Genomic DNA, 565,419 nt, shown 5'->3' on the forward strand with positions numbered 1-565,419 from the left:
AGGGCTAATTTTCCGACCCACTGAGGTTTTTAAATGGGTGCAGGAGCAGCAGCAGCAGCATGTCTGTCTGCCTGTCTGTCTGACACTGGGACACCACTGTCTCTGTCCTCTCTGCATATATGTGTGTGTGTGTGTGTAATTTCTTCACTTCATCTGTCTTTCATTCTTTCTTTGTCTGTTAGAAACACATAGATTTTCTTTTTTATCTGATTTGTGAGCTTTCCATTCCAGATACTTTTCGTTTGGACCTTCAGGATGTGTCTCTGTGTGTGTGTGTGTGTGTGTGTGCTTGTATTTGTTACTGCTTTAGGACCTTTAGGCCCAGTGGTCCTCATGGAGACCAAAAACCTGGTCCAAATGAGGCAGAAGCTCATTTCTCAGGAGCTGGTTCAAAGTTTAGGGCCAAGATTTGAAGCTTTGTGAGAACCAATAATCATATAAACCATACAGAGTGAGGACATTTTGTGTCATTTTCTGGTCAAATACTTGTAAAATGACTTAAGTAAAGTCCCTTTAAGGTACTTTATACAAGACTGCGTGTGTGTGTGTATGTGTGTGTGTGTATGACTGTGGTCCATCAGACTGTCCCCGCTGGACGGGATCCTCTGAGGTAAAGGTCAGAATTTAATCCCTGGGTCCATCTAATCTCCTCATAGTCACATCTCAGATTAACATACACACACACACACATACACAGTGTTTTGATGCCATTGTCATCATCATCTGCTGTGTGTGTGTGTGTGTGTGTGTGTGTGTGTGTGTGAAAGAGTTTTGAAACTCGTTCCACTTCCTGACTGAAGGAGATTAATTGTTAAAAAATTAAGCCTGTCTCGGGCCGACGACCTGTGGGTCAACTCTTCCTGTGCTTTGAAAGGCACACCCACCCCCCCACACACACACACACACACACACACACAGATCCTGGTGCCATCTGCCTCGGGGGTGGTTGGCCAGCGATGTCAGCACGGTAAAAAGGGTGGGATCACAAATGAGAACAGCATGTACTATGTGTTTTAACATCAAAGGTGACTGAGTGCAATCACACACACACACACACACACAAGCTGTCCATACATGAAACAGCGACCGGTGACTGTGGTCACTCTCCCTGTGTTTTCTGCGCCGGGGTAAAAACCCGACAGAGGCAACCAGAGAGGGCAGTGAAACTGGGACGATTCTCCGCCAGGCCACATGAACGCAGACATAAACACACTGACTAATGAAAATCAGGCCTGGAAAGTGTGTTTGAGTGTGTGTGTGTACGTGTGTGTGAGTGTGTGTTCTCTTAAGTAGCTCCATCTGGGCAGAGGTGGCACCAGAGATGTTTACTGGAGGCTTTAGCCCATCAACTTATTGTCAACAGTTCAAGGGACTGTCAGCGCCCACGCTGTGTGTGTGTGTATGTGTGTGTGTGTGTGTGTGTCTGAGGCGGAGAGTGCGAGAGCGAAAGAGAGCGTGTCTGGAGTGGGTTAGTGGTTAGCGGCATGGAGCGAGCGGAGAACAGAGAACAAAGAGGAGAAGGGAAATCTGACATTGACCTTCTGGATTGGAGCGAGCTGAGATTCGGGACGCGGCGACTCAAACATCTGCAGTTTTGTTCACGACAGGTTTATTAAAAAAGGTGACAACAAACGCACACAAGTGCTCTTTCAACCACATATGACTTCACTTATTCTTATAATCTATGTGTTCTTTTTTTTAACCCGGATTATCTGGTCACTCGTAAAGATGTGAAAATTGCAGCTAATTGACACGTGATTGACAGGTGGTTAAGTGTGGAATATTTACAGATGAGAACCTTCTTCCAGACAGGCCCTAATCTGTAGCATGCTTGAATATGTGACCCCAGCTAATGCAGCCAATCACAAACCAAGAATGGGCGACTCAAACCCAAACAGGAACTCAACAGTGGTTCATCACAGTGGAAAAAAAATCAAAAAAAGAGGGTGGACGAGCGATGCAACATGAGGAAAATGTGGAAGAGATCTCAGACAGCACTGTTTCACTACAAAAGTTCAGATTTGAGCTGCTTTGTAGAGCTTTTTTTTCCTCCCGCACCAAATCCCATTGTAAAAATCAGTGATTTAAGGTCCTGCTGACATGGGAGGCTGCTGTCTTCTGATGTCACGTTTGGTAACATTTTGTCACTTCACTGATTCCAAACAAAGGTTTTCAAACACCAAAGTTAGAAAATACAACATTCTAACACACTGATGAAAGTGGCAGTGGATCAGCATCTCCTGTGTGCTGTGATGTGACATCGTTGATTTTTTAAATGGACTTTGGTGTGGGTGACACAAACTTCAGTTTCTGCTCATGAAAGCTTGTCTAACAAGTAAATAAAGTAGCTTCATGATGCAGTGAACGGGCAGCCATGTTGTCACTGATGTGATCCTGCGTCACCAGTGCTGACGATGTCAGTTTTGAAGGACGTCGTCAAATTATCATAACCGTCAAGCGTAGCATTTAGCATAGTATATTATTTTTTGTCGTCCTCACCACACCTGTCAGTGAAGCTGGGCGTGGAGCACAAACTGGCTTTTCACCCCGGTTTTATGTTGCACTCGTATGAAACCGATGTTGTGTGGTGGAACTGCCGCCGGGTGTTTGTTCAGGAGGAGGCCGGGAGTATTAGGTTATGCAGTTTAGACTTAATGTCGCTATCAAAACACGGTGGAGAGGCGAGGGCAGTGCTACAACAGCCTGGAGCTGCACAGTGATCGGTGTGACAACAGAGTTCGCTCCACATTTATAAACTTATTAGCATGTTGAATGTCAAAAAAGCTATTGATAGTTTCTAGACTGCTGCTTCATCACATATTTATGAATGTTTCTTTTCACGATGGTAGTCGTAGCAAAGACGTAGCTCCTCCGAAGGACAACTGATACAGCATGAGCCCCCAATGTCCCTCTTTGCCGAGAGCCCAGAGAAAACCTAGAAACAGCTTTGGTTAGAACAAAGAAGTCAAAACTAAAACCTTTCTAGGTTTATTGATTCTAAAAGTGACGGCCAATCTAGGAGAAAGATCTCAACTCCAACTGGACGACTGGAGAGTTGATTTAATGAATGGAGACTAAAAACAAGAAATAGTCCTTGTTGTAGACATGAGGCAGCAGAGCAGTCTGGTGAAGACTGAAGCTGCAGAGCTGTGGGTATTTAATTGAGCAGGAGTGGAGTCCCTGATGAAGGGATGAGCTGCAGGTGAGGAAAAGTGGGAGTGGCTTCTGGATCCAGGTCAGCCACACCCACATGAACACAAGAGAGGGAGAAGTCCATACTTCAAAACAAAAGTTAAGACCAAACTCTTTTTAGATGCTTTCTGCAGTTAATGCACATTGTTTTTATTGTTTTTATGTATTTACGTCTTTACTTTTAAACTGCCTCTTTGCTGTTGGTGTTCCGTGTATGTATATATTTTACATTTTACTTTTATTCTTGCTAAAATTGTGTATGGTTCCATATTTCTATTTTTTATTTTTATTTTTGTTCATTGTTTTGAATTTCCACATGTATGAAATGTGCCATACAAATAAATATGCCTTGCCTAGGAAACCCTTTGCACGTCCTCCTGTAGGTTCTCCTTCATGTCCATCATAGATCAGGTCTAATGGAGCTGATTGGTCTGATGTGTACACTGGAACAAACATTGTTCTGACGACTCTCTGGACATAAAACTCTCAGCCAACATGTCCATGTGGGCCACATAAGGTTTATATTTGGGCTGACAGTATGGGTCCCAAGAGGTTTCCATGGTGGCCCAACCTGTGTTTGCCCACTTCAAGCCGATGCCAGTAGCCTATCCAGGCTAAATGGGTACTAACTGTGCATGTGCTTGAAGTGGGCAAAGTATTTTCGGTCCCAAATGGTTTCAGTAACATGGCAAACCCGTTTCTTTCCAACAGGTCTGTCCCAATCACAATGTCCATAACAAGCACAATTTAGCTCAAACTAAAATTTTATTTTAACTTTAGAAAGTGAAGCAAATTTCAAAATCATTCACATTTCAAATGTCGCCGTATTTGCGTCAAACACATTTCCACCAGTTCTGTTACAAACATGATGCTAATTATCTTTCTTCTTGCACTCAAACCCAATGTTTGTTTGTTTTGTAACTTGAGCAACTAAAGTATACGTTTATTTCTAGCAGGTTTGTTTGTCTCAATGCTAACTGTCTTTTTTATCACATTCGTTTTTTGCTTGAGTTGAAAAATATGAAAAAAACTGGAGCAAATGATCCAAACTTTCCTTCACGTAATGGATTTAGCTTTGTTTCTTTGTTTCCACCAATTCTGTTAAGCTAATTTGCATTCTTTCTCCACTCAAAGGTAAAGAATCATAAATCATTTCACTGTATTTGTCGTGAATTGTGAGCAAACGCAAACCATTAAAATGTTTGTCTTTTATCTCAAAAGCAACAGTTCTCATTTGCTCCAGTTGATATTATTCAAATGTTCCATCAGGTGACCGATGCAGCACTTGTTTGAATCCACTCGTGCGATGGACTCGGTCGCTGTTGTCGTTCTCAGGATCAGTCGGGGGCAGCGTTTGGTTTTGGCCTCCCCCCGACAAACCGCTGACACATGTTGAGCCTTCTGTGGCTGAGCTGGCACGGCTTTAACGCTGGTGTATCTGCATGGACTCGCTCCAAGACAAGCAGAGTGTAATTTACAGCGGTGCCCGGGCAGAGTAATGCCAAACACATGTCGAGAAGCCGGCCGCCACCGTCGCACAACACACGACACCCACTCCTCACAGCTCTCACGGCCCACCCAGCCTCGGAAAAACACCACAAACACAGCTGATTCTCTCCTCTTTATTTCTGACTTGAGTGTGACTGACGTGTGAAAACTGATAAGTTCAATAAAACAGGCTCTTTCATCCCAAAATACAGCTATTTACCATATATTGTTAATGAATTTCCTTGTTCAGTTGATACATTAGCATCACACGTACATTTATCACTGACATTTAAAGTTTCTTTTCTAACCACATCGCTCTGATTTCTCTCGGCATTTTCACCCACGCTGAACTCTTTCTTTTTTCTGAATTCATCAACACAAGTGCAAAACAACCCTGGAACAGAAACACTCACTGAGCACTTTACAGGCAATAATATTGCATTTATACAAACAAAGTTGGATACAAGGTGCCGTAGAGAGACGTTTAAAACGTGCATTTAAAAACAACTTGGTGGAAAGTGTGTGAAAGAGATTGAATGTGGAAAAACACAGATGAGTGAAAAGTTAAAAGGTCAAATAACACTAATTAAATAAATACCTTCCAGTGTCGTCCAACACAATTAATAAAATGCTTTTTTATCTTTGTTCAGATTTTATGTTGAGTAACACCAGCGGCGTTATCTGATTTTTGATATCAAGGATCTGGTGCAGAAAATCAACATTTCTTTACTAATTTAGTTTTTTAATTTGACTTTTGGAGAACAACTTGTGACGTCACTCATTAACAATCACACTGGCGTCTACGCCGATATGTCATACTATTCTCCTTTCAAGTGGAACGTTATTATTATTATTATTATTATTATTATTATTATTAATAATAATAATAATAATAATAATAATATTATTATTATTGTTATTAAATTTGAAGAAGCGCTGAAGCATTATCTCCTCACTTGGTGTTTTAAATCAAGTGTAAGGAGAAGTAGAAGCTTATTTTCCCATGGACTCACATTCAAAGTGAGGTCTTTTTTTTACAAGGTGACGCCCCCTGGTGGCTAGTCCTTATATTTTTACCTCCTGGTTGGCTTCAAAATGGAGAAAATTACTTAAAAATAATAGTATTTCTGATGATATTTCACATCATTTCAAATTAAAAGTGTTTGTTTTCATACAAAACAATAAAAAAATCGTATTTATGATGCAAAATGAATCTATTAATAATAACATTATGTCTAAATAACATATTATAACTTGATATTATTAAGTTTGAGACCTCTGAGTTAGATGATATTGTGATGTATCGCTGTATGATTGTCTTGCAATACATTGATTATAACAGAATCGTTGTATTGTGATACTTAGAACTTAGAACTTAGAACTCTCTCTCCATTGACCTGCACTCTGTAAATGTGCACAGGGGCCACAGCTGTAGTGCCCTTCACACACACACACACACACACACACACTCGCTCCCCTGTGTCCTCCTGCCCTGGGTTTTCACTTCCCTCTCAGTAGCAGCTGGAGTCACACTGCGGTGAAACCTCTCTGTACCTGAAGGCATCACACAACAGTACACACACACACACACACACACACACATCTCCACACATGCATGCATGTGTGTGCAAGTGTCGTCAAATTCAAAGAATAAGAGGACAGTTTAAGGAGAAAAATAAACTCCTCTCTGTGTTAAACTTTTCACATTAAAGGTTCAGTATTAGGGTTTGAAGTGGTACAAACCTGTTATTGAATGATTCCAGTAGAAGAAGTGAAGGTGTATGTGTGAGCAGCAGCAACAGCAGTGACCAAACAAACCCAGCATGTGTGTGTGTGTGTGTGTGTGTGTTGTACACACCAATTCCAGCCACTAAAATAAAGATGTCTGCATTTTTATCGCCTCCTCTCTCTCTCTCTCCCTCTCTCTCCCTCTGCCTCTCCCTGACTCTCCGCTCTGCTTCTGGGATATCGATCGGGCCGAGCACTTTGAGTACAAAGAGTTAAGGCCTGAAAGGCGAAACAGCCGCGATTTCAGAGGAGTCATGAAAGTTTAAAATGCCTTCTCTTTCAGCCGAGTCCGGGGAGACGTGTTCGCTGTGCGAGTGACCCCCGGGCGCATTTGGAGATCCAATGGTTGAACCTTGCTCATCCCACGTTGAACCAGTCAATACCTATTATTAGCTACTGCCTGCCCTCTGCTACAGGGCCTGATGAGCCAGAGAGAGAGCGAGAGAGAGCAAGAGATGGAGAGGAGGAGAGAAGAGAAGAGAAGGAGGAAAAAAACAACCTTCTGAAGGCCTAGAAGTGGCGAGGGCTGTGTCTGTTTGAGAGCATGTGTGAGACTCTCAATGGTGTGGAAGCTTTTTTAGATTATGTCTCTGCTTGTGTGTCTTATGGCGCTTTTCCATCGTACAGTTCTAGTTCTGCTCGGCTCGGCTCTACTCAGTTTTCATTTTCCACGATAGTTCGGTTCCTCCTCGAGATTCGCCTCACGATTGATCGCACCAGACTGTTAAATATTGAGATTTAAGACATTTCCTTTGCTAAATGTTGGAGATTAACGCACGTTCAGGGTTTTCAACTGATCTACAGTTGGGCATTGTTCGGTGTTGACTCCTGTGTAGGACGTCGCAACTCACGACTCTTCCAGTGTCGACACTCTCTGACAGATCAGGGGCCGGCAAATCTGTCGACGTCACATTTTAGTATCGGCTCAGCTCGCTTGGAACCTCGTCAGGTACCAGGAACTATCACTCATGGAAAAGCAAAGAGGTCAAAGAGCAAAGTGCCTTTTGACCAAGATTCCAAGGACACTCGTCCAGATGCAGATCAAGAAAAGTGGACGCCATGGGCAAAGTGGCCCCTAACAGTTGCCACATTTGATCCTTGAATTTGAGGACATTGTCCTGAAAAGTTCTTGAAAAGTCCTTGAATTTGTCCCTGAACCTCACCAGTATCATGGAGAAGTGACACTACTTTGTCCATGTGTCTGATCGTGATTGTAAATCAGAAATTACGTCTACATTAAAAACAAATAATATATTAAGTGAAAGGTTCTAGTAATGAACTATAGTGTACTGTATCTTCAGAATATGATTTTGATGCTTTATCTCACCATTAAACAGCATTTTATCACATAAAACATAAACGCCTACACTCCCTGCACCAAATTCCATAGAGAAAATCATGATTTTTCTATCACGGCACACACTGCTGCCTCCATCATTCACTTTAAACGTGTTATTTTGTGACTTCGGTGTTTGAAAACCTTTGTTTGGATTTACCTCAGTGACACAAACTTACCAAACAAGGCAGCGAGTGTGTCCCTGCGAGCTAAAAACGCTGATTTTCTCTATGGGGTTTGGTGTGGAAGGAGTGAGCGCTTTACAAAGGTGAGTAAAATGTCAAATTTGATTAAATTAGCTATTGTTATGTGGCTAAAATGATGTTTGTGTGTGTGTGTGTGTTGCATAACCACTGGTATCCCTAGATGCCAACCGTGTGTGTGTTTGTGTTTTGTACGAGTGTAAATTAAGCACAACTGTTAAAAAGATACAGTACACCTATTTATGTTTTAACTAATGAAAGAGCGACCCTCCCCGTGACAGATATAGGCCACAAAGGGCTACTTTATTACTAATGGGGAACATACAGGCTTATTCCTTTGAATTACTGACCTAATTACATAAACATGTAATTACTACACTTTTGTTACAAGGCCACAAATAGAAAAAAGACACACACACATACACACACACACACACACGGGGGGAAAAGCACACACCTTGTTGAAGTGGAACTTTTATGGGAAACATGATGTAGACTGTGCTTTTATAATGATTGAAATCAGCATTTAAGACGTTGTAAATGCAGCTGGAACCGTCAAAACGCGTTAATCCCGCTAACCTTGGCGAGTTCATTTCAACCAAACCAGATTAATGTGTGTGAAAAAGCCATAAATAAATAAATAAATAAATAAATAAATGAATAAACAAATAAACCTTCACGTGATTGAAAAACATATTCATTTAAAATACATCAGCATGTTTAATTTCCCATGTCTGTCAGTAAATGCGCTCGCAATGAAAAACAATATGAATTCATCTCTGAGGGCCTTTTTATTTGATTATTTCTTTCTTTCTTTTTTGCCTTGAGCAACATAATGCTAATTTGGCATATACTCTGAATAATTGAATAATTAAATACAGTAACACCCACATTTACATGCGTTTTTGTCGTACATTGATTTATTTGTGTTGTGCGTATTTTAAACCACGGCCGTTCTTTTAATGACGAGACAGACAAGGTCACTCAAAGAAGCAGGTATTATTTTAATGGCTGTTGGTAGATAAGAGTCAAATCTTTCCTCTGATTGAATTAGAAAACAAATTGTGGAGATAACGTTAATTAATAAATGTCATATTATTGCATCATAAACAAATGCAGACATGTTTTGACTTATTATCATTTTGAAATGACAGCGTTTTCTCCTTCTCTGAGTTAATGTTGCATTTGAATATATTATTTGCAAGACTTTTGACCATTTTTTGTGAATAAAAAGTTAGTAAATTAAATTACGGCTTTCTCAATATCACATCAAGAGTTTTTGCGCTTGAAAGAGGATGAAAAAGTCCCTGCATCGATGAAAGATTAATGCAAATAAACTGATTTCTGCGAATAAAAGATGACATTTTAACGTCACTTTCTGCTCTTTTTAGTTTTTAGTTTGCGCCAAACTCCAAAAATTCACTTAACAGAAGCTCCGGCTATTAACACTTCTTTTCACAACCAGTGGAGTCTCCTCCTGATGGACACCAGCTTCACTCTCTGAACCCTGAGACTGTGTCGCTTATCTTAAGTCTTTATTTGTATATTTTTCTGATATTTATGAGATCGATTGGGTCCAAAACGAAAGAGGCATCTGTGGTGTTGAGGCATCTTCGTTCACCTCCGTGCCACGCGGGTAGATTGGTCCCTGATTCCATGTCATTTCTCTCTCACTGTGCTCCTGTCCATCTGTGAGACCCATCTGTGCCGGCCAGCTGAATTTTCTACATTAACTACAGAACTGGCTTCAAGGCATTCACTTCACACTGAAAACAGAAACAAGAAAAAAAGGAAAGCAGCGCTGAAAGAACTGATGTACAGCATCTTTTTCACTCAGTTTCAAACACAAAAAAACTGTAGACATGAAAACACATGATGAAATGGTTTGTGAGACTTCCAGAACATTTGAGAGACTAACTTCCTTCACTCAGAGGTAGAAACTAACTCTATGTTGTTAAAATGTCACTGTGTTCCTTTGCATTGTTGGTACATAAAGTACTCGCCTGGAGCTAAAAACTAAAGCTCACTACATTCATACAGTAGTTAACTATTTACAAGGCACTTGGAAATGTAACATTTCAACCCTAGACAGTCATTGTAGGATATAATAAGACTTTTGTCCCATTTTCTGCCCTTTTTTTAAATGTTCATGAAGAACATAAAGGTCCATGAAGGTGCCATATCTGGTTCCTTGCTCGTCTGTATAAAAATATATGAGAAAAACACAAATAAAGTGAAAGGAACGTTATTTTAGAACATTTTAGACCAGTGTTTCACAATCCTTGTCCTCAGGGGCACCGGTCCTGCATATCCTAGAGGTTTCCCTGAACTGCACTGAAGTTTGGAGCTTCGCAGGTCTCCACTGATGGGTAACGCACGGTAACGCACGGTAATACAGTTTTGGATGTCGGTGGAAGTTACCAAATATAGTTCTTTTCCTGGTAAATGGAGCGACTAACAACGTTACATGCAAATATTTTTTGAATTTACCAGGTAGTACAACTTCTCCAAGACCTGGTACAACTTTGAGATGCTGGAAGAATCTCAACAAGTTCACTATGTCACACAATGTTCATTTTCTTTCCTTAAAATTCAAGTAGTTGTTAGGAAAACAATGTTAATTCCTTATATTTGTGTTGAGCTTCTGATGTTTGAAGTGTGCATCTACAACTACTGTTTTTGCATTATTGTGTTTGGTGTGAACATTCCTTTAAAAACAGCTCACATTCTTAAGATGGCCTGGACTTTGAAACCACAGACACTGACAGGTCATGCTCATAAGTACACATTTACATATAGCATCATACGTACATTGCTTTTTTTTAAATGGTATTTTACCTCTGTGGAACTTTACCGTCCTGTATCATCAGTCATCTGCAGCCGAACCTCCACAGCTAGAAGATAAATCACACTGTCGTCCACGTACACTGGGCGTGCAGCCTGCAGGTGTTTGAATAATTCTATAATGTTAAAAACTAAGTACTAAAACTTAACAATGAGATGAAAGGGAAACTAAAACAGTGGGTTCATTGTTCACTGTTGGTTGTGGAGTCATGACTGAGGAACTTCAGGGAAAAGATTTGGGTAAAATAAGTCAGAACAATTAATTATAAATGACTACATTACATACCGTCAACATTTTAACTTCACTAATTATCGACCTAACTGAGAACTAAGATATGTTTCCAAAGTTTGACGGGATTAACGCTACCTTTACCTTGTCCCTATGCTGCTGATGTATACACACAAATGCTCCCTCAGACAGAGCATGTTTTTAGATGAAGTAAGCAGCAAATAACGTGTTAATAAAGACTAACACCATCAACAGAAGGTTTATGGAGACACACATTACACAACCTAATGAAATCGAGTAATTATGTTAAAAAACGACCACACACCTAATTTGGCAAAGAGGAAAACGGGCTAAATGTTGCACCTTTACCTCCACGAGCCACAGCTTCTGATGGAGATGAGAGGCTGGTGTGAAGGTGTCGATTACTGACAAACAAACCGGCGACTGTGTTCACCGCAGGAAGTCAAACGAGTAAAAATAAATTCCGCATATCGAGGCGCCAGAAAAACAGCGCCTTCGCCCGTGAGCTCCCGTTCACCTCGCGAGTGTGAATCTGCTTCCACGGGAAGAGGGAGTTAAGTTTGGAGGCGGCGGGAAAAAGAGACAGACGTGTTTGTCTCTGACTGCGCCGGAGTTTGCGTAACACTTTAACTGAAGGGGCGGCAATTACCGCACATCAGATCCATGTGCGGACGACGCGCTGCACACACACACACACACACACACACACACTCCGGCCTGTCACATCATCACACACTCGCCGTTCAGCGTGTCGACATAACGCCACCTGGAGCGAGGACCGGCGATAATGGATTAGGAAAGTCCAACTCACACTATGTCCACCCCCTCAACACACACACACACAAACTTAGTCCAACTCGTTCACTCTAATTACCCGGACTGAGTGCGACTCCCTCCTCCTCCTCCACCTCGCTCCTTCCCCACCTTCAGGGGCTCATCCGTCAGCCCTGTCCAGTTGGCTCTGGTCATAAACAGGCAGATGAGACAGGCAAGGCAAGGGGCCTCGGTCCCGCGGGCCCCCGAGGACAGACAGAGGGACAGGAGGGGAGACACGGCACCCGGCATATGTTCCCTAAGTACTGAGAAGCTGCAGGGTGAGTGAGTGAGGGAGGGAGTGTGGACACCCATGGGAATGTGTGTGTGAGAGTGTCAACGTCTTTTGCCGTCCTCGCGAGGACCGTGAAAAACACACGGGGACGAGAGCAGGGACAAGATGCTGATGTTTGAGGCAAGTTTGGGGTTACATTAGGAAATAGGTCAGATTATGGAAATGCGTTATAAACCTTTTCTATGTACTTAACGCAAGGGCCTTGCTTTACAGATGCCGCCATTTTGTGCCGCCATATTTCTACGGCAGCCTGAATGGACAAATCAGCCAAATGTACGTATTTTTACTTCGCAAACAAAGTGCACCAAAGTTTTAACCACATAACCTTCAGCTACTAACATTTTGAAGCATTCTGCCAATCTTGACTTTATTGTCGGACACTTTGAAATTCTTTAATCTTCTTGGGTGGTTGTCGCCGTTAATCTACAAAAATAATCCACGCTAAAAGATAATTTAGGCTAGAGGGGCTTTGACGCTCTTACGGTCAGTGTACCTAATAAATTGATGATCCATTTCCCTTTAGTTAACTTAACATTTGGGCTGAACGATTTTGAATAAATATATAATTGCGATTATTTTCACTAGAATTACGATATGATTTGTGACGTCAAAGTTTCACATCATTCTCATTTTCATTCGAAAAAAAAAGCATATTTTCAATGATTACTGTGTGATGTTTGTGCAAATCTGTGAGAAACAAAGATGTTCTCTTCAGTCTGTAGAATAAGATATGTACAGATCGAGACAATAATTACTCTAAAATTATATTTTGGCTTTAACAAATGCACTGCTAAAATGTCCGATTTCGACATTTGATCAGTTTAAAAGCCCTTACTTTTCCCGATGACTTGATTTTCCTTTAATTCTTGCAGTATTGTTGCCACTTTGTCTGCTTGCTTCTTTTATTCTCCAGTTATTCTTCAGCAGACTGAGAATAATAAGTCTGCGTTGCAGGCGATGAAATGCTCTGGTTCTCTGTGGACGGAGCCGTGAAGAGGCTTGAAGGCAGCGCTCTCTGTCACCATCGCTCGCCGTCACGCGAGACGTCCTCCACTCGCCTCCCCCATGAACAACAAGTGTTTGTGTGTGTGTGTGGACGAGGTGTGTTTCCATCAGAGTCACAATTTGAAGAAGTTACGCTTTTATCTCACTATTAAACAAACGAAACTGAAGTTTGTGTCACTCTCCTGCACCAAAGTCCATAGAGAAAATCAGCGATTTTACACCACAAATACACATAGGAGTTGTTGATCCACTGCTGCCTCCTTCGTGGAGTTCAAATATGTTCCTCTGTGACGTCATTATTTAAAATCCTTTGTTCAGATTTACAGCAGGCGACGAGCAGCCCCTGTATCACTGCGAGGTAAAAATGCTGATTTTCTCTATGGACTTTGAGTGAAAACATGTGAATTAAGAGCTAGAAACCCTGAAGTCCATAAAGTAAAGTCACCTCTCGCATCTTTCTGTCCTTGTGAGGACAGTTCGGTCCGTCCTCAGCACAGAACACACATACTTAATCCCAGTCCTGTGGGTGTGTTGCCAGGCGAGGCAGAGACGTCTCTGGTGTGTGTGTGTGTGTGTGTGAGTGTGTGTCCGCTCCTCCGGGGGGAATCCCATCCTTCTTAATCCTATTAGTGCTGAGAGTCACAGCTCGGCAGCCCCTCTCCTCTGGACTTGTCCACAGTCATTATCCTGACCTTCACTCTGCAGCATCTCCATCCCTCGTACATCTCCTCCTCCTTCTGTGGCTGCTCCGGTTCCCCCCAACTTTGGTAACCTGTTATGAGCGGTTATGATACCCGTATCAAAAGTAAAGTTTGAGGTTGTTGTTTTTTTTTGAAGGTCTAAGAGAGAGAGAGAGAGAGAGAGAAAAAAAGACGACTTGATGGGCATGTTTTTCCTGGGTAATTTTGTCCGGTGGGTGAGCTCACTGTGAGAAAACATTGAACAGATGTTTGTTTTAACAGAAAACACTCACTCGTGGTGTGGTTTAAATCCCCGGCTCCCTCAGCCACTGCCACAAACGTAACTGGGCAGAACCTGTGAATTGGTTTTCGGGCTAATTGTGCCGGTGTTTGGGAACTTTCTTCCGTTTTCTGAGTTTTGTTTATTCTCTACCAGGGTTTGATCAATTATTTTGTGAAGGTTGATCGCGCTGCCTGACTCGAGCCTGAGGTCAACCTTCACTTTGGGGATCTCGTCAGAGTGTGAAAGCGATACCTGCTCTACTGTCATGATTCATGACCTAACTCTGTTTCATTTGGCCAAGACGGAAAGTTCTCTGATGACAACTTGACAGAGAGTATTTTGATATTCCAGAGGGTATTAGAAACACTTATTTGCAATTTGGTCCGTGGATTTCTATAACGCAGCTCTACACATGGAGCGTATTACTGCGTAATTGTCAACTACATCAGCCCAGAAATTGGCCTCTCTCCGCCAGACAATGTACAAGCCCTCACTGCAACATATTGAATCTATATCTGTTATACGTTAAAGCAGCAAATGAGAGTTCAGACGTACGGCTGATTCAGCAAATACTCCACATCCAGTGGCTTCGTCTTTTAAGCAAAAAAAACGGTGCCACGTTTGTGTCTGGCGGGCAAAATATTGACCCAACAGAGGTTTGGAGACAATTCCATGATGCCAACAAAAAAACATAAATAAAAGTGAAACAGAAAAGTACATACTTGTGGTCGATATTCATGTATATGTTTATGTTTAGACAAAACATGACTCAGCTGGACGATGAGAATACCAGATACTTAAACACAAACCCGGCAATGGCCAACTCCATCAATGCCACCTTAATTGTGCACTATATTTAGCTTTATCTCACTGTTAAACATTGTTTTCCAACTGGAAACTACAGTTTCGTGTCGCTTTGTCAACCCGCACCAAATTCCATAGAGAAAATCAGTGATTTTACATCAGGGCTCACAGGAGTTCTTGATCCACTGCTGCCTCCATCAGTAAGTTCAACAGTCTTCTTTTGTGACCTCGGTGTTTGAAAACGTTTGTTCAAATTCACCAAAGTGACACGACGTTGCAGCTTCTGTGTCTCTGTGAGCTAAAATCGCTGATTTTCTCTATGGGATTCAGTGCAGGAAATTGAACCGTTTATAAAGGGACACAAACTTCAGTTACTAGTCAGAAAGCCTGTTATATATATAAAATATAGCTTATATTATATATATATATAACAGGCTAAAATCCAACCACCCATAAAATGGATGGAATTATCCATTCCATCCGTTCAGCACGTGTATAACATGGTAACACTTGACAATTGGATTTAGTTTGAACATTAAACACAATTTATTGTTACACATAGTTTTGTGATTTCTCCTCATCTGTTTTTTAGTATTATGTATCTGTAATGTCTTTGCTTGTTTTTTGGTGTGTTTTGTAATTATGATATTTTGCCTCTCACTTTTGTTCTAATTAACCAAACTGACACCACCTGGTCAAACGAGCATGTCCTGTATAATCTGTGAGCTCAAATTGATGATTTTCTCTATGGGATTTGGTGCAAGATAAACTAAAAAAACATGGTAATATCCCATCAATACTATTTCTGATCAGGTAACAACTGATAGTTGGATTCAGTTTGGATATAAAACACTATTGTTCCCTATCTGACACAACTAAATAATGTCAGGTGTAAACTGTGTTAAAACTTCTTATACTTGCAGGGAATGTTGTGTTTTGTCAGATTATATTAAAAGAAGCAAAATCTGTTCAATTCTTGAGCTGAAATTATTGCTATTTTAAGATATACAAGGAAAAAGTAGTCCCTAATTTGACCTGGGGACAAATAACAGTCACCAAACCCCCGCGTTCACACACCTGAGGTTTTATCCAGCCTGAAAGTGGCTAACAGTTTGGATTATTTCTTTCTTTCAGGTGTGTGTGTGTGTGTGTGTGTGTGTGTGTGGTTAGAGGTCCTTTCCTGTCACTTCAATGTTCTTTACCTGCTGGAGGAGATGATGATCGCTCCCCTGTGCTCTGCTCTGAGGCTGCTGGATGACAGGATCTAACAGAGCTGATAAACACAGACGCCCCACAACCTGCGCTGGCCTCGGCCCTGACAGTGACTGAACTGGCCTCAAATCGCCTTTGACAGGGAGCAGTGTCAACACACCTACGACACACACACACACACACACTCACATACAGTGCAGCTCAGACCAGTCGTTCCCACAGACTGGGTCAGGAGCCAAAGATCAGTGTTGGCCAGTAATGCATTACTCATTTATCCAATAACTAGTAGTGGCTGGGATTAACACTGCGCTACTACTCAGATTAATAAACTATTAATGATGACGTGATTGTCATGTTCCGTTGTCAATGTCATTTTATTGTGAAATTCCCTCTTATTTTGAAGGCTTTCGCGTCCCTTGTCGATGTGCACTTTCTGATCGTGAGTTTGTCTTCTTTCGTCGCCTGTCTGTGATTTATTCTTTGAGCTGTCAGTGTTATGCCAGTGGATTATTTGCGCCGACGGCGTTTGTCGTCTATTTGAGGATTTGCATGTAATTTTTTCTGCTTTTGTGAACTGTTGAACGTACGTCATAGTGATAGAATATGCAGAAAACATGAAACGTCTGTCGTTTTATAGCAAATCTTTGTGGAAAGGAACAAAAATGTGGAAACTCTAATATCGTATTGGATTATATTTTCAAAAGTAATAGTACTTTTCATTCCAAGTAATAAGCAAAATCATCGTATTACCTTTAAAACTAGTAATATGTACTAAATAAGTAGTAACACTTACAGAGTAAGTTGCCTAATATTAGTGGCGAGAGATTGTTTTCAACTTTTTACCTTTTTTTTAATAACATGCATGAAATGAATTATATGATTCATATTCTGAAGATATTTCTACTCAAACTAATATTACATATTACAAAAAAAGCTGTAAAACAGTGAAACATTTTATATTTTTTGGACACTATTACCTACTAAAAACGACTTATTACATATTACACAAAAAGTGTGAAAAATGTTAGATTTTGCACCAATTTGCTTTTGGCACGATTTATATTGTGAATAGGGTAACAATTATTTTTGTCATTTTACAAATTTGGGTCCCCATATAAAAGGTTTGTGAAACACTAGTACATATAATAACACATGCAACAGATGTAGACCTGGTCTGAGCACTCTGGAAACCCGGTCTTACTAGACCAAAGCAACATACTTTAATCACAGCATGGCCACAAGATGGCCACCACATGTGTCCTTTAGGGACTTTGATACGCCACACTTTTACTCGCTCATGTTGCTCATACATGGCTTACAACAAAACTTTGACATTTTCTTCTTTTTATCATTCTTATGATTTCATACCATGCAGTTGAAGAAGTTTCCTCTCTGAAGTCTGCTTTACATTGAAGCCTGGCGAGTCTGTGTTTTTAATTTGAATTTTATTTTGGTGATTTCTCTCTGCTCTGTCGACAGTGGAAACCTGTGTCATTCGTTTAATGCGGCGCAAGAGTTCGAGATCAAGAGCCGAACCTGAGCCGAGTGAATACGAGCCCCAGGAAACCGTTTCCCTGCTGACGACCGAAGACACATTTATCTTCAATGAAGGGATGAGAGGACAGACTTCAGAAAAGATGTAAAGGCATATGTACAAACGAGGGCTACCACACACATCTGAAAATCTAATTCAAACCGATTTTTACGTGATAATCATTTATTCACATGTGTGACATTATTTATATTGCTATATACCAGTCTGTGATGAAGTTAGCTAACAAATGAGTGAACAGATTTTTTCGTTACTCAAATTGCTTCTACCAATACATTAGGGGTCAAAATATTGATTATTATTGGTGATATATCGTCGTCCTTCTTTGGCGCTGCTCAAATAAACGAGGGGAAACTTGGGCGGAAGTTACCTGGCAGAAAGAGGGAGTTTACAGCAGGATAATGCAATATGTTGATTATTACATATTCGTTGAATCATGGTATTATTATTAGTATCGTGGACCATGTATTGCTTATGGTATCGTTTGGAACCCTGCGATTCAAAACCCTACACACTATACACAATCTTGTATAATCAAAGTCGATGTAATGGCCGTGTACGTCTGACTCTTCCTCCACAGGTGGCGCTCTATCTCTCTATAAGCTAGTGCTATTGAATACGTTGGGTTAGGGTTGACTTTTTACGTCACAGATAAACAACCAGAGAACGTTGCGATGGACCGTGCCGTTGTTCTGTATTTTTCACACCTGCTGTAAAAATGAACTTCTCCACAGCTTTCACTCTTGCCAATGGTGTTGTTTGTTGCAACAGTTCATGCTTCATCTACTTCCAGGTCAAAGACTGGGGGAAAAGATTCTGGTACATGCGCAGAACTCAAAGTCTCCAGTCCGTTGAAGCGTATACATGCTCTTGGTAGAGCTGGGTCTTCAAGAGCTTCTTGAAGATAGACAGGGACGTGCCCCTGTTCTGGTCATTCCACCAACGTGACTTCAGGATTGTCTTCTGCGGGGTACGACAATCCTTCGATGAACGGAGTAGCCGAGGGGTAACATGAGCTAATGGGCAGTCAAAGTGTATCTAAGGCCAAATTGCATTCACACAGACATCTGCTGTAATTACTTCAGACAGTCTGATGGGCTTCTAGGCTTTATTAAAAGAAATCAACACGTTTTTAAGACTCTAATTTGATTGGCTGATCCTTGTTCTGCCGCTTCGAGAAAATACTTGAGGTGGAAGTGAGTCCAAGGGTCCACAAAGTGACGCAGCCCCGTTCAAATTGAATGAGCAGTGACTCAGTTGGAGCCTTGACTGGACACGAACCAGCGCAGCATGAAAAGAGCGGTGCAGAAAGGAACAATTATAATATTGGAAGAGGGGACGATGAGAAAGGTTAGCATGGGAGGAGGACAAACAAGAAAATAAGAGACATGGACAGAGTGAAGGAACATCCAAAAGGAGTAAAGTAAAAACAGCAGAGGACACAGACAAAGACATGATTGTAAAAGACAGGGAGACAAAAAAGAGCTGTGTAGCTGGTCAGTAGTTCAAGTTTCTTTGTTGTGAGTCACGGGATTCTTGTTCCAGTTGGAGCGGCTGTTAATATTCCACGACTAACTACCACAGAGAAAATGTCTCCCTGATGTGAACGTGTCTAATGTGTTTAGACTGAACAAGTGCATCAGCTGCCCTCTCTGGGATGTATAAGACATTCTGGTTTCTGCCCAAACAAACCACTGTGGTCAGAAAATGACCAACAGCAGAAACACAGATGCATAGATGACGTAGAAAAGAAGTAGAAGAAGAAGAAGAAGAAGGAAAAACACTTTAAAAAGAACGCTCGGGCCAAAACCAACACACAACTGGTCTCTTATTGTTGAGGTCTAGTCCCAAAACCACTTGTTAACTCTTTAACTGTGACTCTTTTTTTAATTGAGCGTGAAGATTATTTGATTACTTTAATTTTATTATGTAAAGGCCACAGTAATGTTAATATTTAAAATGGGCATTATATACTACCAGAATCTTGAATTGTGTTGATAACCTCTATGGACAAAATCACAAAAGTGAAGTATGAAGTGGACAATAATGATCTATTAATTGTGGAAAACACTCTATCTTTCTTTTATCTTGTGTGTATCTTGTGAAAAAAAATATCATTCTCAATCAAAATAATCATAAATGACCTTTGGTTTCTTCCACATAACCATCACAAAAAAAACAATGAATTCTCTATGAAAGCAAATTAAAATAATAAATAGGAACATAACTATATCTGTGTTTGGCAAATGATCAAATAACAGATTCACTTTTAACCTAATGAATGTTTACTCTCCTTCCTCCGTTTTATGGAAAAACCCAGTTTCCATTTCTGAGGAGACGCAGTTGGATCGATTCCCAGTTTGTCTTTCTGCTGCGTTCGCACCTCCTCGTGGTAACAGTTTTTTTGTTGTTTTTCTTGCCCCAGAACCATGCCCTCCTTCGGCTTTCACACCAACCCCCTACTGTGCTGCACCGACTGCAGAGCTCCACATGCATTTTCTGCTACATGTTACTATTATTATTTAATGTTTGTTCAGTTCAGAGTTCAACTGTGAAAATGCTGTACCAAAAAAAAAAAGATATATATAACTTCATTAATGGATCAGTGTGTGCCAGGATTTCACACATACGAAGAAATTAAACTCCAGATTAAGGAAATATTTGCTTTTATAATCAGCATTTTGTAACTTAACATTTGATTTAATGACCACTGTCATCTAATACTGTGTTGTCGCTGCCAAAATGCTATAAAACATGTTATAAAATGCAGCTAAACAATCTTAATTTATAGATTAACCTGTTCCCGTATACAAACAGAATATCATTATTTTAAATAAATAACTGAAAGTGTTCAACCCTTATCTCCAGAATATAGAAATATATTCTTTTATTCTTCACAATCAACATTTGATTTTATGACCACTGTAATTTAATACTCCATAAAATCAGACAGATTTAGTGAATCAGTTAAAAACTGTTTGTAGTTTAAAGTTAAATTGTGGTCATATATCTTGTTAACCTTATAAGTAATTTTGTGTTTTACCAAATGAATAAGTTAAACGTTTGTTTAACCTTTTATTCTCAGTGTATTCCAGACCAAAACATAACATAAATTAAAACTTATTTTCACCGCTCCGTGTGTATTTAAATGCACAGTGTGTATTTTTTTACAGTGTACTTTGGAGGCCCATCCCTGGTGTTACGCGTTGCCAGGCTGGTAACGTGACGCAGTCTATGTACACACATGAAATTACAGTGTGGGCACATATACAGTATTTGTGCACTTGTGTGTAAAGTTGAAAGCAGCACTTATGGCACAATAATGAACTTGGACTCCTCTCTCTCTCTGTCGCAGTTCTCCCTCCCCCTCCCTCCCCCACATTAATCACTAGCAGCGTTTGTCTTTCTAACTCTTGGATGAACCACTCTCTGAAAATATGGTCAGAAGTCTCCCAACAACTTTTTTTGCTTTCCCAGACTGGCAGATGCTGACCAGTTGGAGCAAGAAAAACAGAAAAACAAACATGAAATCCCTCCACTCACTCTGCAAATAAGCAGAAAACGTTTAAATTCTTGGTTCAAGTCGACCGTCTTGTTGTGGCAGTGATCCACATGGCTGCTCAGGCGAGAGGTGAAAGTTGACGGTGACGGCATTAATGCCTCCAAGTGCCCGGGGAGGTAAAGCCGTCCACATCAGCGAGGGAAGCTCCTAACCGATGGCTTCCGTGGTGTCAGAACATGTTAGCAGCGTCCTCTTGCTCCAGCATGCTGAAATATTTTGCCCTTAAACTCAAGTGGCCACATAAAGTGATTTCTCAAAGATGGCAGACCCAATGAAGTTGTACTTTAAGGGGTTTGTCCGCAGCAAAAGAAACGGCTCAAGGTACAAACAAAATGTCTGCAGAAAACAGTGCATGAGTCAAAATATCAAGACTCAGGGTTCCCACACCTTGGTTGACATCAAATTCAAGGACTTTTGAAGAACTTTCCAGCACTAATTCCCTCAAATTCAAGGACCAAATGTGTTGACACAGCTTAAGATGGGAGGGCAACTTGTAAGAGCTGTTTCGTCCATGGTGTCCGCTTTTTTAATTTTCTTTGGGACAGAGATCTTGGGCTTTTTAATTTGGCTTTTTAAAATGCTACTGACTTTATAGATTGCAATCACACCTCCCAATTTCAAGAGGAATCTTTCTATATGTAATTGGACAGACCTACAACCAATCAGACCGATGAACAACAGAAAACGTGAGTATACTTTGAGTGAGTCCACATAACGTAAAATGTCAACTGGTCAGACAAAACTTGAAAACGGAATATGGCCTCCAGCTTGGACATGCACAACTATCTGCAGACAGGAAACAGGGGGAGGCCTTAAGGCAACATAGTTCTAGTTTGAAACTTCATGCAAGAACCAGGTGCTAGCTAAATATACAGACTCTGCCTGTGAATATACTCAATCTGTAGGCGGGGGACAAGACTTTAGGGACATAAGTCTTCAGGTTTGTACTACTCAGTTATGATTGAGTAGGCCTTGGTTGCTTGCAGGTTTGTTTGGAAAGCTACATAGGTGAAAACCCTGTCAGAAATGCATCAGCTATCACGATAAAGCGAGAACATTTGCTATTTGAGCTCGGACGTCGTCCCTTAACTGCAACCTCATTCGTGTGTCCAACTCGACGGACTGTAATCCACAAACGGAAAACAGAAAGCTTAAGTCCTGGCCTAGATATCTGCTGTCTACTCAGGGACCCTCAAAATAGTAGCCCTAGCCCCCAGAGGCTAATTCATCACCAGACGATATAGATATAGATACAGCGGATGGTTTGCAAAAATTGGGTGCTAGCTAGCATCCAAATGAAAATAATAGCTCTGGAGAAGTCCACCTCAGCCTAAAGGTTCTGAATAATGATTGTTGGTATCCAAAATTAATCAGAAGGTGTAGAAGAGAATGCATAGCATCTTTACTGAGCAACAAATGTGGTCTCTTTTGAAACACTTCAGTACTCAAAAGGTGCAAAACTGATTTTCTGGTAATTTTGTGCAAGACCCAATTTAAAGTGGATTTGGATTCACAAGCTACCTTAACATGGCCACGTTGACAGTGGGATGTAATCTGCTTATTTCTAGTGTAACACCGTGTTTCCCAAACTTTTTAAATGGGGAACCCAATCATGCCAAGAGCAAATCTGTGTATAATCTATCATTTTGGCTATTTTTCTGCCATTTCTGTCACACGTAACATTATTTTATATTGACAAAAAATACATACCAAGGGATGTATGTTTGATAAATGGAATTAACTTAATTTTATGGGATGTTTTTTAAACCCTAAGTATACGCATAAATCTTAAGTAAAAAGCTTTGGCGACCCCCTAAAAATCCCCCTGTGTCTCATCTGTGGGTTCCAACCCCAGTCTCTGGGAATAACTGGTGTCAGGCCAGTTCCCAACATATGCATCAGTACCTACATCTTACACTTAACCTTACATTTGTGCATTAATTTCATGAATATATACTCAATTAACTCCACTCCCCCCTATTTTGGTGCCGTCACCCGCTGTATGTATCTCTATTTCTGGCTTCCTCTTCACCAATTCTTCCCGTTCTGCTCATTTTTAGCTCTCTCTTCTACCGTCTATCTGTTTTCAGTCTTCCCTGCTACCCCTCTGTCATCCATTGTTCCAGCTGGGAGAGATGCCAACCTGGCTGAGCCTGGCATCTCACAGGGCCCGCCAGTCTGGGCTCTAACGGAGAGGCAGAAAGGACCTTGGCTAAATTGGCACATGCATCACAGGGTATGGGAAATGGCTTCCTGGTGCCAAATACTCTATTCCTTTAATACATTTAATTCATCTGAGAGAGGAGGGTGGCCGGGAGGGGACTGAGTGAAAGCGAGGGAGATAATTATAGAAAGATAAGCTCTCAGATCAACAATCACAGGACCCTTTAATGATTTTCTAAGAACCTTATTAAGATTGTGTCCTAGCAACTGTTGAGTTCTGTTCATGTTGCTAAACAAGTTACAAACATGCTGCATCATACATTTCCCAGTACTCAACTCCATAACACATCAATGTAGCCCCTTCCCTAACTTCCTAATGATTGATTGAATTATAATATTTGATGGTAGGACCTGTGTGGAATTTGCCATTCAACCATATCTCTCAAATTACTTTGGTAGCTTTATTCTTTTGAAAGGTACAAGCTAATTACTTAGGGTTCATGGGGATAAAGGTGAGGGGTAGAACTCCCTGTTACTCTAGAATTATTAGAAACTATTTTCATTAACCAAATGTGATGTAGGGCAAAATGTCTTGTACCTGGAGCAGCAACTTTATACATACATATATGTATATATATATATGTTTTTTTCTGAATCTGCTAATTCAAGCTGGAAGATTAAGTCTTCAAACAAACCATGAATAGCAATAATAATATAATAATAATGATAACTAAACCTGTTAAACCCCTTGCAGCACTTTGCCACCAATAATTTGTTATGTCAGGGTACAAGCAAATGTAGACCACACCCTGAAAGCTTCATGTAAATGATACAGTGATGGAAGCCAGCTGCATGGCTAGTGGGAACACAAAAAGTGAAAATTAGTTTTTGACTATAATTCCTGCACAATTTATCGGATCACCCTAAATCTTGGTCAGATCCCAGTTTCCATAGTTCCTGATGTGCAAACCTAGTTTGGTGAGTTCCCCATGACGATGAAAAAGAATAATCAGAGCGGATACAGTAAGGCCCAGTCAGTGTCAAACATAATTTCTACAGATTGTTTGCTTTGGATATGATTTTTTTTGGTGTGATTTTATAACTTTAATTTTCATATCATGTGAAAAAAATAATACTTTGATTAAAGAGCCCCAGAGAAAGAACAACAGTTATAAAAAGGAGAGTGAGAGAGGAGAGCACAGTATGTCACGTCTGGTAATGTGTCAACTCGGCCAACGCCTCCCCACTTACCCCAGACCACATACCAGTCTGGCAACGCCGTCTGCGCCGAGCAGCCAACGCTACTGCATTAAGACTTGAGAACCTCCAAACTCGGCGTGTGTGAGTGTCTGCGTGTGCGTGAGTGACATTTAGACTACGCCGCTGCCATTTATGTTGGCATCGCTGCGGATACCGCAGAGACTCTGTGCTTGAGCCAAGTGTTGCTGATGACTCTCTTTATTCATTGCAGTATGCAGGGTGGGTATATAATAAAAAAAAAAGAAAATCACACAGACGCAAACACGCATACACACAGCGTGCAGCGATTAAGAATAGCCAACTGGCACAGATGGCTGTAAAAATATATTTGGAGCCACAATCCTTGAGGACACTGTAAGGAAAACTACCCAAGTAAGAAACTCACAGCACCAGCAATTAATAACCAGTATATTATTATTATTAGAGTTTGGTTTCCTTAAGTTTCGCAGCCTTCTATTAAAAAAATACACTCCCTAAGTGCATTTTAGCACGTTGGGAAAAGAGATTGTTGTTCATTTGTTAAATTCTCTCGCCATTCGTCATCATCAGGTAATTCTTAAGTCATCAATCAACCAGACGTTATTTATATAACATTTTCATATTAACTGCAGGTAGTGTAAATTAAAAATATAAAGATTATTAGATTAAAAATGTTGATTTAATGATTTATTGGACTGTACTTTTTGGTCGTTTGTGTGTGTGTGTGTGTGTGTGTGTGTTCAGTGCCACAGGGCACCTTAACACAGAGGCTAAATTCAAAGTGAAACAATAATTCCACTTGACTTCTGTTTCTGTCATGTTGAGAATTGTAATTTTAAGGCCAGTGAGTTTTGACCTCAGGGCACGACTGTACACCACACGGCCTCCATGAGCTCAGCGTGCTGTGTGTGTGTGTGTGTGTGTGAAGGCCAGAGAGACCCCAGGTTAAATCGCTGTCCCAGTGGTGATTTTAAACAGCTGTGTCCCTCACTTCCTCTGCCCTGGAGACACACACAACACAACACAACACGACACATAAACATGTACATTTTAAAAAGTGAACTAACATTATATAAACCACAGTGAGGGTTTTATTTTCTCGTTAAATGTCCAAACTACATTAAAAGATGCTAATCCTCTCATTTAAGTGCTCTGTTGCACACATTTATCAAAGTAAAATGATATTTTATTTGAAGTTGGGACTACTGTACATGGTTAATGTGAAAAGATCACAGCTGATTTAGATGGTCAGCTCGTCATCAAGCTCTGCAGAAGCCTGATAACGAGCTGTTCATCTGAATCAGGTGTGTGTGTGTGTGTGTGTTGGAGCAGGGCGACCTCAGTGTTCCCTGAGGACCAGGGTTGGGAAACACTGATCTAGTCATGGTGTCTAACTTTTTCCCTTGTTCTGCACGGAATCTCATGTCAACAGCGGTAGACAGCGTCCACAACATTGTTTGTTCTGTGTAGGCCTCGTCTTCAAGCAATTGGATATAAAGAAAACACTCTTTTGATGCTTGAGGCATGAGGAGTTTAAACTGGTGGATGACTGGAGGAATTCTAACTTCAGGGGGGAGCTCTACCTTAACTTTCCTACTCCTAACTTTGAAATAATGACCTCCAAGTACAACTGCAGTGCACTTATATCGTATCATATCAACAGTATATGCAGTACACAGCTTCATTCCCTCATTCTTGCAGTCGATATCTGTAAAAGTCTAGATGGATATGAGTTTGACACACTCAGGTTTATCTTTCCCACTGTCAGCCATCGATGTACTGTTCCTTCATGTGTTTCACATTGTGGATTCACCCTCTGCTCAGAGAGAGAGAGAGAGAGAGAGGTGGTAAAAAAGACTGACAAGGCTGGTAAAATCTTTATGGATTGTTTTATGGTCCACCAAGCCACCGATGCAGCGCCCCACTGGGATTTGTCCTGGCAGTCCCAGTGGCCAGTCAGACTGTGGAGGAGGAAGCTCCAGGACTTGAGAGGCATTTCCCCAGCAATTCCCCCAAGTCCACTGCAGCAGCAACTCTGGCAACACGGCTAATTGTCAGGCACCGCGCCTTCTTTCTGCTGAGTCGTGAGGATGTCGGGCACACCGGGCTCTGCATGGCTGCCTTTCAAAGACTTCACAGGCAAATGTCCTCAAGTGTTGTAAAAGTCGCCAAATGATATTTTTTGGGGAAATATTTACAGAATTAAGCCTCGTAAAATATACGGCCGTAATTTAATTTGTCCAGTTTGTAGCCCAGTCATTGGTTTTATGGCGTGTAAATGTCAGATTTCAGAGTATACATCAGAGAAAACGAGTGGCGTAGTGGAGCCATTAAAGCGTGGTGCTTAGTAAAAAGTGTTGCAGTTGCACTGATTTGTTTTAGTTTTATTTCGGATTTATCTTGCAAAATTGAACAAAATCATTTGCAGAGTTTTTCACTCAGAAAAACAGGAAGAGGCAAAAACAAACCATTATATATATATACTGTAGATGCTGCAGCAGTCACTCCTTGTGTGTGTGTTGTGTGAGTGTGTAGACCTTATCTCTGTATCTGTGTGTGTGTGTGTGTGTGTGTGTTTGGTCCAGACAGGAGACCCTCTGTATGATCTGGGGCCAGGCAGGGTCTCGCTATGGTTAGTAAGGTCACGGCAAGCCAAGTTATTGCCTAATTAGATTAGTGCACACATCCTGCTTAGGGGCTACACAAACACACACACACACACGCACACACTTTCTCCTTGTGTGTACGTTACAGACAGGAACACGAGAGCTGCTGACCCTTTAAAGGTCCTGACCACTGTCAAGCTCAGGAACATCTGCAGGACACAGGGAGAGAGAGAGAGATATAGACTTATATTGACAGCGTAATAACGTTTCCTGTCAATGTAACAAAGAAGAACAGTGGATATGAACTTGCCTTGATCCTTTGAAGCATTTATGCACTCGCTCAGTTCAACAATACACTCATTGTGAGTGTGTGCTCATGTCTTATGACAAAGGGAAGTTGTTTGATATAATTTCAGTTGACACCGAGTCGCCACACATGTCGCCAGTTTACGTCCAGATCAGTAACTGTCAGCTTTATTTGAATCTATATCTACTTCTATCTGCTAGCGTCTACTATATCTACTACTCTCTAAGGCTGGATTTGATAGAGTTGGTGATATGATTGAAGGGGAAGAGATTTTTAAATGTTCTCTTACTGAGATGATAAAGGGAGCACGTTCTAAACAATCACAAAAGATGTTTTAAGATAAGATAATCCTTTATTGGTCCCAAATTCAAGCACTTTCAATGAACCATGTCTATTTAGGGAGATTTTCAAATTTAAAAGTGTTGTGAAATGTTGTATAAATCAAGTTCACACTCAAATGTTATGCATTTTATGCACATAAACACTGTTTACCAGCTTAATAAACTAAAAACAGGCCGGGGAAATGGGATACAGTGTTACTATCTGCTCCGACAACATTTGTCTTCTTCAACTTTTACTTTAAAAGCCAGAGCCAGACGTTAAGGCGTAATCGCTCTTTTAATTTCAGACAAATTATTTGCATCTTCTATTATTAAGAAGAAAATATGATCCACTTTATTTAAGGGTATTCTGACACTACTTAGGAACGTTACCCTCACTTTTAATCCCATGTTGACATGGCAACAGGAGAAACATCCCAACGCAGATAAATTACCAAGCACTTAGATCTTAAAGCCGACCCAGTAAATTCCCTCTTATAGTTCCCGACTGTAGTTCCGACGCTCCTCTAATTGAATCATAAATACATGTATATGTATATTACCCATTAATAAATAAAGACACAATTTTTTATTAATGAAGTGGAAAACGTGGTATGGTGAGGCATCAATCATTTAGCATAAAAACCGTGCGTATTAGTGGGGCGGGTGATACGGTGCAGGGGGATAAAATTAGACCCGTTAAAGAGGGAGCGCTGTGTGCATTAGTGTGAGTTTTTACATAAGCAATTATGGAAGCCTTCAGTGTTAATTTATGTGTGATCAGTGAACAAGAAGAGAGGTGGGGGTGGGGGTCACATAAGTGGGTAAAAATAAATAGATGGAAATGGGAGGGAAGGGGGCAAGGGACAGCGGACCGAGAAAGTGAGGAGACAAATGATAGCGGGATGAAAGGAAGAGTGAGGACAGGGACATTTGTGGGGACGACTGCGTGAACAACGGATATTAACGAGGACGTATGAATCACAATGATTACACCAACACTTTAGCATCAGCCGCGCTTTCAGACAGCGGCAGACGGACGGATGAGGGAAGACAGGAGGTCGTCAGTGGGAGTCTGTGTGTTTACCTGCACACAACAAAGTAGGTTTTTTAAAAACCAGTTAAAAACCAGCACTTTTTGCATATGTGAGTCCACAGAGGTCTATTACTGTCCACATGATGTTAATGTCAATGTAATTGTACCTGACCCACACTGAGGATATAAGGCAGGGTGTCAAAGTCATTTTAGTTCAGGGGCCACATACAGCGCGAGGTGTTCTCAAGTGTACGGTGGCTCTAGAGTGTCAAACACTACAACTAGAAAACAACAACATTAACCAAACACTAAAACATTACAAAAATGCTAAAACATTAAGAAAACATCATTTTTGTAATGTTGTGTTTTCGTAATGTTTGGCACTCCAGGGCCACCATACAAGTGGGTGGTACCACTAAAATAATAGCATAATAACCTATAAACAACAGGAAATCCAAAGTTGTATCGTTGTACAAAACAACCTGAAATCTCTGGAGAAAAACAAGTGCAATTTCAATTTCAATGTTACCATTTACACATGTGCATTACAATGTACAGATCACAGTGCCAGTACAGAGGCACAAAATATCTAGTCACAGGTATTTAGAACTGAGAAATATAGTATTTCACAATGTGACATTTTCAGAAATTAATTTTGCCGGCTGGATTAGACCCTCACCGCATGTTTGACACCCCTGATCTAAGGCAACAAATCCCAAACTTAACAATGGCATGGCCCATTTTAAATTCAGAAAAACATCTTTAGTCGACCAAAACTAAATTAAATCAAGTATTTCCATACATATACTTGTGTTTCCTTCCATGAAAGTGTGCGAAATACCATTCACACAAACTCTGAACAAAGCCTTTTGCATATTCATAAATGGTCCATAAAAAACCTCAAAAACATTTACATAAACATAACAATTTGCAATGCAACTTTTCAAAGTTATTCAAGTTATTTGTATTTATGGCTATTTGAAGTTGTTTTAAATGTAGAAAACCTTTCCATTTGTTTACTTTTTACGACCTGTCACAGTCCAACTGCAGTACCCTCGAAGCCCAACAGGGGAGCTCTGCCACAACTTAGGGAATCTCTGGTCAAAGGATGTCACTACAGGACGTACAGACTGTAAATCCCATTCAGTCAAACTGATTTGTAAATTTACAGATACATTTGGGTTGACGCTGATTTGTCTGAATTAATATGTTTGTACCTTTTGACCTGTGTAACCTGTCCCTCCAGAATAACAAGGACATTTATTAAAAAATGTTTTTGCTGCTATTTGAATGAAAAGTGACATCGAGTACGAAAGCACGGATCGAACCACGGCTTTGCAGAACATGAGTCATCATTTGTTTTTTCAGGTGTAATAACACCAGGAATACATCATAGGGCACTGTTTATGTATGTTTTATTTTCTACATGTTAAGATACACGTAAGATAATATATGGGGCCACATGGTGGAGTAGTGGCTAGTACTTTTACCTTATAGCAGAATGTCCCAGGATGGCAACGCAGTCCGTCCCACACCACGGCTTTGCAGAACACGAATAACAATTTGTCTTTTCAGGTGTAAGTACACCAAAAATAAATCAGAGGACATTGATTATGTATGTTTTATTTCTACATATTAAAATACAGATAAGATAAGATATGGGGCCATATGGGGGAGCAGTGGCTATTACTTCTGCATTTGTGTTTGTTTTTCATGTGTAATTACACCAAAAATATACATCAAATGACACTGTTTATGCATGTTTCTTTCTACATATTAAGTTACATGTAAGACCAGATAAAACCGTTGTGAACCAAGGTCCAGGTTCACGACGTGGTCCAACCGAGACCCTATGTAGGCTGATATTGGCTCCAGCTGCCCCGGGGACCCTCGTGTAGAGGACAAAGTGGTGGACAATGGTAGAATTAAAAAAAAACAAAACAAAAACAACAATATTTGTCCTGTACTAAAATAAAAACAGAATGTGAAAAATGTAGAAAGATATACGTAATATACACATTCATCCTATATCCACATTTAACGTGGAGGAAGACACATTTTTGCTATCTCTATCGCTGTCTTTATCACACACTCACACACACACACATAATAAAAGGTTTACTAGCCTTGTAAATCAAGTACAAAGGAGGACATCATTTGCGTGAACCATTACTGCTGGGCAGTGGTGGCTACTAAATCAACCTATATTAGCAGTTTACTTTCTTCTCTTATTTTAATGTGTGTGTGTTTGAGTGTGTGCGTCTGACCGCTAACCTAATAGAAGTCAGTATAACCCTGCTGGCGGAGAGCATGCAGCCACAGAGCTAATAGAAAGATAATGAGTCCAGCCGTACTCACGCCTCTATTAAATCTCTTCTTAATACTCTCTCCCCGGGAACGGTGGGTGTATTAGAGTCCCGCTCCTCCTTTATGACTGCAGAGTTATGAGAAAAGTGAGCCGTCAATGAATATTCATGGTCCAGCAAAGCTAAATACTCTCCTCACTAACTGTTTACAGAGGGAGAGGAAGGTGTTTCCGAGGCAGTGCAGCTGCAATAAAGTCAGCGCATTAAGTAAAAACGACCAAAAATATCATAATAAAGAAAAGACTGCGCTGAAAATGCAAATATAAAATGAACTCTTAAGAGTAGACGGGAATGCGCCACGTTAAAAACCACATGCTTAAAGAAGTTTGTGTTTGATGTTGATTTTAAATTGTCCTGATGTGTTACCGTGCATTGTGATCAGATATTAAGGTGCGTTCAATGGCATCGTGAAATCTCGTACAAAGTCAACCAGCAACTAGCAGTAAACAATCCAATCCAATCCAATCCAACTTTATTCATAAAACACTTCAACAGCTGATACCACCTAAAAGACCTATAAAAACAAACAATAAAATACTGTAAATGATATAAAAATATAAAAATAACACAAATAAAGAAGAAAAACTAAAAATCAACGCAAATTTGGGTTGATTTGAGTCATTTCAATCCTGGTCGCACGTTCATAGGTAACTTAGGTGAAGGTAAGGTGTAACATACTCATACAATACGTCAAGTCAAGTCAAGTTACTTGTATTTATGTATCTCAACAGCACAGACACAACTTGCCTCAAGAGATTTACAGTCTGTACAAAAAATGGGAGAACATAGGTGTCACATGTTCAAGAAATAGTTCAGTAGATTACAAACAAAACATCAAATTTACAGAGTGGCAACAGAAAACACAGAAATGTAAAATGTAGAAATTGTACTTCTGTAAGAGGACATTTAGCGAAGATAAACATGGGGTGAGAAATGCGATTAATGAGGCCAATTACAATTATATTCTTAAAAAGTTTAATGACTAATTAATTAATAACTTTGCACTGACCCACTGGCCTGAACAAAGGACACACTTTCAACACAGTCAAATCCAGATTCTTCCTTGGCAACTTGGATGTTCTGTGAATTAAAATCACCCATCCATCCATGATCTATCACTTATCCTTTAAAGGTCATGAAGGGAGTTGTAGCCAAGTGTCCAGCCTAAATGTAGGACAGTAGTCCAGAGATCTTGGTCCATACGTCCTCTTGAGTTTTCCACCAAAGCTGTGAATCATCCAGAGTCATCATCTGCAGATTTGCCCAAGACCCTAGCAGGGAAAAGTTCTGGAGATTGTCCAGACTTCAGTGCATGTCTGGACTCAGCTGGACAGACTGAAACAATGATTGAATTTTTAATCAAACTTTGACCAAACTGCTTTCCTGTCTTTTGAAGACGCCTGAAGTAAATGGGGAGAATTTGGAAACTTGACAATGAAAGGCAGATAGACAACTTTCAGTTGGTAGAGTTGTCCCTCAATGTGACTTTTGTCCAATGTTGCCAACTTTTTTAGCACCGACGTGTGAGCACATTTTGCACAATCCCCCCCTCACACACTCTCTGTCTGTGCCCAAACAAACACATGCATATACTAATGCTGCAAATATAAACCCCCCCAAAGCTGAAAGCACACATATCGGAAATATTTTTGGCGGAGGATAATGCAATGTCACCTATAATATCCAGATAGAGACACAATGTCCCTGCGACTGCTGTCCCTTTCACATGTCAAAGCAGCGGAGGAGGCGCATATGAATGACAATGTGGCTCGTGTCAGTGCAGGCTGACTTATTGGGGATGTATTGTGCAGGCCAGGCCAGCTTACTCCACGCCGCTGTGTTATTTACCCCCTTTTTTCCTATTACCAGTGCATTTTTTATTGCAGAGGGAAATCGGGAAGATGTAATTGCCTACCAGGTATCTGCTTGCATTATCAGGACCAGGATGGCATTAACTATAAATAGATAAAGGACATTATGCAGCCATATTGTGTACTCGTTCTGTGTGGGTGTGTGTGTGTGGGTTGGCGGATTGGTCCGGCGAGTGTTTTTTGAAAAGTGTGTTTGCTCGGGTGTGTGTTATTTGATTTATTCAAAGTACACACACACACACACACACAGCGTGTGGTTTATGACAGATAGGATATACAAATCTATTGTGAGGTTAGAATTAGATATTTGACCAGACAATGGGATAAGCCACATCTCCAGAAGTGACCCGCATATACCCTGCAAGTATACGGTTACAGTGCGGCGAAGGTGTTTGCGTGTCTGCATGTACGTTAGGAAAATAATGCAATGTGATTTTTTTATTTTTTTTTGCTTTGCATTCAAGGGGAAATGTGTTTGCATGAATTGTCTGAAAGTGGAAATCTGCACACAAGTTGAGCAAGTCGTCTTTTCCCCATAGACCTTATTGTTAATGGAAAATGGACGAAGTCTTCCTGATGCAAAACTAGCACACAATGTAAAGCCTAGAGATTTGACCTACGCCATGTTAGTTGTTGATACAGGTTACATCGTACAACATACAACATATACAAGTTATCATCGGAGCACACCAGCTGTCAATCACACCACTGTTCACTCCTACATCTTGTGCTGTATCATTCCTTTTCCAGCCCTATTAGAAATAAGCCAAATATTCTTAAGAAAGATAATCTGCCAACAGTGTAAGCTAATTTTGCTTGGCTAGAAAACCTAAAACTATCTTGTAAATCTGCAGCCACACTGTAATGTTCCTTAAAATGAGGGAAAAACTGGTCAAAAACGAGACAAAAGTGGACAAAGATTTAAGAAAGTTGTGTATGTTTATCACAGCAAAGGAGAAATGTTTACTGCAAACCAATGTTTCCGCTTGTTATCGGTAATTCAAGCTTAAATTCAGCTGTAATCTTATTAATCTTATTAAGACAAAGTTAGATGTTTTTCTATAGTGAAAAAACTATTTTTTTTTTCTAAATGTGACGTTTGTGCAAACAAATTAAATAAAATGTTATACAACATCGTAAGACAGAGACCTTACAACCAGTGGAGTCGCCCCCTGGTGGCTAACTTCACTTTCCATATTAGAAGGCTCTGTGGATCTCTTATATACAGTATGATCTTTCTTTCTTTCTTTCTTTTCTCCCCCCCCCTCCCCCCCTCCGTGCCTCAGTCTCTTGGTCTGCTCCAGTCTGGCTGTGTGGGCACAGACAAAGTCAAACTGCTGCTCGCACATATTTGGGCAGCTATTTAATTAAAAGTGGATTACAAGAGTGTTGGGTAAACAAAGATCAGATTAACAAATAGGCCGTCGCTGCTTTCCCATTTGCTAATGCAAATTTGACTTGACGATGGGATTGGTCGTGCAGAAGAACGGCTCTAACGCTCCGGCGGAATATTAAGACCCGGTCTGGAGCTCAAGTTAAGTCGGGACGACTCGCAGAAGTTGGCTAAGCCCCCATCCTTATGCCCCCTCTGTGTGTGTGTGTGTGTGTGTGGTGTCTTCCAAGATGCTCTTCTTCCTTCCTTATCTCGGAGGTGTGTTCGTCTATTTGAATGATGCAGTTTCTGCAGCAGATGATGAATAAGGTTTTTAGTAAACTCAGAAATATGGTGTTTTTCCATTCGAACATTTCTGATGCATTGTCAAGTTATTTGTTTATCATCAAGACAGATGAAAGCAACACTAACAACAACAACATTGAGCAAGTGAAGCGAGATGACATAACATAACGTTTCTACTGCTATAAAATGTTGTTTTTGACGGAATAAACACTTCTTGTCTCCTTCCACCACTGCTCTGCTGCTGTATACACACAAATGCTCCCTCAGTCAGGTCTGATAGTTTTGCCTGACAGAGCCTGTTTTCAATTGAAGGACATAGCAAACAAAGTCCAAAAAGAGACAGAATAATAAGGTCAACAACAACAAAAGTTAGGTACTGCGGCCATAAAGTGTGTACAATTCTTAATGTGTTCAACTTTTATTGTTGTGTACATGTTTTTTGACATTACTTACAAGTTGTCTGTTTATATCTATCGGCAAAATGTCAATTTTTCACGTTGCATGGCCACATAATGGGTATATAGTTGATCTAGGACCACAGAGTGAAGTGAAACTCATTTTATAAATAAAATCAACCTTGAACAAGTAGAAAAGTAGAATTAATGTAGCTGGCTCTTGACATGGTCTTGTCCTGCCTTCATTGTGGTCTTGGTCTCTATACAAGCCTTGTTTGTGTCTTAATTATCACACTAGCTTAGCACAACCAAACGTAGCTTCCACCATCCATCTTCAAAGATCTGAGAATATCTGTCTGTCTGTTGTGTCTCTCTTTGTCTTTATCTCTTTGGTCTCATCTCGTCTCATCTTGTGTTTTCTTATATATATATATACTTGCTCTCCACATCCCTCACAGCCTCCTTCAGCCCCGCGTGTCCCAGAGTTTTGGACAGGGTTCGACCTTGCGGTGATAGACTGTTGCCGTGTTCATTCCTCTTTCTCAGGACACCTCTCACCTCCCCCGGTCACAGGAGAGCGGGAGAAAAAGAAGAATGGAGTGGAGTCGGCGGAGGAGGGATGGATTTATTGACGCGGGGGCTCGGGGCTCGGGTCGATGCATCAGAGTCTGGATCATGGTGGATGATGAGGCCTCTGGGTGTCAGGGACAACTTCATACCGGCCTGGGCCACACATTCATCTGTGCGGCTCTCTGTCTAATCCCTGCTACTCACTCTTTTAAGCCCACAATTTTCCCTAATTGTCCAGTTAAGTGGTAAAGCTTTGTAGATCATATTTTCATGTAGATTTTTTTTGGCACAAAGTGTTTTTCTGCGTCGATGCCCAACGATCAACTGTTAAATCAAACTGATTTGTCAATTTGTGTCTAATTTCTCACGAGGTAACACCCGGTTTGAATTGGTAAACCTTGATCTAGCTCGTGTTTCCACTGTGGGGTGTGTGGGGTGTGTGGGGCATGTGGCGATAGCTGCATCATCTACATAAATAGCATCCTGTGCTCCTTCCTCTTGGTGTGGGGTCGTTCATTACAAGATTAGCTTTGTTTGAAACAGAGAATTTAGTGACTTTAATGACTTTATTACTGAAGTTGACCAATCTCTGTTGACTTATCAATTTGTCTAGCTCCACCCCTTAAGGAGGCGGACCACAGTGCTTATTTACCCAACTGAAGGGTGCCCAAAAAACTGGGATTATATGTGAGCGTTGTTTTGGTAACCCTCTCAACGTTTGACAATGAAAATGCAAATAATTGAATACTCTCCTGAACTGAAGTGAACTGAAGTGAACTGTACCACTTTGTGGACACAGAACTTAAGTTAAAACTCTTCCACAGCTCAGCAAATTGGTACGAGAACTGCAGTTTTGAAGCCCTAAGTGTGTACTTTGGCCAGCGCCATGATGGTTTTCTTAAGACCAGGAATTACCGCATTGCTTTATATTGGTCTTTACGACCGCTCAAAGCTGCTTTACATTACAGTTCTGGCGTTCACTCATTCACACCCATCGACTTGAACATCTAGGGGCAGCAGGGTTTTTTTGTTTTTCTTCTGTCACACCTAATTTTTCATTCTGCACAGACATCAGGAGCAGCATGGATTTGGATGTCTGGCACATTGGCACGTAGACTATAAAGCAGGGGATCGAACCCACAATCCACTGAACATCCACGCAGATTTGCACCCATTTAACAATTCTAGCTGCCAATCACATCATCGTCTACTTAAATGTGACTCTAAATGGGACCATAATGTACAAAATGGATGCCATGCTATAGTAACCCTTTACTACTTAAGCCTCAACATGTTCATCTGGACATTTTTATTTATTTTAATCACAAAAGGAGTAAATTTAAATATCTGGCAGTTGTTAACACTTTGGTGCCTGTTAAAATAGTGCATTAACAATTTAAAAATGAGGAAAAACAAAAACTTCTCTTTAGAAAAAAAATGCTAAATTTGAAATTTGAATACTATAAAATAGTAAAAAATGTTGAGTCTTTGTCTCTCGATGTTGCAAAAACAGTACAAAAAATTGCCTGATTCGCAGCCTCCTGCAACACTGCGAGTGAAATTACCGTAATAACCACATGGTGGCTTTGATGTGCAACTTCTATGCTTCCAGAAACCACTGGAATTTTTCCAATAGCATAAACTGTTGCGTAATTACAGTAATGCAAAGTGTTGTTATGCTCGGTGTTAAAGGGTTAAAAAACAGACCAGAAACTAGCCAATGTTTCCTGCAACTGTAAATTCTGTCAGTAATTGCTTTTAAATGCAGGGGAAATCCATCCATGTTAGTTATTGTGTAGGTAAAAGGTGACAATACACATATATATCACTTAGAAAATCTAGTTATATATCTCCATTCGTAGGTGTTCAGTAGATCCCAGTTTGTGACGTGGATGCAGAGCTCCGCGTGTCTGCATGAAAAGGTCAGAGACCCGTGTTTCACAGAGGGAGAGCTCAAGATGTTGAATAAAACAGCAGATGATGTTGTGAGGGGCACGTGAAGCCTCCTCCCATGATGCTTACATGCTTTTGTGTTATTTTAGTCAGGCAGAACAGGGATAGTCCATCTGGGTGAGCTGTAGAGTCGTCGTCCCCCAGTGAAGACGCACCGCTGCTCTCTGCAAGGACAGGACAGGACAGGACGCTTAGAGTCGAAGGAGCAGCGGCCTGACACGAGAGGCTGAGGGGGGAGGAGGGAGGTGAGGACAGGGAGGACAAAAGCTGGGGGAAATAAAGAGTGAGAAGAGAGATTGGATGTGAGCAGAGGGAGAGGTAAAAAAGTGGAAATTGAGAAGAAAGGCGAGCAAGATTTGGGAAATTATAGGCAGAGACAAAATTACATTTAATAAATGATGACTGAAATGGGAGGAAAATGGGAAAGTGAGAAGAGGGGAACTGGGCGAGGAAGAGGAAGAGAAAGAGGAGAAGTGAGAAGCTGTAAGTGGAGAAGGATGTGACACAGGATTAAGTTTGAAATGTGAGGCTGGGAATCAAAGGTCCAATAATCAGAGATAACTGCTTTGTAAGGGAGCTACGGTGGCCTTCATGCACCAAAAAAGCAGATTGTCATCAGCAAAAGTGTTGAGTTGTGTCTCAGCTTATGAGTTTCCCATAGATACCAATGTTTTCAAGTTAATTCATGCAACAAATCTATGTGGGTCTGACCTTTCTTAACACTCAAGCTGGTTTGTCCAGCACAGTGGGCTCCTGTAGAAAAATGGTGGCCCTCATTATAAACTTGTAAGAAATTATACTGATAGGTTGAAGGTTTGATTTCTGCCAATTAACCCTCAATGTGAGACCTTTGAAAACCACATTGTGAGTGAAAAGATCAAATCTGGTAATCTATTGTTGTTGTTTTTTTACTTTATATTCAATACATGGACGTAAGTACTGTATATGGATATAAATACATCATTACAGTTTGTCCATGTATCTGCCAAAATAACCCTAAAGGAACAAATATGTAGAAAAATGGTCCAAAAAATAGTAGTTACTATGAACGTGAAAAAAATTGATACAATTAGTTAAATAAAAAAAATTCTTAAGATAATTGGCCCTGTGTATTTATGTTTTTTGGACTTTCTATTGTTCTCCTTTGCTCTGTACAGAACCTCTGGATTTAAAAAGTGCTCTGTAAATAAATGAGGTTGAAGCTTCTTTGAAACGTGCAAATGAGAAGACTTGAGGTGAACTGGACACCGGAGAGAAGTCGTCATCATATGTGCCGTCGTAAAGCTTATTCCTAAGTGTTTAAGTTGTATGTGTAAGTGTCATGTTATGATTTGAATATACACATTAATAAAAGAAGAAAAAAAAAGAAAAATGAATGGGAAACAAAAGGCCGGTGCCGGACAGGGACTCCTTCACTCCCTCGTCTCCTCCTTGTTAATTGTCTGGTTTAGCAACTCTTTGGAAATCATTGAGTGTGTGAACTGGGCTCATTTGGCTGTAAGTCTGTGAGGAGGGGGTGATGAACTCTGTCTGGCACACACACACACACACACACACACACATACACACCCTCACACTCACTCTCTCACACACACACACACACACACACATCCAGTTAATCATGTTTTTAAAAGTTAACTAAACTGAGGGAAGTAAATGTGGAGGATGTTGAGAAAAAGTCCAGAGTGGACGGAGACCAGACTGCTGTCATTCTATGTCATAGTCAGTGTGTGTGTGTGTGTGTGCGCGCGCGTGTGTGCACGTGTGTGTGTGGTTTGGGCTGAGGGCACCAGACAGGCAGGAGGGTAATTTGGTTTGGCACTAATGCAGGGCAAAAGATCTGTGCTCGGGGTGAGAAAAATGTCTCTCTCTCACTCTCACTCTCACAGACACACACACACACACACACACACACTTATAACCAGTGTTACTGCAGACAGTTCAGAGACAAATGTGGTCACACTGAACGCGATGCAACGTTTTCTTGCAGTGACGTCAACACAAACACAAAAGAGTTTATGCATTATTTTTACAAAACAACAATAATAAAAATAAATATATGACAAAAAGGTACTTGTGTTAATACACACAAATGTACACACACATAACCCATACATATTTATACATATATACAAAAAAATGTGTTAGGGCTGAAACAATTACTCCATTAATTGTTTATTAATCAATTACTAAATAAGTCGTCAACAATTTTGATAATTGGTTTGGGAGGTTTTTATTCATGATCTGATTTTCCAGCTTCTTAAATGCAAATATTTCCTGTTTTCTTTTCTCCATATAACACAGAAATCATTCAAATTGAATATTTTCCATGTTTTTTTAAACACCGCTCATCATTTTTCAACGTTTTTCAACATTTTCTAATACTTTCTGGACCAAACGATGACTCAGTTCATCTAGAAAATAATCGACGAATGAATCAATGATAATAAAGTGCGTCTATTTCAGTGTGTGTGATATAGACGTGGAGACATGGGGTAATTTGGGCAGGTGGCTGTGCGGTGGCCTCCTCACACCCTGTCACAGCAGCTCTTCATCCTCCTCTTCCTCTTCCTCGCTTCCGCTCACACCAGCAGCGAAGGCGATTATAGCGTCGCCAACCGTCACCCTGTTTACACCTTACACCGCCACCAATTACCAGGCTTTGACACCGACACTGACTGTGTGTGTGTGTGTGTGTGTGTGTGTGAAGGGGGCAGATTCACACCCTTGGCCACACTGTCACAGCCTCACCTGTGAAAAACAGGGGTGAGGATGATCCGGAGAAACACACTTCGCTGACGGTGGATGACAACATTTGTCAGCGTGGAAATGCAAATCGACAACGTTCATGTGTTCATGAGACGTAATGAAGTGAGTGAGGGTTGTTTTCTTTCAGTTTCTCCTTCTCTCCGGGGTCACGGCAGCCGATACGTTGGATGTTTTACTTCCACCAAACTTTCCGTCTGCTGTGGTGTTTCTTTGTGTCTCAATGTTGCAACGCTGTATGTTTTAACAGTAACGGCACACTCACACATACACTGTGCCGACTCATCTTGAAGGAGGCGACATCGCGCGATGCCAAACTTCTCTTTGTTCTGAAGTTGAGAAAAGTGTCAGTGAAAAACTGTTCGGCGCAAACAAACAGAGCGTTTAGATGAGACACAATCACGACAAGGCACAAAAAACCTTTACAATATTATATAAGAGAAACACAACAGTCCTCACAATGAGCAGGCACTAGTGGCATCAGTGAAAAACTCCCTTTAACAGCAAGAAATGTCAGAACCAGACTGTGCGGCCGCCTGCCTAGACAGGTTGTGGTGAAAGGACAATGGGAGACAGAGGAGAGGTGGGGGAGAGAAAGGACAAGAGGGAGGTGAAACAAGACCGTTCTAAATCAGTTATGACATTCTTCATTATCCCTGACGCCATGTCAGATGGAGTGCACGCACAGTGGCGGATACCAGGTCACCACAGCTTGAGCAACATTAGCCACTGTTGCTATGACGTCCATCGACAGACAGAGCCCTGGTTACTTCCAGAAGTCTTCAGTGCAGCAATAGTTAAAGTGGTAAAAGTGCAGTGTGTAACACTGAGGAGCGTTTATTAGCAGACATTAAATATTAAACACACATAAGTAAGTTTGCATAAGTTTTAAAATAAAAAATATTTGGTAGGAATCACAGGAGGATCACTTTTAAAGACACACCACTTCTCCTTGGACAGATAGATTTTTACAATGTTAATGTTTCACGTCTATGTTTTTTTTTTATTGATTTCATTTTTATACCAATGTTGCTGTGACTTCGACTCTGCACAGCACATCCCTACTTTAGAGCGCCTTGATTTGTTAATTCAAATATCGATATTTGTCCTGGCACGACGTATCACCAAATCCATATTTTTGCTCGTGAGAAATGAAGGGAGAACATTTTGGCTCATTCTTTTTTGGAGGGTTAAAGCTCAGTTTTAGGGTTAGTCATTTTCTTGTGATGGTTGCAGTAACATGTAAGATAAGGGGCTTTAGAGAATGTCTCCGCATTATGTCTCTGAGTGTCCTCACGAAGGACGCTGTAAAAATCCCAGGAAGCGAGGACATTTTGGTTTGGTCACTCCGTAAAAGAGCTGTTGATGGGTTAAGACTTGGTTTTGGGGTTCGGTTAGGGGTTAAGGTTAGGGTAAGAGGCTATAGGGAAGGTATTATGTCTGTGAGTGTCCTCTGTAAGAAGGCTGTACATGAATGTGTGTGTGTGTGTGTGTACAGAGAGGTGAGTGTGGTCTACTGTGTGATAGGGTGGGACAGAGGGCTCGGCCTGGAGAACGGCGATGATTAATGGACACACACACACAAACACACACTATCATCCGTCCTCTCTGTCCCATACTTAGGTCATGTCTTTTTAACCCTTTTAACACATTGACACACACACACACACACACACACACACACACCTGGACCAGGCTGCAAGTAACACGGAAGCTGTTTATTTTTATTGTTTTACTCAGGGGAAAAAACAGTAACCTGGCGACCACAGTGATGTCACACTCTGCCATTATCTAAAGCAGGACAACAGTGTGTGTGTGTGTGTGTGTGTGTGCGTGTGTGTACCTGTGTTAATGAGCTGACCTGCTTGGTCCACCTGCTCTCCCCAGCTGGCCCGGGCTGAGATGGAGTTGGATGCCGTAAATATCTGGTCCTGGCTCCGCTGGGCTTTCCTTCACCTCTCTCATTCCACTCTCCCCCCTCTGTCTCTCCTCCACTCTTGCCCTCTCTCCTCTCTTTTCCATCTCACTTCACCTCCCCGCCTCCCCTCCATCATCTCCCCTCGCGCTCATCTCCATGATGTCAAACCCCGGCGCTGCTCTGCATCTCCCGTCTCTCCGTCTGACCTCTTTCTCCTTCCACACGGCCGCTGTGTTCCAGCCGCTGTCTCCCACAGAAACATCCTCTATTTTTCCTGCAAAACCCACTGGAAAACGTTGCACTGAGAATGTTTGAATTTGTGTTTTTATGAAGTTCTTCAAGTAAAAGTTGTTGAGGGAAAAAAAACGAATGATAAACTGGTCTGATGTGAATCGGGGCCAGGCAGCCATTTTGTTGTCCTCATCATTATTGTTGTTATTGTGAGGGAATCCAACTTAAAACGTCTTAAAATGTCTATGAAGTTCCTCCGCTGAAGAAAGACAATAGTCCAGATGGTGGCGCTAGAGTGGCCATCATAATTTCCCAAAAAAAATGTAAATTCATATGTTCAAAAGTAAAAAAGTAAAAGTAAAAGCCCTCTAGTATTTCTGTTTTCCTGCAATTTTGCTTCCAAGAAGGCTTTTATTGTGAAATATTTGCATGACCAGTAGATCTGTGGCTTCAAACAGAAAAGTCCTTGTGTGTTATTAACAGTTTATTATAATTTAATCCTTCTAATCTGTGCCACAGGTGAACCCAGGGTAATTTGCCGTGGGAATAATACACAACTCCTTATATGGGCATCCTGGGTGTGTGTGTGTGTGTGTGTGTGTGTTCATCGGTCACATCTTCAGGCCTCTTATGTGTTGTTGAGTTAAAGTTATGATTCAGTTTATATTGCATTCTTAGCAGTGATATAAATTAGCAATAATTGTGCAGAAGAATTGTCACAAAACTAAAGCATTTTTCTTTGGTTTTTGTTCATTAAATCCAACTCATCCTACATATTTTTGCTCATTTTACACCAAAGAGCATCTTCAGACTGTCCTTCACAAATTTATATGTATAATACACAAATTTATATGTATATATAATAAAGTTGTTCCTAAACTGTTGGAGTGCAAACGGGGCTCTACGCATATAGCTGCAAATTCTGGTTCAGTATTCGTTGTTTGTGGAAAAAACTGCACATAAATGTCTCTATGTTGTCTTCATCAGGTGTGTAATGCATAGTCATGTTCCAATTTGCTAAAAAATACCTATATCTTCAACATAACTGCAGCAGCAAATCAAAGTATAGCTCATTCCGTATTACAAACGTATAATTTTCCATATTTTACCGTCACGTTCACTGATGCGTCCTTATTTGCCAAATTAAAAAAAGTAGGTTAATAACCGCTAACGCTTTATCTGAGTTAAAACTTTCATCTCTTATTATTACTAGTATTATTATTATTAATAATATTCTTATTTATTGAAAATAAAGACGTGTTTGTGACAGCTAAATCAGACTTTGTCAGGTGACGCACGTTTCAAACCGCAGCTGTCACTTAGAGGACGTTTTAGCGCTGACATTTTATTATTGTATTAATCATTTGGCACGAAATATCACTCTGAAGGGTTGACATTCTTCAGTCATTTTAAAGTGACTAAAAATGTGTGTGTGTGTGTGTGTGTGTGTGTGTGTGACTAAACTGGTGTTTTGTTGTTTTCTGTCTTTTATTTCACTCCCAGAAAAATCTCAGCTTTTAGTGACTCATTTTTCAGATTTTAGGCAGAAATCTATTTCTTTCTGCATATTTATGCTTTTATATTCACTCTCTCACAACTTTACAGTAATGAAAGAGTTAAATTTACCAGTTCAACGTCTAGAAGTAACTATTATGAGGCATTTTTGATCAATAGTTGTCAGTATTTTAGTGTAAATGGACGTTTACAGGCCTTGACTCATCCCAGTGTATATTTGTCGATGTACTCTCTTGTGTGTGTCTTCCTCTTGTTGACTTTATGACCTGTTTTACTGTTTGTTGCTGTTGATGTACGCGCTGACATAAAGCAGGAAGGGGAACATTGATACCGGACAGTTCAGCAGTTCCCCACACTCACACTGACTGTGTGCTTGTCTCATAAAGGCCACGCTCCGTTACACCGCTGGCACCGGGCCTCGGCGTCGGCACATAAATCCCGAGCTAAACAACAACAACAGTCAAACGTGAGACGTAGAGTGTCTCGGAGTCATTTTACTGATTTACTTTGCTCTGTTGAAAGTCTCTGACCCCGAGTGTTTGAGTGCAGCTACATCTGTGGTTACACTGACTTCACGTGTTCCGGCTGTTTGATGCTAAGTTTGTGAAACACTTTTTATCCAGTTTGTTGGCCACTGGAATAACGAGGGTTTGTGTAGGCAGTTGTTTTGGGTGTAAGTGAATCATTAGAATCAGTAGATTCAAAAAATAATCGCTGAGTCACTGAAGTTAAATACCACTGAACGTGGTAGTGATTCGGGCTAACTGATCTACAGTTCGACAACGTTCGGTTTAGCTTGTTGTGTCGGACGTCGCACTCATGACGACACTCTCTGTTGACGTCATATTTTAGTCAGCTCAGTCTGCTTGGAACCTCGCCAGAGAAGGTACTAAAAAAAACACCAGGTACTCAGTACTATCACTGATGGAAAATGAGTCAAATTGAGCCAAGTAGCTAGTGCTAGAACTGGAAAATACAAAAGCGCCATAACTTAACATCAGTATAAAGTTAGCAGAGGTTGCTAACGCCAGTATATCAAGAATTATCGTTGAATTATGGACAAATGTTACTGTGAACAATAGTTACAATATGTTACTTTTCACTTCAGTCAGAAAATGCTGTTAGCATCATGGCGGACAAAGTGCTCGATGGTCTGTGCTCACGTTTGCTAAATTTAGCGAAAAACGTAACCACAAATTGTCAAACGTGGAAACGTGTAGTTACAAGTAAACAGGTTAACACTAGCAAAGCCTGTAAACACGTACTTATACAACAGCCTATAAAAGTGACGGCAGTACTGTTTGATTAGCTAACATTTGGCTAATTCTGCCTACAGCTCTGAAACAGAATAAGCATCAGTAAAATCTTAAAAATACGAGATAAAAAATGTAATTACAAGATTCACGTAATCATATTGACACAGAGGTCTTCTTCCTCTGAATAATTAACTTAAACTGAAAACTGTTGGCTATGCTGGTGCAAACTAAAGCATGCACAACTACCAAATTCTGATATTGTTTTTCTTGGTTTTGAGCTTTTTAGTTTAATATTCCAATCATTTTCAATTTGGAAAAAACAAAACATAACAAAACAGAAAAGGAATCATTTTTTTTAAATGGAAACGCAGGAGATATCCACTGACATTCATGGTGAGAATCGCATGTATCGTGCGTGTGCTTTCCTGACGTCTGCCAGTGAACTGATGTGATGAGTAAGAACATAAATACAGGCCTGAGCTGAGCGGAGCGGAGCTTCACCAAAAGCTGCAGCTAATTTGGCCAAAGCCACACCGCGACCAAATTAAAAAGGAGGCTCATAACGGGGTTGAAATAACAAATCCCGCACTAATACTTAGAGGGGGTCAAGCAGAGGATACGTCCTTCACCAAATCCACAATCAGAGCTGGATACACCCAGCACAGAGACACCAGAGAGAGGGAGCGTGTTCCTCTGTGAAAGATCTAGCTGTGGTTAGAAAACGCAAACACATGTGTCTAATACACCAAAATACACATGATACAGTGAATAACCTTGTCTTTAAAGGCATCCTGTGCTTAATTATGAAGGATTCATCGATATGAATCATATCATATCTGACTGGTTCTTATCAGTCTTGAAGACACTTTTTTTAAATGACGAAATGACGAAAATCCAAATTAGAAAGCACAAGGTGATTAGACACATCTTAAACAACTAAGATGAATTAAAACACAAGGCAAGAACATTTATGAAACACAAAAACACAAAGATACAAAACACAGCAGAAGATCCGAGATCTTCTCCACAGGGGGAGGAGCCTAACGAGAACCAGGTGGAGGTCAAGGCACAGGTGAATCACAGAGAGAGGGGAAACACAGGAGGAACAACTGCAGTAAACACTGAACATAAGCCGGAAAAACACAACATTTAGATCACCTGGAAATCCTATAAGAGAGAAAAACAAAAGACTAAATTATTATTTCTAGTATTTTTTGTTTAACTACTGTTTTTTTTTCTGTGTTTTCAGATAAAAACATTCAGAATTGTGTCAACAGGAAGTTAGAGAGTTTCACTAACAGGAAACAGAACAATGTGAACATTAAAATGAGATTCTTGTTGTTTTTACTGAAACTAGTAGGAAATAAATGAATAAAAACAGGGCTGATAGTGTTTCTCCTCCTCATCCTTCTCTTCTTCTCTGTTCTGCACAGTGAACGATGCTTATGCTGACCGGACATTTGGACAGTTTACTCAAAAAGACTTAAAAAATTATATAATATAAATAATATATATAAATAAAATATAAAATATTAGGTTTTTTTTCCCCCTCAAATGGGCCTATTTTGAACAATTCCTGCTGCCGATAATTTAATGGTTACCGTGGGGTCCGGGACAATTGACCCCTTTTTCCCCGCCCCCTGTGGACACCTCCTGAACTACACACACACCACACATGTACAGTATTTCAGGTGTGGTGATGTGGACACAAAGAATGTGGACGTAGTGGTTTGGATGTAGCTGTAGTTTAAGATTTACATGAGGGAGGGCTGCACACACACACACACACACACGCACACACACACGCACACACACACACACACAGAGGAGAGAGCGTCTGACAACCTAATGAATTCAGTTTTGACTCTGAAACAACTGACACAGTTAGGATCTGTGTGGGAGACCAGTGTGTGTGTGTGTCACACAACACTCAGATGCCTATAAGTACACACTTTGCAAATAAACAGTAGTGTGTGTGTGTGTGTGTGTGTGTATCAGTATACCACCACCACCGCGCACACTTCCACTCGACTCCATCCTCCCATCTCCACTCCAGCGTGTGTGTGTGTGCGTGTGCGTGTGTGTGTGTGTGTGTGCGTGCAGCGTGCAGCAGCAGAGTACAGCGAGTGCCTGCCGCCGCTGTGCGCTCTGCTCCGCGTGCCTTTATGCAAGGCAGGTGAAAGAGGTAAATTGGGCCGTTCCATCATGCGATGCAGGGAGGCCGGGATGACATGCTGATCAGGTGTGCATGCATAATGGCCGCCAAAAATAAGCTCTGTTTTGAATAATGCCCCCTATCCAAAAAAAGGGAGAGGAAAAAGAGGGGGACGGAGCAGAAGAAGAAGGAGAGGGAAATGCGGCGCGCTGCTCTCGGTCCGGCTGGGATCTCATCCATCTTAACAATGAATGGAAATCAGAGACAGACTGCCACCGACCGGGGTCTCCGCTGAGTCCACTTACATCTCTGTCTCCCTTCTTCTTCTTCTTTGTCTCTCTATTACACCTTCATGCTTTGACCCTCTTCCTCTCCCTCTTCTCCTCCTCATACATATTGTGTATACAGTACATACACATACTGTACATACATATATACATACAGTATGGGGCTCTTAAGGCGCCACCGCACCACTGACTTTACACAGAAGCTTCTATAATATCCTGTGTAACAATGATGTTTTAGGTTTATAAATGTGTAGCCACTTACTTACTAAATTTGCAATATTTTAAGAACGTGTCTGTTGTTCCATTTCATTGTTACGCAGCCCTTTCCGACCAGAAATGTGTAATTATTCACTCTCCTGCACCAAAGTCCATACAGAGAATGTGCAGTTTTATATCACAGGAACAAACTGCCGACCTGTCGTGTGTCACGATATGTTTGCGTCCATGTTTTTTTTTTTCCAGTTCCGACTTCCGATGTTATTCAAGGCTACGTAAAAACCAGCCAGTCTTTATTTTAAAGCCAAAACTATGGCTATAAACTTACTTAGGGTTAGTATATTCAATTTCTGCCCGTAAATGTTGCTAAATATCACATACTGGCCCTTTAAATCAACACCACGAGACAGAAAACCACGTTTTCAAGAAGAATCTGAGCTGCTGGTGTTGCTGTTTACAAGTGAAAGCGCCTTTACTGTGACGTTACACTTTGATGACTAGTCCACAAACACAAAATGTTCTTTTTGAAGTGAAACGCTGATTTGTTTTTATGTACAAATGTACATAAAAGTACATAAAAAAACTGAATCTGGATGTAAAATAAAGTTGGTGGCTCCACCTCTCACTGCATATTTCCTCTGTCGTCGCTTCTGTGTCTAAACATGCAATTTTTCTTAATCTCCTCCTCCTCCTCCTCCTCCTCCTCCCTGATTCACTCCCCCACCTTCTCTCCTGGGTAAAGAAACGAGCTGGCAATATAAGTGTTATTCATGGCTTGGACAGAGGGTGAGTTTTACTGCAGGTAGATAAAAAGATATTGTCCTTCTGCTGCCATCTACATGCACTATGTACACCGTCGTTAAGCCGTGATGTGCTTCTGTGCGGCAAATAGACGCCGCAATTAAGATACTGCAACTGTGTCGCTTTAGCATAACGAAGAAGAAGAAGAAGAAGAAGAAGAAGAAGAGTAATATAAGTAGCAGTACTTAACGTGGTACAGTCATCGGAGGGGCCTGTGTCTGTGTGTGTGTGTGTGTGTGTGTGTGTGTGTGTGTCGAATATTGCAGTAAACACACACAATATGTGTTTTTAGGGTTGTTTTTTCAACACTTAGTGAAAAGAAAAGCCAAAAAACAAAGATTTGTCGACTGAATCATTGACTCTGTGTCAAGAATCCGCCTCCTTTTATTCATCAGACTCATTAAAAACTTTATTTACACTTTAAAACAACTCATTTTCCACTGATTTAAAGATAAATCTATTTCGACATAGCGCTGCAGTGATTGATGGATTATTAATTGATCACTAAATTGTTTTGATAGTTGCTTTTTAATCACTGAGTGGTTTTAAACAAATTAAAAGTCAATTTAAGTTTATTAAACGTGTAAAAATACTGTTGTGATTCCTGTGACAGTAAAGTAAACATGTTTTGAGGACGTTGTCATTTAAAGACTTGTCTTATTATGATGTTTTTCATCTAAAATGAAGATTGCAGAATGTTAATTGCGGATTGTCGGGCGTTATGACGACAAAACAACATAACCCTGGATTATTATGGATTATTCATGTTCATATGTACTAAATTTATCTTTAAAACAAATACTAAGGTTACATAATTCTGAATAACTAAGATATTAGTTGTTTAAATGATGTGTCTTTCATATTTAAAGTATCATGTCTAATGTAAATTACACATTCACCGCATCAGTTAAATAAGTGAGTTTATAAAGTGTTTATGTTCTAATTAACTTCAGCTAACCAGTTCAAAGTTGAAAATACAAGAATATAAAGGTGCAATAAATGAGAAATGGTGTAATCTGCTCTTCCACAAAGGTCTGATTTGTGTATGTTTGTATAAATGCTTACAACTAAATAAAGTTTGCTTTTTAGCCTTAAAATAAATACTGTATGTGTATATTAGGGCAAAGGGCCCAAATAGACAAAATAGATCACTCATTATTACATACTGGACCTTTAAAAGGTACGGTAGGCGGGATTATTATGTCATAACCCCTGGATTATCTATTCTTCGTAAAAAGAAATGTGTATATGTTCAAATTAACTACAGCCAGTTCACAGTTGAAAATACAAGACTATAAGTGGAATAAATGAGGAATACTGGGCTCCTAATTCCAACAGGATTAACAGGGATTACAACAAAACAAGTGAGATGATATCACCAGAGGCCGCAAAGTCACAGAGACACAAGGAACAATGAGGTTATCGAGCGTAAAGGTGGCGAAGAGGAGAAAAAAGAAGGAAGAAGAAAAGGAAAGGACCACGGCGAGGACAATGGTCCAGACGAGGAGGAGGAGGAGGAGGAGGAGGAGGGAGATGGAGCGGTAAAGGATGGAGTGTGGATAGAGAGCGAAGGGGAGGACAGGAGAAGGAGAAGGAGGAGGAGGAGGAGACGGAGGTGGCGACGGCGGGCGGCAGCAGGGGCGTGTTTTCTCCGTGTGTAAGCGTTTTCCTTCAGCCGCGCCGTGATTGAGAACCTCTGCCCTGAACTCTGGGAATAATGAGCGGAGAAAGAACCAGAGGAAGAAAAATAAACTTCCCCTTCCCTCGGAAAAGTTCCCAAATTATTTAGAGAAACTCATAGTGGTAAAAAAAATAAAATAAATGTATTTTTCTTTTTTTTAAAAAAGGGGGGAAAAAAATTACAATATGCAGAATCCGCCTTCTGGAGACGCGATGAAAAATAATGAAATTCTCGGTGACAGCCCCTCCAACCTCGAGCTGGATAATGATTTTTTTTTTTTTACCCCCCTCCTCCTCCCCTTACATCCTCCCTCCCCTCCCTCTCTCTCCCCCCTCCCTGAGCCTGTAGTATCCCGGTACATCTGTTTTGCATGAGATGCATAAAATGACAGGACTTAGACAGCCACTGCATCTAGTGACAAAGATTACTGTCAGCCACCTTCGCCAGTTAATACATCATTGCCACTGGTCCGTTTCCCTGCCTCCGTCTCCTAGCGACAGCCTATCCCTCGGCGAGGCCCGGTCCATGTGATGAACCCCCCCCCCCCCCCCCCCACCCCAACACACACACTTACACACACACACACACACCTCCCTCTCCTCCTCCTCGTCCACCTTTTACATTAAAAAGAAAGAAGAAGAAAAACAGAAGTAGGAGAAGAGAAAGAAGCGAACGCTATTTTTAATCTTTGCATTTTTATCGCGTTAACATAAAAAACGGCTGCGGCGTCCGCTCGCGCTCGCACCTCAGGAATCTGATGATTACGTTTAAACGTGTTAATGTGAGGAAAGAAGAAGAAGAAGAAGAAGAAGAGGAGGAGGAGGAGGAGGCAATGATATTAGCTTTGTGATATTAGAGTTACAACCTCCTCAACTCAATAAATACAGGGTGGAGAAACTTTAAATCCTCATCTTTCTCAATCCTGTGCCATGTTTTCCATGTTTCCTGATTTAAACCACCTGAAAATAACACGCTCATTAGGAGCAGGTGAGCCAGGATTGAGAAACTCTGTCTTCACTTGTAGTTAAACCTGAGTTTGGAGCGTGTTTTTACTTTAGTGAACGAGAATTTGTCGTCAAAAAAGAAAAAATATAAAATAAATGCTTTAAATGCTTTGTGTTTTTGGAGACTTAAAATAAATATTTGACGTGTATTTGAGGCCGAGGCCTTTCTGGAGCCACTGTATTTCTACAAAAGCCCAAAGACATTCTTACACTGTGGACCTTTAAAGGTGTTAATAATGTCTAACCTGTGAATTATACGAGAACTTTTATATTTGGACTTTTTGTTCTGTTTGTCTTTACAAGAAGACCCAGGTTCATGTTCTCTCCATGTGTGTGTGTGTGTGTGTGGGTTTTCTCCAGGTTTCCTCTCACAGTCCAACAACATGCAGATTTGGGGATTAGGTTGTTTGTCTTTATGTCCCTGTGATGTCCTTTCGTCCTACGTCAGCTGGGATTGGATGTTTTTCTTTAACTTGTGTTTTTTAGTTCTGTGTCTGCTTTTCACTTCCTTGTTTCCGGTTTTATTTTGAAGGTCTTCCTTCCTCCAGTTGTGCTTCCTGTCCTGGCTTCCCTGTTGATTGCCGGCCACGCCCCTGATGTGCTTCACCTGTGTCTTGTTAGTTTCACCTGTGTCTCGTTGCTCCTCGGTCACATAAATCCTAATCCCACACGAGAGGATTTTCAATCCGGCACATTTGTGACCTCATAATTCACACACATGCAAAAAATAATCAAAAATCCGACCTGAATAACGGTAATTACTGTTCAAACAGGTTCAAAAATTAATAAATGAGGGTTTAAAAAAGTCCTTAAGGAAAAATGAACTGATCGCAAAACATTGAATTTCAGCAGTTTTGTCACAAAAATCCGGTTTAAACTCCGTCCGAGTTTAAACCGGAGTGGTAATGGTAACAATTAATGGAACAAGACAAAAACAGGGAGAGAGACAGAGACGTCTTTTGTCTTTAAACTCCGTCCTTGTCTCTTGTTCCTTTGTCTCCGCTTCTCATTCGCTTTAGATTATTGTTTTGTTTTTTCTCTCTGACTTGCGTTCGTTGTTCTTGTTTTTTTTTTTCCTCTCATCATTATTTCTACCTTTCCTCACTCTCTCCCCCCCCACACCCTCACCCCCCCCCCCACACACACACACACGCAGTGACATTGTAACGTTACTGCACACGACTTTATCTCGCCTGAAAAGGTGAAGCCATGAATGATCTCTCCAATTTAAAAGCACTCAACCCTCACGCCGCCTGAAATGAATATTTTGCATATATTCATGCAACAATGATTCAATTTGAGGATATTATTTGCAAACACTGGCTGAATTCTCCGCAGCATTAATAACGACGGTGGCGCGGTGGTGGCGGCGGCGGCGGCGGCGAGGGCCCGATATCAAACCCGGGGATGAAAAATGTATTTATTCTGACGTGTTTAGAATGAACCGGTGCGATTAATTAAAAAGTAAACAATAAAGAGTCAGACGGAGACACGAGGAGAAGGTTCCGGTTTGTGGAGCAGGAAACTTTGGTTTCTGAGGATCGTTGTGGACTTGCACAGGTGTTTCAAGACACTTTGGGGGCCCCCGGGTATGTAGGGACCACGGGGGGGCCCTTCATTGAACCAACTGTGTCTCCTTGTGTTATGTATATTTGTTTATAATGGAAATAATTGTATATTATTAAGTGGAATAAATTGCCCTTAAGAGTGTTTTTAAATCTCTTTAACTTAAACTAACTCATTAGCTTTTAGAGTCGAGTCTGTTATTTCCTGTTGTTTTAGTAATTTTGTGAGTGTTTTCTCATGTTTTTGTGTCTGTTTTATGTTTTATGTGCGTACTGTATGTATACGTTACAGATTTTAGACTCGGTTGTTGTTAAATGTGCTTTATAAATAAAGTCGGATTGGATTATTAGGATTATTTCGATGATTATGACTCCCTGAAGCATACGTGCACGTGTACATAAGCCACAGAAATCATAATAAATCATTTGATCATGAATAATTGACTGTACTTTAAATAAATTGATGTAATAATCCATTATATATAAAAATATATAAGAGGGCTCATATGAAAATGTTTTTTTTTGATAATATTTTTAATACTTTAGTAAATTATTTACAGAATCAATCTGTTTCATTAAAAAGAACATTAAAAACATTTTTTACTGTGTAAAAATACATCGTTTATGGCAGAGGTGTCAAACTGGTGGTCCATGGGCCACATGTGGCCCCCCAATCGATTACATGTGGTCCCTACAAACTGAAAGAATAAAGAATATTATAATAATAATAATAATAATAATAATAATAAATGTATTTGCGAAAGTAATAAGACTTTTTTTTTGTTTCTGAGCCACCCTCAGGGGCCCCCTCTGCAGCTCGGGGGCAAACAGACAGCGGCCCTGCTCAAAGGTGGAAAAACAACTGTATGACGCTGTAATTGTGACATTCATTCATTCACGTGGACAAACGTATGAAAATGTATAGAAAAGTGTGAAGAGGAAACAGAAGTTGAATTCAAACCTTTTATTTAAACTTTTAAACAACCTTGAAAATCCCTCAGTGGTCAAACCCTCGTAGATGTTTTCTTTAAACAAACCGACTTCAGTGCGTGACGGGAGAAGTTTTTCAAACATGGCACACAATTAGTCTCCGAGCTAATTCGCAGGGTTCTGCCCGGTAGCGGCTGAGGGAGGTGGGGGATTAAAGCGAGCGTTTTTGTGTTTAAAACAACATCTGTTCACAGTTTCCCTCATGGTGAGCTCCATCGTCAGTTTGGGAAATACGGCGCGGCGCGGCGCGGCGAGGTGTGTAACCTCAGAACAACACACGGGCGGGGAGGAAACACAACAATAAAAACAACAAAACTGCTTGTTTTTTGTGTCTGTGAAACAAATAATTCAAATTTAAAATCCAGTGACATGACGACATATGTTTACAGATTAACTACAAAATAATTCAGTTTAAACAACATAATAACATATATTAGAGTATTTCTGTGTGGACTTAAAGGGAAAAAAAACAAATTTGATCCACTTAACAAATGCAAAGAAAATAAAATCTACGCTTGATTGAGTCTACACTATCTTCTTTGTTATTCTGACAGGAAACCAAACTCTCATGCACTCAGTAGCTGTTGATCCACTGCTGCCGCCATTTATTGAGTTAAAATGTGTTATTTTGTGGTTTCTGTGTTTGAAATCCTTCGTTCAGTTTTACCTCAGTGACACAAACTTAACAAACGAGACGGTCGTAGACGAGCAGCTACTGAGTCACTGGGAGCTAAAAATGATGATTTTCTCTATGGGATTTGGTCTCTGTCTTTTCCTTCTTCTTCTTCTACTTCTTCCTGCTGTTGTTGTTGTTGTTGTTGTTGTTGTTGATGATGATGATGAAGATCATGATGTAATAAGACCAGGGAGACATGAATGGACCAAACTGTTTCTAACTATAACTATAACCACGTGTGATATAACAGATAAAAGTGCTTAGAAACAGTGTTACCCTAGTGTTGTAACCAGGAACATTATTACTGATGGGAATCTTCTGTATTTTAAGTGACATTTTGGCTGCTCCTCAGGTTTTATCACCCATTGAAGGGGCTTTTTTAGTTGTGATGGTTAAGGTTAAGGTAAGGGGTTTAGGGAATGCAGTGTATTCTGCTACTTTTATCAACATTTCACATCTTTCCATTGCAAAAGTTGCTATCATTAACATACTTACTAATTGTGATGATTATCAATGACTGATTTTAAATAATTAAGTCGCTTTTTCTGTACAACTGTGTGTGTGTGTGTGTGTGTGTACATTTGTCATAAAATCCATCATTAACACATAGCAAATAATATTGTTGTGGCATCTTTTGAAGTGGGAAAAAAAATCCAAAATTCAACAAGCAGAAGTGTGCACACTGTGTGTGTGTGTGTGTGTGTGTGTGTGTGTGTGTGTGTGTGTGTGTGTGTGTTCTTGTATGGGTCTCTTTGTGAGGACCAAATATACTTATAATTTCTAAAGGAGTGAGGACATTTTGTCTGGTCCTCACATTCTGCCACTAAATAAAAAGGAGTAAAGACCTGGATTTAGGGTTCAGGAATGCACCATGTCTACGTGTGTCCTCACTAAGACTACTGCACAAACATTGTGTGTGTGTGTGTGTAACTTGTAGTTATATCTTTGTGAGGTCCATAAAAACCCAAATAACATAAAAACCTATCTTTGTGGAACATTTGTCTGGGCCTTTAAACTTTAAAATGTTTTTCAGCATTAAGACCTGGTTTTAGGGTTATGGTTAGAATTGGGGTTAGGTTAGGGTAAGGGTTAAGATAAGATAAGGCCTTTTCTACTCCCACAATGTATGGCAGCAACGTTCAAAGACAGTAAAGATAAAAATAATTAATAATAAATGTGCATTTTTTTCACATTTGTGAATGTACAATATAGAAAATATGGACAATGAGACTATAAAAGGCACTTTGCTGTGATGGTTAAGGTTAAAGTAAGGGTTTATGTGTGTGTGGGAGACTCATCCATTTGCAGATAAAATCAATGAAACCTATCGTTACCAATTAATTAGTCAATAATTTGGTTTGTGGCGTTTTTTTTTTTACAGTGAAAAGAACTTAAATCCTAAAAGCAGCAGAGAGAGTGTGTGTGTGTGTGTGTGTGTGTGTGTGTGTGTGTGTGTGTGAGTGAGAGAGAAAGTGGGGGCTTTACAGAACTTCTCTGAATCAGTTTCCTGTGTCATTAGTCTGGATCCACTCTAATGATGGTCCCACTGGAGCGCCACTTCACACACACACACACACAGTGGGATGAGTGCGGCACATACGAGAGGCTGCGAACGCCAGCATATGTATGTAAATTCCCTCATTTATGGCATTATCTGGAGGAGATATTGTCTCTCCACACGTTAATGTGCGACTGCCAGAGGAACATGAAAGAGAGAGGGAGGGAGAGAGGGAGAGAGAGGGAGAGAGAGAGGGAGAGAGAGAGGGAGAGAGAGGGAGAGAGACCCGTACGCCATAACATATAATGACAGTCGCCTGCATGTGGAAGAAGAAACAGGGAAGCAAATGAGAGAATTAGAGACAGAGGAGAGAGGGAGATGAGAGGAAGAGACGAGGAAAGTGAAGAGGCACGGAGAGAGAGAGAGAGAGAGAGAGGGAGAGAGAGAGAGAGAAAAGAGGATTTTTGGATTAAAACATTCTATTTTAGATGAGTTTCAGGTGTAAAAAAAAACAACAAAAACCTCGGCTGTGATACATGAGGTGAAACACCCCATAATAACAAAAGAGGTGACGAGATGTTGTGTATTTTAGATGCAGAGAAAACACAGAGAATGTGTGTGTGTGTGTGTGTGTGTGTGTGTGGAGAAAGACATCATCTGTAGCGGTGAAAAATAGCCAGGTTGGTGAATATGACCAGCTCAGCCTTTTAGATGATGCTAAGTAGAGAAAGAAAGCCAAAGAAAGAAAGAAAGAAAGACAGGGTGGGAGAAGAAGGATCTGGGCCTCACAGTTTCAATAAAACCTTGTTCCCTTCAAGTTCAGATGTCACCAAATCTGTCATTTCTTTTTTCTGACACTTCAGAAACTCGAAAACCATGACAATAAATAAAAAAATATGCTTTAAAACCCACTAAAGTCTCCTCTGTACTCGACTTAATGCCAGGATTCTTCTCTGTGAAGCCATGGAAACTGTATTTTAAAGATAAAACTTTGTTAGAAACGAAAATAAAAAAGAGAATGGAATCATTCTGAGTGCTTTTACTTTGAAACAGGAAGTGTTTGTGATGGAAAGATGTGTAAATGGTGTCTCATGTGTGTCCAAATGAAAAGAGATGAACAGGCGATGAACATGTAAACACTTAACTAAGGGCTGCTAAGGGAAAAATCTTCTCCACACTGAAAACTCACCTTTAAAAACTCAAGTGTGAAACAGGAAGTTTCTAGCAGAAGTCATGATGCTGCTCATGGATTGTTGTTTTAGTCATAGCTTCCTTCTTCTTATGAACGACAGGTGATGAGTTGATGGTGTAGAAAGAAACGCCTCTGACACAGGACTCCATACTGTCTCATGATCTATGAACTGGATGCAACAAGAGACATCTAGACTTCCTTAACACAGGACAGACCCTCAAGCTTCCTGTCCTCTACAGGATGCATATTGTAACACGTATGGACTGTCATGTGTCCAGAATACGTGGAATATGTGTTCCAGAATACCAGAATACCAGAATATGTGTTCTTCTAAGTTCTTATACTTCAGGATCCAGTCTGAGCTCCTCGTGGACGTCCAGTCCGAGCTCCTCGTGGACGTCCAGCCTCTCAAGCCTGAGTAAAAACCACTGCATCTTCACATGGAGAAGATGAGAAGGTTGAAGTGGTCCAGGTTTCTGGTCTGGTCTGGATTCTTCTCCGGCTGCATTTGCACTGTGTAAAGTTACAAGTGACCCAATTCTGATGTGTCTGCACGCACTGTAATTATTCTTATTCTTGTTTATTTATTTTCTGACTGTGATGTGGGATAACTGGACCGGACAGAGGACAGGAGGACAGGAGGACAGGTGGGTGGACAGACAAGAGGAAGGGAAGAGGGCGGAGTGATTGTATGGAAAGTGAAAAGGCGTCACAGTGTCTTTGCTTATTTTTCTCTCTGACACAGAAGAACGAGTGTTGGAGACTGAACAGTGAAGAGAAAACAAAAACCTTTCCTTCACACACACACGGACACGCGTGGAGCAGAAGTGGTAAATAAAGACGATTGAACATGAGTAAGACACTGCGTTGGTTTATCAGTGTCAATGCAGATCAGCAGAGTGATTGTAGTTTTCTTGTAGGTCGAGACCTTTTAATATAATATGATTGTTAGAGTCCTGGTCCAGTCCAGTCTCCCCCTCCAGCGCGTGCTTCATTTACACGCTCTGTTCGCCGGTGTTTACCGCGTCGCTCCGACTGTCATTCATACTTACCCTGTAAATATGGAGAGCAGTGTAGTGGAAGAGATCTGAAAATGACTCCGCCTCGTGCCTCGCTGACGAAATTAATAAACACAGGCACGGGAGCGGAACACTGCGAGTCTCTCTCCGTCTCTCTCCGTCTCTCTCCGTCTCTCTCTCATCACGTCTCCCTTTCTTCTGCCGCTGTCCTATTTTCCTCCGCCTCCCTCTCGCTCGTCCTCCTCGGCTGTGGCCTAATAAGGCTCAATTACACGGAGGTTCTTTCATTCATTACAGACACCGGGGCCCCGGCTTCTCTCTTTGTGGACTCCCTAATAAATACTAACGCAGAGAAACAGCCGAGGCCCGGGCTTTACTTATGAACCCGTTAATAACCGGTTGCCACCGCCGTGATAAAAACAGCTTCCTCAGCAGCAGCAGCAGCAGCAGCAGCTTCCTCAGCAGCAGCAGCAGCAGCAGCAGCAGCACGTCCCGTCCTGCCACGCAAACACAAACACAACAACAAGACGAGAGCGGACACACACAAAAAAGAGAGGGAGGCTCCATTTAGCCACCGAGACAATGCTCCGGCTAAACGACAAGCACCGGCAATTAGCGCCGTTGGCGGGCGCGGGGATAACCCTATACGTCTTTGTCTGTTTCAATCACGGCGAGACGCCACTCAGGGTGGAAATTAGGGCCGAGGATGGCGTCAATTTCCCTTAACCTGCTTTATGGAGCTGCGTGTAGGTGAGCGCCTGATGGATTGTTTTTGTCAGCCTATTAAAAGAGATGTTGGACGCGTTAATGGCAAAGGTTGGGACGCACCTCTCCCTCTCTACACGGCCCCGCCCCCTCCCCGCCCCCCTCGCAGGCCCACCGCCGGATTCCAGAGGTGACGGAATCGACGTGTTTGTGTTTGTGTGGAGGCAATTTACGTCCCGCTGCCGCCGCGTGACACACCCTGATATCTAATGCAAATCACACTCTATACAAGCACAAAAGACTTTCAGCTAGCTTCTGTCCTCACACACACACACAACAGCTCAATCTGTCCTCGCAGAGCCTGTCACCGGGAATCAGACAGACAGGCTCTTTATGGTGGTCTTTACGACTCTGACTGAAATAACTGTATTCCCCGGCGGGAGATAAAGTGGCGGCGGGAAATGTAACTGTATACATTTACTACGGCGAGAGACGCGGGGACATCGAAGATGAGAAATGTCCCCGCGCTGGTCAATCAGAGGCGGCCGCGTTCATTCCCAAAAAACCAAGAACACCCTCCCTCCCTCCGTCCCTCCGTCTCTCCTGTCCTCTACACTCTGCAGTCACTCACATCCTGTCCATCGTCTTTGTCCATCCTCCCTCTCTCCCTCTCTGTGGTTTAAACCGTGGCAGAGATTCTGAGGTTGTCTCGTAAGATGAAAGATGGCACGGCAGTGGCGCTCGGGGACGATCGCACCCTGCGTGACACACTCGCACACAGACACACACACACACACACACAGACACACACTCGCACACACACAGACACACACAGACACACACTCTCTCTCTCACACCCACCTATGTCCCGCTCTTTCATTTGCCGCTGAAATGGTCCCTGCCTGGGCTAATTTACATAATACACTTCTGACACCTTTACTTTATTCATCAATCACATCCAGGCAGCTTCTCCAGGTCCAGGCTTTTGTCTGAGCATGTCTGAGTCTGTGTAAGGCTCGGCACAAAAGATTAATTTCACAGCTTTTTTTTATTTTTATATATATATATATATATATATATATATATTCTCCCCCCTCCTCTACTATGTCTTTCTTTTCCCTCCTGTGTCCCTCTGCCTCCTCCTCTTCCTCCCTCTCTTTTACTTCAGATAGGAGGCGTGCAGAATGACAGCAGACACATAATGAAAACAACAATGCAAGCATTTTCTCCCCCCTCCTCCCCCCACCCCTCTCTCTCTCTCCTTTCACTCCCTACATCCTCTTTACAGTGAACACGTTTACATGACGTTACAAAATAAGGGAATTTACCGCGTTAGTTCTTCTCAAACTGCATTAAATGTCGTTTTTTACGAGTCAAACTGGGGAACGTAAAGACGCAGCGTGGGAAAACGACACAGCGAACGCAAACAGAGGTGGTTTTTGTCTTTGTTTTTCCACACAGCGACTTAAACCTGGCCCATGACTTCACTGAATTAATTGACGTATTCAATGGGAATAAAAGCAACTGATTCAGGAGCTTCTGAATGAAAGAGAAAGCAGAGATGTTCACGTCATTCCACCTGCTCTGTCCCGAACACTGACTTCAAATCATGACCCGTTCTATTATCCACACACAACTAAACTTGAGTTAATGCGATGCCATTTGAAGAAAGCACAATAAACTGTATTTTCTGCGACATTTTCCAGTCTTTGAGTTCTGTGACGTGTTGCTGTGTTCCGTTGTCAATGTCATTTTATTGTGAAATTCCCTCTTATTTTGAAGTCTTTTTCGTCCCTTGTCTGTGTGCACTTTACTTTTCCCCTCTGTGATTACCCAAACCGTTTCACCTGTGTCTTGGTCGTCACAGCTGTGTATATAACCGCTCGTCCTTCCTTTGTCTAGGGTGAGTTTGTGGGTGCAGTGGATCTTTCTGTGTCTCTGGTTAACCCTCTGTGGATTATTGTGCACATGTGGGCTTCTGTGACTCTGGTTAACTCTGCGTTCCTGTTCCAGTTTGTTCCCTGTCCTTCGTGGATCTCACGCCGGCGGCTTTGTGTGGCCTGTTTGACGATCCCACTGTCTGTACTTCTGTTTTTGAGAATGAAGGATAATAAACTTTGAATAAACTTACCTGCGTCCTGCGTCCTGCTAACTCATATCAGACACTTTTCAGTGTCTAAAGTTTGAGGAGAACATCATGTAGTTAAAGTGAACACTGAGGTGCCACCACCATCCTGCACAAGACAATCCAGACTCTCTACGTGTGTCGTTCCACGCTCGTGGATCTTCACGCCTGTCCATGTTCAAGAAGCTCCTAGAGACCCAGCTCCTCCAGGAGCATCTTCCGTCCTACCACTTACCTTCTCCTTATGCAGTCCACTGTTCCTATCTTTGGAGAACGGCGTCTGCTGAATGCCCTGGATGAAGGACAATGATCAAGTTTGAAGTAAAAGTTTCAGTCTTAGATGTAAGTCCCCATTTATGTGTGTGTGTGTGTTTTCCATTGAAAACAGTACATTTATCCCCCGAACGCACCTAGATAATCTCGTTAGGAGTCATAATACTATTGCTTTTATGAGTTCAACTGGACCCAAAAGGGCCCAGATGTTCTGCACATGTTCTACAGTTCCCACCCTCGGGGAACAACAGTAAAAAAAATGGTGAAATCCAGCTCAGACTCAGACTCGTCTGTTAAATATTGAGATTTTAGACATTTCCTTGTTGGAGATTAACTCATGTTTTCAGTGGTTTTTTAGTCTTTTTCACTGATCTACAGTTCGACATTGTTCAGTTTAGATTCTTGTGTGTCGGACGTCACGCTCATGACGACACTCTCTGACCAATCAGTGGCCGACTGATTTTAGCATCGGCTAAGCTCGCTTGGAACCTCGGAACCCTGGACACCATGTACCAGGTACTGTCACTAAAGTCGTGCTGGAACTGTGTGGTGGTAAAGCGGTACATCGCCACCTAGTGTAGTGGAGTCAGACAAACCTCCGACACATTGATTCCCCTCTAGTTGTTTGTTTACTGGGACAAGGTCGTCGTCGTCGTGTCCAATTAAAACAGTGTCGTCTTAACTGAGCGTATTATTCCTCTCTCCTCTCCTTCCCGTCCTCCCACTTTCTCTCCATCATGTCCATCCTCCGCCATCTGTTTCCACGTCCTCCCCCCCTTTCATCTCCGTCATCCCTCCATCCATCCTGTACTTGGGACGAACAGATTCCCTGTCAGTCCCCGCTCTCCTCCACCTGCTCTCCCTCCCCCGTTTCCTCACTCCTCAGATTTGCCACCTGATTGCTGCGTTCTGCTGCCGAGACTGTGAAGTTTGAAAAGTCATGATGGGGGGGTTGGGGGGGGGGGGGCGCAGCATGCGAATCATCCTGTGTTTGATTAAAACAATAAACACAGTGTGTTGTTTATGAGTTGCCTCTGTCGTTATCGACCCTCAAAAGCATGCCTCCCATTTCAATTACCTGGAATAAATGAAATAGGGCTCGGAAATCTCACGCTCGCGCGTCGATTGGAGATGAGAGGGCAACTGTCGCTCAGATATCAATTTTGAACAGATGGGTTGCCACGAGGGGCCGGATCTCCCTTTCAATTAAAAACTCTGAAACAGTCATCGTCTTAAACCGACCGCAAAACAAAACACACAGATGGGTTTTGTTTGCGTTCCACGCGTCAAACTGAGCCTTTTGTGGTTTTTTTCCCCACGAAGTCGCTCATTGGCCGAGCTCGTACTGGGCGGCGCCCAGCGCCGAGGAAGCGGCGGCGGAATGTGGAGAACACGCAGGTGAGGAGAAACCCTCGGAGGTTCCTGCACTGGCTCTGACCCCCGAGGTCCGAATGAAACAGACGTGGAGATTTCACACCTGGGTGTCCGCGCTCTGTGTGGCGCCTGGACTCAGCCAACAGAATAATTAGCCCCACAGGCCCAGTTTAGAGTCTTCTGCACCAAATAGCAGTGATAAAGAACAGTGATGATGACCTCACTGAGTCTACACAGGATTTTACGGTTGTTATCGTTGAAACACAGAGCAGAGATCAAGTCCAGAACAAATCTTTAGACCTTTAGAGCTCATTTCAGTCCTGCACATTCTGTGGACATGGTCTGACGGGGAAAATCTAACCCAAACTCCCACTAATCCATGATGAGTGAACCAAATTCTCCCACCACCAGCTCCCTCCCACCCCGAGAAACTCCCACTAATCTCGTGTTGGCGTCATTTCTTATCATTTCAAGAAAGAGCAGAGATCAAGTCCAGAACAAATCTTCCACTGAACTCACCAGGACCACTCTTGTGGTCACTCTCATGGATACGGTCGCTCTCGTGGACATTTATGTCCTTTAAGATGTTAAATGTAAGAAATATGATTTGTACTTTTGAGTTTTGATTTAGTTTTTCAATTTTTTTTTCAAAAACTAAAATATAAAAAATGAGCTGAAACTGAACTAATAGACCTCTAAAGTAATAACCAAGGGCTGAAAAGGTCCTTGAGTCCATCAAAGAACTTCTGTAGAACTACTGTGAATCTGTAGCACCTCGATAACGTGGAAGAACCTGCTGAAGATCCACTGAGGAGACAGAGTGGGCATGAAATTAGTGAGATGATTCAGTACTTCAATACAAATGGGAAATGCTGTGGTCAAAAGAAACATAAATGATGGTGATGGTGAATCTGAATCACACAGAACAAAAATAGTATGAAATTTGGCAGTAAATGAATGAGCGAGCAGAAATAAAACCGTTAATTGGTTTAAAAAAAATCGTCCAAATTTGTGATCATTTTCACTTGTTTTTCTTCTAATTTGGCTAATTCATGAATGTCTGTGTTATAAACATAAACATTTCTATGTTGTGGTTAAATAAAGACACAGACAAACTTCACACCAATCACTCATTAAGTCATTTATCATTTGATAACGTCTGCGTCTCCCTGTTGTCTGCATGTGACGTGTTGTTGTTGTTGATCTATTACACTTAACAGGCTTTGCTGATTTCGTGGCTTCTTTGAAGTCGCCCGGCAAGGACGCCACCGTTCATCTTGTGGGCGGAGCCGGCGGTGGAGAGTAATCATGATGGAGAGAAAGCCTCGCTGTCACATCACGAGATCTTCTCGCTCTTTTATCCCAAGGACTTCCCACTTCTACCGGGGCAGGTGTTTTAGAAGTCTGCGCTCACGCCCCCCCGCTGTCACGTGCACTCATCCTTGCCCTGTAAACCCCCCCCCATCCCCCCCCACCCCCCAATTTCCTTCACCCAACCCGACGTTTCTCCCTGAAGAAAATTAACACTCTCCTCCCACCCCAGGTGGCACGAGGAGGGGGTGGCAGGGACGGAGGAGAGTGTGGAGAGCTTGATTTATCTGAGCCTGTCAGGCCCTGGGAGGCCTCAGTGGGTGTTTATGTGTGTGTGTCTGTTGGGAGATGGAAGCGTGGGGGGGGGGGCTGGATTTGGAGGTGGGAGGGTGGGGGTGGTGGGGTGTTCAATGTGTTTACAATGGGTGCTGGGAGAGGAGTGTTTCTCCCACCTTGGCCCCTGGGTTGGCACAGCGGAAGCCCCTCTCTGTCTCATTAGGACGTGTGTGTGTGTGTGTGTGTGTGTGTGTTACCGGGGGACGAGGGGGTGCAACAGTGTGACAGTTCAAAGTGACATTCACACTCTGTTCCTTCTCCTCTTGTCCTTCTTCTCACTTTTTCACACACACACGAGGAAACAGAAGTAGTTTTAACACCTTCAGCTGCTTTCCGTCCGGCACATGAGATATACATGTGTACATATATATATATATATACATATACATATACATATGTATGTATATATATATATACATACATATGTATATATATAAACTCCAGCTAATCCACGACAAGTGAACAGGAGAGTTTTCTGACTCCTGTGAGTTCAAACCACGTAAACACACCAAAGTGTTCTTTCCCGAACCTTAACTTTAACTTTAACTTTAACTTTAAACAGTTAACCCTTAAACACGGAGCGTATCGCACACGACACCTTTGCAATACCGTAATTATGCATTCCGGTTTGTGCCGGTTTCTGAAAGCGGAGAAGTCGCACATCAACGCCAACGTACGGTTATTATGTTCAAATTTCTAATTTAACACACAAAATCTGGTGTTTGTGTACAACTACACTTTTTATCAATAAAAACATGTTTCTTTATTTAAAATAGTTAAACCTTAGTTCTCATGTTGGTGCAACCATGGTAATAATACACAACTCCTTATATGGACATCCTGGTGTGTGTGTGTGTGTGTTTATATGTCACATATTCTGGCTTTTAAGTTACGATTCATTTTATATTACATTTTTAGTTGTGATATAAAGTAGCAATAATTGTGCAGAAGTCACAAAATAGGAACATTTTTTTCTTTTCTTTTTGTCCAAATTTGAAAAATTCAATGTAATTTTAAACATTTTAAGGACTCTTTGCTCAGGTGTGTTTATATAGTTAGTGAAATTAAAATTGTTTGCTGAAATAAAGGATATAAGACATATATATTTATATATTACTCTATATTGTACATTCTTATAGCCTCTGTATCTACATGACTATGTTTCAGCATAGTCATGGAAAAAAAGCAGCCAAAGTGCTCTGTGTTTTAATGGTTAATTCACTATTTGAACATGCAGTAAATTGTCAGACACTGAAAGTTATTTGATAAAAAAAAATTGACAAAAGCCATTGTTTAATGACAGGATAATTTTCTGGCCCTTTTATGGTTAAAATAAGCCTCTTTAAGACCAGGTTTCTGTACACAGATATAGGTTTAACCTAAACCTTATCAATTACCACAACCATCACTTGTCAAATCTTAATCCTAATTTAGGCCCCAAACTCAGAAATTAGGATTCTATCTACATTTATGTTTAATTTTCTGTTTGTGTTTGTGCACAAATAAAAATCTACATTCTCTTTCCTTCATAAACACAGTTCGGCTGCCTGTTTTCTACACTATCGACACTCGACTAATTTAATCACTACACTGTTTCCCTTTAATCTTAATGCTGTTTAAGCAACTTAAATGTGGACAAAACGTGTTGACAGCGTGACTGATGGTGTCGGCTTCTCACGTTCACTCGCTGACGCTTATTCAGCGAGGCGAAAATAGGAATACGTGTTGATCAGATATATATATCTATATATATATATCTTCATGTTCTCAGTCACTGAGGTTTGTGGTTTCTCCGGGAAAAGTCGACTCTGGAAGGAAATCAGAATAATAATGTGAGGATTGAAATAGTTAAAAAATTCAATTTAAACACAATTTTTCCTTATTTCCATGTGAGTGACACCAGGAAGTTTCATAACAAAATAAAAGCCCAAAAAAAGTAGAAAAAGTCGACATAAAATTTTCCAGAATATACAAAATCGGATGTTTTGGAAAATTTTATGTCGACTTTTTCAAAGAAAATTGACATTTATTGTGAATAATCTGAAATTAAATCAAAGTTATGGGCAGAAAACGAGTCAGAATTACATTTACAATCATCTTTTATTATATATATATATATATATATATATATATAGCGCTTGGATTGTGCTAATTTAACTGCAAAGCGCCGCCGCTGCTATTAATCCAACACCTCCAGTTTTTTGGGCCTCACAAGTATTTCCACACATTAGCATAGGAGATTTATTTCACTAAACCCCATTAAAACTAATAAGCACACAATTACCGAGCACGTGGAGCTGTGAGTAAAAAAAATATGCATATCAGAAAAAAAGAGAAAAGAGAGATGCTGTCATGTTGTCCTGAGCGTGTGGCAAACTCTCCATCCCGACCATGTGGTCCCGGGATTATTATCATTATTATTATTATTATTATTATTATTATAATAATAAGAAAGTACTTTTACAGCCAGAGCAGCAAACTAATTGGACAAACATCATTACTGCAGTCCACACGTAATGGGCAATGTCTTCATTTGTCATAACGGGGTTTTTGTTGTTGTTGTTGTCGTTGTAATGATGTGTTTGTGTGCCATCAGTCAAAGGTGCAGATTTAAGAAGAAGAAGAAGAAGAAGAAACAGGAAGCTGCAGAGGAACGTCTTTTTTTTAACTGACAGGGATGAAAAGATGAGCGACGGCAATCGAATAAATTAGCGGCGGAGTTGCTGCACTCTCTCTCTCTGCTTCTTCTTCTGATTCCTTCTTCCTCCTCCTCCTCCTCCTCCTCGTGCCCTCTTCCTCTCTTCTCCTCTCTTGTCACTTCCAATCTCTCTCCTCGCCCGTCCAAGAAACCCAGCAGTCCCCTCCTGATCTATCTCTCTCTCTTTAAAGATGGGCAGAGTGTCACACAGAAGAAGAAGAGAGGTGGAGGAGGAGGAGGAGGAGGAGGAGGAGGGGGAGGTGTGTGTGTGTGTGTGTGTGTGTGTGTGCGGGGGTTCGCACTATGCAAAGCAGGGCCTCGGTAGCCAAAGTCGGCAGTATGAGATGAGGTGTCAGCATTGCACGGGCGCACTGATGTATGAATGCGGCGAAATCAAACGCGTCACTCGACAGACAGGTGGGGGGAGGGGGAGGGGGGGGTGGAAAAGGTGAAACCGACACGCCAGGAAAGAGAGAAAGAGAGAGAGAGAGAGCAAGGTGCTGCCTTAGCCCTCCCTCCTTCCATCACTCCTCACTTTCTTTCTCACCTTTTTTTTTGTGTGTGTGTGTGTGTGTGTTCTACTCACTTATTTATTTATTTACCTGTTTTCCCTTCATCTCTAACTCTTCCTCTCCACGCAGCGGAGGCGTAGGAAGAGGAGGAGGAGGAGGAGGAGGAGGAGGAGGCCACAGCCCCTAACAAGGTGCAGCGGTCACAAAGAGAGAGAGAGAGACATAAATAAAGAGACGGTGCGAGAACGCGGGGCTACTCAGAAAATATTAGCATATCCCCCAAGGAATAGCAAACTAAATTGATACCGAATGAATCCGACCCCTCCCTCTCTCTCTCTCCCCCTCCCTCTCTCTCTCCCTCCTTCTCTCCCAAAGGTGTCACACTGACTGTCTTATTCATTAATATGTGTAAATCCTTGTTTTTCGTCAACACGGACGCATATGTGGCGCGGAGCGAGAGGGCGACGTCAGCGAGAGCGAGATGTGGCGAGGCCCAGTCAGGCAGCAGCGCCGGTATCAACGCCGCCGCCACCGCCGCCGCCTCCGGCCGACTCCCTGACTCCAGGTTCATCAGCTCTGACTCGTCACTCTGAGTGATGAGTGAGAAATAAGTGAGGAGGAGAAAAGAATAGGAGGGAGGGAGGGAGGGAGGGAGGAGCAGAAACCAGCTGTACACTGATCTTTTTCCTCATCAACCGTTTTTTTTATGTCTATGTGTTATTTTTAATTATGAGAAATGAGTGAACACTTAAAAACAACATGTAACACATTGTTCAGGAAACCTGGAAACAGAACTTTTCTGATACATTTTATATCATTTTATATTACTCTTGATACTTAAGAGTACCTAAAAGTGACACTTGAGTAAAAGTACAAGTATCTTACCAGAAAATGACTTTGGTAGAAGTTGAACTCACTTTTGAAGAAGACGATTGTGGAGCCGCGAGAAAACGATGAAAAACAATTTGAGCTGAAGTCAATTTTTCATGATTAAAACAAGATTTCTGATTGTTTCAGCTTCTTAAAATGTGAACAAAGTGTTTCTTTGTTTCTTTGCTCCATATTACAAAGAAATCATTTAAACTCATCATTTTTTGGTTTGTGGACAAAAACAAGACATCATTTGAGAACATCATCATTTCCAGGTTTGACAAACACTGATCAACGATTTATAGACCAAACAATTATGTGATGAATCGAGAAAACATAATTGTTCTCTCAAAGTTGCGTATCGTTGATTTGTCTTTAGGGTTTCTTTTCTCTCTGGGACCAATCAGCGTTCTTCAGCACATAGCCACGCCCCCTCCAGATTACCTTCCTGCTAATAATCTGAAAACTCCCTCGTCGTGAAATTTTGGGGTAGAGGGGTTTTTCCACCGTGTAATTTTCGTAGGAAACGTGCCGAGGTTTTTTAAAAATCAGGGATTAAAATGGTCATGATTGACAGGTGTGTCACTACTGCGTCATTACTTGAATTTACTTTAGTGAACGTTGTGTTCAGGGTAAATTGTTGAAAAGAGGCATCGGAGTCTGAATAAGTGGAATAAACTGTTAAATGTAATAATAATATGTCGTAAACTGACAGAATAAACGGAGATAATCTGATAAAACATCTGCACAGACTCTTCTCACCGCTGTACGTTTAAATATACACGTACACAAGCACATATTTCGCACACCCCGAGTTCTTTGAAAAGCAAAAATGAAGTTGTTTCTGTCCTGAAGTGAACTCGCCAAACAATTTAAGATGATTCATCCGCCTTTTAAAGAGCACATAAGTGGAAACAGTCAGAGCCACATTTGAAACCACTTAGTTGAAACAATAGTAAAAGAATGCAATTTGCGCTGTTGGAATTAAGTTGTCGGACTTAATGTGGTGCCGCTCGCCTTCTTCTTTTTCTCTTTTCTTTTCCACACTGGAGTTTTCTCAGTGAACGACTCTGACATAAACTGGACATATTAAATTATAGCATCTGGAAAAAAAAAAATCAATTAATGGCTTAGGCAATAAGCAATAAGCTGCCGCTGCTCTGACATGTCGGGATGGAAATCCTGTGACACTAATACATGCTATGTTATTTGAATAAGGGCTGAAGGCTTACTCCATTGATTTTATTACAGAAACAGCAAATTGATTTAAATAGGACTGCTAATGGGAGAGTGGAAGGTTGTGCACAGGATGTTCCACCGCGGCTCTGCAGGGTTTCTGTCCTTAAAGCGCTCGACGTGGAGACTGTTTAGGGTTTTTTTTTACAACAAGAAACTTATTTTTGACTTGATTTAATAAAAAAATACCAGAATAATTATGTGTGTTTTACTTTTTTCGCCTGTAGGCTGAGATGTTTGTTCATTCTCTGGTAGAAGTTCCTGAAGTAAATTCACGGTCACTGGGAGAAGCAGAGAGGACAAACAACAACAACACAGGTTGACCTGGTGACAAGAGCAGGGACAGGAAGTGGGTGTGGTCAGGCAAACCCAAACAAAAAGACCAGGAACAGGAAGTGGGGAACCAAAGTCTCAGAGTCCTGAGACAAAGACGTTAGCATTGACATCAAGTCCAAAGTTATTCTTGCAAGGATCAACAAGTCAACTTGATGAGATGATTTCCGAGATATTCCACATTTAAATAAGTTAAAAAAAGAGTTTTATCAGCTTATTTAAGCATTTAGCAGACGCTTTTATCCACAACAGTGGACTGACAGAGGTTGAGAGTGCAGAAGTGGATCCAAGTGCAGAAGGAGACGGAAGAGCTGGGTTTTCAAGAGCTTCTTGATGACAGACAAGGTCACGTGCCTCCTGTTCTGGTAGCGCTTGGTTGGAAGCATGGACGACACATGAAAAGAGCCTGTACTGTCTTGTGTGGGGTGTTGGCACCATGGAGTCGTCGAGGGGTAACATAAGCCTTTAGGAGAGCATTTAAGTAGACTTTGTAGGCTAGCTAGGCTATCAGTGATTTGAATTTGAGGCTAAGGGTAGGATGACATGTGATCCTTTTAGGCTGATTGAAGACCATCTGTAGTGGTTTCACAGCACAGGTCGGGAGCAGTAATCGAGGCAGGAGATGACCAAAGCCTGGACGAGGAGCTGGGTAGCCTATTGGGTTCGGTACGGCCTAGAGTTTTCTTATATGATATAGTGCAAAGAAACATGACCGGGCGACAGAGATCTGTAAAACACCTAATCCTGTCTGAATGTTCCATGTCAGAAATCATTACCAGACAATTACAGCGACTTTTACCTGGGGTAACAAAGAAACGCCCCTGGGGATTTAAGTTTCTGGGTCGGGTGACAGAACATGTACCTTGTCTGGGAGGTCACCCGCTGCGGGAGCGCCACGGATCCGCTCTTAACAACAGGTCCATTATGGGGTCCAGTAAAAGGCTCCTGGAACAGACAGGACAATGGCAGCCCGTGGCCAAGTGGAAAGGGAACTTGGCCAGTTCAAGTCCCCACCAGGTCAAAAGGGCTGGGGTACCCCTGAGCAAGGTACCCAACCCCCATTGCTTCCTGGGCAGCCCACTGCTCCTAATTCTAGGATGGGTCAAATGCAGAGAAACAATTTCCCTAAGGGGATTAATAAAGTATCGTAAATCTTATGTACTCTTCCCAGTTGTGGTAGTTTTACCTCCTCAACTCCCGTCCAAATGTTCCATGCCAGTAATCATCACCAGACGATCGCAGCAACTTTTACCTGGGGTAACAGGGAAACGGCCGGGTTTCTGGGTAGGCTGACAGAACATGTGCCCTGTCTGGGCCCAGTAAGCGGCTCCTGGGACAGACCGGAGCGATTAACTCCTCCCAATTATGGTAGTTTTTCAAATTGGCCATTAATGTTACAGATGTCCTGTGGTAAAATGACATTATTCCACTGTCCAAACAGGGCTGAACCGAACAAGACTACATGTAAGCGACAGAAGGCAGAGTCTTGTGTCTGAAGAGTTTGCAGTCGCTCACATTAAAACCCCAGCGACTCCATTACCGAGGTCACGGCGCTCTGAACTCTACGCTGAGCGTTTGCAATCCACACCGGGGCATGAGGGATGTGCGGCTCCACGCTACTATGTTAAGATTTCATTTAGATTCCATTCATGTTTTAAAATATCTCCCACCGCGGCTGCATGGGAATATAGATATATATATATATCTATGTTCCATGAATGGGAAATGCCTGCCTGTGTGTGTGTGCGTGATGTTTGTGACCGCGGGACCATTCGTCGGCGAACAAGGCCCTTGCCGTTTTCAATTTCCAGAGGTGTCAGCCGGACCTGAGGAAGGCTGCGAGCGCGATACATAAGCCCGGGGGCTGTCGGCGCTATTGTTGCGTCGTCGTCTCCTCTTCATACACAGATATCCTGAAATGTATGAGGGTGAATTTGCGGCTTTTGTCAGGGTCTAACGCGAGGCAGGTAGCGGCGGCGGCGGCGGCCGACTCGACTGATTATACTCACAAACAGCAGGTTAACTTATTCTGCGCGGCGTGCAGCGCAGCGCTGTGAACACAGATACAGCCTGGGATGGTTTTCAGTGATGCTCGCGCAGATAAGTCGGACTGCCGGAGAATGGCTGCTGGATGTGGCAGACAGGATGCATTGTGTGTCTGTCTCTGTGTGTGTGTGTGTGTGTGTGCGCCCCCTCTCCTCGCTCACCCGTGCACTTCTTTGTCCTGATATAACAACATCTGCATGACACACACACACACACACACACACACACACACACACACAAGTCTGGACCAAAATAAGCCAAGATTTTAAATAGCAGTTTGTAATAACTGATTTATTAATGGAGAACAACGGAATTTAATGTGGAAATGAGTCAAAGGAAGCAATAGTTTAACTCCGATGCTGTTGTTTTAGCATAGATTCTCTCTGTGATCTACAAATATGTGAGAAAACAAAGTCCAAGCTGTTAAAAGTATGAAGGAGACAATACTTTATGTCATTTTGTGTGTTTGTGTTTGCAAAACAGTTGCAAAATCAACATTTCACTAAAGCCTTTAATTAATTTTATCACACAGACTTGTCTTGTTTGTATGATTACGGATTATTTGTGTTTCAAGTACCTGATTTGATTGTGTTACGCCATTTTAAAGTGGTGCTACAGCAATTATATAACAATATATACAGTATATATATATATTCACAAAATGATCGTTATTCTTGTTGTAAATGAAGACGTGAAGTGAAAACGCAGTTGTAAGTTAGTAAAGGAATGTCTTTCACTTGCAGGTGTCACACACACACACACACAAACACTTGTTTGAAATTACGTATGTATAAATATACGTATATATGTAGAATTGTATGGCAGTTTAGCTCATGTAAAACTGTATTTATCAGTTTTTTCTGTTTACTTGTGTTTCTTGCCTATAGCCTACAGTAAATTAATTTACTGTAGGCTTACAGTAAATTAACATTCTTGCTATAATCCACCATGTTTACATGTTGTCTTCACTGTTAGTATTATTATTTTTATGGATTATTTGTCTTTCAATTGCCTGATTTATGCCATTTTTTTAAACTCATCATTGTAAATCATATTATTATAAAAAATGTTGTTATCCTTGCTTTATTAACATCTTGTGAATAAAGTCAAATCAAAATGCAGTTTGAAATCATGTTTGTATAAACATATGTATAAATATATGACGGTTTAGCTCCTGTAAACCTTTTATTTTTTATTACTTGTGTGTATTTTATCTGCATTTGTATGTACTTTTAAATGTAAATTAGAATTCTTGCTATAATCAGACATGTTTACATGTTGTCTTCAACTCATCAGTAACTTTGTAAATAGTATATTATAAAACACGCACTTATTAAATAAACTAATAAAAGACGGCGAGAGACAGAGAAAGACATCCAGCGTCTCAGGATTTATTGTCCTCTGAGAAGATCAGCATCAACATGTAACGCCAAAGACAGCGAACATGAAACACGTGTATGATAAGTTTGTAGCGACATGAATAAAGCTTATCACGGACGTTCAGTACATACACATTCTCCAGCGTCTCCACTGCTCTTCCCTATTTTTCATTACTCTCTTGTTTTCCTGACCTTACGAACGCCGATCCCCCTCTCTTCTTTTTTCAAAATAAAACACCAGTGACCCCCGCGGTGGAGCTCGCTGTCATTTTAATAACATATGCTAGCAGACATGCTAAGAGATGCGACGGCGGCGGTGTCTAAGGCAGCTGGGATGAGATGTGAGCCCTCGTGGCTAATGGCTAATGCTCCTTTATGAAGACGCCCCGTCTGCTTTATGAAGACGCTGCGACGCGAGTGGAGTTCCACAGCGGCTCCTTCTCCTGCGCCGCGGTGTCAGACGCCTGGATCTGCGTTTATTGTATTTGGAAATATGAGCTCTCGTATCCATTTATTACACAAAAGCCTGAGTTTTGCCGGACACGGAGGGAAGTCTACGAGACAGAGGAGATGAACCGTTTTCAGTTCAAACGACGGCACATATTATTGTCAGGGGACGGTTACTTATACTAGAAGTGAGATGTTATTTTCTCCCCACTAAACCTGGAGAAATGTATGTCACACACGAATGTTTTCAATCGTTTGGTTTTCACGACATCTTCAACAATGAATAAGTGAAAAAGTACAACCAAAAAAAATACATTGGTTTCAGTTTTGAAAAAAGTTGTAGGATAATAAAATATGCACGTGTTAATATTGTGTCAAACAAAAGAGCAAATAAATGGAATCACTGTGTCAGCATTTAACTGAGCCACAAATGATTAAAATACAGTGAGTTAAAACCTCAGACAGAGACGTGCAGCTGGTCAGCAGTTTCCACATTTCTCTCTCTTCTTCTTTTCTTTCCCACCTTTTATATAAAAACTGGGCTGATTCTTCATGATTTGATGCTCTGGAATCAAGAGCTAAGAGGCAGAGAGTCACATGAGTGCTCGTCCTGTGAAATCTATCTAAAGAAGTCATCATGTGTTTGCAGTGGATCCGACTGTATGTCGACGACATGGCTTTCTCACCTTTTTCCCAAGAAAAGTTTCTCTGCCACCTCTGCCATGATGAACGTCTACGAGACTTTGAGACTTCACAAGACCTCCGGGATCGGCGGCCCTGATCTTGCAAAGGCTAACAGTTTTCCCCGCTAACAGACAGTAGGGGGCAGTAGTAGTGGAGACGACCCATTTAACCATCGCAATGACTCTGACGCTGTTAAATCAGGGTGAAAATCCTGTATAGTTCTGCTTTAAAGCATGTTTAGTAACGCTGTAATAGTGCAGGTGTTGACGAAATCAGGTTCGACTTAAATTAAAATGTGTTGCAGTATTTGTACTCGCAATTGTGTTTGGATCAAAAGGCAAAAACACATTCAAAGATAACAGTTTTCTATCAGTATCTTCACCATCGCAACGACTCTGACGCTGTTTAGTAACATTGTATTAGCGTAAAAGTACTAAATCAGGGTTTTACTCACATCCTAAATTAAAATGAACGCTTGTACTAGTAATTGTGTTGGATTAAAAGGATTTTTCCAGATACCTGCCTACAGATGTACGTACACCTAGTTCTACAACACGTTACGTGACACTTTGATGCTTTAAAAACATCATATATCACCTGTAAATACAGTAGTAGTACCACCAGAGGAACCTCACCACAGTTTGAGAACCACAGGCCAATGTAATTTTAATATACATATACAAAAAAATAAAAAATAAACAAAGTCTAAATCCAGACTGGGTGAATATATTTATATATAAACCTGAGCATGAGGCAGAAGCGTTAAAGCAGTTGAGCAGCCGGACTGAACTGTAATTAATGAACAAGTTTCTCATGATTAACTTTTATTAAGCGATACTCCTGAGTCCTGCAGGCGGCGGCAGGTAATAGAGGAGAGGCCGGGGGAGAAGGAGGGAGAGAGAGAGAGAGAGACTGAGAGAGAGAGAGAGACAGAGAGGGACGGAGCGGAGGAAAGGACGAAGGAGGGAGACACTCGACCCCCATTATTTCTCCTCAGTCGCTCGTAAAAACAGCATCCCGTAAACTCGTAAAAAAGCCTTCTTTTTTCTCCACTGTAACCGGGCCCTGAAGCTGCGGCCTGGTGAAATTAGAAAGGGCACAGATGAGAGAATAAGGAATGTTACACATGTGCATTTTCACATTTTAGTTCCTCAAGTAAAAAAAAAGAGAGATAATTACCATGTGGGCACCGAGAACTCATATCTTTCTTTTACCTCCTTAATCAGTCAAAGATGGAAAATGAGGGAGAAGAAGAATTGTCTTAACAAAAAAACAAATGTCCGGTAAGTTTCCAGAATAATCGCCTGGCATCTGTTGTTTTTCATAATCCTTCACAAATCGAGCTTGTATATTTTATTTTTTATTTATTTTGGGGTTTGTCATGGCCTGGTTGTGTTTAGTTGTTGTCTTGTGGTTTCCTGTTTTATTTTGAAATGTCTCTTTCCTCTCGTTTCAGGTAACTTTCTCTTTCCCCTTGTGTTTTTCCCGCCAGTCTTGATTGTCTTCCCCGCCCTGATTGTTTCCACCTGTTCCCCATTACCGTGGGTGTATATTATGGTCTGCATCTCCCTTTTGTCTGTTGCCAGTTTGTCTTGTGAACCAGAGAAGCAGCGTAAACCCCAGTGCCATTGTCCTGTCAAGTTTTATCAGCGTTTGCTCCATGCCCCTGTCTCATCAGGTTTTCTACTTTTGTTAAAACCCTTGTTTTTGATAGTAGTTTTTCCCTTGAAAGAGTGTTGTTGTTTTTTTGTTGCACTTTCAAAATAAAAGATTTTTTATTGTTTACTTTGTCTCCAGAGTCGTGCAATTGGGTCTAAGTCAGCACGACTGTGATCATGTGATTTAGTCTCTGAAAAGAACGTACAAAAAGGTGGATTTTCCCCCTTTACCCCCTCCTCCCCATTCTGTTGATAAAATTGAGAATAATGGAAGAGTAGGGTAAAAAAAATCTGATTAAAGTCTGAATTTTGAGGAAAAAAAGTTAGAATTCTGAGAAAAAATTCAGAAAAAAGTTAGAATTCTGAGAAAAAAATCTATCTCTAATCTATTCTTTTACATATAAACTTATAATTTTACATATTTCTTTGTTTTATTCAACATATTCAAAATAAATGAGCCAAAAAACGTGGCCACAAACCAAAAAAATTCAACTCAACTGATTGATAACATGAAAAATCGTCATTGTCCAGAATTGTGTGAAAAAGAGCTCATGACCTTTAGTTGAATGTTTGAAAAATCGATCTATCTGTGGAAAAATCTGGGAAAAGGAAACCATGTGAACGTCCATGAGCGAGAAACCACAGAAACATCAGTGACGCGAGGACACGCTGACATTTCTGCAACATGTCACCACGGTCCTGAGAATCTGAGCAGATTAAACTGATTTTATAAAGTAGAAGAAAAAATAACCACTTTATTCAAACTTCATTGGAACTGACATTTCACACAGTAAAATTGTCCATGAGGATTCATCCACACGTGAAAATGAGTGTATAATATATGAATTAAATAACTTCCAACTAAGTCTGTAACAATCTGACAACAATAACAGGGATTATGGTGTGGAAACTAAGGAATATAATCCAGTAATAATAAATATCATCCATTAATTCCTGGTCAAATGTGTCCAAAAATTATGTGATGAGCAACAACATTAACCAGCTACACTTACATCTGGGGTTTTCCCCCTTCTTCTTCTTCTTCATCATGATGTGGTCCAGCTGGGTCCAGACTGGATTAGAACTGGCTCTGGATCCATGTGGACTCTTCCTGACCGCAGAGCAGCAGACAAACGCACCCGTCTGCCAAAACCAGAGGGGGTTTTAGACTCCTGCGTCCTCTGGAGAACATGAGGATGATCCGCTGTGAGATCAACAGGTCAAGCCAGACTTGAAATGAGATTAATGTCAGAATTCTGAGAAAAAAGAGTCAGAATTCTGAGATTAAAGTCAGAAAAGTCAGAATTCTGAGAAAAAAGTCAGAATTCTGAGATTAAAGTCAGGTCAACTCGTCCAGCTGTTTCCCGACAAAGCCTTAAAAAAGCCTTATCTTTAACCTTAACCTCACCACAATTCAGATTTCAGCCCTAAACTTTAACCAGATCCTTCAGAAATTCCTCAGTTCTGTCTCATTAGGACCAGGTTTTGGTCTCTGAGGTCAGTGTTGATGCCAGAGAAGAGGCGGCACATACAAGAACATCCACACACACACACACACACACACACACAGGGTCTGCAGAAATGATCAGGCTTTTATCTTCGATCCTGTGCCAGGTTCTTCTCGGCTGTGCTTCCAGAAGTTTCAGTTTAAGTGGAATTGTTTGTGAATAATCAGGAACGTTGTCAGACGTTTTTATTCCCGCTCATAAAACGCATCGCTTGTGAAATCAAACGAGCCTTCATTCATTGTGTTTGGTCACACACTTCCTGAAATTCATTTCGTTTTTTTTGTTTTTTTGCTTCCAAACGTTCACATTTGAGCCAGCAGTGAAAAACTGCTGCGGTTTGAGGACGAAGCCAAACACAGAGAGAAACTTTGCTCAGCATTTTTGTCCTTAAATCAAAGAGATGACAGAGTGATCGCCTGGGCGACCGCTTTATTAGGTACACCTGTGCAGCTGCCTGTTTAACCCTCTTATGACCGTCATGATCATTTGAGTTATTTTGATTTTATGGCTGTAGAATTGTCACAAAAAATGTTCAATGAGTGAGTTTTTTCAGTGATAACTTTCACTTTTTCCATATCTGGCAGTTATTTGTCTGTTAAGGAATTACGGTACTGAGAAGCTGGCGTCACAAATGAATCTCGTCTGTGATTGGACGGTTACCGTGAAAACAAGTCAAATCATGTTGGCGACGACAAGAATAGAATTGAATGAATTAAAGCTGAACTATGCAAGATTTTTACCCTAATTTAAGATCATTGCGGTGGTTAAATGGGGATATCGAGGCTGCCTCCACTGCCCCCTACTGGCTATCGGCGTCCGACACACGAGTAAACATCGGACATTTCTTCTTCATATTTAAACCATTCATTCTGCAACTTTAAGAGATGTGACAGTTTAAGACAAAAAGTACTTGTTTTTTCAAAATAAAAGGCACTGATTTTTGCACAACTTTGTTGTTTTTGTGAAGAAAAACAAAAACATTTCTTTAAAAACAAGGGGGTAATGATGGATGGATCGATGTTTACGGTGGTGCTGTAAAAATATTTAACTGTGGGCGGAGCTCTGTAAAGAAAAAGGCACAAAAAAAACAACAACAAAAAACAGATTTGTAAAGTTCCACTTTACGGTAAATAAATATCTAATCAATGAACCAGGGGTCGGCCAATACATCATATCTTCATCAGGGAGAATTTAAACTGTTAAATCTTGTACAAAAATGGCAACTTTAATAAAAAGAATGTAACAAAAAAAACCAAAAAAAAAACCACTCTGTTACTTTCAAAATAAAAGACACAGAATTTTTGCAATAAAACCCCAAAACATTTATTTAAAAAAAATTAGATTTTTGGATATTAATTAATTCATTCTGGCGGGCCAGTTTTGGCCCACGAGCCACCACTTGCTGACCACTGGTGTGGATGTTGGTCAAGATGAGCATCTTAAGTTCGAAAAGTGGATTTAAACGACATCGAGTGTCATCATATGGTATTTTAGAAACTGCTGATCTGTCAGCCATTTTCTTTTTCTCTAAAATGTCTTCCCTCGTTATTTTCCTCATCATTAAATTTACTTTAGTTATTTAAAGGCAACTTTACTGTGAGTGAACTTAATTAATTCAGGTGCCGCCAGCTGATATAAAAAGTTTTTTCTTTCCGCAGCTGCAGCTTTTATTTATTTATTTATTTATTTATCCGCGGAGAAAAAACAGAAGAGTTTAGTATATAAGGTTTATATCACTGACAGATCTAATTTACACACCCAACTGTGATATCAGTGCTTAGACTGTGTTTTAAAGTGCAAAGTGTGTGACAGCGCTGCTGTTTTACATCCTGTGATTATTGTTCCTGTTGGGTCAACGCGAGTCTCAATGTAATGACTGTAAAGACGTGTGTGTGTCACTGTGTGTGTGTGTGTCACTGCAACAGTCACTTCATTAATGTAGTGTCCTCGTCATTTTTGTGTCATTAGGAGCCCGAGCACTTTTAATTAATGTATGCAAATAAGTGCGAGATCGCACCTTGCCAGAGTACGAGACGGTCGCGGCTCTGCGTGTTGTGCCGGCGTACCGTTAATTAGAGCGCCGCGCTGCACCGCGCCACGCTCGCTGTCGTCTGACGTGTGAACTGGAGACGTATGAGGGGAAGAAAAAAAAGTGTTGTGCTTCTGAAGCAAAAGGGCTCAAACTAATTCTCTGGGAATTTAAAGCTTCAATGTGCGACACGCGGTTACGTGGTGGAAAAGGGATTTTTGCGTCTTGTCACAATGGAAACATTTTCATTTTTGAAAGGGGTTAACGTGCATAGAAACCCTTGAAACTTTGCATGGAGGTCAGGTGTGGCGAAAAGCGATATTGGCATAGTTCTCAGACCCCTGCGTTGCTCAAGGGCTCTATAGCGCCCCCCTGATGTGAAACGTGGATGGAGCGCGCCACGATTAAGTTCACCGAATTTCACGTAACTTGGTGGGAAGATGGTATAGCCCAGCACAAACAAAAAAGTCAATTGGGACCACGGCCTCAACTCAACAGGAAGTCTGCCAGTTTGAATTTGGCGTCCATCTTGGACGCTTCGTAAATGAACAAACTCGTCTAAGCGCGTTTGTCGTACGGACATTAAAAATGTGGCAATTTGTACTGGACACATCAAAGACAAAACGTTCATCAGTGTTTTTTGTGGATTCAAAAGGGCGTGGCCATGGCAACCGTTGGGAAGTTTGGTGAATTTTGACCATTCGCCCACACAACAGGAAGTGCCCCATAACTTCGCCACACAAGAGACCGACCCTGAACACGGACACAGCCGCCATTTTGCCACAAACAATGCAGGAACAATGCAACATTATTTATTAAACTTAAATAATTTTCTCGATCAATCGATTAGTTGTTTGATCTACAAAATATCAGATAGTGTTAATAAAATCTTTGGTTCCTAAACCTGAAAATCAGTTTTTTGGAGCAAAGAAAACTTCAATTTAAAATTCTCAAATAGTTTATGATTCATTTAGTTCTTACCCTCTGAAACTGAAATTGTCTTCGTTCTCTGTTAAGTTGCCCTTCCATCTTGAGCTGTGTCAGCACATTCTACCTTGAATTTGAGAGAATTGGTCCAGGAAAGTCATTAAGAAGGCCTTGAATTTGATGTCAACCAAGGTGTTGGAACCTTATAGAGTAGGCACGATACCTTTTGTTTTCGTGGTGCTCAACTGCAACGACTATAGCTGCTCAAATAAGTCGTAGTGGACGTTTTAATTGAAGTGTTTTATGTGACTTTTATTTGTTGTTTTTTCTTTTTTCCATAACGCACAAACATACAGCATGTATACGATCCGCGCTCTCAGGGTGACACGACAGGCGGCCGATGCGTGAAGCCGGTCGGACATTGTGGGGGAATCTAAAAAGCTAATTTTCCCCGTGGCCTTCTCGCACCTCTGCCCTTCATATACAGCCATTTCCATAAAGTGCCTCCCCCGGGGAGCCAACAATAATAAACAGTTATTAGTAAATGCATTATGCCAGCACGTCCCTTTTGCCCTCTCGCCTCTGCTCAATACTCAAACCCACAAACACTCCCAGCACCCAACCGGACCTGACACAGAGGGGTGCATTTCTGTGTGTGTGTGTGTGTGTGTGTGTGTTTGTGTTCCTGACCCTTTTTACCACAGACGACTGTATTCGTATGGGAATTGGACTAATGTTCATAATAGCACGCGGCCATTACAGCAAAAAGCTTTGGACGCTGCCAAACTCATAACTGTTGTCATTTCATCTGATTGCCTGGTGCTTTTAGGTATGAAATCCTGGCCCGTTTTGCCTTTTTATTCATTCACTTATTTTTCGCCGTTTGCACTAAAGTGGCTCAAATTACTCGGAATTAAAATTCAGACAATACCACCCGTGATGGTTAGTGATCCGGTCTCTTTAATTAACAAGCCCAGAAACAAACTGGGTGGATTTATTTTTTGCTGTAATTCTACATGGTAACACACAGCATGTTGGGCCTGCACAGCAGCCATTTTGTGCCAAAACCCACACATGTGCATTACGAGCTGGAATCATTCTGCAATAAGGCCAGGCCGCGGTCCAGAGTCTGAGCCAGTTGTGTGCAAATATAACTGGTGACACATGTTTACAAGGCTGAACGGGCGGCAGCAGATGCTGATCTTTATTTGTTCTTGTCATTGTCGTTAGGACAAAAAAACTCACAGATGCAGTTGCTGTGTTGTTGAAACACAACACACATTCTGAGCAGCTGAGCTCACCTTCCATGGGTGCATAAAGACGAGAGGACAAGGACGTTAAACAGGCCACTTCTGTGTGGATCCTCCCAAACAAAGGTCCTTCACTGCATGGACAGTATTAACTTCCCTTTTGATTTAAGGGGCTGGGACGGGGAGGGACAAGGTCTGCTTCACCGAGTGAAACCGTCTTTTTATGGATGTGCACAACACGTAAAAAGAGCTGGGAATATTCCTGGCATTTCTTGTCCAAACAACATCAAAGTTGGCGCTGCAAACACTGGTGTCCTCAGTAAGTCACCTACCAAGTTTGAGGCCTGTCGAGCGAGCTGTTCCACGGATATGTGATCAAGAATTGTCAGATTTGCTCTGTTTGCAATATATCTCTTGCATTTCTTAATCAAACAACGTCAAAGCTGGCGAAGCACACACTGGTTTCCTGAGTGAGTCACCTACCAAGTTTGACACCGGTCAAACAACCGTTGGCCAGTTATATGATTTACAGGTGGACAGGGAACTCATATAAATTATCCGTACTATCACACTTTTTGGCACTTTTGCCTGAGAGTAACTCACTCATTAGTCAGTCACATAAAAGGCAGAGCTGGACACTGCAGTCTGTTGATTTGTCAACAGAGAACAGTAATTTCTAGGCATCACGGGGAATGGGAAAGACAAAAATATAATGTGCATTGTGATAAACAGCCACATGGCAAGAAGAAAGAACACAGAAGATTGGATGTCGTCCATTGCTTGTATCCTATTCCCACTGGTCAAAAAAAAAGCTTTATGTCCCCAGGTTTGCATTATATTTTTACCTATAATCTTTTAACTGCATACAGTATATCCCATAATTTCGGTTTAACTGCACCTGTATCAGGAAGTGTACAGTCTGTAGTTAATATTTTCATTTGTTGCTTATTCAGGATTATTTCATATAACCATTTCTACAGGGTGTAAATTTAGGGTGATTTTAACTTTTCTTTATTTCACACAGTCCTACAGTCTGTGCTGTTTCTGCAGGTCACTGTTAGGAGACATTTGCCTTCAGGGTCAGCAGAAAAGCTCCGGCTTCGGTCTCCACTCGCAGTTTGGTTGGGTCAAGACCGCACAACTACTCGGTAAGGTTTGGGAAAAGATCACGGTTCGGGTTAAAACGGAGCCTGTTCCAAACTTTAACCACATGCAAAGGTTTTCTGGCAGACAGACTCGAAGGCAAACGTCTCCCATGTGTGGACTGTAAATGTCCTTGGACGTAAGAAAATGAAAACAGTTTTGTTTCATTTAGCCTTTCTTTAAAAACACAGTACATTTTCCTGTGAATTGTTTAGAGTATCAGTATTTCAAGGACTTAACAACAATGCACAAGTCTACAGTTATTTAAGTACTTATACAATAACTAAAATCTTGCCATTAAATCAAAGAATTTGCCTAAATTTATTATTGTATGCAATCAATGATTTTCTTTTTTTGGCATACTTTTTTGGGGGGTCGCCAAAACACATTCTCTAGCCCTTTATTTAAGATATATTAACAACACGTCATTATTATTTCATGGAGGATGGATTATGTATTCAAACAAAAGCCAGAAGCATCGTATCATGCACAACATTGTATCATGAATTTGCGTCGCAATGGTTCGTCATTAAAATTCGGGTGCCCATTTAGTAGTTTGGGACTTGTCGTCGCCAAAATTCTCTGTGACCCCTTTTATCATCTTTAATACAATAATTTACAAAGTGATGAGTCTATTTTTTCATTTTCCCATAGACTTACATACAAATACGACTTTGCAACGAGCTGTGAAATTGCCCGCGGATGACCTCTCAAGAGATTACAGGTGTCAGACACCTCAGCATTGGCTTCCTTCCCTCCAGACAGGGAGTCTTCGTACATTTTCATACACAATCTATGTCTTAAATCCTGTACCTGTGTCATGACTCCATAGGCCATAAGCCTGTAAATAAATAAAGAGGGAACTCTCAGTGATAAAAGTCAAGGATTCTTTCCCGATGAGGACATTGGGAGAATTTAATTAAGCAAAAACTCACAAAAGAAGTTGAAGCAAAAGAGGGGAAGGAGGGAGATAATGGTGGAGATCGAGTGGGGGGACAGACAGTTCCCAATAAACGAATGAAAGTCATGGCAGGGAGAGAAGGAGAGAGAGACGGAGGCGGAGTGGTCTAATTTGTACATGACTGCTAAGTAAGGAGTGCAGGCTAATTGCTGGCTGAACGGGGCAGGCACAGGCTGTTCGTGTCAAAAAAGGACACAGCCACTTATTAGGCATCAAAGTGCATTCATATCACAGCACAAAGGAGATGGAGGTCGAGGGGGCATGAAAGAGGGGTAGAGCACGTGCAAATGCGGGAGGGAGGCGGGGTTTGGATAATGAATGTCATCGAGAGGGGCATTATGGGACCCGCCAAAACCTGATTTATGTATGAATAAATGGATGGATTGCGGCTTAACATCTGCATGTCCCCGTGTTGGTGCAGCCGGTGGCTTTGTGACACCGTCATCTGAACAAAGACGCCACGGCACAGGAGACACAGGAACAGCTGCCGAGAAGCGAAAATAAAATGGCAGAACTTTGTGAAACAAGGGTTTGAAAATTAACCGACACGAGAATACACAAAATCAATCGATATGCAGACGACTGTGTCATTGTACATGCACCAAAAAATGTCCTGTCCTTTTACTAATCCATCAATCAGAATTTATCTTTGAAACACCTTTTATACATAGCAATGCAAAGTGTTTTACAGGATCTAATCAAAACAAAGAACAACCTCCACCAATCACCTACACCTACCAACACAACAAGAACAAGATAAAGAAGAAATTTTTTTCACCTAGCAATAAAACCCAACATGCATTGCAGAGTTATTTGAAAAAATTAATGCTGATTAAACACATTATCACTGGTCAAAGAACCAGTTTAAAACTGAGATTAAACTGGTGTGTGCCCAATGATTTGACTGAATCACTTAAGACATTATTCATTTTTATTTTTGTGAATAACACAATAACTGGTTGGTAGTTCTGAAATTATTCATGTTTTTAACTGTGAACCTGCCGAGTGTATCGCAGGTGCAAGCACACCATAGTTACGCAATGGTTTGTGCCATCAGAAAAATTCCACCGGGTTTTTGAAAGCTCAAAAGTCGCATGTCAAAGCTAACGTGTCGTAAAAGCCAGAGAATCAGCGTCTTTGTCACCAGAGAGGAGAGATTTGGAAAGACAACATTTTTTTGCTTGTTTTTGGGACAAAGACTCAAGCAAGTGTTCTATTAAATATATTTTATACCGTTCAAAATTTCAAATTTTATATGTTTTACAAATATAGTGTTGTGTTTAAAATAAAACATTTAGTTTTAGTTTCATTTTAAATCATTAACATGCAGTTAACTGTAAATAACTGCCAGATATTGGAAGTTATTCTGGAAAAATAAGCAAAATCACTTACTTACAGGATCACTTTCAGGTCCTATGATGGTTAAAATATGCAAAAACATTTTGAGGCTTAGGTGTTAAAGTGTTAAAAACTGTATATGTTAGAGAAAACCGGATTCTCTGAACTTTTCTTCAGGTTGGGCTTTGCTTACTTAGTTAATTCCTTTTCCTTCTATGATTCCAAATATAGTTTGAGATCATTAACTCATGTCAAACTCTGGTGACTGACTTTAATATACGAGTGGGAAACCTGAAGGCAGCGGCTCAATCGAGGCTGGTCCGTGTCACAGTATGATTATATCTGCAGTCTACGTGCCAATCACCGAGCACGGCGTTCCGCTAACAGAGGAGGTCCTCACTTGTCCTCCCACAGCTGTATCCAGGGAGTCATTTCAGCAAAATTCCACACTTCCACGTCTTTTATAATACTAGTCCTGCTCAAAAAAAGGGGCCCAAAGTAAAAGCAGAGTGAGGTTTGGGGACCCACATCCGGTGGTAGTGCCATGGGGAAGCGGATCGTAAACTGCTGCTTCCACCCCGGCATCCTGGGATCACACGGTATGTGATCCAGGGAACCAGAAGAACCAATAAATGCTGGAGTTTTAACCCCTATAGCCGCTCACACCCAGCCTGGGCTGGCACTGGATGAAAGAACACGGCTCTCCTGCCTGGACCATGGCCTGCAGCCCGATGCCTATGGAGCGTTTATTAGAGAGGAGACTGTGTGCCATGTGCTGAAGCCCGGGCTGGAGGAATGTGTCTGGTCAACAGCAGATTACAGTTTAGAGGTAACTGCAAGGAAGTGCCCGTGTGTGTGTGTGCTTTAATGATAGATATAAAACTGCATGTGTTGCTGTTTGGACAATTGGTTGAGAAAATCACACGGCCGAGGAAACCAACATGCACATGAGTTTAGTACACGATCACAGCATGTACTGTACGTAAGCGTTAGAGTAAAGCTGACATGATGGGAGGTAAACATGTGTTTTTTCCAGTTATTTTTACTGCGTGTGTGTTTGAATGGAGAACTTGGTGATGGAACAAGAGACGGAGGCAGCTATAAAACATTACAACAGTATTGTGATGTGAGAAGAAAAGGACAAAGAGCAGTGTGTATCATGGTCAACGCCTCAGCAAGAGTTGCTCAGGTGTCGAGTGGACACTGTTTGACAAAACAAAAAGACTCACAACAACACTTTTTATGCCATTCAAGAAAAGAAAATCGTAGACTAATATAGAACATCCGTCAAGGTTGTTCCTTCTGACTTAGTCAAGGCCAGAAAAAAAGGAAAAAGGATAGATTCGGAACGTTGTGCTTTCCAAGAACGATGGATAAGTAGTTGTGTTCAGAGAAAAATGAAATGTTGAGCGTCATTACATCTGCAAACATGCAACTAAACCTGGATGAGCTACAAGGACAAAGGCTCTCAGACAGTGTTTGTGAAGTTTGAGTCCGACAAGCATCGTCGAAGTGGAGCTCTGCACGTACTCCAGCTTCCTCCCGCAGACCAAACACATGCAGATTAGGATTAGGTCTACCCTGTCCAGGGGTTTATCTTTTGTCTCTCTCTCGCCCAGTGATGGACAGGACTTGCTCCAACTCCACCCAAGACTCTCGGTGTCGCTCTGCTGGTGAACCGCTATGGTCGGAGTTTAGTGAGAGTATGATATCCTTTTGAGTTTTTGTCGATTAAATGTTAAGAGTTGACGGCACAACAACACATCAACCGAGCGTGTGACCCTCATTCATGTCAGCATCATATGCTGTGTTTCCATCATGGTACAGTATGGTCTGCAACAGTAAAGTCCTGAGTCAGGCTTGCCTTTTGACCGAGAACAGGACATTTACTCGGTAGGCGAGGTGTGGCCTGTGCCCGATGGCCTTGTCAGTGAGATACGTAGTGTGATGTCCTACTGGCGTGACAACAAAGAAGGACAACATCGAACGCAACTCAACAAACAACAATGGAGGACATCGAGCAGGTCCTTCTTTTCCTGCTCGGTTTGTGGCTCTTTGTCTCAACAAGACGTCAAGCTCTGTATGAGAATAGACTGTAGCTGTTTGCCTCGACTTCCTTGGGATTTTTACACCGATCGCAAGGGAGCGGCGTTTTTCTGTCAGCTGACTGTCGTCTTTACCGTATTTACTCTGCTAGCACAAGGGAAGGGGTGCCAAAGAACCCGTTATTTTGGTACTATTCCTAATGGAAACACAAAACACAATATACCGTACTGTTGGAAACATAATAATGGATGAAATCACGCTTCGCTGAAACACTACATGACTCGGCAAAGGTTATTTTCCCCGTTGTCAATGTTTTTTTGTTGGATAAATTGCACCCAATAATGCCAGACATGGTGGACGTCACATCATCAGCACTTTAGCAACATTAGCAACTCTTCTTATGTTGTCAGCCATGAACAGAAACTGCTCCAAACGTCAGATCATCCGCCTACCGTCGAGCATTCGCGCAATGCTCACGATGAGTCGGCGGAAATGGCTTTTGACAACAGGACATATGACAATGAAAGACTGTTTTGTTAAACAATGGAACAAAGTGTGTACATACATATATACTATATATAGCCGTTAAACTCTTTCTTTAAGGGACATTCTGTAAAACACAAAACTCCCCCCCCCCGGTCCCAAGAACAACACAACAAAACGACACATGTACACACACACACATGCACATGCACACGCACACGACTAAATTAGCATCCCAGCACTCTCGTTTATGCCGTTTGGAACATTCAGGCGTCAGGGTCAAAGTCGCATTAGTAAAAGGTGAGGCCAAACAAATGAGATTATAGCTGAATTTAGCTAATTATCATCATTTCCATTCCCTAACAGCCGGTAATATCTACAGCATAATGGCGCTTGTCAGGTTTATTGTTGTGTTTGTCTGGGAGGCTTTTGCTCCCTGGTCTCACCTGCTGAAACACATCGCCCATCCATTAGAATGCATTATGGAAATGAAATCTTTGTTGTTGTTGTTTTAATATAAGCCTTGATATGACAAGTTGTTTTTTTCCACTCTCTCTCTTTTTATGTGCGGGAGGAGAAAAAGAGTAGGCAGAGAGAACGAAGAGTGCGATATACTGTGTGTGTATCTATATACAGTACATCCATATATATATATATATATATATATATATATATATATATATGAAGAAAGAGAGGAAAAGAAGTTTGCGTGCCAAGGTTAGAGCAAGCCGGAATTTGTGAAGGAGTACCTATTACAGACAGACCTTTCAGAGGAAAATTGGACCTGTCTACCTTTTAAGGACGACATGCTAATTCATGTCAAAAAGGCTTTTAGTCAGGAGGACAAGACCAGAGGAAAGTGTTGCTGTTGTGTTACATTCATTTCAGCTGATGTGCGCTCACACCGTGTATATTCATGGTGGTGGGGGGGGAATACTGATACCGGGATTTATTTTACTGAAGACTGAAGGAAGAAGGAAGGAAAAAAAAACACAAAGAACATTTACATGTGAAAAGAATCCGGGGTTTTGCATTTTTTATGTGAAGTGGTGTTCAAAAATACAGTCAAGGTTAATGATACTTGTGTTTATTGATTAGAAAACAGCTACGTATTAGACTGGGGGGGTGGGGGGGGGGGGAAATGCTTATTCCTTTTCAGGCAATAGAAATATACTACTGTAGATCACAGCTTTTCAAAGGGGCTACACTGATAATTGAGTGCTTCAGATTGAGTCCAACTTTTGTGACATTTGTCTCCGGTAAGTGTCAGAAGCTGCTAATGCTAATAATCCACACCGTACTCAAGCTTCAAAGTGGCGTCATTTTCAGAACTGAATTGGCTTCCGTTTAAATTTGTTGGACACGCTGGGAGAGTCTCTGGACAATCCACAGACGACTGAGTGGAAAGGAGGAGTTCTGGAGAAAATCAGCCCCCTAAAGAGCAACACAAACCTCGGAAAAAGGGCGACTGGAAAGTCCAACGGCGTAATGACAACATCTTGTAGTTTTTCCGCCAACATACAACAAATCTCAGCTTGGCCGTGCCAGGAGAAAGAGCTAAGACAGGGTTAAGACTCCCCGGTTTCCCGTCCATCATCACGGTATCGTACTCGGTGTCATGCTCCAAGTGCTCTGGAGTCATTGGGGTGGGGGGGGGCTTTGAATGCTTTACATTCTCCAGGATAATCTGATATGACGGTGAAATGCGAGGTCCTGGTGGTGCATGTTGGGGGCTCTCTGCGCTGAACTGTGGATCCTCCTGGGATCCCGAAGCTCTAAGAGCTCACACAATGAGGACGTCTTGAGCCGATAACCTCCTCACCCCCCGAGACACACTGACACACACATGCACCTCCACATACACTTAGAGGAATAGTTTTTAAAGTGTGCTTGTATGAGGTGCACACGATGCCTAGAACTGGGACACCACAAAAACAAAACAACTGATTTTAGCCCCTAAACAACAAACTTACAAAATCTATCTCAGCTTAAGTCTACATGACTATAATTCACAATTAAACACACACTTTTAAGAGGAAACTGCCATTTTTGTTGCTTTGTAAGCCCCGCTGTACTCCTGCACCAAAGCCCATAGAGAAAATCAGCGATTTTACATCACCGCACATAGGGGTTGTTGATCCATTGTTGCCTTCAAAACCAAGTTCAAACGTGTTGTTTGGTGACTCTGGTGTTTGAAAATCTTTGTTTGGCTCGACCTGAGTCACGCAAACTTACCGAACAAGGCAGCGCTGGATCAGCAACTGTTTCCCAGTGAGCTAAAAATGACCATTTTCTCTATGGACTTTGGTGCAGGAAAGTTCACATTTTGTAAAGAGACACAAACTCACATTTGTAAGTGAAAAATCATTCTCTTATGGCACAAACTAAAGTGTCAAACATATTCTTTAGTCATGTGAGGTCCAGCAGGGCCATGTTTTCACTCATGCCTGATTGGCTTTTTTGCTGACTCTAAAAACTACACTTTAAAAAAATCCAGATCAATCACTAAAATGGTGTTTAGTCAATTAAAATCTATTGTTGTTCCTTTTTTATTATTTAGCCCCTGAATCTTTCATCCCCCCAGCCACCCCGCCTCCCTCTTCTCCTTCCTCGCTCTCTTCTTTCTTAGCGAGGCAGAAAGTGAAGGGTCTTTCATTTTTTCTGACACCCTTGTCCTTCAGCCTATTGATTGTCGACCGAGCTGGCGAGACCCTGTCAGCTGCTAATAGAAAGTGAAGTTCATCAGCCTCCACACACACACACACACACACACTCTCCACCACTAAGGGACCCTCCCATCAGCAGACACCCGGTGATGTACTATGGAAAGGCCAGCAAACTAACCTTTGCTCCTCTATCCTTATTCCTTTCCAGAACTTGCTCTTCCCTCTGTTCAGCCAGTCTGTTTATTTATTTTTGTGCCAGGTTTTGGCCCCGACTTCTTGTCTCCTTTATATTTTACGACCACCGATGTCGTCGTGACGTAGTCGCGGTCGCATCAACGGGTCAAATGCAAATGAAGTTTCCCCCTAAATTTAAATGTCTGCCTCCTTTTTATCGCAGCATAAAGTGAAAACAACGCTCGCGGCAGAGAATGACGACGACGAAGTCAAAGGCGGACGCGAGTTAGCAACTCCTAACATCTGGTGAAGAGGGCGAGGGGGCCGTACTCCAATCGGACTGCAGTCGCTGCCTCAATATTTAATTGATAAATTTCCAGACGAGTACATGTTATAAGCAAATCTGTTTGAATATGACATGGTTTGTGGACACGCTGTATATAAATGTGAGGACTGAGAAGCTTTAAACAGCACATACACAGGTCAGGATGGGAAAACATTGATTAAAAGCACTTATAATAAGTTGATTAGGGTGAATTTTCATAATCAGAATTATTGTGAATGAAGACATTGTCAATAGGTTTCCAGCTCACCTAACATACAGTCCTGGTGATTTATTTTGAAGTGTCAAGAAAATCTGGACACATTTTAATTAAATTATGCAGTTTTGCAGTTCTGTATGAGTTCTGGATAACGTACGAAAAAAATAGTTTGTAACATTACAATGTCGTTATTACGCAACAGATTTTGCTACCGGAAAAAATCCAACGGTTTCTAAAAAGCAGAGAAGTTGCACGTCAAAGACAACGTGTGATTATCGCGGTAATTTCACTCACGCTGCTGTAGGAAGCTGACATTTCAGCGTCTTTGTTGCCACAGAGGAGAGAGTTGGAAAAACACCTGTACATTATTTTCCATTTTGTGGCTCAGACTGAAAGAAATGTTATTTTAAATATATTATATACTGTTGAAATGTTCAAATTGAACACTCAAAATCTGGTGTTTGTGTACAACTATGGTGTTTTTTTCTAGATAAAGCTGTTTTTATTGTTTATACAATATTTTAACATGCAGTTAATTGTAAATAACTGCCAGATTTTGGACGTTATCTTGGAAAAAAAGGGCAAAATCACTTACTCACAGGATCATTTTCTGGTTCTTTTATGGTTAAAATAAGCAACAAAAAAAGTCCTGATGGACATTTTGAGGGTGAGGTGTTGAGTGTAAGAAAGGTTTTTGTGACATTACATATGATGACACTTTTAGATAATGCAAGTATGTCTTTTTTGTAACATGAACAACCAAAAATATTGTTTTATTATTGTTACAAAAAATAGCGTTGCCTAAAAATGTGACCAAAATGTATGTTGTGATGTCACAAAAACACGTTACTCTTACTCCATGTTTAGTCACTTGTTTTTAAGGTTACATTTTGTCATCCAGCATTTTGTCAATAGTGTTTCCATATTTTTACAGATACTGCAGAAGTTTACTTTTAAGTTTACAAATACAGAGGAGCTAAATGAATACAGATTAAAGACCTATTCTGTTTGTGTTTAAGAATCATAAAAACCGTGTCGTAAAATCCCTAATGGCTTCATGCTGATACACAATAACACAAACTGCCTTTGTAAATTGACCCATTGTGAACATGGTGGTCACGCTGAAGCCAATCACTTCACTTCCCAGCGTTTTCCCCCCAATGACTTTTTTAAAACCGAAATGTTTCCGTTTAGTTTAACCCACTTCCTGAGCTAAAGTGAATGGCACTGATTACAGTGAACGCGCCGATAAAATCAGCCCCGCTCGTACGCACTGGCGACCATTTATGCATATGAACGTGTCACATATTATTACTTAAATTCACTAAAAGTGCTGGAGGAGCCTCGGGGCTGTGAAGAGCGCCAATTTACCATCACATCTGTTTTAATGAGCTCTCTCTCTCTCTCTCTCTCCGTCTCTCTCTTGCTGTGCTTCTTCTGTAACACCCACTGTGGCTTTGCTTACACTCGACAAGCTTGTGGCATTAAAAAAAAAAAGTTTTCTTGACATTTATGTGCGGAGGGGAGGAATAAGAAACTTGGGCGAACCAAATCTTCATGTGACCAGTTTGAAAACTTTGCAGGCTGAAGGCTAAAAACCCCAGAACCCACCTTGAGGTTGAAAGAACACGCTCACTCATTTTCTTCCTCTTCAGCCTCTCCTCTGTCAGGTCTTAAGCCAAGACCAATAGCTCCTATTAGTGAGTGTGGCAGGCCGGCTGACAGCCTAGTCAATATCCATGAGAAGGCCACTTCATTAATGATCCCTTACTTGCTCAGAGGGATGGAGGGAGCGAGGGGGAAAGCCACAGAGACAGGCCACAGAGCAGCACAAAGGCCAGAGACTTTTTCTTATTCTCAACTAGATACACTGACTGACAGTTAAAAGTACTGTATGTTTTTAAAAAAGAAAAGAAAAATGCACTCTAGGGTTATATATAGAGCAAGCAATGTGTCAGGGGAAAGAAAATAATATATAGTTTAAGTCAGGGATGAGCTGATGTCACCATCAGTGGATCAAATATCGGGGAAAAAGTATCTAAAACACTTAGATATCATTAAGAACAACCATCACACCGTTTCCTGCCCATTATGAGTTCAATAACAGAATCATTATCAACTTTTATTACAGTATTATCACTTATTTTTACCTGCAATACATCTTTTTATGAAATGTTTACACCTTATTTTGAATACATTTGCCCTATTGTTGCTGTGTTTCACTAAAATAACTTATTACCATGACAATCTTTAAAAACCCGGCCAAAATGGTCCCGACAGGCTTTAATACACACCTAAACAAACCATTTCTTACATATTCAGACATATATATATATATATATATATATATATATATATATATATATATATATACATATATATAAAAACTCCCTTTTAACAGGAAGAAGATGTGCGGCAATGTGCCTAGACAGGTTGGGGTGAAAGGAAAAAATGGGGGACAGAGGAGAGGTGATGGACAGAAAGGGGGGAAACAAGAGGGAGATGTAAGGGGTTATTTTTTGCCCCCCATGCTCGCTACCACTTTGCCCTTATACAAAGAGACGCTAACACAAGTTTGGCTTCACAGTGACTGTATTAACTGACACATTTAAAGGAAACAACTTTAAGAAAACACAACAACATTACGTGCTAATGTTGTTGTGTTTTGCTCATTCTTTTGCACTTTTTGTTGTTGTTTGTTGTTGTTTTTTGTGTTTCCTTAATGTTTGGCACTCCAGGGCCACCGTAGTTTGGATCAATATTGGACTTAAACTTGCGCTTAAACTTGGTCAATTTGGACAGAAAACCGACCAAATCCGTCGCGCTCTAGCACACACGTGTATGATTGTGGATATTTTTGCCTCCTGTAACGTAATCACAGCTCTGTCCGGTCCTTTTGTCTGTTTGGCAAAAGAATCCCATAATTCCTGATTACACTTCATCATTTGGGAGGCTGCACTGGGAGCGGCTTTGTTAACATTTCTGTGAATCGTTCTCGGCTGAGACCCGCGGTGCAAACACACATGACACACGCATGCAGATAAAGGTTGAAAGGAGACATTGTAAAGAGAAAGCTTTGGCGCGTGCAAACCAGTTAGACAAGGTTACGTGTTTTCTGACGGAGGATTCAGTGGAGAGTTTGTTGTGTGTGTACGAAGATGAAGGTTTTTTAACAGAATGGCTGACAAGGACGAAGCTGGACGCAGTGAGAGCCAAACAGGAGCCGGGAGGTGAACGCGGAGCACGTGTGAACAGAAGAATAGAAAAAGTAATCACTTCAAGACACAAAAAAAAGGTCGGAAAGACGAAAAAGATGGAGAATCTGACCAAACCTGGCAAGGACGGTTGAAGTTTTACTTCAGTTAGAGTCTGAATTATCTGGAACATTCATGGAAGGAGCAGGCTTCTATTCTACTTCAGGTTATTAGACTCAAGATCTGGCCAACGGACGTACTTCTGTACGCAGTTAAATAAACCTGCAACCAATTCACTTTTTGTTGTCTGATTTCCTGTTTTATTTTGTAGAGTTCTTCCTTGTGTGTATCTTACTTCCTGTCCTGCCTTCCCTCCCCTGATTGTCTGCCCCGCCCCTAACGAGTTGCACCTGTGTTTGATCAGCCGCGCCTCCATAAGTGGATTCACCCTGTGCTCCTCAGAGTCTTTGCTTTGTTGCTGCGTTCTCTGTTTTGTGACCAAAGTTTGGAGGTTTTTCTGTTTGTGTTTAACTCTTTGCCTGCAACCTTGTGCTTTGGTCCTCCAATTGTTCCTCAACACCTTGATAATACTTGTATCTGACTGTCTAAGGTGTTTTGGACGAAGGCAGATAGATCTGTCTCATATGTAAGGTTCTGTAAAAACTCTTCTCACCTGTGTCACCCAAGACTTCATCCTCCCAGAAGGCAGCACTGAGCCTGTGAAGGATTTTTGGAGAATGATTCAGATTCATGAGTCCTCCACTTAACTGGACGCACATATTCTCCGTTACAAAGCGAACTGATATCATTTGTTGCATCACAAGTCGCTACAGCGTCTCAAAGTAGGATTTCAACCTTCAAATATCGTCTCCAATATTATTTTAATGGTATATCAACATATGATGGGCGTGAACATCCTATCAGTCTGTCAGCACCTGAGCAGGTCTACGTCGCCTGCATTGGCACTACAGAACGTCTGGTCTGGTTTTTTGTCCGTTACGAGTAAACGGATATCGTTGGTCAGAGTGTCGTCACAGGAATCAAAGACGAACAATGCCGAACTGTAGATCAATGAAAAAGAATTAACAATCCTAAAAATGTGGGTTAATCTCCAACAATTAACAGGGAAATGTCTAAAATCTCAATATTTAACAGAGGAGTCTGGTGTATTTAGTGACAGCACTGCTGATCACGAGCGGCGTCACAAACTCTGCCGCTCTGGTCATTCAAATAGTTTGAATTAACTGATTTCTAATGATTCGGTCACGCTGAAAACAAAGTCACGGCAGTTTCATGCAGCCGTGCAGTGATGACTCCGCCCACATTGAGTAGGTACTATTTTTGTAGTGGGAAAACGAGGCGAGGCGAGCCGGGACCATAGTGGAAAAGAGCCAGAATGCACACGTTACTGTGACACTACCGCTTACCACCTGTAGAGGCACTTTAAGCACTTAGCATGCGCACAATCTCAGGTGCGCACTCACGCTTTTATGCCCTTCCCATGTTTTGTGTCGTTTTTCGTGTGTGTGTGTGTTGCGCTGGACAACACGCTGGAGTTATCTGTGTAATAGAATTATGTGGAGAGTCCACTCAAAATTAACATAATAACAGACTCAAAATGTAAATTGTCTCTCGCTCTCTCTCTTCTTTTATTTCCTGTTTCTGGAAACTGATAAAAACCCCTCACACACACACACACACACACACACATTCTTCCACACATTTTTTTTTTTTTTTGGGTGCAAATACTTGAGAGGTGTGTGTTCCGCTGACATGTGTGAAGCTAAATGCCAACGTACCATTTAAGAGAGAAAGGGCAGCGGCACATCCAACCTTTGTAGTGTGTCATTCAGGGTGCGCATAAAAAAGAAAAACCCAGGTCTCGTGTGTCCCGCCGCGCCGCCGCGGATCTCGTTCACCCCGGGAACATCTGTCAGACACGCAGAGCAAACGTCGTGGCTAAAAAAAGGCAGAATTCTCCATATTTTTTTTTGCTTTCATCTGAGATTTTATTAAAAAAAAAAGAAGTGAATCTGCCCGATAATGGTGTTTTCCTCCACTTGTCTCCTTCCTCCTTCCCTTCCGCCCTCGTTGCAGTAATGATGGGCACTTTACGCGTGTTGGAGCATATGCATTTTAGTCATTCAGGGAGTTTGATAAAGCTACAATCTAACCCTCCGTCCTCTTCCTCCTCCTCCTCTTCGCCTTTCAATTACACAGCAGAGGGAAAAGGCCACCTCTTTGTCACTAAATGCCTCTCCCATTCATTCATATGACAGCAAAGTAGTTTGTCTTTTCCCACGGTAAAATGCCAGATTTGAAAGCCCCTCTATTCGATTAATGTTTAGAGTTAGGCCGCCGCGCCACCTCTAATCCACCAAGTATTTCACAGTCAAATAAGAGCCTCTCTAATTTGGGGCATGGTGGAGGCTTTTTGACATTTGGTGGATTCGGGAATATTTTCCACTCTCTGCTGCAGAAGAAGAAGAAGAAGAAGAATAAGCAGCAGAAGACGCGACAGTGTTTCACCTCTAATGCAGATTTAAGCAGAGTCGTATTAGAGGTTCACACGTATGTTTCAGAAAGAGGACGAGAGGAAATAAATATCGTAAAGTCTGGATTTTGTTTCGCTGTATGTCGACTAAAGCGGGACGATAACATGTGTGGATATGAGTGCGCTTTTGTTGGACAAGGTTTTTGACATCTTTAGACAGTAAAGATAAAGATAATAAATAATAAACGTGCATGTGAAAGTAGATAATAGAACTAAAGAGATATTAACAATACGACTATACAAAGAATGTACATTACAGACACTACCAGACCGTATGGGCTCGATATTTACACTATAAACAAGGATTGAACATGAGATATTGTATATGTCTATTATATGGTGAAGTTAATAATCGATCAGTCGAATAATCCTAACACCGAGCAAGCATTTAATCCAATAAGATTAAATTGACCTCTTTTCCACGTTGGATAAACCAGATCTTGAACGTATTATTTAACATTAAGTTCATAACAAGGATGGAAAAGTGGTGAAACTTCATCGTGACACTTTTTTACAGAGGAGAATTCTGAGTGTTCGCTCTTTAAATGACATAAATATGGAGAATAATTTGAAATCATTATAAATTCTGCTGCGACCAAACCTTTCTCATCCACTCTGTCTCTCTTTGCTGTGATTTCCTCTCTCCTCCTCTCCTCTCCTCTCCTCCTCTCCTCCCTCCTCTGTGCTTCTCTCCCTCTGTCACTTTGTCAGATGTGTTATGCAGTTTCGTTAAATAGAAAGACCTTTGAAGTTGTAGTTACTGAGCCGGCAGCTCTGCTTTGTCTGTCTCTCTCTCTCTCTGTGTCTGTCTCACTGTAGGGGAACACCATGATTCATGTACTCCTTGAGAAGACCACCATTAATTTCATGTAATACAGCTTTTATCTCCGTCCCTGGGCCTGCTATCTCTTCCATTTTCTCTCCCCACACCGTCTCTTTCTCTGTGTCCTCTCTGACTTCGCTGCCACCGCCTCACACTTTTTCACTGGCGTGTACAATCGTTTTTATTCCTCGCCACCGCCGCCGCCGCCGTCTCAGCTTTTGCCCTTTTTTTGAATCTTCGGGGGGGGGGGGGTTTCTTTAGGGTACGACCACATTGTTGAATTCCAAATTGATCTACATCGGATTTGACGGTTCCAGTGTCTCGTATCCAACTCCGGTTTCATTTGAACCAGTTTTGACAAAGCGCAGCACATTTGGATCCTCATGTGACTCGTCACACTTCACGTCACATGACCGCGTATCAGGTATAAATCTGATCTGAGACCACATACTGAAGTGACACATGTCTGATTTGGCGATTTGGAATTGATAATGAGAAAAAAAAAATCACATCTGAGTCACTCCAGGCCGCGAAATTGAGCCTATGCTTACATGCCACTTTATTAGGTACACCTGTTCTACTGTTTTGTACAGAAATATCTGGCAGTCACATGTCACAGTGATTTTAATGCATTCAGTCAATGAAACGTGGACAAGGCGAGCAGCTGAAGTTCAACCCGAGGCGATTTCAGTGATTTTGAACGTGGTGTTTCCAGAAACTGAACTCCACTGGGATTTTCACACACAATCATGTCTAGATTTTACAAAGAATGGTCCCAAAAAAATTATAAATGAGAAAAAAAATGATGTCAGAGGAGAACAACTGGACTGGTCCACAGTGACAGACAGACGTGCGAAAAAAATTAAATTTTAAGTAAGAAATGATCTCATTTTGAGTTTTAATTATCAGTGAAGAGCTAAATCAATGTTTTTGAATGAAATTACAGTCTGAAATCAGCTGTACATTTAACTATTCTAGCTCAACTGAATTTGCCTTATTTTATTGGCTAATTATTTTTCCTCAAACAAGAAAATGTGAATCAATTTAAAGAATATTTTTACAGTGCACAGCTGCCGAGAACCACACTGCGCGCTTTATTATTATTACTACGTCATGTGTGCCTAATAAAGTGGCCGAGATCATCATCATTGGTCATTTTCCCTCCACTATCACTGACATAATCACTTGACTGTTATTGTTATTACCTTCATTATAACCGTCATGACGGCCATTAGAATCATTATTGCCACGTCACCGTCGATCAGATCGCTCGCTGCGTCCGCGCTCCGACCGTCTGCGTCTTCATTATCGTCGGAACAACTGCGATTACCCCCATTGTCACATTATCACATCATCATCAGGGTAAATTGACGTGTGTGTGCGTCTGTGTGTGTGTCTGTGTGTGTGTGTGTGTGTGCGTGTGTGTGCGAGAGACGCCATTTTAATCAACCGCCACAGTCACACAGAGCGTTTCGTGTCAACGTCGTCAGTCACATTCATTACAGTCTGTAAATACATGGATATTATATTATCAATATAGAGGAGTCATCAGCCTTTGTGTGTTCAGCATCTGTCTCTGTAACACACACACACACACACACACAGAGCCTGCAGTGGCCACCGAGCCATGGAAATGTCAGAGGTCAAGCTCATGTCGACGCTCAAGTGCCCGCTCACCCAGGGCCATCGTAAAGGTCGCCACCATGGCAACAGCTAGTATATAACATATACATATACACATATATATATATATATATATATATATATATATATATATATATATATATATATATATATATATATATATATATATATAAATACTGTATTTATATAGATTTACTAGGAAGAGGAGATATTACACTCTGTGACGGGCCGCATAAAATCAATCAGAGGGCCACATATGGCCCACAAGACGCCAAGTTGGACACCACTGATGTGTATATAAACTTTTGTAAAAGTTTGTTTAAGTCATCAAAGTCCAAAAGTAAAATCAGATCATAAAACGCAGATATTTTTAATATCGTGAAATAGCCGTTGGTGGCTTTCACTTTGAATTTCTCAAACCGCCACAGTCTCCACGGCGCATTGATTAGCAGTGGAGACTGCAGCTAATAGACAGTTCTGCCAACAGTTCACGTCACATTACATATCCTGTAAATACACCACATGTCATGTGTGTGAGGGGTAATTACCCGCAAGACAAGGGCCTTTTTTTTTATTTAAGAAGAAGCTGTAAATGAAATGAATGTGTGGAAATGAATAAAGAAAAGAACGAGTGAAACATGTGACACTTGTTCAGGTCGTTGGCTGGAGAGAGGGAGAAAAAAGGGGAAATCATCCTTTAACCAAGTGTGGCCGCTTTATTAGGTACACATGTTCACCTGCTTGTGAACGCAAATATCTCATCAGCCAGTCACATGGCAAACGACCCGGTACGTTTATTCATGTAGACGTGATGAAGACGAGCTGCTGAAGAGACAGAAGGTGGCATTTTTGTCCCCCACTCATGTCCTACGAGACATTTTACATCAGCAAAACTTGCTTAGAGAAGCAATAACTCAAAATACTGGCAGAAGAGGAAGTACGAGATTAGATTAGGTCGGTCCTGTGTACCTAATAAAGTGGCTGTTGCTGTTTAATTGCTGCCTGATTGGTTGATTAATCATTTTTGACGAATCCTTCAGCAGCTCTTTGCCAAATATGGAGCTCAGCAGGATCTTGGAATCATTTTTTTCATCTTATTTCATGTACTTTTGCTTTCTCTGTTAAATATTACAAACATGATGTAACAAAATAGTTATGTATATTACTGTCTCTATGCTTTGGGTTCACTGCTAACATATGACGGTGAGTAGTTTGAACTCAAATTTCTTCTACTACATTTTAATTTTTATCAAATGTTGCATGTTAATACGTTTAAAAACGGCAAAATATCTTAAAAATGTTTGATTTTCAGACAAATAATAATTTGTACCGTGAATATCAATAAAAAAACTTTATTTTACTTTATTTTTTTATCCATTTTCCATAAAACATCAGATTTTGATCAATATAACATCACTTTAACCTCTGTTCTTTTACATCTGCACTTTTATTTTCATCAAAATTATTCAAAAATGTTCTATGTTAATATGTAATGTGTTTCCTCAACGTGTGGAAATCAAGATGGTTCATCTCAAGGAGCTTATCCGTGAAATATAATTTCATAAAATTGTATTTTATTACTCGGTTATTCGCGTTTTTGTATATTTAGTATCTTTACTGTCAATCCCAACAGTCTAACACATTATCTTTCCATTTCTTGGTCCAATTTAGTCGTGAAATGTATGATAAAGGAACAAGGTCAACATATAAGTAGAAAAAACATCAAAAACAAACATTTATGTACATTTTTTGGTCCAGCACTATAGGAACAATCTTCATGTATTACAGCTAAAGCTCTCTTTGTGAGGCGTGCAGTACATTTATGACGTGTTCGATCCTGTCGTCGTGGTGGAGTCTGGATTCTCCTGTGTGGAACATATACTTATGTGCTCTTACTTTGAAAAAGAGAAACCACTTTACATGCAAAGCATACAGTGTGTATTTAAATGGCCTTTATATTCCTGCCGGTCCACTTTGCCTTCACCGATTCCCCGGGCCCTTTGTTGTCCCCCCCCCCCCCCACACACACACACACACTTTTTTTCTGGCAGAATGAATATCTACACTCTGCAGCACCGCAGGGGGTCCACTGTGTGTGTGTGTGTGTGTGTGTGCTGCAGGAGGAGAAGGGAGTGTTTAGACAGCTAACGTATGTTAGCAACAACCCCACACACACACACACACACAGGGCTTCATATGGCCACCAGCCGCGTGGCGTGGCAGACTGGTCCACCCTCCATCTTGCTCAGCGAGGCCTCACGCTGGGCAGGACACGCCTGCATCCACCAGGCCACGGCGGCTCACATATGGAAACCTTCTTCTCTTTATCTTCTCCAGATAGATCACAAAATATACATTTAAGTGCGAGACGGCGGTACCATCGGAAATGTAGTCTGTCAGTGGCGATGAATAGTAAGATCACAGGTTTTAAAAATACTGGATATAAGAAAAGAACCTTAAAGTACAACCAGATGTTATTGTTTTTCACTCAGTAAACCTTATCATTGTCAAAGTCTGATTAAAACTGGACTTTTAAAATACAACACGTTAGTCTGACTGAAATTGGACTATAAATTGGACTGATGCCATTAGGGGTCAAGCTTCCACTGCATGTTTACGTTCAGTCAAACCAAAACCACGTAACTGTGCGGACCAGGACTAGGAAACATTGTTCTAAAATGTGCTTTAATTCACTTTATTTGTGTTTTTCTTGAATAGTCTTGTCAACAAGTTTAAAAATATACATAACAAAAGTTTAAATGTCTTGTTATATCCTCCAATAACACTCTGGGATTGACATTTTTATGGTTAAGTTAGCCTGGATTCTGTTCACATGTAACACAGCTTCCACCTGAGGAGGCTAATACCTGGAAATACACAGAGAAGGAATGAGACAACAGACGTCATTAAATTCAGTTTTGGACTGACCAAAAAAGAGACGGATATTATGCTTTTTCAGCTTAAAGAATTGGCTATTTTTAAGCTAACGGATGGCTCACAATATGCTAACAACTAGCCACATGCTGAACCAGAATTCGCCAAACGCTAGCAAGCTAAGAGGAGTGTGTATCACCAAAAACCTTATTTAATAAATTTATAATAATAATAAAATAAGTTTTCTGCTAGTACTTTTGTAGAAGCTAAAACTGAAGCTAAGCTGTGTGTAGAAATGTACTGACCACCAACTTTAAGTGTTAGCATCCATTTTACAGATGACGGTTGAAGTTTGAATCCACTTTTTCTCAGTGTTACTTTGACCTCCTGATTGAATAAAGTATTCAATATTTACATTTAAGATATAAGAGTGCAGCATCTGATAGCTTAAAATTTTCATGAAAGGTTATTTTAGGCTAATTTTGACCAAAAAAACTGAATAAATTGTGGATATGAACAAAATATATAGTTCATTTGCACAAATGTGATTACAAATGATGCCATTTGTTTTACTAAAAACTCTTAAACTTATAAATAGTGGAAACATTAGTGTTTTAGTGACAGAAGTTACTCACTGGAGCTTTACAATGAATAAAAAATGACAATCAGCTTATTTGACTCACAATAAATTGTCTACCCGACATAAACAAAGACACAGAGACACAGATAGTGAGGTAAACAACAAAACAAAACACGTGAGTGACATCCGGCAGGTTATGAACCCGTGTGCCGCCCCGCAGTTTATCACCGCTCCCTCCAAGTCTCAATCTCGCTCTCATCTCCACCTTTTTCTTTTTGGAGGCTCCCGATGCCAGCAAAGGTCAGAGCGTGTGATTTATCGTTGGCCTTCTGGGGAGGCCGTCTGTGGACCTGAGATTCCCGCCGTGTCCCTGGATCACAGCCAGACATCGCTGACACCAACAAGATGCTGCCAGCAGTTGAAAAAGCTTGTCTCACCAAACCCCCCCCCCCCCTCCCTCGTTGTCCCCGGATCATGTGGACACCACGGTGTCTGCTAAATTAAGCAGCGATATGATATGTCTATATTTACTGTATATGTTCAATAAAATGTGTCTGGAGGTTATTTGGCTGTTGTATTATTCAGGACGCTGAGTGTGGAGACACCCACGTCTCTTTTCCACTTCCTTTTCTGTGCCAATGACACTTAAAGCCAATGTTTTTAACTTGGTATCTAAGTCTTACGGTGACTCTGCCGCCGCTTATGTTTAAAGCCTCTTGCAAAAATAAATAATGAAAGGAGGCTGAAGCCTGTGGCTAATCCCCCCCTTTTTTTAATATTTCATTTCTAATAAGGGAATTATAAGGATATGGCCTTGTGATGCCAAAACCTGATCAAGTATGGACAGTGACACAAATTAGCCAAGTGAATTAACTCCTGAAGTCTTCTCCACTTGTTTCCGATCAATGATATTGATCACCCGTTAATGCCAGAAGGAGGAATCATCGATTGTCCAACTTGACATGACAAGGTCTCCTAAAAAAAACTGTTTAAAATGTAAAAAGTTACATTTAACTTTTTAAAATATATTCTCATCTGTTGAAAACTAAAGAGGAAAATCATCCACACACCCAATATATGATGCCGCTTTTTTGACCCTGAATCAATCACAAATCATGTTAAATGTGTTAATAATGTAAGAAGTGTTTGTTTGCTCCTTGTAAGTCTCCTTGTCGGCGTCTAGGTTTATGTCCGTGACATAATTGGCGGAAAATGAGAAACAAAAAGGCGGAAAATCCCGCGAGTAAAATCCCTGCAGAGTGTGTGTGGAGATTATGTAACAGAAACACAGGAAGTTGATAACACTGAAAACACTGCAAACGGAAAGTAAGTAACTGAAAAATATGATGCAGGAAACAAATGACATAGCAGAGAAAGATATCCAAAGATATTTTACATATATTACTTACAAATTTACATTATTAACCCTTAAGAGTTCCTTAAAAAAATGTGTTCATAGCGGCAGAAAACATTTTTTGAGTTTCCTCAACTGTATTTTTCTGCCAGAAACATCCATTTTCTAGTTTTAATTAAATTTCTGAGTGGGCTGCTTGTATGTTTAAGTCGTGTTTCTAGATATATTACTCCGTACGTCCCAACCATTAGCAGTTGCGTGTTCAAAATCTGCTTTTATTCATTCATTTACTTGATATAAATTGTATGGAACACATAAATCACACTCCATAGCAGTGGCACTAGTTCTAGTGGCCAAAAATCTAACGGGTGACCTTTAATTTTCCTGCTGTCATTCAAACACAACTGTTCTTTTCTGACTTCAAGTGTCACGTCAGAATAAAGCGGCACGTTCATGTTTGAATGTATTTAAAGTCTCCATGTATGAAGCCTTGGACATTTACTGGCATGATAATTGAAATTTTTATCTTTCTCAGAAGTTCTGTCTCTATTAAAACCCATTTATAACAGGATAAATTATGAACTATTTCGCCACAAAATATTACATTTTCTTTTTTTTTTAAAGCACTTAGCTTCAGATCTATGTTCTTCTTCGTCTCCTTTTCATTCGACACAATTATTCATTTTTGATTCTTTTTGAAGACCGACACTCGTGATTCTTTCTTCGGAGCTCGTCGTCAGGGGTGGGGTTGGGTGGGGGGGTTTTGGAATGTGTCGCGCTAAAGTGTCATTTGGATGAAAGAGTCATTCAGACTGAACAAATACACCGATAAAGCCTCTTAACTATTATCCACCGTCGACGATTGAAGGTACAAGCACATTGCACTGTGGCTGACACCAGTAGCGCTCACCTCCATTCTGTTTGATAATAAGTGCAGACGTTTATAGCCCATGCATGGTAATTCATTTAGAAAATTGCACTGAATGAATCCAGTCTTGCATTGTACGACCCGCACAAACCTTGACTGCGTGACACGCGGTGGCAGAACTCGCCTCGGATGAGAACGCGCCTTCATTTTGTTTGCTCAAGACTTTGTGTGGTTCACCGGCGGCGGCTATTCACCAGCAAAGACCAGGAAAATGCCACTTTGTGAGTGAAGTGGTGATAAAAGTGTGGAGTGCAACCTCAAGGCTCTCGCAAAACAGGGATTGAATTAAGAAAAAAAAAAAAAAAAGGGATGAAAATAAACAGAAGTGTTGACGTTTGCATCGGGAGAGCGTGTGCGCGCGCGTTCATTGAAATGCACGCTCATCTTTGTTGGAGGAGGGTGGGGGGAAAAGAAAACATGCCTTGACCTTCGTCCTGGTGGTAGCATTTCCATTCTTCAATGAAAAAGAAAACACTTCTAAAAGCTTATCTGTTTACACGTGTGCTGCGCCGCAGATGTTTGATTTCTTGACTTAGTTTTGTCTTTTCAATGCCGCAACATTTTGAAAGAGGCGAGGAACCTCTTGCCCGGGAGGGTCCCAATCCAGCCAAAGACAGCAGATCAAGACATTCATGTGTGGTCAAAACCATTAAAACCATGAAAGGACGTCAAGGACAGGACTACACAAACATGGAAGCTGAAAGAGAAAAAATGAAGAAGTCCTGATATTAAAGATTTAAAGATTTAAAGAAGAGAATCTGTTTTTTATTCTATTTTTGTTCTAGGTGATATTGTTGCAACACTTGTTACGCAGACGACATTAAAGCGTATTTACAAGAAGCACATAATGTTGCACTTGTAGTCACACAATTTATGGATAGTTTTGAAATAGACTTATTCTCTCGCTTCAATTGTCTGAATGTTGAATTTTATCACAATGTCTGGTTGTGTGAATGATTTGTCAAACTTGCTGTGTTCCATTTACTTCAGCACCTGGATGTTGGAAATTAGGTGTCACCCCATCGCAACCGAAAAAATGTGAGATTTGAAATTCCGATTTCCGCCGCCAAATGGAAAGCAGAGGTTTCTATGTGTTATTGTCGCATCACTTGTTACGTAGATGACATTAAGGTCTATTTGCAAGAAAAGCAAAGCGGCTTATTCTCTCACTACAACTGTCTCAAAGTGAGTTCTGAATGTTGAATTTTATCACAACTTCTGGTTGCTGCGTGTGCAATTTGTTGAACTCATGTAGTTGTGCTGCGTTCCATTTACATCGGCACTTGGAAGTCGGGGAAAAAGGAGTGACGTCACCCGGTCACAGCCTCCAAAAATCAAAGGTTGGAAATTCCAAGTTCCGACTGCAAATGGAAGGCAGACATTTCTACGTGATATTGTTGCATCACTTATTACGCAGACGACATTAAAGTATATTTGCAAGTAGCAAATAATATCGCACTTGTAGTCACTCCATTTTCGGATAGTTTCTCTGCAAAGGAAATTGACTTATTCTCTCGCTTCAAATGTCTGAATTAGAGTTCTGGATGTTGAGTTTTATCGCAATGTCTGTTTTCTGTGTGTACGATTTGTTAGAATCAGGATATAGTTAATTTCATTAAAGTGAAACCAGAGTGTATTTTAATTAAAGTTGAACTCATGTAGTAAAGTCAAGCATAACTCAGTAATTTGATTGGACTAGATTATACTTTATTAGTCCTACAATGGGGTTACAGATATTAAAAAGTAGAAGGTAATACATGAATTATAAATGTGGAAACATAGAAAAATACACCTTTTCCATCACAATTAATACAACACACAGGATTGTCTTTATTAGTGACAGGTTATAATATATACATTCAACATGAAATATTAAAACAGTTAAGTGAAGTGAAACAAGACAAAAGGTAATTGTTGCTGTCAAACCCACAGATTTATAAGAATAATAACATAATTATTTACAGTGGCAGCAGAGAATAAGTGCACATGGATTATTATATTAAGTATTTTGTTATTGCAAAAATGATGGATGATTTCATTTGGTTTGTGGGTTCAGGCGGCACAAGATGGCCGCCTCTGTAAAGCAAGACCCTTGCAGAAGTACAAAAAATACTTTTGAAATAATAATAATAATATACTTTCTTATTGGTAGTAAATTGAATTTATGTCAATGAACCCTTGTATTGTCATTTTTGTACTTACTGCACATGCAATTTTTAAGCCGAGTCAACACGACACTATAGCTCACCTTATGGATTCCGATGCATAATCCGGAAGACACACACAAAAAAACACCACCACATGTTTTACACAGACACAATTAATCCCATGCACTAAAACATCACATTTATGTACATTGATCCACGAGCGCGCCTCCACTCTACATCCACTAAATGCCCCCGCGATGCTGTGCCAGGTCATAAAGACAAAGTGTTTTTTTCCTCCTCTCCTCCGTCCTCCATCCTCTCTCTCCCTTGTTCTCTCGACGGTTCAGGTCTGTTCTGGTGTGAATAAATCTCTGTAATTTGAAGGTGACAACGGAGGAGATTTATGGAAGTGCGAGTGCCCGTTTCTGCCGGAAATTTATAGTGCAGAGCAAGGGATATGCAGATGAGAGTGCAAAGGCTGCTGCAGGTACAGGCAGATGTGTTTTCATATATATAGTATGTGTGTGGTATGATAAAGGGGCCCACAACACTTAATCTCTCATGTATTATTATACATGGCCTAGTAGTGGCCGAGCAGCAGCAGCAGCAGCAGCAGTGGAGAGGTTAGCGGTACGGCTCATGTGAAGGGGGCTTTTCAGAAGACTTTCAAGGCCTCCCATGTTGCATTTAAACACTCCCATTCTTACTAAAACGAGGGTGTCCATCAGTCTGGCATGTCCTATATGGATACGTGACCCGCCTTTGATTCCGTTTGAATACATTTTCAATGTCAATATGTGCGTGGGGTTTGCACACTCACACACATATGTATTTATGGCCTGCGTTTGGACATCCATACAGGGGACGCAAGTACCATCGCAGACATACAGTAGGCAGATACAGTAGGCAGATGAGGACACTTACAGGACACTCCAGGAGACTTGTGTAAACAACGTGTTGGCCTTCAGACAGTGTGGAGTAAAAAATGAGCAGTGATCAGCATAGATCATCAATGGTGATCTATGCCAAATAGCTCATTATTTGGCAGTCCATGTGTTGGTGTATGTATACAACAGCTCGTTATTTGGCAGTATTTTGCTGGATTTAGATTAAGTAGGTGATTTTTTTTGCAGTCTCACTATTAGATGTCACTAATTCTTAAACACTGGATGCACTGGAAGTACTTAAAAATTAGTTGTCCTTTCTGACTTTGTGTCAATACCTTATGCAACTTCACTTTAAATAAAAAACCCTGAATATTCCTTTAAGGGTGACCCCGCCCACTGGAGAACATACGTTAGAGAAGCTCTGACCCACATTACAAAACAAAAAAAGTACTTGTTTTATGAGTCTTGAAGTAACGAAGACAAAAGCTTGATATTTTTTAAGTGATACATTTAAATGGGGGGGGGGGGGGGGGGGGGATAAGGCCTTTTGCCTAAATGTGTTATAACAACACACTTACTTATAAGTGCATGACCCTTCCTTTAATCCGAAAAAGAAAAAAAGGAAAACATCAATGCCATTGAGCTGAACGCTGATGTCTAATCTCTGAGGCCTTATCGCTCCACACTAAAGTCAAAAGTATATCATCACATGTTTGAACAGTGATTATGCATCAGTTAATTGAATATTTTCCCCTGAGGGCTCCCAAACAGCGGCTCTCTGTTTTCCAAAGTCTGCTCCCTGAAAAAGTGACCGGGCATTCAAGGGCGATGTTGGGGGGTTTACGCCGGGCAGACGCCTCGTGACTCATTCATCGATCCAAACACATGACAACACATGGACTGCAGTGGCTTTTTACTTCATGCACGGTTGAGATGGAACTTGATCGTATAAGGAAAATTTACAGTGACCTCAAAATTAACAACAAAAGAGAGAGATTTGAAGAGGAAAACGGGGGAAAAATCAACACTTTTCCACAGCACGGAATGACCCTGATATATCAGTGGGTGGTGACAGGATTGTTGACCAGCGCCAATGACGAAAACATCTCGGCCTCTCGTTGTGATGACTGGATCAACCTCTCCCAGCCAAGTGCAATTTGAGGACACTTCTTTTCCCAAAGTGATCCAAGAGAGTTTATTGGCAGAAATTGAATATAAGTACGTTTTCATATGTGTACAATTACTAAATAAAAGATAGTTTTGGTTCTGTAGCCTTGGAATCAGCCTCTTTTAAGCTTCAAGGTGGTTGCCGCCTTGTGCCGCCTTGTGCCGCCACCACCAGCCCAAAGCAGACATTTGTCCACAATGTGGAGCTTTGAAAACAAACAATTCTGTGACAAGAAACCCCTTAATGCAAAGGGGTGGGTATGGTATTGTATTGATATGGGTACCAATAATGCTAATGCAGAGATGTGGTGGAAAGCTGGGTTCCCACGGGTCCTAAATCTTACATATATATATATATATATATATATATATATATATATATATACATGGGTTATTAAGGGTGCTTGAATTTTGAAGGTGATATTTAGGTAAATGTCTCCCTTGTTTGTTACGACGCCACCTACTGTTTCACACCCTGCGTTGCTCGATGTACGTAGACTAGGCCTGCGGAGGACAAACGTCGAGTCACAATTACTAGAGTTAGGAGTGACGTTGAGCAAGAAAAGGCAAATGACGACGTGATGTCTGGGAAATGAAAATTTCAAGATCTCTGTCTCACCAAAGACAAATGACAAAGACTGACTTTGAACCAAGATCCCAAGGACAATTGGCTGCAAATCAATAAAAGTGGACGCCATGATGGGCGAAGACAAGCTCTAACAAGTTACTCTCCCATCTTAAGCTGTTTGGGTTAGCGAAGGCTAATCTTGCTAGCGCTAATCTGCGAGTCCATGGTTTTTCCAGATACAAAGTGGTTGCAGAAGTTTCTACGTGATATTGTTGCATCACTTGACATTAAAGCATATTTGCAAGTAGCAAATAATGACAGAGAATAAATAGACTTGTTCTCTCGCTTTAATTGTCCGAATTAGTCAAATTGTATCGCAATGTAAATCAATTCATTAATAACTCAATTGTAAACATCGTATTCTGATTTTCTATCAGTGGACGTGTTGCTACGCTGTTTAGGTTAGCGAAGGCTAATCTTGCTAAGGCTAACCTGCGAGCGTCCGTGGTTTTTCCCGACTTCTCAGTTCTCAGAACACAGTCCACTCGGAGGTGACGTCGCTCCCGGGTTCGACTTCCGAGGTAAAAAAAGGAAAGGAATTCACCGGAGTTTACGGCAGACGATTAAAAGCAGCAGCAGATCAGGGCACTTAGTAAAATATGAGTAAATATATAAAAAGGGAAGAGTGGCCTCTAATGTGAGGCTGTTTCAAATAAAGACTTGGCCGCGTGTGCCGCTGAAGTAAATAGGGCCATTATTTGGGAATTTACAATATTTATGTGTAGATGGGCGCTCGCTGCTGGCCTTCCTCTCCACTCCTTCTATCATTGTGTGAGTGTGTGTGTGTGTGTGCCTACTTTCCACAGCTTGAGTAAACACTGCCAACTCTCTCATTAGCCTCTCTCACCACAGTCTCTCTTTCACTCCGCGTGCCTTTCATCCGCTCTCACTCCGTCTCTCCGTGCCCCTGTTTAAACAGATGAATGTGATTAGAGCCTGTTCAGAATGACATTGGAAGTTTGTGTTTAATGACTCAAATAAAAGAAGGCACGGTTATAATATTCAAAGATAAGCCCAAACAGGAGTGTGTGTGTGTGTGTGTGTGTGTGTGTGTGTGTGACATACACACTCTGCACAAACCTCTGCCGGGGTTTATTTTATTTTATTATTGTATTGACGAGGCTGTCAGATGATTGACTGTCATGCCTGGTGCGGCCTGGTATTCTCTACATCAACTGGAGCGTGCCTCGCGGCTACAAAAACACCATCTTTGCTCATGGAATTACTCATTAATTTCGGGTTTTTCTGTGGAACCTGAGAGGTTTACAGCGCGGCGCGGCGTTATGTAAACCCCTCTTTTATGACGGCGAGAGTAATTCAGTGTGGTATTAATTTGCTGCGATTCATTTACAGGCAGTGACACCAGCTTTTGTGTGGCCTTGTTCTCACCCGGGTCTTGTCGTCTCACTGCAGAGCACGGAAAACCCAAACCGAGTCCGGGACCTGACTCTGGGTTGTTTGACAAAGTTCAATCCCTGCGTGCCACTGTGTCTTTGGGCAGGACGCTGAAAACCCAAATGGCTCCTGGCGGCTGCGCTGGCAGCAGTGTGTGAATGCCTGTTAATGGCGTGTGACAGAACTGTATGGGATTTATGTGTACCTAATAAATTGGCCGGTGACTACATTGTGTGGATCTCAAACTCCAGGACGGAGCTTCCCACACTTCAGAGGTTTGAGGATCTTTTCAAATCTGGCAAAACAAATGGTCGAGGCTCAAGTCCAGATTTGTCTCAAGACTAAACACGTCACTGAAAAATGTGAGTGAATGATACATATTTTGACATGTTTTAATATCATTTGTATTTATTTATGACCCCAGAACAAATATACTATCTGTTTCACTGAGTTTGTTAAATTGGAGAATTTGCATATCCATGTCTGAGGCCCACTTGTAATACATACAAGGCCCACAAATGGCCCCGAGGCCACACTTTGACTGTGTACCATTGCAAATATGGTTACGACAAGGCAAGAAAACCAAATATACGTCCCCCCCATGTGGTTCTTGCTTGCTCACAAGCAAGAACGAGTTGTGTTGGGTAAAAATAACACATTCCCATAATTCACGTCGTCATGTTTCCGCGTAATCTGTGTTGTCCTGGTGGCCAACGTTTGGGACTCATATGGAGAAGCAAGATTAATGCCCAACATCATCATCATCAAAGTGGTGGATGTTTCCCAGCATCTTTGCTGACTGGCAGTGGAAGAAACCATTTAGCACCCTGAATGTCAAGGTCAGCATCAGCTGTCCTTGTCATCAGTCTCCACAGTAGAAGGTCAGGTGGAAAAAAGGGAAAAAAACTCTCCTCAAATGTCCAGTGTCACGATATTTCTCTCGAGTCTTTTGGCTCCAGCAGACCAAACTGTGTTACTCATCATATTCCATTTTCATCATGTAATAGTGTCATCATGAGACGCAATAATATCTTTTCATGGAAATACAGTTTAGGATTCATAACCAATGAATAAATAAAATAAGCAAAAAAAAAAAAACATGCCCTGTATTGTTTATTTTGAGTAATAGAAACCACAAAAAACCTTCAGTTGTAATCTAATCCCTGTGTTACTGGGGCAGAGAATTTTCACTACAACAAAACACATGTGCAATTTCACGTCGTCCCTAAAATCTGACAATTCTTTGCCCCCTGTGAACACATGTGACTCTTGTGATTCATAAAACAGAGACAACTCAGCTAATCAACTTTATTCTGAGCTTGCAATGTCTGGTCAAAAATCAACCAAAACAACGGCATTTTGGCAGGAAACGACGCTGTTGTCAGATAACCAGCAGCATACAGTATATACCAGGCAATATGTGGATGGATAGATGCTGAACAAAACCATTTTACCAGATCACTCAAAGTAAGTGTATATGACGGAGGGATGCTATCTATGCTATGACATTTATACAAAACCTGGAGTTTCCATTAACTGCCAATGGGGAAGCTGCAATTCGATCAGTCTGGACGTCTTTACAGATTCCAAAAGCTAATTTACTTAAAGATCTAGTTTATTTTACGTGCTTTTATTGCGATGTGTAAACGTTCTTTAGAGTAGAATGAAGGAAAGTTATCAGGCTCTGCGATGCGTTGCTTGATCTCCGCACTGGTTATCGTTTCCTGTACATGAGTCACGTGACATTTTCTGCTGCTCTAGCTCTCAGACATGAATTTCAACTTGTTCCCCAAAACAATTCCCTTTTAAAAACTTGAGTACTTTCCAGTAGCTCTGAATTGTTTTACCTCACTTTCTGTTTGAACCGGTGCACATTGTAATAACACCTCAAATGTGCACTAACCTATTCGTACATCTGCCTCTTAATGAGCATCTTTTGTTTTCATGAGTCCAGTAGATTTCCACACACAGACTCCTTTCCCTGTTTTTGTTCCTCTGTATTTGTCGCCCTTTGTGCGTTCGAGTGACCACACAGACTCACACAGACTCAGAAACCTTGCGTTTCCCCTTCCCGTCGCCCTCTGAGCCGTGTTCTGTATGTTTGCTGTCATGTGGAGTAATGACTGCAGAGGGAGCCGATCGCCGACTCGTCAAACGTCACCAATCCCCTCGTGAACCATAACATGGAAGGATTTTAATGCAGCGAGAAATTGCAATATGCCGCGACCCTCTCCTTCTTCTTCTTTCTTTCTTTTTTATTTTTTTCTCCACCGTCACACACTTTCTTGTGCAGAAATACTCGAGTGCACAAACTCAAAGCACAGCACAGGCTGCAGACAGAGAAGTTGCACAGCAAAGCAAAGCACAAGATAATTTCATTTCTTTCTGATTCCTGGAGGAGTTCGGAGTAAGAAAATATGACTCTTTTTTTTTTTTACTCCACTGAAAAATACTCTACAATAAACTTGTTATTTACTATTATTAGTTGTGTAAACTGATGGAGAGCAGATTTGCTGAATAGCAGTGACTCCCAAAGACTGGGTCGGGACCCACAGATGGGTCGCGGGAGATTGTTTTTGAGACATTTTAAGTTTTAAGGATTTAAGTAAATATGTTTTAAATAACATGCACATAATATTCAGAATGATTCAATTACCTTTAAAAAAAATGACCATTTGTTGACTTTTTGTAGATATTTCACGTTAAGTGCTCATGTGAATGTCAGGAAGTCTTGAATTTAACTGAACACCGGTACATTTAGTTGCCACCGTTTCAGTTTCTGCATCAGAAGATGTCGCAGAAGTTCCCGCTCCAACAACAACAAAGGTGTGGATTAGTTGGCGGTACTGTCTCACCCCTCGTCCCCCTGTCCCCGATGGGACGAGACAGTTTCGGGTGAAAACAGCGCTAACCTTTCTGCTTGTTTACACTCTGTGCTGACAGGACCCGAGGATGGGCCGGAATGAGGGATTAGACAAGTTGGAAGATGGAAACAAGGAGGTGACCTCTCCAAAGTTTACCCAGCAGCCCCCACTGCCTCCTCCCCCTCGAGAGTCTGAGCCTGGACCTTAATGAGGGACCCGGTGGAATTGTTGGGACGTCGCCTGAAAGAGCGCGCGGGGAGGGGAGGGTGGTGGTGTTGAGGCTGGCCAGGCGAGGCGGCGTATGGCTTTTGTCTTTGTTGCGTGAGCAGCTGTGGGAAGGTAAAGCATCCTGGGAGAGCAGCCGCAGTCACCGTGAGGTGGATGTTTGTGGAAGTTGACGTTAGATGTTTGTAGAGGCTTGTTTCGTTTCATCTCGGAGCTCCTGGTCTCGCACGAAACCACAGGACTCTGTTGGAAGAAATACATGTTTTATGATTCTCACTTTTACCCTTTTCTCTCTCTTATATGCTGTGTATGTGAAATGACCCTGACAAAGGCAACAAAACAACACGGATACAGGAAATGTTCAGACACATGCATGATCCAGGCTATTTCTTGTGTATTAGTTTCTAATTGTACAAGATTTGAGAAAACATGCTGGGTTTGGTAACTATTCACATTTTAATCAATACAGTAAATATAAACCCTGCTCTTTTGTGAGGAATATAAATGATATAATATAATAGATATATAAAGAGAGATTTTTGTTACATGGGTGAACAGATTCAGCTGGTGCCAGATCAGCTGGTGAAGAGTCTCTGCATCCTAATGTCTTTCATTCTTGAATTCATTCATGCTAAATTTCAAGTACTTTATCTGGTTTGTTTGTTTGTTCTTAATCGTATTATAGCTGTGCTATAACTAACAAGTAGAGGCTGAGGAGGTCAGGGTTCTCTATGGCACATGACGCCTGAGCAACTCCGTGTCAGTATGTAACTTACTGTTTTCCCTGATAGATGAGCCTTTAAGTACCAACATTTGGCACATATTGATTAATTGTGAATAGGAAATTTGAAAATATGACATATATTGGTTGGTAGCATTAAAAGTACAGAGTTCTGTACCTGTGTCAATCTATGGAAAGATCAAAGAGGTTCAGTCTGAGCAAATTCAAGATCTGTGGTTGAAAAGCAACATTTTTTTTAAAAGGTTTTGCTTGAATTTGGCACTCGTGTTGTTGACGTGTCAGACATATACAGTAATGACGTGATGTGGCTGCGCAGAGGCTTCAGTTTCTGGAAAAACAAACGGGTTCTTAAAGGGTTTGCAAGGGGAACCAACAATGAACCAGCACCAGGTTTTACCAGGTGCTGGAAAAAGGGGTTACAAGTACAAAACAGTACAGGTTTTAATCTGCATGACTGTGTCTGTCTGAATGGGCCATGGTCCTGGCTTGGATAGACCTCTAACCGATCACACCAATGATCTGGATGACTTTTACAGAAAACGTGTCAATAAACTTGCTGTTGTTGTTTTCTAGAAATGTAGTTTTACAGTAATGGCGTCTGAGAATCACTTAAATGGAAGCAACAGCCAAATCCAGAGACAGCTGAACTTTGGTGTCCACCATTTTGGATGTAAACAAAATCTGCTAGATGTCCCTTCTCTGTCAACACCTCTATCACGCCAAGTGGTTTGTGATTGGTTCCCCCCATTTTTATTGGGAGATTCTGATGTGGCCAAAACGCCGTCCTTTGCCAGAGCGAAATCAAATCGCTGGCAGACATCGGCTTGAACCCATTCCACCCCAACGTTGACAGCAGCAGCCCATAAGTTTGCTGTTCATGTATTTAAGAGAGATGTTAATCTGCTAAAAACTGTCTGTTGGTTGCATTTAATTCAATGAGGGGTTCTCAAATGTTGTCATCTTTGTGAACTTTAGCCTGTGTTTTTTGACATGAACTTGGAAAAATGTCTGGAAAGATCAGAAAACGGTTTTCTTCTCACATATGAAGCACACAGCAGGAGAGCGTCTCGGGCTGACACATTCAAAACTGTTGGAGAATGGATTAAAATATGACTGAAATATGACTCGGATACCAGCAGGAGATATTCCGCAAAAAGCCCAGAGCGTACATTTGCGTTACTTACTGTACTTACAGCCCCTCTGGATAAATTCAGGCAAATGTTCAGGGTTCAGTGCAGGTCTAAAAGCCTCCTGTCAGTTTGGGACTCCAGATAATCACCTGCTTTGCCTATGCTGTTGCAACTCCCCTGCTACTGTATAATGTGTGGGTTTATGTCACAATGATTCATGAGCATTTTAATGATTCATCAATTCGAAGATGAGCGTAAAGTGGCAGAGGGGGGTAAAATATTTATGTGCTCCTTCTGCATTTTGTCTTTGTTCATGACAATGCTGCAAAAGCCTCCTTCCAACTGTCACGGGACACTCAAGGTTTCAGCTGAGTCAGTGACTGGAAGAACTGGGGAAGCGTAAAAAATGGCCACAAATAAAGACCACGAAGAGTGAATATCTCCGTGAGACGAGCATGTTCGTACTCAGGAAAAGAAGAAAATAAAGATTCCTTGGGTAGAAAATGTTCATCTGGTTTGTGTTGTGAGGTTTCGGTCTTGACAGCAGGTTGTCCCTTACTAACTTACCGTACTCTACCAAACCAAACTTTAACATTTTAAAAACACGCCATATTTTACTTTATTTAGGCCGCACAGTGTATAGTTCCTTCAAAACAGGTAACATAACTGCGTCTCTCAGAAAGGGTTAAACACTTGCTGTAATGCCAGAATGTGTGTGTGACGAGCCTCGAGCAGCTCAATCTGACTCACGAGGCCTCGATGACTCATTTCAATCCCTGAACCTGCCTGAACTGTGCATTTCTTTAATTGCTCCGAACCTCGTTACAGCGTCATTTAGAGAATTCTACCTCTCTCTGTGTCTCTGTGTCTCTGTTTGTGTGCGGTCACTTCCTCTGTTTCAGTCCTCAGTGAATGGACAGGTGGACAGAGGACAACGAGGGGGCCAGCTGATTATGGACGGGACAGGACAACAGTAATATACAGTAACAACATATACATAGTGAGGAAAGTGCACTTAGAAAACCCAGCGGTGTCAGCGGTGCAGCAGTTTTCAGATTCTCTCAACGTAAAAAAAAGTAAAAACAGTGAGAAAAAGGAATATTTTAATGAATAATTATCTCTCTCTCGCTCTCTGAGAGTTTGAATTTGGAGTCGTGCATTAACATAAGAGCAATTAACTCTCTGATGCTGTAGTTTGTCTTGTCACTGTGGAGCCAATTGAGTTTTTAAGTGCTGTTGGTGTTGTGAAGACCGAAATTAAGACCCAAAAAGAAGCAGCTAAGAGTTTAAAATGAATGAGATTAAATCACAAAGTGTGAAAGCAGGGGATCTGACAGAGGTGGACAGATAGATGACGCTGCTGGAGGAGGAGAGGCTGAGTCAGAGAACTGCTGGAGTCGCTTCCACATACTGTAGTATGATGATGATTGTACTCATGGGAGTTCACTGATTACTATGTAATCAAGTGTTGCACCGCCCCAACCCGACATACTGTACCATTCAAATGATTCTGTGAATCTCTGGTCTCTCCTTCCTCCTCCATTCTTCTCTGACCTGAATCCTAGAGATGATTCTAGAGTTGTGCGTGAAAATTCCACCCGAAAATGTCGTGACCGTGTCTACACGACTACATCTACTGAGTTGCTGCCATTTCATTAACTTATTAGACATTAACTAGCAGTTGGAAATGTATGTGTACCAGGTTGGGGTTAGGAAACGATCAGTAAAACATCACGGAACTAGACAAGAGTGAAACTTCTTCTTCTCCTTCTTACAACGTTGCCACTGCAGATCATCTGCCTCCATCTTGTCCTGATTCTATAACCTCAGCCTGTCCATAATGTCCTCAGTTTGTCACAATGGCCCAAAAGTGGGGTTAGTGGAGAGGTCAAATGGTAGCACTGGCACCCAATAAATGTCCCTTAAAATGTTAATAGACAAGGTTTGGACTATTTTAACCACCTTTTTACTATATAGACTAATGTTTTTACCAAAAGGATCCACTAGGGGAGAGCTGATACTTCACTCAGTGTCCGTATGAGTCAAAATCCCGGGATTGGAGATCAGAAAATCAAAGATGTAAAATCTGTTGACTGTAGGAACGTTATGTTTTTAAAATGTTGGTTATGGCTAGGTGGTTAGTGTGGCATCTATAAAGTTTAAAAGTTTAATAGATGTTTGGTATTCGGTTATAGAAAGAGAGTCATTATTTTTGGTTAAAAATGCAGATTACAGTGTTTATATTGCCAGTGTCATTTTGAAGGTGTAGTAACCATAAATTGCCAGTAGGTGTCAGACGCGCTACAGGAGCAGCATCGGTGCGGGAGAGTCACATGGTGCAACTCTCGCGTGATTACGTCAGACAATGAGAATTCCTGTGTACGAGACCACAATCGGAGAATGCTGTGTGGAAATTGTCAATATAAGTCCTATTTTTGCATTTTGCAGAAAACCAACATTAAATGTAGCAACAGTCTGAGCCAGCGTGTCTTCATTCTGCATCCTTGCTACATTAGCTCAAACAGCTAAGTAGTTTACTCGAGCCTTATTGGTCAGATTTCAGACCGCATTGGGGCCTTCCGACAATCTTGGGTGTCTTCCAATTTTAGGCTGATTTGAACAGATTATCTGGCCAAATGTCTCTGTTTCTCAGCACAAATCATCGCGCACACAACAGTTATTAACTGACGACGCCAACATTTCTGTTTATATTCTGAAGTCACGTTAAATCACACAGGTTTCTGTGAGATCCCAAATCCCTGAAATCACTATCCTGAAATGGTTTGATTGAGTTTTGACTAGATCATCAAGTCTGTGACGAAAGCCCAAAGTTTGTTGGTCTCCTTACGTCATCAAAATCAAGTCAGATTTGAAATTCTGTCAGACCTTAATGAACGTGGGTAATTTATTAAAAACAAAAATCTTAAGACTGTGACAACGAGTGTGACAAGTGGTGTCAAGCCATCTGTAGTTTACAGTGAGAGTGTTTATAACAAACGACACACACAGTCTTTGCTTTGCAGAGAAAGTGGAGCTGCTGCTGCCAAAGAAGAAGAAGAAGAAGCAGCAGCAGCAAACACTAATGGAAAAAAATGAAAAAGTAATAAAAAAAAGGCCGGGAAACGTTGCATGAGAAAGGAAATGCAGTGCATTGTTAGACCTCAAGGATAGATTAATTTGCTATTCAGATCGTCCTTTTTATGAAACAGCCTTCCAACCCCTGCCCTCTATTCATATACAGCTATTCTGCATTAGCAAGTAACATTCAATGGAGCTGTCAGCGCTAATGCAGAGCTAAGGCTCTTCTCCACACAGTCAAATAAAAACACGGAGAGTGTGTGTGGGGGGTCAGGGTGGCGGACAGACGTTTGCCTTCCACACAGAGGTTCCTTTAACCGTGACCATAATGTCAACCCCCGAAACGACAAGAGTGGCCATAATTTATTTGTTGAGAAAGGAAGTGACTGTGTTGAAATGAAAATGTTTTCCATGTAACGTTGTGCCTCACAGACACAGAACAGATACAGAACTAAAGGTGAAATTGCAGAGCATTAGGCCTTTTAAATGAAGATTGTCATCTATATATGCTGTTGATATACCTGTATAACCTGCAGCAACTATCCAATTAAAAAATACAAAATACTTCAGAATCAAATGTCTTGTGTGTATTTTTCAACAAACCACAGACATGTTCGAGGTTAAGGCTTTTTTTAAGTGGACTTTTTTGACATTTGCACGTGTTTGGACGCCACCTTGTCCTCATATTTACATGATACTGTCAAACAGTTTGTGGCTCTTTTGGATGTTCTGAGAAAATTCTGTTGATGATGAATCATTTAATTGACATTAAAACGTCAAATTCAATCAGACTTGAAAAAAATCACAATTCTTGAAAAAAGTGGGAATTCCGATATTTAATCTCAGAATTCTAAGAAAAGAAAAAGAAAGACAAATCTGATTTGAAAAAAATCTGCATTCTGAGGAAAAATATTCACAATTCTGACTTGAAGAAAGTCGCAATTCTGACTTAAAAAAAGTCAAAATTCTGACTTTTTTCCAAAAAATTCTGAGAAAAACAAGTCAGAATTCCGACTCTAATCTCAGAAGTCAGGCTATTATCCAATTTTTTTTTTCAAATTTGGCCCTAATCCTCTTCTGTAGAACTCAAAGCTGGATAGTAACACAGACGTAAACCACTTTCCACAGTAATGTTGTTCCTGAGTGCTGTTTTCATGGTGTCGTCTTTTTTCTTCTTCTTCTCTGTGACTCATTTAGTTTCTGGTACATTTGTGAAATCACAGTTTGTACACGAGTGAAAATAAACTGTAAACCAATCACTGATGATGAGGAAAGTAATAATCAAGGTTTTTAATATTTTTAATGTGAATGAGTAAAAAATAAGTAATAAATCTAGTGATGTTTTAAAAAGGAACATTTTGGATAAAACTGGTGTCACACACAAAGGTCACGTTGGTGTTTGACCTTGGGATTCATCTACTGTGTGTGTGTGTGTGTGTGTGGCTCTTCAGACCCATCAGGCTGTGCTCACATGCAATTCAGATGAGCTCTGGAAATCCAGCATGAAATTAAATTTATGACTTGGACCACAACCCACACACACACACACACACACACACACACACTGATTGTTGCCCTGATAACACATGTATATGTGTGTCTGTGTGTGTGTGTGTGTGTTCTCATAAACCCAGCACGTTCAATAAGTGGCATCACTGCTACGATTCATACTTTCTCTAACAGTGTGATGTGCTGCCTGTTTTTCTGGATTCATGATTCAGCTCAGTGACTGGTTGAATATTACACTGATGTGTGTGTGTGGTCACCAACCCCCCCATATATCTACATGCCTCGCATATACATACACATTGCCCCCGCCCCCTGGCTGCAAAATAGAACATTTCCAACAATAACAATAATACTAATGGCTGCCAACATTACACCAATCATGACACACACACGCACACACACACTTCAATCAACACCAAGTCTGGCCCAATCACGTCAGCCCGAGCTCTCCTCATTTGCATAAAACAATTACCCTGGGTGGACTCAGGGTTCAATGTCGTCTAGACGACATGTTCGCCATCGTGTCATCGAGCCTGTGTGTGTGTGTGTGTCTCAGTGTGTGTGTGTGTGTGTGTGTGTGTGTGTGTGTGTAGGAGAGAGGACACACTGGGTTGGTTGTAAATTAGCTCGGGTATGGTTGCGCGGGCACTGGCCGCATCACATCACCCTGAGGCGCAAGGGGGTTTGGAAGGGATTTATTCACAGAGATAACACACACACACACACACATGCAAATGAGCCAGGATGGACACACACACACACACACACACACACATGGTGACACGGAGGAGTTCGGGGAGAACTAATATTCATATGGGGCAGAGGGCAGAGAGAGGAGGCAGGGAACTGGATTGTGTGTGTGTGTGTGTGTGTGGGGATAGATCTCTTTTTCTCCTTTTCCCTCCATCTCCCTCCATCTCTCTCTCTCTCTCTCTCTCTGCCAGGCTTTCACCACCCCATTATTTTCTGCTACTGAACCTTTTGCGATCAATACACAACACACCAGGCATCTGATCGAGAGAGAGAGAGAGCTGTCTCCCCCTCACTCCCCCCACCCCGAGCAACCAGAGGCCATGTGGAAATAAAAGAAAAAGAATGAAGGACCGATAATAAATGACAAGACAAGCTTTTGTTTATTTGCCCCTGAACCGGCTCTCGGTTATAAGGGTCACCGTTCTAGACCAATTAGAGAACAAGAGCAAAGAGAAAAGGCTGCATGAGCGCAGAACAAAACACACACACACACACAATACAGCAGTTTATCTACTGTCCATGCACCGTGCATGACCATCAGGGATGAATAAAATACATTAAACTGCACCCCCGGAAACGCACTTTAAAAAAATCTATAAATAATTCTCCAGCAAAGAAAGTCACAACCTCTTCAGTAAAACTGCACAAATACTGTATAAAAAAACCCTTCCTGTTACGCTTATGTCATGTTCCGTTGTCCATGTCCTTTTATTGTGAAATTCCCCTCTTATTTTGAAGTCTTTTTCGTCCCTCGTCCGCGTGCTCTTTGCGTTATTACCCGATCTGTTTCACGTGTGTCTTGTTGGTTTTTTTGGGGTGACATCATCAGTGATTATGCAAAAGTGCTGCTTTACATTTACTGCATTTGAATTTAAATGGTCATGTTTTCTGTCCGTGAACTCGTGGCTGCCAGTGGGGGTCACAAGGGTCACAGGGGGGGGGAAAAAGATTTAACAGATGATTTACATACGCCAGATTATCTTTAGAACATGAACGTTTAACTAATAATTTCAACTGTTGAAACAACCTACTTTTGCTAGAAATGGAAGTTTTCACTAACTCTCCCACACCAAACCCCATAGAGAAAATCAGCAATTTTACAATATGGCATACAGGAACTATTGATCCCCTTCTGCCTTCATCAGTAAGTTAAAACATCTTATTCTGTGACTTTGGTGTTTGAAAATCCTTCATTCTGATTCACACAAGTGACACAAATGTATAAAAGGAGGCATCAGTAGAGCAGCAGCTACTGAGGCCGCACACGCTAAAAACGCTGATTTTCTCTATGGGGTTTGGTGCAGGAGATTCAAATTTGGTGTTGACAGTTTCGAGGTCCTCTGGCATTTTTCGGGGTGACATCAGTGATTATGTAACGGTGCTGTTTTACATTTTCTGCATTTGAATTCAAATTTGATGCAGAGAGAGAAAAGAGGAGAGAGGAGGAGGAGGAAAGAATGAAAGAAGAAAAGGGGACTGAACGAGGGGAAGGGGTGAAGTGAAAGGCAGGTGACAGCGCCACAGGATGACACACAGTGTGTGTGTGTGAGAGAAAGAGAGAGAGAGAGAGAAGTGTGTAAAGAGGGCAGCAGAGGGAGGGAGAGGCTGTGACATTCTGGACTCAGACTGCAGGATTAATGATGAATAAAAAAAGAAAGTGCACACAAAGGAGACGGAGGGAGGGAGGAGGAGAGGGAGGAGCGACCGGGAAAAAGGGGTGAGAGACCCCTTTTTTTATAAGGAAAGATGAAGTGGTATTCCAAGTCACACACACACACACACACATGTGTCTGCACAGCTGTCCTTATAAGGACTCTGCATTGACTTCCATTCATTTGGACGGACTAAACAAAAGCCTTTAATGATGGATGTGTGTCGCTCCGACTGTCCACACTGACCCCCCTTGCTTTTTCTTTGCAATTCTGACCAAATGTGGGCGGGGCTTAGGAAGCCGTCTGCTGATTGGCTACTACTGATTGTCCGTCTGGAACTCAAGTTCCCTCGAGTTGTGCCCCGCCGACATACAACGAGGTTCTTGATTACATAATTATAAGTGTCTAACGTTTGTCAGATTCCGCTTCCCAAGGCCCCGCCCATATTTGATCATATTGACATATTGAGGTTCCGCCTCATTAGGACCAGGTTTTGGTCTCCATGAGGCCTCGGCGAGGTCAGCGTTTATGACAGAAAAGGTCGTAAAGAAGTAACGAATACTAGAAAACACACTTTTTTATTTCTTCATGTGACTTTTTATCGAGTTTTCCTCACTCTCTCACACACACACACACACACACACACACACACACACACACGTTGTATTGTGAATGAGGAGATGCTTAATCAATGTCGGATTCTAATCAATAACCTGGTCCCATGTGAAGGGACTCCCTGCATCCTCTTCCTCCTCCTCCTCCTCTTCCTCCTTTCTCTCCATTTCCTGTCATTTCCCTCTCCTCTTTTTTTCATTTTTTTTATTCTTCTTCTCTTCATCCTCCTCTTCCTCTCACCTTGAAAATGGCCCAAAGTCACTTCAGAAGGACGTCCTGCAGTGCTGGTCAATACTGTGACACACACACACACACACACACACACACACACACACACAGCAAAATCCATATCACAGAGGGGAAAAAACATCAAAGAGAAGGATCCAAAGAAAAGGCCACATTTTTTTTTATTCGATTTATTTCATATAATAAAATACAACAAACTGTATCACTGTATGTTAAGATGTTGAGGACAAACACACAAAAGTTACACAACAACTCATTTCTGGTGTGAAGGCGACGCATGCTACAGCTCAAAATACACCCTTAAATATTAAAAATATTTTATTTACAGATGTGATTTTCAAATAAACAGATGACTTACATGTGCCAGATTAAATGTACACTATCATAAGAACATGGTTTCACCTTTAAAACTGAAGTTTGTAAACTGCTCACTCTCCTACACCAAACCCCATAGAGAAAATCAGCAAATTTACACCACAGCATACAAGAACTATTGATCCACTTCTGCCTTCATCAGTAAGTTCAAATATGTTCTTTTGTGACTTAAGTGTTTGAAAACCTTTGTTAAGATTCACTAAAGAGACACAAAGTTACCAAATGAGGCCACAGTAGACCTGAAGTTACTGTGTCCCCATGAGCTTAAAACACTGATTTTCTCTATGGGGTTTGGTACAAGGAGAGTGTGTTTGAGGACATGTGGGTTTTGACTGTGTGCTTTTCCTGCTCTCACACACACACACACACACACACACACACAGACACACACATTATAGTGTGCTACGTTGCAGCTCCATGTTTATGAAAGGACATTTGATTTGAGTACTATAGATGTTTGAGACGACAGATATTTGCATATGTGTAAGTGTGTGTGCATACACTACACAGTGTGTTACATGCAAATTCTGAAGCGCGCACACACACACACACACACACACACAGAGTTGTGGGCAATAAAGTTGTGTTATTAAAAATCCTCACATGCGTTATGTGCGAGCCTAATGTGATTGCACTATAATGTCTGCTTATGAAGATGTAAAACTGAGCTGCTTGGGACTAGTTTACATAGCTGTTATTATTTTGTGTTTATATGTGTGTGTGTGTGTGTGTGTGTTGAAATGACAGAGAAATAACCTTTGCTTCTCCATCTGGAATAAATGGGTTCCCCCCGTGTTCATAAAAACATAATTTTCGATGAGTTATGATGCTGCGTCTGTAGTATAATGTATACAGTACTGTTTAGGAACTTGAACTCCAACTCTTTGGCACAGGCTCGTGTTTTTATTTACGGCGCACGGTGGCGAGGCGGCGAGCTTCGCTGCTCATCAAAGTCACGCTTCCAAAAATGAGACTCTTAAACGTACAGTCGGCAGGTTTCTGTGTGTGTTATTGATGAATAATTCCATATTAACCTTCCGGTTTAATGTCAATGAAGTGATCTGACGGTGAGAATGACACTTGTGCTGCCAGGGCGATTTCTGTGAAAGAGAAAACAGACAAAAGTGGAGGTGAAATGTATGAAAAAAGGTGATAAAAGTGTGGCAGATTACAGAAATATCACACTGATTATGGCTTTTTTATGTCAATTATTATTGGATTTTGATTTTATTACAAATCCTTGATGTATTTTTGCAAAGATAAATCACTAAAGGTTATAAAAATATGAGAGAAATTGGTATATTTTATACTTAGGTTAGGTAAAGTGGAAATTGTGTCTCACAATGGACAAACTTGTATGAAGTTTTTTGTGATCTGACTGAGAAGATGCTGAAGTATGAAGATAAAACATTATATTGTTATTAAAGTATGAATATTAAGGGGAATTTGCTTATTATCCTTTCATTAAAGTAGTGAATGTCCACAGTCTTTGTCTCATCGTCGGCTCAGAAAAAAACAAAGGGAAAAGAATAGGAAAGAAAAGGTTGCGTGTAAAGTATAGACGAGGATATTTTTGTGTTTGGAAGTTGACCCTCTCGGCTTCTTCCCTCCTCTCTTTGCTCGCAGCTCGCAGCAGGTGCTGCAACGTTTCTGTGTGTCTGAGTTCAACATAGCCACGAGGAACAGTCTCCCCTCCGTCTGGCCTGAGTGACTCACTGCGGCACCGGGAGATGATCCACACACACACACACACACACACACACACACACACGTTCATGTAGAGCATTCGTAGTGAGGACACTCAGACAAAATGCTTTCCCCAGTCCCTTAACTTAACTTAACCAGGATTTTTACCCTAATTTACCACAGTCAGAGTCATTGGAATAGTTCTTTGTCTTGTTGCGGGGAGATTAGTGGGGGGGGGGGGGGTTATCTCCACTGCCCCCTATTGTCTGTTAGTGGGAAAACCAGCCTTTGCAAGATCAGGGCCCGCCGACCCAGAGTCATCAGAATCAGAAGGTCTTGCCAAGTCTTGCCAAGTCCAGTTACCAGGTCTAGGATCAAGACAGTAGTCGTGTTATTTTAGACCTTCATGATGGCAGAGGCGGCGATAAAGCAGCAGAGAAAACCGTCGTCAAGGAAACGACTGTCTGAGCGAGCGAGGGGCCACACACGAGGGGCCACACATGAGTGAACATCAGAACTGAAAAACACAGAAGCATGAAAATGAACATCATTGGAGAGGATAAAGAGGTAGGCGATGGATGGATGAGGGTTTATGGTGGGTTACATTTTTAAGGTGCGACAGAACGTGAGGAGGAACCTGAATGTCCTCACTTTCACTAAATGTCCTGACTTCCATTCTTCGAGGAAGAAGAGGATCTTTATTGTCATTATACAACAAAATGATGAAGTCACATGGACTAACCTGACCCAACGTGTCCAACACTCAAACACGTTTTCATGTATGAACATCTAGGAAAAACTCATGCAGAACATGCAGACTCCTCACAGTAAGGTCCCAGACCTGGGAACCAAATCCAGCACCTTCTTGCGGTGAGGCAACAGTGCCAACCACTTATCCACAGCCTAAACAAAGCCTTATCCTACACCTTAACCACAATTCAGAATCTTTGTCCTAAACTTCAACCAGCTCATCAGAAAATGAGGTTCTCCCTCATTAGGACCAGGTTTTGGTCTCCATGAGTATGACAGGAAAATGTCCTAAAGACACTCACAAACATGCAGAAAATGTGGTTTAAAACATGATAACAATGAGATAAATGCATGTACAGAGGTTTGTGCATGCATTAGTGTGTGTGTATGTGTACTGTCCCCCTGTCTGTCCCCCTGTCTGTCTGTCTGTCTGTCTGTCTGATGTCAGAATAGATTTAGCAAATGGCAGAAGGAGAGAGAAAATGTGAACGTCTGTGTGAGCTATGTGACCTGTCACTGTGTGTGTGTGTGTGTGTGTGTGTGTACACGCATGCATATTCAAGTGTGTGTGACTGCATATGCATGTGTGTATATACATACCTGCGTGTGTGTGTGTGTGTGTGTGTGTGTGAGACTGGGCCGCCCTGAAGCAGCAGATTTGATCTTTGCAAAGGCTAACATCTGTCGCCTGTCATTTTAGTAAGATTGATGACAGCTCCCAGAATGCAGGGTGAGGAGGAGGAAGAGGAGGAGGAGGAGGAGGAGACGTCGAGGACAGTCAGTGATGGTGGAGGGGACGGAGGGTGAGGACACGGTGAGAGCCGCGGGGACGCTGGTAATGGACGGGTCACACCGGGGTCACGGCGGAGTCCTGACCAATAAGAATCTGAAGTGCGTCCAGAATCAGGAAAAACAGGAAGTTCAGAGGCGTCACCGGGGGCAACCAGGCTCCTATTGGACGATACCAGCTGTCAATCACACTGGTTTATCGTCTATTTTCCTTTAAATGTAAATATAGTTTACAAAATTGACATTTAATTCAGTTAAAAAAAGAGCTGAATCTAGTGATTCACACTGGGATGCTTTATATTTGCATTATGTGATTCTCCTTTAACTTAAACGTCACTTTTTTATATTATTTATTCATTTATTTAAAAGGTCGTTGCACATTTAAGTGTAACTAAACACTTAACATTAGTGTATGTGTGAATCTTCAAGGTTTAGTGTCAAGTATTTAAATTTAACAGTATCTACTGCCCTCTGTGGTCAAACACCAGCTACTGCAGTCCAATTCTGCCATTGGCTATTTAAGTCAGCGCCAGGCTCATTGTCCCAGACTCCTCCCCCTTTTGTTGTCTCTCAGCCCACTTGGCTTTTAAAAAAAAAAGATCAGGCATTGGGGCGGAGTTAGCTGCAGAAGACACTGGGGGGAGTGGTCAAGAGACAAACAGTGACAATGTGAGCTAAAAAATGATAGCACAAAATTCCATCATAATATCACAATAATGAAATTTAATGATGACATTTCACAGAATTTAAAAGTAAAAGTGTTTGTTTTGACATGAAACGATGTTTACGTCACAATAAAAACACAAAATAAATCCAAAAAACAGAGAAATACATTTAAAATGATAATTTAATTAATTAATTTATTTATTTATTCTATGACCTCACTCACAGCTGTGTTTAAAGGTTTGTATGTAACAGGTTATCAAAAGGAGACAAGGAGCGAGACCTATCAACACAACTGGCCTGAGATTCTGTGCTGGAGGCGTGGCTTCCACTCAGCTCACCTGCACCTTGGACTCACCTGTCACTAATCAGCTCGTCAGTGCTCCCTCTCTCTACTTATGCTCCAGCTCTTCCGTCGTGTTTGCTTGTTGCTCTTGCTCCTCGTCGACTTTACTAACTCCTGTGTGTTCAGATTGCTTCGTTGATTGCCTTTAATCAATGATCTTAAACTCCACATTCATAGCAACAACAGTACAGCACAGACATTACACACAGACAACATGTGGGTGAATAAACAGATGAAAATACAGGAGGATGATTCGATTAGAAAAGCTAAAAACATACCAGTGTGTACATGAAAGGCATAAATAATCGAGAATAAAAGTCTATTTCTATATGATTTAAATGTTGTGATGATAGAGAAAGTCATGGACTTCTCTGCTTTGTCAGCTGGTTGTAAAAAGAAAAAAGCCCTTTGTATTCTGTGACTTTTTCCCCTTTACACAGCTCTTTACTTAACTAGGCCAAACTGAAAACCCACAGATCTAATTGAATATTGATACGTGTGTGTGTGTGTGTGTGTGTGTGGAGAGAGCGAGGGCCAGAGTGAGTCTCGCCCATGTTAAGCCATTTAGCGCATCATCTTGATTGAAATTCCATTAGCTTGTTAGCGGCGGATAGTGGATAGTGGGTGAATACTTAGCCTTGTTAGCCGAGGCACAGGCTAAATGAGTGTGCACAGGGTCATTGTCCACTTAAAACTCTCTGTGCAAACCTGGGGCGGCTGGCGTGAATAATTCATGGAGCGTGACCCGGCGCTGGCTGGGCTTTAAACGAGTGTAGCTTCTCCTCTCTGTGTTTGGATAATATCTCTCTCTCCACACTCTGGAGTTAATTAGGTCTTCACTTTTTTTCTCTTTTTTTCTGTCTTTCTTTCAGCCAGCTGTGTGCTCAGCGGTCAGGGACGTGTCCCTGTGGACGCAGGGACGACCGACTGAAGAGACAGTCTGGTGAGGAGGACGACTGTGGGGCTAACTGGCCGTGCTAATGTGAGACACAGACGTTTGCTTTGAAGCCGGAGAGCATGTGGCTAACTGCTAATGCTAAGTTTGAAGCGACCTGTTCAACAGGAAGCCAATTAACAGTTGGACAGACGGACGTTTCTTGGTGTCTTAGAAGTGGTAGGACGAGTTGTCGTTCAACTGGAAGGTTGTGGGTTCAATTCCTGGCTCTGCTCGTCTATGTGTCCTTGAGCAAAGACACTTAACCCCATGTTGCAGCGTGTGAATGTGAGTGAGTGAATGTGAGTGTGATTGAGTGAGTGAGTCAGTGACTAGAAAAGCTCCATGTAAATACAGACCATAATACCAACTCTTCTTCTTCCTTTGATTTTATTAGCGTTAGTGGAAATGTAGTTCATGGGTACAGTTCTTTGTAAGTGTGACGACGTACACGAGCAACTAAAGTATTGCTCGCTGCTATCGTGGATCAATAAAATCATAAAAAGTATTGTTTTCTTAACAAATTAAACGCCACAATAAAAAGTTTGGGCCCGGAAAAAAGTTGCCTATTACAGCTTTAAACCTGCTGTCGTGATACATTTGTGAACATCTGTGTTCATTCATGCTCTTCAGGTGATAGAAACACTCACACAATTAGCTTGGATTCATTTTTTCAGCTGTTGAGGTGCCTTCATTTCAGAGTTCATCTAATGTCAAACGAAAAGTCCTTGTAGCATTGCATTGTGGGAGAATGTCAATTCGGTCTTATGTGCCAAACTAGTTGATGCATTCAATTGAACATCAAAAAGAAGAAGAAGAGAGAGGAGAGGAAGAAAAACGAGGAGAGGGACAAAGAGAGAGCTAGCTTTATTCTAATTGGCTATAAGAAACAAAAGCCCACTCAACCTTGTTGATAGAAATTGCACTTGAGAGCAGAGCTGGCGAGCGCTACAGTAAATACTGATTAATTTGAATTCGTAATGAATAGACGCATAAGTCTGAGAGAAGGTAAGGTATTGAAGGAATGTCTTCACAGAGGTAAAAGAGAGAGAGAGAGCAAGGAGAAAAAAAACAAATGGATGAATAAAGGAGGGTGAAGAGGGGAATAATTAATTAGTTTGCCTGAGTGAAGTGTGCATTCAGACTGAAGGGCACGTCGACGAGGCCCCGCGTACGCCGGCGCTCGAGAAGGACAAGGTGTGCAACAAAAGTTAAAGCGGAGTCAAAGTCCAGGATTTATCAAGTCTGTTTAAAGATGCCCTCACTGTGTCATCGTTTAAAGAAAAAAAAAACACCTTTTCAAACATGTCGAGTGTGTTTAGCAGCGACGACAGCAGCGGCAGTGGCTGTGAAAGAAGAGTAAAATACACATAAAGACAAAGTGCTGCAAGAGTTTGATGAAAACACGGTGTCTCTGTACGCCGACGACACTCAGATTTATGTTTCTTAGGGCAGAAGATTGCAAAATTTCACACTTCTTGCACGGCTTGAGAACGTTAACCCTTCTTTGGCATGCATACTTCTCATTACCGTAACTCCTATAGACCATTTGCTGGTGGGCCAGTTCTTGCCCGTGGGCCTTATCTTGGACACCCCAGATGTAGAACTTTGTGATTTTTGTCATACTTGACAAACTGTATCATTTTCACCTTCACCTTTTATCACTTCATCTGCTTCCATGTTTGGGCCTTCACCCACGTGTGTGAAGCTTCTCACACACGTCCAGCGTCTGGGAAACGAGGAGTAAAACACGCAAGAGGAGGCGCGTGAAGACGAGTGAATCTCCGCGCCGTTCCACTTCCCTGTCAGTTATTATTTCCATCGCTGTGATACGACGATATTTAGCAGCGTTCTGACGTTCTCTACCGACGCGACGCTTAAACGCTTCTTTTAACCTATTTTTTTTCCTTCCGTGTTCACAGACGTGTTGGTCTTTCCTCCCCGTTCTCCATTGTGCGACGCAGGTGTACACACACACACACACGCACACGCCAGCGTGTCGTGCCGAAGAAGAGCCTTGACATGACACGGTTTTGCGTTTTTCTGAACGGCAGAGACAAAGGCAAAACATGACGTGTCTGCTCTGCCTGTCTCCCGCGAGGAAGAGGAAGATGAAGATGGAGGAGGGAGGGAGGGAGGAGGAGGAGGGAGGGAAAGAGAGAGGGAGAGAAACGTTATGCAAATGGCTTTTATAAGCCGAGTCGGGCATGTTGTCGTGACACTGTCTATATTTAAAACAGGTCACCTTAACCCCCCCCCCACACACACACACACACACACACACACACACACACACACTCTCAATGACAGGCAGCGAGTGAGGCAGCGCTGACATCTGGATGTTGCACAACTGCACTCACACACACATGAGCACGGACACACACACAAGCACAAAATCAAAGGCATTTGCCGGGCCTTCATTTGCATATTCACACACACACACACATACACACACACGCTGGTGCGCAGGCGACGCAGCGTGACAGTGGCCGTGATATACGTATATATGTAAAACCGGCCCGGCCCCCGTTCCCCGCGGGCCGGGACCCAATCATTCCAGCGCCGAGCAACAGAGGTGACGGAGGAGGAGGATACCTGACCCCGGTGCACTCACCCGTCCATACGTCCATCCATCCATCCATGCTGCTGCTGCTGCCCCTCCTCACATTCCCTCACTCCTACATATTCAACAACAAAGCAGAGTAAATGCATGTACTTATGTGTATATACTAGGGACTGTATTAAATTACCCTGGCACCATAATTCTGACTAAAATAATAGTCGTTCATCATATTATTATTAGGGATAAATGTGACACAATATCCTTTATTACAGAATATAAATATGTTTGCAAGAGTCTTAAAACGTAATGTTAACGAAATTGTGACAAAACCATGGAAAAACATCAATTACGTGACGTTAAACTGTTTAAAAAATGTTGTTTTATCACGAAAATAGAACATTAGTGACAAAAATATTCCATTTCCAAAACATTATTGTGTTGTAATCGTATATACTGTAAACATGTAAAGTTTAAATTCTCTAATGATGTTGTGAAAACATGACTTGTGTTACCTTAAAGTGTCACAAAACTTTGGGAAGAAAACGAAATGTTACAAAATGTTGGTTTCTTACAAAATATAACATTTGTTACAAAAAAATTGTAATCGTATATACGGTAAACGTGTAAAGAAACATTACAAAATATTACTTACGTGACGCAAAATTCTTACGAAATGTTGTTTTATTAAAAAAAAGTTACTGTTATAAAATGTTACAAAGTGTCACAAACGTTGCAAAATTACAAAACACTTTTATGAACGTTACAAAAATGCACTTAAAAATCTTACAAAATGTTGTTTTCTTTCAAAAAACATCACATCTTGTTTTTCTTCGTTTGATTTTAAAGGTGGAAAACCAAAAGTCTTAAATTAAATAAGTTGACTGGAGAGCGCCACCTTGTGGCACCCTGGAATAAATCACTATAGCTGTACGTTGGCAAACTCCATGAACCCCCACAAGTCATTGTGAACACTTTAAATATCGTGATTTATGATAATGTTGTCTAGGATTTTTGTGGCGCCACCAAGTGGCCATCCTCAACCACTACCACCGCTCTCCTTCTCCTCTTCTCCTCTTCTCCTCACTCCTCCATTTCAAGAATTTCATCACTTCATTTCCCTCTCTGTCTGTTCTTATTATCATTCTTTTCGTTTTTCCTCTCCGCTGCGTTGACCCAGATACCAAAGACGTGGAGTGACACTTCTCCACTGGTCAGAGCAAGGACTCCCCCCCCACCCCCACCTCACCCCCCCACATATCTCCAAACCATTACCCCCACCATATTGGCATCTCTCTCTCTCTCTCTCTCAGTCTCTCTACTGTCCATAAAATATGCCTCGGCGTTATCTCTCCCCCCACGCAGGAGAATAATGAAAGGCAGTGGCATGACAGATTGGACATAGATGAGATTGCTGCTGTGACTATATGCACGGCTCGCCTCGGCCCCGGCTTTGCATCTGAAATGGGAAAAAGAAGGGAGGGCGTGTGTGTGTGTGTGTGTGTGTGTGTGGGAGGCAGGGAGGGAGGGAGGAGGTGGTGGTGGTGGGGAGGATGGGTGCAAGGGGTGAGAGTGGGCTTGAGGGCCAGTGGGTGCAGTGGTGTGGTGATGAGGAGCTGACGTTACAGCCCAGGCAGAGAGTGTGTGTGTGTGTGTGTGTGATATTCAGACACACGGTCACTGTCAGGGTTCTGCTGCTCACTGATTGGCAGCTGCCCCTGAGGTTGAGGGCAGATCACACACAGACGGTCAAAGTCTGAGCTCCAGCACCTGAAAACTCACTGCTGCTACTGCTTCTTCTTACTTCTGCTGCCCCTGCTGTCGCTGTTGCTTCTTCTCCTGCAGTTTCTTCTGCTGCTGCTGCTGTTTCTTCTTCTCCTGCTGCTCCTGCTGCTTCTGCTGCTGCTGCTGCCAACAACAACACGGCCACTGTGGCTCGGCGGCTCGGTGCCAGACGGCAACAACATGTAGGCACCTGTTACTGCTACAGCCGGACATCATGGTCTGCTGCCGTGCCAACAACTGCTGCTACAGCGGGGGGTTAACAGGGCCAGAGAGAGGGAGACAGGGAGAGAGGGAGAGACAGGGAGAGACAGGGAGAGACAGGGAGAGAGGAACAGCCTCTGTCATGTTACACTGCTGAGCTGATACAGGTGGACACGACACATACTGTGAATCCAACACAATTCTCCTCCATTAACTAAAGACACTGATGCCATTTTTCATGTGAGGTTCACCCAGAGTCAGAGAATCATAATTAATGCTCCTCACTATAAAGTATAGAACAGCGTAAATGTATGGTAGTTACTTAATAACTGTAATAAAGCATTTATTAACCGTTATTATCATTCATCTTGCATAAATAAACATGAACAGTGGTTAATAAATGGTAAATTGTGCTCATGTCAGGATGTAATTTATGCATCTGTGAAATAATTCATGACCCACTTTACAAATACAATCACTATGAGATTAATAAAGGTTAATAATTGTTAATAAATGCTTAATAAACAGTCAAGTAATGCTCCTGTAAACAAACCCTTGAATAATGTATTAATGCCTGAATATCATTATTTAATCTTTAATTAACATTATTAAACATTAGTAAATGGCATATTACGTCAAACCTGATGTGAAATGTTATCTATGAACTAATGAAATGATAATAAATTCATTCACTCATAGCTTTGATTTGCTTTATTAACCCTTGAATAATGTATGAATTAATGCCTAAACAACATTATTAAATGTTCAATTAACGCTAATTAAGATGAGTTAACGCTTATAACATCGCTTAATTGAAACACAGATGTTTTCTTCAGCCTTTAGGACGATATTTACTCACTAAAATGGTAATTAAATATCGCGATTTTGATAAAATAAATTCACTGGTTCGGGTTTTTTGCATCAGAGGAGATCAAAGATCTTTCTTTAAAAACACTGAGATCCCAAAAAGAGAAGAAGAAGAAGAAGAAGAAGAAGAAGAGAGGTTGCGTTGTTCATTTATTTATTTATTTATTTATTTATTTCCTTTTTTCTTGGCAGCGAGTGAAGGAGGCCTGAGAGCCGCCGCGTTGTTGCCACTAAGATGGCGAGCGGAGTATCTGACGCGACCCAGAGTGAAGCAGGTAAACAGGCCCAACCTGCTTCCTCGCCTGCGGTGACCATCTGGCCCCTGTCTCACAGCAAAGCAGCCTGCAGGACACACACACACACACACACACACAGGCTGGTGTACCTGGTGTCCCCCCCCCCTCTCTCTCTCTCTCGCTCTCTCTCCCTCCTCTCAAACGCTGACATGCTTTTGGCTGCGAGCGACGGGAGGCATCAGGTAAGAGGGAACACACAGGTATGTACGTACACACACACACACACACACACACACAGAGAGAGCATATGGTGATTGGGTACAGTGTTGTAGTCCTTAAGTGGTGCTAACTTGACCCGAGGCAAGAAAAGGGAACGAAGACGGGGAGAAAAGAGGCAGAGGAGGAGGAGGAGGAGGAGGAGGTGCTTAAAACTGCTGCAAATTATTGATGCACTGTTACAGATACCTGCTGTCTCTGTGTCTGTGTCTCACACACACACACTCATGTCTCAGCTAAACCCAACTTCCAAGTTTTTAATTAAAAACAAACCCAGAATTCTGACTTTGATCTCAGAATTCCTACTTCCTGACTTTAATCTGGGAATTCTGACTTTAATCTCAAAATTCCCATTTTAATCCTAGAATTCCTACTTTATGCCTTTAATCCCAAAATCCTGACTTTAATCTCAGAATTCTGATTTAAATCTCAGAGTTCCTTCTTTCTGACTTTAATCTCAAAATTCTCATTTTAATCCTAGAATTCCTACTTTATGCCTTTAATCCCAAAATTCTGACTTTAATCTCAGAATTCTGACTTTAATATCAGAGTTCCTTCTTTCTGACTTTAATCTCAGAATTCATGCTGTTTTCTTTTTTTTTTGACATGTGACCCTTATACTCTTCCGTAGTTTTCCATAGAGTAAAAAAAAAAAAGCTTTTCCTGGAACATTATTGGGATTAAATGTTGCGGTGCTGAAGTGTGAGTGGACACACACACACACACACACACACACACACACACACAGCCTCACATCTCAGCCAAAGCTAACTTCACTTTATTCCTAAAAAGCCTTTGCGCTGTCAAGTTTTGATTTAAAACAAACCCCATCATCCTCACAGGGTCTCTCTCCTCTGTCTCCTCCTCCTCCTCTTCCTCCAAAAGGAGAGGAGAGAGAAAAAATCCCTCCCTAATTAAAATTTATTCCGCCGCCATCAGCGACTTGTTCATTATGCATAAAACAAAGGACGGCTCTTTGTATGAGAGCAGAAGAAAGACTCGCGCCGCTGTTCTGTCTCTGGCCTTTGCCAGGGACAGCGTGTATTGTGATGTTTCACACCAGATAAAATATTCATAAAAATGAAGGGAGCAAAGTTCCACGGATGATGATGATGATGATGGCGGTGGCGGCGGTGGCAGAGAGAGGAGGGAGGGAGGGGGGGAGGGGAGAAGAAAGAGGGGAGAAAAAAGTTAATGAATATGAGTAATCAAATTCACTATCTCCTCCTTTTTTATTGAAAATCCCTCTTTCTTTTTACTTAATTAGAGCCTATTACTATTCTAATTGGCTGCGTCGTCCGCGTCCAGTTCAGCGGCGTCATTATGGAGCTATTAAAGAAGAGCCACCGAGATGGAGGAACAGAGAACGGCGTAATCAGCCAATCAATTAGGATCTTTGAGGGAAAATTAGCTTTGCTGCATTATCACGTTTGATCTCATGTCCTTGGTTTGAGCTGCTTTGTGTCATTTCTTCTTCTTTTTTCTTTTTTCTAGTAAGTGAATACATGAGAGCAAAACGTCGGAATTCTTTCACTGCTGGGAATTTTCTTCATTCTGTGAGGAAGTGACTCGGTGATTGAACGAGGCGACGGAAATAAATAAATACAGTTCGGAAAAAAAATACAATTAAATGTGGAAAAATAGGCAAGAATATAATTAACATCAACATTCAGGTAAATGTAGAGATTTATTTATGAGCAAATTATTACTAAAAATGTGGAAAAATACGCCAGGATACGATATTATCATGATATTTAACTTACAATACGATATAACACAATATTTGAGTTATGATACAATACAATATAATCGCGATATTTAAGTTACAATACAATGTTATCACTATACAATATTATCATGATACTACATTATCGCAATATTTAACTCACAATCCTATATTATCGCAATATTTAAGTCAGAATACATTACCGCGATATTCAAGTTACAATACGATATTATTGCACATGATTATGATTTTCTGCATTAAAACAAAAAACAAGAACATTTGCAACAAAATATTTTGAAAAATTAAAGTTAAAAATCTTATCTTTGAAGTGTAAAAGTGAATAAATGCCACTTATATAAAGATGAGTGTAACATCTGTTTGTGTTATTATTCATAATTTCCTGTTTCATTTTGTTCAACTCACACTCACACGTTTTCCCGCCACCTTGATCACATGCTCCTCCCCCAATTAGTTTCAGCTGTGTTCAATTACTCACCTCACTATTTAGCCTCTGCTCACCTTTCAGATTCTGCCACTTCCCCTGGTGTGTTTCAGTGATTGTAGCAGCATTTTTAATCTGATTACGTCCTCGTGTGTGTTTGTTGTTTGGACCTTGTCTCCAGCCTGAGGGGGTTTGTTACCCGAGTTAAGTTGTTTTTGCCTCATCCTTATTTCCTTATGTCAAAAATTATAATAAAAGTGCTTTGTAAACAGATTCAGTGAATACAATGATGAAGATTTGGAATCAAGAGACGAAGACTTGACTCTCTGGCTTCCATATGTCACTGCCCTGGCAAAATGGTGCAAATCACATCCTTCCTCCATTCCTCACTACAATCATAGACAAACAATAAGAACATTTATTATGTTTATCATCTGGTTAAGAAGATTTTGGAGCACTGACAAGGCCGTTTAGGTTTGGTAACTTTAGGCGTTTATGACCCATAGCTGCAGCTCACTAGTCAGAGTTCTGCAAACCTTAGATTAGGCCTGAATGCTCATGTGGACCCCATAAGAGTTCTATTCAGGCTGACAATAAGTGTCCCAAGTGAGTTTGTCCACAGTTTTCATGGTGTCTCCACCCATGTTTGCCTCACATGTTACTGAAACCACATGTGAGCCACATACTTTACCCACTTTAACCCTCTTATGACCATCATATTCAAGCCGCCTGGATTTATTTTGATTTTATAGCTGTAGAATTGTCAAAAAATGTTCAATGAGTCGATTGCAGAATCCTCTCTCCAAACAGACCATGCTGTTCTATGAAGCTCCTTTTCAACCATCCATCCATTTTCTACAGCTTTATCCTCCACATGAGGGTCGCGGGGGGGTTGGGTGACAAGGCAGCGTTCACACCCTGGACAGATGGCCAGTCCATCACAGGGTCCCTCAATCCAGGGTCTGGATGCTCCCAAGGTTGCAGCCGAGGGAGGAGATGACTCCGTCGGCTGCACACTCCAAATAATTATCCTGAAATATGATTAGCAGATCATTTTGTTCATGAAATATTAGACCAAACACAGGCTTGACCAGGTCAAAGGTCAAATAAACATGGTTAATTTTCTTAACGCTTCTCTTTTTCTTTTTCAATAATATGAAGAATCGGCTGAAAATACATGGATAAATTAAATCATGATTATATGTTATTATTTTATTTTATTTTATTTTATTTTATTTTATTTTATTTTATTTTATTTTATTTTATTTTATTTTATTTTATATTATTTTATTATATTATAGAATGAATATATTCTATTCATTTTATTCTATTTTGGAGTTTCTTTTATTTATTTATTTAGTCTTTTTTTGTGTTTGTGTTTGGCGTTTTATCCAGGCTCCACTGAACCCGTTCTCGTAATAAAGTGCTAATGTAATAAAGTTTTACAAAACAAAAAGAAAAGATTTATGGGACCGCCTCCGCTGTGAAGGACACACTAATGTATCCTTCAGAAACGTCGGCTGCATTTGAAGGAGTCTGGTCGCTGCACCACGGCACGGCGCTGTGATGCATTTTGACACTTCAGAGGATCCAGATCCTGGAATGAGACAAACGACCTTCCACTCTCACACCTACGCTCAGTTTAGAGAGTCCAGTTTACCTAATCCCCAAATCTGCATGTTTTTGGACAGTGGGAAAACCTGGAGAAAACTCACACCACACGGGGAGAACATGCAAACTCCATGCAGAAAGACCCTGGTTTGGACCAGGTCACGAGTCCAGGTCTTCTTGCTGCAAAGGCAAGACTGCTAACCAAATTCTGGTGTCCACTGAGAGAGTGTTTTTGGCGCTGTATCCTGCAATCGACTGTTACAGACTTTGAACACAGCGTCACACGTGTCACTGACCTCCAAAACCATGGTAACAGAAAACTCCAAATGACCATCAGAGACCACAAGGTCAACTTTGGACTCTGCATCTCTTCATGGAACAGATTTTATAAAAGAAAAGGAAGGAAAAACCGAGGAGCAGAAAGAGAGAGAGAGAATCATAAGGATTTAAGTGATAAATTCTCAGGTTGCTGAAATTGCAGCAGCAGCAGCGACAGACACAGAATCTGTAATTATCCCGGTGAATTCAATAAAAGCGAGGAAGAACAAAGAGCGAGGGGAGAAACACTTCACTGCTTTAGTGAATCGCCGCTGTACTCGCGCAGGATAACACCAAAGATAATAGCATCGCCGCTGTTTTCTTCTCCTTCTTCTTCTTCTTTAGTTGTGTTTGTTTGTTTGTTTGTTTGTTTGTGTGTGTTTTTTCGTCTTCATCCATTCTACCTGAAGAGCAGCTTCACAGGGTGCCACAGTGTTCGCGGGCACAATCGATAACGCTATCAAAGGGCAGAATCTCAACCTTAATGAAAGGGAAGAGAATCCTGCAGGCTACAGGCGCTCGAGGACCACGAGAGATCTATGCGCATCAACACGCCTCAGACTAAATATGAAATCAATTCATTACACCCCTTTATTTCTTTCTCAAACACAGTTCGGAGCCGAGATAACAAATTTAGCTCCTGCCTCCTCCTCCTCCTCCTCCTCCTCCTCCTCACACTTTCTTTTATTCCTTCTCCCCTTATTTCCCTTCGTCTCTGCACCAATTAATGGAAAGCCACAGTGGCAGTGGACACTTTCCAGCAGCATAAATAGATTAAATTGCAGGGGAGATTATAATTTATCATTTCTTTATTAAAAAGTAATGCAGGCGAATTAACTTTGAATTAAATTCTATTTGCATGGCATTACCGGAATCATCTGTGTAAACGGCTGAAAATCTCAGATGGGACATTGTTCCCTCCGACAGTGTAATTGTGCGGAAAGAACTTTTTTACCCAGGGAATTATGAGCGAGTGTAATCTGAAACTATGAGACTATGAGTGTGAGTGAGAGGTGGAACTTTAATCACATCCCCGGAAAAATGGCCTGCTTTTCAGGAAGATTTATGCACACAAACATCATAGTCATCATGTTTATGTTTAAAAACAAAACAGTGAGTTACAGCGAAACTAATGTGACTGTGAGTTTGTTTTTGTACGGAAGAGGATTAGGGCCACATGTAAAAAAAAAAAAAAAATTGAAAGAAAGGATAAAACAGCATAAATTCTCATATTTAAGTGTGACTTTAATCTCAGAATTCCTAATCTGACTTTAATCTCAGAACTCCTACTTTCTGACATTAATCTCAGAATTCTTACTTTCTGACGTTTTTCTCAGCATTCCTACTTTCTGACATTAATCTCAGAATTCTGCCTTTAATCTCAGAATTCTTACTTTCTGACGTTTTTCTCAGAATTCCTACTTTCTGACTTTAATCTCAGAATTCCTACTTTCTGAAGCTAATCTCGGAATTCTGATTTTAATCTTAGAATTCATGCTGTTTTGTTTTGTGTTATTTTTTTTTACATGTGGCACTAATACTCTTCCGTAGTTCAGAGTCTTTTCAGGAACATTATTGGGATGTTATTTGTCTAAAATCATAAAAGTTTGACTTGAATAACATGAAAATGTTAAAATGTTGAAATAATACAGTGCTGAACTGTGAGTGGACACACACACACACACACACACACACACACACACAGTTAAATTATGACACAGGTCTTTTATGGCAGAATATACGAGCAGGACCACAGAGCTCTCACACTCACAGGGTTCTAAATCACAGGTCCTGACAGCGCCGTATAACACTGTGTCGGCCGAACATCATGACAACATGAAAACAGGGAGAGAACGTGTCGTGTAGGTGAACGCGGGGGCGTGGCCCAGGTAGTAACTCATGGCAACGACACAGCTTTAGTGGCCGCTGAGGTAAAAATCCCGGCGGCCTGTTTTTGTTAATTTCTACTATTTAATACACAGGAGCAGTAACAATGCTGCACGAGGTGTTTCTGTGCACACAAACATGTTTACGGTTAAAAATACAACAGTACTTGGAATCTTATGTTGGGGTTAGTGATGTTGTTCCCAGTCTCTCAGTTCACGTGTATGAATAAAGGGCTCAATATTGACTGAATTCCTACTCTCTGACTTTAATCTCAGAGTTCCAATTTTTCTTTAATCTCAGAATTCCCTCGTTTTTAGATTAGATACATTTTTTTAAGTAATCAACCCTGTTCATATTGTATAATATTTACTTTTACTCACTAAAAACACAGTACAGTAAATAATAATAATAAAAACAAATTACTATTTGTTTTAGTATATTTATACCTGAATTATTATTAATAAAAACATAATTGAATGAGCTTTATTTTTAGTTGTTTTTATCAGAATAAGTGATCATGTGACTCTTAAACCACTGACCTCAGCTGTTTTTTTCACCTTAACATGAATTCAACAAAATGGCAGCTTCTCTAACTTTTTTTTCTTTTTTTAATAATAAATGGCACAGTTTAATGAAAATGTTTAAAAAAAGAAAGGGAGGAGAGAGAGAGACGGAGAGAAAGAGAAAAAGAAGAGGCATTGATGAGCAATTTGATTGGCACACGACTCCTGGGACAAACCAAATGAGAGGAGACCCGGGGGACGCAGGCAGATCTGATTAGCTGTGCCGCGGTGAAAATGGAGTTTACCACGACTAATTCAAGACGGAGCGACGGGAGATTAAAAAAGAAAAGAAAAGAAAAAACTAAATACTGCAGTTCTATGTTTTAGCAAATGTCTCAGTGTCTCTGTGTCTGTCTTTGTTTATCATGACTCCAGAGGACATTATATTCACTTATATTCAGGTCCTGGACACTTATACTTACCTTAACTTTAACCTCATCCTAATGATACAACATGTCTTTCCCTTAAAATCTAACCATTTACATGATGTGGGGTTGATTTTTGTCCCCATAAGGAAGACAATTGTCCTCATTTTTATGTCCCCACAACCTAATATCTCAACTAAGTGCCTCACCATAACCCTAATAAAAGCCCCTTAAAGTTGTGGGTCCGAGACAAAATGTCCCCAGAAAAGATCGGTTTGTACGTTTTGTTGGACCTGACAAAGACAGAAATACAAACACACACACACACACAGAGAGAGAGAGAGTTTGATTGTTGTCTTATATCTTAACTAAGTGCTTAATTGCATTCACTTAACTTTAAAGCGTCATTTTCTGAGTAGAAACTGACGTTTGTGTTGCTGTGTAAACTCCCTGCACCAAACCCCACAGAGAAAACCATGGATTTAACGTCATTATTGATGCTGCTGCCTCCAATAATCAGTTCAAATGTGTGACTTTTGTGTTTGAAATATTTAGTTTGTGTTCATCAAAGTGACAAGAACTTAACATATGAGGCAAAAGTGGATGAGAAGGTCCTGTGTCCCCGTGAGCTAAAAACGCTGATTTTATGAATGGGCTTTGGTGTGAGAGAGTGAGTGCTTTACGATCTTCACTTTTCACTCAAACTCCAACAATGAAATGGTGAAAATACTCATAAGATACAAACGTACAGGTGTGTGTTGTTTTAGGAGCGACGTCCGTGGCTTAAATCAGATTTTCCCTTAAATTCCCACTGTTTACACACTGAGAGCGAGCGTCTTTAAAATATCACTTTAAAGCCACTTCCTGCTTTTAATCTTATAATCTGTGTAAATACAGGTTATAGGATATAAAAGAGAGACTGAGCAGGAGGTAGAGATTTAGGTTGGACCCACACACACACACACACACACACACGCACACACACACACACTCACACTCACACCTCGTGGTTGCGAGGCAGAAGCGGCCATAAATACTGAAAAGCGTCTGAACTCTTTTTGTTTTATTTATTTATATCTCTGTTACAGATCGTGTCCCAATTCCGTGGAAAATCTTCTGGGACTGACGTCTCCAATCTTTGGCCGATTGGAACTTTCCACAAAGAAAACTTGTGTGTTTTCATGTTTTTGCCTCAGAAAGTGTCAGAAGAGGACAGAGCATCACTGTCTTCATACACTCCAGGTTTTTCTTATCGGATTTATTAGATTTTGTGCCTTTTTTCCTTCTTTTTCCATTCTTTTCTCTTACAATAACAATAACAATAACACTTACTGTACATACACAAACATTCTTAGTGACCTTAAACATCACCCTTAAACCCTTAAACCTAATTCTAACCCTATAACTAAATCTTAAGTCATTTCAAGGTGTGACAAAAAGTGAGGACCAGTCACATTTTCCTCACTTTCACAAAATGTCCTCACTTCCTGTCTTCACGTCTTTTAATTTAGACAACCTAAACAAAGCTTTAACCCCAATCTTAACCTTCACCATAACCAGTTAATGTCTAATCCTAACTTTAACCATAACCTCAATTCAAATCTTAGTCCTAAACTCAACCAGTTCCTCAGAAAAGGAGGTTCTGCCTCGTTTGAGACCAGATTTTGGTCTCCATGAGGACGACCGGTCCTCATATAGTCAGTGTTGGGAAAAACAACTGTTCAGTAGGGTTGGGGGAGCGATACAACCTTATTAATATATAGAAATAAACAATATTTGTCAAAATATTATATAGAATTTCAAAATAAAAATATTTGTTTTGATATGAAAAGTACAAGTACGGTGGCCTGGAAGGGCAAACCATTATTACAAGCCGTGACAAACACTTTGAAACAAATTTTAGATTTTTGAAAATAAATTAACAAAACTTTTATAACTAGTGTTATTTTGTAAAAGTGGGGTTTGACGTGAGTTTGACACCTTTGGTCCTAAAGATACAACAAAGCACACACACACACACACACACACACACACACACACACACACGCCTGACATGTGGACAAGTATATGCAAAATCACACTTTCTCTCTTTCACACACACCTTCCCCTAGTGTCTTGTCCTCCGTCTTTCCCTTTCATTACCCCCCCCCCCCCCCCCCCACACACACACACACACACTTCCTCTCTCCCTGTGCATTTACTTGGAGAGTGTTTGAACTCTTCCTCTCACTAAGATGTCACTGAAACAGAATATGAATTAGTCCCGCCCTCCCATCACTACCCCTTATGTCCTAATGCTGCTGCTGCTTATGCTTAAGATGCTCTGAAGCCCGCCCCCCCCACCCCCTGATCCCCCCCTCACCACCATCACGCCCCACCCTCCGACAACCACCTCCCTCCCCATGCATAAATAATAAAACAATACAAAAGGAGGGAGAGGCTCGCACATGAAAGCGACGCCCAACTCTGAGTCGGAACGACAGGATTCAAAAGTTCCTCACAGCGAGTGAGTGATGTGGTGATGTGTGTGTGTGTGTCTGTCTGTCTGTCTGTCTGTGTGTGTGTGTCTGTCTGTCTGTCTGTCTGTCTGTCTGTCTGTCTGTGTGTGTGTGTGTGTGTGTGTGTCGGAGCCAGACTACAGTATTTGGTGAATCCCCATTTACATCGGGAATCAGAATCTCTGAGTTCATCATGTTCCAGTTGGAGGAAGTTTGTAATTAAAAAGCATTAATGACTTCTCATTTTTGTTAGATTGACTTATCTGTCAATAAAGTTGAGGTCGAGTCGACGAGTCATGTTAAAAAAAACAAAGAAAAAGAAAGAAAAAGAAAGAAAAACTGCGACTTCCAAAGACTGGGTCAGGACCCAAAACAAACTGATCCAGACAATTTAAAAAAATATTATTATTTTTTTAACTTTTTTTAACACCAAACATGTCATCTTTAAAGAAGTGGAACCTCATGTCAGGGTTTCCCTCTCTCTCTCGCTCTCTTTTATAAGGTCTGCATATCCATTAAAGAGAGAGAGAGAGATTTCCTTCTTTTTTTTTTTGTTTTCCCCAGACACCAATTTGCATAAAGTGGATGCCATCATCAGTTCAAGAGCGGGGGAAATGATTTCCCTGGCAACATCACACTTTTCTCCTTCTTTTATTATTTATTTATTATTTATTTTATTTGAACCCCCTTAACTCAGTGCAAGCTGGGGCTTGTTAAGACCATTTAGCTCGATATGCTAAATATGCTAAATATCTATCACTCTCTTCATCAATGATTGAATTAAGGCCTCGACCAATTCTCCATGACTGACTAAATACATGTTATATGACCAAAAGTATGTGGATGGTTGGACCTCACGATATAAACCAGAATCTGGCCTGTATCACATTAATGTGATTATTTTATATTTGAATCCAGAAAAATGATACCTTTCTACCTTTAACTGTGCAGCGAGATGTGGAAAAGATTCAATAAGTTACCCTGAAAAATGATGTAAAGGCAAATGTAATGAAGCCTTTTCACATTCAGTCGTGACCATTTATCAGAATTCCTCTCTTGTCTCATTAAGGAACAATGACGAAGGTGCAAATGTCGTTTTCCAGTCAAACCCTGGTTTTAATACCTTTTGTCGGACGGACGGCTAAATGTGACATTATTTGGAATGAATGTAATTTGCCGCGGTCCATTGTGAAGCTCAGATACGTCTTCTTCTTTTGTCCACGGCGCGGGGGACAGCGCTCTGTCATTTCAGCAGGAGAAGATACCGTGATTAAAGCGCTCTGTAACTCATGTCATCGCTGAGGGATCACAGACTGGGCCACGAGACACGCAGATCATTATTATTGACAATGCTAATGCTAATTCTGCTACAAAAATATCACTTAAAGCAGCCATTCCCAAACGTTTGAAATCAGATAATCCTCCTTAAAAACCTTAAATCACACAATATTGCTATTTACAGTGTATATGACCTGCTATACTAGGTCAGATAAAAGAAATCTATCATACATATTTTACAGCAATCGTAGTAAAGTAGTAAACAGTAGTAAAACTTAATCACAAAACTGAAAGTTAAGTGGTAGTGGTTAGCACTCTTGCCTTTGCAGCAAGAAGACCGGGTTGGAGCCCCGGCTGGAACAAGGACCTTTCTACATGGAATGTGAGGCACACACACAACACAGCCCATCATCATCAGGTCAGAGCATCTACAGAAGCAGTCGCAGTCACAATCACATGCTCAGTTCAGTCATTTTAAGTTAAGTTTTCCATATTTGAAATGTTGGTTACTGATGTGTGTTGTTTTTTCAATGGTGGTTGCATTTCTCATATGAATATTTTTATACAATGTAGTTCCAACGAAGGAGGACACAGAAGCCTCTGATTCTGACCAAGATGTTGGTGAGCCAGAAGAGCCAGACCTGGAGCCAGCTGAGTCCAGCACTGCTTTTGCTCATCCAAGAGGACCCAGTGGTAGGTCTACTTATCTGAACCTTACTAGTTAGCTGCAGTTATCATCTAATAACCTTCTGGATCCATTAACTGTGTTTCCATGACCATTTTATTTGTATTCCAGATATTTCAAGATGCAAAGAGGAGGGTCCAGTTCAGCCGTGTCTGACACAATTCCCTAGAACTCAGCATGGATCAAGGAAGAGAGCGTTCTGCAGTACAGAGCCAATTCTGGGCTTGAATACTCAGTCCTTAAAGACTCCTCCTACTGCTTTGCATGTAGACATTTTCCCCTGCCTAATGCACCAGACTCTGCCTTTGCCTCAGAGTCAGGCTTCTCCAATTGGAAAAAGGCGTTGTCAAAGGAGGCTGGGTTTAAACTCCACTCAAAATCAGAGATGCATGTCAATGCATCAATGCGTCATGCATGAAATCAGAGATGAACGCAAGCATGTGAAACTAATTTGAACATGAACCGGCGGAAACAAGTGGAAGGAAATCAACACTATGAGAAAACAATAGCAATTCATTGGTCGAGAAACAAATTCATTGTCGTAGTCTATGGACCCCCTATAATAGCCTTGGCCACCCCAAAGATAAAAGTCTAGCTCCGCCACTGCCAGGGTGTACCCCCGCCTGTCGCCCTATGTCAGCTGAGATTGGCACAGCAGCAGGTAGATGATGGATGGATGGTCCTTTCATGGCCCACCTGCAGTACCGCCATGGTCCACACTCTGGGAATCACTCAGTACGTTGACATGCACAGTTTAAATCCAGCTAAGGCCGTCCCACTCCAGTCCGACTCCAGTCCAACTGCAGTCCGACTCCAGTACATGCAGAAATAATGAGACTCTGAATTGCCTTTCTTTTTCTGATAGTACCTTCTCTGACGAGGTTTCAAGCGAGCTGAGCCGTGTTATGAAGACCCCGCCCACGTTGAGGAGGAGCTATGAAGTAATGGAAAACAACGTGTGTGATACCAAACAAGTAGTGCATGAACTGTCCAATGGAAACGCGCCATAAGACTAGCTCGATGTAAGTCAGACTAACGAGAGCTGAAACTTTAGAGACAGAGCAAATGTGTTGGTAAAGAGCCACCAGCACGTGTGAAACATGCAGTGGAAAATCATCAATCATGCGGCGCAGCGAGGGACTGATGAAGTGCAGTAATGGAGACAATCCACAGGAATGGTAAAGGTGTACGTTTCAACGAGGGACCGAGCCGCAGAAACGGCCACATCGGCACTTCTGGTTTCTTCCATTTACCAACAATTGTGCTCTATTAGCGCTGTGAGCGGCAGGAGATTGGACACTTAGCCTCTCCTGAAGTGTCTGAGCCGAGGCGCTGCCATCATCTGACGAGGCTTTCATCTCCGCGGAGAGCCTGGCACTCTCCGCGGAGGAATGTACCACTTCACATGTTGGCCTCTAAAGTTACATGCCCATTAGGGCCACCGCAGGAGAAGAAGAAGGGGCGCAATATTTACCGTCTGGACGATTAGGAGTAAGCCTCAAATAATATCAAATTCTGCGACGGCACCAAGAAAGTGTCTGCCAGCGTGAGAACAAAAACATCAGCCGCTCGGAGCGTCGCGCGCCGCCGCCGCCGCCGCCGCCACGGCCAACTCATGACACGAGACGAGGCAACATAGGTGGAAAAGTGTTGGAACGCACTTTTTCCAAACGTTCACATTCTCATGACTCAGCAGTGAGGGTCACATGACACGACGGAGAGCTGGGAATGTAGAGATTCACTCATTCACGGAGCCGTCGTACGTGATTATGACTCACGTAAATTACTCATTTATTGTGTTGTTTTAAAGAATGACTCATCATTAAATAGATTATGTATTCATAATTATCATATTTTAATAAAACTCAATATTAATTGATAATGACTCTTGTGTTTTAATAAAATTACTCCGAAAGTGAATTGTTTTTTGTATTATTTTAATTAATGACTCATCATTATATAGATTATGACTCGGGAATTTTAGTATTTTAACACAATTACTCATTAAATTGATTGTGACTTAGTATTTCTAGTATTTTCTTAAGAATGGCTCATCAATATATTGATTGATGGACTAACTATTCATTAAATAGATGTTGTTTTTTGTATTTTATAAAGAATGACTCATCATTAAATAGATTGTTTATTAGCAATTTTACTATATTTGTTGTTTTTTGAGAATTCCAAGCCCATTGAAGATGAAATTGTGTTGTTTTTTCTTTTAAATATTCTTTACACTGACCATGACTTGATCATTTTTGTATTTAAAAAAAAAAGAAAAAAAGACTGACTCCTTAAATACATCATAACTTCTGCATGTTTAGTATTTTCTGATGAGTGATCGATTGATTTGATTGTATTTTGCTATTTTAACCCTCTCACATGAAGTCATCACAAGCACACAGCTCTGTCATACAGGTGAAACCAGGCTGTGAAACCAGGCGGTGAAACCAGGCTGTGACGAGTCGTGTCTGTCCAGGTATTTCCTTCCTCTCCGTTGTCACTTTCACTCTCCTCACACCTGCTCACAATCATCAATCAGCAACACCTGGACGTCTCTCAATCAAACCAGCTCATAAAATCTGCTGCTGCTGCCACATCACTGCACCACACACACACAGAGCCACCTGTCAACAGACAAACTTATCATTTAAGACGTTTTAAAAACCATTTCCTCCATGATTGTTAACTGTTTACCCAGCTTTGTCTTTTCTCTTCAATCTGAACAGGAAATGATTTGAATTGAAAGTTTTACCATCGTGTTTTTATCATATCCGTCACGTCAAGGTTAGTGAGAGGATAGAGTTGTCACAGATTGTCACGGGTCTGAGTCGGAGGGAGTTGGATTCTGGTGTGTTTTCATTGTGTGTGTGTGTGTGTGTGTGTGTGTGAGCCCTGAAATGTGTTCTTGTTTTTGACACTGAGGACGAGGGCTGAACTAATTTGAATAAATATCTAATATCTTAATTATTTTGGACAGGAATTGCGATTGCGATGTGGTTCATTATATCAGATTAGTGATATTTGTGCAGAAACAAACACGTTCTCTTCAGTCTGTAGAGTAACGTGTTTAGATCAAGACAATAATTCACCTGCAGTGATATTTTGACACATTTTGGGCTTTATCAAATATTGCACCTCACTAACACTTTTCATTGGCCTGCATCACACGCAAAACAAACAAACGTTGAGGTTTTCCCCCAGCGTAAATTCATAGATGTTCCATCGAAACCTGACATAAAGTTGTATTAAACAAGAGCCAACGCTCCAACGAGCAATTGGAAGAATTAACTCCTCAGGAAAATGTTTAAGAAGAAAAAGTAGATGCTACTTTTCCCATTGACCTACACTCAACCAGTGGAGTCGCCCCCTTGTGGCTATTCAATATATACAGTAATTACCTGTGCTGTCAGTTAAATGCGTTATTAACGGCGTTAACGCAAACCCATTAGAGATTAACGAGATTAACGTTCTTTTTGGCCGAGCAAACTTAGTCGTTTTTTTCACATGCTGTTGCAACAACTAGTAACGTTTAAAAAACACGTTAGTTACTTTTAACTAACGTTAAAAGTAATATTGCATTTAACTGATAAGAGCATTAAAATGAGAAAAAATAATGGGACAAAAAGAAATCAAGGGACATTTAGAATAGATAAAAATGTGCCATTAATTGCGATTAATCGCGAGTTAACTATGACATTAATGCGATTAAATATTTTAATCGTTTGACAGCACTAGTACTTCCTTTAATATAAGATAAACATGTGTCATATACGACCCACAAACATCTCAAAGTGCCTTTTAACAGAACACAAAAGACCGTGAAACATTTCTGGTGGAACCACAGGCTGGGCCACTAAGAAGTCGGTTATGGGCCGCGTGTGGTCCACGGGCCACCCTTTGAATTGACTGGATGTAGATTATAAGTATTTTTGAAGGTGTCGGGCCACCATGAGCCGGGAAACATCCACAGGGTTCTCTTCCAAAAAAAGACATTCATTCCCTCGTGAGGTTTTTCAGAGCCAACGGTGTTTTCTTTCACTTTCAGTGGAGATGTTTTCTGACTCCTGGTGTGAAAGACGATATAAACTGTAACAGAGTAACCACAAGTTTTCTCTCTCTGCCAAAACAAAACTTCCACCGCTTCTTCTCCTCCGCCAGAGTCCAGTCACACAGAACATGCTCGACTTCACACACGAGGAGGAAAAAAGGCCGACAGACAAAAAAGAAAGAAAGTACGGAAAAGTGAGAGCGAGAATGAACTGTATGTCGAGCGCGGCGGGATCATTAATAACACAGCGAGTCGTGAACGTCGTCTGGAACAATGGCATTGTGTTGTGGAGAAGAGATGACAAGTCCTCCCTTCTTTTCTGTACGAGACGACTCTATCTGTTAATTACTTTCACGTCTTCATTCATTATTTCATACCAGGCCGACGCGGTGGATCACAGTTCACGGCACTCACTCTGTCCCCACCTGTCCACCGGCCTTTTAACTACATAATGGTGTGTTTATGTACATAATAATACATATATATACATAATAATGAAATGACACTGTCACTGTCAACACTGTTTCTTCCACCTCGTGTGATTTATTTGACAAATTGCAGTTACTGAAGACCAAAATTGTGGGATCAAATTCCCAAACTCAGTGCCACTGTGTTATTATTATATTACGCCATATTTGTAGCGTGTCTACAATATCTCAACAACATGTTTGATGTGAGACAGCATTTTCCAAGTGGAAAAAATGACATTTGTGCTGCTTTTATGTACTGGCTCACTCCCTGCACCAAACTCCATAGAGAAAATCAGTGATTTTACATTGAGGGCACACAGGAGCGGTCGATCCACTGCTGCAGCACTAAGTCAGTAATAAGTGACTTCAAATGTGTTATTTTGTGACTTCTGCATTTGGAATCCTTTGTTCAGATTTACATTTGTGCCTCAAACTTAGCAATCACAGTCGCTGTGGACCAGCAGCTGCTGTGTCCCTGTGAGCTTAAAACGCACATTTTCTCTATGGGATTTGGTTGGAATCCCGTAGCTGGAAAACACTGTGAGAGAAAGTGGTAAACTCACTCTTTATTCTAGTTCTTCTTCTTCTTAATGACTCTTTCCAGCGTGAAATGCTGAGTCAGCATGTTTCCTCTTTTCTTTATTATTCCCACGATCCGTGCTAATGTTCATTGTTAAAGATGAACTGATTATTGATTATTAACTTTGCAGACATACGATATGTTCACATTCATCCCGTGGGCCGGATTGGACCCTCCAGTGGGCCGGTTCTGCATGTTTGACGCCCCTGGATTAGAGTGTTCAGAGTTTTGGCGTCTGTGTGTGACGTGTGCTGTTTTTCCAGCAAAAATAAACACAGCTACTATCTGCTGATGGCAAACTGACGTCTGTCACAGTAGTTTTTGGTATAAAAAACATAAATATTACAATATTACTTTTTTCTCACTATTTTAGCTCCTCTGCAGATTGTCTCGCTTTCTCTCTACATCTAAGTAAACAAAAGTCATGTGACCTTCTCTGTCGGAGACGAATCAGAGAGCGAAGTTAGCGAAGAGTGAGAGCGCAGGTGAAACCATTCATTTCTCTCACGTTTGTACTTTATCACCGTTTTGAATTCTAAATATTCCCCATTACTGATTTCCAGCGTGAAAGAGGAGCAGTTTCCGTGATATCACACACACACACACACACACATAGCTCAGTGTTGCACTGGCGAGCGTGAAGCCCCCCCCCCGGCTCGGTGTCTGGACGTTCTGGACGTTGTGGACGCACAGCTGCTCCAGACGAGACATCTCAGCAGAAAGTGTGAACTGGAGACGAAACCCCGGGCCTGGCATGGAGGCTCTGTGGTCGACAGACACCCCCACTCCACCTCCATCCTCAGCCGTCCACCCACTCCTTCCATCCCTCCCCCCAATTGGCTGTGGAAGATGGCTTCAGTGAGTCATCTTGGGACCGAGATCAAAGGCAAATTACAGTCGACGACGTCTATGCAAAATGTAATATGGAAACCCCCGCAGCTATGTCCTCACTATTGATTTTGCTCTCTCTCTCCCCCTCTCTCTCTCTCCCTCTCTCTCTGTCCCTTTCTCCTCATTTCTCCGCTTCATTTTTATCCAAACACAATACAACACACAGTGTGAAATTGTGGGGGGGGGGGAGGATCCAGAACCCTCTTTCATGGGGGGAAAGAGTCTGATTTGCCTGTTTGCATTTAGAGTCCATTTTGTGATGTAAGTAGTCGTCGCCGTCGTGTTACTTTGTGTCGAGAAGACGAACAAGGCAAGGGTTTGATGTCAAGAGGGGGGGGGGGCAGGAGGGGAGGGGTTGTTTCTTTTACAAATTAAATAAACTCCACAGGCCAACGCTGCTCACACTCCACAGTGTTATATTTATGAAATGTCTGGGGTTTTTTGGGGGGGTGGGATGTGAGGTGGGGGTGTTGAGATGTAAGTGCGAGGCTAAATGGAGTTCTTCGTCAGATTACTCGCTCTCTGAAGTCACTGGGCCCTGCAGACAAATGAAATGAATTCTTTTCTTTCTTTTGTGGAACAGTGCCGGAGTCACGTATAATATTTGACAGGTCAGCATTCCCCCCCCCCCACCCCCCACCCCGACAAAAGCTGTGATTTCACATCTCATGCAGAAACACGAGAGAACATCACGCATTTGAAAAGAGGTCAGATTCAGGAATATTAATGTAAAAATGAATATAAATGACATATATAGAAAGATATAGTTACTGTTTTAGCCACTTTATTAGAGGCTCAGCCTGTAACATGTACATTATTTTATCTTTAAACTTTGTTCTTTCTGTTTAGAAACCAAAGTTGATGTTTCCACCGAAGTCCATTGAGAAAATGAAGGTTTTTAGTTTGCTGGGACACAGGAGTCGCTGCTCTATTGCTGCCTCGTTTGTGTCACTTTTATTATGTTTACACAAATGATTTCAAACACAGAATCCAATAAAATAACACACATTAATGTCCTGTAGGGGGCAGAAGTGGAGCCACATGCTCTGCGCGCAGTGAGGTAGAATTGTTGATTTTCTCCATGGGGTTTGGTGTGGGAGACAAAGATGTTCACAGACTGACACAAACATTTCAATAACACTGAGATAAACTTAGTCTGGATTTAATTAGTTGACGTTTTTATTAAGTGGCTAAAATGTAAAACTAGCGCCTCCTACAACCTCGCTTCCGAAATCCTGTTCCAGTGAAACTGAGGAAAGTTGAAGAATGAAAATAAATCTGTTTTCCTTTGCAGATATTTTGGTCGATGGACAGTAAGCTGGAGAAACTTCAGTGGGGGGTAAATCTATGGTCTCTCACCTCCAGCAGAAACTCTTTCTCGTCACCAATAAGACGAATCGCGTAAACAAACAACTCCTGGCAGCATCTGCACTAATTTCACAATAATGTCATTGAGTGCATCTCCTCCCGGCAAATAGCTGTTGAGTAATGGCGGCGTTAATTTGATAAACAACGCCGCTGCGGCTCACGTACGTACGAGCGAGCGAGCGAGCGAGCGGCTCCGGGCTGTTGATCCGTTCCATCCACGACGCGCGGCGCAGTGCGAGTGTCACAACAGAGAGACAGTTTGCAGCCCGTGAACGGTGTTTGTACGTGTGGCGTGTTGAACTGTGGGTAAATATGGTGTCAGAAATAATAATACATACATATATATATATATATATGTGTGTGTGTGTGTGTGTGTGTGGAAACCGCTGCAGGGGTGAAACCCAAGGCTACACACCTGGAGTCCAGGAAAACACCTCCTCACATCACTGCATTGTTTTTGCTTAAGTGAACCTGTGTGTGCGCTTGTTTGTGAGCAGCACAGACGAAGGGTTGTCGCAAAGACGTAAAAAAAAAACCTTCTCTCTTTCTCTTCTTCTTTTTCTTTTGGGTTTGTGTGTGTGTGTGTGAGTGAGTGCGGCGGCGGCGGCGGCGGCGGTGCCAGCTTCAGTGCCCTCAGCCATGGGCACAAAGACGACAGTGACAACCCATTCATTTCCCTGACGAGCTGTCGCCTGCGGGAGGATAGGTGACTTCTCCCAAGGTTATTTATGGCATTGTTGATCTCTCATTCTCAGAGTTGCTCCTCTCCTCTCTGTCACACACACACACACACACACACACACACACACACACACACAACCCCGTCCTTCGCCATCCCACATCCCAGCAGCATTTATCTGTCTCCAGCCCTTCACCTCTTACTGTCATTAGCCAGATTTGATCGCCGCATGTATTGATGACTCCATGTTTGTAATGAAAACACGCGTGTGTGTGTGTGTGTGAGACACTTAAATCCAGGCCTTCATTTTTTTTCACTGGCATTCACACTTAAACTTAGCAACTGCGACGCTAATAAGTAATAATCACGGTCAGACCGAGGCATGAATTTAAGATTCAAGGTGATGATTTTGCACCAGAACACATGTGAGCAGAGTTTTTACCGACAGTCAGTTAAAAAAAGGCAGGAAAAATGACAAAACAAGGCGACAAGGACACGACAGGGAATATAACGCGATACGGAATTGTATAAAATATATAAAAACACTGATAAAGAGTGTGTATGTTCAGCATAAATATGCAAATCTCAAAAAATCTCCAAACATAGTGAAAAATAGACCAACTATAAAATATTGTTGTGAATAAATGAGTGTAGTTTCTTTCAGGAAATGGTTTTGCTTTATTGTAAAAGAAAGATAACTTTAAATAAACAACTCGATTGACTTACCTGGTTAAATCAAGGACAAATGAAGTCGTTTAAAGACCATATGGGGCAACCAGTTAATTGCAATATTCGTTGTGAAAAAACAGCCAATTTGTGCATAATATAGTGACTATTTTACATTTTGAATTGGTAAACTTGGAGAAATGTTTAGTAAATGAGCCACAGTTTGATTTTATGCATGTTATTTAAAACGTAAATCTTCATTAAAACCGTTCAGGTCCAAAAAAAATATCCCGCGACCCATTAGTGTGTCACGACCCAGAGTCTGGGAATCACTGCGTAAAGGTACTTTAGTTCAGTGTTTTGCTTTTGCAACTGTTCATTTAAAAAAACACTTATAGGCTTTTTGGGCTGATGCCAGCAGTTACAGACAATTAAATAACCCAGTTAAAGCTAAATTAACAAATCGCTCGTGTCTCAAAATTGCCAAAATCACCTGGTTGCCATTGTGCGCTCGCTCTTCCTGGAGGAGGCTGAGAGATTTTGCAAATGATATAAAATTCTGCACGTTCAGCAAAGACGTTCCACAGGAGGACGTCTTTTTTGGAAGATCCTAATTTTATCTTCAGCCGCGCGACAGAAAATCGTTCATTAAGCCGCAGCAGAGTTTTTTTTATCCATCCCTCTCTGTCCTTGAACACGGTACCAACTGTACTGTATATGTGCTTCATAATTACAGTTACGAGTGGCAGCGGCAGGTTTACCTCTCACTATCCTGTGTGGAATAACTTCATTCCTCGTTTCAGACTGTCACATTTAGCTTCTTTCTGTTAGCTTCGACTTAGCGTTAGCGTTGTGTTTAACCTTCGTTTAACTGTGAACTTTATTAAGATTAAAGTCTCTCTTTTACAAGGAAGACATGGCTAAGATAAACTGTACATTAAAGTAGATTGAAAATAATTAATCATCAACGGGGACACGTACAAAGTCTAGCTAAGGAAAAGCATTTACACTTTAAAGTTAGCTTTTCAGTGTTTTCAACTCATTCAACGTTCAATTTGGTGTCTAATTGTGTGAATTAAGGGTTTTTGTAATAAATAACACACAATGTTTTCATAAAATGGATTGTTTTGGCTCATTAGTTGGCAAACCTAGCTACAGTTAGCATATACAGCTGTCTCGCACTACGACATGAAGCAAACAAAGTACTGACTTATGGCTTTAAACACAAAATTGTGCTAAAAGTTTTCCACTCAACATCCTCCAAGTATCGTGCATGTGAAAGCTAAATTTGAGCACTTATTTAAGCCCTTTTTTCCCTTTGTTATGTCCAATTTAATAAGTCAGTACTAAGCTAATTTGGGCTTTAAATGCATAAAATAAAGTGTTTATCAAGTTGACTGATTGACTGACTGTTTAAAGCAAACAAAGCTTAAAACCAATTAAACTGAAGTGGAGAGATCCTGTACCAAACTCCATTGAGAAAATCATTATTTTTAGCTCATGGCGACACTGGAATTCCTGGTGTACTGTTGCCTTATTTGGCAAGTTTGCATCACTTAAGTCAATCAAATCAAACATTTTTAAACACTGAATTCATTAAATAACCAATTCTAACTTATTAATAGAGGCAGCAGTGGATAAAACCGTGGATTTGTTCTATGGGCTTTGGTGCAGGGAGTGAGGGGGTTTAGTAAAACAGTCTCCAGGTAGAAAAGGTTGTGTATAACAGTGAGAAACTTTCTTAAGAACACTTTCTGAACGCATTTTGTGTCTTTTGTTAAGTAACTGAAGTCATATTGTCTTTAAATCCTGTTTAAACTCTCAGACGGGCTTCGTCTCCTCATCTACCTCATCTATCCACACAACTATCACATTATCATTATAGAATAATTGTAATATTAAGAAATAATATGTATATTTTGCTGGGATTAATTCAACTTTAACCAGGACTGAGAGAGTTAATGTAAACTTAAACTCTGGCAGAACTCTCTTATAATAATAATAATAAGGGATAGAATATCGTATTTTTGCGGTGAGTTTGTTATTCGTTAGCGTGAAGCTTTTTTTTCACTGACCACTGTAACAGCTGGAGCTGTCAGGGGAGAGACTTCCAGTCAAATTGACAGCACACTTTCATAGTCTGAGGTCTAAATATAGGCCTGATGTGTGTGTGTGTGTGTGTGTGTGTAATGAAGGCCTGATTTCTCAGTCTGGGCTGCCTGATAAATACACACCTAAAAAGCTTCAATCAGAGCGACAAATCCGTGCACATTCAGAGTTCCGTGCTTGCACCTCTTTCCCCCACTCACTCCACATATATGCACAATTCACCACTAATGTGATTTAACCTGCTGTGGTGACGGGGGCGACTCGGCGAGATTAAGCGGCAACGCGATGTTACGGCGTTACAGCCGGGGCTAAAGACGTCTCTTTCACCGCACGCCGCTGCTTAAGCCCGTCTTCCTCGACATGTCTTTTTAAGCACTTTGAGAGGGAGGCATCTTTTTTCTGAGGGACACGGGAGCATATCAGTGAAATGGGGAGTTCTTTGGTTAATAAGGTGCTTTTAAAAAAAAATGTCCAAAATGCTGGAAAGTTTAACAAACTTAAGCACCCCCCTCTCCATTTCCTTAAGACCGATCATTATGTGCTCGCAATCTGCCGACGCCAAAGAAGTTTGGAGGCAAAATAGAAGGATTGTGAGGTTTGGGGGGGGAAAGTGGTCAAAGTAAGAAGATGCAGTTTAGATTCAAGCTGCTTGACCTCCTCAGAGAGTGCGTATCAGCAGAAATGATTCTTATGCGTGTTCTTGTGCTGAGCTGTTCACATAAGTTTTCCCCCCACTCCGCACACTTCCAACCAATCCCCACCAATGTGAATATTTTCCTTTTTACTTCTCCATCATCATCATCATCCTCCTCTTTTATTCCCATGTTGTCCCGTTTCGCCGCTTGCTCTTGGCGAACGCAGGCGGGCGGGCAGGCATCATCTCGTATACATGGCGCGGCGCGGCAACACGCGGGACTGCGGTAATGCAAGCATCTGCTCAGGGCTTTTGTGTTCAAAAGATTCAATTAAAAAATAATTACCAAAAGATTAGTGGTAGTCCGGTACGACTGTACTGTTTGAATAGATGTTTCCTTTTCATCTGCTGTAATAATAGAATGCCTTTTTTTAATTAAAGGAAAAAAGAGGAAGCAGATGAAGAAAAAGAAGATGAGGAGAAACGGGGGCCCCCGCCTCACTGCCCTCCCCCCCCCCCTGTCTGAAGACAAAGTTTGTTTGATGTGCAGCAAAATTAAATATTTTTTAGATCTTACAAATTAATTTTCACCCCCCACTCCACAGCTCTTTCCCGTCCTTTCTATTCCTTTTCTTCAGGAGGAGATAAAGACAATTTAATTTGGATACAGCACACGCACACACACACACACACACACACATTCCCTTGGTCAACACACAGATGAGGATCCACCACTACCTCCAATTAAAACATAATAGAGGCGGAGCGGGAATTGTGATAAGGAAAACGTTAGGATTTCACCTCCCGATGGAAGCTGTTCCACAAAAATCTGAGATGTTTTTCATGCACTTTTGTAACGAGTGAGTGGTTTTTATTCTGATTTTTACAACAAATTGGATTAAACTGCAAAAAAATGACCAGGAGAAATACAAAAAAATACAAAATAAAAAGTTGTGTGAGGTCTGAGAAACCTTGGCTTTTTAATCCTTGAGTCCAAGTGAATGTTTGTGCCAAATTTGAAAGGATTCCCTGATGACGTTCCTGGAATGTTCCTGGGAATTCCTGGAAAACCCTTGAGATGGTTATGGGTGTTTCTGAAATGTTCAAGGTGGTTTTAAGATATTAAGTTCAGTCAAGTCATGTGTAAAATGTGTTGAATAAATGATTCATTGTTGTTCGACTTTATTTTTGAAAACCTTGAAAGTTTGGGAAAATGGGCCTTAAATGACATTGACTATTAAACTTTATAACTTGTTTGAATATTTTGCAATTGTACATATCGAGCTGTGTCTGAACATTCAGACCTTGAATTCGAAGGAATTGCTCCTGGAAATTCCTTGAAATGCCCTTGAATTTGATGTCAACCAAGGTGGACATCAGTCTTGTTTGACAGCCTTCATGGCATTGAGGTCTTAATAGCACAGTAAGAGCATTAATAAACCACTCTGTGTTTTAATAAAGTATGTAAATGGATCATTTCGATTGTGATTCACTAGATATTTGTGTTATAAATCAGGTGTACCTAATAAAGCGGCTGGGTAAGATGACATATCACTCTTCCACCTTTCACACCTGAGAGTCTCCAGTTTTAGGTCCAGCTCAGTTCTTCCTCCATGAATGAGGAAAATCCCTCTGTGACAATATTCACCGCTCGCTGTTACAAGCAAAATAAAGAATTCATCCCTGCTTCCTCTCTTCCTTCTCTGTGTGTGTGTGTGGGGGGGGAGAGAGGGGTGAGTGAGGGTGAAGCCAGTGAAGAAAAGAGCATGAGATGGGCAGAGAGAGAGAGAGAAGGGGAGAAACGGAGAGAGATGTCATTGACTCCGTGTCCCTGTAGCTTTGTTCCTGCCATGCTCTGCAGCACAGGACCTCAATGCCCTCAAGCGCCACACACACGCAGTGTGTTTGGCCTGTCAGCCGTGGCAGCACCTGTCAACCGCTGACCACTTCATCGGACAACCCCAGAGAGCAAGAGAGAAGAGGAGAGAAGAGGAGAGAGGAGAGGAGAGGAGAGAGAGGAAAAGGGCTACTACAGATACCCAGCAGAGAGAAACACTGACCGCTCCATTCTGACTGTATCCTTGAACAAAGACACACACTCACTCACACACAAGTCACTACTGTCTGTGAATACCAAGAAATATCAGTATTTCCGCTGCATCCATCCAACACAATGAGGTCGCTTTATTGTAATAACACAATTTGAGCATTAAAACACGACTGAAACACGTCATAAAACACCTATAGATAAGGTTTGTACTATATTATCAGCATTTAAAATGTATTATCAAATATCGGCAAACATGATAAGACTAATGACTAAAACAATAGGCTGCGTCCACTTTATAAATATTATTTTTAGGGTTTATTTATCTGGTCTAAGATGAGTATGTAAAAATATCATGTTAATTTCACTGAAGTCACACGGCCGTTTAGTCAGAAGTCTTTATTGTCCTTTATCGTACAACGACATTTATACGCAGTCCCATTCAGTGCAAACAGAGCGATCTACTTACTTACTAAAACGTATGAAGACTATGAACAAGGATTAAAAAAAAGTGCTTGAACATACGATCGCCCTCATTTTGGTCCGTGTTCACCTTGTTGGAAAGTACGAATTTAACTAAAAATACACGACACATCACGCACGCTGTAAACTGGCAGTAGACTGGTAGCTACTATGCTAGCAAAGTTTACTGCTGGCTAATCTTTATCGGTGTTCAGGATCTTCTGAGAAATCGAAACTGGGAATCACTTCACATCAAAGTCTTTCTCTCAAAAGGTTTCTTAAACTAAACACTCGGTGGTGGGGCATGAAACCTGTGCTACAGCAGCCATCTTGAATTGTGAACTTGGGGCAATGAGTCAAGATCTGCCCAAGCTTCAACAATTAAAGACTATTATTTTGAAGTTTTTTGATGTAAATGCTAGTCCACAGTTGCTAGCATTGGTAATCTACTACTACTAGTCTGCAGTTGGTAGCTAGCATTAGTAATATACTCATATTAGTCCATAGTTGGTAGCTAGCATTAGTAATATACTCATATTAGTCCATAGTTGGTAGCTAGCATTAGTAATATACTCATATTAGTCCATAGTTGGTAGCTAGCATTAGTAATATAATCATATTAGTCCATAGTTGGTAGCTAGCATCAGTAATCTACTCATACTAGTCTGCACTTGGTAGCTAACAAAAGTAGGCTAATATACTTAGCTTGCTAGTTAGCTAACCTTCCTGTAATGTGTTCTCCTGCTTGTTTTCAATGCTAACTCAGTTTGGTTTTAGCCCCAGAAGAACTTGACTCCCATCAGCTGCATCATAGCCAACATACTGTTGTTTACCACATTTAGTTGTGTGATAGCACTGTTATTATTATTATTATTATTATTATTATCTATTATTATAACACAACCAGCTCGTAAGCTCCCCCTGTTACACATATACATAGACTATTGTGTTCATGACTGAATGCTTTCATTTCAGTGTTGGAATGATGCATTTGAACATCTCTGTAATACGTCCACAAGGCAGTTTTTATGTCAGCTGTTCCCACTTTGATTAGTCACGTTGTCACTGTTTGCCGCTGTCTCCCACTGAGTGAATGCTGAATGAATAGATTACATTGCTCTTTGGTCTGATGGAGCATTCATAAAACATCACAAGCAGAAAAAAGAAACAGAGAGAGAGAAGAAAGCTTCAGAGCAGAGGGATTAGAATTTAAAGTGGTTGTTAGAGACACCGAACAGCCGTGATATTGTTTACGTCCTGCTTACCTCCTGCTCGGGCTCATTGGCAGGGCTTCACTTTTAACTCCACATTGATTCTTATTTAGGCAGGTGCAGCATTGACGTAAAGGCTTTTAACAAAACACTGGATTTATCAGAGACGCCTTAAAGTGATAGTTCAGACTCTTCCGTAGTGCAGCTGTGTGTGTGTGTGTGTTACGCAGCACTGATTTTAGCCATTTAATCACTCCCACTTAATAAAATAAGTGTCAGCCATAGTGCACGGCATTTTAAGAACAGTTTTAACACTTTATTCAAACATTTTACGACTAAAAAGTCAAGTTTGTGCCACATCACTCTCCCACACCAAAGCCCATTAAGAAAATCTGCAATTTAAATCCTGGCACACAGGATTTTTGATCGACTGCTGCCTCCACCACTTATTCCAAATGTCTTATTTTGTGACTTTGCTATTTGAATTCCTTTGTTTGGACTTAATTAAGTAAGAAAAATGAACTCAATGAGGCAGCGGAAAACCAGCAGCTCATGTGCTTGTGTCCCTGTGAGCTAAAAACGCAGATTTTCTGTAAAACAAACACTTTTTATTAGCAAAAATGACACAGAACTCAATCTCCCACACTGCATTTGATAAGAAAGAGAGTCTAGATTATGGGATTACTACACATTTGGGGTGAATTATTCCGAGCACTTGGAGATTGCCAATGAATCATATTAGCGGTGCACATCGGACAACTTGCAAGTGAGTTTGACCCAAGATGTAGAAGGATATACACACCTGCACCCCTCATTCAAACACAGTTAATTTGAAATCCATACGAGGAAGGTCAACTCCAGAGTTAGTACATCATTCTACTACATTAAAAAGCTGTCACTGATTAAATGCCATCCATAAATGATTTTAAAAAATTAGGTGGCCAGTTACGAAATCCTTAAAGGTTATAACTGTAAGTGCCGTTGTCTCTTGAAATGTTACATGCTGCTTAAGGAATACTCCGAGGATGCCGTGCCGAGAGACCAGGTGGATTTATATAAAGATTTTTGTGTTTTAGGAGCTATCCATCTCTGTGTTTGTCTGCATCTGAATGTACAGGCGTAAAGGGAGGAACGGGAGAGTGCAGAGAGAGAGAGAGAGGGAGAGGGGGAAGATATTAATTAAGCAGGGATTGTGCATTGACTCTGCCTTGTGCATAAGACAGAAGGTTAAACAAATGCCAGGGCAGCAGTGTCACTTCAAACAATGACTATTAGCTTTGGAATCAGCCTCGTGTCTGCAGAGGAAACACAGTCCATTCAGACGCCTGATTGCTAACCGGCATGGTGTGAGTGTGTCAGTGTGAGTATGTGTGTGTGTGTGTGTGTGTGTGTGTGTGTGTTAGGGGGGTGGGTCATTCCATTTCAATCTGTGGTTAAATTAGCCGAAGGCGGCAGAGGTTGAAAACACACAATTATTGGTGCGAGTCGGGCCGGTGGGGGACTGGAGAAGGCAGGAGTGCATTTAAAAAAAAAAGATAGTGATGGATAGAGATGTTATTGGAAAGGGTGATGGTGGTGGACAGTGAGGGGAGGAGGGGCGGGGTCATTGAAAAGTTAACTTTGTGACCAGAAGGTAAACTTTACCTAAAAAGACGTCCAGTGTCCTTTTTCCCCTGATCTATGGTGGGAAACATTTGGCTGTTGCACAAACATGAAAGTTAGAGCTACACATTATTTGTGACCTATTATTAATAAACTTCATAATAGTTGTCCAGTATGTTACCAACTGCAGACTATTATGTGTAGATTAACAATGCTAGCAACTGTGGAATAGCATTTACATCAGTTTACTGTCACTGATATTCACTGATTTCATTCAATTTGGTGGCTCCAGTTCAGCAAAAGTGATTTAAGCTTGCTTTTAATTGAAATGGTAAGTACAATGTTTAAATGTTTAGTGTTATGGATTTTTTTCTATAAAATAATGTGCATTTGATTTAATGTTTTGGCACCATGTACCAGCAAAACCAATCAAAATCAATTAACTTGGTACAATTAGCTACTTTTAGCTTTATTTGACATATAATACTTACTCTAAGGAATTAAAACATGATGTAGGCTACAGAGTTACTAAGATGTAATTCAAAACTAAGACACGTGATGGTGTCATCGTCTGTGTTGAACTGGTACAAATAACCCAAGAACAAGCATTCCTGTTGGAGACTGTGGCAAAATTGTTGATATATTGATAATAACTGTACAACTAACAAGATTTTGAAAAACAATTTTAACAGTCGAAAAACTACCAAGGTCAGTATTTCAGAAGATGAGATTTTAGAAATGGGTCCAAATTGCACTTATTCTGTTATATACATTTACCAAACTATACTTTACTTTGTACCCATCAAACATTTCCCTTTAGTTAAGTGACAAACAATCCACAATGGGGGAAAAAAAACACGGTTCCAGGCTATTGACGCTCTCTAATTTTGCAAAACTCGTTATAAAGAAAAGTCACGGGGGCCACAGTGAGGCTGCCACACAGATGCCAATTACCTACAACCTGACATGTTGTCTACACACACACTTACACGTCACCTATAGGGCAGCAGGAGTTGGCACGCTGGCAATAAATCGCCGCATCAACGTGGCACGAGGAGGGAGGAAATAAACAAACCCAGCAAAGCGGAGAGAGCGCCTAATGTTCGGGGGGCCTCTTTTGTATTGAGAGAAATTACACAAGCGTTTGATTTGTGCGGAGGTGCCGTCCTGAACATATGGCGTTTTAATTCTTGCCGGTCTCATCTGGATAACTCGGGGCCCGGCGAATCTCGCACCGCCACCATCAGGGAAATGCGGGCACAGGCAGAATGCTTAACAGCAACGGGCTTCAATTTCCCACCTTAATGGGCATTCTCATCCCATTTCCCTCCCTTACTTCTCCCTCCTTCTCTTAAATCCAGGCCTTTGTTTGTTTTTTTGCCCTATTTTTCCTCATTCTTTTCACTCCGCTTCCCTTATTTGCATTGATTTCCCCACTTAGAGGAGGAGTGGACTCGGCGGGGGAAAATGGGGACTCCATCAAAACCCTCACACACACACATTTCCCCCGCCATCCACACCCACACACACAAACACACACCTGACACATAGCAGAAGACTAGCAGTGTGCAGAATATGTTTGCGGCTGTTCATTTTTTTAATCGTCTGATGCCTTTTGTGTGGGTTGACAGCTCGAGACGAGTGACTAATAAGAGCGGGCCTGGTGTTGTCCTGCTGGGCTGAGCAGTCGCTCACACACACACACACACTGTAAATACAGACTCACACTCTCACACAAAAAGAGAGTGCAGACCCAGAGCTTGGCTTCCTGTCGCATACACACAAACACACACACACACACAGAGGCCCCTAATCATCCCGGTGTCTAGCACTCCGCTGGCGATCACCACTCCGCCACACTGCCATCATGGGCCAATTAAGTGGCCATATATCTGTCTAACAGTCTCCTCTGGCTGAATGGACAGTGCCGGAGTCGCAGTAGTAAGCAGCAACAAGAGCCCACCCGCAGCTAGCAGTCAATTTGTAGCTTAAAGCCGAGTTGCCACAACACTCCAGCATTATTAGGACTAGTAGCACTATTGAGGATTCTTCTCTGTGTGTGTGTGTGTGTGTGAGGGGAAAAAAGAATGCTTAAAAGACAGGGGTTTGACCACACTTTAGTTTATGTACTGTATACTTTATACACTGTTATATAGAGAGGTGTGACTTAATGCTTGTTTTCTGTCAGTGCTTGTGCTTGTGCTTGTATTTGCTGCCTTTTTCCTGGTTTAAACGCTGACCTTGTCAGGACCAGTAGTCCTCAAGGAGACCAGAACCTGGTGCTAATGAGGCAGAGCATGATTTCTGAGGAACTTTGACCGTGGGAATAATACACATTTCCTTATATGGACATTGACAGTGTGTGGGTTTTTTTGTCTTCTTCTTATCTTTCGTTAAAGAAACCGGGAGAAGCATTTATTGTGCAGAAATCATAAAAATAGACCGAATTTCTTTTCTTTGCAAGCCAAGCGAACTTTGAACTGTGAGGTATTTCAATACTGTCTTAAGTACTTTTTTTGCTCAGATGAATCTATATATTTAAAAGATATATCATTTCATCACATTGCCTGTAGGTTGTGCTAAGAAAAAAGGATATAAGACACTCTATATATGTTTTTAACACAGCAGTGCAGAAAAAAGCAGCCTTAAGGCTCTTTCTCTGTTCTAAGGGTTAAGTTAAGGGCTATGATTTTGAATTGTGGTTAGGTTAAGGTTAGCGTTTAAGCATTAACTGGTTATGATTAATGGTTAGCTTAGGCTGTCTAAATGAAAAACAACAGCTGTTAAAAACAATCAGTAACCACAATGTAAAGTTCCGTCGTTATGCAGATGACACCCAATTATACATTCTTGCTATAGTTCAGTAAATCCAGTCCCTAGCAGCTGTTTTTTCCCCCTCTTTTTAATAAATATGAATGGCTTTAGAGTCAGCTCTTGTTTATGTATGCATACATGTGTTTTTTTTAAACACCCATTAAGTTGAATTTGTTAAGCAGATTCTTTTTTCTTTTTTTTTTAACAGTGGTTGATTTTGAGGTGTTTTAGTCAAACCTAAATACCATATTCTGTTTATATTAAACTGCAATTAGGCAACACAGTCAGTTCTGTTTGCGGTGATAATAATTTGATTAGATTTATTAGATTCATTGTCATGTTCATGTGGAACATGTGTGCCTCATGTGTCATGTGACAGCATGTAAATCATGCTGAACTGATTATCAAAGATGTGTTCCTGTCAAATTGTTATTACTGCAGTTGTTGAATCAAGTGTTTCTGCCTCTGCTACACTAGGTGGCGATAAGCCACTTTTAAGTTTGTTATTATTATTTGGTGGTTTCCATTGTTAGCATATTAGTCAATATTCAATGTTCTTACACTCATGAACTTTAAAATACTTATTCTTCAAAATGACAGAGCTTAAAATCAATAACCTCATCAGTCTAATAAATGTACCTGGCCTGGATTCTGCCACGTTTTTGTTGCTTCTTCTTTTAATTCCAGATTAAGGTGGGGAATGAGAACTGTACTCTTGTCCGAATCAAACAGAATAAAAAAATTCTAACATGTTAACATGTATTTTACTTAGTTTTGTTTCTAATGTCATGAAAATGCACGGTGAGAAAAAAACAAACAAAACATATTTGCCTCAAAAACTGCTCCTGATTTATCTTGGGAGTTTACGTTTATCTTAGTCATATTTCCATATGGGCTTAAGAGAAATTACATGGACACTAAAGGCAAAGACCAAAGGAAAACAAGGAAGACAAGAGACAAAAGTGACAAAGAAATGAGGTAAAGCCCAGAGTGCTGTAGAAGTGATTATTCTAATTTAGCAGCTGATGTAAATCTAAATGAAGTCACATCAGGAGTCAGCTGATGGACACAACACCATCGCCGTGGGACTCCCCGTTCCGACTCTCTCATTCCACCTTCTGTCTCCGTCTCGGAGACGCCGTGTGAGGCTTCTGAGTGGCTCACCTCGGCAACACCACACGCAAAGGGGACTAACAGAGGTATTACTGAGTCTCATATTGCTTTTTGGGTTGGGCGAGTAAATGAGAGGAGGTTAGAGAGTGCGTCTGTGCTCGCTCGCTGAAAAACATCGTCGGACCGCTATTCCCATCTGGGTCGCGACAGATTGCGTCGGCAAGGACGTGACTCGGTCCCAGTGCCAACGGACAAACACATGAAACCAGATACGCACTTTCTACCCTGCAAATGTGCCCGTACACAGAGTATGAGAAGGGACTTATATGTAAAATATGCAAAACTGCTGCCTTTAGTGGTGGAAACAGGTACTGCAATACCCCAAATTTCTGAATACCTGGTCACACTCTGCTTTCATGCACTTATGTAACTAAGCTGTTGTACCCAAAATCTGTTATATTTATGTAAACATCAGAATAATGTGGATCATTTGTTAGAGTTTGAACGTGAAAGTGACTATTATTATAAGATATTCACCAACAATTTACCATTTTTCCTTTAGTCGAGACAATAGTCCTTTTAGGATCGTCAACATTTGAGCACAGGGCTACCCAAAGTGGGGACCGTGGGCCAAAGTTGGCCCATGTAATATTTTTATTTGGCCTGCCATGCTTACGTTTTTAAAAAATATATAATATTGAAAATGGTCATTTAGTCGAAGACAGAGAATAAGCAGTGAATTTTGATGTGAACTTCAGATTCTGTTGGTTTATATCTGGGTTTCCTGCATTTTAAAAGCTGATATGTGAAAAAAAACAATGAAATGTTGTTATTTCACCAAGTTAAAGCCAAAACAATATTAACTTTAGAAATCCGGGATCGCATTTCTTGCTTGTATCTCAGTACAATACAATCAGTTTTGATCTTTGGCCTGCGGCCCTAGAGGACCTCCCCTGATTTAGCATTTTTGGATGAAAATCATCTGGTTATGTGGATGTCAAAGTGCTACGAGCCGTGTTATTGGGCGGTTGGTACTAAGTAGCATAACAGACCATAACAAAAACACTTGGCAGGCACTGAATATAAGTTTGAATTGTGAAATTCACTATTCAGCAAGTATTTCAGTTGAAGGAAGTTGAAACTTTGATGATAAATCATTCAGACGAGAAAACAGCCCGACTAGAAATAAGCCAAAAATTCTAAAAATGTTTTTTTGTTGGGGTTTTTAAGAAAAATAATCTGTTAATGGGGTAAGCAGCTTTTGCTTGGCTAGAATATTTAAAATGAGCTTGTAAATCTATCCACTTTCAGATTGTAATGTTCGTTAATCAGAGGAAAAACGGGTGAAAAACTGACCAAAATGTATTAAACATTTACTTAAAATGACTCTATATCATATAGGTATATATATATATATATATATATATATATATATATATATATATATATATATATATATCTTTGCGCACACACTAATCCAGTTATGTGCAGGAACTGATTTTATGCAAACCATTGATTTAGCTTATTACTGGTAATTAAAGGCAAAGTAAGCTATGATATATATATTATTAATACAAAGCCAGACGTTTTTCTTTTTTAAGGCTGGTTTTACTTTCTTGAAAAATCCATTTTTTTGTGGCGTGTACTCAAATGCAACTGCAAGGCATTAGTCAAAAAAACAACAACTCTAAACAGCACATCTTTCATTAAGCAGCTGTAACTGATGGCAGTGTGAAAACCATGTTACAATGTGAAAGAGGTCGATCGCAGTCGAGCACCTTCAGACTATTCTCACCTGAATTGTTGGCACCTCCCCCAGGCTGTGCTGCGCGTACATTTACTGTTTCGGTTCACTCTCCCCGCTCTCCTAAAATCCATTTTGGCAGCAGCAGGCTGCTATTTTAAGAAAAGAAGACTCCCAAAAAAAACTCCCACTCCCACTGTTCACTGGAGTACCTTCTCAGCACCAAAGCAACGAGCTGGTAAACAGAGTGGATCATTTAGCAGCTAAAGAGCCAAACATTCCCCCCTAAGAAATTGGTGGAAACAACAGCGGAGGCCAAAGCTACATCCACACTGCTCTGTTTTCATTTGAAAAACTCTCCTGCTGCTCACACCACCCCGGAGATCCTGAGCCTCGAACGCTGGGATCAGACCACACCGTATGTTTATGTCCGATTATCAAACACAAGGGTACGGATTCTTGTTGTGTCTCGTTCGGAGGACTGGCGACGCAACAAGTACGAGCCCTGACCACTCGCCGTCCACCGCACTGCGTGGGTTCGAAGGTCATCGGGGAGGCGGGGCAAGGAGTTGTCAATCATGGGGACCAAAGCGTTGTGAGTGAAACTCGTGTACATTGTGCTCAGACACAATAAAGAAAGGAAGAAAGGAAAATAAATGCTAACATGCTACAATTCTCTCTGGGGTGTCTCTGAACATCTCTGTTCTTCATCGGCCATTCATCGTTCATGTTCTGGACGTTCAGACATCTTGAAAATTTGCCTGAATTCACGTTGTCTGATCCCGGCAGAAAAACAGCTGAAAATCACCTGAAAACTCTTGAGGCCGAAAAAAGACTTTTAAAAACAACCCCTCTTAATCTGTTTTATCTTCCTTAAGTGTTTTCATCAATGAACTCTCATTTTTACTTACACTTTCACCTCGTTGTGAAATCCCTGCACTTCAGAAAGAAAATGGTGGAGAAAGCAAGCAAGTTTGTCTTCATACAACTTGCTAACTTAAGCTAATTATACTGATATTGCAATGATGATGATGATGATGATGTAGAAGAGATAAAGGTCCAGTTTGTCACATGTAGGAGCAGTAATGAAATATACTACAAATAAGTAGCGTAAAACGAAACTTTTTTGGTTTAAATAGGTGTAGCTTGTATATAAAAGCTACGTAGCTTGTAATGGCTTAAGTTAGCAAGTTTGTCTTCATATAACTTGCTAACTTAAACTAATTATACTGTTATTGGAGCAGTAATGAAATATACTAACAACTAGTAGCTTTACAACAAAACTACACGTCCTTCTGTATGTAAGTTCTTTACAGAAGCCGCCATTTTGGCTTTTGTTGGTTTTCGTGCCACAAAGAAATGTATTTCTTATATTATTATATTATTTATCCACACAAACCTGATGTATTAATAATAATAAGTGAATAAATAAAAAGCGACAGAATTAGTAGAAGAGATAATTGTGAGTATTTACATCCTTTCTGCTCTGCTTAGGCCACCGTAGTTCTCCGATGTACTTGGGAAAGGGCGGGGTCAGAGGAGGAGTTTCCTGTTTTTTGCTCTTTTTAAATAACGTAGATGGTCAATAAAACGTAGATATTTATGAGAAAAAAGTGGGAAAAAAATATGCAAAATGTTCTGACTTTGACTTCCCAAAACAAAAACAATCAAATCAATAAGAAATGTTTGTAATTATTGTCTTAAACCTATTTTATCAGACCTTTTAAATCAATTTTATATTTTAAAAAAGGTCCATTTCTGTGTGTTTGAGTGAATAACTACCGTGTGTGTGTGTTTGACCCGCGCCGACACGCCGGTGCACGGTCATTCATCACCGGTGGAGCTCCGGAATGACTCCAGCCTTCAGCAGCAGGTCAGTGCATGTGAGCGCTTCCTGACCCGACTGCCAAAACATTTAACCGTCGCCTCCCGCCGACACGGAGAGGAGCAGCGAGCAAAGGTGACCCCTGATCCAGTCTTTATCCCCTGACACCGCGGGCCCCGTCTCTCCTGTTCGCTCACCCTGCTCCACAGACCAGCTGACCCCGAGAGTCAAAGAGAGTCTCCCCAGTGAATCACACTCAGCCTCTCGCTCTGCCTTTTACAAGCAGAGGAGAACATATAGTTGTTATTAACGTTATTGCCCTTCGTTTATTAGCGGCGCAAATAAACAGTTCACTGACTTATTTAATCTTGATTTAATGCTGCAGGTTTTGTGATTTCCATAAATGAGCTGTTTCCAACTTGAGAACAGACACTAAAAATGGAACATAAATCTATATCTATATATAAAAATCTGCATAATAAACATGGACATAACATGAGGATAATGTACGATCTCCTAGAATTCCTTATTTTCCCCCACAACTTCTTTATATCTAAAGTTGATACAACTGTTATTGTTATTTAATAACTGTTTTGTCTAATTTCATGAATCCAATATTGTTCTTCCTAATTGGTCCAAATTGATCTAATTAGTACTTTTCTTTCTCAACATTTCTGACGTAAAATTGATGCTATTTGATGTTTTTTACTTAAAGCTTAAAGCTTTATTTGCACAATATATGTTGTTTAATGATAATAAGTTACAAAGATCACTTTGAATCAATTAGGAAAAACAATATTGAAATCTTGAAATTACGAAAAACTATGACTTTCTAAACTATGCAAATAAAACTTTTCAATTATAAAAGTAAGTAAACAAATAAATTATTATTAAGTGAATCACTTAAAAATCTATTTTATGTCAGATAATATAATAATATAATAATTGTACACAAAACGAGAATTTTCTGAGCCCTATAGTACGTGATTTTTGGGGAAATTGGTTAAAAAAGTAAAACAATAAAAAACAAATGAAACACTACCATTTGTGATTTCATGTATACAACCAATGCAACTTTGGGGAAACGATGACGTCATAGCCGCAGCTCTGTTGATCCTGGATTAATTATCGCCATCTTTGTTGTCGTCTTCTTGGGTTTGGTCTATTTTCCCTTCATGTTGAATTTTAACTTTTAACTTTGAAGTTTCTCTCCTCAGACGCTCTGGCTTTGTTCATTACGTCTCTGTTTTTAATTATTGTACACATCGTAATGTTTACAAATACAAATGTCCCCCATTTTTCCTTTCACCCCAACCTGTCTTGGCACATGGCCGCACATGTTTGAGTCAGAGATTTCTTCTTCTTTTTTCTCTGCTCTCCATGATGTTGTCTATGTACAGAGCCTTGACATAATGTATGTTATGATTTGGCGCTATACAAATAAAATGGAATTGAAGGGAAATAAGACTTTATTTTAAGTGCATGCCACATACAAACAATGCCACGTCTACACAAAACCTTTTAAGAACGAAAAAGAAAAACATTGTACAGCAAAAAGTTGTGTTTCCGTGTGGATGAGGTCTTAAATGACAGGTTCGGAAAATGTTATTAATGTGCAGATTACGTGCATGATAGCATCTCTTCCAGGTGCGCGTGAACCTGAGAGGAATCTGCAGACACTCGGCCACATTTCTGAGCTTTTGAACAAACCCGTCGACAACTGCCGCTCCATCAACACTTCCCCTGAAGTCCCGCGTGTCCGTGTGAAGAGGAGAAACAGCGGAGAGGGGCTGAGGTGTAAAGGAGACCAGAGGGAAAGAGACGGATGAAGAAGCCTTTTGATAAAACGCTGCAGGCGAAGGAAGAGAAAAAGTGATTGAACCTTGATGAGAATTATATCAAGGATGTGGGGGGAGAGGACGTTCATTTGCTGTCTGTGTCGAGGAAGTGACGAGTGGCGTTCATAACGTGTGATCTGTGCTCGTCTGTGATTCCGAGCTACACGGAAACACCGGGGAACGGCACACGCTTTTTTTATTTTATCCCAGTTTTGACAAGGCCTTTGATAACATCTTATTAAAGTGACTTAAATTAATTTAAATCCACTTCCAAGGAAATAACACAAAGCAGAGCAGAGAGCCTTTTTCTTTTTCTTTTTTTTAAATAGCCCACAATAGCACAGTGAGGCGGCGGGCGGGCGGGCGGGCGAGCCAGGGCCGCGCGATAAGGGACGCAGCCGAACGAGACAAAAGACGCCGCGCGGCTGCCAGCGTTTCAGACAAAGACGCGTTGTCAGCCGTGCACTCAAGGTCGCGTCATTAGAATAGACAGACGGCATCGAGGTGTCGACTGTAACCTGCAGCACCTTCACAGGCAACACCGACGCGAGCAACTCTGCAACGCTAACGTCACTCACAACAGCATTTACAGTACGCACGTGTTAGTCGTAGTGGTTTGTGAAGGCGTCTCAGACAAATTCCTCAAATATAAAATCAAAAAGTCCCCGACTGACGGTCAGCTGATAGGCGACAGAAGAAAGTAACTCCCCTGTAACACCTGCAGTTTACTCTCAAACAAAGCTTGACGTCAGTTGCGTCGCGTTTGATTACGTCTTTCGTGACATACGTCCGTCCTTCTCATCGCACGTCCTACAGTTTGCTGGACTGTTGTTTACATGAGAAATAACAAAGATATGTTGTCTATTTTGTGACGGTTCAGTGAATCAGTAAATTAACTTCAAAAACTCACACACAAACATAAGAATGCACAAAGATATTCTTATAATTGTATTGTTTTGTTTTTATATTTTTGGGAGGGGGGAGGATCAGGGTCAGGGGGTCACCGTGGGTCGGGGGAGGTAAGGGTTTGTTTATTTTATTTATTTTATTGTATCTTCATCTGTAAATACTCAATATAAAATCTGGAATGAATGAATATTCAACCATTTAAACTCATGTTTGTGTTCAGGAATGTGTGAATAACTATAATTTGACATCTTAACCAAGATGTCAAGAATGTGCTTTACGATTTATTTTTTTCTATTTCTGGTGTATTTGAACTAAGACTGGTGTAATAACCATTACAGAAACATAAAAAAAACATTAACAATGCTGTATAAACCTTATATTAAGTCCGTGCTGTCCCAGAACTCATTCTCACATATGTAACCGGGTCAAAATACGTCCCCTCGTGAAGGTATCTGGCGAACGTGGTTGAGTTTTGTGGGAACCTCGTATTTGTAAGACAAGGTTTTCAAAGCAACAAATCAAGACTATGCTTTTGCATTGGTATTATATTATAATATATAAATAAACATAAAGTTAATTGAATTCATGTGTTTCCAAAAGTAAATAAACAGTAATTAACTTTGGTTTCTTAGCGTAGATTTGTACTGAATCTCAGCAGGTTGACCATCCCATCAGACCACACACACACGTGGTCACATATAAGTGTGTGTGTACAATTGTGCAGCATGCATGAGAGGCATGTATACAGAATGCCATCTGGCAGCGGCGCCTCACTCTCAGCGCTAACCATCCCAGGGTGTCGAATCAGAACCGCCAGATCAAAGATCCAGATCACTGCACAAAGCAAACATCACTATAAGCAAACACACACACACACACACACACACACAGATGCTCAGAGAGAACACACTAATTGCAGTCTGTGCATGTCAATCAAACTTTTCTCCCCCCCCCCCCCCTCATATTCCTCTCTTCATCTTATCTTCTTATCATTATCTTTTTCCACGTTGTCTCTTCTCCTTCAACCTGCCCCGTAGAGCAAACCTTCCCCCGTCCTCGTCCCCCGTCCCCCCCCCCACACTCCCGTGGGACTGTGGAGATCAATGTGAAGACGCTTGAAGACGTTCATTAATGCTGGAGAAGACGCTGCTGTTTGACGGAGATGAAAACTGTAAGTGATGTGGGCAGAGATTAGCCCGTAAACAAACTGATTCATATTTAACAAAGTAACACAACTTGTCCTACCATAAAACTTGGAATTGTATGTTTAATAGTGGAATTTGATAGTATTTTTCCAGCTTTGAGCTGAAATTGAGTGAACATTACCATTTCCAAGCCATTTTATTTTTATTTAGTTATCAAGTGTATCATGTATTAAATGTTGTTGTGAGTCTGAGTGGGTAAGTTTTGTGTCTTTTACATTGCGCCCCTGGAAGAGTAGCTGCTGCTGCTGTTGCTGCTGCTGCTGTTGCTGCTGCTGCTGTTGCTGCTGCTGCTGTTGCTGCTGCTACACGCCGCAGAAGCTAATCTTAATAAATCAAATCAGAGGATGATTCTGCAGCTAATTGCACGATAATTCATCAGATTATCGGCCATAATAATGTCACCGTTTAAGAAAGACTTAACCACACGCTGTGCTGTGCTTCGCTTTGCTATGCTATGCTACACTATGCCATGTTAGGCTAGGTTAAGCTACACACGCCAATCTTGTGAAACAGCATCTTAAAATCTCAGAAAAATCCACCAGTCCGAATTATAAGATGCATTTAAAGAAAAATATGTAATTTATTTTGCGGTATCAAAGAGAATTTAAACATTACCCACAATCCTCAGGGCCCAGTAGCAACATATCTGATTAGCATAGCATTTGAAAGTTTATTTGAAAGGATTTCTTTTTCTATAATGCTGTAAACTCTATATAATATGCATTACAAGACAGAAACTACACCACACCACATCACTTTAATCCAAAACACCCGCTAAAAAGCAATTATTCAGTTTCACACTGACTTGACTTGAAGGTTATTGACAAGAAATCGTTTTTAAAAATGAATAAAAACCATAAAAATGAGACACATTTATCAATGAGCTTTTAAAGAGGTTAATGTGTTTAAAAAGGGACAAGAAAAATGTCCTAATGTTGCTTTTTCATGTCTGTTTTAATACATGCTGACAGAAAGGCACCAAATGGAAATCCTTGGAAATCAGAATAAAACTACGCTGGTTCAACCGAAGCTCACGCAGCGCTTCACTAGTCCGAGTTACACTCGAGTAATTTGAAGTATCTGTGATGCGTTGTCTATAAGAAGAATAGAAATTGTAATTTTTGTGTTTTCTAATTCCTGGCTTTTGTGCTTTTGTGCTTCAACAATCTTTTCTGCAAAGGTAAATTTACCAATTCAAGAAAAAAGTAAGTGGTGGACGGGAGTTAAACATCGGAGCGCGACAGCGTAATAAAAATGGAAAGTAGCAGAACTTTATGCTTTTTGTACTTCCACTCTTTAACCCACGTCCTTTTAAACTTGTAACAACATATTCCACCCACGGTTAGTGTTCAATAATTCATCATAGAGGATTTCCTTTTCTCCTTCTTCTTTTTCTTTTTATCCACTTTTTCATTTTTTTAAAATAAATCAGCAGCATATTTTCATTCATTGACAAGAAGTTTTATTTCAGAATTCTACAGGTTTTTTATTTCTCTCAAATAAAGCTGAATTAAACTCACATGTACTTAGTGTATGTCGAGCGCTTCCTGTAACAATTATAATAAAGACTTGGACTTCTGAGGGTTGAATGGTTGGATTAGTTTTGAAAAGCCCTCACAAGCTCAGATTAGCAGAGTTATTTCTCATGTTTTCACATATATATATTTTGCTGATAAAATTGGACCATTTTCTTTTAGACTTTACACAAACACACTTTCACACACCCACACACACACACTGGAGCTTTAACTCAGCTCACATTGTCTATCTGTTGTTCTTTTGGGGGTCTAAGTGGTGTGGTACCCATTATAATAACCTAGTATAATATCTATATGTGTTTCTTATCCAAACAACGTCAACATTACAAACACTGCACTTACTGGTGTCTTTAATAAGTCACCTGCCGGTTATTTGAGCAACAGACAAGACAGAAAACAACATTTTCAAACAAAAATAATCATCTGTATCCAGATGAGTGTGTCATGGGGTTCCCACAGGTCCTTGAAATCCTTGAAAGTTTGTGAATTTGAGAAAAACAATCCGTTGTGTCTCTTTACGTTTAGTTAGTCACTCATGCACTTCCTGTTTTATTTTGTACTCTTTTCCCTCTGTTTTCAGATCCTGACTTCCTCCCTTTGTGATTTTTCCCTCGGTTGCCACCCCCACCCCCGCCCCTCATTGGTTTCACCTGTGTTCCCCTACCTCTTGTATTGATAGTCCTTGTTTCTCTTGTCTCGTGTCAGTTCGTTTTTGTCTGTCTTGCTTCTCTCGTCCAAGAACCACCTCATCAAGTATAAGTTAAGTTGTTGAATAAATTCCTTTTGTTTTATCCGACTCTGGAGTTGAGGATTTAAATCCTCCTTGTTGCGTTTAAAGTCGTTACAGAAAGAAGTTGAGTTGATTTTTAGATTATTTTCTGCATGTTCAGTGAATCCCTATGTTTACTTACATAAGTAAAGGAAAAAACACAAATATTCCCTCAAAAAATGGCACATATTGAACAGTTGGCTAATGGTGCGTTCCATTTTGGAGTAGAAACTTGGAATTTCCGACGTCAAGGGTCATTTCTGTTGAAGGAACAGATTTCTAACTGGGAAACTCGGAGCAGGGTTCTCACGGGTCCTTGAAATCCTTGAAATTTTTGAAAACACATTTTCGATGCCCTTAAAGGTTTTTGGAAATCGCCCAAGAAAGAAGTGAAGTTGAGTGGACGCCATCATGGACGAAGAGGCTCTGACAAGTCGCTCTCCCATCTTACGCTGTGTCAGCACATTCTGTCCTTGAATTTGAGGGGTTTTGGTGCTGGAAAATCCTTGAAAAGTTCTTGAATTTGATCTCAACCAAGGTGTGGGAACACTGGTTTTCACCAGTGTTAACGTTCCCTGGGTGATGTTACTTCCAGGGCCGGAGCTATACTGGTGCTGCTTAGGGCTAGTGGACCTAGTATGAAGATAATTCTGTAATGTCAATAGAAAAAAGGCCTCATGTCTTTATTCTTTGTGTTGTTTGAATGCATTGATGAAACTAATTAACATGCCAGAGTTGTCCTATCAAAGGCCTGAAGTTGGAGGTTTTTTGGCTACGACTCTTGTCTTTGTTCAGGGTTCAGGTCAGGGACCTTGGGCTCAAAAAGGTTGTGTTTAATAAAGAGTGCGATCTACACTGCACACAGATCTGCTGTCGCTCTGTAAATATTACACGTGTGGAGGAATGATCGTGGAATGCTGAATCAATTTGGGCGTCTTCAAAAGATCCACTTGAAGCTGGCGGCGGGTGAGACGGAGCGGAGATGCTAATCGTGGAAAGGTCTGGGTGAAACGTCTTCCCTGTGATTCCGCACGCGTGCGTCTGAAGCCGGCGTCTTAATTATCACCATAGGACATACATTACCAGACCAAACAGACGACAATGGGCTCGCAGTCGCAGTTATCGCTGAGCATTAATTGATCTTATCGTCGGCCGCGTTATCGAGTTCAAATTAGGTGCTTTAATGAGCTGCAGTGGCCATTCAGGCCCTTCTAAATAAATCCTGAGAGGCAAAGAGCCGTTACAGGGCTCTTACTGCACATGAAATGAAGAGGAGGGCTGATGTGGGACATTTTACTGCTTCACAATCATATTGGACATCATTCTTCTCTGATGTTGTCTTTCTCTGTGTTTCTTTGTATGGGCGTGGCTTCGTGGGTTGGGTCCGTGCCCGGTAAATTCAGGATTTAGTCATTATTAAACTTAGCTGAATCTGCCGTAACTCCGAGACTGTTTGTGTTATTGAGAATATTGGACAGGCGATCAGTGCAGGGTCAGCTGGGCTTGGCACAGAACCAGGTAGAAGATGGATGAATGGATGAACTTTAATTGCGCCCATATATTCATCATTACGGTAGAACCTCAGGACTTCCTGCAGAACGAGTGTCCAATCGCAGGTGAGATTCACCGTGTTGAGTGGTGGTTGAATAACTGCCAGACGTGGAACAGTGAAAGTTATCTTGGGGTAAAAGGGGCAGAAGAACTCACTCATGGAACATTTTTGACAATTCTACGGCCATAAAATCACAATGAATCCAGGATTATCTGGATTATGTTTTCCGTCGCTCTGGGTTACGGTTACGTACATTATCCAGGTCATTGGTCTGATTGTTTGTCAGTCTATCCAATAGTGTACAGAGGCATTTTAAGCTACGCCCATTGGCCACACCTCTTGGAAGTAGATGATGACACCAAGTTTTTAAACTATTATTAAAGGAATTAGAGATTACTAGCTTTTCCTGTGCAATCTGTTTTACTTGTTTCGTTCAAATTGTTTCAAGTTATGTAAACATGAAACACTGTAGTACATGCATGTCCAAAGTCCGGCCCGTGGGCCAATCACGGCCCTCTGTGAGAGTTTGTACGGCCCGCACCTTTGGTTTTATAAAAAAACCTCAGAAACCAGATTCCCGGGTTCGAAAGACGGCTTTATGCACTAATCTCATATTATGATGTCTGACTCCAGATGTGAAAGAAAGGCAATCATTTTTTTTCCCATTTTTCCGCTCCTGCGTGACTTAGATTTGGTAACGTTTCCATTTAAAAATGTAATAATTGTGACAATGGAAATTAAAAAAGTGACAATTGGCCCCCAGAAACCTTCACATTGAGGTTTGGACACCGCTGCTGTAGTACATATGCCAGGCCTGTATGTGGCGCTGTGATGCTGCCACGGAAACGCAACCAAAGACATGAAGTATGTGCATAAAGTTATGTTACACACTGTTTTTAAGAGCAAGAGAGGAGGGGCTATGACATCGTCGTATTCCAAAAGATTGCGACAAAAGTGGTTGATGTAAGACTTTCAACACTGGGTTAAATTTTCCAAAAATATTGAGGGCTCCCAAATAAGCTGGATTTCTGGAGACCTAACAGAGGCCTCAAACTCGCGGCTCATAGGCCACATGTGGCCCTCCAATGGATTTCCTGCGGTCCACCACTTAAAATCAAGTTCTAACTAGTAATCTTTGTCTGTTTTTGTGATTCATGGATTCATTTAGCCTAAAAAATATGTTGTATTTGTGATTCCGTAACCAAAACAAAGACTTTTACTTCTGTGAAATACATCATTAATGCTGTTTCATAATGGAATATGGTGAACAACTATTAAACACTTTGGGATCATGTGACTTTGAGACCTTTAATTAGTCTAGGACCTTTTTAAATTCACATCATGTTATTTATGTTCTTGTAAGTAAAGGTTGCTGTTTTCACACAATAATTAACATGAAGTACAGTCGTAAAAAATGAATATATATTAATTGTAAAGCTTCTTTAATTAGATTTCCAATTATCTTTAAGGCTGAAATAATTAAAGTTGAGGTGAGTTAAGTGTCAGACGAGCGAGAAAACAAGTATCACACACACACACACACACATTTGTGGAAATGACGTTCTATATTAGTTTGTTCTCCTCTTCCAGCGAAGTCTTCAGAGACGACGTTGGGGAGCGTCGACAGACAGAAGTTAATAAAAGTCTAATCACAATCACTTCCAAAGCTTTGGCTTCTTTTCTTTTTCGCTCTCTGAACGAGATCAAAGCGCGAGTGGAAACCATTTAAGGATCGCTGAGATCTGAGGACACAAAACACAACAAGAACAATAAGAGGCGGAGAGAATGATGGCGACGCAACAAACAAACACACAACAATAACAATAATAATCATAATGATAATAAAAAACTGATACAGCAGCAAAGAGGAGGGGATTGAAGCGTCCACCAGGGACACTCCTCCTCCTCCTCCTCCTCCTCCTCTTCTTCGTTTTTGTTTCTCTTCTTTCATCTCGTGTATTTCTGTTTGTTTTGTTTCAGAGTTTTTTCGTGTGTTGTCCAAAGGGCCGCGATGGTTGGCGGGGGGTGGGGTAAATGTGTGTGTTTGTGTGTGTGTGTCCTTGTTGTTGTGTAATTATTATTATTCCCCCACACATTTCCATAGAGGAAATAGGCTGAGCTATAATTGGCTTGACAATTGTTGTTTCTCTGCCAGTTTTTCGTTTTAACTTCTCAAAAAATAAAGAATAAAAGAGTAAAACACAGGTTTTTTTTTGCTCCTGTATTATATATTTGACCGTGTGGCAAAACTCTCACTGGTACTTGCTCTCGCTCGCTCTCTGAAAGGTTCCTTCCAAGCGAATCGGCAAATCTTCTTTCTCCCTTTTCCTTTCTTTCTTTTCCTGGCACTCAAGTCTTTTCTTGTACTTTTGAACCGGCACTATTATGGTTTCTAGTTGCGGATCAAAGGTAGAATTACATCTCTTTTTCATATGTAGGAGCTGCTATTCAGACACCTTTGGCTGCTGCTGCGGCGGCCGCCCCGGTGCTGCTGCTGCGGCTGCTGCTGCTGCTGCTGCGGCCCTTTCAGAGGAGGTTGACCGTACCGCGAGGGGAGGGGAGGGGGGGCAGGGTCGACTGCGAGAGACAGAAATAGAGAAAGATGGAGAGGGAAAAGTCGGCGGAGAAATCAATGTCAAGCTCGGTCTTCTATTTCACCTTGCACTTGGAGGAAGAGGGAGGAGGAGGAGGAGGAGGATGAGCAGTGGTGGCACTGGAGGACACCTCAGGTCAATAAAGAATCAATAGGAGTGGGTGAAACTACACGCTGAGGATAAAAGGCGGTGGAGTAGGCCTTGGCTGCTGCACATTGTTCCAGCAGGTTCTCTGGCACCGGCAGAGAAGGAAACATGTCCAGAGGTCGAGCCGCAACACTTCACGGCCAAAACCTCGCGCCGCTTAATTGCACTAAGCTGTTTTGTAGCACGGCGGCGCGGCTGCCCGTCCTCCTATTAATCACAAATGCTAATTACGTTAGCGCACGTTTCTGCACCGGTTTGGATTCCTCGCGAACTCTGACCTTCCCCCGGTCGTTCAGAAATCACGCAGAGAGTCCCATCATTATTATTATTATTATTATTGTTCTGATTAAAAACCGTGTCCTGCGTTTGAAACTCGTCGTGATAGTTGTTTGTTGTGCTGCGATAACTCAACTCCCTTTTCTCTTCTGACGGGAAAGAAAAAGAAGAAGAAGAAGAAAACATGTCAAACTTACTCTTCATTAAAAACCCAACCAACGTGTTGTGACATCACTGACATGAAGAAAAAAATAACGAGTTGATGAAAGAGAATTTGATTTTATTTCCCAGCGTCTGAAGTCAGACGTCCGCCGCTTTTCTTTTCTTTCTCCCGGCGACGAACGAAGCCGCCAATTACGCAAATAAAGATATCAATTAAGTGGCGTAATTGAGATTGTGTTAGATATATGAAAATGAATTTCCCAAAGGTGTCCGGGGTAATGAGTTCCACAGAGGTATTAAGGGTACGCCGGTGTCGTCGTCCACACGGAGATAAAAAAAAAAGAAAGCAGGTGATATGTTCTTGTTTACGCGCCTGTCTGTCTGTCTGTCTGTCTGTCTGTCACAGAGTCACATTAGAAAGTTTTTATTTTTCTCTTCCTTTGCTTCGTGACATTATAATCACTGTGGGAGTCGTTAAAATCTCTCCTAATTAGCAGGAAAAAAAAAAAAAAGGTAACGCAGTGAAAACAGATCCTCTCCGACCCGGTGTAAGACGGCGGAGCGGGTCGAGCCTCAATCCCCGCAGCGCACCTGTGTTTTCACGACCTCCGCGACCCTCGCGCGGTCAGAGTTCGCCCGAGCAGGAGTAGGCGTCGACGCTTTCCCTGCCTGCGGCAAGATGGCCGCCAGAGCCCTGCGAGGGCACCGTTCTATATCAATTATAGACTCGAGCTTTAGTCTTAGTTAATGACGTCCTCACACGGATTCCACTTCAGAGCAATTAAAGCGCTCGTTTGTGCCCCCATATGTTACAGTGTCAGAGCCCCCACACCCACACACGCAGGGAAAAACATACAGATTCTCTTCTTTTTCCAATAACCCATTATTGTGTCTTTAAGCTTAAGTTTTGCCTTGTTTCGTAGTCCGGGGTCGAGACCTGAAGCAGCTGAGGAGCAACGTTTTCCTGAGTCGCTGCGTGCCAGGAATCCTGTGTTGTTGTTCCACGGACTCACAGTCATTAGACCTGGACCCGGAGTGAAGACGGTGAGTTTAAACAACCCTCGTTACCATTTATGCTGCGGGAGAAACGGATAATGAGGACGAGGTTTCGGAGGAACCGAAAATACACACAACGGCTACAGGAAGACAACAAACACAGAGGGACGCACAGCTCTCCATCCGTCGCTCTGTTCTGCATAGTGAATGAAAGGAGACCAGTTGGAGATCTATTTTTAAGTACAAAACACACACACACACACACACACACACGCTTCCTCTTCTCTTTTTCTTTGAGTCGAGCGCTGCTGACAATCGCTGTCAGTGCTGCAGAACCACAAGGTCAAGGTAAGTGTGTGTGTGTGTGTGTGTGTGTGTGGAAAGAAAACACACTAAATAAAAAGCACTAAGAGTTACAGTGATATGTTGCCAAGTTCGCTGCTGCTGCTGCTGCTGCTGCTGATGATGATGATGCTGCTGCTGCTTCCTCACCTGAAGTGTGGGCGCAAAACGTCAATATAACAATGATGTGTACGATTCAGTGATGACGTTTAAAATAGAAAATCCATTTAAAATGATGCTTTGATTTGATCTTTTCTGGTAGAGAAAGGAAACGAAAGCAAACGTTAAAACAAAATTAGTCCAGGTCCTTGGTTCTCAAACTGTGGTACGCGGGCTTCCTCTAGGTACTAGAAAAGTTGTTTCCTGAAATGTTTAATCACAAAGAAAAAGATGGTATCCGGAAAGTTCTGTTTCAGTGTGGATGAGGCCTAACACTCACATTCACAGCTACAGTCAGTTACAGCCAATAAACAAAACACCAATCTGCAGATTTTTGGAAAAAAAAAATAAATATATACAGTATATATATATATATGCCTTATTTTTTACACGTTTGCCTGTGTGACGTAATTTAAAAGCACATTATGTCATTTCTGCCACTCAAACTCAAATCTTTCTGTCTCTCTCTTCTGATAATGTGTCATAAAAAGATGAATAAAAATAATAATATTAGCAGGAAGTATTGCTCACCAGCAGGGAGTGCTGTTTTTTCTTTGTGTTCATTTCTGGTGAGCCAATAAGAACGCCTGTAAACAGGAAGTAACTTTGGACATCAGACGTGTTCAGACTGAATCTACATCCATCCTTTTGTTCTTGTTGTTGGAGAAACCACTGGTGAGTATTTCTGTTAGCAAACGTGTTTTAAAGACATTATTGATGTTTATTTGCTGCATAGTCACATGATGACAATACACAGTTAATGTAAGTTTGCTCAGTGCCAATACTGGATAATACCAACTGTATCAACGTCATGTGCTGGTGAAGAAAACTCAACACTCGCATTAACTCCTCAAGAAAATGTAATTAAAGTGTGTCGCAGACTCGTTTTTCCATAAACTTCCATTCAAATTTACTTTTTGCAACCAATGCAAATGCACTCCCCCCTGGTGGCCATTCAAGATTTTGTTACTTCCAGGTTGGCTTCAGCGGGGAGAACCAAAAGACTAATGTCTAGGTCTGTGGCAAACATGTGGCTCTGGAGCCGGCTCTGACCCACAAACCAGTTTTACTCGTCCCCTCCGACGTCCTCACAGGTCTCCTTAAGTTGACTCGCATGTGAACGATCAACATCATGATATCAGCGGTTGTGACGACAACATCTGGGCTCAGGAATTACGTGTTTTGGACATAGTTTTGAAAACAGTCACAGAAAAGAAAAGAAAAGTCGCGTTTTGGCAGCATTTTGACTTTTAAAATGTAAATGCTACGCATGTTGAGTGTAAAGATGGCATAAATGAATTATTTCTTTAAAAACCTTTATGAACCCCAGCCCTGGTCCAGTGAAAAGTGAAAAAAAAACTATAATCATGATCATTTTCAATGCACTGTTGGACAGGGAAACACATTTATGTGAATTATACTCGGTCAAAGTTGGCACTGGAACCCCTCACAGCTGCCCAGTGGCCTAAAGTAAACACCTGTAATTGTAGAGCCGCGCGCCGCTCCCGCGCGCCGCTCCCGCGAGACGCAGCGTTCGACAGAGTAAAGAGCCGAGGTGACTTCTCTTGGATAAAATGCTCAGTGCTAACTGCGTCGGTGACAGCCAAGACGTCCTCTGGTATTGATTTTAATGGTGTGAAAGTGAGAGATGGACAAGCTGCCACCCACAAAAAAAAGAAGAAAAAAAAAAAATGATGAAAAAGATCAATTTGATCATATTAGCCACTGTGGAGTCTGTTACCAGTGAGTGTGGATGATTGGCCTGTGAAGTGTCCTCTGGTTATGAAGTGGTCTCTGGGCAGCTGAGAGTTTTTGGCACGGCGACGCGGCACCGCACAGCTCGGCACAGCTTGCCATAGTTGACCGGCAGCCCAGGCAGATGGCCAGTTACCAAACAGCCCGATTAGCATTTGGTCTGGATTAAATGAAATACCCAGTGGAGAGCTATCTGTGGAATGGCCCTGGAATGGCTGATGGTGGGATGAAGCTGGTGTTGGGAATAGTGCTGGACATGGAGCTCAAAGGGCAATTTGTGCTGCTTTGGAAGTGATTCATGTTTTTTTTTGTGTCTTTATTTCGTTTGAAAAGTGATCCACAGTCAAACTGGAATTCTGAGGATTGACGAATGCAGGGACATGACTCGTGTGTGGGATACTGTAGTATGTTTAAGTAATTTAGCTGAAGCTTTTTTACAGAGAAATGTGTGTATAGTCATTTTCATACAAGCAATCTCCTTCAAAGATAGGGGGAGAGTAGAGTCGCTTCTCCTTTGCATGGAAAGGATCCAGTTGAGGTGGTTCTGGCACCTGGTTAGGATTCCACCGGGCTGCCAAGTCCAACTGTGAGGAGACCTGGTGGTAGACCAAGGACTAGGTGGAGAGATTATGTCTCCTCACTGGCCTGGGAGAACCTGAGGATCCTCCAGTCAGAGTTGGGCGATATGGCCTGGGAAAGGGAAGTCTTTGGGTTATATCAATACAAGGGATTGGAATTGTGAATTGTACATCATGAATATTCAAAGCTTAGCTGGCGTTTAAGTCTGTTTCCTCTGATCCTCTCGTGGCATTTTCCACACTAGTCTGTTAAATTGAACTTGTGCTGTTTAAGAGTTTGGATTTATGGACGAAAAATCTATTCCAGAAATTACACATGTTTTTCACGACACTTTCTTTCGTGTCGTGAAATCCTGAAGTGAGTCATCTGAAAATATGAATACGAGGAACATCTGTCGGTCTGTCTGTCTGTCTGTCTGTCTGTCTGTCTGTCTGTCTCTGAGACAAACGTTGTTTGGATAAGACATAACAAGAGAAGAGAGCAGCTTCTGAACTGATTGTCTCAATCCACCACATTTATTAACGTCCATCATTCTTAATCTGAGATATGAACATCTGCATCTGCTGCTTTCTGGAGACCATTTAAAGCCACTCCTTCACTGTTATATATACATATATATATATATATATATATATATATACATTTCAAACACTGTATTATGTATTATCAACTTTACATGCTAGAATTGGACTGAAAGTTTTGTTGAAATTAAACATGATGATGAGAATACAGGGGGGGGCGAGCGAGCCAAGAGAGGAACATGAGGAGAGAGTCAGTGACCCGTCATGATTTCGCTATTCCTCTGCCTCACGGACATGCACACGCACACACACACACACACACATACACAGTCATAGGGCCATTGTGCACGATAATCTGAAGTGATTGCATGTCCACTTACATAAATTATGGACTGTGGCGGATGCATTATTTACTCAGTAGAATTAAAAAGGCATGCCAGGTTGCTGGATGCCATCACACACACACACACACACACACACACACACACACAGGCAGGGATACAGTATGGACATGAAAATGCCCTCAAAGAGTTGTCCTCACTTTTTGTTTTTGTGGTTGTTTTTGTTTTATTGTCGTTATTTTCCAAATGTTCTCATTTTCTCTCCTTCCTCTTCCTCATTTCAAGTTCCACCATCAGTTATTGCTCTCAGAGAGGAAGAGAAGGACCGTCTATGGACCAAACGATAACAACTGACTCTCTGCTCTCAGACAGATGTTCCTCACATTTAAACAGTAGAGGGATGTTTTTATCTTCTCGTTCCAAAAATGTTTCCAAAACCATATAAATCCATATTTATTTTCAAGATAACAAACCGTATCATTTTAAAGACATAAACTTTACCCGTCTCTGTTGTGGTGAAATGACCGTGGAGGCTTTACAGTAGTTTGTTTTGAATTGTTTTTAAGGACACGCTGTGTATGAAAGCTAGAAATTATCCTACGTATTTTTATTCAAATAGTTTTTACATCCAGTCTAGAACTGGTCTGGAACTTCACATCCAAGAAAAGCAGCTTCTCTAAAACAAGTAGACGGAGAGAAGGAACATGGAGGAAAACAGCAGACATGAGAGAAGTCTGCTTCTCCCTCAGTCTTGGCTACAGCGCGGTCGACTTAACACCTAAATATAGGCCGTGCAGACGATTCATGTACGTGTTATTGCAACGCTAATGCCCACAATCGCGGATTTCGGAGGGGCTAGCCGGGCCTTATATTGCTGCTGCTGCTGCTGCTGTTCCCGCCGCCGCGGCTCCTGAATATGCATAGTGACGAGCGGAGAGAAGAGAGCGCCAGGCGAGACACAGAGGATTTGATGTTCAATAAAAGAGAAAGCCTTTGACATGGAATACGAGCGGGGCCCAGCCTCAATATAAAGGAACCAGGAGGGGAATTAGATGGATGGAGAATTCCTTCAGAACTACAGACGGAGGAGAGACAGAGAAGAGGGAGTTGTGAGGGAAGGAAACGGGGGATATTTGAGTATTTCTGAGTGTGTGTGTGTGTGTGTGTGTGTGTGAAATACAGGAGTAAGTGACAGAAAAGCAAGCAGAGACCTACACACACACACACTCTTCTGTCTGAGAGTGGAAACATTCCTCTGTGCAGCCTCTTTGACAGAATATGGATAATACAAAACTATAACACATCATAAGCAAGTCATTGAAAAGTCTCACTGCTGCTGCTGCTGCTGCTGCTTTTCTCCAAAACTCTTTAAAAGCTCCGCCGCTGCTCTCACTCTCACTCTCACTCTGACTCACAACAACTTTTCTCTGCAAGCTTTAAAGAATTACCTTTAAAAAACGTGGAGTCGCGTCACAGCCTGTGTAAACGAGCGCAGGCCTAAAGGTCGACCGCGTTACAGACGCCACGGGGAGCCGTGTTCTGCGGCGTTTGTTTAAGCTAAGTGATAAATGGTAATCCTGAGTATAGATGGATGCTAACCAAATAGATAGTTTTCTCTTGAAGCCAAACAGGAAGTTGAATAGCCAACAGGCGGCGACTCCTTGGTCGCTAATAGAACTCTATTTGTATGAAGGTCTATGGGAAAATCTGCTTCTACATCCCACTTGATTTATTACAATCAATAAACATTTTCCTGATGAGTTAATGGTTCCAATCGATAGTTTTAGCTACTGTGTTCCCATTTAGAGGGAAAATTCTACAATTCTATGTAAATCTCTTCCGTAAGACTCCATTGTAACTTAAAGTAGCAGCATTGAAAACTCAATATACTCACTAGAACCAGAAAGTAGGGTGTGCCTTTATAATCCTTAATCCTTGAATCTTAAACTGTGTCAGCACATTATGTCCTTGAATTTGAGGGAATTGGTATTTGACCACACTTTAGTTGACATCAAATTCAAGGACTTTCCAAATTTCCACATGGAAAGTCCTTGAATTTAATGTCAACCAAAGTGTGGTCGTAGAAGAAGAGGTTGCATGTTTGAAAACAGGGATTACTGAACATATGAGAATGAGAGCGTTGCTGAATAATGCACAGAGGGCAGCATATATAAGTCATATATACCATTAAGCGACATTCATGCTCGGGGTTAACATGCTCACCGTGTAATGTACAGGCTCGGGTGAAGTCACAGAGACGTCTCCGCTGGCTGCTCTGTTGGGGACGACTCGCGTGTGCTTGGGTCGGGGCAGCTTCCATATTAAGTATGTTTTTGCACCGCAATTAAGGTTCTGGCCTGATCCCTTCTGACACGGTAATTGTTATTTCAAACACAGATTAATAAAACATGGACATCTAGTTAAGAATTAAAATGGGTCTCTGGCACCGCTGCTAACCTCCACAGTCCGGTCTCACACACACACACATGCATGTACACACAGCACATAATCTGAGTGTGTGTGCACTTACACTCACACACACAGTACTGACGCACATGCTTTTCAGGCATAAACATTTAAATTCATAAACTATTATAAAGCAGTGTACCTATGTACACAAAATGAAAAGTCTGTATTTATCAGAATATTCACAATAATTTACATTCTTATGAATGATATTTGTGGTTTAAAAATGTTCAGGATGTTCACAAACAACAACAAATACAAGAAAAAGTGTGTATATGTGGAATATAAACATGGAACCAGATCATAGTCTTCATCATTTGTATATTGACAGGGTTTATAAAACAAACCCCCACACATATAACTCAAATTAATCTCTCAGCTCAGTAAAAAAGAAAATGCTCAGATAATGTACATTGTGATTTACTGTATAATAATTATAATAATAATAATAATAAAACTGACTGATATGAAAACAATGACTCTGGAAAGTCATTTTTTTCCACCACAGTAAATTTCTAAGCTCAGAGGTTTTGATTTATTCTGAAATGGGTCCCATATTTTATCCATCAATTCAATCACTTGCTTTGATGAAGTTCTTCGTTTGAAAAAGGCTTTATCTTTTATTTTTTTTTGTCTTTAAATTACTTTAAAAAAACAGTGAGGTCACTGGGTTCTGGTTAAAAAGTCGTTAAAATACCATGGACCTGAACATATCGCAGCATAGCCATTGTTAGAAATACAGGTTCATATTTTTGTGAACAGTGAAATAACATGTTTACAGTTAAAAACTAAATATTGTGACTGATTTATTCTGAAGTGAAGTGAAGAAGTTGCAGAGTTTACATGGTGGCAGTCCTAACTCAACCATCCTGGAATCCTAACTCAACCATCCTGGAATCCTGAAACAACCATCCTGGAATCCTAAAACAACATCCTGGAATCCTGAAACAACCATCCTGGAATCATAAAACAACCATCCTGGAATCCTGAAACAACCATCCTGTCATCCTAACTCAACCATCCTGGAATCCTAACTCAACCATCCTGGAATCCTAACTCAACCATAATGGAATCCTGAAACAACCATCCTGGAATCCTAAATCAACCATCCTGGAATCCTGAAACAACCATCCTGGAATCCTAAAACAACCATCCTGGAATCCTAAATCAACCATCCTGGAATCCTGAAACAACCATCCTGGAATCCTAAAACACCATCCTGGAATTCCAACTCAGATTATTTGGCGTTCCATGACCTCAGAATGTCTGAGTTTTCGATACAAATGGAATGCAGTATCTGTTTTAATTTAATCTAATTTAATCCCGTATTATCCTCTGAACTCCTCGTTACCTATTGTCCAACTTGTGCCTTTACTATAGATCTGTTTTTTATACTTTAGTCAAATGTTTAGTTTAAGTTTATATGTAAACATATATTTTTTTATTTATTATTATTATTATTATTATTATTATTATTGTTATTTTTAGTCTTTACATCTTTATTTTTACTTATAAAAATTATATTTTTCTGATATTGTGTGATACTTTATATAAATATTTTTTTGTGATTTGTGCAAAAAGAATTAATCTGTCTTAACTGAACATGTGACAATAAATAGCTTGACTCTTGACTCTTGAATCTTGAATCTCCGTCCTTTGGAGAACGGCGTCCTGATACAAAATTCATGCAGAATAAAGCGTGTGGTGGACACTTCACTTTGTGCCCCCTCGCCAAAATAAAACACACACATTTACACTCACACACACATGCGCCGTGTCTCCTGTGGTGGACACAGAGCACTTTAAACATCACTGTGGATCAGCTTGATATGTGAAATGTACCTTTAAAGTACTGCAGTACTCTAAAGTCACATGCACACACACATACACACACAGTATTTGTGTGTTTTTAACACTTAAGCCCTGAGCTCTTTTTTTAGGTCTCTGCTCGAAAATGTCATACTTATAATAAATGAGTTTATCACTGAATTATCTGTTTAAATACTTTTGATGTCATAGTAAAGGGAAAAATTGTGGGATTTGTTAAGATGTGTAAATATCAATGTAAGTGGCACACAAAAAAGTGAAACTAATGAGAAAATTATATAAATATATATAATATATATAAGAATATCTCTGTGGAATGATAGAGAATCAGCTTTAAACTCACTCAAATCAAAGTACAACCTGTGAACATCATCTCTGATCAAGTGAAGCAGAACAAAATTAGAGAGGTTTTAGTGCAGAAATTCAAGCAAAGACTCATTTGTGCCATTTGTATTCAAACCATGTATTAAACTACTTTCTTCACGTTTATATAACTATTCATGTTTAATAAAACAATTGATGGCCTTGTTTCTAACTTCCTGCAGACTTTAATATTTATAATAATAATAATAATGTTTTCCATTCCAAAAACAAACACTAGATGGCTTTGTGGAGACTTGTCTCTGTTTGCTGGCCTGTATCTCAGCGAGGGAACGGTCTACATGAATGAACGACATCTCATTGGCTTCCTTACAACCAATAGAAGGACGCTGTCGTCTCCGAATTTTGATTGACAGCGTTGTTAGCCAATGAGAACCAAGAAAGCGCGCGGCTGTGACGCGACTGGCTGCTGGTGATGACGTCACCTAGAAACGTCTGGAAGCTTTTGAACGTAACACAGGATGTCAGTGTAACCGCAGCGCGGTTTGTTTGCGGTGAAAGATTCTTTTTTCCCGGAGAAACATCAAAGGTAAGAGCTGTTTTACTCTTGTTGTTCGGTCAATGACTTTGTGTTGTGTGTATTCTTTGGCTTTTATCTCCGTAATGCTTCGTCGTGCACCGCGTTGGCGCACACTGTTGGAAAGAGCAGAGTCTCAGCTTTCATTTGAGCCGTAGTGTGTGTGTTTTGGATGATTGGTTATTGAGCTGTGTCTGTCACATTTAAAATAGGTTTAAAATAGCGTTTTAAAGACTTCTAGGCCAGATTTCGCTGTTTATTTGATGCTCAGCTTCAAAATATTCTCTCAGAATTCACTTTTTTCGCGATCCTTCACCCTGCGCAGCCTCTGTCAGTGTGCCCTAATTGGGGGACTTTTGGCTTTATAAGATAAGCTAGTCCTTTACATTGTTTATTACAGTAAAGATAAAGACAATAAATAATAAACATGCATTACTAAAAAGAAAATTACAATATAAAAAGATATTAACACTTAGACTATAAAAAAACTAGTTAAAATAGAATGTAGAATGTACATTATAGACAGCAGAATATACACAGTATGGACTTGATATTTACAGCATAAATAAGTATATTGCACTTGTGTACAGTGTATAAACAGTACTGCATGTACAAGGAAGGAATGAGGAGCCTGGTTATGTGTAGTCAGTATTTATTGCCAAGTACATTTACACTCACACACAGTACAAGGTGTTTTGTTGCATTTAATAAGAAAATTATAGATAAAAACCTAAGATACAGTAACAGTAATATGTGCATAATGTACAGCGGGTTAAAAGGAATTATTTTTATTATTTGTTTTATGTGGTTTGAGTTAATATGACGCATAAATATGCAAATATTACTATAATGTTGTGAGGATTTTATTCATCCTGATACACATAAAGGTATTTATTAATCAATACTGATACTTTCTGTATGGCTACAAACTTTTTAAAGATGGTAAACGTGACCTAAATTACAATATAAATCATGAATAGAGCACATTTATTGAGTAACACACACACATTTACCAGTTCATTTTACTTGGGCTGTAATCAACCAAATAAATTCTTGGTCGACTGAAGCCCTGAAATTACGACTCAAAGTCGACTATGCATCATCAGTATCATCATCTTCATCATCGTATTATGTGTAGAGCTTGTTTAAAAGCATGTTTTCCAGGCGGAATACAGTGGAATGACTGATAGTGTTGGCTTGCATCGTTCTGCAGGACTCAGACCTGGCCCTTTTGAAAAAGTTTGCATGTGAGTGTGTGTGTGTGTGTGTGTGTGTGCGTGTGCGTGTGCGTGTTGCCTGTGGAGAGAGCTGGGGGCGGATCAAAAGGCAGCAGAAATGTGTTTTGGCCCGGTCATGACAGTTCAGCGGGCGACAATCCACACAAAGCGGCCGCCGCCACCGCGGAGCATCACCGCAGAGGGACCCCACACCTAGACTCAATGAAACATCCCTAATCCAGTGTGTCACCTAGCACACCGGGGGGCCCTTCACCTCCTGATACACAGAGATGAATCAGGGGGGCCCTCTCGCTCTCCATGAGAAATTACGGCAGTGGATAGAGAGGGAGGGACGGACGGACTGACGGAGAGAGAGTAAAGACGACCTTATAAGAAGGAGCAGATGAGATCAGACGCTGGGATGACGGAGAGGTCACAGGGAGTGGAGAGAGGTAAAAAAGCAAAGAGAGGCAGAGATTAGGAGAGGGGAAGAGAGTGGAGGGTAAAGAGGGGACTGAGGGGGATTAAGTGGTCATGCCAGGCCTCCGTGTGTGTGTGTGTGTGTGTACTTGTATTTTTCTGGCAAAAACACCAGTAAAAAAACTAATTTTACCCACTTAACAAAAGACTCACATGATAAAATCTACAATAATCTACAATCTCAAATAATCTAAAATTAAAAACTCTACAGAGGCAGTGAGCAAACCTCCAGTTTCCAGGTGAAAAATGCCGTCCAACAGTGATATCACGCCATTAGGCCTCATAGTTATGTTTACTTAAGGGAAGATATAACGTGTTTATGCTGTTAGCCTGGAGCTAAAGGGTCCTCACAAGTAGTGAATATGAAAGAAGCACAATTAAGGTTCAGCTGTGGATCAGTGTCAAGTGTCGATTGGCCACAAACCCCAGAATTTATTTATGTAAAAAAATAAAGACTTGAAAAAGCACAATAGAAATTAATATTTGAAAATAAAAGTATTTATTTATCTCTCTAACTGTTTTCTTTTACAGTATTGTGAGTTATGGGTCAGAACATTGACCTCCTGTTTTTGAATTACAACAAAAAACTGCCTCAACTCAAGTGAAAGATGTTCATGGTTTTTATAAAAATATTCCTTCACAGAATAACAAGTCTCATCATAATTCATAGCCATAAAAAGACGGTTTAATCCGGGTCTGCCTGGGAAGTGTAACCAGCAGACTGAGTTATCATGAATTTACTCAGCATTAAACCTTTGAACAGAGGCTACTGTTTCCAGCTTGTATCATCATTACTGTGGGAGAAATATTCATGAAGACACATCCATGCAGAAAATCATATTGTGTGTGTGTGTGTGTGTGTGTGCATGTTTTCATGGAGGCAAGAGTGCAGCCTAGTGGTGTAACGTAGCTGAGCACGCGTGTGTGTGTGTGTCATCTAATTCACACGGGCACTGTAATCAATATATTTGATGGGACTGAAGTGTCTGTGGTCTGCAGGGAACTTTACCTGCGTTACCATGGTTACTCCTCGACATGCACACACTCACTTATGCAGACGAAAACACTCCACGATAAACCCACTTAAAAAGGAACATATGTTCGATACATGAGTGCATATATACACTATACTATTCTCACACAGGCTTGTGCAGATATTTGTCTTAAGTTTTCCTCACATCTGAGGAAAACATTACGTTCTGCCTCACTAGGACCAGGTCTTTGTTTTCACGAGGAGACCATTTTCCTAAGTTCTCCTCAAACTATTCCTCAGAATACACATTACTTGAATTTTAAGACTTGTAATATTATAATAATACTGTGATGTGACACAATAATATATAACGTACATATACAGGTGCTAAACAACCAGTTGCAATCTTATTATTGGTTGTGTAGAATGAATATAATTGAAATTCTATCGCTCAAATCAAGTCTTAATTCCCCCACTGTCCTCAAGAAAAGAACCAAGGACCTCGTTCTTAATGTTGTCTTTGATATAGGCTGCCTCCGACTCCTTTGTGCGCTCTTCATCAGATAAGTTCTCGTGTTTGGTCACATAGTAGCGATTCCGATTGTAATCCTTAAACACAGCGATTTGTGTACCACAAACTAAGCACACGGCTTTACCTTTGACGTCTGTAAAGAAATATTTAGCAGTCCATGTCTTGTTGAAAACGCACCATTCAGAATAACTGGCCAGCGTCACCTGTCGCTGTGCAGACAGATGCAGATACGTGCTTCCTACGTCAGGCTTTTCAAAATAAAAGCAACACAGTTGTATTGCATGCGCAGCATTGATACTTGTTAATCTGTGTTTATGACTGACATATGTGGCCCGTGGGACGTAAAATGCTCAGGTCTGCTCTAATACGTCCTTACAAAGATAGAAAAATGGACATACATGTTTGTGCAGCAGGTAGTGCATTTATTTTCATTATTTTTGACCAAAAAACAACAATTCAAATCCAAGCCCTGAATTTGAAATGAGGTCCTGCCTCACTAGGACCCGGTTTTTGTTTCCACAAGGAGACCACTTTCTTAATTTTTGAAAATGGGAATTCCACAAGTGGCATATTAATTATATTTGAAGACTTATAATGAACTGATTTAACAGTCAAAAATATATACTTTAATGTGACACAATAATATATAATATACATATACCGGTGCTAAACAACCAGTTGCAAGTTCCTATACACTGACTTTATTTTATAATTGGCTGTGTAAAATAAACATAACTCTAATTCTATCATCAAAATCCCAACGAAAAGGCCTTTAAAGCTGCTAATATGACCTGAAAATCCGTCCTCACAGTCCATTTATCCTCTGTCACAAGAAATAAAGCTCTAATACGTCCTTACAAAGATAGAAAAATGGGGCCCCCAACACACACACACTCACACACACTGCTGTGACCCCAGAGAGCAGGCCAGCTGTGTCTGTGCTGGAGCACTAACCCCGGCGTTAATTATAAATCAATGGGCCAACTGTAAACGCACACACACACACACACACACACACAGAGACACAGAGAGAGAGCGAGTGCATCTCTGGCACACATAACTTCTCCCATGCATGTCAACATCCATAGGGTATATGTGCCATTTAAAAGGGCCGGGGCCACTGCAATATTCATGGCTGATTATAACAGATGGTTGACACACACCACGCATTGATACAGGACAATTATATAAACACAGACTGTGAGAAGGAGTGCAGGGTTAAAGAACATGGGCAGCAGCAGCGTGAACTCATCATCTCTCACAGATGCACAGAGGGTTAATTTCAGGGGTTTTTACAGGTTGAATCACTGGAGGGTGATTTATTTTCACACGCTCATCTGAAGAAAATTACACTTTAGCTTCATATTACTGAATAGATACAAGTGGAGAGACAAATAGTTGGCTATAGTTACAGTTGGTTGGCTATTTAGCTAGCTAGCTAGCTAATTACAGAGCAAGATAGCTGGCAAGGTTGATAGATAGTTAGCAAAATAGCTACATAGAGAGCTGACAAGCATACTAGTTAGATAGCAAAATAGATTTATTCAGTAGATAGCAGGCTTTAGAGTCAGCTAGCTACATAAACCAGGTGATAGTGAGCAAGACATACAGACCGTCAGATAAACAACAAGCTTGGTAGCTAGGAAGCTTGCTAACACAGACAGTGAGCTTGCAAGCTTAGCAAAATAGCTTGCTAGCTTGTTAGACAGCCAAAAAGCTAGCTACATTGAACATAAGATAGTGAGCAAGCTTGCTAGTTAGACAGTCAGACATTTAGACATTTAGACAGATGGTTAACTCACAAGCTTTACAGATACGTAGCAAAATAGCTACAAAGATAGCAAGAGAGCTGACGAGCATGCTAATTAGACAGCAAGGATTAGTAATGGATAGAAAGCTTGACATATAGAAAAATAGCTACATAGCTAGCAAGCTTGTGGCAGTAATGCCCCATAATGTTGGCGGCCAGCCACTCTGTAGAGGTAGAAAGATAGCTAGCAAGCTAAATTAACAGTTACGTTGATAGATATATAGTTATATAAATCTTGTTCCTCAGCAGAATGCGGTAAAGCAACCAATAATCTTCAAGCTAGCATCAACATACATGCATCTGTTGTGGGTGAGCACATGCATCATATTAATTCACAAAATATTACAGTCACAATAAAAACACTATTATTACGGTCAAAAGTGATGTAACATGTGATCGCCCCGGGGGAGGGGTTAAGGGTTTAAAAGCTCTGGCCACCAAGAGTTTTGAGTTCACTGGAGACGTCCTTGTTACAGAAACACAATATCACTTAAAAAAATAATTACAAAATGTCAAATAAGGGATTTAATGCAAAATATATGAATAAAAAACATAAAACATCAATCAAAACAGAAAAAAACGGAAAGGTCTTAATCTACCAACCTATATATTACTTCAAGTGAATTTCTCTTTTGTTTTGATTGTCATGTATATTTTACTCACCTGGAAAAATATAAGAAATTGTGATGCGATACATTTGTTGATTAGAAAAACATGTGAACAAATCTCTGGAACATAGCAATCTGACAGGTTTTGGTTACGCTCTGTCATTCTGTCATCATTAACCTGCTGTTGGCATCATGTGTTACCATGGCGACACATCGTAATCATTTAAAAAGCATCAAATTCTTGCTTTAAAAGCTGTTGAACTCAGTAAACTCAAGTCCCTGTGCCAGATCTGGTCTCATCTGGGCAAAGAAACACAAGTATGACCCTGTAACATTTAAAAAATCTCCTTAATTAAATATATATATATATATATATATATATATATATGTGTATATATCTATATATGCTGTCACTTTTGTTTTGTTCTAGTGAAGAAAAGGTCACCGCACCTTTGCTGCCAACACTGTTTCTATTAATACTCTCATCACATGTACCGCACAACATGGGATTTTATGTGTACCTAATAAAGTGACCGATTAGTGAACGCAGCCTGACACACGGCGAGGGTTCTGTTACAGATGTGTAAATGCTGAATGCTCACACTATGTGGCTGTGTTTGTTTACAGCGACTCTCACCAGTTGTTCTCCAGTACGTTACATAACTCGGAATAATGTGGGAAAGAGATTCTCTCACTTCATTTACTGTTCTCTCCATCTTCCTCTCTCTCCCACACCTCCAGCATGTCAGATATGGAGTGATTTATACTGGGGTGCATTTTCCTCTACTTATCTCTCCTTCCTCCCTCTCTCTATCTCTCTCTCTCTCTATCTCTATCTCTATCTCTATCTCCTGCTTTCTTTCAATCACTTGCCTGCTGACACTGAAGTGACCCTCACTTCCTTCACTGTGTGTACACACTGTTGTGTGTGTGTGTGTGTGTGTTGAATGTCGAATGCCAGTGGTTTCCTCTGCCCAGATACTTCGCTGAACCCCCATGTGTCATTAAACCCTTCATATTTAATGATCAGCTGTAGGAACCGACACATAAGTCTTAAAAGTTTGAAAAAATTTCTCCCACACCAAACTCCATAGAGAAAATCAGCACTTTTAGCGTGCAGAGACACAGGAGCTGCTGTTCTACTGCCGCCTTGTTTTTGTCAGTTTGTGTCACTTGGGTTCATCCAAACAAAGATTTCCAAATGCCGAAATCACGATATGATACAAGATAACACATATGAACTCACTGATGGAGGAAGCAGTGGATCAGCAACATCCTGTGTGCGGTGATATAGATATTGGTGGATTTCTCAATGGAATTTAGTGCAGGGAGAGATTACGGTTTACAAACGATGCAAATCAATAAAAGTGGACGTCACGCTGCTGATTTTTTGTATTTGCTAGTGATTTTTTTGACCCTATCCATCATACGACTAGATTTACGTGATCCTGAAAAGGTTGTGATGGAATTATTGATCACTGGTGAAGTGCGGATCATAACATCACACTCCTCACTCTGTTTTTCCCCACGTAAAGTGATTCCTGTTGAGCCTTCACGTGTTGTGACAGACTGCACTTGTGAACAGAAACCTGTAATTGTATAACCGTCATATATACTGTATGTATATAATCTGTGTGTAGAGCTCTACTGTATATCCCTCCCTCCCTCCCTGATGTCTAAGATATGCTTTACAGACGTACACATATGCTACGGTTACGGTGACAGTGTTTCCCGTATGCATGACTGACGTACGACTGTGTGTTTGCTCGCGTGTGAACGGTTGACATGGAGACATCCTGCACAGTCTGACAGCTGTAAGTAAAAGTAAATAAATAAATGTTGCATTTAACCGTGACAATCGCGCGTCATTATAGTTTAATATCACCGCACAGCGTCGTGTTGTCATCTTATACATAATACATCTGTGAACTGAAGCCGATAATGTCCTACAAAGCTGAGCATTAAAGCTGCAGTACGTAAAGTTTGTGTCTGTGAACGTCAAGCAAAACTATCAGACCTTTTGTGTGCATGGACACTTCTTTGTGTTTTTTCACTTGTCTTTCTTTACTTGCTCAATGTGGCTGCTGCCTTCATCTCTGTTGACACAAACACAAGTCACTTCCTGTGTGCAGCGTGGGTGTGTCACCGGGCGACACAAGTTATAGAGGGCTCTGTGGGTCAGTGGAAGGATTTCAAACTAAATCTACTGTTGGATTGGGAGTTAATGAATGGAGGTTTTGGACAACGTGGGTGATATAGTCATGGTTAGAGTTATAGTTTGTGGAGAGGGGAAAAAAACACCCACTTTTAACCTAATATATAAATCTATATTGCCATAGACATCTAAATAGTGTTGAGCTTAGTTGTTTGGATTGATTTTGCACATTTGCACATCTGTTCTAACTGTTTAATTCCACTTCAGTATCACCAAACTCAGTGCTTCACTTTCACTTTTGTGATTATCTGCCTTCTAATGTTGTATATGTATAAAATAAACAAACAAGAGACTGACACTGGTTTGATGTAAATAACACACAACACTACAATTAACACAATTTATAGTGTTTGTATTAATAAAAGTCAAGCACCAGCTCCTCTGAGACGGTGTGAGTGCCCCCCCCCCCATCACATTCTGCCTAGGGCCCCATAAATGCTGCTTTTTGTGCTAAATATAGATTTTTAAGTATAATTTATTTTTTATATCATATTGAGGGTTATGGTTAGTGAGGGTCCGTTAACCCACAGCCAGGATACTCTTGTAAAAAGAGATTTTAAATCTCAATGAGTTTAAATTAAGTTTAAATAGATAAAAATACTGTCTTTTTCCACATGTATGTTCAGTGTGTTGTTCAGGACAGAGTCCGTGTCTGACACTGTTTCCATGAAGAAAAAAAAGAGGAAACTTGTGCAAAGAAAAGTGCAAGTTTGAGTAAAAGGAGGATGAATGTGTGGAAAAGGAAGGATGAGAGAGAGGAGGGATAGTAACAAAGAGTAGAGAGGGAATGTCTCTCTCTCTCTCTCATGTATATTAATGTGGCTGTGATATGACAATGGTGACACAAAGCCTGTTTACAGGGAGACGGCTGGCTGCAGCCGGGTTGAAACTGTTTAGCATGCAACTCTGCGGGGATTTATCACACTGCACCCATGTCGGAGTCTGCTCGACTTAATACGGCGACACAGCGTACAGTGCATTTACATTTCAGGCTTTTTCCTTCCTTCCTTCTTTATTTATTTATTTTTTCCTCCTCCCTAAGGCATTTAGTCGCTGATGTGCTTATTCAGACCAACTTACAGTGAGAGCAGCGTTAGGAACAAATCTCCTGGATCAGTCGTGATGATTACAGGGACAGAGTGGGAGAGGTCAAAGGTCAGGGGTTTGTTTGTGTTTTTCTGATTACACAGATTATTGGTGAGAGGAGAAAATGACACCATTTGTGTTGTCTCACTTTCACTATTTTGGTCACGGAACAGATTTTTCTTTCAAAAAAAATTGAAACTGTTAAGAAAGTATGTGCTGCTTATTGTTAGTGCAGTGTTTTTCACACACGTGTGTGTTTATTTTGACACAACAGAAGCTCTGAGGGGAAAAAAAAGTATGAGTGTCCTTGCTGGACTTGGACCAAACGGGAAAATTGTCTTTAATTTGGTTTTCGATCCTTTATTTATTCATTTATTTGATTTCCCGCGGTCGTCTGTGGACGTGTGGGATCGGGAAAAAAAGTGGAATTTGCAAGTACTGCAAAAATTTTATAGCGATATATTAAAAAGACAATAAATATGGTCGGGGGAAAAAATGTCAATAAATAAAATCCCAGTGCGACCCAGTCCCTTTATTGATTGAGTTAAGGGTTTATTTGAGGGTTATTTGACATGTGGTTTCTATTAGGTATTGACACATAATCAAGCTGACCCATCATGTCGAGAATGTCTCACTCTTTCATTGCTTATTCTCACATTTAAAAACAAAAATCCTTTTCTGGCTGGAAACTGAAGTTTTTTAGTTTCCCACACCAAACTTTTACACTGTACAGTCCCGGCACAACACTGCGTGGCTCTACTCTACATGCTTTGTTTTCCATTACTATAGTACCTCAATGTGGGCGGAGTCATGATGGCACGGTGGTTTTATACGCGACACAAACAAGTGACTTGTAAAGCAGTTGTTTTGGGTGTAACTGAATCATTAGAATCAGTTGATTCAGTTTCAGCAGTGCTGTCTCTAAATACACCAGACTCCTGGTGTTTTCAATATAAGTCTTTTTAACTTTGATCTACAGTTGGACATTGTTGGCTTTGATTCTTGTGTCGGTCGTCGCGCTCATGACTCTTCAGTGATGACACTCTCTGACCAATCAGTGGGATTTGGAATTAGAAGTAGAATTTGGAATTAGAAGTAGATTTTAGAATTTTAAGTCAATTTGGGTAAGTAGAATTTTTAAGTCTTTGTAACTGATTTACTGGTGGACATTGTTCGCTTTGATTCTTGTGTCGGACGTCGCTCTCATGACTCTTCCAGTGACGACACTCTCTGACTCTCAGTGGCCGGCAGTCTGTCGACGTCACATTTTAGTCTCGGCTCAGCACGCTTGGAACCTCGGGTACTAAAAAAAAACACCAGGTCGAGTCGAGCCGTGCCGGAAATGTGTCGTGGAAAAGCTCCACTGGTGTTCAACACCTCATATAACCCTGAACTATCCCTTTATACACACACACACACACACACACTCACTCACCCCCCAAATAAATAAATAAAATTCTTATTGGACACACACCTACCTGCAGAAATGCAGTTTGCCTCCAGCTCCTTCTCCACCTGCACGGCAGAAAAGAGAAACAGCCGACGCTCGCGCTGTCTCATCAATGGGACGTGTGTGTGTGTGTGTGTGTGTGTGTGTGTGGACAGGAGTCTGGTTGAGGCAGATTCAAGTCTTTATTGAAAGATCATATGGGATGACTGAGGAATCCCATTACTTGTTGATTAACTATTGATCCTGAGCCGTCCAAGTATTAACAAGTAAGCTAATATGGGCTGACCCATGGGACCAGTGGCTCGGGGTGAGTCTGTCTCTGTCTCTCTGTGAGTGTGTGTGTGTGTGTGTGTGAGTGTGAGAGAGTGACTGAATGAAAAATCGAGAGATGGAAGGCGGTGTGACAGGTTGCAGGAGAGAGCGAAATTACATATGATAGTCCCTGCATATTAGAATACATGGCAGACGGAGACGATGGAAGTTTGAGGCAACAGAGAGAGAAAGTGAGAGGACGATGATGATGATGAGGAGGACGGTGGGGGGAAAGTTGTGGGTCAGAGAGGTGTTTGAGACGGAGGAGGAGAAGTGGTTTAGATGCTGGAAACTTTGGTTGAAATGTCAGGCGCTCACAGTCAGAGTGGAGATCAATTCCTTCATTACTCTCTGCTCCAGCCGCTGTCATCGTCGCATGGCTTCTCTACAGGGAGTTCACTGTCCCTCTGTCCGTTTACAAGTATTTCTGCACCAAACCACAACTGTTGAATACATTTAGACTTAGTTAAGATGTTTTAATGAAAGAGCAGAATCTTTTGTAGGTATATAGCCAACTGTAATTTGTGCTATAACTCTTTAGTTGCATAACCAGAATCTCTCTAAGGCCTGACTTCTGAAAAGTGTCACCCAGCATTTTCCTCAGGTCGACGGCGACTGTCTACTTGTCCTTAGGTCAAGATTCAAACACTGGGCTGAACGTTCCTTTGTCGTTGCTTCTCCTAAATGTCTGGCACAGGTGAACCCCTGATTTGCGTTCTATTGCTGCCCTCGGAGTTTGTCGGCGTAAACTCAAAACTAGAGCTGCAACTAACGATTATTTTCATAATTATTTTCTCGATTAATCAATGAATCGTTTGGTCCATAAAATATCAGAAAACCTTGAAAGATGTTGAGCAGTGTTCGTCAAACCTGGAAATGATGATGTTCTCAAATGTCTTGTTTTGTCCACAAACCGAAATGATTCACTTTTAATGATTTTTGTTATCCAGAGCAAAGAAAGGAAGAAAATACTCACATTTAAGAATCTTAAACAATCAGAAATTTTGTTTTGATTATGAAAAAAGCTTTGAACCGATTACTTGATTATCAAAATAGTTGACGATTAATTTAGTAATCGATGAATAATCGATGCATCGATTAATTGTTTCAGCTCTACTCAAAACAGATTTATTCAGAATGGTTTTTAAAATCCTTTGATTGATTGGAACTCTGGTGCGTTTACCTCCTTAGTAATCTGTTTGAACATAGTCTAAGACAACTGAACTCAGGTCAACTTTAAAGAGGGGGTGTTGGACCTCCTGAAAGTGAATTCTGGAGTGTTTTCATCACTTAGCATGTATTATTTAAGGTTTCATCCAAAACACAACTGGACTGGAAGAGTGTTGGGTTGATGATGATCTGCTAAATGTGCTAGTTCACCTGCAGAAGAGGAAGTGTTTGGACGTCTATGTAGATTGTCCTTCATCGTGGTCTTCGTTATTCAAAACACTTTGAGTCTGTAGCAACTGGAGTTCTTGAAGACGTTTCACTGTTCATCCACTTCTCTTCCAAGAGATGTGGAAGACCTTCAAGAACTCCAGTTGCTCCAGACTCAAAGTGTTTTGAATGGAGGATCTACATAGACGTCCAAACTCTTCCCCTTCTGCAGGTGAACTAGCACATTTAGCAGAGCCTCATCACCCCAAAGCGCCTCAATGTTTCTTAAACTTGCTGCCATTTCTTGGACGCAGTCTCAGAACCCTCCTGCCTGTGGGCGAGAAACGGCAATGAGTCGGTGGGTTTGCGTTGCTTCAGGTTGGCGATGCCAGTTTAGCTAAATATTGGACGACAAAGAGTTGGGGCCTTCCAAATCCGGAAGATGATCACGATGTTGTTTGACAGTAGAACTTCACCGACTATGTTCCGACTACCCGTGGTTCTCCTTCCGGTTCTTTCTGCTCCTCCCTGAGGAACGTGGATGAGAACTCTGAGGATGTACACGTGCCACCAGGTCCACCCGCCAACCACCTAGTCACCTTCTGGGCTCTGCTCGTCTCTGCATTTGTCAGACCAGCCTCAATGACTTACCAATTAATTACAAGTTACAGTGAATGTGAACCGAACCAGAATCAAATCAATTTTCAATCAAATGCTGACAGAGAAACAGACTCTTAGGTGTGAACATTCCCGAACACTTATCATCTCCACTCGACTCTCTCGGAGTTTCTCAGTATTGCAGTGTTCTGTCGCAGGTTAAGTTCCTGATAACAGGCAAATATTTGTCGACAGAGAAAACTACTGACCAATCAGATCACTCGTTTGAGGGGAGATCGTTATTTCAGCAGGACTCTGACAAGGACAAACAAGTTTGTGGTAAAGTGAGAAATGATAAAGATCAGCAGAATTTTTTTTATGGTTTACGAGTAAATGCTTTTTACTGTTCCAGACTTTCCATGTGTCCACTCTGCTTTTAAAACGCAGCGTGTAAGAAACAGAGGGAGAGTTTATCGCGCTAATTAAAACGCATAATAAAAATTATCGCTCCATCTTAATTGGACAATTGATTACTCACAGAATTCGTGATGGTGTTGATGCTCTTAACTCTTTCTCTGTCACAACAGAAGGAGGAAACTTAAAGCCTCGACAATTATCCACACAGTCATCATTAATTATTAATTAACACGTTTCTTATCGTGCCACGTGCAGTACAGTACAAACTGTCTGGCTCATATTTAAGTGACGTTCTGTGTGTACAGCGTATATCAGACCCAGTTACCACAGGTGGAGTCTAGTAGTAATACGAGTAATACGTGTCACTGCGATTTAGATAACCACACATTTTTATGTACAGGCGACCTGTGACCTTTCGCCAATAAAGTGTGAACAAATTATCATCAGGCAAAATCTGCCTTTATTTCTAGGAAGATTTTTATTCTCATGTAAACTATTCAATCTTGTACAAAAAAATGACAAATTTAAGAGATTTGATGGATAAAAAATGGTGACTAGTGTCTTAAAACTGTTCTTTGATTCAGCTCATCTCTTTTCAAAATAAAAGACTCAAAGATTTTTGTGAAGAAAAGCAAATAATTCAAAATTTCAAAAGAAATCTGATTTTTTAATTCATCTACTGCCACCACTGATTTAAACCATTTTGAATTCAATTCAAATGTCAGGTCTTTAATGAGACCATAATAGGAGCAGCTTAAAGGTATTTTATATTGATATTTGAAGAAGTTGCACCATTTGCTTGTATTTTGCTGCAACCGTGAAACTCTGACGTGGCGGCCAATCAGTGTTGAGATTCCCCCAATGACGTCATGCACTTCCCAGTGGCCACTATTATTATTTTTGTGTCCACACATTAGCTCTCGTGGAAACGTCTGCAGAGAAGAAGCCGTAGTCTTGGAGCTCCAGAAGTTAACCCGTCACAAGACGATGGTTTCTTCCACAACACAGTGTACAACAAGGCTTAGGTTGATGGCGAAAAGAAATGTTACCGTTACTTATGTTTAAAATACGGCAATTTGAGCTCAACTTCACACCTAACACTGACACAGTATGTAAGTGTGTAAAGGATTTGCCTGGAGAAATAATGTGAATTTCTGTGACACGCATTGGCAAAAGGGTTTGAATCTGAGCCAATCGCAGCTCTGACACAGTGTGTTTGTGGGTTTTTTTGTTGGGTGTCGATCCTTTTTGTGATTTATGTATGTTGCATGATACATACTGTATGTAAACTCTAATAAAGTTTACTGCAGTGTGGTACGATGATGGTGTTTCACAGCTTTAATATCACCTTGCTCTTCTCTTCATCTTTTTTTTTTTTTTTAATCTAATGTCCTCCAGCCACTGTAAATAATTCATTTTTCATTAAAAACTCATTACCACTAAAATCCCTACGTTTATATTATCACAGAGTGTGAACGCGTGCGTACGTATGTGTGTGTGTGAACTTGTATTTGTTACCTTTTCTGGCCTAAACACTGGCCTTGTGAGGACCAGCAGACCAAAAACCTGGTCCTAATGAGGCAGGAACCTCATTTCTGAGAGGGTATTTAAAGTTTAGAGTTGTGGTTTGGTTAAAGTTAGTGTTAGACGTTAACCAGTGATGGTTAAAGTTAACCGGTGATGGTTAAATTTAGCTGTGCGGCTTTGTTTAAATGTCCATCTAAATGAATGGGAGTCGATGCAGAGAGTCCTGAGAAGAAGAGCTGCAGAAACCTGTGTGTGTGTGTGAGAGAGAGAGAAAGAGAGAATGGAGTTGAAATATGAGGCAAAGCCATAAATAGATTGTGTGCTCTAATGTGATTGTCATCCTGCGGTTGCTCTTTGTCTGCAGAGAATGCAGAGTGATGAGTCCAATGAGCGAGAGATCAATGAAAGACACGCGGGGAGGAGGAGAAGAAAAGGGAGGCAGAGTGCTGAAAGATGAGTGAAGACGGAGAGAGAGAGTGATGATCGGCCTCTCTGGATGTGTGGATAAGAGAGTTTGAGTTCCTGTGTGTGTGTGTGTGTGAGAGAGCTTTTGTGTTGTTGCACTGTTTTTCATATGCAGATCAGCGGCTGTTATTATTCACCGTTCACACGCTTCGCCGTGTGTTTATCTGCGTGGATATTATGCAGTCGTGGATTAAAGCGTGTATGTGACAGCAGCCATGTTAGCGTCTGAGCATGAACAGGTTAGCAGTGTGAAGTGGCACTTTAAAGGGCCGGTGTGTGACAGTCAGCAGGTGTTGAATACACAACTCGTAAATCTGTAGGTTTTGAATTAGTGTAGAATCACTTTTAGGGTTTGAGAACCATAGAATAGAGCGTCAAGTCAAGGCCTTTTATATGTTCTATAGTGCTTTGAGGTGGCAGCCATCTTTGGTCGTCTTCTTTCTACGGTGGCCTGAGTGGACAAACCAGCCAGAGTGTGTGTGTGTGTGTGTTCTGCCCACATAGGAAAGACAAAGTGGTCGAGTGGTGGAAGAGAACGGTCAAAACGGGTCCTTGAAGGCCACCGTAGTTATCTGATGCACTCTTTATATACATGTCTTCTTTATTAATTCTTGTACATTTGATAAATGAAACGATTTAAAAATCCAGTATCTGTTAAAGCTCCACTGTTGGTGCTTTTCCATCACACAGTTCCACCATGACTCGGCTCAATTCTACTACATTAGTGATAGTATCTGGGTTGTTTTTAGTACCTGTTCTGACGAGGAGGAAGAGTCATGAGAGTGATGTCCGACACAATTACATTACATGTCGTTTAGCAGACGCTTTTATCCAAAGCGACTTACAATGGAATTTGAGTACAATTGAGGTGGAGTCGAACTTGCGACCATGATGTCTTTCGCACAGAGGGTACTGGTCTTAACCACTGAGCCACTCCACCACACAACAATCCAAGCCAACAATGGCCAACTGTAGATCAGTTAAAAAGACTTAAACACTGCTAGTGTTGCTCGCTTTCTTTCAAAGTGAATTTCAGTATCTGATTATATCACTCATGTTTCAGGGAGGTGTGGTTAATTCCTTAACCTACACTATGCTGCCATCTCACGTGACTAGCTTAGCTGCTTCTGTTTTCTTATGAGTCAGTCGCGAGGAAAAAATCCATCACTCTGTGTCTCCACAGACATGAAAGCTAAACATCGGCTTTGAAATAATGTATAATTGGATGTCACGCCAAAATTCCCCGATATGACTAATGACTTGACAGTAGGGTAGATATGTATCCTGATATATCGACAAAAATATCGTTCATGTTTAAGTTGCGTAGTGACTCTTTAAACCTTCAGTAGAAGGCAGGATTCCTGGAAGAGAGTTTCATGCTCAGGTTGCTGAAGTGAAATCTTCGCCCTCTGGGATTATGGCTCTGCTCTCATCAGATCAGCACGGACACATGAATGTGACACATGACCCGAGGCGATCGCTGCGTTTCCTGACACTCTTTTCTAACGCTGACACGTGTTTTACCGCCAATTCTCACCCAACTTTTCCTGTAGGCTCTTTAGTTTTTTTTACAGTATGCATAGTAGGTACTGTAGAAGGAGCGTTCACTCGCCTTCTCATGTCGGTGGTTAGATATTTGTTTAGTTGTGTAGTATCCTTCAATCTCAGGTTACGTGATTTACGTTACATTTATGGAATTATTGATCAGTAACGCCCCAAAAACTTTGAAGGACTTGGTTTGACCATAAATCACATGAATAAAACCAGCTTTATCTTTTTTTTTTCCCTGCAAATATTATTTGTAACCTTGTTCTGGAGTACTTACTACTTCAGTCACTCATAAGACAAATAAGAGAAGCTCGTCAGAGGGAAAACACTGGCTTCATTTTTCACATTGAAGTGGTCCTTGAGTTCTGTGAGCGGACGTTTCTTAAACGTGATGAAAGGAAAATAAAATAAAAACATAAAGTTTCAAGAGTTTTCACGAGTACATCTTAAAGGACCTAAAACAGATTCTTGAGTAAAAATATGTTACCAGAAACTGACTTAATTTTCTGATATACAATGTTCTTAAGTGAGCTTAGGCTCAGTGGTAGGGCGAGTTGTCTTTCGACTGGAAGGCTGTGGGTTCAATTCCTGGCTGAGCTCGTCTGTGTGTCCTTGAGCAAAGACACTTAACAACATGTTGCAGCGTGTGACAGCCAGACTCAAAGATGTGAGGCACCTGCCGAGACAGGTTGAGGTGAAAGGAAAAATGGGGGACAGAGGAGAGAGGAAGGGGGGAAAAAGGACAAGAGGGAGGGAGGTGAGGTAGAGACCAGGAGTAAAAGTAAAAGTTGCTAGAAATATAAATAACAAAGTTAAGTACAGTATATTATTACAACGCTGTTTAAAGAAACCTTCCTAGGCAGTGAAATTTTAGTGTTTCCGTGTGGATGAGGCCGAAAACACTGAGAAACAAACGAGCGACGGGGACCACATTGAGATGTAACACGCATGTGTGTGTCTGTGTTTGGCATTCGTCCTCGTCGTCAGTGCGGCCACTCAATGCGGCGCGGCGTGATTATTCAGACGAGCCTCGTTGTTTAAACTGCAGCCTCCTCATTGACTTGATGAAGGTTGTAGTTCCGTTAAAGACGCTGACACACTTCATTACAGAGAACATTCCTCTATTGATTAAACCATTCCAAGGTCTGGCCTCTCTCTCCCGGGAAGGATTTCCTCAATAATAACTACACTTTCTCTCTCTCTCTCTCTCGAACACACACACACACACACACACACACACACAGACACACACACACAGACTCACACAGGTGTGTGTCACTGGGTCAGGTGTGTCACATTATTATTTCCATGGCAGGCGTTTAAGTGAGACAGAAACTCTTTAATGCATCATGATGCTAAAACGGTCTCAGTATCTATGACAACACTAGTTATGTTTAGTGTAAATGGGCTTATTTCACGTCTTTAAGGTTTGAAGTTATCCAAAATTATGAAAGTCAAGTTCATTAAGACACTTTGTTTTTAATAATTTGATTTAGAATTAAGATATACAAGTAAAGGTTGCTTTGTGTTGTTAAAAAATGACTTAAAAACTGTTGTGAATTGCAGTTTAGTACAATTGCATTCATTTTGACAGGATATATTATTAGATTATTAGGGAATTACAGAGAAGTCAGTGTTTGTATTTCAGCTCCTGAGTGAAAAAGCAACTTTTTTTTGTCGTTAAAACCTAATATAATTTCAAAATTAAATGAGTACATTTGTGAAATTCCCACAAGAGGGATCAATAAAGTATTTATCTATCTTTATCTATCTACCAGTATCTCTAAATGAAAACAAATAGACAGAAATCTTGAGGAAAAAGTTGGGGAAAATTCTGCAAATTAGTTTGGGAACCAAAAAAATTAGCCTGTGACCCATTTGTGGGTCCCAACCCAGTGTTTGGGAACTACTGCTCCAATACACGCATTCTCACGCAGCATTTCTACTGAGGACTCTCATATACATGAGGCATTTTTTAGCCCCTTACCCTTACCCTTAATCTAACCGTAAAACCATTAACTTGCACAAACAATCCCTTACCTTAACCTAAAACCACAATTCAGTTCAAATCCCTTAACCAGCTCCTCAGAAATGAGGTTCTGCCTCATTAGGACCAGGTTTTGGTCTCCATGAGGACTACTGGACCTGACAAGGTCAGTGTTTATAGCAGAAAACGTCCCTAAAAAGATAACAAACACAAGTACACACACACACACACACACACACACACTTACTGTAAAAGTTGTGTTTGCCACATTGTGACTGTTTATAAACTCCGTAGTAAAAGCCGCCGCCTTGTGAAACTAATCACCTGTTTAACAACCTAAACCAGGACGCTGCTACTTTATAGAGTCACTTACACACACACACACACACTCGTTCTTCCTGAGGCCCGTAACAAATCATTCCGGAATTTTTTTTACATAATGTTCCATAATGTTGCACAAAAATAGAGGTAAATAAAACAGTTTTAGGGAAAGAAAAATACATGAACATCATTTTATCCTCGTGTGGAAAACATTCCTATCTACCAATATTTCATCATCTACATTAATCTCAACGGTTACATGATGGTTTTTGGGTTTTTTAAGTGTACTACTGACCCTTGACCTTATTATAACCACAAAGACGAAAAATCCCACCTCATAAAATCAACATTTTAGCAACTGGAAACTGAAGTTAGTGTCACTTTTTTCCCTCTGTGTTTGAAATACTTCACTCGTGTTTTAAAAAATGACAGAGAAATAATTTTTTTAACATAATGTTCACATAATATTGCACGAAAATAGAGGGAAATAAAGGTTCATTCATTTTAATTCTCGTTTGGACAACATTACTATTTCATTTAAATATTTTTCAGAGTAAAAGAATATTCAATAGTCAAATTGCCAAAATGGACGCCAAAATTCAAAATGGCTGACTTCCTGTTGAGTTGAGGCCATGGTTATGGTCAACTTTTTTGTTCGTCTTGGTCTATAACATCTTCCCACCAAGTTTCGGGAAATTCGGTGTAACTCAATTTTGCCTCTGTTTTCACCTTAGGGGGCGATAAAGAGCCCTTGAGCAACGCACGGGTCCCGGAACTATGCCAATATCGCATTTTCGCCAGGCCTGACCTCCATGCTGAGTTTCAAGAGTTTTTATGCAAGTTAACCCGCTCAAAAATGACCGCAAAGCCACGGATGTAATAATAATCTGAAGGATTAACAATAGTTTCCTCGCACCTGCCATTCGTGGCTCGGGGCCTCATACTTCTTTATACGTGGGCATCCACAGCTTCAAAGTAAGATATTTGTAGCTGATACAGTCTCACCAAAATCAATAGCCATTAAGTGAATTATGTGTTCATGCCAAATTTGATGAGTCTCTTACAGACTTTAATTAACCGCCACCCACACACACTCACAAACTTGTCTTCTCTGGCACGATGCCACTTAATAATTGCTAAGTAATAATGTACATTAGAGCGTATGCAAATATGCTTCCTATTCAGATACTGTCATTAAAGTGCCTGCACTTAAATATCTGTTCACGGCAGATACCGAGTCTGTGTTTTGATAGATTCATATTTGAGTTGTAAAGTAATTAAGCGTCGTTTGTAGTTGATTAGATGGACACGGGGAAAATAATTCCGCCCACTTTATTTTCGTACTCTTTGTCGGATAAAAAAAGTTGTTGTGCGGGCTAAAATTGTGTACAGTTATCAGAGTTTATTAATGATAATTCAGCGGTAGAAGCTTTGTTTTTTTCCGTCGTATTTATACTTTACAGTTGTTTGTAACTTTGTGGGAAATCATGGCTGCTTAACAAATGACCCACTTAATAAAATCTAAACCAGATTTAGTATAACATAGTTTAAAAGTATGTTTAATAGTCTTTAGTGTCTGAAAAACAGAGGTTTCTCTCCCCTGCACCAAAGTCCATAGAGAAAGTAAGCGATTTTACATCACAGCACACAGGAGCTGTTGATCCACTGCTGCCTCCATTAGTAAACTTTGTAAAGTTTGGTGTGAGAGAGCGAGACATTTACGAAGCGACGTAAACTTTACTGCAAACAAATATTCCAATCAGAAAAGTCTAATAGCGAGATAAAGAAAACGGATTGTCGAGCTGTTGTGGATATAATGAGGTAACTATACCTTGTAAATAAGTCCCTTTAACCTTAAAAACAAATGTGAAGAGCAGACTTTGTTACAGTTTTATTCTTAGTTTAAGTTTGTCCTTACACATTCTCCAAACATCTGTAGAGATTTAATTAAAATAAATCAAACTTTAAAAAAAAGAAAAGAAAAAGAGAAACGAAATAAAACCATGTTATGGCTTCAAGTGAAGCAAAACTCTCACTCTCCGTCGTATTGATTTCAGGCCGCTTTAAGACTTCAATAATCTGTAAATTTCGCACTTGAGCTGGGTGAAGTTGAGTATCTAAATCCAGCAGTGACTCAAGTTTATGATTTCAAGGGAATCCCCTCTGAAACCACAAAAACCAACAAATTTACGGTGGCTGTCGGAGAAGAAAATTAACAGAAAAACCATCGGGGAGCAAGGAAACGGCCCAAACTCAATTTCTTCCTGGAATAAATGATGTGGAAGCACTTGCTGTTTCTTCCTTTACTTATGGCACAGGAGTGTATTTGCAGCCGGCGTGATTCCTGTTTGAAATACAACCCTCTAATGACCACTTTCAAACTCTGCTTGTGACCCGGGTTACAATATTAGCCTAACGGGACCACAGCTCACCGAGACTTTTATTGCACGCGCTCTGTATTTTCCGAGGCTCTAAGCCCAGTCTGTGTGTGTGTGTGTGTGTGTGTAGATGCTGCCCTAAAATACAACATGCAGGCTTGATTGTGTGGGCGCCACGTCAGTGATTGCCTATTTAGTGAGTAATTATTCCTGTCTTCCTCACCCTCAGCCAATGCGAGCGCTGATTGAGCTCCTCTCATTGTGGCTAATGTCTTATTTATCATGAGAGTCCAGTGTGAGTTTTTGCAGAATGGAGCATGTATGCGCGATGCTTCTTCAATACAAGTGTGTGTGTGTGTGTGTGTGTTTTTTGAATAAAAACAACTGATTTTAACCACTTAATAAAAAGTTCACCTAATAGAATTCAAGCTTTACAACTTTATTTCACCTTTACAAACATTTTGTCCACTTTTCTCTCTCCTGCACCAAATCCCATTAAAAAAACTACAGATTTTACATCACAGCACACAGGAGTTGTTAATCCACCGCTGCCTCAATCTGTACATTTAAATGTATTATGATGTGACTTCAGTGTTTGACACTTTTTGTTTCTATTAACCTAAGTGACACAAACTCACTAAATGAGGCAGCAGCAGACCCTGCTGGTCTGCTGCTGCCTCATTTAGTGTCCATGTGAGCTAAAAACGCTGATTTTCTCTATGGAGTTTGGTGTTGGAGAGAAAACAGTTTACAAACTTCAGTTTTCAGTAAGAAAACACTTTCTAATGATGAGATAAAGTGACAAACATATTAATACATAATATTGTGTACACTTACAGCTTTAGTTTGCTGCTTCACAGCCGTTACTGTGGAAAAACTGAAGTTTATGTCACTTTTCAAAGAACTTCCTCTCCCTGCACCAAAGTCCATAGAGAAAATGAGCAATTTTACACCACAGCACACAGGAGCTGTTCGTCCACTGCTGCCTTCATTAGTGAGTTAAAATGTGTGATTTAATGTCTTCTGTGTATAAAATCCTTCATTTGTGTTTAAGAAAGTGACACAAATTTACGATGAGACAGCAGTCGACCAGAAGCTGCCGTGGCCTTGTGACCTAAAAATGATGATTTTAGTTCACGTAACAACACAGTTTACAACCTTCTTTCCAGTCAGAAAATGCCGTCTCATGATGAGATAAAGTGTCAAACATGTTCTTAAGATTGTATACCCTTAATCAGGGGGACATTTTATTATTTTATTTATTTATAAGTCATTTTTTTCCCTTGTGGCAGCCACGTTTTTGGTGACATAAATCCTTTAAACTCAGACTGGCTCAGCCGAGGAGTAAAAAAGAGTAAAAGCAGAAACAGATGATTCAGCAATTATTTTCAATTCAATTTGACTTAAAATTGCTGGGGGGGAAAAGGGAGGGGGGGGGCAATTGTGTTCCAGTGACCGTTCGGCCTCAGCTCGGTGTTTCACTGTTTCTGTTCCAGTAGCTCGTGCATGTCTGATGCCACCTCAGCCCGAGCGGCTACTAATCTCTTTCTTTGTGTTTACTGGTAAATCAAAGGTCTAATCAGCTCTGAAGCTGCAGAGGAGATGAGGACGAGGAGGAGGAGGAGGAGGAGAGGTGAGGGCTATTTTTCAATCTAATGGCCAATTAAGATCACACTAAACGAGGAGGCAGGAGAGCATTGTCTAGTGCAGACCTCATTGAGACTCTAATAAAATGTCAAAATACCACCTTTCACACACACACACACACACACACACACAGAGAATTTTCCTGGACTCTTCAATCAAATCTTTCATTGTGAAAACGCACAAACGTTCACATTCTTGCATGGAAACGTAAAAACAAGTCCTCATCTCCTCCTTTTTTCCTTTAGTTTTATTTTTACTACTTCTTCATTTGCTGCCGTTCTCACACTCCCACACACACACACACTCTCTCCCTTCCCATCTCATTTCTCTCTTTTTCTTTTTTTATTTAGACGGGCAGAGAAAGAGGGAAGAATAAAACGGAGCTATAGATTTGAGCCGCCGCCGCCGCCGCGCATGCTGTATCAATTTTTTGCCCAGTTTAAATGACCTAAATAAGGAATTCAATACTGCAGGGTCTGAATAGGAGAGCTTAGTCCACATATTTATTGAATCCAGCTTCTTTGTCCAGTGCCAGCACACTCTGTGGTTTTTAGACTCCACTCCAGTGATCCAACGTGGAGTGGAAATCCGATCCCCTCCCCTCTTTCTCTTTCTTTCGCTCCCTCTTTCTTTCATATTCTTTCTTTTTCTTGTCTTCCTTGCACCAGGATTAGGTACTGACCTTTGACCTCATTTTAACCACAAAACAAAAGGTCCCACCTCATAAAATCAACACCACCGTAAGTCCGTAACAGTGTCTCAAGAACATGTTTATTGCTTTATCTCATCATTAGGCAACATTTTACCCGCAGGAAATTAGAAGTTTGTGTCACTTTCACAGACTCCTCCCTCCTCACACGCCCCCCCACACCAAACTCCATGGAGAAAAGTGTCAATTTTACCTCACAGCGCACAGGAGTCGTGGATCCACCGCCGCCTCCTTCAGTGCGTACAAATATGTCATCGTGTGACGTCGGTGTTTGAAATCCTTACTTTGGATTTACCTCGATGACACAAACTCGCTAAACGAGGCAGCGTCAGACCAGCAGCTCCTGTGTCACCGGGAGCTAAAAACGTAGATTTTCTGGATGGACTTTGGTGTGGCAGACGAAGCGCTGTACAAACTTCATTTTCCTGGCTGTTTGAGTCAGAAACTGCAACATAAAGCAGGGAATGTATCCCTTAAGTGTTAAGTTAACACTTAAGTTAATATGTTAAGTGTTTTTGTCTTAAGTTAAAGCACCCCATACAAAAACCTGGACTTTCCCTTAAATGTGTGAGCAGATGCTGATGATCCATTTTGACATTTGGTCAATTTAACATTTAATTTGTTATATTTTCTTATTTTAACAAAACTCCTAATGAGGCAGAACCTGGTTTCTGAGGAATTGGTGAAGTATAAAGCTGAGATGAAGTTTTTCAGGCTTAGTTGAGGCTGTCCTGAGAAGACACACAGACCAGTGTGTGTGATTGTGTGTGTGTGCGTCAGAGACACCAGTGGAACTATTTGTCCACTGCTCCGCCTCTCCGCTGACCTGGGAAGGTTGCAGATGCCAGATGTTTGGTTAATTGTTTGTGACACAGAGGTGAAACAAGGACACAGTGAACTTCAGTCACTGCAGGAGGAGCCAGGGTCAACCAGTGAGCAGCTACACGTACACAACGTGGACGCAGGTGTTCAGTACAAAGGAGGAAGTTTGTTTTTGTCCTCTTTAGAAAGAAAAATGACACAATAATCTGTGTTTATGTCATGGAATAATCTGCAAGTGTGTCAAATCGAGGCCATGGAATTGAAAAATATAATATATATATATATATATATATATATATAATACAGTTATACAATATAATAATCTTTTAATTTCACCTTTGATTATAATTTTGTATAAAAAAGTATTCAAAAATTGAAGTTTGGTGGATTATGTGCAGTAGATTTGGTACAGAAAGAGACCTACACGTCTCAGGTCGACGGTTAATTGTTAATAATGATAAAAAACATTTATTCATTATTTTAAAAACACGTCAGAAGATGGTTAGAGTCACATGTGAATTTTTTTCTGGAAACAAAGGAGGAAAAATGTCATAATTCGGAGATTAACGTCGGAATTCTGACTTTGTTTTCTCAGATTCTGACGTTAATCTCAGGAAAAGAGTGGGAATTCTGTGATTCTCAGAAAAACTCAGACTTAAATCTCAGTATTATGAGAAAAAAAGGGTCAGAATTCTGCTGTGGTTGTTGTGTTTTGTTTTGGTTTAAATTCACATGTGGCCCTAATCCTTACTGCTGGCAGGTGATGACCTCAAACCATCACATCACTGAGAGCAAAGACGACTGTAACTTCACATGAAAATCACAGTGTGGTGATAATGACTGCAGCCTCCCGTGATCCAAGTGGAAAAATAAAACACAGCCACACAACTTTTGTATCTGATGTCAAAGACCTGAACCTGAACAGACCAGTTTCTCAGCTTCTGACCCAAAACTGTAAATCCCTCAATTGCAGTGAAATCAGCAGAATGTGAGTGAGTAATCTTTCCTTTGACTCACACATTCAGGAAGAGTCTTCATGATGATGATGATGATGATGATCGTTTGAATGATGCACAACATTAGAGGTAATAGAAGCTGATGAAACTAGAAAAAACTGGACAGAGCTTCAGCGTTTGGGTCTGAAAGGATGCCGTCTTTGTGTGTGTGTGTGTGTGTGTGTAGGTGTTTGAGAGAGTAAGCGTGTGTGTGTGTGTGTGTGTGTGTGTGTGTGTGTGTGTGTGTGTGTGTGTGTGTGTGTGTGTGTGTGTGTGTGTGTGTGAGTAAGTGTGTGTGTAGGTGTGACCTTTTTAAGATCCAGGCAAACTACTAAACACACTCCCTCTGAGCCTGTCATTTACATTATGGGGGGACTTGATTTGTGTCCCCATAGGGAAGACCAGTCCCCAATGATGTCCTCACAACATAAGGAATACCAGGCACACACACACACACACACACACACACAATTAGCCCTGAATTCGTACTCCCTGTTCCGACTTCCAATCTGAATGGAAGCATAAACATCGTGGACAGCTTTGTCAACTTGGCAACTTTGCCGCTAGATTTTGCGACATTTTGTGTACTTTTATGAATCCCTGTATTAATGCTGACCCATCCTTTACTCTAGGAAGGAATTAGAAACCTTCTACTTCCTAGAATTAGGAGCAGTGACCCAGGGAACTCAAACTGGCAACCCTCTGGTTACAAGCCAGGTTCCCTTTCTCCTTGGCCCATGGGCTGATGGGACAAATCTAGCAACTTGTTGGCCAAACGATCGCTATTTTCCCCAGGAAGAAAATCGACAGTTTTGCTGCTTTTAACTTTCTACCTGATCGAACAGTTTACATGTAAATACAGTGGAAATAATATAATAAAGCTGACGTTAAAGCACCGTCTAACATGGGCAGTAATGCAAATACAGCGTGATGATGTCACATATTATTGCTTAATTACTATATTCCGTGTTCTGGTAACATCTGAAGACTTCTCACGTTGACTTTGCGCTCGTGTTTTTTCCTCATGTGACCTTTGACCTTTTTTGCCTTGCCTTGTCTTATTTGACCTTGCCTGCTCTCTGAATTGTTTCAATCTGAGTTATAAGTCTCCCAGTTCATGTTACAGCGTGTCGTTCACACCAGGTGTGTCTGTGTGTGTGTCTCCCACTCACCTGTCGTGGAGCTTCTCCCTTGTTATACGTAGATTTTGACAATAAATAGATTTTGACATACTGTATGCCCATGGTTCCCAACCTTTGTCTGCTCTGGTTGTGAAGTTTTTAAGACTTGAAATAACCCAAATTATTAAATATAAAAGTCTTTTATTTTTATTTTTTTTGCTCCACCTTTAAATTTAATAAGCTATTTATCACCAACACCTCTGTGACCTCTGACCTTCTGTGACCATTACAGGTCAGTTACAAAGAAAATATCACGTTTGAGAAATGTAAAAGTACCAAAGACTCTGGTATCAAAACAAAGAACAAGGCAATATCTCAAGAGTTATTTCATTTTATGAATGAATGAATGAATATCTTTATTTCAGTTACATTCATATAAAAAGTAAGCAGAAAACGAGACGATTTAACACAAATGTGCCAAAAACTGAAACAGGAATAGGCTGAAGCAGCGAAAACATTATAGCACTGCACTTTCAGTCCACACTGTGAGCTGTCATTATTTTACATTTGAAAATTTTTGAACCCCCAAAAGAATTTTTACACAATTTAAATTCATTATTTTATGAAAACACCGTGAGAACACATGCTGCGCACACACACGCACATCCAGTGTGAAACAAGCAGGTGTAACATCCTCCTGCTTATTTATACCAGAGCTTTAGTGTTAAAATTATCCTTTTCAACTTTGTCTAAGAGCGTAAAATATTTGTTTCCAAAAAACATAATCATAATCTGGTGTCTTCTTCTGTTAAATCCCTGCAGCATCAGCTGATGTGTGTGTGTGTGTGTGTGTGTGAGAGAATCTCGGCGAGCGATGATGCAAATTCCATTTCTTGCCACAAACAATGAGTTTTATGTCCAGAACACAGAGGCTAATTGAGATGTAAGATTCCCAGCACACAGGCAGTGGATGTGAATGCATAATGAAACGCCGCGGCTGCAGCGTATGCTAAATATAATGACAGAGGTGAGGCTGCGGATCACATCAAATATGAGGCAAGCACCGTCTTCATCTGCTCGCCTCCCACACACACACACGCACACACACACACACACACACACACACACACACAAATGTACACAGTGTGTACGCATTCAGGTTTTCTGTTAAGTTCAGCTGCATGCAAACACACACACATTTTTGTACAGATATCTCAGTGAGGACCCACAATGCAATGCGTTGCGTCTCCCCTTACCTTACCATAACGTACTTTTCCCTGTTGTGGGACTAATTGAAGGACTATCTTATCTTAACCATCAAAACTAATTACCAAGGCCCAAACATTAGCCCATACATCATTTTAACCCTAAAACCAGGTCTTAAACCATAAAAGTGAGTGAGGAACATCCAAAATGTCCTCACTTTTCTAAAATTTCCCTTCAGAATTCATAATTTATCTCATTCTGACACTAATGAAGGATTATCTTAAAAACTAAACCTAATTACTGAGGCCCAAACCCTAACCTAAACCTCCGTCTAACCCTAAAACCAGGTCTTAATCCATCAACAGTGAGTGAGGAGCAGTTGAAATGTCCTCACTTTCCTAGAATTTTCCTTCAGAATTCATACATTTCCTAAATTTGAGACTAATAAAGGATTATCTTATCTTAAATGTCCTTTCTTTTTATGGCTTTTAACTCAAAATGGTCCTCACAAAGGTGTTCATGCACTGATGACTCAGAAAGGGCTCGACAGGAGACCACACATCTACGAAAGCCACAAGTTGAAACCAATTTTAATTAGTTTTATTGCCAAAAATGTCATTTATTCAAAACAAAAGTGACTAAAGGAAAAGGGTTGAAGACCCTGGCAACTTATGAAGTCTGATAACTGGACCGCAAGCAACATCCTCCTAGTGTCCTCTACAACTCTTCATCTTTAAAGTCCATTTCTTTATGTCTGCTGGAAAATATGATTTCACTCCCAGTATCGACACATTGTGATTTCCCTTCATTCAGACAACGTAAACAAAGCCTCATCTCTAACTTTAACTGTAACCACAATTCAAAACTTGCTCCTAAACTTAACCAGATCCATTAGAAATGAGCTTCTGCCTCATTAGGACCAGGTTTTTTGTCTCCATGAGGACGACTGGTCCTGACAAAGTCAGTGTTTATGCCATAAAATGTCCTAAAAAGTTAACAAATACAAGAACACACACACACACAGTCAGTGTCCCGGTGGCAAAGAAACTGGCAGGCGTCGCTCGCTCCACTGTGCTCCAACAATCCAGCAGGCTTTTCTTTACAACACTGCCAACACACACACACACACACACACCAATCAACCATTACTGTAAGCCCTCACAGGCATCGCACACAATGAGAAGTTAAATGGGAGAAAGTGAAGCTGATTTGTGGACATGTGCTTTGTTATTGTTTCAATAATAAATAAATAAATAAATAAATAAAAATCCCTACGAAGGCGACGATTACACCAACACAACAATGAGGTTTTATGGCCGAGCCTCAGTCGCACACGAGACGTCCCCTCAGATATTAATGTTGTGACGGATCATTAGCTGTCATTTCTGCAAATGAATCACAGCGGTTTTGTTTGCCGTCCCCTCTCTGATCTGTGGCTCGGGAAAAAAGAAATAAAAAATATGAAGATCAGTCCTCCAGATACACACCAGCCCTTCTTAATCCAACCCCTAGTTTGTTTGTTTGCTTGGAAAGTTCTCTGCTGGTTTGTTTCAAGAGAACCGAAAGCAGGAATCAGACTACAACACAGGGCATTGTGGGTAAACACAATCGAAACATGCAGATGTATAGCCGGGCGAAATGTCAGTCCATTGTGGCAGAAACAAAAGTTGTCCTGCATTAACCAACAGACGAACGATGAGTTTTCTTCTTCATCGTTTGTCTTTGTCTTCTCTCTCAGTCATTCTCGATGCAGCGCCCCCCTCAGGCCAGGAGGGGAATACGTTATTCAAAAGGTTGTGAAAGTGCGAACACCTGTGTAAACAAACTCGGCATGGCTGAACGTTGCAACCCCTCAGTCGGACCGAGTCCAGCGGAGACTATTAGGTGTGAAAACGACGTTAGCGTGGGTTAGCCTCTTGGTAAACTGCGGCAGGAATAATGCAAAAAAACTCCTTATATGGACATCCTGGGGGGAGGAGCCTGATCTTCAGACTTTACAAAATGCGTTTTTACATCAAGGTTCATACTGACAAAAAACGTGATACGATCTGGACATGCTTACACATCTGATTTAAACTGCATCATCAAAAATGAAGTAAGGGAGTTAAAGTTTGCTGTTTACACTAACACTTGACATTCAGCCCCAATTCTTCTAAAAACTTTGACCCACATTTGCTATTTTAACCATGTTCTCTCTCACACACACACACACAAACTTGTTGCCATGTCTTAGCGAGGACACATCATTGACATAATATCAATCACATCAATAACCTCACCTTAACCATCATAACTAAGTGCCAAGCCCAGGTGCTTAGACCTAAAACCAGGTCGTAACCCTGAAAAGCCCCCTTTAAAGTTGTGGTGCCGAGACAAACTGTCCCCAAACAGATGTGTTTTTATGGGTTTTTTTGGACCTCACAGAGATATAAATACAAGCACACACACACACAACGAAACAGCGAAGAGGGAGAGAATCCTGGACCGGGCAGCTCCTGGCTTCCACTTCATGGTTTTGGCTGTTTTGGTTTTGGCTAACCCTTTGCACTGTGACACACACACACACACACACACACACACATGCTCTAAGATCCTGATTATCAGCCTTTATTGTCTCAATCAAAGCGTTGTCTCCCTGACCGCCTTTAATATTCAACACTGCAAGATGCTACATGAGGCGTTTGTCTCTCGTCCACACGCGTGTGTGTGCGTGTGTGTGTGTGTGATGCATATGCTCTTCCACAGCGACGTGCAGCTGCATGCATGGCTGCGAGTCGCGCCCCCGACACCAGAACTTAATTCTCCGAAGCGAGGCTGGGGATAAATATTTCAAGGTCATTCTGTTTGCTCTGTGTTGTCTTGTTCCGGCAGCGCCGACTATAATAGGAATATATGCATGTCTAACTAGGGGCTTTAGAAGAGAATTACACCGCCTGCTGCTCGCGCGCTGCCTATAGGCACGAGCCAGGCGAGATGAAAGATGACTGACAAAGACTTGTACACTGGACGGACGTAGTGTAGGAGAGAGACAGGCGTCTTCTTCATGAGTCTCAGGGAACTCTCAAAGTTATTATTACTGCTAATATCTTATGAATCTGAGGCTCCATCAAATAGAAATGTTGCTGTTAATGAATCACAGACATGTGGTCGGGGACGAGGACACGTGTCCTGGTCAGGGACGAGGACATGTCTCATGTTTCTTCTACAGTTACTGAAAACTTCTGTACCTGAGCACTTTGAGAATTTGTTCCACTGCTTTCAAGAGAATCCAGGTTAATACCAGTGGTTCTCAAACTGTTGTACGTGAAGCGCCAGTGGTACACAAGTTTCCTCCGGTGGTACTTCAGAAATACTGTAGATAAACCAGGGTGTGTGATCGTGGAGTGGAGCTGAGGGATTTTTACCAGAGGACGTAGAAGAGGGATCTCCAACTACTTTTTTATCTACGTTTTTTATCATTTAATCTCAGAATTCTGAATTTTACATTAATATCAGTATTCTGACTTTAATCTCGAATTCTGGCTTTAATCCCGAATTCTTGCTTTGATATCACAATTCTGACTTTTTTTCTTTAATCTCACAATTCTGACTTTAATCTCAGAATTTTGACTTTTGTCTTTAATCTTAGAATTCAGTTTTTTTTCTTTAATCTCAGAATTCAGATTTTTTTTAATCTCTGATTTCATGCTGTTTTATTATTTTTTTCTTTCTTTCAATTCCAGCTGACATAGGGCGAAAGGCGGAGTCACACCCTGACAGATCGTCAGTCCTTAGTTTTTGGATGTTCCCGATATTACAGGAGTTACGGTAATGGGGAAGTTACTATTATTATTATTAATTATTACGATTGATAATAATAATAGTAATAACAATAATAATAATAATGATGAGAAGTACTCATGTTAAATGGTCACAGAAGAGTTAAAGAGGAGTTCAGATTGTTACGGGTGATGTTGACACTTCATTTCTATTCTTTATGTTTCTCACATTTACATTTCAAAGTGTGCAGCAATAAATTTGATTTTATTTGCAAACATTTTCCAACTTTAGCAAAGTGCTCAAATGTCTGTATTTGATTTGATTTTATCTTTATTTTTTTTTATTTATTTTTTTCTTGGCCTAACATTTGCACTTTGATGGAAAGAAATCATGGTAAAAGCAGCAAACCGCTCACACACACACACACACACACACACACTCTGGGAGTGTATAAAAGCACTCTGCCATGCTGGAAAAGCACCTTGTGACTCGCTCTGAAATGGCTTATGAATAAACACGGTGCATGAGAAGCAGCAGCAGCAGCAGGAAGAGTAGCATCATTTGCAGTGATTACACCTCTCCAGCAAATCACAACCCCTCTCCTCCTCCTCCTCCTCCTCCTCCTCCTCCTCTCTCTTCTCCCTTAAACAAAACTATTCCATCAATATGGTTTTTGGAAATGTTTCCCATTTTCGTCTCGAGGTTAGCGAAAGGCAAAGTGGGCAACGAACGGTGCTAACGAAGCGTACGCGGCGACAGAGAGAGAGAGTTTCTGTCTTTCTTTTTCCTCATCTTTGGCAGGAGATGTAAAGTAATGAAGTTGACACCACTGTCCACCCCATTAGGCTGGGCCTGCATGGACCATTACAGGCAGGGTGAGAGGACAGCCCAGAGCCAGAGGACCCCACGGAACACACACACACACACACACACACGGAGGCGGAGACAAGCGTGGAAGAAAGAAATGATAATGCACTCTCTGGACACACTTGACATTGTGTCCTCAGGGCTTTTTCTCAACTTGGACACAAATGAAACACTTTTTTAATGTGTGTGTGTGTGTGTGTGTGTCGTTGGACGTCACCTTCGAGTGGACATGGACACAAACATAGCCACGGCTAGCACCGATATTAGCAATGTTAGCAATACCAGTCTATAACACAACGCTCGGTGATTATTCTCAAACTTTTTATATAAGTAACCACCGGAGGAAATACACTGTAGAAAGTTACGTTACATTGTTAAAATGTTACAAAAATGACTTTAAAACTGTTCTGTACACTTTGGAGGGACGTGTTATCACTCGTGTGACATTGTTAGCGAGTCACGAAGAAGTCAGCGTTTGGAAACGCTCCTTTTTTCTTATTTTTTTCTTGTCCTCTGAGTCGTCGTAGTCAGCGTCAAAGGTTAACGCTGGTTTATCTACAGTAGAACTGTATTTCTGAAGTTCCACCAGAGGAAGGTTTTTTTGAGCTCGCTCCCATTTGATGGACGTTGCTGTTGAAACTTTTGACACTTTTTGAACTTGGAAATCCTCCCGACAAATGTTGTGCATCTGCAGTGAAGTGGTGATTACCCACAATGCCGTGCGCACAGATAATATACATATTTATGCTGTTTGAGGTACTTATACAATATCAGTGGACATTAATAATCAGCTACAAAAACGTGCTAATAAGTCGAGCAGTGACTGATGTGACAGGTTTTATTGTTTCATGTCTGTTTATTATTTGTTTGTTTGTTTTGTTTGACAGAAACAGCGAACGTTAGAGGAGGAGACAAACGTTAGAGGAGGAGACAAACGGAGGAGGAGACAAACGTTAGAGGAGGAGACAAACGAGACGAGACTCAAACCCGGAACCCAGGTCAGCTACATCTTTATTTATTTACATAAAACTGGAATATTATATAATAAATGCAAAATAACACGTTTAACTCGCTCAATACATTTAATTATACAATTATTATACAGATTTATCGACTATTAACAATGACAAAGAAGTCACATTAATAACTTCTACGTAATATTAAATATTAATAAATACAACAACTCCTCTAACCCTTGTTGTTTAACTTGATTATGCGATTATTAGTATCCAATTTAACTTTATTTATAAAACAGCTGAAACAAAGTGCTCTACATCAGAGACAAGTAAATAAATTAAATATAGAAACATAACATCCAAGAGGCCAAACACTAAAATGACAAAATACTGTAAAAAAATCTATTAAAACAACACAAATAAACAAGCCGTACAATTAAAAACAGGTAACATCAACGTCTCATTCATGTCGTTAAATAAGTATAACATAACGACTTGTTCCACATTAGTTAAACTCTGTATTATTAACAAAATACACAAAATAATCTCTTACCTACTTCACTTTTTGTCTGTCCAATATTTATTGATTCATTTATTATTTACAACTTAAATGGCCGAGTTTCGTCGTAACATATCGGAAAGCTCACGACATGTGGAAGTGAGGCGTGAGCGCCCCCTGTGGCTGCTGTGTGTGTGTGTGTGTGTGTGTGTGTGTGTGTGAACAACACGCTGGTGGCAGCCTCCGTTCTCCCACTCACGCTGTCAGGGAAATATAATTTGTGCCTTCAGTGCTTTTCACCTGGCCTCATATGCAGCATGCAAATTTATTTCTCTAATAATCCGAGTGCGCGGCGGCGGCGGCGGCGGGGAGCGAACACCTCCTCCCTCCTCCTCCTCCCTCCTCCTCCTCCTCCAGGATTAATGACAGCATTCCCGGGGCCTCGCCTCCACCCTGGACCACCACACCCCACACACACACACACACACACACACACACACACACACACACACACACACACACGCACACTGACATGGAAAAATTGTGTTAGTTCTACACAGAAAAACGCCGGGGTATTTGTCCTCCTAGACAATATAATGGGCTGGTGCATCATCAGATTGCAATGTCATTTCAAAAAACCTTGAATACAAATAACGGGGAGAGAACGGGGCCGCGGTGTGAGGAGGAGGGGAGGAGGAGGGGGAGACGCGGGGAGGAGGAGGAGGAGGAGGAGGATAGATGGTGCGTTTTCCAATCCGGTGGGCTAGTTATCCTTCATTTCAGGTAGAGTGCTGTTGTGGTGACAAACAGAAGAAAAGCAACGCTGCTCCGTTATTCAAATGAAGCGTGTGCCGCATTGTGCAGAGCTTGCTGCTTTCCCGGGACACGTCGCTTTTCTTCCTCCTCCTCCTCCTCCTCCTCCTCCCCCCTCTCTCTCTCCCACCATTAATTAATCTGAGAGATCTTTTTTAGCATCCACATCCCTGCTTTCTTTTTTCTTCTTTCTCTCTCTCTCTTTCTGAGCAAACAGTATGAAATATGGATACGAGCAGAGGTATTAATTATAACCCCATGTGTGGGTGTAGATCTGTGTGCGAGGGAAAGTGAGATAGAGAGAGAGAAAAGAGGAAGAAACAATGTGCCAGCGCCACCACCCACCGTCAGGATCTGTCGCGAGAGGCTGCCGAGAAACAGAGCGAGGAGGGAGACGGTGTGAAAGAGGACGCTCACTGTGTGTGTGTGTGTGTGTGCTTCTATTAGTGGCAGCCCAGCCTGTGCAGGTGAGAGAGAGAGAGAGAGAGACAGAGGGGGAGAGAGAGTGAGAGAGCGCTCCTCCGTCACAGGTGAGGCCGCACAAAGAGCCGGTCCAGGCTGTCAGCCGCTGCCATCCGGGCTCAAAGCGGGTTAAGTTGAGCGCCGGCTCTGCACCATGACAGGCCACGACTGCTGGTCACTTATCTTTTTAATTAGCTTTTCACTCCTCCTCCCCAGCCTCCCGTCCCTCCCCCATCTTCCTCTTCGTCTTCTTCACGCTGTAATGACACTCGCCAACAGCAGCCGGCGTGACAATATAAATATGTGCTACATGCATTATGTTGCTTCTGATTGGATAATTAGGGCATAATATAATCTACTCCAGCTAAAGCGGGCGCCTTTAAGGACTACATCACTCCTTTAATGACTGAATCTACAGTTGTGTTAAGTTCCTTTAATTGCTAAGGTGTTTTTTTTATGTGAGACACCGTCAGAAATTGCAAATTAGGGGTCAGTTTGGTCTCGATCACTAATTTAAGGGGATTTGATTTTGTCACTTTTGTTCACATTTAAGAGGGAAAAAAAGGACAAAAGGCTTTAAGCCTTTAACACAGAGCGTATCACCATCGACACGGTGGCACGAGTGCACTCTGCATCACTGCAGTTACTGAAAACACCTGAGAGACAAAGACTCAGAGAAGTTCTTCCAGAGTTACTGTAAATATGTTTTATTCTCTTCCAGTTTTTTAAATTTAACACCTAAAAATCTGTTTTTTTAAATTGTTAAAACGGAATTTTAACATGCAGTAAATAAAAATAATAGAAGAGCACAAAACCACTTACTCACAGCATATTTTAGGGTTAGGTGTTTAAGGGTAAACGTCATGACCAGTTAACACTTGGTCTTTACTTAATTTAATCATAAAATGACTTCTTCTTTGTCTTCTTCCAAATGGCGGCTCATAAACAACTTCATAGTGGCCCAACCTGTGGTTCCACCAGAAATGAGAAACTAAGAAACACTTTTCACTGTCCCTCAAAGAGTCGTCTGATGAGGTTTGACAGTGTTGATAGTTCTTTTGTCTTCTGTTAAAGGCACTGAGATGTTTAATACTGTGCACTTTTTTTTGGTTTCACAATCTTTGAGATGACAAAATAATGTTTTTCCTCGTTCTTTTATTATATTTTTAATGCACTTTAATGCAGGAAATGTCTGACCCAGCAAAATGTCTTGGTTTGAAAGTTTGTGACTGAATAGTCTATGTGGATCTTCGGCCTCCATCTTGTCCTCCTCCCTTGTGTCCTCTTCTGTTACACCAACTGTACTCATGTCCTCCTTCACCACGTCCAACGTTGACTCTGTGACTTTGTCTCCGAGCCGTTGAACCTCAAAAATGCTCATTCCTAATCCAGATGTCCATCTTGGTCTCGGCATCTTTCATCATAGTTGTGGGAACGTTCCCTGAAGGTTCCCCCCAGGGTCTCCTGTGGCTGATATGGGAAGTTCTTCTAACATTCTTCTAATGTTAGTTTTTGGTTGCACATTCGGTTTCAAGAACGTTCTCCTAGCATCACAACTTTCATACAACCTTTATAGAACATTCTCGTTTGGTTACCAGGAAGTTTCCCTAATGTTACTTTGTCACAGCCATCATAGCATGTATATTAAGTATCTATTATTGATCAAATAACTATCCACCAAATTGAATCCAGTTCGTTGCTGCTTTCTGCCTCTGAAGCTCTTTCTTTCTGGCTATTAAGTTGCTTGGTGATCTGTTGATTTGGAAACAGTTGAGTCCAGTGGAGCCATGTACTGCTTTGTTGCCTTTTAACTGCTGTTTCCAGACAAATACAAATATTTCACAAGATTCTACCCACCACTTAAAGATTAAACCCTCGCCACCTGTTATCGCGGCTGAAACCCTCAGGAAAACAAGAGGTGAAAGGTCATTTCAGAGGTCAGGCTCTCGCTATAATGTGTATTTACTGCATGTTTTTTTGTGTGCTGTTAGTTTAGACAGTGGATGGAATTCCTGGTGGATCAGCAGAGGTTCACAGGAACGGACCAATCCCACGGTCATCAGCATTCCTGGGAAGAGGGCAACTCACCAGTGACCAATTAGACGACAGATTCCAGCCGGGCTGCGTGGTGAATAAATGGCTGTGATTGGTCGGTGAGACCTCGCGTGGTAGGGTTTTTTTGTAATGTGGACCTGTGTGAGGACACAGCGGTGCATTAAGAGGAAGGCGTGTCACGACGCTGGACCTCCTGAAGAACAACAAACACACACAGTCACAGACTAATAACCCACTGAAGACTCAGCTCTGAGGTCATTGCTCTGTCCTGCTGCAAAATGCTGAAAGATTACACTTCACTTCTGGACAGAAAGAATTATTGCTTCCCATGTCTCAACAGTGAGAAACGGCTGATTCAAGATTTTAGTGAGTTGTTGTTTTTCTGTATGTTTTTTTTTTTTTGTGCAGGTATAACCTACACAATCTCCTTTTGTGTCCATGCTGACAAAAAATAAGTTTTGAAAGGAACACATTTTCAAAGAGACCAACACAAATGATGTTGTTATAAACGCTGCTCTAGCACACAGATGTGCTACCTTCTGCTGGCGCTTCTTAAAATTTATCTTTAAACGTAGCGTTGGTTGTTTGGCTCAATGCAGGACATTTGGAGCTGCGTGGTGCTGTGAACAGCAGCTGCTGTTAATAATCTATTAATCGATTCAGCTCTAAAATGAGCATTTCTTTGACGCTTCTTGTGCAGTGTTTCCGTCATAGTATGGTACAGTTTGGAATGATAAAGCCCTGGGTCAGGCTTGTGTTTCGACTCAGAACCGTACACCTTTAGTTGGTAGCACGGCGTCAACGCCATCGAACGCGACACGGTGGACGACAACAGAGGGCGTTCAGCAGCTCAGTTTGTGGCCATTTGTCTCAAGAAGACGCCAAACTTTGTACGAGAGTAGACTGTGGACGTTGAAGAAACACCTGAATCACCATGACTGCACCGTACCATCTTACTCTGGTACCCCAGTGGAAGGGTGCCAAAGAATGGTACTGTTGGAGCTGGTCCTCATGGAGACAACAAATACGTACCAAACTAAACAATTTTTATGCTACTTTCTGCCAAAAAAAGTTCCAAAAAGCGGTTAAATCTGTCTCTAAATCTGCGTCGAAACATCACGTACATGGTAACATCTCTTCACTGTTGTGTGGGAATGTGTTTTCTTGAGGAGGCTGTCGTTTCTATTAAGTCCGCTCCACTCACACAATTATCACACGTGGGTGTAAAAAATTTTTTACGCATCAATGTACCCCCAAATATGATCAGCGCCGCACTTTAATAAAAAAGGCACCGGTGTCACCTGCCAGTGTCCGTCTGAGCCTTCAGAGATGTGACGGCCGTCAGGAGAGCGGAACAACGCCGCTGCCACAGCTACTGCTGCTGCTGCTGCGTTTCATCTCAAATGAGCTTTTATTAAAATGAACGCCTAATTAAATTCCGATATGAGGGGGCTGCAAACAATGCCAGACAGTGGCCACTTTGATTCTTTTCTTTTCCCTTTCACCCTTGTTTTTAAAGTAATTATGCAGGGCCTGAGATGAGTGAACACGCTGCCGGAGACCCTTCTAATGAGTCGAGCAAGGAAAATCGCCACAGTCGTCTTCCTCGGCTGCGGCTAATTGCTAACGCTGTCATTTAAAAATGTGCTTTTCCTTTTTCTTTTTCCACTTTCGTTTCTTTTTTTCCCTTCGTGCAATTTAGTTAATTAACATTTCTCTCTCTGTAAAGGTGGACTGTAAATAGAGCCGGATCGCGCTCCTGTTTGAAGAAGTGACGGCAGGTGCGGGCGAAGTTCGACAAACTTTCGCTTCAAACGCGTGAACTTTGCTCTCGAGAGGTTTCCGGCGAAGAGGTTTTATGCTAATGCTCGTGTTCAAAGGTATAAAAGCAGCTGCTTACGACATAAGAGGCGTCATGAGGGGAAGTTAAAGTGTCGTCTAATGCAGCGCCAGTGAGCCTCTGAATATATGAATGAATTAAATCCAAGAAAACCCTAAAAAAGAAGTGGGTTATCCATAAAAAAGGGGGATTTTTGGGATAAAATGTGGGATTTAACCCCAGCTTTTACTGGAAAATCCCTAAAATGTTACAAATATCTGAATTTCTTTGCCCATATTGCTATTTTGATTTCTTATGAAATATACACAACAGGACTTTTATTTTTGTAGAAGTTGGTACTTTCTGGTACTGAAGCTCTAAAGAGCCTCACTCTTCAGTACCAGTACCACGTAAAGCCCCCAAAAAGTAAAAAAAAATTGATTTAAATTTAGAAATGTTCCAGCAAAACATTAAAAATGCAGGTTCTTACAGTACAAATAGAAAAAAAGTAGAAATAGATTCAAATGAAATCAGTATTTTACATATTTAGCTCAGATTAAACTTTTATTTTGAACTCATAGGACATATAAATAATTGTTTTCTGATTTCTTGTGTGTTTGACTTATTATATGATAAAGTAACCGTGTATCTTTTTTCATTCATGCTCTAATTCCTAACATATATATACTATACCTTTAGATACCTTTATATATCTAAATGGTGTTTATTGTAAAGGTATTTGCTTTTATTTTGTAGTCAACTTTAGCACGTCTAGTGCTAATTAGTGCTAAAAAAAACAAGCGTATTACACTCGTTTATTAGTTTCTGTTGTTGTATTTTGTTATTTTTCAATTTCACCTCACAATATAAAAGTGCAAATAAATAAAACCGAGTGAATAAAACAACTGTAATAACAATAATAGTGTTATCAATAATAGTCAAACACAGGCAACTACTAGTTGGTGGGAGGAGGGCCCCCCCAAAAAAAATTCACCTCAGGGCCCCATAAAGGCTTGGAACGGCCCTGGTGATGATCCAGTTACGACATTTCGCTTTGCCTTCAGGTGGCGACGACGTCACCGTCTATGCAAATGAGCTGTGTCTCATGTCTCTCACCACAGCATCACCTGACCGTCACATCCACAGCAGCATCTACATCTAACGCTCGCCTCTGCCTCTGCACCTCCAGACAAGAGAGGGAGGGAGGGAGAGGGAGGGAGACGGCCCATCATTATTCATACGCTTCACTTAACCTTTCACACGGCACGGTGCCGTACAGTGGCCCCAGCCAGCGTCTGTATATCGGTACCAGATTATTACAAGAACGGCCGGGGCATTTGTCCTTGTTTACGCGCAGCGCTCAAGCGTCCTCAGTCGCGCTCGCCTACACTCCAGATGAAGAGCCTTCCTCGGCCCCCGGAGGCTCCAGACTCTTCTCCCGAGACCTTTAAGTGTTTGTTGACAGACAAACAGACTTTGGGCTTGTTTAGCTTCCTGCACTCTCTAAAATCTAAAAAGGTCACCCGCTATCCCAGTCTTCCCGCCGCCCAGCCGTGCCCCTCCTCAAAAGAAGAAGAAACAAGGAACCTGAGGAAAATGCCCTCACGCGTGGACCTCAAGAGCTCTCGGGGAAGCGAGTAGAATCCCTGCTGCCACGGTTACCACGTTTACCAACATGTCTCTATGGCTACAAATTATAAAATGGCTAGAAATATGTGTGTGTGTGTGGGGGGGGGGGGGGTGCAAACAAAGAGGAAGAGGAACTGAACTCCCTCGCTGAGCGCATTACCAAACTGGGCTGGCAGTGGAGGAAATATTTCAACATGTAAAGGAATAAAGAGCCCTAAAGAGATGAGATAATGTGCTCCATATGGCACGTTTGGGAGGTCACTGTCCGTATCGCGACATGAGGTGGAGCCGCACAATGGCATTATCCTGTACAACATGCATAATTCCCCTCGTTACAGCAAACGAGCAGCGTGCCGCCCCCCACACCGCCCCCCTTATTTTTGGGGGTCTCTATTGTTGCCTGCCGCGGCGCTGCTCATTATTATGGGGTGTCTGGTTCAGGCCATCAGAGAGGCTCTCGCCACCGAGGTCTCTGTGGAAATCGGCGAGCCCATCTCACTGCTTAGCAACGGAGCCCTGGGGCCTGTTTTGCACAGCTTAATTCAGATGAGAGTGCGGTGCACGGGATTGGCTAAGCTCACCCCTCCTCCCCCCTACCTCCCCCCCACCAACACACACACACACACACACATCTCACCCTCCTTTGCCACAGCCGTACCTAGTCTGCGTTTCCTCTTCTCCGTCTTTGTCGTCCCTTTATTAATCTTCACTTTCACACGTGAAGTGATTTTACAGAGAGACAGAATGCCTTTGGTGCTGTAAAGGGTTTTCCTGTGGCTGCCTGATGTCGAGTCATTTGAATTTTTTTTCTGCATCTGTTTGAAGTATTATCAAATGTGCATTAACTTCTGACGTGTCATATTTTAGATCCTTACCAGTGAAAAGGTTATGGGGCTGATTCAGGGCCTGGCCTCATTACACGTCGTATAACTAACTTTTGGTAATTTATGGCACGACTGACTGTGGCCTGACCATGAGTCATCGATTTACATCCCTGCTGAGATGTTGCAGCTTCCACCTCTTATGAAACTTTCCTGTGTCTAAACTCCCTCAAAGTTTTTGGTGAACTTTGAATTTTACGCACAATGAAATGATCTGCAAGAGCGGTCACTTAAAGCACCAGTGTGGAGTCTTTGTCGCCCTCTTGTGGACTTTTGGATTATTACCAAAACACTGCAGTTTCTATTGACTTGTTTTTTCCCTCCTTATGGATCTCTAAGTCTGTCTCTTTGCAGGACAGTAGCTCTTTTTCTGCAGCATTTTCATAGGTTACGAGTTGTTTATTTGCCTTTTATCGCATCGTTAGGAAACCTAATTGGAGCCGCAAGGAGAAGGAAACAGCAGCAGTCTTTGTATCTACGAGTTATAGCACTATATCACCAAATTGTGAGCCAACTGGAAGAGAGACGTGGGAAAGAAGACGTGGCTTTCACAAACGTAAGGGAAGTAGATTGAGAAAAACATGGCGTTTAAAAGTGAATCGACGGAATATTGGTAGGACGTTGGATACATTGGGTTCTGACTAAGTTTTAGTTTGATTGAATACCTCTGCACTTTAGTAATCCTTGTTTTTCGTGAGAATGTAAGGAAGAAGGATAAAATAACTGTCATTCCAACAGACACACAAAGTGTGTGTCTGTTGGACAGAAAACCAGAGAGAGCTATGGAGTTAACATGTGTCAACCTGTTAAAAGCATTAACACAATTGTTGCTAAATTCAACATTCGTGTTTTTTCGGCTTGTGCTGTTTCACGGTTTCACAGTGTGAGAGAGAAAAGTTGCTTAGCTCAGTTCTCCCCCCCCCAGTGGAAACTTCCTCCTCCTGAAACTTCCGTCAGTTTCCCTCCGTCCTCACTCACAGCATGAACTCAGCTTTACCTCCTGTGTGCCGCTCTCTCTGTCTGGCCACCGCTCTCCTCTGTCCTCCCTCGTGTGTCTTGTCTATATACGCTGACCCGCTCCTCATTACCGTCACAACACTGCTGCAGCTGCTTTGCCTGGGTCACAGGCACCATTGTCGATTCCTCGCTCGTCCCCTCCGTCTCCTTCCCACTTCGCGTGGTGACGAGGAGGAGGAAGAGATAGAGAGAGGAGAGGAGAACAGGTGGGAAGGATGAAGGAGAGGTTCCTCAAAGATTTGCGTACGGTGCTGGTTTAACATAGACACATATTCTCTTTGACATCGCTGTATGAATAAGTCTTTTTGGTATTTTCCTCCACAGTGACTCGGCACAAAGCAGAGCCACCGCCGGTCAACTTTACTGGTGAGTGTTGTGGGTCGTCTGTAGTTCACAGAAGGAAGGAGGTGTGGGCAGAGCAAAGAGGAAGCTCAAACTTATGGGTGTGGCTTTTGATGAGAGCTTGTTTGGACGTGGAGAATACGGGGAAATTTGCAAGAGCAATATTAACGTTAATACAAGAAAATTAAAGATATTCTCATTGTTCCCGACAATTTACTTTTTCTTCCTGGTCTGGTTTCATGGACCATAGACGTATAGTTGTGCATTTTCCCTTTCAGGAAACATACACTATATGGACAAAGGTGTTGGGATGTTTCCTCATGGACTAAAATGCCAATGAGTGCCACTGAAGAACTTCAGAAGGGGATTCTAACGCCGCTGCTGTTACCTTCTCCTCACGGCTCCATTTAGGTTTCCTGGATGCAGTCTAGACAAGTAGAGCTGCGATAAAAGACAACTAAACAACACAGAAGCTATAAAGAGACGTTAAGATTGTCCTTCATTGGCGATCAGGGGCCTGGAGTCCAAACCGATTGTCTTTTTTTAATGAAAAAGAAAATACTTCTGACATAATTTGACTGCTTTTGAAGTGACAGCCGTCTTGACAGAGTCTTCAACGCTGTGTTTGGTGTTCATCCATCACGTCTGACTGCGGTGAAAACACACTTCTCCTTCATTAACATACCTTCAACACAAATGAGCCTAAATCGCACGTATCGCCTTATGTGTCGTCAATCAAACGGTGTATGAGAAGAAAAAACCCTGTAATGCATGCACAGATGTTTGAAATCTTGAAGAGCACGAGAGGTTCGTGTCTGTAAATAGTTACAAAATTGCAGTTTAAATGCAAAACCCTGGAAATGAACAAGTCGTTTGCACTCGCAAAATACATTTTTACCTAAATGAGTGCGTTTTGACGGCCGAAACGGTGTAAACGTATATAAACGTTACGCACTTACGCGCATGCCGTTAATGTGCTTTTTTTTTAATATGGAGTCACACATTTCAGACACTGCACAGGAATGTCTGCATTTGACTTTATGAACTGATTTAAGTGTCTATTGTCATAGCTAATTGAAGAACAAAGCCCGCTCTCATCACGCGCCGCCTCGTTACTGCGTCCAACAGCGACGTGACTGCAGAAGGAGAAACGAGTTTGGTTTTTTTAGCGTATTGTTTTACAGCTTAGTAACCTTAACGGGCTTATATTGGGGGGAGCGAGCGTTTCACACGGTCACGCTGAGAAAAACGATGTGAAATGAAATGAGACGGAGGGAACATGGACTCCCACTATAGACAGAGCATTTTACATCTTCACCCGTGGCAGCTCAATTACCTGGGTGTAATTGCAATAACTCCAGTACCTCTGCAGTCATGCTTGACAGTTTCCAGACCAAGTCCTGTAATTGCAGGTTGATATATGCAACTGGAAATCAAAGGGGGCTAGCGCGTTAGCGAGAGGACAGCCGGGCTGTGACTTCCACAGCGGGGTGGGCGAATCGCTAATGCAATAAACGGGCGGGAGTTATTAAGCCCGAGTTGTGAACGCCAAATTGGTGTGAACGCCAAATTATCGGGGTTGGTATTGAATAAGATGGGGAAGTAAAAAAAAAAAAAAAGGGAGAACGTGGACAGACGGCGTTGAGTATGTTTGACTGTAATGGAGGTTAAACGTGGTCATAACGGCGGCAAAATTATAAATATTTCATTCACTCGCTGTTGTCAGGGGCAGGATCGCAGTTAAGATCACACTTATTTACCACGAAGGCCTCAAATTTGTCAGAGATTGAAGCTGCGAGCATGAACCGATTGTTTATTATAGTTTGACGAATAAAAACGTAGAGATCTGGACCAATGTGTACAATTTAAGCGCCTAACTTTTAATTAAAACCCCAGAAAGTTTGTCCAAGTTGGTCCAACATGAGAAAACCCCGATCCTGAGCTCATTCTGTCGTAATTTAAACAATCATTCATACATTTAGGTGATTGTACACTCGTTTAATTATTTTAAATTCCATTTTAGCCCAGTGTTAATTATTTCACCTGGATCTTTGAAGGTCCAGTGTGTAACATTTAGGGAAATTGAACATACTAGCCATAAATATGCTTGTATTAGTGCAAGTGTCAACCATGTTCTTTTTTCCGTGTGCCTTAAACTAGAAATAGTTTGGTTTTCCCTTTCCTTTTAAGGTTTTAATTGACAAACCAGCCAGATATATTTACTTTCTGGCATTTGAAGGCCACCGTAGTTCCGTGGGGAAAAAGAGGAGTGGCTATTAGATAGCACTGGTCCTTTAAACCACAATTCTAAACAGACAAGAAGTTTCCGTCTCCTGATGAAAGCTAAATGAAATGATTAAAAGCAGGATTTCCATAACATTTTGTTGAAATGGTTCTCACATGACGACTACCAACCTTTTATTTTGAAAAACAGATTGCATAACCAGCAGTACGAGTTCCACTCTCAGGCCTCTGAGTTTCAGCAAATATCTGACATGTATAGACTTCGGTAGTTGGCAGAAAAACCAGAACATAAACAAAGCAGAAACCAGTGTGTGAGAGTTTTCCAGGAACGTTTTCCCCCTCTTCTACTCCCTCTAACAGGTTAATCCCGCCATGTTAGCACCACTGCCACTGTTTTCTCGTGCCAACCAGACAGTTGAGCCGTCTCTGACAGAGGCTTACATCAGATGATTTCTCTCCGCTCTCCGGAGATTCATGTTTCACCAAAGTCACCAAAAGCTTTTTTTTCTCCCCGAAAACTACACAGGGATTTATCTGAGATATAGTTTTATTGTGCGTTTTTGGTTTCGCCCGCAATTTGAGCGGCTCAGTACAACGATAGCAACACAGGCGTTCGTTGTTCGCCGTTATCCGGGCTGTAAATCATCTTAGATCATTTGCAGCAACAGCTGTCCTTATAATTTTCTCTCTCATTGCTTTGGCACTTTTTGGGGCCACTTGTGGTCAAGTTTGCTCTGGGACCAAAAAATGTCTGTGAGAAAAGAAGAAGAAAAAAAAGAGTGCAGAACAAACAGCGCTTTTGACTGATTGATAGCTCGGGAGTCATGTGTGACCGGCCTGCATAAAAAATCAGTAAAAGTTCCATCAAGAAGACCACACTTGGCGCGACCGCAGCACTTTAATGTGGTCCTGCGGAAACCGGAGACGACGCGCGGTCGAGCCCGTCGAGCTAAAGGGCTTTGTGTGATTCCAGCATTCCTCCATATGTGTCAGGACGGTCCAAAACCAAAGGCCCTGACACGAGCGGCAGTTCCAGCGCCGGCTGCCAAGATCCACTGTGAGCGAAGATTTTCTGTTTTTTTATCCAAGAGCCCTCCATTAGGATTTATAGCGGGGGAACACAAAGTACTCCAATTGGAAACCTGTCCAACAGAAAAAAGCCGTCCAAGAGGGAGAAACCTGTCCAGGAAAAGGCCAAGAAGACAGACATATGACTGCTCTCGTCCACCAGAAAGCCTTTTCAGAACTCTGTGAAATATTTGGTTATGACAATCATTGCAAAACAGCGGTGATTTAATGAAAACGCCAGACTTTATACGAATCATTCGGTTGACGGAGCTGTGGTCAGCAACTGGCAACCCAAACAGGGAAAGATCATTTTTTTATTTCACAATAATCAGACTTACACAAACATTCACTGGTGCCACAGGTGCTGATTTCTGTCAGGGCCACAATCATAGCATCACCTCATATGTATGTAGAAGTTTAGTTTACAAAGTAAAAGCAGAAGATTGTTTTATTTGTTTGCTGAAACAAGAGCTTTTAATCTGAAAATATGGAGCAGTTTATACAGAATATTAACCACTCGCACGTGAAGAGAAACAAACTCTGACCTTGTCTGGACCAGTCGTCCTCATGGAGATGGAAATAACCTGGTCCTAATGAGGCAGAACCTCATTTCTGAAGAACTGGTTGAGTTCAGGGATTTAGATTTGAATTGTGGTTGTGGTTAAGGTTAGGGTTAGTCATTAAATGGTTATGGTTAAGGTTTGGGATCATGTTATATGTGACATGACTTATGGTTAGGGCTTATGTTGTGGGTGATGTATGTGAAGTATGAATGATCTTCAGATATGTCGAGTTCATGAAGTTGCATTATTAATTGTGGAAGTCGACCTTTTTTTTAGTTGATTTTGATAGAAATTTTCAGATTATTTCTTGAATTTCTTTGGTCTGTCTCGCCATTTCGTACTGAGGGTCTGAAGGGACCATTGGCCCCCAGAAAAGTTTGGACACCCCTGGTATAAATGTGCCGCCAGTGGATTTACATCGGAATCGGTGGGAGGCCTTCAGATGTGGAAAGATACCTTGTTTGTCTGACAAGGCGGAGCTTTGACAGACCACGGCAACAACAACAACAACATCGTCACAGCTGTGACACTGTTGCAACGACCATAATGATTGCAGAGGATTTGCAGTGGAGAGCAGCAGTGCCCGTGTACGATCGTGAAAAAACCCTAATCACACAAGAGTGACGGGAATACAATCGCAGCTTGGCCTCGTAGTGGCCGTATCTTAAATTCCTACTCATCGAGGGGGCCCCCCTGCAGCCATTACACTTCCTTTAACTGACTGTTAAACGGGTAAAAGGGAGGGAGGGAGGGAGGAATAACTGTTGGCCGCCGAGCTAATAGGCATGGAATGATGACAGATATCATAGAGTGGACGACTCGCATTGGCTGGGAAGGAATTAATAAGCAGGAATGGGTTAATAGTGCATTAAGAGCCAGCAGGAGAATGGCAGCAGAGAGGAGGGAGACGCTTCTGAAGTCAGCTGTGAGTAATCAGCCCATGGCGTGCCTTCCACCACTACCATAACAGAGCAATTGGACGTGAAAAATGGATAATAGTATGGACATAGAAGTGTGCGTGTGTGTGTGTGTGAGTGTGTGAGTGAGAGGATGGCCATGGGGGGAGGAGTAAAATGCAGAAATCCTACTGGCTCAACCGTTTTAACAAATAGAAAGTGATTTTTCAAACCACAAACAAATCTGGAACAACAGTCTTTGCTAATTCTGATAATCTGAAACATAATGTTTGTTATGTTACATGGATACGGCTGCTGTGACAGGATCAGAATCAGGCCACCATTGGAGTTGTTGTTTCAACAATGCTATAATGACCATACAGTGTCATTTTACTGGAACACATCCAGAAAATACATAAAGAAATATGTGCAGTTTTAAAATAACACATTTTTCAGGCGGAAAAACAGATTTTACAGGTTTGTCAACTATTTAATGTGACCTTGAACGAAAGCAAGACCCTGGCTCTCTTAAACCTGGAGTGGAAACCTAATAACTATTATTGGTAAAACCTGTTTCATGTCGTCAAATATCTGCTGTGAAAAAGGTCTATTACACCAGGTTTATTCAAGACATACTGGGTCATTATATACACACGTCTATCACAGAATCTGACATAAAAATAACAAAGCCGGTTGTGCCCTTTGACGTTTTGCACAACACCTGTATAACTGACTGTTGTATGGTTCCATTCTTAGACCAACCAGGAAAGCAGAATATACTGAATGACCACTAGGGGGTGACTCTTACGATTTGCAAAAAAATAACTTTACAGTACTTGAAAATTAGCTTCTACTCATCTCGATGATTCATATAATAAATCAATAAACATTTTCCTGAGGAGTTGATGGTTTCCGTTTCAGTTCTTCTCCAATAGACCATGATACCAATTTTGTAAATATTCTGTTCCACTTAAAATACATGATATATGATTGACAAACTGGTATTGTCCAATAGGACCCTGTTGATAGGTGAAATTTAGTATTCAATCGTGTTAATTCATTATCTGTAATGTTAAAAGGTCTAAGGTTAAAAAGCTTATGTCGTTGAGCCTGACCATAACCATAACCCTGGAAACAGCCTTTGTAACAGGAAGTAGCTGCACGCTTGCAAACGGTTAGAACAAACTGAATTTACGGTACGGAATCCGGGAGCCACGGTCACAGAGGAAACACCTTTGCATCACGAAATGATAATCTCTACGCTTTTTCTTGGCATGTTGTTAATATGTCACTAACATGTTCTCAGTCGTAAGAGAACGTTTGGTAGCATTTTGCAGATGTTTCAGATGAGTTTTGTCAAAGTTCCCGCCAGTTAAGTCATTTATATGAAATTTAAATGACTTTAATGTGACTTTTTAAAGTTGACTCTTTCTGCTCTTAAAGGCTGAATGTATGCATTACACTTTTAACTGATAGTAAACTACGTCTGAGTGAAAGGTCAAAAGGCAGCTGTCCTTAGCTTTATCTTTAATATGATTTTGTTGTACTTGAAATAAATTCTGTAGACTTATTTGAATATGCGGTATATTGTTGTATTTTGAAACTTTATTCCAGTGAAGTCTTTTCTGAGGAAACACTGTCACATCACGCTGTGGTCATTTCTACCCCGTTGTTTTTGAAGGACATAACACTGATACTACCAAAATATTATTTTCTGTGCGTATTTTTGGACTGTATTTCTCGTCTGTCATCCCGCATGTTTTCATAGATGTAATGAACCTTGGACAAACTTCAGCGCTACTTTCCCTCATGTATCGTATTGAGAACGTTTAATTTTACAGGATCTTGATATTTTTAACCACAACTGCTGCCATTTTCCCTGCAACCTTCACGTTTCACACATTCTAACAAGGCGACTGGTGTTTCTCTGTTTCTGCCTCTATCCCCTACTTGGCTCGTGTCCAGTGTCCAGTGTTTATGGAAATGGAAGACATTTCACAGCTGAGGGCCAAGGAAAATACAGCGGACTTGGGACGTGATATAGATGAAAATCGATATGCCCTTGGCTTATGCCGTTCCAGCGCGAGTCAGAGAAGCATGAGACGTTTCATTTTCTCGGTCAGGCTATTATCCCCTGATCGCTCCACCTAACTTCTCTAATCAAATGGACGTTCATCCCTGGGAAGGAAGAATATCCTGTTACTTGGATGTTCAGTCATTATGTGATAGGAAAATCATAATGTTAATTCTATGGCAGTATTATTGCAGCGAGATGATGACTGGAAGCACTTTCATTTGTACATTTAGCTGTAGATAGATATGTATCAGCTATCCCGCCTTCAAATTACACCAGTGATTTTAATGTACTCTGTATTTTCCTGTGTGTGAAACAAGGAGGCGAGATAAAAATGAATCGCAGTGTTCTAGTAGCTGTCCAGTCTATTTTTACATTTATAGTTGTGACACAGCTTCTGCTGTCAGGAAAGAGACTGCAGACGTTAAATATATCAAAGTAAAGCACAGAGAAAGTGAGAAAAGGGAAAACAAACACAAAATGTCATGTTAAAAATGAGGTATTGACACGTCGAGCTTACAGTGCAGTCCACGCTAATGGAGGCTCAATAATAGCAGTTTTAAACACTTAACAAAAACATTCAGCTCATCAAATCCATGCTTGCATAAGTCAATGATACGTGAAGGATATGTTTGTTGCTTTATCTCACTGTTAAACAGCCTTCTATTGACTGGAAAGTGAAGTTTCTGTTCCATAGCTAACGACTCACTCCCCTGTGCCAAAGCCTATAGAGTAAAACTGAGATTTTAAAACACAGCACATAGAAGTTCTTCATTCACTCCTGCCTCCATCAGTAAGTTAAAATGACTCATTCCTTGGCATCAGTGCTTGAAATCCTCCATTTTACCTAAGTGATATATGTATATATATATATATATATTTATATATAAATAAAACAGATATTGTCGACTTAAGTGAGAATAGATTTTATTAGGTAAGTCTTACGTGGCTAAAATCAGTTTGCCAACAACCATGTTTACCAAGGGCTAGCGGTGAAAGGGGGCATGCAGGGCATTTAAACAGCATTTAAACGGACTTTAAAAACCTGAAATCAATCTAAATTAAGGAAATATATATATTTCAGCACCCATGTTAACAGATTAGAGTGTTCACTCCTGTCTCCTCGCATGTCTACTTTAGAATTTCAGCGTCTCGCCTACTTTTCATGCGTTACGTGATCGGTTCCCAGCAACAAAAAAAAATACTGACATTCAACCAGCATGATTACATACAACTGACACCTCTCACTGTAGTTTTAGTGTCTCCACCCCATGGTTCTCAAACTGTGGTACATGTACCACCATGAGTACACAAACTTCCTCTGGTGGCAGAGTTACTGTCATGAATCCTGTCTCTTGGCGTGTCTATTTTAGAATTTCAGTATCTCGCTTATTTTTGACGCGTTACGAGATCAGTTCCCAGCAAACGAAGACAGAGAAAGGATCTGTGGATAATGAGAGCGACATTCTACCAGCATGATTGCATACGACACACCTCACTGTAGTTATAGTGTTTGTCTTCATGTGAAATACTTTGTATGTACAATTTTTCAAACCGTTTTCTGACAGATTAACACTGTTGTAAAATATGTATTTATTTGGTGAAGTGTTTGTTTGGCAAAGGAAGGAATTCTTCCTGAAGAATTGTATTCTCCTTTAGGCTAAAACAAAAAAACCATCCGTATGTACAGCATCTACGACTGTAAATAACCTGCTAAGGAACAAGTGCAGCTTGGGAAAAACATTACGGTGCTAAGAACTTAAAAGGAAATCATTCCGCCAAAAGTCACAGCAGATACACAACCATATTCCCTGTTGTTTGATGCCAAACCAGCTTTTACAGGAGAAAAATAAACGCTGCATTGTCTGCCAACTCCCTGAAAACAAAACTCAGCAGCATTACTCCTAAGTAACAAAGGGGAGGGAGAAGAAGAAGAAGAAGAAAACAAGTAGCACAGAACATCTGAGGTGGAACACAGGGAAGGATGGCAGAAAGCAGCTTCAAGAAAATCACACGTGCCTCCTGCTCGTTAGCCACGTTCACCTTACATAAGTGATTTTCAATTATTCCTCTGCCTTGGCATTTGTGAAGCCTGATGAGTCACTGGCTGTTCTGCTCTCAGTCTGTCCACCGTTGCCCACGCCGCCGCGTTCGGCGACCCCGACTCCAGACAGCGAGCAGGTGGCGGAGAACATTAGGTGGCTGCGGATGGCGTCGCAGCACAAACACCACATCGCATTTTCATAAATTACTTAAAGACGCGGACAGTGCGGCAAATGGAAACACAGTCGGAGGATGAGTGTGTGTGTGTGTGTGTGTGGACACAAGCGCGTCTTATTTGCATGTGTTTAAGGGATTGTTCAGTTTATTTGAAGAGTGGATACATTATCAAGCGACTGTGACCTGTCTCACTCTCTCACTCAGTAACAAACCCGACTAAAACTGGACTTTAAAAATACATGATTGAAATGGAATAATGATAATGTGATGATGAGGGGGAATATGTTCACTTCCAACCCTGAAACAATGGAAAATAAGACAACAACTGACAAAAATCCAGGTCTGGACATTTATTGGACAGACAAGGACACTGATTCAGCGTTCTCTATTCAGCTTAAAGGATTGAATATTTAGAAATTCATGGATGGTAGGAAGTGTTGCTCGACAGGTAACAGCTAGCTGCTAGCTAAATCAGAGCCTGCTTATGCTAACGAGATGAAAGAGTTTTTTTCTGAGTTTATTTAGTTGAATGTTTTACTGTATTTTATAGTCAGAAATCTCATTTACTGCCATGTTTTAATATATTTAATCATTTTAGCTTGTACTTTTTGACTCTCAATCAATCTTCATTTATCTGTTCGTCTATCCTAGCCCAGTCTGCCTCATTAGTAGACACTGTTTTTAGCTATTGTTTACATCATTATTATTATTGTTTATACATCCTTTTATCTCATTTAGTTTGTCACTATTTATCTATTTTTGCTTTTATTCCTGCTGCGTTCAGATTATTCATTATTATTTTTAGTCTCTGGTGTTTCGATTGATGATTGATCTATGACAGCATTTACAATCTCTTTCTCATTTCTATTTTCTATTTAAAGTTTGTTAATCTCATGGTTTATGGATGGGATGTGTTGGTGGTTGCTCCTGTTTTTGGTTTAATCCTGTGGAACAATTTACAGTCAGTTGTGGTTAAGGTGTTATAAGTGAAGTGAAGAATATTACAAACTGGACCCTTAAGGATGTTTTACAGCAGGACACTTTTTAAGTTTTTTAAATCCCTCACTTATTGCAACCAAAGTCTGTAGAGTAAAATCACTGATTTTACTACTCGGCAAATGTATTATTTTGTGACTTTTGTGTTTAAATGTCTTTGTTTGGGTTTGCTTTAGTGACACATGTGCTGTGTGTTTTATATGTGTGGTTGCTGACTGACTACTGTATTTGTGTGTGTGTGTGTGTGAGCCTGTAAAAATCCACTGCAGCTGTGATGCTACTGTAATTGTATGTGTGGTCCAAGAGGGGCCCGGATTACCAGATGGCCCGACACATTACTGCCAACACATACGACGATATTAAACACACACACACACACACTGGTGGGACTAAACCTCTAAAGGCCTTATTTTCTAAGGCCTGGTCCGCGGGTAGAGCGTCAGCCCCGCTGGCAGTGTCCCTCTTCTGGGTAAAAGTCCAGGCCCAGACAGCCTGGCAGCCAGAAGCGAGTGAGTGGGCCTCACACACACACACACACACACACACACCAGCTGAAATACTGCTGGGAGTGTGTGTGGTGTTTTTTGTGTGAAAATCCTCGTCTTCCTCTGGGCGCCACATGTTCTTACGAGCACTTGCGAGCGTCAGGGACGTTTCGAGCAAGTTGCAAAAGTTGTCAAGCCAAGAAAAAAACAGTTCAAAGACCGTGTGTGTGTGTGTGTGTGTGTGTGTCTGTCTGTCTGTCTGTGTGTGTGCGCACACGTGTGTGTGTGTGTGGACAGATGTCAAGCACATGCCGCTCCCTCATGTAAGAGGCTGGGAGTTTCTCTGTGTCTTACCTGAGGCTGCTGTGCATCTGTCCTGAGCTCATCGCTGTCCCTGTTACACACAGACACACACACACACACACACAAGAGTGTGTGAGCTGACATGCATACATATGTGTCTTTGTGAGGACCAGGAACCGTATAAACCGTAGGGCCGAGGTCTCATATGCGGCCCACCACTTACTATCAAATTATATTGAGTCATTGAGTTACGTCTTTGTGTTTCTATTATGGTCTGTACGTGTTTCCATGTCAACGAAGACACTTTTATCGTGAAATTCTGTGAAATATTGTCACAAATATTGTTATGGCGATATCATTAAAGACATTGTGTGGGGTCCTCACAAACTTATAGGGCTTTTTGAGGGTTAAGACCTGGTTTAAGGGAGAATACATGATGTCTTTGTATGTCCTCACTAATGATGCTGATGTACAAGTTTTTTTGTGTTATAGAGAAATAGGTAAGACACCTGTCATATTTCTACTCTAAGAAAAGTCCAATTTACTGCAGCTCGAGTCTCATTTTTACCATTTTAAACATTTATTTTATAGGAATATAACGACTCGTGTACTAACTAATTCAGTTCTTGCTTCTTTTTTCCAGACAATGTGTTCCAAAACTGACAAAAACCTCACAAATCAATATTAAAATGTCATTTTGTTTAACATGATAGTTTCCCTCATCTGTATAAAATAGTGCCGCAAATGTAGTGGCATAGGACACAAACCTCTTCGTAGCTCCAGGGCTCTATAGCGCCCCCCAGAGGTCGGGTCATGGTCAGACAAAAGTCATCGCATCGGGACAAAATTTGGTAAATGTGTCGGGCTTACTCCGAAGTTTCTTGAGGAATTTTTTGGGAGTTTTTGACGCAAGAGAAAGTGGCCAAAATTGTGTTAAATACTACATTATTTATATATTCTATCGTGTCCAAGTCGCACATAATTGTTCCGATTTTAACCAAACTCATGATTCCAAACTCATTTCTACTGTATTTCCATTAGCTCCGCCCACCCAAAAGTCGGCCATCTTGGAAAAACAAAAATGGCACACTAACTTGTCCTCACACGTTTGAGCTAGCCGCGTCAAACTCGCTCCATGTGTTCCGGACAAGTTAACGATTAAAAGCCATCAAAGGATTTTCTCTACGTCAAAAGGCGCGACAAAGTTGACGTTAAAATGTCAGGAAAACTACTTTAAAATTCCACTTTTTGAAAGCTTTAACGTAAAAAGGGCCCTTTTCGGTCCTAGTTAACGTTACTCTGGACTTCTTTGTTGTTTCTTTTCCTTTAAAAAGTTGTAATTCCACGTGTTAAAAAAAGGACAAAGTTGAAACGGCAGCATTAAAGAGAGACGTGAGATAAAGTGGTCGGAGACAGGTAACATGGAACGTTGTTAGAGAAGGAGCGACGGCGTCTCTCGCCTCCTCCTCCTCCTCCTTCAAAACCCACAGCGTAATATTTTCTTGGCAATGAAAAAAAGAAATAAAAGATACATGCCTTTGGATTTACAAGCCGGCTATCAGTGGCCACAAGCCGCGTCGCGAGACGCCGTGACAGGTGTGCGTTTCAGCAACTTAAACAGGGCGGATTAAGCCACTAGTGGCTCCTCTTCATATGCATTCCTTATGGGAGTTAAGGCCATTTGAAATGCAGGGGCCAAAGGCAAGATTAGCGGCTCATGGACCCGTGGAGAGAGGTGTGCTGCAACTAAAAGCCTGGATTTGAATAATTGTGGCAGGGCTTAGCACCCAGAATCAGCACAGAACAGAACCCGTGGATTATTACACACACACACACACACACACACAGAGAGAGAGGAACACACACACATCAACTCTGGAAGGCTTGTCTGAGTCACTGACTCACGGTGTGTGTGTGTGTGTGTGTGTGTGTGTGTTGTTGGTGTCATATCTGTCTCCATGCTGGAATGCAAACACATGTGACTGATGTTCTGCTGCTCTGTTGTTATTATCCATGAGTGTGTGTGTGTAGGTGTGTGTGTAGGTGTGTGTGTGAGCGTGTGGGTGTGTGTGTGTGTGTGTGTGTGTGTGTGCGTGCCACCACCTAAACACAGCACAGCCTTCTGTTCCACAGCCTCATATTTTCTGACACTGGTTGAAGGCTTAGCCGCGCTCGAGGTGCCAGACAGAACGAACGACAGAAAGGAGGAAGCAAGCAAGGGAGGATAGAAGGAAAGGAAGGAAGGGATGAGTGTTGGTCCCATATGAGTTGGGGAGAGATACTATTGAACATGTAATATTGCTATTTTTACTATTAATATGGATTATTTCTGTATTTATTTTCCAGGTTTTTTTGGTATTTCTTCTCTTATTGGTCTAATGCACATGTGTCAAACTGGTGGCCCGGGGGCCACATGTGGCCCTCCAATCAATTACATGCAGCCCGCCAACCACTGTGCGAGGTGATGGAATAGAGACAGAATATAAGACTTAATGTATTTGCCGGCAATATTTTTTATAATAGTAATAAGACGTTCGGTTGTAATCATTGCTTTATTTAATGTATTACACTCAACATGAAATTACATATATTTAATTTGTTTTAATCACAATTATCCTCGTCATTATTTGCTATATTTTCAATTTAATTCTCTGTTTTTGTGCATCATAAATATGTTTATATTGTGAATCATTTTATATCAAAACAAGCACTTTTACTTTGCAATTCTGTCTAATATCATAATGAATATCTTATATTAACCACCGGCTTCTAAATAGTTGCTTTTTCCGCTTTTTTTCCCTCTATGTTTGTTTTTTAACTTTTAGATTTTGTGGTTGTGCTGTTATTCATTTCATTTATTCATTTTGGTACTATGTCTCACCTGTAGATGGACAGAAAAACACAGGAAACTGCAGTTTCCTGTGTTTTTCTGTCCATCTACAGGTGAGATTAAGTGGCAAACACATTTGTAGGTTTACACACAAGAGGAAAGACCTTTGTTAAGACGCTAACTCTGGTCTTTGATGACAAAAGTCATTCATTCACTCATTTATTACATCTTTTAAACCTTGGCACTCAAAAAAGTTCCTTCCTGCACTGTTTCGAACATTTCTAACATTTTTAATACAAAAAAATCTCCTAAAATTCCCATTCCTCTAATGATGATGGAGCTGAGCTGCTTATTTTTTTTTACTCTTTAGTCATAATCAAAGAGCGACGTTGTGATTCTTGACATTGGCATGAAAACATCATCTTTTCACAACCAGTGCTGAGAGAATTCTTTTTTCCCGGCAATTATGTGATGGATTTGAGGACACAAAGCGGCGAAGAAGCTTCGTCAAGGTCCAGACTTTTGTGGAGTTGATGCTATGGATGAGTTTCATGTTTTCAGCTGTATTTACATTTTGAAATACAGAGTTAAATGTTGGAAATGTTGCTGATAAAGAAGAAAGAAACGGGTGCAAATAAGGACACGGCGACTAATGGACGGAGTAAATCTGATGTGGAAACAAAAGGAGTAAAAGAGCGTGTCGGGGACTCAAATCCCACGTCGACAGACCCCCGGGTGCACAGAGACCTCCCTAAAAAAAAAACCCCAACAACATACAATATGCAGAACAGCAACACAATGTGTCGTCACGTTTTAAATGGTGCGAGCCACACGTTGAATAGTGACAGCGTCAACACCTGCTGTCGCACCTCGACCACGGAGAGTTGGAGAGACGGGAGGGCAAACACCAATCGTAACACACACACACACACACACAGAAAAATAAGTTTGTCAGAATCCCTGAAGCCACATAAACACAATGCAGTGGTTGTGATTTGTAAGCTAATATGTTATATACTGTATAATCAATTATTGTTTGCTGTTGATGAGGCTTTTTAAAGTGGGTAAGGGTGAGTTAGCATCTTAACAAAGGGCTTTTCCTAATGAAATCTTAATTGTGTGTAAACCTACAAATGTGTTTGCCTCTCAGAAAAACCCAGGAAAGTCAAGTCTGTGTCACGTTTGCTCTTTGAGAAAATCAGCGAATTTAGCTCACAGAACAAAGGAGTTCCTGATCTACCGTTGCATGGTTTGCTACATTTATTTGACTTAGTTAAATTCAAATAAAACACGTCATACGCCAAAGTCACAAGATAACATTTGATATTTAATATTTGAACTCACTGATGGAGGCAGCAGTGGATCAACAACACGCTGCGTGCTGTGATGTTAAATTTTAAAGTGATTTTCCCAATGGGCTTTGGTGCAGGGGAGCAAAAGTGACTCAAGCGTCAGATTCTTGTGTTTTTCTGTCCGTCTACAGCTGAGATTAAGTGGCAAACACATGTGTAGGTTCACACACGAGAGGAAAGACCTTTGTTAAGAAGCTACTTCTGGTCTTTATTGACAATTCCATTTCTATTCCATTCTCTGGTTGTGAAAAGATGATGTTTTCATGCCAATGTCAAGAATCACAACACGGCTCTTTGATTATGACTGCAGAGCTCAGCTCCATCATCATTAGAGGAATTTGAGTTTGGATTTGGATTAAAAATGTTAAAAAATGTGAAATTAAGCAGCAAAAATAGTCCTTTTCTTTCTGTCATCAAAGACCAGAAATAGCGTCTTAACAAAGGGCTTTTCCTCATGAAGTCCATGTCGACTGAATTGTGTGTAAATGTGTTTGCCACTGTCTCACCTGTAGATGGACAGAAAAACACACCAAAGCCCATTGGGAAAATCACAAATGTAACATGATGGCACACAGAGTTGTTGATCCACTGCTGCCTCATCAGTAAATTCAGAGATTAAATATCAAATGTCATCTTGTGACTTTGGCTTCATTTGAATTGAACTGAGTGACATAAACCTACTTAAACAAAGCAGCACTAGACCTGTGTTCTGTGAGCTAAAATCGCTGATTTTCTGAATGGGCTTTGGTGCAGGGGAGCAAACGTGACACAAACTTGAGTTTCCTGTGTTTTTCTGTCCATCTACAGGTGAGATGGTGAGATAGAGGCAAACACATGCAGGTTTACACACAATTAAGTCGACATTCATGAGGAAAAGCCCTTTGTTAAGAAACTACTTATGGTTTTTGATGACTACTCCAGAGAGTGAGGTCTTCTCTAAAATGATTTTGATGACTCTGCTGTTGGTTTTTGTGGTTTTATGTGTGGAGTGGAGTTGGTATGTCAGGTAAAAATACAGCGTAGTGTGCTTTTAGTTGGACAGAAAAAGCCTGAAAGGATCATTTTCTGTTTAAACAACAACAACAACAACAACTTAACTCCTGAATTATCTTTGCATCATAAAAACCTCTCTCAACAATCAGAGACGCTCGTCCCCGTCTCTCTCTTTCTCTCAGATTTACGAGATAGTTTTGTGTGGAAAAGGGTGGAAGTGAAATTATTGAAATGGGAATGGTTTCTTCCTCGGTGGCAGACGAGCTCGTCGGGATCTATTGGATGAGGAGAAAAAAAAAAGAGGGTTATTTTCAGTTGGACAAAGGCACAGATGGAGACATGTGCCTATTATGTGAAGTGTAAGGACTGTTACACACACAAGCTTCTTCCCTTCTTTCTTCATATATATGTGTGTGTGTGTATTAAGGTGTGATTGTGCCGTCCCTCCTCTTATTTTTTGGAGAGGATGATGTCTGTCTGTCCGTCCGTCCGTCTGTCTGTCTGTCTGTCTGTCTGTCTGTCTCTCTCTCCCCCCCAGACACAGTCATGTAAATCTATCAAGTCATCTGAGAGAAGCACAGGCTTTTGGGTGTGATAATGACTTAGAGACGACGACGACGGACGACCAGTGGGGAGGGAACATGCCACACACACACACACACACACAGAAAAGTCCCAACCACACCTCTCTACTCCAGCAATCTCCACACTCATCTTGTCCCCAACTGCCCCCCCTCAGCTGCAGATTGAGGTGGCAGAGCTCATCATGATGCATTTGGAGGCAGGGATGGGATGGGATGGATGGGGGGGGGGGGGGTGCACTGCCAGTCCGGGTACCCAGCCTGAGCTCCAGGTCTCAGTGGGTAGCTCCGTGGAATGATCCAGCCAGCGTGGTAATAGAGTAAATAACTCAAATGAGGCAGAGTGTGAATTACTTCTCTGATGGGCTGCACGGCTCCCCGCTGTGAATCTGACCGGGGGGTCCGGCTAGGAAGGAGCAAGCGAAAATGTGGACAAATGGGGCCCGGGATGTGGAGACGTAGCGGGGGGTGGTGTCTCTGTGTGTGTGTGTGTGAGATACAGGTGATGATGGAGGTGGGAAATCTGCGTGAGGCGACTGTGCCACAGCAGGTCCGGACACACCACCGCGTCCTGAGGGGACGGACGCTCGGACACAAGTTTGTTTTTGTCTGGATGTGCAGATAAAACTTGTTGTGCGTTACTTTAAAAAAACACATGGAAGTGAATATGTATGGATGTGATTTGTCTACATGTTGTCAAACACCAGCTCCTGCATTTGAATTGTTATGGTCGGCTTTCTTAGGCCACGTCCACACGAAAACCACCTGAAATGACTCAGAATGCTTTAGCACACGTGCAGAATACAGAAATACACCAACGTGTAGAAACTTGTTTTTTTTACAATCATAGAAGCAGAGACCAAAATGAAGAAAGTCAAAGTGACCAAGGAAAGAATGAAAGTTTGGAGATTTTCCCGCACGTTTTCGATATATAGTGTTTCAGTGGTTCAGTAGATTCACTCAAACCTGTTTTCATTCATGTGTTCGGTTCCTGCGTCCTAAAACTTTCCACACAGCTGCAACGAGTGGCACTTTTCCATGACATGGTACCGCCTCGCCTCGCCTCAGCTCAGCTCAGCTCAGCTCAGCACTGAACAGTTGGTTTTCCATCGCGACAGAATAATACATCGTCAACTGGTGCTGAGTCATCGCAGCACGGCTGTGTGAAACTGACACAAACACACTAACTCATGTCTTATAAAGCTGTTGTTTTGGGTGTAACTGAATCGTTAGAATCAGTTTAAATGGAAAAGATTTGTTCACAGAATCGTTCAGTAATTCAGTGATTCGGCTCATGATCGCCGGCTTTCAGCAGCGCTGTCTCTAAACACACCAGACTCCTCTGTTACATATTTACATTGTTTTTTAGGATTTTTAAAAAAGTCTTTTTAACACTGATCTACAGACTTGTGTTTGGAGTTTCTTTTCACTTCATGTAAACTTTTATTTTCTTTTCCCATAATCCCTCTGGTCTTAGAGAGACCGAAGTAAAAGACACAGGTGCAGGACTCCATGGAAGAAGTGATCTTGTATCTCAATGGGCCACTTCCTGACTAGATAAAAGATAAATAAATACAAACTTTACTGTGAAAGAGGCTTAAGTGTGTAAATCATGTAAGATTTGACAAAATTGTTAAAATGACAGAGATGGAGCATTTTTTTCAAATAGTTGGTAAATGAAAATGAACCAAAAGTTTATTTCTGTCAGTTCTACGATGACTGGTTTCATGTATTCTTTCTAATTGCACTGCAGTGCTGACAGACCATAATGTTTTCATTCAAATCTGTAAATATAAGTGGAATCTGGCCTTGACCGTAGATAAACCCATATACTGTCGGTCGACTTGGATTAAAATGTGGACAAATGGATGTGGGATGCCGCAGGTGGTGTGTGTGTGTGTGTGTGTCAGTGACGACGATGATGTGTGTGTGTGTGTGTGTGTGAGTGTTAAATACAGGTGATGACGGAGGGGGGAAAACTTGCTGGAGGCGACTGTGCCGCAGCAGGTCTGGACACACCGTCGTATCCTGAGGGGACGGAAGCTCGGACAGAAGTTTTTGTTTTTACTCCCGCTGCATGTCTGAATGTTTAACTTGCTCAAACGTCACACTCATACATACCACACATACAACAACAGACGGACGGACGGACGGACGGACGGACGTATGTAGATATGCCGAGGAAGGAACATGACCCGTGGCCCTGTGAAGCCCAGACTCTGAGCACAAAAGGAAAACTTCAATGCCAAGGCATGATTGAAAAGCCACTTCAAAAATGAACCTGCAACCTTGGGCTTCAAAGGGAGAGCATATTGCGCCAACTAATACAACCAGGAAAATACATGAATACATTTTCCTTCATTAGGTGACCTCGAAGTAGGTTACATGGTCATTCCTATTCTGCGCCGACCCTCAAGTTCACAGATGCCTCTGAGCCACTGACGGGCAAACAAAGACTTCAATGACGCTCCCTCAGTGTAGGAAGACTCTACTTATCATTTCAAAGGGACAACCCCACCGTCACCCGACCAACTCTACACCAGTGGACAGGGTGCATTTACCCAACAAGAAAAAAAGTCCAGCCAAAGACACGGACTCACCGCCGTCGCCGTCATCGCCGCCGTCGTCTGTGTGTTTGTTTGTTTGAGTTGGTGTCGTCGTCTTGACCTTCACCAGCGTCTGTGAAGGCGTCGTAGTAAACGATATGAAAGTTAAATCAGGAGGATGTTGTTGGTCTGACGCACACACGTGTGACTGACAGGTGAATCTTTAATCTGGTGTGGAGGAGAAGTGTGAGTTAAAGAGAGCTGGATGTGTCAACACAGACGCGGTAAACGGGGAACAGCGATTTCCTAAACGCTCTGATCTTGTAGAAAGTTAGCGAGGAGACAGTTGACCTCAACCCTCCCCTTTCCCTCCCTTTCCACAAAGTTTCATCTTCAACCCTCGCCTGGATTTATTTAGATTTTATGGCTGTAGAATTGTCAAAAGATAACTTTCACTTTCCATATCTGGCAGTTGTTCAACCTTCTAGGAATTACGGCGCTGTGATTGGACGGTCGTTCCGCGGAAGTCCTGAGGTTCTACCGTAATGACAAGTATTTCCCCTGCTTCTGGTTTCCATCCATCCATACATACATACATCTTCTACTGCTTTATCCTCCACATGAGGGCCATGGGGTCACACCCTGGACAGATCACCAGTCCATCGCTTTTGAATCTTCTAGATATCACTAACGGTCCATAACTCGTATCAATTAATCTTACGGTCAATTCATTTTGCAGTTATTGTCGTAGAAAACCCCAACTTCACATTTTGGGTTCCCACTAGCCACGCAACAGGCTTCTGCCCTCTTTGATCATCATCAGAAGAAGACGACACCAATGTCCGATGGGTGGGAGTATTTCAGTTTCTGTGAACTAATCTGGAGACTTGACAGCTATCGCGATGACGTGTTACGTGATTTTATGAATCGACATTGTATTATTTTACGTGGCAGTATTGTGTTTTCTGTGATTTGCACATTTGGCAACGGTTTTACATCGCGTTCATCATCCAGAGCTTGGGACCACAGCAGTAGGAGAACATTGGAATATTGGATCTTTGAAATTTCTCCACTCCCACTCTTCAGCAGTGGAACTTTGCTGACTCACCGTGGCGGCACCAGCGTTTTGGGAAGCCTTAAAACGCTGCTTTTGGAAAATGGTTATCTTGGATGTTTTCCGCGTATACAACCAATAAGGAAGTTTGGGAAAATGACGATGTCATAGCCCCAACTTCTTCCTCTTGCGTTTGCTGTCACCGCCTTTGTCGTCATCATGTTCTTCTTCTTCTTCTTGTCTTTGGAGTTTGAACGCGCTATTCCAGGCCTAGCATATACAGTGTACTACAACGTTAAGAGTCGTTTTGGAGGGGTTTTCCTGCACATGAGGACATTTCTTTAAAACAACGCCGCGTTACGGACACTTTTAGCAAACTGAAAAAGAACAAAAATTGAAAAGATCATATTGGGAAACTTTCTTACCTGCACTGCAGAAAACTTCCCCGTCGCTGAAGAACTGTCGTCTGGTTGCAGAAGCACAGCTTGACAGCGAGCAAAGACCTCGGGGACAAAGACAGTCCACACAGCTGCCCTGTAAAACCACCACATAAAGTCCCACCCTTTCGGGTCGTTAGACGGTGTTTTCTCCAGGTCTCAAATTGAACGTGGGAAGTTTGCTTTTAAATGGTGCTCAGGTGGTGTTTGCAAAGCCTCCGGTAAGAGAGAGAGAGACAGACAGTTCCACACGGGGAATTTAATTCTTTTGTTTTTGGTTGGATTTCAGGTGGACAGACAGACAGGCGGGCAGTAAGCCACGGGGTGCGCAGGTATATATATCTGCAAGATATGAGCTTCATAAAGTCCCAGTTGATATGGGCTGCTGTGTTTGGTGTTTCCTTTGTGTGGGTAATGCATGTCAGTGTCTCTGTGTGTGTGTGTGTGTGTGTGTGTGCAGGTTGAGTTTGAACGGGGCAAACAGGCAGAATCATGTTAATTCTCCTGCGTGGACTTTTTTTTATAGTGTGATTTGTGGGCGTCTGGCTCGGGGGGGGAAAGGTGGAGGCGACGGCTGAAATGAAAATTGCGGTTATTTCATCCTCCGTGTGATGTTGAAGTTAACAGTGGCTCCTTAATGCAGTGGAAGAGCTGAAGTCCTCGTCATTAGAGCCTGAATACAAAGCTCTAAACACAACAAAACATCCTACTTCTGCTATTATGGTGCACAAAGAATGCATTGGACTATTCGTTGAAGCAAAAGCTTTATTTTAGCTTCATTTTAATGACACTTTTGATTTTCCAGAGAGGTCAGAAACATTTCAAAAGCTCTAAAAAATGCCACTTTAGAAAAGACAATGTGCAAACAGTAGAATAAACTTTCTAAATTTGAGGGCATAGATTATTTAAATGAGTTATAACTGATTAAGAGATATTGTGAGTTCAGTTGTCTTTAGCTGCTTACAAGCTGTAAAACCTCCCCTTTATTTCGTGTAAAAACCCTGGTTTATTTCCTAATTATTTGCAGAATTTGACTAAATTTGTAGTCAACTTAAATTAAAAAGCCACAGAAATAAACCAGGTACTATAATGAGAGGACATTTTAAGCATTTAATGCAGATCATTAGCATCAAGTGTATTTACAGTGTATTGTCACTATAAATTCCGTACAGAAGTATTAACTTGATGAATATTGTCATATAAATCGATATTGAGGGATATAAAAGAGTATATAGTGATAAAAAAAACAAAAAATAATGAAGCATAATGAAGTTTTAATTAATTTACCAAACATCTATCATAAATGATTTACCAAATTAAAAATGATATTAGGCTGTAAACGTGGCCCTGACAGTGAAATGATGTGTATAATTACATTCAAAGGTACAAAATGGTGAAAAGTAGAAAAGTTTCCTTTAAACTTCCACGTGCCGTCAGATCTGAAGTAGAGGACACTTGACAAGGACACCTGTAAACAATCAGCCCTTCCTTTCTGACTGATCCGAGGGTCAGATGTGGACTATATTTACCTCGCAGAAAACGGCAGCCGCTCCCCCTTTAATGTAATTACAGTTGTTTTCCTTCCGTTGTGTCTGTGAATGCCTCGCGTGACACCGGCGTTTTCCCTCTCTCCTTCCAAACCATAATGCCAAATATCCTCTGCTTAATGGTGATTGAAATATGGGTGCTGCCTGTCTGGGAAGCCACTTAATGTCAACATGTCAGAGGTATCAGGGGGGAACTAAGTCCAAAACTACTGGACTGTCAAATCATCAACGCCACAGGGAGCAGATTTCTCCGGGATCTGACGGCGATGAAAAGAATCAGCGGAGGTTTTGACAGGGATTTCATTTGGCATCGCTCATGTCTCCAAATTAATCCTGCCTCAAAATTATGCTTTCCTTTCATCTCTAAAGTCCCATTTCAATCTTAGCGGGGGTGGGCGGGAGGGCGGGGTTCGGAAGTGAAAGAGGAGGAAGTGGCGGGGTCGCTGTTCTGTCTTTGATTTAACGTTTCAACTTTGATAGTGACGACAAAAAGACAAGAATTTTAATCTCAACAAAGACACACGGTTTGTATTGTTTTATGCAAAAAACGAAAGAAAGAGGGGGAAACTGTGAGAAACACTGACAAAGAGATTCATTGGCTGAATAATAATTAAGCTACAAGTTGAGACATTTTAATTACTCCTGTTTTTTTTTTGTCTGTCTCTGATTAAGATAGTGCTGCAGTGAGCAGGGAAATGGACCATTAAATATCCCGAGTCGCAGACAGAGGCTGAGGAAAGCACATTTTAAACTCATATCCTGGCCACTGGAGCCAATTTGAACCTCACGTTTGAATCCTACTTTGGGGGATATTTTCAGGACTTTTAAACCAGTGTTTCACTTTTATTTATGAGACTTCTTTAATAGAATCCTGCCTTGTGTGTGTGTGTGTGTGTGTGTGAATTTCACAAAGAAAAGCCATAACAATGAATATCAATATCCTTCATTGTCTGGATTCCAAGAGCAGGTACGAGTTTTCCAGCAGCTTTGGAGGGAGACGACGGTGGTGACTTCCCTCCAGTCTTTGTTTAACATCGTCACTTTGGAGAAATGAAAGTGATATTTGAGTGCAGTTGTATGAGGTTCTGACACTTAAACGCAGCTGAGGCTCATTCTCAGTCAAATCATGGTTGCTAGTTAGGTGTTAGCATTTTTAACCACCTGACACAAGGCTAACCTGATCAAATCTAGAGTCTTACACTTGTGTTAGTCACTTTATTTTGCTGTTGGCAGCCTTTTCTGACAGGAAACTGCTGTTTTTATGTCATTCCGTAAAGCGTTCACTCTCTGCACCAAACCCCATAGAGAAAATCAGTGTTTTTTACATCCCAGCACACGAGTTGTTGATCCACTGCTGCCTTCGTCACTATTGAAGGCAGTATTTTTCTTATTGACACTATATATTGTTTTAGTGTGCTTAAAATGATGTTTTTATTCAATGGACTTTGGTGCTGATAATCTACTTTATTTTCTTTGTTTTTCTTTCTTTCTTATTTTCTCTTTCTCTAACAGAAACGCACACATATGTTATTTAAATATGTTCAGTAATCGTGTTAATACGCATGGATTTGTATTATTTTGGCACTTCATTTAGTCCCCATATGGAACACAAGTCCCCATGAAGTCATTGTGTAAACCTATTCAGGTCCCCACAACATGAGCAATTCCTGGACCACACAGGAAACACACACTTCCCTGTGTCTCTTTATCTGAATTGTCAACAACAATCAGAGAACACACACACACACACACACACACACACAGTGAGATGTTTCCTGCCCAGCTAGTTTCCTCTTGCCAGCAAACCTGTGCCTCACCTCTGACCTCTGCCATCCCTCCATTTATTCATCTGCTCTGATTCTTTTATTCTCCCATCTTCCCTTTTTTTTCTCATCCTCCACTGAAATGCAAACAATTCAAAGAGGCTAATTTTGCCATATTTACCCCAAATCCCAAGCTCTGCTGGCGGTAATTCTGCTCGTGCTGTGCTCTCTGCATGGGAGTGTGTGTGTGTGTGTGTGTGTGTGTGTGCATGTACATTATAAATGTGTGTGTGGGTGGTGCTCCCCTCAGCGTAGCCACTCTTTCTCCCTGGCATTGAACTTGACCCTGTGTAACCTCTCCATAATGAGTGAATTGAAAACATCTCCCTTTGGAATGCTGTCTGTGTGGAGAGGGGAGGCCATAGCTCTGTGTGTGTGTGTGTGTGTGTGTGTGTGTGTGTGTGTGTGTGTGTGTCTTTCTGAACAAATAAAAGACCCAGAGTCCCCTCTGTTACAACCTAATTGTAAATACTGAACACACATTGTTACAAAACACACATGTTCCTCTATGAGGATACAGTGTGGACACAATTCATTGTTCACAGGCCGCAGGTTGCAGGATTTGGACGACATATAGACTGAAATTCATGCTTTAAAAGACATTACACTGTTATGTTTTACATGTTTACTGTAACATTTAAGGCAAAACTTTACATTACAATGAGTTGTTGTGCAGGAAAAAAGAATATAACATCAAATTAGCCTACGTGTTGCATACAATGACCAAGTCGTAATTCTGAACTAATGATTATACATTTTTAGTTCTTATCACTTTATTTTACTTGTATACATCGATTTATTGACTGTTTTACGCCATATTTTCAGTATGTGAAACGATCACGTCTGAAGCTTGGATTCCCGGATTAGTAAATGTGTGTTGTGTTTTGTCGTCATCTTTCGTAGCCACGTTGTCGTTGTCTCTGTCGCTGTTTCATTAAATAATAATCATGAGTAATAAGACTGACCGTTGTGTTCCAGTCAAAACACAGACCTGGTCACTTTACTGATCTGTGTTTGATTCTAGTTAGGGCTGCAGCGATTAATCGACTACTAATCCATTACTGAATTAATCAACTATTTTGATCATCTCTTAATCGGTTTGAATCAGTTTTAATATTGAATGTTTTTTTAAGTGATTAAAACAAGTTTTCTGGTTCTCCAGCTTCTTAAAAGTGAATATTTTCTGGTTTCTTTGCTCCATGTGACAAATAAATAATTTCACGGACCAAACAAGTACTCGATTAATTAAGAAAATAGTCGACAGATTCATCAATTATGAAAATAATCCTTATTTGCAGCCTTAATTCTAATCCAGATTTACCTTTTGTTGACATCTCTGTCTCTCTCTCTTTTATATGTACTGGCAGGGGAGGGGCTAGTGACAGCGTGCTGATGCTGGGCTCATGCATAACAAACAGGAATAGAGAGAGGTCCAGGTTAGGTAGTGCACGCACACACGCACACACACACACACACACACACACACACACACACACACACACACGCGCACACACCACATCCCCCATATAACCTCGCCCCGCGCTGCCCTCCCTCGCCCTCCTCCCTCCGTGGTCCCCATGTTTATGCATAGCGCCCTGTTTCATATGTATCGGCCGCATCATTCGCCCTGTTGTCACGGGAACTGATGACACAGGCTGCATTAAGAATGATGACCCGCCTACAGATTACTGCGCTGTTGGTACACACACACACACACACACACACACACACACACTGAGTGATGTTGAAAACATTTCCCAGTGGGATTTGATAACACGATGGCAGCCGACCATCAAAAAAAACGGCAAAAAAAAAAAATACAAATGACCGTGGACAGTCAAATCACACACACACACACACACACACACGTAACCACACAGTGACCTCAGCTATACTAAACCACAGCGAGAGATAATGCACGGTGCGTTTATGCAGAAAAAAACGCCTTGACTGACAAAACAAGAAGAAAGCAGGAGACTCCGGGCCGAGCCGTGAAAACTGAATAAATGCTTTTGATCCGTGGCAGAAAAAGTCCAAAAAAGAAACGAGACATTGGAGGTGAGAGAAATAAATATGCAAAGCAGCTGTGATTCAGCCACAGTCGTTTCTCCGTCATTATACACAGTTTGTTTGTGCTTCGTTTCAAAGCCTCACGAACCACGGACAGTCATTTATCTCCTTACAACAACATCTGGAATGATAATAATTTAATGTTTCATCTTTGCTCTCAACTACAGTTACAAGAACTAGTCCTCATGGTTATTTTTTGTTATTTTGGCTACAAATGAAGGAACAGTCATCAAAACTGTGGCAAAATAGAGCAAAACATGTGACGACGTTCATGAGTTAACAATAACATACATCTCAGAGTCTTGGTTTCAATCAAGATTATGTTTGAGAGATCAATGCAAATGTAGCTAAGAAAGTTAAATAGACTGATTTAAGTTGGCTTGTTAGCTAGCTAGCTAAGATAATAAAATAGACAGTTTCTTTGTTGCATGTTAGCTAGCTAAGATGGTTAAATAGGCATGTTCCTAGTTGGCTTGTTAGCTAGCTAGCTAAGATAATTTATTAGACATGTTCCTAGTTGGCTTGTTAGCTAGCTTGCTAAGATAATTTAATAGACAGTTTCCTTGTTGCTTGTTAGCGAGCTAAGATAGTTAAATAGGCATGTTCCTAGTTGGCTTGTTAGCTAGCTTGCTAAGATAATTTAATAGACAATTTCCTTGTTGCTTGTTAGCAAGCTAAGATAGTTAAATAGGCATGTTCCTAGTTGGCTTGTTAGCTAGATAGCTAAGATAATATAATAGACAGTTTCCTTGTTGCTTGTTAGCGAGCTAAGATAGTTAAATAGGCATGTTCCTAGTTGGCTTGTTAGCTAGCTAGCTAAGATAATTTAATAGACAGTTTCCTTGTTGCTTGTTAGCGAGCTAAGATAGTTAAATAGGCATATTCCTAGTTGGCTTGTTAGCTAGCTAGCTAAGATAATACAATAGACAGTTTCCTTGTTGCTTGTTAGCGAGCTAAGATAGTTAAATAGGCAAGTTCCTAGTTGGCTTGTTAGCTAGATAGCTAAGATAATATAATAGACTGTTTCCTGTGCTTGTTAGCGAGCTAAGATAGTTAACTAGTTATGATGGTTGGTAGCTTTATTGATACTGGATTAGATTATAATAACATTTGTGAAAGAAAAAGAAAGAAAGATGTGTGTAGTTGAATTTTAAACTGTATTAAAGGGAGGAATTATCTTGTCCTTCATTAGAAAATGAATCATTGTTACATTATAAAAACAAGGAAACCTTGAAATCATTTGTTAATACGTTACTGTACGTTTCCAAGTCATAACATTTCAAAAACACTGACGATGGCTTTGCTAATGAGGTGTGTGTGTGTGTGTGTGTGAGAGGATCGTGATACACCTTTGTTTTCATAGTGACACGAGCATGAAACGGACGATGTCCTCGTTCTTTGTCCCCCTCTCCATTGTCACTTGTCCATGATAAAGTTTTCTTTTTCTTCTTCTTTTCTTTCACTATTTTTGTCTCTCCCTGTACAGTCAGAGTGAGAGTCACCAAACCATCCTTCCTTTTCTTCTTTCTGTCGCTTTCTTCTTCCCATTTCAAAGATGCATCTGTCGGAAGACGAGAATACATAATGTATATCACAGACGAGTGGAATAAAAACAAGACAATATAAATAATTAATAAGATGTGATGCATATGTATAAATATTTCCATATCAAATAAATATCATATCCAGCTTTATGGGGGGAGGGGGGGGGGGGGGGGTTCTTCATGCTTTGACTACTCAGTTACACATAAGATTATTTGCAGTGGGGAAATCTCTGATGCATGTTGTGATCAAATAACAAGTGGGTTTAGAGAGGGAGGGGGATTTACACACACACACACACACACACACACACACACACACACACACACACTCACACTGCTATTCTTCTGAGGGCTCTGCATTGACTTCCTGTCGTTTGGACAGCCTAAACAAACAAACAAGATTAGTTACCCTAATCTTAACCGACCCTAATGTCTTAACCTAACCACAATTAAAATCTGAAGCCCTAAACTTAACCAGCTCCTCAGTGATGAGCTTCTACCTCATTAGGATCAGGTTGTGGTCTCCATGAGGACTAATGGTCCTGACAAGGTCAGTGTGTATGCCAACAAGCTTCCTAAAGAGGTAACAAATACACAAGTACACACGCTTCTAATCTGGATTTCAGGATCATGTTTGTGGTTCAGCATCAGATGAAACGCAGAACTCGGAGAGAAAGAAAGATATTTACATTAAGATTTACATCAAGTCTATATTCTACTCACATGAACCAGTTTAAATGAATATTAGACGGCGGGGCACATGAAAGAAACTGAGGGGGCCACATGAGGCCAGACATTTACAACTCTCTCCTCCATTTTGACCACAGTTTTGTTGCCAGAGTTGTAACTTGACGATCACCTGCGAACACAAAGCTCCCGTAAACACCTGCTCTCAGTCTCACTTTGTCATCGGTCTAACTCATCTGTGCAGGATGTTCAAATCAAACATTAAAAAAGTATGTCCTGGCGTGGGAGGGGCCAGCGTGAGCTGAGCTGTGCCAGTGTGGAGTGAACACGTCGTGGAAATGTAATCTGTGCCGAGTCCAGGATTTCCATCGCGAGACGAAACTTCCAGGCTTTTTTAACATTTGGCTCCCATTACAGTGAGACAGCAGTGAGACAGGTGGGGGGGGGAACACACACACACACACACACACACACACACACAAACTTCTTAGGACACTGTATTGACTTCTTCGTACAGCCTAAACAAAGCCTTATCCCTATTTGTCACCATAACCAGTTCACGCCGCCTTCTCAGAAAATACTTTTTGCCTCATTAGGACCAGGTTTTGGTCTCATTTGGACTACTGGTCCTGGCGAGGTCAGTGTGTATGACAGAGGAGGTCCTAAAGAGATGACAGACTGTCTCACATCCATCTTTATGTTTCCTTCTCCATCTTTCTCTCCTCCTCTTTCATGTCACTCTCTCTCTCTCTCTGTCTTTTACTGTTACTTACTTGTTGTTTCTGGCTCTCTCACACACACACACACACATGAATCCTGTCCTCTTGACTTGTTTCCTTACTTTTGCCTCTCACTTCTTCTCCTCCGTCTAACTTGCCTCCGATTGACCTCGTTTTTTGCGAGTTTGGTAGAAATGTAAAAACTGACCCTGGAAGTAAAAACAAAAGAGAAAATGATCCTCTTTGTTTACTTCTGTGACCTCTCTACCTATCGCTCTTTGGTTTTCTGGAGACACACACACACACACACACACACACACACACACACACATATACTGTACACAGGCGTTGAAACAGACATTGGCCTGATGCCCACACACACATTTGGACCTGACTTCATGCCTCTCAGTATCTGGGGCCTTATATATCTGTGTGTGTGTGAGTGTGAGTGTGAGTGTGTGTGTGTGTGTGTGTGTGTGTGTGTGTGTGTGTGTGTGTGTGTGTGTGTGAGTGTGTTACGGAGGCCAGTTAAAAAAGTACGATTTGGCACGAATGAAACATCATGCTTCACTCTGTTGAACCCCCTGGACCTGCACGGAGACGAGGTTATCATGTTCCCTAATCGCTGCCAGACACACACACACACACACACACAGAGTGTATATGTATATGCTCTGGCTGTTAGAAACAAAGGATGTCTACTGCTACCTATCTGTTTCTGTCTGTCTCTCAAACAAACTCACTCGCCCATAAAGAGCAGTTCAGGTTTTTTAAGAGTGGTTTTATGACGTTCGGACACAGTGTCGCCTTTCATTTTTATTATTTACCACTTTTTCTCGCCGTTATACGGCAAAAAAAGCAAAAATGGACAATTTTACATCCCCACATAGGAGGTTGTTGATCCCCTGCTGCCTCCATCCCTCATTTCAAATGTGTTATTTTGAGACTTCAGGGTTTGAAATCCTTCATTTTAACCTCAGTGACACAAACTTACCACAGGAGGCAGCAGAGGAGCAGCAGCTCCTGTGTCTCAGAGCTGAAAACACTGATTTTCCCAATGGACATTGGTGTGGGAGAGTAAGTTGGCAATTGAACTTTTATAATTAATATTTTTCGTCTTAAGAGACTATAAAAATAGTACGCTACCACAAAAAAAGGAATATAGCAACACATTTCTTATTTAAAAAGACTTTAAAGTGACGTTAAATTTAGTTTTGCCTGCTGTAAACTGGGTTTTAATGTGCTTATAACCACAATGATCATATTCTGACAACAGTTTTCTCCTTTTAAACCATCAGAGGACACAAAAATAAGCAAAAAAACATAAGAAAACCCACTGAGTAATCCTATTTTAAGCACAGGTTGTGTGTGTTTGAAATACCTTATTAACTCCAGCCTTCTGAAACTTCTTTTTCTGCTCACAGTCCTCGGATCCTATGAGAAATTCACACTTAAATAGAAAATGATAAAATAAAACGTTGTGTTTTTCAATGACACACTGATGAATCCTCATCTCTGCCCTTTTTTTTCAAAGCCACCGTTTTGGCTGCATTTTGCACGCGATTCAAGGTAAAGATTCAATCTTCACATCGCTGCTAAATGAAGGTAAAAAAAGAAAAGAAAAGCTAATTAACCCGCGACGCTCACCACGTAAACCGTATATCCAGTCAAATATATACCCTTTGACTGTCAAATTAGCGTTATAACATCATTTTCCAATTAACAACCTGATTAAACCATCAGTCTCATACATCCTCCCTCTCTCTGAGGGATCAGAGGAGAATAACTATATTTCTGTACGCGTTATTGTGAGCGTCTGTTGATCTATTATCTCCGTCTACTCGGATCTTTCCAGAGAATAAATGAAAAAAAAAAGGGGAAATAAGAGGGCGGCGGCGGCAGAAGAAGAAGAAGGGGAGTGAGAGGAGAGAGGAGAGAGCAGGAGAGGTAAATAAAGACAGAGATGAGGTGATAATAACTATGATGGAAGGATGGAGAGGAGCGATAAATATAGCATGTGCAGAGAAGAGAGCACTGATTAGGACCTGGTTCGGGGAGATGTCATTGTTAATTACCACCCCCTCGCCCACCTGCACCACACACACACACACACACACACACACACACACACACACACTGGTTTCCATGACTTCCTGGAGACTTCCTCTAATCTTAACTGTTATTACTTCTGACCTAATCCTAAACCCTGACCTCAGCCTAACTTTAAAATATGTCTCCACCTTAAAAAGTAGTCATTTACATAATAAGTCCCCATAGATTAGGTCCCCACAACATAAGGAATACCAGGTACACACACACACACACACACAAACACACAGAGCTATTCTTCTCAGGACACTGACTTCCATTCATTTGCAGCCGAAACAGAGCGTTAACCATCACCACAATCCACAATCTTAGCCCTAAACTTAACCAGTTTCTTTAGAAATGAGGTTCTGGCCTCACTAGGACCAGGTTTGTGTCATCTCTGCGAGGACAACTGGTCCTGACACGGTCAGTGTTGATGCCAGAAAACATCCTACAGAGGTGACAACTGGGTCATTTTTATTAAACTTCCAGTAGGCATTACTTACTGTATAGCCATGGTTCTAAAACTGTGGTACGTGTACCAGCAGTGGTACGCGGTATTGTGATTTCACTGTGTGAAGTAAATCTTACAGATTGGACCTTTATGTGAACTCTGGAGGTAAAAGGGTTTGTAGTCGTGAGAGTAGCAGGAATAGTAGTTGTAGTATTAACACACACACACACACACACACACACACACATACACAGGGTCCATTAGTGAGCTGGCCAGCTGTCAGTGAATATGTGCTGTATTGTTATTGTCTCTCCAGTTGCAGCCTATCACCAGGCCTTGTTTAATGCAATTAAGGGAGATGTCGATGCTGAGCTGTGATTGGTCAAGGAGAAGAGCGGCGGTGAGAGACAGGAGAGAGAGACGGGGGGAGAGAGAGAGAGGAGAGAGAGACGGGGGGAGAGAGAGAGAGGGAGAAATCTGCTTATATAGGCAGTAATTAGCACAAGCTGGTCATTAGTCCACACACACACACACACACACACACACACAGTTACACAATCCACTCTACTGGCCACTTTATTAGGTACACAGGACACTTACTCATGTGACACACGGTGTGGTTTTCTGCTTGTTCTGAGGTCAGAAATCTTCATAACTTGGTTGGAACAAACCAGTCTGGTCATTCCCCTCTGACCTTTGACCTCTGACCTCACTCCCTGGATATGTTCTCTTTTTCCTGACAGTTCTTCTGTAAACCCCCAGCTGAGCAGTTTCTTATGCCGTGTGACGCAGCTTTGAATCCCCTCTCTTAGTCTGAACTTCAGTAGCTTGATTTGTTTGAGACTAAATGCATTGATGTGATATTTGAGCCAACACGCGAGTGAACAAGTGTACCTAATAAAGTGGCTGGTGAGTGTATACTGCCAGCTGAAGGGCTCTCGTGTTTGCCTGCTCTTATATAAAAAAGTAAACACATTCCAGGGGACACAGTGCCATCAGTCTGCAGCAGTCGTGTGTGTGTGTGTGTATTTATTGTTGATGTATGAAATTGACTTCTAACCATGACCCGTGTCTTTGAGGGTCTCATGAAGGAGGTCCTGCAGTGAGCCTTTAATAAAGGATCAGAGCAGAAACCTTCTAAGACGCCAAGCAGAGAAACAAACAGGCGTCTTCTCTCACACACACACACACAGGCATGTGCCACAGACACACACACACACACAGACCCCTCCCTTCTCAATAATCCCTCTCACTTCTAACGGTAACCATTTGCCATTCATTAAGATGAAAATGCTGTTTTGTGCCAGGACAAATTGCAAAGCCATTCCATTCACAGCTTGAGGAAAGGCCGGCTGCACCGCTGGGTATCTATGGGCTGTTTAAGCAACCAAGCAGGGCTAGCTAATGTGGCTAACAGGCTCTGAATTGTGTCGTGCAGTAAAGTGGCCGAGCTGAGGGAGTCCGAGCTTTAATTTTGTGGTTGGATTTGTTTTTAATCCGTCCCGTGTAGCGCTTTAGCAGAGGAATGCTCGATTTTGTGACCTATTTGTTTGCTAATGTTTGGCTAGTTTGCTAATATGAAGGCAGTTAGCCGCAGTACGGTGGTGATTTTGTTTTTAGGTTGATGTGTTTCCTCTGACATTGGCCTATATTATGGTACAGGTCATCTTCTAAACCAGGAGCTTTACGTTTAATCCCTGGCTCCTTAGCATCATGCTAATGTATCCTTTGCTAAAGCCCTTGTGTAGTTTAGAAGTCCAAGCTGCAACTAACAATTATTTTAATAATCGATTAATCTGTCGGTTATTTTCACTTTTAATCAAGTTATCGTTTGAAAATGTTAAAGAATATTTGGGAAAAGCTGGAGATGATGATGTTCTCGAATGTCTTGTTTTTGTCCATAAACATTTGTAACTTGATACAGTTGTTGTGTATCTGCTCCTGGTGTCTCTCTCTCTTCTCTCTCTTGTCCTTTCTCTCCCCCACCTCTCCTCTGTCCCCCATTTTCCTTTCACCCCGACCGGTCGAGGCAGATGACTGCACATCTCTAAGCCTGGTTCTGTCAGAGATTTCAAGAAGTGCCTTGAGATAATGTATGTTAGGATTTGGCACTATACAAATACAATTGAATTGAATTGAATTGAATTGAATTGAATTGAAACCAAAATGATTAATTTTTTACCAGAAAATATTCACATTTGCTGAAACAATCAGAAATCTTGTTTTAATCATGAAAAAGCTTCAAAAAGTTTATTGGATTATCAAAATAGTTGATTAATTTAGTAATCAATAATCAATTAATAGAGTAATTGTTGCAGCTCCAGTTTTCTAGTAAAAAGGCTGATTTAATTTTCAAATGTTTGCTAGTTTGCATTTGCTAACTCGTGCTAATGTTAAGGCTCTTTGAAAGTTAGCCACAAACCAACAAAACAAATATGGAAGTTATTTTCTTTTGTTGTTGATGTGATTTCAGTGTCTAGCTCCTTAGCTTCATGCTAATGTATCCTTTGCTAAACACTTGTGTTGTTTACTGTAGTGTTGAGCTTTAATTAGGTAGTTGTGTCTTTTTTTTAATGTGTTCTGTGTAACATTTCATTTTTGTGGCTGATTTTTATTTTGCTAATGTCTTTGCTAGTTTGCATTTGCTAATGCTAATGGGAAGGCGCTCCCACAGTTGGCCACAAACCAGTCAATCGAGCATGGCAGTGATGTTCTTTTGTGGTCAATGAGTTTCTCCTGACGTTGATCTACAGTATATCGTAGTACGGGTCATTTTCTAACCGAGGAGGTTGACGTTCAGCTTCACGCTAATGTACGCTACGCTAAAACCCTGGTGTGGTGCAGTAAAGTGGTGAGCTGAGGCTAAACAGGCTGGAGTCCAAGCTCTAATTTGGTAGATGAATTTCTTTTTAATGCGTCCTGTGTAACGTTTCCGTGCTTGATTTTGTGGCCAGTTTAATTTGCGAATGTTTGCATTTGCTAATGTTAAGGCTCTTCCAAAGTTAGCCACAAACCAAGCACACACAAGATCTCCTCGGAAATAGGCCTTTATTTTTGCACGGGTCATCTTCTAACCCAAGAGGTTGATCTTTAATCCCTAGCTCCTCGTCTTCATGCTAACATATCCTTGTGTAGTAAAGTGATGAGCTGAGGGTAAACAAGCAGGAGTCTAAGTTTTAATTTGGTGGATTAATTTCTTTTTAATGCATCTTGTGCAACGTTTCAGTGAAGGAATTTGTGGCTGATTTAAGTTTGTTAATGTTTTGCTAGTTTGCATTTGCTAATGATAATGATAAGGCTCTTCCGATGTTAGCCCACAAACCAACAAATCGAGTACGGCAGTGATTTTCTTTTGTGGGTGAGTTTTCGTGTCCTTGGCCAAACACTGAACCCCAAATTGCTCCTGGCAGTTGTGTTGGCAACATGTGAATGGGTTTAAATGACAAAACTGCACAAATGTGCTATAGAAGTAGAAAAACCCTGAGTTTTGCCTTTACGCTGGTAATTGTACAGAGGTTCCAACTTGTGATGCCAATACTCTCAATCGTGTACCCGTTCAGTGTGTTTGAATGGCAAATATCTTGGAATTTGGTTGAACAAAGTCCTACAATTTTAAATTTAACATTAATCATCAAGCAAAACAGGCTAAAGTCATGTTTCTCAATGTTTTTGAGTACAAATTTACAAAGTTTTCTTATGAGATTATTGTTCAATTACACCAAAAATACATATCTGCCACACATAAAAGATAGTGACATGCAAATACTCAGGGCCTTGTTGAATTTTGGGATCATTACACATTGTACTGAATGGTATTCACAGTATTAAGTGTATGAACTTATGATGAAATGATTTGTTACTTAGAAGGTGAGGATGTTTCTTCATGAGCTCTGTTGTGGATCAGTGTACTTTGGCGTGGTGAAAGTTCTGTTTGAGAGAGTTCTGGCGCTGGATGTTTGCTTCATTAAAATGCAGATATTCAGGGTCACAAACCAAAAAAACCAATTACTGTGTCTTCCCCTCGTCTGTGTGCTTTCTGAAGCTGACTGGATTTATAAATCTTTGAACCGAACACCACATCAGAGCTTCACCCGCAATCACTTCCCCTCTTTCTTTTTTCTTCTTTCACGTCCCTTTAAAAATAAAAGTGCTCTTGCAGTTTAGCACCATCTGCTGTTAGTGCAAGTGTGGAAAACATCACATTTAGACACTTTTTTTTCTTCCCTTTTTCTTTTTTTGGAAAGAAAAATAGCTCCACATTCATCAAGCTAATCTGAGCTCGCTGTCACGATGATACATGACCACAAACACCTAACATAAGCACGGGAGAAATGCCAAACATGGGACTTAAACGGAGCTGCACGCAGTCACAGAGGTCCACAGGGAGGACGGCGGTTCAGTGTCCACTCATTTTCTGCAGAATCTGTCTCTCGACTGGTCATCGCTGCCCAAACACAGTCATGGCAGAGACGGGGGGGGGGTGTTAGTGGGGTGGTTGTGTGTGTGTGTGTGTGTGTGGGGTGTGTGGGGGGGGGGATCGGAGGCTACGGCTGGCAGATCCGAAGGGAAATTAGACAGCACTTAGCTGCACACATGCACGCCAGGCCCAGCTGGGAGACAGAGCCTCAGATCCAAGCAGGGAGGACATGAAAGAGACACCAGCAGTGCTGCCGAAGGGAGGGGATTCTCACCCCCCCCCCCGCCTCACCCTCACCCTCTCTCTAACTATCTGTCCTTCCCTCTCTCTCCCTCTTAATCTCCCCTGCATTTGCTCTCTGTCCTCATCTTTCATTCCATCTTCCTCCCCTCCATCTTTCTCTCACTCGTCTCTGAGGAGGTTTTCAAGTATGCGTGTGTGTGTGTGTGTGTGTGTGTGTGTGTGTGTGTCCAGAAGAGTATCAATCCCGCTTCTGTGTGTTTTTGTTTTTTGTTGTTGTTGAACAAAATGTGCAACAAACATCAAACGTCGTTGGGTGGAAAAGAGGAGGCTTCGAGGGAGGGAGTGTGTGTGTGTGTGTGTGTGTGTGGGGGGGGGGGGGGTAAAGACACACACATATATATATATATCTATGGTGAAGAGGCTCTTAAGAGGCTGCCCTTTGACTAACATACTGGGGACACACACACAGAGACAGTCAGGGGCCACAGCTTTTACAAGGTCCTTAATGTCCAGTGACGTCAAAAGAATGGAGAGGAGAATCAGAATCAGAATACTTTTATTATCCTGAAGGAAATTGTTTTGTTACAGTTACAGTAAAAGCTAAAATGAAGGCGTAGAAAGGCACAGTGTAAGAAATATAAGTGATGTTCCTGTTGAAGACTCAACCTTTGAGGATGTGTGTGTTAGTGTACAGAATAGTATAGGCCTGATTTGACATCACACTCAGGTTTCACCCAGTACGTTTACATGCACGCTTTTATCAGACTAAGGTCATAGTCTGACTAAGATAGGTAACTGGACAACTTGCCGAGTCGAGAAAATCCGACTCTGACTCCACCTCCGTGGGCGGGGCGCTGTATCTCTCTATAAACTAGTGCGTATTGAATCAGTTTCCTGTTGACGGTGCATGGCTCTTGTGGTTTATACATCATCTCCTTCTACTTCAGTGCCAAGAACACCAAGGCTGACTCCAGTCCAACTAAGCGTATACATGCAGGAGTAATCGGACTATGAATCACATTATCCAGGTATGTTAGTCCGACTAAGGCTTAATTTAAATTGGACTAACGTGTTTACGTGACAATAAGAATCTATCTATCTATCTTATTCCGACTAAATCCTGACTCTTCACATGCATGTGGACGCACGTCCTGATCCGGCCCTTCCGACAATCGTGGGTGTCTTCTTTGAACAGATTATCAGGCCAATTCATCCTGTAGTGTGAGGGATTAGCGTCAGACGCAGCAGAGCCCATCTCCTCGAGTTCAAATCGTTAAGTATTAAATATGTTTGATATTTTTACGTGAACAGAGCCCCCGCAATAACCGATGAGATCATTTTTGTTTTGAACCATAACTTGTAGAAAACAAGTCAATTCCATCTTCTCAGACGCCGACAGTCTGTCGATATATGTGTGTTTATATTCTGAAGTCTTGTTAAATCACGCGCGTTTCTGTGAGATCCCAAATCCCTGGAATCTCCTCCCTGAAGGATGTGGTCCTGCGTCTTGACTGGATCATCTAGTAGTTTGTGTTTTCTCAGGATTCAAATATTGAAAAGTTCGTTGTGTCAAAGGAAAAATGGCTATGTGTACGTTAAGTTTGGTTTTGAACTTCCTGTGCATTTGAACACAGCTCTACACGATCCATCCCATCATCGTGGCAGTAAGATCTCCGCTTTCTTTCTTCTCCTCGTGGACTTGTGCATAATTTCAGCGTCTCGTGTTTGTTTTCATGGATCTCGTGTGTGTGTGTGTGTGTGTGAGTGTGTGACACGTACATGCATTAATGCGTGTTTGTTAATGCCTGATGCTTAGCGTCGCGTTTAGCACCTTTCACTCAGAGCTGCCTCTCGCTAATGCTTTGTACAAATATGTGACACGGCAGCGGTTTGTCTCTTTTTAAAAGAGAGAAGAAGAAGAAGAAGAAGAAGAAGAAGAAGAAACCGAGCGTTTCCTCGAGACGCTTCATACACATGCACGCGATGATGAAAGAGTGTCAGGAAGTGTTTAATTCCTCCGGGAGCATGACAAGACAATAATAGGACTGATAAAAGAGTGTTCTACAAAGTCCACTGGAATAATCACATTAAAATCTCTTTATGTTAATGGCCTCCTTTGAAGACACTGATTTATTATGCAATAAATATGTAATCACACAAACCACATCCAAGACACTGCACAGGAGGTGAGTGATTGTCCGTTTTTAATTAAAGGTAAATATTGTCTCATAAATATGTTTGACAAATTAACACGTTGCACCCCCCCACCCCCTTTACCCCCCGCCCCCCCCCACAACCTCGTTATTTGCCTCTTGAATGACACAAATGTTCCCTTGAGAGGTCAAAGGTTATGGTTTTAGAAATGTTGAATTTCTCCACGTTGTTGTTCAAGTCAGGGAGTGAAAATTGTGCAGAAATTGTTGTCGCAGAGGCGTTCAACCGCTGGGCAGTCATTCTAGCTTCTCTCTGTCTCAGTCGTGTGTGTGTGTGTGTGTGTCACTCTTCACACTTCCTCCCCCCCCCCCCCCCCCCTCTCTCCCTCCCCCTCTCTCTGCGTGCCCATGGCCCAGCAGTAATTCTGTGTTTATCAACTCTTTATTATGGCTCCTCGCATCATCATTTACAATGGTAGCATCTGCTCATTGCGTAGCCCGAGCATGGGGCAAATTGCTTTTATAGGCAAAAAACAGCAAGTGAGGAGGCGCACACACACTCACACACACACACACTCACACACACACACACACACACACACACTCATAAATACACACACACACCAGCGAGCGTGCACAAATGAAGACAGCGAGCCTCGGCCTGCTCGCGGAGGTTGTTAACTCTCCTGGCAGAATCGTGCGCACACACACACACACACACACACACACACACACACACACACACAAACACTCCACTCCTTCTAACAGGATCAAATCATTAGCCGGCCACCATCAGCGAATCAAAATGACTCCCACATCCAATGAGGCAGCAGTTTTGATTTTCTGTTTATTCATTTATCCATTTTTTCTCCGCCTCCCCCCGCCGCCCCGCCTCCCCCCTCCCTCCACCCCCTTAACATCGACCTGACATCGCTGTGTGCAAAACAAATATCACATCTGGCAACGCGCCGCTCTAATTTCTGCGTTTGGTGGCTCCGACTAATTTAGCCACTGCAGCGATGTGGTATTTTTTTGGGGGGGGGGGGGAAGCAAGAAAACAGCAAAACAAGCCCATCTTTGTTGTCCGAATTTAACACATGGGCTCTCCATAAGTGATGGAGATGAGGAGGAAGGAGACAGAGGAAGGAGACAGATTGAGTCAGAGCTTGTTTCTCTGATATAAAATGTACTTAAGTACTTTAAAGTATTTAAAGTGAGGTATTTAAAGTGAGGTGTTAGGATTGAGCCACAGTGGCTGTGGGTTCAATTCCTGGCTCTGCTAGTCTATATGTGTCCTTGAGCAAGTCCAACTCTTCTTCTTCTGCTTTTATTTGGTAGTAACGAGTAACAAAGACAGTTAGAGGGAGTGTCGTGGAGTTTTTGAGTACAGTCACAAAGTATTTGTAAAAACAAAACAATGCAGTGGTGTTTTCCCTTAACTGCTAATCTGGATGCAATCGTTCATCGTCGGGATTAACGACAGCAAGTTTATATGAAGCAGAATCTGTTGCCTCTGATTTCCCCGTCACTCAGTTTCCAATCCTCCGTAACAAAGGCAACAAAGCGCTGTTTGCTTTCAGCGCGACTCTATTAAAACTAAATTATGACCACGAGCCGAGACGGACAAAAACAGGAATATAAAGAAAGTATACAAATGTTTAGAAGTGCCTTCTTTCTTATGCATAAAGCTGTGTGGTTTTGATTGTATTTTTTGACTTACAGTTTATACGAGACGTGCAGAGAATGAGCTGAGTCCCAGCAGAGTCAGGGAGAGACTCCCAAACCTAATATCCACATCACAGAGGCTCCCGCCTCCATATGAAGATACTGTACACTGTCTTCAATCACTGCTTTTATGAATATGATACAGCACCAGCTGTATATCACGTACGGAGAGATCATAGCACTTTATTGTTGCCGTGTGTAAATCTAACGCCGATTTATGTGACCACTATATTTGGACATGGAGCTACTGTAAATCTGTAGTGGAACACAGGGTTTCTGTCAATTTGGCCAAAACAATAAATAAAAACAAACTAGTGTCAGAGGCGTCGGTCAATTAAAAAGTAATTTTTCTTAATTTAAAGTTAATATAATTGATGTTTATATTAAAAAAAAACTGAAAGATAATATTGTTAATACAATGAAAACAATGGCTGTTCTTAAAGTCGCTAAATGACGTTATTACATAATTAGCATAATTGTCCATGTGTATGTAGTTGTAATGGACGCTGTAGGAGAGCGGGATAATGTCTTCAGAGAGACAAAAAGTGACTAAAAAAGATGTTTACAACTAAAAATGTATTTTATTCTGTCAATTCTTGTGTTTTTTTCCAACCCTCCTCCTTTTATCCGGGCGTGGCACCAACAGAAGTAGGTTATTTATTTATTTATTAGATTTATAGTGCCGTGGTTTATTTTTAGACAAAGACAACTTTACACTCCCAGATGAGACAGCAGCTAAGTGTGTTGGGACGGGGGAAAGGGCGCTAACGGCGGCAACCGCTGTTCGTTGAGAAGTGAAACGATACGTACGTTCACGTCAAAGTTTCCAAAAGTCTCCAGTAAAACCAGAACAAGTCACTTCATTTGTCTGAATACTCACTAAGTCACTAAGATGGCGACGCTGCTTCAACAATGCTAATTTGGAAAGAGTTTTTTCTAGCTAACAGTTAGCCAAAGCCTGAATTAGCTTCTTGCTTCCATGTGTCGAGCGCTGTGTGTTGTGTTTGTGTAAACGTTAGCTCGTCTTCTTCATGTATTTGTGACACATTAGTTTCCCGTGAGGTTTGGGTTTAAGTTAGCTAACAATTAGCCAAAGCTGTAGTTAGCTTCTCGCTGACATGTTTCCATGGCAAACATACGAACCCTAACTCATAGACTGGGAATGTTAGACACATTTCTAAGGTTAGACTTTCTACACAGAACTCATCACATTCATTTTAAACCATAGTCGACGTGGCTTTGTCTTCTTTTGCTTCTTTGGATTCTTTGTTTCATTCATTTGTCGTTTGATATTTAGAATTAATTGCAATGTTTATTACTTTCATTTTGACAGCACTATGTGGTCACTTTGTTAGGTACACTCGTTCATTGACTTGATAAAGCAAATGTCTCAGATATTTGTGTGTGTGTGTGTGTGTGCACATGCTCTGGAACCTGCAAGGCTCACACACGCTCTGTCACACACACACACACACACACACACACACACATAGAAATACAGGCAAAAAGTTAAATCCACACACCACACAGTCCTTGTTTATAACATATTCCCCAAACTTGTTTCTGTGTGTGTGTGCAAGTGTGTGAGTGTGTGACAGACACACACACACACACACCTAGGGAGAGAGAGAGAGAGAGAGAGAGAGAGAGAGAGAGAGAGAGAGGTATGATGTGGTACTAAAGCTGACACTGTTTCCCTTGTGGGGTGCAGCCAACAAACAAGGTCTCTGGTGGTTTTTGCAAGGAGTGGGACACACACACACACACACACACACACACACACACACACACACACACACACACACACACGCTCGCACACACACACACACACACACACAGACGCTCGCACACACACTCGCACACACACACATTCCTCGATGTCACAGCAGCTTCATGCCAGCCACAGCCATCTGGTTTATGTAACCAGTTGTAGCGTTGCACACTTGACCTGTCTGCCTGTGTGTGTGTGTGTGTGTCTGTGTGTGTGTGTGTGTGTGTGTGTGTGTGTGTGTGTGTGTGTGTGTGTGTGTGTGTGTGTGTGTACAGTAGTAGGAAAAGGGGTGAAGGATTTCTTTGTACACTTGACCTCCACATTCTTTATTGCGCTGCCTCCACCGAACTGCACCCTCCAGGGAGCGTCCTCGTATGTCTTCATCTCAGACACACAGAGGAGACGAGAGACAGAGGGAGGGAGTAAGAGAGAGAGAGAGAGAGAGAGAGAGAGAGAGGGGAGGAAAAACCGTAATGGCTGAGGAGGAGAGAAAGTAAGAAGTCCCTCCTTCTTTATCTCTCACACACACAGACCAGTAGAGAATTAATAACCAGAGAGGTTGCAGCTCCTGAGTGACCGGACTTGAACTATCCATGAGTTTTATTAAAAATGCCAGCGTTCCTCCTATTAAACACCAGCCAAACTCTGACAGTGAGTGTGTGTGTGTGTGTGTGCACATGTATTGGAGATGTTTAAAGCTGCAATACGCAACACTCGTCTTCACATGACATTAAGAAACACAACTTTTTTCTTTCAGTCGCTGGTTCACGTGGAACAAGCCCATCACTCTATATCGTTTTTTAATTTATTTAACCTTTATTTCACACGGGGGAAAAAACACAATGAGATGAATAATCTGCTTTTCAAGTGTTACAAACAAAGTACAACAAGGTTACAGACAGCGGTTACACATACGATACAAAAACATAAAATAATCAAATATGCAGGATTTTGATCATAAAAATAAACATATGCTGCATTCAAATGGGACTGTTGAGCTCATTTTGACATTTAAATTTGGACAAAAACCTGGAATTGAGTGGGGGTTTTTTGTTTGTGTTTGTCCTTTAAAAGACGTTCTATGATACATGTGTGAGTTCACAAGGCTGACGTGGTCACGCCCATGTTTCTCAGAGGCGGGGTCATGTAGAGTGTCGTCAATTCAATTTTATTTGTATAGCGCTGAATCACAACTCTGTACATAGACAACATCATCAAGAGCAGAGAAACCCAACAATTCACACAATGAGCAAAGACGTGCGGCCATCTGCCTAGACAGGTTGAGGTGAAAGGAAAAATGGAGGACAGAGAAGAGGTGGGGCACAGAAAGGGGGAGAGAAAGGACAAGAGGGAAATGAGGTAGAGATGGAAGGTAAGAAACCTGGAGCAGATATAGAACAATTGTATCAAGTTTTACAATTGGTTAGAATAAACCCCTGCTTCAAAACCCCTGAACATGGACCGCTTTATGTGGTACATACACATACATATATATATATATATATATATGTATGTATATATATATATATATATATATATATATATGTATATACATATATGGGTGAAGTTGTTGTTGGTTCCCCTGACGACGATGAATCCTAATGACTTTGGTGATTAGCTGCTTTATCATGCTACAGCCTCCGTGTTCAAACTCAAACACGAGATGGATCGCTGTGTGAAATCTGACACGGACACTTATGATGAATGATGTCGCTCCTCCACTGTAAAAAGTAAACATCTCACACACACACACACACACACACACACACCTCAGCCTTCAGCTCTGCTTTGTATTAAATGCTAATTAGCAAACGTTAGCATGCAGACACAGTGAAGCACGATGAAATATTAGCGCGTCACATTTTCCAGCCTCGTCTCGTCTTCAGAGGACGCTCACATCCGTCTCTTTAAACTGTCACACTTGTGTCGAGGCGGAGAAGTTTACAAGTGACGAAATTAACTCAGATTATAATCTCTGTCCAGTTTCTTTTACAGAAAAACAGTCAGATTATGCTGTTGTTGTACTGCAAGACTGTTTGACATCACATTTGTTTACATTACAAAAATCATATTCATTTGTTTATCATTCAAAAAGTCTAATTGATATAATAATTGTGTTTAAAATAACTGAAAATAAACTATTATGGGGCAAGATTATCTAGGTACACTTGACACCAAGTTACTCATTTAACATCGTTCCAGTGATTACATTAAAGGTCCAGCTGACTGATCTTTATTTATTATTGTCCTGAGAGATTGTTTGACATTACAAAAAAAATATTTCCCCATGAACATGTCGTGAAATTTTAATTTCAACATATGAGCAACGGTTCAAATGTTTATATGTCAACATTTCTTCATTACTTATTCTACTTACGTAAGAGAATCACTGTATTTGTTTTTACAAAATAGCTGAACATAAACTATTTGGAGGCCGGACTGTGATTTAAGAGCCAGATATCGTCCAAAAATTCAAAACCAAAGACAAACTGAGCCACTTTATTAGGTACAGTTGACACCAAATGAAGTGGTCAAGTTCTCATTTAACATCCAGTTCCAGTTTTGGGTTATTGATCAATAATTTCATTATATCTTTTCATCGTTATGATCTGAGAGCGTTTGATAAGAGACTTCTAACAATCACGGTTCAGCTCAGAAAGAGAGGTCCAAATATTGCGACTCCAGAACTGGCAACAAGTGCCTACACTGCAAAGAAACCTAAAATAATGAAAGATTCTAAAAATGTAGGTGATATATATAATTGGTGATATATAATCATCGTCCGATAATCGAGACACCAGGGCAGATATTGATAGGTTAATTAACAAGTCATGTCTTTCACTCGCTTGTGTGTCACTACCTCATGTCTCCTCACGGCGGCGCTGCTCAAATGAATGAGGGGGAAACTTGAGTGAAAGCTACGCGAAGAGATGCTCCATCCCTGACCTTTGACCTTTGTTCTCTATGCTGTGAAGGTTTAGTTTTCTTCAATTGCAGACAGATATCGCGATGTATCGTTGATAGGATTGGATTGAGATATACTGATTGTGACAGAATCGCTGTATGGTGATATTATTGGTATCGTATCGTGAGGTAACTGTGTTTTCTGACCGTTTAAAAGATGGAGATCTTTCACATATGAAGCTCGTGCTCGACCGTCTCTTGACCGCGTGTTAAATTCCCTCTCTGAACGACACACTCGCACACGTACAGTAAAGCAGCTTTCGACCTAGATGCTCCAGAACTTTTGTCTCTGGAGTGAATCAGAAATGTGTCCTCGTAAAAAAAGAAGCAGGATATATCCATGCAGGCATTAGCATTAGAAAGGGGAGAAACGGTGGAATGAGAGGAGCACAGAGATTGTTTGGCTGCCATCTTAAAGTGAGTGTGCCGAGCCAAGCCGAGCCGGGAGGAAATCTAAACCCCAGAGAATAAGGCTTATTTTGACTGGTGGCCAGTTAGGGGATAAGACGCTGCGAGCGAGGTGTGTGTGTCTGTGTGTGTGTCTGTGTGTGTGTGTGTGTGAATCATCGAGCGTGCATGACATAAAAGTAGCCGGTTGGTTTATGTCTTCCTGTCTCAGGTGTGTGTGTGTGTGTGTGTGTGCAGCATCCAAATCTGCATCCAAAGCCTTCTCCTCCATTTCCACGAGGATAAACGTCATTAGCCAAGCGGCTAGTGGTGACGCGCTACTGTTACACACTGTGTGTGTGTGTGTGTGTGAGTGAGTGAGGTCTGATACATGCACCAGACACAAATCCTCTTAACCAAAAATGAGAGAGCGAGCGAGAGAAAGAAAGAAGAGAAACTGGCAGCTTAAGTCGGCCATTGTGGCTCTACTTTACGAATTCCTCTGATGCATTTTCTGCCTGGCACTCATGTAAATAATAATAATAATAATAATAATAATGATAATAATGATAATGAACTCCTGTAGGACAGAAGGTAGAGGAGGGATCGTCCTCACAGCTGGACTGACCAGCGTGGACGAGTGTCACTTATTTTATTCATAGTTTGAAGATACAGTGAGATTATGGACTTTATTCGTCCCACAGTGGGGACATTTACATTGTCACAGCAGCAAAGACATTAAAGATGAAGACGTTAACAATACGACTAAAAAAAGTTTAATATATTCATATAGAATGTACATTATTGTATATACTGTACATAAATGTATGTATGTATATATATATACATACATATATACTGTATATATATATACATGTACATATATATGTATATATATATTTATATATATACATACATACATATATACTCTATATATATACATGTATACATGTATATATATACACATATATACATGTATATAAATATGTATGTATGTATATATTTATATGTATGTATGTATGTATTTATATATATATACATACATTTATTTATACTGTATATATATATATACATGTATGTATATATATATATATATATATATATCTACCAGAATATATACATATATGGGCTTGTTCTGGCCTATAGTGCGACACTGGATTTCAAGTTGAAAGGATGCTTGCAGATCTTTGGTGTGTGGTTGTATAAAGTACAGACGCATTTACAGCCCTGATTGTACTGGACATGACCCAGGCCCTGAAAACTGGTATGAAAGAAGAAAAAGCAGATTTCACCTGTTAACCCAAGTTTCTGACCTGAAACCTAAGTTGTCCATTGCATTTGTGGGCAGTTTGTTGTGTTTACAACAGTGTGTTTCCCGTGCGAGAAAACGTAGTCTTTGGAGTTTGAGACCTGATAACTCTGGAAAACTCTCTTTCGTACGGTCATATTTCACTCATCTCGCACTGATCTTCATGAAACATCATCTTCTCTGGCTCAGGAGCATAATCTACAGGGTTTTTCCTGTATGTGTTCACACGGTCTAAAACAGACCACACGTGACTCTGTGTGTGTGTGTGTGATTCTGGAGTCGCCGCGTCCCTCGCCATTGACCCGATGACATCATACGTTCCCTTGTAACGAGGCGACCCCGCTCTGCGTTCACTGCACATAAACAGAACAATCACTGGCTGCAGTCAGCGTGAGTGTAGCCGCGGGGCCTGCATCAGCGCGCGCGGTAATCACATCGCCGCACCATATCCATGTTACGAGTACATACAAACACACGCTGATCCACGGCGATCAACCACATGCCCGCAGACGGGGAGGGGACGATCAATGAGCTTAATAGGAAGTGACAGAAAACAATGCCAGATGGCCAATCAGCACTCGGCGAGTGGATGTTACCATGGGAACCCTGCAGGACAGCGGCATCTTAATTTTCTGCTTTATTGTATATTAGCTCCCACCGGTTCAGGCCATTTACCGAAAAACAAAAGTCAGAGATCTGAGTGCCTTCAATTTCCTCTCTCTCCTGCATCACATGAAATAAATAAATAAACTAACAAGCGGTCGAGTTTTAGTTTATTTTTCATGGACAAGAAGCTTTTGCTAAATGAAATCAGGGGCAGTTAATGCTTTCATTATATAGGACGCTGTGTTAACGAGTGTTGCGAGAGCTGAAGACTGAAAAAAACAAGCTGTAGTCGCAACGATTGAATAATAATGTATGAATATGAGGTGTAAAAAAAGCCCGAATTCATGTAAGAGTATGTGGATACGATTATTTCTTTATTTTCTTTAAATTATTGTTGACAAACGACGTAAAAAAGTGTTTTATTATTACATATCATGAAGGATTAGCTGCTCCATCTGTTGCATGTGAGTAGTTACAGTATTCACATATAAAAACTCCCCTCATCACATTAACGGCACGATAACTCAAAGTTTTGTGACTTAACTGTGACCGGAGGGGGAAGTCGTTTTGAATTCTTGTCCATACTTTAACCACAAACTTTTATCACGTCATTTTATTCACCCGTCCTTGGCTTAAAACATTTAAATATTGAAAAAAAAGATGTTTTATTAATTTAGATATAGTAATATATATTTGCATATATCTCAAGTATTTCATTTTTAATTTCATTTAAATATTGTAAACCGACAAGAAGCAATTCAGCCTGTTTCTCACTCTCTGTATAACATGTCAGAAAAACAGCACATCCTGTTCCTGTTTCAAAGTAAAAGCACTCTAGCCCCTCCTATTTTGAAAAACACACCGCTCTCTGTCACTGCAGATGCCTTCACGTCCGGTTCCAACTCTCATTGATTGATTGACACGCCCTAACAACTCACACCTGTTTCCGGTTTCCTCAGGTGTATTCTCGACTTTCTCGTCCAGCAAAGGCAAAAAAAAAACATCTTCAAAATACTGGACTCTGATGCAGGACATGACACAACATTTTCAGGCAGGATTAGTAGATAAAAACCTTATTTTTTTTCCACAGATGTTTGAAAATGTGGACATTGGGGGTCTGTTATATATAGCAAGATGTCATCTGCATATAAGATCATTTTATGATAAAAATGAGCAGATTAGTTTTTTTCTTCCTGAATTATGACTAGTTTTGAACGATGTTTTTTCTGTCTAACGTCTTTCCGCTACTGCCAGTGAATCTTCTTCTTGGAATACAACAGAATGTCCTTAAAAGCAGGATAATAAGCTCCAGTAGCCGATGTGACGCTGTCTTGTCATGAAACACGACATCACTTTGGCAAACAGCTACAGAATCCAGCACTAACTAACTTTAATGTGTTTATTTCACACTGGTTTATCACAACATACATGTTTTATCCTGCGTTACATGAGGGAAAGTTCATCAGAAAGTCAAAGATGTTGTCATGCTGCAGGTCTGTCTCGTTGTGATTTACATTATATGGACAGTAATGACTCATGATGATGATGATTCATGTACAGGGCTTTAATATGAAGTTGCTATAACAGCTTCCGGTCTTTTTGGAAGACTTTCCTAAAGACTTTAAAAGGGTTTATACGGTGAATGTTGTGTCCATTCATTCCTTGTAGAGCATTGATGAGGTCAGGCACTGAAAAGGTACCGTCCTCAAAAACTGTTGCATTGTCCCAAATGTATCTGTATGCTGAAGCATTAAGATTGTCCTTCACTGGAGATGAGAGGCCTAGAGACCAGAGCTTGATGAAACACCTGAAGTCTCCACTCAACAGGTGTGGTCAAATACTTTTGTGTATGTTGTCATTTAAAGCTCTGTAGACACCGTGAGAAACAAGATGTTCTTGTGGCATAAAGTCGGGTTTTTTTTACTAAAGAAAACCTTAGGGAATCATTATCTGTTTTCTTGTCAGTGTTGGCGTCACCATTGTGCTATATTTGTATTTGCACTTCTTTTAACTGTTATGTTAAAATATGCAAGCGCTGCCTTTTCTCAGTCTTGATTAACACCCGTGAACGACTCGATGGAAAACTTTACAGCTCTAAACAAGCAGCACAGAGAGCGCAGAGTAGCCTCTCGTGCCTTAACTGCACAAATGCACGGTGTTAAGTGAAGGAGATGATGAACGTTAACAGCTATGACGGCAGGTTTGTGACTTTGTGGCGTCGAAGTTTCGACTTCCGAGTCCCGTCGACAAGAAAGAGAAAGCTTCGGAGTAAGAGATATCTTATAAACGTTGTCTTGTAGCTGTCACTGGCGTCCGCACTGCGTTTGCTCTTTGCTGTTTTTATCTTTTCTTCCCATCATGCACCTGCGGCAAACCACTGCAAATGAGCAGAAGGACGATCCTGACAAACAACTGCTCAGCCTTTACAGTGGAGGCTGGCCACGGCCGGATGAGTGGAGCGGCGTCATCGCCGTTATGACGCCACGTGCCGTTCATTCCAGAGCACGAGTGTGTTTGCTCGCTGCCGTCTTTCTCACTGTCAGTCGCTCTCTCTCTCTGTCTCCCTCTCTCTCTCTGTCTCTCTGTCTCTCTCTCTCTCTGTCTCCCTCTCTCAGCCCCCTCAAGTCAGCGAGGTTCACATCATCCTCGTTAAGCGTTTGTCTCCAGTCTAACTCACAGATGATTATTCATTTAGCTGCTTTAGACAGCTCCCGTCAGCCACAAGGACTCCGCTCATCCACCAAGGGACAAATCAACACTCTCTTTTTTTTTTCTCCTCCTCCTCCTCCTCCTCCTCCTCCTCAGTTCTGCCTCCATTTCCCCGTCTCTCTCCTGGGCTATTACACTGAGTGTTATGTTTACTATAACCCACATGCTTGTTAATTATAAATCACGGGCCCCTCTTACGTTCTATTAATTGGTACCTCCTCTCTCGGCCTGTGCAGGAGCGCGGGCAAATAAATTCAGGTGCGGCTTCATTAAGTGGCACTCTCACAACAGATCTTGACACACTCTACAGAGGCAATAAAACAAGGGCTCAACAACTATAATCAGTGCTTTACAGTTAGCCGGCGGCACAATCTGCACACCGCCATGCCTGCTGTTACTGCAGCCTGCAGGAAGGAGGTGAGAGGGGGGAGGGAGGGAGGGAGGGAGGAGTTCAGAGCAGGTAAAAGACAAAGGGAGGCATGAAACTACTAGTAATATGTTTACACAGATGTAATATGTAACATTTCGGCTTTAAAATGTGTAGTCTGTACTATGAGTTTCCAAAGTCGTGAAGTGTTCCTGAACTTGGATTTCCAACTCGGAAACTGGGAGGTAACTCACCAAGATGGCTGCCACAGTGCTTTGACTGTCGTCTCTGTTTCACAGTCAAACCGTAAACTGTAGACAGTCTTGTACGACTTCTTAACGGGAACGCGGGGAACTTGGGGGTGACGTAACTCCCAGTTCAGATCCCGAGTTCAGATCCGATGTAAACAGACTGCGGCAATATCTATAAACAATCAAAAGACTTCCATAGAAGGTAAATGCAAACTTTATAGATGGAGCTCTGGTAGCTGCCTTCAATCAATCCCATCATGCAACACTCAGGCAGAACCAAAACAAACGCAGGAAACGTGGTAACTTTTCACATCCACAGACATAATACTGGCTAACTTTGCCTAATGGCTGGTTTTGAAAAAAATGCCAAGAAGCGGGCTGGGAGCTAAGTGAGGGTGAGGAGGAGAGATGGAAAATGGTCAAATGGTAATTTTCAGTACTAAGTTTTAGAAGTAAAAGTAAAAAAGTGAAGAAAAGTGAGGATGGAGCCATGGTAGATCAGTGGTAGGGCCAGTTGTCTGTCGACTGGAAGGTTGTGGGTTCAATTCCTGCCTCTGCTAGTCTGTACAGTATGTGTCCTTGAGCAAGACATTTAACCCCATGTTGCAGCGTGTGAATGTGTGAATACTGTAGTGTAAAGCAGCTCATCAAGACCAGAAAAGCTCTATGTAAATACAGACCATAATACCAACTCTTCTTCTGATTTTTTTTGGTAGTATCGAGTAACAAAGAGAGTTAGAGGAAGTGTAGTAAAAGTAAAAGTTGCTAGAAATATAAATAAAGTAAGTAAAGTAAAAGTACAGACACGTGAAATGTGTACTTTGTTACATTACAGCGATGTATAAAAGGGGGTGGAGTCTGGACAAAGAGCCTTGCAGGGATTGGACCAGAGGAGGGATTAGAAACCCTAACGACAAAATGTGAATGCAGTAGCTGGTGTTTGACCAGAGAGGCAGTAGATTCACTGATGTTTATGTTACTTTTCAATAAAATGTGATAATGTGCACCTGGATCAACTAAAACCATCCCTGGATACTCATATACACTGTTTTACACTGGAAAAAAAGGGCTTTTAAATCTATTAGTTTCCATTTATAAACATAAACGGATAAAAAAAAAACAAGATTTCATTCTTCTTCTTTCTTTTTCTAACAGCCGGCCCCTCGACACTCTGCCACTACAATCATTGTGATCAGTGTGAAGTGTATGATTGCAGGACTTAGCAGGAGATGAAATCCCATGCAGAGGTTAAGCCTGTATGCAATGCTAAATGACAGAGCATATATTAATATGAAATCCATCCAATTATTGCTAATGGAGCTCTCTGGTGTGATACTGTACCCAGTCATTTCAGGTCCGTGAGCAGACCCTCTGCAGCTTTACTGCTGACATCATTTATTCCTCTTTGTGCTGCTGCTGCTGCTGCTGCTGCTGCTGCTGCCTCTCACTCGCTCACTCTCTATTGCTTTTAATGAGTGAATTAACAACATTTTTATTTCTTTGCAATCTTGCTTCGCTGCTCTACATGTCTTTAAACCCAAAGAAAATATAGAGAAATTCACTAACTGATTCAGGGTTGTGTGTGTGTGTGTGTGTGTGTGTGTGTGTGTGTGTGCGTGTGCGTGTGCGTGTGTGTGTGTGTGTGTGTGTGTGAACGAGTGGACAAAGATCATTTTGACCTACTTCTGAGGAAAGTCGGCTTGAGAATCAAAAGACACAGGATGTCTGCAGTGAAGACATCAGAAAGCATGGACACGACTACAGATTCAGACTTTCTGCGTCCACAAGTCGACAGAGGTCCTCAGATAATTCATATACTCTTTAGGCGTCTGCACACAGAAGAAGTTTATCTGAGAATCTGCTCTCGGCTTTTTATCCATGCACAACTAAAACACTTATTTTGAGATGTTTGGTCTCGTGCAGAGGACGGACAGTGAGTATGTTGGACAGAGAATGTTGAAGGACATGAGGACAGTTGGTGTAAGAGACGATGGAGATCATGGACACCATCCGTATCTTCTTGTGTGCACACTTGCTGCGTTACAGCACCACATACAGGCTCGGCATATGTACTACAGCATTCCTTTTAAGTGATGCTGTGTTTTTACATAAAGGTTCTACCTCTGTGTGGACAAGGACCTTAGTTCAGATCAAATTTTCAAAAGAAACTCTTTTATTGTGAAATTCTGTGGAATATCGTCATGAATACATTATTACGGTCATTTATTTATTTATTATTTATTTATTAACAGTGGATTCTTCCCACAAAAGTTTGACCAGGCGAGATGCTCATTGCCTTAGATGGAAGGTTGAGGGTTCTATTCCTGTGTGAATGGCGAAGACTGTCGTGTCAGCTTTAAATGGTCACCAAGACCAGAGACCAGATTGATGCTTTACAAATACAGACCTTTTCCCATTAGTCATTTTGTGGTAGGCCGTGTTTCTTCTTCCATGAAGACATGAACGTCTGCGTTGCTTTTCCATGCTGCAGGATGAATAAATAGTTATTGTTTTTGCTCCTTTATCTTCCCCAACTCTAACCCTCCAGCCATTTGGCTGATTTAAACCCTGCAACACCCCCATTATAACGGCTCCAGGATGTTGGGAAGTCACCAGCGAGTCTCCTTTAAATTGACAGGAGCAGGAGAGGCCACAACAGCAGTGAGGAGGAAGACCCGCTTCCTTCACCTCTTCACTCCCCCCCCTCCTCCCCCAGAGAGAGAAATCTCTTTCAACAAGCCGAGGAGGTTCAGGACAACTGTGCAGTCTGACATAATTATCAGTGGCTGGGCTTTAATCACCCTCTCCTCTGACTCTGACACCAAACACACGCGCTCCCCTGCGTGAAACAGGCCAATTTAGCTTCCTGCCGCCACTCAGAGAGGCAGCGTTCACAGGCAGCACGAGACGGACGGACGGAGGGAAGTGAGTGAAAGAGCTTGGACGTAATTATGCGCCATATTTTTTTGCCTTTGTTGTCTCCGCCCGTTCTCTCTCTCTCTCTCTCCTCATCTGTTTTTTCTTATTCATCCCTTTACTTTGTGCACTTTTAATAAGTCTGAAAAGTGTCAGTTTGACTCAAGTCTAACAAAGCTGCGGATGATTTTCTGTCAAAAGGTTGCGGGAAGAAAAAAAAAAGCACATTTGAAAGACAGTTGCGAGGTAGCGACGCTTCAATTAACCTGAGCTATGGGATATCGTTTGAATGACTGCTGAATTAATAAGCACTTTCTTTTAGAGAGAGAATCTCCAGATACATCAAATGTAATCAGAGGAAATGAAGTTCTTGTACCTGGCGTGGAATCATTAGAGGTCTTAAGAGTTGGGTTTAAAAGAGTTGTGGCGGAACGTCGCCTTGTTTTCCTCCACAATTATGTCGGATTGTGTCAGTGGCTGTTTGGCATCAAGTGACTGTGGAAGTGTTGTTTTCTCTCATAACGGGCGACAATTTAAAGGCACATTTCCGTGCACTTGAACTAATTCTGCGTGTGTGTTTTTAAAAAATGTGTTAGTGGAGGAGGAAGGATTTATGCTACGCACGTTCAGCTTGACAGGATGTCAGGAAACAAATACTGTAAATACTGTATTTGACTGTACTGCCGTTTCATAAGGAGCTTAGATGTTGAAACAGAGTGTGACCCAGTCTGAGCGTGTTACCAAGGAAAGTAGGTAGCATCCTGAGAACTCATTAGCGAGGACTTGTGTCGCACTTCTAAAACTGAAGCACCAAGGTTTAAACTAAATATTAAATGTATTTATTGACCGCTCCGCTGAAAGTACTCTGCATACAGGTCAGATTACTGATTACAGATTACAGATTACTGCTCCAGCACTGGACACAACTGTCTACTCTGTAAAGAAACCTAAAAAAAAAGTCCCTCAAAGAGAGTCGGGTTAATCCCTTCTCGTCATCAGCATAGATTTTTATCGAGCCGTCCTCGGTTTACGGCAATCCTAATTTGCAATACATACATTGCATACATATAAGATAAAAAACATAAAATAATAACCACACACCCCTCATGTTATGTTTGTTTTTCTTTATTTTTGTTCTTTTTTCCTGGACAAAAGGACTTTACTTAGAATGTATGTAAATACCAACTGAAATGCTTACGTTTTGTCACTGAATGTCTAAAAAGTAGATTTAAATCATCTCTACATTGGCTTTGTATGTAATTCATCCGTACGACGGATTTGTAATCACGTTCAGTCAATTAGTAAGAGTTAAACTAATTAATATAGATGTAAGAAGACAGGATCTGTTTAGTTAAACCCACGTGGATCAGCAGTGTTAGTTAAGAGACTCTGTAAGAAAATGTAGGAAAAAAAGAAAGAGAATAAATGGAGGAAATGCTCAGTAAGCGGGTGAGAGAGAAAAAAAAAGCAGGCCAGAGATGGTTTTTCCATCCAAACTCAGTGGCAACAGTGACCGCTCTGCCAGCGAGTGCCACATCAGTTTGAGGAGGTCAAGTCGGCGCCTGGCAGGCAGTGTCTGGCCTGGTCTCACTGCAGGAGGAGCCGCCGCAAAGCCGGTCCGGGGCCAAACCTCCAGACCTCCCAGCAGAGCGACCCACACTTCCCCCGCACTTCACTCCCTTCTCACTGGGGGCAAGTCAGGGAGCCGCTGGGGCGTGGGGCTTCCGGCGCCAGAGCTGCACCCTTCGAACCCGCTGGGAAGTGGAGGAGGTGACCCCGCCTGACTCCAACTGTCAACTCGCCAGCCAGAGGAGAGGAGGAGAGGGGTGACAGAGGCCAGGAGGAGCGAGGAGGAGAGGAGAGCGGGGTAGCTGGGCGAGGAGAGGCAAGGAGAGGAGAGGAGAAAGATGACAAGGGGTTAGGTGTGAGCTATCCAGGGAGACATTTGTCCAGCAGATTTCTGGTGTGAAGCCGGTTGTTCGCACATTGCTGTTATCAATGCCGCCGTGCTCGCCTGTGTTCTTCAAAAAGTTCATGTGGAAAAGTGGCCACTCTAAGGACTTTAACTTTTATACATACGGATGTGCAGGGTATTCTGATTTTATCATGAATATCATTTGTTTTAGCTTAAAACAAAGAGGTTACGTTGGTTTATTTGTTACATACTGCTCATCGTTTCCTGACCTGAAGTTTATGTGGCTTTGTAAAACCTCTCAGTCCATTTAGAAAATCATCATTTTTAACCCATGACCATGCACAGGCTTTTGTTCTACTGCCTTATTCTGTAAGTTTATGTCACTTAGATACATAAAAATGAAAGACTTAAATCACCCAAATCAAAACAATGATACACTGTAACCTCGTACAACCTCCTTATAAACCTTGGACTATAACTTTAAAGTTGCTTGTGTAGTATTAGTAGTAGTGGTAGAATAAACCAACTTTAATTTCTTCTCAGCTGAAAATAACTGAGAAAAGAAGATAAATTATAAAAATGAGCAAAGAGGTGAATATTGTACCATTAATATATGAATGATAACTTTTGATAAAATGTACAGGATTAGTAATCTGATCATATATATGTATACATAATTGTAATCTAGACAGAGTCTGAAGAAATAAAAACACTGTATTTTATAGTATTTTATATTATAGTATATGCAGAGTAGTCAACGATTTCCATTACTACAATGTTATTATTATTATTATTATTTACTGTATTATAATTGTTTATGTTCATGTTCACAGTGTAGACATAGTATATTATTACTATTACATAGACTCATTCCATTATTATCATTGGACTGTATTTGTCACACTATATTTATATATATATATTTATATATATCACTTTCTTCTTTTTACCAGTTTGTTTTATTCCGCACAGAGCGACGGTAACTTGTGAATTCCTCTCATGAGGGATCAATAAAGGACGTTTACTTTTATCTATTATCTTTATTATATCCTCTGTTTTATAGCGTGTGTGTGTGTGTGTGTGTGTGTGTGGTATAAACACCATCTATTCAGGACCTGTGGTCCTCATGAGGACTATACCCTGGTGTCAATGAGGCAGAACCTCATTTCTGAGCCTCTGGTTAAAGTTAGCAGTAAAAATGTGGATTGTGGTTGGATTAAGATTAGGGTTATGTGGTTAAGGTTAGTGATAATGTTTTATAAATGAGTGTCAGTGCTAACACATCTAGCTATATAAACCTGTATATACATATATGTGTGTGTGTGTGTGTGTGTGTAGCTCGTAGCGCCCGGCAGTGGTGGCCTGTTATTGAGCCTCCGAGACGCGACGCTGCTGATAAATTCAAACTCTTTGTGTAATTGTCTTTTCACGTCTGAATACAAATCCCCGCTGCTTACGATTCATCATATTTATTTATTTTTATACTTCCTCCGGCAGCATCTTTTATTAGTTGTGCACTCAGCGGCGAGATTTAATTTCTGCAGGAGGGGGTGTGGGGGGCGGGGGGGGCAAACAGCGTCGGGGCTTGATGATTATTATTGAGAATGCGATACAACAGGGGCTGAATTAAAATCTATAGTGCATTAAAGTGACAGATTAGGAGGGTTGGAGGGTCCATTTACAAGTGTTAAGACATCAGCAGCTAATGCCCCGCCATGCCAAATAGCAAGCCACGCTAGTCGCTGCTCTCTGCGAGAGTGAATGAAAGGAGCAGCGTGATGTGTGTGTGTGTGTGTGTGTGTTCTATTCAACATGGAGCCTCTAGTGGAGATTTCCCTGCACTGCTGAAAGAAAAGAAAGGAAATCTTTTTATGTGAAATATAATTCATGAAAGAAAGGAGTTGGTCTGAGTTAGTGGGGGGGGCTGTTTTATGGCAGCAGAGACGTTGCAGTGGGCAAACTAGGCAATTACCTAGGGCTGAGAAAGAGCCCCCAGAGACCCTACATGAACATCTCTACAGGTCGCAGGTTCACTGTCACACTGTCCTGACCACTTGAACTGTGTTTTTCCTACAACAACATGACAAAATAGCTCACTTTAATAGTATCTTGAAGACGTTTTGGGAGAATTTGGTGAAGAATTGGCACTCCAATTCTGTCTTATATCACTGTTGCCACGTTCCTTACGTGTGTTTTACCCGCTCATCTTACATTTTTGCAAAAAGTTTGTTTCGTCAGCTGGAAACAAGGGGTGTAAATCCAATTCTGGGGCATAACGGTGTACTAGACGGCCTTCTGTTGTTGTTTCTAAGAGTATCTGGAGGATCTGGCCTTCTTCCGCAAAGGGCTAGAGAATCTTGAAGATTGGTGGATGAAGATGATGTTAGATGTTAGAAGTTAGAAAAGACCACTGCCTCGTTTCCACCAAACAGTGCAGTGCAGTTCAGGTCACCACGGTGCGGTTTGGAACGGAACCCCCTGATCTCACTTGACAGGGTGTGTGTGTGTGTAGGCCGGATTACGTAGCGGTGTCAGCTACATGAGTAGAAATGATGTCATTCCAGCGCGACACAGTGACGCTCGCCAACAAGCTCCTCAAAGAAGGTAAACGTGATACCAATGCTAAACAAACAGCAGCGATGGAGGACATCCAGGATTCGTTCCTTTTTGTCAGTTGGCCGTCAATCACAAGGCAAACGTCATAGTTTCTCTCTATCATAACAAATAACTGCAGTGTGTAGCTCCACCCTCCAGAAGCCTGACCACTGATGTTGGTGCCCCCAATGGAAGGAAGGGTAGAAAAAGTAGAATGGTTGAGTGGGTTATTTTGGTAGCCATCTTTGTCCTTTGGCGTTTTCTGGCTAAACTTTCTGAAGAACTCTTTCTAAGTTCTGTTTACTAGAAGTGAAAAGACGTACGAGGACACTCTTAATATCAGGAATGTTTAGCCCAATTGAAAAAAAGGGATCCTAATGGTGACATAAAATTTGGTGAAGAGTCCTCATCGTAACATAAAACCCTGTGTGATTACGGCTCTGAGGCAAATGAAACCCAAAAAACTACCTGCATGACTGGATACAACTGATTGTACTTCAAACAAAATGACCCTTCAGTATACTTGAAAAAGAAGCAGTTAAATAAAAACGTTTCTCTTTTGCTGTCGGCATTTTTGAAGTTGATAATGGTAACGGCGGCGGCGGCGGCGTTGGCGATGGATTGACCCACCGGCGTTTTTTTCTTTTTTTTGAACATCTTTTATTTACAAGTGGAAACAAGGGAAGCGTCGTCGTCTCCAGACACTAAAGACAAAGTCATTTTTCAAAGCTGAGCCGTGATGGTGTGTGAGGCTCGTTGAAAATGATGACCGCAGACAGTTGTGAATCATCTGCATGCACATCTCCGCTAACAATGGAGACACAAATAGAGGAAGATGAAATTATCTCTAATGATATAATGGCCGGCCTCTTTAAAGCTGACATGTTGAGTCACTCTGCGACCGGTCGGGTCGCATCGGTTTTCATCAGGGCCAGAAATCTGATCTACACCCTCGCCCTCGCTTTAACTGACTCCTCTCTCTGTTTCTCTCTCTCTCTTTATCTGCCCCCAGATATTTATGTCTACTGTCTGATTCCGCTGAGTGGAGCTTAATCAGATCCAGAGTGAGCTCCGTCGGTATTCAAGCTCGCCGCTGGGAAGAAAAGGGAGATAAAGTGAGGTAAGACAAAAGAGGAGGAAGATGGAGTGATGACAAAAGACGTGGAGGACAGAGGTACGCACTCAGGCCGCGGTAGAATGCGTCTAAACAATGGTGTGTGTTTTTTTTACTTTCTAATAAAGACACACAATGGATTGTGAGACTTAGGCTCTCAGAATCAGGGTTCTAATCAGTACAAATTCTTTTGACTTAGTTTTTGTATTTACAAAATAAACACAGAAAAGAACATAGAGCCAGTTGGCAAGGATCTTAGGTCTCTGTCATGATGATACTGTAGATCCATCTCACGTCCTCACATGTTGATTGTTGTGATCTTATAGCAAGTCTCGTCATAACGTGAATCTCTTCAATCGTGTCCAACCAATGTTGCTGTGATTTCCCACGCACCAGTCCTTGACTATATATAGGACAGTGCATCGTATCCTTGTATTGTTTTCATCTCTTTCCAAACATCGTGCCAGTGGTTCTTTTTTTTGGGTTTATACAACGCCAGTGCTCTTTTTCCCAGCGATCTCTTATTTACAAAGTCAAAGTATTTCTGTTGGTCACCTTGATACAGTTGTGATGTCACTCTTCCTGTGAACAATCATTTCATTCAGTTCTTCTGCTTCTTTTCATAGTAGTCTCTGACTTGGCGATACATGTAGAAGTCATTTTAAATGTGACTTTTAACATGAAAGTACATGAAAAACATGTGGAAAATAAAGAAGGATAAAGGAAGTGGGGCAGTGGTTAGCATTGTTGCCTCACAGCAAGGTTCAGATCCCAGTTCAACCGAGGGCCTTTAGCATCTTCTCCCTGTTTGTGCGTGAGTTCTAAAAACATGCACATTTGGAATACGGTTAATTGGATACTTAATAGGTGTGAGTGTTATTCTACATGCTGCGGATTCACTGTGTCGGCCCGAGCCTGAACCACTGCCAGCATCATCAACTTCTCCTCCAGTACATATAGGAACTTGTGTCGTAGAGCTCCGGCTGCTGAGCTCTAGGATCATTTTCCCCTCCAATTTGACGTCGACCGGGGGGAAACCAAACTCGACTGGTCTCTGTGTCGTCGTATCAACACAAATTATTTGCCAAAGTAGCGTTGGAGCAAACGACCCGTTGCATCGCATCGTTGGCCAAAGTTGTGGAGCCTGTGCGTTTACGTACAAGCTAGCATTGGCTGCACGGCCCTCGTGTGAAGGATGCAGCAGTAGAAGATGGATGAATGTCAGTATCTGAGTGCTTCAGACTCTGATGAGGACCGAGAGATTATCAAAAACACGCTCATCAAAGTTTTGCCCAGCGATCGTGCCCCGACCGCAGCTCTTAAGTCTTGACTTTGTTTCCTGTTGGAAGGACAAAACCATGTTCCACTTGCCCAAATGTGTCCTCAAATTAGCTTGGATTAGTTTCAGAAGTCACTTAATTACTCTGGGCCACATCTGTGTAACTTGCTGGCGAACGCAAATGCCAAGACAAACACATCTGAAATCCCTGAAACGTGAGGGTGTGATGTATAATTGACCCCTCGCTCTCTCTGTGTGTGTGTGTGTGTGTTACATGTAAAAAGCAAAGCAGTGAAACTGATGCTTTGACATCAGTCAGATCATAGGCTTCTTGTTACAGTAATTATGACCGACCCGAACATAAAGGGGCTGTTTTCTTTTCCCTCGTCCAGTGACTCACAGAGTAAACAAGGGTGTCGGATTATCCGCTCCCTGTGTTCGGGGCGACGCCATAACGCAATTAAATGAAGTCTGTTTTTCCTCATCTACGTTTGGCACATGTCAGATTGGGTCACAATCCTAACAACTCTTAACGAGCTGATTTCCAGTGACGTTCCGGTAAACACAACTCTCTCTCTCTCTCTCTCTCTCTCTCTCTCTCTCTCTCCTCATCACAATGACATATGTTCGTTCATGTGTCGTCTGACGGGAAAAATTCAAATCTCTTTTAACGTGTGCGCAAAATAATGGCGGAATAGAAACCAAAATAACCGGCCCCTACAGTTCCATTCCCTTGAGTAAAATGGTACGGTCAGGGTGGGTGGAGCTAGACGTGGTCACGCTACGCGGCCATCGGGCACAGCCCAGACCCCGCCTACCAAAAGATAAAGGTACTGTCCTCAGTTAAGCCTGATCCAGGACTTTACCATTCCAAACTGAACCGTACCATGATGGGACGTCAGCTGGTCTTTGAGGATTCCTCAGCGGTAAAGTCCCGCCCCTTTGCCTTTTTATTTTTCCATGAAACAGAGCGTTGCAAACTCTCACCAAAGCCCATGGAGAAAATGACCGTTTTAACCTCGCTTGGATATTAAGAATCACGGCATTGTGCTGCGTTATTAGGTAAACTTGTTTGACTTACGGAAACACAGACGTCACAAAGTAAGTTATTTTAACTCAGCAGCTCCTGTGAGCCATGACGTGAAATCACCGATATCATCTATGGGGTTTGGTGCAGGGGAGCGATTAGTAAATGAAGCAAACATAACGTTTGGAAACGGTTGTTAAACCAGAGTTAAAAAGTGGATTCTCTCATCACATGATCGCGTGAACCTTTTATCAAGTGACTTAAATCAGTTTTTACCTCGTATCCTCACCGGCAGCCATGTTTTCACTGAGACCCAGTGTCCCCGTCTCCGTCCACAATGACCTTTGTGTCTCTAACTCATACAACCACACTTCACAAAACCTGAATTTATCTATATATTTATTGTGAGTGAAGATACGATTTACCCAGTTGCCACCTGATTTATGCCCCACCCTCTGCCGTCAGCCGAGGAGGAGGAGGAGGAGGGAGGAGGAGGGAGGACAAGTCTGCGTGAACCGCGATTATGTGGAGCCCGTGGTGCTGGAAACAGCAGCAGCAGGCGCTGGTTCTCACATGTGATCACTAAATCAGACAAATACAGACGAGAGGTGATGAGACAGAGGAGCGGGGCGGGGCGGGGTGTGGGGGGGGGGGGGGGGGTCGAGTGCCGTCTGGAGGGAACTGTCAGGAATGAGCTGACTGTCAATGCCTCGGCGTGACGTGCACTTCCGTGGCAGGCGGTAAACAAAAGTAACATACGTGCAGGAGGAGGAGGAGGAGGAGGATGAGGGAGGAAGAAGCGTACACCGTACGGACCCGTGTCTTCGCGCTGCATCAACAGGAAGTTCACATCACTTGCTCGGGCCATCTGTTCCACATATTGCAGTCAGCACCTCCAGTGGGTAAATATATAAATAAATAAATAAATAAATAAAAAAACAAAAGGGGGAGCCGACATAATCAGGAATCAGTATGTGAGCCCCCCCGCCCCCCCCGAGCTTTCGGAGCGTCTTTGTCATTCCTGAGGCCCTGGACGCCGCCGGGCCTGTGGAGGTCACAGAGCTCAGGCCTCATCAGTGCGGCTAATTTGATTGTGGCAGAACAATGGTTAGCATAGCTGAGCCGCAGCACCGGCCTCATGACGAGGTGCATATTAATATGGCTGCTGGTGGAGCTGAGGAGGAGGAGGAAGAGGAAGAGGAAGAGGTGAGCTGGAGGAAGTTTAAGTCTATGCTGTGTGCGCCCCCCTACGTCAAGAACCAGCTTCAGTCACTCTCTTAAGTCTAGAAAATGTTAGAGTTTCCTGCTTTGTCTTAGCATTAAACTGCCATTTCTGACTTTAAACATGAAGTTTGTAAACTTTTCACTTTCCTGCACCAAAGTTCATAGAGAAAATCAACGCTTTAAGCTCATGTTGGTCCACTGCTGCCTCTCTCTGTAGGTGTGTGTCACTCAGGTGAATCACAACATAACGTGTGTGCAGTGACGTTAAATCACTGATTGTCTCTGTGGTATTTGGTGCAGGATAATGAACACTTGTCATATTAAAAAGTAGATTTCTGCTTTGTTTGCACTTTACTTTACTGTCAATGATCAGCTGCTCTGTCATGAACTACATGAGGTCACGGTATGACTCATCATATTTTCTCATGTCCAACAAACCAAACCACGTTTGTCTCTCTCTCTCTCTCCAATATTTCCTCCTTGTTTTTAATCACTTGTTTGTTTGTCTCCACCAACTCCTGATAACAACATCTGGCTCTTTAGATGCTAAACGCTCCGGTTTGATTACTGGCAACTTGCTAACTTTGTCTGTCTGTCACCTGCTATCGGTGCAGGTATCAAACAGAGGCTTTATAGGAGCTTTTATAAGAGCCGCCGCCTGCTGCTGCTGCTGCTGCTGCTGCTGCTGCTGCGGCGGCGTCTGCTGCTGCTGCTGCTGCTGAAAAACAAAGTTGACGAGGGCGGTGAGACCGAACCAAAACAATTAAGCTGTGAACCATAAAACCATTATGGTGAGTTGAAAGATATAAAAGCTGCTCCTCAGAGCTGAGGTGAACTGAGGAGTGAATAAGTAATAATTTAGTTGTGTAAGTTTGTCAACTGAGCTTTCCTTCTTCTTTTTTCCACATGACACATAATAATAACAATAATAATAATAATGAACTGAGCCATGATTTATCTGCATTGATTAGTTTGATTTTAAAGGTCCAAGATGTACAAAGCAGTGACATCTAATGTAGAAACTGCCTTTCTTAGAAGGGTGTCAGAGCTACGGTGGCCTTCACATACCAGAAAAGATGTTGTTGTGATGTTGTACATGAGATTCTGAGATTCTGAGATTCCCTCCTTCAGGTTTATGTGGAAGGAGCTCTTCTTTGTTAATATATTAACGGTGCATTCCATTCGTAGCCAGAACTTGGAATTTCCAAGATCAGGAACGTCACCTGAACTCAAGACTTCCGTCTGAAAGTGTTCGGGTTTAACGTACAGTACATGAACGAAGCTTGGTACACACGTTCATTAGGTTGGGACGGTCCAAAAAGTCGACGGCTACTTTCCCATGAATCCTACAGGAAGGCCACCATCTTGGATTGAACACCAAATCGGAGGCTATTATTATTATTACCATTAAGATTATCCTTCTTACCTCACCACCAGAGGGCAGAGTCTTCTAAAACACCTCTTATGACCATCATGGTTATCAGGTTGGCTGGATTTATTTAGATTTTATGGCTGTAAAATTGTCCAAAACAAGTGTGTGAGTTCCTCTGCTTCCTTGTTTCCCAAAGATAACTTTCACTTGTCTCCATATCTGGCAGTTTTAAGAATTACTGATGAATCTCGTCTGTGATTGTGGCGGTCAATCTGCGGGAAGTCCTGAGGTTCTACCGTAATGACGAGTACATGGGCCCAAAAGCTCTATTTCTCTGCTTTCCAGTATCCATCCATCTTCTACCGCTTTATTCTCCACATGAGGGTCTCTGACATAGGAAAAAGGAGGGGTCACACTGTGGACAGATCACCAGTCTATAGTTTTTGATTTTCCAGATATCACAAATGGTCTATGGGAGTCACAGAAAGGTTTAACTCTGTGTAACCAATGAGGAAGTGTTAGTTTAGTACCAGTTCTTATCTGACTGTAGCCACAGGGTGAAAGTGCCTCGCTAAGTGCGTAAACCCACACATTTGGTTAAATATGGCTCGGTGGAGTCAACATAGCCCGGCATCCTCTGCTGAGAAGTGAGCATACTAATGGCCAGCGTGGCTCTGTGAACCCCGCGGTCCCACGGTGACGCATACTAATGTGGCTGAAGCCCGGTGTAGCCCTGCTGCACTAAAGAGCATACTAATTACCACGGCTGCCCTTCTCCGTGACCTTGGCAGGTCACTTAGCAGTGTGATCAGTCCCTGACTCCCAATAAAGACACTTTAACAGGGTTGAGCCACGAGGGCACACAGTATTTTCTCTCCCCTTCGCTCACACTCTCGGCTGGTTTTTCTCAGCATATGCTTGTTAATTCACCGTTTCATTCAGTCTAACGCACGTAAAGCACGAGGCCCTCGGGTGTCACGCGGTGTCACGCGGTGTCACGTGGTGTCACGTGGTGTCACGCGGTGTCCACAGGCCTGCTGAGCAGCGCTACGGCAGAGGGAAAAAAGGATTTGAATTATTTCTCAGGGGAAAGTGATGACAAAAATATAAGAAATGGACATTTCACTGCGGCTAAAGTGGAAGATTATGTAGCTTAGATTGCGTTCTGCTAGGTTTGAACTGTCAGAGTAAATGTCCTTAAATACTTTCTACTATTGCAGTCAGATGAGGACAAGACCACGATGTCGTTTGCAATAATGTAATAGAGCCAATTATTGACCCTCTGTGAAATGTAAGGAGTTGAATAAATGAAATACACGAGTAAACGACTTGAAGTTGCACTTAAACGCTGTAATAAAGGAAGGTGCGGGCACGCCTCAGGAACCTTCACTCATTAGCTGAACAAATAAAGGAGATTGGAGATGCTGAAGTTTAGGGGTGGGAATCACAGGTTACCTCACGATACGATACATGATACACAATACGATACATGATACACGATACGATACACAATACACGATACATGATACACAATAGACAATACACGATACATGATACACGATACCAATAATATCACGATACAACGATTCTGTGATAATCAAGACAATCATGTAGCGATACATCACAAAATCTGTCTAAATGAAGAAAACTTAAATGTTAGAGTGAAATTTATTCGCAACATATGAGAAAGGTCAAAGGTCATAAAGTCTATGTATTGAACGTGGATGGAGCGTCTCTTCACGTAGCTTTCTCCACCGGTATCCCGCTGTTTCACCCCAAGTTTCCCCCTCATTCATTTGACTTTAGAACACCTTGACTTGTTAATTAAAATATCGATATTTGACCTGATGTATCAATTATTATTGGATATTGGACGTGGAAGGACGACGATTATATCACCAAATCAATATTTTGACCCACCCATATTAAAGTCATTGTGACGTAGTCTGCTTTGGGAAGCTTTTGGGAAGGTTGTTGTTGTTGTTGTGCTGCTTGGAAAGTTTAGATTGTCTCCACAATTGCAAGCTTTGATTCAAAGTGAATGAGCAGATTCTTAAATTCTTAAGTATTTATAGGTTTTTCCAGCTTTAAAACGTCAAACATGTGATTGAATCCACCTCTTACTGCTGTTGAAAACTTGATCCATTGACGTGTGATCAGCGTCTTCTGCCTCAAACCCAATTCTTTTTCTTTTATCCTCCAGGTGTCACAACTGTCACGAGTTTCCTTTGATGACAAACACACACAGCTTTGCCTGAGCTTTGTTTACTTTGTCATCATGATGTTAAAATATCGTTTCCTGACTCCTGATTGGCTGCTGCACGTCAGTGACAAGTGTCTGCGGAGAACGGTCACCCTGCATATGTGGAGTTCTTCCTCTTATTGTGAGAGCCGCACAATAATATCACTAGATCCGGTGTGGTGTTGTAGTTTTTCTAACGTTACTAGTTGTTGCAACAAAAAAACGACAACGTTAATCGCGTGATAAAAAATAAAAAATAACGCGTTAATAACGCGTTTAACTGACAGCACTGCTTTAAATACAACATATCCATTTCCTTTGTTTCCTGTTCCACACACACACACACACACACACAGTGTCTTTCTTCCGTCTCTATTTCCATGCGTCCTCTCTGAAGCTGGTGGACACACAGGTAGTGGAGCAGCAGCAGGAGGTGTGCTGGATAATTACCTGGTGTTTGGAGCTTCCCAGGAGTCTGTGGGGCTGAGGGTGGGCGCGGTGGTGACACGTCTGTCTGTATTTATAATGTACTCCACTAACACTACACCGTAACACGGGGCTTTTGTTGTCACCTGAAAAAAGGGTGCATTTCTTTTCTTTTCTTTTCTTCATACGCCTCATTTTTCATTTTTCCTGAGATTCGGTCTCAAGTGTACGCCGCCGCCTTTCTTCTTCTTCTTTTTTCTTTCTCCATTTACCTGCAAATTTCTCCTCTGACAATTTTCACACGAGGAAAAATCCCAGTGTGGACGTGTTTGTCTGCGTGTATCATGGGACACGGGAGTGATCCATACATGTCAGGGACAGAAGCAGCAGATGAGACCATGAATAAATATTTATAAATAAACACAAGTTCTCTTAAGTACATCACCGTCGACAGTACGCACGCTCTCTTCTTGTTCCTCAGTCGGCAGGAAAATTACCACGAGTATTTATTTAGCGACAAATTAAAGCAGCCGTGCTCCACTTTGGTCCCCTCACGACACTTACATTTAAATGACTTTTTTTTCCATTTAAGTGCCGCGCTGAATCCCTCGGGGACAACTACTAAAACAACTACTTAAAGGCAATGTAAACGTTTTCAATCTATATCAATTGTCTTTGTTTTAATCACTAAAGTTGCCTTAAAAAGTCCAAGTTTCCACCTTAAAGACGACAGACTGGAAATAACAAATCTGGCTTATAGTGAAGAGAAACTAAAGACCAGTGAACATCCACTTAAACATGTAACTGTAGCCCTAAATAACCTTTTTTAAAGGTGTAAACCAGATTATAAAGATGTATAATAATGTTATTTGTTGATCCAGGTGCAAATCTTCACAGTTTAACGTGTTGAAATTATACATATTTTGATAAAAATGGGTTCATCTACTGCCCCCTCTGGTCAAACACCAGCTACTGCGTTTGCGTTTTGCCATTAGCTTTCTTAGGCCATGCTTGTGTCTCTTTCCATCCCCCTCTTGTCCAATCAATGCAAGGCTCCTTGTCCAAGACTCCTCCCCCTTTCATAACCCTCTTGCTTATTGAAGAAGAGCTGAGACGAGAAAGTGAGACCATGAACGTTGTAAATCAAGTAAAAACCTAACTGCTACCTCCGGAACCGTTTGCTGGTTTAAACGTCTTCAAGAACTGCGTCGAAGGACAACGTCCGTCTTTTCCGTGCAAGAAGCACCACGAGAAAACCCAGTCTTGCAAATCCAGTTGTGCAGCCATGCGGACGCGAGAAGCAAGCGGTGTGCGGATTACACAGTTCCACCGTTCCACAGCCTTTGTATTTTGGGGGTAAACGTGGTCAAAGAGCTTTGGAGAAGATTTTTATTCTTAAGTAAAGCTGTAAAGTGGGTCAGATTAGCACGGACATGAACGCAGTCCTCAGGTTTTCCAGCCGTGTTCAGTGTTCCGTGATTAGCAGGAAAACTTCCAATTTCAATCCTCATCCAGTGCCACATTCAAACACTTCCCCTCTCCAGCTCTCGCAGCCCGAGCCAGGATCTCCTGACTCTCCTGGTGTGTGAGCTCTGGCCAAAGCCCCGGCCGGCGTCTCTGGAGCCTCCGTCCTCGCTCTCTCTCTCTCTCGCACTCTCTCCCTCCCTCTCTCTCTCTCTCTCTCTTTTTCCACCGCTTTAGCCTCAGCTGCGAGAGACGTCCCTAATTAACAAGGGATTAAGCCGTCATCTCGGCTTGTAATACAGCCTGGATGGGAATTCCAATAAGGAAGCTGCAGCGGGGGGGATATGTTAAGGGAGAAGGGGGGAGAAGGGGGGAGGAGGGGGGAGTGGGATTGGACAGACAGAGAAACTAGTGGCGTTTAGCAGCTCAGTAAATTACTCTTGACCCGCAGGAGTGAGGCGCAGCAAAGCGGCTGCCAATTACAACAGCTCAGGCCTGCCAAAAGTTTTATTGAGTGGAGGGCGGGGGCAAGTTGGAAGGTGATTGGAGTGTGTGTGTGTGTGTGTGTGTGGGGGGGGGGGGGTGTTCATTTTTAATGGCATTTCACCATATTACTCTCTGTCAGGGTTGGAAAGTGTTTGCATTTGGGGGGCGGATTATTGACATAATTATGATGAAAATTTGGTGGAGGTTGAAAATGAGAATAGAACTTTATATTTCTATATTTCTATATAAATACACTGTATTTTCCCCTGCAGTTCCCCCATGAGTCATTTGTACCTGAGTCTCTTTTGTTCTTCTTTCTCGTTTCTATTGAAGCTCATAAAGTTAACGACGTGTCGTAATTACATTTTGTGACTAATGTCAAAAAATCTGGAATATTTGATTTTATAGCTACAACTGCAAACTGCACACAGACTTTAAATACGTGAACTTTTGCTCTTTCTTCAACTGTGATTGACACTGAAGCTGAATTTCCCTCACCTCACTCTTACTGTATCTTACAAGTGTGTTTGCAGAAACTGTGTAGCCTTCAGTTTACATCAAAACTCAAAGTTTGCCCATTGTGGTCTACTGTAAAAACATGGTGGTCCATGTAGAGCTGACCTGTTAATTCAATCACACAAAATATTGAGTATTTCACCTGAATTCTTTACTTTTATTGATTTATTTGACCTAATTTCATATCTTATAAACTACTCTCAGATACTTTTACATTTCAGTGATTGTATTTTAGTTATTTCATCATTTTATCTTGTACTTAAGAGTCTGAACTCAACTTTCTCTTACGTTATAAACTGTATTTGTTACTGTTATCACTAATGCCATATCTTGTATACCAGTGCTTCCCAGACTTTTTTACACTTTTTCAAGAAGGAAAAACTATATATAATATAAATTGTGACATGCACACATTAATGTATAATGTACCAACCAACTTACAACCATAATATATTACACGTGATGTCAATTTTAATTGGTAAATGAACTGGTTTCAAACACCGTTCTTCATCGTGTGCATGTTTTTTTAAAACATTTATACAAAAATTCGTTTTGTGGGACCCAAAAACAATCTCCAGTGACCAGTCTGTGAGTCCCGAACCAGTCTTTTGGAACCACTGCCATATACATTTACATTTAATTTAATTTAATTTAATTTAATTTAATTTAATAATTACATTATTTGTCACAGGTTGAGTCTAATTGTTGACTTTTGACCTCAGTTGTGTTTCTGTTTCATTTGTGTTAGTGATATAAATGAAATCTGGCTGATTGATTGATTGATTGATTGATTGATTGATTGATTGATTGATTGAAAATCACAGAAAAAGCGTGAAAAAACAACCCTCACAGGAAGCTGCTCTGATGAACTCACCCAGGATCACACGAGGTTAAAAGATCATTAGCATCTCAATCTATTCCACCGTTCAGAGAGGATGAAGTGAAAAAGACGAGTAAATCTGAGGTGATGTGATCTGCTGTTCTGGCCTCGGAAAGCGTGAGGGGGTGAGGGTGAGGGGGTGAGGGTGAGGGTGAGGGTGAGGGGGGGCTCCAGCCGGGCTTCAGTGTCTGCTGATGATGTAAAGTGATGCAATCTTCTTTCCAAACAAAGCAACAAAATAAGAGCGCAGGATCAGTGTGTCCACTAAAAAGCAAGTGTTTGGTGTCGAGTTGCAGCAGAGTTTCATAAACCGCAGCTAATAATTGATGACTGTTGGATTTAAAACAGTCGTGTGTGTGTGTGTGTGTGTGTGTGTATGTGAGAGACAGTGAGATGTTAGCGTTTGTGTGTGAGACATAAACAGCAGAGGCAGAGGAGACTGTGATCAAAAGCCTGTAAAACAAACAGTGAAGAGAGTGAAGCGAGTAAAAGGGCAGCAGTGTGCGCACACGTCATAACAGTGTGTCTTTATACACACACACACACACACACACACACACATTAGAAAAATTAAAAACTTACCTTCAAACATGAGACACCACATGTTATAAGGCTATAACACCACAACATGGTCTCACTTTGACTATTTAAATTGAGGAAAATAACCTCAAAAATATAAATTAAACTGACTGATTTTCATTGACTTTCATTGAATTAGAATGTTTAGGTAAACGTTAGGATTAAGGTGTGTTTTGTGGTTTAAGACACTAACTAGTTATGTTATTAACTAGTTCTGGTTACGGTCAGAGTTAATGTTTGCTAAGGTTGTCAAAATGAATTAAATTCAATGCAGAGTCCTTTTTCCTGTCAGAAACACTGACCTCGTCAGGGCTAGAGTCCTGATGGAGACCAAAACCTGGTCCTAATGAGGCAGAACCTCATTTCTGAGGGCCTGGTTGAGTATCGGACTAAGATTTAATATTGTGGTTAGGTCAAGGTTAGGAAAAGTTATTAACTAGTTATGGTTGTGGACCCAAAACAAAGTATAAACCACAAGAAGTGAGGACATTTTTTTCTGGTCCTCACAAATTTAACAGCTTTTTTGGGGGTTAAGACCTGGTTTTAGGGTTAGAATTAGGTTTAGGTTAAGGGTTATTGTAAGGGTTAGGATTAAGAAAAGCTGCATAAACCTCTGTGTGTGTTTGTGACATTTTGGGGAAACAGACTTCCTTTAATCCCATAGTCCTCAGTCCCTAAGGAAAAAAGAAAACACTGTGTCACAATAATATTCATGACAATAATAAAATGATAAAAAAAAAAGGTTAAGGTCAGGGGTCAGGGTTAGGATTAGGTCAGCAGTAGTTATGGTTGAGGTTAAAGTAAGTCTCCAGGGAATGAATGTAAGTCCATGCAATGTCCTCTGAAGACATGGAAACCAGAGTATGTGTGTGTGTGTGTGTGTGTGTGTGTGTGTGTGTGTGTACAGACGATGGCAGGAACAAAGTCAGCATTTCCTAAAACAGAGACATGATAGATGATGCAAAGATGTACAGACACACCACAGAAAAACAAAAACAGACTTATTTGCATGATGCAAATACACACACATTCTTGTACATCCTGCTTAGTGAGGACACTCATAGATATAATGCATTCCAGAGGGTCTTACCCTCATCTTCACCTCAAACCAGGTCTTAACCCCATAAACAGTCCTTTTTTAAGGGTGTGAGAGAACATGACGACCAACGTAAATGTCCTCACTTCCAAGTTTTTTGCACACACACACACACACACACACACACACACACAGAGTTTCCGCTGAGGAAACGTCACATGACAAACACATGCAGCGCCTCCATCATTCCTCTAAACACAAAGTAAAGACGAGTAAAGACGGCGTCTTATCACGTCGCCCTGTCTGTTTGCTGCATCTTTGCTGCCCCCTCCATTTTTGTTTCTTCTTCTTCTTCCTTTTGATTTCCTCCTCTTCTCCTCCCTCCCTCCCTCCCTCCCTCCCTCTCTCTCTCTCTCCCTCCCGTCTCTGTATCTCCTTCCCTCTCATCTCTCGCCGCCTCCCTGCGCACACATAAGGATACAAACATCGCCATTTTTTACCCCCCCCCCCCCCCCCTTTTTCCCACACCAGGCCCCACCACACACATCCATTTGCATAACAATCTCCACTTGTTTTTCTGCTCAGATGGAATTCACAGCATGGTGCCGGCATGACTGAGACTGGGGTCATTGCCATGTATATTAGAGAGAGAGGGAGAGAGGGAGGGAGATGGAGAGGGAGAGGGAGAACGGTAAAGAGAGAGCAAAAAAAAAAAAAAACACAAGCAGACGCATAAACACTTCCATAAAGAGCCTCATTGGTGAACATGCAGTGACTGATGGACAGGGGTGGAAACACACACGGGACGTGGATAAAAGCATCAAACTGCCGCCATATTATTATTATTGTTGTTGTTGTCTGAATTCTCAGTTGTATTACAGACAAAAATTGATTCTTTTTTATGTGTGAAATTGCTGCGAGTCTGATATGTTGTTTTAAACATTTCTTCTATTCTGTGTTTGGATATTGCTTTTAAATCTGAGGCTTTTATTCATTCTGCTACGTCTTCATTTGAAAGTGAAATTATGCCCTGAAATCTACATGAAACTTCCTGTATAACGCTGTAGTACACATGCCAGGCCTGTACGTGGCGCTGTAGCAAACACGTGTTGTATTTAGTTACAGAAACAGAGACAAACCAGGGCACTTAGGAAAGAAAATCATAGTTATCATAAACTGAGTTGACCGAACAAACTCCAAACACAACAAGAGTAAGAGAGGGACACCGTATTCTCATAGTAGTGTATTAGTAGTAGTTGTATACATGTAAATGTAAGGGTAGTGTGTTGAGATTGTGTTGCTTCACGCTGGTTCTGTGTGGTTAAAAAGCCAATATTGAAAGGAAAACTTCATGTGCACGGCTCCTGATTTCAGTCCTATGGGTCCCAAGGTTTCCATGGTGGCCCCACCCCTGTTTGCCCACTTAGTCACTGTTTGGTCCACTCTAACCCTGTTGTGACCATCATGATATTCAGTTCCACCTGGATGTATTTAGATTTCATGGCTGTAGAATTGTCAGTTCTTCTGCCCCTTTTTTCCCCCAGGATAACTTTCGCTCTCGATATCTAGCAGTTATTCAACCGTTTAGGACGATACTAAGAAGAAGCTGACGTCGCAAACGCGTGACGCGCTGGTGAATCTCATTTGTGATTGGACGCTCGCTCGCTCCACGGGAAGTCCTGAGGTTCTACCGTAATGACAAGTATATTGGCGCAGCGCTCTATTCCTCTGCTTTTCTGGTGTCCATCCATCCATCTTCTACAGATCGCCAGTCCGTAGTTTTTGAATTTTCTAGATATCACAAACATATGCGTTACGGTAATGAGAAGCACTCAGGCATGGTAACACAAGAGTTCATTTCCTTGCATAGTCCGCTTCGTTTGGGCAGGCGTGAAAACTCTGGTGCGAACCAAATATAAAAAAAGGGGATCTCGGTTTGTTCACAGCGGGAAATGCAAACGGACTCTCCAGAGAACCAAAGCGAGGAAAAAACCAATTAGGTTTGAACACCAGCGTGAAAACAGAAACCTCAAATTTGCTGTTGCTCCATTTCTTTGTTTTTGTGATGATAAGCCGGCAGTAGGGGATGGATTGGAGCAGCTGTTTGTACCACCAGAGGAATCTCACGTACCACAGTTTAAGAAACAAGGCACGAGGTCATTTGTTGGCGCTCAGAATCGTCAGAAAAACTGATGTCAAATGTAATTAACTTAGTTATTAGATTAATGTACATGTACTTTTTTATTTAAGCACCAAAATTCTTCACGTCAGACATTAAAAGTAATAATTCTTCTATGTCCTAATTCTATATACACCTTTGTACACCTGTGTGTGTGTGTGTGTGTGTGTGTGATCCAAACTCAGCCCTTTGCTGTAACATTGAATTTGGGAAGGTTGCCATGGTAATAATTAAAGTAGAGACCTTGCATCAGGAGCCCCCTGTATGGAAGCCGCTGCGTTCGTCTGGAGTGTTTTTGTTGTCGCGTCCTCCTCTGTTGACCCTGGAGCTTGTCTTTTTAATTAAACAAAAGAAGAGGGAAAAAAACACAAACTGCTTCACTTCACTCTCGCTTGAACTTGTCGCTCGTCGCTTCTTCTCTACAACGTTCACCGGGGAGGGTGAGTCCTGCAAAGATCTCAAGTTCCTCCTACCACTGGTAGGTTCCCATTGGGGCATGGATACGTAACGCGAGACCATTGGGACTTGACTAGACCTGTTGGGTCAGACCAGGTTTGGTCACGTCAACTGATGCAGTCATTTCAAGTTCTTCTAGTAACACATAGATTAACCCTTGCGTTCTTCTCATTACCGTAACTCCTAGACCATTTGTGATATCTAGAAAATTCAAAAACTATGTACGGACTGGCGATCTGCCCAGGGTGTGACCTATGTCAGCTGACCCTCTGTCCCTCTATGTGGAGGATAAAGCGGTGGAAGACAGATGGACGGATACCAGATAGCAGAGAAATAGAGCTCTGCACCCATATACTTGTCATTACGGTAGAACCTCAGGACTTTCTGGAAAGTGAAAGTTAATCCTGGTAAAAAAAAAAAAGGGCAGAAGAACTCACTCATTGAAATCAAAATAAATCCAGACAGCCTGAATATCATCATGGTCATAAGAGATGGTTAAAATAGGGAACATTTAATTGGCAGCAGGTTTTTTTTCTTTCTTTCTTGAAAAATATAGTGTAAACATTTAATAAACAGGTGTATAATAAGTAAAGCTAAGTGACAATAAGTAGAGACTGATAAGTGACTGACCAAGTGTTGCTGTTTAGATTAGATTACATTAGATTAGATTAGATCTGACTTTATTGATCCCACGTTGGGGAAATTCACTTGTTACAGCCTCAGGGTTGGTCCTCCGCGTCCGAAAGCTTTTGAAGCCCCAAAATTTGCAACTTGACCCCTGACGTCAGGCTCCTATTGGACGACTGTAGCTGTCAATCAAACTGGTGTCCACTCACATGTCCCATTCTTAACATCATGTCCTATTGAAGAACATTGACAACCATTAACTCCTTAGTAAAATATTAGCAGATAAGTTTTCTTTTTTGTTTGTTTCTTTGTCTTGTGTTTGCAACCAGTGGTATCGCCCCCTGGTGGCGATTCATTCATTTACTTCCTGTAAATAACAAGTGTATCCTGAGTCACTCAAGGATAAAAATGTCTCCAAAAGCCAAAAGGGAAAGGGTCTTAAACTCAAATGACCTTGGGGCCACAGAGCATCTAGTCTGGCCAGTAGGAGGCGAGTCAAGTAAAAACAGTTCCAAAACCCAACTTTTATATTATTCCATCACGATATCGAAATATGGTGGATATTTCTCAGATTTTCAAAATAAAGTGTCACTGTGTTCATATGGAACAATATATAGTTCACAATAAAAGTCATTTATGATGCTGAATTAATCTATTACTGAAAAAACATGCAAAAATTACTACTACTGTTAATAGTAGACAAAAACATCTGTCTGAAGATTTGCGTCTACTTGAATGTAGTTTTACTTATGACGTCAGTAAATGTTTCACTGAGGAGTTATTAATCTTCTCATTCACCAGTTTCAGCTTGTCTTCAATAGAACAACGGTGTCAAGTTAGTAAATGACGCTCCCATGTTGAGGTAAATAGACAATAAAGTGCAGCACACATGAGTGGACACCAGTGGCGACGCCTCTGAACTTCCTGTTGCATAAACGCCAACATGGCGTCGGCCAAGTCGTGATTCAACGTGGGTAGTTCAGGGTTTGTTATTTCTCAAAGGCCGAGACGCTCTATTCTTTCTGAGGAGCAACAGTTTTGTGCGCGGCTGCCCTTGGAATTAATTTTTAATGCATCGTGGACAAATTGCTTGGTTGTATACAGAGTAAAAACCACACTGGAGAGGAGGCCACCGGGTTAAGAGAGAATGACCAAAGGGCTGCCAATCACCCACCCAACCCAAGGCTGCTGCTAAAAATCAATGGAATGTGTTGTAAGTGTCTGACATTGCATTTTTATGATTTTTAAGAGTGGCGTTCAAGTGTTTTTTTTTTTTATTTGGACAAAATTCAGCTACAAGGTTGTGGGTGGAAAAGGTTGCTGCTGTAGAGCAGAGCAACACTTTTTTTGTAATTAAACAGTTCAGGAAATTTCAATTTCCTGAACCTGAAATGGCGTTTTTATTGAAAAGTGACAGAGCCGGGGTTAGCGTTTTTTTCCTGCCTCCGTTTTTGTGTAAAACTTCAGGTAAATAAAGTGTGTTCTCAAATGAGAGCACTCAAACATTTTTTATTTGTGTCATTTTATCAGTTTTTTTCTCCAGTTTTTTTTCCCATTTCTACATTTCCAACATTTTAATAATAGGTCAAATATGTTAGGGGTTTATTATTTAATAACTCATTTTAACAATACTTACTGCTGTGTATATTATTCTATATTGTTTTAAATAAAAAATACAATTTCCTTTTATAATTTTCCAGTCTTTTTTAAACTTGTTGACAGTTCATCTTTAAATGAAACATACTTTTACTGGTATACAGTGGTAATAACATGAATTATTCATGACTAACAACTACTGTACATTCACCAAAGAAGAGAACGCTGGTCCGCCTAAAAACGTAGGAGTCCCCAATCGTACCGAGTCTAGCGAAGACTATTAGGTGTGAGCTACACAGTGAGGTGTCAGTTTGATGTAATCGTGCTGGTAGAATGTCAATATCTTTATCAACAGTCTTTTCTCTGTCTTTTTTTGTCTGGGAACCGTTTATGTGACACGTGAAAAATAGGCGAGACACCAGAACACTGGAAATTGACTCACCTAAGACTTCTTTTAGAGCCGGGCCAAAGCAAACATGAACTAAGTGGCTGTCACTAGTGTGTGGAGATTTAGATTTAGCTATATTTAGATATTATTTACTTAAGTTATTTGGTTTTATTTTGAAATTGAAGGTCGCCCATTTAGTGCACACCTGTTCTAAGTTCCATAAACCAAACTCAGTGCTTCACTTCGAGTATGAAAGTACAAATTCGGACTTTTGAAAGAAGCAAGAGTGACACTGGTTTGGTTTAAATAACTCAACTGTAATGAATGCAATTTATATCAGTTATAGCCAAACACCAGCTACTCTGAGGTGGTGGGAGTGGGGCCCCCCAAATCAAATTCAGTTTAGGGCCTTTGGTTTAGAAAGTGAAGGTCTGTTGTCTTTAAGTAACAATAAGACTCTCACACACTGTCTGAACTTTTATTGCTGTGATGTTTCAGTGCTGATGAAAGGTTGAGTACCAAGTTCAGTCTACTTTTGTTTTTTATTAATTACTATATTACAGTTATAAACATGTCATCATTCCATACTTGAGAATCCTTTACAAATGGGAAACTCATGATTAAAGTAATAGTGATACGATACTTAACACTGGCTATAGGAAAGAATAAACAATGAAAGTCATGTTATGGGCTGTTTAGGGACTGGCGACCTGGCCACGCCTTTACGCCCCGTGTCAGCTGGGATTGGCTCCAGCGGCTCTTGCAGCCCTCATGTGGAGGATAAAGTGGTAGACAATGAACGAATGAATGAATGAATATTTGTTCCACAGTTGGATAATTATGTCTTTGAAATTGCTTGAACTAGATCAATAAATACATCAGTATGAATGTTTCTTTTTTGTTTAGTTGAAAGGTGTAAAAATTGACTGATATGGTATGTTACAACAACAAACAACAGTAACTGTACTTCTTTTATTAAAAACATAAAGACGAATCACTGTCAAACTATTGCACCTTGGGTAGGAATCTTACACAAGTGAAAGAAACCCAAAGTCCAGTCCAGGTTAGTGCGGTTTTGTGTGGTTTTATCGTCCAAACGCAACCAAACAAACCAAAGAACAATGGAATCCATGTCTACCCAAACCAATGAATCATATTAAATAACAAAACTACCAGTCTAATAACAAAGATAGAGATAGATAACTACTAAAAGCTAATTATGAAAAATCTGATTGTAATGAACTCAACTCACTGATAACACTATAACAAACAAATAGCTCCAACAATAACAAAAAACTTTCTTTGTTTGACACCAAATTGATTGTAGCTTAATATAAATCCTAAAGATAAAGATTTTGCAAACATATTTGATTCCTAGCCCAGAATAAAAAATCTTCTGGCAAGTTCTGCTAATGACATTCAGCCATTTTTGTTTGAGTGGAGTGTGAGGTTCACTGCCCACCAGCAGAGGACATGTTAGTCCGGGGCCAGGCTGACCCAGGTGGACCTCACACCAATCAATGCCGACTCGTATTAAATGTGATGACTAAAGACAGATAGGCAAACACACACACACACACACACACAGAGTGGCCGTGTGTTGGTCGATAGGCCCCTGGGCTGGTCTGGAGAGGCGTCACATCTGAGAAGCATGTCGTTCCAGCCTGATGAGCAATCTGCCTCATCAAAAGACCTTTATCCCAATCAATAAGGCTTTCGGCAAGGGAGTCCTGTGTGGCCGCCTGTCCACGGTCCTCATCGTACGTGGCTCTGTGGGCCACTGCGTCCACGCGTGTGCTCGACAGGGGACATGTTAGCGTGTGTGCATGGTGCATGAGAGATTCATGGTTTTAGTCAATGTTGTGCAACAATAATAAGAGAGTCTGTGCACAGGTTTGATGTGTTTTTGTTTGGTTTGGAGTTTGTAACTAGCCTGGTTTCCATGCGTATTTTCATTTAAACTTCATTTTACAAAAGTGAAAAGCCCAGTTCAACAACAATTACTCATCTATTTATCAATTATTGAGAGCAAATGCAAATCATGAGTTATAACTTTATTATCTTCATAATATATCGTGAGATTTTGATTAATTTTCAAAATATTTGGTGAAGGAAAAGTTTGTTTTTTCATCAACCTGCTGAGCAAGGAGATGCTCTACCTACTGGATGACTAGTTTAAAAGGTAGGTCAGATGGTTGGGAGGTCGGTCTCTTGATCAGTAGTTAGGTCGGTTGGTTCAGAGTATGGTCTGTATGTCTGTAGGTTGGTCAGATGGTTGCCAGGTCGGTCTGTTGATCAGTAGTTAGGTCGGTTGGTTCAGAGGATGGTCTGTTTGCCTGTAGGTTGGTCAGATGGTTGCCAGGTCGGTCTCTTGATCAGTAGTTAGGTCGGTTGGTTCAGAGTATGGTCTGTATGTCTGTAGGTTGGTCAGATGGTTGCCAGGTCGGTCTGTTGATCAGTAGTTAGGTCGGTTGGTTCAGAGGATGGTCTGTATGTCTGTAGGTTGGTCAGATGGTTGCCAGGTCGGTCTGTTGATTAGTAGTTAGGTCGGTTGGTTCGGAGGATGGTCTGTATGTCTGTAGGTTGGTCAGATGGTTGCCAGGTTGGTCTGTTGATCAGTAGTTAGGTAGGTTGGTTCGGAGGATGGTCTGTATGTCTGTAGGTTGGTCAGATGGTTGCCAGGTTGGTCTGTTGATCAGTAGTTAGGTAGGTTGGTTCGGAGGATGGTCTGTATGTCTGTAGGTTGGTCAGATGGTTGCCAGGTCAGTCTGTTGATCAGTAGTTAGGTAGGTTGGTTCAGAGGATGGTCTGTATGTCTGTAGGTTGGTCAGATGGTTGCCAGGTTGGTCCATCTATCGTACAGTAGGTAGGTAGTTAAGGTGGTTGGTCAGTTCGTTGGATACTTCATATGTCTAGGTTGGTCAGGAGGTAGCAGTAAAGGAGGTAGGTCAGATGGTTGCCAGGTTGGTCCATCCGTCATGCAGTAGCAAGGTAAGTAGTTAAGGAGGTTGGTTGTTTGTTGGATGCTCCGTATGTCTGTAGGTTGGTCAAGAGGTAGGTAGTTAAGGAGGTAGGTCAGACGGTTGTGAGGTTGGTCCGACCATCGTACGGTAGGTAGGTAGGTAGGTAGGAGAAGTAGTTAAGAAGGTTGAGCAGATGGCAGGTCAGTGCGTCGTACATTACCTAGGTAAGTAGTTCAGGGGATGGATGGAACAATAAAACCCATTTACTCGGATAATTCACCAAAACAAGGTTCAAGAACAGGACAAAACCACAACCACATCTTTCAGGTCAGTTGAGTATGTCCTTTGGTGGACACAAATGTTTTGCAAAATTCCATTTATTTGATTTAATATAGGTCCGTTATTTGGCATAATGCTTTTTTTTGTGAACTCTCCCTCTCTAGACCCTTCAATTTATAATAGATCCCCTCTATTGAAGCCACTAAATATACAATGTGATAACCTTGGTGACATTCTGTGGCATCAGCAGTGCTTAATTTCTGCGACCTGAATCCCACAGAGACACAGGAGTCATTATAGGACTATTTTCAGTATTATTCCGTACAGCAGGTATAAATTGATGGGCGGCCCATTTCATTTCTATTATGCTGAAAATAAAATTGACAGCCTGTGTGGCTGCGTCTGTGTAATGTGGCGGTGAATTATATTTATTATATGATAACAAAATACAGTATCTTCATCTCGGAGTTTGTAGCTGTTATGTTGGCCGTTATGGCAGAGCTGTGAATTCATATCTTACCTCGTGCAAATCCCACTGGGGAGAAAGCTAATTAACCTAAAATAAAACATTAAAACATTCAAATTAATTGACTTGTCAGCAGTGTACATCGGTATCAAGAGCAATGCTCGTGATAGGGAAGAGATGAAGCGACTTTCTGTGTATGTTCATGTAGATTCTTGTAAGAAAACCGGTTTACTGGTGACCCTTTATCACCAAACTGGCTGCTCACACTGTTAAAGAGCAAGTTGTGTTACTTTAAACAGGTGGACCAGGTCTTTTCAAGTGTGGTTTTATCAGGAACTGATACAAGGATTTCTCGATTTGTCAGAAAAACCTTTTTCAGCCACTTCAAAAATGGAATACCTCATAAAATCTTTGCCACCTTGAGTCTACAATACTTTAAGAATATGTTATCTGCTTCTCTCTGTTAAGATAGTTTTTTACAACAAGAAAACTAATGTTTTCTAAGACATAGACAAAATCATCGATTTTCCATAATGTCGCACAGAAGGTTTCCGATCCACTGCTGCGTCCATCACCATTCAAATGTATTATTTTGAGACTTTGGCCTTTGAAATTCTTTGTTTTACCTAATTTACCTAAGTGACACAAATTTACCAAACAAGGCATCTTCCTGTCAATCATTGAGCTAAAATTGCTGATTTTCTCTATGGAGAAATTAAGTGTCTAATATGACACAGGTGACAAGGACCTGGCAGTAAAAACCACACAAAAGCAGTTAGTGAAGTACACAAGACACACAAGCAAAGTTTCTTTTCCTTTTTTTCCAAAATCAAGTGTAAAATAACACGAGTCCTGAGGGGCAGATCATGACATATCGATGCTCCCTCTCCACAGATTTGTCTTCTCAGATTATCCGAGGGTTTAGCAGTCGTCCACAGAAGGAGTGAACTCATCCAACAGCTCAGTCCCGCCGCTTCCCCACCTTTATTTTTTTAATATTATATCACTGGTGAGCTCCACAAGGCCTTAATAATTGATTAGAATTGATTTTAACCCAGCCCTGACCCAGCCAGGATGGACTGACCGTGCCGCCCAGATTACAAATGTGTGTGTGTGTGGGGGGGGGGTTTCTGTGTGTGTGTGTGTGTGTGTGTGTGTGTGTGTGTGTTCTTTTTCCTTGTTGCGACATGCGTGTGAATTGTGCATTTACTGTAAACCATCAAAAAGGATGTGAAGTATGCGTATTTGTGTCCACACAGGAAGAAAAAAACCGGCAGGGACGGCAGTGCACTCATCCCTAAAAGCTCCAGACGTGTTGAATTAAATATTTAGGCAGACGAAGCCTTGACCTCCCTGTGCTTGCAGAGAGCCCTGGTTCCCATTGATTTCTGACAAGACATCTGGGACGCCATTACAACAAAATGCACTATAGTCGGCCTCATGTGGCCTCATGTGGCCTCATGTGGCCTCTGACACTCGCTCAGCCAAACGTACCAAACCTTCACTGACCAGGCTGAGCACGAGCGTTTGTATCCACCGTGATGAACAAAACTCAAGCTCTTTTCTTTTTATTTCGTCCTCCAGACGTGATTTAACCTCCAGTGTTCGGACTAAACTGACCCATTTTTACAACTTGCCTCAAAACCTCATGATACCGTCCACGCTAAGCACCTAAACCAGGGGTCTTAAACTCACATGACCCGGGGCTGGGATGGGAGCACAGGTGGGAAAAGGGCCCCCCCCCCCCCCCCAACACTTGGCAACACCTGGCTAATAATAGGATTCAGGGGCCCTATTAGACGTATCATATAACTTAAACTTTGCCTCGTCAAGACATCAGGGGGTGGATTAAATAGCCTAAGGGGCCCCATAAAGTCATTTTGTTACAGTCAGGGCCACATATAAAGACACATATTTTGTCATTTGGCTTCTGAACACGATGAATTTTAAGTGAAACAATCAAAATGTGATTCTCAGCTTTAATTTGAAAAAGAAAAAGCATTTTTATAATTTGGTGTCCATACTCAAGGGTTTGGGAATAACTGGACAACTGACGATGGATATGGGGTGAATAATAACATATATCACGTAACATGACCAGGGTTATGTGGCTTTGGGGCCCCATTAAAATATCATGAGAGTAGTGCAGAGGCTTGGGCCCCTGTCGGCCCCTACAGTAATCTATCCTTGACCTGTGGGGGTCAATGAGTGTCCAGCTCTGGTCAGAAGGGGACCGTTCAAGTGATAAAAAGTCTTGGGGAACTACCTTCAGTTGGGGTATGCAGTATGAGATTGAGATTAAAATTATAACCCGATATTCCATCATGTAATCGCAGTAACAATATTCCAAAGAATTTCACAATAAAAGTGTTTGTTTGGATTTGTGTCTTCATATCGTTCACAATGTTTTAGATGTAAAAATAAGCTATAAATAACACAAACACACAGAAATAACTTATTTTGACTTGATATTAAAGATTTTGAGACGAACAATCTCAATAAATAAAACCTCTGATCGCTATTTTTATTGATTTTTTTGTGGATTATTCCACCTTTTGGTGTTCATGGTGAAAAATGACCACCATTGGAAATGAATTACATTCGTGTTGACCCTGGACAAATAATGTCTTGCCCCGCCTGCCCTTGTGCTGCTGCTGTATACACCCAAACGCTCCCTGAGTCAGGTCTTATACGTTTGGATGAACACTAACATCAACAACAACAAAACTGACACATTTTAATACAAGAGTAGTTAAAGTTATTGGTTCAATTTGACTGAAAACACTGAAATAAGGTCGAAACATCTCAGGAACTTTGTGTGTCGCTGGAACTAAAGAGAGACTTCACGGCAGAGTCACGTACCGCGCCGGTGGCAGATCACACAGACAGGTGGCGGCGAAGAGCTGCGAGGCACCGCATCAGTGTTCTTCCACCTGAGACGGAGACAATGACAGATTAAGAGCCAGTTACTGAAATGGATCAGGTTTATATTGTGTTTAATCCCTTGCATTTAACTAGGCTTTCACACATCAGGTATTCAAATAAAAGTGACAGCATGGTGAATTATGGGATCTTAAGTGCTGCAGTGATTCCACCTTCTGTTCTGGGGGGGAAAAGTCGGATTTATCAGATTCTTTTTTTTTGGGGGGGGGGGGGGATAAATGACAATCTGGAGACTAAATGTGAATAAACAGGTATAATATTAAAAAATGTCAGGCCATCTTTTCATATGTGAACACATACTACGTTAGTTTTTACTGTGGTTTGTACCATGAGCCAGTTTCTTCGCAGCTTGGCCTTTGGATTATCACATCCTCAGGTCTCAGGTGTGGAGTCAAGGTTCAGAGATGGACTTCTGCAGACCAGAGAGTTTATTTCACCTTCTGTTGCTTTTGTATTGTACTTGTATGTGTACTTTGTATTTTTCCCCAAAGAAAACTGATAATTTCTCTTTTTTGGACCGTTCTCCATAAACCCTAAAGACACTTTAATCCCAGTAGATAATTCATGTCTGAAATATCCAGGGAGATTTCTAATCTTTGCAGCATATTTATGTACAGGTTCTGGCGTGGGTATACAGTGGCAGAGCAGGGGCAGACGGACACGAGAAGTGTGTACCCCGTGAAACTACTAGCATAAAAATCTTTTGTGGACGTTTTCCAACCGGATTGCAGTGGTCTCGCTTTACTAGCGCAATGTTGCTGCTACCTCGGTCTGTCTTGTTATTTAAACCGGCTCCCAGATCCAAACATAGAGCGTTACGTAATTACGTAATCTACAAAAGTAACATCTGATTCCTGATAAAAAAAAAAAGGTTTGATGTAGTGTTGCATAGTGCAACTTTATTAGCATCAAGTGCTAAATCAGTGCTTATATTGAACGTACAGTATAACCTTTTAAAACAATAACGTTTACGTAAACCTGAGGACCAGAGACCAAAACCTGGTCTCCATGAGTGGAAGTGTCAATGTAGTGTCCTTAAAATAATAGCTGTGTGAATCTGTGTGTGTGTGTGTGCGTGTGTGTGTGTGCGCTCCACATTTAAGCCATAATCTGTGGCCTGTACAAAAGGTTAATCACAGTGTGTTGGATTGAAAAGACGAGTTGATGGAACTGAGGACAGTGTGTTCTCTTGTCTTCATCTGACAACGACCGCGACACAAATAACAACACAAGCTTTTTAATCCCAACACAAAACTCCCCGGAGTGGACTGAGCGAAGGACAGACTGACACTGACGCCCCCTGCTGGAGAACATACGCCGGTTAAAGTCACTGAAGTGTAACAAACGTTTGTGTTTATACAGCGGCAGAGCAGCAGTGAGTGGAGACAAGAAGTGTGCACCCCGGGAAACTATTATCCAACCCGATTACAGTCGTCTCGCTTTACTAGCGCCATGTTGCTGCTGCCTCCGTCTGGCCTTGACAGAACCATAATCACTTCCTGTGTGCAGCGTGGGAATGTCGACAGAAAGAAATCACTGATGCGACTGATCAGGATCGTGTGGACGTTTATGGCCGTGGTTGAATGTGCATATTTAAAAAGTTTTGAAAAGTCGAGAAGAAGAAGTGACTTTAATTGGTATGAAAATCTCAAACTCAAGCACACATTATTTGGCCAAACAACTTTTCTCTCCCTGCTCTTTTTCACCTTCCAGCATCAATTCCTTATTCCCGCTCTCGCCTCCGTCTGTCTCTAACACTCGGGGCCTCCTGCAGCTCTCATTCCCCGGACTAATCTCCAGCGCTCCTGTGTTGTTCAATTAGATTCCAGTTGACATGCATTGGAAGTAGGCGCTCCTCCCCGTAATTCAGCCCTCTTTATAGCCAATCTATTTTTTAATAAAGGTTCAGAGGAAAACATTAAAGTATTGATCTTTATTTATCGACCTCGGCCCAAAGCATAGTTAAAGCTGACACAAATCAATCAAAATAAATTTAAAACGATGATAGCACATAGGAGGAGCCTGTCCGCCTGTTTCGGGGAGTAATTAGGGGGCGAGGCAGAGGGAACCCAAGGCAATAAGAGTAACACACACACACACACACACACACACCGGGCCATGGAACGCGGTGCAGAACTGTTTAGCCGGCTGCAGATTAGAAATTTGCTTTGTATTAAATGAGACAACTAAAAGGCAAGGTTAATGAAAGGGCACAGCACTTTGGGGCTGTAGTAATCCACTGAAACCCTCTCTTCTGTGGATTCTAATGTGCATCACACACACACACACACACACACATTTTAAAACCCTGCGAGGCAGCCTGCGGGACATCCTCTGCTTAGCAAAAACAATGAGTATTAATTTTAAAAAGTGAGCGGCTGGTTGATAGTTTGTGTGTGTGTGCGTGTGTGTGTGTGTTATCGTGAGTCATCCAGGTCTAAGTATATTAACTGGTTTTAATCTGCCTGATGATGTCCGCTGAGCATTGGGGTCACAAAGTAAGTGTACCTGCCTGGATTTAACTGTGTAGAGAAAAGGAACAGCAGGGAAATTCTGGGATGTTCCACACACTGGTCCCTCCTTCTATTGCCTCCTTTCTTACTGTTTTATGTATATAATGTATTTCAAATCACCAAAAATACAGTATTCTTTAAATCTTGTTGCACAAAACCAACCAAGTATTAAAAAAAAAGTGGACATAGTCTTCCAGGTTCCTCCTGAAGCCAAACAGGAAGTACGAATTTATTGATTGGTCACTAGGGCGTGACTCTGTTAAACTCTATTTGAATAGAAGTCTACGGAAATCAGGAAACAGGAGTTAATGGTCTCGATCGCGAGTTTCAGCTCTTAAAACAATCCAATTTAGAGGGAAATAAACATAATAACATAATAAATAAACAGCATATATGGGTGGAACTCAGTGTGATTGACAGTTGGTATCTTCCAATAGGAGCCTGGTTTCAGATGACGCCTCTGAACTTCCGTGGCATTGGCTGCAAAGCTTGAAAACAGGCGTTCTTATTTTTTACGCGTTACGTAATGACCGGTTACCGCTTGGTTCCTACAGAAATTCACTTGCCGTAAGGTTACAAAAAAACCAGTGTTGCAGTGTAGAAAATAGTTGAAAGTGGTAGAAATAGTCACAGGATATAATAGTGAAATGTTTAGTTTTATGCACACATTTGGACGCATTTGTTTCTCTTCATCTGTGAAACTCTGCCAATATTGACATGTGTTTTATTGCGATTATTTTTCCAAATGAACTTGACTGGGATTGGTCAAAATATAGCCCAACTGAGGTGCAGTAGTGTTGTTTTCTCTCACTCGGATCACTTGATTTACAACATGCTGAAAGATTATTATAGAATTACTAAATAATGCCTAAAAAAATTCAGGTTTTAACACATTGGATGTCCCCGTGAACAAAATAAAACCCATGAAATCAACTGATTTTGTACCTTTACTACTGGATAAATACGTCCAGCGACAGAATTTATAAATTAAATATATTATGGGAGCAAGAATTGAGCTAAATGTGATGTGTCTGAAATTCAAAATCATCATCTTTATTGTCCACAGATGTGGAAATGTGCCTTTGGCTTCACGGGCCAATTTAAAAACACATCACATGCATAAACAGATGAAACCAAAACACACACACACACACAAAGAATTCTTGTAGATGTTTTTTTTTTTTTGGTCACTGTTGCGGCTCAATAGCGCCTTCCTGAGGGCAGTTTGATAAAACCTATTGACTGATGTGTTAATCTTTTTACAACAATTAAACAAATGACTCATAACTGCAGTCATCAGGTCATGAGTCGTCGTTGTCTTTAATCCCCGAGAAACGCGTTTGGACAAACTTGTGGTGAATCTGGGACTTTGCTGTTTGTGTGAACACTGACTCCAGACTGTGTCAGATCAAAGAAAGAAGATAAAAAACCCAGAAACTACTGAGTTGTGTTCCTCTTTAAAAGGCAATGCAAAGCAATCCCCACCTAAATTCCTTCCCTAGTGAACCCAGACGCCCTGAAACCTTTCTGCACCAACACCTCGGCTTGTTTACTCCAAAAACCCTCTCTCGCTGCATCTTCTTTTTATCTTTTTCCCTCCACGTTTCCGTGCCAAGGAACCACCGGCGAGCCAGCCATTTCAGCCCGGGCAAGATATTAATGAGTTTACAAGGACCTTCTCGGTCTAATTATGTCGAGCAACTGCTGTCTGTTACTGGGCCACGGCTCCCGCGGGAGCGCACAAATCTACCAGGCAAGCAAAACTCGCCTACTTTTGACAAAACACTCGACATGCGAGGATACAAATAACACCGGGCGTCTCTCAACGCCGCCGCCACCGCCGCGCTGCCGCTAAGATTAATATCACTGCCCAGCGTCACCACCCCAAATTTAACCTGAAAAATACCCGACTTTGGTGTGAAGACAACAGCGATTAGAGGGGGGGGGGGGAGGCACGTCGATGCAAGCGAGAGGAATCCTCCAGGGGTGGATGTTGTAAGAGAGCTCCGAAAAAGTGCGAGGACAATTAAAGTGATTGGCTGTGACCTTTGTGTGGAGCGGACTATTTTGCGTGTAGATGAAAGTTTCTCCGCCGCGCGCTGACATTTGAACAGTGACACTGTGAAAAAAACACAAAGTTTAAAACACACAAGCTGAAGTTTGCGAACCTCTGCGTTAATAAAATATTTTTAACACAGAATTCACAATATAAGAAATTTGAACTAAGAAATGGAGGCAGCAGTTGATATAAAACTGCTGTGATTTAAAATCACCGTTTTTCTCTATGGACTTTGGTGTGGGGGGTAAAAACCAGCGGCTTTGTAATGATGAGATAAAGCAGCAAACAATACAAGACGACACTGAAAGCCTTTCTGTCAAACCTGATTGACAAAGTCTGGTTTCCAGACCTCTAAAAAAGCCTGGACAGTTTACAAAGAAACCTCAGTGTAACGTCGAGATAAAAACTTAAGCAGGTGTAGATTTTATGAGGTGATTTCTTTTTCCCCGTCCTCACTGGCAGCCACTGAGCGTCTGTGTCTCCGGCTGGTTTCCCCGGTGATGTATATTTGTGTCTCTCCAGTTTAAGTCCCGGTGTAAAACTTTTGATGGAAGTTTGAGCAGAGATAAAGTGAAGAGGAGCAGCTTGTTCACAGTGTGTGTCCACACTACTCCAACCGTCAACCATCATCAAAATGCAGCTCTGAGGACCAAATGACATCACCTCCATACCTTATGTAAATATCCAGTGAGATCCATTACATGGTAACAGAGATAAGTGAGTCCAGAGCAGAGCAAGGCCCACACACACACACACACACACACACACACACTCAGTGGGAAGAGCATTAAGCATATGTTTGCTCTGGCTCTCTCTCACACACACACACACACACACACACTTATCGCTCCCCCTCTAATACAGAAATAAAACACTTGACACAGCCGTGATGGCAGTGACACTGTGGATGCTGGAGGTGATGGAGTATAATGGCCTTTTAAATTTGTATTCCCAGTGATGGAGAGGTGGAGAGGGAAAGAGAGCGAGAGAGAGAGTGAGCGGGGTTAGCAGCGAGCTAACTCTGACTTCATCTGCATACGTCTGTATTAACACCCGGCAGATCCTCGCCTCAGTGTGGCTTTTCATCTCATGGAGGTGCGGTGATGTTTCGCTTGTTCAAGATCACGAACTGTTAAAAAGAAAAAAGACAGAGTTCAGAAGACGTGAGCTGCTTTCAGACATGGACTAAAATCTGGAGAGCGTAAATGTCCTCTCTGGAGGAATGAGAAGACAACTGAAGAAGAAGTTAAAGAAGATAATTCAGTGAGCCACTGCCTCGAGGCGCCACCCTTACCTTACCTTGATGTTCTGGACATGTTGACAACGTCGCACTTCATGGGTTTTACGTGAACCACAAACTCTTGAGGTCACAGAGTTACACCCTCCATGAACCGCATCCTTCAGAGGAGACTTGGGAAATTAAGGGTTCAATCCAATCCAATCCAATCCAGCTTTATTTGTAAAGCACTTTAAAACAAGCACAGTGAACCTACAGAACTGACTGAACTCTGTGGTCCAGCGCAGTGTTTCTCAATCCTGGTCCTCGGGACTCACTGCCCTGCATGTTTTGCATGTTTAGATGTTTGAATCAGGTGTGTTGGAGCAGGCAAACGCAGAGAATTTACGTGATACGTCAACAATTCCTCCACCAATCTTTGGTACCAAAAAAGGGGTAATTCTGTGGTATGAAGGATCCACCTGACATGAATCCAGGTATCCAATGTCAGCCATGTTCAAAGGAGTCTTCCAATCAAATTAAAGTTCATGTCGCTGTGAAACAACACTTTTTTTACAACATCCAGTTAAAGACTACTCACTTCGGAGGATCCAGCCCGTGATTTGGAACAGAGCTTTGGTCTCTGTGCATCCTAAATGTCTTTGTTGGTCCTTCCTGTTTGTTTCCATGAGTTCTGCTACGTTCCGTTGCCTTTTTTCAGGTAGTTTTGCATTTATCCGCTTGTGTTTTACCGTTACCGTTTGATTTCCATGAAAAAAGACTCTTTTTTGTTTCCCCATCACTTACATTTGGGCCCTACTTTTTTGCTGTTGTGACAAAGTCTCCCAACACGTCATCTTCAGAAGTGTGGGCGATTGGAGTTGCTTAACTCAAGCAAAGATGACTACAACCTGGATGACTGAGAACATTCAGAAATGTCTACCAGCAGCTCCCAGAAACCTATGTTCCATTTTTAAACCGGGAGGAAAATTAGAGCCAACTTTTCCTGCTCGTACAACCACATGTATCAATTTGGCCAAGTCACTGGAGGTTTGACTGACATGTGATGAATGAGACGCGACGACAATTACACGCTGCCGTCAGCCCCAGCTGTTTCAGGCCTTACTATGAATACATTTCATTATTTTTCTTACTTTCTCCCGAACAAATTGTCTAACGACGACTGTGGAGCCCGTGTCCTGCAGCCTAGCAACATGTAGAATTACTGCATGCCAATATAGGCTGAATCTGCACCTCACAATTACAACCAATGTCAATTTTCAGCAATGGAGACAGCACTGACATATGTTTGACAGCTCAGAGTAAAGGTGAGGCGAGGTGTCACAGACCTGCAGAACTAAACTCTTGCCTATTTATGTACTGTAAACGCAACCATTTAGTTCTTTAACTCTAATATTACCAGAACATAACTTCAGTCAACCCCTAATGGGAAAACTAGCCACTTTATTAGGTACACAGGGAGCCTCATAAAGTGGCAGCAGGTGTCGTCTTCTGCTGCTGTAGCCCATCTGCTTCAAGGTTTGACGTGTTGTGCATTCAGAGAAGGTCTCACTCAAGATCTTTCTGTTCCAAAAGTGAAAACTGGGGAAAAAAATAGCTTTTTTGTGGTCTGCACCTGCGGCAAGGAATGAGATTAGTCAGTTAACCTTACTAAATGCTTTTCAACTCAGAAAGAAAGTTAGTTAGGAAAGTGTGCTCTTCTTTACGGCTTCTCCCTTTAGGGGTCACCACAGCGGATCATCTTGTCCAACATCCATGAACCTTCTCTGTGGTCTTCCTCTTCTTCAACACCAAACCATCTCAACCTTGCCTCCCTTACTTTATTTCCAAACTGCTCCAAACCCTGATCTGTCCCTCGAATTATGTCCATTTGTGGGAGCTGCTGGTGGACATGAATCTGAATGTTCTCAGTCGTCCAGGTTGTGGTCATCTTCAGAAGTTAGCTGTAGAAACTGGACTTGCTTGAGTTAAGCAATTCCAATTGCCTACACTTCTGAAGATGCAGTGTTGGTAGACTTTTGTCCCAACACCCAAAAAATAGGACCCAAATGTAGGACTGATGGGGAAACAGAAAGAGTCCATCCATCCATTTTCTACCACTTTATCCTCCACAGGAGGGTCGCTCATTTCTAATACTGTCCATCCTGGTCACTCTCAAGTGGAATAATATACCCTACAACTCGACAGATTCAAGACTTTTAGCAGTTGAATGGGTGTGCCTAATAAAGTGGCCAACATATTTGGTTGAGAATCACATGTATCTGTGGATTTCAGAAAAGTACAAACACGGATTTATGGACTAATTTCCCCTTGTCCTCACCTCTCCCTGACTGTTATCCAACACTTTTTTAGAGTAGATGTAATTGCTCAGACGGAGCAGACATTGGGAGCGCTGTCGATGTAAATGCCGCTCCGTGGCAGTGGCTGACTTAATGAACAGCCCGGGCTGGCAGCCCTCTGGCACCACTTAAACTTTAAAACATCTATTATTGAGGTGTGAAGGGGAGAGAAACAGAGTGGCCGGCGCTGACCTCGCTCTTATCCCGCTCTTTTTTTAGTCACACGGGTGGAGGGGTGGATGTCGGCCGAGCGCACAGGTGCCGCATGCAGCATTTTAACTCCGGTGTATCACTGTCAAGTTGTAATAACTAACTTTGAAGCACAGGAAACGCCTGCTTCCTCGCTCTCTGTGCCTCCGACGTATAAACCTGTGGGACAAAATGTAGCATTCAAAGAGTTTCTCCTGTACAAATGTAGAACCTGGTTAGAGTTCGGAAAAGATCATGGTTTTTCTCAATGCTTAAACATCTTCTCTGTTAAAAATACAGAATATTATACAGCAGGGGTCTCAAACACGATGTTCTGCAGCGCTTCACTTTATAAAAAAAATTATAATTAGATTATATTTCAATTCTGAACGTGTTATTTTTGATTATGATTATATTATAATTATTCTATTAATATATGTGATATAATTTAAATATAATATAAAATATTAATATATATTATTATTTTGATTCTATTTAATTTCTTTTGTCTGTTTTTGTTATTTACAGATTCATTTTGCCTCAAAGTTCGTTTTTTTTTTTTTCGTGAGCTACATGTCAAAACAAACACTTTTACTTTGAAAGAGTGTGCAGTATCATCCTAAACATGTTTACTTGTGACATCATGATGGATTATTATCAAGATATTATTTTAATTTCTAATCACTTCACCAGCCTAGAAGTTCACTGGCCCCCAGGTCGTTTTGAGTTTGAGGTTCTCACAGGTCCTTGAAATACTTGGGGAAAAAATTCAAGGCCTTTGTGCAAGGCCTTTGATTTTGTGCAAGAAAGAAGTGATATTTAGGTAAAATGTCCTGCGTTGCTTGAGGACAAATGTGGAGTCATAATTACTGGGACGGTGTTGTGGACACTGTCTCTCTCTTTGTCATTGACGTGAGATTCCATGCAGAACAATGAGCAAGTGAAGTTAAGACAAGAGAGAGCAAATGACGACGTGATATCACCAAAGAAAATGACAAAGACTGACTTTGATAAAGATTCCAAAAAGGAGAATCACTTGCCCAGATGCAGATTGTGGACGCCATCCTGGAGAAAGACAAGCTCTTACAAGGTGTCCCTCCCATCTTAAGCTGTGTCAGCACATTCTGTCCTTGAATTTGAGGGGAATTGGTCCTGGAAAGTTCCTTAACACTCCTTGGGAACCCTGATAATAGCATTAAAAACACCAGGAAGGCGTCTTAATGGAGTCAAAACCAAGTCGCAATTGGCCGAGACATCACCCACAACAATCTGAGTCTCTGTTCCGAAAACTGCTGTGATGAAGAGCGAAGTTCTGAGTACGAAAAGGGAAACTATTGTTTGTTAAGACCATTTATTATGCTCTATATATATTTATATTCTCTGCATCTCACACTCATTTGTGTCTTAAAAGAATCTTTGTAACAAGTTGGTCATTAAAGATTTTTGTTAGCTTAGCTAGGACAAATGTGGGTTTTCGTCTCTGACAAAGATCGGATAGTTAAGATTAGAAGACAAAAAAAAATTTAGTTCTACCTGATGAAGACTCATAGTTTTGGCTCGATATTCAATCGCTTACAAAAACCCGTCCCAAGGGCAAACTTACTTGCCCTGACCTCTGCCCTAGTGGCCATTCAGTATATTCTTATTTCCTTGAGGGCTTCAGGGGGAACCTTGAAGAGTACGTCCAATTCTTGATATAAGGTCTCTGGTCAAAGTGGATCGATTAAGTCTTGGACGGACGTGTCAGTCACTGTTGTTGCTCGTCAATAGCAACTTGTGTAGAGGCAAATACTTTGATAAATGATGACACATTTTCTTTTCCTGTACAAAATGTGCAAATCAAATCATTTCACCTCGTTTGAATAAAAACAGCAGTTTTCTGGAGGAGGAAGAAGCAAAAGGTAGAATTTAAAAGTCAACAAAGAAAGAAAGAAAGAGAGAAAGAAAGTCACAAACACACACATTTAGAGCTGCGGGCAGAGCTCACACAGCAAAACAACAGCCGCTCTCTCTCTCTCTTTCTCTGAAAAGTGAATCCACAACGGGGGGAAAACCAGGGGAGGAGGATCGCCCCCGGCGACGTATGTCTTCTATCAGCATTTGTCACAACAACCACGTTTCATCTGCTAAATATTTTCTCCCAGACAGTAAATCCGCCAGATCGCTGAGAGCGACGCGATTTCTGTGTTTGCAGTGGACATGTGACGCCTCGCCAAGACGAGGCAGACGTAGACGGCGAAACAACGGCGACAGATTACGCTTCAGAAAAACTGTAAAAACTGGGACGTGCTGCCTTTTAAACTTCATTCCAAACCTTGGATTCTGGTGTTTTATTCAAATACTTTGGAATGTTTCCCTCTTAAAATGAGACATTGAAGATGTGTATTAGTCAGTGTGAGATAGAGGTTTTATTCACTACTTCACTCCAAGAACAAAGTCAAAGGTTTTTCTTCTTTCTTCAATTATTTAGTGACACGCTTGTTTAACATCCATACGTAGATTTAATAATAACAGTATATATATGTACATGTGTGAAATAAGGGCAGCCCATGGTTTAGTGGAGAAGGAACTTGGTTTTTAACTAGAGGGTTGCCAGAATCCCAACAGGTCAAGTCCTCCTGGGTTTACCCTGACCAAGGTCCCCAATCCCTGTTGCTCCCCATTGATTGGGTTGATTGGACACAGCCATGTGCGGGGGTCATGGGGTCAGGTGACTTACTGTGGTGACCACTATCCCACATGATTGTATTCAAACCTACGTCATTTAACTCAAAAACCGTGTTCAGACCTGGTTTTAGCATCCGTCAGATCTCTAACTGTTGCTCTTCTACCGAATGCTGCAGGAATTTCCCACATTTTCCATTTTCGTAAACGTAATCTGTCCAGAGTTACGTCTTTGTCCTTTTAACGTCCTGGTGTATGTGAGGAAGTTGGACTATCTGTCCAATCCTGAACACTGCCGTCAAACCCGCCCACTACAGCTGCCATCCTCTGAGTTTCCTGTAGTTTCACTGTAGTTTTATACACAGTTGCCTTCACTTCTGAAGATGAAGTGTTGCTAGATTTTGTCACAACAGCAAAAAAAAAGGACCCAAATGTACAAAAACAATGCGACTAACGGTAAAACACGAGCAGAAAACAGTCGGCAGAGTGTAGCAGAACACATCAGATAAACCACCGTGATTTAATAGTTCATTTAAGAAATTTAAGAAAGAAGCTAATTATTTGAGTTAAAAGCAGTTTCTTCTTTCTTTGAAAGGTCAGAAAGACAAACCTTTAAATCCATTACGCCAAATGTGAAAGAACAAACCCCAAAATTTGAATGGTGGTGTTAAAAAGATGAAGTGTCTTCCTCTTTGTTTGCTCTTCTGAGTCTGTTTGAATAAATTAACTTCAAAGATCTAATAAGGATGTCTATTAATTTCTCTCTCTGTTTATAAAGTGTAGGCGTATAATAATCTTTTTGCTCTATAAAACTCACCTTTTTTTTTCTTATCTTATATTTCCTTCTCCGGTTTCATTGTCACTTAATTGCCTCTGACTTTGTCGTAAAAAAAAAATTCCTTTCTATGTTTGTGTGGATCTAAAAACACCAAACAAAAGCATAAAAGTTCACTTTTCCACAAACTGTATTTTCATTCTCGTCGTCTGTTTATTTCAGGACTTCATCAAAGCAGACGGTAAAACTGATTGAATGTCATTTATGTGTGTGTGTGGGGGGGGGCTGGTCTTTTTCAGTTTAAAACAAAACAAACTTCCTTCAGGCTTCCTGTTCCAAACACTGCAGTGCCGTAACACAAAAACTCATTTGTCCACGTTGTCTCAACTTGGCTCTGTGCCTGAACACATTTAAAAAACACAAAAAAAAAGCCCATTTGGAGGTTTTTTCTATAGTGCAATACTTAAAAAAAATCCTATTTAGTCGGGAGTTTGTCTCCGAGAGCGTGGCGTCATGCTAAAAAAGCCTATTTTCGCCTGGAACGGCCACCCTATCACAAACTCTGCGGGGGAGCCACATTAGAGGTAATGTCATCCACAGTTTAGCCCTCCACTCCTCATTCCTCCATCTCTCCCCTAATGAACTCCCACTGAATTACCAATTCACCAGCGCCCTGCCTTTTTATGATTCTATTTGTTTATCTATCTCTGATTTCCTCTTTCGTCTTCCTCCACCGCCCGGGCGACGCACCAGCTCTTTAATTTTATTGGCCACCGTTAGCGGGCTGCGAGTCGCCGAGGTGTTTGGCTCATCAGATAACACCACCCTCCCCTCCCCTCGCCTCACTCCCACCACCACCTCCCCCCCCTTCACTCCAAGCCACCTCCACACCCATTGGTGAGATTAGCAGATTAGGGCCCTGCTCATCATCAGTCAGTCAGTGGCCAAATCACACAAACATCTCTGGAAGGCATTGTGCCGTAATTGAACGCACAATAATTTCCTCCCATTAATACTTTGCCCGATTCCGCGGCTCGCGCATTTAAAATGTCCACATTATTTCTCGCGCTCACTGTGTTTTTTTCGTTGTTGTCTGTTAATGTCTTTGCTCTTCAACAGTATTCTTTTAATAGAGCGGGCGACGCGGGGGGTTTGTGGAAATGCGGACGACCTCTCGTTTGTCATTTGCTACATTTTAAAGTAAAGTGCTGTTCAAAAGATCAAGTGTCAAGTATGTCTTGAATAAAAGTGGATTAATAGACAGCAAATATCTGTCGATTTGTGAAATAATAGGACAAACACAGGTTTAATCCAGGTTTAAGAGAGCCAGGGGTGGTACTACTGCTCAAGTGTAAGGGTAAAGCGCACACTCTCCTGTACCAAAGTCCGTAGAGAGGTCAGTGATTTTGTTGTCAGTCAGTAAATTCAATTGTGTTATTCTCTGACTTTGTGTTTGAAAAACTTTGTTCAGATTCACCTGAATCCTGTAATCTACCAACGAGGCAGCAGTAGATCTGCAACTCCTGTGTCGCCGTGAGCTAAACACAGATGTTCTCTGCGTGTAGTGTTTCACAAACTTCAGCTTCCAGTGAGAAAAGTCTGTTTTAAAGTATAAAACATGTTCTTTTTGTCTTAGTTTCTGTGCAGCCGTGTTTTCAATCAATGACACTTCAAAAAAAAATCTATACAATTTCTAAAAACCGAGAGGTGAAGAAGTGATGAACTAAATTTACCTGAGCTGAAGTTGTTCAAAGACTTTGTTTGTTAATTACGACAAACTTCTTCTTTTCTGTTTGTGTTTTTATTCCCAAGGATTCTCAGCATAAATAACTTTTGTCTCGTGCGTGAAGCATTAGTGCTTCTCAATGTTCCGTATTATCTGTGCCATTGTTCTGCTTGTGCACCGTGCACCAACTTAATTATTGGGCTCATGTAAACATCGGCCTCAACAAGTCAACAAGTCCAATATGGTCACAAACACCAGAGTAAACTCAACTCTAACACATGCCACTCATGCGCGAGCTCGTCAATGTTGCCATGGTTTTTTCAGCCGGACGACCTTTGTATGTGTAAACGCTTTACACGGCGAACACACACGCACGCACACACACACACACGCACACACACACGCACACACACCTTTAATATTTGTATTTTCTTTTCCCTCTTCCTTTCAGCAGCGTGCAAACACTCAGGGATAAGTGGCTGCTGTGTTGGCCGAACAATAGACACATTAATTGTTGCCGTGGCGGCTGACGGTGTCACACTGTAGGTGTTAGAAGTTAAAAAAAGATGTGGAGTAATATTTTCCTGTCGTTCCGTAACCCACTAACTCTCCCGCACCAAAGCCCATACAGAAAATCAGTCATTTTACAGCATGGCTGTATTAAGGAGTTGTTGATCCACAGCTGCCTCCAGATGTGTTATTTTGTGACTTCAGTGACACAAACTTCAAACGAGGCAGCAGCAGCAGACCAGCAGCTGAAAACACACAGTTTCTCTATGGTGTTTGGTGCACGGTAGTGAGCGGTTGACAAACTTGTATTTCTTGTCAGAAAAGTGACATTGGCAGAGGATTAAGCTCTCGAAATAGTCAATATATGCCCAGTTACACGTTTTGTATAAGTTATTAAAAGATAAAAAGATATTCTATGAACACAAACTACAAAAACTGTACAAAAAGAGACAAAGACTGAGGTCCTCACTTGCCCTTTTTTAGTTTAATTAATCTTATTGATAAAAATGTACACACTTAACAATCTTAATAGATGCTGATAAGTCACAAGTTTCTTTTTTCATCCAAAACTTTAAACGGATTTGTTAAGTTTTTTTGTACATTTATCAGTATGAAAAGCTTTTAAACTTTTATTGAATCAAAAAGAGACCATTTGCTATTTCACCAATGGTTTAAATGACATATAAAAAGTGAGAGATGAAAAACACACATGAAAAAGACATGGACATTCTCCTCAGATTGTAGCATTTGTGTGTTGATGGTGAACATTTTCTCCTTAAAATGTGCTTTATTATTAAAGCCTTATTAAAGCCATATATATATATATATATATATATATATATATATATATATATATATATATATATATATATATATATATATATATATATATATATATATATGGATAGATAGCTTGTGTTCAGAAGCACTGCCAGCAGGAAGGTGACACATTTCAGAAGCCTTATAAAGACGTTTCTTAAAAGATGATCTGACTCATTTCCACTTCACCTGGTCTCCAGTTCTGCAAATCCTTCAAAGCCTTTTCCCCCTTTTTGTACCGTGGTCTTTGCATGAGTCATTTTAAGAAGGAATTGTTGCTAAAACTGATCTTCATTTTTTAGAATCCCAGCATAAAGAAAGTAGCACTAGAAATAACCATATTAAGCCCCTCTTTAATGCTATTAGCCAACCGCTTCAAAGACAAAGAAAGAAACCAGAAAGGAATCTTATGGGTTTCATATTTATCGGTGTATTTATATACGTGTATCTGCACACGGGGCCTTGACAGTGCAGCACGGTGCAGCGCGGTGCAGCGCGGTGCAGCGCGGTGCAGCGTGTGGTACGTATGCACTGAAGAGCGACTGAAGAGCGAGGAGCGAGAGAGAGCTTCACATTCCACGTGTGAAACATGGATGGAAAGCGATGGAAAATAAAGCGGAGACGAGCCCCATGGTGCCCATTCAGACAGCTGTGGACACATCTGGCAGAATGAATCGGTGAAGGTTCAATAATGGTCTAAATTAAGTAAAACAGCACTAAATGACGGAGTCTGTCTTCAAGAATTCTTTTATAAATTCTGCTCAGTGTGAGACGTTAAATGCTAGGACGTGGAAGGTTTTTGGCGCGTGCGAGAGTTTTTCTGTGTTTGTGTGTGTGTGTGTGTGTGTGTGTGTGTAGCGTTTGTACGCGTGGCCATGCTCAGGGAAGCACACCACCCCACGGATGACACTCAGAATGCATTATAACCATTAATGAAAAAGTTAATGGGGCATCGTCGTATATCAATTTACATTTTGGTCTGTGTGGGCGCGCGCGGCTGCTGCGGCTGCTGCGGCCAACGCCACTCGACACCTAAACCGCGAGGTCTAATGTGTTTTTGTGGACATCAAACGGCCGTGAATAATGACGCGTCCACCGTATGCAAATCAGATTGGCGCTCGAGAGGCCGTGGTCAACGGAGCCTGCACGGGAAAAACTTTTTTTTTTTTTACCCATGGGCACAACGACAACTGCCATCAACAGAAGAAGAGCATCCTCACGATGTATCGCACCTTTCAGACGTGACGTAGAGCCACATTCATTATCGCACACCATAACAACGCTCAAGTTTGATGTAAAGAACACAACAAAGATGTTGTTGTTCTTCTGTGTGGACTTCCATCATTGTCACGGCTTGGCCCCGTGGTTTACAGCAGTGCGATTGTTAATCTGTCGATTTAATCCAAGTAACAACGTCCAAAATCAAAAGCTATTTGCCTACATTTACATACATTTAGTTAGCAACTCACAGTTAGCCTCATGTAGCTGTGGACTTGGGCCTTGAAGATGGGGAATGTCCATTTTGGCGATAAACAGAAGCAAACATGCTTACGTGTGTGTGTGTAAAAACAAATGCAGCAACAATTGAGAGTGAATATGTAGTGGTGAAAGTTTCCAGAACAAAGTGGGAATGTCAATATGGGAGTACGTCTACTGAGAAGTTACACGTGCGCGTAAAAATTAAAAAACAGAACAACCCGGTCATAAATTAACCTAGGAATAAAGTCCAAATGTAGTTCCTGTAGTAAACCCTGGGAAATAAATGGAGTTAGGAACCCACAGTTTTAGGGGTTTAATGACGGTGTCGCTGTGGACTTGAAGATTGGGAATGTTCATTTGGGACAAGACTTGGAGATAAAGAGAACTTGGATACGTAGCGGAGAAAAGTTCTACAACACAGTGTGAATATCAACGTCGGAGTCGTTCTTTTCTGAGTCACGCAGACAAAGAGAAGTTCAAAAATGATGAAACAACAGAGGAAAGTTAATATCTCGTGGAGAAAGAAATTTACCCAAAGAGTGAAGCACAAACGCAGTAACACCGAGATAACATCAAATAAATCTCATTTGTGTTCTGAAGTGCTTTGTTATGGTCTGTAGTGGACTAAGAACGTTAATAAGGAGCCATTTGCTCAAGGCTCAGAGATGAAGAGAAGCCAACATGATTACGCGTGCGCGTAAAAACAAATAAATGCTCAAACAGAGAGTGAACACATGGTGGAGAGAAGTTCCACAACAAAGTGGGAATGTCAAATGGGAGCCGTGCACGTAAAAATCTACTGGAGAACATACTGGAAGTAAATTCATTTAAAGAATGACGCACTTCAAACTCTGTAATAATCCCACAATAATCCCAAAACACCTGGAAAAGGCTGAAACAACAGAAAAGTGCATATATATGAAGCCCGGAAAGCTTTAAAAATCTATGTAAACCGAAAAATGACTTATTTCATAATTTTTCAGGCATTCTATGTAAAGAGGTACTCTACTGCTCCTTACTCCTACTACTATTACTACTTAGTTTTGTTGTTATCATCTCACTATTCACATACAGGTGTGACGGTAGCTCAGTGGTAGAGTGAGTCTTGAAGGGTTGTGGGTTCAATCCCCTAACGTGTCAGGAGGTTTAAACGGAGCAGATTCTCTCGTTTGAAGTTGTTCCTTTTTATTTTAATACTGAAAAATAACAATGGTGAAAAGTCAGAGCAGGGATTTCTTTTTATAAAACCAGACGATTGAAAGTAAGTGATCACGGAGCTTTTTCCTTCACGGCTGACAGTCGAGTCACAGTCCGGAAGCAAAGGTCTTCATTTCTGTCCTTCTGTACTAAAAACCTGGGACTTTTTGACCTGAAATGGCGACGTGGGGCGTCCGGCGGGTGTATCTGAAGCTGAGTTGATGTGTTTTACAATGACAATGGGTTGAGTTTAGAGTTTGGACTCTGTGGACTTATTCCATTCTGACGAACTGAGAACAACAGAAAACATAAATTTCCACTTTTTCGCTTCTTCCAGAGTTTTATATCTTGATTTAATTGTGAAAACAGCTTTGAGGAATGTAACCTATTTCACACCTCACGCCGCCACCGTTCTCATTTCCTTTACCTCGTAGCGTCTACTTACCCCCCCCCCAAAATGGTTATACTTTACATAAACAATTGCAAATGAAAAGCCACCCTGCAGTTTCCCCCCCTCCCCTCCGTCTCTCTCCTCACGGGCTTCAACTCTTTTCTCATTATCCCATTCCTCCACTTTCCTGCCGCCGTCGCTGCCCCTCCTCCAAAACCCCCCCCCGCCCAGTCCCATTAATGGCAAGTGGGCGAGAGCGATGGGCAATAACACAGCACGCCACTTTTCGACTTAGCGCTACCTGCTATGCTAATATCATTAATCAATAGGGCCCAGATTGTTGTTGCCGCAATGCGAAGGATCTAAGGGTCCCAGCGGTGCTCAGGTACCTTTTCTTTTTTTCACTCGTTCCTTCACTGGAAAGAGAAAAAAAAAAAAACTCATTTGCGAAGGCCCCCAAGATGGCCGACTTAATGACGGCCACAGAAGTTTTTCTAACAAATTTCATGGGGCATGATCCAAAGATAATAGCTTTTCAGCCCCAATGACAATCCAATTACTGTGCCAATCAAAGCCCACGGCATGCTGTCTAATTATGATCAAATCTGGCTGTCAGCTCAAATACTAAAACAGCAGCTTTAAGTCCAACAAATCACAGTTTAGAGACGGAGCCCAGTTTGTTCATCCGTGATCGGAGGAGAGCGGCGTTAACTCTCTGTTTAACAGAGAAAGAAAAGAGGGAATTAAAAGGACACGCTCTTGTTTTATGAGCGCGCATCGATGGGATATTTGGACACGGCAAAGTCAATAACGATCCCCAATAACATTCTTTTTAATAGACCTCATTATGCATTTATTCATTCATTCATTCATTGCTACGCATGTTTTAATATATTAAAAAAAAAAGAACACACACATGGACAGACGGACGCGTGACTCGCACACATAGAGTCGTAAGACCCCCAAAAACAGTTGCTCAAACTTGCTAACAACCCAAAAAAGGCAGCATCAATAACACAAATGATTAAACATTCATGGCCTTTTCAGTGGAAACATCTGCCACGTATGGAGGTTCTAGCCTCGGGGACAAGAGGGGTTTTTTCCCCCCGAAGAAGAAGCTCAAGAAAACAATACGACACACACACACACACACAGAGAAATGGAATACGCTGCGTGGTAAATAAACCAGATTGAGGGAGCTGGTTCTGGCCAAAACACCCACCAGGAGACTTTGTTGCTCTGATACAGTCGTAATGTTTGAATTCAGGGAGTCTCACGTCCAAATGACCTGGGGGCCACTGAGCTGTCTAAGTCTGGTCAGGAGGGGGCCAGTCGAGTGAGATTAAAAGTCCATTAAAAGTCAAAAAATTGGATGATATTAGGGCTACAACTAACAACTACTTTCATTATCATTTTCTCAATTAATCGAGTAATCGTTTGGTCCATAAAATGTCTCTCAAACCTGGAAAGGATGATGTTCTCAAATGTCTCGTCAGTTTGTCAAAAACAATTCAGTTTTAATGATTTCTTTGTCGTATGGAACAAAAAAACCCAGAAAATATTCATTTAAAGAAGCTGAAAAATGTGAAAACTTGCTTTAAAACACTGAAATTACTTGACGATTCATTTAGTAATCGAGTAATTGTTTAAGCCCTAGATGATATTATACAGACATTTTTAAAACAAAGTTTGTTCTAATGAGGAACAATATCATTAAATAGACATTTTAACTTCCGTTCGACACCTCTGCGACAAAATACAACGCATATATTCTGATGATTTTTACCTTGAGGTAAATGAACCTCTGGTGTCACGTTTGAGTTTCCTGCCACCTTGTGCTCATTATATCCAGTAAAAACTTTTTCATTTAATGAACGTATTCATGCATTTATTGTGTATTTGTGTTCCATTTGTTTCCTGAATCACCACTTCAAGAGTTCCGTGGCAGTAAACACTTTTGATTCCACCCTGTTTCAGGGCTACAGAACATCCTTGCACAATCAAATGCCACCGGTTAAACACATTAAACACACACACACACAGCTTTTCAAAGAGTGTAGGATCAATTTAAACTAAACCAAAATCAATTCACCCGTGCTCTCCGATTTTAAAAGTGAGCTCGGGTTATTAAACCTTTTAAACAAGAATCAATTAATGAGAAAGTAATTATGTTTTTGTTTTTCAATGGTGAGCGACAAATATGTCATTTCAAATGATGTTTCATATATAAACATGTAGTACAAGTGTAAACAAGGTTCCAAGGTTCTCTTACAAAGATCGCACATTTGTTTAAAGACTGGATAAAGTTTAATCAAGCAAACATTCAAAGGAACTGGAGCTCTGATCGCGCGGTCCCTTTTAAAACCGTGAACTCCCTGCACCAGAGTCCACAGAGAAAATCAGCACTTCTACATCCTGACACACAGGAGTTGTTGAACCACTGTTGCCTCCATCAGTAAGTTCAAAAGTATATTATTGTGACGTCGGTGTTTGAAATCCTTCACTCTGATTCACCTGAATGACACAGACTTAATGGGCCAGCGACCCTTGTATCGCAGTTAAAAAAGGTGACAAAAACTTCAGTTTCCAGTCGTAGAAGGATATCTAACATGACGATAAAGGGGGACTTGAACTTATTTTTAAGATACAGTAAACCTAATCTGATGTAGCTTTAATGAGGTGAGCTTTTTCTCAAGTGGATTAAAACAATTTTCACTGTTTTACAGGTTTTTACGTTATACTTAATATTAGTTTGAGTCAGTAAACCAGATATTTAAGAGAAATATAAAATTTTTCACTGTTTTACAGCTTTTAGTGTAATACGTAATAATAGTTTGAGTAGATAAACCCAGACATTTAAAAGAATATCTCCGGTAAATGAATCATAACTCTTTAATTTCATGCGTGTTATTAAAAAAAAAGGTAAAAAACAATCTCCTGCCACTAATATTAAGCAACTTACTCTGGAAGAGGTTATTAAGTTATTGAATTACCAGTTTTAAAGGTAATACGATTATTTTTGCTCATTACTTGGTGTGAAAGGTACTATTACTTTTGTAAATGTAATCAAATATGTGTACAAAGAGTTTTTTTCCCCTTTTTTGAACTGAAACAAAAAAAAGATCAGTCTTGTTTAGTGTTTTCTGAATATTCACCATCAAACGATAGCTTCTTAACAGTCTTATATAAAGTACCTAAAAGGGATACTTGAGTAAAAGTACAAGTATGTTACCAGAAAATTACTTTGGTAGAAGTTGATTTGTATCAGCAGCTCATTCCCACATCTTTAAAATAATAAAATAAACTGTACTATCCCTTTAAATGATCCATTTTAACTGGTGGTGTTTTGTAGCATTTTGTCCCCAACAAAGCTGTCATGTAGCAACTATAGCAGGCTTTAAAAAGCCCAAAATACAATTACATCACACTCTCTCTCACACACACACACACACACACACGGCTAACCTTTACTGAGGCACTGGACCAGTCCTGTGAATTATTTCAATTCATAAAATTGGCCATGTCCAGATTTCAATAGCGGGCACATTAGCCGCAGCTTTTATGCTTTATGTTTATTACTGGCCTGACACGATCTATAAATAACGAGTTAAGTGGGTGCGGGCACCGCTCAGTAATGCCAAAGGGATCTATCATTACGGCGGACACTTGCTAATAGCCAGCCCTCGAGGTCAATCACTACAAATTACAGCAGCTTGGTTGCGCGCGTGTAACGTCATTTCTGGGGACGTCCAGCGTTGTGAGATGTGAAGCCCGGAGATAACCACAGAGTGTGAGGATGGGGCATCATCATCCCTGTAATCTATCTTAGAATACATGTTCCACTTTAATTCACCGTTAAATAATTCAACTTTGTCTACTTTTGTAAAGTTCTCTACCCCTGCACCAAAGTCCATAGAGAAAATCAGTGTTTTTAGCTTGTACGAGACACAGGAGCTGCTTGTTTGGTCAGTTTGTGTGACTTAGACAAATCTGAATGAATGTTTTCAATAGCAGAAGTCATAAAGGACAAATTAAAATGTATAGACAGAGGCAGCAGTGGATGAGTGGATGAGAGGATGAGAGGATGAGTGGAACTCCTGTGAGCTGTGGTGGTAAAATCGTTCATTCTCTCAATGGACTTGGGCATGGGAGAGGATTTGCTTTTACGTAGTGATGCAAAAGTGGCATAATTCACAAGTATTTGAGGCTAAATTCAAACCCAGTAGTGGGAGGGTTGGTGGGGAAGTGTAAAACATTTCTGCGACAAGGAAAAAGATCGCAGTTTGAGACCGAAACTCATACATTTTGTCACGATGTTGATGATATCACCACAGATTTGGAGACAAAATGGCGGGGATTGCTACCGCGTTATGACGTAATGGTGTGGGAAATGATTTAACTTTTTGTTTTTAACCCTAACTAACCAGGTGACTTAACCACAATCATAACCAGGATATTGTTTTATAATTTTAAGCCACAAAAGCCACTGTCCCATGCATGGATATGGACTATGGACAGAAATACGCGATACGTAATTTTGGTTCTGAAAGGTTTCTGTGAAACCTACAATGGCGACATATGAAAAGGGGAAAATGTGATTTTGCAATTAACTTCTTCTACTGACAAGTTAAGATACCAAGATATTCTCTTGACTAACACTCAAATACAGTTTTAGAATTACAACTAGACTTTAAATATTTCTTTAAAACCCTGAATGTTTTATTTTTGAATAACAATAAATGATCTTAATTCATTCATTTTAGTGACACTTAGCATATAAAACACAGATTAAACAAATCAAGCAGGACAATGACAGAAGCAAATGAAACCAAACTAAAGCAGAAAATAATATACATATAATCATGTTTTAGGCTTTAGGTTTTAGAAAGTGTGCGGCTGTTCAATTTCATCTTAATTGAATTAATCATTGATTGAATGTATTTTCCTCTCCTCTTTTTTTAACTGTGTTTACTTTGTATTTTTGAGTCAATTTATTATTATATTCTAAATAAATCAATCCAGCTCATTTTGGTTTTTATTTCTCATTGGATATATTGACACAGTCGTGACAATCAGATAATCATCCTAATCCAGCCTAATCCAGCATTTGACTCTTTGCTCATGTGATTGTATATCGTCAGATTCTGAAGACTAAAGTTTTTTTCCCTCATTTATATATTTTGACACATATAACTAACTAACGATGTAGTTTATACTTTCTTTTAGTTTCCTCTGTGTGTCTGTCGTCCTCTGACAGAACAAACACCTTTAATGGGGTCACAGTCACTAAAGATGGAGGGGCTAAATCCACTCCCACACACACACACATGTTAACACACGGTGGTTTCTTGCTATTGTCAGTGAAGCCACATATATATAGTGTCAGATTATGTGTGAACATAACATGTGTGTAATTACTGGCTGCACACACACACACACACACACACACGTGACTAATAGAGTAAAGAGATTCACCTCTCTGTGGCTGTTTGTGCCAAAAACATAAATAAAAATGGCTTTAATCGCAAAACACAAGCAGATTAGTAAGGGATTATTAAATGTAGTGTAAATTTAAGTCAAATCTGTCAAAAGTGCTGAATTTAATCTGGTGTCAAAGAAGTAAATTTACTATTTTAAGTTTCCAAAAAGCTTTGTATAAAGTTTTATACAGGAATAAAGTTTAAAATTAAAGTTTTGCATTTATAGATTGCAATTTTCTTTGCTGATTATTATTACAAATTATACATTTTTTCAAATTTTTAAATTGATAAATGTTGAGTCACTTAAACTTACTTTGACTTTTTTTAATGACCTGTTCCATTTATTCAATATTTAGTTTACACTTTATAGTGTTGGTTACTTGATTTAAGCAATTATTTTTGTATTATTAGTTATCATTAAACAGTTTATTTATTAATATATATTATTTAATTACATAGTTGTAGTTTATTAGATGGAAGAAAAGAGAAAATCAGTTCAAATATGGGTCAATAATCAGCCATTTAAGACTTAATATTATTGTAGATGAGAGATAACATTATCTATACATAACCCAACACAATATAACTATGAAGAATTATCCACCGTTTTGTATACAGTTCAAAACATCTATTTTTCTCACGTATATACAGTTTAAAAACCTGCACCTGAAACTAAATGGAACTCAGCCGTCATTAAGTCACTGTAATTCAAAAATATCCGTCCTGTACTTTAACAAAACTTGTTCACAAAAACCTGCTTCTTGTAGTTTCACAGACACACAAACATCAGAATTTAGTTTTGTTTTAATTTCCTAAACTTGAATGAAAGAGTGCTGAAAGTTGTGCTTTTTAGAGAGAGATGATTTAATCTAGCGGACAGACACGTTGTGTGATATTCAGTAAACAGCCGCAGATTTGCTGTTTAAAGCCGTGTCAGAAGCAATTATATGGACATTTATCAGCTGCGGGCGTAAAATAACACCAACACAAGAGAAAGTCTGCGGCAGGCGTCGTCGTCGTCGTCGACGGTGTTTCTCGCACAGCTGCCGTTACAATTACACTGTGTGTTATTGCATTATCTGTTTGTGTGGTGATGAGAATGAGGTGTGATGAGATGCTGCTCTGTGACTCGGGCCGAGCTCTGCCGGCTAAATTGCTTGTGAGAGTATCAGCTAAAACTGAATTGATTCAAATTGTATTGTATTTGCGAGAGTGTGGGATAATAGCTTTACTGGTGGTGAGCTGAGGATTTTCTCCCCACACACACACACACACACACACACACACACGGCGACAACAACAACAACAACAACAACACACACCTCAATTCATTCTGCTTCCATTCTTCAGCGTGCGTGATTGTTTGAGGGGATTTCACCCGGGGAATTCACCTGGCTCCTCTTTTCATATACTTCTCTATATTTCACTCAAACATCCTCGTGGTTCTAGGCTTTTTGACATTGAAGACAGGTTTCTTGGCCACTTTATTAGGTACACCGATGCTGTAGTCACTCATACAGCTGAGAAGACCAAAGCTTTTCCTCCTCCAACGTTTCAGAAAGGCTCATCCACGCGTTGTAATGTCTTTGTGGTCTTAAATCAGTGGATTCAGCTAAACCTTCACACAACTGGTAATTCCAGGTGTGTTCTAACAGTCCAAGAGTACTGAAATATTCTACTCCAGTAAAAGTACCACTATTTTGATCAGGTTTTATAGTACAAATACAAGTAAAAAAAAGTAGCTTGTTTAAAATGTACTGTAAAAGTTACTTAGTTAAATTTTTTAACAAGGTTGGGGTTCTTTATCGTGTCGCGCAAAAAGGACAAGGGAACAAATCAAAGGCAAACCTTTACAAATTAAAGTACTGACAAAATTATATATGTAAACACATAATGTATCAGTCTAAATGGGTCAAAGGTCACAGATTCACCTGTCCTCATCATTCACCTGTCCCCATCATTAACCTGTCCCCATCATTCACCTGTCCCCATCGTTCACCTGTCCTCATCGTTCACCTGTCCCCATCATTCACCTTTCCTCATCATCATTCACCTGTCCCTATCATTCACCTGTCCTCATCATCATTCACCTGTCCTCATCGTTCACCTGTCCTCATCATCATTCACCTGTCCTCTTCGTTCACCTGTCCTCATTGTTCACCTGTCCCCATCGTTCACCTGTCCTCATCGTTCACCTGTCCCCATCATTCACCTGTCCCCATCATTCACCTGTCCTCATCATCATTCACCTGTCCTCATCATCATTCACCTGTCCTCATCGTTCACCTGTCCCCATCATTCACCTGTCCTCATCGTTTACCTGTCCCCATCATTCACCTGTCCTCATTGTTCACCTGTCCTCATCCTGATGTGCGTGTGTAGTCACTGAGTAAACACTCATTTTTTTTACTAGAATATAAAACTATTTAATACAAATATTTCACCGATGGCAACTCTCACTCAAAGTGGAAAAAAAAGAAGTTTATACTCCACTACATTTTATAGTGAAATTAATGTACTTTTCAATTCCACTACATAAAAAAATATGACAGTTAGAGAACGGATCGGTCCTTTCATCCGTTACATTATCCTTTACAGGGTCACATTAAACGAGAGTCGAGCGTCGCTGCCGCGGACGATTCACTACTCTATCACGGCGCTGACACAATTAGACCAACCGGCAATTTATAGTAAGTACGGTTGAGCGACGTCTACCACGATTGACACATGATGATGATGATGATGTGTATGGTTAAACATTGTGATTAAAGTCCATAATTAACCTGTAACCTGTGCTTCTATAGAGAGTGAGAGCATGGAAACATCTCTATACGTTCTGTGTTCCGTGGAGAGTCACGTCCCTCATATAACTGGGTTTCATTCAGACTGAAAGATGAGGGTCTGCTTCTATTCTATTTCATTTTATAATCCTTTATAATCTGACTGTAGCCATGTGGATGCCAAATCACTGTCCTTTATTCATTTGCAAAGATTTCTTAAATAAATTTGCTTCTGTGGAGGTCGTACAACGGCGTATTAGGGCCAAATATTAATAATTAATTAATAATTCATTAATATTATTATAAAAATAATAATAATTACAGACCCGGGGGAGGGGGGTATTATTTTGAGAAAAAAGTTGCATATTGAGAGATTAAAAGCAGCAAAACTACGATAAAATAAAGTCGCAGATTTAGAAAGGGAGCAGTAATTCTCCAATAACTGCTTTCAGAAAACAGATGAACTAACCACAGCAGCTAAATGTGCCACTTCTGCCACCTTATCAAACCTCCTCTGTACCTAATAAAGTGACAGGTATTCCTTAAGGGGAATTGATTGAAGCTTTAATTAATGGTTTTGACAAATTGTGACCCAGGATTTATATTAACAGTCATAGATTTTTACAAATTCATGCCCTCTTTTCCCCTTTCTGTACCTAATAAAGTGGCTGAATTCAGTTTCTGTTGACGGATCCACTCTAGACCTTTAAATAGACAAAATGCACACTTTCACGTCAACGTGTTGTGAAATATCTTATGATTCTCCTTCCATTTCTAAAGTCTCGGGCAAACTTTAAATCTGCTCTAAAAGGCTCAGGGTGGGAGCGCTAACGTGGATTTATCCCCTGTGAATTGATTCTTACAACTTTTATTTTAGTCTAACTCGTCTTAATGTCAATTCCTCCAATGGGCTCCGGCAGAAAGCACTTCACTTGAACTGTACTCTTTTGTTTCTTTTTAAGACGTTTTATTTAATTGGGTAGAGGCCATTAAGAGAGAGGGGGAGGGGAAAAAGCACCAATCAAGCGTCTGCAGTCATTGGTCTTTATCAAACACAGGGGAGCTCAAACAAAAACCTACTCAGGTTGTAAATGGTCGAAATGTCAATTAGGGGGAGGGAAAAAAAAGAAAAGAAAATCATCATTAGTTTTATTAGTGAAATGAACAGTTCCTCTCAAGCATTTAAATCATCGCTGGTGCTGCTCACTGTTCTTTTTCTTCTTTTTCTTCTTTTCTCTTTTCTTTCAGTCTTAATAGTCAGACACATCTCCCTTTGGACTCTGACAGAGTGATTGTGGAGGTATTATATTCATGAGGGGTTCCAGTAATTGGATTAAATTGGTTCCAGAATGTAGCAATTTATATTATAATATCCCATTACTTCTAATACTGTTCTTAATTAATTAGCCTGATTTTTTCCCTCTCTCTCTTTGTGCGCGGCGGCCGTGTTCCTGATAAGTTAAGTTGGCTCAGGAGGAAGATCTGTCCCACGGTGCCGTCGTCAGGCTCGCACACCTGGACGGCGACGCGACCTCCCGTCCGTCCGCCCGCCGCCTCCCCCGCGCCGCCGCCGCCGCCGCTGCAAGAGAAGAGTGACTTTCATGTTTAATGTAAAAGGGAAACGAACATTTAAATATCCTCGATGAGACACAACCGAACCTGAAGAGATAAGAGTCTTAAATCAAAGCCATTTGTACACACTTTGCCTTTTTATCTCGTGTCTTTTTATTACAGGTATATTTTCTTGTATTCTTCATTTTTCTTGTTTGTTTTGTCTCTTTGCGTTGATTTATTTTGACATTTAGTGTCGAGTGTCCTGTTTTTGTCTGTCGTCGTCGTCGTTATCTCTGTGTTAAAGCGACGCAGCGTGAGGATTTCAACCTTCAAATAACGTCTCCCAGATTAGTTTTGATGGCACATAAACTTACAGAGTAAATGTCACCTTTTGTCATCACCTGCGTTGTTGTGATGGAACTTTGACGATAAAAAGAAGGAAACTACTAAATTCTAATTCACGGCAAACACAGTACGTTCTTTTGTTGTTTTTCCTGGATTATTAGAATTCTTGCTCGTCTGTGTGTCTGTTAATCTCATAACTGTCCAACAGTTCGCTCGATGACTAACGAAGGACACCCACGCATGCATTGCTGACTTTGCTGGTGTTTTCTGACCAAAATTAGAAATGTGACCGATATCTCTCTCATTCTAATTCACTGCAAACACAGTTTGTTCTTTTGTTGTTTTTTCTGGATTAATACAAAGTCTCACTGGCTTGTCAACATAAACGTCACCTTACAACGTACAACACTGTTTAATAGCTGTAGGGGGCGCCCAAGAGCAAACCCTATGTTGTGTTACTTTCATTCAAGGAACGTGCATTTGTCTGTTAATCTGTCCAACGGTTCGCTCGACAAACTTCAAACTTGGCAGGTGACTTACCAACGACGCTCACATGTGCGTTGATGACTTTGGTGGCGTTTTGACCAAAATTGCAAAAGATATCAATAGAAATGTGACGGATATATGACCAGACGAGCCTTGAAACAGCTGATATTTATCGACATGAAACACTTAGACAAACACAGATTTGGGTTCTACTCCAGTCATTAGGAAGTCATTCACTCTAGTGTTGTAGAGTTGAATTAATGTCATTTAGCTTCTTACAATAAGTGCATTTCAACATTTGAGTACAAACAAGAGCTAGAAGTAAGGAAGTAACTATAAAGTGCTCGTCATAAGTGCTTTTTGTGTCGTCGTCGTCGTCTTAGAGTCGAAAGACATGTGTTGTAGTTGTTAAAATAATAAAGATTCACTCATTCAATAATTCATTAATGTGAAGGAATTAAACTGAAGTCGTTTATAGTAAAATTTGATGCTATCGCCTGGATAATATTTACTTTTTACATGTTATTACTGTATTACTATATACTTATTACACACTATAACTATTTTATAGCCAAATTGGAAATTGTATTAGAAATATTCCATAATACGAGCTCTAATTTACAATATTATGATAATATTACCACGTTGTTAATGTAAACTTGTGTTTTTAAAAGTGCTATATTATCATTATTAATAGTAGTAGTATTATGGTATGTGTGTGTGTGTGTGTGTGTGTGTGTGTAGTTGGTCCACCAGGCCTCAGCTGAACACATTTCAATATCATCACATGTCACTGCTGCAGCCGCTCTTTGATTTAGGCTTTAATAGAGGAAAGTAATTCTCCTTTGAATATAACAAATTAATATCATTTTCAAACAATTTCCATATGCAAATATGATTGAATCACGTAAATGAAACTCTCAAATGCAAAGCCTGAGGGCGAACATGTGAGCGGCACGTGTGTGTGTGTGTGTGTGTGTGTGTGTGTGTGTGTGAGTGTGTGTGTGTGTGTGTGAGTGTGTGTGTGTGAGAGTGAGAGTGAGTGTGTGAGTGTTTGGCGACCAAGAGAGGAAGAGTGAGCAAGAATCTGTGTGTGTGTGTGTGTGTGTGTGTGTTGTGTGTTTGGCTCCTCCAGTGATCAAGTGCGCTGCTTAGAGCTTGTGGCCAAAGTGTAAACAAGCCCCTAAATAACCTGCTTAAATAAAGTGGATGATTTCCACTCGGTCGTAATTCCTTGATCATCGTAAGTCATTTCGGCGCCGGTCCGGCCTCAGTAACAAGCTGCCACTTTGCTCACAAACATTGTTCAATATTTGATACATTTCAGCCGCCGCCGCAGCAACAACAACAACAGCAACAACAACAGCAACAACACAAAGACGCTGAATGAGAGAGGGCTGCTTATCATCCTCTGCTGCCGTTTATTCTCTGTAATTCATCTTTCATGTCTTTCTTATTTTAGTTTTATTTGTATTTTTCCTCATTTTCCTTGTTTAACACTTTTATATCTGCACAACAAATGCCTCATATTGTGAAAGATTTACCCGATTTAATCTGATTATGATTCATTAGCATCTTACAAACAGCTGAGGCTCATGGTTAGACATAACTGCAGTGTAAGGACATCAGGAAAAATCACATTTCAGTCACTTAACTAAATGTCCTCTTAATAATAATTTTTCCTGCTTTAAAACGACATTTTCTGACGTTTCTGTCACTTCGTAATGTGCTAATTCTCCCGCACCAAAGTCCATACAGAAAATTGGCATTTTTAGCTCCCAGTGACACAGGAGCTGCTGGTCCACTGTTGTCCAGTTTGGTCAGTTTGTGTCACTTGGGTTAATCCGAAAAGATTATATAAACCAAAGTCACACAATAAGACATTTAAACTTATTAATGGAGGCAGCAGTGACTCAAAAACATCTGTGTGATTTTCTCTATGGTGTTTGGTAACTTTATTTTCTTGTTACAGTGAAATAATGTACTTTTGAGATGTTTTATAGTATTTTTTATCATATTAACCTTTTGTTTTCTTGCTAAAATCAGGTTTTTTTTTGGTCTGTTTCAGGCTGGATGTCAGCACAGACACAAAAAAAAAAAACCCTCACCTGTCCCTTTAAAGGTTTCTATCATAGTCCACCATCGTCTTGTACTTGTCCATCTTGTGCAGATGAAAGTCCCACCTGTAGTTAATCACCAGCGCGGTGATTAACTCTGGTGTGATGACCATAAGTCTGTGAGATATTGTCACATCGTCCAGTGAGAGGTTTCCGTCCTTTTCTCATGTGATGGTGTATTACTTTGCAGGCTAATAGATTTCTATTTAATCTCTTTCCCGTGCGTGGCCTGCAGCTACGGACCCAGACACAGGCGGATTTTTCACCACAGCTTGTCATACACCTTGCTATGAATAATTTGGAGCTATTCTTGGGGGCCGGTGCTATCGCTCTTGGGCCGGATGCAGCCGTGTGAAGGCGCGCGTCAAAGCCAGTCATCCCTGCTTTTATCGCTCCTCGTCTTTTGCTGCCATCGCGGCAGACATTTGGAATTTGTCTCTGAGTCACTCGGGACCCGTGAGACGGTGCAAATGATATCAAGACAATCGTGTGACCTTGATGAAAGAAGACAAACTGATGGTGATACAGATTTGTCACCTGCGTTTTACATGTTAACTTTAAATCCCGTAATACGGAATAAACCGTAATTAGAGTGTCTGATTCTTTCAATTTAGATGAGGTTTTGACAGAGTTTTGATTGAATTTATATACACTTGTATAAGTAGAGCTGCACCTAATGATTATTTTCATAAACGATGAATCATTTTGTCCATAAAATGTCAGAAAACGTTAAAAATGTCCTCCTTTTGTCCACAAACCAAAATGATTAACTTTTAATGATTTCTGTGTTCGATGGAGCGAAGAAACCAGAAAATATTGACATTTTAAGAAGCTAAAACAATCAGAAATCGTGTTTTAATCATGAAAAAAGCTTCAAAGCAGTTAATCGATCAAAATAGTACTTGATTTAGTAATCGATTAATAATAGAGTAATTGTTTCAGCATTATTTATAAGAGATAGGGATTTATTTGTGACATCATCAGTGGGCAGACCCTTAAATTTAATGGTAACATACTTGGGTTGTCACCTTCCAATCACAACAAAATTCTGATTGATCTGTCGAAAAAGTCCAAATAAATCCACACAAATACGTTGAGTATAAACTCCACTTTTTGAATTTTTGGTGCAGCTGTTGAAAACAACAGGAAGACACTTCCTGTGTCTTCCTGTGACCCCAGCTCGATCGACACCTATGCCGGTGATTTAGCACGAGGAGCTAATTGGCACTTTTGACACCAGGCTTGATGTTAACAGTGCGACACAAACCCATCATGTTCCGTCCACCGTCACTTTGTCTCGCTCAACAGAAGAAGAAAAAAAAAAACAACATTGCGGGCTTCCTGTGTAAGTGCATTTCATGCTTTTTAATTGACACCAAATGCATGTTAATTCCCAGCATGTCACGGATGTGTCACACACGTGTGAAGCTCCAGTGTCTGACCTCATGTAAATGTTGAATTTACATTCCTGCTCCTCAGTGCCGTGACAGCAGATAAGCTTCTTTTCCCTCACAGCTGCCTTCTCTGTTTCCAACCAATGTCTCTGAGTCTGATCGTGTTCGTCTCAAATGGCAGGTGATGCAGGATCAGGCCCACACTCACACTAAGACCTGGTTTACACTGTGTCTGCCCCACATAACCAGTATGATAATCATAAGAGTTTCTGATTTGCGGTTTCTCTGACACAAAACATTACACCAATCTGCAAAGCTGCTAAAACAGTTTTGAAAATATCATATTTAAGTTTATTTTTATTTTGTTATTCAGCCTCCACACCAAAACTACAATGACAGGTGTCAGTTTTAGGCTAAGCATGCGGGTGGAATGCTAATATAAGTATCCCTATAACCTCTTTGTTTTTGTTTCTTTTTTACGTACATACGTCACGCGTGAAACTGTAGTCTAAGTTTTATCCGGATTACGGATTTGGTGGCAATTTCAGTCATAAAGTGTTTCCCATACTTTTTATATGGACATCCCCTTTTTTAAAGAACACAAACCAACTCCTAATTTATGTAAATGATTGGTTCATCCAGACATTACTAAGATATCAATCTTTAACAAATGAACTGCAACTTCATTTTATCAAAGTTATCTATAGTAAATCACTGACATAAATCACAACATTTTAAAGGGACTTTATTTGTGAAATTTGTAAAACTAGGATTGTTTTGCACATTTAAATCAGCTACTGCAGCCGCAGTTTATGGTTTGTTTCAGGGTTTCAGCGACAGGCGGAGATTGACATCACATGATGTGTGGAAACCACGAGACAACAACTTTGTGAAGACATTATTGACAATAAACGAGAGAGAGACCCTGGCTGAAACTCAGTCCCTCACCCGTCCACGATTATGTCCAGGAATGTCTTCAAATTTTAAATGTCAGTGTTTTCTTCTCTGGATTGAGACATTGTTGAGAGCGATACTGAGGCTTTTTAGTTGCAGTAACAAGCATTTGACTTCATCAAATGTAAACAGAGTTTGTTAATTAAAATTGAACTTGTAGATAAACTGGCTGCATCATTATTATCAGTGAAGCCAGTGTTTATTGGAACATGTTTCCTTAATTTATGACCTGTTCACATTTCACAGACATTAACTGTGCAATATTCATTTAAAAAAACAGACGTTTTTTATATATTTGTGTTCTCAGCGTAATCAATACAATAAAGACGATAAAGGTTTCAGGTTAGTTTAAGGGAATATTAAGGCATGTTTTGTGATGAAAGTGTGCGTGCGTGTGGTGCGTCTCAACTTCTGCTTGTTGTGAGTGGCGTAATAACAATATCACTCATCTCACATCCTCAGCTTACTCTTCTGCCCCCCGCCCCCCGCCCCCCCCCCCCCCCGCCCCCCCCCCGCCGCCGCGGCAGCCCATCGCTGCACATTTATCATATTCATTTGATATTCAGAAACAAATGTAGCAGAAAAAGAATAATGCACCTCCTGTACGCCGCGGCGTTCATTACAGATACATTTACATGAGGTTTTGCCTTCGCGGTTTTCAAATGGAGCGCTGTTTCGCGAGTGTTCGTCGCATTTGTTGCTAATGTGTGTGTGTGTGTGTGTGTGTGTGTGGCGGCACACTCGTTGGTAGCGATAATGTGAAGCGCTATCAGTGAGCGATGATAAATGGGTGGATCTGTCCCCGTCTGCTGTCACATTCATAAAAGAAATTTGGCCTTTGTCAAGGGAATCAAGCGCGGCGCTGTAATATCCGTAACGCGTATCCATCAAGTCTAACTTGAGACGTATTAAAACACTCCAGTGGATACTGTGTACCTGAGTGAATAATATTTCACCCATGGTAATGCAGCAAATAACCCAACGAAGACAAAAAAAGAAGAAAATCTGCATTTTCTTTTCCTGCCTCAGCTGCAGAGAGAGAGAGAGGGAGAGAGGGAGGACGGCAGAGAGGAGGTGGGCTACTGATCATATTCAATCTGGAGGCGATCATGTAAATAGCCCTCCATCTTGGGAAGGCGATATGCAAAGCAGCCCATCTCCCCTGTGTCAGGATCAGATTAATGGAAACCTAAAAGTGGGAATTACGGCCCTTATCCAGCGCGGCGTTCCGGGGAGGGGCAGGGATACAGGCCCTGGGGGGGAAATCTGCCTGGTTCAAAGCCCATTCCTCTGGTTAAGGAACTCGCTAAGATCCATGCACCGAGGTGAAGGGTAATTTCCTTTGATATTCAGCAATGTATTACTGTACGTAGTGTGCACGCTGCGTGCCCTGCTGACTCTGTGTGTGTGTGTGTGTGTGTGTGTGTGTGTAAAACACGCTCGCACAAAGCAGCCGTTTGCAGTAAACAACGTTATCAGTGAGGAGTGGAGACCTGGTGCTGTGTGATTATGATCTTTGCGGTTAAAGAAGCAGCACATCTGTGCCAAGAGTGCGCACCCTGCTGGGCAAAACCAGTACTCACCCCCTCCCTCGAGTGCAACAACCACCACCACCACCAACCACCGCCGCGGTGGATTGGAGACACAGATCCAGGCCTTTTCAACCAATCCAACAGGGATTTGGTGCGAGTTTGTCTTTTAGCCTTGGCCCACTTTACAAGTGCAACAATAACAGTAGCACTGGAAGCATTAATTAGCACCGTATCCACCGTGTGGAACTGTGGAACTGTAGAACCTCACATAACAAAACCACGCAAACACGGGAGGGAGCCCAGAATTTAGGTGAACTCCCAAGATGGCAATACATAAACATACAGTATATATATATATATATACATATATATATATAATACACTCAGCAGCCACTTTATTAGGTACAGATGACACATCTGCTTCACGGTTTGATGTTTTGTGCTTTCAGAGGTTGTCTCCTTCGTACCTTGTGTCCCCACTGGCAGCCATAATCAGGTGTCTGTGTCTCAGACTGGTTCTTAGTGAAACCTTTATTATCTCTTTATTTCATAACAAATATGTTCAGTAAAACTTCATTAGGACATTTACTTTTGGAATGGGCTTGTTATGGTGTTAGAAAGCACAAGCAGACATATTTTGGGGCAAATGTTCTGGAAATTGGTTTATGTTCAAGTATATGTTGATTAAATACGGTCTCATGTAGTTAGTGACATATTTCTGTTATATTTTATTCATTTACACTCATTAGATATTTATTTAGGTACTACATAAGCTTAATAAAGTGTTAAAGTTTGACGTAGTCTGCATTCAGAGGTGGTCTTCTTCGTACTTTGGTTGTAATGCGTGCTCAGTTGAGTCAATCAGTGTCTTTACCAGAGTTTTAAATGCAGGTGAGTTGAAATATTAGTTATTGTACGAACTCAGAACCCAGATAATATGATTGGGATTCAAGCTACTACTGCGTGTACATGTTCAGTTGTTGGACCAGAGTCAGATTCAAGCTGATCTGAGCACTTTTACAGTGGTTTTAAAATCTACCTCCAACAATCTCCAGGAACATTAACTCCTCAGTCTTTTTTGTTGTTTTCTACTGCGTTTTTTACCTTATTATACCTGCGTTTCATTTCATTTTATTGGACTAACTGAGCTTTATTTTCCAGTTTGATGTTAGTTTTAAAATTGGTGTTCTATGGAGATGTGTTTAAGGTGCCTGCCATTTAGTTTTAGTTGGGGAAACCTTTTGTCTTTTAGTGTTTTAATAATATATAAAATGCTTGTGAACGTTACCTGACAGAGAATACGCACAGTACCCACTGGACTGGAAAGTGTTGTGGGCCAGGGATTATACGCACTGAGCACATATCATGTTTACAACTGCATTGGAAGACAATGTTTAGTTGGATTGAACTTAAATAAATATAAAGTGAGTTTAACCGAGGAAAGATTGTCTGACAATGCTGTTACAAACTTTTATTTAAGTTTAAACACGTTTATTTTTCCTTTACAGTGTAGAACAGAATAGCTTTAGTCATTATACGTAAAAAAAACAAATTCACTGAATCAAAAAAAGAGGAAATTAATGAATGAATTAAGAAGTAAAAGAAATGGGCAGAGAACACAGAAACATGAACTTTACGAGGTGTCGTGTGTACCTAATAAAGTGGCCAGTGAGTGTGTAAGCAGCCAAAAACAACTATTTGCTGAAAATAATCTGAAAAAGAGAGCGTCGTCACGAGTGACTTTATCATGGTAAAGTGTAAAGTCTTCATTGTTTCTGAAGAACACAAAGGGGAAAGAAAAGAGGAAAAAGTCCCTGAAGGAAAAAGGAAGAAGAAAACATGTCACTAACAGGACAGAAATAATCAACATCAGCGTCTGGAGCGTATGCAGCGTCTGCAGCGCCGCACATGCATGATCACATGTTAGAGGGCTGTGGCCAGTCAGCCACATAATAGAACAATCACCGCGTCACTCATCCTCTGCTATTACTGTTACTCCATTTAAAAATCACCCCCAAAAAAATCCCAGTGTCTTATCCTCTTTTGTCCTTTTCTCCTCCTGTCATTTTCCGTCTTCCTCTGCTTCTGCCCCTGCTCTTTGTTTCCTCTCTCCCTCGCTCAGATCTGTCCTTGCTCCCTTGTCTCCTATTATTCCTTCATCATGATGCATTGTACGTCTTTGGCAACCAGATATTTTAATATGTCTTCCTCCTCTTCCTCCTCCTCTTCCTCCTCACTCCCGAGCCGCTTTTGTTCTGGAGATAAAAATGACTGTTTGGATGAAACGTGTGAAACTTTACACGCGTGTGAGGAAGACTGTCACACGAAGGTTGCTCCCGTTACATGTAGCCTTTGACGTAGCCTTGATAACCATTCACACTAAACAGAAGAACCTTAGTAGGCTACAAACACTTGGACAGTAGCAGGTAGTTCAAGTCCACTTATATCCTACTAAACCACTTTAAGTATAATTTAGGACGACTAAAAGACACGTTACCTTCACAATACTTTGTGGCAGTCAAGTGGTTCTTAAAATTCTCAGAATTCTGACTTTAATCTCAGAATTCTGATTACATTCTTTTCAGAGTTTTTTTCTTTTAAAGTATTCTGATTATAAATCAGAATTCTGAGATTAAAGTCAGAATTCTCTGAGATTAAAGTCAGAATTCTGAGATCAAAGTCAGAATTCTCTGAGATTAAAGTCAGAATTCTGAAACTAATAGAATTCTGAGATTAAAGTCAGAATTCGGAGATTAAAGTCAGAATTCTCTGAGATTAAAGTCAGAATTCTGAGATTAAAGTCAGAATTCTGAGATTAAAGTCAGAATTCTCTGAGATTAAAGTCAGAATTCTGAAATTAAAGTCAGAATTCTGAGATTAAAGTCAGAATTCTCTGAGATTAAAGTCAGAATTCTGAAATTAAAGTCAGAATTCTGAGATTAAAGTCAGAATTCTCTGAGATTAAAGTCAGAATTCTGAGAATTAAGTCAGAATTCTCTGAGATTAAAATCAGAATTCTCTGACACCAAAACCCCAAAGTGAAGGATTAGTTTAGTACGTGTAAAACTCTTTACATCTCTGACATCATAGCAGGCGTATAGGTGGAGAAGCCAGCGGTGAAGTGTTTTTTTTTACTTTTAACTCTTTTTATAACATAGTCATCTTTTAATAAACATTTGAATGTAATTTGTAATCAAATGTAAAGACTATATTTAACCTATAGCTGCAGGGTTTAGTGGTGTGAAACCCGTCTGAACACAGTCTTTCTCTCTGTGGCAGTTCTGCTTCATTTATCATCTTGTGTTGTTGCTTTTTTCCTCCTCGTCTTTTCCTTTTTTTCTTCCTCCTGCCAAGTGCTGGCTGTTGATATCTCTTATTATTCCATCACCTTCTCACTTAGCGCCTGCAGCCCCTGAGGCCACAGGAATACGACTCCAGGTCCAGGTTCTAGAGCAGTGGCTGCTGCACTGCAGATGAGTCACAGAGCAGAGGCCGAACACAACGGAGATAACCATGTGTTTACAGTATGAACGCATGTTTGTCATAAAAATAGACTCTTATGTCGTTTCATAACTGTTTATTTTGAGGTTATATACAGTACAGAATCTGAGCGTCCACATTCATCCACACTCAGTTCAAATCAGTTAAAAAAAATATTTATTTCACTATGTTGGAAGTCGCTTTACAGTAAAACCAAGTAAGAAATAAAAGGTTAAATAATTAATTTGAAAGTCATTTCTTCTTCGTGGAGATTAAATTATTTTAAGTGTTTTGAAGAATTCTGATTATAAATCAGAATTCTGAGATTAAAGTTAGAATTTTGAGATTAAAGTCATAATTGTGAGATTAAAGTCATAATTCTGAGTTTTTTTTTACAGAAGTGGGTATTTCTTCACATATATTAATGAAGCATATATATATATATATATATATATATGTATATATAAATGGTAACGGTTATTATTAGTGAACGACAACAAGTTGTACAGAACTTGTGAATCCTCACGTGTGTGTGTGTGTGTGTCAGTAAACCTCCTGAACACTGTGGCATATTTTCAATCATTATCAGAAAGCAGTGCAGCCCGAGGCTCACAGGCTTTAACCTCTGGTTTGTTTGGTGTGTGATAAAAAAATCAAAAAAAGCATGAGCACTATCAATCTTTATTGTGTGGCCCTGCTCACTGTAATTGCATTCAATCGTCCACTGATTCTCTTGTCTGCGCTAATGTCGGAGAGAGCAGACACAAGCCAGATGCTTCACACACACACACACACACACACACAGGTTTCAAGCTTCTATATCATGAATAATATGCACAAAAGGGTTCTTAAAGTGGAAAATTAGCTGGGAAAATAAACAGAGATACACAAATATGACACACACACACTTGGCCTGTTTTGTTCGTATTATTTATGTGTATGTGGTTAATTTTACTACGTTCTCAAGCGACCAAAAATGATTGCGTTTTTAATGATTTATTTGTTCTGTGGAGCAAAGAAACCAAGAACATGTTCACATTTAAGAAGCTGGAACAATCAGAAATGTTGTTTTAATCATGAAAAAAGCTTCAAACGATGGAATTTCACGATATGAGACGATACAAAGTCCACGATACCAATAATATCGCGATACAACGATTCTGCAATAATCAATGTATTCTTATAGCGATACATCGCGATATCTGTCGAACTGAAGGAAACAGAAACGTTAAAAGCGCTGGATTTTCTCTATTTATTCACAGCATAGAGAACAAAAGGTCAAAGGTCATCATCTTCTTCTCTCAACGTTGCTTTCTCCACTGTTATCTTGCTGTAAACCCAACTCTTCTTCAGGTCAGGTCATTTCCACCCCAAGTTTTCCCCTCATTCATTCATTTGAGCAGCGCCACCGTGAGGAGACATGAAGTACTTTTACCTTTTATCCAAATTGACCTGGGTCTTCAAGAGCTTCTTGGAGGTAGACAGGCTCGCCCTGTTCTTGGTAGCGCTCGGTCGGAACGACACATGAGAAGAGTCTGGATTGTCTTGTGCAGGATGTGTTGGCGCCGCCAGACGACAATCCTTTGATGAACGTTCAAACCTTTTGATGAAGTCGTGAAGATCGGAGAGACTGTTTACTTTGGATTACCTTAATTCGCTGCCATATCGATTATCGTATTGCACGAGGAAGGACGACGATATATCGTCAAATCTATATTTTGACCCACCCCAACTGGATTGAGTATCAGATTAAGAAAAACGTTGAATCTGACGCTATATAAAAACCATGTTGGTGAAGGTTCACTGTCGTCCAAGGTCGTAATCTTCTTCAGGAGTTTGCGACTGGACTCGCTTGAGTTGAGTTGAAGAGGCTTCTTCAGTTCTGACTAACTAGTGGAAAGAACCAGGTATCTGTGTTTACCTCTACCAGTTTCAGGTTTGTTGGTTTCACACGCGTCTACAAACCCCTAAATTCTCCAAAGAAAGACGTGAACTACCAGTGTCTTTTCATTTTAAGATAAAAGAGAAGGCGAAAAAGACTGATTTTAGTGTCAGTCATCACTCTGAAAACTGTGATCCCGATGTCCGGTCATGTTTTATTCAAATTTAAACAAAAAGACAAACACTCGATTGAAGTCTCAGTGAATCGTTGGGACGGAGGGAAGAGAAAGAAACGGGCGAGTAAAGCTTGAGATGAGCAACATGAGTGACACAAGACAAAGTGGGAAAAGGAAGTGGCAGGACATTTTTGGAAAAGCTTCCTGTAATACCCTCATCCAGCCGTCGCCTTTGCTTTTATTGTTCTACATAAGCCGCCCGGAGTTGAGCGGACTACACAGTGTGTCCGCCGTCATGTCCGTATTGGTGCATACGGGACATGTTTGTGTTTGAAGCTCCATCATAAGTCAGGTGCTGGTGTGGTCTCAGTCTGTGGGGCAGCGTTGATAAGACGAGACACAACCGAGCGTCAGGTAATAGATTCAGGTTTGTTTTTGTGTTCACACACAGACGCACACAACAAAGCCCCAAACCCCCGGGGATCAAGTCAGATGAAAAGCCGGGTTTGGATATTGGTTACGCTGAGACATTTGTGCTTTATTATTGTTGGGATTTCAACAACACACCAGTGTGTGTGTGTGTGTGTGTGTGTGAATGAAGAGTAGCTGTAGGCAGACACAAGGAATTATGTTAGTTTTACTTGTTTTACATCTGTTAACACGCCATCATCTGATTATCACAAAAATATGCCAACTTCTAGTAATCTAGTCATTTATAATCTTTAAAATGACACATGACAGACTTTAAAAAAAAATCATAATCTAGTTTTTTTTACCTTTATTTTGTCTTTGTTTCACTCTCTGCACCAAACCCCATTGAGAAAATCACTGATTTTACATCATTGTCACAGGAGCTGTTAATCCACTGCCGTCACCATCTGTGACTTCAAATATGATCAAATATAATTATCTTGTGATTCTGTTTGAAATCCTTTGTTACGATTTACGTCGGTGACACAAACTTACCAAACGAGGCAGCAGTAGACCAGCAGCTCCTGTGTCTCTGTGAGCTAAAAACGCTGATTTTCTCAATGGACTTTGGTGTAGGAGAGTGAAACTTCACTTTCCTCGTAGAAAAGACTGTGTAACGGCAAAATAAAGGTTCAAAATATATCTTTTATAAGTGTGTCATGTGTAATTTACACAGAATATACATTACTAGATCATATTCTGTTTAAATATGTGGCTTTTTTAATACTTTTATTATCATTTCTGCCCACAGAGCAGGAGGCCCCCCCCCCTTTGTCCTTGCTGACCGGTGATTAGAGGTCGATCCATAATCCAAGGATAATTTGTTTGTGTTTACTCGCAGCACAACACAAACACAAAGAGACAAAACCACCGCGGCGGATCCTTAATCTGTCCGACCAACAGCGGTGAGACACTTTAGCGCCGGCCGGTCAGCGCCGCCGCCGCCTCCACCGTGTTTACCCACATTTCCAGAGCGAACGCATTTGCATATGAAACAGTGTCCTCCGATAATTCTCCAGGACATATTAGCAGATTAGGAGCAGATAGGATTAATGTGTGATGTTTGATACAGTGCACACACACACACACACACACACACACACTCGGACGAGAGTTCACCGATGGGCCGATAGCAGTCAAATCCAGACGCTCTATTTAAAAGGCTGATATTTTACTAGTAAACATGTAGGATTCTCTTCATTATTTGACAACTCCCGTCCCCTCACATCTGCCTCGTTGGTTGGGAGCTTTCCGTCCTGATCGTTATCTGAAATGTCAAAAAGAATGATGCTGATAGCAGCCGGTATGAATAGGGCCAACGCCGGCGCTGATAAGGACGCCGTGCGCGGACTCCAGAGCTCTCCTCGCCAACACTGGATTTCCCCACACGAGGCCTAATTCCACATTAATATGAAAATGTCTCCTCCTCCACCTCATGGAAAGAATTACGGCCCCGCGTGAACCACTCCCCCCCCCCACCCCCCGCCCCCTTTACCTCTGCCACAACAAAAATGCCACGGTAATGTCAGGCGAGATGTGCCGATTTAGATTCCCGACGATTGTCCCGTGTCAGCCTCACTCTCCGACAGCTTCGGATGAGTTGATTAGAGTTGGGACATCAAAAAAAGGCTCGGGGTGGGAGATAAGAGGGAGAGAGGGAGGGAGGGGAGGTGCTAATGCGCTTTCCTGTCAGGAATTAAAAGCACAGGAGGAGTTTCAGTCAAAAGTTCTGCCCGTCTCAGCTTCAGCTATCTTAAAAGACACCGCAGTGACGACTCTGTTGTGTAAGAGTCGAGATAATCGGCCTCTTTAAGGATCAGTTATTGAAGAGATAGTGACTTACAGTAACAACGGGGGTTCAATGACAACATGGCTAAGGAAAAACCTGAACTTAGCCTCCTAAGATCAGGTTCACGTGATCAAATCTACACCAACTTAAGTCTACAATGTCTTAAGAACATCTTTTCCACTTTATCTCAACTTAAAGATTTTTCCAATCAAAAGATGGAAGTTTTAGTCTCGTACACTCACTGCACTAAAGTCAGTCAGTCAGTCAGTCATCATCTACCGCTTTATCCTCTGCCAGAGGGTCGCGGGGGGTGCTGTGCCAATCTCAGCTACATCGGGCGATAGGCGGGGTACACCCTGGACAGTTCGCCAGACCATCGCAGGGCCACACACAGATAGGGACAAACAACCATTCACTCTCACACTCACTCCTATGGTCAATTTGGAGTGTTCAATTTACCTATCCCCACATTGCATGTTTTTGGACTGTGGGAGGAACTCGGGCGACTGAATGAGCGTCTGACAGTCACTGAACGTGGTCGTGATTGGGCCCTGTTCATACCAGCTGCTATCAGCATCATTCTTTAAGACATTTGCTTTGCTAAATGTTGGAGGTTAAGGTGTTTTTTTAAGTCTTTTTAACTTTGATCTACAGTTGGACATCGTTGGCTTTGATTCTTGTGTCAAACGTTGCACACGTGACTCTTCAGTGACGACACACTCTGACCAATCAGTGGGATTTGGAATTATAGATTTTAGAATTTTAAGTATATTTTGGAATTTTGAGTAGATTTTGGAACTTTAAGTAAAATTTGGAGTTATAAATAGATTTTAGAATTTTGAGTAGATTTTGGAACTTTAAGTAGGTTTTGAAACTATAAATAGAATTTGGAACAATAAGTCAGAGTTTTGAGTTTTTTTAACTGATCTACAGTTGGACATCGTTGGCTTTGAGTCTTACATCAGATGTCATGCTCATGACTCTCTGACCACCTGCATGATGAAACTCCAGAGAGGACTCGGTCTTTGGACCGTTCTCTATAAACAATCTGTTCTGAAATATGCAGACTAATAACAATTGTTTCACGTAATCTAACCTAATCTGACCTTTCTGTAATCTGTGATTGGCTGATGAGATGTTTGAATAACTGAGCAGTTGAACAGGTGTACCTAATAAAGAGGCTAAGAGTGTCATTTTGACTAAATCTGATATGATTCTAAATTTCTATGTTGGAAAAATGAAACGATTACCTGCAGGTCACTTTATCCCTCCTCCTCCTCCTCCTCATTATTATCATTATTATTATTATTATTATCATGATTGTTAATGCTTAAACGGTCACAGCCAAAGCTCCATGACCCCGAGTATTACTTCACCTCGTGTTATTCTCATTTTCAGGACAAACATCAGAAAAGCTGCATTTGTTAAGAGTTCATTGTCACAACCTCTCCTTTATTTCCCTCAATAAAACCTTTGATCGCACGTCTACAAAAAGAAAACAGGTCAGTGAATGGATTTGAAAACAAAAAAGTTGCCTCCGACTGACTGTAGAAATAAATTACAGGTCATCTTTTGGATTTCATTGAATAATCTAATGGTGTTTGAGTGAAAGAAAAAGAAAATCAGGATGAAATGAGTTCCTTTTTTCCCTTTTATCCAGCAGGAAGAAAAGCACATGCTGTACATTTCAACCTGCGTCTATAGGAGTTTCATCTTCTCCACCACAGGGGAAACACTCCTTTTAAGCATGTGTCCAAACTGACCCCATCCTTTCATCAAACGTGATAAAAGCTTCTTTGCCTTTTTCCCCCCGCGCCGCCGCCGCCGCTGCTGCTGCTGCTGCTGCTGCTGGTGCTGCTGCTGCTGCTGCTTCCCCACCTTCCTTACCTTACGCCGCTGCTACATCTGAATCAAGGATGCAAATGGGGCTGGAGCCTCACAAAGCCTGGGGTGACCTATATTACAGCTAATGATGGGCCACAGTGTCGGAAGAAGAGCTGGAATGAAAGAGAATTTGAATGAAGCTGACCCACATACAAAGGCGCGACCAGTCAGGAAGGCATGTTCCTTCCTCACTAAGTAGGCCACAATGGGCTTCAAGATTATGCAAAAAGTTCCCCCCTTTTTTTTTCCCTCCTCCTGATGGATGGAAATGGGGAAAGTGATGTGGAGCCTCTGGCAGCGCGAGGCGCGCTCCTTACGTGCACCGCTAACAGGTTCGTGGTGAGGTAAGAGACTTCTTTAATGGGAGTCCAGCTTTTTCTTTTTTTCCTGACAATAACACACATTCTAACAGGAGCACTCAGAGGAGCGCAGACCTCGCCAAGGTTTAAACACTTTGTCACCTGGGTTTTTACATAGCGGCACCTGGAATTTTGCGTAAGCGTGTTAATATAATAAAGAACAAATTCCACTAAAACTACTTTTGCCCTTTCTTTGGCCCCAAATTGTGCATTTCAGCTTATGAATGGTGTCGTGTGTTGTGTTTGTGGCAGATTTTGGTGCCTGAGTTCATATTCTTTACACTTCAAACTTACACTTTAATAAGCAGCTATTATCATAAATGAAGTGATGACCTGACAGAGTTTCTGTGCCTCCATGGAGTATTGCAGCGGAATCCTATTTTCAGACTTTACCCGGCAACAACAAATGCTATCTTCAGTTGCTAATTCAAGACAGCTGAAGCTATGAATGCACTACGCAGAGCAATCTGCCTAATTTATGCGCGGTTAAAGTTTGAATCACTTCTCAGCGGGAGAAATGTCATGTGACGTGCGGAATATGACGCGATGCTACGCGTGCGTTTGTTGTTATTTCCATGCGTCGATGCTAGCAGGATTAGAACGAACAGTAGACGCGAACACGACTCGTTACAGCAAGGAAACCGGCACGGAGTTGACACTGACGCGCAATAAGAGGACATTACGCTAAAAAACTGTTAGCGTAACGACCGCGAATTATAGTGTAACGGGCCGTTGTGCTCGCGAGCTAGAACCCTGTGATCTGTTAAGATGTCACTGAGATATAAACATTTGAACTTGTGTTAAATTTAAACTGATCAAATACGTAAACCGTAATAATCTGCAAATCTGGATGGAACTAAGACTGAGTGTCTCCTCCATGTGTACAAATGTACCACATGTATTCAAATCTAATGAGTTTTGACAACAACCCATTACGTCTAAGACAGTGAGGACGCCACTTAATTCAAATTTTAAGAATCAGAATCACCTTTATTTAACCACATCACAATATACTCACCTCATAAAATGAAGTATGATATCTTCAGGACGTGTTTTTGACTGTGTCACCATCAAACAGCTGTTTTCACACTAGAAACAGGCGTTTGTAAACGGCTCCGTCTCCCACACCAAAGTCCATTGAGAAAATCAATATTTTGAGCTTAAGGCAACACAGGAGTTTCTTGTTCACTGACGTCTTGTTTGGTAAGTTTGTGACACGTAGATAAAGCAGATGAAAGGTTTCCAAATACTGGAGTCCTCAAAGAACATTATTTGAACTTACTAACGGAGGCAGCAGTGAATCAACAACAATAATTACTGTACAGTAAAAACGTGGATTTTCTCTATGGAGTTTGGTGCAGGGGAGTGAGATGTTCACAAAGACACACAAACGTCAGTTTCCAGTTGGCAAAGTGTGTCAAACAGAGAGATAATGAAGGAAAACACCTACTTAAGATACTGTACACTTACACTGGTGTACTTTTAATCAGGTGAGGTCTTGTTTTTACTCTGGAAAATGCTTCAAAAAAACATACATACTCAAGTATAAATATCTAGAAGTGTATGATGAACACATATATTATCTTTGTAACAGAGATGTGATTTACATGAGCGATTAACCAGAGTAAAGTATATCGTGATGATAAAACATCACATGGCAGCAGATTTAAAGGTGTCTTTGATGCACAAATTGTGAAGATTTTAATCTCTCTCTCTCTCTCTCTCTCTCTGATTCGATGCTGATTAATTGATTATGATTAAGTTAAAGAGTCACACTTAGTTTCACACGAGATAAACTCTCGTTCAAGGTCGTCTCTGCAGAAATCTGATATTAACCCTGAGAACACAGAGGAGCATTTAGCTGCTTTTCCCCATAACTGTGTTAAAACATATACAAACTGTGCAATATAGAGTGTGTTATATCCTTTTTTTCATTTACACCAACTCTATACACACACACACCTGAGCAAATGTTTATTAAATTGGATTGAATTGGTTTGATTTAGCTTAATATCACACACACACACACACACACAAAAACAGAGATGAAACATTTTTCAAAGCTTGAAATTGTAGAAACCTTTATTCCGACACTGTAAACTTGAAGAAATATATTATAAGTGTCTAAAAACCATAAAAAAACATAATAACTTTCACGGATCTGTGCCACGTAAGAAGCTCCTGTGCAGTAAAAACAACTCACTTGTTGTTGGACTTTAGCTCGTAATGGAACAGCGACCAGATTATTGCTGATAAAACACAGGTTACTTTGATTTGAACGCTCCGTTTTAAAGATTATTATTATTATTATATACTAACCATTCGCCACAATCTGAGGCTGCGTCCGTCTGTGCTGACGTCTGATGTTGTCTCCTTAGTACTGCAACTCTTCCCTGATCCTTGGTAACAGAAATCTGCCCACCACGTATACATTTAAGGGGATTGTTCAGGGTTTTTTGAACACATGAGGCCCAGATTTATGTATTTTTTCCTCTGTTTCCTCTGTGTGTGTGTGTGTGTGTGTGTGTGTGTGTGGTGTTTTCCAAAAGCAGGAGTCAATGATCATCTTTACAAGGTCAGTTTAGCCGTGTTGCAAAAGGCTAATAGGAACATAATCATACCTCACACACTCACATTCCTGCTTGTGTTTCCCCACTCATTCCACGACTAAAGCTGATAAACTCCGCCCCCAACACCATAAGCATACATTTTGATGCCATTTTTCCTCGCTGTAAGGCTTTTTAATCGAAGAGGGCCACCCTGTGGTTTACCCTCATCGTAGCAGGAGACCCTTCCCTCTTCTCTCCTCCAGCCAATGGGATTACAGCAGGGAGGTGGTGGAGGTGGTGGAGGTGGCTGCGGCGGTGGCAGCGGCGGCGACCACGCACCGTGACCCGTCCGTTTTTTTACGACTTCATTATTTCTCCCCTCCCCGCCACGCTCGTTTTCATTTGCCGGCGCGGGGGCATAATGACTGCGCTGTAATAACGCCGCTTTAACGTTTGCATACTGTTCTCATTTGGTCCAGCCCTCAACCCTTCAGCTAGCATATGGCAGGTAATCAGGTCTGCAATCAGGGCTGCACGTTACACAGGGCCCCGCTTTGAGCGCGGGGGGCTATTACCCATCTGTCTCACCACACACACACACACACAGATACGTGTGTATTCATGCAAACACACAAAAAAAATGAAAAAGAAATGCACAAGTAGACACTTGTACACAAAGTCTGGCTCACATTAGCGCACACACACACACACACACACACACACACACACACTTAAAATCCATAAAGTAACGTAACACCTTAATTCTAAAAAAAAGAACATTTCCTCAAGCAAAGATCATAATGTTACGTGCAATTATAGATTTAACTGTGTATTATAAGTTCAATTGAATAAGTAAATTGAATAGAAGAGATTGTAAATATGTACTGTAAAAAAAAGAAAAGAGGAATAAATGCTGTTTTTCTCATGAAAAATCTAACAAAAAGGATAAGATTTCTCTTTAGAAAAAGAAAAATAGCAGTTTTTTTACGCAACATGCAGCAACTGTAAATTCTATATTATATATATTATAAAATATCCCTTTTTATTCACTATCTCATGACCTTTTAACTGTGGTTTTATTTTTTATTTGTGTTATGTGAATGTTTTTATACTCATTTATATCAAATTTATTGCCACAATTTCAAATGTGTGGGTCACAGCCCCCTAGTGGGCCATGCATTTACTGCAGGTGATAAAAATAAGGAAATATAAAGTGTTTCCATTTGTTTACGTTAAGCTTCCATTAACCATTAAATATTTATTTAAGTCAGTTCAATTTAACTAACCCTTAAGTCACTGTTTACTTACCTTTATTTCAAGGCATTTCGTTTCCTAGATTTGAAAATAAAATGACCTTACATACATGTGCAGAGGCCTGATTCAGAGTTCAAACATTATGTTTTTCTCTGTTTATGAAATTAAAACTATTATAATTGAATGTTCTGGTCGACTAATGAGGATTTTTAGGGTTTAAAAACTTTCTTAAAGGTCCGGTGTGTGACTTGGAGGATTATTCTGTAGACATGGACTGTACTGCTCATAAATAAGTGTAAAAATGCATTAAAATTCAAAATATTTCGGTTTTTGTGCCAATTAAAATTAAGCTATTATATCTACTTAGGACAAGGGTCTCGCTTTAAGGAGGCAGCCATTTTGTGTCAACATGTTCCTCCAGCAGCCTGAACACCATTTCTTCTTAATGATGCAAATGTGGAAGAATGGCTCCGCCCACGTCAATCCCATGTATAAACCAACAAATGAGAAAGAAGAAATAACAGCAAGAGTGAACTTTCACATCCTTTGTGGAATCTGGAGGCCACCGTAGTTCCCTGATGTGCTAGGGAACGAGAACAGGTGATTTCCCTTAGTTTTTGCAATCTGCAGTCTCACCATTAGATGTCACTAATTCTTACACACTGGACCTTTATTTTTGGGAGAATTTGGAGCAAACTGTGGCACAAGAATGTTACTGATAATGATCCGGTCTGACCTGCGATGTCTTAGTTCCACAGTCGTATTAAAAGCCGTCTCCGCTCTCATCTCCTCCTCCTCCTCCTCTTCCTCTCTCTCTTCATACCTTGGAATAATCCATTTCTACACATCAAGGCACGTACTGTACATTCTCCAGGGCTGCAGCATATGGTTCCATCATTAAGTATGAAGTACATGCACAAAGCCTGTTAGAAATAAAGTCTGTCTGGGACCCCTGTTGGTAGTTACAGCCCACAGTCCATTTCAAAGACATGTCTTTTTTTGTGGCTTTTATCACCAGTGTGAGACTTGGCCTTGATGAGAGCTAAATTACGACTTTAACACTGCACAGTGTTTGATGTTTCCACAGGCATGTAAGCCTGCTCGCTGCATTAACAATGCTTTTTTCCAACAGAGTTTTTGTATAACGTAACCTGTGGTGTCTCACACTCAGTGTTGAGTAGAAGAAGCCAGTGCTGGACCACAGTAACTCTACAAACACACGAGTAAAGAAACATGTGGAGCCTCCAAGCAAATGAAATAATACTTAATACATTTACATATGGGAAGAAACTGTAATGAAATCTATAATCTATAAATAAGGAAGCTGCGGCACAACATGTAAGCAAAGAAAGTCACGTAACGCGGGAAAACACGTACACAGGTGCTTCCACAAAAGGACGGACTATAATGATCACGGAAGCTCTGAAAGACGAGTGTCATTCTTTTGGGGGGGAGAAATGTTTTTTATTTTTATTTTTCTCTCTTTTGGGGGAAAAGGTGGATTTTTCTAGGTTTTTTTACATCTTACTTGGAAGAAAAAAGTTTTTGTTAAGCGTATGTTTTTGTAATACTGAAAGAAATACAATTACATATATATACTGTATATATGTATACATATACATATATATAGAAATATATACATGGACATAAATGTATCTCAGGGTAGCCGTCGTTATTAGAACAGTATTTTGAGCACAAATGAAAAATGGAACCAAACTCTGCATACGACAGATTTACTGTGGAACAAACAATTGTGTTTTTACTATTGATTTATTTCTGATATGGATGTCTAATCTGAGGGGAGGGGGGGTTCCAGTTTAAACGTCCGACTAGGAACATGTACATTCCGACTACACAGCAATCAGAAGAGAGACATGTGTTTTTTTAAAGTTTGATACAGTGGACATTTTTTTTGCCTTTCCATTAGTAATAGCACCAAAATAACCAGCTGCAACAGTTCCATTTCTTTGGCACCCTTTTCTCGGGGTACCAGAGTAAAATGGTACGGTACAGTCACGACAGTCAGCTGATCGGGCGACAGATTTGTGATCGTGTGAATATCCCATGAAAGTCCATGAAAGTCTATTCTCAAAGTTGGTGTCAGCGTATGTTGTCATCGTTCGTTTTCGTTCATTGTCGTTGGTTGTTGTCGTTCGTTGTCATGTCATCAGTACGACATGGCGCTACACGGCCATCAGGCACAGCCCACATCCTGCTTACTAAGTAAAGGTAGCGTTCTCAGTGTTTTCAGTCAAAAGCCTGAACCAGGTCTTTACTGTTCCAAACTCTAGGGTACTGCACCATGATGGAAACACAGCACATCACACTATTCTACAATCAGAGTAAATAAAACGCTGAATGTCATTTCCGGACTTTTGGTGCCTCCTGTTCCTGGTCAGGTTTTGGGTTTTTTTCAGGAGCTAATCTATGAAAACCTCAACTGCGTTTACTGACGATGATGTCATGATGGGAATCAACATAAAAGAAGTCAAGGACCAATTTTGTTTGTGGCACGACATCAGCGGCGGATACACACATCACGCATGGCTGCCTGTGGGGGAGAAGGACATCGGAAAAAGGCTCATGTGGACGGACGCCGATGGACGCTATAATGTGACTGACATACTACCGTGCAGTCCAGAGGTCAGAGAGGGAGAGAGGGAGAGAGAGAGGGAGGGAGGGAGGGAGGGAGGGAGAGAGAGAGAGAGAGAGAGTGAGGAGGCTGAAGACCAAGACGCCCCTGTTTCATTTGGCAAACGGTGATGGAACTTTCCCGACTCGAGCCAAAGACAAAAGAGGAGACAGTTTGAAGACAGTTTGAAGACAGTGTGAAAGACTACACAGAGCGCGGCGGCCAGGACAAAAGATAAAACGCAGTTGTCAGTAAATACAGCGATGATGAGACAAGACAAACCCAGTCTGGCAGCATGGATGGAAACCATTACCTCCAACTGGACGGGGAGCTTTGAAGATTGTCGGCGGGATATTCGGCCCCCGCCAACTGAAGAGGCAGCGCAGCAGAATCCACACGTCCTCATTTGTACAGATGTACAACCAAATAGTGTGATCATACAGTATCTATGTGTGTGTGTGTCTATGTGTACACACACACACACACCTCGACTCGCCATGTTTCAACCTCGCCGTGTTTGTCGAGCTCTCAGGCCCCAAATCCGTTATTACCTCCTGAAATGACAACTCATTTCCACAAATGTAATCTCTTCTCTTTGCCTGCGAGAGGCTGTAAAGTAAACACACAGAAAACACAGAGCAAAGAGAGAAGGAGGGAGAGAGAGAGAGAGAGAGAGGGAGGGAGAGACAGAGAGAGAGGGAGAGCGCTCCTTCACATTTGAAAAGGGAATGGAGGATGAATGAGAGGAGTGAAGAAGATAAAAGACTGAGAGCATTTCAAGAGGTTTCCTCTACTTCTTCTACTACTTGTACTGGATATATTATTTAAAAAGAAAGAGTAAAGTGCATCTTCTGAGAGGAAAAGATGGTTTCACGGTGTATTCCTTATTTTCTTATTGTAAATAAGAATATATTTACTTTTTATATACTGTATGTACAGTATATGTTGATGCGTGTTTAAATTCCATTTATTATATGAACACTTGCTGTTATTAAATACAGGTTAAAAAAACATGAATAAATAGCATGAGAAAATGCTGCATCATGTTTTAAATATATTAAAGGACAGTTTAGGTTTTTTTGGATGAGGTATTGACACATGACTGCTCAACGAAAAGCTCACCTCATCAAATCTGCTTAAGTCAATGTTAACCTTAACAATGTGTTCACAGCTTTATGTCAGTGTGAAACCTCACTTTTAACAAGTGCTCACTCTCCCACACCAAAGCCCATTGAGAAAATCAGTGATTTTCACATCACGGCAACAGGAGCCGCTGATCCACTGATCCACTGCTGCCTCTGTGAATACGTTCAAATGGTTTTTACTTGTGTTTTCAGGGTTGGAAATCCTTCACTCACATTTACTGCTGGGGCACAAACTTACCCGAGGAGGCAGCAGTTGACCAGCAGTTGACCAGCAGTTAACCAGCAGTTGACCAGCAGCTGACCAGCAGTTGACCAGCAGTTAACCAGCAGCTGACCAGCAGCTGACCAGCAGCTCTTGTGTCCCAGTGAGTTAAAAACGGTGTTTTTCTCTATGGTCTTTGGTGTGGGAGAGTAAAGTTTTTACAAACCTGATTTTACAGCCATAAAAGTCTGTCTTACGATGAGATAAAGTGGATATCACGTTCTTAAGATGTTGTAAACAGACACACACTTTATATTACAGCTATTTTATGTGGTTAAAATCTGTTTTTTCACTTTGTTTCGTGCTAAATCATGACATAGCAAAGACTGAACTGTCTCTACACACATAGAGTAGAAAGAGATAAATAACAATAACAGTGTGTTCTCCATCCGTCTGCCCACTAATCCATCCCTCAGCCTCCGCCACATCACATGTGACGGCTTTAATCGCAGGCCAATCACCGCCGGGTCACAATTAATAAAAAGCCACAACAGCCGCAGATAATAAACAAGTCCAAATTGCTGCGTTAATCGAATGATGCAAACATCGATGAGTAACAAAAGTTCACCGCCGCCACTGACAATTTCCTAATTGTATTCACTCATTCATGGCAATTTTATTAACATGGAGCGGATGTGTTTCTGCCCTTCCACTGTCACAGCACCGGGGATCTAATTTCATTATTTTCCACAAGATTTGCTTGACTACTGCCGCCGTGCTAGTGGCGCGCCGCGGCCAGATGTTTGTGCTATTAGAGAGAGGAAGCAAAGCCTGTTGGGTAAACATAATTAAAGAAAGTTGAAGCTTCTTCCTCTTCTTTTCTTCTTCCCCTCCTCCCTGCCCTCTCTTTGTCTCTCCACCTCTCCTCCTGCCAGTCTCTCGCTTTCGTCTAAACTTTACTTCATTAGACTTCAAATTTCAATTAACATCAGAGTCACATGTTCCTGTGAGCAGGAGCACGAGGCCTGCACGGAGAGCTGGGCACGCACGGGAGTGTAACGCAGTGGACGAGACACATCACACACAGACACGCACAGATGCTTGAGCCTACATGTGTATGCAAAATACACAGACGAGACAAAATCAGCAGACGAGTGGGAAAAAGGGGGAGATACATCAAACATGGCTGCCGGAGGAGACAGAAGGAAACTAACTCATCACTCTATAATATCTTAGACAGCGGTTTCTCACAAGAAACCTACTTTTATTAACCGCCATTGTCTGACTGAAAAATGACGTTTTGTGTTGTTTGGTCAACCGTTTGCTCTCCCACACCAAAGCTCATTGAGAAAATCAGTGTTTTTAGTTTGTGTGGACATGGTCGCTGCCAGTCTACTGTCGCCTCCTTTGGTGAGTTTGTGTCGCTTAGTTTAATCCAAATGAAGGACGAGTTATGCCGAATACACGTTTAAACACATTTTGATTTACTCATGGAGTCTGCAGTGGATCAGCAACTCTCTGTGTGCTGTGGTGTAAAATCACTGGTTTTCTCTATGGAGTTTGGTGTGGGAGAGTGAACGCTTTACCAAACTACACAAAACGTCGTTTTTCAGTCAGAAAATGTCGTTTTTCAGTCAGACAATGGCGGTTAATAAAACTAGATCATCTTAACAAAGACTCAGGGAGGTTCTCAGCACACGTGACATCACTTAAAGTTGATGTTGTTCGTATCAAACGTGCTGCCACATCATTCATCGCTCCTTCTACCTGTGTGGCTGATGAATCCAAACACTGTTGACCCCATGCCCCGCCTCACTGTGTGTGTGTGTTTATTAAAATGGTCGGTCGGTGCAGGCCAATCACACAGGAATTACTGTCCACGCCTGACGCATGCTAAATAAAAGTAACACACACACACACAGACACACACACAGAGAGAGAGGGTAAATGAAATCACTCATGTCACGGTGCTAATAGGCCCAGCTTCACTCTCCGTGTAATTCCAGTGGTCGACTCGGCGAAAAAAGAAAAAAAGAAAAGAAGTTGGTTTGAGCGAGAAAAATCTATTAGGGCCAATATCACAGACAGTGTGTTACAAGAGGTCATTACAAGATTATGTAAACCCAGAGAGAGCATTTCCATGCAGCCGCCATTTACATATGATTACTGCATCACAGTTATGCACTGATTATACACACACACACACACACACACACACACACACACACACACAGAGCGATTCTTCCATTCATTTGACAGCGTAAACAAAACAAACCTTCACCTAACCCCACAATTCAAGTCTGAGCCCTAAACCTGAGCACTTCTGCAGGAATTAGGACCAGGTTTTCATCTCCATGAGGACTTCTGGTCCTGATAGGGTCAGGGTTTAGGTCAGAAAAGAGTCCTGAGTACACGTAACATGTATATTGACACACACACAAACTGAGGTTTACGTACACACGTGGTCCAGTATCTCACGATACAACCTAACATTTGAAGTCCACACCAAACCCTGGTGTCATGTTTGCATTTGTACTAGAGGAAAAACATCGTCACTTCTTTTGTTTGAGATTTTGATCGGTACCCGTTTCACTGCCGTCCCATAGGTTTGGCATCGTCCTCGACAGCATGTTTATGTGATTTACTGCAGATAAAAAACGTCTCTGGTGTTATAGTAAAGATAATAATAATAAATAATAAAGATGTTATAATCTTAGACAGAGCGGCTGCAACTAACGATTCTTTTGTCGATGAATCCCGTCATCGTTTGGTCCATAAAATAAAATGTCAGAAAATGTCGATCAGTGTTTCTCAAACGTCTCGTCTTGTTGTTTATTGTCCAAAAACCCAAAAATATGCAGTTTGAATGATTTCTTTATTATGTGGAGCAACGAAACCACAACATGTTCACATTTTAGAAGCTGAAACGTCATCAGACTTCTGAGTTTTAGTTTCTATATCATTCTTAGTCAAAGCTGATTGTGTGTGATGTCTGTTCACATTCTTTTTCAATTGGAGGAAAAAGATTAAGATGAACTTTTTACAATTTTGGCTAAAGTTGAGTGAGTTTTCACGCATGAGCAGCGGTTCAGCGACTCGTCCTCCAATCAAAAGGTTAGGGGTTTGATCCCCGGATCTGCTGGAGTAAAATCATGTCGAGCATGTTTTATTTTAATTTAACGGACATTTGTTTACATTTAAAAGCGACGCCAGTTACATAACTGAGAGCGAGAGAGCGAGTGAGTCCTGGATCCTTTGAGGACGAGGTGCGTTTGTTTACTCCGCCTTGACAGAAAACAGCCCGTCGCCTGTGTGCATCACTGCGCGCGCACACACGATGGCTCTCCTTACGTATGCAGCGCGCGGCACAGTCGACACCCTTTAGTGCACATGAACTGAGGAGCTGTCAGAAAATACAACAGGCATCTCAAGTAATTATGCAGATTTATGCAAAACATTAACAAGAAGAATTAAAGGCACAAATGAGGTGGCTACACTTGAATTGTTAAGATTATGAATAATTACCATGAATCTTTTTGCTCTTAATATAACTTGTTTTTGATAAACAAAGCCTTAATTATCGGAATACTTTGGAGGATTCCGGTGACCTTCATTAATCTTAGACAACAAGTCTCCACTGAGACTTGAGATGAGGCCTACACACACACACACACACACACACACACACACACACACACACACACACACGGACACACACACACACTTGTATAGGGTAAACAGGCACGCATGGTGCCGCATATGCTAACTAGCCACTTCAGCCTGGAGCGAGGAGACAGACAGGTATGTTTCCTAGTTAAGCCAAGAGAGCTCCTTATGCTCCCTGGTGTGTCCAGGTAGCCTACGCTAAGCCAGCAGAACAGATGCACGGGCATGACACACACACACACACACACACAGACACACACACACACACAGCAGGAAAGTCACATGGTCCTGTGAGAATAGGCAGCACCAGGTCCTTCACTAATTACAATTACATCTCACTTTCCTTCCCCTTTTCCACTTTTCCTCCAAACTTTGGACATGAATATTCCAAGCGGAGTCGTTATACGTCGGACACGCTGCTCAATATGTCCCGTAATTAAAAAAAAAGAAGAAGAAGAGAAAAAGGAGGTGTGCGAGGTGCTCAGGAGTGAAGTGAGATTCAGCTTTTTCACCACAAACATCTGTTTTTAACAAACCTGTCTGTGTGTGTGTGTGTGTGTGTGTGTGTGCACTGCAGCAACCACTTTACAACAACAACAACAACAACACAAAGAGCCTCTTTAAGCTCTTTGTGTTGTTGTTGTAAAGTCATCACAGAAGACAAAAAGTCTATATTATATTAAAGATAATTTTTTCTGACTTTGTTGTGTGGGCGCGGTCGCTGTCGGTCCACTGTCTCCTCCTTTGGTGAGTTCGTGTCACTTTTAATCCAAATGAAGGACATGTAATGCAGAATACATATTTAAACACATTAAGTGTCTATGAAACGACAAAGAACTTCGATTTTCAGTCAGAAAAGGTTGTTTTTTTGTGTCAGAAACCCGTGTGTGTATGCGCTGCAGCAATAACTTTATTATGTTTCAAGATTAATTAAGTTAACAGTTAATTTAGGTTAATGTGTCTGTCAGACATGGACTGAGCTGTTATATCTTGTGTCAGCCGTGAGTTTTCTAATTTGACTGAAATGAGAAAATTACTATTTTTTTTATTATTTTATGTGGGGGGGGGGGGGGGGCTCGGGCTGCTGCGTCCCTGGAGGTAAATAAACATCTCAATGGAAACTGTCAATGAGTGAAACAGCGCTGAGAAGGAATTTAAAAAAGGAAAAGAAGGAGATTTGAATCAACTCACTTAGATTTTGGTGTGTTTACGAACTCACCTTTTGAAAACATGGAGAAGTTTTAACTCCACATTCTTCTGTTGATTGCAAGAAAAGTTTCTGAAGCAGAAAATAACAACAAAACTGAAGTCGTAACTTACTTACCTTGATCATTGCCACGCCTACTTTTTCATTTATTCAATCATTCATTCATTTATTCTTGAATTTTTGTGTCCTTAATTATTTTTTTTCATTATACAATGGTGCTTTATTACAGCAGTGATTCCCAAACACTGGGTCAGGACCCTGTAGATGGATCATGGGAGATTTTGTTTTGATCCCTGAACAAAAAATTCAGAAAGAATAAAGAAAAAAAAAGACTTTTCTTACTAATAATTCTTTAATGAAATGATATTATTATTCCTTTGATTGTTTTGTTTTTCATTATACAATGCAGTGACTCTCAAACACTGGGTCGGGGAACAACAGATGGGTCACGGGAAATTTAAGTTGGGTCCCTGAGCCTTTTGAGTGAAGATTAAGTTTAAGTAATTTACCAAACATGTCTTGGACAAATAATTTGTTTACCAGGTCAAAATGATAGGTGGTGTAAATTAGTCGTAAATTTGCTAATTTGACATGATTTATATTGTGATTTGGGTCAAGATAGTCTTTAAAGAATGGGTTCCCCTATCACAGAATCACTGATTTAAATGTGAACAAAAGATAAATAGAGTAAAGAATCACTGTTTCTGAATAGAAAGATTAACTTTTATTAATAGAAACTGTTTCTCTTTATTATTTTAAGAGAGAAATCATAATTTTCTCACCTTATTTATTAATTTCAAGGACTCAAGCATGTTTATTACATCTCTTCGTGCAGTAGTTTTTCACTGCTGAGTTCAGTTTCTGTATTTCAGCAACACTTGCCAGACGTGTGTGTGTGTGTGTGTGTGTGTGTGTGTGTGTGTGTGTGCGACGGCGCTTCCTGTCCCTAACAACAATGGCTGCTGCAACAGTAAGTCAGCGTCGTTGCTCCATCGATCAGGAAAACACAGCATCCCTCAGACGGACGAGAACAAAACAAGCCAATACAGCTTTGAAATGTTTTACTGCTCTCTCCAAAAAAACATCAATGTATATTAGTTTACAAAAAAGAGAGAGAAAAAGACGGCGGCCGTTAAACTGTTCGTCAAAGGAGCCAGATTTACCATTTCTATTTCTGCCGATCAATGGGAGGGGAGGGAGAGTTCATTTTCCCCCCGACATCAATACACGAGGAGTCCAGTGATGTTTCACTCCGGCCTCAGACTTCTTCTTTCTCCATCTGTGTTTAAATCCAGGCTAGAACTTTCTTTATTTATCTATTTAAGTCAGTGATTTTTAAATAAACTATTGTCTTTTTTTCCACAGCAGCCATTTTGACATCACACAAGTATGTGTGTAAATAATCAAATAAATAAGTTCCATTTAGCTTTAGGGAACTACGGTGGCCTTCATATACCAGAAAGGATGTTCTTTTTCTCCACTCTTTATTTACGGTGGCCTGCAAGTGCAAACCATTATTACAAATGAACCAAAGATGAAACGTTAATGGTGGGATTGTACCGACACACGATTCTTACAGAGAAGGAATTTACATTTTCAAAAACAAATTTACAAAATGTGAAACTCACAATTCCCAAAACAAATTTCACAGATACACTTATATAGCACCACTTCCTTTCAACCTGGCTTTCAAAATAAGAGCATGCGTCTCTTTCCGACTTCTTATATCTAACTTTAGCCGTAACATTCACTGTCTTCGTAAAGTCTAAGATAAATAAACGTTTTAATGTCATTCCACGATCCTTGTCTTGGTAGTTTATATGTTAAATAATTATATATTGTGTGTCTTTTGTAATAATGGTTCCAGGCCACCGTATTTATTCATAAGCGTCCACGTAAAAAAGTGCAAAACCACTTGTTTGGTCTGTTCAGGCTTCTGTAGAAACATGGCGGCCCTCACTTAGAATAAGTCAACGTGTCATTCTAAGGCTTCAAAAACAAATGTTCATGTTGTCATCATTTTACAGAAATGTTGTTTTGACGCTGGAGGAAGTTATCCACGTCGTAACCTCAGTCATGTGGAGGGAAGCAAAGACAAGCAGAACTGACCTCTGACCTCGAGTGGTTTGAGGCAACATCTACCTCCTTTGTAGTCCACTGGTGAAACTTTCCAAGACCTTTTTCCCACTTTGTGCTCAGCAGCAGCATCAGCAGCATCAGCAGCAGCAGCAGCAGCAGCAGCAGCAGCATCAGCATCAGCATCAGCAGCAGCAGGATGTTAAATGTTGACCGGCTCTCGCTCCTCTCCTGCCCTCACATCCCACTTTTTTATTTTTTGTTTCTTTACACACTGAGAACGTCGTCTTCTTTTTTCTTAACCCTTTTGTAAAAGGGAAAGTTGAAGGAAACCAGGCCTGAAGCCCCAACCTCCACCTCAGGACCCCGACCTCACCCCCTCACCCTCACCCTCACGCTGCAGGGAGGGAGGTGAAGGGTGGAGGTGGGGGAGGCCGTCGATGAGGAGAGGAACGAGAGGAACTTGGCAAACACATTTTGAGATTTTGGTCCAAGGTGCTCCCAGGAAATCCCGCCTCAGGACAGGAGCTGTGTTCACGTGACCTTCGTTTCATGCTCGTCTTCCCCTTTTGTTTCAAATATTGTTCTGTTCTTTTACAAAAAAGACGCCTTTGAACTCAATGTATTTCCTGTTTTTTGTAAGTGTCTTTGCTGGTGAAGGTATTAAATCTGACAGGCTGGACAAACATGGACGTCCACCTCGACATTAAATACCTCTGACCTACTTTTCCTCCAGGCAAATATTCTTTATTTTAGGTTTTGTTTTCTTTGTGGAGAAGTTTTTAAAAAGTGGTAAAAAACAATCTCCAAGGAAAGTTTTAAAGAAAAGATTTGAGTGTGTTTTCAATAAGTCTTCACACCAGCACAGAAGCGCGGGTGCTTCTGTTACGCGGTCCGTAAAAAATGCCGCGTTTCCACCGCCTCGCCTCGCCAAGGTGTGTTTCCATGACAGTATTTTCTTTCTTTTTTGCTTGTTTTACAGAACTGATTGATGCCTGAAGGTCACAGGTTCGGATCCCGGTTCTGAAAGTCCTGCACAGGTAAACTGACCGTAGACCGTAGGTGACCGAGTGTTAATGGTTTGTCCGTCCTGTGATGGACACGTTGTCCCCCGCTGTGTCTCCAGCTCCCCTCGCTCTAAACTCAAGTCTAAATATAAAGTGGTAGAAAAAGAATGAGTGGATGTTTATTGATGCAGGAAAGTGAACGTTAGAGGAAGCCAAAATTAACTTAGCAAATTTACTCGGACTCACTAATGTGTTTTTTTAAGAGGTTGAATATGAAGGTATTTTAATAGTTTAAAAGAAAGTGTTTTTCTTTGTTTTAAATATTTAATTTAATTCATGTCACTTTAATACAACGACATCATCTTTGTTTGTATCAGAGTTTAAGCCGTGGATTTATTCCACGTTGGTCTCGGTGTAAACACGTGTGTTTGCTCGGGTTCTGACCCTCCACACCTTTCTAATTAAGGTGTTTGTGTTGTTGTGTTGTTGTCTTCACCTGCAGTTACCTGCTCCACGCACCACTCTGACACCTCCACACAAACACGCACAAACACGCACAAATGACTCAAGTGTGGAAACTCTGCTGCTCAACTTTCCGCCGCCTCACATTTTAACTGCGTCCACACAGAAATAAAAGATTACACGACCTCCTCTTCATTTTTATCACGTGATTTACAGAAGTCTAAAGATTTTAAGAAGAGTGGAGAAACTGAAAGGCTTCGTTGTCATTGAACAGGACAAACTTAGAAATCAGAGTGTTGCTGTCGCTGAAACCAGAGCCAAGACAAACGATAAAAAACAGACGATGAGGACAAAGCAAAAGGACGGACGAGATAAGTGATTATGACGTGGCGTAACCCGACAAAAAAATAAATATAATATAGCAACCATTGTCCAAATTATCATTTTTAAATAATGATTTAAAGCAGTAACCAAATCTAAGCCACGCAGGAGTGGAAACAATTTAAAGAAAATTGCCTTTCTTTCTACAACTGGAGTCAAATAACATAAAATGCTAGCTTGTTGGTTCTGGCACGAATCGCCTTTGCGTGAGTTTGTTTACGACGCCGTAGTTTGGACACCGCTGGCTCAACCCACTGGCGTCTGCGAGTCTTTATCTTTAAAAAAGGGGGAAATTTAAATCACTTTAAGAATATTTGACTTGTTTTTACAAGGGCTGCTTTTACAGTGTAACAGGTACCGGCTCAATGTAAAAGTAATGTGTGTGCGGATATAATAAATTTTAATCTTAGAGTAAACACTGATTTTGTGAGCAGAGGTGAAAAGTTTGATGACGGAGAAAAGGGCAGGAAATATCACAAATAAGAAGAATAAAACTAATAAAGTTTATATCTGTACACGCAGAGTATAAAGTGTTCCTCACTCCCAGAGTGTGGATATGAAAGGAATCACAATCCACGAGATAAAGTTTCACATTTCCACTTTTGTACCTGGTGTTTATTCACTCATCTGCCTCTGCTGTTAATCACCTCTCTGTTATTTCTCATTACTCATTTTCTTTATTTGCGTCTCACATTTACATTTCCTTGTTCACTTTCATTTTCTTTTCTTCTCTTTTTTTTCTGGAGGTTTTTATGTTCAAGGCCTGGAGCTTTTTCCCCGGCATTCTTGACACTTTTGTTAATAAATCATTGGGAAGTTAATGAAAACGGCATTCAGGCATATCCAAAATGATTGTGTTCTTTGTCATGCTAATATAGTGAAAGATGTTCGTCCAATGGGTGAATGCCTGCACATTACCAGACACTTTTGATTGCGCGCGTGCTTGTTGCACCTCCCTCTTTCTTCTCTGTTTTCCTTTGCTCTCACCTTCTCTTTACACTCAGACGAATGTTTCTGCATATCCATCTCATCGCTTATCGACGGGGAACGGGAATCCAGGCGGTTTCAAAAAGTAGACGTTTTAAACTTGAATGGAAGGAAACGAAGAAACAAACGGTGTTAAATGAAACATGTCAGTAGATCTACTGCCTCTTCTGGTCGGACACCTGCTACTGCATTCCAATTTTGCTGTTGGCTTCTCTTAGCTTATTGTCTCAGACTCCTCCCCTTTTATGAACACTGGAGCTACATTAGAAAAACTGATTTTCAAGGAAGTAAAATAAGCCAATTTTTTGGGTAAAACTGTCTGTTGCCTAAAAATCTAAATAATCTTTTGCACTATAAAAAAAAATCTAATTTTAAAAAGAATAATTATCCATCAAGATTTTACAGCTTAATGAAAGACTTAATTCTTCTGGTTTGTGTGTTTACTCCTGGCCAGTATTAAAAGTCACTGTTGTTCACTGATTATTGTGTGTGTGCAATTAAGAAATTCTAAGGTAAAATATGTTAGAATCTTTCGTTACTCTCTTTATCCAATCAGTGCAAAGACTCCTCCCCCTTTTTATAAACTACACTAGTAAACTAGATTTTCAAGGAAGCAAATAAGCCACATTTTATAGGGAAATGGTTCTTATCCGTTGCCTGAAAAAGATAAAAAATCTTGGCAAAGCAAGTTTTGCACTAGAAAAATAATCTCATTTTAAGAAAAATGATGATCCAACTTTGTTTTAATAAGATGTTACAGCTTAATTAAAGCCTTCATTCTTCTGGAGTATTAAAATGAGCTATTACTGATTGGTATGTGTGTGCAAATGTAAGGTAAAAATATGTTAAAAATCAGCCTAATTAAGTAAAGAAAGGTTCATATTAGGCAATAATTTCTTACATGAGAGAATTGATTAGATTGTGACGAGTACAACCTTCTAATGTTTTGTCCTGTTTTCTTCCATTTTAAGGCATTTTATGGCTCAGAAGAGAGGGTTTAGTTCCCCTTTAAAGCAGGCGTGTTGAACTCAATAACAATTTATGGCACGATATTCCATCTTGATATTGCAATTAAGATATTTCTCATGATATTTCACAGAATTTCAAAGTAAAAGTGCTTGTTTTGATGTGGAATGACGTGCACGTCACAATAAAAACACAATTATAATGCAAAATAAAGCAGTTCATATCAAAAACAGACAGTAATACATTTTAAATTTGATAAATAATAACATTGTAATGAACTGTAATTAAAACAAAAAACTAGCTTATATACATATTAATATTGAATGAATTCACCTCGCTGGCAACTGTGGTTCAGCCATGTTTTAATAATAACATGATATTAACAAGTGGGCCACATGTACGCGATTGGAGGGCCACATATGGACCACGCCCCGCCTGTTTGACACCTCTGCTTTAAAGTGTGTTTCACCCGTGCATTAAGTCACGTCCAAGTCCCACTTTAGCACAGTTACACATTTATTATTTGTATTCTTTGGTCCACATCCAGTATCACTTGACTAAATTGAGCTTGACAGTCGACGGTTTCAGTTTTATCTGCGTCTGAAATAAAATCATTCTCCACTGAACGTCTCATTCCAGCCCCTGAAACAAATCCCCCTCACTTAATACTCTTTATCCAATATCCCCCCCACAATAGAGGCAATATTAAAAATGATATGTGGTCATAATATTAATAAGTAAAACGAGGAGGTTATAATTTATACAGCGCTCGCCATGAAACCTCAGCCACGCGGGACTCGGCCTCGCGCGCGCTCGCGTTACGAAATACGAGCTGAAAACTGCAGGAAAAAGTCGTGGTCGTGGTCTCGCTGCGCTCAGTGTTTCCTAAAGTACAGTGTGAGTGAGTTATGAGCGGCCGGGACCATAAATGAGTCATGGACCCGTTTCATTTGGATCCCCACTTGATCACAGTGCACTTTTATGGGAACATTTTTCATTGGGGTCCTTGGCTATGAAGGTGTAACAGCTCATTCCAGTATCCAGAGGGCCTGTCTGGGATTTTCTCTAAACCCCCCCCCCCCCACCTCTCTTCCTCCCATTGCTGCCGCCTTCACCGTATAACACAAACAGCAACAATGGAAAAGAAGGGAACTTTAGACAAGTGTTTTAAAAGATTGAGCTTCACACCAATGAGCTGATGAACGACTCTCTCTCTCTCTCACACACACACACACACACACACATGCAGCTCCTCCTCAGAAGATGAAGAAGAAGAAAAAAAAAAGCCACCCAGCCAATGAAAATAAGCTCAACTGTGCAATTTAGAAAGCCGTATAAATCAATCGTGGTGAGTCCACATATTTTCTGTGTGGGGAGAATTTATATGTTTAATTACCGAGCACAGGTGCCAGGCTCCGGCTTTACTCATTACTGTAAGATATATGAGTGGCAGAGGCGAGAGCTCGGATAGCACAGGACAAAAGGGAGGACAAAGTAATTAGCCGGCTCTTATTTAATGGGGAACCTTCTTCAAGGCGCGGCGCAGAGCGGAGGCTCGTCGCGGTTGTCGTCGTCCACACGCGACTCGTTTCCTGACAGCAGCAGCAGCGGCATTTTTGTTGGGTTAGATTTGTCATAAAAATTGCAGAATAGCAATAAAATGACAATGAAAAACTGCCGCACTCTGATATTGACTTGGATTTTCGCCGTTGTTTTATACTTTTGTTCCTGTAATGGTGTAGATCTACTTTCATGTTTTTATGGTGTCGTGGTGGCAAATTTTGTCCAAATTTTAGTTATCAGACACTCATTTTTTTGCAGAAGTTTTCTGAAGTTTTTTCTTCCTGAATTAACAAACAGTTAGCATTTAGCTAACATCATTAAATGTAGGTAAAAACAGCAGCTGCTAGTGTAATATGACTCCTGTTGATAACGGTGAGATTGCAGCGTATTAAACGGTAAAACAAGTTCTCCATCAAGCAAAAGGTTGAGGGTTTGATTCCCACCTCTGTCCCTGAATAGCAAGACTGTTGTGTAAAGCAGCTTTGAATGGTCATCAGAACTAGAAAAGCACTGTATACAGGAAATATAGACCATTTACTGTTTATCTAGTCCCATAATTGTACTATAATAAATTAGTATCATAATGAAAATGATTGACATCAACACCTTTTCTTTGGAAAGACTGATTGAGTGCAAGTTCAGTCAAAAAAAACACAAAGTTGAGGTTATACAGAAACCCTGGTCCTTTACACTTATTTAGAAAGTATAATATAGTTGTGTAAAAAATAATACCCATTTGCAGCAGCATTGATGTCTGGATCCTTAAAAGCATCAGTGTAACTTCTGCCGCCAAAACACTGCTATCATCGCCACAGTTGTTTTGATCTTGTGTTTGTGTAACAGGTGAAAGTCACATACTTGGCTGTCTGAGGCTAAAGTCGTCACAGTTAAAAAAGTCACACCTCGTGAACTTTCAGAAACTCAGCATGTGGTGGTGAAACACCAAATAATTGACTCACCTCGTAAAAAAAAGCCTCCATTTGATGACAAATTGTCACTCTCATGTGTTGTGTTATGTCTTTAGTGGTTTGGCTGCTTCTGTTGCATCGCTGGTAACGCGTTACTCAACAGAAGAGCAAACACTCCTCTCCTGGACGAAACAGAAAGACAATCAGCTAGTTTAATGAAGGTTTACCTGTGTTTTACTGTGTACACCCCTGAATAAAGTGGAATTTAATGGATTTTCCCAGTGGGACAAAGAAACAAATAGTGGGGATTCCCGGCTGAGTTTGGACGATGCTCCGCGAGCCTTCAGCCACCGAGTGATCCAGGTTGGTTTTGGCTGCAAATGTGTTTGTGTATTTGGCCAAAGCATGAGTTTTTTTTCCTGCGATTGCCTGTAAGTGGACTTGGCGCTGGATGCAGCTCAGCTGTCCTGAGTCTGAACACGCACACGTGTGTGTGTGTGTGTGTGTGTTTAGCCCATTGGCACTTGTTGTAAGGGATAGCGGAGATGCTGGCCACTGCACAGCTGGTCTGTGCCATCTTACCTCAAGGACTCTGGACATTTGCCAAGGCAGGGCCGTAGCCAAAGGAAGGCAGTGACCACCCAGAGGGGGGTGGGGGCCTCAGCTCTATTTCCATTACAACATCCACTGTGATTTAACAAATCACTGTAAAAAAAAGAGGGAAAAGATTAAAGGTCCAGTGTGTAAGAATTACACTATAAAAACTACAAGATGTGACAGGTGGAGATTTGACAATTTCCAGCTGAGTTACAGACAAACAGTGAAGCGTTGAACAACTATTTATATTCCAGAGTTCTTGAAATGCTACAGACCAAATTTGTTTAAAATTAAAATTTAAGTTCTGCTTTTTTGACATTGAGAACATCAGGAAACAATTTTCATGTGTGCAGGTGAAACTCTGTAGTTTTAGTGGCACAGCCCATACATTTTCTTCATATATACCAAAAGGAAGGCCTTTGATGGTGGCGTGAACATGCATGAAAACTCATAAAACTTTGTCCAAAGTTCAGAAACGATGAAGGCTTTTATATTCTATAGACATAAACCATGGGTGTCACCAAATGGCTCAACAGCACCCTCTTAAGTCAGCTCCTAGAACCTGTAAGTTCCAAATTCAGTAGGTGTATGGGTCAACTCAGTATGAACAAAGAAAAGTCTCTTGGAGCCACTTCCTAAATCCAACAGGAAGTTGTACGTTTTGAATTTTGTAGTCATTTTTTGGCAATTTTAAGTCGGACAAGACAAAATTCCATCCAATTTCCTAAAGTTATCGGCGGAGCATAGCTGTGCGAGCTATCCTAGAGCCTGTAAGTTCCATAGCTACCAAATTTGGAAGGTTTATGGGTCAACTCAGTACGAGAAAAGGAGCCACTTCCTTAATCCAACAGGAAGTTGTACGTTTTGAATTTTTGGTCTCAGGTAAATGTAGTTATTCTTATTTAGCCAGGAAGGTCCCATCGAGATACAAGATCTCTTCTTCCAGGGAGTCTCTGACAAAATTCCATCCAATTTCCTAAAGTTATTGGCAAGAGCATCACTGTGCGAGGGCCTCGTCAGCGCTACTTCTTCATCATTCAATCTTCACATGGATTGTCAAAGAAGAAAACTTTCAATATGAGCATTTAAGTGTTTTAACAACACGCAGTATGTGAAGATAAAAAAACAAATGTAATCCAACACAAACCTCTCATCTCCTGCTCTTGGTGGTTAACTGCAAAGCTACGCCACAGGCGACATGCTCAGCTACACACACACACACACACACGAGTCATGTTGAGTGTGTCCAGCCAGCCTGGGGGCGTTGTTTGGCCAGAAAACCCCTCAGTGGACACCACTTGGCTGCTTCTGACCCCCACACACTCGCCATCTGGCCACAGGCTTGTAGCAAACGTGCGTGTGAGTGTGTGAGTGTGTGAGTGTGTGAGGGCATGTGTCTGGCACAAGCGCCGTCTGAGTTGATAGCTTCTGACCTGTCTGTTGAGCGGAAACGCTTGGCTAGCACTTAGATTTATAAACATTTGAGTTTGACTTGCCCGCGGCCAGTTTGGCCCGAGCAGCCGTGTTTAACAGGAGAAACACTGGTTGAATTAAAACACCCGATGTTGTCAATCTGTTTTCCCGGCCTCCCTAACGGCCAAAGTCCTTCGGCAGTGTGGACCCGAGGTGGACGGCCTGTGGATAACAGTGTTTAGTGAGTTCACTGATAAAAAAAAAAAAGCCGCTATAAGTGGTTTCATAATCAACTTTAAAACTGGGTAAAATGAATGGATGGATATAATTCAGCTCGTACAGGAGATGAAACGATTACTCAGCTCCAGATTCATTCACAAACATGTTTGTGTTTGCTACCTTAACCTTTCACTCTCCCACACCAAAGTCCATAGAGAAAATGACTGTTTTTAGCTTGTGGGGAAACGAGCTGCTGCTCTGCTGCTGCCACTTTTGTTCGGTTCGTGTCACTTTAGTGAAGTCAAAGGAATTTTAAACACCGACAGTCACAAATTGGGACAATTAAACTTAGTGAAAAAGGCAGCAGTGGTTCCATAAAACTAGTATTTGCGGTGTTTGTAAAAGTCATTGATTTTCTCTATGGTGTGTGGAAGAGGTGATGGCAAACATGATGTTCCACTGGTTCCGAGAGCCAGAGAAAGGTGATGGTAGAGTTTGGCGTACCTGGTGGAGACTCGTTCACACCAGCTGCCATCGCTGTCTCCTCCCAGTCGTCCCGGTCAAAATCTGTGTCCCCATTTACGCTAAGCTCACTGTCCCTGGGGACACGAGCAGAGAACAACCAGTTACATATGAAAATGGCTCAAATCAGAATAAAAAAAGGACCAGATTATTGCCGACTGCAGCTTTAATAAAGCAAACTTTAATTCTCATTAGTTATGATTTTTCAATTAGCGCATTCCTTTTTCATCCAGGTAGTCTCGTTGAGATTAAAATCTCTTTAATCTCTTTAGTTCTGACCTTAACCCACAAACAAACGTTCCATTCCAACACTGGTTCAGAAACTCTTAAACAACAGAATAAAGGTGGTGTGATCTTAAAAGTTTTCCATTCATAATATCAACTATCAAACGGAGCAGCAGAGGGAGGAGCCACGTATTCCCAAAACTAATCTAGTATAATCAGGGCACTGCCCCAGTGTCCTGAGCCTGTCTACACACACACACACACACATCAGAGTACGTCTGTCTACCCATAACCCCCTGTGTGTGGGTGGTGATGTTCCCTTGACCCACTTAACTCATCTGGGTCAGCTGTATTCAACCACCAAATCACACACACACACACACACACACACAGGTACAATAGCACACTGACACAAAGGTTCAGACTGAATTATGGCTGATTTACGTATCACATACAGCATCTGTGATAAATGAGACTTTTTTTTTTCTTTTTCTTTTTTACAGTACAAAGTAGTTTAAACATCTGGGTTCTGGATCGCTCTGCAACAGACACGGGGTTTCTCGGCACTGATGGAAACATGACACATTGGTGAACATGCTATTTGGGCAAGGACGCCCAGACCACGCTCTCCCCAGTCACTTCTGCCAGGTCCTCCAGGAGGGGATCCCAAGTTGTTCCCCAGCCAGCTGAGAGAGATAATCCCTCCCTCCAGCCCTGAGGCCTCCTCCTCGGAAGGATATGCCCTACAGGCATCCAAGAGGCATCCTAACCAGATGCCAGAACCACCTCACAATTGCTCCTCTCGATGTGGGGGGAGCAGCGTTTCTACTCTGAGCCCCTCCCAGATGTCCGAGCCTATCTCTACCCTGCGGAGGAACCTCATTCCGGCCGTCTGTATTCACGATCTTGTTCTTTCAATGATTACCCAAAGCTCTTGATCATACTGATCGACCAGTAAATCAAGGCTCAGCTCCCTTTTCACCAGTTGAGCGTCCACATCACTGCAGACGCTGCCCCCGTTCCACCTGTCGCTCTCCACCTCCATCCTTCCCCCTCTTCTGAAGGAGACCTCAAGATTTGAGCTAATAACGTTGGCAGTTTCGGTACAAGGAGTAACAACACAGTTCTGGAAGTGATTGGAAATCGCCGTGAAGTCCCTGAAGTGAAAAACATAAGAGGTTTAGCAGCTGTGTCGGTGTCAGCGCTCTCACTGGTGCTCCTCCGTTCCATAACCTTGACACTGAACATGACTCAGGAAAGGGAGAAACTGAAACCTCCCGTGGGTGACACTCTGGAACCACTGTTCTTCCGAGGTCCTTATGTGGGAAGACCCTCCAGAAAAGGGAGGAATTCCCCAACAATTCCCAACTGGAAGTTTGTTAAAGTACCTCTGAAGAGAAAGTGTTTGTGCAGAGACAAACCATTCACACTCATTTGTAATCAGTGTGTAGAAGTTATACAATTTTGGAGGGATTATTGGCTGAATTTGAAGGTTCTTGCCGTGTATGAACTTACCTTCACTCTATGGCACTTCAGCAAGAACGGAACATAGTTGACATGGAACCATTACCTTTCTACCACATCTTTACATTAACTACATGCTCCTTTGTCTGTGTCAATGTCCAGACTTCACCAGCAGGAGTTGTTATTTCCTTCTTTTCCTGAGCGTTTGCTGGAGTTGAAAACACCAGCAGACTCCAGACTTTAAAGGCCCCGGCCCAGTCAGTCAGTCAGTCAGAGACCACACGGCTCCCACTTCACCGCATACAAAGAGCACCGTGAGGCAAACACCTTGGAGAGCCACGAGGTTGTTCTCGCTAACAACTTTACTTGGCACGGCGGTGCCTCTTTTCTCTCGCAGAGGCAGGAAGTGAGAAAAGGGCACATGAAGAGAGCGGTTAGGCTCTTTAAACGGAGGGGTAGCGCTGCCCGTATCGCTTCCAAAAATAAAAATAAAGGAATGAAAGAGGGGAGGAGAGGGGAAGAAAAAAACAGCTTTTTAAGTGTGTTTGTGTTTGAAGCAAAGGAGCAAAGGTGTGCGTTAGCGTTTGAGGCAAAAGGCAGGAGTATGTGCTCTGTGTGTGTGTGTGTGTGTGTGTGTGTGTGTAGTCCCTCTTGCCCGATTTAAAAAACAACCGTTGCCCAGGTAAATGGCACGCTGTCCTCTGCACATGCCCGGTGGCTTTCGCTTTCTCTTCACAGGGAAGAGTTCAGAGGGCCAGTTAGCACCATTCAGAGCAGACCCTGAGGCTTCAGTCAAACACACACACACACGGATATCCATGCAGTTGTTTCTTAAAGCACACAAACACATTCACACATGATCAGCGGCTCTCATAAATTCATGCAGCAGCGGCTCCACACACACACACACACACACACACACAGTTAGCCCATGGCTACAGTGTTCAAACAGCCGTGATATTGAAATCCAGCAGTAGGAGGAACAGTGGGTTTTTGCTGAGGTCCAAAGCAGGTTATTGATCAAGGTTAGTTTACTGTGAAAACTCTGTTTATGGCCAAAGGCCATTCACACCAGTGTGTGTGTGTGTGTGTGTGTGTGTGTGTTACAGACATAGGCGTACAGATGTAAGAATGTCTGTAGGTGTGTGTTTTATTTATGCAACACTACATTAACACCCATGTGCTTCAGTTAATCTCTAACCAGATGAACCGTCGAGGTTTTGGTCCAGAAGAATCGTTCCTTAGCATCGTCAGCTCATTAAAGCTGAGTTGGGTAACTCCCCAGCATCTCACTCACTCATCTTCTGCCAGTCCATCACAGGGCCACATATAGAGACAGACAACCATTAACTCTCATTAACTCTCACAACTCTCCAATTTACCTAATCCCCAAATCTGTATGTCTTTGGACTGTGGGAGGAAACCAGAGAACCCGGAGAAAACCCATGCACACACGGGGAGAACATGCAAACTCCATGCAGAAAGACCCTTGTTCAAAGACAAGAGTGCTAACCATTACACCAACTGTGTGGCCCCCCCAGTGGGTCCCAAGTGGGTTTTGTCTGTGGTTTCCATGGTGGACCCCTTCAGTGTTTGCCCACGTGGGCTTCCCATGTGGAGTCCACCATATGGGACCTGCATAATTTGCCCACTTAGTACCCAGGTAGCTTGGAAAGGGTACGAAGTGGAGCCCAAATATAACCCTTATGGGGCCCTGCATGGACATGCTGGCAGGGTTTTAATGTGTGTTGCACTCAAATCTCCCTGTGTTCTCAGATTCATCAGGATCGTTGCACTCATGAAGCGAGACGGCTGCAAACTGCTGTTGAAGTACAACTGGAAATGCCAAGTTACGCCCAAGAAAAGATTCACAAGCTGCTCACGTTGGTAAGTATTTGTATTTTTTTGTAGCTTTGATTTAATAACATAATTAAGGACGTCTGTCTGTCCTGAGCTGAACAGACAGACGCTCTCCTTTCTTGCGACAAATACGTCAAGTCTATGTCTTTATTTATGAAACTCTGCTAGTACGAGCATGTTTTATTGTGTTTCTGTTAGATTTCGTATGCAGAGTAGATGTAGTAGTGGAACAGAGGAGGAACAGATCACTTGATTTACATTAGGTTGACGAGTTATTGATTAATGACGCCCAAAAAAAATCTGCCTAATGCCTCTTTAATGGTCCTATGTGTGTAAGAATGAGTGACATCTAAGCAGAGCTGTTGCAAAGGGGTTGGCAAACTAGGGGCCCCAGAGTTGGAAGTAGGCCCCCCCCAATGACGGCAATGACACCAGGCCGTTTTTATCCAATCCAATTTATTTGTAAACCAAAGAGGGCCCCCAATGTCCCTCTCCCCCAGAGACCCAAGAAACATATCTGCGTCTAATGGTGAGACTGTAAAATTCCACTTAATATGAAATGCATGTGGAACGTGGCAACACAAGATGGCCGTCTCTATAAAGCAAGGCCCCTTACCTAAAGTATATGTAAAGGGCTTTTTCTAAGGCAGAAAAACCAAAACATTTTACACTCATACTAACATATTCATTAGCAGTATATTCAATTTGTGCCAATGAAAAATGTTACACACTGAACAACAAAACCATGGTAGTTTGTCTGCTATTTGTTCTCTTCTAGGAAACGGTTACTTGTTAAATCAGAGCAGGTAAATGTCACGGCTGATGAGAACCAATCAAAAGCAAAAGGATTTCCAAAAGAGTCTGTTTCTGACTTCTTTTTTTTCTTTTATGAACTTGGAAACGTCGTCCACATGGCCTCATGTAAATTAAGAGGTTAAACCAAAGCAGTCAAACACAGCCGAGCACAAAGGGGTTTTTACCACAAAAGAAGAGGGATTTAAATCAAAGGAGTAAATCTTACACGGGATTGATGAGTCGCTGAAATCCAATATGTCGCCCTGCACACACACACACACACACACACACACACACAGTTGACCATTATCGAGCCGGTCCCTTAAAACCTTGGTGAACTTCTTTAACCCTGAAACCGCAGCTCAACCACTGCACTATATCCTCACTTTACAAATAAAACACACACACACACACACACACCCTCAATCTGAAGGTCTGAAATTCAAAGTACTTTTCACAAGGATGGGAGTAATAACACACACACACACACACAGTGTTGTGTCTGGTCAGTGTAATGGATGGTGAATGTGTTGCTTACTCATGCATATATAGCTGACAAATTGTCCCTCGCTGATCACAGTCCTGCCTCTGTGTGATTTGTGAGAGATGGGACGTGACAGGATGAGTCGGCAGCTCAGATTGAAAAAGGCCACAGAGGATCGCGACAAACGAGTCCGGAAAGGTACATTTGAAGAAAATTACATATCTGAGTGCTTACCGGCTTCTCTCTCTCTCTCTCTCTGTGTGTGTGTGTGTGTGTGTGTGAGAGACACAGTACAGTCTGTGTATCTGCTGGTGAGAGTACAAATATGTAGACAACGACCTTGCTGTGCAGTACATGTACAAGTAGAAGCATATACGTGGATATGTTAGAATTCTATTCTATTCTATATTTGATACCAATAATGATTCTGCTGATTAGGGTTGAATGGTTAACACAAAATATAAAATGTAGTTGTTCTGACACGGTTCAACTAGAAATCTAGTAGCATCTATCTATCTATCTGTCTGTCTGTCTGTCTGTCTGTCTGTCTGTCTAGCTACCCAGTTAGCTAATTATAATGAGTAATTGTTATTGTGATACGTGTCAGTTGTCTTGTTGACGCTCTTCACTCCACATGTTACACACTGGACCTTAAAGGACCTTAAAGTGCGTACATTTTTTTTTTTTTTTTAAAGAGTGCCAATCAAAGTGACAACCACTTAGTTTTTGGCTTTAATTGGAGCAAAATATGTTTGTTTTTTTTAATGTGCAAAAAGCACCTGTAGGGTGAGTAAAAAATAGCAGCATTGTATTTTCCTAAATTTAATCCTGGTGAACTGTGATCTGGTGCTTTGGCGGATGTCTCACCACAGGTTCACACCACCAACCCCACTCTTCACCTGCAGGTGTGACTTTTACCTCAGTGACATGTGAAATATGTCACCGAAGGAAACGACTTCACACAAATTGAACAATTTTAGCTCAGAGCGGGAGGGGCTCGTACACATGTGACATGTCCTGTTGTTTTAATATATTTCAAGTTCAGTTCAAAATCTGTGTAAGTGGAGCAGTTTCAGTCGTTCCCTTATGGTTTCCAATCTTCACCAGACAAAATTCATCCACCAAAAAAGGTAATTATAGCAACCGAAATGAACCGAAAATACTCCAGACTCCTGTAAATGATGTACAGGTGTTTCTAATTGTTTCTATAGAAATGAGTGTGAGGATCCAGAAAGTAGGGCGACGCAAATACTGACCAAAGCTGTACATCACAAACGCAGCGTCGTCACAGACAAATACACACACCGGCTTTTTCTGCCTTTTTTTTTTTTAGTATGCGTAAAAAAACAACCGCGTGCGCTAATGCGATCCTTGAAATCACAGGCCAGTTTTCATAAATTAACCTACTTTATGACAAGCCATTAGCTATTATGAGAAAGTAAAAAGGAAAGAAAAGTATATTAAACATGAAAAAGGGAAGGTAGAGTGGGGGCAGCACTGGGGAGGGAAATGGACTCTTTACTATTGCAGAACACTAGACAGCCTTGTGCCAAACCTCGTAATTCCACACAACCCTTTGTGTTTTCAGAGGACCGAGGGGAGGCTGCATCTTTCTAGTCATAAACATCTAGTGGGTAGTTATATCCACTGGATCTTTGCCATGTTGTATATTTGAAAGAGGTAACAAAAAAAGAGAAAAACTAAAGCAGTTCCTGGCACAGATTCTGTCTCTCTCTTCTCTTCTTCTTCTTCCTCGAGGGCCAGAGTTGAGGCTGTGATGGAGATTAGGACGGCAGCAGTGTTACTGACAAGCCAGCTAAATCTATGCCGGCTGACAAACCTGGCAGTGGCAGTGTTTGGGCGAAAAAAGAACACAGACTAATAACAAGAAGAAAGAGAGTGAGAGAGAGAAAGGGGGAAAGATGGTGACCCGGGTCAGGAAATGGAGAACTTTGAAATGGGCCAAAATGGCTGATTGGGGAAACTGATGATTTTTGATTTGAGGCAGATGTGGCAGCTCTTGTGCAGCTGATGTAGTTTCCATAAAAGTGAAGTATTCAGTATCTATTTGAATTAATTTAATGAATCAAATCAAATCTGTTAATTGTGAAAACAATCCAATTGAAATCGTTTAAAATGTATGAAAGTGTGATTGGTTTATATCATTTTATATCAGTTTTAAATGTAAATTAGAGGGCATTTGTATCGCGGTAATGACACTAGACATTGGATCTATTGGTCATTTTACATAAATCTCATCCTTAATTGTGATATTTGTGTTTGACAGAAACTTATGCATCACTTTAAATTAGTATGTTTATGGTAAAAGTGTGTCATCCAATAATAAATAACAATAAGAATCATGAACTTGATTTAAATAGCATTTTCCAAACAACTGTAATGCATAAATCTGAATATAAGGCCTAAAATGTGCAGTAAATACCGTACACCTGCATCTGCATAAGTGACGACACAGTCTGTGAACATACGCGGCGTGCAGTCCACCACGACGCTCGACACTTGCAAAAAATGCTGCTTTAAAAAAACACACTGTCGGACACAAGATGGTGGCCATATGTCCGTGATGAAGTCCAGATGAGTGGATTAATACAGGATTGACACGGCGTTTGAGGCTCTGTTAGGGCTGGAGAGGTTTAAATGGAGGATGTAATGGAGTTAAACAGGTTTTTAAATAGTCACATGCTCACAGGAACATTTTTCATCCCTTCATAATAAGACCACCATCATACTTTCCACGTTTGAATTTTTGGAGAAGTTCTCCATTATCCATAAATCCTAAACATCACCATCTGTCCATTTCCAAGATCTTCTAGAGCGCCTCCACATTGTGAACATACTTCCTGTAGCACAACAATTTCCAGTCCAGCCGGGGCGCTCTCTTATTGTGGTCAAAAAAGAGACTTAGCTTAAGATAAATGGTCTGTATTTATATACTGAGTCTTGATGACCACTCAAACCGACTTTACACTACATTTATTCCTCATTCACCCATTCACTGACAGTATATATTCATACAGCACAGTTTTGTGTCTTGTGTGTTGCCATGTAGACTCGCGGCGCCAGGAATCAAACCCTCAAAATGACTTGCTTTACCACTCAGCCCAACATCTCCCCGACAGGTGGCTTAGACGAGATTCACTGTTACACACACACACACACACACGTGTCACCTACGGTTCAAATAATAACAACAGCCATGTACGCGCACACGTAACAGCTCGACGCAGAAAGCATGACATAGAGAAAGTGTCTTTAATTACATCATTTACGTATCGCGGTGGAAACACAGGTCAAATTAGAGTCTCGCCTCGTGTCAGTTGAAAAAGTAGAGGTTTATGTAATGTGATAAAGGGCTACGTAATTTATGTATTGCACTACAAAATCTTTGTTATTTGGAGCAAAGAAACCAGAAAATATTCACATTCAAGAAGATGAAAAATCAGGAAACTCAAACCGGTTATCACAACAGTTGGCGATGAATTTAGCAATCGTCTAATTTAAAGTGTATGACAATGAACAAACGTATAGAAAAATAAGTGTTTGCAAACATCGTTGTATGTGAACTTCAGTAAGGATTCCTCTGCTCAAACACCAGGGATCTACGGTGGCCTTCACACACCACAAAGGATGTTGTTCTTTGCCGTTTATAAAACTGTTTTCAGCTTTGATGATTTCTTTGTTATATGGAGCAAAGAAACGTGAACATCAGAGAAACTTGTTTTTAATTAGTGAAGAAAACACTATTATCAAAATAGTTGACAGTTCATTTAGTCGTGTGGATCCACACCGTGATCTGAATCCTTCACGCTGGTGTATCTTGGTATGATATGGTCTCATTTGAGTCATGGGATTATGTTTATGAGGCTGTAACTCTCTCTGTGTGTGTGTGTGTTGATGTATTATTTGTCTCTCACTCTCTCGACACCCACCACCTCGTAGTTGCAGATTAGGCCGCTTAGTGCTCACCGCGGGGCGAGCTAATCACCAAGGAAAGGAAGGAGCTATGAGACAGAGAGAGAGAGAGAGAGGGTGAGAGGAAAAAGAGGAGTGGTTATACCTTCCTTCTCTCACCATTCCAACCATGCGACCTCGCCAATCCCTCCCCCGTCTGCCCACGGGGCGCCATCACGGTGACAACAGCATGACAGTAATCTTCCTCTGACACTTTTCTGGTTTTTTCTAATTGGTGTTTGTATCTTTCTTTTTTCTAAAGGGTGGGGGGGGGCGTTGTGGGCACCTGAAGGTACCGTGACACTTTGACGATTGCCCGCGGTAAAGACGACGACGACGACAACACGGCAGCGGCACAATGGCGGCGCTTTGCCTGGCACCGGCAGCTCAGCAGCACAGCCAGGAGCAGCGAGATGCTTTCCCTTCTTCTTCCTCGCCTCTAAAAATACTTACACACACAAAGCATGTGATAATAGGTTTATGCAACGATGCGCCGGCGTGTTGGTAATCTATCCAGCACAGCATCAACACCTCAGCTGCAGGAATTACAACAGCCGACACACACACACACACTCACTCTGTGCTCACTATGTTCTTATTAATCCCATTATGCTCTTTTATCTGCTCTTGTGTGTTTTATTATCTTTGTAAAAAACTTCATTTGTTAATGCACTTTGAGCCATGTTTAATGTATGAAATGTGCGATATAGCTAAAGGTATTAGTACTAAAGTGTTATGTCTGTGATATATAAATATAAATGGGAATAATATCCACGTGTTAAAGCTGAAATATAAGTATGAAGTGACAGGTTAGGACTCAGATAGATAGATGTGCTTGTGTTATAGGCACTAAACTAACTATTTAAATATAAACTATAGCTCAAATATTTGAGATTTAATACAAATCCTGAATGCAAACATAGTAATACAATACTAAATGACATATAAAAGTAAGAACTAACTCTAAAAGTAGAATAAATATAAATAGAATACAATATAAGGACACGAGGCAAAGGCTAATAAGGATCCTAATAAACACGAGTAAACCTTGGAGGTCAGAATGTGTTGGTTGTGTATTCCCTCGTGTTTGTTTAATCCCACTTTTGAAGGTCCACTGTGTGAAATTGAGGTTAAATTATTTTGCCTTTTTAAGGGTTAAGATCTAGTTAAGGGTTAGGATCAGGCATTTAGTTGTGCTGGTTAAGGTTAGGGTAAGGGGCTATGGATTATGGAATTATGTCGACTTTCTACATGTGTTCTTGTATTTGTTGCCTCTTTTAGGACCTTTTTCTGTCATAAACACTGACCTTGTCAGGACCAGTCGTCCTCATGGAGACCAAAACCTGCTCCTGATGAGACAGAACCTCATTTCTGAGGAACTGGTTAAGTTCTGTTTGACCTTAGAAGAATAACTGCACAAACCTGTGTGAGTGTGTGTCCTTTGTGAGACCAAAACAACGTATAAACAGGACGTTTAGGTCAAATGAGGACATTTCTTCTGGTCCTCACAGCTTTAAAATGTTTTTTTGAGTTTTATTTCAGGTTAGAATTAGGGTTAGTTTAGGTTTAGTTTAAGTGTTGGGTTACACACTTAGTTGTGATGGCTAAGGTTAGGGCATTATGTCCATGGTTCTCAAACTGTGGTACAAGGTACTTGTTCTACTGTATATACCGGGGTATGTAATCAGAGTGGAGCTGAGTCATATTATAAGTCGCTCTATCTCAATCTAACTTCATATACCAGTGTGTGAGGAAGAGGAGACTAAATCTTCCTCTTGTTTACATTAGTTTACTGTATTTTAACATTGAGGATAATGACGGCGTTACTTCCAGGGTCCTCACTGAGAGTGGCGTACAAGAACGTGTGTGTGAGCATAAACAGAAGGTAGAAGAAGAAGAAGACGAGTCAGATTTAAGAGAGGAGGACTGTCGCTTGGACCTGCAGCAAAGTGTCTTCATAAATTCTAATACACAGTCGCTCCCTGTGGGAAACAGCGAGGGTACGAGAGGAAGAGAGAAAGGGAATGAATGCGTTTTCTTCTTATCTATCTGTCTTTCACTGTCTTTCCCCACTGAGGGAATAAATGTCTCCCCCTCTCCTGTGTTTTCCTCGGTGTGGGCTGACAGCGCAGCAGATGGTGGTTTAAGCAGTGAATTTACGAGCGCCACAGTCTTAATGTTGCAGAAAGAAAAGAGAAGGACTCGCATCAAACGCCTCTGACAAATGCACTCGCTAATATTAATGCACTCCTCATTCATCCAATATGCTGCCTAATTGCTTTCCTGTACACAGTAATGTGGCACCTGCTGCTCAAGTCCGGCATCAGGAGAGGTGGAGAACTGGGGGAGCGCTGGTGGAGGTAAAGAAGCTAAAGATGTGAAAGTAAAAGGACAGACAGAGAGAGAGAGAGAGAGAGAGAGAGATGAGGTATAAAGTGTCTCTCGCTCTCTTGTTTTCACTGTGATGGATGCACGACTGTGGATCATGCACCAGACCTGTCAGTGTTCCTAATTAAAATTTTATACTTACAGGCTCGGAGGGAAAAAAAGAGAAAAGGATGAAAGAAAAAAAAAGAGGTGGAACTCGGCACTCGGTAAACAATCACTCATGAGAGGAAGAAGAGAGAAGCCGTCACATTTTCACAAGGTAGGACACGCTGTGACGCACACAAACACACACAAACACACACAAACACACTCAAACACACTCAAACACACTGAAACTCTGATTCCACAGGGTTTGGTCTCATGTCTGTAATTCAACGACTTTGTGTTCAACCTAGCTAACCTGCGGTAGCCACCTAGCTTCAGTCCACTGTCAATATGGAAATGTTCAAACAAAGAAGTATCACAGAGAACACAAACTGTGGACAAGGTTCACTCTAACGTGGTGAACGTCACATTTATTATCACTTTAGCAACTCTTGCTAAGTAGTTAGCCATGACGGAAGCTGCCGCGCTAACCTCCGATAGCAACATCTGGCAACAAATGCACGTCGGGTTCATGCGCCGTAAGTCGGCCACTGAACACCGAAGAAGAAAGAAGGGATTTGAAGAGCAGAGCTACAGACAGAGCTACAGACAGAGCTACAGACAGAGCTACAGACAAACAGAAGAGCAGAGCTACAGACAGAGCTACAGACAGAGCTACAGACAGAGCTACAGACAGAGCTACAGACAAACAGAAGAGCAGAGCTACAGACAGAGCTACAGACAGAGCTGCAGACAGAGCTACAGACAGAGCTGCAGACAGAGCTACAGACAGAGCTACAGACAAACAGAAGAGCAGAGCTACAGACAGAGCTACAGACAGAGCTACAGACAGAGCTACAGACCTAACAGAACAGAACAGAACAGAACTCAAAGTCTTATTTTTCAGTGTCAGTCATAAATGTGTTCCCTTCACAGCGCCGACGACTAAAGTGGTTCCACCAAGTGGTAAAAGTCTCTCTCTCTGGTTTCCATCGTTCACTCAGCGCGGCCTCGACATTAAACATTCAGGCAAATATTTCGATCAAAACTCAATTAAAAGTAATCAATACTGGATGATTGCACACGTAATATGAATTATTCAGGGTTGATATCCTGCACATGACCCCAGGGAGGTCGTAAAAACATCTGTTTCTTCTTCTTCTTCTTCTTCTTCTTCTCGACGGTGTGTGTGTGTGTGTGTGTGTGTGTGTGTGTGCGACGTGAAACTTCCCTAAAGTCGGACAGCTGAATGTCGTGTCACCGCTGTGCATCATGTTCGGGGTCCATCTGGGTCTGGTGTCCGCCCCCTGCAGCCCCTCCACTCTCTGCCCTCCAGCTGCTGTTAAACGTAAAATAATGAGTTTGTAAATTGCACGCAATTACGGATGCAAATTGAATAAATCCTCCAAACTATAGATTGTCCTTTCTCCCCCACATCAGCGTTTAATTGATGCATGTTTGATGGATACACCTTTGATGGCAGATATTTCTTTGAGTGGAGGAGACGAGAGGCTGAAAATGCTTTTTGCCGTTTACAGGCGAGGGGGGGGGGGGGGGGGGGGGGCGGGGGTGAAGAAATAAAAAATAAATAAGAAAAGAAGAAGAAAAACAAGATGAACGGCGGTTTAATGGAACAGTGTGTGCTGCTTGTGGAATAAGAGGTGAAGTAAATTAAACCATCAACGGCAGCGTGATCTGAAACATGCACACGCACACACACACACACACACACACACACACACACACACACACACACACACACTTGTCAGTCACTGAGGTGTCACCAGTGGATTAAAGAAAGATAAAAGAGAAGGAAATGTTCCCTTTTACAAATGGATGCATTTATTTAACATTCCAAAATAATATTACAATAATAATAATAATAGTAGAAAATGTCAGTTAACAGAATAATAACAACTTTAATTAAAGCTCAATAAAATGACCAAATATCAAAGGCTGTAATTTTAGATTCATCTATATTATCATCATATACACAGACTTTTTTACATTATAATTTCAGTGACAGGTTAACCAAACATGTCTCTTTATTGTCTCGCGTCAGAATATACAGATGTTTATATCCACCTTTATTAGATGTATATGTGGAGAATGTACCTGTGTGTGTGTATACACACCTGTACTGAAATAATTTCAAAATAAACTTATATTCAACCATGTACTTTCATATAATAATAGTAGTAATAATGTGTATGCATATGCAGATGATTATATCATTTATATGTATGTTTACATACAGATACATTTTCATATGTATATGTGTTTGTGTACACAGTTGTACTGGTAAAGACAATAAATCTTATACTAACAAATGATAATAATAATATAACGTGGCCCACAGAACTCAAGTTTAAAGGCCTAAATGGTTTTTTTTTAAATCTTCTCTGTACAATTTCATTTTTAATATTCCATGTTTATATATGTTATCATACATATTATTGAATTCTACAGTCTATATTAATAGCCACTCTTATTGTTTCCTTTAATTAAAACTCTTCACAAATTATCGAGGGGTTGTTTTTTTAGTGCAAACCTTTTATATTTGATTATTGACGATGTGAATTCTGATCATGTGGAAACTGATTTAACTGATTTCTTCTTCTACAGAAGATCAGTTACACACAAAAAACAACAACAGCATGTGTGAGCTGTAATAATCAAGCACACACACACACACTCTGTCTGTGTGTGTGTGTGTGTGTGTATGCACCATATGTGTGTGTGTGTGTGTATGTAAGTCCTTTATGCGTGAAATGGAGAACAGTGAGCACCTGAAGGCACACATCATCAACACGTCAAGAACAGCCACCAGCTCAGGACACGTGTCTCACACGCACACGCACACGCACATGCACACGCACACGCATCCTTTTAAGGACTCTCTTTAAAATGACTTTCCTTCATTTAGACGGCCTAAAGGAAGCGTAATCTCTAATCTAACCAAGACCACAATTCAAATCTTAGTCCTTAATTTAACCAGTTACTCCAGAAATGAGGTTCTGCCTCATTAGGACCAGGTTTTTGTCATGGAAACGTCCTCCTCTAACCTTAATCATAACTACTCCTGTCCTAACCCTAACCCTAACCCCTGAACTTAACCTGACCTCTGACCTCAGCCTAATTTAATAAAACATGTCTTCACCTTCAAATGTAGTGATTTTTGTCCCCATGAGGACGACAAGTCCCCCATAATGTGACTGTGTGAACAGATTTAGGTCCCCACAACAGAAGGAATACCAGGTGTACACACACACACACACACACACACACAGCAAATGTTAAAAGTTAAAGGAACAGTTTGATCTGTGAAAACTGATGACAGATTTTGACTGAACAAACTTGCTACCGCGCGCCGACGTTTATCCACCGAGGTCGCCACAGCAACCACGGTTTTATAGTGTGTGTGTGTGTGTGTGGAGGGGGGGTGAGGGGGGTGAGGTAAGGAGAGAGAGAGAGAAGAGAAATTAATCACCGGCACATTTGCAAGTCGTAGAAAGACCAGAGCATCGCCGTCGTCGCCTTTCGTCGGAGATTATACTACCCACAATTCCTTTCCACAAGCTGACTAATTAGCCACAGAAAGGTCAAGTAAAGTCAGGGTGTGATTAGAAGACGGGAGGGAGCGTTAGAGGAGAGGAGAAAGGAGGGAGGAAATGAGGAAGAGGAAAAAGAAGAGACTCTCATTCATCACTCATGTAGTTTAGATCCAAACCACAATGTCTTGTTTTCTTTTATTTCGTTTTTTACCTTTTTCTTTTATTCTCTACTACTATATACATACATATATATATATATATATATATATATATATATATGTATTTTAGTGGTTGTCATATAATTGTCATTAAAACAACTGCTGAAGAAGAAAGTATCGCATTATCGCACCATTTCTGTCTCGTTTAACACATTTTTACAAATCACACCAAATTCCAGAGAGAAAACCCTGGATTTTGCATCACACACACAGGAGCCGCTGATCCACTGCTGCCTCCATCACTAAGTTCAAATGTGTCCATTTCTTTGTTTGGATTAAGTGACCCAAATTTACCACAGGAGGCAGTAGTGGACCAGCAGCTCCTGCGTCCTCACACGCTAAAAATGCTGATTTTCTGGATGGACTTTGGTGTGACGGTTATCAAACTTCAGGTTTCCTGTTGTGGATTAGCAAGATAATAGTCCTGAGATATACTAATATATAAAGATACTTTGGTGTGGAAGTGGAAACTAACATCAAACGTCCGTTTTCTGTCCAAAAAGAGAGAATGGATCAAACATATTCTGAAGACATCGTGGATTTAAACAGGTGTGGATTTTATTAGGTGAGCTAAAAATACAGACACACACACACACACACACACATACTGTACATACATCTGTGTAAACAGCAAAAAAAACAACACACAACAACAACAACAGCAACAACATGCCGGGTGACAAAGCACTGACACGTTGACACTGCTCCTGCTGTGCACTGCCAACCTCTGGGGATTCAGTGCTGCACACTCAGCATCACAGCAACACACCACGAACAATATGTTCTTTTATTTATTTCTTTATTTATTTACTCTTTTAAAAAACAACATATGTTTTAGCTTCACATGATAAAAATACACACGCCTGCACACTTGCTCCTCTATCTGGACTATAGTGTGATCTCTGAGGGGAGTGGTGTTTTAAGACATTTACACACACACACACACACACACACACACACACACACACACACAGACTAATGGAGTTTAATTACTCCCAACACATCCATCAGTGGCTCCAGTAGGGGGAGTGGACTATTTTATCACCACTTTTAAGGGTTATTAGTACAAATATGCTGTCATCCTGCATTACCACTGCAGGCCTGTAGGGGTGCTGTGCCCCCCCACCACCACATTCATCACAATGTCTATCAGTATCCATCACATCTTAAGTTAACCTCCCTTCTTTCTCCCTCCACGTCTTCTCCTCATGTACTTGCTATCAATCAAATATGAGAATTAGCCCTGCCCTCTCCACCCCTTTAAACTCCACCCACTCGGCCTCTAATCACCTGCAATGACATGTGTTACTAGCTAATCTGTATTAAAAACCCAAATTTGCTCCAGGTATGTGTGATGTGTGGCTACTTCCTGTCAAATCAGGCTACTTCCTGTTGCACTTCCTGTCGAAACAGGCTACTTCCTTTCGTACTTCCTGTCAAAACAGGCTACTTCCTGTCGAGATAATTTCAGGGATTCTTTCAAAATAAATAAATAAATCAAAATAATTACACACATTGTATGTTATATGTTATTTTAGTAGTTATACTTTCAAAATAAACACACCTTTTATGTTACGTATATGTAATTTTTAGTAGACTTTCTTTCAAAATAAAATACACATTGTATGTTATAGGTCATTTTAGTAGGTATTCTTACTTAATTAAAAAAACACGTGTATTTAATTTAACAGTTGTTCTTTCACAATAAAATGCACATTGTATGTTATCTTTCATTTTAATAGTTATTCTTTCAAAGTAAAATACCAATTTGACCTGTACTTTATTTTCTCTTTTAGACTCTTTATTTAAGGGTTCTTTGCAGTGTAGGCAGTTGTTGCTAGTACTGAAGTAACTTGTATGTAGAGTAGGATTTGTAGAGCAGCCAGTAGGAGGCGCCCTCTCCTCTCTGAGTGGATTAAAGTCTTCTGTGATGCTACAGATTCAGTCATAAGGCTGTAAAGTGAGCGTAGATGAGGTGTATGCTTGAGCTGAAAAGGTAATAAGAATATTATTGATCAAGAATATTTATTTATTTATTTAAAAAAATGCCTACTGTGCCTTTAGGAGACATTTGTCTGGTGTTTATGTTTTTGTTGTTTTCTTAATGAAACGTATGGTTTTGTTTTAGGTTTGTGGCCCTGGGAGGTGAAGTGGAGGAAATCAATCACACAGTGTGTGACACACGGAGTCCTTTACTGACTGCTGAGACTGACATCATGACAAATACACGGTAATGTTCTCGTTCCAAGCACAAAGAGTTGCTCCCGTTGATTAGATTCTCGGGGAAATTCTCCAAACTTTAACACACACACACACACACACACACATGTGCGTCCACCTCGTCCTGTTTGTGGTGCAATGAAGGGAATGAGGAGCCGACGTGCCGTGTTCTTCCACACCTTCAAGTTCCTCTGAAGTGTGAATGAATTACTGACACATAGTCATTGTCTCATGCACGGCCGACTGCACTCCCTGTGCCCGAGAAGCTGCGAGACGGAGGCAGACGCATGCACACGACACGGGAGAGATTCTCGCCACTTAACAAAAGGTTTGTCTCGTAGAATTAACACCAGATTAAGCGTGCGCTATCTTAAGAACGTGTTCGACAATTTATCTCGCCGTGAGACGGCCCTTTTTTCCTGACAGGAAACTGAAGTTTTTTAACTGCACACCAAACCCCAGAGAGAAAATCAGCGTAAATCGCAGGGACGCAGGAGCTGCTGGTTCCCCGCTGCCTCGTGTGGTCAGTGGGAGTGAATTAAGTAAATCATTAAAGACGATCTCAAACATGGAAGTCACACAATAAGACATTTGAACTCACTGATGGAGGCGGCGGTGGATCAACATCTCCTGTGTGCTGTGATGTAAAATCGCTGATTTTTTCAATGGACTTTGGTGTGGGAGAGTTCTGCGTCCAGGGTTAATATAGCCGTTCATTTTTTACAGCGTTGTCCTAAAGTTAAAGCTCCATTATGTAACTTCTAGTTTTGCTCCGCCCCCACCACTGCTTCAGGTCATTTATCATGCGCATGTAAGCGTGTTTCAGAGAACCAGGGTTGAATCCTTAACCCAAAATTCTGGTTTCAACCCACTCATGCTTCATAGAACCCTGGTTAGTTCCTTAACCTAAAATTCTGGTTTCACCTGGCTCATGTTTCATTGAACTGAGGTTAATTCCTTAACCTAAAATTCTGGTTTCAACCCACTCAATGTTTCAGGGAACCAGGGTTAGTTCCTTAACCAAATATTCTGGTTTCTCTGCATAGTTAAGAGAGTGTGTGTGTGTGTGTTCAGAACACCTCGAGCACTGCTGTCATCCTTATTTTTATTTTATTTTTTTAGCGTTACAAGCCGACTTCTGCTGTTATTTATGGAAAAAAACGAGGAACGTATGGATTAAAGCGACGATGCCAAGACAAGCAGCGGCAAAAAAAAAAGAAACAGCAACAACAACAAAAAGAAATAAAAAAAAAAACTATGATTCACTAACCCACAGCGTGGAAAAGAGCCAAAGGACAAACAAATCAATGGCAGTTTGGATGATATCTGGCCCTCGAGCCTTAACAGGCCACGGAGCAGCGGCATGAATGTAAATGTGTTGTAAAGTGCAGCTGTTTTTTCTTTCTTCTTCTTCTTCTTCTTCTTTTTCTTCCCCGATACATAAACATGTAAAACAGGACGAATGAGCTATTTTGTACCTGATTAACACGACCGTGGAGGCAGTGAAGTGAAGTGAAGCGTCGGTTTCTCCCTGTGTTTGAGCTCCAGGAAAAGAAGAAGAGGAGACGCTGATTATTTTAAGAGACAACGGTGACATCCATCACATTAGAAAGCAGCCAAAACAATCAAATAATGCACCGGGTAAATGATGTCATACTGAAAATCTACGGCTCGCTGTCCGGGCACGGGGCCAATTCACGGCGAGAGAAAACGTGGAGAAGGGCTTGGAACGACAGCGAGTCATCGATACACGACAGCGACACACAGATCCGGGGTTTTCTTTGAGGGAGGGGGTGAATTTGAACTCATTTATTTATTTATTTATTTTAGAGAAGAGGAGAAGTGAAGCCTTGGCTGGCTGCCACTCATCTGGGCACCTTCTCTAAGCAGGGCAGAAAATCAAACACACCAGGAAAAAAGAATTAAAGGAAAGAGAGAGAGAGACAGAAAGAAAGAAAGAAGGAGGAAAAATGATTTTTCTTCTTCTTCTTCTTCTTCTTCTTCTTATAAATAGCTCGGGCTTGCCAGAAGGCAGAGGAAATGAGAGCAAGTGAGCGCTGGAAAAGAAGGACTTGAGCTTGACACGGGGCTTAAAATGGAGAGGGGGCGGAAAAAGAAGGGGACCCACTGCGCGAAAAACGTCTCCAACCAAAGCAGGGATTAGTGTTCCAACCTCCTCCACGGCCAAGATCCGCCAGCACAACTAATCACCTTCACAGCTCCTCTCTCCCTCCTTTCATCCCCCTCTTTTCCTTCTTCTCCTTCTCCTTCTCCTTCCCCTCCGCTCTCCCCTGCTCTTTAAAGTATCATCTCGCTCCTCTCATCATCATTATGGCTAAAATTAAAGCAGAGTGTGTTCTGCCAAGCACGATTAGCCGGCGCAGCCTCACAGCGTGCACTTATAGGTGCTTTCTTTGAGTATGTTTTTCTTTTCCTTTCTTTCTTTCTTTCTTTCTTTCTTGTCTTTTTTATAAACAATGTAAGTCACCAGTCTGCTGCACAGATGCAAGTTACATTAAAGGACGCGGGGAAAACATGGTGACCTTTTTGACCCCCAACAACACACACACACACACACACACACATTCTCCTTACATTTGAACTTCAACGATTAATCAATTCATCAAGCAATTATTCACTTTCTGTGGATTTTATATAGGGAATAAAAGCATTTTCTTTCATTTCAGCCTCTTAAGCATGAATACATAGTGGTTTATTTGCCTCTTTATCTCTAATCATCATTATAATAATAATGAAAATAAGAATATGATGGTAAACTTTATTGATGTAGCACAATGTCTCAAATAAGGTCAAATTCACCTAAGTAGTAAAACTGAGGCGCTCGACGTAAAAGTAAACGCGTGTAAATAAAAAACAGAGCAAAAGCGATAAAACTCGTAAAAACAAGAGTGGAGTGAGAATAATCTCTGTGTCAATAAACTCAGTATTTTTAGTTTATCAAAAGTAAACAAGTCACATCAGGGCGACGGCATTTTTCAGGCTTGTGAAGCAGATTGAGATTTTTACGTAGACCGTTTTTATCCATTTTACGTACAAACGTCGAATCATTTAGTTGAGAATCAACAGATTATGGGATTAATAAAAAAGTGATTGTTGATTGTAGACCTTCACATATTTCACCTATTTAAAAAAACAGCAAAAATCCAGACGGATTAACCCGTTTTGTAAATAATTGTCGCTATTTTCTGCATTTAATTTTCTTTTTCTTTGCTCTTCTTTGTGAAATGAACATCTTTGGATTCTCTTTAAGACTCGAGACATTTGGGAAATGTCACCACGATTGTGATCTTTTTTCTGATGAATTACTGGAGAAAAAATCAAAACACATTAATCAATCACGGAAATATTATGATGTAATTATAGTTTAATGTGTTGGCTTCTCTCTCTCTCTCTCTCTCTCGCGCTCTTTTGTCTTAAATCAGTCGATCGATCAGATCAATGACAGCAGTGGATTACGGCAATTTCCAGCCAAATTCCACAAGTCTAACTCCCGCCCGCCCCCCCTCTGTTTTTATTCATCTTCCCTCACCCTTTCATTTCCTCTCTCCCGTCCCCGTCCGTCCTGACAAGGCTCCTCACAAAGATGGCAGCAGAACGACGGGGCATAAACGTAAACAAGTCAAATTGATCACACAGAAGATGAAGCCTGAGGGGGAGGAGGGTGAGGAGGGTGGGGGGGCGACGGGCAGCAGCAATTAAGCTCCTTTCTCTCCCTTCTTCCTCTCTTCTTTTTTCTTCCTGAGCTCAATCTGTCTTTTCGTCTTGTGTAAGAAGACGGAGGTGGTGACGGTGGAGGTGTTTGGGTGAGAGAGGGTGAGGGAGGGTGAGGGAGGGTGAGGGAGGGTAAAAGAAAAAGAGCCACTTCATAAGCAGATGCCTGACGTACGACTGCAGGCGGGAGAGCGTGCGAATTCATTCTCCTCCGCCGTAAACACACGACGACGCCTCTGTATACGTTCAGGCGCAAAAAAACAACAAAAAAAAACGTAATTAGTCAGAGAAGCAAACGTTTGCATATTCTGTGCACAAATAATGTGCGACAAAAGGAATAAACAAAAACACAAAGAGAGAGCAAGTGTGTGTGTGTGTGTGTGTGGAGAGAATTCTCTCTCTCTCTCTCTCTCTCTCTCTCTCTCTTGAATATTCATTTTTTACAGAAATAACGGTTTGCTGATGAGGCCGAGGCGTGTGATAATCAATTAGCTAAATGTTCGACAGAAACCCTGGCAAACGTCGACAGAGAGAAATAAAGAGGGAGGGGTTTAAAAAGAAAGGCTGAAATAATAAAGAAATATGCAAATGTGAAGTGAAATGACGAGTTCTGAATATCTAAAACCACATTAGCCCGGATATAATCTCACAAAGAATGAAATAAGAGAGGGAGCAGGATGTGGATTTATAATGTATTTGAGTGCAGTGAGTGTTTAAAGTGGTTTCTATAGTAAGGGAGCGCTTGTTTTACGTACAGTTAAGCTAAAGCACCTACAATGTGCCTGTACCCTTTTGTTACTATGAAAAACTAAGGACTGCTGTTGACCTCTGACCTCTGTTTTTCTTAGGACTCTGCATTGACTCCTATTCATTTGGACAGACTACACAAAACCTATAATCGTACCCTTGTTTAGCACTCATTTTAACCACAAGTCAAATCTTAGTCCTAAACTTAACCAGTTCTTCAGAATTGAGGTTTTCCCTCCTCATTAGGACCAGGTTTTGGTCTCCATGAGGCCTACTGGTCCTGACATCCAAGAATACACACACGTTAGTACAGTTAAGGCTGGGTCATATTTTCTGAAAATGTTCGTACAACGTAAAATTGTAAAATCTACCCTTTTCTGTGTCGCGGTTAAACCCACACACACTTCCAGATCGAGTCCATGCTCGTTACATCGCTGTGTTTGCTGATATCTGTCACTTTAAAGCTTTAAAGTGACTACATGTACAAATTATTTATTATTTTCTCTGATGAATCATTTGAACGTCAACAACACAGATCACATTTTCTACCAGAAGCTTCAGGCCACGCTTTTGAAAGTTCTTTTATCCAACCAAGAGTCATGACCTCTGACCTTTCTAAAATAAAAAGTCACTTGTCAGGCAAAACTATCACACCCAACTGAAAGGGGGCGTTTGTGTTCTTACAGCAGCAGAGCACAGGTGGGCGGAAACAAGAAGCATTCTTTCCGAAAGACTTCTAAGCAACCTGGTTTCCTGGTTTGTCTCTTCCTGTGTGCAGCTCGGGAATGTCACCGGGCGACATGTGATCTAAACACACCCATCTGATAGAGTTAATATTGTGAGAACTCTAGGGATGGGAACGACACGGCATTTTGAGAGTCGATTGTCGAGCCCCCCGTGTTGTTGAATTGTGTTTTTTTTTTTTTTCTTTTTTTTTAAAGCAGTAGCGCGGAGGGTGGAAAATATTCGACACTGTACTACTAAATTCTAGGCTCAAAAACATGGCTGTAATGTCCAATATTCATCAACATCCACACCATCCACACCCGCAGCAATGTTTTTTTCAACAATTAATACCCGTACCCGCCAGCCACCCGAACATCATTCATTGTAGAAGCAGTCTGCTAAACATAATATGCTGTTGTGGAACAGCTGTGCAGAGTCTCTAGGTCAACTCATTTCTGCCTCATTTCAGATCTAGTCAATATGTTTACCCACGTATTATTTGTTTATTTATTAATTTATTTTTTAGCAGTAGTACGTAACTCCTCAATATAAACTTAAAGCAGTAAGTACTCTACTTTAAGTATAGTATATTGAGGAGTTACGTACTACTGCTGTAAGTTTATTTTGACAACTTACATATTACTACTTTAAGTTTATATTGACAACGTATGTATTAGTACTTCAAGTTTATATTGAGGAGTTACGTACTACTACTTTAAGTTAATATTGAGAAGCTACATACTACTGCTTAAAGTTTATATTGAGGTGTTATGTACTACTACTTTAAGTTAATATTGAGAAGCTACGTACTACTGCTTTAAGTTTATATTGAGGTGTTACATACTAGTGCTGTAGGTTTATATTGACAATTTACGACTACTACTTTAAGTTTATATTGACAACTTACCTACTACTGCTTTAAGTTTATGTTCAGGAGTTACGTACTACTGTTTTAAATTTATATTGAGCTACGTACGACTGCCTTAAGTTTATATTGAGATGTTATGTACTACTGATTTAAGTTTATATTGAGGTGTTATGTAATACTGCTTTAAATTTATATTGAGGAGTTATGTACTACTGCTTTAAGTTAATATTGAGGTGTTATGTAATACTGCTTTAAATTTATATTGAGGTGTTACGTAATACTGCTTTAAGTTTATATTGAGGAGTAACGTACTAATGCTTTAAGTTTATATTGAGGTGTTACGTACTAATGCTTTAAGTTTATATTGAGGTGTTACATACTAGTGCTGTAGGTTTATATTGACAATTTACGTATTAGTACTCAAAGTTTATATTGACAACTTACCTACTACTGCTTAAGTTTATGTTCAGGAGTTACGTACTACTGTTTTAAATTTATATTGAGCTACGTATGACTGCTTTAAGTTTATATTGAGATGTTACGTACTACTGATTTAAGTTTATATTGAGGTGTTACGTAATACTGCTTTAAGTTTATATTGAGGTATTACGTAATACTGCTTTAAATTTATATTGAGGTGTTACGTTATACTGCTTTAAGTTTATATTAAGGAGTAACGTACTAATGCTTTAAGTTAATATTGAGGAGTTACGTACTACTCCTTTAAGTTAATATTGAGGAGTTACGTACTACTCCTTTAAGATTATATTGAGGAGTTATGCACTAATGCTTTAAGTTTATATTGAGGTGTTACGTACTACTGCTTTAAGTTAATATTGAGGAGTTACGTACTACTCCTTAAAGATTATATTGAGGAGTTACGTACTACTGCTTTAAGTTAATATTGAGGAGTTACGTACTACTGCTTTAAGTTTATATTGAGGAGTTACGTACTACTGCTTTAAGTTTATATTGAGGAGTTACGTACTACTGCTTTAAGATTATATTGACGAGTTACGTACAGTGCTTGAAATTTGACTGAATTGAGAAGACTGGATTATTGATTTTTAGATCAGATTATTCTCTGACAGTCAAAGTCATTTCCTGTGAAACTGCACTGGTCTAATTGTACAACATGTCCAAACTAATTGAATTGTTCCACAGGCAGCGCGGCGCGATTATATCACGCTTTACAGTCGCACACGAAACCAATTACTGTACATGTAATTAGGCCTCATGTCCATTAGTAACCAGTAACAAATACCAGGATTAACCACGAGGAGATGGTTTCAATCAGAACAATAAATAAAATTAAAAATACATTTTCTTCTTCTCTTTTTTCCTCTGTCACAGCAGGACTTGTCGCCCTCTACTGGACAGAGCAGGACAAAGACGCAGTTCTCACTTTTCTTGTTGGAGACGAGGATAAAGAGAATTAAGGTATGTTTTCTGAGGAGGGTAAAGGGACAGCGCCTAACTTGCTCTGTGGTTGTGTGTGTGTGGATGTTGGTACAGCGGGGGTTGAGCGGGTGAAACATCTGTCATCCTGTCATCACTGCTGTTCATCAAACTATAAATGGGCCATTTTTTTGTTGTCTTTTTTAACTCCACTATAGCAGTGGCTATGCTAATGCTATTACCATAAATAATTATATGAACTTAGTCTTCCTTAGTTTCCTCCTGAATCCGACCAGGAGTTAAGTATATTTCAAATGACCACTGGGGGCAACATTGGTAGTCGTGGGAAAACACAAAAATGACACATTCACCATTTTTCAATTAACTTATTTATGCTCATTTACTTAAATAATTTAGTATTATTATACCTAAATATGAACTATTGTTTTTATTAATGTTTTTTTCTTTCAAAGAGAAATAAACGAATAATAAAATCTTAAACCACTTTTATTTAATTTTTTAATTTTTTTGCAGCCATAACCCACATGGAAGTACTAAGTCTCCTCTCTTCTTTTTCTTCTAATTCTGTAAATTACGTTCACTGTTAGCAGAAAATACAAACGTCAACAAGGCGCCTACCAAACTACAAATCTTGTGACTCATCAAACCCCCAGAGGAGCATCCACACTACTGGGTTTTCATTTAAAACAGTGTTTTCAGCTGCAGGTCAGTCACTTTTTATTAAACATTCAATATTATTTCAAACATTGGGGTGTAAAGTTCACATTAAGTTCAGCGCTTGACATGTTTTTTATTTTGTCCACGCATGAAAATTGAAAATCTCTACGTGTACGACTGATTTTTACTGTGACACAAATAAGACAGAATAGGTGAGAATGCCCAGAGTTTCCAAAACTGGACTCCAAATTTAAACGCGCTGTGACAAATGGGATTTATTCCTAAAATGCAGGCAAAATAAAATAAAATGAAATGAAATGAAAAAAGAGACAGACAGACAGACAGACAGACAGCAGCATTTTCAAACACCAGGACAGTGTGGATGGAATTTCTGCATTTTTGACAAAAATATCTTGACTCAGCATCACTGAGATTTTCTCTCTCGTGGTTTTTTGCCATGTTTTTGGGAAGCTGTGGCGTCGGGGACACTTTTATTGTGAAAAACAAACACAACAAACTTCCACCACACACACTTTCCCACTGCCTGTATGTGTGTGTGTGTGTGTGTGTGTGTGTGTGACAACTTGGCTGCTTTGCAGGAGCTGAGCTTTGAACTGTGGACTGACAGCATGAGTGGGGGGAGACGGAGTGAGTGGGGAGAGAAGGGAGAGAGAGTTCCAGACGCAAATGTAAATTATTGTTCCTCACACTTTTAACCCACAGCAGCTCCAAAACACCACCTCCTCTTTCTCACTGTGGACACTGATGAGCTCCTGTGGAAGGAAACAGTGGTTGTTCCAGTAAAGAGTAGAAGTATCTGTAGCAGTGCTGCTGATGGTGGGTGGGGGGGCAGAATTCTGACATGATGTTGCCCTCTTCTGGCAGGTGTGTGCAACTGCAGCTCACCTACAACAACTCACAGTACATGTTTTTGAGAGCTGAGACGATTATTATGATTATAAATCAACTACTAAATTAATTGTCAATTGATGTATCAAAAATTAAAACATTGTTTTTTGAATTTTTTGGGCTCCTAAAATGTGAATATTTTCATATATCTTTGTCCCATATAACAACAAAATAAAGTTAGTTTTGAGATGGACAGATTGACATTTTATGACATATTATGGAACAAACAACTAATTGAGAAATCCAGACAGTGATCTACAGATGAATCAGAGTATTATTTTAATTATTTTATGCAAATTTGAGACTTGAGAATTGACTCAAAATGGCTGACATCTGTTCAAAAGTTCAAATTATGTCACAGTGTCACTAAAGAGTCATAGATTTGTATTTGTTTATAAACTGAGGTTGTTATATATAATATATAAGTTCAAATCAACTGAACTCAGTTTGACCCTGTTTGTTTGTAAAGAAAATAAACTTTCTTTACCTTTACTAATTCTAATTAGTCTAATTACGACATTTGCAGTACAGTGATATTGTATAAATGCACATGATATTAACGTATTAACGATGTCTTCAGTTGAAAATATTTAAATTACACTCTGAAGAAGTTTAGATTCCAAACTGTCGTCACAACTCAAAAACACCGGCTTTTAGTTGATCTGTGTGTATTTTCATGCTTTTGTCGTTTTGTGAGATTTTATTTTCTGTGTTATCTTTATTTTCTTTGAGCACACTTTAAAAGTGCTATACTATTAATAATAGAAATAGTATTTTTTAGGATCATGTGACTCACTCAAGCCCATTCACACACTTTAAAACTAAGAATTATTGCTCAGACCAAGATTATAATATCACACATAACAAATTTAGCTACAGATAATGATTTTTTTGGATGGATAATTATGTAAATGGGACAAATCCTAGCATTAGAGTAAGGCTGAATGATTCATTGATCAGTAAACAAAATATTAAATTAATCGCCAGCTATTTTTATAATGGATTTGAGTGTTTTAAAGCAAGTTTTCTGGTTTTTCAGCGTCTTAAATGTGAAGATTTTCCGGTTTCTTTGTGTTCAAAACAAACATTTTGCAAACATCATCACTTTGACGTTTGAGATCAACCTTTTTTCCACATTTTCTGACAAACAAGTCGTCGATGAATCGTGAAAATAATCGTTAGCCGCAGACGTACGTCAGCGTCTCGCGGCTCGTCGCGTTCACTTGTGCGTTTTAGGAAAATAAATGACGCTGACTGTGTTTTGGGTTGACGACTGAGACTGAGACGCGTCTCCTGCTGCTGCTGCAGCTCGCTGTCGTCAGGCAAAGCTCCCGAGTCATTTCCCCTCGCTGCATCATCCTCCTCCTCCTCCTCCTCCTCCTCCTGTGAATCAATAGCTCTCTGTCGCAGCATATCATTAGACATAAGTATTATAATTACTTGTGTTATTAATTTTGCCTTAATACCGGGGATAATATGATATGTAATTCCACCCTGTTGAGGGAAAGGAAAATTAGATGATCACAAATGCATCTCTTATGAAAATCAATATTGAAATGGATATTCCAATAATGCCAAACCACTGCACACTGGCCCACACACACACACACACACACACACACCGATACCGCCAACCTTATATATGTATATATTTTTATTTTTTTTCCTCATGCATATAAACCAATCATTTTCTGCTCTCATCTGAAAAAAAAAAATATATATATATACATATATATATATATATAAATATGTGTGACATATTTCACACAGGCGCTCTCTGCATACGAGGCAAAACAATATGGATTTGTGTTGCCTCGCAAACAATTTTAATAAAAAGCCATTGATCGGGGATGGAGTGGTTAGCCAGTGGGCGCAGAGCACCAGACCCCCGGTGGGTCCGGATCGTTAATGTCCTCGAACTGCCGGCTCCACTGGTGCAACATATGTTCAATAAGGTTCTGGCACCGCTCTGGAGCTCCGGGGGCGTTTGATTCTGATACAGTCGCGTTCCTAAAAAAAGCTGCTGTGACGGAAACAACGGGACACATGTGTATGACATGTATGTGAAAACATGACACGCGGCTTTAGAGGACGGTTTCTACCACGTCTACGACTCAAACCTGGGAATTTACTGATTAAAAATGTAGAAATAAACCAGATTATTTGTGTAACGCTGACTATACTTCCAATTACGTTCTTCCTGTTCTTTAATACCCCTTTATTGGTCACCAACGCCAATAGCTGGAACACCAAATCAGCAATTTTCCAACAATTTCTTTCTTTTCTTGATTATCGATTATATAATCATCATCTTTCACTGTTTTATTTTGATGACTGTGTGATTTTTTTTGCTTCTGTTTCCAACAATAGACATAGAACAACGTAGACCCATAACGCACAACCAACATTTTACGTACAACGAGTACAAGTAGTAAAACAGCTGTGGTGTAAAATACGGGAAGGGTTTGCAGAACACAGTGTTTTCAAACGAAAATGTCTTTTTTAAACAAAAAATAGAGAAGTTTGGATGTTACCGAAGTTAATGAGCAGAAAAAACAAATGTGAAACGAGACAAAGATGCAAAGAACGGTTTGGTGTCCGTGTTAAGAAGGCAGTGGAGTTAGCTTAGCGGAGGCTAATCAAACACTCACACAATGCTTGTTTGTTTATTTAACTTAAGTTATACTATCTGACTTTGTGAAGCTCCGTTGTGTGGCTGCGACTTTATCGTACGTGAAGGAAATAGATGTCACGCGTTCTCTGAAACATTACACGTAACCCAAACGTTACAAAACAACGACGTCACCACTGCCGTCTCCAGACGACAAATGTCTGAAACGTCAATTCTGCAATTTCCTCGCAAAAACATTCCAAACAGAACTGAAACACGTAAACAAAACTCTCAGAGAGCACAAACGTCCACAGACTCAAACACTTTTTTTTACATTTTGATTTTCTGCATCTGTATAGCCCTTTTTACCATGTTACATAAACATGACAACATTCATCCTGATCTGTTCAAATATCGCTCAGATATAGACATGTGAACTTGTTTTAAAAGAGACGGAACCATGTTACATTTAAATTGACGCCAAATCCGTAATCCGGATCAAACTTAGTTTTGACAGAGATATGATTTTGTTGTTTTTTTTTTACAGTTTTACCGTTTATAAGTTAGGGATTTCTTGAAAATTTGATCCCTTCTCTGTGACATCATGAATGGGTAGATGCTGAGCAATATCCAGTTATGATTTATAATCAACATCTTTTTGTTGTTGAAAATGCAGGAGATTTACAAATGAAAACTAACAGTTAAGCAAAAGCACACATCAACACACACACACACACACACATATATATATATACGTGTACATATATATATATATATATATACGTATATATATATATACGTATATATATATATACGTATATATATACAGAAGTGTAAAGAAAACACCTCACAGTGTGCAGCCACAGAATCTACGTCGCCGCGGCAGCACAAACACGCGTTTATAACATTTTGTGCAGAGTAGGTATCAAAGCCCTGGCACAGTGTTACACTTTTAATTACCTGCTGCTTTTATTCTCGTGCTTATGATTTCAATTCCTCTCTGGCAAACGCCGCTGTAATGATATTCAAAATGCCTGCTGGCTTCTTCTGCAACTGTGAGAAAAAAGTGTGTGAATATCCCTGAGTTTATGGGCTTATTTGTCCTGCAGTCACTTTGTAAAATCTTTATTCTGCCGAACATATCTTTTTTCTTTCTTTCTTTCTTTCTTTCTTTTTTATATATATATATATGTGAGCCTCGCTGGAAGGAATAGCAATAAAGATGTAGGGGTGTGTATGTGGGGGGGGGGGGGGGGGGGGGATCAATGCAGAATGTATTAGGCTGCACTACTGAGACCGACTTCAATAATAAAAGAATTGATCCTTTAAAAGTGAAGCTTATTCTGGGCATGGTAACGAAGGAGGACGGTCCATTCCAATACTGGCCGGGACCAGATGGAGAATCACTCACACACACACACACACACACACACACGCTGAAAGTTCACATTGTATTTCAAAACCCATATGAGATTCAATCACACAATTACTGAGGGATTCTTGTTGGAATACATGCATTATGGAGGAGCATGTCCAATAATAACAGAGCATATGGTATAACATATTCAACTGGCTCTGCATCAGCTTTTTCTCTCTCTATCTCTATCTCGCTCTCCGAGTGCTAAAGTTGGTGAGAGAAAAAAAAAGAAAGTGTGTTGAGAAGAGACAATAGTTAAAAGAGGTGGCACTCTATTATTATTATTATTATTATTATTATTATTCATGGGATTAACAGAGAACAATAGTGTCACTTTTTCTGTTGTTTTTAGTTAAATAATAAAGTGATAGTTCAGGGGTTTAAACCTTAAACCTTAAACACCTTAGCTTCAAAATGTCTGGCTGGACTTATTTTAACCATAGAAGGGCCTGAAAATTATCCATTTCTCCAGAATAACTTTCAATATCTGGCAGTTATTTACAATTTACTGCATGTTAAAATACTATATTAACAATTCAAAATGTTTTACTTGGAATAAAACACTGTAGTTGTACACGGACACCAGATTTTGCGTGTTAAATTTGAAATTTGAACAGTATAAAACATGATTTGCTGGCTTTCTGCAACAGCGTAAGTGAAATTACAGTAATAACCACACGTTGGCGTTGATGCGCAACTTCTCAGCTTTCAGAAACTGCTGGAATTATTCCAACGACACAACCACTGCGTAATTCAAAGTGCGCTTGGATCGCAAACGTGTCGCCTGTTAAAGGGTTTTAAAGTGTGACTGTATGAGGTCACAGGACACATAAGCTGTACGGTACGGTTTGGAACGCTCCTGGCTCAGGTTTGAAAAGCAACCGGAACTTTGGTTTCCTGGTAGGAAAGGTTGACGAACGGCAAGATAAAGTAGTAAACATATTCTTAAGTAATCTTAGTCTTAATCTGACTTTTGGTGAGTGGCTAAAATCTGTTGGATCCCCACTGACAGCCATGTTTCAACGGCGGTTTGTGTCTCAGTTTGGGGGCGGTACTTTTGTGGGATTAATGGTAGACATGTCATTTTTGAGAACCCGTGTTCCGGTGCCACCAAAGCCTTTGGCTTCAGTCCAATCTGCTTTTAATCTGCAGTTGTTATCAAAACACCTAGAGCAGCGCCGTCCATTAGTCATCATCGGACACATCAGATCCCCCGGCCGCTGTCTCTGCACGCCGCAGATGACGCTAACATAAGCACCTGCGGTAATCAAGCGCTCGGGTTGGGGGGGTGGATACAGCAAGCACACTTCACCGTGTGCCTAACAAGCGCACTTCACACACTAATCAGCTCGAGTGGACACGTATTGCGTCCACATCCGTGTGTTTGGTTTGTGCCTCGATGGATTTTCGAGCCGTGGCTGAGAAAATGATCCAGATAGTATCAATAAGCTATAAGGTTATCAAAGTATGTGGAGATATAGTGAAGAGGGGGGAGGACGATTCCTGCGGTGACTATTGATCAAAAATGAAGTGCTGGATGCAAAGTGAGGGTCTGAAGTAATCTACACACACACAGACACAAAGGTTTGTGTAGGTTTCCTCCTTCAAGTCGAGTCAAGTCGTTTCATTTATACAGCCCAACATCACAAACACAGTTAGCCTCTAAGGGCTTTATTTACACTCTGTACAGTAAAGTACTTCCTCCATCTTTATACTCTCACATCAAGTGAGGAAAAACTCCACAAAAAACCCATTTAACAGGAGATAAAAAAAAAAACCTGGCTCCTCACTCACAATAAACAGATGTACAAAGAATATAAATCACAGAAATGTAAAATATAGGAGAGCAGGAATTATAACAGAAACAAATAGACTTCCATTCATTTAAAACAGCCTAAACAAATCCATATCCTTATATTAACGTCCTAAATAGCAAATACAAGAAAACGATCCGCATCTCTACATGAAAAGAGATCTTCCAGATTACGTACAACGTAAATTTCGTCATCTGCTCCTCTTCCGTGTGAGATTTATCTGCCTCCCATAAAATACGGAATTGTCAAAATGCATAAACAGAAATTAATTTAAAGAGTTAACGTTATGTTAAAATCTGTTAAAAACACTGAACACATAATCTGGTAATAACACACACACACACACACACGGTTGTAAGACTGACACTCGTCATAAAAATCCCATGAACTCTTGTCATAAAAGCAGTGAAGTCTGTAATCCACAGCTAAGACTTCACACACTATAATCCCCGTATACAGTATCTACACACACACACACGGTAAAACAAATCTGTCAGTTTAGAAGATATAATGTAAATTCAGGGAGAGAATCAGCATAAACATGAGCATAAACACAGTCAAAGTCCACGTCTCAGACACGCTGCACTGTTACAAGAAAGTCAACACAAATACATACATACACTAGTTAATGCGTGCACTAGATATGTTTTACATTTTTGCTGCTGTGCTGTTAAGTATAATATATTTATGAGTTTTCCTCCTACAAATATGAACTACATTAAGATATTACATTAAAATTAATAGTGAATTAGTTCATTAGAGATTTCATTACTGCTGTGGCGTATTTTTTTTATGTGTATTGTTATTATATTGTGCAAATAAATGTGAATACATGCAAATTATAAAAAAAAGATACAAGTACAGTGAGGGCTATAGAAAGAAAATATCCCTATTTTGTGAGTACTATGCATTACTTTTCAAAAGAAAAGGAAAATATAGCGTCTGTCAATCTGTTTCAGCATTTTAGCTATGTTTGCTAACCAGCAAGCTGAGCTAATCATGGCATAATAATGCATTTGATAGCTAGCTAGCTATCTAGCTAGACTTCACAAGTCTGGTAATGTGATGGTTAACGTTAACATTTAGCATAGTAGATAGATAGATAGATAGATAGATAGATAGATAGATAGACAGACAGACAGACAGACAGACAGACAGATGTATCTAAAATGCCAGCATTTTAGATATGTTTGCTACCCAGCGAGCTAATCTGAATATAATGAGTAAGGACAAATGGAAAGAAAGAAAGAATAGAAAGAAAGAAAGAAACAGGGCATTTATTAATATATAAATAATGTAACGTGTGTTCTTTTATAAAATACACATGCACATTTTTGCTCGATAAAAATATAAAAGATGATAATTTTTCAATAAAAACAACAAAATCTGACCCAAAATAAATAGAAATAAGGTTATAGCTATATAGTGGCTAAATTACCCACTATATAGCCAGGAACCATGTCCTTTTATAATCTGGATTAACTGTGCAATAATACAAAGATTATATATATTAAAATGGTGCTTAAAAACTGAGCAAAAACCATAAATGAATGTGTCTCCAACACATTTTTCGCAGTCAAGCATTTTATCTTTCAGATACATGCAAAAAAAAAACACACACAGAAGAAATAGAACAAGAGGGACATCGGGTGAGGAGAGAGAGAGAGAGAGAGAGAGACATAGAGGGAGAGGGAGAGTGAGGGAGCAGGACCCACACGGTGAAGTTCCAGCCAATTGCGTTCCAGAGAAGTGACCACGGCCAGTGATAAACAAAGCATCATAGATCATTCCTCCCTCAAACGGAGCCCAGCACTGGAGGCAGAGGACGGTCAGAGAGGGAGAGACAGAGGAGGAGAGAGAGGGATGGAGAGAAGCAGCAGAAGACGACGACAGAAAGAAAGCTCACCACCTTTATGCATCTGCCCCTTCTTCCATCCTCTGCTGCTACATTTTCATGCCCTCCTTTTTTTGTTTTTTGTTATTTGCAAACCGGAGCGCCGTGAAAACCCGCGACAGAAAAGAGGGATGGAAGAAAGAGAACTGCTGCTGCTTCTTTCTTTCTCTCTTTCTTTCTCTTTCTCCCATCACTGCCACTATGCAGATGTTAAAAAACACCCCCCCCCCCCCCCCAAATAAAAATCCTTCATCCTTCAACTGTTCCCATGTTCATACAGGAGGAGGAAGAGAGCACTTACCCACACGAGAGTCAGTGTTCACTCTCAACAAACTCAGATAATTCCAGCAGAGGAGGAGAGAGAGGAGCAGAGCAGCTTGTGCTGCCTCTTTTGTTTGTGAGAAGCAGGTGGATGACAAAAACATCAATCTCTGCAGGCTTTCACACACACACACACACACACACACACACGCCCTCAGCAGCTCTGTACAGTAAAAACACACACTCCTATTCCTCCCTCCCTCTCTCTCTCCCTCTTTCTCTCTCGTCGATGTGTGAATGAACATATATATATATATAAATATATGTATATATACAGTATATATGGGTTCAGAGGGAAAGTTAAATGGATTGTTGAACTGATCCTCAGTTAAAATCGTGTTGCAATTGGAGTAAAAAAGATTTAAAGGTGATATATGTACAGTGGCTATGGATGAACGATGTTATCAGCACAATATTGGCTTTAAAGCAGAACTATGCTGGATTTTTTATCCTATTTAAGCAGCTTTAGGGTTATTGTGATGGTTAAATGTGTTGTTTCGGGGAGACAGTAGAGTCTCCACTGCCCCCTACTGTCTGTTTGTGGGAAAACCAGCCTTGAAAGCCGGAGTCTGCAGGATCAGGAGGTCTCGCGAGACCTCTAGCCAGGTATAAGGTCAAGGCAGTGATAGTGTTAATTTAGAAGCAGAGAAAAGCGTTGTCAGAAGAAGCGAGGGAGAGGAAATGACTGTGTGACCGAGCGAGGGGCCACACATGAGTAAATGTCGGACCAGGTTTTTTTTCAAATGGCGAGAATTGATGAGCTTTCACATCAGTGAGGATAAAGAGGTAGATGTTTACGATGGTGTCGTAAAAAATATGTCCTCCTGTAACTGTAGGGGGAGCTCCGTAGAGAAAAATGCACAAAAAGCAACCATATATGCAAAGTTACACTATCGGATATGGGCAAACATGCCAAGATGCACATTTGGGTGCAGGGGTAAAAATTTATATGCTGTATATCGATATCTATATCAGTTATCGGCCCAAGCAATACCGATATATGGGCATTTCGGATACCGGCAAAAAGTCGTAATATCGTACAACAGCAACATTTAGTGTTGAAAATGGCTACTGCAGTCCTTATTGGAATCGTAGAAAAAAAAGCATCCCCAAAATTTGTGAATAATAGACACGGATGTGTGGACAACCTAAGTCCTCGCAGAAATTCAGCACAAATTCGAAACAACCAACCTGTATTTGATTTTTGAGTGTTTTTGTGAGTGTAAGATGTAGCTTTCTTGCATTGTTTAATCTACTGTTGATTGTATATATTTTATCTAAAATTGTTTTTCCTTAATCTTCTTAATCTGAGTGTTGTTAAATTCTGAAGGAGTACAGTTAACGCATTTGAACGCCACACGATCGTATAACCTGAAATTCCGACGTTTTTCACTAGGCACGAACGCAGCAGAGTGACGTCACCGATGGTGGAGGGAAGTTTGGTTTTGTCACTGTCGACTTCATGTTCTCTCTGCTAATGCTAACGCTGTTGCGTAAACTAAGCGTATTCTTCACGAGCTTGTGTTTTTAACAGTTTAGTTTAAATATCTATCTTTAGTTTAATGAGTGACACGAAGTCGTTATCGCGCTGTTGTTTCATATCAGGCTTGTTAGCGTTAGCTAAGGAAGTACCTGTCTTCGCTGTAACCGGAGGTAAACGATGGAGAGTTCAATGACCAGAGAAAACCCGTTATTTTTACCTCTCAACAGAGAGAAAACGGTCTACGATGGGTTCGTCACAGTCCAGGTAAGTTCACTTTTTTACTTTTGGGGTTGGTTTACATCCTGTACCTACTGACAAATGCATTACAAGTTATATAACGTTCATATACAAAGAGTGACGTGTAATTTAAGACATTTTGAGCTGATGTGAAAGAAAAACAAATTTATTGTAGACACTTGAACGCACCTCTTTTTTTTTTTTTTTTTTTTTTTACAGCGGTTGGTGTTAATTGAACTGGTAAACTCGTATGAATTAATTGGAATATAGTTGAAAAAATTCAACTTTCAACTAATGCCGAATTAAACTGTTGTGTCAGTTTATAAAGACGTTATGAACAGGAAAGTTCAATCTTGAACCTGCATTCTTTAGTACGCAAATTAACGTTAAATTGCACATTTTCACAATGGGAGTTCGGCACCATCTTCAAAACACATGTTAATGTCCTATTTTAATAAACGTATTAATTTATAATGTTAGTTTTTAAGTATTGCTGTCATATAATTGTGTCGCGGTCATGTCGTATGTCTAGGAACAAGACTTCAGATTGAGATTACAGCTGCCACCAGATCGACAACTCAAACGGGCAAAGTATGAATCATCTGCTCACTTTCTATTCTGTTAATATTATCAATACTGTCTTATATTAGTGTATTTAGAAGTCTGTCTAATCATAATTAGCTACCGAATTTGTGTATTGTTTGCTGTGTTGTGGCCTGTTCAGACCATCAGTGTGATCAGATTACAGGTGTGTACATCTTGAAGTTCAGGTGTGAATTTGTCTTCAGATTAGATCACAAATTCACATTCAGAGGTGTTCTCTCTTTCTGGGACTCATGTGTCCACATTGTTTTACAGGTGTGGACGCTAATCTGTCCTCAGGACGCATTAAAGACTGCCTTCTCCACATCTCTGGACTATTTTCTCCTGTCTTCATATGCGAATAAAAGACACACAATATATTGACTCACACACAAACACATTGACGGGACATGTGGACAGTCAGACCACATAAAAGCATAATTTTGTCCTTCTGAACAGATGTTTGGTCAGTGTTTTTGTGGTTAAAATGACCCAATCTTGTGGTCACATCCAGTTGTACTTGATGCTGTCCACTTGTAATGAGACCTTTCATGGCTGATCTTAAAAAGTGACTTTCGTCAGATGGATATTTTCTGGTTTCTTTGCTCCATATAACAAAGATTTTTATTTTTAATTGATTCATTTTGGTTTGAGAACATCATCATTTCAAGATTTGGGAAATGCCTTTCAACATTTTCTGACATTTTATGGACATAACATGTATCTGATTAAGTGAGAAAATAATCAACAGATTAATTGATTGTGAAAGCAATCAGTAGTTGCAGCCCTTGGAGTAAGGAATTATGTAGTAAAGACTGAAAACAGTGTCTCTCCTGTCTTTTGTTCAAGACTTTTAAGCCTTTCAAAACATGGTTTAGCTGCGTCATCAAACATGATTTAAAAAAAACAACTTTTTAAACATTCAGCCTCTTTTTTAATCATTCATATTCTGCAAAGTGGTTAATAACACATTTTTTGTGTGGGGTGACAAAGTCAGAGGAGATATTTTTTATCACTTTTTACTCTTTAATATCAGGTGTGAGCAGTTTTTTTTTAACTGTTCATTTATTTTCTGTTGTAGGCTGCACTGCAGCTGGCAGTTGAGACACCTGTTGCGTGGATCTGAACATATAGTGAAGCAGGTAAACTTCTACACACACACACACACACATAACCATAATATTCTTTGTTCTGTTTTGTCAGCCAGCTTTGATTGAGGTTGTGTTTGATTGTTCTGTTTATTCAATTATTTATTTATTTGCTTATCTGTCTTTTTTTGGCTGCTTTCATGTTCACTGCGTCGCTCCTGTGTCTGCTCTCTCTCTCTCTCTCTCCCTCTCTCCCTCTCTCCGTCACCCTCACTCTGAGAGCAGAGAATAATATTTTTCACTGTTTAATTAACATCGCCTGGAAAATGTCCCTATTTGTTATGTGGCCCCTCAGGGTTATTTGGATGAGATTGATATTTCACCCCGGGCTGCAAAGTTCATTATTTTCACAGCCTTTAAGCTATCATTAATTATTAAAGCTAGTGGCAGCCTCCATTAATCACAAATGCTGTGTTTGATTTGAATGGCTGGCTAGTGGAGGAAGGAAAAAGAAAAAAAAAGAAAGTAGACACTGTCACTTCATTATCCTCCTCTTCTCTTTGACTTCTCACAGAGGCTGCAGCAGTCGGCCGATCTGGACAGTTTCCTAATGGAGCTGAAGACCGTCCTGGTGAGGACACACTGTTGTTAATGTGTTCACTTAACACTAGAAAGTACACAGGAACCTTCAGGCTCTATGAAAAGCCTTGATTACGAGGCACACGTGTGCATATTGCATATGTTTTGTTCGTTTGCCTAAGAGGAACGAGCCTGAAACACAGACACTCGTTCTCACTGACAAAATGGCTGCCAGGAGAAACTGATTTTTATTCACTTATATAATCTATGCCTGCTTAGGTCTACGCTATCTTAAAAAACATGTTTGTGGCTTTATATCACCTCTATAACAGCGTTTTCTGACAGGGAACGGAAGTTAATGTCACTTTGTAGATTGCTTAATCTTCCACACCAAAGTCCATAGAGAAAATCATCGATTTTACGTCACAGCTACAGGAGTTCTTGCTCCACTGCTGCCTCCATCAGTAACTTCAGATGAGCTATTTCATGACTTCTGTGTTTGAAATCCGTCTTTAGGATTTACCCAAGTCTCTCCAAGTCTCCTTGTTTTGGCAAACAAGGCAGCAGTAGAGTGGCAGCTCTTGTGTCCCCCGTAACCTAAAATCACTGATTTTCTCAATAGAGTTTGGTGTCAGTGACGAAGCGTTTTACAAACTTCCAATTTCCTGTCAGGAAAAGCAGTTTACTGTTGAGATAAAGCAGCAAACTGACTCTTAAGATATTGTAGATTTAAGCAGATGAGCCTTTTCTTAAGTGGCTGAAATTGCATTTTCTTGGTGTCTTGTCAGCCATATTTCAGTAGGGAAGATCTTCCATGTCTCAGGCTTGTTACCAGTGCTGACAGCTGACTTAATTTATCACTTTAACTGTGAAAAACATCTACAACTTCATCAAGAGCCTCAATTGTGAGATACACATGTGCATATTGTTTGTATTTTTAAAGTGGAAAGGAAATTTGTGGCGTGTTTCTGGTTAGAATCCCGACAGGACAAGGTCTGGGGAACCTCTGAGCAAGGATTGATCGGGTTAATTGGACACTCCAAAGTGACCCCAGCCACAGGTCAAAAAATCTGTGGCAACCCCTCAAGAGGGAGAAAGAGCCTAGAGAAAATAAATAAATAAAATGCTCTGTATATGTTTGCAGGAAGTGGCTGTGAAGGGCGGCCCTGAGTGCACCTCCATCCCGCCTCCCCAGTATTACTCGCAGCTCATCTCAGAGATGGAGACCCTCGGCTGGAACAAGTAAGTCAAATTTCACTTGATTTCCTCCTCCTCTTGCATCTGTCGTTTCTAGCTCCCTTTTCTAATGTGTAAAAACTTCAACACAACATTTAAAGAGTGACCAAATAAATGGTGGTTTACAAATGTTTTTTGCTTTTGGCATTTTTCTAGAGTTAACGGTAACTAATGAAGACGTTTAGGAAACTCTTTTGAGCAGTCCTTGACTCAGCAGACTCAGATTTGAAGAGGCAGCAACACCACAGCTCCTCATTTAGACACGGCTCTCAGTAACTTCTTTATTTTAAGTTATCGAGTTAAAGTTAAATCCAGGTCGAATTTAATAACGAGCGAGTTGTGAGCGGTCACACGGTCTCCACTCATCAAGAGAGTGGGCCAGGCAGGGAGGGGGGGAGATATGAGAAGATACGTGTGCTCTCCCCCTGCTCGGTTTAAGCCTCGACTACTAGACTCATTTTCCACTTTCCTATTAATGTCTGTGGCTACAATTATGATATTAGCGAAATGCAAATGGCTCTAATTGAAGAGTCTCTGGTTTTAATAGGAGAAGAGGAGGTGAAGGTTTGTGTTACACTGGAAATCATTTTCAGGGTTTGAAGACGGTTTGAACCTCAATCTCCAAAGCACTCGAGTTTAGCTTGCCGTCTTAATTTGGCTAATAGCCACCAGGGTTTTTTTTTCAGCTGTGATGCTGCCTCCTGATTGGCTCAGGTAAGTGAGTAGTCACTCGCTCTCTCACTCTCTCCGTCTCCTTTACTGCTTTACATTTGAGAGCGTGGTCATCTTAATTGGCTGGAGGTGGCGCACCGTGTGCTAATTAATGGAAAAATGAGGTCGAGTAGGGCCAGGCACCATTTCTTGGTGGTGGCGGCCCCAAAATGTGGCCCCTAGAGTCTCCTGGGCTCATTATGGGCTGCCACTTCACTCCATGTTCACAGACTTTTGGTGTATGAACTTGAACGTCTTATTTCCTTGATTTTCAGCGTTTTCCAAACCTTAAAATAACGACACTCTCACATGTTTTGTCCACAAATCCGTTATCGTTATTTTAGGAGCAAATAAAACTGATTCATTTATCAATTATATAAATAGTCGATGACTTAATTAGCATTCGATTGATTGGATTAGTTGTTGCAGTCCCATAATTGACAATTAAAAAATACGGCAAGCCAAGTAATATATACAAATATTAATGGAAGCAGATTTCTTTGAAGTTGATGAAGTTCTAAGTGTAGTGAGACAAAAATATAGTAGTTTTGTTTTAGGTCAATCAGACCTAGGGCTGAAGTATTTTATTTTTAATTAATTTTTCCTCACATTTAATCACATGACAAGCCCATCTGATCATTTTAGGCGTTAAAAACAACAACAAACAAACTTCAATTTGTCTTTCTTCTTCTTTCACACTACCATAACTACCTTTTAGTGTGTTTAAATTTGAAAGTAATCACAAACAGTGAAGGATTAAGTAAAGATAATGTCCTGATAAGTTCATCTAAACACTTTTCAGACACAAATTCTGGAGGACACAAACGTCCCATGGAGTTTGCCGTTCACGTATGACGAACACGACAGGCAGGAAGCCCCGGGTCGAGCTGTAGGAGGCAGATTATCTGCCAGTTGGCTCGCTGTAAATAATCCAGAGCTCCTCCTGCTGTGTTCTTCCATGGACTTCACTCGGACATCATCCAGAAATTTTGGCTAAGGCAGCTGGAAAGACAAAATCGTGCACATGCTCGTGTATTTACATGTATTTAAAAAGTCTGGTTATCATGATTTTTAAGTCACAATACGATATTATCACGACATTGCAAAATAGTAGATCATATATTGCAATATACTCACACAACAGCTCTAGTGAGAGAGCAGTGGCACCAACTAGTGGACTGAAATGTCAATAATCCACCAAAAGTTTAGTTTATTTGTAAAATCAGTAAAAAAAAAAACACTATATGCTGTCTCTAAAGCACAAAATATCACAATATTTCACTATATCCCCCCCAAGCCTATAACACAATAATCTGATTTTTCTGACTGCACAGTTCAAGTACATTGGTGCACAAATATAACTGTGCTACATCGAGTTTCAGTTAACTCTGTTCATTTCACTGGTTACGAGTCTGTCAACAAACAAACAAACAAACAAAAACTCTTGACACACACACATGCACACGAGCACATGTGCCGCCTGAAAAGCAGATCACTTGGCTGGGGAGTTGCAAATGGGATGCTCTCATCAGTCTTCACAGCAGGACGTCTGACTGTCACGCTGTTTCCATCATGGCCCAGTAGGGGGCGGCAGCTCGTGCCTGCTATCCTGGCAACAAACTCCGAAGGGGGGGGAGATGGAAATCTCTGCCTCAGCGATGCATCGATGACCTTTATCACCGTCAATGCCGATCGTACAGACCTAAAAACTTGAAAGTAGGTTGACACTGTCGTCTCCTACTGCACATGTTTGTGACTCACCGTGCTAATAGTTTTACAACTCGACATTAAAATACGGATGTAGGAGAAATGATGTATGAAAATTAATTCTAATCATTTGATTTTTCGTCTTTGTTTACACCTGCTTTTATCTTAATTGGTTATATACTTATTCATACTGTACAATTAATCCAGTAATGTGCACTTTTCCACTTGGAGAAAGTGACTGCAGCTCCTGATTTGTGACTGAAAGGTTGATTCTGCCTCAAATGTACTTGGTTTAATTAATTATGTTCATGTTATAGCAAACAAATGCCCTTAAAATGTTAGTAAGCCAATAAAATGTTCTTTTTTTTTTTTACTTGCCGCTCACGATAGGGACCCACTTTTTAAAGATCCAAACTATCGTGACACAAATCACTTTATAATCTGAGCAAATTTGTGCTAAATATAGCAACTTATTTCCAGCAATATCTCTAACTTCTAGTATTATTTTGAATTGGCAAATGAATTAAAACTTAAAATGATGAGCATATGTATCAAATAACATAAAATGAACAACAGTGATGGTAAAATTTTGCAACTTTGTTTAAGGCCCCCAAAAATTATCCTATGACCCATGTGGGGGTCCCAACCCAATGTTTGGGAATCACTGTAGTAAATGTCACAAAGTAGGAGAGTCTTTGTTTTTTGTGCCATTTTGTTTTAGCAGGAAAAGCACAGGTGACACTGATAACACTGATCGATTTCTAAATTCATCGTCAACTATTTAAAAAATCAATGAATCACTTGAGGTTTTATTTGTAATAATTAAAACAAGCTGTCTGATTTTTCAGCTTCTGAAATGTGAATATTTTCTAGTTTCTATGCTCCATGTAACACAGAAATCATTTAACAGAATAATATATAATATAAAATAACACATTTTTTGGTTGTGGACAAAGCAAACAAGACATTCAAGTAACTGAAGAAGCTAAATGGAACTCAGCTGTCATTACATTGGATGACTTTTCCTACTGTGACCCATCAAAATGGCCGCCCTGCAAAGGGCTAATAAGAATGAGCGAGCAGACACTTTAACACGCCGCATAATCCGAACACTGCCTCCCATCATTCCATCACTTCTCTCTCTGTGTGTGTGTGTGTGTGTGTGTGTCATTTGTGAGCTCGCCGCTCACTTCACTCCCTCCTTACCTGCACGTCATAAATCCTCACCAGATATACAACCACGTCAGCCTGGGCACAGAGCGTCCATCATCACCTACTGTAAATCGTACTGGAGGAAGGAACTCTTCCAAATTGTTTGTCTCAGTTCAGTGTTTGAGTCTCAAAGTCTCGGCAGAGCAGAGGTTTTTTCCACTGAGCAGTAAATCTGACTAAATCTGAATTTCTTTAGGAGGGAGGGTTTTTGATTTACCCTTAAACAAGGTCTTAAAATGTAAACCCATTAAGTTTGTCTATTGAAAACATGGTGGTCCAACATGGTGTCCTCTCTGTAGACGAGACCTGCTCCTGACGCAAAGATAGAGGGCTCATTTGGGGTTATTTATTCTGCCAAATGGAAATATGTTAGCAATTCCCTAATGTCTACAGTTATTGATGGATCAATTTGACTTTTTTGTGGTGGGTAGGTGATCAACCAAATATGATCCCATTCCCTTTGATCACAAAATATTAATATTTATTTATATTATATTTATAATAATGGGCGAACTCTCATCATATTTGAATGAAATTTGGTATATGTATTCAGGATTTATTTTAACGTTTCCTGGCATTTTATGGACAAATCAACTAATCAACTATTTGATGAAATAATTGACAGATTAATTGATTATGAAAATAATTAGCTGGTTGCTGCCCCAGTTATTTTAAAATGCCAGACTTTGAAAAAGGTTAAATGAAAAAAACAACAACTTTAATTGTCATTTGAATATAATTTGTTCAGTTAATCACCTATTAATTGATAAATGTGTGCATGTAAATAAGTGTTTAAGTACTTTAAAGCCTTGTTGTATTGAAGGACCACAACGATTAATTTATTATTAATTGTTTACTCAATTCCTGGCCAATTATTTTGATTGTGGTTTATTCAAAATGATGTTTTAATCGTTTAGAGTTTGTTTTGTTTGTTTTAATAATTAAAACGGTTTCCTTTGCTCCGTTGCTGGAATAATTTTGGTATGTGGACAAAATGCCATTTGTGAACGATCATAATGGTTTTCAAACTTTTTTATTCCAAGTGCCACCTGAGGAAATATTGCTGTCTCTCAGTAACACCATTATTAACCATTATTGTTAAAATACAGTGGTGTAAAATAGGCTGAGCAAAGTCACCACGGACTTATCACAGGAGGCAGATTTATTCCCAATAAGATGATAATTTCACTCTCATCATCCTCCTCTTCCTCACATATGCTTCACACACTGGTATTCATCATATTCTTTTGTTATTTGTTAAATTTTCTACGCACTCTGGTCAAAATTCCTCAGCTCCACTTCACAATCACAATCCCTGGTATTTACAGTAGAACAGTATTTCCTCCAGAGGAAGCTCCACAGTTTGAGAACCAAGCGATTAAACAACTAATCGATTAATCGAGAGGATAATGGACATATTAAGCGATATTTTAATATTAATAATCAGTTGCAGCCCTATTGTATTGAAGCGTGGAGGCTGCATTAACACGCTGCCCTCAGATTACGTACACTCGGTGTATTTCCTCAACACTTTTATTAGAAAGCATAAAACCCTGTGTGTTTCTGGTGACTCAGCATGAAATGCTCTCAGCCTCGACATGATTTAGTTTGTCATATTCTGCCATTACATCATTAATAAAGCTCTGGCTGCAGAAGAATGCTAATCAGAATTCAGAGGTTGGGGGTGGGGTGTGGTAGAAAAAGCCTGTAGTTGTGTTTAGTTGCTGGATTTTTGGTGTAATTGGATGTAACCTGATGTCACTGCGTCTGGAGCCAAAGCAATAAATCTGAAGTCAGAGCTGATATCTCAATATGGCTCTGGGCCACTGTGATTAATGACGGATGATGGCTGCTGTCATTGTACAGTGTTGTGTGCGCCCTTCTCTGTGGATAGATGCTGATTTATTGTATATGTATTTGTGTGTGTGTGTGTGTGTCTGTCCATCCTCAGACTGCTTTTCATAGACACAGAGTTCCGAACACTAAGACTGGCTGCGCAGGACTCCACTGGAAGGCAGCATACCCTCACTATTAAACTCAAGTCTAAGGTAAAACACACACACTCACAGCATAGACATAAGGCTTAGCCTTAACCTAACTATCACCACTAAGTGCCTAACCCTAACCTAAACCAGGTCTTAACTCACTTTGTACATGTTTTAGACCTCACAAAGATAAATACAAGTTCACACACACTCAACCTTCAAAAAAATGTCTTCAAATAGATTGAGTGAACGTTGGTCCTCACAACCTACTAGAGACATGTAGACACAGAGTTTTAGGGTCTAGCAGGAACAAAAAGGATTTTTGTGAGACGCTGTGTCATCAGTGGGTGTGTCAGTGTAGATGGACAGTAGACAAGAGGAAGACAGAAGGACAACGTCAACCATGTCGCTACTGTCGTGTTTACACCCACCTGTGATGATGTAAGGTGGTGGATGTTTGGTTCTGGTTATGTCTGGTTGTGAACATGGACTGAAACACCAAGATTCGCAATGGAACTTGAGCCCAAAATGTGTTTGCATTTATTATAACACTTTTATCACTTTTTAGGTTTCTTTGCATTGTAGGAAGTTGTTTCTGATGCTGGAGTAGCCATAAACCCCTCTAGAGGAGCTGACTGTACACATTGACAGAAACCTTTTAGGTTAGCGATTCAAACTTTCCAATAGACCATACATTGTCTTTTGGTAGATGTTTTAGAAATGACCAAATCTATAATTTGTTGCTTATTGTTCTTCGTAACTTCTGCAGACATGAGTGTAGAACATCTCTGACAGCTTACTGGAAATATTTGGGCTGGATTATTGAAAACCAGGAAGATACTGTGCATATAGTTCATGGTAGATTAGAAAATAAAAGCGCTGACTCTTAGTTTAAAGTCTCCAGTGATGCTAACATAATCTAAAATAACCAGAACTGAAAACACAGCAGGGTTATTAATCAATAATGTCTCCGTATTGTACTTCAAAAGCATAAACTCAAAGCGTGTCTCACTCTTTGTGACCTGAAACCACTTTCTTCAAAACTTTGTTGGAATTAGAATGTTTTTGTTTATTTTCTGTGAGCAACAAAACCACACAATCGTGAACACCTCACAGTGGTGTTTCATATTCCGGTGGGTGGGTGGCAGAGTGATGTGGTGCCTGCCTAAGCCTGGATGACATCCACTAGGGACGTGGAAGGGTATAGTAGGGACCTCACTCTGAGCCCACCTGCCCACCCTCACCCCCTCTGGCACCGCGTAAAAATAGCTCGGAGTTGTCCCCACGTTCCAGCTGCTTCCATCGCATCCGGAGCCAGGTCATTCCTCACCAGGCACAGCTAGAGGAGGAGGAGGAGGAGGAGGAGGAGGCAACACTGGCACCGAGTCATGGAGGCTGAGCTGACAGGGGAGTGAGGAGGGAAGAGTAGGACGAAGTGTAGAGGGATGTTGGAAGGTGAAAATCTGAAGATGGAAGACTTTGAATAAAGTTTCGGGGACTTTTTCCTGAATAAGTCTTGTATAACATGATAATAATTAAAGACTCACCTCATAAAATGTATGCCAAATTGAGTCTATGATCTCGTAAGAATACATTTGCCACTTTATCTCACTAATAAGCAACCTTTTTCAACAGGAAACGGAATTTCTTGACACCTTGTAACACCGCTTGCTCTCCCATACCAAGTCCATAGAGAAAATCTACATTTTAAGCTCACTCAGAAACGGTAGTTGCTGGTCTTCTGCTGCCTCGTGTGGTCAGTTTGCATCACTGAGGTGAATCTAAACAATGGCTTTCAAACACCAAAGGGACAAAATGACACTTAAGAACTTACTGATGGTGCAGGCAGAGTAAACTGTATACAAAGTGACACAAACTTGTGTTTATAGCTGACTAACCCTGACATAAAGTGGTAAACATGTTCTTGAGATATCGTAGACTTTAGGTGACATATATTTTTTATTAAAAACAGTATCTATTGTAGTATCTGTTGTATTCATGTGAAAACTCTGTTTTTGCATCCGCAGCATCCAGCAGAGGCTCCTGAATGCACTGCTGACCTGCCACTACCTCTGCTCGTAACATGGACGCCACAGGTGAGTGATTATTTTCCCCGCAAACTATGTAAACATGCCTCTTTTTATGCTGCTCCTCATTTTAAATGTCTGTGGATTTAAACATTTGAGGCTCTGTGAATCCTCAGAGCCTCAGATGTGAACAGGGCCATGTTTCACGCTAGTGTGACCTCCTGCGGCGGTTCCGGAGACTCAACGTGTGATTAAACGCCGCACTAATACCCTCGAGTCTTCCTCTCTTACCTATCGCTGCTGTATTAAAGGGGACATATTATACCCTATTTCCCCCATTAAAATAGTTCCCTGGTGTCCTAATGAACATGTCAGTGACATGCTTTGGTCAAAATACCATAAGGATGAAGAATCATAGTAGTTCAATAACCCTGCTAAACCCGCCCCTTTCAGAACGCTCGGTTTTCGTGCAAGGTCCCTTTATATGCAAATGAGACACAGGCAAACACACACCCACTTCTTCCAGGGGGTTTCTGATTTGTCCTCTTTACAGCTCTATTCGTCTCCCCCTCCCTCCACTAGCTCTCTGACAATATCAACATGTCAGCGAGAGTGCCGTCACAGGAAGAGACGTCCTACATAAGGATCGAGCCGAACACTGTCCAACTGTAAATCAGTTAAACAGTTAAACTGTATGTTGCTGTATCAGATCGTGTGTTCGTGTGTTCGCACCACTTCACATCATACTGCAAACAGCGGTCGCCGCATTTAGTCAGGGGACGTATTTCACCGACGTACAAACACACACATTGTTAAGAAAAGATCACATAGAGCTCATAACTGACCATTCTGACACGTCCTAATTAAACATATTTGTTCAGTACGTCCTCCATGACCGGAGCACAGACTCAGTCTGATACAATCACATAAAGCAGCTGTTTATGCAGCTCGCCGCTGACGATCAGCGGTGCTGCACTCTCTGTGCAGCGGTGCTACACTCTCTGTGTCACCGATAGCCTAAACTGCCGCTGGCGATCAGCTGATCGCCACCGCTGATCGCCAGCGGCGCGCTGAATAAACTGTATGTTGCTGTATCAGACCGGAGACCTCACCACCGCTGACCAGCTCCGGTGCTCCGGCGAGCTGGCGATCAGCGGTGGCGATCACCGTGTAACGCGCCACCGCTGATCGCCAGCGGCGCGCTGAATAAACTGTATGTTGCTGTATCAGACCGGAGACTGTGCTCCGGAGACCTCACCACCGCTGACCACCTCCGGTGCTCCGGCGAGCTGGCGATCACCGTGTAACGCGCCACCGCTGTATCAGACAGTCTCCGGTCTGATACAGCAACATACAGTTTATTCAGCGCGCCGCTGCCGAGGCTATCGGTGACACAGAGAGTGTAGCACCGCTGCACAGAGAGTGCAGCACCGCTGATCGTCAGCGGCGAGCTGCATAAACAGCTGCTTTATGTGATTGTATCAGACTGAGTCTGTGCTCCGGTCATGGAGGACGTACTGAACAAATATGTTTAATTAGGACGTGTCAGAATGGTCAGTTATGAGCTCTATGTGATCTTTTCTTAACAATTTGTGTGTTTGTACGTCGGTGAAATACGTCCCCTGACTAAATACGGCAACCGCTGGCCGCAGTCTGATGTGAAGTGGTGCGAACACACGAACACACGAACACACGATTGCTGACTTTATCCGGCACATTAGCTTCATATATAAAATCCTCTGTAAAACACTGTGCTCCACTGTGCAGCCACCAACAGCACACTTGTCCCGCCACGTTGACATAATACCGCTCTTCCTCCCTCGCCTGCACTCTGGCAGGGACAAGGTGGAGCTAAGGTGGAGCTTGCGAAGTAAACGTACTGGTGGGGCGGTAACATTCGCGGTGAAATGCGCATGCTGACGTCATAAGCGCAGGGAATTCAACATCGAGCGTTTTATCGCCTATACTTACACTAAGCGGAACCACGAAAACATGACTGAGTATTGTTTTTCCACACTTTGGCGACTGGTAGGGCCCCCAGAGTCCCAAATATCAGTATTAAAATGGTTAAAAAGTTGATTTTGCATAATATGTCCCCTTTAAGGGCTGTATTTTCCTTTAAGCCCCTGTTGTCCACTTTAACTGGCAGTAAAAGTGCTTTGTTGTAAAAACCAGCTGTGGGCTGCCGCTCTGTTCCTCCTCCCCTCCTCCTCCTCCCTTGTTATTGTTGTTTGCCGTCTCGCTTCTTTCACCAGAACTCTTTTCATCTCTGCCACTGAAGCTCTGAGGCTGTGTGTCACTCACACAGATGTCCTGTGCTCTTTTTTTTATACCGTCACAGAGTTGCTTTGTCAATCATTAAAACTACTGCTCCATGTCTGAGCATTGCGTTCTGTGTGTGTGTGTGTGTCTGTGTGTGTGTGTGTGTGTTGATACATGGCAGGCGTACAGTGAGGACCAGCTTAGAACAGCGCTGCCGTATGGAGCCTGTCTGCCTGCTGTGCTGTTGATGGATCTCTCACACACTGCGACATGAAGTTTGTGTGTATGTGTGAGTGTGCACTTTGTGCCAAGTGTGTGTGTGTGTGGTGGGGGGTGGGGGTGGGGCTTGTCTGTCTTCAGTCCTGACATGTTCATTTGAATGAGTAATTATTGCTTGCTCTGTTGCAGGGCCAAGACGTGCCACTCTGAGCGTTTGTGTGGAACTAGAATAGAAGGGAAAAAATAAGTGTGTGTGTGTGTGTGTCCATCCTTTGTGCCTGCAGCAAAGCGTACAAAGGCTTTTTTCATTATTATTATCATTTTAACAACTAAAAACTGCATTTAAGTGACACAATGTGAGATATCAGCCTTCAAACGGGGGAAATATAATATAAATCAAATCAGTATTTCTGTAAAGCTGTGCGATATGGCTTTAAAATAATGTCTGGATATATTCTTAGTCTATATCCTGAAATAGTAGATCTGTATGTGGATATAAAGCTGCACACAGGTTGTTTCTCTGGACTCATGAAAAGTTTTGAGATGTTCAGTGAGAATGACAATTCACTGTAAATACACCAGAAAACAAAATATCTACTGTTAATGATATGTATAACACGATCTTAAAATAATGGTTGATTTATTTCTTTGGCCTTTTAATGTTAAATGAAATGATATTTAAGTGTGTTAAAAATATCAAACTGATTCCAGGAAACAGTATTCATGTTTTGCTCGGTTTTGTTTAATTTGTTTGCGATTACAAAAATAATGAGCGATACATATTCTCGCACGATTTAATGCCTTCATGTGACTTGAGGCCCATTTATACACCTTTTTATATCGTTACTACCTTACATACCTCTGTCCGTTGTTTTGCGTTGGTACTTGTCATCCCCTCTAGAGTCACGTAACGCCCATTCCAAGTTACAGGCATCAACAAACACGGCGACCATGTTATTTTATTGTGCTCGATCTGAAAGAGAAAGAAAGATTTAATGTGGAATATTGGTTTTGTCGACGAGAGATCGATGAAGAGCGGCATCTTCAATATTTCCACTTGTCTGCCGTGACTTTAGACAACTTCCTTCGACGGACACTCCGTTAGTGACTGGCAAGACAAGTAGAGCTTAAACGATTATTTGATGAATCGATTATTAATATTCTAAATTTATCGTCAACTATTTTCGTCATCGATTATTTGGTTTGAGTGTTTTCTTAAAGAATTAAAACCAGTTTCTGTGATTTTTCACAGAAACTTTTTGGTATCATTTTGGTTTGTGGACAAAACAAGACATTTGAGAACATCATCAACGATTAATCGAGAAAATAATCAACAGATTAATCAATTGTGTATAGTTGCAGCCCTAAAGAAGAGTGCCTGGCAGTCGCTCTGCATTTAAAATACCTTTTAAAGACTCTTCTTCATCGTTTTCCTGTCTATTGTGTCTCTATACTACCCCCCATGATGTCCAGTGGTATTGCTCCCCTTTTGTCCACCATCGTAAGCTCCCCAGTGAGGCGCACAATGATGGACGAAATGAACGTTAAGTTTTGACAGACAAACTCTGGGGTTGGACACATTAGGGACCGTCCACTCAGTCCCTTCTCTCCATCTCCACCAGTATCACACTCAAATTCTTTTTTTCTCTACAAACCCCTGCGTTACATTCGTACTAATATTGTACTCATGACAAAAAGAATTCACATTGATCCGTGGAAAACTGTAGACAGGAAGGACAAACTTGCAGATAAAGCCACGCCGATTAAACAGAACCTCCGTGGCCTCCTGGGTAATAAAGGGCGAGCTTTATCGTGACAGAATAATCCTCAATACCTTTGTAAATGAGAGGCCGCTCGAGGAGAAGAAGACGATGATGGTGAAGTTTAATAACATCGGCGTAAAAGAGGAGCACATTGCTTGAGCCTGGCTGCTCTGAAGAGCTAAACGGAGGTCGGTCAGAGATATCATAAATAGATAAAGAGCGACTGATTGAGGCGGCCAAGGAGAGAATCTGGGCTCAGATTCTTTCATACTTTCTTACAGCCTTCCACCCGAGTTCTTCTCTCAGATACAGCAGGAATTCAATTACCACCTGTTCTTCCCTCTTCTTTTTCCCCCCCCTCTCTCTCTCTTCCTCTCTTTTTCTCTCTTCCTGAACTGGGCTTAGCGTACTTATCCTTAGCGGTAACCGTAATCATGCCACTGGCATTAATTGGGCTGTAATTGCAGAGGCTCTCAGCACCTGGACGATGCTTAATTGTGTGCACTGTGCTGGCACAATGACCCATAATTTTTGGTTCATTTTTTTTCCCTCTCCCTTCCCTTCCCCTAATCTTCTCCTTCTCATTCCATCTGTATCGCTCTCCCACACCTCCATCAGCCTCCCTTTCTCTTCTCTTCATGTGTGAAACTTTAAAGTTGTTTTCACTTTTAACCAACTGGTTGTTTGCCTCACTTTCAAACACCAGAATCTGTCTGAAGTCATCGTAATCACAAAGTAATCACAAAGTTCTAGTTATGCACCTTTTTTCTGAGCGTGTATGTTTTTGTTGTACAGTAAACCCACACGAACGTCTTCCTTTCTGGATTGTGAAGGCCACCGTAGATCTCGGACATGCTTGGGGTGTGTGGAGGAGTTCTGTGTGTTGTTGCAATCTGCAGTCTCACCATTAGATGTCACTATTTCTTACTCGCTAGACTTTTGTTAAGACATAATTTATCCACATTGCTGTCTGAAGTGGATATGTCATTATTAAGCTCTGTGGACGGTGACCCTTGATTTAAGGGTCATCTGAGATGTTTTAGTTTCAGTCAACTGAAATCTAATGGGTTTGTTTGTGTTATTTAAACGTTTCTGATCAAACTATTAATCTATTAATATGTTATTATTAAGGTTTGAATTTACAATACAAACCCAGATATAACTGTATATAAATTCAAAATCAAATTGGTATTTTTATTTAAAATCCAAAATCATCAGCGTTGGTGGTTTGTTTTAGTTTAAACTACACTTTAAATTAATGACAAAACAACAGCTGATAAAATAGCGTTAGTTTGTGTCTTTACTGAAACTTTGCATGTGTTTGTGGACGACTCGTCTCTAAATGTGGCTTCAGGTCCTTTGTGTTTTTGTCCTTTTGCGTTTGTCTCCACGTGGTTTACAAACGGCTTCGTCCTCCGCTTTCTACATGCGTCCTTCTCTGTGTTGACATCCAGGTAGATCAACGTTAACCTCCATACCTCGCAAATATAATCTTATTATTCCTCTCTTCTCCAAGTTTGTCCCGCCCCCAAACATTTTCCGTCTAGTTTTTATTCATTGACGTGAAGTGTCAGTAGATTTCGTCACAGAAACTTTGTTTTTATTTACTTAACGTCTCGTTTTTTTGCCAGAGAGTTTTCGTCAAAAAGAAATTAACACCGGTGTGGATGCTAATTCAGCTGCTTATGGGCGTTTAGCAGAACTTATTCACATGCTAACAAGGTTAAGGTTGTGTGTGTCTGACCTGTTGGGATGCTGCGTGGTTGGCTGGATTATCAGTGTGGTATTTCATGTCTGAATAACATACTTCTAAAATGTCAGAAACTCACAGAAAAGTCAAGGTTGTGTCCTGAGTGTACTTTGAGGCAGATACTTGCTGTGATTGGCCCATTTGTGTTTGAGGGCGGGGCTTAGATCTCTGTGACCTGCAGTCAAATCGCAATAAACATGTCCACTCTGGTTTTGGTAGACGACTCTGGAACAGCTTCACAAGCAGTTCCTTCTGGTCTTGGATTCCTTGACCGAGTTCTGGGACGTCCTGGACGAGATCGACGGCAACACCTGGATCCTGGAGCCGGAGAAACCGAGTCGCTCCGACACCATGAGGCGGATCGTGATTGGTAAAGGCGGGCAGAACCCTGACTGTGCACAGTGGATTTAAACGTACGATAGTTGTCCCTTACTTTCCTGTGTGTGTGTGTGTGTGTGTGTGTGTGCAGGAAACAACGTGTCCATCAAAGTGGACATGGATCCCCGACACCCGAAGATGCTGCCGGAGTGCTGCCTGCTGGGAGCTGAGCACGGTGAGTACGACCTTAAAGACACACAACAATGAGTGTGAGCAAAGATGCCCGTCTTTTACGACACTGTCCTATCTGTTCTGCACATGTGCAAGACTTTATGTCAGACAGCCAAGGACTCCCAAGGATTCAAGGTGCTTTATTGTCATTCTAAAAGAGAATAAAGGAATAAATAGACACAAAAGTAAGACGTTGCAAGATTCTTTCCATTGTCTCTTTCCTTTTTTCCAGTATTTACATATTTAAATCATAAAATATTACAATAAAATAAACCCTAAATGGAAGGAATTAGGACGCATATACTCGGATTATAAAAAATGTAATAGTCGACCTTGACAATGCTATTATTTTACTGCCATCTGCTGGCAAAAATAATCACCGTCAAATCAGTGTTTAGTAAACATTGCAGCAGGACACAAAGAACCTCCTGAAAATGAAAATAAGCTGTGTAAAAAAGCACAAAAATAAGATCACAACAAGGGAAAAGAAACATATCAATAAGAGAAATATAATTTTAAAAAATAGTGGTAAAATGGGCATAACTTTGGTTTATTTAAATGAGCTTTCACTGGGTTTGTTTGACATACAGATGGAGTTCCGACAGGCACCAGTAGAGGGCTCCACCTGTAAAACCAAGCGTTAAAGTACATAAACGGTGATCTTGGTACAACGTTGTACAAAAATACATCTTTAAACTTTTGTTTGTGAGGAAGAAAATCACTGCATTTACGACATAAATCACATCAGGTCACAAGTATCACTCCTTTAACCGAGTTCCTTTTTGCGTTTTTTCCGTCGCCGGGCGAGTTTCACGTTTCTATTTAAGTCTCTCCGCCAGTTGTCAGAGCGTCGTTGTTTCTGTGAACTCAAGGTTGTGCCGCGGGTACTCTGTTGCCTAGCAATGCAACTCTAAAACATATGAAACACACACTCGCACACAAATATCTTCTTTTTTACATGTAGGAAAAATAAGAAGTGAAGGTGACGAGAGCTGCACTGTTGTCACATGACATCACAAAGACGATGTTGTGTGTGTCTAATGATTCTGAGCTCCGAGTTTAGAATGTGAGCACAAAAAGACGATTGACGACAACGATTATTAACCCATTACTAAATTAATCTACTTTGATCATTGATTAATCAGTTTAAGTGTTTTTTTAAACCAATAATTTATGTTTCTGTGTTTTATTTAATGTGATCTTCAGTGTCGAGAAAGGTGCCGACAAATAAAATTGTCTATATAAAGTCTGCTTTCTTTGGTCCATACTCAAAATTCAGTACTTAAAATTGTCATTTTTACAGACCAAACAAGTCATAATAGAAAATTATAGATGCAAATAAATTGTATTGTTTATTCCAAATAATTCCCTTTTTGTTGTGTTGCAGTGGTGACTCCTCTGAGGAATAAACTCAACAGCAACATGCACCTGTGGTAAGATAAGTGTCCTGTAACACATTTTTGGAAGAAAATATCTGAGCTGTTTCTCGTAGTAACGTGGAATTAGTATCAGTGTGTTTGTAAATGGACTTTCATTCTTTCATGGTTTATTTCATGCTTTCATAGTTTATTTATATTTATTTTTGTTGTTTATTGACCCCAGACTAGGACTCTTTCCTGTTTTCTGTTATATCGCCACCTGCTGCCTTGATATGACATCACATAAGTGGGTTTTTGGGTTGTTTGTATGTTTATGATGGTATGTTATAGCACGTGTGGACAGGATTATTTGCTAAACTGGAGCTTGAAAGCTCAGTTTTCAGACATACCTACCTTCGTGTGGACTAGAACTCAATTTTATGATGTTTATTCTCGTCACAGTTGATGTAAAAAGTCCAAACAAACCCAAAAAAACCCTGTCAGGTTAAGAATTATGCATCAAATCAGTTTATGACACTGAGGGACAATTAAGTTTTTCCAAACCTGCAAACAGTTGGTGACGACAGAGAAAGTGGGGAATTAAACATCCTTAAATATACAAACAAACATACATTTATTTTCCAGAAGAAGTGTCTTTGTTTTTTTTTTGACTGGCCAGCAAGGAATTATGATGTAACTGTATTACATCGCCCCCTGTTGATGTGGCATGTTTTAGCATGCGTGGACAGGGTTTGTTTTGGAAAACCTCAGTTTTCAAACACCTACCTGCTGTCGTGTGGACTAGATCTCAATGTTACAACGTCTGTTCTCGTCACAGATGACGTACAAAGGACGTAAAAAATCCAAACGAAAAAAAGAAAACCCTGTCAGGTTAAGAATTATGCATCAAATCAAGAGTTTATGACAAACTGAGGGATGATTATGTTTTTCCAAACATCAGAATCCCCCCCGTCCCCCCCCACTGCTCAGTAGAAAGCAGCAGATTATTACTTTTCTTCTGTTTTTGAAATAGTGTTGGTAAAAGCCTCCCAATCACTGCCCCCCCCGGTGGTTTTTTTCTCAGGCTGATTTGCATGTGGTTAATTAGTGTATGAAGGAGCTGTCTGTGGTCTGCTGGCAGGAACCCGGAATCCAGCGTCTTGTGCAACCTCCGGGATGTTTTGGAGATTGAATTCCCGTCACCTGCCACCCACGAAAAATCTGTAAGTCACACACAGTCGCTCCCCTCCCTCCCTCCCTCCCTCCCTCCCTATGTCAGTTCTACCTTCACACGGAGCCGTTTGTGTGTTTTTGTTTGTTTGAGCTTTAAGTTCGAGGCTTCTTTTCTTTTTCCGATATTTTTCTTTGTCTCTGCGTGGAGATGGATTTAACTTCTCCTCTAATTGGGTTGTTAGTGGATAATATCATTAGAATAACAAAGATGGCAGAATTCTCTGCTCTATCAAATTGTTTTTAATTATGGAAAACCATTTATCTCGCTCTTTTTTTTTCCCCACACACATTTGTTTTCCCTCCTGTCGCTCTCTCTCTCTCTCTCTCTCTCTCTCTCTCTCTCTCTCTCTCTGTGTGTGTGTGTGTGTGTGTGTGTGTGCGCAGTGATGGGTTGAAAGGGCGTCGTGTTTATCTGCTGTCACCGCGGTGATTAATGCCTCAGCTTCATTAACATTCAGACGAGTGCATAGAAAAGTTGAGTTGACCAGATGTTTTCTTCTTTAAAGCGGCCACATCCTCCTCTGTCTTAACGCACAACTGTAGGAAAAAACACGAGGTGTGTGTGTGTGCGTGTGTGCGTGCGTGAGAGAAAGAGGTGAGTGTGGTGACGGCAGGTCTTTTCATTCCCTCATTTCATTGCTCTCTCCGTGTGTGTGTGTGTGTGTGTAGGATTTCAGCACCGAGTGTGGCATTTGTTACTCGTATCGTCTCGAAGGTGCAATCCCTGACCAGGTGTGTAACGACCCTCGCTGTGGTCAACCCTTCCACCAGGCCTGTTTGTATGAGGTACGAACACACACGCACACTCGTATTTCGATCCATTGTAAGACTCTGCATTGAACAGCCTAACCGAGGCTTTTTCACTAACCTAAACCATAACTGATAAACCCTTCTGTGACCATCGTGTCATCACAGACAGGATTTGGCATGAGTACTTCTCATTACCTTAAAGTATGACTTTTTTTTCACATTTTGGACGACATAGTGGCTCAGTGGGGGGTGGAGTGGCTCAGTGGTTAAGACCAGTACCCTGTGTGCAAAAGATATCATGGTCGCAAGTTCGACTCCACCCCTGGCTGATTGTACTCCATTCCCTTGTAAGTCGCTTTGGATAAAAGCGTCTGCTAAATGTAATGACTTTTTTGTCAAAATTTGGACGACATACTATAGTATGACGTTTCTAAGTGATTTTGGACGACATACTAACCTATGACTTTTTTGTCCGATTTTGGACGACATACTTATGACTTTTTTGTCAAAATTTGGACAACATACTAAAGTATGACTTTTTTGTCAAAATTTGGACGACATACTAAAGTATGACTTTTTTGTCCGATTTTGGACGACATACTAACCTATGACTTTTTTGTCAAAATTTGGGCGACATACTAAAGTATGACTTTTTTGTCCGATTTTGGATGACATACTTATGACTTTTTTGTCAAAATTTGGACGACATACTAACCTATGACTTTTTTGTCAAAATTTGGGCGACATACTAAAGTATGACTTTTTTTTCCGATTTTGGACGACATACTAAAGTATGACTTTTTTGTCAAAATTTGGACAACATACTATACTATGAAGTATCTAAGTGATTTTGGATGACATGCTAAAGTATGACTTTTTTGTCAAAATTTGGACAACATACTATACTATGAAGTATCGAAGTGATTTTGGACGACATGCTAAACTATGACTTTTTTGTCAAAATTTGGACGACATACTATACTATGACGTTTCTGAGTGATTTTGGACGACATACTAACCTATGACGTTTCTGAGTGATTTTGGACGACATGCTAAAGTATGACTTTTTTGTCAAATTTTGGACGACATACTATACTATGACGTTTCTGAGTGATTTTGGACGACATGCTAAAGTATGACTTTTTTGTCAAAATTTGGACGACATACTAAAGTATGACTTTTTTGTCCCATTTTGGAAGACATACTAAAGTATGACGTTTCTGAGTGATTTTGGATGACATGCTAAAGTATGACTTTTTTGTCAAAATTTGGACGACATACTAAAGTATGACTTTTTTGTCCGATTTTGGACGACATACTAACCTATGACTTTTTTGTCAAAATTTGGGCGACATACTAAAGTATGACTTTTTTGTCCGATTTTGGACGACATACTAAAGTATGACTTTTTTGTCAAAATTTGGACAACATACTATACTATGAAGTATCTAAGTGATTTTGGACGACATGCTAAAGTATGACTTTTTTGTCAAAATTTGGACAACATACTATACTATGAAGTATCTAAGTGATTTTGGACGACATGCTAAACTGTGACTTTTTTGTCAAAATTTGGACGACATACTATACTATGACGTTTCTGAGTGATTTTGGACGACATACTAACCTATGACGTTTCTGAGTGATTTTGGAAGACATACTAAAGTATGACTTTTTTGTCCGATTTTGGACGACATACTAACCTATGACTTTTTTGTCAAAATTTGGGCGACATACTAAAGTATGACTTTTTTGTCCGATTTTGGACGACATACTAAAGTATGACTTTTTTGTCAAAATTTGGACAACATACTATACTATGAAGTATCTAAGTGATTTTGGATGACATGCTAAAGTATGACTTTTTTGTCAAAATTTGGACAACATACTATACTATGAAGTATCTAAGTGATTTTGGACGACATGCTAAACTATGACTTTTTTGTCAAAATTTGGACGACATACTATACTATGACGTTTCTGAGTGATTTTGGACGACATACTAACCTATGACGTTTCTGAGTGATTTTGGACGACATGCTAAAGTATGACTTTTTTGTCAAATTTTGGACGACATACTATACTATGACGTTTCTGAGTGATTTTGGACGACATGCTAAAGTATGACTTTTTTGTCAAAATTTGGACGACATACTAAAGTATGACTTTTTTGTCCCATTTTGGAAGACATACTAAAGTATGACGTTTCTGAGTGATTTTGGATGACATGCTAAAGTATGACTTTTTTGTCAAAATTTGGACGACATACTAAAGTATGACTTTTTTGTCCGATTTTGGACGACATACTAACCTATGACTTTTTTGTCAAAATTTGGGCGACATACTAAAGTATGACTTTTTTGTCCGATTTTGGACGACATACTAAAGTATGACTTTTTTGTCAAAATTTGGACAACATACTATACTATGAAGTATCTAAGTGATTTTGGACGACATGCTAAAGTATGACTTTTTTGTCAAAATTTGGACAACATACTATACTATGAAGTATCTAAGTGATTTTGGACGACATGCTAAACTGTGACTTTTTTGTCAAAATTTGGACGACATACTATACTATGACGTTTCTGAGTGATTTTGGACGACATACTAACCTATGACGTTTCTGAGTGATTTTGGAAGACATACTAAAGTATGACTTTTTTGTCCGATTTTGGACGACATACTAACCTATGACTTTTTTGTCAAAATTTGGGCGACATACTAAAGTATGACTTTTTTGTCCGATTTTGGACGACATACTAAAGTATGACTTTTTTGTCAAAATTTGGACAACATACTATACTATGAAGTATCTAAGTGATTTTGGATGACATGCTAAAGTATGACTTTTTTGTCAAAATTTGGACAACATACTATACTATGAAGTATCTAAGTGATTTTGGACGACATGCTAAACTATGACTTTTTTGTCAAAATTTGGACGACATACTATACTATGACGTTTCTGAGTGATTTTGGACGACATGCTAACCTATGACTTTTTGTCAAAATTTGGACGACATACTATACTATGACGTTTCTAAGTGATTTTGGACGACATACTAACCTATGACTTTTTTGTAAAAATTTGGACGACATACTATACTATGACGTTTCTGAGTGATTTTGGACGACATACTAACCTATGACTTTTTTGTCAAAATTTGGACGACATACTATACTATGACGTTTCTGAGTGATTTTGGATGACATGCTAAAGTATGACTTTTTTGTCAAAATTTGGACGACATACTATACTATGACGTTTCTGAGTGATTTTGGACGACATACTAACCTATGAATTTTTTGTCAAAATTTGGACGACATACTATACTATGACATTTCTGAGTGATTTTGGACGACATGCTAAAGTATGACTTTTTTGTCAAAATTTGGACGACATACTATACTATGACGTTTCTGAGTGATTTTGGACGACAAACTAACCTATGACTTCTTTGTCAAAATTTGGACGACATACTATACTATGACGTTTCTAAGTGATTTTGGACGACATACTAACCTATGACTTTTTTGTCAAAATTTGGACGACATACTATACTATGACGTTTCTGAGTGATTTTGGACGACATGCTAAAGTATGACTTTTTTGTCAAAATTTGGACGACATACTATACTATGACGTTTCTGAGTGATTTTGGACGACATACTAACCTATGAATTTTTTGTCAAAATTTGGACGACATACTAACCTATGACTTTTTTGTCAAAATTTGGACGACATACTATACTATGACGTTTCTGAGTGATTTTGGACGACATGCTAAAGTATGACTTTTTTGTCAAAATTTGGACGACATACTATACTATGACGTTTCTGAGTGATTTTGGACGACATGCTAAAGTATGACTTTTTTGTCAAAATTTGGACGACATACTATACTATGACGTTTCTGAGTGATTTTGGACGACATACTAACCTATGACTTTTTTGTCAAAATTTGGACGACATACTATACTATGACGTTTCTGAGTGATTTTGGACGACATGCTAAAGTATGACTTTTTTGTCAAAATTTGGACGACATACTATACTATGACGTTTCTGAGTGATTTTGGACGACATACTAACCTATGAATTTTTTGTCAAAATTTGGACGACATACTATACTATGACGTTTCTGAGTGATTTTGGATGACATGCTAAAGTATGACTTTTTTGTAAAAATTTGGGCGACATACTATACTATGACGTTTCTGAGTGATTTTGGATGACATGCTAAAGTATGACTTTTTTGTCAAAATTTGGACGACATACTATACTATGACGTTTCTGAGTGATTTTGGACGACATACTAACCTATGACTTTTTTGTCAAAATTTGGACGACATACTATACTATGACGTTTCTGAGTGATTTTGGACGACATGCTAAAGTATGACTTTTTTGTCAAAATTTGGACGACATACTATACTATGACGTTTCTGAGTGATTTTGGACGACATACTAACCTATGACTTTTTTGTCAAAATTTGGACGACATACTATACTATGACATTTCTGAGTGATTTTGGACGACATGCTAAAGTATGACTTTTTTGTCAAAATTTGGACGACATACTATACTATGACGTTTCTGAGTGATTTTGGACGACATACTAACCTATGACTTCTTTGTCAAAATTTGGACGACATACTATACTATGACGTTTCTGAGTGATTTTGGACGACATGCTAAAGTATGACTTTTTTGTCAAAATTTGGACGACATACTATACTATGACGTTTCTGAGTGATTTTGGACGACATACTAACCTATGACTTTTTTGTCAAAATTTGGACGACATACTATACTATGACGTTTCTGAGTGATTTTGGACGACATACTAACCTATGACTTTTTTGTCAAAATTTGGACGACATACTATACTATGACGTTTCTGAGTGATTTTGGACGACATACTAACCTATGACGTTTCTGAGTGATTTTGGAAGACATACTAAAGTATGACTTTTTTGTCCGATTTTGGACGACATACTAACCTATGACTTTTTTGTCAAAATTTGGGCGACATACTAAAGTATGACTTTTTTGTCCGATTTTGGACGACATACTAAAGTATGACTTTTTTGTCAAAATTTGGACAACATACTATACTATGAAGTATCTAAGTGATTTTGGATGACATGCTAAAGTATGACTTTTTTGTCAAAATTTGGACAACATACTATACTATGAAGTATCTAAGTGATTTTGGACGACATGCTAAACTATGACTTTTTTGTCAAAATTTGGACGACATACTATACTATGACGTTTCTGAGTGATTTTGGACGACATGCTAACCTATGACTTTTTGTCAAAATTTGGACGACATACTATACTATGACGTTTCTAAGTGATTTTGGACGACATACTAACCTATGACTTTTTTGTAAAAATTTGGACGACATACTATACTATGACGTTTCTGAGTGATTTTGGACGACATACTAACCTATGACTTTTTTGTCAAAATTTGGACGACATACTATACTATGACGTTTCTGAGTGATTTTGGATGACATGCTAAAGTATGACTTTTTTGTCAAAATTTGGACGACATACTATACTATGACGTTTCTGAGTGATTTTGGACGACATACTAACCTATGAATTTTTTGTCAAAATTTGGACGACATACTATACTATGACATTTCTGAGTGATTTTGGACGACATGCTAAAGTATGACTTTTTTGTCAAAATTTGGACGACATACTATACTATGACGTTTCTGAGTGATTTTGGACGACAAACTAACCTATGACTTCTTTGTCAAAATTTGGACGACATACTATACTATGACGTTTCTAAGTGATTTTGGACGACATACTAACCTATGACTTTTTTGTCAAAATTTGGACGACATACTATACTATGACGTTTCTGAGTGATTTTGGACGACATGCTAAAGTATGACTTTTTTGTCAAAATTTGGACGACATACTATACTATGACGTTTCTGAGTGATTTTGGACGACATACTAACCTATGAATTTTTTGTCAAAATTTGGACGACATACTAACCTATGACTTTTTTGTCAAAATTTGGACGACATACTATACTATGACGTTTCTGAGTGATTTTGGACGACATGCTAAAGTATGACTTTTTTGTCAAAATTTGGACGACATACTATACTATGACGTTTCTGAGTGATTTTGGACGACATGCTAAAGTATGACTTTTTTGTCAAAATTTGGACGACATACTATACTATGACGTTTCTGAGTGATTTTGGACGACATACTAACCTATGACTTTTTTGTCAAAATTTGGACGACATACTATACTATGACGTTTCTGAGTGATTTTGGACGACATGCTAAAGTATGACTTTTTTGTCAAAATTTGGACGACATACTATACTATGACGTTTCTGAGTGATTTTGGACGACATACTAACCTATGAATTTTTTGTCAAAATTTGGACGACATACTATACTATGACGTTTCTGAGTGATTTTGGATGACATGCTAAAGTATGACTTTTTTGTAAAAATTTGGGCGACATACTATACTATGACGTTTCTGAGTGATTTTGGATGACATGCTAAAGTATGACTTTTTTGTCAAAATTTGGACGACATACTATACTATGACGTTTCTGAGTGATTTTGGACGACATACTAACCTATGAATTTTTTGTCAAAATTTGGACGACATACTATACTATGACGTTTCTGAGTGATTTTGGATGACATGCTAAAGTATGACTTTTTTGTAAAAATTTGGGCGACATACTATACTATGACGTTTCTGAGTGATTTTGGATGACATGCTAAAGTATGACTTTTTTGTCAAAATTTGGACGACATACTATACTATGACGTTTCTGAGTGATTTTGGACGACATACTAACCTATGACTTTTTTGTCAAAATTTGGACGACATACTATACTATGACGTTTCTGAGTGATTTTGGACGACATGCTAAAGTATGACTTTTTTGTCAAAATTTGGACGACATACTATACTATGACGTTTCTGAGTGATTTTGGACGACATACTAACCTATGACTTTTTTGTCAAAATTTGGACGACATACTATACTATGACATTTCTGAGTGATTTTGGACGACATGCTAAAGTATGACTTTTTTGTCAAAATTTGGACGACATACTATACTATGACGTTTCTGAGTGATTTTGGACGACATACTAACCTATGACTTCTTTGTCAAAATTTGGACGACATACTATACTATGACGTTTCTGAGTGATTTTGGACGACATGCTAAAGTATGACTTTTTTGTCAAAATTTGGACGACATACTATACTATGACGTTTCTGAGTGATTTTGGACGACATACTAACCTATGACTTTTTTGTCAAAATTTGGACGACATACTATACTATGACGTTTCTGAGTGATTTTGGACGACATACTAACCTATGACTTTTTTGTCAAAATTTGGACGACATACTATACTATGACGTTTCTGAGTGATTTTGGACGACATACTAACCTATGACTTTTTTGTCAAAATTTGGACAACATACTATACTATGACGTTTCTGAGTGATTTTGGACGACATACTAACCTATGACTTTTTTGTCAAAATTTGGACGACATACTATACTATGACGTTTCTGAGTGATTTTGGACGACATACTAACCTATGACTTTTTTGTCAAAATTTGGACGACATACTATACTATGACGTTTCTGAGTGATTTTGGACGACATGCTAAAGTATGACTTTTTTGTCAAAATTTGGACGACATACTATACTATGACGTTTCTGAGTGATTTTGGACGACATACTAACCTATGACTTTTTTGTCAAAATTTGGACAACATACTATACTATGACGTTTCTGAGTGATTTTGGACGACATACTAACCTATGACTTTTTTGTCAAAATTTGGACGACATACTATACTATGACGTTTCTGAGTGATTTTGGACGACATACTAACCTATGACTTTTTTGTCAAAATTTGGACGACATACTATACTATGACGTTTCTGAGTGATTTTGGACGACATGCTAAAGTATGACTTTTTTGTCAAAATTTGGACGACATACTATACTATGACGTTTCTGAGTGATTTTGGACGACATACTAACCTATGAATTTTTTGTCAAAATTTGGACGACATACTAACCTATGACTTTTTTGTCAAAATTTGGACGACATACTATACTATGACATTTCTGAGTGATTTTGGACGACATACTAACCTATGACTTTTTTGTCAAAATTTGGACGACATACTATACTATGACGTTTCTGAGTGATTTTGGACGACATACTAACCTATGACTTTTTTGTCAAAATTTGGGCGACATACTAAAGTATGACTTTTTTGTCCGATTTTGGACGACATACTAAAGTATGACTTTTTTGTCAAAATTTGGACAACATACTATACTATGAAGTATCTAAGTGATTTTGGACGACATGCTAAAGTATGACTTTTTTGTCAAAATTTGGACAACATACTATACTATGAAGTATCTAAGTGATTTTGGACGACATGCTAAACTGTGACTTTTTTGTCAAAATTTGGACGACATACTATACTATGACGTTTCTGAGTGATTTTGGACGACATACTAACCTATGACGTTTCTGAGTGATTTTGGAAGACATACTAAAGTATGACTTTTTTGTCCGATTTTGGACGACATACTAACCTATGACTTTTTTGTCAAAATTTGGGCGACATACTAAAGTATGACTTTTTTGTCCGATTTTGGACGACATACTAAAGTATGACTTTTTTGTCAAAATTTGGACAACATACTATACTATGAAGTATCTAAGTGATTTTGGATGACATGCTAAAGTATGACTTTTTTGTCAAAATTTGGACAACATACTATACTATGAAGTATCTAAGTGATTTTGGACGACATGCTAAACTATGACTTTTTTGTCAAAATTTGGACGACATACTATACTATGACGTTTCTGAGTGATTTTGGACGACATGCTAACCTATGACTTTTTGTCAAAATTTGGACGACATACTATACTATGACGTTTCTAAGTGATTTTGGACGACATACTAACCTATGACTTTTTTGTAAAAATTTGGACGACATACTATACTATGACGTTTCTGAGTGATTTTGGACGACATACTAACCTATGACTTTTTTGTCAAAATTTGGACGACATACTATACTATGACGTTTCTGAGTGATTTTGGATGACATGCTAAAGTATGACTTTTTTGTCAAAATTTGGACGACATACTATACTATGACGTTTCTGAGTGATTTTGGACGACATACTAACCTATGAATTTTTTGTCAAAATTTGGACGACATACTATACTATGACATTTCTGAGTGATTTTGGACGACATGCTAAAGTATGACTTTTTTGTCAAAATTTGGACGACATACTATACTATGACGTTTCTGAGTGATTTTGGACGACAAACTAACCTATGACTTCTTTGTCAAAATTTGGACGACATACTATACTATGACGTTTCTGAGTGATTTTGGACGACATGCTAAAGTATGACTTTTTTGTCAAAATTTGGACGACATACTATACTATGACGTTTCTGAGTGATTTTGGACGACATACTAACCTATGACTTTTTTGTCAAAATTTGGACGACATACTATACTATGACGTTTCTGAGTGATTTTGGACGACATGCTAAAGTATGACTTTTTTGTCAAAATTTGGACGACATACTATACTATGACGTTTCTGAGTGATTTTGGATGACATGCTAAAGTATGACTTTTTTGTCAAAATTTGGACGACATACTATACTATGACGTTTCTGAGTGATTTGGACGACATACTAACCTATGACTTTTTTGTCAAAATTTGGACGACATACTATACTATGACGTTTCTGAGTGATTTTGGACGACATGCTAAAGTATGACTTTTTTGTCAAAATTTGGACGACATACTATACTATGACGTTTCTGAGTGATTTTGGACGACATACTAACCTATGACTTTTTTGTCAAAATTTGGACGACATACTATACTATGACGTTTCTGAGTGATTTTGGACGACATACTAACCTATGAATTTTTTGTCAAAATTTGGACGACATACTAACCTATGACTTTTTTGTCAAAATTTGGACGACATACTATACTATGACGTTTCTGAGTGATTTTGGACGACATACTAACCTATGACTTTTTTGTCAAAATTTGGACGACATACTATACTATGACATTTCTGAGTGATTTTGGACGACATACTAACCTATGAATTTTTTGTCAAAATTTGGACGACATGCTAAAGTATGACTTTTTTGTCAAAATTTGGACGACATACTATACTATGACGTTTCTGAGTGATTTTGGACGACATACTAACCTATGACTTTTTTGTCAAAATTTGGACGACTTCCAAAAATATGACCCTTTTACCGATTTTGTCACATGTTGGACGACACAAGTCATAATTCATCATCTACCGCTATATCCTCCACCAGAGGGTCGCTGTGCCAATCTCAGCTGACCTTGGGGCGATGGGCAGGGTACATCCTTGACAGTTCATCGCAGGGCCACACACAGAGACTTCACTCTCACACCTATGGTGGATTAAGTAGATTGGACACTCTAAAGTATAGAGTGTCCAATCTACTTAATCCCCCGTATTGCATGTTTTTGAAGTTCCAACTTGCTGCAAAGGCAAGAGTGCTAACCACTACACTAACCGTGTGGGATAGTTTAGTATGTTGTCCACATAAACACAAATAGAGGTGTCTGATAATAATCCTGAATATACCTTTAAGTGTGTGTGACAGTGAAACGTGGCTTTTTACGACTGTTACCTGACACTTGACTCAAGGTGGCGACGATATGATGAAATCACTTTTTCCTTCTTCTCTTCAGTGGCTGCGAGCGCTGCCCTCCAGCAGACAGAGCTTCAGTGTGGTGTTTGGAGAGTGTCCTTACTGCAGCAAGGTACGTACGTACATCTGTGAAACAAAGTCCTTCAGTCGATCGTATTTCATCAGCGCGTAGCCTTCTCTTCTGTGAGCGAGTTCCTGAAACAATACGCTGCTTTTAGTCCCGTCTGTTTGAGCTACTTCTGAAGTCCAAGGACCAAGTAAAGAGTCAGTGAATGCAACACAACATCATAGATGTTTTAGTTTATTTTTTTAGTTCTTTTAATCACATTTTAGAAAGTGACTTTCTTTCATGAAATCTAACACTAATCCCATAATCGTCACTGCTCAGTGTAAAGACAAGATTGCAATTTTATTTCCCTGAGACCATGACAAAAAAATAAATGTAATGTGAATCACAACCACTAGGTTTGTCAATAATTCAACATCAGTCCTACACTTGCCATCGTTAAAAAGAGATAAATACAACATCTACATAATGTGGTCGACCAGTAAACATGAAAGTCTGATTCTATAAATGAATTCCTTGAGGAGTAGTTTGTACAAATAGAGCAATCAGTATCCCCATGATTCCTTGCGTTTACTATAGGCTTGGAGTAAACGGACTATGAATCGCATTATCCAGGTACGTTAGTCTGACTAAAATTGGACTTTCAACATGTAAACGGAGTCTCTTGCTTATGTTTTTCAGCCCATCACTGTGAAAATGTCCACCCACACGTCCTGAGGAGAGACGACGTCAGTAGAACGCCTGCGACAATCTCCCGACAAACAAACCCCCGAAGAAAAGCGAGGCGCCCACGAAAACCAGCCAGTGGAAGTGTCTGTTTGTCCATGTGCGACCGGTGTGGGATTGTGCATCTACAGCGTCGGGGGCGTGTCTCCCGTGGTGACCCTGTGACCTCCTATCGCTGCCCTCGCAGTCCAGAAGCGAGTATTGTCTCCTCTGTGGTCGGACTCTCGCATCCTCGTCCTCGTCCCATTTCCTGAAGATAACTTTGTTTTCTGTGTCCTGTTGGAGGATAATTTCACGTGTTTGCTCTTTCAAACTGGACATTCTACTGTGCTGTTTAATATATTAACACATAAATAAACATGTGGAAGAAAATACTGTTGAATGATTTTATTTTTTAAACCTTACAGAGAACAAAATGGTCTGTATTTCAGGAAACTTGGAAGCCTGAAATGTAAGAGTATGGTACAAATCTTTGTAAAGTCGAACAAGATTTATCAGAAATAACGGGTCTTATTGTTTACGCCACAGCACACTCATACTTTAATTTTACTAAATTAGTACAATATCTAGGAGTTACTCTGTCAAAAGAATCACATTCTTTTTTAATAAATAGGGCCGTGTTTTAGCAAGAATCCAGTGATGTGACGCATATATTTAGATTTTCCCCGACAAAATAGGTTGTTAATTATTTCTTTTTTTAGTATAAATAGCAGTGTTATGTATAATCAATATACTATTGTCTTTGTCTAATTAGAGGCGTGAAAGGCTACTGCAACTAGTGGTCAGAAGCTTAAATGCAACACAAAACCAGTGTCAAGAATATTTATATATCGCTTCTTAGAGCTGAAACAATTACTCGATTAATCGTCACCTATTTTAATCATCGGTTCGAAGCTTTTTTTCGTGATTAAAACGACATTTGAGAACATCATCAATTCCAGCTTTGACAAACACTAACTGTTTTCTGGCATTTTATAGATCAAACGATTACTGGATTAATCGAGAAAATCATCGTTAGTTGGTGAAATACTGCGATATTTTAGAATATTAAAGTTTAAACAAATATGATTAACGTTGAATTTTAGTCACTATTTTTCTTGGTGCCAACGCTGAAGTACAACATTTCTAAATTCCAAGTTATGTAGAACTCGGCATTTAAAAAGACGAAGCGACAGTAAAACGTAAATATGATTGAAGTTAATTCAGCGTCACTGCTGCTCTGACACATTCACACCTGTTTTGACTGTGATCTGGGGCCAATGGGAGGACCTCTGAGATAACATGCAGCGATGGCTCTGGGTCTGGCCTCATCTTCTTCTTCATCATCCTCCTCCTCCTCCTCCTCCTCCTCATCACTATCATCTTCATACGTCACAGGTCCACGTCTCGGCCTCAGTGATCGTCCGACTTCAGGCAAAACCTCTTCCTTCTGTGGTCAAGAAGCAAAAATCACTCATTGTTTCTATGACATTGTGGGTCAATTAAAACTTCTGTCAGCGTTTCTTGGAAGTCATTTGGGAAGAAGTGAAGTGAATGTTGACGGTTGGTGGTGTTCCAGTAAATTGCTTTCTCACGTCAAGATTAAGAGGTTAACATATTCCTAAAATAACATACACTTCAGCTAGTGTAGATTTGTATTATGTGGTCTTTATTTGATAGAATAGATGCATTCAAATAGTAGATGAGAGACATTTTATTCATATTATGGCTCACAGAGTGGTTTTCTGGGTTCTTACCTGTGACGGCGGTCCTCTTCGGTACTGAGCCAGCACTGGTTTGGATCTCATACCGTCGTCCTGTTCTTCATCTCTCACCGGAGCTTTGGCTCCTCTGGCTCGTCCTACATTCTGCTACAGAAAAATGATGATTTCTCTTCAATAAAACTGGTGCCAACTATAATCAGGTATGAAACAGAATATTTATGCTTCACTGAGCGGCCTTTGTCTCGGCTGACTTTTACTCTGCCCTCACTAAATGGCCACTTGTGTTTAACTCGGGATCAAACTGGCCGGCACTTTAGACGAGGAAACTAAACGACACAAGGAGAGAGACAGGAAATCACGGGCGTAATTGGAGGCGTCGCGAGTAAAGTGTCCGTCATCAACTCTGCGATCTCCGCGCCCCCGAGGGGTCGAGAAGTGATTGAGGAGGGTCATCTTCTTCAGATTTAGCCCTGACCACCTGTGGTTGACACTGTGTGAAACTCTGGAGGAGGAGAAGGTTAACTCTCCTCCTCCTTCACTGCTGACACACTCTGACACACTCTGAGGTCAAGAGGCTCAATAAAAAGGAAAAAAAGGAGCGTTTGTGACCAACACTGGAGTTTCTGGAAGTTCACTTATCTGTACATGCATTTAATGTACAGATAAATCTGAAGGTATCGAGATTTTAAGGCCGTTTCGCTGAGATCATGACGAGTTTTCTTTAAAATACTTTGATACATGTGTGTATGTATGTATATATATATATGTATAAAATACAGTATTGTAGTTGTAGTTGTTCTATGATCTGTATTCCAAATGTATCTCATATTTTGTCAGTAATTGAAGCTGTGCTGCTGTAAAACAACATTTTCCCACTTTTGGGATCAAGAAAGTAGATTTATCTCTGAAATACAACTGTAATACAACCTATGATTTTAGATGATATCGGGTGGATTTCCTGGGCTTTTTACTGTTAAATTAAAGACATTTACAAAACACAACAGTCAAAAAATAATCAGGCTTAATCCAGTTTAGGAAGAGGTAAGGGAAAAGGGTTTATTATAATTTTACTAATAATAATGTTAATATATCACAATATCTGAATAAAAGTGTCAGTGCTGCCTTTATAAACTAAGAAAAGACGTCACAATATCTTAGTTTTCTGAATATGTGTCATAATCCACAATTATTGGTGTTCCCGACTTATCCAGACTATTCAGTCTCCTCACCTTCTCCCTGGTGCCAGGATCTTGTCCTCTGGTGGAGGACACAGCTGTAGGTCCCTCAGGCCTGGAGAAGTCCAGTCGTCCCCTCACAGCTCTGGACAGCAGGTCTTTGAGGTGCTGGTAGTTTGGTTTCTCCTGGTAGTTCAGAGTTTTCACGTACAGGAGGAAAGCAGCCACTTCATCTGAGGACAAGGACGACGAGGACAGAGGAGTCAAAAAGATTCACAACACATTCAACAGTTCTCCTGGAAAACAGGGACACCAAGAAACTGCATTTACTAGAGAAAATCAGTGATTTTAAAACCCAGCACACATGCGAGTCCAAACATAAACGTAAATCAGACTTTCTGGATTCATCGTAGTAACACAAACTTATAAAATGAGGCAGCAGTCGACCTGCAGCTCTTGTGACCCTGTGAGCTAAAATCACTGATGAGTGATGAGTGTCTTACAAAGTGACACAAACTTTGACAGTTCCTTTCACAAAAGGCAGATTAACAGTGAGATAATATCAGCAAACATATTTATAAGAGAGTGTACAAACTCTAAATCTCTTATAGGGTGAATTGAGTGGCTCTATTTCCAGGCTGCGCTCAGTATGAATGTATTTGTATTTGAGGCGTCGGTCAGAGCTGCATCTCTGCACAGAGAGTGAGACAGGTCAGAGTGAGACAGGTCAGATTAAACACACAGCTCACACAGAGTCAGCAGCTTCCATACATCACACGCTGCCATGGAAACGTCTCATCTGTGGCACCTGCTCTCGCTCCTGTCCACACATCATCACACTCACACAGGTGAGACCTCTGCTCACAGAGAGGTGATAAAACACACTGGAGGTAAAGGTACGTCCATGATGATGATGATGATGATGATGGGACAGCAGGAGCTCAATTCTGCTTCTTCTTCTAATAATAATAATAATAATAATAATAATAATAATAATAATAACAACAACACACATGTGAGAAAAGCACCTATTTTTGATTTTTGCCGTTACACACGAGGTTCCCAACAAAAATAGACTGAAAAAAGATCTGTTTATAATGATATTGACATTCTCCCAGCAGTATGACTTTAATCTGACACTTTGCAGATTAGGAATACATGAAAAACATACAAGTATTACATTTAAAAACTTGTTTAACAGCTAACCTAAGGCTTGGTGCACACGCGATGCATGACCTGATTAATAGAGCCGCTAAAATAGTTTGTATTCAGATTGAAACTCCAATCAAAATCCACGCAGAACTGAGGCAGAAAAGGTTCCTCTGTCAATCAAAAACTTGTTCCGCCTTTCAGACAGTTCCTCCAATCATGCTCCATTGACTCCCAGAGAAGCTGAGCTTCAGTGGAAGTGACGTTTTTGCCACAGTGAAAAAACCCTGTTTTGCTGCAGGAAAATCACATGAGAAGATCCGACGTACATGATAAACCGCTGATTCTGGATGTTCTATCGAGTTCTAGCGCATGTTTTGTAGTGAAATGTAAAGAGTGAAAGAACCTTTGAGATGAAGCTGAGCTTCACTTACTGTCTTAGAGCAATCACCACTCTGTGACTGTCAGTCATTATCAACAGGTTTCATTTTGCTGGGAAATGTAGAAAATAGGCTGAAACTTGAGACTTGAGACACGTATAGTTTTGTGTTTGTGCGTCTTAAGATGCAGAGAGGATTTGGCATGGTCCAGACCAAACCTTTAACTCTATGTAAACTCAAAGGCGGTGAACCGTAATGGTCTGGTCCATTTCCCTATCGCTTAGTGACAAAACTGCATCTGGATGAGGGTTTTGAGATCAGTAACAGCACCGAAAGTTTGACATTTAAATGTTTTAAAAACAGCTGACGACCGTGTGTGTGTGTGTGTGTACTGCTGTGAGTAATTCAGATGAATGAGTCCATAACAAACTGGGACTCACATTAAGGAATATTCTGAGTCAGTGCAGTGTGAGGCCTGCAGCTCACCTGTGCTGCTCACCTGTGCTGCTCACCTGTGCTGCTCTCTCTGCTCACTGACAGCTGCTTCACTGAGTCTGGCAGATTATCCATCAGTCTGAGGAAGAAAGACACTCATAAAACTTTGATTCAAATCAGCTGTTAATTCAATTTTGCAGAAGATTTTGTACTCGCGTAGTTTACATAGTGATTGGTGTACACTGTGTAACATGTAAAGATTTAAATATAGGCTGCATTTGATTAATCGGTTTTAAGTGTTTATTTTCCAATAATTAAAACAAGCTTTCTGATTTTTCAGCTTCTTAAATGTTAATATTTTCAGTGTTTTTGCTCCATATAACAAAGAAACTTTCAATTTGGCAGCTCATTTAAAATTTCTTACTATTAATCACAGACTAAATTAATCTTATAATCAGTTTGAGTGTGTTTTTTAAAGAATTAAAACCAGTTTCTTAAATGTGAGTATTTTCTATTTTGCTCCATATAACAAAGAAATGATTAAAACTGAATCATTTTGGTTTGTGGACTAAATAAGACATTTGAGAACATCACTATTTCTAGGTTTGAGAAACACGGATCAACATTTCCTTTCATTTTATGGACCGAACAAGTACTCGATTCATTGAGAAAGTAATCCACAGACAAATGGATTATGAAAATAATCAATAGTTGCAGCTTCACTACAGATGTAACTTACTTAGTCTTAGCCTCCTGGACGTGAGCTGGGTACTTGAGAACTTTATCCCAGGGCAGAGAACCACACAACCAGTGAAGGAGACAAAACCCTAAAATCTGCAGGTCGCCACGTCTGGATGGATCTGAGAAACGGCAAAAAAATAATATAAATTTACACTCTTCTACCAACTCTTCTACCAACATCCAAGCCACAGCTTACATATAAAGGATTTTAAAAATATGTTTGGTGCTTTATTTTGCCATTAAACAAAGTTTTAGTTTGTGACGTTGGTGTTTTGTAAAACCTTTATTAAGTTATTGAGACTTTCTTATAATGTGAACACTTGCCAAATAAGGCAGCAGTAAACTGGAAACTAAAAACGCTGATTTTCTCTATGGAATTTGATGCAGGAGAACAAGAGGTTTACAAAGCAACACAAACTTAGATATTCAAGGTGGAAACTGCTGCCTAACTGCAAGATAAAGTGACAAAGGTATAGATCTGTCGATTTTAAACAAGCACAGATGTTGAAGCACCTTTAAGAATGCACCGTGTCACACTGCGAGTGTGTGTGTGTGTGCGCGATCGCACGGGTCTACATTAACGTGTGCGCTCTATCGATACGTGTGAACCTAGTCCATCCGGAGGGTTGGAGCCCGCGGAGGTTTAGCAGCTCGATACAGTAACGGCGTCTCCAGAGAAATGACCTATTGAGCGACTCCATCAGAGGAGAGAAATCTCCTCCCTGAGCCACAGCCACACATTGATCCTCCTCCTCCTCTAATACACCGGACTACAGTCTGGTCTGGGGAGGGAGTGCGGTCACTGGCTCGCACAACCAGATTACACGGGACACGAGGGCGCTAATCTGATTACATGTGAACATGTGAACGTGTGCTTGGTTCCTCCACAGCAACTCAAAATGAACCACATTGTTGCCTCACGATGGTAAAATTCAAACTGCTTTTCCACTGTAAGCCATGCACAACGTTACCTCCAAGTTTCCTCGCCCTAAGTTAAGGTGGCGGCTTCTATTTTAGCTGAAGTTGTAAGTGACGCTCGGTGCGTATCATAAATTCACTCCGCCTGTTGCTCTTCATCTCGGCGGCTCAGAGTTGACTCCAGTTGTTTTCCAGCGCAGTAGTAACGCGTGCATTAAGTCGGCATTAACGACGCTCCCACATAATTACACGCTGCTCCGTTGGCTACCGAGGGCCCAGGTGAAGGAGAATAAAGATGACAAATACTGACAGTGGGAGAAAGTATAGCGACTCCCCGAGCGGCGTAATAGATTAACAATTAAAAAGATCAACAACTACATTAAGCGCGGCTGCCCTGTGTGCGTGCTGCAGGCACATTATCACCGCTCATAATAGTGTTTTGTGCATCTGCTCCTCTCGCATTTAACTTGTTTTGCCCCCGTATGATGAATGGCACAGGACGAGGCAGAGATACGCACGACGTGCACACACACACACACACACACGCGCTCTCGGACATGCTTGAAACACACACACACACACACGTGTGAATATAAAACACCCGTATAAACACACACACTCTCTTAGACAAGGAGGTGAGGCAGCAACGACGTTGTTAATTATCTCCTATTGTTATTCAGATTCCCTAAAGCGCGCACATTGTCACACTCTTAACCCCTTTCTGCTTCGCAGTCTTGTTGTCGGGAGACGCCGGCCTCGTGTCCGCCGGACGCCCACAGAATGGCGATAATTACACCGTTTAGCTGCGCGTTCACAAAAAGACCTGCTGCCACTTCGCGAGGAGCCGTGTGTTTACCAAAGAGCTCACCATGGCAACCTCTCAGAACTGTCAACATCTTTAGAGGGTACTGGTGCCATCGGGTCAGAGGAACGGCGGTCGAGTGTCTGGTCCTCGGTCATAATCTCCACACACACAGATTATCCTTCACTTCTTTATAAGAACAGCAGGATACAGACTTTAAACAGGGACGGCCATTTCCAGCAAAAATGCTACTTATGCTACTTAATATTTATGGTCAACATATGGCCCTGGGGCCACATACGGCACGCAGACTAGTTTTATCTGGCCTGCAGCGTCCTCGCATGTTACCGTATGTGTCAAACAACAGACCAAATATTCCAGTTTTGCACCTTCACATTAATAGAAAAATAAATAAATATTAAAATAATAATAAAACAATTATTTATATTTAAGTAGTAAGCCACAGCCAGACTTTTATTTTGAAATAGTCACAGGAAAGGAAAAGTATTGATATTGCGTGTTGCATATTTATTTGATTATTAATTATTAATGACTAAATTAGTCGTCAACTATTTTGATAATTAATACGTTTTTTAATAGGTTTTTAAATGATTAAAATAAGCTTTGGGATTTTCCAGGTTCTTAGATTAGAATATTTTCTCGTTTCTTTGCTTGATACAAGAAAGAAATCATTAAAACAAGTTATTTTGATTTGTGGACAGAACAATTTTAAAAACATCATTACTTTGAGGTTTGGGAAACAGTGGGCGACATTTTTCAACATTTTCTGACACTTTACGGAGCAAACAAGTACTGGATTAATCTTGTAAATAATTGACAGTTTATAAAAATAACTGGTAGTTGCAGACCTGGTTGCACTTAAAGTTGGGTTTAATGATTATTAATTCTTTAAAAACAGAAATATCTGTTTTAATGAACATAGTTATTAATACATTTTTTTTTAAATTTTTAATAGATTTCGACGAGTAATCGATTATTAAATCAATTGCCAACTATTGTGAATATTTCACATTTTTTTTACTCCATATAACAATGAACTCATTGAAGAAACTTAATCAATATTTCGAGGTTTGGGAAACATCAACATTTTTCCCCTAAAAACGACACAAACTTCAGTTACCAGCTGGAGAAGGTGGTCTAAGGGTGAGATCAGAGTGCACACATGTTTTCACTGCCTGCTTCTTTCCTGCAGGTTCTAGACTATGGATTAAATGGACTAAAATGAATACTAGTTCAATTTGATAATTGCTGACGGGACATTTTCCTCTCCTTCATGTATCGATGGAGTTGATGAAGGCACTGCCACGGCCATTAGGCAGGCAGAGCCGCGCTAACATACAGTATTGAACTAGAGGCAGCGGGGGGGCTCGCTCAGGTTCACAGAGGTCACCCCAGGTTTGGGCCTCGCTCCAAACAACAAACACCGGGGCTGTTAATTAATGGAAGATGAATACACGACGCAGGTTATGACTTCAGCTAATTAGGGAAAGTGTTGCATAGAGACACAGGACGGCGCCGGTGGAATTCCGGGCGTCGGACGCAGATGGAGAATCGATGGTCAATGAAGGGAGGGAGCATGTAGGCAATTTGCCAGTTAATGGGTTCCCAATATGAGCTGAGGAAGGTGGAGGGCGGCAGCGCGTACACACTATTTTACATGTATTGACAAATAAAGACTCTAAGGTGGAGGAGGGGGGAAATATGCTTAGAGTCGTGTTTCTTTGAAAAGGTTTATCTGAAATAAAAGCACTTACCAACTCCTTTGTGGGCATCGAGGCTGGTGTACTCCATGGTTCCATTGTGGCCCTTCTTGGGGCTCTCCTTGTATTCTTTGTGGTGTCCATCAGGACAGTATCTGTAGGACAGGCCGTAGTCTGCGAGGTAGATCTACACGAGACGACAGAACCATAGTAACAGCACTGTCAGTGTATTTTTTCTGATTGGCCAAGAGGGCATTTAAGACTAATGTAAGGCCTGGACCACACTGTAATTACTTCAGATGGTCTGTTACGCCTGTAGGCTGTAGATTTTAAACTCAAACAGGTTTTTCAAGGTTCAAGTTTGAACTACTTTCCCCCCAAAGTCTGAATGGATATTCACAACTTGGATTAAATGCGACAGCATTATGGCGTATTTCCACCGGCTCGACTCGACTCCCCTCGCCTCGCCTCGGCACGGCAAGATTAGGTTGCTTCTCCACTACAAAAATTACCTACTTAACGTGGACGGAATCATCACTTCATGGCTTTACTGTTGCTTTGCTTTTGAATAAAATAATTCAATAAGTAAAGAAAATGCAAAGTAAAACCAAACATGCAGTTCAAACATACATGGCCAAAGTTTGGAATGAAATTTTCTGGGCATGTAGCTCCAGATAATGTCCAGACTCGAGTTTATGTCTGACACCAGCTTTAGTGTATTATTGTATTGTATTGTTATTATTATTATTATCATCATCATCATATAACTCTTTGACTAGAACATAAATACAGGTGAAGATATGACGATTACTAACCTGGTCAGGGTCTCTGTGACCCTGCATGAGGTTGGCAGCTTTAATGTCCGCATGGACGTACTCGTTCTCGTGGATATACTCCAGGACATCCACCTGACACGGACACAGAAATGTGTTCAGAGTTTCCAGCTGCATCTAAGAATTCCTTATATACACAATATAATTAATTAATTAATTAATTATACACAGTTCCCAGATTAGGTAATAATCTCACCAGCTCTTGACCCAGCTGGAGCACGGTTGCCTTCCTCATTCTGCCTGCGTTGCTCTCCAAGAACTTCTGGAGATCAGTTCCCAGGCGGTCCATGACCATGAAACGATACCTGAGTGGGAGACGAAGACATGAGAGGTCATAATATACACTATATTCTCATGACTCCTGGAATTTACCTGATTTCTGTGCCCTGAGAGAGCCACAGAAACAGAACTTTACCTATACGATCTTTTTCTGTCCTGTTCTTAAAAGGTTTTCCATAAAACAACTCTATGTATGCAACACCTTTATATATAAACAGAGAAGAACACATGGAGAGGTGGGCGACCGCATTCCTTGAGAAGCCAGAAAGAAACACGGACACAAACGCATCCCGGGCTAAACACCGTCGATACAGGAATAATTAGAACTGATTTACTGCTAAAACAAAAATAGCATTTTACGACTGACTTTGTGTGGATGAAAGCTGACGGAAAACATTTTGTGAACTCTCCTAAAGTTCTGATAAATCAAAGCAAACAAACGTTAAAAGCTACTTTGTCATTTAATCAAAAAACAAAACACATTTAGTTACTGAAAGATGACAAACACACGACAACGACATACATATGCGTCTAAAATCTGCTGTGATACAGTGCTGGTGTTGATTTTTAGGAAGAGAAATATTAAATAATCATAATCTAACCATCCAATAACATGTTGTTCACCATCTACGTAAATACCTGAGGTTATTGTATTCGGCGAGTCCTGATCCCCAGTAGGTCGGGATGCCGAGGAAGTCCAGTTTCCGGCTCCTCGTCCATTTTCGCACTGGAACAGACACACAAAGACACACAATTATGTAAATGTGTGTGTGTTGGCGGCGTGGTTCTATTTTTACACACACATGTGAAAAGACGGGAGCCACAGGTGTCGAACCGCCCACTAAATTAAAACTCAAAGCCACGATGAATGCAGGGAGGAGGCCAGTGATTGGACAGTTACCAGTCACAGAAAAGAGCTTTTCATATTTCTATTATTTCCACAATGTCAAGTTTCTGATGATTTCCTGACCTTGAGAGACGTTTAACAGCTCCGGCTTCATCCACACTAATCTATGATGGAATATTCGGGCCACACTGAGGAATAAATAGTTTCAAGCTTTCGTGGAATTAAGCAAAATCTGTTACAACTTGTGACAAGATGTGGAACGTGGAGCGTGTTGTGAAGTCAGTGCCACAGTAGCATCAGTATGAGGGCTTTAATAAAAATGGCTGGGGTCATGTTTGGACTGCGAGATTATGGATCCAGATTATGGCAGAGGAACTCCGGCGAGTGCAGCGTCTCTGGTGTCGTCAGGAAGCCAAACGCTTTACGTCATATTGATTATTACGATGAACTGAAGCCATATGGCATTGCAATTAATATTAGCATAGACTAGGGTGGAGGTATACACCACTCAAAACGTAAAAAAAAGTTGTAATATTACGACTTTATTCTTGTAATATGATGCCTTCTGTTTCTCAAAAGGGTTTTTTAGGCATCCAGTCTGACGAAGAGTAAATTTTTAATCTAAAAACACAGGTTTTATTTTAAAATGTAGGATTGAGTCACCATTAAAGTAAATTTATGTTATATAAATTAATCCATATGGCTCATATCCATATATATAACAAAAGAAAAATGCACAAACTTTAAATTATCATATTTTGCGAAGAAATGTATATTAAATTAGAGATAATTAGGCTCATATTAAGTGGCTAATTGAAATAATTGTATACATTTTGGGGACCCTTTGCTCAAATATACAGAATATTTCTGATTAATAATATAATATAAACTTTACATTATGACAGGACAGGCATGTGTTTTGTTTCTTTTTTCCCGCATTTTCATTATCTATGTGTAAATACACATAGATATATGTGTATTTACACATATATCTATGTGTAAATACACATAGATATATGTGCAATCTATAGTACATGTAACATATTATCTGGCTTCTGTCATTTTCCTTCATTTTATACTTTTCTAAACAACACAATATCACATGCAACTGTTTTGTATTAATTGAAACCAATGTTTTTTGTAGTTTTATTTGCTATTTCTCTGTTATTTGAAGATGTTTTAAACCATATAAGACAAATTCTAGACGTTCTAAATATTCTCTCTTGATAAACATGACACTAGGGGACACTTTCTTTGAAAGCTTGTGTTTAGCTAAGCTTACTGTCGTTTTCCCATCTTGAAATTTTAATGATTATTGGGAGAATTAGATTTAGATTAAAGGAGTTTATGAATCCAGCATATCACTGGCCTCAGAGAGTGTGTGAGTGTGATTTCTGTCCATTAATATCCGTGTGTGTGGACCAGAGTTCCTAAACTCTATAAAGAGGAGGAAAAACTGTCCAGATTTGTCCTTGTAAGTGTAATAATGCATGAATGTGATGATCAATCTTAACAGTGTTGGAGGTACATAGCAGTGGTTCTGGCTCAGGGACTGGATGGCTACTGGCCTGACTGGCGCTCAACCAGGCTGGCAGGTGGTCAGGGGCTCAGCGGAGGCCCGGGCATCGTTACGTGTGAGCGGCTTCCTCTCTTCTCTCTCTCTGCCTCTCTGTCCTGCTCGTCTCCAAGTGAAGACACAGGAGAGTGGAGACAAGCTCAGAGAGAGAGTGTCTGACTACCGCTGAGGTGCATGTTTGCTTTGGCTTATTATTAATTACTGTACGACAGAGTCTCTGTCTGCGGCCACTTCATCATCAGTCAAACACACCGGCGCTGCTGGGACGGCATCGGGACAGGTGGTGCTACTCACTGCTCTCGGGTTTGGCTGCTCTCTGGTAGAACTTGAGCTCGGAGAACAGGGGCCCGTTCTCGTGGTACTCCTGCACAGACGAGACAGAGACAGAAGGCTCAGAGCCTCAGTTACAAAGTAGATTTGTTCCTCAACCATAACGCTGGCAATTTTAGTATACATACATACATACATACATACATATTTACTTTGTTTCTGTGTTTTTATTAGTTTTATTGGTCTTTTTTAATATAAGTGCACATAATAAGTGGTTCACATTAGAACCACATGACGTGGTTACGGTGGGTTTCTTAAATAAATACTTAAATTGTGGAGAGAAAAAGGGAGAAGAAAATGTACTCACCAGCTTTATGACAAAGTCAGTGTCTGCAGCGACGGCTTTGTCCACATGTGGAGAGGCTTTAGGAGACAGAAATGAAGAAGAGAACTTTGACACACGTGTCCTGATGAAGACGAGGGAGATGAAAACGTACTGATTCTTCTAAAGATATGTATGAATTAATAAAGGATTTTTAACTTTCTTTTGGATCAGATTGTCTCAAGATAATGTTAAATAATTGATGTTAGAAAACATCAATTTTTGGAATTTTAAAAAAGTTTGCCATAGACCAGAGGTACATTTACGAAATTATGTAATCATGTTCTTTTTAGTACATGTGTGTACAAGCACAGTGTGTGTGTGTGTGTTCAATACCAATATAGATCAGTCCAAATCCTCCTTGACCAATCACTCTGCCCAGCCTCCATTTCTTTTTGTCCGTGTCAGTCAGTATGAATCCATCTGGGAGTGGTTTTGGTAGCGCACTCTTCTTTGGTGGTGCCATGATGACTGAAAAGGAGAATGAGCTGTTTGCAAACATCAGTTTCCTTTCAGAACAGGTTGTTGTGTTGTTGACGTTGTTCGGATTAGAAAATGCTTACAGACACATTGCTAAACAAGCCACTTTGACAAGCCATATTCAAGGGAATGTGCCATGAATGTGATGCTAGGTCAGGTAGAAACCTGAACCTGAATGCACCATGTAAACACCCCACAGGAGAACTCGAAGGTTGAAATAGTCAAATAAAACACATAAAAACAAACAAACCATCATGTCAAAATAACATAAAACACTACATATTTTGTAGAATATATGCCAGGGCCGTAACATTTACTTAATTTATATATTATTAATCATTATTAAATTAATCAACCATTCTAATGTTTTTTTTTTTAAATAATTAAAACAAATTATGCTTCTTAAATGTGGAAATCCACATTTGCCGTGATTTTATAGACCACAAAACTTAACGGTTAATTCCTGCAACTTGTACTTTTACTCCACTACATTTCCTCCAACTATCTTTGTTACTCGTTACTGCCAAATAAACTCCATGAAGAAGAGTTTGTATTATGGTCTGTATTTATAGAGTTTTCTAGTCTTGATGAGATGCTTTACACTAGTTTTCCACATTCACACGCTGCGCCAGGAATGGAACCCACAACCTTCCAGTTGAAAGACAACTCGCCCTACTACTGAGAATATCAGAAAAAAACTTTTGATATCTAAGTACAGTAAATGTCATATACTTTAAGACTTTTACTTGATTTTCTGCTAACATACTTGTACTTGTATTTAAGTAACACCTTTAGGTACTTTATGCACAGTTGCTGTAGTGGTTAAAACCTCGTATGCTATGATTTATAGTTTGTATAAAAGTGAAAACGTTTTGATGCAGCAGCAACTTTAGCAAACAAGCTAAGTAGCTAACTTAGCGCGTGAGAAGTCTTTAAAACACGACGCGCAGACTGAAATAAACACTGACCTCAGCTCAGAGGGAAACACCACACGACGTCAGTGGGTCTTTAACATGACGTCAAAACCAATATCGTCCAAATAAACGTTCATTTAAAGTTTCTAAAAAAAAAACGTTGGTCCGGTGAGAAACATCCACCGGTGTGAAACAGAAACCAAAATAAAAAAATATTTTCCACTTCCTGAAGGTTGTCCCTCCCGCTCAGCGGAACAACCAATAGCGTGCAGTGAAAGAGCTCTCAGTGACGAACAGCCAATAGGAAGGCGGCAAAGGCGGGGCTAGGGATTGATAGACAGTGACTTTGACAAATCAAACTGCCGCACGCATCTAGCAGCGGTTTATCTTATCTCTTATTTACCACGTTTAACAGCGTCTATCTGAGTGTTTTTAAAGGAGAATAAAATACCATGTGATTATGTTTGTAATGTGCATTTTACGTATGAATGTGATTTAACGTTGTTATTATTCTGTTTAATTTAAACCAGAAGGCTCAAACTCTGGTGTCTAGTTTGCACAGTAGGGACAAAAAGTCAAACACTTTGAGAAAAATACATCTAAATAGTAATATTTATGATCACATTTGACTTCATTTCAAAATAAAACTGTTTGTACTGATTTGGAGAGATTTATAGTTACAATATATACGTATATGATGCAAAATGAATATAGTAATAAAAATTATAACTTGATATTAATAAGTAATTTTATCAAATGACCATGTGGTGTTTATAATGTACATTTTACATGTTAGTGTGAATTTAAATGATTTACTTTGGATTACTCTGTTTTATTTAAAGAGATTATGGACGTCTTAAAGTTTCTAGTCTCCTTTTTTCAAGTAATTTGATAAATATATGCACTTAAAAGACACTAAAGGTTTACACGTGTCAACGTCCTTTCACGTAACATTAGGTTAGCGGAAAAAAGAAGCAATTTGAATTTTAGATTAAAAGATGATTAAACTTCTGTTGTATAAAATGTTGGATTTATTTTTCTTTGTATATGTGTGTTTTTGAGTATGCGTATGTGTATGTTTTATACCTCTTTTAAACTTTTAATGTTGTTTTATTTTACACTTTGTGCTCATAAAGTGCCACATGAATTCAATTATTATCTTATTTCAGTGAAACCATTTGAATTCTTTATCTAAAAGCTGATTTCCCAGTCACTAATCTGTGTCTAATCTAAATACCATATAAAGCAGGTGCTTTTTCACACACACACACACACACAAATGTGTGCATGTAACATGTCTGAAACATGCACTGAAAGTGTAGTAAAAGCAGAGGTGATGCCGGACTTCAAAGTAGCCACAATTTATTTGTGCTGTTTATTCAACTTACTTCCACGATCAATAACCCGTTTGTTTTCATGATCTCCGTTTGATTTCCATTTTGCTGTACGACGACGCGGTCGATATGGGCTAATGAAGACGAGCCACGGGGGAGGAGCAACCGTGGGAGCTGTAACAGGTGGCCGACACAAACTCGCACGTGTCTCTGTGCTCGTCGCTCCTGATCATCCTCGTCTTATTCCCGTGGAACCGAAACGACTCGTGTAATCCATCGATCTACAGGAGCCCCATCAGGACTGAGATTAGAAGCCGGGGATTCTGTGATGAAAGGAAGAAAAACAAACAAATCATTGGCTGAAAACTGCTGAGAATTAAGTATAAAAATCACTTTTGTATGTTTGTATGAATTTTGTATGAACACAACATGGAAAATCTACATACATGCAATTTTCAACAGTGCGTTTTAGCTGAGTACAGGTTCAAAGTTTGTTTTATTTGTTTGATTTTAGTTCATCAGTGACAAATGGATATATGTAAACATGTCTGCAGACCCTGGTCGTTGTGTTTACCACAAAGATTGAAAACAAGAGGAAACTACGGTGGCCTGTAAGTGACAATCACAACATGAAAATGTAAATAAGAAAATAAACAACAAAGCATTTGTAGCTTAGACGACTCCCCTCTCTTGCCTGAACCAAACCCCATAGAGAAAATCAGCGTTTTTTACATCACAGCGGAGTTGTTGATCCACCACTGCCTCCTTCAGTAAATTCAAACGTGTTAATTTGTCACTTCGGCATTTTAAATTCTTAATATAGATTTACCCAAGTGACACAAACGTACCACACGAGGCAGCAGCAAACCAGCAGCTCCTGCGTCCCCGTGAGCTAAAATCGTTAGTTTTTTCCATGGAGTTTGGTGCGACGGATAAAAACTTTTGTTTCCAGACAGAGAAAACTCTGGAACGGTGAAATAAAATGGCAAACACACACCTGAACTATCCCTTTAACTAGGATTCCCACATTAACTTCAGTGAGACAAATAGAGGTTAAACACTTAATAAAGTCTCCGTCCTTGTCCACTAGGATACAGCTGTACATCTTCACACTCGATCGATCCTGAAGTCGTCCATGTTAACACCGTGACCCCCGGATTTGAACCCTGGCCTCCTCGTATCGCTCTCTCTCCTCTCTCTTTCCACCTTCACCCTCCACCTCTCCGTCGTCTCCACCTCTGACTCCTGCGTCTCTCATTCTCTCGTCATTGCTCTGTGAGTTCTGAGACTTGGCTAACGGTGACACCAATCTCAACCGAGGCCGTGACACCGCTCTTTCGTGATGGAGATGGAATGATTGTCTTAATTAGAGAGGTGCAGATCGGGGGGCAGCGGCGCGCGGTTCTGACCCGTCCTGGCCTGAGTCCATATGGCGGGAGGCTGATAATGAGCCGGTTAATGTGCTGCTGCTGTGTCCGTCAGTATCAGCCACTCAAGTGTGGACACTGTGCCAGACAGAGAGAGAGAGGAGAGTTCATCTCTATTTGCCCTCTTTTAACAACTCATGGTGCATTTTAGTCGTAGTCAGAAGTGGGAGTTTTTAACTTGAACAGGGTGGAGTTACAAATCAATAGTACAAATATTTGGAGTGTTAATTTCACTTTTCACTTATGATAAAACTCGCCTCTGAGTTATTTTAAAAGCTATCTATCTGCTCTTTAGCGGTCACATTTTTTGGATATTGCATTTTTCACCGATCTACAGGTCGTCATTGTTGGCTGTGATTCTTGTGTCGGACGTCGCGCTCATGATTCTTCCAGTGACGACACTCTCTGACCAGGTACCAGCTACTACAGAGCGGAGCCGAGCAGAGCTGGAACTAAAGCGCCATTAGTGTCATTTAAAACCAGCTTTAACCCTTTTAACGGCGTTAAAAACCCAAAGTCACTCAAAAGAACCTGCTGTATTTAATTAGCGACAGTGTTGACACTGGTGGGCGTGGCAGTTTGTCAGTAATTATGGACGTCCGTCCGTCCCCGCATCATAAACGACACTTTCAAACGGTTTCATTTTATGAATCATTTGTTCCCCGGGTCCTCGTCTCTCAGCTCCCATCATGCAGCTGCGCCACTTTCCTCGTGTTGTGACTCCGTTTCCTCTCCCTTATGAATATGAAATTAAGCCAGTTCAAATGAAAGTAACACAAATCTAATGGCCAGTAATGAGATGCCGTCGCACCATTATTATTATTATTGGACGTGGATTCTGTGTGTGTGTGTGTGTGTGTGTGTGTGTGTGTGTGATTCGATGCTAATAAAAGTGTACTTTCTGCTCGGCGGAGCACGCACTGACCAGATTCAGATTAGGCCTGTAATGGTTTCCAGGCCTGAGGCTAAACTGAGATGTAAAAACCAGGAAGCAAACATCACTTAGTCCTCGCGCTCCCTCCCTCCCTCATTCACGCCTTCATTTTCAGCCGGAGGAATGAAAATGGAGGCAGGAGCATTTTAAATGTAACGTTTAAACGTCGGTGCTTCACATGAACACACACTGTGATGCTGGGACTGTCCACTCAGCTGTCTCCTCTCAATGATGAACGAATGAATACAGGACTTTGATTCTGTGTCTGCCGAGACTCTGAGGAGACAAAGACGAAGACTAAAGTCTTTCTTTAAGTCTATCTGTCCTTCAGTTCGTATTTCTGTCCATCTTTCTTTCTTTGTCTTTCCCTGGACCCATAAAGAAGGACCTTACTCTTTTCTTACTCTTACTCGTTTGTGGACATGTTGGTGTCTCTACAGTAATATTGTCCCTGCCATTATTACTGCAGAGACGAGACATTATGTATCATTGAGTGATCACAGCCTGCACTTCTTAACACACGTCATCAACCTACATGATTGGTGTCTTGTCCTCTGTCCACCGCACACTCCAGAAGACACAGCCCCTTCACCTTCAATGGGACACAGCAAATGGACGGAGGACAGACCTTAGTGGACACCTGCACACATGTGGAGTGCAGATGATTGTAATTTGTACATTTTTGTTTCTGTGAAGCTGAAAGAACTCAAACCACAAACTCTAACACCGACCTCAGTGTGAAATAACAATAATAATAAAAACACACGGCAACAACAAAGCAACACTGGCGGCAGAGAAGCACTTATTGATTCATTCTTGATGCTAACTAACTCACTAACTCACTAACTACAGTTTGTAGCGGCAAAAACAAACAAACAAACAAACAAACAAACAAACGGCAGCTTTGCTTTTTTCTTTTGTTTCATCCCAAAGTCCTGCCCCCAAATCACTCTGACCCCAATAAACAACACACTAAAGACGCTCTGATGTTCACTCCAAATATTCCAGATATCCAATTTATGCAGGTGTGTGTGTGTGTGTGTGTGTGTGTGTGTGTGTGTGTAGAAACAGGGATCCAGGCTCTCCTCTCTCACCTGGGTATCCTAACTAGCTCGGAGAGTCTGCGGTCATACGTCTCGCAGGTACCGCGGGGCAATTACACAACGATCATTGGCTGCAGACTGCCTTTGATGTGGTGCCTCAAACAACAATGCCGTCCCTCCCTTCATCCCTGAGCGGCGCGCGCACACACACACACACAGACACACACACAGACACACAGTTAATTACCAAGGCAATTACCATCTGCATCCAAACGGTGGGCGAGAATTGTGATGAGGGGTCTGTGTGAAGTTATGAAGAGGTAGAAAAAGAAATAAAGATGTTTTTCTTGTTGTTGTATGAAACACAAACATAAACTAGGTTTTCCATTGAAAGGTTTTCTGTCACTTTTTAACTGATCTACAGTTCACGTTGATTCTTGCAGTCTTGTAAGTTTGTTACCAGAAAATGACTTACAGTTAAAGTCACTTTTTTTAATAATATTACTTCAGTAAAAAGTCTTAACGTTTATGACATTTACTGTATTTTAAGTATTTTCTGATATAAAAAAGTAAGGAGTTAGGATAACCCCATGTTACAGCGTGTGAATGGGTGAAAACTGTAGAGTGAAGCAGCTCATCAAGACTAGAAAAGCTCTGTAAATATAAATACAGACCATAATACCAACTCTTCATCTTCATCTTCTGATTCTATTTGGTCGTCACAAGTAACAAAGATAGTTGGAGGAAATGTAGTAAAAGTAAAAGTTGCTAGAAATAGAAATAACAGAGTGAAATATAGATATGTGAATTTATGTAGGGAGAACTTTCAGCTTGTCTCTTGATACTTGAGGCAAAGAAGAAGGTGAAACTGGTCTTTGTTGACTGTGAACTTCCATCATCATGGACAAGACTCCTGAATCAGTTGATAAAGGTCATCCCTATTACCTCCTGCTAAGGAAGTTCTGTTTTCACCTGTGTTGGTTTCCCTGTACGTTTGTGCTCCTCTGAGCGACCTCCTGTGCACAGTTTTTGACGCATCAATCTGAATTACTTGTAGAAGTGAAAGTATGTTCCCTTTAAAAGGTTTTGTAAGAATCTACCCACTGATGACGTCACAAAAAAATCTGACACTCTACCAATCTACAAATCCAGATTACGGATTTGGCAGCAATTGGGAAGTTCCATTTACCAAGTTCAGATGTGAATATCCCAGTGACATTTCAACAGATCAGGAAGATCACGCTTATGTAAGATGGTAAAAGTTCTGTCCAATTCTGGATCCTGTGGATCACAACGTCAACATTTCACCTGACCTTTGTTGTGAAGTATTTAAGGCCACGTCCAGATGGAAAAAGGTCTAATTAATATCATTATTATTATTATTATTATATATAATATAATATTATTCATATTATTATCATCACTGTTAAGATTATTATTATTATTATTATCATTATTATTATTATTATTATTATTAATAATAATAATAACAATAATAATAATAATAATAATAATAATAATAATATGTTGTTGTTATTATTATTAATACTTTGACTTTACAGACACCCGGGATCTTTCAGACTGACTTTTGGTAAAACTGTCTCCAAACACAAGACAATGAATGACAGCTCAGAGAGAGAGAGAGAGAGAGAGAGAGAGAGCTGGGAATATGACGTCATCAGGTCCAGGTCCTAAAACGCTGTCTCCGTGTGGACGAGGCCCCTAAGCCTCGGTGGAGGTCCGCGCTCTCTGAGCGGCTGCGTTCCGCTTTGTGTTACACAAGAAAATAGTAACTGGAACCATAGCAGAGCATTTATACGCACATTAAAATGACAATATTTTCATAGAGAATCTGCTTCTGTCAGGAAATAACGCTGATAAACCTTTTAAAATCTGAAATAAAAACACCAGGTAAACGGAGTCACGCTCGGTTTCCCTTCCATTAAACGTACATTAGTTTTCATCACCTTGATGCCAGGAAACAGATAAGTTCTCACACACACACACACACACAGCGAGCGCAGTGGGAATGCATTATTCAAACACATCTTTGTTACTCCGCCAAGATGATTGTAGCACAATCAGCCATGAAATAAGTTTGCTGTTGTTTTGTTTTTTTTTGTTTAAAAAGTCTCCGTCGTCTCCCTCCAGGTCTCTCAGGTGTATCTTTGTATTCAGGTCGACTCGCCGTCGCCAAAAATCAATCTCAATCAAAGGTGGCACAGAGTTTATCATAAATTATCATGAAAAGGGGTTCCCACTCAGTAGATGCTTAATTACAATCTCATTTGAATATGTTTGCATATTAATGAGTCTGGAGTGAAAATGGTTTGCAGGGGTTTGTGATGGAGGGCTGCGGGGGTAACCCACGGCGATAATGGCCGTCCTTTAAAATGGATTCACTTATTATTGCTGGTGGAGACCTGCAACCTCACACACACACACACACACGCACACATACAGTGTGCGTGCGTGTGTGTGTGTGTATACAGGGCTTAAACACACACACACACACACTCGGTGGTGTTATAATATGATTAATGGCGGAGTGTCTGTGACATTAATAAACTATAACCAAATTAAAGACTTCATTAGTCTCAACTTGGGGCTCAGGGTTTGGTCACGCGGTGGATCAGCGCCGTGTGACTTTCTCCTATTTCCACTTTGTCTCGAAACAGCAGAAGTTTTCTTTTTTGACGTGACGACAAAGACGATGGATTAATGTGACACTCAGCGTCTGGTTCACTCTGTTCTCTTCAGGTTTGTCTACATGAACGTGCTCTTCTGTCACATTTTCAAGGCGAGTGAATGAATGAATGAATGAATAAAACAAGCGAGAACTCAGTGAAATCAGTCGTTCATGTTGAAAGACACAGATTTAAATGATTTCAAATATGGAAACTTCATCAGTATTTTAAAGATAATGACTTGCTTGGTTCATATAATGTTTTTGTCTACAAACTAAAAACTAGGACTAACCCTTCATCACCTGGGTTTTAGCCACTTAAAGGGCGGTTTCACCCATTTTTTTCCCACTTGGGCAAATGAAGAATAAACTTAAGATTATTATTATGTTGTGTTTGTTAAGTTTGATCAAATCTGACTAGTTATTTGTTTTAATTTATTTAATTTTTTACTTTTGCAAAACGTGACAGAAACACAATAAAGGAGCAGTGCAGGGCTTTAATTTTGAAGGAAGTGACTTTGACGTCGACTTTTTGTCAATTTTATTGCATTTTTTTCCAATCCCGACTTCCTCTGTTGTCGTGGGAACAAGACACGTGTCTCAGATCCTCAAATAACACATTTATCTCTGGAAATGAGTGGAAAGAAACCCTGTATATTTTGGGGTGAAGTGGCTCTTTAATTAAACTCTTAACTAATAAAATTTCTCCTCCTTAAGTCTTTGATATCTTAAAGGGCCGGCGTGTAAAAATTGGGTGAAATTATTTTCATTGTTTTGCAGAAATGAGCCTTTTGTATTAGGTCAGCGCTGAGGAGGAGGCCATTTTTGACCACCATGTTTTTACAGTATCTTTTGAGTTTTCTAACTTAAGATAAGGGATAAGATAAGGGAGAGGTAAGGAAATATTCAGCTGCAATAAATGTTGCTTAATTTCACACAGTGCACGTCCATTACATTATCTGGCAGCTGCACAAACTTTAGTTAACCTTTACCTCGTTTTTGTGTCACTATCTAAACTATCAAATTATCTCCCATTCCAAATCAATTTTACATCACAGCACACGGGAGGATGATGACTCACTGCTGCCCCCATGAGTAAGTCGAGATGACTTGTTTTGTGACTTCTGTGTTTAAAACCCTGTGTTCAGATTCACGTCAGTGACACTAAATGACCACACGAGGCAGCAATGGAACAGCGGCACGGGCGTCCTCGGAAACTAAAATCGCTGATTTTCTCTATGTGGTTTGGTGCAGGAAGGTGAGATTTTAGTTTCCAGTCATAAAAAGATGAGATAAGATGGTGAACACGTCCTGAAGACAGCAGAAAGGAAAAGAAGGTGCTTCATCTTCCACTGTAGAGTCACACAGATGTAAACATAAGAACGTGTTCTCCGTAGGACGCCAGCGCTTAGTGGAGCTCGTTCTCGACAACTACAACAAACCCAGCTGTCAGGAAGTCGTCGCCCGTGAGACCTTGACGTTTCAAGAATCAGGAAGGAAAGAAGAAGAAGATGAAGAAGATCATCCCTGATGCAACAGCGGGGACTAGTGGTGAGACGAGGTGAAAGCAGGCGTCTCATCGTCTCTGCTCACCCCTCCCTCCTTCCTTCCTCGTTCCTCAATCACTCTCCTGCCGTTTCTTCTCCTTTTTCTCTCCTCCTCCGCTTCATTCCTGCCATATTAACCTGCCAGACTTGACCTTTTACTCTGTTTGCCAGATTATTATGGCTACAATTATTACAGATTACGTCAAGGGAGGTGAGGTGCACGCACGCACGCACACACACACACACACGCACACACACACACACACGCACACACACACACACACACACACAGAGAGCAGCTTTTTATTAGATCTGTACAATAGCACTTATTGACTTCTCAGATCAACCTAAAGGGCAACACCCGTGAAATAGGTGAATTATCTTTTCTGTTGTTTTTCTTTATTGAGTATGAATGTGGGAATGACTTCTCACACCTTTATTGTATCTTTGCTGCCGCTGCTTTAATTTATAGCCCACATGTAATTGCAGAAGTGGATTATTAATATTATTCATTTATATATAAGTGTAAACTTTGTGTAGTTGACCTTTGGCTGCTGCTGATTTTCTAAGGAAAATGCTATAAAAACTTGGATCCTGTGGTTGTTTCTCTGATCAGACTTTGAATTTAATGTCACACTGAAACATAAATCATCATATTAGCAGAGAGAGTGTGTGTGTGTGTGTGTGAATGCTGGTGTAATTAATCTGCTGGCCCTCAGCTCTGATTAAGCTCAGATTCTTCCACACAGCTGAACACTCCACCGTCCTTTTGGCTTCTGCTCAACACACACACACACACACACACACACACAGACACACACACACATGTTTGTATAGCATTCATAGCGACAACATTCATTGACAAAATGTAATCTAACCTTCACCATCACAACTGAGTGCCAAACCCTAACCTTTACCCTCAAACCAGGTCTTAACCCTGACATTTGTAGGTGTGTCAGAATGAGAGGATCAGCCAAAATGTCCTCACTTCCTTAGGTATGCACGTTTTTGGTGCTCACAAAGATACACACACATGCACACACACACATGCACACACACACACACATGCACGCACACACACACAAGAACGCATGCATGCACAATCGGATGCTAATGAGCGAGTGTCGTCTCTGTTTTGTTTGTTTTTTTTAAAAAGAAGAGAAAGAATAAAAAGACGTGGCGACACATGGATGAAATAATTGATAAAGTGTTATTGATCTGTGTGTGGAGACGTTAAAGCTTCCATTAAACATTAAAGGCAACAAAAGGGAAGCAGCAGCTTCATCAACGGCAGGAGCTAAAGGCTGAAATGTGAGATCACACACAGATTGTTATTAAGGACGTCATGTGACAGCCTCGCTGATACACACACACACACACACACACTCGTCATGTTTACACGCCGTCATCATGACACACACACACACACACACAGAGACAGAAAAATGGACGTGCGCCCTCACGCATTAACACAGCGAGTGGAGGAGAGGAACAGACAATAATGAAAGATTAAGAGGAGGAGAATGAGAACAAGAAGGGAGAGCTCCTTTAATAAATCACCACACACACACACACGCACACGCACGCACACGCACGCACACACACACACGCACACACACACACACACACACACGTTTGTTTGGTGATGGACTCAGGCTGAGCTTTTATGAGTGAGCAGTGATCGTGCAGCACGACTCGTGAATACTAAATCTTTACCGTTAAACAGCCGAGCTCAACACGGCTGCAGACAGAAGTAAATGTGCTGCACTGAAACACAACAGTGTTTAAAGACATTAAAGGGTCAGTTTGTACAAACCTGAAAACCTTTAGTTGTTTGGGTTTCCTGTCAACTTAAAGCTTTTTGTTGTTGCCGTTTGGTCTTTGTGAACAGAAACGACGTATCAGTGATGAGTCCTGACGCAACTTCATATTCAATGACTTTCCAGGACCAAATTCCCTCAAATGTGCTGACACAGCATCAGTTCAAGGACTTTCCAGGACCAGTTCCCTCAATTTCAAGGACAGAATGTGCTGACACAGCTTCAGTTTCAAAGACTTATCAGGTCCAAATTCCCTCAAATTTAAGGACCAAATGTCTTGCCATAGCTTCAGATTCAAGGACCGTCCAGGACCCAATTCCCTCAAATTCAAGGACCAAATGTGCTGACACAGCTTCAGATTCAAGGACCTTCCAGGACTGTTTCCCTCAAATTCAAGGACCAAATATGCTGACACAGCTTCAGATTCAAGGACTTTCCAGGAGTAAATTCCCTTAAATTCAAGGACAGAATGTGCAGACACACATTTTCATTTCTGTCATTTGCTCTCTCTCTTGTTTTTAACTTTACTCGCTCATTGTTCTGCAACAGAATCTCTGAAGAACTGATTCTAATGATTCACTTACACCCAAAACAACTGCTTTACAAGTCACTAGTTTGTGCGTTTGTGTCACGTAGAAAACCACGACGCTGCAGTTTCACACAGCCGTTACTATGACAACCACGTTGAGGTGGAGCTATAGCACTGGAAAACGATACCAAACCTGGTTGTGCTGGAACTGTCTGGTGGAAAAGCGCCACAAGTTCACCGAGGCTATAGAAAGGCAAGAATAAACAGACGTTTGTCTCATTTGTTTGGTCCATAACGCAGCAAAAAGGCCTTAAAACAGCTTATGCATATTTGCTTTTACTGCAGCAGAGAAATCTTCATCACATCAGCGACGGCCGGGCTCGCTGAAGGTTTACACTCTGAGTCATAAAATCCTGAACGTGATGAGAAATCACTGCACACTTTATAAAGCAAATACACGCACGTCCACCGCTCACAGCAGTCGCCACTAAATGATTGAAGAAGAGGACGGAGTGAAAACGTATTACCTGATGAATCAATGCTCCACCCATGTGTGTGATTGTGAGTACAAAGCAGATGCAGAGTGTGTGTGTGTGTGTGTGTGTGTGTGTGTATACACGGGCCCATTTGTATTTTGGAGCATCAGAGTGATTGAGATTGCCCTCGCAGACGTCCAAACCTTGTTTTGGGATTAGCCCATGCTGAGAGGAGGAGAGCAGGAACAGAGAGCGATATACTTCATCCCGGCTCTCATTAGACAACTCGGGGGACGCGTCAGACCGCAATTTGTTTCCCTTGCATCCAATAAACAGCTCATTCACCGGTCAATCAGTCACCTCAGCGGCTAGTCAGATTAAACCCAGCAGTGGCTGACAGAAAGATGAGAAAACCAAGAGGGGAAAGAGGTTTAGGGGGAAGACGCGGGGCGAGGGAGGAGGAACGGGGCCCCGAGACAAAGACACAATGAAAAATAGCACGTGTGAAAAATACCCGTCGTTGTCGTCGTCTCACATGAATACACATCAGCCGCCCGGCGATGTCCTCGACGACTGCCGCAGCGCCTGGAGATTGGGGCCTGTTTGTCGGATAAGTGATGAGAACAACACCTGCTGGATCGCGCCCGACGTTCTCAGCGTGTTCAGACTCCAGTCCGGTGTGACACGATGTTAGGACGAGGAATGAGGAGGTTTTTGCAGAAGCTGTGGACGCAGAACACATAGATCAGTGATTTCTATGAACCACCATGCTGGCAGCCTAAGATACAGCAACAATCAGAGTTCCCTGTCACTTTAAATGCACACAGATCGACCGATTTATCGCAATACTTGACAGACTGAATATATCTGATCCTTTTGCGAGTTTGTAAACAGGTGGAGATGACATTATTCTAGATCTGCAGTATCCTGACATCGTTAATTTCACTTTAATTTACTACAGAAAGTTTACAAAAGCCTGGAGCAAACTTGGTAAATCTAGTCTAGGTCCATGATTTACCAAGAGTTGCCCAAGAGATTCATCACTCCGTCTTCGCTCTGTCTCAGTTTCTATGAACCACCATGTTGGCAGCCTATGAGACAGCAAAAATGAATCAGGACCAATGCTGGATTATACCTGTCAGAGTTTAAATCCACACAGATCAAGGACTGAATATATCTGATCCAGAGTTTACGAGTTTGTAAAACAGGTGGAGATGACATTATTCCAGATCTGCAGTATCCTGACATCGTTAATTTCACTTTATCTTTCCTCCAGAGAGTTCCTGAAAGTTTACAAAAGCCTGTGTGATGCAATCTGGCTTTGAGACAAACATTCAACTCTGGAGTCTATCAGCTAAAGATGGCGTTGTCGCTGGAGTGTCGGGGCAGCGTGATGTAAACAATTGCTGTGTTACTGTTGCTGTGCAGACTAGCTCTTGGTAAGTCTAGTCCGAGTCCATGATTTACTAAGAAATCCATTCAGTCTTCTTCTGATCATCGTTCACATGTTTTCTGGTATGTCTATAGAGGGCGTTACCTTTGTCGTGTGACATCATCTACAAGAGCTCTATAGTTAAACCTGAGGTGCATAACATACACCTTCATGTAAATGAAACAGTGTTTGTTATTACTGAAGGTGTTACTTCCTGTTGCCAGTAGGTGGCGCAATAACTGGCTCTGCACTTTATCGCTTTGGACCAACTGGTTCTAAAAAGATGATAAAAATAAAGAGATTAGATATGGGGCAGAACATTGCTGTTTGCGATTGCTGCAAACATACTTTTGGACGCTCCCGTGGTTGTCATGGTAACCCGTGCACAGATCAATGGAAGATAAGGGCGACAAAATTCTTCGGAACGCACTTAAACTTGGTCAGATCAAATTCTTCACAGGTTCTGATATAAAGAAAAGATAAGGATACAGTTTGCTGAAAACAGGCTCTGTCAGGCCTGAATGAGGGAGTGTTTGTGTGTATACACCAGCAGAGCAGAGGCAGGCGGAGACTCATTTATCAGGTTTTCTTAAGCAGTGTTTCCAGTTGAATTCCAAACTGTTTGCAGTCGTCTCACTTTTGTTGAATGTTTCTCTGTGATTGTTTGTTTTCGTGTTCATGTGTATAATTGTATCGCACTCATGATAGAATGATTGCTTGTGTGTGTGTGTGTGTGAGAGAGTGAGAGACGGCTTTTGTCCTTGTCAGAACACCTGCTGTCTCCTCCTCCTCTCTATCTTTCATCCAACACAACATCAGTTTACACACACATTCTCGTACAGCCTCCTCAGTGGGGACACTCATAGACATAATGCATTACCTCACCTTAGCCGCCACAACCCTGACCCTTAGCCGCACCTTAAAACCACGTCTTAACCCTCAAAAGTTGTCAGGATGAGACAAAATGTCCTCACAAAGACAAAAAACACACACGCACACACACACACACACACACACCAATTTCTCTTCATTTTTTCCACTCTTGTGCCAACTTCTTTCACAGTTCAGCCTTTCTCCCACTCCCCCTCCATCTCTCCTCCACTCCTCTGTGCATCCTTTCATCTCTCCCTCCCTCTCTCATTACGTTAATTAGATCCAGCAGATGAACATCGTCAAGTCTGTTGGGGAGGAGGCTCGGCCTCGGTGATGCAATAAGGCTCATTTGCATCGGCAAAGTTAATTGCGGGAGCGGAGCAGGTGTATGGCAATAATGATCATCACACATGACACTCACCTGTGACCGGCGGCGTACCAAAGTCACACACACACACACACACACACACACACACACACACACACACACACACACGCACGCGGTCACGTGTTCGGCAACGTGCGCCTGAGGTTTTTATCATGACTTTCACAAAGCTTTATCTCTAACCTTAACCAGGACCACAATTCATACAACTTAACAAGGTCCTCAGAAAGGAGGTTCTGCCGCATTAGGACCAGGTTTTGGTCTCCATGAGGACTACTGGTCCTGACAAGGTCAGTGTTTGTGACAGAAAATGTCCTAAAGAGGGCATAAATGCAAGTACACACACAAAAAACTTGTTTTTATGACTTAGTGGGGACTCATCATGGACATAATGCATTCCATAGCCCCTTACCCTACCCTTAACCCTTAACCTAAACCCCAAAAATGAAAAATGCCCTTTAAAGTTTTGGGACCCAGTCAGAATTTCCACACAAGGTCAAACTGTCCTCACAGAGATACATTTGGACAGTTTTTTGGACCTCACAAAGACATAAATACATATACACACTTGTTTTTATAACAGTGTGGGGAAACATCATGGACATAGAGCATTAACCAACCCCTAACCTTAACCATAACCATCTTAACTAAGTGTCTAACCCTAACAAAAACCTAATTCTAACCGTAACCCAAAAAACATGCTTTAACCCTGAAAAAAACCCTTTAAAGTTGAAGACAAATGTCTTCACAAGGTCAAACTCTCCTCACAAAGATAGGTTTGGACAGTTTTTTGGACCTCGCAAAGATATAAATACATGTATACATACACACACTTTTTTTTATAACTTAGTGAGGACACATCATAAACATAATGCATTAACTAGCCCCTTATCTTAACCATAACCATCTCAACCAAGTACCTAAACCTAAACCTGAAACCAGTCCTTAAGCCTTAAAAAAGCCCTTTAAAGTTAAAGACAAATGTCCTCACAAAGATATAAATACACTCACATATCCAAGTTTTTATTTCCTAACTAATTCCCAGTGGTAATATTTATTGGACGGCAGCCACAGACTTTCATATCCCAGTGAAACATCAGTAAAATCATGACAAACACATTCATATGTGTGTGTGTGTGTGTGTGTGTGTGTGTGTCAGATCAAACTCCATGAAAGTGAACTGTGGATTAGAACTAAACGCTGCGGTTGTTGTGAGATGACGACGATAAAGTGAGATAAAGAGGAGATGAAAGAGCCCATGATAATATCTTCTGCTTTTGGAACAACAGTGAGGCTAAATTTAGTCGTTAAGTTATTTTTCTTCGGAGCGGCAAAAAACGACAACGACAACAACATCGCTGATGAATGGGAAGAGGGAGGAAAAAAGAAGGTAAACATGTTTCATTTCAATTAAACGCAAAATGTTATTAATGTTCGTCTTGAAAATAGATGCTGGAAGCCTAGCAACATAGTTAGCTTATAAGTGAGACTGGTGGGGAATAATGGTGCTCTTTGGAAAAGGAATAAGTCAGAAGAAGAAGGAGAAGAAGTCACAAGAAGAAGAAGGAAGAAGAAGGAAGAAGTCAGGAGAAGAAGGAGAAGAAGTCACAAGAAGAAGAAGGAAGAAGAAGGAAGAAGTCAGGAGAAGAAGGAGAAGAAGGAAAAAGAAGAAGGAAGAGGGAAGAAGAAGAAGGAAGAAGTCAGGAGATGAAGGAGAAGAAGTCACAAGAAGAAGAAGGAAGAGGGAAGAAGAAGAAGGAAGAAGTCAGGAGAAGAAGTCATAAGAAGGAAGAAGGAAGAAGGAATAAGGAAGAAGGAAGAAGGAAGAAGGAAGAGGTCAGGAGAAGAATTCATAAGAAGAAGAAGGAAGAAGGAAGAAGGAAGAAGTCAGGAGAAAAACCTTTTGAAACTACAAAATAATTTACAAAGCCTTAGTAGTCAGAAGTCAGAAATATCCGAGTTCCGAGTTGGAAGTTTTAAATAAAACGCCTACTCAAGTCTGATTTTCCAACTACACTAGTTTGTGTGTTTGTGTCGCGTATAAAACATGGCTGCTATGATGACTCCGCCCACATCGACGAGGTACTATGAAGTCATGGAAAACGACGTGAGCGATACCAAACTGAGTCAAGCCGAGTAGAGCAGAGCTGAGTCGTCATGCTGCGGTTTTTTGAGTTGATGATAAATTAATTCTACTCGTATGAAAACGTGTTTTGTCAAATTCAGTGTTAACGCAGAATTACAGATGGTTTTGTTAGAACTACAGTCATTTTCTGTACGTGAAACGACGTAAAACAGTGACTAATGAAGGGGTTTTGTGTGTTTGTGTGTGTGTGAAGTGTTGGGAGAAAGGAGGAGGAGACAGCAGGTGTTCAGACAAGGACAAAACCTGTCTCTCACACTCACAGAGTGACACAAACACACAATACAACGCAGGTACACACACACACACACACACACACACACACACACACACACACACACACACAGTAAAACACACACACGACAAAAATATATCCTGATGTGTGTATGTGTGTGTGTGTGTGTAGTACACTTTAGCAGGATAAATAAAAAGCTTCTCACTTTGTTAACAAACTAGCTTTGTTGCTAATTGGACAATAAGCTCACACCATTTATTCAGAATTATTCACTGTGTGGAGCCGCGATGCATAAAATTCACATTAAAAATTTACATACTGAGAATAAAGAGTAAAAGTGAGGAGCGGCGTTCAGACTCTCTCTCTCTGTCTGCTTAAACATTTATTTGTATGCTTTGAATTCTGATATTTATAATGTTAGGGTACCTAACTTTGTAGTTTTTTTTTATTGTTTTCCTAACTTTTACTTTGTAGTTTTCCTTCCACGCTAATGTGTGGGTTACGACCAAATACATAAAGGAACATGATTTTGCTTGTTCCACCCTTCTGGAAATTGTACTTTGTAAATCGCAGACTCGTCCGCACCAGATCCCATAGAGAAAATCAGCATTTTTAGCTGACGGGGACACAGGGGTTTCTGCTCTACTGCTGCCCTGTTTGTAAAGTTTTTGTCACTTTTGTAAACCCGAAGAAAGTCTTTCAAACCTCGAAGTCACAAAATAAGACATGTGAACTTACTAATGGAGGCAGAGGTGGATCAGAGGTGGATCAACAACTGTTTGTGCTGTGATGTAAAATCGCCACATTTCTCTATGGAGTTTGGTGCAAAGAGAGAAACTGGTTTAAAACTATAGTTTTGCAGGAGAGATAAAGTGATAAACATATTCTTAAAGTAGTTTAGACTCAAGATGGTGCAGATTTTATTAAGTTTTTCCTTACAAACTTTTATTATTGGTACGATTTTAGACCATTTATGAACGTATGAAGTGGTTATTGACATTTTTGTGCTGAGTCATTTCAAAAACATAGTTCTCCAACTGTGTAACAAATATTGTTCTTTGTTGTACTAAGGCCTAACATGACTCAGCTAAAATGCGTTTGCTGATTTTATTCACATTTTGACTAGTATCGGGCCGATGCTGACTCCCACCCCTAGTTTGAACCACATTAGCAACTGTATATTCAAGAAACCTGAACTCTCACTTACATTTTTCTACTAATTAAGCTGATGCATTTCCTTTGTGGGACAGTAGAGGTCAGAGGTCAGATATGAGTTAATAAGCAAACTTTTTGACACTTAGACATTTAGATTCTAAAGATCAGAACAAAAACAAGATTACAGTCTGTAAACAAATTCAAATGAACTAAAACACAGGTGTTAATACGTCTTTTACAGCTGTTTATGTGTTTCAGCCACTTTTACCTTCACCAGGGTGCGACTTGACCCTCATCCGTCTCCGTTTTCTTTCCTTTCACACGTTTGCGTTCAGGTTCCTTCTCCACACTGAACTTCTTCAGGTCATCACGGTAAATCTGCAAGGTTGAAATATGAACTGGATCAAGACAAAAAACACTTCAAGCAGAGAAGGAAAAATCTGACCTGAATCATTTTCAGACCATAAGGTGAGGATCACACCTCCTGAGCTGGGTTGCCAGGTTGAGGGGGCTGCTGAATACGGCTGACACGTTTCCTGTTGCCAGGTTAAGGTGGACAGGGTGGAGGTGCTGGTTTCACCCTCACCATCGGTGCAGAACTTCACTGTGAATATTTAGCATGCGGAAAATATAAACTGTTGTATGAACGTCATTGAATCATGACATATTTACAGTCGCTTTATACTGACATTAATCCAATTACATCAGAATACAGCAAAATACTGTATATGATATCTCAATGTAATCATTCTTATAAGATTATAACATAATAGTTCTATAAAGTCTTGCCTAAGTTTTAAAGAGAGTCTTGTTGTCGGACATGGAAAAGGTTGCACATCTTAAGGCCGACATAAAATAAAATCCACTCCGGTTAACGTAACACAAAACATATTATCTGCTTTGTTAAAGCTCCTTCTACCAAACTTATATGTAAACGAGTAAAGGATTTTACTCAAGCTACATAATAAGCTAAAAACAAACCTAAAAATAACGCTGATACCAGAATCCCCCCCCCACGATATCCAGATGCTACACATTCATGGACCACACTACGTGGAGTGGGCGTGGCTTCGTTGCACAGGTACCCATATGAACCTTAACTACCTGTTCAGAAGCCTTGAAATTTGCAGCTTGACTGACTCCAAGTTCAGAGGCGTTTCCTGTAACTTGGAACCCATTTATATTAAAGTCCAAAAATGTGATGTTAACTGTTGTATGTGAGGTTCCTTGTGATCCCTCGTTAGGATGCGACAAAGACACAGTACGTAAAAATATGTTGGACATATGTCAGATTGGTATCTGTCTTTTTTAGACTTTATACTTTTATATAAAAGTTCTTGGATATGTTTTCCATCAATGGTCACACTAATGCTGTGTCCACACTGGACGCAATGTGAGTTTGTCCCGCAACAAGTTAACATACAAAGTCAATGCTCATACGCAACTTTAGCAATAGACACAATGGGCACAACAGTTGCGTGGCCCATCAGCGTTTGGATTCAAATATTTGCCAGCGACCAGACTCATAATGGAGGAGGAAACTCTACGACACAAGTTGCTCTTATGCTCTCTATCTCTTGTGGCAAAGGGTTAGAAGACCACTGTCGTGTGGTGGTTTCACAACACCATACCACACACAGCTATATGGAAGTTTTGCAATACTGAGTAACCCAGAATCGTTGAATCGTGGCATTATTGCTATCATGGACCTGAATGTATCTGACTGACATCACACAGTGGAAACCCACGTCACATCAAGGTCAACCATTCCAAACCGTGTGGTCATGAGCTACAGATTCACACACAAACATAAAAAGCTCAGCAGCGTCAGGCCCGTGTTGTTCTGCAGATGACACAATATGGAGCAGAAGTGGCTTCTGTTTAGGGAAGCAAACTTTTTCCGAACGCTGTCAACTTGAAAACGTGCCGCTCAAACACCAACCAGATGGCGATGGTTTTTAAACTCGAGCGACTTCAAAGTGGCAGGTACTTTAGCTTTGTAGTCATTCTGCCGACTGCTTCTCTTTTCATGTGCGGGTCGCGGTGAGGTCGCGCAATGCCGCGTCTGAGCCTCTTCATTAGACTCCCGACTTCCATTCATCATCACGGATGGTGGAGTTTTTATTTATCTGTGCGTCTCGTTCTTGGCTGGAGCCGAGTTTTGGAAAAATAACTGGTGCAATTTATTTAGGGAAGGAAAAAGGACTTTTTCCTCACTCTCTGAGAGGCTTTTGGTGCGGTAAACAAACAATTGACAGCTTGCTGATCATTACACTAATCGTACAGTGACTGTGTGTGTGTGTGTGTGTGGGCATCTCCCCTTCCCAACCTGGACCTTTTAATAATCGAGAAAAGATGAGAACTTCCACTTCCACAGTCATCTGGCCTGGTTAGTGTGACAGTCCTGTCTCCTTCAATGCGCCGCTGCATGTGTGAGGGAACAGACGAATCTCCTCTGGATATTTATTTTTTGCAGTTAGGTAACACGTAAACACACGGCAAGAAAGAAAAAAAGGAGCCATAAAAGTCAGAGGAGATTGAAAATGAAGTCTCCTCCTCGTCGTGTGTCGACCCATCAATCAAGCAGGAGGGAAATAATTTGCCTGAGAAGAACGACACAAACCTCAAGTAAACAAGCTCTTCTTCCTTTTAATGCATTATTTATGGAGGAAGCAGGACGGAGAGGAGGAGGAGGAGGAGGAGGAGTGTATGAAGGGCAGCCTGAGTTGTGTGTGCAGTACCAAGCAAGTCTATGATATCCTTTGTGTATTATTCATGACTTGCTTCAGCGTCTCAGTGTGGTTAACATACTGTATCTGTGCATAAGTGACTCAGTGTCGGTGCTGCTGGTCAGTGTCCACTCTGTGAGAATGCAGATTTTTACAATGACTCTCACAAAGATCAATGCACTACAAAAAAAAAGAAAGAAACCAAATATTCTTCTGCTAACTGCTTTAAATGTCCATCTGTTGCCACTAGAGCTCTTAATAACCATCATGACAGGGTTCCACCTGGATTGTTTTTGATTTTACAGCTGTAAAAGTGTTCAGTGAGTGACTGTTTCTGCTTCCTTTTTTCACCAAGATAACGTTCACTTCTGGCAGTTATTCAACGCTTAGGAATGACAGTACTGAGAAGCTGACGTCACAGACGTGTGACGCGCTGGTGAATCTCGTCCTGAGGTTCTACCGTAAGTATCAGTATATGGGCACAAAGCTCCACTACTCTGCTTTCCAGTATCCATCCATCCATCTTCTACCACTTTATTGTCCACATGAGGGTCACAGGGGTGCAAGAACTTAACTGAACTTAACCTTACAACTTAACCCTAGAATGATTGTCTGTCACAACAAAATCATTTTTTTAACAAAGGAAAATAAGCCTAATTTCTTGCAAATATTAATTATTTTTGCCCAACTGGGAAAGTTGTAGCAAACCTCGCAGATGCCGACGCGAGGTGGAACAGACAGAACACTGAGAAATACATCTGTATTTTTGCTCTATTATTATCACGTTTTCTCACTAACGAGTGTAATAACTTTGTCTGGATGCTTGAAAGATAAGCAGCCGAGTGGAAACATCAATTCCCACTGCTTATAATTTGGTATAAAACTATATATATATATATATATATATAATGTTGAAGTGCAGGTTTCTATTCAAATGTCTGTCACTGCAGAGCCGACAGCTGACAGAATAAAGAAAAATTCAGGAGATAAAAATAGAAGTGATTGAGGAAGCGTTTCGTGTCTCAAGTTTATTTATCAGAGATTTAAAATGAGGACGCTTCACTTTCACAGCTGTTCAAACACAAACTGAAACGCTGACAGGATATCCTGTAACCTATCATGATTGTCTTGTAGAATTGTTGTATCGTGATATTGTGTATGGCACAGCTTCGGATTCAAGGACTTTCCAGGACCAATTTTGTCAAATTCAAGGACTAAATGTGCTGACACAGCGTGCAGATTCAAGGATTTTCCAGGACCAATTCCTGTCAAATTCAAGGACAGAATGTTCTGACAGCTTCAGATGGGACAACTTGTAAGAGCTCATCTTCGTGGCCGTGTGATCGTCTAATTTCAGGTAATTTAAAGACGCGTACGTAACTTTACTCCTTTAACTGTAAGAGCGTTATCTAAAACGATGGCAGTAATATATGCAGGAGTAGCTCAGATACTTGGCTTTTTGAACTGACTTTCATGTCGATGTCCCTGACACAGAAGTTGGCTCTCCACGCGCTCTGACACCGTCTGTTTTTGCTAATCTGGCTCGGCGGCAAAGCACTAATGAGAGACTGGGACGTCGACGCCGGGGTCCGGGGCGTGTGCGCGGTGACTCAGAGAGAAAAATGGCCCATCACGAGAATCATTATTGCTCTCATTTCACCTTTGAGCCAGACACTTTAGTTTTTTCTCATTAAATGAACGAACATCGCCGCGTAACTCCGTTCAGAGGAGTTATAAAACCTGATATTTCCCAAAGCTGCGGAAATAAAAGGAAATAATAATAATTTTAAAAAAAGAAAAAAGAGGGGGGAAAGACTCCATGTCAGATTTTGGTCCACTCCACTTCTGACTGTAACAGATCGGTGGTGGCTCATGCTGGTTTCCTCGCGTCCGTCCCCCCCCTCGCTGACGACGGAGGAATAAACGGGAAGCGTTTGTGGCAAATTCCGCCTGAAGAGTGTGATTACTGACAGGCCTGACCCCTGCGCTCTCGCCATGTTTTCCCATAACTCACAATTAACGCAGACATTAGAGCGTCCCCGAGAGGCGCGGCTGGCTTTATTTCCCCGCCCGCCAGAAGCCGGTCCGCTGGACCACGGCCAGGTTCTGTGATTTAGCTGCAGAGCAGCGGGCGACAGCGAGAGGAGAGGAGAGCAGAGGATGGAGGGATGGTGGTGGTGGTGGATGGTTACCCTGAGCACACTTTGAGCACTTCAGGGGTTTGGTGCTGTTATGGATATGGCTGTGGTAATTACACAGCGCTTGTTATTGCCCACGCCGCCACATCTGCGCCCAGCAAAATGCCGGTACATCGCCAAAGGGCGACCGTCAGCATCTGAAGAACGAGGTGATCTACATTAAACCATAAAGTTTATATAGAAATCACTTGATTTCTAACGTCAGTAAACATTATCGTGAGGCCTTAATGGTCTCAATCTCTACTTTAATCTCTTCTTCAACAGAAATTGAATAATTCCCATTAAGAAGAAAATAGACGATAAACTGCAGCACATATAAGAAAACACCAGCGTGATTGACATTGGTCCCATCCAGGACCAATTCTCGTCAAATTCAAGGACAGAATGTGCTGAAACAGCTTCAGATTCAAAGACTTCCCAGGACCAATTCAAGGACATAAAGTGCCAACACAGCATCATATTCAAGGACTTCCCAAGACCAATTCATGTCAAATTCAAGGACAGAATGTGCTGACACAGCTTCAGATTCAAGGACTTTTCAGGACCAATTCCCTCAATTCAAGGACCAAATTTGCTGAGACAGGTTCAGATTCAAGGACTTTCCAGGACCAATATCCTTAAATTCAAGGACAGAATGTGCTGACACAGCTTCAGACTCAAGGACTTTCCTGGACCAATATCCTCAAATTCAAGGACCAAATGTGCTAACACAACTTCAGATTCAAGGATTTTCCAGGACCAATTTCTATCAAATTCAAAGACAGAATGTGCTGACACAGCTTCAAATGGGAGGGACAACTTGTAAGACCATGTCTTCGTCCATGACAGCGTCCACTTTTATTGATTTGCAGGTCGCTCTACATCCGGACAATTGATTGTCCTTGAGATCTTGGACAAAGATCTCACATCAACGGCGGACAGAGAGAGAGAGACAGTGGACAGAGTCCACAACACCACTAGTAATTCAATGACCTAACTTTCAAGGATTTCAAGGACCTGTGGGAACCCTGATTATATAGGGAGGCTTTATGTCCGATTTGGGATGTTTGAAGACAGGAAATGACATCATACTCATAACAAAAAGAAAAATTAAAAGCATATATTTTGTCATGAAAAGGAATCTCGTAAACAAACCAATTAAAATGGGGGAAAAATTTGAGAAAAAAAGGACTAAAAAAATGAGCTTCAACTTCTCACTTTAAAGAGAGAAGTTCCTGAAAAGATAACGATCCCGAGTTGCAGTTCTTCTTTAGTAGAGCATGATTTTATCGATTTGGTCAATTCTGTTCGAATTACGACAAAAAGTGGAATTACGAGTGGACACCGGTGCAATTGACAGCTGGTATCGTCCAATAGGAACCTGGTTGCCAATTCTCAAGACATTGAATATCAGGTGAGAAGTAGAACCTAACATCTGTTCAAACGCAGTTCTTTTTTGTCGCCCCCTGGTGGTAGTAAACTGCTTCTTCTGTCCCACTTTCAAAAAACAGAACGATATTAATAACAAAGTGTTTTGATTTTAAAAACAGTATGATATATAAATGACACCTTAATAAAAAGCTTTAAGACGTGAACATAAACACAGACTTTACATTGTTCTTTATTGTGCTGGACGGGTGAGTTTTGGGCGGCGTCCTTTTATTTGAAAAATAAATAAATAAAAACAAACGAGCACCTGTTCTCGGTCGTGTCAGACTCAATCTCACGGCTCGTTAGCGGGCGGCTCCTGCCCAATAACCCAGCTTTGGCGCCGCTTTGGCTCCTAATTCCCATCTCTGGGCTGTCACACGGTGTCATCGCCACAGTCATTCATGTTTTTATTCATTTTCACATTTCATCATTTATTTATCGGCCCGGCCAGGTTGGCACGCCAACACTAGGACCTCAAAGAGGTGGAGAAGTGTGGAGGCTGACAGAAGACAACATCATCTCTGTGGAGGAGACAATGACCAGTGACAGTGAAGGCAGCAGGAGAGGCCACCGAGCTGTGCTTCACAGAGGTTTTTATTTTATGTTATTTTATTTTAATAAGTCACCTCCCAGTCCTGTAAAGCTGCACTGTCAATCTGATTTTACTCCACACATGCAGCGATAATAATAATAATGATGATGATTTGAGTTTGATTGGCGGAAGAGTCTTTAAGATATCTGCTCTGTGAGACTTAATCTGACATTTGAGGTGAGTTTGTTTTTCATCAGTGATTTCCTGTTTCACTTTGGTTTTCATTCCATTTTCATGTTTCACATCATTGACCTCTTGGGCCCTGACAACTGAACCCCAGCCTTTATCGTTTTCTGTATATTGGTTTGTTCCAGCTGTAGTCGGAAGTTGGAATTTCCTAGTTCTTACGCTGTGTTCACACCGGACGCGGAGCGAATTTTCACATTTATTTTTACACAAAAAGTCAATGCACATGCGCCGTGATTGGAAACAAAAGTCTGATGGGCCAAATGAAACCCTTTGGCTGGCCAACTTTGGTTCACGAGCCACACTTTGGGCAGCCCTGCTTTATATTATCAAATAAAAATAACATTTTACCAGGTTTTTCAGGACCTACAAGCAAACTAAAGAATTAGGGAGGGTGAGAAATTCATTTACCACCACTATTGTCTCACTTACTGTAGCAGTTGTGTTGCTGTTGAGTTGCTGTTGAGTTGCTGTTGTGTTGCTGTTGAGTTACTGTTGAGTTGCTGTTGTGTTGCTGTTGTGTTGCAGCTGTGTTGCTGTTGAATTGCAGTTCTGTTGCAGCTGTGTTGCTGTTGAATTGCAGTTGTGTTGCTGTTGTGTTGCTGTTGTGTTGCGGTTGTGTTGCGGTTGTGTTGCTGTTGTGTTGCAGCTGTGTTGCTGTTGCAGCTGTGTTGCTGTTGCAGTTGTGTTGCTGTTGTGTTGCGGTGTGTTGCTGTTGTGTTGCAGCTGTGTTGCTGTTGTGTAGAGGTGTGTTGCTGTTGTGTTGCAGCTGTGTTGCTGTCATGTTGCTGTTGTGTTGCTGTCGTGTTGTAGCTGCGTTGCTGTCGTGTTGCTGTTGTGTTGCTGTCGTGTTGCTGTTGTGTTGCTGTCGTGTTGTAGCTGCGTTGCAGTTGTGTTGCTGTTGTGTTACAGTTGTGTTGCTGTTGTGTTGCAGTTGTATAGGTAAGTGATGCAGCAGTTGACCCTGGGTTTGCGCTCCTCCAGCCAGCGTTCCTCTCCGGTGCCTCCCCAGCCTCCACCATCATCACTGTGGCTCCCAGCGGTGGCAGGTGCATTTATTCTGTCAATTAGAAGACGAGGGAGAAAACAGTTGGACGGCTAAATGAAAAGAGGAAATGCTGGTGGACGCCGTCTCTCTTCATCCGTCCCTCGTTTCCCCTCCCTGTCTTTTTATTATTTGGCCTTGGCTCAACTGACTGGCTCCACGCCAGGGCCTGTAGAGTGACTTTGGACACGGCTGCCAGTGTGTGTGTGTGTGTGTGTGTGCAAACCTGTGCCGTGCCGTGCAGCGACCGCCGCGCCCAGCGGTGGTTGTGTGCCAGCGATAGCGGAGGGGACGGCAGGTTGGAGCTGCTGTCATTCGTGGCTTGGGTCTCCTGGGAGCGAGCATGCAGGGCTAGGTTGTTAATGCTTTCAGATCTGGTTAAAACCAGGGTGACAGCTCTGTTACCTGAGTGGGAGGCAGGTGAGAGAAGGTGTGTGGGGGGGAGGTTTGAGGGAGTAAAGGGCATCTGCTTCCCTTACAACCCTCAGCTAATATTAGCCGCTGCACACAGGAACAGGTCGTAAAGGACACTGAAGCTCGGTCACTCCGTGCTCTGTGTTTACACATGTACGGCATACGTGAAACTATGCATAAATTAGGATTAAAATTGTTTCATAACGAATCAGGGAAGATAACTTCTAAGATCTACCACAAATATTGCAGTGTTTAAATCATATTTTTCATAAATTTCACATAACATTCTGGGATTATATTAGTTCCCATTTTGTCTATGGGCTTTGGTGCAAATATACCGTATAAGTAAAACAGAAAGTATACACAATCTTAAGAAAGTGTAAACCACTTAATCTCACCATTACAGATTATTTTCTGACCGGAAACTTAAGTTCAAGTTGCTTTGTGCACCTGCACCAAAGTCCATGTTAAAAAATCTGCGATTTTAAGGCACTACACACAGGAGATGTTGATCCACTGCTGCCTCTCACTAAGTTAAAATGTGTTATTTTATAACGTTGATGTAGAAACTCCTTCATTTGGATTTACCTCAGTGACACAAGCTTAAAAAATAAGGCAAACACAGCTCTTGTATCTCCATAAACTAAAAACAATGATTTTCTCTATGGACTTTGGTGTGGGAGAGTGAACCTTTTCTTTTGCAGTAGGAAAGAGCCGCATAGCTGTAAAATGAGTTGGTAAACATGTTCTATTAGAAGTATACACTGAGGGTGGAGTCAATTTTGATTGGCTACTTCCCTTTTACTGCAAATGTATTATGACAGTTGTAGAATGGCTATCAACATTTAAAAATAACATAGAAACCTGTATTTTATTTGCTATAGTTAATTAACAGAATGAAAGACATAAAAACAAAGGTTTACACGAGAAGTAGTGGAAAGCTGAAGTCAGAGGCTCTTATTTTGAAAGCCAGGTTGTCATCTGACACAGTGGAGCGATGTAAGATTGTGTGAACATAAAATGTTCAGTATTTATATTTTATTTTGTAAAAATAACTACTAAAACAAAACATATACGACCCCAGACACAAAAATGTGTACTTTTGTGTGTACTTTTACGAGAATTACTACTAAAATGAGAGAACACAACAGCTTTTTTGTAAATAACAAGTATGAAAAACGTAAAATAACGCAGAACAAAACAGCTCCGGCACATGTGTCACTAGTCCTTTAAAGTTCTAGTCTGCATCTTTGTTGTTGTTCTGGTTTTTTTTCCTGCAATTTATGTGCACAAATTTTAACGTTTGGAGAAAGAAGACAGTTTGAGTTTGTGGTGTGAAAAATTAAAGACGAAGACTTAAGCGTGCGATTATGCATGTATGTGTGTGTGTGTGTAAACTGCATACTTCCATCCCTGCAGTTGTGTGTTTACATGTGTGTGTTTGTGTGTGTGGGGGAGCGTGTGTGTGTGGAATGGACAGATTCCGACGCATAATTTAAATTTAATTGGACTGGGCCTGACTGGCCTGGGTCAAAATGAAGAGAAAATCAGTCGCATTAATCAAGATAAAATTATCAGCTGATTAATCAGTGTTCTAATTATGGCTCCAGCGCTTCTCTTCTTTGTTCTGTTTAAATTACTCTGCGTCATTGTCTTTTCCATATGGCCAACATGTGCCCCCCCACACCTCACCCCCCAGCGTACACATACACACACTTATTAAAACACACACACACACACACACACACACACAACAACAACATCACCATTAGTAACAAAAATAAATTAAGCCACAAGCAACATTATTGTGTTTTATTTTGATTGATTGACATATTTGCCAAATTTCATGTGTGTCGGTAAAACCTACTGTGGGGGCTGTTTATTTTGAATTTTCCAGGGAGCAATTTTGCCATGCACAACATTGTGGCGCACATCAGACATAATCAACTGTGTTTTTTAGTGATTTCACACAATTTTAGGGAGATTAGAGGGAGCATGACACTTTAAAATATGATGTTTCTTGTTCCACTAGAGGGCGCTCTGTTGAAAATGAACTGTTTCCACATAGGTGTCTTCAAGGTGGGACTACTATAAATAATAGCAAGTTTGATTCAGATTGGACCTTTGATAGTGCAGTTATAACAGTTTCCAGTTTCTTTGCCGACACATCAGAACTTGCCACAACTTTGTCGCCTCCTGGTGCCCACACCATGTCACATTAACTTAAGCTTTTAACAACCTTTAATCCTTATCATGTCCAGAGTGACCTCACTAAATTTGAAGTTGATTTTGTTCAAGTACCACATGTGCAAAATCGCCACAAATGGAAATTCTACCCGAATTGTGCGCCGTTTTGTTGGGTTTGGGTCAATGTGTATCAATTTTTGTTAATGTATGTGAAACTGACATTTGGGCAACTGTTTAAAATGGGCGGGGAAAATCATTAGCCCCATTCACTGAGCTACTTTTATGCATACATTTACACCACGAATGATGCAATTAAATTGCATCATTTTTTTCTTGCATAATTAGGCCCTGAAATTTGTGATTTTTGAAAAAGGTGAATTGCTCTGTAAAGACTCCACTTTCTTTTTTACAGTTCAAGCTTTTACGTGTCAAAGGTGAAGTGTTTAGAAAATGTGCACAGCAATCAGAGTCATTTTTCAAGAGCCTCATTTTGATTTATGGAGACTTCATGGAAATGACGGTAAACAGAGTCGAGTGCATCTGTACAGGAGTGAGGTGAGGTTGGATGATAAATGGAAACTTAATAGCCTCAGGTTTTCTTCTTCTGAGGGCAGACGCTGCAGAAAACTGAAGTTTGTGCTTCTCATGAACCGCACAGTTCTGTTTACATTGGAGGTCGGAACTGGGAGTTAAGCTTTCCAGTTGTAAAAAAAAGTAGCCGTTAGCAATACCGGTCGATAACAGCACTCTAACACGTGTACATGTAGTAACATGTGCACGGACACAAATTTAACATGTACGACTGATTTACTGTAATAAAAAAGAGAAGACAGAATTGCAATATTTTATAATACTAAAACTCAACTTTTGTGACACAAATGGCAGCAATTTTAGATTCTTATGTCCGTGTTTGCGAGATTTCTCCAACTTGTAGTTGGAATATTATGGAGAAATTCTAATTTGTAGATGATTAGTTTTTAAAAACTAGTAAAATCAGAATTAATGGAGGAGCCTAAAGCCATTGTTGTTTGCATGAATCTAAAGATTTTAATTACATAGTTCAGATAACTTTGTGTTGTACAAAGAAATATACTGCTACTATTGTAACGTGTAGAAATATATTTGACCAATGTTTACAAAATTACTTTGGTCTCAAATTCAGTTTCATTGCAGACGTTTAACGTAGTTGAAAGAACTCCAAGAATTTACATCAACGTTAGCAAAAAATAAAAACATATGCACTGGTGGCCGACAGTTGATGAGAAAAAAAACTGATAAATGTGTATATTTAATTCAAAAATAACCGTCAATAGCATCATCGTCACCTTTCCTAACAATTTGCTTTTTGTTATTTTGCAGTAATTCCTTGCTTTATTCAGTAATTAGCATTAGCACATCAGTCTTTTATCGCCCACTTGTGGCTGCAGTGTGTAAATACAGACCATGAATGAACTCATTAATCTCAGGTTATTATTTTTATACCATGTTTAGCTCCGTGCTTGTTTAAGACATTGCAGTGATGCTACCACAGCGCTAACACGAAGCATCAGTGAGAGTGGACTGGGACTGCAGCGTGTGAATAAAACATGTTCTGTTGCTACAGGGGCCGCACATTAGGAAGGACAAAGTGGTGATTATTAGACCGACCTGAACGTGCACGGTAATTCCCATCACTCCTCCATTGTTCCTCTTTTACTCCTCCCTTTTCCCCCTCCTATTAATCCTCGCTTTTATCAGCCTTCTTTTAAAAAGTTATCAACAAAAGAAATGTGTTAGAAAATGACATGTTCATTAACATAATCTTTGTTTACATGATTCTTTAAAGATGACAGGTTAGATCCTACAAATATGTCACTTAAAATAACATTGCTATACTATTTAGTCTAATAGTACAGACACCAGCATGTTTGTGGAGTGACAAATGTGGAAATGACTAAAGTTATTAAGGGAATTCACACACGATTATGACTTACAAACATCTGCCTATATCCTGGAGTTTGTTTAGTAAGATTTAAAGTGAAATTGTTATCCTAATTTAACAGCTTCTGAGTCATTGTGATGTTTAAATGTGTTGTTGCGGGGAGATTGTGGGCCGTCTCCACAGCCCCGTCTGTTAAAGAAAAAACAGCCTTGCAAGTTCAGGGTGCCCGGAGTCCTCAGAATCAGGAGGTCTCACGAATACTGGCTATAAGATTAGATTTTTACAACAGTGAGGATAAAGAGGTAGACAATGGATGGATGGATGTAGAGCTCAAACATTTACTTGATGACTAAATTAATCGTCGACTATTTTGATAATCGATTAATCGGTTTGAGTGTTTTTAAGGAATTTAAGGTGTCGTAAAAATATGTACTCCCAAACTGTAGGGGGAGCTCTGTACAGAGAAAAAGGCTAAAAAGCGACAGGACTATATGACACTTAAGGTTATTTTTAATTTAAGGGTTATTGTATGAGGTACCGACACGTTCCAAAAACAGATTAATTTCGTTTATTGTTTACATGGACGCGAAATTAAATCATGGTTTGGTGTACACATGCATTAAGGGTTAAGTTGGAACGGACTATTGTGGCATGCTCAGTGTTTTTAATCTAATTCTCCGGGAAGTCGAAGCAGAAGAAGAAGAAGAGGCTTTACTATCTGCCACACTATTAGTGCTCATTTTCATCTAATACAAAAAGAACAAGCAATACAGTCAAACCTAAACGAATAATACTAATACTAATAATAATAATCTATGTATTTTGTATACGTAAAAATAAAGAAATACAGCGGTAACAAAACAGAGACGTGGATCAGACACGATAACACCAAACCAGAAAGTCAAGAACGGATTGTTAATATAAAAATCAATTTGAACTATACCAGCCCTCTTGTTCGGAATGAAATTAGTTTCTAAATGGACTGTATCGGCTCAGGATTACTTGTATAGCTATCTCTACTCCCCACCACACCAAATCCCATAGAGAAAATCAACGTTTTTAGCTCACAGGGCCACAGGAGCTGCTGGTCTAACTGCTGCCTCGTGTGGCAAGTTTGTGTCACTAGTTCGATCCTAACAAAGGATTATAAACCCTGAATTTACAAAATATAATTTCAACTCACTGATTAAGGCAGAATTGGCTGGAAAAACTCCTTCGTTACGTGATGTTAAATTCCTTATTTTCTCCATGGAGTTTGGTGTAGAATCATACGTAGCTAAGCTAAGGCGGTGTACGTGTTTTAAATCAGCGGACAGAAACACTGCAGCTGCTGTTTTTCATTGAGTCGTCAGTGTGTCGGTGTTGAATCAGTCCACTCACACCAGCACCGGAGACCAAACCTCTCTGAATATGTAATTAGTCGTCGCTGTACGAGTGCCTCATGAATATTCATGCTCTTTTTAATTAGGTGGGTCTCTTCACAGCGAGCCGCCACAAAAAGTTACCTCGTCGCCTCTCTCTCTCTCTCTCTCTCTCTCACACACACACACACACACACAGGGGGTGACTGTGTGTGTGTGTGTGTGTGTGTGTGTGAACGTCTTCTCTCCCTCCTCGAGTGTTCATATGGGGGGGAGGGACTCATGGTGCTGGAGGAAGATCATCAAGAAAAGCAGTATGAAATGACAGCGAGCGAAAAATAGAAGCAGATGAAAACAGATGTGTGTGTTCATTGGTTTGTCTGTGCAGGGATTTCCAGGTGACACTGGCTGCAGCAAATGTCGGGGATTTTTTGTATCCCGTTTGAGTCAAATTGTAACTAAATCCAGTTACGACTAAGATCCCGGTGGTGGAAGAAAATATTCAGACAAGAGATTTGATTTTCAGCTTCTTAAATGTGAATACTTTCTAGTTTCTTTGCTGCCATACGACAAAAGGAATCATTAGAACCGTACAATTATGGTTTGTGGACAAAACAAGACAAGATTTGAAGGCCTTACTTTGCAAGAAAACTCACATCAAATTTGTGTGGGTCAAAATATCGATTCAGTGATCCTCGCCCTTCCACGTACAATGCTACTACGTGCATAATAATTGATACGCCAGGGCAAATATTGATATTTTAATCAAAAAGCAGGGGTCTCAAACTCAAATGACCTGCGGTCTAGTCTGGCCAGTAGAGGGAGCACAATTGGATAAAAAAAAAAAAAAAAAAAAAACCTTTTGGGGAAAACGCAACTAATTTTAGCTGTTAAAGTAGGGATAGTTTTGCAGTCTTTCAAAATAAAAGTGTCTGTGTTGATATGGACAAACATAGAAATGTATTTATGATGCAAAATTCATCTTTGTCTGACTTGATATTGAGTAGCAGGCCGCATGAAAGTGATTGGAGGGCTGCATGTGGCCCCTAAGTCATGAGTTTCAGACCTCTGCTCTAAACAGTCCTGGCCAGTTTTAACACTCGCGTCACTACTTCACGTCACCACACGGTGGCACTGCTCAAATAAATGAAGAAGAGGGAGTTTACAGCAGGATAATGGTGGAGAAAACGTAAATGTTAAGAGATGCTCCATCCACTTTCAATACATGACCTTTGTTCCCTATGTTGGGAATAAATGCACTTTTAACGTATGTATCGATGTATCGCTAACAATTGTCTCGCGATATATTGATTTATCACAGAATAAGCAGAAGAAGCAATAGTATTGGTATCGTATCATGAGGTATCCTGTGATCCCGACCCCTAGTTAGGATGCGACAAACACACAGGAGTACCGTAAAAAAAAAAAAAGATTAGCTAATCAACGAGTATCCATCTTTTCTAGCATTGGACGTTTGTCAGATTGAGTGACAGAGTCTTGTTGACTCAAAAAAAGTTAGAACATAAATGATGTTTTCCATCAGAAATGGTCATACTAATGCTGCGTTCACAACACAACGCAAATGTGTTGCGCGACATGTTTACATAAATCATCAATGCTCAGACGTGATTTTCACGTTGGTCAGACTAACCAATGGGCACCATAGACGCATGTTTATCGCCCAAGCAGAAAAACCATTGCGTTGATGTGATGGCCAATCAGCGTTTAGATTCATGTACATACACGTACCACACTCCGCTCAAAATATATTTTTGGTTTTGGTTTTCACGACGCCGGACAACGACTTGGCGAGTGTCACCGAGCTCCTGAAGTGAACGGTGAAACCCGCCAAGTTGTGTCCGGGCCACGGATTGATGTTGTGAAACCACACAAGACGACGGTTTCTTCTCTGCAGATGTTTCCTCAACAGAGAGTGCGACAATGCTTTGGTTGATGGCGAAAAGAAATGCCAGTTACTTCTGTTTAAAATATGGCGACTTAGTGGTGGTGTAGCACTGTTGTTCTCCCTGTGTCTGCGTGGGTTTCCTCCCAGCATTCGCTCAGGTTGGAGCTCCGTGACCTCGAAATTTTGTTGTACAATTCCGGTTGAATAATGACAATAAAGATGATTTCCCTTCCTTTTCTTTCCCATCGCGTCACAAAATGATCCTGTGGCAATGTTGAGCACCACAGCAAGACACCACAATGCCTGAAGAGTCGGTGTCCATTTCCTTGGACAACAGAGGTCACCGCAGCGTGTGAGAGATCCACGTAGCGGTTAAGGTCAGCTTATTTACTTAAGTGGCCGCTTGACAACAGGACTGCATCGCATTAAACGCCCCCGCGGCTGACATGTTTACGGCCGTCACACGTGAAGAGAGCGACGGAGACATTAACGTTCAATCTCATAAGTGATCCGCGGTGGGCAGAGGGGGCGGTGACATCAGCGTCGGCGCGGTCGGCGTTTGGGGAAAAGTGACTTTTTATAGGCGGCGCCACGTCTGCGACGTATAAAAAAAAACACGGTGAGTGACACTCGGACTGGAAAAGTATAGTGCAGGTTTATTAAAGAGTTTCTTTATCTCCACATCAAAACACCCGAGATTTATTAAGCCTTAAATTATCCTAATGTTTCTCTGAGTGGGACTTTCATATGAAGAATCAGGTGTGGAGTTTCATTCCTAAAAGGACTCGAGTTAATGTTTTTTTTTTTTAAATCTGCTGCAGCCAGACTGAAAAATTGCTTTATTGGTTGAGATTAATTTATAATATATCTCAGTCTGGTCTCACCCAGGGAGATTAACTGCTTATTTGCCTTTCTTCCATTTTCTCCACAATATGTAACATGAGCTGAAGCTCAATCATCTCTTTTTTTTTTCCTCCTGTGAATCAGGTTTTTTATTTTAAAAATCAACCACTATTTGTTTCTTTAAACCTCCACCGTTTCTCTCATTCCTTTACAATGAACACATAAATAAAAAACACAGTGACATGCTTGATTCTGTCTCCGTTGTCACAGCTTCAGCCCAAATGCAGGACAAGAGCGGTCTCTACTGGACGCTCAGCGTCAATGCAACCAGGAGGAGGAGAGCTGGACCACACAGAGGAGGAAGTGAAAGGTTGAAGTGCAATCACGGCTAATTAGAAGCTCATATATATGATATCCCATATATTAAAATAGATTTACATAAATTAATGAACTTAGTTGGATAATATAAGGGCACAGGACCTTTCTTATCAGTGTATATGTAGATAAACCTGCATTGTATTTATACTTTATACTAAAAATGTAGACTTATAATGAAAAACATAACTAAAACTCAAATAAAAGAATTTTCCCTAAAGGTTTCCTAAAGAAAATCTACAATAGATATTGATTGCAAACTCTCCCCGCACCAAACCCCATAGAGAAAATCAATGATTTAACATCACTCCATTGTTAAGTTTAAAGCTGTCAATTTTGTGACTTGGGTATTTGAAATCCTTTCTTCAGCTTTGCCTCAGTGACACAAACTGAAAATGTGGCAGCAGTAGAGCAGCACCTCCTGTGTCCTAAAAATGCTGATTTTTCCAATGGGGTTTGGTATTGGAGACCAAAACACCACAAACTTCAGTTTCCGTGCAGAAAAAGCCGTCTTATATTAAGATTAGCAAAACATATTCCAATGATGGAGTGGATATTATTAGATGAAACATTTCTTACTCAAAAAAGAAACCCTGAACTACCCCTTAAAGTAATTTTGGCCAGATATGACACCCTTCACTAGAGTTTCAATGTCTCCAGTTTTCTTGCTGCGTCAGGTTACCCCCACCTCCCCTCCCTCTCTCTTTATGCTGTGTCATCATCTGGCCTCGTTAGGCCGTGGCTCCTCCATTAGGGGCGTGTGGCTTGGCACAAAATGGCCGCCAGCAGGGCCTCCCGCTGCCCAGGGAGGGAGCTGCGGTGGCAGGAAAAACTGCCGCTCGATGTCTCCACCCGCCCAGTGGATCTATCCATCACCTCCCCGTTTATCACACTCGTCCACTGGCACACCCATCCATCAGAGCCTAAAGTGTCAGGCCCCGCCGGAGAACTCCAGCAGCTCCACAGCAGCTCCCGTGGCAAATAAAGAAACACAGCGGGATCACAGACGACGGAGGAAGAAGAGGGGAGGGAGGGAGGAGACTGTGGGTAAGAGAGAGTGTAGGAGGAGAGGAAATAAAGGATGGAGCGAGAGGTAGGAGGTGGGTAAGGAGATCTAACAGAGATATAACAAAATAGAGAAAGAGGCAGGGACGACGAATAAAAGAGAGAGTGGAGTGAGGATGATGAGGGACAATGTAATGCATTCAGGTGAGAAAGACAGCTGAAGGACATGAGCAAAGTGAGAAAGTGTTGTTTTGACTGGAAACTGAAGTTTGCGTCGCCAGAACCAAATCCCATTGAGAAAATCATGGATTTTACATCACAGGATATAGGAGTTATTCATCCACCGCTGTCTCACACCGGCGACTTCAAACATGTTATTGGGTGAATTGAAAACTTGTGTTTGAAAACTTTCCTACAGGTTCACCTTAATGATCCAAAATTAGTAAATGAGGCAGCAGTAGACCAGCAACTAATCAAGTGCCATCGTGAGCTAAAATCACAGATATTCTCTAAGAAAAAGTCAAAATAAAGCAGTCAAACATTAAATTAAAATAGCAAACACTTGGATATTAAGATGTAAATACCTTATACAACCACACTTTACATCTGTCACTAATACAATCAAATATGTTGCAATGATTATAAGCTTTTAGTGTGTGTTAAGTTCTCTCCTTGAATGGATTCTACATGCGTGTAACTTTTTTTTAAGTCAAAAGATTTTGTGGTTTCCTCACGATTTTGTGGTGTCCTTGTGTCTCAGCAGTGAAAGTGTCCTCCTGTCCCTCCGTTTCCACACCGGCAAAGACAGACTTTCTAAATCCCAACCCAAATCTGACACCCGCCAAGGTCAACGGTGTCAAACCAAGATCATCACACGTCTAGAACCCTTCTTTACAAGCCTCGCCAACAGCTCGACTCGTACGTAGACGCTCCTTAGGTCTGGTCTCGGCACTGGTGCCCCCGCCCTCTCCTCGGGGTCAGAGTTCACCTCCTGCTGACAGGGCAACAACGCTGTCCTTTACGAGCGATGAAAGCTGACATCCTTCTGAAAATGTCAAGCTGAATGTCAGGGCATGACCTCAGGCCAGGGGTCAACACCCCCACCACCCCCCGCCCCCACAGACACACACAAAGCACCAGGTTGCGGCTAAAAAAAGGCTGCTCTTGACATTCTTCCACTGGGAAGCTCCATGTCTGTCTTGCCTGTATGCTAAGTATGAAGCTCCGTTTCTTTCAACCAGACTTGTGACAGAAGGAAAAATTGATTTTTAACACTAAACAAAAAGCTCAAGCTGATTAAACTTTAACCTCAGAGCTGTACAATATCTTGAAAATATGTTAATTAAATCTAAGTTTGTAAAGTGTTCACATTGCCGCACCAAAGTCCATAGAGAAAATCAATGATTTTAGCTTGTGAAGACTCAGGAGCTGGTGGTCTACTGCGGCCTTGTTTGTCAAGTTTGTGTCACTCAGATTAATCTGAATGAAGTATTTCAAAGTATTTCAAAAGTATTTCACATTTGAAATTACTGTTGGAGGAAGCAGTGGATCAGTGGGTTGTGTGTGTTGTGATGTAAAATCGCCCTTTGGCACGGGGGGCTATGAGCTATTAAAAAACGTCGGTTTCCGGCTGGAAAAGGCAGTTTAACAACACAAAAATGCATATTCACATCTTTTAAAGAAATTGTAAATTGAAGCAGATGTAGATTTTAGTAGGTGAGTCCCTCTTTTAAGTGGCTATAATGTAGTTTTTCCTTCCGTCACCTGCTGGCAGCCATGTTAGCAGAGGTTCGTGGAAATTGCGACACATTTACTTGTCAAAAAAACCCTCAACTATTCCTTTATTGTGGAAATGTCACTGCACACAGAGGCAGAAGCAGCATTAAGTCATTGTACTACTTTTTTTTTCAAGCCTTAAGTTACACTTTTCCTTTAATCTTAAAAACGAATGTGAATATAGTATGCGGAAAAACAACTTGTTACACGTTTTTCTTTCTGTCCATTTTCATTTGTTCTGATTCTCTTTTCCCTCTGTGACAAAGAACAGCTGCTCAAGGTCGACTTCAAGGTCTCCTCCCCTGAAGTCCCCCCCCCAGTGAACATTTCTCCTGAATAAAAGGGGAAAGACAGAGGAAGGTGCGTAAAAGACAGGGAGTAAAAGTCCTTAGTAAGCGTTGCCTGCTGAGAGACGTTCTTCCTCACCATCAATCCTCTGTCGGTGTCTGGATCCCTCGCCTCGTTAGCTAATTGAATAAATGAAAGATTGCTCTCGACTCCTTGGGCATCGTCTGTCCCTTTGGCTCTAAGCGTTTTTTTTTCTGTCGTCTTTTTGTTGCAGTGGTGAATTCGCATAAAAATAACATTACAGTAATGACAGCAGAGGTAAATGTGTGTCCATGTGTGATATAAATGTGTGTGTGAGTCCTGAAGGAGTGGGCGTTTTTCAAATGACACCTCCAGATGTGCTGATGAAGAGGAGGAAGGAGACGGGGAAGTTTTTAGAGGAGACTGGAGTCACTCGACTTGTGAATACTGCGGAACATTGTATTCCCGAAGATTAAAAGGAGATTTATCTCACACGGTGACCTTAACGGGCTGCAGCAGGTTTTAAAACATGAGTGAATGTCGTAAGAGAGGAGTTTATACCTTCAGAGCGAGAACAGGCAACAGATTTTGTTTATATCGATAGACACTTCGTTGCAGCTGTGGAAAAAGTGGTCACACGTGGTGAGAGAAGACTCACAGGTCAGATCAGTCAGTACGTTTTTAAGCAAGCGTTAAGTCTATCTACAGTTGTAGCTCAGCCACTGAGGTGTCAAAAAAATGGACTCATGTAAGAAACGTGACACTTTAGCTCAAAAAATAAACAAAAAAATGACCAAAAATCAATTGCCGTTATTGTTGCTTCAACAGTTTTGATTGGCCTGTTTCCTCTTCCTCTTCTTACAATTGAGCCACAATAGGTCATATCCTAACACTCAGGATACTTACTGAAATAAATGTAAATTTAAATAAATTCTTGGATTAGCTTGCGTTTACGTTGCCTTTTCTGATGCTTATTTTCTCTATTAATCGAGTATTTTTTTGGCCATAGCATAGCATGTAGTTCAAATTTTGAAAAATGTAGATCAGTGTTTTAATGATTTTGCTTTCAAATGGAGCAAAGAAACGAGAAAATATTCACATTTAAGAAGCTGAAATAAAATCACAAAGCTCGCATTAATTGTAAAAAAATACAAACAACTCTAAAACCAACGATGATTATCAAAACAGTTGACAGTTAATTTAGTCACTGATTAACAATCCATTAATCGAATAATTGTTGCAGCCCTATTTTAATTAAAAAAATGATTTTGACCCTCAAATTGATTTTTAAGCGAATCACGACCCAAGGAATTGGGATCACAAGATTCTGAAGGATTCAGACCTCGACTACTGTCCTTGTCCCAGTATTCAATCACTTACAGGGATTCGATCTACTCAATAAAGTGTGCGCAACTCCACTACACTAGCTTTTGTTTAGATCAAGCTTTCCAGTTGTAGTCCGAAGTTTCAACTGCAACACCAAAACCAACCACACAAAACCGGACATAGAATTCCTAGACGGCTTCCACTGCTACTCTTACATTCGTTAATAGCACGTCCGTCATATTTGTTTGACATTAAGTCAGTCGTGCACATAGTACTCGTCAATTTCCCAACTTCTACCTGGGATGAGGTGATGTCCCTCTCAGTTACAACTTCCAATGTAAATGGAACGCACCACAAGTGTCCAGGCTAGAAATAGGTGAGTGACCCCTGCACATACAGTACACCTGCCAATCATCAACCACCTGCCATTAAAACCCACTTCCTCTCAACAGCCTTTGCCAGTTAATCCTCCCGTGGCAACCAACCCGCCATCTCAGTCTGTGAAATCTTAATTCCTGGTACAGCTTGCTTTGTTTAACTTGCACACAAATGTATTTGTGCTGCCTTATTTTTAACTCAGAGAATATATTTCACTCAAAGTGTGATATCACAGCGCCCTCTACAGGACAAACTAGAGGAGTATCTTCACCCCAAAAGTCTCTCCCAAAAATCATTTGCATGTCTACAAATAAGGTGTAAGGTGCCGTGTAGCTAGAAGCAGCGTTTGAACCTGAATATTTTCAAAATGTGCCCGGCACCAAATTCCTCACGGAGGAAGACACAGGGGTTGCCGGTCAACTGCTGGCTCATTTGATAAGATTGTGTCACTTATGCAAGTCAAAATGAATTATTTTAAAATGCTGAAAACATTAAATGACACACTTGAACTCACTCATGGTGGCAGGAGTGGAGCAACATCTCTTTTAAGTGCTGGGATGTAAAACTGACGCTTTTCTCTATGGAGTTTGATGTGAGAGAAACAACATTTAAGTTTCCAGTCAGAAAAGGCATTGTAACAACAAGATAAATGTGTTTTTAAAAGCCTATAGGGTCTACAGATGAGTGTTTGTGTGTGTGTGTCCGACTGTACTTTTGATTGTGTGTCACAGTGAATTAGACTCTGTGTGGCATCCACCTGGCACACACCACCACCGCGTGCCCTCTGCCCGTCACCCCACATATGTGCCCAGGATTAGAATTAATAACCAGAGCTGTCAATCACGATTTAATTATAATAACTCTTCATTAGTGTGCACACGTAGGTCACAGGCATCTGGCCCTCTGGACGGCCAATCTGGAGCCACTATTAGTGCTAGTCTGCAATACTCTGTGTGTGTGTGTGTGTGTGTGTGTGTGCGTGTGTGTGCGTGTGTGTGCGTGTGTGTGGAACGCAGCTGCTGAGGTGAGCAGAGATTGACGGAAAGAGAACTAGAATTGTGTGTTTGCCACTTAAAATAACACACACAGAAGGCCTCTTTCTTTATGGCCTTTTATTTACTGCAGCCATTTTAGCTTCAAAAAGTACAGGTTCGGAAACTTTGTGTCACAAATTATTTCCAAACAAAGTCAAACTAATAATAATAATAATAATAATAATAATAATAATACTACCCAGCTAACAATTTTTGGTTCCCAGAACGCTCTGGGAACGTTATCTTTTGGTTGCGGGAACGTTCCCTGAAGGTCCCCCCCAGGTTCTTCTGTGGTTGACATGGGAAGTTTTCCTAAGTTTCCACTAACCCTAGTTTTCGGTTGAACATTTGGTTCCCAAAACATTCCCAGGATGTAATCTTTTGGTTGTGGGAAGGTTCCCCCTAGGTTCTACAGTGGTTGACATAGAAAGTTCCCCTAACGTTAGTTTTTGGTTGCACATTTGGTTCCCAGAACCTTCCCTTTTGGTTGTGGAAATATTCCTTGAAGATTCCCCCTAGGTTTTCCTGTGGTGGTTCGCCTAACGTTCCCCTAACGCTAGTTTTTGGTGGCACATTTGATTCCCAGAACTTTCTTTAGTCACAACCTTCATACAACCTTTAGAGAATCTTCTTCTCAGAATGTTCCCAGAACGTTCCCGTAACCACTTCTGTCACAAGAGGAACGTTGAAAGTTGTATGTTAGTTGGGTGAGGAAGCTGTGGATCAATAAATTGCTGATTTTCTCTCATTGCTTTAGGGCCAGAAGTGATGGACAAAGTCGGGCTGTTGGGTCCTTAAAATTTTCTAAATTTGAAAATAATGATGTTGTCAAATGTCTTTTGTCCACAAACTAAACTTATTCAGTTTTAGTGATTTCTAACCCTTGCATGCGGTGAAGAAAAGAAACTAGAAAAGTAAATATTCACATTTAAGAAGTTGAAAAATCAAATAACTCAAACGATTAATTTATTAATCAACTAATCGTTGCAGCCCTAATATAAAGTGACACATACTGACAGATTAAAGTTGCAAGCAGAATTAAACACAACAACACACTCTGAGGTGTTCAGTGTGCTCAGATGTCTATTCATGCAGTTTTACATGATAATTAATGGATTATGAATGAATTACTAAATTAATCATGAAAACCCTGTGAAGCTGGAGACTAGATTTAGGGCCAGGTCATACTTAACGTGTTCTGTGTCGACAGGAAATGTGTTCAACCTTAAAGCTGCATAAATTAATCGATAATGTAGGACTAAATTAATTGTCAAATATTATTTTTTTATAATTGATTAATCAGTTTGAAAGTCTCTTAATTAGAACAAGCTTTCTGTTTTTTTCAGCTTCTTAAAAGTGAATATTTTCCTGGTTTCTTTGCTCTAAATAACTTAGAACTCTTTGGAACTTAATCATGTTTTGGTTTGTGGACAAAACAACATAATTTTGATCATTTCTGGAGCAAACCAACAAGTTTAATAATAAAGAAAATGATTATCGCCTCTGTTGAACTGCAACATTTAACATAAAGCAAACCAGACAAACAAAAACCCCCAGTAATAATAGTATATAGTATATTTCATAGACTTGGTTTATATTTCTTATTCTTTATCTACTCTCATCTCATCTCTGAATATTTTGGTTTGTTTTTATATTGTTTCTTGTATTTTATTAAATAAAATATAGTATGTAATATCCTTTTGCCAGTAGGTTGCGCTGTGAGTGAACCAATGTGAAAATAATACAGCTTCCCGTTTCACCACGTTGCCATGGAAACACAGAAACCAGACCATATTAATTTCAGTTAAAACACTTCCCTATACACTGTAGGTGGCGCTGTCTCTAAAAGTGTGGAGGCAACATTCATTCTTTCATCATTTATTTAATTTTATAAGCAAAGCCTTGTAATACCAACAATTCACCATAAGATGGCAGCACAACCTTCTTTATAAAATAACAGTGTCTGTAAATCCCTTTCTCTTTTCTGTCAAATGACATAATCCCACAGATGACGTCAGGACGGATTGTTTTATTTGAAGGCGACGCAGACGGAAGAAAAGAAGGTGACATTTAATCTGTCACTGATGGACGACCATTATAATCTGAAATTATTCAACTGGAATGTAATTCTAGGTGTTTTACAAACAAGCAAATGGGAATTATCTTTAAAAAAAAAACATTTATTTTAGATTTAGATGTATGTCAAGTCCCCATAATATGTCTTCACCTTAAAATGTAGCAGTGTATGTTGTGGGGACAAAAATCAGGTAGATTACTGCATTTTAAGGTGAAGACATGATTTTTGTCCCCCATAAGGTACATTACTACATTTTTAAAGGGGAAGACATGTTCTAAAGTGAGGCTTGAGGTCAGGGTTAGGTTAAGGTTAGGGATCAGGTATTAGGATTAGGCCAAGTCAATGCAATGTCCTCTGAAGTCATGAAAACCAGCATGTGTGTGTGTGTGGCTGTAAAACTGTCCTCTCTGTAACATCTATCAGCTGTAATAGTGTGGTAATTGTTAGCGTTGTACTGAAGGGTTAGGGTAAGCTCGTCTTGGCAGCGGTGAGGAAATCAATGCTGCTCTCACTCTGATGTAAATTGTCTCACCTATTTGTACGTGTGTGAGTGTGTGTATGTGTGCAGTAAGTGAAGTGTAATCTTGATACGTCAAAGAAAGAAGTTAAGGGTGGTTACCATGGCAACAACCTTCCCCAGGACAAACTATTTTGCATTTACCAAACGTCTTCCAGGGTGTGGTCGACCTCTACTACAATACTTGAGGAATTAAATACAGAAGACAGCGTTAAAGCAGGAAGTGGCTCTCAGTTTCTACACACCTCTATATTTATTGTCATATGTTCAGTTAAAACAGACTGTCACACTGCACAATGAAATTCTTAATTTGCACGTTCCCCATAATCACAACAAAAAAATATATATATTTGTATAAAGAAAACAATTAAAAAAAATCACTATTAGAAAAATAAAAATAAAAATAAAATTTAAGCTAAATGTACAGACTAAAAATATAAACTATGTTTAAATATAAACTTAGACTAAATATTTGACCAAAGTATAAAAACAGCCAATTGCCTCAAATTCAAGGCCCAAATGTGCCGACACAGCTTAAGAGGGCAACTTGTAAGAGCTGCTTCGTCCATGCCTTCCAAAAACTATTCAAGGTTTTTCAAGGACCTATGGGAACTCTGGGCTCTATGTGTATGCAAGACATATTACTCAATTAATTGCGAAAATAATCAGAAGGTTAATTGATTATGAAAATTATCACTAGCAGATAAAAACTACATGTCAGCTACAGCACATTTGCCTGGAAACATAACATTTTTTAAATACTTTAAAAACGTTCATGATTCACATCGAGTCCAATAGCAGTTATGTAAATTCATTCAATAAGATGTTTTTTTTAATGTGAGTTCCTGAGGCTCACAGCAATAAAACTGAACATTTTAAAACTGATTTTAATCCTTTAACACTGAGCGCTTTACAGACGACATGTTTGTGCAAGTGCACTTTGCATCACCGTAATTCTGCGCTGGTTTGTGCCGTCGGAAAAATTCCAACGGTTTCTGAAAGCGGAGAAGTTGCACGTCAAAGCCAACATGTTGTGGTTATTACCATAATTTCACTCTCACTGTTGTAGAAAGCCAGCGAATCAGCGTCTTTGTCACCAGAGAGGAGAGTTGGAAAAAACACGACTGTACATCATTTTCCATTTTTTGGCCTTTTTTGGTACATTGAGACAAAAGCTGAAAAAAACTAACTTTAAATATGTTTTATACTATATTTCTTCATTTTAAATTGTTAATACACTATTTTAACGTGCAGTCAATTGTAAATAATTGGCAAAATCACTTACTCACAAGACATTTTCTGGCCCTTTTATGGTTAAAATAAGCGAAAACAAAAGTCCACACGGACATTTTGAGGCTTAGGTGTTAAAGGGTTAAATATAAAAATACATTCATGGTTCTCTGTATATATTTCGATTCCACTTTCTACCCCATACTCTCAGCAGTTCCAGACAACATCTGGGTGTGCGCCTTGGTCTTAAATTTCATTACAAGTGGCGTTTTAAAACAAAAACAAAATCAATTTTATCCTCTCCTAATTGTTTTTTAGATGTAGCCGTTCATTCAGCGTCACAGCCCACTCTGTGGTTCCCCCGCCCTGTAAACTAGGCTAAGACGTGACATCGGCAGTGAATGAAGATAAAAATATCTGACTCAATCTGGGTCACAACAGTCATTTAAAGGATAAATCCAAACGTGCTTGTGTTGCATCACACTGCGAGCGAGCGTACAGTAACTTTCTGAAGTCCATGTCCCTCATTGTCCTCACAAAGACATGTTCTCTTTCAACATGGAGGACTGAGATAAAAATAAGTGACACAGGAAGGTCAGAAGTTTGGTAATTTTAGTACAATACAGTCTGTAGGAATGATTTTACAGGCATTTAATCTGCTTCAGTATTAAATAACGGATTGTGGGCGTGTGTATTTGTGTAGGGTGAGTTAATATTTTGCCATTTTAGAAATTAAGAGTTAAATTATGTTAATTTTCGTAGTGGTAGAGTGAGAAATGGGTGATTAATTTGACAGATTTTTGACCAGTCTGATGTGAAGTGGTGCGAACACACGTTTGCTGACTTTATCCGGCACATTAGCTTCATATATAAAATCCTCTGAGGCTGGAAGTTTGTGTAAAACACTGTGCTCCACTGTGCAGCCACCAACAGCACACTTGTCCCTCCGCGTTGACATAATACCGCTCTTCCTCCCTCGCCTGCACTCTGGCATTTTATAGGGACAAGGTGGAGCTAAGGTGGAGCTCTCAAAGTAAACTTACCGGTGGGGGGGTAACATTTGCGGTGAAATGCGCATGCTGCCGTCATAATGCGCAGAGAATTCAACATCACGTGTTTTATCGCCTATACTTACACTAAGGGGGACCACGAAAAAAGGACTGAGTATTCTTTTTCCACACTTTGGCGACTGGTAGGGCCTCCAGAGTCCCAAATATAAGTATTAAAATGGTTAAAAAGTTGATTTTGCATAATATGTCCCCTTTAAAAGTAAGCCTGAGTTAAGGTGTTAGTGCCGACAGAGAGACCCCAGAGCAAGTGATTAAAATAATGTCATTAAGTCAGAGACACTGTGGAGGCCTTTGTTGTGAGAGAAGTGAGAGGTTTTAATTAGCAGGTATGAAATGGAAGCGGCGAGATGTCGACACATTTACTTACGACGGTTGATTAAAATAGTCAGAGAACAAAACGGAGTTTCTTTAGTGTCAGAGCTCGACAACTCTACAGCAGCTGGTAAATCCTGGGCCTGCGGGATATTTTTAATAGGCTACCCTATAAAAAAACAAATTGTATTTTCACCACTGTGTCACTCAACGCTGCTGTAGTAGACAATCTCTAATCCCATTGGTTATATCATTTATAAAGTGAATTAAAGGTAGGGTGGGAGATCGTTCTCTGGAGTAATTATTTTCCTGTATTGCTTAAAATCCTTTTAACACCCTGATTGTAAAGTGAAAGTGAAATAAATTCAAACCTCATCCTTTTGAGGTTTGGAAAAACACTGATCAAACAACTAATCGATTAATTGAGAAAGTCATGAGCACAACATCCAACACAAGAAAACCACACAGAAGACCCCGCCCACATTGAGGAGGTACTATAGTAATACCAAACTGAGTAGTCGAGCTGTGCCGTAACTCTATATTGGAAAGTGCCATTACACACACACACACGCACACACACTTACACACACAGTGGTGCTGTTACAGATGTAAATGACATCATCTATAACATGCTGCCTTTTTGCCTCAGGCTTGACTGACAGCTTCAGGTTAATGGAAGGGGGAGGGGCCTATACCTCTAAATAACACACTTTTACATTTAAGGTGCTAATTGCAGCCTCATCAATCAACCCTAACTAGCGTGAGCGAAAAAAAGGAAGAAGCTGCATTAATGTGTTAACGATTCCCTGAGGGACAGAAGCAGAGGAGAGTGAGACGCGAGAACGAGTGAATTTCTCCGGGGGGACATGGACATTAAATCTGTCTTACCACAAAGCTTAGTGAAGACCTCGCATAAGCATTTTTGTCTTCTAAAATTGAGTGATAGTTTACGGTTTCTTTATGCAAAAAAATCTAATCAGTATAACTTTGGTTTTGAGGGTTTATTGTGTTGATGATGCATCCAACTGATTTCTAATCATGAACTAAATCAATCGACTATTTTGATAACTGATTATTCTGTTTGAGTGTTGTTGTTTTTTTAGTAAATAAAACAAGTACTCTTAAGGAGCTTTCCAGCTCCTTAAATGTAAATGGTTTCTGTTTTCAAAGAAATCATTAAAACTGAATACATTTTGGTTTGAGGACCAAACAACCAATCCACTACTTCAGAAAAGAGTTGCAGCCCAAGGTGCATCTGTTGCACCAAGGACGGCTCAATAGCACTTTTTCTTGTCCAATACTGACACCGATATCACAACCTTGAGTATTTACTCAAGATTTCATGGATATCAGTCAAATACAGTGTTTTTTTTAAACTAAACTAATAATCGAAAAACACATGTGGGCTGATGTACACAACCAGCCATTTCAAAAACATGTATATAATTGTGTATAAGAAAGAAATATTCTGCTTCTATAAAGACGAACTAAACACACATTTTACTGACTTGAGGGTGAAGCATTTAAGGTGAAATTCAGGGTGTTTGGATTATACTGGATTTCTACATTATAGATTATACTAGAGATGAGATTTTTTTATCCAGATATCTTGTTTTTACAGAAACAGAGCAGAAGATCAGCTCACGTGAAGGTCTTCAACCACGTCACAATTCCTCTCCACTGCTCTTTAAAACCATTTCTGAAGCCTAAAGCAACTCCAAGGTGTCATTCAGCTCATTTCCAGTGAATTGAATTGAATTGAAACTCTGACAACAGGCGGCACGGAGAGAGCACGCGGATCAATACCAGTCAACATGGCCGGCTCGTTGGATTGGATTCTAACAAACAATGTAATTTTCTTGGAGCATAAATTGGCTGAATGACATCAGATCACTAACATGTCTATCACACTGTGATCCCACACACACACTCACACACACAGATACAAGATTAACCACTGTATGTGCTGCCTGTGCTGTTTGCCTCCATTCTAACCTTTCACTAACCTTTCTCTCATTTTACCCCCAGAATCCCTCGCAGTTTTTTCACTGTCAGCGGGAGGTTATTAGGAGCTGGTGGTTTTCATTCAAAATACCTCAATTATTTACTGCAATAATGTCATTCTGTGTGTTTATGGTGTTGGTGTGTGAACGCTTCTACCGCTGTGAGGACCAGTTTGAGTTATAGACGGTGTAGACGCGTACAAACGACTCATTTTATGGGCTGTTTGAGTGTTTAGATGTGGTTGGGGATTTGAAATAGGTTCACCAGAAGGATAATGGTTGGGGTTAAGCATTCAGTTACATTTAGTATACCATGGAATTTTTAAAATTCCTTTGTAATTTCCCAATTGTCAAATACTTTGATAAAATGTTATCAATATTTTCAGACATTTTACGTACGTTTTTGTTCGTTTTTTATTGTGATTGTTGTCATTTGAGTTGTGTTCATTGTTTTCTCTCAAATAAATAAATTATATTGTGGTTATTTCGTAAATAAAGTTATTTAAAAAAAAACATCCTGCTTCCTGGTTCAGATCAGGCACTAACATTTGTCTTATTAGCATTAGCGCGCTATCCCGCCTTAGCGAACATTAGCATTAGCACGCGAAAACGGCAAATATAAAGTGAACCAATTCAGAAGCATTTAAACCAAATCAAGGTATTAAAATAAACACACAAAGATAACAACAGTGTGTCACACAAACATATGAGCAGCTACTCACATTTTGTACAGGTGAATTATCTGCAGGTTTAACTGCAGGAGGATTAACTGACGAGCTAACAGTTCTGTGTGGGCAGCAGCAGGACCCTTAACACGTAAACATGGAGCTGCCCAAAGGGTGCCCGAGCAAAAATAACCAATAAAATAAATACCAATTACCGGGTGATCCTGTAACTGACGTCACGCAATCCCGACATGCAACACCCGGAACTCAAACAACGCCATTTAGGCGGGATTTTTAAATCCATAGATCTACTATATTTATGTGACAGTATAGTAAATGTAGCAGGCAATATTACATTACATTACATTACATTATTCCACGTTAGTCTTCAAAATGTTGAGTTAGTGCCAAAACAGTTGGATACAAACCAAGTGGGAGAACATTTTACCGGATTAAGAACAATCCTGAGAGACTACAGTGTTGGATTACTGAAATTAAGCACACACAAGAAAACAGAGTGATGTCAAACCACAGGTATGGGATTGAGCACCTCTTATCAAGTACATAATCCAGTGCTAATTAACTCTATGCTTAATTTATGGGTTTTTATCACAATGTGAAAGTATTTTCTGGAGTATAATGAAGGTTTAACAGAGAGTTGCATAAATAATATAATAAATAATAATAAAATAAAAAATAATAAATGGCATTGAGCGTAAACTATATCATAAAAGTGCTCTGTGTCAGTGTTAGCTGAATTTATCGATTTTGATTGGTTAATTCTACAAATTTCTTTATCTTATTAAATGTGATGTTAATTTTAGTGTAGTTTATTTAACCTTATTTTGCTGCTGTTTTACAAAGAAACCACAAAATCTGACCATGGTAAATAAAAAAACGCTTGTGTAAATCATCATTTTGCTGTTTAAGGATACACTTTTTGGAATTTTTACACTTTTTTTCCTTACATTTTATGGATAACAATACATTTTTTATGCATTTTTATTTCTGTTTAAATGTTTGTATTCTCATTACATTACTTTTATATCATTAATATTTTTTTAATGCTGATGGTTTCATCTCTTTATTATCACACTAAGCAGTTTTGTTGAATGCTTTTCCATAAATAATTATCTTTTTTTATGAATAATAATCTTTTATCGAAAATTACAAAAATGATCATCTTGCACACAATGAAAAGAACACTGGCCAGTCCACAGACTGACCCTCACTTCCACTTTGCGTAAGGGAGAGATGGGGGATGGGGTTGCCATGGTAACCAAACAGGCAAGTGGCCAGACGGAGCCTTCAGGTGGACCTCAGCCGAAAAGAAAAAGATGTATGGGTGTTTTTCCTCCCCTCGAGGCCTGGGCTTCTCATGGCCAGAGTGCAAGAAATAAATCTTCCCATGCTCCTTTTTTTTTTATCTTTTTGAAAATAATTTAATAATTTACTGCAGATATATATTGACCTCCCCGTACTGTAGGACTAAGCAGCTGCAACTCAATCCTGGTGTGATTCAATGCCTGTTTGTGTAGGTGAAGGGAAAGAAATAAAGATTTTCCTGACAGAACAGATGTTTCACAGAAAGCCTTTTATCCGCGATAAAGGAGACAAAAGTGCCAGATTTTCTCACTGCTGTTTCCATGTAAGCATCTCGACTGCACTGTATGTGCTGCGTTATATAGAGTGTGATGTTGTTAATAGGTTACACCAGATGGTTCCTGTGACATTTACACAGAGCAGGCTCAGGGTTTTTCCTCACATGTGAGGTGGAGATTTTATCTGCTTTTTTTAAAAAAACCACAGCAGCTTCAGTATGAACGTTTCAAGATGCAAAGAGTGATAATAATGGTTTTTGTGAAGCGTCTGATCGACAGTGGGAGTGGGGACACCAGGAAAATCTGATTTTAGCTCACAGGGACACAGGAGCTGCTGGTCTACTGTCGCCGCTTTTATAAGTAGATTTTGGAAATATAAGTAGATTCTGGAATTATAAGTAGATTTTGGAAGTATAAGTGGATTTTGGAAATATAAGTAGATTCTGGAAATATAAGTAGATTGTGGAAGTATAAGTAGATTTTGGAATAAAAGTAGATTTTGGAAGTTGAAGTAGTTTTTCAAACTATGAGTAGATTTTGGAAGTATAAGTATATTTTTAATTTTAAGTAGGAAATAGTTCAACAATCTTAATTCTTCAAGACTACAAAAACAGTTAAAACACTGTCACATTATACAATTATATCAATAACTAATGTCACTGTGAGCTGAGGCATTAAATATCTGTGGTTCACAGAAAAGTACAAGTGCAACATAAGATCCTGGAATCTGGGTTGGTACAAAAAAGGCTCAGAAAAATATTTTATTATCATCATCATCAGTGTTGCCCCTCCCACTCCCACACTCAGGACATCTCCACCTCCAGCACCAAGGTGACACCGTCTACAAAGACACGCATAGAGACAGAAGTGAAGACATGTGTAACATCCTCTGTAACGACTCGTGCTCCAGCAGAGAGAAAATGACATTACAGCAGATCACTTATGATGACTTCAGCGCCGGCTGCTTCAGTATTGAATTCCGTCACGTTCTCAGTCTCATTTGCAGGCGTCTAATGTTGAGTTTGGAATTCAGCCCAGGCGTCTCTGCTGCTGCTGACACACACACACACACACACACACACATACACACATTTATAACGTTAATAACAGAAATTCAAAGAGGAAGTAAAACTGTTAGTGACCTTGTCGACAATGACAGTTTAGCCTGCAGGGAATTTAATACTAAAAACAAGAAGCATGCCACCCTTTTTTTTAACAACTAAAATTCAAAATAATAAGTTAGTAAATTTAAAAAGACCTGTGATAGTTGTACATTTCATTATGACCTTAAACCTTCACCTGATTTGATTAATTTAGTTAATTCAAACTAACTTTATGCTAAAAATGAATGTTGTCTTGTATTATTGGAAGTTTCTTTAACCATTTTCTTTTCTTTTGTGTACATTATGGATCAAGATGACACTCACAATTGATTCTACTCAACTCATTTTGGAATTTTGGAAATTTTGGATTTTGGAATTGGAACTATGACTACATTTTTGAATTTTAAGTAGATTTTATAATTTTAAGTAAAATTTGGAACTATGAAAAGATTTTGGAATTCTGAGTAGATTTTAGAATTTTAAGTAGATTTTAGAATGTTAAGTAGATTTTGTAACTATGAATAGATTTTGGAATTCTGAGTAGATTTTAGAATTTTAAGTAGATTTTAGAATTTTAAGTAGATTTTAGAATTTTAATTAGATTTTTAAACTATATGTAGATTTTGGCATTTTAAGTAGAGTTTTAAACTATAAGTAGATTTTTAAACTATGAGTAAATATTCGGACCATTATTTGCCACTTCTTAGGCTCACATCCATTTTGTCCGAGCCTCATGAAAGCATGAATTTTCACGTCATCATGTGGTGCTCAGTTGGATGCTATCCAGGATGTGGGTGTGTGTGTGTGTTTGATTCATAACCTCGTAAACCCATTGTGCAAGCGGTTAATTAATAAGTGCCAGACATTTTGTATCTAATTTAATGCGGTGATACAGTGCCGGTTACAGAACAACAAACACAATGACTTTTTGTATACAGTGGTGTTTACCGCGCACCATTATTCTCAGCCTGAAAACAATGGAAGGAACAGAGAGACTTTTATTGTGGAGGGGGATTAATAACTTTGTCACAGAGTAGATGCACACATGTGACAAATAAGATGAATATCTTGTGCTGGCTCATTTTTCTTGAATGGAAATGGGGGAAACAAACAATATTCATTCAGGTTTCTGTAGCTTTCAGCTCACGGCAGAGGTTTTCCCTGCTCCTATTTATCACTCAGTTTGTTTGTAATTCACAGACACTGTGGGGAACAAATAAGTGTTAGTGTGCCAGGTTGTAAGTTAGCCTGTGGTCAGCACAAAAAATCGGACAATACAAGCACTCACTACAGTGGTTCACTGAGGTATAAAGAGCTCACTGTCATCGCTGGAATAGTTGCCGCTACAATGACTCGCTGTAAGCGATGCCTGGTGTGACTGCTCAATTTAAATGGACAGAAAATGCTGCAGTGTGTGGAAAAGCCTACTGGATTTCCATTAGGGGACAAATGTAGATCCATTTCCTACTAACACGCTCCAACACTGGCTAACATCTGGTTTTTGTCTGCAGTGTAACGACTCTTGGTTGATTCGTAGCGACGATTGTTTGACACAAAATCTGTCGACATGTAACTTAATTGCATGTTTTGCACGTTTTTTCTCACCATTTGTCAGCCTTTTATGAAGACACATGTCTTCTCTCTAAAATCTCCTAATGCCACAAACTAACCCTAACTGTTCTTGAACTCTCTCTACTCCTGCACTTTCCTTGTTAGGATTCAATGGCTGGATTAAACACCAAGTGTGTAGTCTAGTCTGTGCTTTCTCAGGATTAAAACGTTGATAATCGGTTACAGAGTTCATCGTGTCTGTGGTTTCCCACGTTTGTAAAATCAAGTCAAATTTAAAAATCCTCTCGTGTGCTTCAGGCTTTACTTGTTTCTGTGTAAAAATAAGGTCTACAGTACGTGTGATTATTGTGTATGAGTTTGTGCATTTGCTCCTCAGTCTCTAATCCCATCATCAGCCTCAAACAGAGATTTTCCTCCAAGCGCAATAAAAAAAATCCATTCCGAAACTGGAAACTCGCCTTTCATTCCTGTGATATAAAATGTATTTGTTCCTCCGCTCCGTGAGACCATTAGCTCTGGAAACACAGAGTCTATTAAACTGGAGATGGATTGGGAATAAGGAGCAACTGGGAATGTGGGAGCTGCCGTCGCCGCCTGTGCCTCAGCAGCAGGGTTTTGCTTAAATGGCAGTGAGACCGGAGCCATCCATCACGGCGGGAGTCTCATTTCCACCACGTGTCCGATGCAAATGAACAACACTCGGTTTGTTTTGCCAACAGTGGCAGAAGAGCAGCAGCCAACGTTAGCTCATCCGTCTCAGCTCTGAGTAAACAAAGCGCTGAGCGAAGGACGAGGAAACTCGGTGTACATTTGCATTAAAACGCATTCAACGCGTGAGTGATCGTCGTCTTTTTTAAACACGGAGGGAACCCCGGCGCGGTGCACCCTTTACTTCTGCTCCTTGTCTGTAACATTTATCCGTAACATTTAAAGTCAGAGGGAGTGGAGGAGGATTTGGAGAGGAGCGTAATGAAGATGGATGACCTTCTTTTGTGGCATCTACTCTTAACCTTTATAATCCCCTCCAAAGCTCCTTCTTACACAATAAGAAGTAGTGGAAGAAGAAGAAACAACAACACACTGAAGCTGTTTTGAGACCAAACCTGTCTAACGTAGTTTGACCCTTTGCCCATCGGCCTGTTTGATCTTGTTAGAAAAGCTGTCAGAGGAACTGGACCAAGACAAAATGGCTCCTCTAATGTTTTGGTAGAGGTCTTTGTCTGACATCCACAGATGGAAAGCAACTGTTCTTGTCGCTATTATCGTGCAGTTTATTCAGAATTGGTCGATAATATGAACGTTTAGCAGTCTGTAATTTCTGTCTTTTTTTATTGTTGTCATGTGTAAGAGATTGGGGATGCACAATATTATCTCCACGATAACATTATTCACAGATACTGGCTTTAAAATATATTATTGGATATGGACAAACTAAAACAGTAGGCTGAATTAGCTGCTACCGTCTTTGCTGGTGCACTCACTCGTTTTTTTTTCTTAATTTTCACTACAAAAGAGACAATCCACCATGATTTATTCAGTCATTATTATATTTTACATGATAGTCTAGTCATTGCCATGTTCATTGCCCCCACACCAAAGTCCATACAGAAAATCAGCAGTTTTACATTACAGTGTTGTGTTGCTGATCCTCTTTTACCTTTTATCACTCATTTAACAAGCGTTATTTTGTGACTTCTGTGTTTGAAATGCTTCCTTTGGGTTAACCTTGGTGACCAACCGGTCGCTACTCTGTACCAGCGAGATAAAAACGCTGATTTTCTCAATGTGAGCAAACATTTTACAAACCTCAGCTTTTAGTCAGAAAAGACAATTAAATGCTGACATAAAACAGCAAATATATTCTTAAGATATTATATACTTACGCTTTTTATTAAGCAAGCTTTTTTGATAAGTGGCTTAAAATCAATTTTACCTCACTACAAATACTGTATGTGTGTGTATGAGTAACAGAAAAATGACTTAATGGCGTGTGTGTGTGTGTGTGTGTGTGTGAGATTAATGCCTTGGCTGCTCATATACAAATATGTTTAATTCTTTGCCATCGCTGTTAATAAATAATAGTGTGCCATTTCTCTGGCACCCATTTAATCCATTCACTGTACAGAAAGAGCACACATTATCATACAGTAAACCACTTCTGTAACTGAGTGAATGAGTGAATAATGACCTATCTGCTTACTGTACTCATACACTACAGCATGGGATGTTATTGATGGCCCAGCACAGTGTGCATTACTCATGCTATGGCTAACTCACTTGTTTATTTCATTATAAAAATGTTTATTTTTTGATTCTCTAACATCATAAGAATATGTTCCCTGTGTCTCTGGCTGTTTGAGCCTTTTCTCACTGGTAACTAACTCATGTTCTAACTTTCCTGCACCAAACCCCATAGAGAAAATAGTCATTTTTAGCCAATGGGGGACACAGGAGCTGCTGGTCTACTGCTGCCTCGTGTGGTCAGTTTGTGTCACTGTGGTGAATCTGAATGCAGAATTTCATACACTAAACTTAGAAAATAACACATATGAGTTCTAACTGACAGAGGCAGCAGTGGATCCATGACGACATAAAATCATTAATTTTCTCTATGGGATTTGGCGTGGGAGAGTCACCAATTTACAAAGTGGAATAAACCTTCAGTTTCAAGTCAGAAAAGGAGATTTTACAATTACATAAAGCAGAATAAACATATTCTTAAGATATCTTAGAATTAAATAGGCATATTTTTGATTAGATTATGTTAATGTTAAGTGGTTAAATATTAAATCAGCATGTAGGTTGGTATAAATACTATTTCTATTCTATTATGTTATATAAAAGGGAGAATAAGAAATGAAAATATGTACAGTATATTGGATAACAATATTATTATAGATTAAGTGCAGGATTAAAACACAAAAGTAAAGTAAAAACAAAGAAAAAGAAATCACGTTAACTTAATTCTAAATGTTTGTTTTATTGCTATCATTGCTTCTGTGTGTTTGCAGTGTGGCCGACCGTGACTGCACATGTGTTAGAGGGAATATGCCATGTTGACTGATGTACTGTATGTTTACACGTCCGTGTCCTGTGTTTGTTTTATTGTTTACAGTATTGCCATCGTGTCTCTGGTCAGATTTATTGTGTCTTAAGCAGCAGGTTGTGACACAGTGTCCAATAAAACATTTAACACAAGGAAAGACACAACGACCACTGAAATTCAGGTTGTTTATACATAAAGACACTTTTATTAGCATATACATACATCTCTAGAGAGAGTAACTGAGTTATATAATACCAAGAAGCCAAAAAATAATAACTGTATATAGTTATATGTAGTTATAAAACTAAGCGGTTATTACTACTCTTGACTTTTAAAAACATAAAGGTCTTTGATTATATATTATATATTATTGTTCCTTTATTGTTTCCTCTGTCATCAAATCTAGAAAAACAGTACAGATTCAGGATATATAGCATATTAGTTTTAGCCATGGTGTCGTAGATGGAAGGGGTTAAAATTCTCTGCACGTCCAGGTATCTACTTTTACTGGGACACATGATTATTTCATGAAAATCCTCAAACCTTGTGATTAAACCTCTGCTCGTGGAAGTTTTTAAATCCATATTTGTTTCAAACTAAAACCCTAAATTCTGCTTTTAATAAGACGGTAAGTCGTTGCTCGCTGAATCTTGACCTTGGATTCCAAACATCTATGCTGTCAAAGATGAGTTTATGTGGGCGCTTTTCTTCAGAAGTCTTTATTTAGCCGCCCACAGTAAATACAGCTTTAGTTCTGTCAACAACAAAAAAAACAACTCAAAATACTTGAAATGTAAGAATGTTCACATTTATGTAACCACTGAGTAAAAGTGGTTTACATTTACAAAAAGTTTACATTTGTCAAGCTTTGCTAAATATTAGCTCTGCCAAATATTATTACATAAAATACAAGTTGCTGAGTTTTCGCTAACATTTGAGAAAAAACATTATAAATAGTGCAGTGTTAAACATAATCGCTTCGGCATATGCTTAAGATAAATATCAGTAGTAGCACAGTTTGTCCATTTATAATATCTTTTATATGAAAATTCTGTTGGTACATTTTCTAAACTCAACAATAATAAATGACTCAAACAAGTACTTTTCTCTTAATGTGAACAAAAAAAAAGATGTGTTCAGTCTGTCCTAAATATCTGAACACAGAGCACGTCCTGTCTGTCTGCCGAGCTTTAAAAACTAACGTTGATTTATAATCATTCATCATTGGGCGTCTGCTTTTAAAACACTGTCAGACGTGACTTGGTCTCCAAAAGATATTTAAAAATTGAAAATCCATGAATCATTGAGCACTGTATTTTGAGGGTTTTGTTTTCCATTGGATTTGTATTATTCTCCTGTTAAATGATTAAATCTGTTCTGCTTTAAGACTTAAATCATTAAAACCTTGGAAAAGCTCACTGTCATTGGGAATACTGTACATATGTATACATATATATATATATATATATATATATATATATATATATATATATATATATATATATATATATATATATATATATGTATGTATATACTGTATGTATTGCTTATGAGACAAAGAAATGCATCACATGTCCATGACTAGATACCTGGAAGTGTGGGAAATGAATGAATTAGCCATCTACACATACACACACAGGCATTTTATGACCAAACACTGTCGGTATAGGAACGGATGTCGACACAAAAGCTTAACGAGGAGAAGAAAATGATCCAAACGTTTTTTCCGTACACGTCCTTGAATACTTGTTTCAAATGACGACAAAAGAACAAAATTCCACACGGTGGCTGCACAACATGGAATATTATGAGAAAACTTGAACTCGCTTCAGACGCAAAGTTCATATCAACTCTGCTGGTAACTGCGCCGTCCTATTTTAATATATTTTGCAATAACACAGAAAGCTGTACTTACTGAAATAATAGAAGATAGAAGGTTCCACTTAGATACAACGCTGTTGCAGGCATTATTCCTGCATTACACCTGGAAATCTGGAACAATAAGCAGTTGGATACTGACTTGGGTATTCTTTTTTTCTATACCGATATTTGTCCGATACAGCATATTTTTATATATATGTGTGTGTGTATCATTTACTAGCTCATTTAGCTACAGCCAGACATTCTTTTATCTCTTTTAGTTTCTTTCTCTTTAGTAATTTTTGTCACATACATACTATATACTCTGCAAGAAGAGCGATATTTGTTATCGCAGCTTGTTTTTGGCACATCTGGGCAGAACCTTTTCTTGCGTCCGATATCTATTGTGTGATCGGTCAGAAATTTGAAATTTGAAGAGAATGGTTAATGCGGAAAAGTGTAAACTTCCCAGGAGTTCTGCACAAAGACATTACATCGACCAAACATTAGCCTTACTGAACATTATCTTTGCCAAATTTTAACTTAGCCAAACGTTAGCTTTGCCAAATGGTAGGGTTAAAAAACTTTCCAGGATTTCTGCACTTGAGTTTTTCGTGAAGTATGAAATGTCCTGGCCAGAACTAATTCTGTTCTAGTTCCACCTTTGAGAAAAATAACACATTTCTGTGTTCTTGCAGAGTATGTAAAAGCCTTTTATCCTTTAAATAACGGAGTCTCTGGTTAAAATTACCTCTAAATCCTCTTGTGTTTCAGTTCCAGGTCTTTTGTCAAAGTAGAATTACCTAAAACATACTGTGTAACGTTTAGCATAATCACTGTCGCTGTGATTGTGTAGAAAATGAGGGTGAAATGTAAATTCCAGTCTTTATACTTCATATACTTCACATACTCTTCATCCAGACGCTCTCTCCTGTCTTTCCAAAGGAGGTAGGACAATTCTGCTGGCGATACAAAAATCCATTTTTTCTGTCTTCTTTCTTTTTTAGCAGTGCAGATGCGATGTCTCCGCTCATCTGTACACTCACATTCAGTGTGGTGGTTAATGCATAGCAGCAGCAGCAGCAGCAGCAGCAGACAGGGCAAAGACAGACAGAGAGAGAAAGAGTGTGTGTTCAAGTGTTTCCAGTGTTTTGCCACTTAGTCTTCTTGTTCCGTCGGCTCCCCCTCGCCCTTCAACGCCTAATTTCTAATTTTTCATGTCATATATATCCATCTAGTTATGCATCGATCCACTTTGTCCCTCTTGTTCAATAACTCAACGAGAACTCCGTCTCTCTCTTGGGGGCGTGTGTGTGTGTGTGTGTGAGAGTGTGTGTGTGTGTGTGTGTGTGTGTGTGAGAGTGTGTGTGTGTGAGTCATCGCAGCAGCATCTGAGGAGGCATGTCAGGGTCAGGAAGCGTCAAAGCTGAAAGACATGAGGGAAATGGTGCATTAGTGCATGTGGATTCATGTGGATTTGTAAGTGTGTGCTCAGCAGCACAACTTTATCATTGAATATCAACCCAATCCTGACACTTTAGGGAGGATTTTTAAGTAAAATCAATATGTAATATACATTTTTAGATTTATTCCCATTAAGATAATTTGCTCTCTCATCGTCCTCCTTCCTCAAGAGCGAGAGATTATGTGACTCTAATTACTATTATTTCATTTATTATAATTTTATTGTTATTTGTTCCATCCCACCACCACTCAAAATTCCTACACTCCGATCACATACCCTGGTTTATATAGTAGAGTATGTAATTTTTTAAGGTTTCAAGTTTTTACAAATGTAAGTTTGAACATTTTGCCGTCCAACTTCAAACGGTTTAGTTTCTTGTTTCAGATTTGGTTTTAAAATGTAGGTTTCACACATTTTTGTGAAGAAAAAACTTCAAATCATTATGATGCTGCTGTGTTTGTTTAAGTCACATTCTAACACAGACCATTTGACCAGTTTTCGTTTAGTTTTTTCAGATCTTTTACTCATAAAACGTGTTATGATGGTCATAAACACAGTGAAGAGCAGTGTAGGGCTTTTATTCTCTTTTGAATGAAGGGACTTTGATGTCAAATTTTTGTCAGTTTTATTTCTTTCTTATCCCAACTTCCTGTTGTTGTGGGAAATAGACTCAGATCTCAGATCCACTGTCTGATGATTGAATAACACATTTATCTCTGGAAATTAGAAAAAAAACAACTATATATTTTATGGGTGAAGTGGCCCTTTAACAGGTTTAGGCTCTGGTAAAATTTAGTTTTGTGTAAATGTTCCATGTGTCTATATAAAGAACAACGTGTGTGTGTGTGTGTGTGTAAATCTTACCTATCCCAAAGTTTGACACTTCTACAGGCACTGGTGCAGCAGCCAGCAGATATCAGAGCTGCGCAAACATCAATAGGAATGAAGAGAAATATTAATCACTGACGGCACTCACACACACAAACATAAAGCGTTGCATTACTCGTCAGTTAGTAGCAGAACAGCAGCAGCAGCAGCTCATTTGGGTGCCTGCCAACATTCAGCTATCGTTGTTGCCAACATTCAGCTGTGAAAGTTATAAACATTGGCATAAACGATTCACTGCTGCTGTTGCACAATTTCACACAGATTAAGGCGGATATATATATATATATATATATATATATATATATATATATATATATATATATACATATATATATATATATATATATGATGGAAATGGAGGATGGAGCGAATGGTGCCAGGGAATCAGCTGTTGGAGTGGAAGAGCAAGGACCCACTGGATTTACACAAAATGACTTCCACAAACATTCCCGAGACACTTTAGATCAATATAAACCTTGAATTCAGAACTGGTACACAATAGTAGTAGTAGTAGTAGTGATAGTTTAGTAATTTACTCTCTTTGTAAAGTGAAAAATAAGTGAAATGTTGCCTTGCAGTAAAAACACCCAGGTTTGCTCCGACCAATACACGTTTCCTCCCACAGTCTGAAAGCATGTAGAGGTTAACTGGACACTGTGATCATACTGTGGGTGTGAGTGTGAGTGTGAATGGTTGTTTGTCGCCTTTCCCCCTATGTCAGCTGCGAATGACTCCAACGACCCCTGACCCCTCATGTGGAGTATGGAATGGGCACCAGTGCAAACAGGAAGAACACCTGTTCTGTCCTGTTTTCTAAACACTGACAGTTCCCTGGACTGAGCTGTACTCCACCGTGTCTCTCTGTAGTTCCTGGTGAACTCACTGTGCCCCCCCGTGTTGACCTGTTTTTACCTCTGCTTGTGTCTCAGCGGCAGAGGCTGTCAGAGGGAGGTGAGCACGAGCCTCTGGGCCGGTTCACGGCTGGACGCTGTGTTTTTGCCTCAGTGCACCTCGGCGTGTGTTTGTCAGAGCGAGCGATGATGGACAGATGAAGAATAGAGTGTGTCAGGAGAGAGGAGAATAGAGTGTGTGTGTGTGTGTGTGTGTGTGTGTAGACGAGAGAGCCGCCATACTTTCCACATCCAGTGTCCTCAGAGACTCGCTGAGTATTTCCACCAGCGCATACATGGCTGCACTTCCATTTATCCTAAAATAAAAGTTTGTTTATAGAGTCATTTCTCATTCAGTCATTGCAGGGGTTAGTCCCACTTTAGTATGACTTGTCAGTTGTTACCTTGTTATCTTCTTCTGTCACTTTTTACTTGGAATTTGATTTCATTATTTCAAGCGTGGGGTATAAAGTTTCATGTCTGAGCAGTTATGACTTTGTTTGTTAGGAAACTCTATATCAGTTAAAGGGAAGAAATCTGAGTTACAGACATTCTAGGTCTATTTTGCAGATAATAACAGGATGATATTTTGTGTTGGTATCACAGTCTCGTCAATCGGATGATTTCTGTGGCTGCGATTGACTGTGACGGACTTTGAGGATGGCGTCACAGGAAGACAATTGAGTAAAGTACAGTCTTCTATAGAATCTGTCTGTAAACGCAGTTCTGGACACTTTGGTTTGTCTGTAGGAACCCTCTCTCCTCCTCACAACCACAGACGTGAATTGTTTTGAGCCTTACAGGTTTTAGAAATAGCGATTTGTCTCGATGCAATGCTAATGCACGTGCACTGCCACTGTACATCAATGAATCAAACGCTGACAGGTTACACTAAGTACTTAGGGTAGACAAAATAAGATTGAGCTTCAGCCTATACCTTTTCTGTCTATTTCTTTATGCAGCTATTTAATGTAGAAGAATGTGTGTCACAACACAAATGTATCTGCATTTACTTGTAAATAACTGAGCACAATAAAGTGACTAACTAACATTTTCAAACCAGACCTTTTGAGGTAGTATCTCTTAGGATCCAGGTTACATTTGATCGGAAAGTTTCCGTTACTGCATTAAATCCAAAGAAAGTATTTCAAACAATCAAAGTCACAAATGTTCACACAAATCAACGTATGGATTAAGGAAACAGTGGACCATAAACTCTCCTGTCCCTGTGAGTTCACAAGTTTAAGGTTTTGGGGTTGAGACGAACAGCTACGAGATGCATTCAAGGAACTCTCATCACTTCTACCAATCAAAAGCCTTCTGCTGCTGCCACCTTGTGGTAGTAAGTGTACTACTAATTAGATAATCATCAGCATAGTGGAAAAACAAATTAAGAAATGCAGGTAATATTTCTGCACTCATGAATGCTGCTCCCCTCAGTTATCAATAAAACAGTGAAACGGTAAAAAAAAAAATTAACGTTACAGCCCAACATCACCACTGTTCCAAAATTACAACTCTCCCCTTGACACAGAACAATAACAACTGTACAGTAATAACAGAAGAGACTCACAAAAAACCTGTAAATTCAAAAAGAAAAGTTCCCTCAGTCTAAAAATCATTATGGTTCATTATAAAAATATAAATATCGTCAAATAGTAAAAACTGGACAACAATGCTCAGAGCTTTTTGAAAATATACTTTCTTAAATTGCCCACTTTGTACATGAGTCAATTTATTGCCTAATTCCTCTTCTTGTTGTCATTGTTGTGGAGAGAACAGAAACTGACGATCTCTTTGAAGAGAACTGGTTCTTGTCTCTACCATCAAAGAGTAAACACACACACACACACACACACACAATAGGTGTTTGAGGGACAAAACGGCATCTTTTCTGCATTTAAATGAAGTCTATCTTGTGTTACACAACCACAGAACCCCTGCACTGGACTGAACCGTAATACGACAAACACGTGTTTTGTTACGACGACACAAAGGCATGTGTGTGTGTGTGTGTGCGTTTAGTGTGTGTGTGTGTGTGTGTGTGTGCACATGCATGTGATCGGTGGTCAGTGTTCTAGAACACGAGCCGCATGAATATGCAAAATGTTCCTGTGTCACAATAAGAGCTTCAAAGCGGAGCGGAGATGAATTGCCAGGGAAGCAGCTGTTGGCCTAGTTAGCAGGTCTGTCCTTTAACACAGGACCGCTGATCACACACACACACACACACACACACACACACGGCCTGTACTTGCACTTGTCCACTCAAGCTGTCAGCTTCAGCTGAAACAACCCAGAGTCCTTTACTGACCTCGAAGACCATCGAGACAGAGAGTGTGTGTGTGTGTGTGTGTGTTATTATCATTAGTACACTTGCATTTATTCATCCTGGCTCTTGTGTGTACAACTCAAGTTGTTGCCTTGTCACACTGAGTAAACATGACTCAAGACTTTTTAATTTAATTGAGTCGTTGTTCTGCACTTACATATGAACTCTGCATTTAAAATGGGAGTGTAAAAATAAGAGACGTTCAGTTCATTCTCCAGTTCCTCATGGGAAATCTATATTATTCCATCCACAGGACATGACCAAACACATTGTACATGCAAAATACAAAAGCTAATAATCACCAGGAAGCAGAAATCTGCATGTCCTGAACCCTAATGTCATTTATGAATAATGAAGTCCTTGGATAGCCATTTAGGTAATAATAATTTAACTATAATTTATTTTGTAAATGAATGGGGGAAAACATGCTTATTTGTCCTCTATCTGGGAATGAGTTTGGAGAATATCACTAAATTCTGTACTGCAGTACTGCATTCACTTGATTTGTTGATCGACTTCTTTTTGGTCTGTAAAATGTCAGAAAATGTTGATTGTTGTTTAAAAAAACCTGGGAATGATATTCTCAACTGTTCTGTTTTGTCCATAAACCTAAATTAATCGGTTGTGTTAATGGGGTTTTTTGTAATATGGAGCAAAGAAACCAGAAAATGTTCACATTTAAGAAGCTGAAAAATCTGAAAACTTGTTTTAATTACATAATTACAAATTAAATTTGACTAATATCCCTACATAAACCCTTACATGAAGCTTAACAATAACATGTCTACGTAACTCCAAACTCAAGGTGCCCTTTGCACAGCAGCCATTTTGATGCATAAAAGTCATAAAATCACATATGTAAATAATCATATGAATCACGGCTGAGTTCCATTTAGCCTTATTATTTTCTAGTTGCACACTGCTATGCTAACATGATCAGAAACAAAATGGCTGCTCTGCTAAGCCCACCTCCCTGTCGTCGTTACGCTAGCTAGAAAACAGCTGTGTATGGTAATAAAACCAGTGTTAAAGAGGCAAAACCGCAAATGTGATTAATGTACATCAGGGTTTGAAGTGGATGTACTTCGGTTTCTGGTTTCGATGGCATTTGATCACAGAAAAAACCCAATGTGATGTTAGCATGAAGCTAAAGTTGCCTTTCTCAAAAATATTTCAGTTGTCAGCTGCTGTAAAACAAACAAACAAACAAAAATACCCAAGACAAAAAAGTAATTAAACATGGTTTGTGGGTGTTTAGCAGAGGTATTTTACATGCTTACCAGATATAGCTTGTCCATATTGGGGGGGAAAAAATCAATAAACTAGCATGCTGAACATGATTAGCAACTCAGCTACTGAGCTCATGCTATGTACCTATGTAGCAATACTAAAGTTGGTCACACACTTTAGCAGTGATTAGCTAACATTAGCTAGCTAGGATAGGACAGTTTGTCCTCATACAACTTTATAAATCACCTAAAATAAAACTCCAGTGCATTGTGAAGTGAATGCTGTGAGACTGTAAAAGTGTCTTTAACAGAGACAATGTGTTCATACATAAATATATAATATATAATCCAGAATGAACTGGCTCCTCAGAGCAAAGATCACTTCTACATAAAGCCTTTACACAAAGATGCTGACGTATGCGTAATGGTATTTTATTATGCTGCAGTTTGAGAAAATGCATGGTCGTGGTTACTGGACTCCACGGAGGATTGTGTACATCAACTCCTCTGTTTCTCTCTTTCTCTTATTAGTCCTTCTTAAGACACAATCTGTAAGATGACAAACTCATTTACTTTACAACTGTGTTTCGCACAAACGCAGAGACAAACGCAGACAATACACTTTACAGTTGTTGGAATATTCTGGTTCCACTGCATAGAGAAGAATAATCTAATAAGTGATCCATGGAAAAAACAAGTGATTTTTACACTTGCACACAGACATAATTGATCTTCTGCCTCCATCAATAAATGTAAATGTGTTATTTTGTTGCTAAGGGACTCAGTATTCATACTGAAAACATATATATTTGCACGCGTGTACCAACTTCCGTTCATGTATGTGAAAGTATTTTAAAAAATAAAAAATAAAAGCTTATTTTTTTCACTTTCGTAAGCCCCTCACCCTTCCAATTTTCAAAGCACATTCGCCGAGCGACTTGCAGCTGTACATTTCCACATGGATTGATGCTGTCGCCAAAATCTGTTCAGATCCTCAAAAATGCGATTTACTTTGGTGAAAAATAATAATAAGAATAATAATAACTACTTCAGTTTCAATAGTAATAATAATGATAGGAGACAGGAGGGGTTTTGTGCTCATAACTTCCTGATAATCAATACACGGAAAAACAGGACCAACTGTATGCCAAGCACACAAGAAATACCGAGGTAATATAAAGGAAGTGTGGGGAAATAAAAAGAAGATGAAGGAGTAGAAAATTGAGAAGGAAAAAGCAGATCTGGGCGAAACAAAACCCAAAATCTCATTCTCCTCAACAGCAACTAGACAAATTAAAAATGTGAAGATGGATGAGCCTCTCATTCTGAAGGAGATTAAAAACAGAAATATGTAATAACACATAGTAAATTGATGTCTACAGGGGTGGGGAGGATAAAATATAAACTGATACCTGAAGGATGAAAAGATGGTGTTATTCATTCAATACTCGTGTTTTCTTTCATTCAAACACAAACAGTTGTCGCCAGCTCGGCGGAACAGATTGTGTGGACTGAACTGGCCGAGGGTCACACCACCAGTGTCCACACCGGGACACAAGCCAGAAGTCCAGTTACTGGACTGTCATCCAAACAGACCATAATAGTGATGAGATATGAGACATGAGACATGGAATCAGATTTCATTTTAACTCTGACACATGGTCGCAGAGATGAAATGTGCACATTTTAGTTTCCAAAAACATTCAATTTAAATGAAATTTAATCCACATATGTCCTTCAGCAGCAGGCGCAATATTTGTTAAAGCCAAAATGTGTTTAAAAATGACCATTTTAGATTAAATATTGCCCTGATCTACAAACGTCATATTCCACAGACTGAACGAAACATCTTTGTTTCTCACAGATATCACACATGAATCATTTTCAATATGTTGCTCAAGTGAAAATAAGAATAATTATGTACAAAGGACCAAATAATTGCAATTCAATATTTATATGAAATCGTTCGGCCCTACAAAGCCACCCTTATTTGCCAACATTAAAAATTACAGCTTGGAATAATGCTTTTGTCAAATAATGAGTTGACTTTTATGACCAGGAACCACCTTTTTAAAACGATGCCAAACCATAAATGGTTAAAACACCATCACATTCACATGTTTGTCTGCAAACAATGCAATTGGGGAAACTACTCTATGTGCAGTCATCAAAGGGACCGTCTACAAAGTGTAACACCTGAAAAAAGATATTAAAAAATATGAAATAACTTCACTATAATACAGTGCACAGTCTATCGCACAAATCGGAGCTGACGCGACCTCACATTACCATTAAATCTTCTTTTTTGTGACATTTTTCTCCTGTTTTCCCGCTCATTTTTAAGCGATTCTAAGACAAATTGCTCCGTCCATCTATAAATGGACCTTCTTAGTTGTTATGTAGCGTTTGGGTGCGGAGGATCTTTGTGTTAATCCCGAGCACGTCAGACACTGTTGTCCTCTCAGTGATGAATCAGCTGTTATTGATTAGGTGAAACAGTTTGAAGAGTTTATATCATATTACTGCAGACACTCTTAACCTCCTGAGATCAATGTTCTAATCCCCCGTTAATCACTGCTCCACAACGATCAATGAGCAAATTAAAGTGTTGGAAAAAGCAGAATGTAATATAATATAATATATGAAGGATCATTTCATTTATTTGTCTCGGTCGTTAATGTTCAATCAACATATTATTCACTTACAAATCTCCTCTATTCATTTATGTATTGAATTGTTTATTTATTTACATCCGTCTAAAGCTCCACTTTTTTTTAGCATTAATCTTAAACAATGGAATATAAATATATTAAAATACTATGTTTAAAACTGACTTAAGCAACTGAGTAGTTTAATCTTATCTTATTTCTTACAACTTCAGAGGTGTCACATGTTAATGCTAATCTTTTAATTAGCAGTTTATTTTCCTGTCACTGTTTGACACGGTGCTTCATTAAGTGTTAAATATTTATTTATCTATAAAACAGACATAACAAACATGTGCTTCTTCATAAAACCTTCTTGTAAGATGTGATTTTTTCATTATCCGTGGAAATCATCCAGAACAACTCAAATCAAACGTCATATTTATCTTGATATTTTTGGTCCATGTTATAGACCAGTGGTCACCAACGTGGTGCCCGCGGGCACTTGGTAGCCCGCGAGCAGCCAGCGAGGTGCCCGTGGGCTCATTTCACTTCACCTCACTTGCATGTATCCAAATGATCACTGAGTAAAATGTCCTGATATTGTTTATAAAAACTGTGATAATCATTAGGAGTAAGCACTGGATTTAATGTGTATGCAATTAAATGCATAATATTCATCATTTAAATGGTAAATTGCATAAAATGTTAATATGGTAGCCCTCCATATTATTCTCTACCCTTCAGGTAGCTCTCGGTCTCAAAAAGGTTGGTGACCCCTGTTATAGACTTTATTTGCTGTTTGTACATTTCCTTTTTGGACATGGTAATATTGTCATTTATTCTAAAAGAATAAAAGCAGCATGACACATTAGAAAACATTTGAGGAGCACAGTTTTTGAAAAACAAAGGTCCTATTATATGCAGATGATATTTTTTGTTCTGGTACAAATTTAGAAACCGTTATAGAGGCTTTGGAGTATGAAAAGTGACAAATAAATTGGTAGTTCAATAAAAATAGGTTGTTTTTTAATTGGAATAAAACAAAACATACAGTTCATTGCAACATAAAAACAATGATTGGTTATTGATGGAAATTATAGTTAAAAAGTATATGAATTAAACATTTTGGGGATCGTAATCGATCACAAGCTTTCATGGAAATAACCTATAGAAATATATAAAGATTATTCTCCAATATTTGTCTCGATTACTTTTCGCTAATTCTTCCAGTTTTGAGTTATGTTGCACATAAGGTGATGGAGACAGACAAAAACTAAGTTGCACCAAATTTCCCGAAACTTGGTGAGAACATGTCACAGTCCAAGACGAACAAAAAAGTCTATTGGGACCATGGCCTTAACTCAACAGGAAGTCAGCCATTTTGAACCGTCCATCTTGGCGGTTTGCACATTAATGAACAAACTTCTCTGAGCAAGATAATCATTTATCTGTACTTTCAAATGTTGTTTACTCTATTATCATTTTGGATTTGACATATATTAAGAATATTTACATTAATCTTATGTTATAATTAAGACAGAAACAGGTATGATAAGATGTATCTTCTTCCTTCTTCTTTTTACTGATCATGTTTTACAAACTTGTTATTGGACATGAGCAGCGTAGCGTGTCTGACCTGATAAAACCTCTGGGCCTGTTTGTGTTGTTGTTGTTGTTGCTGTGACTCACTGTGAGGCAGAGTGATACATAAAACTGCTAAAGATGTTCTCCTTCCATTGAGTGGCGCCATTTTTCCAGTGTCCAATTGGCCGTGAAGCACTTTTATTAAGTTTCCGCTCGGTTCAGTGATCCACTTACAACAGCAGTAACTTGTTAAGTTTTATGGTCCATGCTGTGAGGAAGCACCGCTCCAGGGTCTGGAACACAGACCTGAGAGTGGACTGTCTGGTTGAGACAACGTGACAGAGCTTCAGATTAATTTAAATTAGTCAAAAACAGATGAACAGATTCATATTTTTTTTTACTGTAGAAATCCAATCAATCTGTCTCACTTTTGTCCGGATCAGCACCGTCTCCTTTCCCGGAGACAACGTGTCCAAGGAAAATGGATTTCTTGTGGGTGTTTGATGTGCTGAGACACGGTGGAAAAAACAACATTTATTTATTCGTCATCAAGTTACACTCGACAGGTTTTTTTCCTCCACAGTTTTTCTTTTTGCTGTGCAATCCGGATCAATAGGCCCTCGCTATCAGGTCTACAGTCCCTGAAACAAAACAGAAACTAAGAGAAAAAACTATAAAACTCCAACAAAGTTTTGTCCATGAAGCATAAAAAGACAAACATCCTCTCCCTTCTGATTTATATCGTTAGAAAGATTATATTTATGTTGTATTTTAAAGAACTTAAAGGCAGCACAATAATATACTGGTTATTATACAGTATGCTGTGACATTAAAAAGGAATAAAATCATTTTAATCTAATAACTTGAAAAGTTCTCCTACGGAAGACATAATCCTTCTAGAATGTTTGTGTGATTAAGAAAAGGAGTGTATCATCTGCATATAAAGGAACAATAATGACCAAAAGGCTGGAAAAAAAACTTGTGTATATTTAACCAAATAAGCTTCATTAAAACAATAGGGAACTAAAATGTGATCTAAAATTGGATATTTAACCTTTTTTGTTGCTATTAAATCTTACTTTTTGACATTTTTCTCCTGTTTTTCGTTCATTAAGAGCCAAACTTTTAAGACTTGGAACATTAAATCAAGACATCGTGTACTTGTGATTTTACACCACAGAGACTTTTTGTCCCACTTGAGAGAATTAGCGTTGGAATTAAATGACACAATAAAAAAAAAATGTTCAACTGCTGCATGACGTTCTGCTGCGAGTGAGCGCCCAGGTTTGTTTAAGTTGTTTAAGGTTCAAATGGTCAAATGTGTTTATGCACAGATTTATTTCAGTGACGGCCGTAAAGCTGCAGGTATTCACATGAAAGTGGCTCAGGGTTATTAATAGCACCGGCGATGTGATACATTATGTGCTCCCTCGACGACTGACTCTGCGCGGTTATGTATGTGTGTGTGTGTTCTTGTATGGGTATCATTGTGAGGACCAAAAACTTATATACCTAAGGAAGTGAATGCTATACAAACGTGTGTGTGTGTACTTTGTGCTTGCCATCTCAAAACTTCCTGCCTATGCACAATAATGTGAGCTCAGACCGTCTGGACTCAAACTCAAAACTGCTGTGTCTAGTTTGCACTTAGGGCACTGATGTAAAACACACACACACACAGACTTGTTTTTATATCTTAGTGAGGACACACATCATTGACATAATTGTTTGGACCTCACTGACCTCACAAAGATAGAAATACAGGTACAGACACACTGAGAAACACAATGACATGCATTCAGGCCATCTGTTGCAGTCAACTCCATATCTGAACTTTAAACATTGACTGTTCACACACACACACACTCTGGTTTTGCAGTCTTTGTGCGAACACATCATAGATATTATGCATTCCCTTACCTTAACCTTAACTATCACAACTAAATGTCTAATGCTTATCCTTACTCTTACCTAAACCTAATTCTAACTCTAACCTAGGTATTAATCCTCAAAAAGCACATCAAAGTAGGCCACACATCAGTAGCCCACACATCAGTAGACCACACGCCAGTAGACCACACGTCAGTAGACCACTACTGTCTTTGCTTTGACAATATAAATTTCCCCACTGTGGGACTAATCTTTATCTTATCATAAAGTTGTGTGGATCAGCCGAAATGTCCTCACAAAGATGGGTTTACTTGACAATTAGTTCACACAGTGTATTAAAGACATGTTCACACACACACACACACAGATAGAAGCGGAGAAAAAAAAAGATTTCTGTCACTCAACACCATGTTGTGCTGCCGTCAGCAAAAAAATTCCATTTCCATTGTCTCAAATCGAGTATTAAATCAAGTTCAAAGACGAGTAAAGTGAGTTAGAGTGTGTTTCATCCACATTAATTGATTTAGAAACACACACACACACACACACACACACACACACGTGGACAGAGACACCACAATGCGTTTGGAATAATTAACGTTCACAACAGTGACTTTGAGCTTAGAAGGCAAGAAATGTTACGTCCCAAACACAAACACGCGTCGTCCTCTGCTGTCACGGCGCTGCCTTTTATGAGCCGCGTGTGGAGTAAATGAGTGTGGACTGTGTCAGAGGACGCTGTCAAACAGGAGCTCATTAAAACCAGAGGATTCTGCATTCATGTCCATTCATTTGGACAAACTCAACAAAGCCTTACTGTATCTCTAAACCAGTCCTTAGTACCTTAAAGTGATACTTGAGTAAAAGCACAAGTATGTTACCAGAAAATAAATGACTAAGTTTAAGTCACTTTTTATAATATTACTTAAGTAAAAGTCTTAAAGTTTATGACATTTATTGTCAGTTTAAGTTTGTGTTCATGACAGAAAAATGTCCGGAAGAGGCGACGAATACAAGAACACGCGCGTCAAAATGTCCATGTCTTCTGTCTCTCACCTCTCTGCACTCACTACCATTTCCCAAAGGTGTATGGTGTGTGTGTGTGTGTGTGTGTGTTGCTCCTGGATACCTCCAGGGTATTGATGTAACCCTGGACAGTTGCATTATTACCCATAATCCCCTGCTTTACAACACATACATACACACACAGGTGAATCTCTCCTTATGTGTTCACACCAAACATGAAGCAAATTTCTACGTTCTGTGAAATTAAGTCGATGAAAATCTAAAAGTAGACACACAGGAAGATGTTGATTGTTGTTGGACGACTGAAAACACAAAGACATGTCCACAGAAGGTTTCAGCAGTAAAGTTGTTTGAAGGAATAAACACTTCTTTTCCCCGCCCGCCCCTGCTCTGCTGGTGTATACATAGAAACGCTCCTTAGGGCAGTTCTGATAGTTTTGCTTGGTTTTCAGATTAATGTTTTGTTTCTGTTCACAAAGACCAAACAAAAGTAGAAAAACATAAACACCGAAAGTTATGCACTGCACCTTTAACATCCAACACATAAATCCTCAATGAACGTGTGAAATCACGAATGAAAGATGAGGTCAAAATATCAAAGTTTCCTACCGTTGTACAGACTCTGGTGGTGCGGGGAAAGCTCCTCCCCCACTGGTCTCCTCTGAACCCCATCTCTGCTGGTACTGGACCCACTGCCGTACCTCCCCTTACTGTGATCCAGACCAGGACTGTGGTGGCAGTGATAGTGGTGCCGCATCATCTCCGGACTCCCCACAACCACCCTCCCCTTCCTCACCAGCTCAGGTGTCCCCGCCCCTGGCTGCTTGGTCTCTGGACTCCCATGAGCCGTCCCCACTGTGCTAACAAACCGGTGTCTTTGACTCAGCTCTGGACTGGACTTGGTGGACCCCTGTCCTGACATTATGAGCTGTTTGTGAGCCAGCAGATCAGCACTGCAGGATTTGAGGTGGGATTCACACGGTAGCCTGGTGGGAGACCTACTGTGCTTCTCTGGGCTGTGACCCCGCAGCCTGTGAGGGTCCAGGTTTGTGAGGGAACCACCACGTGGCCGGCAGGGCTGTGGGAAGGTGTGGTACTCAGAGGTGGAGCTGTTCCTCCTCCCGGTTGATTCGCAAACATTGTCCGGTTTGTTTTTTGTGTGCTCCGAGGACACGCAGCTCGACCCACAACCGGAGCTGAGGCTCGAGCCCAGGGTGGGCGGTTTGTGGTGAGGGTTGTCGGGACTGCTTGTGCTCCCCGCACTAGATGTACTGCTACCATCACCAACATCTCGCAGCAGACCAGCAACTGAGACGCCTCCACCCAACTGAGACAAGCTGCTCTGACTGTCGATGGAGCTCCTGCAGCCGGGGCCAACCTGTCCACCCGTACCTCCACCTCCTCCACCCTCAGCCACAGCTGCTGCTCGCTCCTCCTCCAGCAAGAGGCACAGCTCCTTGAAGTCCTGGTTCTCCTGGATGATCTCCACCTGCCGCTGCTCTAGTTCCTTCAGCTTCTGCAGGTAGATGGCCACCTCCTTCCTCATCAGGCCGGCGCTGTAGCGGCCCAGACGCTGCCACTCGCGCAGCACACGCTTCCCTTTCTGCCGGTCGTCGTCCAGGAAGCAGCACAGGTCCCGCAGCTCCTGGTTGTCCTGCTGAAGTTTCTGGTTCACATCCTGGAACAGGGCAGCAACATGAGGGATAACATAGACCACATACTCAGTCAGAGAGTCTGTGTACTTTGTTACCTATTTGGGACCTTTTCTGACCTTCTAACACTGACCTCGTCAGGACCAGTATTCCTCATGGAGAACCTCAGAACCTCATTTCTGAGGAACTGGTACTGGTGAGGCAGTGTCCTGACAAGAATAGCTGATAAAACGTGTTTGTGTCACTTGATTCAAACCATCTGTCACATGTTAGCTCTAACTTTACTCTAACAGAGTGAACTGTTTATGTACTTGTGAAAATAACCCGGGGTATTTGACGACTTGAAACCGGAACTGTGGTACTGGCAGTTATTAAGGAGCTTTGCCAGCCAGCATGGCAGCGTAAGCAAACTGAGTCGCGTGACCATATCCAGAGTTGTATTTGTGGTTATGGACATATCGAGAGTATTTAGCGACAAGTTGTAGAATTTATAGAATCCCTCAAATACTGAAAGAATGTAAACATTTTTCGATCTACAAGTTTTCAAATCGGTTCAAATCCCCACCCGGCCAAAAAGGGCTGGGGTACCCCTGAGCAAGGTACCCAACCCCCAATGCTCCCTGGGCGCTACTCAGTGTGGCAGCCCACTGCATTTGACCCTAGGATGGGTCAAATGCAGAGGAATACTTTCCCTAAGGGGATTAATAAAATAAATTCTTCTTCTTAGTTGCAACAACGGTTCAGCAAACGAGGCAAGCGCTTCAGGCCCTGAGTCGTAAGCAATAATGATACTGCAGTGTCAGGGTACCACCTCAAGGGGGCCCCAACTAGTTTGATGTCAGTCAAGAGTGTGATGGACATCTGGGGGAAAAAATTACTGTTCACAGAGGGGCCCCCCAATGTCCCCCAGAGACCCTAGAAACAGCCCTAGCAACAACTGACAACAACACAGGTTAATAAATAAAAAAATGATAAGACATTAATAAATGAGTCCTTTAACAGTGCCACAGGGGAAATTATTTCTCTGCATTTAACCAATCCTCTAAGAGAAACCTTCCTAGTATTAGGAGCAGAGCCAGGGGAGCAATGGGGGTTGAGTACCTTACTCAGGGGGCCCTTAGCCCTTTTTTGACCTGGTGGGGTTCCCAATGAACAGCCCCGTCCTTTAAAAGTTCCTGGAGCCCCTGAAGTCCCCGGAGGCGCCTCTGCTCCGTCCTCTCCTCCCCCCCGTGTCTCACCTTCAGACTCCGGATCTCGTTCAGGTGCTGCTGGAGTCTCCGGTTGACCTCGCGCATCAGATTGCCGTGTTCCACGATGACGCTCCTCTTCTCTGCCTCGGACCTCCGCAGCCTCCGCACCACCTCCTCTTTGCTCCACTTCAGCAGCAGCTCCTCGTCGCGGATTTTGGAGACGTCCTCCTCCACCTCCTTTACCTGCTGCTGCTGCTGCTGCTGCGCGCTCTCTGCGCTTCTGGACATCTGATGATGCTGATGCTGATGCTGACCTTTCTCCATCCTTCAAAACTCCAGAGGAGACTGGATTTGACAAAAACTGTACTTTTTTGAAAATTACTCCTCCTCCTCCTCCTTCTGTCGGAGACGTGACACCAAACCGAACCTCAGAACCACGCGGGTTTCCCTCCTCACACCTTCCTCCTGTTCCTCCACCACCTCCTCCTCCTTCTTCTCCTCCACCCTGCTTATATCTGTGGAATCACGCCGCTTTCATCTCCCACGCCCATGCTGCAGCTGTGATGTTAGATCCTCGCTGTCAGAGCATCAGTGTGGAAACATCCTGATGGAGAAGATGATGATGATGATGATGGTGATACTTCTTCTCCTCCAGCTCAGCCTCTGAGCGGCGGTTCCTCTGCTCCTTCATGCCGGCTCCTGCGCACCAACACTGAGGAGGAGGAGGAGGAGGCTGCAGGTGAACCAGGATGATGAGGTGTGTGCACGACTCTCTCCTCCTCCTCTTATTTATCGTTCTTTGTCCTGCAGCGCCCTCTGCTGTCTGTGCTCGTGTTCCGTCACTCATACACTTTTTCCTCAAGGTGATATTTTATGATGAAGGAAAAAGTCCTTCAAAATCTTCTTCATAAAGCACTTTAAAACAAACACTATTGACCATAAAAGCAACAAAATACACATAAAAACAGAAATAATTAAAATACATAAATATGTGTAAATGTAACAGGAAAGTTTTAAATAATACATGCAAATGTTCATTATAATGAAAATAATAACAAAATAAACTCTAATTTAACAATTTAACTATTGACTCAACAGTATTCATCCATGCTCCTCTTGCTGTAGTACCGCCAAACACCACAAGGTGGCAGCAAACCTGTAGTTTTTTTGTAAATTGTGGACTGGAGGCAGGATTTGTAGATTTTTATTATGATATCTACTTTAAATGCTAAGTATTTTAATAACTGCTTCATCAGTTTGAGAGATTTCATTAAAAATATGAAACAGGTCATCAAATAATAAAGTTTGAGTGACTATCTATCAAAAATGCATAACGATTACTAAATAAAAATTGATTAATGCCGATAATTAAAAATGGCAAATATTGGCTCTCTTTTTACATTTTATTTAGTTTTTTCCCTATTTTTTCATTTTTCCCCAAACTATTTTATGACTTGTTTCATGTATCTAATCAGAATCAGAATCAGAATCAGCTATAATATTTGTTTTAGTATTTTTAATACTAAAACATGTATTTTATATTTAAATCATACATCATTTTCATTGAAAACACTCTTTATAACTGCACTGCAGAGCAGATATTACATGTAGATTTAAGAGAAAGACAATTAATGACATTGAAATGAATTGTAAAATTTGTTATCATTAAACACTTCAATTTTATCAAATTGAAAAAATTAAACTGGCTAAATATATAGGCTTACAAAAAAATAGCCTGAGAAAAACTATATTGGTCGATTTCTAGTAGGAATATTTTGGATAATAAATGTTATTATTTTTTTTTACCATTGAATTTTAGTGGAAATATTTCCCTTCATGTCCCAGGACTCTTTAACGGTCCTAAAAAAAGTCAGATTCTTCCAAAGAAATTCTATGTTTTTATTAATTTTTCATTATTTACTGACTTAGTTTCTTTATATTTAAAAAATAATAATTGAGCGTCATTGACTTTAAGGCTGTGTTTGATGTGTTTGATGTGATTGTGAAGGATTTTCCTCTTAAATCTGGCTGAAGCATCAGACTCCACCCTCTTTAACTGTTCCTCCTCTCATGTGTTTGCCTTCGGGCCAAGTGTAAATCTCTCCTCCTCCTCCTCCTCCTCCTCCTCCTCCTCTGCTGTAGATTCCATTCACTCTCTCTCACACACACACACTCACTCACTCACACACTCACTCACTCACTCACTCACAGAGACACAGAGTGAGTGGAGCTCATGAGGAGTCACAGGTAACACGGAACCTTGAAGGAACCACATTCAAATGAAAACATGAATCTTTGAAGGAAACTTTTCTCTTTTTTTTCTTTTTTTGTTTTTGTTTTCTTTTAAACCACAAAACTTTTTTCTTTTCTTTTTTTTGAAGTGTGAGGATTATTTACATGACAACATGAGTGTGAGGAAGAAAAAGGCCGGGCTGGTGATCAGCTGGCAGAGGTCCATCTCCATCCTGGCTCCCTGGAGAAAAGGTACAGTCCCTGATTTTGTGTTACTGTGTCGACATTTGTCTGATTTTATTTGATTTTTGCACCAAAAAAAATTAGATATAGAGAAGAAAAGAGACAGAAAGTCCATTTAACTTGCACCTAAATGTGAAATTATACTTAATTATACAGATAATAATGTGCTTACAGCTCTATTGATAACAGATTTGTTATATATCATAAAATAATATGTAATAATATAAGAATGAAGTAGAGAGAACAAATGCAAACTTCACTGTAAAACAACAAAATGTAAAGTTAACAATGGAACAACAGTAATAAAAGACTGGAAACATTTAATTTTGATGTTTTTTAAACATGAAAAATTACAGAAAAAATTGAATTATGTCAGATTTTTTCATCATTATTGTTATCAAACTTTATAATAAAATATCATAAAACGTAACGTAACGTAATTATAACAGGAAAAACTTAATGTAACAACACATCCTTAAAAAGAAAACAGACAAAAAAGTGATTAGAAGTCAAATAACTTTATTAAAATGCTCTGTAGGTGGTTTTTCTTTCCCTTTCATTTTTCCCTTTGTGGTTCTGAAAGTTTCTGTTCGACTTTAGAAATAAAGAAAACTTCCATATTTTCTCCTTCTCCCTTTTCAAAAACCAAATGTGCCATAATTTCCACATTTTAATGCCTTTAGACTTTAATTTTGAGAATCATGCACATTGGCTCTCTAGCGCCTCCTTCCCACACATGAAACTAAACTCTGTGCACTTACGTTTAATTCAGTCTGAGCAGACAGAGGGACGATCAAAGCTGAGATATTTGCTGTTGGTTAATTTTTCCCAGATTATTTTGGATTATTTTGACGATAAAATCCGCAGCTCCAGCGTCACATGACTCTTTCTTAAGCTCATAAAACACTCCGGAGGCTCCAGGACAAATTTTAAAGACCAGACTTCGTTATTTTCTCCTCTTTTTTGGCTGTTACACATGTTTTTTTATTGCGTGTTTTAAGAAGCGTTTTTTTAAATGAAAACACAGAGAAGAAAACAGTCTGGTTTGTTCCTTCAGAGCAGATGAGGACGTCCTCACTGTGTCTCTGTCAGTGACAGAAGAGCAGCAGCTTCTCATGAAGGACAACAAAGACTTAAATCAAAACAATAAGTGAGTGTAGCGTCAATAAAGCAGCAAATACAGCTTTATTTATACAGTATTTTAACTGAAAAAGAAACAAACTAAAAATGCACCACTCTCATTTCAAAATAAAAGCCAGGGGTTGGAAAATTATTTTAATTTTAAAATGTGTTTAATATCTGCTAAAAGTGACACATAACAGTATGTCCCCATAAGATATGCTACGCTAAAATACGATGAAGTAAGATACGCCAAAATAAGATACAATAAAATGAAATACGATAAAATAAGATACGATAAAATAAGATACGATAAAATGAAATTCGATAAAATAAGATACGATACACTAAAATACGCTAAAATAAAATAGGATAATATAAAATACGATATGCTAATATACACATATATACAAACAACCATACACAAAGAATCCTGAACTATCTTTCAAAAAGATTTTTATTTCTCCAGAGGAGAAACTTGTTGTGTTTTCTTTTTATTGCACATTATTTTAATATAGATCCAACAGACAACACTGTCATTTATTCATATGCTGTTTGTGTTCTTTAACTTTCTAACATGAGCGCGTTTAATTAAAACAAGGTCACACGGGAGTTGGTGCTAATTGTCTGTGGGTGTTTAACTGTTTAATTTTAACAGTTGCTTTTATGTGTGTGCACGTTTAAATGTGCAGTCATAAAAAATACAACTTTAAAGCTGCTCTGATGTGTCTTTATGGCTTGTAAACACTCCCATTATTATCTTCGTGTTGGAAATTAAAGTCATTTTTTTGAACAATTTGAATATTTAATGTGAAGACACAGTGGAATGTCGTGTGGTTTTAAAGGGAAACTCCATGGATTTTGTGTAATAAAGTGACACAAAGTCAGTAAAACCAGGAAAAACTCGCCTAAATAAATGTGTGCCCAACATTTCAACACTCTATCTTGATGTTCAACAGCTTTTTCAAGCTGAAAACTCAGCAGCTCCTGTGTTAATGTGAGCTTCAATCGCTGATTTTCTCTATGGAATTTGGTGTGGACAAGTGAGTGGCTCAAAAAACTTCACCTTTTTGTAAGAAAACTCACTAAATGTAAAAGCAGCAGCCTGTAGATGACACATTTAATGTGAAGAAAGGCGTTTTAAAGCCTTTTTATTGACAAGATTGCAGCGATTTCTCCCCCTCTTGCCTCACCCTTCTATAAAATACAGATATCACTGTCCGATTTTCTTTGTACAGTATAGGCCAGCACACCTGCTGAGCAGCAAATCCTCCAGCCACTTTATGGTGGGAGTGATGATAAATGTAGTCGCTGTTGCAGCTGTGAGTGAAGGCCCTCACGGTGGCTGAAATAGAAGAAGTGAGCTTTTGTTGAGATAACACACTGAATCCAGTGCTCGTGTGTCCCCCGCTGTGAACATGACATCACTCCAGAACAATCATTTCTAATGACTAATACCTTAAACATGTCAAGGTGACACGTCCAGAATCACACGTCTTACTCACGCGTGAGGAATTTGAAGTTGCTGCGGAAACGCGAGTAAACACGAGCAGAATCACGGCCACTGTTTGACCCGGAGCTTTCAGCATTTCTGACCACTGAAAATGTTCATTTCATCAGTGTAACAGATTCATTCACTCAAAAACTCTATTTTTGGTTTTTAGTTTGTGTTAAGAATTTGTGTTAAGAATTTTTGTTATTTCAGGTTTTACAGCGTGGCGGGTGTCAAATTAAAATATGATAAAATAAGATGCGATTGTGCTAAAATCCACTAAAATAAGATACGATATGATATGCTAAAATGCACTAAAGTACTATAAAATAACATACATTAAATATGATAAAATAAGATACGATATGCTAAAATATGATAAAATAAGATACGATAAAATAAAATAGGATACGCTTTGCTATAATACGATGAAATAAGATACGATACAATATCCTAAAATGCGCTAAAATATGATAAAATAAGATACGATATGCTAAAATATGCTAAAATAAGATAAGATATTAAAGATTAAAGGATCAAATCTGGCCCGCAGGCTGACTGTGAAATATCTTACATTATGACGAGAATCTGATTGTAATGAGAAATACTATATTTTCCAGGTAACTGTGACTAAATATTTAGAAGTATCTAATATAATATATATATTTTTTGGTTTTACAGCATAATTTCAACCCTTAGTGCGCACACAGCACAAATCAGTGCAACCATTGTAATAATACACAACTCCTTATATGGACATCCTGGGGTTGTGTGTTTTAGTTCTCACATCTTCAGGCTTTACCAAATGCTTATTTTCGTCTTCTTATGTGTTGTTGAGTCAAAGTTCTGATTCATTTTATATCGAGAGAAGTGATAATTGTGCAGAAGTCACTTAAAACCAGCCAAGTGAAATTTGAACGATGACATATTTTACAAATTCAATCCTATTTTTAAAAAATGTACTACTAGAGAACGTTTTGCTCAGGTGTTTTTATACACTGTAGTTTTTTTATTTTGGATTTGCTGTTTTAACAAGAATTGCCCCCCAAAAAATGTATTTAGATTAATATTACCTAAGACCTTGTTTTAAAAGAACATTTGCATATTAATTCCAACTTAAACTGGATTTAGTGAGTATGGCTCAGATTTATTATCCGTCTTTGCTTTGTGAGGTCATCATAACACCTTACATTCTCTGTTCTGACTTAACTCTCCGTTTACCGGTGTTACTGTCACAGATCAGTCAGTTTAGGAATCAGAAGTGATGGGAGGTTAAAGAATAAGAAGAAGAGGAAGAAGAAGTCTGTGCTCCTGCACATTCTTGTCTTATCTTAATGGTTTGTGATAGTAAAGCTGGGCCTCTTAACTCTGATAAAGAGAAGAAATCTGGGTGTCGTCTTTGAGGGATTCCATGGTCCTGAACGTGGGGTCCAGACTGGACCACGTGCTGAGAGATGAGACCAAATGGAATGACGGGGGTAGACGATAGTGGAGCGGTATCTCAGCATCAGACATCTTGATCCACTGGATCCAGAAGAACCTTCTGGATCTGTGTAGAAGTTTACCTGCTTATGTCAATCGCCATTTTACATAAACATGACAAAATTCATCCTGATTTGTTAAGACGTCACTGAGATAAACTACTAATCACTACGTAATCTACGTAATCCGTAATCAGTGCTACCAAAATTTAATGGGAACATATATTGGGTGATCAACCCATCAGAAAACACATGATTAGTCAAAAACTATATTTATTATGTGTCTTTTTCTACAGGAAATGTAAGTTTAGGTCACTCTGTAAACTGCTCTTTTTTTCCCCACACCAAACCCCATAGAGAAAATCAGTGATTTTAACATCACAGCACACAGGAGTTGTTGATCCACTGCTGCCTCCATAAGTACATTCACATGTATTATTTTATGATTTCGGCACTTGAAATCCGTCTTTCTGATTTACCTCAGTGACACAAACTGGCCACACGGGGCAGCAGTAGAGCAGCAGCTGATGAGTCGCTGTGAGCTAAAAACGTTGATTTTCTTTATGGGATTCTGTTTTTTTTATTGAATTTGTCACGAAAACGGTTGAACAAAGGGGAAAAGAGGAAGGAAAACAAGACTTAAAAAAGGGAGGTGTGTGATTGTGTGTGTGTGTGTGTGTGTGTGTTTATGTAAGTGTGAAAACAAAGTGAGCGAAAATATTTTTGCACCAACAGTAGCTGTTTTTGTGTTCTCAGCGGGCGGACAGCTGACAGAGCCAGATAAACTGAGATTAATCATAGTGTTCGCCTCCAGTTCTGTGTTGTTTTAATCATAACAGTGAAACAGTGAAGCAACTACATAACATACTGTAATTAACTGATTCACTGTTGTTGAGTGACTGTTACAGGTTGGAATTGTTGCTGCTTCAGAAAGCCAGTGAGGGATTGTGTTGTTGGGATCGCGATTGTTTGACGAACGTTGCGTTTGAGTTGCGATGTTTATCAGGTTCCTTTCTTTCTGGAATGTGCTCTTGCATATATTTGTTTAGTTGATGCAATGTTTTCCAGTTATACATACTGTATATAGGTTTTCTCTAGAATCATTCATGCACAGCCACTCTGTAAATACAGCGGCCTCAGTTACATCCAGTGTGGGTGGGCGTCATGTTTTTGTCACACAGTGCTGTGTTTCCTCAACAAATCAGTTTCTCACCACCTGAAACGTACATTATGTAAGAAATATTTTGTATATTAAGTCATAAAAAGATCATGATACGTCATCAGAGATGAAGGAAATTGTTAAAATGAGCTGATAACATTGTTTATTCACAATGTAAATGTTCATTTACGACCCATGAGCTTGGTCTGATGCAAGGAAATGCACAGTAACAACTTTACATTAAAAATAAATAACATTAAAACACACAATTTGAACAAAACACAATCCAAATCAAAGAAAACAGAACAGAAAATAGAAAGAATCATAAATTAGATTAAAATAGAGCATGAAATATGGACAATTTACTTTCAAACTATTAAAATAATGTACAGTGCTTTAAAAGAGCATGAGAAAATAAACCTGGATTTAAAGAAGAAAGCCTCAGTGGCCGTTTTAAAAATGTCTCAAAGGTTTTAAGGTTCTGGGATTAAAATGGGATTAAAATGCAGATGAATAAAAGTGGAGAGGAATTACAGTGAAGATTTTTTCCGACCTCTCTCATTGTCGGTGGATATTTGACGTATATAACGTCTTTACAGTCCGATAATTCTGTGCTGCTGCTCGGAGAAGACACACTTTCACTTTCATGACTGATTCAGAACTATGCTAACTCCTTTTCTGTCCCCTATTTTTTCCCTTTCACCACAACCGGCCTCGGCACATGCTGTTCATTTTAGAATCTGCTTCTGCCAGAGATTTATGGGGTTTGTGGGGTTTTCTCTCTTTTCTTTTCTTACTATATGTCAGCGCTATACAAATACAATGAGATTAGATTATGTGACAGTCACAGCAGGTTATAAGTGCAGCTCATTGTAAATCTGTCCTTCCCTAATTTGCTGGCAACAAACTGGGATTATAGTCGTACCAGTTTAAAAGTCGAACAACCACAGTTTTACATATTTTAGCCCCTTAAAGAGTGTTTTTTCCCCTTATCTTATCATTTATTTGCTTCATTTTCATTGAGTAGTTTGTTGTTTGGTTTAGTAACTTGATATTTATTTGTGTTGCCACTTGGGTTTCAAAGGGGTGGAAATCTTCCCAGTGGAAACTTTCCATAGGAATAAATGGGGAATGTTTTGCAGCCCTATTTGTGCAAAGGCCTCGTGAATATGTTCGTCTCTTCTCTCCTTTCACGTGACATTTGGCTCATTTGGCCTGAAACCAGGTTTAACCTCTGTTTACACCTGTGCTGCATTTATAGCTTCTTTTTGACTTCCTAACACCCGCCGGCTGCTTTTTATCACGTGACAACGTCGCTGTTTGCCCTTCAGCCGTCTTTGCGTCGGCTTTAGAAAGTCATTCTCACGTCGTCACAGCCCGAGGCGACAGAGTCACCTGCCTTTTTCTCACCGTCCTCACCTTTACCTCTGAAACTCTGACCTGAGCGACTCGGACGCCTGGAATGTGACTGGAATACGACGGGAAATGACTCGAGGACGTATTTAGAGTCTTAGGGACGACCTCTCCTGAGGCGGAGGAGAGAGGTGGAGAGGTGAGATAGATTGTCTTTAATTATATGTTGTCGAGTCCCAGAGACCTGGAAATAGCCTGAGTCAGCCCGCGGAGACAATTACAGGATAGAGATGTGTTTGTGTTGTTTTCAGGGAGGGATGAGAGCAGCTGGATCAGGGCGACACCTGTCCAGCTGAAGGTGTTTGCGCAGAGAGGATCGAGGGGGAAGGACGAGGGATTGTGTCACAATAGCACGGCGTCGGATTACGCGGCTGAGTTGGCCAAATAACTTCACAGTGTGTAATTAAAGCACAACCTCCTCCTCCTCCTCCTCCTCCTCCTCCCTGTCTGTGGCTGTTTCACAGGACAGTAGAGCCCGGAGAGTTAAGACTTAAAAAACTAGAGTTTGTTTTAAAGAGAAATATGAACTGCTGATGTTTTACATATTTGATTTTGGAGCCAAAGGTCCTGGAGAAGTAATGATTTGGTTGTTGTGTCGTGTCGTGTTGTTATGTAAGGGTAGTTTATTATAAGTGGACGACTTCACAGCTTTATCTCACCATCAAACAGCTTTTTTTTTTCCAAAAGTGAAACTTAAATTTGTCTTGCTCTGTAAATCACTCACTCTCCCACACCAAACTCCTCTTTACGTCACAGCTCAGAGGAGTTCCTGATCCACTTCTGCCACTTCTCACTTACTTAACATTGGTTATTTGTGTAACGTCTGAGTTTGAAATCTATCAATCTGATTCACCTCAGTGACACAAACTGACCACACGAGGCAGAAGTTGACTCCTGTGTCCCTGTGAGCTTAAATATGTGATTTTCTCTATGGAGTTTGGTTCAGAGGAGGACGACTCCTGTATTTTCCATGAGGAAGAGGCTGTTTATCGGTGAGATGAAGTTGTAGCAGTAAAATCCCTTCAATCCAGGTGACACATCGATGTCAACAAATGCTTTTCGGCCTTAAAAACATGACCTTTGGATCAGAAAATGACATCAACTAGTCACGGATATACAGAGAACATGCAGCATCAGCACTTCATCACTCAGGTCTTTGGATTTATGCAGATAATCCCATGGATTATTTCCTATCTCCGTCATCTGGAAACATTTTGTTTTTCACGTCTTTTCTGTCTCTGTCTTTGCCGTCGTTGACTCTTAATCGCAGAACACGACAGTGACTTTGCGGCGGCTTAAACACGGTTTCTGCCTCAGAGACAGAAAACACTCATTTAGACTTTAGTGAGTTCACTGTGTGTGTGTGTGTGTGTGTGTGGACACAGTGAGGTAACGGTGAAAAACAATAACTTTATGACCTCAGTGGAAACACGGGTTTTGGACTGTTTCTTTTTTTTCCTCAGGGTTTGGCAAAAACAGGAAAAGTGTTTTCCAGCTCACATGAAGAGAGGATTTATTTTGAGAGCGGTGTTTTCCAACAATAAGAGCTCGACACATCAAAGACGTGCTGACACGTGAAAATAACTGGTGAAGAGGTTGATGTTTGTGAGTCAGTCACACACATCACTGCTCCGCCGTGTTATTACACGTTCAGCTTGTAGCTTTGTCGCCAAGATTCTGGACGTGATGTGGATTTACTCACCACATCATTTTGTTTCAACAATGAACGGACATGTGACCATTGTGGGCATTACAGAGTCCAAATGATAGTAAAGGCATAATCAGTTTTTATCTAAGCCTGAGAATCGCGCTCATCGGGCTTTTGTCAGAGGCTTAAACTCACAATCTTCTGTGAGTTATGGTTTTTCTGCCAACGTCGTCTTTAACACATGTTTGTCGTCGTGTCTGATCAAGTACGACGTAGTAAATGAGTCGTATTTGACTCTTGCAGTCTTCTCCGTCTTCTTGTGTTTGGAGTTTGTTTACAGTGAGATTTCTGTGTCTTTGTCTCCATGTTTTTCTGTGGCAGTGATACAGCGCCACATACAGGCCTGGGACATAAACTACAGCTTTTACAGTTGTTTTAGGTGTTGTTGTTTTTTTGGTGTGTATCGAGACATTTCTTCAAACAGTGTTTAAATGGTTTGTATTTATAGTGCTTATAGTTGTTCGAGTCTTTTCTCTTGATGACTTGAAACAGTTTTGCCATTCACACACATTCACTCACACTTTCATACAGTGTCTTACCCGAGGACTATATTAGCATGTAGCCTAGCAGAGCCGGGGATTGAACCTAAAACCTTTTAGTTTTGGATAAGGTTTTCATTTTGTTACATTTTTAGAAAGAGTTCAAACTTTGGACATTTGTGTAAATAGTCGAATTCTCGCACGTGAGAAATCAAAGTCAGGAACTCTTCCTTCAATCATCGTTTTCAATCAGCTGACATCCTGTTTCTGTGACTCACACACACACACACACACACACACTCTCTCTCTCCATCACAATATCAACATCCTGTCTGCTTCCATTAAACCACACACAAGTAAGTGGATGTCCTCGCGTACACACACACACACACATACACACACACACACGCACACGCGCACAAACGCCTCCGTGTTTGCTTTTGCTGCGTTCGGCCAAAATCATCCAACGTTTGTTCACTTTCTCACAGCCGACGACTCTTTCTCCTCCACGGTTTCCTCCTCGGGGAGGAAAACCAGTATCGACGCTTCAAAGAGAGACTTTTAATCTCATATTTGTCTTGGCATCATCATCATCATCATCATCATCATCTGTGAGGTTCACCCCACAACGTGCACCGAGCGTTCTTCAGAGGAACTGTTTTATTTTGCGAGTACGTGCTGGGAAAGCTTTCAGGTTTAATCACAGCCCCGCCCCTTGCCCCGCCCCCCCGACATCTCCTGTGGGGATATGCTCTTAAAATTCAAAGCTCTTGAAAGGGAAGAAATTGTAATTTGACTGACAGCTGGACATATCAGATTGCCCGCGCGGGGGAAAGTGGAGAGGACGCGTCGTCCTGCTCCGAGTCCTGATCTTAACAGGAGCTTGGGATCAAAGCTGCAGAGGACAATGACAAATTGTGTGGATCCTGTGGTATTCCAGGTTATTACATAAACACCCATTCCCTGGGTTTCACTCAAACATCCAGTCGTGTCGTGATGGACGTTCTCTCTGATGGTGCACGAGGGCCATTAATGCCGGAGAAGCCTGGACCCGGACCAGAGACACGTCAACGGACGTTGACGGAGTGTTTGGAATACCTGAGCACGTCCGCGGGTTCTTTTCACTTTGTTCTTAGAAAGCTCTCAGAATTAATTACAGCTCTACATTAGCCAGCGATTATATAACTTACTATTGTTGGGACGATGGGTGGAGTCTGGCAGACTCTTGAAGACTCTTTGCGTGCTTGACTTTTGGCTGAAGCTGTGGTATTTCAGGGTGTTTTGACTGGTTTGAGAACAGGTCACTTATGCAGATGAGGGAGTCTGTTCTGCAGTGAGAAACACACAAGAAACGTCTCATGCAAGAACGTTTTTGCATTTCTGTTATTTATATTGTACGTCTGATTTATGAAAGAGGATTAAAGCCACATGTGAACTCTTAATAGAAAAGCCAGAATTCTGACTTTAATCGGATTAGACAACTTGATTTGTCCTAAAGGGCAAATCAAACAGACAACAGGTGGATTGTACCTGTCCTCTGTAGCAGGTGTTTACCACACGTAAATAATCTTAATTCTTCTGAGGGCTCCTCCCTTTAGGAGTGACCTCAGTTGGTCATCTTGTCCTCTCCCTTGTGTCCTATTCTGTTTCACCAACTGTCCATACATACTGTACCAAACCGAACCGTTCCGCTCCACATCATGACCGTATCCTCCCCTTTTTACTAACCCTGTCCATCCTGGTCACTCACAACAACATCTCCCGTCTTGAAGACCTTCCCTTTCACCTTTGCTGCGATCCTCCTCCGGGTCACTTCTCCCCTGTCTGCACTCTCTTGTTCTCTATCCATTGTGTTTAAACCTTCTCCTAACTCCTAAACGTCTTATTTGTATCTGTTTTATAGGGAAAGGAGACAGAGACGCCGTGTTGGACAGTGAGGTCGTCCTGACGAAAATGAAGTTCTTCACTAACTTCCACGAGAAGCTCCTGACGTCCGTTGACTCTGCGTCGTCGGAGCAGGACGTCTCACACGACCACAACACGACCCCTGAGGTGAATTCCCGTCTGAATGAGAAGCCGACGCAGCTTCAAACGGACGCGGGATCTGAATTCCTCCCCGGCGTCTTCTCAGACTCTCAGCTGCCGAGGTTGTATAAGTTTGAATCCGACGACTCTGGAGTGGATCTCCCCAGCGGAGCCAACTCTCCGTCCACGCCGACGGGCTCCGAGCAGAGCTTCGTGGTCCACAGTCGGGAGTCGTCCTGCCTCTCCTGCAACTTGACCTCCGACCCCAACGCTCTCCCCGATGAACAAGCTCAGAACTCTGAGATGAAACAGGCAGAGGTGGAGGATCAGGACGACGTGTTGATACATTCAGAGGAACTGTGTTCTCCAGCTGAGACGGAAGACCTTCACGGAGATGGAGATGGAGATGTACATGTAGATGGAGATAGGGATGGAGATGGAGATGGAGATGAAGAGCAGTTCAGAGCTTCAGGAAACAGTCCTGAAGGAGGTGAGGAGATTTCTGAAGAGCTTGAGGAGAACAGGACAGTAACTCAAAACACCTGCACAGAGGAAATCAGGTGTGGACAACAATCATTAGCAGAAAACCGAGATGACGCGATGGCCAGGAGGAAGAGCGCCACCAGTGACAGCCTGGAGGACTACATGGATGAATGCTGCAGACTCAGTGAGGTAAAAACTACGACACCCATTTTCTGCTTTTCATACAGTTCATCAAATGCAAATTAGCAAGTTGAACAAGGTCAGTGAGATGAAACATCTGTTCTTCTCTTAAGACGCATGCTCCAGCACATTTGCATGACTTGAGATGTTAAAGAACTTTAGAGGTTTAATTTGAACCCTAACAAGTCTTAAAGCTGAAGTTTGAAGTGTGATTCTCTGAGGTTCCAACGCAAACACCAACCACAAGCCACTAAAATCCACTACAATATATAACAGCTTAAGTCTCGGGTATCTAAAGAATATGTTCACTGCTTTAACTCACCTTAAATAAAGTATTTTCTTACAGGAAACTGAAGTCAATGTCTCTTTGTAAACCGCTCAACCTCCTGCACCAAACCCCATAGAGAAAATCAACATTTTAACTCATAGGGACACAGGAGTTGTTAGTCTACTGCTGCATATTTCAGTAACTGTGTGTCACTGAGGTAAATCTGTACAAAGAATTTCAAACACTAAAGTGACTAAATAACACAGTTGAACTCCCATTTGGAGGAAGCTGTGGATCAACAACTCCTGTGCACTGTGGTGTAAAATCGACGATTTTCTCAATGGGGTTTGGTGCAGAGGATGAGCGTCATACAAACTTCCGTTTCCAGTCAGAAAATGCTTTTTAACAGTGAGATAAAGACTCAAACATGTTATTAAGATACAGTACACTTTAGCTAATGGACATTTGATCAGGTTTAAAAAAAAAAAAAAGTTAGTGTCTGAGTCTACGTCTGTGTTTTGACAACTTACTCTGCACGAAACATGACACATACACCTGGACTCATTCATGACGACGTGTGCCGACTTGTTTCATTCATGTTACAGGAAAATAAAAAAAAGAGTTCTTTCACTCACCCACATCCAAAAAGAACGAACGAGGGAGATCAAAGCTGTGGGGGGGGGGGGGGGGAGAGCGAGCACCTGACAGCTGTGGAAGCTGCAAAGTCATAATCACCCGTTTGATGTTCCTGGAAATATCAGAGTCTTTAAGACTGTCTTTCATTAGCGGCCACTATGAGACTGACAAGCCTTCAATTTTCAAGTAGACGCGGACAAATTGTGAGAAAACAAAGTCTGAAAGACTGAGTTCAAGACGTAGCACTAGGTAACAGGTTAGAAAAGTGACGTTATATTTATAAAAAACACCTGAAAAAATGAACACCAACGTTAGTTTATGATATCTAGACAGTGGTATTCAAGTGGAAACTGAAGTTTGTGTAATTTGTAAACCACGTTTTCTCTCACACCAAACTCCATAGAGAAAATCATGGATTTTACCTCACGGCACAACAGTTGTTGGTCCCCTGCTGCCTCCATATTTAAGTACACGTGTGTTGTTTTGAGACTTCTGTGTTTGAAATGCTTTGTTAATATTTACCTACATGACACACATTCACTAAATATACCTGCAGTAGAACAGAAGCCGCCGTGTCACTGTGAGCTAAACACGTTGATTTTCTCGATGGGATTTGGCTCAAGAAACATCAGGTGTTTACAATGTTTGTTTTTAAAGGCAAAAATGGTTTACTAATGATGAAGTAAAGCTGGGATTATATGAGTAACAGAGCATAGACTTAGACAGGCAGATGTTTTATTAGGTGAGTATTTTATTAAGTGGCTAAAATCAGTTTGAGGACCAAAATGGCTGAAGAGGAGAATTTTACAAGCTTTACAACATTTGGTTTTTTAAAGGCGTAAACATAATATTCTTAAGATGCCGTAGAATATGAACCAACAATGTAGTTCATGCATTTAAAAGCTCCATCTCTTTTTCTATAAAGACCTTTTCTGGAGACAAGGCTTTCATTTCTGCTGGCACTGCAACATGAAAGCGTTCTCCTCAGCTCTGGTGTGTTACAGTGCGTGGCTGCTTTTCTTCAGGAACCTGCACATGTCATGCAGCACCTGTTCATCTGCGCTGAGCGACTGACAGATATTCTCTGGCGATACTGTCGCTGACCGCCGGCTGCTCTCATCTGGAGCCTGCAGCGGCCTCAGAGCTCGCCGGCCCTACCTGGATGCATCAAATAGGTGTCAAATATCTCAAATTACTCACATTTTTAGCCAGATAAAGGCCCTTTGATGGCTCCCTGGGGCCCTCGCTGAGGTACTGTAATGGTATGTAGGCAGTAGCTTTCAGGAGCACAGCATGTCAGACCTGAGGAGTGCATCACTGACAGGCAGCATGGCGGCAGTGGCGGCGGCGGCGTGGCCCCCAGAACGTTAGAATCATCACTTATCACCGCAGCTAATCATGTGATTCCTTTCCCTGTGTCGTATTCACTGGATTCAAGTATGTGATCAGTGACGACTTTCTCTGAGTTCACCCACATTCTGCACTTCTTTGTCTGTCGTTCAAAGGATAGATTGTGGTTGTATGAGGTGCAGACACAGAGTCACCTGCCTGAGCTGTGCATGCGCCCTGCTGCCCCCCCCCCACCCCCCCCACCACCACCACCTATTAAAACTCAAGGTTTCTTAACTCCACCTTATCTTAAGAATATGTTTATGCCTTTAAATGCTGTAAAGTGAAGTTTGTAAAATTCTCCTGCACCAAATCCCATTGAGAAAATCAGTGATTTTAGCTCCTGGGTACACAGGAAGCGTTGGTCTGCTGCTGCCTCATATGGTAAATTTAAGTCACTTAGATTTATCTAAATAAAGGATTTGAACCCTGAATTCACAAGATACCATAATTAGTTAATTATGAAGGTAAAACTGAAGGAGCAGCAGTGATCGATGACTCCTGAGTGACATGATGTAAAAATCGTTGATTTTCTCACTGGGGTTTGGTGCGCGGTGAATAGTTTACACAACAACACAAACTTCCGTTTCCAGTCTGTGTAACAGTGGAATAAAGTGAGAAAACACATCAGGATATCTTACACTTATCTTACTGTAGCCTTATCCCCCTTAATTCTCCCCTTATATAGCAGAAGAAAGGATTTTATTAATCTTCAAGGTTCTGATGCAGCATAGCTGTCATATTTGTGACATTAGGCAGCGACAGTGATCATATGGAGCTGTTTAGCCGCGTGTGTCTCGTCTCACACTCAAAGCAGACTTCATTAGTGCTCGTGTGAAAATGGAACCACGCTGCTTGTTTACTTCTTTACTTTGAAATCCTGTGTTTACGGGTTCAGGAGGTTATTGGTCTGAAAGAGTGAGAGTTTTTATTTATATTTCCAAACAGTTATAGCTTTGTAGAACAATAAAGAACAAAATATCACTGGAAAAATGTCAAAAAACTTTTTTTTTACTTTTTTGATGAACTGGCATAAAATATGTAAATTGTGGCTAAAACCAAATCAAACCAATATCTTCCTGTTCCTGAACTGACTTCTGTGTGTGTGTGCGTGACCTTCTCCTCCTTCTCCTCCCGCTCTGGATTCACATCTGGAGCCTCATTCCTCTCCAACACTGTCATGTTGGGGGGGGGGGAGTATTTTGAATGCAACAAAGATAATGGAAACGTCCACGGGGGGGGGCGAGCGGGCTTTGGTTACCATGGCGATCCTGGATGTTGATAGTGAACGAAGGGGAAACACGAACACAAAAGCTGAGAAATTTGACTGGACGAGGTTAAAGTGGAACATTTCTCTTCTTTATTTTTTTGGAACAGTTTGAGGCTCAAAAGAAAAAAAGATTTATGAGTGAAGTGATCGTCAGAATAACGTGATGCAGATCCACGTCAGTGGCAGAGGCTTTTCCACTACATGGTCCCGGCACGGCTCGGTTTAGACTGGTTTTCCATGACTTCATAGCTCCTCCTCAACATGGGCGGAGTCATAAACACAGTTTGTGTTTATGTTTCTACGTGACATAAACACACAACTAGTGACTTGTAAAGCAGTTGTTTTGGGTGTTACTGAATCATTAGAATCAGTTGATTTAAAGGATTTAAAGAATAGTTCACAGAATGCGTGAGCGGTGCACAGACTCCGTCTGACTCAGTCACTGAACTGAAATACCACTGAACGTGGTCGTGATTCGCTAAATACACCAGACTCCTCTGTTAAACATTGACATTTTAGACATTTCCTTTGAGATTAATGCATGTGTTTGCTGATTTTAAGTCTTTTTACCTGATCTACAGTTCAGCGTTGTTCGCTCATGTTCATTCTGGGGTGGAGTGGCTCAATGGTTAAGACTGGTACCCTGTGTGCAAAAGACTTCATGGTTGTAAATTCAACTCCACCCCTGGCAGGTTGTACTCAATTCTCTTGTAAGTTGCTTTGGATAAAAGCGTCTGCTAAATGACATGTAATGTAATTCTTCCAGTGACGATATTTTTCCTTTCACCACAACCGGCCTAGGCAGATGGCTGCACATCTTTGAGTCTGGTTCTTCTAGAGATTTTCTTCCTGTTAAAAGTGGAGTTTTGATGAAGGAACTGATTTCGTTTAAAAACCGATTTAAACACAACGTAAACAAATGACGTTCAGATAAATAACAGTTTTTTTTTACAGTCGCTGTGGTTCCTTCTCGCTCATGAAGCTCCGTTTTATCTTTTGTAAAAGTCAAAGATTTCTGTGATCTGACGTCAGTCGCTAATGTTTCACCTGCGGGACGCGAGCGTTCGTGCCAACGCTGAAGAATTACCCTCACGCTACGTTTCACGTCTTTGTGACCTCACTCACTTCCACATTACTGCGCCTTGACTCAGCGGAAGTGCAGCAGGGTGTGTGTGTGTGTGTGTGTGTGTGTGTGTGTGTACATTCTGAATCCCACTCTGGTTTCCTGGCTGTGGATCACTCACTGGTCTCTGTGGGGCCGTGGATAAGATCAGTCTCAGCCCCTGATAACGTCGCAGACTCAGCCAGAGCGGCTTCTTGTTGATGGACCGACCCCTCCAGTCCCCCGCCCCCCTCAAAAACCCTAAACCACCCATCAACAACTACTCCAGAGGAAGTGAGGGTCATCTCCTGCACGACCTTATCTAAAGAAGCCACCGATAAACCAGCAGCGGCTCTGGAGACCTGGACTTAGACCAGAGTTTGTGAGTTTGTGACAGTTTCCACCTGACTAATGTTAGATTAACGGGCAGCAGCTTTCTGGATTATTACAATAATCCAATCTGGGTGAAATATTTATACACTCAGGTCTTGTTTAGACTGCATGTATCCAGATATCCAGCTAAAAAATGTCATGAGATCAAATGTTTCTAAAGTTGATTTAAACCACATACACAATTTTTTTTTTTTTATATAGATTTGTTTTAATCTGAACGTCTCAGTCGCTCATGTAAGATTTCCAAATGTCTTCCCCAGGAGTCCAACACTACAACACATTAGGAAGTGAGCAAACAAAATGAACCCCAAAATCAAAAATACACAAATTGCAAATAAAATATGGATTTAATCATTCAGAAATATTTGTATTTTATTTGTTTGAAAATACACTTTTTCTTTGCAATGATCCAAATTTCACTCGCTCCAACTCCTTTTGCATTTGTGCTCCAAACTCATTCTTTGCGCTCCCTGGCTTTTTGTTTGCGATTCTGACCAAATGTGGGTGGGGCTTAGGAATCTGTCTGCTGATTGGCTACTGAGTTTTGGAGCGACAGCTCAGTAGACTCAGTAGACAGTAGAATAAACTTGGATTTAACTGTCCGTCTGGAACTCTTTCGCAATCTCTCAAATATAATCTGACAAACGTTAGATACTTAGATAAACTTATTTGAATTACTTGAATTATTACTTTTACAATTATTATTATTATGTATAGGTGTTTTCCATAACACCTATATTATGACCATATTTGGTCATAATCAAACAAATGACCACAGCGCAAAGAAAAGTTTGGAGCACAAGCGCTAAATTCCAATCATTGCAAACAAAAACTGTATTTTCACAACAAATAAAATACAATCATTTTGAATGATTAAATCCTGGT

The 565,419-nt window shown here is 40.7% G+C and overlaps 4 protein-coding genes and 2 long non-coding RNA genes across 7 annotated transcripts in view; 3 read left to right on the plus strand and 3 right to left on the minus strand.

Moving 5' to 3' along the window:
• Nucleotides 1-192,501: 192,501 nt before the first annotated feature.
• On the plus strand, nt 192,502-413,625 carry LOC131474464 (uncharacterized). The gene is made up of 13 exons (XR_009242292.1): nt 192,502-192,617; nt 215,479-215,538; nt 225,919-226,029; nt 294,419-294,526; nt 371,301-371,473; nt 379,242-379,299; nt 388,013-390,860; nt 392,209-392,310; nt 398,378-398,731; nt 404,457-404,558; nt 411,975-412,061; nt 412,631-412,745; nt 413,421-413,625. It is a non-coding gene; the product is annotated as an uncharacterized LOC131474464 (long non-coding RNA).
• Nucleotides 399,675-421,727, minus strand: LOC131474465 (uncharacterized). The gene is made up of 3 exons (XR_009242293.1): nt 421,644-421,727; nt 406,027-406,090; nt 399,675-399,895 (listed from the first exon to the last, which is right to left on the minus strand). It is a non-coding gene; the product is annotated as an uncharacterized LOC131474465 (long non-coding RNA).
• A 499-nt stretch (nt 421,728-422,226) lies between these two features.
• On the plus strand, nt 422,227-456,082 carry fancl (FA complementation group L). Its single transcript, XM_058652325.1, has 14 exons — nt 422,227-423,410; nt 423,916-423,974; nt 425,047-425,107; nt 425,628-425,684; nt 426,777-426,874; nt 432,450-432,546; nt 434,511-434,579; nt 440,724-440,874; nt 440,974-441,057; nt 442,441-442,486; nt 443,553-443,634; nt 444,314-444,430; nt 455,241-455,312; nt 455,949-456,082. The coding sequence occupies exons 1-14, from the start codon at nt 423,324-423,326 to the stop codon at nt 455,982-455,984; spliced, it is 1,116 nt and encodes a 371-aa protein (XP_058508308.1). The 5' UTR covers nt 422,227-423,323; the 3' UTR covers nt 455,985-456,082.
• vrk2 (VRK serine/threonine kinase 2) lies at nt 455,468-469,262 on the minus strand. Of its 2 annotated transcripts, none has more exons than XM_058652324.1 (12): nt 469,190-469,262; nt 468,847-468,916; nt 466,769-466,856; nt 466,047-466,155; nt 465,833-465,925; nt 465,072-465,204; nt 461,575-461,695; nt 460,913-460,974; nt 458,926-459,104; nt 457,730-457,843; nt 457,228-457,422; nt 455,468-456,269 (listed from the first exon to the last, which is right to left on the minus strand). In XM_058652324.1, coding segments are annotated over exons 2-12 (1,368 nt in total). In that variant the 5' UTR covers nt 468,848-468,916; nt 469,190-469,262; the 3' UTR covers nt 455,468-455,996. The 2 variants fall into 2 exon arrangements, with proteins under 2 accessions (XP_058508307.1, XP_058508306.1); XM_058652323.1 differs by having other exon boundaries at nt 457,730-457,840; nt 469,190-469,252.
• Nucleotides 469,263-528,333: 59,071 nt separating this feature from the next.
• Nucleotides 528,334-546,162, minus strand: LOC131473594 (coiled-coil domain-containing protein 85A-like). The gene is made up of 4 exons (XM_058650884.1): nt 545,511-546,162; nt 543,230-544,298; nt 530,998-531,055; nt 528,334-530,094 (listed from the first exon to the last, which is right to left on the minus strand). Exons 1-4 carry the CDS (start codon nt 545,784-545,786, stop codon nt 530,079-530,081), a joined length of 1,419 nt encoding a protein of 472 aa, XP_058506867.1. The 5' UTR covers nt 545,787-546,162; the 3' UTR covers nt 528,334-530,078.
• Nucleotides 546,163-547,717: 1,555 nt separating this feature from the next.
• si:ch211-250c4.3 (uncharacterized protein LOC100535981 homolog) overlaps nt 547,718-565,419 on the plus strand; it is a 30,148-nt gene continuing 12,446 nt past the window's right edge. The window contains exons 1-2 of the mRNA XM_058652164.1: nt 547,718-547,946; nt 558,692-559,485. Of these exons, the coding sequence (XP_058508147.1) occupies nt 547,868-547,946; nt 558,692-559,485 (873 nt within the window). The 5' untranslated portion in view covers nt 547,718-547,867. The remainder of the gene's footprint in view (nt 547,947-558,691; nt 559,486-565,419) is intronic.

Source organism: Solea solea, chromosome 15 (assembly GCF_958295425.1).
Source record: "Solea solea chromosome 15, fSolSol10.1, whole genome shotgun sequence".
Classification (NCBI taxonomy): Eukaryota; Metazoa; Chordata; class Actinopteri; order Pleuronectiformes; family Soleidae; genus Solea; species Solea solea.

Excerpts from the sequence above, each read along its gene's own strand:
- vrk2 (XM_058652324.1), bottom strand. Across the intron at positions 465,205-465,832 it reads GTCACAGAGACCCTGACCAG|ATCTACCTCGCAGACTACGG; the intron begins GTTAGTAATCGT and ends CGTCTCGTGTAG. Across the intron at positions 456,270-457,227 it reads CCAGATCACAGTCAAAACAG|GACACAGAAAACAAAGTTAT; the intron begins GTGTGAATGTGT and ends ATCCTCCAACAG.
- LOC131473594 (XM_058650884.1), bottom strand. The coding sequence starts at position 545,786 with ATGGAGAAAGGTCAGCATCAGCATCAGCATCATCAGATGTCCAGAAGC. Across the intron at positions 544,299-545,510 it reads ACGAGATCCGGAGTCTGAAG|GATGTGAACCAGAAACTTCA; the intron begins GTGAGACACGGG and ends GCCCTGTTCCAG. Across the intron at positions 531,056-543,229 it reads CCACCAGAGTCTGTACAACG|CTCTGATATCTGCTGGCTGC; the intron begins GTAGGAAACTTT and ends ATGTTTGCGCAG.
- fancl (XM_058652325.1), top strand. The coding sequence starts at position 423,324 with ATGGAGAGTTCAATGACCAGAGAAAACCCGTTATTTTTACCTCTCAAC. Across the intron at positions 426,875-432,449 it reads GAGACCCTCGGCTGGAACAA|ACTGCTTTTCATAGACACAG; the intron begins GTAAGTCAAATT and ends GTCCATCCTCAG. Across the intron at positions 444,431-455,240 it reads ACCAGGCCTGTTTGTATGAG|TGGCTGCGAGCGCTGCCCTC; the intron begins GTACGAACACAC and ends TCTTCTCTTCAG.